This window comes from Prionailurus viverrinus, chromosome B4, assembly GCF_022837055.1.
Source record: "Prionailurus viverrinus isolate Anna chromosome B4, UM_Priviv_1.0, whole genome shotgun sequence".
NCBI lineage: Eukaryota > Metazoa > Chordata > Mammalia > Carnivora > Felidae > Prionailurus > Prionailurus viverrinus.
In genome coordinates, this window is record NC_062567.1 from 105,731,178 (window position 1) to 106,307,893 (window position 576,716).

At 34.6% G+C, this 576,716-nt stretch overlaps 1 protein-coding gene and 1 long non-coding RNA gene across 4 annotated transcripts; one reads left to right on the top strand and one right to left on the bottom strand.

Annotated features, from left to right (window-relative positions):
• Positions 1 to 28,209: 28,209 nt before the first annotated feature.
• On the bottom strand, positions 28,210 to 251,543 carry MGAT4C (MGAT4 family member C). 3 transcript variants are annotated; one of them, XM_047867190.1, is made up of 6 exons: positions 251,426 to 251,543; positions 75,256 to 75,305; positions 58,207 to 58,273; positions 38,374 to 38,526; positions 32,774 to 32,921; positions 28,210 to 29,551 (listed from the first exon to the last, which is right to left on the bottom strand). In XM_047867190.1, exons 4-6 carry the CDS (start codon positions 38,518 to 38,520, stop codon positions 28,410 to 28,412), a joined length of 1,437 nt encoding a protein of 478 aa, XP_047723146.1. In that variant the 5' UTR covers positions 38,521 to 38,526; positions 58,207 to 58,273; positions 75,256 to 75,305; positions 251,426 to 251,543; the 3' UTR covers positions 28,210 to 28,409. The 3 variants fall into 3 exon arrangements, with proteins under 3 accessions (XP_047723146.1, XP_047723147.1, XP_047723145.1); XM_047867191.1 differs by having other exon boundaries at positions 38,374 to 38,521; positions 58,207 to 58,292; XM_047867189.1 differs by having other exon boundaries at positions 58,207 to 58,292.
• A 146-nt stretch (positions 251,544 to 251,689) lies between these two features.
• On the top strand, positions 251,690 to 306,116 carry LOC125169609 (uncharacterized). Its single transcript, XR_007153745.1, has 3 exons — positions 251,690 to 251,772; positions 260,154 to 260,312; positions 306,039 to 306,116. It is a non-coding gene; the product is annotated as an uncharacterized LOC125169609 (long non-coding RNA).
• Positions 306,117 to 576,716: the final 270,600 nt, after the last annotated feature.

Sequence of the window (576,716 nt, forward strand, 5' to 3'; positions counted from 1 at the left end):
CTTTCTTCTCACTTGGCTATAGTCTGTCATTGTCCATTCTGAGATCCAAACCCACAATTCTCAGAACAGTTGTGTAATACCAAGTGCCTTTGAAATTAGCAAAGATGAGATTATATTTAGCAGGTTTTAAAGAAAGGATAGTCTCATAGCTTTATAATTATTTTAAAAATAGACTATACATGTTAACTCAATTAAAAAAAAAGCATTTCCTGAGGCACCTGGGTGACTTAGTCAGCTGAGCGTCTGACTCTTGATTTTGGCTCAGGTCCTGATCCCAGGGTTGTGGGATCTAGCCCTACATTGGGCTCCACGCTGAGCGTAGAGCCTATTTGGGATTCTCTGTCCCTCTCTCTTTGCCCCTCCCCCACTTGTTTTTTTTCTCTCTCTCTCTCTCTCTCTCTCTCTCTCAAAATAAATAAATAAGCATTTTAAAAAATGCATTTCCTAATTCTAGAAAATATAATATATACATTTTTTTAGAATTCCAATATGAAAGAATTTCTACTATTATTTGGATTAGAACACTTGACATTAAAATTAAAAATTACGACTAATAGAATCCTTTGCTATCAAGTAGCTAAAAAGTAATTTTTATGTATACATTTTTTTCTATAACCTAATAACATAAAAATCTTTATGGGAGGATAATAAATAGGAAAATGGTGTCCCAGTTATGAGTCAAACACATAGAATTAAAAAAAAATTATTTGCAAGGAAATGAAAGCTAGAGAACACTGCACTAAAAACATAGTCCCTTCACGTTTGCCTGGTTTATAATCTTCATTACATTGTCATCTAGTGGTTAAAATGGGTATTAAAAATGAAAGTATAACACCTTGGTATCAGAGGTATCAAGTATATAATTAAACACATAGGTTTACTAGAAGAGATAGGAATATAATGTGTGATGTTATTGTAAAGATTTTTTTATTTATTTTGAGACAGAGAGAGTGGTGGAAGTGCAGAGAGAGGGAGAGAGAGAATCCTAGGCAGGCTCTGCAGTAACACAGAGCTCTATCTCACAAACCATGAGATCATGACCTGAACCGAAATCGAGTCAGACGCTTAACTGACTGAGCCATCCAGGTGCCCCGTGTGATGTTATTTTAAACCCAGGACCATAAATCATATTTTAAGGTTGGAGGGAGAAAGAAACCCTTGGAGACAAACTCGAGCTATAAGCCAGGACTCCAATCAGCCTATCGAGTGTTTCATAGTTAGTGATTCTTTCTTGGTGCTCAGTGCTTAGTGTCTATTCACAATCTGCCTTCCCTTGTCTGGAAACATAGCTAGCTCCAGGCCAGGCCTACCCAGACTGAATAGAACTTTTAAAGGTGGTGATTCCACCTTAGGGCTTCATAGATTAGCTAACTCCATGAAAGCCTTACTTCCGGCAAAACAAAACACAACTGCTTACATTGGACTTTCCCAAGATACTATGAAGTTGTACAGTACCACAGACCTTGTCAAATATGTCAACAAGAGATATTCTTATTATAGTTAAACTTTGAATGATCTCCTTTCTAGGGAAAATTAGGAGGAAATAAGGAATTTTGGTGATCAAATTTCATTTTATTAGCCTTAAATTCATTTTTAAAGTGAAATCTTGTTTTATTTATTTATTTATTTATTTATTTATTATTTTAATGTTTATTTCTTTGTTTTGAGAGAGAGTTCATGGAGGCAAGAAGGGGAGGGGCAGAGAAAGAGTGAGAGAGAGAATCCCAAGCAGGCTCTGCACTGTTAGCCCAGAGCCCGAGGCAGGGCTTAACCTCACCAACTGTGAGACCATGACCTGAGCCAAAATCAAGAGTCAGATGCTTAATTGTCTGAACCAGCCAGCACCCCAAAGTTAAATCTTCTTTTAAATAATAAAATTTTATATCAAGTATGTGAGAGGTCAAACATTGCTGAGCACAGTAATTTGTCAAATTTTGGTTGGATGTGGACCAACCAAAAAGCATATAATAAAAGTTAAATTCATAAAGAAATTCTTATTAGAAACACACTTGTATTTTCTTTCTGAAATTTGAAGTGAAATATGGCAGCTTAAATATGATTAGTATTTTCTTTCATTACTAATGGAAGTATCACTCTATCACATCTCTTTATTTATGAAATAAATATGAGGACTCAGGGCCAGAGGAAGGAAAGATGATATATATAATAAATTGAGAAATTCAGGACTATTCTGAGAAAACCAGGACGTATGGTAACGCTAAGAAGGGGTCACGCTGACACTTTCCTGAATATCTTTTTGGCCTTATATACAAGTTAGTTTTTTGAGACTGTGTTAACTATTACCAAGTGTTATACTGAACTAAACACTATGGTTTATTGTTTTCTGTACAGTAGTGTAATTTCCCCCTGTGTAAATGTATTTTTGGCTTTGTTGATAAATGGTTCATTTACTGGCTTCAATCATTAGTTAATAATCATTCTCAGCCCTGTAAAATCATTGAGAATAGACCATTTTACTCTGGAATATTAAAGCTGTTTTTTGGTTGTTTGTTTGTTTACCAAGGATCAGCACATTTAGGCCATCAATAATGAGACATGTGTACTTGAATACGGTGAATATTGGATGGTGAATGGTGAATCTTCCACATTTTCATGCTTCGTTGTTGTAATTTACTTCTTTTGCTTTGTTTAAACTTGTGTTGTTAAACCTCCTTGTGGTCTGGAATAGTAAGAAGAAAGCATTAAATCTGAGGATAATTGCAGGGAGATGCCAGGGAATGAGACTTTTAAGAGTGTGTGTGTGTGCACATACACACATTTCCTTTTGTCTTTCTCAGAATCAGGTGGCTTTTATCCCATTTGCTAATTCTACCAAAGCATTTGCAGCCTCTTGGTCACCTCAGAGGTGCAGGGGTCCTAAATTCTTCCCTAATTTCTTTCATTGACCTCATTTGTTGGAGCAGGAAGACTCTAGGCTCTATTTTTTTTTTTTAATGTTTATTTATTTTTGAGAGAGAGAGATGCAGAGACAGAGTGCAAACAGGGGAGGGTAGAGAGAGAGGGAGACACAGAATCTGAAGCAGGCTTCAGGATCTGAGCCATCAGCACAGAGCCCAATGTGGGGCTTGAACTCATGAACCATGAGATCATGGCCTGAGCTGAAGTCAGACGCTTAACGGACTGAGCCACCCACACACCCCTGGGCTCTATTTAATGAGTGGAGCTCTGAGGGCAATATGAGAGGAACAGGAGAAGATAAGTCTAATGTTTAAGTTAGTAGGATCTGAATCATTGGGCCATTTCTTTTCGACACGTGTTAAGAAAGTTTTAAAAAAATTTAGTTATGAAGACAGAATTAAGCTAGTCGTTCTGTTATTCCATGTAAGAATACATAATTGGTGGGGCGCCTGGGTGGCTCAGTCGGTTAAGTATCCGACTTCGGCTCAGGTCACGATCTCTCAGTCCGTGAGTTCGAGCCCCGCGTCGGGCTCTGGGCCTGGAGCCTGCTTCCGATTCTGTGTCTCCCTCTCTCTCTGCCCCTCCCCCGTTCATGCTCTGTCTCTCTCTGTCCCAAAAATAAATAAACGCTGAAAAAAAAATAAAAAAAAGAATACATAATTGGAATTTCTTAATAGAAATCTTAATAGAAAATCCATGTATTTACTTTTTCTTCTGAAATACTAGTGATGCAATTTAACCTTCAATTTAAACTTTAAAATCATGCTAAAAATTCAGATTCAAGTTTGTCTGCCCCCATATCTCCTCAGGTCTGTTTCACTTCCAACAAAAACATCCATAACTTCGCAAATGGTTAGTCCATGACTTGCAAGAAAAGTCACTAGCATTTTATGTAGGATTATTTAATAGTATTCTCTAGACAAAAATGGTTTCGAGCTGGCTTACTCTTCATTAAGCACAATTACCTTTGTGAAGTCAGGTAAATAGTACTATTGATGTCAAACTACATCAGTGTTCTCACAGAAATTCTGAGTGGCGTTGACCAAATGTTGCATGCTTTCACATTTTATTCTTTTATTTTCAAAATTTTAAAGGTTTACTTATTTTTCAGAGGGAGAGTGCAAGCGGGGGGTATGGGTAGAGAGAAGGGTGTACAGAGGATCCAAAACAGGTTCTTTGCTGACAGCAGTGAGCCTGATGGGGAGCTCAAACTCAGGAACCACGGGATCATGACCTGAGCTGAAGTCGGATGCTCAACCACCTGAGCCATCCAGGGACCCACTTTTACATTTTGGTATGCTGTTTTTTTTTTTTTTTCAGGTTTCTGTTCTTTTTCTTTATTAATACTAAAATGGTTAAACTGGGGATGAAACAACTTTGTTTTACGTGATGCAATTGTTAATACTTATGCTTTTACTGTTTTAGGTAAATATGTTGTCACAGGATTAGAAAAGTTTCAGATACTTTTGTAAAAAATTCAGAACATCTGAACTGATAAAGGAAACGTATATTCAAATGAAAATACTGGGAATAGGGGTCTTCAGGTCACTCATACTAAGAGGTGTGAAATTTGACCACTAGATGGGGCACCTATTCCAAATAATCTGTAATTGAACAGTCCTCACGAGAGCTTCCGTATCTTCTGGAAGTTCATTTTATTATTTTGAGTCAACTTTTACTTGTTTATTTCATAAAACATTTAATTAAGCATATTAGCTATTTCTTGTTATATTTTCCATCAATTTTACTCTCATATAGGAATGTTTTGATTTATATGCCGACATGATTTAAAATAAAAGAATAGAAAGAACAGAATATTTTCTTCCCATTTCTGTTCATTACATTCTCTCACTTACCACCTTTAAAGTTATGCTTAAGACAAATGACAGTTTTTCTCTTTCTTTTTTTCTTTTGGGACAAATACAAGATACAGATGGTGAAAACAAATATTTATAAAAAGTATACACAATGCTTTTATGTTTCTTAGTCTTCACAATTTTGAAGGATTCTCAATTTGTTGTTTCAAATAAATGATAAACTGCAAGCACAAGTATAAAAACAGCAAGCAAGTAACAAACTACTTCACCATGTTACAGACTTCAGAAAATACAGGACCAAGATTTACAATAACTGTTTGTGCTATCTAATGAAGAAACATCTAGAGCGTTAGTTTTTATGCATTTTATATATGTACACATTTCAATCAGTAAATGTGGACCACACAATCAGTATAATGACACTCTTTAGGGCACAATTGTTAATATTTTTGATGAAATTAATCCCATGAACACATCTAGTAAAAAGTAGAGTTTTTCATCAAGTGTAACGGGAGTCTGATTTTTAGAAACCAAAGTCATAAAAAGCAAACAAAAAACCAAATCTCTCTTCTGGAGGTCAAACAAGAGATCTAACTGGTAGGTAGTTCCGATGGGTTGTAAGTTTTTAAAACTTGGACATAAGATTTAACTTTGTGTGAACAGTGGGGATTGCAATAATGTTCTCTGAAAATTCTCTTTGGCTATGCAAACAAACAAGCATCAAATTTTCAATCAAACCAACCGGCAGAGAACTGAAAATATAGATTGTTCTCTTATTCGGTTTCATAGAAGAAACTAGATGAGCCATTTACACTAATATGGGAATTCCTTCTCAATAGCTTTAGTATTTTGTGCTGAAGCAATAGAACTAATATATGCATTATTTTTGCATTTTAGATACCTCAAGGTAAACTTTTAAAAAATTACTGAAGCAATTTGATACACTTACAAAATATGATTTCAAGATTTGAGAAAATTCACAGAAAGCTGTTTGGATTATGTTTCGGCTTTTAAAAAGATCTAGTTCAATCAAGTGAAATCCTTGATATAATGCAGAGGAAACAAATGACACAAAAATGTTCATTTTTCAGTTTTTTTGTGTGTATAAGATTTAACCCAAACCACAGGGAGCAAACTACATAAATAGACAATAAATGATGAGGCCCCATTCTCTCCTCAGCTAATGCTAATCATGCAAATATGAAACACAGTTCAAGATTAGGGACACACATCATTTATGACGTAAGATTGTAAAAGATTCTGAATCCACAGAAAATTTTTTTCTTTTACTATTGCCCACATTATATTTGGAATATCCTCGCTTGGAGAGGCTTTGTTGAGATGACACAAAAAAGCACAGAAATAGACCCATACGAAAATACCAAAGTCAATATAAAAATCAGTTACACAAGTGCTCAAGGAGATCTTCCTATTGCAAAATCTGATTTCGTGCTTACAGACCTTTCAAGCAGGCGTGGAATCATTGGTAGGTCAGACAAAATGATGATAGAATATAGGTGAAAGCACTTTGCCAGTGTCAAACCTTAAAAAATAGAAGCTATTATTTTGCTGTCATCTATATTTCCTCATAGCAGTTCTCTTAAAGACCGCTATTCAGCATTCAGTTATTTATCAAAGAAATGATGTTAATTAACATCCTACCTGGCTGGAGGCAGGGAGCTGTGCTATGTTTACACATAATTGTTACTGTTTTTTTGAAATACATTTATGCCTAGTCTTTAATCTTTTTGTTTTCATCCGTGAGTGAAGCATATTATTTGTGAAGGACCAAGGTCAAGGATCTTGCAGTCATTCTATGATGAGGCCATGTCATTTATTCATTGCAAAAACTCAAGAAATTAGTCTATTTCAGTCTATTTGAAGGGCATCTGGCTAAAGGTATATGCATAGAAATTGTTCTTCCAGCCTTCCAGTGGTTCTCTGACCACACGCATGAATTCCAGGAGCAGCCAGAAAGGAATTAACAGTTTTGGAAGTTGAACAACAGCCCTTAAGAGATACTTTTAAGTATCCTGAAAATGTCAGTTTGCTACAAAGGACGAAGAAAATGGACCTTTATCCCAGTATCCTTCTTCTAAATTTAGCTAGAGATAGCTTTGTTGTGTCAAAGAAAACCATGAATTTTCCTTTTATTGCAGAGTTGAACGAGAAAGCAAAAAACCTATCAGTCACAAAAAGAATGAGTCCAGGCAGCTCACATGGTAACGATATAAACTGAAATCCTTCAGCTAAAGATTTCATCTGTTCAGGGGAGTGCAGATGGAACAAGGATTTTCAAGACAGTTTAAGATATTAGAGTGTGATAGGTGCCATCATTGTTTATTGCTTCTGTTGGTTTGTTTCCATGTAAATTTGGAAGTGCTTCATTTGGCTCAAATTATTTCCCTTGGATTATGTTTATCCAGTAAGAGATTCACTAACTACAGCAAAATTCATAATTCACCATTATGCCAAATTTATATAAGACTTAATTAAATTTTCAACTTTTTTGGATGTTTCATATCATATAAGCTTCAGCAGTCAAATATACTCATGTCTCAACTTCATTTAACTTTGTTATGGATCTATCTTCTTTCTTCCAAGATAGAAATTATCATATATCATAATAATTCACATTGAGTACCTACAATTGGCTATATACTGTGAAGAGCTGAAATGTATATAAAAAAAGAGTTCATTGATATTTTAAAACTTACTGGAAAACACCAAGTTATTTGACAGTTAAATAAGCAAAGATAATTCTATTTACTTGTCCAGCGAGTGTTGGCACTTACCAATTCATCTTTGAAAAATTTATCAGAACTAGTGCTTTTAAAGGCATATATGACTAAATTGAAACTTCTTTGAAAACTGATATGTATTCATTAAGGTTAAACACAAGTGGCAGTGGGATGAATATTTAATTTCGCTAAGCTTAATTAACACCCAAACTAATTATTCGATGGTTCAATTGTATATAATCTTTCAAAATCTTTACTTTGGCATACACCTATCCTCACATTTTGAAATAAGAAAAATACAAGTGAATGGGGCAGAGGACAGGGTTCAGTTACATTTGCTATGTCATTAAATCTCTGCTAACTATTGATTACAATATATGTAGACTCCATATCCAAACTGTAGTCTTACTCTTCAAGTTCTACCTATAATATGGTAGAATAAAAACAAACTGCTCTATAATTTTGTTTAATTATAATCACTGATTCATAACCAAGTAATGAGAATTCTTAAGCAACTTGAAGAAACGAAAAGGGTAGAAAAATTTGGAAAATCTAGTGAGGACTAGATGATGCACATTTTTTTAAATTAATGTTCATTTATTTTTGAGACAGAGAGAGAGAGATAGAGAGTTGGGGAGGGGCAGAGAGAGAGGGAGACACAGAATCCGAAGCAGGCTCCAGGCTCTGAGCTGTCAGCACAGAACCCGATGTGGGGCTCAAACCCATGACTATGCGATCATGACCTGAGGGGAAGTCAGACGTTTAACTGACCGAGCCACCCACGCGCCCTGAAAATGTACACTTCTAAACAATTCTTTCAATTTCTTTAGATACACTAATGAAAGAAAGGAAAAAAAAGGAATCAAAAGTTTGGCAAGTTATTAAAATTTTTGCTTTTCAGTCTTCAGGCTAGATTTTTGTTCCCTTCCTTTACTGTCTCTGTTCCTCCTTCTTCTTCCTCTTTATTTTTGACATTTCTTCTCAGGAGATCCTGTAACTTTAAACCTTGGACATTAGATTGAATTTGAGGAGGAAAATCTATATACAACTTTAGTCTCAATTTATTTTACCAGTTTAGACAAATGGAGGAAACTTTATTCAAAAATTGCATTGAAACCATGATTTTAAACCTGACAGTGATCTTTGAATGAATACTTTAAGTTGTACTATAGTTTCCCAGAGCAACTTCAGCTTGTCCCTCAATCCCTTTAAACATTTTGTCTGGTTTACTGCATTTTTCTATTTTTTGCTTTCTGAATTTGAATCAATATTTATTCTCTTTTAGGTTAACTCTCTTTAAAGTTAGCTGAAACAGTTTTGGCTTTGTTATTTTATGAAATTACTTTTATGTAGAATGTTGATGTTGATATATTAATTTTTAAATAAATCTTGTGCTCATTAAAGAATTAAAATTCATGGGGCACCTGGATGGCTCAGTCGGTTGAGTGACCTACTCTTGATGTTGGCTCAAGTCATGATCCCAGGTCGTGGGATAGATTCCCACATTGGGCTCTGTGCTGAGTGTGGAACCTTCTTAAGATTCTCTCTCTCTCTCTCTCTCTCTCTCTCTCTCTCTCTCTTCCCCTCTGCCTCTCTCCTCTGCTCATGCATTCTTTCTCTAAAATAAAAAAAGAACAAAAGAAAGAAAGAAAGAAAGAAAGGTCACTTCTAAACCTCTTGAATTAAGAGCCAATATTTCACTCTTCTGTAAAACTGTAAAAATAGAATATCCTGATCTTATTTTGTAGTTTTATTTTGATGATCAGGGAAAAATTGCTTAAAAACTGCAATTCAATATCAAAGTAGTGTTGCATTCAGTACCTTGATTAGGGTCTTATTTGGCTTGTTGTTTCTGTTATTTTATTTTGCTGACCATGGTGTATCACTTGCTAATCTCAGACTATTAATTCAGAATGAAAGCATAATATAACTGGAAGATATTTTCATCAGACATCTTTGTCCTATCCCCTCCATTTACAGATTAAAGATAGTGAGAACCAAAGAAGAAATGACTTAGAACAAACATCCAGGACATCTCACTTTCGGAGAGAATTTGACAGAGGGAGGGGGGGTAGAATCTTAAGTCTGAATCCAACTTCACTACTAAGTACTGTGTCTTCCCTGGTAGAATAAGGATAACAATACTTCCCACACAAAATTGTGGTTTGAATCGGCTGAGAGAAATAGATGAAAAGTCTAGAAAAAGGCTAGTGTAAGGCAAGCTCTCAGCAAATTAATCCTTCACCCCCCATCTCCCTTCTTCTTTAAACTTCAAGGTAATTAGGATAATGATGATTGCTCTCTGTGCAGCCTACAATCACATGGAGAATGAGGCACATTGTTCTATGTATGGGGAATACTTTGCAAAGTGAGTCACAGAGAAAGTACTTTGAAGCCCATCCTGAATGAACTGGATGGACAACTTTTGACAGTTGGAGCCCTTACAACATGAAGGGGCTTGTACTATAAACTCTTACTAAATTGAATTGCCAAAAAGGAATCATTTGATGTGAAAATAGGATGTTGAAAGAATTCTCTCCTACCACTAGTTTGATCTATACTGAACCTCTAAGTATTTATTTATATAAGATATGACACTTTATTTTATAAAACTACACTTAGCTTAAAAGAAATCATTTTATTCACACACCTTTCCAGGGTGGTATGCATTTTTTAATAAGGCAATACACTTGCCATCTATTTAAAGAACAGGGTCATAGTCACTTCAATGACTTTCTGACTATAAATTAGAAAACAATATTCTTTCTGTAATATATGTGCCACCAGGGCTAGAATTACAAATTGGGAGCAAGTAAGGAAATGGTTGTTGCTTCTCATTAGTATTCTAGTTCGGCTTCAGTCAGATTTACAAAGTGTGACCTATAGCATCTGGGTCCATCATTTCACAATCATTCTTGAGACTGTCAGCTGGATGGGCATTGTTTAGCAGCCTCAAAACACGGAGATCTTTATTGTCCTATTACAGAGAAGAGACAATTAAATGACAAAATAAATTCTTAAGAGCTCAGAAGAAATGTCTAACAGGAACATTAAACATCTTTGTTTTGTTGTTGTTATTCCCAGAGAGTGAGAAAAGTTAAGAAACTTTAACTAGGGAATGACCCTAGTGAACAGTGGGATTATATGATTAAGATTATATTCAGGAGAAATTTATACACATATAGTTTCATTCCTAATTTACAGTCATCATTCACCAAATAATTCCTCCAATATCTTCTTTTCTATGTCTTAATACCTCTGGAATATTTCATGTGCTTGTCTCTATACAAATTTCACTCTAAGAAGATTTCTATGCCAGATATAACAAAAATAGTTAAAGAAAATGGCAAAACACAGTCTCTTACTTCCTTAATTTTTTTGTTAGCCCGACCTTGCTTACATGAACATTCCTACTTCATACTATATATAGACAAATTGATATACACTTTTCACTGACCCTAAAATAATGGATTAACACAGGAGGTTTGGAGTTGGTAGCATTAAATGCAATTTTCAGCCCCAGTAGTCCATTAAAATCCTAACATTATTTTGTGATCATGGAGCTCGTGAAGTAAGAATTGATTACTCATTGTCAGAAATGATTCCCCATCATCCAACAGAGTAGTAAGACTGTGAGTTATGTCCAGTTTTATTCATTCTTTTTGTATACCTGAGACATGTGGAAAACACAGCAGTAGGATATAGTTACAGCATGCCTAGAAACTTTTAAAACTGCAATGTATAAAAACCATCCAAAGACATTAAGAGATTTGTATAGGAAAAGAAGTTCTCGAGTCATTGAGCTTGATAAGCCCCAGATGGTATGTATCGGAAAAAAGGTGGAAGGTTTTCTAGAGTTAGTACAGTCCTGTGTAGCCTGTCACCTCATGATAAGTGTCAAATACTTTCCTTATAGTACTATCATACATTTTCTGTTCTAAATATCCCACCATATCTTTTGTTTCTGATACTTTCAGAATAAACTCAATATCTGAAATCAAATGTGACTGCTTTGACCATTTTAATGCAAATGTGTAATTGCTAAACCAATGGTTTAAATAACAAAAATAATTTACAAGATTGAATAAAGTAAAATTGCATTGGGGCGCCTGGGTGGCTCAGTCAGTTAAGTATCCCACTTCGGCTCAGATTTGTGAGTTTGAGCCCCTGCGTCCAGCTCTGTGCTCTGTGATGACAGCTCAGAGCCTGGAGCCTGCTTCATAACCTGTGTCTCCCTCTCTCTCACTGCCCCTCCCCTGCTCATGCTCTGTCTCTCTCTGTCTCAAAAATAAATAAAACATTAAAAACTTTTTTAAAGTAAAATTGAATTATGTAATTGCTTAGGTAATAAAGTATTAACAATAATTGAATATTGACTGTTTACTTTTTGGTCCTCACAAAAATTCAACACTATATTATTACTATTTTTATATCTATTTTACAAATCATGTTGTTAAATAAGTAATAACTGTATTACAGGACTGAGTGGAGGAAGAAGTGAAAGATGACAGATTGTGTAAATATATTCAATTAGGAATAAACTGCAAATTGCATTCATACATGATTTGTATGTCTTTGTCTTCAACTACATTTTATATAGGATGAAAATAAAGTGTTATTAATTTGATTAATCCCAATATATTTTATTTTTAAGGTAAATGAAATAACTTATCCATTAAAAAAACCTTTATTTTTACTCAATTCACTAAAAACAAGCTATCATGTAATTAACTGAAAAATTGAATCAAAACACTTAGTTGTTTATATTAATATTGTGAGGTATTTACTTCTTAAGCTTTTATTCTTACCTCACAGAAACACTGCACAAAAAACAAATATTTACTAGAGTTAAAACATTGGTCCTTTCCAATAGTAAAGTGTCTTATAAAAATACAATTAATATACAATTAACAAATTCTTTAAAACAGTTGTCCATATGCTAAAGTAATACTGATTTTGTATTGCCATTGGAAAAAAAGTTTTTTTTTTTGTTTCATGGGCTATCAACATCTTTCATTGATATATTTTTGTGTAATTCCAAATGGTTTCTGGAGGTTGTTACAAAATAAAAACCTAAATGTTTAAAGTGGAAGAATTGGATTTTGATATCTTGTGATTATTTGAAAAGCACAGATTGTTCCATGGTTTTTTTTCTTGTGGAATAAATACAACGTTTTTGCATAGAAAAATATTCTTGTAGGATGACTCATGTATACTTAGTGGTTCTTAACCATTTGAGGGTCATGAAACTTGACAATATGATGAAAATAGAGACATTCTGTCCAGAAAACTTGCGTGCACACACACACACACACACACACACTTTATTAGAAATTCTAGAAGTTTAAAGATCCATTAATAACTATACTTGGGTTCACCTTGATTCATAAACACCAAGTCAAAGACCATTGGATTTGATTCTCAACAAACCCTTGTGGTTGACAGACCAAGAGAGTATTGACTATTAGCCCTGATATGCTCCCAGAATGTAACTATCAATGAAACAAATCCATCAAAATGATTTGAATAGGTATTACCAAAGTTCAAAGATTTTTAATGGTATAGATGATGCAGTATAGATCATGATCATTGAAATGGCAGAGAAGATCTTGCTTTACTGTGTAAGTGGGCTCTGGGACAGAAAATATGAAATTAAAATGTATGTTAAATCATATAAGCTGTCAAACCAGCAATAAGTAAAACAAAAGGAAGTGGAATGGTAGGAGGGAATTTGGTTAAAATAAACGATGTATATTAAAAAAAAGTTGAAACTCATTGGATAGCTGCAGTTATGGATGAGAAAAATGGTAGCTTTTCTTTCCCGCACTTGTAAGGAGGTGAATGATTAACGAGGAAATAAGAATGGTTCTGCCTCGGGGCGCCTGGGTGGTGCAGTCAGTTAAGCGACCGACTTCAGCCAGGTCACGATCTCGCGGTCCGTGAGTTCGAGCCCCGCGTCGGGCTCTGGGCTGATGGCTCAGCGCCTGGAGCCTATTTCCGATTCTGTGTCTCCCTCTCTCTGCCCCTCCCCCATTCATGCTCTGTCTCTCTCTGTCTCAAAAATAAATAAAACGTTAAAAAAAAAAAAAAAAGAATGGTTCTGCCTCCAAGCAAACTGAGTGGTTTTATTTACTGAACAGGTATGTGATTGTTCTGTAGTTCCAAATGCTGGTGATTGTGGGGATAGGAACTATTTGGAACATTATCCTTACTTATGAGATGCTTCCTGATTTTTGGATGGCGTATGTACAGGAGTGTTAAAGCAAGTAGATTTTGCCTAGTGTTAAAATGAAGAAATTAGAGTGAACCATGGGAAAACAAAAGAAAGTGCTTGGATATAACAAAGAAAAATTGAAAAAACAGCATACTAGATGCATAATATTCATAATAATTGCCCCAATGTGATACTCCTAAATTGCCAGTGTTTTCTGTAGTTCTCAGGTTATAACTGAGATTATAGTTTAGAAAAACCAAATAATCAGAAAAATAAAATCAGGCGGAGTAACATAAAAGAACGTCTGGTATTAATAATAGAAAAGCAGTATCACTATCATATGATGAAAATTGATGAAAAGATAATAAAACTACAATGATTAGGTTGTATAATTATAAAAATGCCACACAGAGATACAATTTACCCTTCTCTGTTGTACCACTGACAAAATTCCTCATGGAAATTTTCTAATTTAACTCTCAAATATTTTATTTTGTGAAAATGTAAGACATAAGTATAATATATTTTCTGTATGGCTATGTAAAGTTTTAATGGTTACATTGGCCTTAGAATTATAAAATGCTGGTTATGGAGAGAATTTTCAAGATTTTTATACTGGGCATCATTCTATTTCAGGACCTTAGGGAACATCCTTCAAACTAGATTGTTATCTTGAATAAACTATGCTTTAACCATAAGGAAATCCAGGTGAAAGAAATTGACTAGATTAGGGCAAATATATTTACTGATAAAGACATCATTAACCATTTATGGAAGGTGATACACTGTTATCTGATATACAGGCCAAAAATCTGCAGCTCCTAGGAAAACTATAATTATTTTTTCCCAACATTGTAGCTTGATCTTAAACTTTCGCCTATTTGTTTCTTCTGACATTTGTAAGGTAAAGGAGAAACTATTATCGGCACCCGTATATATTTTTTTCCTACAGAGTCATTCATATGGATAAGTAGAATTACTTGCCAGTTAGATAATGCAATTTGTTAAAAAAAACTCCACCCTGAGAAAGGTATCCCATCTGTGGCTTGATGCCTAAAATTCCTATTATTAGGCTCATTTTTCAGGTAAAATAGTAAGACTGCAGGAAGCCCTTGAGAAATGCTAATAAACTATCACTGATCTTCTTCAGATTATTATGTAGAGCTTGGGGCCTTTTATTCTCTGTCAAATATGGAGGTCACAAATTCTTCCTGGTATGTCAGATGAAAGCTCATGAAATGTGCATTAACCTCTGTAGACATATTTTTCACTCAATTAGAAAGAGTTGTTCAATGTTGCAAGAGAATTCTTCATAACACCTATTGCCTTTAACATTTCTTGTTGCTTTGTGCCATTATAAAAATCATAAACTTGGCAAAAAGGTCACTGAACAAGTGAACAGCAACCATTCTAAGATCTAGGGAAGGAGTAATTATGAATAAGTGTGATTTCTTGAAGTGAAAACTTGAATCTGAAACTGAACTTCTCCTATATTCTGAATGATTAGAACCTTCATCTATGTATTAAGTGAAACTCATTTAAAATTGACTAATTTTGTTCAGTTGTTTGAGTCGTGGTTCATACCAAACCCACAGTTCTAAAATTATCAAATTAATCATGTTTTCACTTATGTGAACTGTTTCTGCGTTTAAAAGTAGACTTTCATAGAATATATCTATTTAATAAAGTTGCACAAGACTGTCTTATAAGTCTATGATAGAAAAGGGGGCACACCTAGACCACAGAGGACATTCACTAAATAGCTGATAAATAAATGACATTTAGTTGTGTAGAACAATTGAAAGGGTCAATGTGGTGCCTGGTTTTCCTATTAGTCCCAAATTTTACATTATGGTTATATTATCTGAGATTGCATCCAATAGTTATAAAACATTCACTTTTATATTATCAGAAAACTAAATAACAATAATATTAAGATTAAAAAAGTGATATTCTATCATAGGCCATTCTCTAACTATTCACTCATATTGATTCCTATCTGATTTGACCATCTTCTCTCACTTTCTCTTGTTTTTGCTAGGCTTCTGTATGATGCTGCAGGTTTCTTTTCTTAAAACTGACATAACTTTTTCTATCACCCATCATCCATTGTTTACTGCTATGGAACTTCTGGGTTGCATAAGGCTTCAGGGTATTTAATCAAGGTAGTTTTTTTCTTTGTTTATTAATGAATTTATTTATTAGTCTTGGTAGACAGAGCATTAGATGCTGATGAAATAATTTTTGATTTGTGTTTCTTCTTTTATAATAACTAGGAATAAATCCTCAGACATTTTTGTTAAAACTTCTGGCATTTCAGATTCATAATCTATTAATCGAAGGTATTTAATTATAAATCCTTTGGTTTAAGTGGTGTTTGACAAAAAACAGGTTTTGATTCATCTTAGAGGAAAATGTTTTTTCTCTTAAGTTAATAGGAAGCTTAAAGATTACATTGGCTGTCTTGAGACTATCAAATAACTATACAAAATCTCCACACATTATGTTTTAAGTATATAAAATCCATAAACTTAAGCTTAATAATTGATATTTCTGGTAATACTTGCTAAGAGCAACTCAGTGACACAAATGAATGTTCCTGAAACTAATTTTATGTAGATCAAATCAGAAAATCACGTGAGTCCAACATAAAAAATGAGCTCAGAGTGTTATTTAAGAAGCCTTTCCATTGAGAGAAAAAGCCACTTTTTTTTACCTGGAGATTCTGTTCAGAAAAATTACATTTGAGAATAAGACAAAACATGAAAATGTGGTCTCAAAAACAAATGACTAGATTTATTTTACAAGTAAGTTTACTTAGATAGACATGTTTTCTCTTTAGCCAGACGGTATTGAGAATTTGTAAGCTGAGATTCACATAGGGAATTCCTGGGAACTATGTGTGAATGGACGTGTGAATGGATGTGTGTGCATATAATTTATTTTAGTTATTACTTTTGCTCTTTTTGACTCAGCCACCACAAAGGTATTTCACACTTTACAGGTATTTAAGAAAACACCTTATATCAAGTAACCTCAAGGTCTCTAAATATGTAGGGCAAGCCAGTGTGTTTTCTGTGTGTTGTCTAAAATTTGAAAATTTGACAAATACATTTTTAAGCACCCAGTTGCTGGAAAAAGAAGCACAAATACATTAGAGATTTAGATAGTATGGGCTGTGACTGCATGAGGAAAAAACGTGTTGACATTTAAAAGATTTATGAAAAAATGTCTACCAGAAAAGTTGAAACAAAGCTTAACTAAGTGGTAGTTTTTCTCCCTCTTTGTTAAATAAGTTTACTGAAGAAAGGAAAGTACTTCAGCTTACAAACAGCAGTGAATTGAAAAGCATTGCTATTTATGTTCTTATATTTTAGTAAGTTAAAATGATGGCACCATTAGATTTTATGTATTAGAATTAAGATCCTTACTTTCTAATTTATAAGATATATATGTCCAGACCCATATTTAAAAAAAAAGATTACTAATGCAGTTTTCCAGAATTTTTCTATAAAACTTCTAGTTTTCTGGAATTCTAGTTTCCATAAGGCGTGTATGGTCACTTCTATAAACTTGACAAAGCAATAAGAAGTTGGCTGGAGCTTCTATTTTTTCAATCCAACTATAAGAGTATTGAAATAATCTAAGGGGAGCCTGGGTGACTCAGTTCAGCCTCAGACTCTTGGTTTTGGATTCAAGTCATGATCTTCTGGTTCATGGGATCAAGCCTCACATTGGGCTCCATACTGACACAGCATGGAGCCTGCTTGGGATTCTCTCTCTCTTTGTCTCTCTCTCTCTCTCTCTCTCTCTGCCCCTTCCCAGCTTGCACATGTTCTCTCTCTCTCTGTCTCTATCTCTCTCAAAATAAATAAATAAACTTGAAATAACCTAATAACCTAACAGGACAGGGAGTGACAAAGGAAAATCTACACTATCCACCTTGTCTCCTAATCTATGACCTTTCCAACTTGGGTAAATGATAAACTTTGGAATTTACCATTGTTCATCGATTCTTAATTGTACAGTTTTCCTAATTATGGATTCACATTAGAATCATTTAGGAAGATTTTCCTTTTTAAAATACTGATTCTTAGAAACTCTAGAAAAATTATGATAAACTCTCTGAGAGCAGAGCTCAGGAATGGGTAAAATGTTTCCCTGGTGATGGTAACAAGCAGTCAGACTTAACTTTAGGGGCTCCTGGGTGGCTCAGTTGGTTAAGCGTCCAACTTCAGCTCAGGTCATGATCTCACAGTCCATGAGTTCGAGCCCTGCCTTGGGCTCTGTGCTGATGGTTCGGAGTCTGGAGCCTGCTTCGGATTCTGTGTCTCCCTCTCTCTCTGCCCCTCCCCCTCTCATGCTCTGTCTCTCTGTCTCTCTCAAAAATAAACATTAAATTTTTTTTAAAAAACCTACTTTAGATAAATATGAATAGAGAATAACAGAGTTTAAAGAGTTGGGTTTAGGATTTCACTCACAAGGTCAGAAGTTTGATTCATCTCTACTGTGTGAACTTGAAAAAATTACTTAACTCTAACCCTGAAATATCTCATCTGTGAAGTAAGAATTATAGTTATTTCTACTTGACAGAGTTTTAAGGGTTCAATGCAGTGTTTCTAAAAAAAGTTCAGGCACCACCTGCATGAGTGTTAACTGAAATACATTAAAAATGCCAATTTGTAGACCCATCTCAGGTCTACTGTTAAGAATCTAGTAGCCTGGCATATGCATTTTGAATAAACTATCTAGGTGATTCTTTTACATAATGATTTGCGATAACCATCATTTTAATGTACCCATTAGGAGAATACCCATCACATATTAAGCACTTAATACATGTAAGTGCTAAGCTAATAAATGAAGCTTTAGAGTTTGTCAGTGTCTTATAATCTTTCTAAAATATTAGCTGAGAAGTTAAAAATTCATTTAATCAACCAAAAATGTTATACACATATTGCCAAACCACCAATTTGCAGATTTAAGGTCTGATTTTAGTCTGGTGTTACAAAAGACCATCGTTTAATGCATTCATTCAAATTTACAACTTTTGGAGCCCTTTAATCTATCCGGAATCCATGAGTTTCATTTCTCTCTTAAATAACTAAAATTAGGAAAAAAAAAAAAAGAGTTAGATTTCCAGGCTGTAAATGGTGTTCAGTGAAATACATTATAGAAGCAAGTATCTTAGATACTCAAGTTTTAAAAATTGCGTGCAAATATTTCCCTTGAAAGGCTTATAATTATCTAAATTCATTTTAAAACTTTACATTATTTTTAATATAGTCATGTTTTCTAGATAGTCATTTTATAGCCAGATGCATTGTCAATATACTTTTATCATAACTAGGAGGTATGTAGAAACATAGACTTTTGAATTACACAGACCCAAAATAGGATCCCCGGTCTGCCACTTACTAGTTATATGACTGTGGACAGGTTTGTAAAACACAATTTCCCCATATGTTCTTAGGTTTAATAATAGTTCCTATCTCATATGATTGTGTTACCTATTAAATAAAATAATGAAATGAACATGAAGTCTCACTGTGTCTCATAGTTGTGTAAAACATGTTGCTTACATGTGAGAGTTATTCTGGGTGCTGAACCTACGTTAAATGATCTGTAAATTGGAGAAGATTCATTTTTGTTTCCTCTTCTTATTAGCACAGATGCCTTTTCTTTGGAACTAAAACTAACTAAATAAACTAACTAAATCTCTTAACCTCACTCTGTGGCCTCCTCTTTTACTCTCCACTAAATATGAATTATTAACATCATGATTTCATTACTCAATTTTAAAGAAACATCATTAATTTACTAAAATTAATTAAGAGTTAATAGAGGGAACTGAATGTCTTTCCTAGGTCACTCTTTAATTAAATGGGATAAAATCCAATAATTCTTCTAGTGGTTTAGTTTGCATAATGACCAACATCTGATTTTTTATATTTTTATATCTCTCTAATAGATTAATAGGCAATTTCATTAAGGATGGAAGCAACTGGTGAATTATGAATTATCTGGTAGAAGCGAGTAATATAATAAATTCTATTAAATAATAAACTTGAATGTATTATGAAATTGGCAAAATTTGGTTTTTTTTCTTGTGATCTGGAAATATAACCTAAATTATTGGGTCAAGTCACTGAAAGCCATTGAAGTGATTATGAATTAGACACATTACTTAAAAATCCTCCTACACTACTTTAAAACCTGTGAATGCTTAGTGAGGATAATCTCACTATAACCCTACAATATATTTCTTGTTACTTTTACGTCTACATGGACATAACTGTCTTCATTCATTTCAATAAACTGTGCATTCATTTCAATAAACTATCTGTCCTGAATACACTATGAAAAAAATTAATGATTTAACTACTTGAACTTACCAGATATTAATTTTCTGTGAAATCAAATGGAGGAATTTTAAGAAATTCAAATAAAAATGATCAATGTTTTGCATTATATTCTATGTGGCAAGACCAATAAATTGACTAATTTAGAATGTTGACATGTTACATAAAGTTGATATTTAACTTACTAAAACTGTGTTTTTGAATCTAAACAGTGTCTACCTCTATGACTTCTAAAACCTGTGACTAAAAACGCAAAACCGATTGCATACTTATGAGATTAAAATATAATGAAGCAGTAGCCTGTTGTGTTAAGTAAAATTGTGCTTTCCAAAATCTAATATTGTGAGAGCAATTATAACAGTTATTAAATTTACTAATGAAAATCAGAAAAATGGTGAAAATTTTATATATTTATAATAAATTTAGTTATTCATAATGATAAAATTTACATTGATAGCAATATTTTAAGTATATTCGTAAAAATACAGTAAATATTGTCAAAATAACTCAGCAAATGTTACTTTCTTCTTCTAAAACAAAATATTACATGTTAGGGTCACACCATATGAAGGGTATTTATGATTGCTATTTTCAGTCGTGCATCAGATCATTATTTATTAAGCACCTTTTTACCTGGTGGTATGCTGATTAATAATGTGTAGCTTCAGCTACATTAAATTGGTTTAGTCAACTGAGATATTTACCAGAAAGAAATACTGCAAAATATCTTTTCACTTCTCAAAGATGGTCAGCTCAGGTTGCTTTATCTAGAAGGCACTTACATTTTTTTATCAGTTTTATAAAAAACACATGACTCAAATTCTTCATTACCCAACTTACTTTAGACATCTTGCTGTAACATCCCATGGAAGAGAAGAGTTTATCCATGTAGTAAAGTGGCAAACAAAATAGACCTTCGAGTCTAATCTGGAATTCTGATTTATTTGGTCAAGTAAGAAAAAACACTAAATTTGTACTTAGTCTTTTGACACTCTCATAAATTGCATTTTGATGTGCTTGAGTAAAATCTGAGGGCTAGTACAGACTAAAAAGTTGAGTCATGATCATTTGTATCTCTGAGAGGAAAGGTAAGAATTTCTTAAGGCGAAATCATGAAAAAAAACCTTTCCTTCTGAATCCTTCCAGCTTAGGTATGTAACACCACCTCTGCTGTGATTTTTACCTTCCCAGGGTGCTCAGCAAGTTCTCCTTAGAGAACTTATTTGAAAGGAGTACCTCATCACCAGTTGGAGTTAAATTAGTGAGAGGCTGTTATCGTGGCTCATTTGATTATGATGTGTTAGGATGGAGTATTTTGAGTGGATGTTTCTTGCCTGCTTTGACTGTGTTCAAGACTGGTTACAGTAAGTCAGCAGAAAGAGGGTAGAAATGTACATTTGGGCTTATGGATTTAAGTGACTGTGTCTCCAACCTTTAAATTATAGATATTTCAAATACACACTTAAATCATAGAAAAATTCTTCACTATTACTGACAAATTTCTCAAATGATTTTCCAATATAATTACTTCTCTTAATTGATTTTCAAGGACATTAATGAGGTCATGATTGATTACTAAATTATGGTGGATAAGATTCCATATACAATAAACAAAGTTTTTGTGCCCAATTACATATGACTTAGAGCTTAAGAAATGGTGAACATTTGAGGTGAAAATTGCATTAATGTGACTTTTATATTTTTAATTTGGATATTTACTTCATATGAGAAAATTTCTTTATTGTAATTCTATACAGAGCTAAGGTTATAGATATTTTCATTTAGGGAAAAAAAAACATCATTCTTCCTATTAGCAGAAATCCATTGCCCTTTTGAAAATAACTGTCTTAGGTTGATTTATAAATCAAGGAAATGAGTTTTTGGGGAATCATCCTTCTTATGTTTATTCCTTAATTAAATAAATAGCAAAATTATTTGAATTATAATTCAAAAATATGTCCAATGTGGTATAAAAACATATGAAGGTGTAAACTCCCAATAACTTTTGTAATATTAATTGTGAAAGTGTAAAATGTAGTTTAAGTCCTTGTATTTATTTTGTAATAGGAGGAATAACATTTAAAAAGATAGACAATGGTAAAGGAATCAAGATCACTATTTTAACTTTTTAGAAATGTACTCCACTTATGGATAAAGTAAACAGTGTGAAATAACAATGCTTAAGTGTGGCAGACTATCAGTATGTTTAAAACTAGGAGGGAAAGATAGATTATTTAAAGATAGGAAAATAGGATATGCCAAAGAGTGAAGCCAGTGTGAAGCATTTCATGGGGAAAAGTATGCATTTAATGTTTTAAGAACTGTTTTCAAAAAAGTTGGGGACATATTGCAGAGTAAGTTGAATAAGAAAATTGACTTAGATGAAATTACAATAAAAGCATTTTGTAAATGTTTGCTTTGTAATAGAATTTAAAACCTTGGGTATTGAAAGCGGGATTGCCATATATGTCTGTGCAGTACTTCAGATATTCTATATCCTTGGTAATAGATGGTGAAGTGAGCAAGAAGGGAGAAGAGAAAAGTTCTTTACATTTCTTCCAAATCTTTGAATACACATTAAATTAAATATTTTTTCAATAGTTAGCTTTCAATTATGAGTGCAAATTTTTTTTATGCATTGAGTTTTGATTATTTATGCATTAAAGTTGTATTTATCTGCAGCTAGGCAGAATGATTGTAAGTTACATTGGCTATGGTAGTTAAAGCTGTAATAACACATAGTATGTTGAAAGTATAGGCTAAGGTTTCGAATGCTGTTTATTCGTTGTCATTGTTCACCCTTAAACAATCATTAAATAAAATTATAATTACCTACATATTAAATTTAATGAGTATATACCTTATAAAATTTTCATTTTAAAAGGAAAAAATATTGAGAATCTTATTAATGTATCTTTAATTCAGCTATTTAAAGAGATGGCTATTTAGGGTATTACTTTTCTTCCAAGAAGACATGAAATTTGAACATACTATATTTTTAATATGATTATATTTTTCTATAAGCATAAAAATTTGACTCATTTTATCACTCTTATAATAAAATGAATTTTGGGGAAAATTTTTGAAGAGACTACCTAGGCAGTAAAATGGGAAGCTAGAACAATAGTTCAAATAAGAAACTACTTTGGTCTCAAAAATGTATGTTTTTCAGAGTAGATGTTCATATCCAATTACCTAGAAAATGGCCTCAAATCTACATTTCAATTTCAATGTTCAAAATAGAACATTAATACATCTCAGAAGATTTTGGAATTAATGAAGGGAGTACTACTGTGGATTTAAATCATAGTAACCAGGATGAGTAGATTAATGAGGTGGAAGAGACAAGAATTTGGGGAAAGTATGACCTTGTTTTCATAGTATTTATAGTTTAGAAAGAGAATGCTTTGCAACTTATATTTTAGACTTCAAATGTTAAGAAATTAAAATAAAGTAAATTTAAACTCTAAATTCTAAAAGTGAAATCCTGTTTGGAGAGACATGGGATCCTCTAATAAACAAATAAACTTTTAAGAAATTTAGAGAATCTAAGAGGTTGTAAAAAAATTCATAATGAATTATGATTTTTAAAGAATGTGATGTATAAAATATTAAGGACATGTAACCAAAAGCCTGTTCAGAAGGGGGACAAAACCAGGAAGACAGTGTGTTAGGAAAACTAAAGCCAAGAATAAGCAGAGGTGTGGAAGTCACAAATAATACTAAGGATACACACATCTCTCAATCCTTTTCTCTGTCCTCTTGCTCTCGCAAGCATACAAATGCACTCAAATGGACATATATTCAAATATATACACACACAGTGATATCTACGGGTATACACACATACGTATATGTATACATATAGGTGTACTCACACACACACACAGACACACACACACCGATAGAGATCTATCTAGATGGAGATCCACATACCCATCTATGCAATGATGTGATAATTTTCAAACATTTTTAAAAAAGAGTTAAAAGCAAACAAAAAACAAAGAACAAGAACTAATCAAATTATGTTTTGTTATGACCTTCTTCCTTCTAACAAGAATAATCCTGAAATGAACAGAGAAGAAATTCAAAGCAGTAGAATTCTAAGCAATGTCATGGTAGACAAGGACGTATACTGCCTGTTTTCAAGTTTCAACATCATAGCCCGGATAATTTATAAGCCAGTGCACTTAAAACTTTTACCAGTAATGGAAAAAACACCAAAGAACAGAAACTTGATATTAAAAAAAAAAAAGATTCTAATAACTTCACCTCGAGTAAAATTTTAGAAACTACAAAAAGCCTTTTTTACTTAAATTTTCAAAATAAATGTATAGATTTCTTAAAAATTAATGATCATTAATACAATGAGAATATTAAGAACAAAAGATACAAATTTTGGATGAGGTTTCTAGAGTAATATAATAGAATGACAGGACTATCTTGATTTTAAGAAGGCATTTACATGATTGTATATGACATTTTTGGGACCATATAAATATAAAAAGGTGGTCAGAATCAGATTTCAAGAAGATAATGGAATTTATGATATTGATCAGGACGATGGCCTCTGGTCGTGTTTTGAAGGGCCATATCTTTTCTTACATATATAATATGGCTAAAAACAGAGGAAACATGTTTCTTGATTGATTAGTTTGTTATCTCATTTTCAGTTCTAACAGCCTACAAGGTAGAATTATTTCAATTTTATAGATGTAGGTACTAAGATTCAAAAGGGTTAAATAACTTTCCTCATGTCTGGAGGAAATCAGTAATTGCAAAACTGGATTTCAAACTCAGGTCTATGTGACCCTTCCATTGTATCTCCTGAGAGGAAAAAAAGGCACATACATCAAATTTGCGGTAACATAAAGCTGGGGAGCTATGTTAAAACCCCGAATGATGGAGTCAAGAGCAGGAAAGTATGGGACCATGGATCAGAAGAAACACTGAAATTTTCTTGAAATTAACATTAAAATTTAAAAGAAAAATTCACAGAATTGATTGAACATATACAAAATGGCAAATCATATTTTTTCAGTAATAAATGTCATGAAGTGTGAAGGTGAGCTCTGTTAGTCAATAGTATGGTGATAAAAATGAATGTAATCTTAAACTCTATTATGGAAATACTGAAAAGGTGAAGGAAGAGAATCATGCTCTTATCTTCATATGTTAGAGGACACTGAGAGTAGTGTTTTCCATATTAATCCAGGGCACCACATTCTAAAGAACATGTTGACAAACTGGCAAATATTGTGCCATATGGACATTTAGAAGACCAAGTGCTTTCCCTTTCTTATAATTTGTAAATATTTGTTTTGTTTGTATGCCATTATTGTACATTATAGTCTTTCTATGATAGCTTTATAAAAAGTCCCAGAAACAATAGTTCAGTAAGAAATGGAATGTTCTAGTCTAATAAGTGTAGCTATATGAGAAAAGTAGTTTTAAATGACACTTGGTTTCTAAATTATATTTTTATATCTGGAAAATATCTATGTTATAAAAGCTGATAGGTTTTTAGTGATACTTCAAAAGTGCTTCTATTAACACTTTCTATGTATTTTTATACCTAGACATGTTATTGCTGCTATAATGTGTGTTTTCCAAAAATGTGTAATTTCCATATTTTTATTGTGCTTTTACAAATGCTTTTCTTTGATGTTCATAAATGCTGAAAAGGCTCCCTTAAGGAGAAGAATCTTAAATGTAAATAAACTTTTTAGTCAGTTCACAATAAACAAACTGAGACATTATTTAAGGTACATATTTTGTGCTTGAACCTTGTCAGCATCTTATTTACATAGCAAATAAATACCTCAACTGTCATGGTACATTCCAGTGTTTTTTCAATAGATATTTGTAACAAAGAAAATTTTTTATATATATATGTGTATATATATATATATGTATGTGTGTATATATATGTATATGTTCATATATATACATATTTAAAAAAACTGCCAAGAGAGACATTGATGGAACATTATGCTTAATAACAGATTGAATATGATTAAACCTAATAAGTGTCTTTTTGCTCTATGTCTCCAAGACAAGATTATAGGAGCCTTATTCAGAACTTTTAAATATAGGAAATGCAACATTGAATCAAGTGAAGAATGCTTGGTCAGATTATCTTTTTGAAAAAGAAAGGTTATTTGTCCCAGTGTCCCTAATAGAGAATCTATTAAGTGGAGGTTGACCTCCACTTAATCTATAAAAAAACATAGACACATCCTTAGGTGATTGACCAGCTTATTAAAACCTGGGTTCTATAATGAAAAGATCAGGCTTAAGATAAAATGTAACCACTTTAAATCACATTTACATTTATAATTTTCTAGCAAATGTTCAATTTCGCCCTCAGCAATATTTCTTGAAGCATTTTCCAGAAGTTGATATCAATGGCTGGTCTTTGGAAACACTCTCAGAACCTAGGCAGACTCCATGAAGTTTACAATCACTTCAAGGAGTCTGCCTAAGCTTTGATATTACATGTCTTTGTTGTGTACCTTTTATCATTAAAAGTGGAGAAAGTGATTATCTGTAATTTCTGAGATATATGTAGAATATTATACAACTAGCCAGTTAATGAACGAGGATGATAAAAGCCAATAAAACAGAATATCTTTAAGTGTCTGGCAAATATCCTCCAAATCAAGGCAAAGATTATAGTTTAGTGGCAGTGTTCATTTTTTCGTACGACTTTAAGACTCAGTTGTGCAAGGAAATATTAATATTTATAGATTCACATTTTCTCTTTATTATACTATAGCAACTGGATGCAAAAAATACACAGTAGCTATTGTATCAATAAAAGAAAAAAATTCCCAATTTTTTATGAGTTTCTAATTTAATCAATTTGGATAGATTGAATAAAATGCTTTCTAATCTATAAAAACATATATATTTGAGTCTCTCCATAAATTTACCTGAAGTACTTTTCATATATTCACAGTAAGCACCTTCATCTTTGCTGTTTGTCAAAAAATAGAGAGGATCCGACAAGCTCAGGGTATTCTGAACAACCAATGTCTTTACGATGCACTAAGGTGTCCTGAAATGCTTTGATAGGACACATGGTTTTAGCACAACTGTCCAGTCCCTTATAGTAATAGTTAGCAAAGTTTGTTCTCCATTTGGGTGCATATACAAGAGCATCCTTTCGGGCACTTTTAGGTTTATTCCACAGAATGAAAATGAGACTTATGAAAGAATTATACTAGCTGTTTCAAGATAGCATGACTTACTATCTCAGACTCATGTAGAGGCGAACAGAAAGCATAATTTATGTGAGGAGCAATCTCCACATAAGGGAAAGAGCACTGTGGATATCAGAACATCCGATCTCTCGCTTTGGCTTTACTATGAACTAGCTGTGAATACAGAAAAGTTAACTGATTTCTTGGTTTCCTACTTTTCTCTTTTATAAGATGCCCATTTAAACTCTAAAAAAAGTATATGATAGATTACAACGATTTCAATTGTATGAATTTTAATACAAAACATATAAAATCAATTTCAAAAATTTTCTGCATACACTGAAAATGTAAGAATGAACTAACTACAGGCCTTCTCTAATTTCTTCTATTAAATGTAGGTACCCAATATAACTTGAAAATATCGAGCATAACTACTCTTTTTTGCAAAAGGGAAACTAGAAAAGACTGCTTCCCACAGAAAATTTATTAACAATAGGTGCTCAATTGTTTTTATACAATGAACAATGCCCCTTTTTATATAAATAATCATGGCAGAAATATTTTTAAGCCATTTTTTTTTCTTTCCATAACCTCACCTACACATAAAATTTTGCTGTAAAGACATCACTTCTATGAGGAGGTATTCATTGTAGATGCCTGGAAGTCTATGAAAATCTATGTTTACAAGAAAAAAAAATTATCATTCTAACCAACTGCATATTCACACAGATGCTTAATAAGAGCTATCTGATGACATAATGAGTTATCAATTCTTGAGGAAGTGCATACAGTTGGCCACTATTTTTTAAGACTCACCATCCAGCAAACTAAATTTTCTCATTTTGAATCCTTCATGTCACATTTTGACATTTAGTTGAAATTTTGGAACAAACACGATAACATTAAAAATATAAATGAAATTCACAACGGACTGATACTCAACTTCAGAAGTTAAAATAAACTCAAGTGTGTATTAGAGTAAAATTATGTTGACAATATGCAAATCAAAACTGCAAAAATGCTTAGGCTTTTCTTTTAAAATGTCTCATCCATTGCCTTCCCTCCAAAGGACAAAAGTAGCAAAAGAGGAAGGTAGCAAAAAAGGAAACAGGAAAGCCTGTTTTAGGAACTGGACATCTCCGTTTAATTGGCTAAAAAGTCCAAATGCTAATACTCCTAATAATCAGCCATTCCTTTTGTGTCTTGGTAACATATATCCTTATACAATGTATATCAAATGGAATTTTTTGATTCACCTCTGACATTTCAAAGTTTCCATTTTTGAATTCCCCTAGTCTTAAGTAAGTAACACATTGTCTACTTTGTTTGAAATCTATAACATTTTCCCCAACATCTAGGGCTCCATGATGCAAAATGTCATTTTGCCGATCTTCTGTTCCAGTACTCACTTTAATTTTTTTAATTAAAATTGGATTTTCAAATATAATCACAAAGACATCTCCTGCTGAAGGTGGTTTTCCCCAAAAGTACTCATCGACACTACTATAAGCCTTGCTTGCTTCATAATTTTCAAAAACATTCATGTTGGTATACAGATTTGCAGGAGGGTTATCGGGGATGTCAAATGACTCTTCTTCAAAATCATCATCCTTCAGCTTATTCTCAGTCCCTTTATATGATGAATAATAACCCATGTGCTGAAAGAGAGATGGTTTAAAACGGATCACATTTTTCTGAGCTAAAAGACCCCGAAAATGAGTCAGTAGCCAATCACAAGGCATTTCTTGATAAAACATTAATAAAAAGTGTGCCAAACGTGGGAGATCATGAGAATGATAAAGTTTCCCAATGTAGCCAAGCTTAGAGAACTCAAGAGTTACCCAGTAGGTTCCTTCAAGGGATGTAATGACTTTCTTGATGGCAGTTAAGAAATTTTTTGAACATCGAACATCATCTTCAAGCATTACATAATAGTCTGAAGTATTGGCACAAAAATTAAGCAGAAAAGCATAATCTACATTTTGCTTAGAACGAAATCTGACTCTGTCTTCTGGATCATTGTAATTTCTTTTAAGGCCATCCAGGATTGGGTAATATTCCTCTGGAGCATGTATAACTACTAATCTTCCTGCAATAATATGGTGGGCAAATTTCTGTGTAATATCCTGGACTATGACCTCACGCCAGGATGAATTAAAGTCTGCTAGATGAACCACCACTGAAATTTCCTTCAGCTCTTCATAGCTGGACTGCTCAAAAATTGACTTGATTGTCTCAAGTAAATAGTTTCCTTTTTTTCGTTTCACTGACGACAGTCCAATGGTAAGAAACCCTGAACAAAAGAATTCAGAAGGAAGACAAATTAAATGTGAAATAGGCTTTGAATAACAGAGACAAAACTCTTTTCCCCTTAGGCCTGCTACTGTATTAGGTAAATCTAGTAAATGATATGTATAGCATATTTTGTGATTAAAGTATTATGCTAAACATATAAAGCCTATAGTACTTAATACATAATTGATTTTTCTATGAAAAAAAATGTCTCTTAAGCACAATGACATATGAGCATTATTGCTGTAAACATTTGTTTATGAAATAAAAATATGATTTAAGGTGTTTTACAGCTTAATGCTCTCATATATGCCCACTAAAGAAGATAGATGTTTGGATAATATCCACACTATTAAAAAATGCAAAAGGAGAAGAGAATTCACACTTAAGGATGACAAACTGGTCTCAAATGATAAAAAGAAAATTAAGCCTAACTTATTCTTTTACACATCTTTACATTTTTCATAGAAAACATGGAATATTTTCATTTGTCTTTGATCACTGTCAGTATTTTGCACCAGAAAAATTAATAATTGGACTTCACAAGTTTATTTTGAAATTTACCTAGTATTTTAATTAGAATGCCAACAAAATTATAACTACTTTTTAAAAACTGAATTATTACTCAAATGTGTTGTACATTGTTCCAACACATGAATATCCCCATTTTTCCTTATTTTGAAACACAGTTTTACAGCAATTTGTCTGGGGAAATTTTTATTCAGACACCTAAAATCTAAAATTAGAAACTGGATATTTGTAGAAAATAAAGTAAAAGCTTGTGAAATGGCAGTTTAGTTCTAATAAGTATGGATGTCTTTTTATTGAAATATTTTCACTTTTTAAACCTCTGATTCTCACCATGATTCAGAACTGAATAAAATTTCATAACCACTCTTTGGAAAATAGTAAAATGTTTATATTCACCAAAATCACTGTTTTTTTTAAGTTTATTTATTTTTGAGAGAGAGAGAGAGAGAGAGAGAGAGAGAGAGAGAATGAGTGGGGGAGGGGCACAGAGAGAGGAGAGAACAAATCCCAAGCAGTCTCCTAGCTCTGTGCCAAGCCTGATGTGGGACTCAATCTACTAACCTGAGCTAAAATCAGGAGTCCAACGCTTAAGTGACAAGCCACGCAGGTGCCCTGAGGTCACTGTTTTAATACAGACACCTGCTTCTTGTGACTTATACAATACTGAAAGAACCCTGTCCAAGAAAAATCTTTCTCACTAGTCTGTCAGAGAGGTAGACAAGGACACATTTTGTTTAAATACCTGGATTTACCACACTAACTTCTTTTGAAAAATGAGTATGTTCTCTGGTACCATTAAACTCTAGATACCAGCCTTTACTAATAGCTTTTACAATAGTCAATGGTATCAGGTTACTTTCCACATAAAAGGTAGGAGTCTATGAACTGTACCCTTGAAATTATCTTGAAAATTTACCCTATGCAATTATCTTGAAAATTCCTAATAGTCTTTTGGGATAGCTTTGCACCTATCATCATTCCTACTTTATAGATGAGGAAACTAAATCACAGGGAGATGTGTTAACTGTGCAAAGTGTTAACACTTCGTGAGACGTAGGGTGCCAAGATCCCAAATGTGCTGCTTGTACCCTCTGTTTGTATCGCCTCTTTGTATAAAACAGCAGCATATGTGCCAACACACATTAGTAAACTGAGGATGGAGAGGGAGAATTAGTAATGTTTGCACAAAGGTAGTGTAACAGATGGAGATAAAAATAAACAGTGGCAAACTTATGCAATTAGAAGAAAGCTTAAGAGCAATCAACATTTGGAATGAAGGAATGAACGGAAGATCGACCTAAAGAAACCTGCATTAAGTTACAAATTTTCTCAACCTGGTGATCACAGACTCACGTGTACAAACATTTCTTAATGGGGAACTCGATTTCTATGGTCTCCACAAGATCTGTTAAGACATTCATGATATCACTTGTTTACTTGATTCCACGAGTCATGTTTTTCAGAGACATTTTTAAAGCAGTTTGAATCCTACAATTGATGGCATCTTACAATTAAAATGATAATGTGTATTTTCTTGGTGGCACATTAATTAGATCATTATACTCTGTAGAGTCTATAGCATCTTGAAATCCATGAAGTGTGTGTAGTATGTTACTTCTCAGATCCAAACTGCCTGTAGTGAGTTGAATAGTTTTTCTATTCAACCTCAGAATGTGACCTTACTTAAAAATTGAGTTTTTGCCGATGTAATTAGTGAAAGATCTTAAGATAAATCATATTAGATTGAGAGTGGATTCTAAATTCAATGACAGGTGTCCTTGAAGAAGAGAGGACACAGAGAGACACAGAGCAAGAGAAGTTCATGTGGAGATGGGGGCTGGGATTACAGTTATGTCCCTACAAGCCAAAGAACACCAAGAGTGACCAGAAGCTGAAAGAGGCAAGACAAGATTCTCCCCTTAACTTACAGAGGGAGAGTGACTCTGCCAGCACCTTGATTTTGAACATTTGGTCTCTGGAAACACAAGAGAATAAATTTTTGTCATTTTACACTACCTCGCTTGTGGTAATTTGGTATAGCACCTTGGGAAACTAAAACAATGACTTTCACTTTTTCAAAAGTGGTGGCAAGTCATAAAAACCAAAGCATTAGAGTTGCAAAATATATCAATATTGGGAATAGTTGTTTTTAAAATATACCTTTACAATTTTAAATAAAATTATCTTTCTCAGTCTTTCTACATGGTTCTAAAATAAATTGTTTGAAAGTTTATATTACAATTAGGCATGTTAAAAAGTTTCTTTTTTTATTATTATTCATGGATGGGATCAGTGAGTAACTGCAATTTGTGAAGAAACATTGAAATGTTTCCCAAAGAATATATTATATTAGTAAATAAAGCCCATAAAATTTTATTGCTCTACACATGAAGCCGGTTGTCATTATTTTAAAACAAAAATATTTTATGTTCTTTATTCTTGATTTAAAAGTGTAGGGATCATGGGCACCTACGTGGCTCAGTCGGTTAAGCCTCCGATTTCAGCTCAGGTCATGATCTCCTGGTTGGGTTCAAGCCCCGCTTTGGGCTCTGCGCTAACAACTCAGAGCCTGGAGCCTGCTTCGGATTTTGTATCTCCCTCTCTCTCTGCTCCTCCCCCGCGCACTCTCTGTCTCTTTTTCCTTCAAAAATAGATAAACATTAAAAAAAATTAAAAGTGTAGGGATACTTACGCTTTCTTTGTAAAGGTGTGGCAGCTAAGTAGCGATATGTGACATTGATGGCTCCTGAGAAATTCGATAAATCTTTGAAAGTATGCACATAGCGTTCTGAATTCAGCTGATGTGTGGATGTTTCCCTTATAAGCTGTTTGTCTCCTTCCTGAATGCCAAGGAGGAAGAGAAAATAAATATAATAGATGGTCATGGATTGAAGTTTCTCCTTAGGCAATGAATATATGGGGCTGATATATAACATGGTTATTATATAAATCTCAACTACTGGTACCACAAGCTGTAGATCATTATCTCTTACCTGAATTCTTACCTAAAGTCTCTGTTCCAGGCTCTCCTACTCTATTGCACTCTTTATATTCCTCTTCCATTTGCTTTTCTACAGCATACATTAATAATGGCATTTACTGGGGCGCCTGGGTGGCGCAGTCGGTTAAGCGTCGGACTTCAGCCAGGTCACGATCTCGCGGCCCGTGAGTTCGAGCCCCGCGTCAGGCTCTGGGCTGATGGCTCAGAGCCTGGAGCCTGTTTCCGATTCTGTGTCTCCCTCTCTCTCTGCCCCTCCCCCGTTCATGCTCTGTCTCTCTCTGTCCCAAAAATAAATAAATGTTAAAAAAAAAATAATGGCATTTACTTGGCCAAAAAAAAATCTCCACATGAAAATTACAACTGCCTTTATGTTAAAATTCAAATTCATCACAATAATTCAATGGTCTTAAAAACTCATAATCATCTACTTTATAGTTTCATGTAAAACTAATTCTTACTAACCTTCCCATATTTGAGTCATATTAAGCTGTTTCTTCTTCTTCAAGCATTGTTAAATAATATTACACAATATTTCTGTGTAATTCTTTCTGGATAATTTATTAATCAAGAAGTTTTAGTCAGTTACTTATATGGCCACTATAATCAAAGACTGTTAAGAATAGATAGCCATGGTCCTTGTGACATTGTGGTGTTTTTTTCAAATATCTTCAAGGTATTTTAATTAAGGTAACTTTGTACCAAGTCAAGGAAATCTCTTCAGACCTTGCATTAGTTTTTCTCACGATACATTTGCTCATTGTGTGTGTGTGTGTGTGTGTGCGTGTGCGTGTGTGTGCGTGATATTCTGTTGCAGGTGAAGTCTAATCCTTTTATATTTAAGGTGCCGATTATGTAATTGGTAATGGACTTACGTCATTCAATCTCTGGGCAAGTTTATTTAAAAAATACATATTCATATTTAGTTTAAAATATACCCCATTAACCATTACTTGGTCCTCTTTTCTCCCTTCTTCAGTATAAGTTCAATAGTAGATTTTGATTAGCTAGTCACCATTTGATCAAGTCTTTACTGATTATACATTATTAGCAAAATATCGACTTTTTTGACCTTTGTACATGGCTTACTACCATGGGTAGAATATATTTAAAGATAACCGATTTAGAAAGAATTTTGTTGTTTCTGGCAAGTTCCTACTGTACTGTGTGGTGTTATATAGATCTATTTCTACTATTCCATATAGAATGGCAAGTCAAGCCTGAGAAAGCCATTAAGAAAACAGAGAAAGTGAATGCATTAAAAACAAATTTGGTGCTCATATTATCTGCCTGTGCTCAATAAAACTTTAATTAAACCCTTGCTCTAAAAAATTAGAAAGGATTCTAATATAGTTTTTACCTCATTTGGAACATTCACCAGTTTACATCAAGTCAAATGTGAATGGAGAAAGTGACTGACTCAAAATTTAAAATCAATGGCCGGACTGGAATTGTCTTAGAATAAACATTGAGAATAGCAGGCCATGACTGGGAAGAGCTTTCAATCTGATTGTTGCCAATTCAAGATCTATTCTAAATATCGTTTCTGTATGTTCAATTATGTTTATAAACCTATACTTGGTCTTTAATACTGTATTTTTATATTTTATATTGCCTTGATAATTGCAAAAAAAAAGTTAGTCCTTTAAAATATTTATAATATATTTGCCATCTATAAGTTACAGGCTTTCAAAATATATGAAGTTATACCTTGAATTCTATATTGCTTATAAATATACTAATTGAATATCTACTTAACCCTGATTATTTCAATTTCATTATGAATAAATATGTTTATGTTTTTCTTTCTGATAACCTATATAACATTATTAAAGTTTTAAAATCCACAAATTTAGGATTGCCAAAATGTAACTAAGGACTCAGTTCAGCATCAGCCACATTAATAGTAATGAAATAGTGCCCATTATCAATAGAGTCTAGAAGAAATGTCTATAAAAATCACAGCTATCACAACACTGAATTCATTTTACCATTCTGTTCTTATGTGATGTTACATTCTAAAGGCAGTGCAGGATATTGAATATTTCTTTAAGAATTCTATCTTGAATGTGTAAAAATCCAGACCTTTTCTGTGTTAAGATAGAGTACATTCATCCTGATTGAAGGACATAACAGAATATAAAATGAAATGGAACTTATATGAAAGCACTTTATTAAATTCTCAAGAACAAGCTTCTTTACACTTTTCAGCATAAATAAATAATGCAACTTTCACCTGAGTCAGCCTTGTTGGCTGCTTTCCAGAGGCATCTACCTGAACAGCTAGGCTCTCCCTGGATACCTTCTTTCTGTAGCTACTATACTGTGGTGTATTTCTCAGTAATAAGACAAAGCTTTATGACAATCATTTTCTGGATAGGAATGCAATTCAATGGACTAGCTACAGACTAAGTATATACCCTAGTGGCTACTTTGAAGATGCTCACAGCCCAGAGGCTAAGTTGATTGGGCATGCAGCGTCTCTTCTACTTAGTTTGCCTTGGAATAGCATTTGTCTCTTACACTGAGCTTGGCTTCCTTTCCCAATGAAAGGCACATATATGCCGAATATATAAGCAATACATTAAACTATTATATGCCCAGTATTTCAGGATACAAATGGATTTTCTAGCAAAAACACAGCAGAATACAATGTACTAAGTAACTCCAGAGATCTTTTACTTGCAATTGTTTATCTGTTTTCTCTGAATTGTGACTATTATGTCCCCTGAAATAAGGGAGGCAGGAAAAAAAGATCTACTACTGTCTATGTTTAGAAAATTGTACACATTGTGGCATTCTAAAATAAAAAAAATAAATCAGATGATTTTATGAAAACTGAAATAAACACAGATAAAAGGGTCAAAGGGAGAAGTGTTAAGAAGAAACTACGTGTATACTAGTAGGTGGCTGGCTTTCCATGGATATTAAACACTTTTAGAAAAACAATATTAATGTAATTTTATATTAATTATTTAAAGAATGTTTAAATCTTTATGCATATTAGCTTTGGAATAAAAATTAGCTCCAAATGCAATTTAGGTAAAAAATCATCTAGTAAATAGTGAGAAATTAAACTAATAAAAATACTGTCATTAAATTTTCAGTAAGGTTATGCTTATATTTAACAATCATTTTAATTCACTCTTTCCACTTTAATATAAGTATTTAAAAACAATATTTTTTTAATTTGAGAGAGAGAGAGAGAGGGAGAGCATGAGCAGGGGAGAGGGGCAGAGGGAGAGAGAATCTTAAACAAGCTGCACGCTTAGCATGAAGCCGGACTCAGGGCTGTATCCCTTGACCCTGGGATCGTGACCTGAGCTAAAGAAAAGAGTTGGATGCTCAACTGACTGAGCTACCCAGACACCTTCAAATAATTTCAATTTTAAAACTAAGGAGCAATCCCTTCTCTATACTTGGGCTGATTTGTGAATTTGACTAGATATATGCCTAATATAGCCAGAGAAAATTTCATCAAGAAAGTACTCTTTAGTAAGAGCTGCTTCATTAAATCATACCTTTTTACATTAGATGGCTGGGACTGAAGTGTAGATAGAAATGTGTAAAAGAGCATTAGTATTTGATCTTCTTATAGATATATACTCTACTAGTTCTTACACATTTTATAATGAATTTGAAGAGCTTTTAAATCAACAAGATAGAAGGATGCTTGCTGCATACAATGGTCTTTTGTCTGTTTAAAATGAGACACTGCAATTGAGTTGAAAGTGTCTCATAAATGCAGCAAATCATTAAATGCAATAGGTATCCTGTTAATACCATGTGTTTCATTTACAAGATGTGATTTACTGCTACCAGTAGACACAGATGTAAGAAATAATTTTTTATTACAAAATTAAATCACTTATCAAAAGCTCTTCTAGTTAATTTATGATCTTTAATTTTATCCAGAAAAAAAAATAGCTGGGTCACATGGGTTTTTCTATATTGTCTTTAAGTCTTAAAAACCCAATAATCAGGTTTAAAGAGAAATCAAAATGCATATCATTAGTAAGTTTCTCCAATTTGCTGTGTTTACCTAAATCATCCCTAGTCAAGTTCTGTGAATCTGTGGTGATTTCAGCTATTGTGAATTGTCTGTAGATAATAGAATGAGGGGTCCACAAGATCAAGACTTATACATGAATGTAAAAGGCATAGGCAGAACCAAAATCTAGGAATCCAGCAGAATTTCATCATCAAACAATGCTAAAGGAAGTAAAATGCTTTACACAAAACTTCCAAAGAATATCTGTACCAACTAAGATCAAATGGTTAGGTTATAGGACATAGAATAGTATATGGCAAATCATGGGTAGTTAAAAAATCATGTTCAATTAAAACATTTTACTGGGAAATGCTTTTTGTGGTTATTGTCAGATTTTCTCTTGATAAGATATTAACTGAAACTTTCAGCATGCTTGCATAATGGAAAGTACTTTTTAGTCCTCTGTATGTCCAAAGATTTTAATTTTCTGAAATATGTGAACACGAATAATGGTGTAAAGATTAGGACTTTTCCAGATAACTTAAGCTCAATTCAGAATGAAAGTGAATAAGCAATAATTACCGTGTTATTCTCATCAGACATGAAATGATGTGATACTTATAACAATAACAAGTAATAGAACAAATTGAGTTCTCAGAATTAACCAGAGTAAGTCCTTTGTCCATTTCTAGAATTTAATTAAAAGTTAATTTATATGCTATATTCTAATTTATCTTTTTTTAAACTACTGAATACTTTTCACATCATTGTTTCTAGTTCTTAAAGTTCTATGTTATTTTTCAGTGAATTTAAATATACAACATGGTGGCCATTTATGCCTATTCAAAATCAAATGAAGTGTCATATATGATAACAAAATAGCATAATTAGTATCACTAGTTAAAATGTAGAATTTTGAAAATTTTGATAAGAAAATTGATAAAGGACTCATATCTTTAAGCAATTTTTAAAAATCTATATTTTTAAACTAAATCTCAAAATGGTTATATATACTATTAATTCAGCATGGTTATGATAGCTAATTTATTTATACAATATACATATTTGAACTACTATATACAGAATTAAAGAAAACATTGTGACATAAATCAAAATAATTATAATGCTGGTAATATATAATTAGTACAAAAAGTAGCTTGATAGAAAACATAAATGTCATAGTTTTGCTCAAACTAAGGTTATGCCAGCAGCCTAGGATTGAAGTTATGTTACAATTGGACTAAATCTAGTTTGACTTCAGCTTTATGTGTAACAACAAAAATAAAAAACCTCCAAAACTTACCAGAACATAGCTGTCTTCAATGTACAAGTTCATAAAGAGAAGGAAAATGACAAGAACTCCCAAAAATGACACTGTGGAACGTTTTCGCAGGCATCTCATTTTATCCAGTATTTCAAAAATATGCTTCATTTGATAAAATTTAAGCATTCTATACTGTGGAAAAGAGGCACAGAATTATTGACAATGAAATTTGGATGTAAATATTTCTTCATCATAGATATCAAAAACCAGGCCTTAATAAAATGGCACCCTTCAAATGTTTGCACTGAAATTTTCCCATTTTCACACATACAACTTTCACAGATTGTTAATATCTTAGCATAAGGTCAACGCACCAGCTTATATTGTGGAGTGGTTTGCTTGTTTGTTTTTCATGGATAGATTTTTAATATACCTAGAATTTATCTTTGTGTCTTTTATCATGTAATATGATAATTTCATTTCTTTATTTTTCCTATGGAGAGCCAATGGTCTTCCACTTTCTGTGCACTGGTTGTAACTACTAGTTACATTACCAATCCTGACTTCAAGGGTGTGGGGACGTGTAATCCTCCATGCACTGCGAAGTAAAGAAGAACGTTACTATTGTGTACCATATTTATATCGAACCATCCATTCTTTTGATTTGTGATGCCACTTCTAGAATAAGGTCACTTTCTAATTTGCATTTCTAATTTGCATAGGTTGAAAATGTATTTACAGATCCATCATTTATAATTTTTTTCCAATAAGGAAATACATAGCAATTTTGACCGAAACCTTCTAAGTGAAATTCTGTTATTCTGTAGATAAAACAGCATTATGTTTGTAAAAGATTTTTTAAACTGTTTTTTGATGTTTTTTTAAATTATTATTATTTTTGAGAGAGAGAAAGAGAGAGAGGATGAGAGAGGGAGGGAGGGGCAGAGAGTGAGCTAGACACAGAATCTGAAGCAGGCTCCAGGCTCTGAGCTGTCAGCACAGAGCCCGGCAAGGGGCTCAAACCCACAAACTGTGAGATCATGACCTGAGTCAAAGTCAGACTCCCAATTGACTGGGCCACCCAGATGCTCCTGTAAAAGATTTTTATCTGGATTTTGAAAATCGGCGAAAATACAAGGGATTGCAATCTAATCATACACCAAGAGACAAAATATTTTTATTTTTAAATTTTTTTTTCAACGTTTATTTATTTTTGGGACAGAGAGAGACAGAGCATGAACGGGGGAGGGGCAGAGAGAGAGGGAGACACAGAATCGGAAATAGGCTCCAGGCTCTGAGCCATCAGCCCAGAGCCTGCCCGGGGCTCGAACTCACGGACTGCGAGATCGTGACCTGGCTGAAGTCGGACGCTTAACCGACTGCGCCACCCAGGCGCCCCTAGACAAAATATTTTTAAATGTCAGACAAAATATTTTTAAATATGAAGACTTATCTATAGCATGAAATGCATGTATTCCCTCTAACTTAGCAGTTATACCTCTAAAAATCTTTTCAAAGACAATTGTATTTGTGAGGAAACGTTTAGCTGGTATTACAATGGTATTACAAATGGTATTACAAGACAGTGATGTTTATAAAATGAGTTGGAAATGATCTGTAAGATGTTAACAACTGTTACCTTGGTATAGAAGAATTATCAAAAATTTTCAATCTTGTTTTTACTTTTTTCAATTTCTATACTTTCAAAGGTACATATATTCAGTAATATTCAAAAACTTACTTTTAATTTTCAAAATTCTCTATTGTCCAAAGGAAAAAAAAAACCTGCATTTTATTTTGGAGGCACAGCATAAACACACCAATTTTTTTTCAAGAAAAAAATTTAAAAATGTTACACTTTATGGTGTGTTTTGGATGTTCTGAATTTGAAGGTTATAACTTATGTAAATGCTAAGTCAAGAGGAAGTATATTCTAATTCTATTCCTTTGAGACAAAGGCTAAATGTAAACAATGTGACCACAAAATGAATCTGTAAAGTTCAAATGTAAACAATTATATAGAAAAATAAGAATATTTATTAAAATTTATTAAATACTAAATGCTGGACAATACAGTTTGCATGGGTAACTCACTGATCTTTCATAACAATGATAAGATTTTAATATTGCCATTAGTTTACAAATAAAAAAAAAAAGAAGAAAAACCCGGAGTTTTCTTGAGGTGTCTCCATAAGGGATGAATCCATTTTTTAAAACTTAAAATTGACCAGAGTCTGCTCTATGAACCACTAATGGTGTATCATTTAGTAATTAGGTTTCATATGATATATATTTTTTTATTTTTTTAATTAATTGATTAATTTAGTTAGAGTACATACATGAGCAGGAAAGGGGCAGAGAGAAAGGGAGAGAGAGAAAACCCAAGCACTCTCCATGCTGTCATACAAATGGCCAAATAGTACAGGAAAAGACACTCAACATTACTTAGTGTAATGGAAATGTAAATAACAATCACAATGAGATATCACATCACATCTCTTTAAATGGTTATTATCAAAAGGCTAGATATAAGTACTGGTGAGGCTGTGGAGGAAAGAATCTTGTGCACTGTTGGTTGGATGTAAATTGTTGCTGCCACGATAGAAAAGAATGACATTTCCTCAAAAAGTTTAAAATAAAACTACCATATGATCCAGCAATTCCACTTCTGTGTATATATATCAAGGAAAGAAAATTACTATCTCGAAGAGATATCTGCACCTCCATGTGGACTGCAATATTATTCACAATAGCCAAGATATGAAAAAAAAAAACCTAAATGTCTGTCAACAGATCAGTGAATAAAGGGAATGTGACATATACATACAGGTATGTGCATACATATACACATATACATATACATACATATATACTACATATATATGTATATATACATACATATATATGTATGTATACATTCATATATATGTATGTGTGTGTGTGTATATATATATATATATATACATATATATATATGTTGGTATATTATTCAGCCATAAAAAAGAAAGAAATCTTGCCATTTGTTACAACATGATTAGACCTTGAGGACATTATGCTAGGTGAAATGAGTCAGAGAAACAAAAATACTGTGTGATTTCACACACAGAATGTGAAAAGGCAAATACACAGAAACAGGGGTTTAGAATAGTGGTTGCCAGGGGCCAGGTGGGTGGGAGAAACAGGGAGATGTCAGTTGAAGGGTACAGACTCCAGTTATGAGTAAGTTCTGAGTATCTAATGTATTACATAGTGCCTGATAGTTAACAGTATGGTATGATATGTTTGAAAATTGCTAAGAAAGTAGGTCTTAAATATTCTCACCACAGAAAACAAAAAGGTAATTATGTGAGGTGATGGAGGTGTTAACCTTATTATGGTAATCATTTTGTGATATATACATGTATCAAATCATCACATTGTATATTTTATACTTACAAATTGTCTTATGTCAATTATATTTTAATAAACCCAGGAGAAAATATAGAAAAGAAACCTCATGTTCATATGGCTTACTGGTGAATTTTACCAAATATTTTTCAGGAAAAAATAATAACTGACTCTACACAAGCTCTTTCAGACAATAGATTTAAGAAAAATTGTTAGTGAAGGGGTGCCTAGGTGGCTCTGTTGGTTAAGCGACCAACTTTGCCTCAGGTCATGATCTCGCAGTTTGTGGGTTCAAGCCCCGCATCAGGCTCTCTGCTGACAGATCAGAGCCTGGAGCCTACTTCAGATTCTATGTCTCCCCCTCTCTCTACCCCTCCCCTGCTCACACTCTGTGTCTCTCTGTCTCTCAATAATAAATAAACGTTAAAATATTTAAAAAAAATTAGTGAAGTATTCTTGACGCACAATACTACATTAGTTTCAAGTGTCTCTCTGTCTCTCAATAATAAATAAACGTTAAAATATTTTAAAAAAATTGTTAGTGAAGTATTCTTGACGCACAATACTACATTAGTTTCAAGTGTACATTGATTTGAAAATTCTATACATAACTCAGTCCTCCCTATGGTCAATGTAGTTGCCATCTGTTATTATAGTATTACTGACTATATTCCACATGCTGTACTTTCATATTTGTGACTTATTTATTACATGAATGGAAGTTTGTACATCTTAACCCCCTTCATTTGTTATGCTCATCCCTTCACCTACCTTCCGTTTGGCAACAACCATCTTGTTCTCCGTTTTTAAGAATTTGTTTTATTTTTTAGGTTCCACATAGAAGGAAATCATATGGTATCCTTCTTTCTCTGACTTATTTTACATAGCATAACTCTTAATCCATCCATGTTGCTGCAAATGGCAAGATCTCCTTTTTTTAAGCACAAGTAGTATTTCATTTCATGTGTGCATGTGTGTGTGCATGCATGTGTGTGTGTATAAATATATGCATATAGATAGATGATACAGATACAGATACAGATGATATAGATATAGATGATGATATATAGATATAGATATAGATGATATGGATATATATGTAGATATAGATATAGATGTAGATATAGATATACCTTCTTTATTCATTCATCTATTGTGGGACACTTGTGTTGCTTCCATATCTTGGCTATTGTAGCTAATGCTGCCACAAACATGGGGAAGCATCTGTCTTTTCAAATTATTGTTTTATTTTATTTGAGTAAATAGCCAGTAGTGAAATTACTAGATCAAATGGTATTTCTATATTTAATTTTTTGAGAGAACTCCACACTGTTTTCCACAGCGGTCGCACCAATTTACCTTCCCACCAGTGGTGCATGAGGGTTCTCTCTTCTCCACATCCTCACTAACACTTACTATTTGTTGTTTATGTTATGTTATGTTATTGTATTTATTTTAGTTTTTTTTTTATTATTTTGAGAGAGACAGACAGCATGAGCAGTGTAGAGGCAGAGAGAGAGGGAGAGAGAGGATCTCAAGCAGTACAGAGCCTGACATGGGGCTCGAACTCATGAAACTATGAGATCATGACCTGAGCCAAAATCAAGAGTCAGACAATCAACCAACTGAGCCACCAAGTTGCCCCATCTACTTCTTGCCTTTTTTGATAGTAGCCATTTTGATTGGTGTGAAGTGATATCTCAGTGTGGTTTTGATTTGCATTTCCTTGATGATTAGTGATGTTGAGTATCTTTTCCAATTTAGACAATAGATTTTATCTGTTATTATTTTAACTCATTTTACAAATAATTTTATAAGAGTAAAAAATGATTATGAAAACAACTTCATTATAAATATAAGAATTTAAACATAGGTAACTCAAATGTTATTCTTAATTTTTTACAATTTGAAAGTATATGTCCCCCAAGTATATGATGCTTCAAAAACTGCTCAGCCATCATTCCTGAAGGAACAACATATCCATCTTGTAAGTTCTGATTCCAAATTTCTAGTACATCTCAGATAGGTATTGTTACTTCAGGTACCTTGAACTTGCAACATCAATACTCAAGACTCTTGGACAATTTGATGGTTCATAAGTTTGTTAAAGCAAGAACAACCTTCTTATTTGATTCATAACTGTAGAAACACTAATCTCATGTGTCTACATCATCTATATCTTTCCAATTATTTTTGTTTACACACCTGCATTTGTGTGATGATAATCTTATCAAGTAAATTTTGTTGCAAACATCATAAGAAATGAATGAATACTGTTCCATACCTGTTTAGCAAAATAGAATTGTTAGGCTTTTGTTGATCATGTTGTGAGATGAAATCCTCTCTGTCTGAGGATGTTCTCAATGAAAATACCACATTTTCTTTATTCTTTAGACATCTATCCTTTACTCAGCAATTCATATGAGTTTTTATACTATCAATTTTACCATTATCGTGTTGTCAAGAGTACCACTCTTTTTGCATTCATCATCTGATTCATCTAATAATTATGAAACAAATCTTTCTGTTTACATTTTTCTCCTTGTCATTATCAGAAAATGAAATGAAAATGAAAAACTCTGAATATTCAGCTGTGTTCAATGAAAGGTTAAATCCCCTGCAAAGATAGTGTCTTTAGATTTCATTTTTACCTACTTGAAAGATCATGCAACACTGCACAGCACAATAACAAGAGATTTAATGCACAGTATAGTGACTAGAGACACAGTATGGTATTAAAATCATCAAACATGTTAAGAAACCAGGTTTTAATTATTCCCATCAGAACAAAAAAATGATCATTACATGATATGATGGAGGTGCTATTACTATAATGACAATTATGTTACAATATATAAAGCTAGCAAATATACATGCTTATAGTTACACAGTATTATACATCAAATATATTTCAATAAAAATAAAGGTATACCAGAAAAAAAAAGGTTAACAATGCCTTTTGATGAGGAATAGTTTTTTTAATGTTGGTGAAGTTGAATTTATCATTTTTTTATTGTAGTGCTTTTTTGTGTTCTAACAAACTATCACCTAATTCACATCATACACATATTTTCCTGTTTTCTTGTAGGAGCTTTATAATTTTTGCTTTTAGGTTTAAGTCTACAAATGATCTCAAATGAATTTTGGCTTATGGTGTGGGGAAGAGGATGAGGTTCCTTTTTTATCCTATAGACTTCATTAGTTGCTCAAGTACCACTTGTAGAAAGACTATATTTGGTGCCTTTGCTGAAAATCAATTTGATATATGTGTGGTTATATATATTTGGTGTGTGTATATATATGTATATATATATATATATATATAAATCTATCTTTGGTATATTAATCTATTTGTCTATCTTTTTAAAAATTTTTTATGTTTATTTATTCATTTTGCGATAGACTGAGGGAGCAAGGTAGGGGGGCAGAGAGAGAGGGAGAAGGAGAATCCCAGGCAGGCTCTGCACTGTTAGTATGGAGCCCAAAGTGGGACTCAGAGTCATTAAACGTGAGATCATGACCTGAGCTGAAACCAAGAGTCAGATACTTAACCTGCTGAGCCACCCAGGTGCCCATCTATTTTTCTATCTTAATGACAATACTACATTATCCTAATTGGAACCTCATTATTATGTCTTGAAATAACATAAGGTGAGTCCTTTATGTCACTCTTCTTTTCCAAGATGTTTCTGGCTATTTCAGGTCCCTTGTATTTCTATGAAAATTTTATCATAATTGTCTATTTTGACAGAAAAAAAAACTAGTTAGAGTTTATTAGGACCTAATGGGTCTGCAAATAAATAATCTTATAATGAATACAAACTTCTACAAAAAGAAAGATGCATAGGATTTAACAATTTGTTGAATGTACAGCTAACTTATTGGGATCTAGAAATATACAACTGATATTTTAATATTGACACCTTGAGTCATGTGACCTTCTTAAAGTCATTGCATCTGTAAGCAAAGGCAGTTTTAATGCTTATTTTTGAATCTATAAGCTATTACAATTTGTTGTTGCTGCTGCTGCCTTATTTATTTGCTGGCAACAGCCTCCAGTATATTAAATAGAAGCAATGAAGTAGTGACAGTAAATTTGTTCTGATATTATAGGGATGCATGTTATCTCACTGAGGATGTTTCCCTCTATCCCTAAATTGTTGATATTTTTTACCATGAATAAATATTGGATTTTGCCAAATACTGCTCATCTGTTAAGTTGATCATATGGAAGTTTTTGTCTCCATTATTCTTTCAATATGATGGATTATACTGATTGATTAGAATTTAAACCAAATATATCCAAATATTAAGTAATCATATATATATATATATATGTGTGTGTGTGTGTGTATATGTATATATGTATATATATATGTATATATACACACACACACACACATATGTGTGTGTGTGTGTGTGTGTGTGTGTAATTCCCTTTCTAATCATTATCTTCTTTGTTGACTTGTGCTATCAGAGTGCTTGTTTCAGAGAAGTCTCCAGTCTATGGCTAATTTTACCCCACTGCTAAGGCAATACTCTTCTGAGTACTCTATCTGACGCTCAATGTATTAATTTTTTTTCTATTCTAGATGAAGAAAACATGATTATTTCTGCCTTTGCAATCCAGAAACCATTCCAATTGTTTTTTTTTTTTTCAATGATTCCTTCCTTACCAGTGTTGGATAGTGTTCTCACACACATGCAGTAGGTGCTCAGCTACAGACATAAGGAAAACCCTTTGTAGATTTCTCAATCTCTCTCTCTCTCTCTCTCTCTCTCTCTCTCTCTTCACAATTGTAGTCTCCATGCAGCTTTCTCCTCTCTGGTACTATGCCTAGAAATCGTAGCCATTTCAGAATCTCAAAATTCTCAACTACATCTCGTCACCTCAGGGAGACTACCTGTCTCATTGGGTTCTCTCCCCTGGTACTATAGCCTAGAAACTCTGAACAGTAAGCTGTGGCGATCATCTCAATTGTTTCCTTTGTATCATGAATCATACCTTTTTCTGCTTATTGTTCATGTGTATAAATTTGTTTCACACATTTAGTCTGGTTTTTCAGTTGTTTAAGGAGAGAAGGTAAATCTGCTGCCTATTTCTGCATCGTGGTCAGAAACATCTTGCTGGTTATACAATTCCTTGCCTGTGCTTTCTTCCCTTTTTCTTGAGAAATATTATTACATTATTGTCTTGCTTTTAATGTTACTTGGGACATCTAACGCCACCTGTTTTTCTTTCCATTATAAATGATTTGGCAAATGTAAAATGAGTTGGTTGTGTTGCCTACCATTGTTAAATATTCTTTTTTATATTTAAGATGGAATCAGGTATGTCTTGAAGTTAACCATTCTTGAATAGCTTGAGGAAACTTTGACAAAAGGCAACACTGCACAGAACGATATCAGTATATCAATATATCTAATTTATTTAATACATTTAATTGTACATCTATTTTTTAAACACATGGAGAGAACATGGTGGGGGAATAGTGTGTAAATGCTATATATTCTGACAGTACAAAAAATTAACCAACTAAAAACGTGGGGTAAAGAGAGGAAGGGCAAGTAGAATAAGCTCATCGATATCTACACTGTGTAGATAACAGGTGTGAGTCAAAGACTATGATTTAAAACAGACAAAACAAGTATCAGAAGCTAAACTAAGGAAATGGGACTAACAGCATAATTAAAGGTATTAATAAAAGATAACCACAACAGAAAAATTTAAAAACTCCAAATAGCAAGTACCAAAAGAAATTAAAGAAAAATATATAAAAAATCTACCACATGGAGAAATATACTAAATATTCCATCAAACAGAGAGGAAGTATACCATAAGACAACAGAGTTGAGACCAAACACATTAGTAGTATCAATAAATGCAAATGGGCTTAGCTCATTATTTATTTATTTATTTATTTATTTATTATTTTTTTAAAGTTTATTTGAGAAAGAGAGAGAGAGAGAGAGACCACGAGCAGGGGAGGGGCAGAGACAGAGGGAGAGAGAGAAAATCCCAAGCAGGCTCTGCACTGTCAGTGTGGAGCCCAAAGTGGGGCTTGAACCCACAAACCATGAGAACATGACCTGAGCTGAAACCAAGAGTAGGATGCTTAACTAACTGAGCCACCCTGGGGCCCTAATTCATTTCTTAAAAGAAAAAGATTTTCAAACTGTTTTGCATGTGTGGATGCACACACATGTACAAATACACACAAACCTGAACTTTAAATTGTATAAAAGAAACATATTTAAAACAGTTATTCAAGAAGGCTAATGATCAAGGGATGAGCAAAGTATTTTAAGCAAGTTTAAATAATGAGAGCACAGTTTGACACCCTGTTATACAATGTGAGTGAATATAGGCCATAAAAGCATAAAACTACTATATTTGAGCCACGTTGTGATGCTAGATGACACAATTCTCTACAAAACATGAATACAACGAGCTACTTCGTAAATCTGAAACAAGAGAAGTTTCTTAAGTCAAAACGTCTAATGTGAGGAGCCCATAAACACTCACAGAACAAGACAGGTCAAGAGGCCAAAAACTGTCAAGCATGAGAGCAGACGTTTGTATAAATCAAGAACTCTCAGAAACATAAGCATATGTATATAGATCCACAAACACAGTGAGAGATAGCAATATTCTTCTCTCAGAATCTGACAGTTTAAATAGTCAAAAAAATAGCAAAGACAAACTCTAAATAATCCAACGTTATCTCTTAATATTTAAATTTTGTGTGCGTGTTTTGGCCAACAAAGTATATATGGTATGTAGGGATTTTAAAGAATGTTTCCTGTCTGACCATAAATCAATGTAATACCAAATAATCCAACAAAGGAGGAGAAAGCGTCTATGAAAGAGATGCTGCTGATGGCTTGGGTGGAAATGTGATGGTGGGAAGTAGAGAGATTTAAAAGCAAGGTAGCTCCCAGATATCATAATAGCATTACTGGGTAGCCATTTTTAAGCCACAGATGCTCAACAACAGCATTAGTCTCTCAGGGTCCCAGTGTGAAAAAAAAGGATGTTGGTACAAGTAACTAATAAAACTGAGTATTGAAAATCACTAAATTGAACATGGCAAACCCAAGTTCACCATTGTTTACAAACTGAAAGTATTAAAAGAAAGTAAAGGGGCACCAGGGTGGCTCAGTCGGTTAAGTGTCCAACTTTGGCTCAGGTCCTGATATTCTGGTTCATAGGTTTGAGCCCCATATTGGGCTCTGTGCTGACAGCTGAGTCTGGAACCTGCTTCGGATTCTGTGTGTGTGTGTGTGTGTGTGTGTGTGTGTGTGTGTGTCTGCCCTTCCTCTGCTCCTGCTCTGCCTCTCTCTCTCTCTCAAACAAACAAAAAACAAAACAAAACAAAACAAAAACAACAAAAAACAACAAAAAAACAAAACACCATTAAGAAAATAAAAACTTGGTTTTCAAATTATTACACAGGTGAGCACATCCTGATAACATAGATTACACTAGCATGCTCCTGCTTAAAAACATCAGTCACACAAATGAAGACAGGTTATTTGAGCCGTATTTTGGTTCCATGTTCAAACAATGTTTTATTTGTGAGAAATTTTCCACATAGTCTTGGAATAATTTTAGAGAGGTAGAAAGTGTTTTTCAGAGGTCATGGTTGATTATTACAGATTAGGTTCATTTAGAAAAATGATAACTCCTATTATCATGGTTTGAGTGAATTATTTTTTCAGGATGATGTATCATCATCTTTATATACCCTAAATGTCACAAGAGATTTATTTGCCGACAACATATGTTACAATATACTTTCTCTCTTGCATGTGTAATGGGACATGTTTAGTAGTTTGACTGCAAATGTTTCAAAACCAGCTTCTTTGTCAGAAATCTATAATACAACACTGTTAATTGTGAATATAGTTATGGAAATAGGGATATATAAAATCCCTCCTCCCCTTCTCCAAATGCAAGCAAAGTTGGCACATCTGGTTCAATAAGATTTCCTTTTTTTTTATTTAAGGCAGAATCACAGGCTCTTTGGAAGACCCAGTGCTGAATGTTCACATATATGAAACTACTTCAAAGACTTAACTATTTAAGAATCATTTTGATGTGACACTATACCAAATAATTCATTTTTTAATTGAAATAAATTATTTTCATTCTTTCCTTTCATAAAGATTTTTATACATGAATATGTGGATAAATATATCACATATAAATTGTATATTATATATTCATGTGTTATATATAATTTTGAAATTATATAGTGTAGCATATATTCATATACACTGATATACACATAATTATACATAAATAGAGCAATATTCACCAGCAATGTAACTAATAAATCAGTGAGAAGGTACTATTTTTTTCACTATTTAATACTAATCCTATCTGAATTCTTAACTTTACAAACCATTCCCAAAGAGGATATAAGACATTATTAGTAATCTTTCCCTCCTATAATATTGTTCTTTCCCACCGTTCTGTCCAATCTTCTTTTCTTTACAACCTTTGGCATTATGTAACCTCTCTTACAACCACTTTTGGAGCAAAATTCAAACTTTAGATCATCAGCTAGGATTTCTACCTGAGTCTATTTCCAATTTTTGAATAACGATTTCCTGCTGATCACACAAACACAATGAATCTAAAACTACAGGATGATTTTCCATTCCAGCTTGCTCATCCCTGTAGTCTCATTTTTCATAGGGCTAGATTTCTAATCACCTACTCAAATCACCTCAAAAGTTTTTTGCCTCCGCTCTCCCAAACTCAGAAATATTCCAAGTTCAGTCTTGAGCCTTCAATCTCTCACCTGCCACAATTTGTCCCTGCCATTCTCACAGCCATTATCAAAGTTCAGGTTAATACTTCCTTTAACTTTGGCAACAGAAATTGCTTATGCTAATGGTCTTTCCTACTGGCATGCCATTCATCATTTGTTTATTAATTATCAGCCACTAAACAGGAAGCAGGCCCTAGTTTTGGAAGTTTGGCTCCTCAGCTCCAAGTGAGAAGACCTAAGGTAGATGTCAGGATGCGTTTCCAGGTTGGGGGGCTTTCAAAAGATGACTGATGGGTGAGGTTAGGAGGAAAAACTAACAACAGGGCTCGGGTGTGCCGCAGGGCAGAAATCAAGAAAGCGGCCTGCAAATGATCTCAGTCATCTTAATGATAAAACAATGCGCTGAGGTAAACTGTGTGTGTAAGTAAAAGGACTGTGCTGCCCTCCCACTCTGCCCCCACCTCCCCTCCGTCTCCCCTCCCATACCCCGCCCCTCCGCCCTGCACAGATCTCAAAGAGTAGGTCCATTCGGATCCCAACATTCCCTGCCATCCTGGACCCCAAGTTTTATGTAGTGAAAAGTGTTTAGATGCCAATTTAGCCAGTCTGTTTCAGTTCTACTCTTTGCAAAAATGGGGGAAGGGGAAACTAATGGCTCTTAAAAAGTATTTTGTTTGATTTTCAAGTTCTGGAATTAGCTGCACTTTTATTTGTATTTTCATTTCCCGAGAAAGGATACTTGGAAGACAGCCAAGGAACCCTGGGCAGGTAGAGGAGACAGAGAATCTGAACAATTCTTTTGGATCAAAACTACAATCTCTTCATCCTGTGTCCTATTTCCCCTCCCTACTCCTGAGGTAAAATAACCAAAGCTTGTTGTGTTTTGGAATAATGAAAGTAGTTTTATATTAAACGGAAACTACTTTTCCTACAGGAAATAAAAAAAATAGCTTGCATCTACTATGGTGGGAGTCCCATTGCTTTGGGTACTCTCTCCCGTTTCTGCCTCCCTACAAGCTGTGTGTTCTGCAGTCAGCAGAGAATCCATTGCAGGCCAACACCACCTTTCTTGACTATATGAAAGATATCTCCTCTTTGAGGACACTGAAGTTTATACAGGTTGTGACTTTGTCCCAAATCACCTAACTGGAAGAAACACATTGCAAAGTTGCCACCACAGTGAAACTTAGATTGCTTGAGACAGGAGCCTTAGCAATTGCTGCAGTAACTGGAGGAAGAAATATAAAACTTAAGCAGCTTCATGCAGATCATTTCAAGATGTCACCTCAGTGATCTGAGCTGCCAACTCCTGATGGCCTCCCTCTGACCTTTAGTGCAGTTAAAGTACTTTCTCAATGTTTTGCTTGTATACAGTTAAAATGCAAAGAAAGTAATCATAATTAAACACTACTGTTCCACTAGCTTTGAAGTTCTACAAGACTGAGCTTCTCTGGATTTTGTGTACATCACAGTGTGTGTGGTTGTAGGGAGACAACTCCACAGAAATGGCCTACATCCTTTCTCAGAGATGCAGCCCTGAAACGACTGTAACTACATTGAGTGCAAGTGGAAGGATTGACAATCTTCCAGACAGTCCAGAAAAAAATGGCTAAAAAAACTGGATTTTCTTACAAGTTAGGCAGACGAAAAACAAAAACACAACAAAACAAGGATCAAGCAAAATTGAATAATAACCCCTTCTTGAATGGGGTCCAGAATCTTTGATGAGCTGCAATCTGTGAATCAACTCAAATAGGACAATACCTTTTTAGACACAAATGTTCATGCAGTGTATTGGAACTCTCCATTCTACCAATCTGGTGCTAACAAAGTTTTGTCACAGGGTTGAAGTCTCGTATCACCCAGCAATTTTAAAACTAGGATGATTGTTTTAATATCCTGGTTGAAACACAGGAAGATGGCTTGGTATTGCCAAGACTTCAACTTGCTTTGACCTCAGGTTGTGGCTAGACCCCAAGCTATGGAAACTAAAATTGTGTGCAAATGGGATAGTTCCAGCAGTAATATGAAATTTCCCGATACCAACATCAGCATCCCCGTGCCTAATGATAGCTCCTAGGGAAATGCAACAGATCTTCAAGAAAGCTTTGTTGGACCCTCCTTTAGAATCCAACGTTGAGCAGAATCAGGCTTGTATTAGAGGTAAGGTTAAATGACATAGAAGTGAAAAGCAATCTGCATGTTAGTTTTTTTTGTTTTTTTTTTTTAATTTTTTTTTTCAACGTTTATTTATTTTTGGGACAGAGAGAGACAGAGCATGAACGGGGGAGGGGCAGAGACGGAGACACAGAATCAGAAACAGGCTCCAGGCTCTGAGCCATCAGCCCAGAGCCCGACGCGGGGCTCGAACTCCCGGACCGCGAGATCGTGACCTGGCTGAAGTCGGACGCTTAACCGACTGCGCCACCCAGGCGCCCCTGCATGTTAGTTTTGAAATCCCTACCATGGTGAGAGAAATTTCAGGATTGAACTGTTTACAAGCACAAAATGCCAAGAGGTGTGCCAAACTACTTTTTATTTCTCAAAGGCTTAACAATAAGTTGTTTTATCTGTGGGCATGATTTCCTACATAATTCCTTTCCTCCTTAAGCTTGGTATTTTCTGTGTATCAGTTTAAGAAAAGTAGTGTTGTCCACATTTTACTCTTCATGGATTTGCTCTCTTTTGTTACAAATTCCCACTTGGAATTTAATTTTAGGTCACCAAAAAGTTCCCTTCTGGCTGCAGATTTCCCTGAACCCCATTTTCAGTCAAAAATTGTTTTTCACTTTTTTGAACTCTTACCATTCTATCTATACATCTCTTAATTTACTTAAAACTTTCTGCTTCTTGATACTGTTTTTAGATGTCTTATTTCCCTTTGGATTCTGAGATTTTTATGTATAGATTTTTTTGTAAAAGCTTCTTATCATATCATGTTAGTACTTACAGAAGTGTTTTTTGTTGTTGTTGTTATTGCTGTTTTGTTTTAAGAGAGCAAACAACTGCTATTGTGTGTGTGTGTGTGTGTGTGCGTGCGCGCGCGAGTGCGCATGGGAGTCGTGTTGTAGAAATCTTAAACTTGGAGCTATGGGAAAGCTACTGGCCCGTGAATATTTGTATTTCTTTCCCACACCACTCTTAAACCTTGTCTAAGATCTCCCCTGCAATGACCCAGGCCTATAATGTAGATTGTAGGGTTTTTGTTTGCAAAAAATGCAAAACTTAACTTTATCCATTATCAAAGTACCGTAGACTCTTTTTTGTTTGTTTTATAATTTAAGGGAAAAGTGAGGATAATGCCAGTTGTTTGTGTTAGCATTTAGTGGGTTGAAATATTTTATAACTGAGATAAGTCAAAATCTATTACAATATTTAAGAAATGCAGCAGAAAAAGAATTAATGTTGACACTGTGAACATTTAGAAGACCACTAGAAAAACAGAGTAATTAGCTTGTGCCTGGAGAGCCTGAGACAGATGTAATCTGATCTAATATCAGAATTCAGATATGGTGCACAGTTTTAACGGCCATATAATTTTGGGACTGATATTATTTGGATCTGTGGGCCATCTGCTTATCTTTACTACATCATACATATGCATATATAGAGAGATAAAGATTATGCCATTATAACAAAATAAATATTATTTATTTCAAATCATTGCTCATGGACACAGATAAAGTATTAGGTGCAGAAACACTTCATTAGTTTTCTTCTTGGGAAGACACTGTGGAAATTTGTGTGCTAGTTTTCATCAACTCAGGAAAAATTGTCATTTATTAAAGAATTGATGCTGATGTGAAGTGACAAGTGAATTATTACACCACAGAGCTGTTTGCTTCAAGTGCATATGCTTGTGCATGTTATCACGAATTCTTCATGTTTCTAGAATGTTACTTGGACTATATACAACAAGCCACAAAATGTTAATGAGTGCGGTTCTCTCTACAGCTCTTTAGGGTAAAACCACACTTCCCCAGTGCAAATTATTCCATGACTGTAGAAGAGACTGAAAAAGAAAAAAAAAAAAAAAAAAAAAAAAAAGGAAGCCAAGGGGCACCTGAGTGGCTCAGTCAGTTAAGCATCTGAGTTTTGGTTTCAGCTCAGGTCATGTTCTCACAGTTTGTGAGTTCAGGCACTGCATGGGGCTCTGTGCTATGTGGAGCCTGCTTGGGATTCTCTGTCTCCCTGTCTCTACCCCTCCCCCACTTGCACTTGCTCTCTCTCTCTCTCTCTCTCTCAAAATAAACATTGTTAAAAGAAAACAAAACAAAACAAACAAACAAGGGAACTCATATCCCTACCCATCTAAATGAATGTGGCTACATTAATCTACTCCAAAGAACTAAGCTTTAATTTAAATTTTATTTGATAGTCTATTTTTAAATCAACAAAATGAAAAAGTAAAATTATATTCTCCAAATCATATGGGCTTGTATCCAGCACTTAACCCCACATCAGGGAAAATCACAAAGTGAGTCTTGCCATCAACTGTTCATCTGTCTGACATGTGGCACTATATGTATCTGACTTGCTTGGCTTGCCTTTTTTAATGCTTGCCCAATTTGCTTTTCTACTTTGTGGAAGGCAGCACACACCCTCAGGGCAGTATTCGATACTTTCTGATGAAAAAAAAGAATGTTGCTGACATAGCAAAAGCTTCAGGAAGTCACAAAAACGGGAAAGGTTTTATAAAACATGATTACCATTCCATTTTTTACAAAATGTTCAGATATTGATGGAACAAAGGTAATTGTATTTTAATTCAAGGTTGTTTTTTTTTTTTTACAGTCCCAAGTTGTGTGGTTCACTTGTAACCGTAGGTGGTAGCAAAGTGGAAAATTATGAGGCTAGATTATTCCTTAGGGTTCACAGTGATAACCAGAAAGATTATTTTCTGGTTTACTTGAAGCAGATAGAAACACAGATATAAAATGTATGGCATTGACAAGCAGGTTTCCTGTCATGGACTATTAAAATGGTAAAACTTGAGATGAGGATTAGGAAGAAAGCATAGTCAGTTTTTTCAACACGGAAGCTAAGACAAGAAATGTTCTTTATTTACCTACTTCTCTTTTAGAATATCATTCTCTTACAGATCTCGAGTTTCCTTCCATTGAGCTAAAAAGGGCTAGCTGGTGTGGAATCAATAATAGCCAACATTGAGTACTTTAAAGTATTTGCGGGGTGCCTGGGTGGCTCAGTCGGTTAGGTGTCTGACTTTGTCTCAGGTCATGTTCTCAGGGTTTGTGGTTCGAGCCCCGTGTCAGGCTCCATGCTGACAGCTCAGAGCCTGGAGCCTGCTTCAGATTCTGTGTCTCCCTCTCTCTGGCCCTCACCTGCTCACGCTCTGTCTCACTCTCTCTCTTAAAAATAAACATTAGTATGTGTGCTGCTGAAACGAGCACAAAAATAAATAACCATTAAAAAAAATTAAAGTACTTGCTAAGTACTTTAGCAAGAATATAGGAGTTAGTGCTTAGGCAGATCATGATTATGAAAGCTGTTTTGAGTTGTGGTAGGGAAGAAAAGATGATGATGATGATGATGATAACCGACTCAGAGGGCTGTAAAATTTTGTTAAGTCTTCCACAAAACTCATGGGGTAGATAAGAACATATTTCGTGATTATTCTCACATTACAAATAAAAAACCTAAAAATCGGATAGATTAAGTGATGTGGCCAGGGACCATATATAGCAAGGTGTGATACATAGGTGTGATAAAGGACGGGTCTTTGTGATTCTCTGACTTTTTATGCATTCCAGTCTACTCAGTTTATCAGAAAGCTCTACAAATGAGGTGCTTCTTGGGGAGCCTGACTGGCTCAGTTGGTAGAACATGTGATTCTTGATCTCGGGTTTGCAAATTGGAGCCCCATGTTGCACGTAGAGATTACTTAAACATAAAATCTTAAAAAAAAAATCTTAACCTTTTGATCATGACCTGAGCCAAAGTCAGATGCTTAACTGACTGAGCCACCCAGGTGCCCCAGGACTATAGCTTTTCCTTAGTTCTGATTCTGAATTTAAGAAACCAATAGGACTTAGGTATCCTCGTGTTGATTTTGAATCTGAGCGGTGAAACAGGACTTTGTATTAAATACTACAAAGCTTTTGCTATTTCATACCTTTGAATTTTCTGGAATCAAGAAATATGTTAATAAAACTACACCCAATGCTCAAGTAGAATATATGATTCATTGTAGCCACTTAAAGCTGTAACTGAATTTTTCCATTCACAAACTGTGTATGCTTACGGATGGCCATAACATTTACATTGTTTGGTGTTTACAAGCATATTTGCCAGCAAATTTTGGCTTTTGGAGAGGTAGAGTTGAGTTGGGTAACTTACAGATTACTTCTGTGTCAACAATCTTGAAAAATGAAATTTTTTCTCTATCTTTAAAACTCTTCCTGAATGAAAATGTCTATTATAATTTGTCAATAAATCACCTCCACATATTCCATTTTATCTAAGACCTATAAATGTTCTTGTATGTTTACTATTGTAAAATACATCTAAAATTTTCACTTTGTAAAAATGCATATAGAAAAAAGATTAAAGAGCTACAATGACATATTAATATTGGTTGTAGGTGTTTCATACAAGTATGAGTGGTTGTTACTTCTTTATATTCCTCTGTATTTCCTAGTTTTCTGTAATAAACATAGAGCACATTTAAAACAACATATTTGTTTTAAAAAGCACCTCAAATTTGACATATAAAATTTTTAAAAATTTTTTAAAGTTTATTCACACTTGAGAGACAAGAGACAGAGCATGAGAGGGGGAGGGGCAGAGAGAGAGGGAGACACAAAATTCAAAGCACATTCCAGGCCTCAGCTGTCAGCACAGAGCCCCAGAAGGGGCTCAAACTCACACACCATGAGATCATGACCTGAGCCAAAGTTGGATAATTAACTGACTGAGCCACCCAAGTGCTGCTATGTATAATATATATTTAAAGTTATGCAAAAAAAAGTGAAGCAAAAATATGAGAAGGTATTATTTAGTTCTAAAGGTAAAAAATGTTTTCTGAGCTGAAGAATATTTAAATTCTTCTTTCTCTTTTTATGTTTTGTACAATAAGTGCTCATATATTAATTTTATGGAAGATAGTTTTCTTTTCTATAAACACTCTTCTAACTGTACTTCAATATCTAAATGGACAACTTAGGCCAAAAAATTCTAATTCATAGAGCTAGATTAATACAAAATTTCAAGTTGACTAGTGGTGCTAATTCAGATACAGGAAAACAAATATCATCAACTATCCTACAGCCTGCTCTTGGTGAAATTGAAGCAGTCATTTCTGTAGTTAAATGTTCAAATGGAAAGCTGCAATGTCTGTGGCCTAGGGATACTGACAGCAATGGTATAATTGACATTTTTTTAATGGATTTTAAAGTCTCAATTCTGTTCCTTCACTTTGTTATCAGAAATCTTAAAAAATTCTAATATATCAGTTTAATTTTTTTCAATTCCTAGACTCACAAGGTTATAATTAAATCTAGTAATATTAACAGTTGTATAACAATATTAGTTCATTTGGGTTACCCTCAAATGGAAACAGAATCAAAACTTTGCCTTTTCCCTATGGTTACTGATTTCTTAAAACAGTCAAGTGGTTTTTAAAAAGAAATAAGTAAATTCAAATCTAGATTCATTACCAGTTCCTTAAATATAATTTTATACCAACCTTTCAGTCTCTCCTCCTTTTCATTCTCCCATGGTAGGAATTACTTTATTGATTAGGAAGCTATGGCCTGAGTGCATAATGAAAATCTGTAATGAAAAACTCATTTGAGAAAGAAATTAATAATTTCAACAGTGAAATCCAATTTTCCTATGTTCATTCTTGTAATCTATTTTGCATTATTTCCCACATGTACTCCAAACATCACTGACTCATGGCATTGTGCAGATAATCGATTAAAATGAAAGAATTACATAAAATATGTTTCTTCAAGGCTAACCTCTGGCTCTTTTATATTAAAATAGTTATATTTCTATATTCAATAGCTAAAAATGTTTTTAGAGAATTAAATACTTTTGCAAATACATTTATTGAATAATATTTATATATGTTGTTTTAGGATTCTATAATTTATTGAGGAAAATAGACTATCAACTATGAGCAAACACTAAAAAATCTACATTTTAGGGAAATGTATTATATGATAGGCACCGTGCTATAGGACTTTCTACATTCACTGTCTATTTTCTTCCTGCAAGAACTTCAATAGGCAGAGACTATGATATCCATTTTTTAATCAAGAAAAAAGAGGCTTTAGGGAATGTTTAGCAAACTTGTCCAGGGTTGCATACTGGTTGAGATCCAAACCAAATGGCCATACTGACCCATAGTAGTGAAAGTATAATGATAAATTAGGAGAAATACTGCTTATAGTATCATAGATATGTCTGTAGTTGTGATAGCATGTATATGTCCTTAACTCTCATAGTTTTGCTAATATAAAATAAAAACTAATGCTACAATAAACAAAGTGTCTAAGTCCTGTTCATAATGAGTGAGAAAGAGAAACTATATTGCATTCATTTTCTTTAAATACACAATAATGAAAGAATGTATAAAAAATAGAAGCAGTAAACCACCATACCCCAAAGTTCCTACTAGAAATAACCAGTTCTTTCCATAACTTAATTTCCCAGGGCCTTTTCTACACATACACAGACATAGCACACACAGCTCTACTTAAAATAGCACAAATACACTGAACCATATTATGTGTACTGCTTTGTGTCTTTTTGTTTCTTAACATACGTTAGAAATCTTTTCTCATCAGTACAAATAGGGTTCTTTATTTTTTAAAATTATTGAACTGTAGGTCTAGTTGAAACACTTACTAATTGGGCCCTCTCCAAATAAATATATCTGTAAGTCATTTCCAAATATTCCTTATTACAAAAGATTCAACAGCGATATAACAAAATTCTTGTAACATACCATTGTGCATAATTTTTTATATAATCCTATAAGTGAAATTGCTGGGTCAAAGGGTAGCTACATTTATGATACATACTGCCAACTCTCTTTAACCTTGTAATATATCCCTGTGTATTAAATGTAACACTGTTAGAACTGGTTCTGTGTTTCTTGTCGGCATTTCAAATAGATCTTCCCGCCTCCCAATAAATTTAAGCAGATTTGAGAGATTGCTGTTGACAGCTTAGTTAAATAAGCTTTCTTAGCTCTTCCAATTTGTGTGTTTATAATTCTTCCAGAGCCAGAGACATTACTAAAAGGGGTCCTTTCCAATTAAAGTAACAACAATGCATTTATGTATGGTGCCATTTACTGAATAGGAGGTGATCTCCATAGAAAATACTCATGTTTCAATCTGCATTGAATTTGGTTTCTTAAAATCATTATTAACCAGTTCTAAGTATATTACAAATAAATATGTCCATCTTCTTAAAAATAGTAATAAAACAGAGCTATAATAAACCATTATTAGGAAACCCTCAGGAAATGAAGAATTTTTAACTTTGAAACTACCACACCTTGTAAGCAAACTGAACAGCAACATAACAGACAGTGAAAGAGGCTGCAAAAGGCATTTCCATAGATATTTTTCTGACTATTGGCTCTTCCAATAACCAAGCATTAAAAGACTTTTCCTGTCTTCCATGTATCCTCAAATACAATGGCTAGTGACTAACTTAAAATATCCTGGCAAGAAGCATTATTTAAAGATAATTAGACATTTGTGTATTTTTTAATAATTTTATTATGAAAATTATACTTTAAAAATCACTAGTTTCTCATTTGTACTCCATTGGCTACTCTAATATTTAATTAATTACTTATATCACATCATATAGTATAATATACTCTATTTCTTGTCAAGAATTTTTGGATGTTTTTATATGAACTTCATATAATGAAAAACATTAATTGAGAACACAGGTTGTTACAGACTGCACATTTTAACTGCTTTCTATCGGTTAAGAATGCTAGCCTAGTAATAAAATATTCTAGTCAATGGGAAATTATCCATTTCAGTGATTAGACAAAAACTTGAAATTTATGTGAATACATGTAACACTGAAACTATGTTAAACATAACAATATTTTATAATTCATAAAACAGTTTAGAATCTTTCAGATGCTCCAAAGCCATCAGTATAGCTCTTACTATAATTTTCCAGAGAATCTACCAATGATAAAATTTACTTCACTTTGCTAAGCTCATCTCTGAAATAACAATTTTAGACTTTAATGTGCATATTCATCTTTTCCTAGAAAAATATTATATATGTGCAGTAATATTTCATCAACATAAAATATATATAGTTAGTAACGGTCGGTAATCAGTACAACTTTTGATTTTACATATTCTCCATTGACCTGAGATATTTAGGTTTTCCAGTCTTTAAAAGCAAGGGTATCTAGTTCAGAAAATATCAAACACATGCCGTTAAAAATGCTCCATCAACTGTTGTCTCTAAAGAATATCTTACATTCTTCAGATCCCTCTGTCACACTCCTCTGCAGTATTTTCTTAAAACAAATAACCATGTCATTCTCAAGCATGAGACATTTCATAATTCCATTTGCTGGTGGTACAAAGTTCAAATTCTTTTGCATGTCATTAAAAACTCCTGTCACCTTCTTTTGCCTTAGTAGTTGACAGTATTCCGCCTCTAACATCATGTTTTTTTTTTTAAGTTTATTTTATTTTGAGAAAGAGAGAGAGAGAGACTCCTAAGCAGGCTTTGTGCTATCAGCACGGAGCCTGATGTAGAGGCTGGATCTCACCACTGTGAGATCATGACCTGAACTGAAATCAAGAGTTGGACGCTCAACCCACTGAGCCACCCAGGCACCCTCTTAACACTGTGTTCTATGTCTGCTCAAATGGTCCATGCTTCACACCCAGTAGCTCAAATTATGCTCCTTCTTTTAATTTTTTTTAATATTTATTTTTGAGAGAGAGACAGAGACAGAGTGTGTGGGGGAGATGGGGAGAGATAGAGGGAGACACAGAATCTGAAGCAGACTCCAGGCTGTGAGCTGTCAGTACTGAGCCCGACATGGGGCTTGAACTCACAAACCATGAGATCATGATCTGAGCTGAAGTAGGACACTTAACCAACTGAGATACCCAGGCACCCCTATGCTTCTTTTTGAAGCATTGCCTAATTTCCCCCTAAGAAACTATGGCTCATTGGAGGCAAAGTATTTACTTAGGAAAATATATACCTCAGAGATGTTCCCCAACATTTTTGAGTGGATTTTTAATTGATGAATTTATCATTCAAGAACACAGATAAAAGCATCTCTTCAATTAAAATCTAAGAAACCTTTAGTGGAACTTCAAAGAAAGTGTTTCTAATTATAACACAGTATTTTACTAATTTGATTGCTATGTTGTATGCAAAAGTGTGGGTAGGAGTTTGATCCTGAGGGGAGATTCTAGGGATTGGGAGGAGGATTATTACATTAAAACAAAAAGCTTTAGTGAAGGAAATAAGAGGGAAAAAATGTCATATTATAGCTAAGATATGACCCAAGATCTCTCATTACACACCCTAATTTATCTATATATTAACTCTACATGTAATTATTGCAAACTTTTACCAGTGTAATTTTGATCATTCACACTGGAATACCAAGCACTGTGTTTTCAATTTTCTAATTATTGTCTGCAGCATTAAACATGGTAATAGTCATCTGATTGGCACTTTAAAAGACTGAACTAATTAAAGACAAGAAGTAGTAAAATACCTGATGTTTTTTAAAGGACAATGGTACAAACATAAAAAGCAGACAATCTCCAAATTTACATATAACCAGCATATCGAGCTTTTAGTAGTGCTGGCTCTGTGTTAAGAATTTTATGTGCTATAATTCATCTAATTGTCACAGAAAACTTGTGAGATAGGCACCATTAATATCTTTGTCATTTTATACACGTGGAAACAAGTTTATTGAGGTTAAATAACCGTCTTAAAGATATACAACCTGGAAGTGATGCAGATAGGGAACTCAAAGGCAGCTGATTTCGGAACCCAGGGTCTTTTTTTTTTTAAATGTTTAGTTATTTGTTTTTGAGAGACACACAGAGAGAAACAATAGGGGAAGGGGAGAGAGAGAAGGAGAGAGAGAATCCCAAGCAGGCTCCATGTTGTCAGCGCAGAGCCTGACACAGGGCTCAACCTCAGGACAGGAAGAGATCCTGACCTGAGGCAAAATCAAGAGTCAGACACTTGGCTGACTGAGCCACCCAGGGTGCCCCTGAGAACCCAGGATCTTAATCACAATATATTCCTCCTTCTTTTAATTTAGGATGAATGGAGTTTCCTGGTTATTTCAACATAGAATGGCATATCACAAAAATTTTATCTTGTACATTTTTGAGATTGGAGATTAATTTGGAAAAGGAAAAATGACTTAAAATGAGAAAATAGCTTAATAAATTAGTCTCTAAATCCAGAGACATGGGGAAATTACTCTAAGTGGAATATTGACAATGGGTTGGTAATGGAGCAACCATTTTACTTGAGGGTATGCCTTTTGAAACCAAAGGAGCAAGAATGGGAAAATAAAGGAAATAATGTCTATTAGTTATTGGAGATCATCTCTATTTTTATTGGAATAAGTAGATGTTTGAATATGAAGTTTGTAAATACACAGGGAGATGGATCAATTGGATAAAAATCAAAGTTCCAGTGCAAATTGGATATTTTTCATTTTCTGAGAACTTTAAAAACATTGTAAAACCAGTCTGAGTAATCCAAAGCTTTTGTTCTGCATTCATAGGTCTTTCTTTCTTTTTTTTTTTTTTTTTTAATTTTTTTTTTAATGTTTATTTATTTTTGAGACAGAGAGAGACAGAGCATGAACGGGGGAGGGGCAGAGAGAGAGGGAGACACAGAATCGGAAACAGGCTCCAGGCTCTGAGCCGTCAGCCCAGAGCCCGACATGGGGCTCGAACTCACGAACTGTGAGATCGTGACCTGAGCCGAAGTCGGCCGCTTAACCGACTGAGCCACCCAGGCGCCCCCATAGGTCTTTCTATGAAGTAGTCTCTATTGTATGGTATAATTACTTTAAAATCATTGGGTTTTTTTGGTGATTTAATTTGAAGATGTTCATTGTTGGGGGCACCTGGGTGGCTCAGTCAGTTAAATGTCTGACTTCGGCTCAGGTCGTGATCTCACAGTTCGTGAGTTTAAGCCCCACATCGGACTCTGTGCTGACAGCTCAGAGCCTGGAGCCTGCTTTGGATTCTCTGACACCTCCCCGCTTGCACTCTGTCTCTTCTCAAAAATAAACATTAAAATATTAAAAAAAAAAAAAAGAAAATGTTCATTGTTATATCCAAAAAGTAATCTCTTCATATGATATACTTACTTATTTTCAGTACAGTCAAATTTTAGTAGCAGAATTACATTTTTAGAAGAAATCTTCAAAATCAGTTGAGTATTTTTATTCAGATAGTGTTATGTGAAGAATTACAACAATTTGGTTTTGGGGTATCCATTTCCTTGTGTTATATAACATTTGTTTGTTTTTTTTTAATTCTTCATTTATTAATTTGCCACATTTTTTGTGCCTACTATGTATCTGGATAAAGCATGAGGATGCAAATATGAATATAATATTTCCCACCAAGAAGCTTAGAGCCTCTTAATGGAGAATCTTAAATTCTGATTAAATATGAACTTACACTCTGCTTAATAGTATTTCTGCTTAGCAAAGCTATGGTTAGAAAAGAAGAACAATACTGCTCTTACCCAAGGGAAACTGTAACCTCAACAAGTTAGACAACCAGTCAAGGTTTGCCTCTTGCATCTCTCTGAGAGGTGATGTAGTCAAATATCAGCAAACATGGAAAGCAGAAGGGAACTTCTTATCACAATCTTCACTGCAGTTAGTCATGGAGTTAGAGAGAGTCTTTTCTTCAAAATGTACATTTATTATTTTCCACAGCAAAATTGTTTTTTTTTAATTTTTTTGTTTATTTCTGAGACAGAGAGAGACAGAGCACAAGTGGGGGAGGGGCAGAGAGAGAGGGAGATACAGAATCAGAAGCAGGCTCCGGGCTCTGAGCTGTCAGCACAGAGACCGACGCAGGGCTCGAACTCACAAACCAGGAGATCATGACCTGAGCCAAAGTCAGTTGCTCAACTGACTGAGCCACCCAGGCGCCCCTCCACAGCAAAATTGTTAAGCCCATGTTCAGTATACACCAGCGTTCTGCTGGGGGATAGAGAGACAGATGTAACACCAAGACAAAATTGTTTCTGCTCCACTACAGTATAGCATCTACAGAAACCAATTTCCAGAGCCCATCATCTCTTCCTGGTTGTACAGACATCTGTAATTTGGCATGTTCTAAATCAAATTCATTTCCGGTTCCTCTCCTCAACTCTGCCCACATGTGTTCTTGGATCTATTTTCTTATTTTGTCTAATGACAAGACAATGCCTCTGCACTGTTGCCTGAAGTAAAAATCTCAGCATCTTTCCTGACTCTTCCTCTGTTGTCCTCACTGATGACGCACACCATCCCACATGCAGTATGTAATCAAGTTCAGTCAATTCCATCTCAGAAATGTCTCTGACATTTTCCTGTTTTTTCTTTTTTCTTTTTTTTTTTTCTGACTCACTTCCTCCCTCTAGAGAAGATAAGCCCTGCACAGTAAGAACTTGATCTGTTTTGTTCACTGCAGTGTCCCTTGCTCCTAGAAGAGTTCCTGGCACATAGTAAGACTTCAACAAATGTTTGTTAAATGAATATCTATTTCCAAAATAACATAACAACAATTAATATTTTTGGAGGATCATTATTCGCCAGGCACAGAGATATGTCCTTTGTAAATTTATGTATTTAATTTTTAAACTTACTCTAGAATAGATTGGCACAAAGAATTGATCGGCCTTAGGAGCCCTTGTTTGTAGCTACAGGGTTTTACTTAATTGCCCTGCCACAACCACTCATTCCTATAGTTCATCTTCCATACTGTTATTAGCATTATTTTTCTAAAGATTTATTACAATTCTATTTACCCACTTGAAACCTTTCAATGACTTATAACTTCTTGTCATTCCATGTTGGGTGTATTACAACTTGGCTACAGCCTACATTTCCACTCTATTTTTCAGGGTTCCGTTCCAAGAACCAATATCATAGCTGAAGAGCATACTTGCTTCCCAAATTATGCCACTCACTTTATCACATGTGCCTTTGTTACTATTGTGGACTGTGCCCACAATTACTTTTCCCTGCCTGCTTAATTAACTTCTATTCATCTTTCAAACTCAATTCCAAATCTCCTCCTGCATCTAGTTGAAAGAGAGAATTTGGAAGCCAGATACATCTGAATTTTCATTCTGGACTGTCTACTTATGACTGTAATTTCAGGCAAGGTCTTAATCCTCAAGGTCTTTGCTGTAAAGTTAGCACATTAACACTTGATTTCAAGGGTTATTTCTTTGATTAAATGAGATAACAAAGCAATTAGAACTTGGTACACACTCAGAAAAAGTATATCAGATCAATGCCTTCTCCTGACATCATCAGTTGAATAGACTGCTCACATTAATTCCCATATCATTTCAAAACTTACAGAAATTGTGTATTTTTAAATGTACAAATCTAACTGTGTGCCAGGTACCAAGTGCCAGGGACCAAGTAGACTCTAAATAAGTAAATGCCGAATTTATTGATGATTCTAAGATAGAATCATATGTAATAAAAGTACTCTATACTTTCTTTAGCCAAATGTAATTTTTATGGATTATTTTTATTATTCTTCACTGCTAGTAACAAAGAGTTGATTCTGTGCTTACATAAGCTCTGTACGCCTTTTACATCAATAACACCACATATTTTTATTTGTCCAGCCTTAGAGTCAAACATTGAATTAAATAGAATGACTCAATAGATTAGAAAAGGTCTCCAGCTCTATCAAGACTTGTCATAGTTTAAGGCAAATGTAAATGTCAATGTCAGGTCAAAAAAGACAGAATCAAAAAGTAGTGTGAGTCTTGGGAAAGAAAAGAGTACTACAAACGGGGCATAGCCAATTCAAAGTGTGGGGCTGACTCTGCCATCACAAATGAGAATTAGATGGAAATGTTGCTGCTACAATATGATTTTGGTTTGCTTTGTAAATAGTCTATTTAGGAACATACAAACTGCTATTCAACTACTTGGGGAGAGATCTGGACTGGTAAAACCATCAATCTTGTACTGTGTGAGCACACAATTTCTTTTCTGCGACTTGTGGCAATCACAATTTCCTGCTTTACAAAATGTCAGGAGGCTGGGTCCCAGGAAAAAAGAGGAAGTCAGAACTTGCTGCATATTTCTTGAAGATTATTAATTAATTTATTGTTTCTTTGGAATCATTTTCTTCAAGGAGGAAGGAACCACTTATCTAATTTAAAACTATTGTTCATGATATTAGTGATAACACTTTATTTACAGGTAATATGGAACCTTAAAAAAACAGCTGTATTGAAATTCAATCCTGGCTTAGAGTTTTCCTTTTATTCATTGCTGAATGAGTGTCTCATTAACATTAAAAAGAACTGTGAATGCCTGATGATTAAGACATAGAACGTGTCTAGGGGTTAATTTTAATTGCGTATAATTGTATTTGGATGAACAGTTTAGAAACAATCATTCAACAATAGTAACCACATTTCTTAATTACAAGTAGCAATTGACTTGGACATACATTTGTTGTGCCTCTGACCCTATAAAAAGAGCACTCTGGAAATCTGAGTTTATGTCTTCCTATGTTGGAAATATCATCTTTCATGACCACAACTTGCAAAGAGAAAAAAGAAAGAGATGACAATAGCTTTAAGTCATGTGCTACTTTACAGAAAAGACAAAGGAGGCTCAGATAATTAAACAATTTGTCCACATTCACTCAACTATTAAGTTATAGAATAAAAATTGATATTTACGTTTCTACATTTTGAAATCCAGTGCTAAGTAATGAAAAGAAAAAAATTTGTGTGAACCATTTGTATCATATTTGTGTGTTGTGGTCTGAATGATGTGTCTACTCCAGATTCATATATTGAAAATCTAATGCCCAAAATGATGGTATTAAGAGGTAGGGCTTTTGGAAGGTGAATAAGTAAGAAAAGTGGAGCTCTCATGAATGGGATTAAGAGCCCTTATAAAAGAGGCCCCAGAGAGCTAACTTGTTCCTTCCACCATGTAAGGATATGACTTGAAGTTTGCAACCCTGAAAAGGATCCTCACTTGCCCATGCTGGCAGTGTGATCGTGGACTTCTAGCCTCCAGAACTGCAAGAAATAAATGTCTGTTATTTATCAACTTTCCCATCTGTGGTATTTTGTTATAGCAGCCAGAATGGTCTAAGACATTGTGTCTGTAGATAGATACTGAAGTTGAAATCTGTTTGATTGTGGAATAAAAAGGATGTCAGTCTATGGCACAGATCTTCATTGGCTATGTATTTATGACTGAGGTTTATAACATGTCTTAATACTTGTAATATTACTATCTGTACAGGTGGTCCTACACAGATAAAGCTCATTAAATGGAAAAGTTTTCTGGTATCGATGACCAAAAAACACTTGCTGAGAAATCTACAATGAACAAAGTTTTGGGTTGCTTATTTTCAAAATAAGGTTGAAGAGGTAAAACCAAAAATTGATTAGGTATAATACATATTTATGCATTGTTTTCTAATAGAATACTAATTACATTATAATCTGGAAAAAAAAACATTTGTCATTTACTAGGGTTCAAAGCATACTTTATTGAATGAGAATATTCAAGCTATGAAGAAGTGTGAAGATTATTAGCCCAACCTTAACTTTATGCAGAAGAAAAAAAAATCAATACTAGAGAGTCCAAGTGACTGATTTATTTTTTTAAGTTTATTTATTTTGAGAGAGACAGAGACAGCATGAATCCGGTATGGGAAGAGAGAGAGGTAGACAGAGAATCCCAAGCAGGCTTGACCCTATCAGCATGAGCCCCATGCGGGGCTCAAACTCGTGAAATCCTGAGATTACCACCTGGAGCAGAAACCAAGAGTTGAAACCAAGAGCAGAAACCAAGAGCTTAACTGAGCTACCCAGGCGTCCCCAAGTGATTGATTTAACTTGTTACTGATAGGACCGAGACTAGACTGAGGTTTCCTGATTGTCAATGTTATACAATTTGAAAGGGTTCAAATGACCTTAGAGTCTAAAATCGTGGTGTTTCATGTTAGCCATTAAATTCAAAGTTACCAACTAAGGCATAAAACATGGATAATCAAATATGGGAGAAGTAGGACTTTCATGATACACTTAAGATTGATACCCTGTCTAAAATAGGTTTCACCGTAATCAGTGGTTTTCCCCATGTTATAAACAATTGTGCTTTTTCTATTGAGTACCAAAAGTAATCCTTTGGGGTTTAGGCCTCAGTCATGAAATAACATACATTTTATACTCTAGAATCACACTCCCTTTGGTGAGTAAGATGTTCATATGCAGGAGCTAAAAATAACTGAGGGAATAGTGACTTAAATCTCCCATTTCATTTTCAGGGTCACAGTGGGGTAGACCAAATGAAATGGTGAGCAAAACTGCTAGCATGCAAATGTATGTTAAAAGTTATTTCTGTTTCTCTCCTATTTCTCTCTCTCTCTCTGTTTTTTGCTGACTTTTTACAGTTTTATTTATTTTGAGTTAAATCTGCTTAAGATGTTCCTACACTTTAATGCATGAGAGCAAAATACTGCATAAATTTTTAAAGAGAGAGCAAGACTAGATTATAAATATGTATGAATATCAATATTCATACATTAATATCAATATGTATGAACATCAATAACAAAGCAACTTATCAATAGAAACAAGCCCACAACCCAGGAACTTCATGGCGACATCTGCAATAGTCAGTTAATGTAGGTTTCACAACAATAGCCATTGAAGGAAGAATCTAGGTTCTAACAGGATTGGCTTGGTCCATGCAATAAGTAAAAAAATATATACATATATATAGAGAGAGATAAATATCTAGATTTATTTTTAAATTAGAGTAGTAATAATGGGCTTTCATTATCACATGGCAACAATCCACTAGACCTGAATAATTGCTAATTCCATTTAGACAGGAAAGGTTCTCTCCAGTTTCCTGCAATCTCCTGTATCCCTGATTTCTTAATATTTCATTTTATTTATTTTATTTTTCCAACTTCTTAATATTTTAATATTGAACTGCATCACTCATTTATATTACCTATATGATTCTAGATATATGAGTATCAACAGCTGATTCAGAAAGGGAGCTCAAGCTGAAAAAAATTTTTGGTATTTTTATCCTTAATAGTATGGTTATTTCTGAGATAGAGAGAGATGCAGTATACACACTTTAGCATTTTCCATCCTGTTAGAAAAGAGAAATAAAAATATCAGATGTGCCTTTCCTGGTTTAGTGTCATTAGATCTTTACTCAGCCAATCTTCTATTGAGTATTTTGATAATCAGAGAAAAGCATTCAGATTTCTTTTTTTTAAATTAATTTTTACAGTTTATTTTTGAGAGTGCTCAGGGGAAGGGGGTGGGCAGACAGAGAGGGAACCAGAGAATCCAAAGGAGGCTCTATGCTGTCAGTACAAAACCTGATGTGGGGATTGAACCCATGAACTGGTGAGATCATGACTTGAGCTGAAGTTGGATGCTCAGCGGACTGAGTCACCCAGGCACCTCTACCATTCTGATTTCTATATTTGTCTGCCTATAAGGAAGAAATGTGCTCAAGTGATGCATTTTGGCTATTTCTGGTCTCTGTGAAAGTGAATTTTGATGGCATATCTGTGGTATGCTTAGTATTACTTGGCTATAGTGAGAGATTTTTCTGATTATGCATATGTGTGTGTGTGTGTGTGTGTGTGTGTATCTTGAATAATACTTATACTTCTTATTATAAATTAATAAATGAGAAAAATTGCCCTTAATTTCAATGTCTTAGGTATTTTATTTAGTATGAACCTATCTCTTAGGTCTGTTATATCTAAGACACTGGTTACACCTAAGCATTTACAGGGTAAAGCCAATGTTACTAATGAATTTTAGAGGGCAGCGCTATTATTTCTAAATATGTCCTTCCAGATTTCTGGAGTATGTAGAACAAAGTTAAATTAATTGAAAGTGAGGCAATGAATTACTTTTACCTTATGTTTTTTGTGAATCTAGGTTGATTGGCTGACAAAATGTCACAAATTCTTTACCCTTCCTTGTACGTATTCCCTCTTCAGCATGACTTTGCGACGTCTCCCATCAAGAGGTGTAGTCTCTTTCCCACACATGAATGCCAGCTGAATTTTTAATATATTTTGGCTAAAAGAATGCTCTAGAATTAATAGTGTGCAATTTTAAGCTTAGAACTCAGTAGGCCCTTCATGCTCCAACTCTCCCTCCTAGAACTCTTATTACCACAGAACAGGCCTGCCCTAGTTTTGCTTGAGGTGCAGAGTCCACTCAGAAAGGTTATTTTTGTTTGTTTATTTCTGTGGCAGTTCTCCATTATGAGAATAGAAGTTGTTCTTCAAGTAAGTCACTGTTCTTTGTCCCTCATGACATAATTCCTCTAGTATATTGCGTATTTATAAAGCCTTGAAATCCATAGACCATGGACATGCTTTCATTATTGTCAGTAACAGAGTCATTCTCAGCCTGATTATTTTATACTTACAAAATGGGCTTCCTCCTTTTCCAATACACATGCAAAAATATTGATCAATATTGAGGTATTTAATCTGTAAGGAAATATTTACTTCCTGATTTTACACAAAGCAGTAATTTCTATGGAATGTGGAAACATAGAAGCTGAGAATTTTAACTAAGAGACTGTTCATAAAGGCTTTCTCATTTTGGTTTGAGGTTGAAGGTTGAAGACTCTCGATGGTGTTGTGATAATGCTGCCCTTGGAAAGGGGAGGTTGCTCATAAATTTTATCATATTAAGATCAAAATTAAGACATTTTTGAACTGAGAATGTTTCACTACTCTAACATTACATGAAGAAATAAAATCAAAAGTAACAAGATGACTGACCAGTTCCTGAGGAGTCCATATTTATTGGAAAGAACAGACAGTAATGTGGGATCACATATCTACTATGATGAAAGAATTATGAAGGGCTAACTTTTTCTGTAGGCTGATAGTTCATACTGCAACGCATGACCGTGCACTAAAATATCTCACTGGAGACTGGCTAATCCCACTGTATTTGAATAGCATACCTTCTCCTGCTTCATACGTTGTTATTAACTCTTTGGCTGAGCCATAGGAAGTGGAGCAGTGGCAATAAACAGAAAGTGTTCTGAGAGGGCTCTACCTCTCGATTTAATTAAAAGGAAAAATGGGAACACTTGGATGGCTCAGCCGGTTAAGCATCACACTCTTGATTTCGCTTCAGGTCATGATCTCACTGTTCGTGAGATGGAGCCCTGTGTCAGCTCTGCACGGACAGCCCAGATCTTCTTGGGTTTCTCTCTCTCTCTCTCTCTCTCTCTCTTTCACTCTCACTCTCACTCTTGCTCTCTGCCCTTACCCTTCTCTCTCAAATAAACACTTTAAAAAAGGAAAAAGGAACCATATGCACTACAAATTTGGGGAAGACACAAATTACTGCTGATTCTAATTGTTCCTACATACTGTTGTAAAAATAAAAATTGAGAAAATAAATTAGCTTATGAAAATGAACTCAGTACTGATGGATTGAAATTTAGTTTGAAAATCTCATCCTTCTTCCCTCAAAGGACAGCCTGTTATAAATAGAATTTTTTTGCAGTGACATTTTCACATCTTTTTTGAAAATACAGACAAGAAAATAACATGCGGTACAGTTTAAGGTAGAATAAAAAGGAATATATTGAAAAAAACACATAACACATAAACATAATGCTATTTTCTACAAGTAAATCTGGCTGATTTAAACCAGTGTGAAAGTGCCAGCCTCCAAAGGTAGTAAACAGAAATTTTTGAAATGTTTACACCAGAAAGTGCCACCAACAGTGACTTTATATATACATCTTTCACATGAATAAAGAAAAGAAAACACTTGTGTATGTGCATTGCCATTTTTAGCTCCCTTTTCCAGCTACCATATGGGTAACTTCATTAGAGAGCCTGAATGTGTATTTTATGAATTGCCCACTTGGTTAAACAGTAAGCATTAATGATAATTACAAGAATCTCAAAGGCTATAAAATTAATATCGTGCATTTGAAGAGTCTAAGAGATTAGAAGAGGAACACAAATTATGCTTCTTTTATTTTCTTCAAAGGCAGATTCAAACAAAAACTGTACTCTCTTTCTCTTGACAGGGCTTAATAATTTAGTAAGATTAATGTGATAAAGTCCTTGCTTCAGGAAAGAGAAAGAAGTAACAGAAGCATATCAGAATGATGGAAGGGAAAGGTCAAAGACTAGGAAGTAAATTAGTTTGAATTAAAGTTTTAACAGATTTTTCTGCTAAATATTACCATTTACATTCTACCAAGTGTAAAGAATTAAGTATTAGCATCTTTATAGACCCACAACACTTGATTTTCTGCTTCAAGCCAGTATATTGAATCTTACAGCCAGAGTAAGCTTGTGATGAAAAGATAAATACAATTAAAATAAAATTATGTACAAACACATATGTATATATATTTTTAAGAATCCTTGATCTGATATGAATAAAAAGGAAATCTGTAGAGACTAATATAAAAGTAAAAGCAGAAACCCTGAGAGGTAAGTAATCTCCAAAGCCAGCTTTCTAGGTGAGAACTTCTAGCAATTCTTAGAAAGCTTGAGCTACTCTTTTGACTGTTTCATGAGGAACAGAGTGAAAAGCATAATAGAAGTCCCTTCTCCAGATAAAATGAGAAATAAACCTCATGGGGAAAATAATTCTGAAATGAAATCTTGTCCTAAGTGCTGGCTGGAGAGAAAAAACAAAGAATTAACAAGTTAGTCCTCATCACAGATCTGAAGTATGAACCCATGCTGTTTGTTGGGTTAAAAACTTAAAACAGAGCATTTAGCTGCCTCCTTGCCCCTGTCGGGGACTGGTAAAAGCAAGTACTGTACTTTAAGAATAGAACTCCAAACCTAGCCTTAAAGAATTCCCATCAATAATATTCCGCATATCTGAGATTGTATTCAAAAACAAAAACACACAAACAAAATAGGATTTTATAAGTGAAAACAACCAGGAACAACAGAGAGTACAATCAAAACCACAGATTAGAGGTTTGGCTTGAACATAAGAAAAAGAAAGAAGAGACTATTAAATCTGTAAAACCCTCTAATGGAATTTGTTAACACAAGGGTATAAAAAAAGAATAAAATGAGATTAATTACAAGTCACAAATGTAGATTAACACAGTGAATTGGTTATAGATTCAAAGAACGTGGCATTAAGAAATTTATGTGATGGGGGCACCTTGGTGGCTAGTCGGTCAAGCATCCAGCTCCAGATTTCAGGTCAGGTCATGATCTCATCGTTTAAGTTTGAGCCCCATCCCATGTCTGGCTTTGCACTTAGAGCACGAAACCTGCTTGGGATTCTCTCTCTCTCCTTGTCTTTATGCCCTTCCCTGCCCTATCTTTCTTTTTCTTTCTTTCTTTCTTTCTTTCTTTCTTTCTTTCTTTCTTCTTTCTTTCTTTCTTTCTAAATAAACTTAAAAATAAAAAAAAAACTATGAAATGATTTGGAAAAAAATTAAGAGACATAAAGAATAGAGAAAAATGGAAGCGGCCACATTAAAAGAGATAATGACTGAGTAATTCCAGAATTGCTGAAAAAACATCTCTGCTCGGATACTGTAGGGCTAATAAATCTGAAGTGTGATATATAAAAACTGTACCTAGATTCATCATAACTAGCTTCAGAACACCAAAGATCAAGAGATTTTAAAAGCAGCCAGAGAAAAATAGCAAATTACAGACACAGGTATAGCAATTAGGCAGAGAGTTGACTTTCCAATAATAAATAGACTCCAGAAAACAGTGGAATAAAACCTTAAATGGTGTCAGAAAAATTATTGACAATCTAGACTCACATTCCAGGGATATTAATTTACTATAATGAGAGCAAAATACAGGTACTTTCAGACAAAATAAAAAAAAAAAACCTGAATAATGTTCACTAAGAGAAAATTGAAAGAACATATTTCACAAAGGGAGATAAAGTGGAAGTTCTGATAAGAAGGAATGGAGCAAAAAGAAAGTGAGAAATATGTGAGTAAATCCTCCATAATATTAATTTACAAAAGTATAATAATAGTTTCAACTTTTGGAATAATAGAGCAAAAATACATATAACATTAACACAAAAATCTGGATGGCTCATGAGAATTAAGATATTCTAAGATACTTGTATTTTAGGAAGGATTTAAAGATATTAATTAATACACTCTGGAAGATACCTTAATTGTGTTAGTTGTATACTGTAATTTTGTTCTATGACCTGTTTTTTCTTCTAGTGTCAATATGTTTCCAAGTTTAATTCAAAATATCAAAATACATGCTTTGGTAAACTCGTAAATTTCCAATAAACATCCTCTAGAGTTTTTACTGTGAAAGTAGTAGTATTGAAAGAATAAAATCTGCTTACATAAAATTAATGAGCAAATAGCTCCAATTTAGGCATGAGTTTGACTTTATGAAGTAGCTTTGATAATATACAAAAAAAATTGTAGCTCCTCAGAATTTTACTGTGAGTGACAGTTAACCAATCTCACCTTAAGAAAGAAGCTGTCATAATCTGTTCTGTACAGAAAATGTTGATACACTAGAAAAAAGAAAGTCCAGTATTACTAATATATTCCTCTGGTTTATTATTAATAAAAGTAAAGTAAAAATATTCTAGATAATTTGTTATTTCCCATGCAGTTGCATTATGTTCATATTTATTAATATTTTCTAAATTGACAGAATATATACATATTTTAACTTTTTTGTATATAATAGCATATCCCTTTACATTAAGTAAAATTATTTAAAAGTAGTTAAATGCTTGAAATATATATTATACAATATAAAGATATATATATATATCTTTTAACATTATAATTGCTTTTTTCAGGGTAGTAAATAAATTAGATATATTTTATAATATTTCATTTAAGCACAGGATTATTTGCCTTTTGAAAATAACTTCAGTCCATATTACCTAGCTTCACTTCACCTAAAAAGTGCACAGGGTACTTTGTTACGAATGTCTACATTACTGATTTTTCCATCATGTATAAAGGCTTACAATATTCAAGAGAATGTTTTTGCTATAACATTAGAAATTCATTGCCTGGAACACAGTTTGCTACTGCAGTTCGCCATACCATGTAACAAGGTTATTCAGAAGAAAACTGTGCAGCTATAAGAAAATGAGAACATGAAGAGAAGTCTCTAAAGATAATGTCTTTAAAAGTCATGTGGGCATTCTTTGAGCAAAGATATTTTGAGTAACAAATATGTTGTTATTTTGCATTACTTTTCTTGACTACACTTAAAAGTACTATTTATATATATTTTTTAAAAATTCAGTGCTTCTCTGGGCTATGTAGTTACTTCCAAGGAGACAATAATGTTATTTTCTGGAGTTTGAAAATTCATATGCTCTTAAAGCACAAATTCCTCTGTCTTGCCTGGTATCTCCATTAGTTTTTTGGGTTTTTCTTTTTTCATCTCTGTTTAGATGTTCTGTGGTCAATTACATACTCACCTTCACTGGGATATCTGTAGTTTTCCTCCATTTTTAATACTGTAGCTCTCACATATGGCAAGAATAGTTGCAATTCTAGATTGATCTTTTAAAGTTTATTTATCCATTTTGTGAGAGAGAGAGTATGTGCACCTGCCCGAGCGAGGGAGGGGCACAGAGAGAGGGAGATCTTATAGTCATGAGAACATGACCTGAGCCAAAATCAAGAGTTGGTCACTCTATGGACTGTGACATTCAGGTGTCCCACAGGTTGATCTTTAAAATGGTAGTAGTCATTCTGATAATCTTATTTCAAATAAACTTATTTGTCAATATGGAGGTATTACCACTCAATCATTAGGGTCAGGCAGAAAGGAGGTGGCATTTAAAGAGGTCTCACTGTAGGGGAGCCTGTGTGGTTTAGTTGGTTAAGCGTCTGACTTCTGCTCAGGTCATGATCTCACAGTTAGTTCCAGCCCTAAATGGGGGCTCTGTGCCGACAGCTCAGAGCCTGGAGCCTGTTTTGGATTCTGTGTCTCCCTCTGTCCCTCCTCTGCTCTTGCTTTCTCTCTTTCTCAAAAATAAAAACACATTAACAAAAATTAAAAAAAAAAGAGGCCTCACTATAGATTCCAAGAAATTTGGTCTGCAGAACACTGTAACAGTAAGTCAAGTTTTAACAAGCTTTTGGTATTTGGCCACAGCAAGGCATTTGGACTAAGGGCTTTATGTTTTTAAATTTATGGATGGAACCCATTGATGATAGGAGTCCAGACACTAGAAGTGGTAATCAGATGATCAGGCAATCATGAAAGAACTGTATGTGTTTTGAAAATTGTATAACATCCTTCAAGACCTGGATGTCTTCTAATGTCTTGTAATGATCTATGCCTTCTGACTGTTTCCACTTACTAGTGATCTGACCTTATATTTCAAGATAGATTTTAACAGATCTGATTTTTTTTACAGTAAGAACTGATGAATTTTCTGAAAGGCTGATTAACAAATGGAATCTGATGATTTAACCTTGTATGCAGATCACCAAATGGAAACTGAAATATACACTGAAAACACAAGACCTGGGCTTATTAGTGGTTTATAAGGATTATATTTGGCTAATAATTGCTCATATATTCTAAGGAAAAATATCACAGAGGTGTACCTGAGAAGAGATATACATGAAACAAAATATTCATTTAAGTAAAGGGTAATTAAGTAAAGATAATTTCTCTGAGTGTATTAAGTCATATGTTTTCTTTTTATAAATATTATTTTGATATAAAAATAATGTTATTACTATGAGAGTTTATCCTATTTGATATTTAACATACTAGATGGCATTATTGATGTAGCTTAAATTATAATATATATGAGTGATTTTTCTTCTTTCTGAGGCATTATTATGAACAATAGTTAATTTTATATACTTCTGTTCTTTATTGTGATTAAATATTTTGACTCATGTTACAAATAATTTTGTTAGCACAGAAATTTCAAAGAATTAAAAAAATTAGTTGATGGAATTATTTTATTATTTTTGACCATTTCCAATATTCAAGCTTCAAATATTTAATATAGATATTTAAATATATAACATATAAATATACATTTTTAAATATATAATGTAATTATTCAGCCTGTCATAATAGCAAACTTCATTTCTGTGTAAAGTGAAAGCATATATTGGAAAAAATCTCAAGGTAAGGCTAATCAACTAAGCATTCTACAGGGAGATAGTAACCCTACAAACAACTATAAACTTGTAATGGTTATGGAAGGATTTTCAAGACAACAAGATGTCATCAGATTAAAAATATCTGTATGTTGATTTTCTGAAAAAATTCAGAGTTCCTTGTTACTGATAAATATTTGAATACATACTCAACACATCCTAAATTTTTGGATACATAAATTGCTTCAGTTACACAAATGTCAGCTATTACTATACTGCATGTTAAATAATAATAAATGTGTACTTTCTGTACTATTCCCAAGCAGTTTTCTTCATGGGCACAGGAGCAGCTCCAAGAGTCAAATCAACCACACATCACTCAGTGAAATTTACGGCAGATAAGGAACACAAAACATGAGGGAAAATGAAAGGCGGAAAAATTACCTTTCTCAAAAAAAAATCTATGCTCATCTGAATCTTAAATCATATATTCTTTTCCCTTCATACCATTCTTGATAGGAATCTTACAGAAAAAAAAAATTCGTTAAAAGTGACTGTGCTTCACTGTCAAGAAAAACCTATGGTCAGGGATATACTGAATTCCCAAAGCTTTCATCATTAATATTTTATGAGTCTCACTGATCTGTCCTATATAGAAGAAACATTTATCTTTCATTTGTGCAAGCACTGCCTGCTGAGGAATAGATTTCATCTGTAAGCTGGGTGGTGAAATGAAAACGGCAGCAAAAGTAAGAGGAAGCAAAGTGTTCACTTGATTTCTTTTACTAGAGTCTGGCTGCACATTACTGAAGTTGCAGAGTCAGCCAAGCAAAGTGAAAGATCTTTGGGGAACTATGAAGAGTGTCAGTTCTGGGCCAATATACTTTGTTCTGCCCATGTGAATGCCCATGTGTTAGTTGACTTCTAAAGGAAATGATTAGCCACGGTGACTTTTGTTGTTGTTGTTATTGTAACTTAAACCTTTACAACAAAGTCTGGTGCCTACAGCATTTTGGGAAATCATTTGCTCAGTCTTGAAAATTGTGTTCCTTATAGATGAGATGACTAAAAGGCAAATTGGTGATCTTCCAACACTTCAAAGTGAAAAAGCTAGATGTTTTCCCTCTCAGTAGTGTGTGGCTTGCCATGTAGGCTCACCTAGGACACTGGAGCTGAGAATTCCCTGTGGACATCCATAGAAAACATCGACAGAAAAGTCAAACAGAGAAGAGGGCCCAGAACACTCTGTCACAGTCAAAAAGCACATTGGACGTCGTCTATTAGGTTCACTTAGAGCACAGGTCCATCTAGAGTTACAGGAAGTGGAGTATGGTTCCCTCATGTGATTGAAAAGATAATCTCTGGAGAAATGTATGTATTGTAAAATGTATGTAGGAAAAATAAGCAAACAAAAAAACCTCCTGGTTTTGAATGAAACCAGGTTTCTCTGGTAGAAAATACACAACTCAAAGCTATATGAAACAACTGTGCTTCTTTTCTTCAGAGTTCTTACCTCAATTTTTAACTACATATTACCTAGTATGATTATTTAACGTCTTTCTGATCTCTTAGAATAAAAATTAGACCCTGTTTATTTTGGTTCACAATTGTATCCCCAGAGTCTTATACACTGTTGGCAGGTAATAGGTGTTCAGTAAGTTTTTGTTAAGATATTTGCATATTTTTCATTTTCATCAGTGCCTGCTAGCATGTTTTACATCATAATCCTTAATAATGTTTTTGGTGAGAGTAATGATTTATTCAAACTGCAGCTACAAATTATAAATCTACATAAAGAACTATGTTAGAAATAAGTTGATAGTAATTAGTCTAAGATTAGTTTCTGGGGCACAAAGAGTTAACCATTTATTTGAGGAATAAAGTATATGTGAACAATTATACATAATTTGAATTATTAGTGACAAGATATTAGCTCTAATTGTAAATAGGTACCAGACACACAGAAATGAAAATACATTCCTGATAAAGAGAACTCTATGAGTAAATACATTGGAGTGAAAAGGATATAAACCACAAATTACAAAAGGTGTTGATAAGAATGAGAGTTTAGAATGTCCAAGAGAACACCACCTTATCTATAAGTGCCATCTAAACCTATTTCTCCCGTTGGTTCGTCTGTTTAGATTCTGTAGCAGGAACACACGCGATTCCCATGACCTGAAAGGATCAATGTTCAGCAGTCGTGATGATGTAATATTGCCAGAACTGTAGGCAAGAGTTTCTTTTCTCAAACTCCAGCTAGTATATTGTTTTCATTCAAGCTTTCCCTGTGACTTAAGCATCTTTCTTTTTTTTTATTCTCTTTTCTCTAAACTTCAGTTCTCCTCTCATTGCCCCTTTCCCCAGTCTGTTTGCCAAACTCCTTGGCATACTCATTCAGACTCTACAAATGGGAATGAAATAGTCATTTGTAGAGAAAAGTAGCCATTTGTAGATACTCTCGAGTTGAGTGAAATTGTTGCTTAATAGCTATCCATCAATGGATTTGCTATCCCAATGGTTTCAACAAATACTTTTTTTTTCCATTAAAATTAATTCAAGCATTCTTCTGAATAATTTAAACTAATTCAGTACTCACTTAAGCCTTTGTTTGGCCAATAACTCACTAACTCTATTAAGCTACATCCATTTTAGTTAAATTTTGTGTTAATTTATAAAAACAATATTATTCTAACCAAAAACATGCTGTATGTGAAATGGATAATCTATTTAAAGCAGTAATATAACAACTAAAAGTTAAGAAAGCAAATACAACATGACGATTGGGAAAATTTTCTGGATTTTCTGGATTTTAAAATCAAAGTAGCTTTCTTTAAAAGTAATATCAAATTAATTAAATTTATATAATTATATAAAATATAAGTAATTATGTAATTATAATTATTCAACTCTAACAAAACATGTCTGAGTATCAAACTTAATATTTTTCTTATCTTTTAGATGTAAAAAATCATATTCTGTTTTCATTTTCCCTCAAATTCTTTCTAATTTCAATTTTATGAATGAACAGTGTTAAGTTTATACAAAGCATTTTCAAATGTATCCACATTTCCTAGGAATACTACTTGATTTAGAAAAATATAACACTGTACACAAACATTTTATTCATAACATATGCTGTTGCATTCCGTTTTCCTCAAAGATTGAGCATCCCCTATGTTCACACCATTCCTTTCTTTGTGGTCTATTCATCTCTCTGTTCACATGTTTGTTCATCCTTTTGTTGATTTCTCCTCCCTTCAGAAGGAACCATAATTTTCTTGAGGTGCTGGGTTGAGACAGTGTTTCCAATTTCCATTCTGCTGGTTGGAAACACATGTCTCCTATGTTCTCTTGTGAGAGATAGATACTCCATGCCATCTCATCCCTCCCTCCTAAAAGATACATGCATGCTTTAAGGAGTAGACATAGGAAATTTAACCTCAGTCTGATGTGGTCTGTATAGTTGACAAAGGATACTCTACCTAGTCTGTGGTAGCCATAAACATTTACTTTCTTTTTTTTTTTTTTTTTTTGGACACAAAACCACAGTATGAAACTTCAATTTGAGCTACTTATAATGAACTAAAATGAGAAGGGTCTTTCTTCTGGCTCTTCCCTCTCTCATTTGTCCATCTCTGTGTGTTAAGAGCACTATCCTAGCAGCCCCTGACAGGACTATAACACTTGTAAAGTTATTACCTCACACTGTTTACCTTAAAATTCAAATCAACACACTGAAATTGCCCAAAGAAGTGGGAGCCAGAAGTCTTACACAGAATGAAAACAGAAATAAAAGTGAAAAACAAGAGAATGGATACATGTCCTCTTTGTTCTCAAAGAAGGTGGAGAGGGAAGCGTGCAAATAGGTTGCCCACTGTAATCATTTAATTAAGTATAAAATGAAATGAGGCCTACAGTTTCAGTTTTTATAAAGGAAGTAGAAACTTCTGGATGTGACAGACCTATTTGTGGCACAAGGCCTCTCCATCAGGTTTTTGATACACAGAGGGAAACCTCTAGACAGATTGACCTCTTTTAAGTCATTTCACTAATAAAGAATTGCTTTTCCCCTATAGCATTTTTCAAGAGACTCCATGTCTTTTCATTTATTTCATTAAACAAATAAAAAAAACTACTTAGGTAAAGTTCAAGCAACTTTCACAATTATAAATTATAAAGAAGCAGAAATGGTCTGTAAAGTCTAAAATCCATTGTGTTGCTCAACTACTCATGCAAAATGCCCATTATAACTTGTGGCATTGTTGGAAATTTAATAACATCCTAATACCATACTTATACAACCTCAAGAGTCCAATAAAGTGGAAATAGTTCACTCATATAATTGTAACAAATCACGTAATGATAAAGTTCTATCCTAAAATTTAATTCTATCAAGCCTTGAATTGGGAAAATGTATAATCACCTAATTCATAGCTGTTAAGGTGAAAGAAAGATAATGCAAAATGATTTAAGAAAAGAGATGTGACAGGCCTACTTATTCCTGGAGGCTTCTCCATCAGATTTTTTGATACATAGAGGGAAGCCTTTAGGCAGATTGACCTTTTACAAGTTAAGACAGAAACATCTCTTGCTCAGATTCTGGATCTTCAGAATACTTATCTGAAGATTTCAGCCCAACAGAGGATTCATTTCTTGTTCCAGAAAGTGGTTTTGGGAGTGAAATCCTGGGTTTTGAAGGATGACAAGAAAATCCTTTGGTGGGTAGACATTTCTCAATGCTACTGGAGACTGAGGCTGGCCAAGAAAATCCCTGTGTAGAAAGTCATGACACAGGGAGAAAAGTACTTCATAAGCTTCCTGGAAGAAGGTTGGGGTAGGAAGGATGTTCTCCAGCCATTAATTCTCCCCACCGTACCATCTCTATATGGGCCTCCAGCTTGGTAATGGGGGACAGGTAGAAAGCTTGGGTCCACTGTTTTAATTTCAAGTAAAGAGACGCATAGTGAAAATACAAATTTCCAAAAGCATCTTATTAAGTGTTTAGCTAAGCCATTCCATAATATTGTTGTCTGCACCTTAATTTTGTGTGACAAACAGCCTTCAGATACCTTGATCTGACACTAGCCCCTCCAGTAAGTGCATGCCCTAGATGACAGCTCGCAGAGCCACAGCAAATGTAAGTTCTTAATGTGATACCCCAATGGTCCTGCACTTTCCAAGGCCTTCCCCATGTGCCTTCCTTTGATAACCCCCCGCAAAACTTACCAAAACTCCAGTATTTTTTGCTTGAATTGACAAATCGAGCCTTAGCCTGGGAACCCCAAAGTACTCTACCCACAAATCCTACCAAAGGCATATTCTCCCAATCCTGATGCACCCTCTGCCTGTACCCTTTCTTAACCTCCCTGGTAGCCCTTAGAAGTGTACCATGTATCTTCTCTAGGACCTCTGAGTAATAAACTTCTTTACTTCAATTCCCTTTTGTTTGTTTTGTTGTTGTTGTTGTTGAGCCCTAGTTTACCATTTGATACCCCAGAGATCTACCTAACACATGAAAATTGAAAAAGGGCACAACACATCTTTGGTATTCTTTCTGCTAGATTCCATTTTTCTAATGCTTTTATTTATTTTTGAAAGAGAGAGTGGAAGTAGGGGAGGGTCAGAGAGAAAGGGTGACAGAGGATCTGAAGCAGTCTCTGTGCTAACAGCTTCGGAGATGACAGCAGCTAGCCAGATGCAGAGCTCGAACTCACAAACTATGAGATCATGACCAAAGCTGAAATCAAGAGCAGGACGCTCAACTGACTGAGCCACTCAGGTGCCCTGACTAGATTTCATTTTAAAGGATACTGGGCCATCTGTTCTATTGACTGAAGGCATGCAATATTATGAATCCTGCTGGTCCAGGTTCATGATAAAAAAAAAAGGAGTGAACTTTCTTGCCATGCAGAGCAAGAGCAGGAGCAGAAGTAGAAAGGCTAACTGGTCAACATAGATCCTGGATCTACGAGTCCTCTCAGCTGGACGTGTTATTACTAATAACCCAGAGGACTCCCTGCCTTTTGCCAATGCCAAAATTGCATTACCTCTCTAAAATTTCAAATTTCACATCCACTTCAGTTAATTTCGGTCTGCTGTGTGTGATCATTTCTCTTAAGTCATTGAAATTTCTCAGACCAACCTGTGCTGAGGCCACTAATGGCCAACTCATTATTTCTTTGTTGGCCAATTTTTTTAAATTATTAATTGACTTTATTATTAGAACTCTGCACAGAAATATACTCATGAATCAGATTGTTTATGGACCTTGTAGGAGATGACCCTCTGAGTGTGTTCTGACATGTATACCTTTGTGTGTTCTAATCATATTTTATTATTTTTCTAAAAACATCTTATGGAGAGAGATACACTTGGAAATCCCAGCTTATGTAAAAAGATACAGAGAGAGAGTAACTCTTACCAACAATTTCCATCTATACAAATAAATATTATTAAGGGAAATTTCACCACAGACCATCAACTTGTACTAAAGTTGAAATTTAGGGAAAAAATATCCATTGGCAAATATCTTGATGTTTTCAAAAGAAAAGTTTGGTTGACTAGCTTTTTCCTCATGTTGATTCATTCTTTCAAACAAATATTTACTATGTTTATTATTTACCAGGTACTTGCAAGGCATCAGAGAGAGAGAAAAAAATCCTATTCTTATAAAATTTACAATCTAGTCTAAGAAGACAAATAAAAATAGTCTCTCTGCCCCTCCCACACTTGTGCTCCCTCTCTCTCTCTCTCAAAATAAACTTTAAAAAAGAAAAAAGAAATTATGACTTATTTCAAAACTGCAAAATAAGAACAAATCTTTGAAGTCAGAAAATGCAGAGATTAAAATTGAGGAAGCTTCCTCAAAATCTTAATGACTGAACTGTATTAAGAAATGAAAAAGCGGGGCGCCTGGGTGGCGCAGTCGGTTAAGCGTCCGACTTCAGCCAGGTCACGATCTCGCGGTCCGTGAGTTCGAGCCCCGCGTCGGGCTCTGGGCTGATGGCTCAGAGCCTGGAGCCTGTTTCCGATTCTGTGACTCCCTCTCTCTCTGCCCCTCCCCCGTTCATGCTCTCATGCTCTGTCTCTCTCTGTCCCAAAAATAAATAAACGTTGAAAAAAAAAAAAAAAAGAAATGAAAAAGCAAACTAATTAACAACAACAACAACTCCTCTCCTAGGAAACTAATTGTAGAAGAAAAAAATAGTTTTGAGAGAGGAATAATAATGTTGCAAAACAGAAACAAGAACCATAACTCTGAAGAGTAGAATACCTACAAAAAAAAAATCAAACCAAACCTAAAAAAAAAAAAAAAAAGAATAATTTGGTCCTTAAAAATCTGCATCATTGTCCCTGATAAGAAAATATATAATATTTGGTCGATAGTACAGGTTGGTCTGAGAAATTTCAATGATTTAAGAGAAATGATCACACACAGCAGACCAAAATCAACTGAAGTGGATGTGAAATTTGAAATTTTAGAGAGGTAATGCAATTTTGGCTTTTGGCAAAAGGCAGGGAATCCTCTGGGTTATTAGTAATAACATGTCCAGCTGGGCCATTAATGGCCATTATTTTGCCAAAACTCATAAGAAAACATGTACCTAATTTGCTAATTCAAGAGAATGCTGGTGTTTCTAGACAAGGATGAAATCTAGACTGCCATGTATAATTTTACCATTTACTCTAAATTGTGCCTAAAGAGAAAGTTTACACCTTGTGTAATAATACAGACAGGCCCAAGGTAAAATTATAACATATTACTTTGTATACAGCGGTAGGCAATGAAGGGTATGGCATGACAAGGCACTGTGAAAATATCACACAAGAAGCTTTTCAACTTTTGTAGGTTTGGAAAGTATCAAGGCATCATGGGAATATGTAGACATGGAAAAAATATAGCTCCAAAGGAAAATCAAAGCTAAAAAAAGGCAATCTCTTTTAGGGGGAAAAATCAATAGTCACTATAAAGCAAAATCCAAAGGATCAAACAAGGCAGGAAAAATTAATAGAGATAGCCCCAACTGTGTTTTAAAGAATAATACAGCTATGTAAGCAGTTTATAAGACATGCTTTACAATTGGCTTATAACAGTATCATTTAGGCCATAAAATATTCGCTAACTTTACTTCTGGTTACCAACAGTAGTATTGGTAATACTTAACAATTATATAGCTCTTGTGAGGGCTGCTGGGTTGTGCGACTCCAGGGAGCACATACTATTTACATGTGAATGATTTTTCTTAGCATCAGGTGAGGTATTAGTTTTACTCTGAGCCCAAAGGCCCAAGAACCAGGAGAGCCAATAGTGTAAATCCTGGTCTGAGTACAAGAGAAGACCAATGTTCCAGCTCAAACCATCAGGCACAACAAATTCTCCCTTCCTCTGATTTTGTTTTATCCAGGCCATCAGCTGATTGGATGAGGCCCGCTGCATTGGAAAGAGCAATCTGCTTTACTCACTCTACCTATTCAAATGTTAATCTCATCTGGAAACATTCTCAAAGACACATCTAAAAATAATGTTTAGCCAAACATTTGGGCAACCTGTGATTCTATCAAGCTGACACACAAAGTTAGCAATTACATCTTCATGTTACAGATCTAGTGACTAAAGAACAGAGTTAGCTACATTGCATAAGTGAAACAGCTAATAATTGTTGTAGCCTGGATTTTAAAGCAGGGAGTCTGTCTTCATGATCATTACTTTTAACTAGGACACTATACTGTGTCTTCAAAATAAGCCTTGTTGAATACCTTCAGTGTTTGGGGTACTATTCTTGGTTCTTGGAAATAGCAATTAACATAAAAACAAATCTCTTTTCTCATGTGCTTTCATTCCTATAAGAGTATTTAGACAATAAGTAACAGCTAATGCATAGGGTGTCTATTCCGTGCCAACTGCTGTTCAAAACCCTTTATAAATATTAGTGCATTCAGTCCTCACAACAGCCCTGTAAAAGATTTGCCATTATTATCCCTCATTTTTAGACAATAGAACTGAGGACAAAAGAATTAAGTGACTTGCCCAAGGTACAGAGCTAGTAAATGGTGTTTCCCCTACGCTTAAATACTTTGTTACGCTCTCTTATTTCTACTGCAACAGCACAAGCACTCATGTTACTAAACCAATTTTTATTTGTTAATTTTTAAAATAATTTTGTTAAGTTTATTTTGAGAGAGACAGAGCATGAGCTGGGGAGGGTCAGAGAGAAAGAGAGAGAGAGAATCCCAAGCTGGCTCTGCAGAGTCAGCACAGAGCCCGATGTGGGGCTTGAAATCACAAAACCATGAGATTTTGACCTAAGCAGATATCAAGGGTCAGGTGCTTAACTGACTGAGCCACTCAGGTGCCCCACTGAGGCAATTTTTAAGAAAAGACTTTATGAAGCAAAGACATTCAGAACTTTTCTAGAAAATCCAATACTTCTCTTATTATGTTTTTTCTCCCTCCCCTACTTTTAAATGTACTAGGTCAAAGCAACACGTTTGTTCTTGTGGCTGTCCACAGAAAAGAGGAAGAGAAAATGATATAAATAATAAAAATTAAAATAGTCAAATATGTTTGTGAGTGTACATAATGTGTCTCTACATATATTTATTTCTATGGGTCTTATGACTGATGGATAGACAGATACACACAGACTGCTACACATATGTATACACATGCATGCTGTCTTCTTACCTCATGTATTTTGAGCAACAAAGCAAAGGGTGGATGTTTGGATAGGTCAACAATTAGATGGGTTGATCAGATGGATTCATAGGTAGGAGGTAGGTAGATAAGTAGTGAGACTGAGAGAGGGAGAGAATTGCATACATTAATTACTTGAATAAAGGAAATATACAACCAAGAGGACTGAAATTGAATTAGAAAAGAGAATATGGTGCCAGTATATTATTTACTCTCTTGTTTTCTCATGGTAATGGATGCAGGAGAATTATCTACTTTCTTAGGTACTTACCCAGGTAGTTTTATTCTTTGGAGAAGGAAAATATCTGAGACTCCTTAACTTTGAGCTAAAGTTTCACATCATTAATAATATCGCATTGAAACATCTGAGAAGAGTAGGAGTTATATTTCCATTCCTTTGTGCCATGTACACTTCAAAACAAGTGCATATGAAAGGATAAAAAAAATCAGTCAATTATTCAGTTTTTGAGGGCTCTGAAGGATCTTAAGAGATCCACATAGAGTACTCATCTTCTCAAACTACAACGCTGACTTATTTAAAAGAATATGGATTATTCCACAAAGGACAGACTCCGAGTGCTTGTTGATTATTACATACCATTCAGTAACGGACATGGATAAACAAGTATTTTCAATAGGTACTTCTGCTAATGAAGTTCTTATGATTTATGTAAGTCTAGTTGATTAGAAAATATTATTTTCAGAAGCAAGTTTTTAGTGCATTGAGATGTGTGCATTCAATCATCTGAATAAAACATTTACTTAAAAATTTAACAGGGGCGCCTGGGTGGTGCAGTCGGTTAAGCGTCCGACTTCAGCCAGGTCACGATCTCGCGGTCCGTGAGTTCGAGCCCCGCGTCAGGCTCTGGGCTGATGGCTCAGAGCCTGGAGCCTGTTTCCGATTCTGTGTCTCCCTCTCTCTCTGCCCCTCCCCCGTTCATGCTCTGTCTCTCTCTGTCCCAAAAATAAATAAACGTTGAAAAAAAAATTAAAAAAAAAATTTAACAGATACTCCAGAGCTCCTATTCCTGTTACTGCTTCAATCTAAAACCATGAAGGTGAGAGATACCTTCGTGGTTTTTGCAGTTTCTGAAAATAAGAATGTATATGTCTATTCAATTCAAACTTCCAAATCATATTCCATAGTGGAGGTCAGTGTAAATCTATATCTTCTTTCTGGAAACTATTATATGACTCAGTAGAAGACAACAGGTGATATTCTTGGTAATGAACATTAGTTCTTTAATTTTAAGGCTTAATTTAACATTTTTTTAAAAATATAAATCCTCTTACCTGTTAATTTAATGACAAAGCACTTTAGATGAAATATCAGTGCTATTTATTGATTTATTTATTTGCAGACTGAAGAGTACCCAAAGGAAGTTGGGTGCGGTCTTATCAATTTGCCTGGTCTTAACCTGATTGTCTTACTGTCCTTAGTTTTTTACCCCGATTCTACCAATCTTTCTTCTGGCAAAATAGAAAGTCATGATTTTTAACATTTCTCCCAAAGGTTGCCTGCCTGAAAATGAGTTCAACTGACATGGAGATTTCACACTTAACTACTTAGGGGACTAGTTCTCAAACTTTTTTCTACCTCAACATATCTGAAAGATAGTACATAATTCTCTCAGTAATAGTGGCAAAGCAAGAGTTTCTTAAAAGGGTAAGCAGCACATCCCTGCAGGATGAGGCTAGTAAAACCCTGAGAAAAATAGAAACTATACGTTGTCTTTATTCCCAATTTTTCAGTATAGAAGCTGTTTTTGAAATTTAAGCAAACACTTTAACTCATTAATATTTTAATAAATTACTCCTTTTCTGTTTTGATTTTTTTTTTTAATTTTCCCAACAGGGCTCAAACTGACTACCTGAGATCAAGACCTGAGGTGATATCAAGAGATGGATGCCTAACCACCTGGGCTACCCAGGTGTCCCAAATCATTCATTTTCTTAGTCTGCTGGAAGCCAGAACTCAGAAGGTAAACCCCATTAAATAGAAGGGGTTTAATAAGGAAAATAAGAGGGGAAAAGCACTGATTTGTGCTAAGAAGGGGAGATTCATGTCAATACAGTGTATGAACAGGTAGAAAACCCTGGTAGACAGGAGTGGCTGTATATTAGGGATCTAGTCAAATCATGGCATAGAGATGGCACAAATATATATAGATATATTTTACAATAAATAGGATTAGAATGAATTTACTCAAAGGAATAAAAGGACACAAAAAATAACCTTAGTATCTCTTATAAATGTAAAGGACTTGAGAGACTATCTCTCCTACTGTTCCATTTAAGAATTTTCCCTAATTATCACCACTAACAAGGCAAAGGTGAGGAAATCATAGTGGACTTGCTGAGAGTTCAGGTAGCAGTTTGAAATGATGAAGTATGAAAGTCAAAGGCAAAGGTCAAACTGTGACTAAAGAAAGGCACATTCAGCAGTCTCTTTAAACTCTCCAAGAATATCCAATGGTCATTAAATATTACTCTGTAGTTTTGTCTTGTCTGATGGGAAGCTGCAGATTAGAATGAAGGTTAGAATAAAAAGGCAGCAAGAAAAATGGTTCTTTTCTTGGAAATTTACCTGAAAACTATAGTATGAGTGAGATAGATGCTACATAGATGGATAGATAGATAGATACACATACTTATATACACACACACATTACCCATCTCCCATACATGTTACCCATCTCCCATACATGTAATCAGCTTGCCTTCTCTCTCTCTCTCTCTCTCTCTCTCTCTCTCCACCACTTTTCTTGCTCTTCATTTTACTTTTTAGTTTTCTAGTTGATTTCCTACCTTATTCCCATCTAGCAGGCTCTGAAGCTCTTCCTGCTCTGTTCTGTGACACTGGGTGGACACAGTTAAGACTTCACATGCTAGAGTCCTGGATTAGACTATTCCTCCAACCTTCCAGATGCTTCTTTACCAGGAGTGACTCACAGTGCCTGTGCCATATTGCCATGCCACGGTTTGAGCCCTGTTTTGGCAGGTGCTGTGCTGACTAGGCATCTCTTCCTTACCTTAATGTGGGTTACAGCTTTTCACCTTCCTTTCTCTAATCCTCCAGTCTGCATGTTTTTTTTATTTTATTTTATTTTTTTATCTTTTTGCCACCTGCTGTATCTAAATATTCTGTAGCTAAAACTAAAGTTACTACTTTGCCTTGCCCAACCCAACTCCTTTCCTTTCACTCGAGAGCAGTTATACTCGCCGGTACGGGTGAGTTATTTGGGTTAGTTTACCCCCCAGCAAATGACTCAGGCTTTTATCACACACTTATGTTTTCGTTTTTGTTTTTTATTTCCCTTTATGTTTTTGACTTCTCTATTTTATTTCGATTACCATGAAAAAGAAGCAACATATTTTCATGTTGTAAATGATCGAAAACAACATTTAAATGTTTGGAAATACATGAAGTGCTATTAAAACAGCAGCAGAAAAAGCTTGAAGGATTATCCCAATGTCTATGCCTCAGTCTGGTTGTAAAATCTTGTCAGGGAACACACACACACACACACACACACACACACACACACACTTCAAATGTACTGTGAATTCAAATGGAGTCAAGATATTGTAACCAGAGTTTCATATCTATTTCTGTAATAGTGGTAGGGGGTTGGAGCTACATTTTTACTCAAAATTAGTAAGTATGAAGAAAAAGAAAGAGGTTTATTAACTAGAAGGAGAACATATTCAAATAAATATGTTGCCCCATAAAGCTAGTTTCCCAGTGTGAGTGTGATTAAAAACACAATTATGGTTTTCCATTACTGTAAAGATGTTTGGGTAACAAAATTAAAGTCTTTAATTTTTAAAATAGGCCTATATTCTCAACATGGAGATATCTGGGTTTTCTTGAAAAAAATATATATATACATAATCAAGGATATAGTGTAGATATTTTCTAGGCATTCAACTTGAGATAAAGAAAAAATTAAAGGTGAATGATATTTAGTTGATGCAAATGGAAATCACCATTTTTTCTCTGCTATTCAAGGAAATATGGACAGAGGGAGTGTGTGCTATAATATAGCATAATTTCAGTACTCCATGTTGGAGAAAATATGTGTAGTTATTGTGGGTAAGAAAGCAGGGACAATGAAATATAAATAAAAAAAACATTTGAAATGTTTCTAGATGATGGATTATGTTCTACAACCACATTCTAGTAACCTATAGACATTAAAGAACAACAATGAATCGGTTTTCATTGTTATTGATTTGTTGCCATGGTGACTTTTTTGATGATAGGAAAGCAGTAGAGTTAACATGATTTAAATTTTAGAGTCTGTGATCCAAACCAGGGATGAATTTTTATAGCACAGAAATTACAGACCTGATTTTAATCTCCTATACATACTATTTATTAAATTTTTACATTTATTTTGATAGTTGGTTTTGTTCCCACAAAGTTACAAATTCACCGTAAATCCAGCTATCTGCAATATTCAGAAGATAGTGTTAATCTAGCACAACTGACAGCACAGGCGAATGATGACTAATACAGCCCCTGGAACCCAGTATGGAGAATATTTGTTATAGGAATTGAATAAAGTCTTGGGGTGACATCTCAGTGACACTGTGCACTATTGCCATGGATGTAACTTTTCAGCATTGAGACCTTGCTCAGTCGCTCAGTTACTGACAGGGCCAGAAAGACCATGCTGGTTTATAAAAGGAAGGATTTAAAAATATGGGGTTGGGACAAGCAAGGCCAACTATGCTGAAATATCCCTGTGTTGTTCTAAAACATAACACACTGAGTGTGACTGGCTCTAGGCTCTGTCTCTTGGGACATGTGATACAGAGAGTTAGACAATTGAGATGCTTGCTTAAAATCTTTATTTAAAAAAAAAAGTCTACTTTGTGAAGCCTCCGTGTCACTGGAGAATAGAGACATTATGTAGCTCATTACAGTTTGCAGAGTCTGTCTAGGGACCCCTTGCCTAGTGGGAGCCCTTAGTAGCAGAATCCTTGGCAGGCATTTTTCAGCAGGGAAAGGATTTCCGTTAGAACCACTGTGAGTCATGCGTAGAAGCTTTATGAGAACCTTTTTTAGAGGTGTCACGGAGAGGACCACAGCACAGTATAATAAAAAAAGCACTGGACTGAGAACCAAATGGTTCTGCTTAATTCTAGCCAGGCCATTAAACTGTCCGCGTAACTGCAGGTTGACCTCAATTTCCTCATTTGCAGAATGAGGACTTTGGACTAAACCATTTCTAAGATCTTTTCCGAGACCCTCCAATTCTTTTCAGCATTACTTTACGTCTTTATTTTTCATGAGGGATGATTCCTGTGACTAACTGGAAGGAAAGTAAAAGTTCTTACGAAAAAAAGAACTGGTAGGCAACAATTCACTTATCTTAAGATATTTCTTCAGAGACACTCTGGAGCATATCTTTTTGTCAAATATGAGATTTTCTTAAAAGAGATTTAGTAATAACACATATCAACCATAGTTTAGGAACCTTCCAAGAAAAGAAAAAAAAAGCAGCACAGGCATAAATGGTAAGTGGTAAATTGTAAGTTTCAGTACAAAATTACCAAAAGAAAAGTTTATTATAAGTACTATACTATTACACATGTTATAAAATATATATAAAACTTCTCCCTTCATAAGATACTTTTTTTTGGGGGGGGGGCTTTGTTCATCACGAAAAACTAATGGTGTGGGAAAAATGAGGGCATTTACAAACCCAAAATGAATTTGAATCTTTCAATGGCAAAATAATTTTAACATATTTTATTGATTTTACTCTCCAGGTTTTTACATTGTAGAGTGCCATAGATTAAATGTTTGTGTCCCCTTAAAATTTTTGTCTTGAAACTTATCCCCTAATGTGATGATATTTGGAGGTGCGGGCTTTGGGAGATGATTGCACGATCAGAATCGAGCCATCGTGGATGGGATTAGTGCCCCTAAACAAGACACCCCTAGAGAGCTTCTTTGCCCTTTCTACCACATGAGAACAATAAGATGGCCTTCTATCAACCAGGAAGTAGCTTCATGAAGGTCAACGAATCTGTTGGCAACTTGATCTTGGATCCCCAACCTCCAGAGAAATAAATGTTTGTTGCTTAAACCACTTAGTCTATATTTTGTTATGGCAGCCTGAGCTGACTGAGACAAAATTGGTACCAAGAAGTCGAGTAACAAATGCCTACAAGTGTGAGGGGTGCCTGGGTGGCTCAGTCAGTTGAGCGACTGGTGGTTTGGGCTCAGGTCATGGTTTTAGCTCAGGATATGATCTCAAGATTTGGTGGGTTCAAGTCCTGTGTCCGGCTCTGCATGGACAGTGTGGAGACTGCTTGGGTTTCTCTCTCTCTCTCTCTCTCTCTCTCTCTGCTCCTCCTGTACCCACACTGTCCTTGTCTCTCTCAAAAAATAAATATATTTTAACAACCAAAAAAAATTACCAATACCTAAAAGTGTGGAAGGGGCTTTGGAACTGTATAATAAGTAGAGTCAGAAAGAGTTCGAGGTGCCTGTTAGAAAAAAACACTGTTGTAATGGTCATTTAAAGGTGATGTTGGTGAGAGCTCAGGAAGAGAAGGGGAGAGCAGAAGAGAAACCCTTCATCTTCTTAGACTAAGAACAGTGAAATAGTTGTGAACAGAACTTTGAAGTCTCAGATGGAAATGAGGAACACGTTATTGGTACATGCGCGGTGGCAGGGGCATGCATGGTGGTATGTGCTGGGGCCAAATGTGAGTGCATGAACAGTTGCAGGTGCCTGGGCTGTCTGCCAGGTGTGCACCTGTGTGGCTGCAGGGGCTGCAGGCTCAAGCACAGTAGTGCAAGCCAGTGACAGGAGTCACATATGCTTATTTTCCATACGCATAACATGCAGACACAGCGGTAGGTTTAAACTGTGTGTGGGAATCACATGATATGCACACGTGTCTGTGTTACACTAGGCTTCTTGGATTTTTTTTTTTAATTAAAATTTTTGTTGTTCTTCCTCTCCCCGACCTGCCATTGGATTGTTCATTCTCAGGAAAATGTTTTTAAAACCCCATTTCTATGCGGCCCCTGGGTGGCTCAGTGGGTTTAACCACTGACTTCCACTCAGGTCATGATTTGGGGTTTGTGGGTTCAAACCTCCCATCAGGCTTGCTGCTGTCTATCGAGAGCCTGCTTTGGATCCTCTGTCTCTCCCTCTGTCTGCCCCTCCCCTGCTTGAGCTTTCTCTCTCAAAAATAAATAAAGTTTTTTTGTTCTTTTTGGTTTATTTATTTTGAGAGAGAGAGAGAGAGAGAGAGAGAGAGAGACAGAGCATGCGAGCCAGGGATGGGCAGAGAGAGAGCCAGAGACACACACACACACAGAGAGAGAGAGAGAGAGAGAGAGAGAGAGAGAGAATCCCAAGCAGGCTCCACACCATCAGCACAGAGCCTGTCAGGGGGCTCAAACCCATGAACCATGGGATCATGACCTGAGCTGAAGTCAGAGTTGGACACTTAACTAACTGAACCACCCAGAATAAATAAACCTTTAAAAAAAAAAGAAAAAGAAAATATTCTTATTGACCAAGTTTTCTAAAGTTTTCTTTATTTTTACAAATATTTCTGCTCACAATCACAATATTATCATCTATTTAGGGTTAACCAAAATTTTGAATATATTCACTGACCATTACCATTTCTCATACACACCATCTTCTGTCATAGGTGAAATTCTCTTATTTAATTTTCATCTGACTGGAGCAGATATTCATGTAATTACCACATGGGAAACTTGTGAGTGATGTGCTTTCTAAATTCTTGAATATCATATTGTACTTACTTGTAGCCCAAAATATAAATGATGTATTGGCTGTGAGTAGATTCTAGTTTTGTAGTACTTTCTTCTCAATTGTCTGTATTCTTCACTCTTCTCTAGATTCCAATATCCTGATAATTCTATCACCAGTCCATTTTTTTTTCTCCAGAGGAAAGGTTTATTTTATAGTTAAGTCCTTGGTGAACTCCTTGACCTTTAAACAATGATAATTTACTGTATTCCTTAAAAACTCAAAGCCACAAATGTTTTCGGACTCTTCTTCCAGATCCATTAGTTAAATCACACTTTACTTTTTAAGAAAGTGGGCAGGAGAAGGCATAATTGGCATAGATTCCTGCTGCCTGTCTAGAGTATTCCTAACATATATTTTTCTAATCTTAGTAGCCACAAGTGATTGTTTCATTTACCTTTGGAGAACAAAGATTCAGAGGAAAGCACAATTCAATGTGTTTACTTGTTGCAATAATTTATATAAGAAGTTAAACATATACATCCCTTTCTCTTTCCTGTAAAGTGTCACATAAAGCGCCAAGCCAGACAAGCAAACAATAAAAATATCAAATACAAAAAGGAAAGAACTTAAAATAAGCTCAAGTGCCCATATCAGGGACCATTCTAATTCTCAGTGCTTAAATTGGAATATTTTATAAGAAAAAAAATGTTGCCACAGATGTTTTTTAAAAAAGAGATTTAGTAGGAAGAAAAGAACAAAAGCAGTAGCCTTGAATAACAGCTACTTCCTAAGAATTGAGTAAATGAGGCAGAAACATAAAAACCATGTGTAATTGTAGAAATTTCTTAACATGAATATAGTGATGGGCTGTTAACCATTTTCCCCCCACTGGCTCCAGATATTAACATTGCTATGAGAATCCTCAGAATATTTTGTTTTATATGAAGCATTAATGCATTTCGATATCGCTAATCAAATGCAAAAGAAAGCAGAGCATAAAATGGCTAATCAGGCAGGAGGAACTTAAATATAAATGCCAGTATCTAGAGACTAGCAGACCTTGTCCAGAAATGGCTGAAAGTCTTAGGCAAAAAATAAACAGCAAACTCAAAGAAATAATGAGAGCTCGAAACTCATAGCTTTACAATTGCTCTTTTTATGTGATTCCACTGCAAAGTGATTTAAATATAGAATTCGGGGAAAAAATAAAGTAATATTCCTTGACACAAAGGTATATTTCTGTGTATCTCTTAACTGGTTGGAGAGCCCTTGAAGCGTATCATGATATTTCTAAGCTACCAAAGAAATCTCACACAACCTGCAAAGTACCTGCCTCTGGCATTCACCAGACACACAAAGGCATTATGAGAGGGAAGCTAGACTTCCCTTTATCTAATAACAGCTCCCCAGAGAGGATCCCAAAGGCATGAAGGCAAACTCACTAGTATCACAGGAACAAGTAGAAATTGTCTTTCCTTTTCTCTTTTAACTCCATCCTCTATAGCAAGAAGTAAGTACAGTTGTCTTTGGCTCCACAAAAAACCCTTGGCCCTCTAATTGCCTCTGATATATGACCAGATGAAAATGCCTACACAATGAAAAGGGACCTTTGGTAGTTTCACTGCAGACTGTAATTCTCTCAAATAACTACACAACCACCTCACTCTCTTATATGTGTATATATATATATGTATATATATATATATATATACATATATATATATATATATACATATATATATATATATATATATATGTCGTGATTGTAGGCTACAAAAAAGAATTTAAAAAATGCTTTTTGTTTAAACTGCCTTTTGATGTGCAAGAGCAAACATCACAGTATTGTATACTCCAGTATCAGCAAGTTTGAATAGGTAACAAAACACAGACAGCTTGGAAGTGGCTGGAGGAAGGATGGAAGTAAGTTATCATTATGCTATTCTTTTATTTACAGTAAAACCGAGGCCAAGAAAAGACGTGATTTAATTTCCCAAGAACATTATAATTGGTGGTCAAAAATACTATAAAGGATGTGAAAATATGTTGTTAACACTGAGGATTTGTATAACATGTATGCCCTTGAGAAATTTTTAGCACTAATTCATATAGATCCATTTCAACTAAGGTGTTGGTTAATTTTGCTTTTCATTTCATTTCATTTCCAAGTACACTCTCCATCTTAACCATTCTTCTCAAGGATCTGGCTGCATCTTCTTTGTACTACTTCTTCTTTGTATTTATCTTAACTGAATCTTTAATCCAAAGAATGATGGTAAGAACACATTTCCCAAGAGATATATGGTTGCTCCTTTAGCTCAACACATGAAGCTATGCTTCCTATCCTGTCTAAACCTCACGGAACCTTTGTACTAATGCTCTCGTCTACCATATAATGTCAGAAGAAAATGTAGATGTCCTTCTTACAAAGCTAACCCTAAGCTCTTTTGTACTTTTTCAAAACCTCACTTTTCCTATTGTTAAATCTCTTCTGTTAAGTCTTATCAGTATGCCCCTTTCTACTGACTCTTTAGCACAACTAAAGTTCTTATACTTTTCAAATCTTCCTTTGGCTTTCTTGATTCTGCACAGGCAACATTCTCTTTCATTCAGCCTTCTATTTAACCCTTTCACAGTGTTTCCACGATCTCTTTTTCCTCTGTGACCGATTCCTGCAGTTTCTAATAAACATACTTTCTCAATGCCGATTCTTCTGTATTTCTCGAATTCATTTGATAGAATTGGCTGTATGGAAAACACAGAGATCTATTTAAAATTTTCTTTGCTTCTCAGAATTATTTACTTGGAGTTTACTACATGAAATCACATTGCTATGTCCTATAGATTATGCACAGCCTTTAACTGCAAGAAAACTGCAGTGTGTGGGTAATACACGATAAAGGGCATTTCATGTAGTACAGTGTAAGTAATTCTTGATTTATTAACAGTCTGGATTCAGCATCTCTCGTAGCAATGGATGCTGTTGAATACCTTCTGCTTCTTAAGTTTACTCTTCTCACAATTTCCAGAGTACTACTCTCTTAATACTCCTAATATGTTATTAATCCCCTCCCCTTTTAAGTTTATTTATTTTGAGAGAGAGAGAGAGAGAGAGAGAAGCAGGGAGGGGCAGAGAGAGAGGGAGAGAGAGAATCCCAAGCAGCTTTCATGCTTTGAGCATGCAGCCCTTTACTCAAACTGTGAATCATGACCTGTGACACTGAGTTGGGCACTTAACCTGCTGAACCACCCAGGGACCCCTTATCATCGCTTTTTAATCAATTTCACTAGTTTCTCTCCATCTTCTGCCACTTCATTTTGGCTGGTTAATGGTTCTAGATGTTTTCCTTTCCCGGCTCTCCTTAAGCAGGCTAGGTCACTATGATTACTTCAACTAGCATCTCGATCTTGATGACTTCTGTATCTCTCTCTATCTCTCTCATCATCTCATACACAGAGTTTTTCTACTCTATTAAGGTATCCTAGAATATATCCCAAACTGGACTTGTTCCTATCTGAAAATCAAAAAGGAGACCTATTTTTTTCCAAGTTCATTACTACTAACTTCATAAGGCTCCTATAATTCATTATCTGAAATAATATGATATTTATTTTTAAGTTTAACTTTAAATATTTTGATAGGTAGTACATTCATATGATTCAAATTAAAAAAAGCACAAAATGGTATACCAGGAAAATTCCCCTTCATTATTTGTCTCCTAGCTACCCAATTTCTCTCCAAGGCAATAGCGCTGTTGTTACTAAAATTGTTACATGCTTATAGCAGCAAATAAGTATATACTCATGATTTTTTCTTTGCTTTTATTTTAACAAAATAGGAGCATGCTATACACATTTTTGTGCCATTTTTCTTTCACTCAGTGCACCCTGGAGATTGTTTTATATCACTCCATAAAGGGGTTTGTTTGTATTTTTTAAATGCATATAATTCTTTTATATAAATGTACCATATTTTATTTAACCAGTAACCCACTGAAAGACACTTAAGTGAGATAAAATCTTTTATCATGTTGTGACAAATAATATTTCATATATGATTTCTGTAAATACATTTAATAGGTAAATTTTTAGGGTTATAAGATGCTAACTTGTCCTCCTAGAGAATCTTCCAATCTAAAATCACATCAGCGATGATTGAGAATACGTTTCCCCAGCAGCCTAACTGATAGAGCAAGAGAGCAAGTTTTTCAACCTCTGACAGTGTGTTTTGCAGAGTGCTTTTTTTTATATAGTTTATTGATTTTGAAAGAGAGAAAGCACAAGTGGAGAAGGGGCAGAGAAAGAGAGACAGAGAGAGATAGAGTGAAAGAATCCCAAGCAGGGCCCACACCACCAGTGCAGAGCCCAATGCAGGGCTCGAACTCAGGAATCCCCAGATCATGACCCAAGCCGAAGTTGGATGCTTAATGACTGAGTCATCCAGGCGCCTCCCCTTTTGTAATGTTTATTTATTTATTTTGAGACAGAGACAGAGAGAGAGCACAAGTGGGGAAGGGGCAGAGAGAGGGAAAGAGTGGTTTTTAATTTCATTTTTAGTTCCTTTCTAATTGATTTCTTATCACTTTCTCTTGTAATTCTTAAACAGATCTGATTCTACTCTATTGCATACAAATTTATGAACGTCCAAACTGGCATATGGCCTCATATTTATTCCTTTCTAGTATCATCACCTGTGATTACCCTCCATAGGCCCTCCAGCCCTAGGCTTCTCCAAGGTATCACATCTTGTCATGAAATTCTCTATTTTCATGAAATTCCCTATTTGTGTTTTTGTTTCTCTCTCTATGAAATGACCTTATTAATTCCTCTTATTTACCTGGGAAGTATTTACTTATGCTGTCTGAATCTACTACATAACCTCCTTAAATAAAGTCTTCTTGAATTCCTTTGACAAACTTAGTCACTGGTATTTCCTTACTTCCTTAATATACTGTGAATTTTATATTTCTTGCATACTCTTGAAATTATCAGTTAATCTGACACCTCACTCTTAAACCTTGATGTTTCATATGATTTCAACATACTTATTAATTTCAAATTGTAGGGTACATAGGGTAGTTTCTACTTAAAGGTAGTATAAAAAATGTTCAGTGAGGGGAATGAGGAAGAATAAAACAGGTAATTCATTGGTGCAGATTTGAGTTCAGTTAAATGCATGAATGGTGGAGGAACAAATGAATTGTGCAGTGTGATATGAACACAATCAAGAGAGAAGAAACGAAGTTGTAAAAATATACTAAGATAAACCTGAATACCAGCAAGCAAAAAGAATGGTAACATCAGCAAGACATGCTTTTCGTTTCAAGCAGTTGATGAGAAGATCAGTACATAAATTATTTTTAAATGCTTTCAAATAGGTGGGAAGGAAGGTTTTATGCAGAACAACTTTCCTCAGTTGAAAGTAAATAAGCTTGACAATGACTGTGTTTATCACAGCAAATACCAAATATGTGTTATATTAATATTGGTCGATGTGAATGTGTGCACAAACACATACATACAGGTATGGCTGTGTTATACACTGCCAAATAGTTTAAATACCAATGTAAAATACATAATGTTTTTGAAACTATTCACTCTGTGCATTGGCAGTTATTCCAATCCTTTTCATTCATTTTACTGTAAAAATAGGACTGTTACAAAGCTGCCTGTTCTACTGGATTTTTTTAAAGAGAACATTTTCTTGAATATGATTTCTATAATTATCCTTCTTCCACCTTTCTTTTCTCCCCTTTGAGTAGGAAACCCTTGAAATTTGTTGTTGTTCAGTAAAATACACTATGCATTTTGTCCCTACGGAAAACAGGGATTTGTTCATCTTATCAAGGCTCAATTCCTTCAGGTCTCTGAATCCCTTTATGTTTCCTTGTAAATTAAGCTGTAGATAAAGGATTAGAGAACCAAGCATTTCCCTAGACAGAAGAGGAGAAGCCCAAGTCACCTGTTCACTGCCACAGCACTTACTCAGCAAAAACTGTGATGGAAGAAAATGTTAGCTACATCCCCGGTATCATTTCGCCCCTTCATCCTTCGTTTCAGAATTTCAAATTTGGTGGAGGCAGGGAGGTATAGTAGAAGTATGTCTATATTTAAGCACAATGTGTTTCCTAGATTTGTATACGGATAGAAATAACACATTTTGAAGTTCTGACCAATGAAGTATAAGTGGAAGTTGCTGGGTGCAACTTTGGGGAAAGTTCGTTGAAGAGACTTAACAGCTAGCACATACTTTTTAAATAATGGAATAATGCCTGGAGTTCCAAGAGAAAACTTGAGACCATGAGGACAAATGTTCTCCTTCAAACAGGTTGGAGGGACATGCCATCCCTCTGTGTATATGCTCCCAGGGATGTTTAAAATCATTTGAAATTGTTTCCTGTGGTGTGGTTCTGAATATATATTTAATTTTTTTGGTCTTACTTTTGATTTTGAAAGAGTGATTTCTCTTTTTTAAGGTTCCTTATTGAAGCATATTTGACATACAATGTTACATTCATTTCAGGTGTACAACGTAGTGATTCAACAATTCTATATATTATGCAATCCTCACCACAACAAATGTAGTCACCATACACTGTTATTATGATATTATTGACTATATTTCTACATTGTACTTTTCATCTCTCTGACTTATTTATTTTATGACTGGAAGTCTGTACCTGTTAATCACCTTCGCCTATTTTGCCCATCCCTCCACATACCTCCCTCTGGCAACCACGTTTCCTCTCTGTTTTTATGGGTTTGTTTTCATTTCTGTTGTTTGTTTTGTTTTGTTTTTTTAGAGTCCACATACACGTGAAATCATATGGTATTTTTCTTTCTCTGATTGACTTATTTCACTTAGCACAGTAGCTTCCAGGTTCATCTATGTTGTCACAAATGGCAAGATATCATTCCTTTTTTTATGGGTGAATGACATTCCATTGTATATACCACATCTTCTTTACCTATACATCTATCAAGGACACTTGTGTTGCTTCCATATCTTGGCTACTGTAAATAATATTCAAGAAATATAGAATCCTATATATCTTTTCTAATTAGTGTTTTTGTTATCTTTGGATGAATACCCAACAATGGAATTACTGGATCATAGGGTGTATCTATTTTTAATTTTTTGAAGAACCTCTGTACTGTTTTCCATAGTGATTGATGCTTCATTCTACATTCTCACCAACACTTGTTATTTTTTGTCTTTTTGATACTAAGCATTGTGACTGGTGTGAGATGATATCTTATTGTGTTCAGATTTGCATTTTCCTGATGATGAATGATGTTGTGAATCTTTCAATGTGTCTGTTGGCCATCTGTACGTCTTTGGAAAAATGTATACTCAGGTCCTCTGTCCCTTTTTTAATTGGATTGTTTGGTTTTTGGTGTTGAATTGTGTTAAGTTCTGTATATATATTTGGATATAACCCTGTATCAGATATATATTTGCAAAATATCTTCTCCCATTCAGTAGGTTGCCTTTTTGTTTTGATGTTGATTTCCTTTGCTGTGCAAAAGATTTTTAATTTGGTATAGTCCCAATAGTTTATCTTTGCTTTTGTTTCCCTTGCCAGAGGAGACATGTCTAGAAAAATGTTATTGAAGCAGATGTCAAAGACATTACTGCCTGTGTTTTATTTTAGGAATTTTATGGTTTCAGGCCTTATATTTGAGTCTTTAATCCATTTTGGGTTTATTGTTACGTATGGTATAAGAAAATGATTCAGCTTCATTCTTTTGCATGTAGCTGTCTAGTTTTCCCAACACCATTAATTGAAAAGAATACTTTTTAAGTGCTTTTTGTAAAAATTTCCTTGGTCTCAAAGTCTTACCTGCAATTCTAATCCTTTAAACCGATTTTCTCTTATTGGCATCAATTTTTAGCGTTGTACATATAAGCACATGCATTATTTAGTAATGGTTCTAGATATGACCTATATAGCAATGTTTTATAAATATTTTCAGTTTCTTCTTTTTTTTTTTAGGAGGGAGAGGATAGGAAAGACCCTTTTCTATTTTTTCCAACCTATGCACAATATTGAAATTAGCTAGTAATTTGATTTTTCCTCTTCTCTCCCTCTCTATGCCATCTAATCTGAAGTGATATCTTACTCCTTGTTAATTCCTGTAAGTCAATCATTAAGCTTATTCTACTTTTCTTACATTATCTCCTTTGATTTTTGATAGTTGAATAAATATCTAGTTGAATAAATACTTCAATATATAAATATTGATAGTTGATAGTTGTATAAATACTTAAATATATGATTCCATTGTCTCTGGCCAAAAAAAAAAAAGTTGCTGTCAAATAGCTAATCACAAACTGTTTCCCTGATAATTAACATGATTATTTTGCCTGGATACCTTTAAAAAAATTTTTTTTTCTTTAAAGCTCAGCAGTTTCACTAGAACAAATCTCATTTGCAGCCATAATGGGTTGATTCTTCCAAGTACATGGCATGACCTGTCAATATATAGTTTTTTTATATAAAACATTTTAAAAGTTGTATCTTTTGTATTTGTTCTACTCCATTACTTCCCACCACTCTGGATCTTTTATTCTTTGCTTATCTTTTATATATGTTCCTTCCTTCCTTCTTTCCCTTAGTTAACACAAAATAATCACCTTCCATTCTCTACCTCAATTGTTTACTGTTTGAATTCACTCTTGTGTTTCATCCAGTTTTATCTTCATTTGTGGCACTTTTTCTTCTATGGATAACTTTTTCCTTCCCAAATCTACTTTTTCTCCAATCAATTTGTCAGTTTTTGTAATTCTGATTTATGTTCTTCCTTTATATCCTATGTAATTTTCTTTAATATTGAGCCATTTGAAAAATATGATTTTCTCTGCTCTGGAGTGATATTTTATTCTTTATTCCATTTTCATAAAACATCATAAAAATTTGACTAAGAATTCAGCACACTAGTTACTCTACAGTGTAGATTCTTCTCCTTAAAGTCCAAATAATAGCTTTATGGTTCGTTCTCAGTGCCCACAAACAGCTTTCTGGAATATTAGTTTCTCTGTCTTCCTAGGTTCTTTGCCTTTGTAGTATCTTGGGCTTGTCTTAGTTCATCTTTTTCTATTCTTCCCATTTTATGCTCATCTTCAGGATTAGTATATATATATTAGTGTGTGTATATATATATATGCACAAATATATATATATATGTATATATATGTACATATATATGTATGTACATATATATGTGTATATATATACATATATATATATACACTACACCAGCTCTTATAAAACCAAACCTTGGGCTTTCTTCCAAGTTCGAGTGTATTACATTAACTGCAGTTGATATCTTGTGCTTAGAATTTCATACTGTTGCAGCTTATTATGTGGATATTTAATTTAAAGGTTGTATTAAAGTAGCCATAGATAGGAGGAAATTGTAAGAAAAAGTAGAATATATGTAAATATATTATAGAAAATAATTTGATTTGAATAAGTCATTTGTCGGAAAATCTTCATACTGACTTTAGAATAACAATGAAATTGTCATCATTATTGCAATACTGAATACTATTATAATATATGCATTATTTAATGTTTTCCACATACCTTCTAGATCTTACTCTTTTTAATACCACAGTGCACAAAATTTTATTATATTTTTAGTTTGTTTGATAGAAATTGTGTGCCATGAAGATAGTGCATTTTGGGAAGATGTCCCTAAAAATGCATACTGAAAATCACAATAGGAATAAAGAGCATATGCCCTTGACACTTTAATTGCAATGGATCTAGACATTTCATTACATTTCTGTATTCAATTTATCAGAGACATGTAGTATTTAATAAGGAAAGAAACTGGATAGGTGTATTGAAGTACCTTTAATTCATTTAAAATTAGCTATTATTTTCGTTATTAAGAATAATTCATGTGAAGTAATTCAAACTATTTTCTACAACAATGGAAAACTCCAGGTACCTATTAAGTGAGAAATATTCTCTATTTTGAGCTGCGTGTACTATGTGCCATTACCACATCTAGCTTGAAAAGACCTTTCGCTTTTCAACCAGCTAATGTTTCATTTCCAAGCTAATTCCAATTCGAATTTTAGTAAAATAGAGGGCAGCAATCTGTCATTTGACACCTATATCTGAATGGAAGAAACACCTGCCTGAGTTACATTTAGTATCAGTTAATAGACTCTTTTTCTACACTTCTCAAATGACTCTGTGTTCAGAAAACCATTTCTTAGGAGAAGCAGTTCCTGATTTAAGTCGTATTGTATGTAATATGTAAACTGTAATTTACAATGTCTACTAAGAGATGAAAACATTCTCATGAAAAAGTTAAAAGGATTTCACTGTTTTGCTCTCCATTCTCCTTTTACATGGGCTTCATCGTCTTTTTCTTTTCTAAATTTTAATACGAGGACATGAATATCATGGTTCTGTAGTTTCAAAGTAATTTGTTATTTTGTTCCTTCCTTGCTATCAGTTATGAATCTGTCCAAAATGATTTGACCACATGCTATGAGAAAAGTTTTGATGCAACTACCTGGAAGTTTACATTAAGTTGGAATCATTGAAGCGTGTTTGATTGAGTGTCAGTGGGACAAGTTCTGGCACAGTCCTATATTGTCTCCATTTTGCACATTGTTTCATTTAGGTCTGCCTTGCCCTCACAGTCTGTGAATGGCCAGAAGGCAGAGACTATATATTAGATGCTTTTTGTGATTTCACTGTTTCTACTATGGTTTAAGGTGACAAATAAAGTGTTCAATCCTTCTTCACTTTCTCTCCTCTATAACTAATACCTCCACAGCTAATCCTTCTGATACTTTTCTTATACATGTGCAAACATATGCAAACAAATATCTTATAAAACAAAAAATGGGATATATATATATTTTTATATATGTCCGTTTGCAGATTTCTATCATTTTTTGCTTTTTTTAACCTTATGTATCTTATTTATTCTTTTGAACAGCTGCAAATTATTTCACATTTGCATGTATTCCATAGATATATATTTATCATAAATACATATATGCACTAACTTTGTTTTTCCATATAAATAGCAATTTTCTATAAATTACCTATACTTTTATTAACCAAAATAATGCATACCTATGCTATGAAAAGTCAAATACTAAAATTTTGTATTCAGTAGCAGAAAACTTTCTCATTTAAAATGATTTATAGAATAGGGGTGCCTGGGTGGCTCAGTCGGTTAAGCATCCGACTTTGGCTTAGGTCATGAACTCAGTGTTCATGAGTTCGAGCCCCGCGTCTGGCTCTGTGCTGACAGCTCAGAGCCTGGAGCCTGTTTAGGATTCTGTATCTCCCTCTGTCTCCCTGCCCCTCCCCTGCTTGCACTCTGTCTCTGCCTCTCTCAAAAATAAACATTAAAAAATAATAAAATAAAATGATTTATAGAATAATCCAGCACTTATTGAAATTTTATCCCTTATAATAAATTATATTGTAGTTCATATGAGGGTTTATGTCTGAATTATTTAATCACTTAAAAATGCTTCTAGGGGCGCCTGGGTGGCTCAGTCGGTTAAGCGGCCGACTTCGGCTCAAGTCATGATCTCGCGGTCCGTGAGTTCGAGCCCCGCGTCGGGCTCTGTGCTGACAGCTCAGAACCTGGATTCTGTGTCTTCCTCTCTCTGACCCTCCCCCGTTCATGCTTTGTCTCTCTCTGTCTCAAAAATAAAGAAAACGTTAAAAAATTAAAAAAAAATGTTTCTATACTTGTGTCAATAATGAATTATTATATGGTATAAAAATATTTTTATGTTCTATACTTAGAAAAAATGTATAGAACTTTCCAACTTCCACAAGAAAGTGATGCCTCATCATTTTAAGACCTTTTTGTACCTGTCAGTAAAGATTGACATTTAAATTTTTATTTTATTTTTTCATACAGGACTTGCATCTTTCTTTTGGGGCTTATTCTTAATGATCATGGTTTGGCTGAATCCCATAGGACTTTTTATTTGAAGGTTTTGTCATTCATTTCTAAAGACTTTGCTATTTTGACTTTTCCATTCTCCTATTCAAACTAAGATTTTATTTAGAAGAGAATTTACCTTTGATTTTTTTTTACTCTATAGATATTTTTTTCAATGCCATCAAGTTCTAATTTTTGTAACTGGGTGTTTTTTCCAGAAAGTTTGAAGGTATGGTTTCTGCATTTCAAGATGAGTTGTGGCTTTATACATGGTTAATTTTCACTCATATTCCATGATATATTTTTTAATGTTCATTTTTTTTTGTTAAAGTTTTCTCTTTTTTGCCTTTTTGTTCTGCTGATTTATGAGAAGTCTGTTAAGTTTTTCTTCTAAACATGCTTTATCATTTACCAATTTCCCCTATCATTTCTATTAGTGCTTTCTCTCTACATTTTGAAGCTACATTTTTAAACACATAAAGCTGTTTATAACTGTAGCTTCTTGTACCTTTTATTCTATCAGATTTTATTGTTATGTCTTTTCTTTTCCAGTAATTTTCAATCTTTGGGTCATTTTATTTTATTAATTTCTCCAGAAAAATAGTGTAAGCCAGAACTTTTTTTTTCTTCTTAGTTTATTTATTTATTTTGAAAGAGAGAGAGAGAGAGAGAGAGAGAGAGAGAGAGCACATGGGAGAGCCAAGAGACAGGGAGACCCAAGCAAACTCTGCACCATCAGCACACAGCCTGACTTGGTACTAGAACTCACAAATCTTTGATAACATGAGCTGAACCTAAATCAAGAGCAAGACGCTCAACTTTAAACTTTAACTTTCAAATAGATCTTTTATGAACATTCAAGGTTAATCAGTATCTATAGACCATTTCCCCCCCAAAAATAAGAACTTACCCTGTTTCCTGCTCTCTACTGCTTACCACTCATTCCATGTTAAGATCATCTGTAACTTTTGTAATTTAAAAAATATAATGTCACAAAAATTACTTTGACATATACTGATCATTTTCTACTTTTGTTGCACCCCACTATTCCTTATGTGGAGTGTATATATATATTTTTAATAACTGGTAAACTCAAATGTGCATACATTTAAAGTTTTCTTATCACTAGGCTTATTTTTTATCCCAAGGCACCAGTTTAAGTAAGGCAAGAAACAATCGAGTTGCTTCCAGGAATACTTGGCCAAATAAAACTTTGCAGTTATTTCCACTTCTTTCTTTCCTGAGTTAAATATTAATAGGTGGGCGAGCAGAATAGTTGAATGTGAGTGGAGAATAGGTGGTGGGGAAGATAGACTATATACTTTTAAATATTTTTGACATACAGAAATCTAAGGTCATCCCCAAGATTTCTGCATCAAACTGTAAACTACTCAAGAAAAAAGAAGTTATGATTGTTGCTAATATAATGATAACTCTAACCTGGAAATACATTACTATTATTGTTAATTTTGTTCCATTCACTTGTCAACTGTGAAACAAGAATATTTTATATTCATTTTTATTTTTTATCAAGACACCTATTTCTGGGGCGCCTGGGTGGCTCAGTCGGCTGAGCGTCCAACTTCAGCTCAGGTCACGATCTCACGGTCCATGAGTTCGAGCCCCGCGTCAGGCTCTGGGCTGATGGCTCAGAGCCTGGAGCCTGCTTCCGATTCTGTGTCTCCCTCTCTCTCTGCCCCTCCCCCATTCATGCTCTGTCTCTCTCTGTCTCAAAAATAAACAAACATACAAAAAAAAAAAAGACACCTATTTCTTTTTTTCCTGTACCAGTTCATTAAAAATAATATTAACTGGGTATCTGCGGTAAATATTAACAATAATTGCATTCATTATAAATAATAAATATATAAATAAAATATATAATAAAATAATCGATACATAAATAAAACGTTCGCTACTACTCTGTCAGGCATGGTTGCTACCGAGTGAGGTAAGTGATGAGACTTTAAAAAGTTAATAAAGCCAGGCTTGAGTCATAGTTGAGAACATCACTGAAAAAAGCCCCATGAACATAGATCACTTACTATCACACTATTGGTTACACAGATGATGAATATTAATGGAGTTCAAAAGAGGGCAAGACCCTTTCCTTCCAGAGGGAAATCTAAACGGTACCTTAAAATACAACAATGAAGAGCGGGACATCTTTCTATGTGGATGAACTGACATAGCAAAAGTAAAGAGATAGAAAATAGTTCAGAGATAGAAGGCAAATCTCAATAATTCTGGTATAAAATTTATGTTTTAAAGTGATACCTTTCTAAATTTAGAGACAGCTAATTATGCATAGCTCTCCTTTGAGACACATAGTGTCACCTTGACTGCTCCAGTCAGGCTAAATCACAGTGGGTACTTCAAAACCATCTATTTAGGTAGTGAAAATTGCAGCACAGAAAAAGCTGCAGTTAGTTTATGGTGGTGCTGGTGTGAGAGAGGTGTAAGAGAAATGTGATTTAGTCTAAATCCTAGGAAAATAAATGGACCCCTGCTACTCTACCAACTGACTATGAATTTAATGAGGACGTGTATGCACACAGCTTCAAAGACTGCATGCACATTATGAGTTTTAATCTCTTTGCACTGAAATTAATGAAATCACTGCCTTAAATCCCCAAGTTGAAGACTTCCTACTGAATTTCATATATCAAACAATGCTTTTCCAAAAACCTTTTCCTGATGAACACTTATCTTTCGAAAGAATAATGCTTCTTACTCAAAATATGTGTTGTCAGGCAGCCTAATTAATCATAAAATAACAGAGAAAAGAAACACAGGAATTAAAAATATTTAATGCCTTTTATTTCTCATTAAAATATTTAACCGTCACACTTCACTGGTGTAAAAACAATCAGTGGGAAAGGAGACAAATACTGATGCAAACTTGAATACTACAGTACAGAAAATAAAAGGCCATGCTTTTTGATGAGGAAATGGAATGGAGTATATATTTTTACTGTAACAACAAATTAAAACTTCCTTAAAGTTTAAGGGAGATGAAAAAGCCAAAGTTATGCAGCGAAGGTAGCATTAACTATTTTCCTAGTTGTCCCAAGTACTTGTGTTTACCTTAAAAACATTACATTAACTTATTTAATACATGTTATTAAAGCCAAATTATTGATATGGTTAAAAAAACAGAAAATAGATTTACTTTTGTGAATTATTTTAAAAGCAATTTAAAAGTAACCATATTAAATTAAAAATTAATCTATGAAAATTTGCAACAGGCTAATGAGTTCATATTAGGCCATCAAAGTGGTTTGGAAATGTATCTTCATTTCTCTGAATCCATTTATTTGACAAATAATAGGTGAAAATAGAACTCTCTAAGACAATATCATCTAACATAAAAAAACAAAAAAACAAAAAAACAAATGTAAGGTCTCCACAATGGAAAACAAAGTGAGAGATATCCAGATCCTTAACTATAGAGGACAAATTGATGGGTACCAGTGGAGGGGTGGCAGGGGAGGTGGGTTAAATAGGTAATGGGGATTAAGGAGGGCATGTGTGATGAGCATTCATTGTTGTATGGAAGTGTTGTACACCTGAAACTAATATTACACTATATGTTAGCTAACTGGAATTTAAATAAAAACTTTTAAAAAGTGAGAGATATCATCTTAATATAGTTATTCTTAATTGTCTTACCCAACACTAATCTATTTTAAAGCAAAATGGCATTTTTTTTTTCAATTTGAGGACTGCATTGTATTTCTTATGGATTTATTTTTTACCACTTTTTCCCTTAAATTAGCTCTTTAAATTTAGTAATAGTATTTTTTTCATAATATGCAAGAGTAAATAAGAAAGTTAGTACAAATGTGTGAGATTTTTGCATTTGCTTATCCTGGCTAAGAAGGGTAAATCTCTAAGTTGGAACTGATATAATGTTGTTTAATTTTTTTTAATGTTTATTTATTTTTGAGAGACACAGAGAGACAGAGCATGAGTGAGGGAGGGGCAGAGAAAGAGAGGGAGACACAGAATCTGAAGCAAGCTCCAGGCTCTGAGCTGTCAGCATGGAGCCTGATGTGGGGCTCGAACCCACAGACTGTGAGATCATGACCTGAGCTGAAGTCAGACACCCAACTGACCGAGCCACCGGGGCACGCCTAAAATGTGTTCTTTGAACTGAAAATATTCTGGCCATTAATGCAGATTTTTGTTTTATAAATATGGACATTGGATACCAAAGCACTCAGATAATGTGTTAGGTTCAAAATTACATGGACAACCTGATATTTTTAAAGATCTTAAATGTTTCTGGACTGATTCAGACTTAATAAATGTTAGTTCTAACAGGACTCAAAGTTAGTGATATATCCTATCATCTCATCCAATTTTGCTACTAATATACCATGGAGAGAAGTAAACAATACAAATAGAATTAATTACCAAGGTCTTGATATGCTATTTTAATTTATATTCCCTTCTCATGAAAAAAAATTCTGTGTGAATGTAGATGAAATGTGCTGTACTAAATAAATCACATTAAGGCAAATGATTCAGTCACATCAGTGTTGAAGGATGATGGATTTACACCAACTTGATATTTTATTTCTAATATCTGTGTTTTTCCCAAGTAGTCTCTCTTTGACCTAGAGAGATTGTTTTATATATTTGATTAATAATTTTGGATTTAAGGAATATTTTTTCCCTCCTTCAATAATATTTAAATTTATAAACTCTGGCAGGATCTTACTGAATTGCAAAGAATGTCTTAAAAAAAAGTAATCTCAACACCAAAACCAAAACCAATAACAAAAAGCTTCCAAAATCACATTTGGCATATTATGGTATAGGAAAGGCATTATACATATGATTTCTCAACTTCTTAATAGACCTAATTAGCATGGATATTATTGGAAACAATAAACCTGGGTTCCTGGGTGGCTCAGTCGGTTAAGGGTCAACTCTTGATGCTCAGGTTATGATCTCACAGTTCATGGGATTGAGCCCTGCATTGGGCTTTGTGCTGTGTGGAGCCTGCTTGAGATTCTTTCTCTTCCTCTCTCTCTGCTCCTCCCCTGCTCTCTCTCTCTCTCAAAATAAATAAATAAACTTGAAATATTAAGAAGAGTAACGTTCTGTCTTTCAAATAGCATATAATGATTAGGTAATATATTATGAAGCATTTACCTTGCATTTGCTAAAGAAGAGGAGAATCATGGGAAAAAGTAGCAAGAAATAAATTTTAAAAAATTCCTCATTGCATTTTCTATATGCAAATAAAAAGGGAGGAATGACTGTTGGCCACTTACAACTCATGTCTTTACTTATTAATTATTATTTAATTATTTAATTCAATATTAAATTTATTTATCATTTAATTCAATGAGCTAAACTGAATATTTACTCTATATAGTAATATACTACTTCTGTGCCGAGGGAATGGTTGGCAGATAAAATTAAAATGGTAGAATATTCTTTCAAAATAAGTATCCTGTCCCAAACAGGTCATTGAAATATTTAATTTGTAAAAATACACACACAAATAATAATTTATGCATTTAGTTTACAAATATATTTTGCCACTATTTTTGCAAATATTTATTGTTTATATTGTAGTAGGTTTGGGGACTGATAGGCAAACAAACAAAATACAAAAGACCAAATAAACAAAACTCTAATATTGAATCTAAGTGGGAAATGATAGCTGTAGTCTCTAGCATCATCTTCAGAAAAGATTTTTAGCATTACATTCTTTCTGGTTTTATTTTTATTGTTTATTTCTTTTTATTTTTTAAAAGTATATTTGTTTTTTTGAGACAGAGAGAGCAAAGGCACCCAAGTAGGCAGAGCAGAGAGAGAGAGAATCTCAGGCAGGATACTCTCTATCAGTGCAGAGCCAAATGCTGAGCTCCAACTCACAAACCAACACCATGCACTTATCATGTATATCATACCTTCGAAATAGTTTTAAATTTCATGGATATTTATTTTTCTCAGTTTTGCAAAGTCTGTGTTGTGCTAGTTGTAGGTTTAGGCTTCACTGTTTTGTTTTGGTTTTTTTGACTGATTAGTCCTCTAATCTGTATCTGATATCAATTCATTTCTCTTTGCTTTTTTTTTTTTTTTAAGGAGCATTTTATCTCTTATGTTAAACTAGCATGCATTTGCTTTGAATGTGTTAATGGTAACCTTTTTTTTCCCCTCTGAGTGACTTAAATGCTTGTGTAATTATTTCTACAGTGTGTTTAGCTATGTATTTCTTTCAATGTTTGAAGAGGGTATCTCAGGAAAATTTGGTGTCATTTCAATATCTATTGTTGAGTTCAATTTCTTCCATTGCTCATGAAAAATAAATCTTTTCCTAAGTAAGATCATGCCCGATTTTGCACTGGAAGAAAATGTAGCGTTTACCATAGTGAAAATGCAGTGAAAATCAATACTCTTCAGAGATTATGGAAGTAGAGGCAGCCCTTGACTTCTCCAGACGGCGGGCTGAGTCGTCATGAAAAATGAACGCTCTTCCTGTCACGTGTAAGGCCTCCAGATTTGCTTGTGAGAAGGTTTAACCAGAAACTTGAGCATTTTGCTTTGGTAACCAAAAAACGTTTTAAAAATGCTCATATCCTTAAAGATTTCACTTAAGAAATAAGTGTGTCGTGGAATTGAGGAATTTACAGGACTTGATAATCTAGCCCACATATTCCCATTAATTGAAAATCTAAAGTTCTAGTTACATGACCCTTGTATTTCGAATATTCTAGTTGCAAGTATATTTGCAAATCATATATGCGGATGAATGCGGGAAATATTGAATAATTGGAGTTTAAGAATTCAATCCAGGATTTTTTTCTGAAGTAGACTCTTTGGACATCATTCCATGAAATTTTTATTTCTTTTTCTTATGTTTAAGGAAAAATAATTCAGATGATAATACAGATGTGATGATGGCATACAATTAGCACTATAGAAGAGTATAAATCTATGTTATTCTAAGTCAAATATGATGGAACAAAATGTAAAATTTATATTCTTAGTTTTTCGGTATGTAGATTTTTAGCATAGATGATACAAAAGATGTAAATTTAAAAAAATTCATTTTTAGGGGCCTGGATGGCTCAGTCAGTTAAATGTCTGACTTCAGCTCAGGTCGTGATTTCACAGTTTGTGGGTTCAAACCTTGCGCTGGGCTCTGTGCTGACAGCTCAGAGCCTGGAGCCTGCTTTAGATTCTGTGTCTCCCTCTCTCTGTCCCTCCCCTGCTCATGCTGTTTCTCTCTCTCTTTTTCTCAAAAATAAATAAGCATTAAAAAAACCATTTTTTTTCTTTTTTAGATTTTGTAATCTGTCTCTCCTCTTCTTAGATAACAAATATTGAGTCACATTGCATTTATTTCTAGTTTGGTATTTATTATTGTTACTGATATTGCTAAATTACCTAAATTTTACCAAAAATTGCTGTTTAGTGACTCTATCACTATTTGTTATTCCTGGCAAAACCAACTGAAGTTGACAGATTTTTTTAATGAACTCATTAATGCAAATTGCATACTAGGGGATTTCCAATAAATTTATTAATAGAGAAACTACTTATTTTAAGTGACTAAAAATATTACACATCATTAAAATTACCTTATGTACCTTTGGATTTGGGAATTATCTCAGATGTAATTGAGGAAGTGCTGTTATGATCGGCTTATATTCGATAAATCTATTCTACGCCAACCGAAATATAAAACGGTAAAAGTGGGAAGGAAATTAGCTGCTGATAGTTTATCTCTGTGTGCAAACTTTAAAATGTTTAACCTTCTGCAGTCGCTTGGACATCTCAGGTGGATAGTCTGCAACCACACAGATGACTGCACAGTGTTGTCTGACTCCTAAAGGAGGAGCTGAGAGCCGGTAGGGCCGCAAATCCACAGCAAGGGGCTTGGAGCAAAGTGTTGATTAATTTTACATCATCCAGAGCTTAAACTAGTCAAATACTCTTCCTATCTAATATCCTTCAAAAACACTCGTCAGTAGACACTAGCACCTAATTTTTCTTATATGTATCTTCTTTTATTTTGTCTTGCAAGATAATTTTTAACAGAAAAATTTAACTCCTTTGTGGTATTTAGAGAGGTAGTGGTAAATGATATTGTAAATTAATGTAACCTTTTCACAAAGAAATTTGTGGCAATATAAAAATAATCATACTCTTATACTAGCTCTTATTTCTGAGAAATTTTCTTTAAAAGTCAAATGGAACAAAACAGCAATATACATGAAGATATTTATATCAATGTTATCTATAAGTTTAAAAATTTAATTAACCTGAATTGTCTATTTTAAAACAGATGGACTTTGTAAATAATGACACATCAGTATCATCATCATCATCATCATCATTACCCTTATCGTTTTCCATCTATTTTAAAGTGATGATAAAAACTATTTAGAAATAATGAAAAGTGCTTTTGGTATAATTTTAATTAGAACAAAGCATACTGCAAATGATATTCATTTATTTTTTTATTTCCACAAGTATTTATTACGTGGGATAAATACTGAGCTGAGCTGTGTGCTGTGAGCTGTGTGCTGAGCTGTCAGCACAGAGCCTGATGAGGGGCTCGAACTCAGGGACCGTGAGACCATTACCTGAGCCAAAGTCGGTCGCTCAACCGACTGAGCCACCCAGGCACCCCAACTTTATGGAGCTTTTAGATTTCATACTTTAATAGAATGCATATGAGAAACAAGTGGTCACTCTATGACTTAATTACAACAGTACTGAGCAGTACTGGGCACAGTGACAAGGTGATCTGAGCAATGTTGCAGGAGGTTCTTACTGGACCTAGGAATAAACAGAGAGTTTGTACGATAAGCGTTAAACTGGAGAATGAATAGGAGGTAGCCAGATGAAGGAGTATGGAGAGACTGTTCCAGACAGAAGAAGAGTCATGGACAAAAGCCCAGTAACAGCAATAATTACAAGAATTCGGAGAGCAGGAAGAAGTTTAGAGTAATTGCATGATAGAGAGCAAGGCAAGAGTGTGCTGCCTGACCCTGGAGTTAGATCAAGAAAGGTCTTTTAGACAAAGTGTAAGGAGTTTCAGATATAACTAATAGGGAACAAAGTATCCTAAGTAACTATGTGCATTATGATTGCACTAATATAAAACTAAATGCAACATGTTTATAGTCAAGAAATATAGGGGCACCTGGGTGGCGCAGTCGGTTAAGCGTCCGACTTCAGCCAGGTCACGATCTCGCGGTCCGGGAGTTCGAGCCCCGCGTTGGGCTCTGGGCTGATGGCTCAGAGCCTGGAGCCTGTTTCCTATTCTGTGTCTCCCTCTCTCTCTGCCCCTCCCCCGTTCATGCTCTGTCTCTCTCTGTCCCAAAAATAAATAAACGTTGAAAAAAAAAAAAAAGAAATATAAAATGAAATTAGCAATGGGATTTGGGGAAATCTCTTTTTAAATTTTTTTTAATGTTTATTTATTTTTGACAGAGACAGAGAGACAGAGCACAGGTCAGGGAGGGGCAGAGAGAGAGGGAGGAAGGGGCAGAGAGAGAGAAAGAGGAAGGGGCAGAGAGAGAGGGAGACACAGAATCTGAAACGAGCTCCAGGCTCTGAGCTGTCAGCACAGAGTCTGACACGGGGCTTGAAGTCATGGACCGCGAGATCATGACCTGAGCCGAAGTCGGATGCTCAAAGGACTGAGCCACCCACGCACTCCTTAGGGAAATCTCTTTTTAAGAGAAAACTAAAGCATAATATATGATGCCAACTTAACTCTTATACCTACATTTGCATGAGAAAACCCAGTCTTTCCAACACATATTAAGTAATTTTTTAAAGTTTGTTCACTCCATGGTTTTAGGACATTAAACATTGAAAGAAATTCCAACAAATACCATTTTTTTACAATGCAATCCCTAAACCTTATAGTCTATTTCCTCAGTTTTAATGAAACTTTTATCTAAAAATAATATATTTTATTACTATGTTATATTTATAAGAAAAGGTATGCTCATGGAAAATTTGAGAACTCTCAAGAAACCTTCAAAGCAAACCTTTGTTTATAGAATTTACAGGACTCATTCTAGGAGGATAAGAGTCATTGGTACACTGGTCTACTAAGAAATTGAGATATGTAGCCTTTCTGCATTGAGACTATTGTTCTTTTTCTAAGTCTACATCCTCTTTAAAATTTGAAGATGTTAGGGCACCTGGGTGGCTCAGTCATCTGAGCATGTGACTCTTGATTTTGGCTCAAGTCATGATCTCAGGTTCGTGAGTTTGAGTCTGTCTTCAGGCTCTCTGCTGTCAGCACTGAGCCTGCTTTGGATCCTCTGTTCCCCTCTCTGTGTGACCCTCCCTCATTCACACTCTCTCTCTCTCTCTCTCTCAAAAATAAATAAACATTATAAAAATTTGATGATGTTAAAGATACTTACCATTGAGGGATTTCAAATGAATTTTTTTAATTTATCGAGAATGTGCATACATATGCGTGCATGCATGTGGGTGCAATGGGGGATCAGAAGGAGGAGAGAGAATTCCAAGCAGGCTCGACACTCAGCACAGAGCCTGATGTGGGGCTCGATCTCATAACTGTAAGATCATGACCTGAGCCGAAATCAGGAATCATATGCTCAACTGACTGAGTCACTCAAGAGTCCCTAAATGTATTTTTTACTTGATTTAAAAATATAAGCAATACAACACTTTGCTTTAAGAAATACCAACTTTCTCTATAAATTTGATACAATGTCAAAGTAACTGTTATACTTTTTAAACCATAAAAAGTTTCTGATATTTATGGAGACTAATTTTATCTATTTTTATTTGAAAAGCAGTAATGTTGCCAAATTGCATAAGAAACTTTATTACACAGGTATAAAAATATAAATGTATCAGTAAACTAATCAGAAATTACTGGCATTAGGACTGAAGAAAATGAAACAGAAATTTTTATAGTGTATCAAACATTTGTCTGGATTCTGTAATCGTATAAAAGAAAGGTTGCTATTTGTGGCTCTGTAAGTAAAATCAAATCTCATTCTCCTCATGTATTTGCAAAATGATTAACTGTTAATTTATATAGGCAACACAAGACCATATAACAAGAATTTGGCTCTTTACATTTAAGGTTGATAAAGTCATATTTAAGTACTAGATTTTCACAAAGATGACAAAGACTTCTAACAGTCTCCTATATACTTATTTTCAAAAAAGAGATTTTAGAAATTCTTTAAAACAAAAGAACTAGAGATTAGTCTTCTTTAAATGTATGTGTTTCATTCCCTTTAAGATTAGTGGGAGTTATATGTGCACATTAAGGAAAGACTATAACCTAAGCCTCAATTTCAAACATTTTCTAAAAGGACATTTTGAAAGCTTAACTAGAGTGGCTACATGTTTTTCACCCACGCTTATGCGCAAACACTTCCAAGGGGACTGCACTTACGTTAAAAACCTAAAATCACAGAAGCATGTTATGTTAACCAAGTTCAATAAAAGACAACCACAAATGGAATGCAAAATATCTTTTCAATCTTTCTGTAATCACTTCTGAATGGGAAAGAGAGCCACCCGGGGCTGAAAGTATATTACCAGTCATTTCAGTAATGCAATTATTTCAAAAATATAACTACTGGAAAATGCCACTGACACAAAATATAAAATATATATGCACATACTGTACACACAGTATATACATACTGTGAATTTTATACTATAGAATTCACACTTTCAAGCATGTGCATGGGTAAATATTGTTAAATATGATGGAAGAGTTAAGGTCTGCTGTGCATAACATCTACAGATTATTTACGCATGGAAAATCTCATGATCAAGGGTAATAGTGAAGTGAGCTTCAGGATTATGGCAACATTCAGTTCTCTAGCTAAAATCTCTATCACCTTGAAAATATAAAAGACATTTTAAGATTCCCTAAGCAGTGCTATGCAATCTTTTCTCTTTCCTCTTTCTTTGTAACTTCCAGCATTTGTTGTTATTGTTACATTTAATGCTACAGATGTACTGAATGTCCTTGCAGAGGCCATCTTTCTAAAGAAAGAGTTGAAAATACCATGGACATCTTGGGAATGATCAGCGGTGACAGCACTATCCCTTTCCTTATATACATTTGCAGGGAAGACTGTAATTGATTAGTTAGCCAACGTTATTTGTCTAACATCTATTAATTAAACTCTTACTATTAAATGCCTATTAATTAAATTCCTACTGTGCTAACCACTGAAGGCAATACAAAAAATTAGCTTTCATTACATGGTTTCTGCAGTATACTATTTATTTGTAGCAAATAATATACATGAAACAAATACCAATTAGGGGTAAAGCTAGATCTTAAAGATGGTAAAGGCAACAAAAATTCGAGAACTAGGAAAATGATTGTGTCCTGTAAATAGCCATAAAAGAATTCATGTACTTGATGGGTGTCCCCAAATAGGAGGAAACAAAATGAGCAATGATCTGAGAAAGGAATGAACATAGGATTTTGAGTGACAATTGATCTGAGAAGGGAATGAACACAGGATTTTTGATTGACAATTGATCTGAGAAAGGAATGAACATAGGATTTGTGAGTGACAAAGAGACATCAGCCTTTTTAAAACAAAGCATATGTTGGGGAGATTCCCATGGTGGGATGTAAGGAAAAGGGAAAGAATAAAAATGATTATGAAGGGACTTAAAATGTAGAGGTATCTGAGAGGAAGTAGGCAGCCATTGCATTGTGTGTTATAATCATCTAGAAATATAATAATAAATATAATTGAGTAGGGTGAGGTTACTCAAGAAAATCAAGAAGAAATAAAATCAAGACCATGCATGATACTGTAAGATCCTGACCCTGGTGGAATTAATGATAATTTCCAAAGTATGGAAAATTTACACCCTTGATTGGCTGCTAACCAAATGATCTATCCATTTAGGTATCATTGAGCAAAATAAACTACTTTTTAAATTTTAATTTAGATCCACAAACATGATGAAATAAATCTATAAGAGTTTTCAGAAGAAATTTCAGGAAAGAACTTTTAAGGATTATCAATTATTCTAGAGTGACTTAAGCAATATTGGTGTAGAAGTAATGTTGCCACAAACACTGACAATAGTGTGATACTTGTTTTGCTACCTGAGTGGATTATTACTCACAGGTACTCAAAAGAAAGTTGTTCTTTAGGCTAGGGGAGATTTGTAAAAAAAAAAAAAATTCTATGCTAAAATTTACACTTGAAGTTGAGAACTCTTTAGATAACATGGAAGAAATATTGCAGAATAAAAACACAAAAGTGGAGAAAGGAAATCAAGAATAAAACAAGGAGCAGAGCATGAAAGCCAAGAAAGCAATGAGGATTTTACTTAAGTTTGGAGACTCTGGGTATTGTGAAGATGTAAAGGAAGCAATAGAAAAGAGCTGCAAAGTATTGAACTAGAAGGGAAACCAGATTTAACCTGGTGTGTACCCAACTAATTGGGTGAGAGGGATAAAAGCAACTGCTCACCAGTAAACTTAGAAACCTCAACTACTTGTTTTCTAATTGCCCTATTTTCATTAAGATCTATCTACCACGCCACAAGATACAGAAATGCATCTATGTTAGTTCAGAAAATATATTAAACAAACAAACAGGGAAGTAGGAGAGACATGCGAACTCATCACTGAATCTCATGGAAAATGACATATCACTCCCTCACCATTCAAAACACAACAGGAACTTCAGTAGTTCAAGCACACGGTTGACTTTCAAACATGCTAGTTGGTTGGGAAGCATATGAGTTAGATTCTCACTATCTGCTTTGTGCCTGCCTGTTTTTCCTTTGAAGCCAATTAACAGCAAAATTCTCCAAGTTTTCTTTTTCTTTATACTTGACAAATTCTTCTAATTATGTCTTCTACTCTTTTTATGTTTCAGTCTCCTCATTTTTTACTTATTCTATCTTTTAGTAATATTTCCTACTGTACCTCTCCCTTTTCTAGCCTCTCATATAGCCTCCGTTTCTTTTGATCTTCCTTGTTTTCAAAATCCAAAGAAGAGCTGACTGGTTGGGTCCGACACGGTGGCTCACTATAAAGTATGCCTGTTGGATTCTGATATCCCTCACAGATCAGTTAGTCATCTTATTGGTGTCAATTCTTCTTACTGTGGCCAGGGTGGAGAGGCCATATGCTATAGAACATGTCAAAAAAAATGTGTAAACTCTTCAACAGAGATCTTTGATCATGCCATGCAATGTGAGATTTATAAGAAAAATGCAGTTATAACAAGAACATTATATGACCCATCCAATACAGGCCCCTTTGATTTTATTCGAAATGAAACTACCATGTATTAGGCATTAATTATTTTTTTAGACAATGTTTCCTTTTAATTTATTTATTTTGAAAGAGTGCAAATGGGGCAGGGGCAGAGAGAGAGGGGAGAGAGAGAATCCCAAGCAGACTCTGTGCCATTAACACAGACCTTGATGCAGGGCTCAACTCATGAACCATGAGATCATGATCTGAGCCAAAATCAAGATTTGGAGGCTTAACTGACTGAGCCACCCAGAGCCCCCTAGACATTATGTTAAATGTTCAAATACATTATCTGTAATTTTCATGGTAATTCCTATGTCAGTTTATTTTATTTATCCCATATTAGAAATACAGAGATAGTTTTAGGATGGTTCCCTTATGTCCCCAAGGCAAAAGGGCTGTTATTAGACAAAGCTAAGATTAGAAACCCCTATCTCTCTGACCCGAGAGGCCTACTTGTCCACTTTTCTCTCATTCCCCCCAGCGTCCACCTTCCCCTTCCTTTATCATGGTTTTAAAGACACTAGTAGAAGTTATGAAGCCTACTATCTACCCTAAGGAAATACTGTGATATTTGATGACAAGAAAGCTACTGAGATTGATGAAGGTAGTTGGGAATAAGCAGACTTTATAAATCATCTTTGAGCCCACTCCAGAAGATCGCAGATAACGTCCCAGAATTCATCCATTTTACTGTTTGCTAACATTCTTGTTTAATGGAGAAAATGATACAACCAGAAAAAATCAGAAATGCCCACGGTAGCAATCTTAAAGATTTGGGGAATAGGTGACATTTCAGTAACATTTTGTAGATACCATTAGACAATGGGAGGGTGAGATATAAGTTTAGCATGTGTATGCCAAATTTCGAAGACAGTTGAAGACAAGCAAGTTAATAAATTAACCCAAAAAATATAAATAAAGGAGAGAAGGCTGAGTATGGCAACCAGGAGATAACTGTATTCAATGGATAAGAAAGAGGTGCCATAGATTAAGAATAAGGTGATTCAGGAGTGGGAAAAATGAGAATAGAAAATTTTAGGAACAACTGTAAATCATTTAGGTCAATACTTCAAATCTGGGGTAAAGCTAAGTTTGGTGTAATGATACAAATGTCTTGCATTTAAATATTTAAAAAAAACACAATAGTTACATAGCCTAGAAGAATGTTTATTTTTCAGTTTGTGTGAAAATAAAATGCTAGAATTTCAACTGATCAGAAAAAGCATTAATAGTTGTTTTAAAAAAGGTGAATACAACTTTAAGTAGTGTTTTTAATAGAGGTCACTATAATTATAGTCCTGATATTCTCAGTCATGATCACAGTCAATTTAGAATAATTAATGTGAGGTCCATTATTTCAAGAGGGGATGTAAATGAGATGTCATAATTTTTGGAAAGAGTAATGTTAGAAAGAGAATTAAAGAAATTGAAGATGTTTACTGGGTGAAAGAAGGCATAACAAGTGATATGATGACAGAATGGAGCAATGGTTTTCTAACATGGCATTTATTCAGTGCTTATTTACTGAGTACCTACCGTGTGAATAAGACAGCCAAAGCTTGACCCTCAAGGATTCTAGAGTGATTCATAAAATAAACATATTAACAACAGCACACACACAAAAGTAATATATTAATACGTTGTCAAAGACAACAAGATAATGAGAAAATGAGTGACTAGAGCATAAGCCTACATTGACTATTGCGCTTAAAGCAAATGTTTCTGAGTAGGTGACATTTTGGATGACACTAAAACAATGAGAAGATACTGTTTTACTTTTCTAGGGATGCCATAACAAAATACCTAAGACTGGGTGGCTTAAAAAACATAATTCTGTTTCTTCACAGTTCTGGATGCTAGAAGTCCAAGATTAAGGTGTGGGCAATGTTGGTTTCCTCTGAGGCCTCTCTATTTGTCTTGTAGATGGCCATCTTCTCCAAATATCCCCACATGGTCTTCCCTCCATGTGTGTTTGTGTCAAATTTTCTCTTCTTACAAGGACACCAGTTATATTGGATAGAAGCTACCCTATTGGTTTCATGTAACCTTAATTACCCCTTTAAAGGCTTTATCTCCCAATACAGTTACCTTCTCTGGTACTGGGATTAAAACCTCAACATAGGAATTTTAGAGGGATACACTTCAACCCATAACAAGAGACATATGAACAATTGGGAAATAATATTCCAAGAAGTAAGAACATCTCTGAGAAAAGAATACGTTTACCACATCAAAAGAATAGAAGAATGTTCTTGTGACCAAAGCATAGCAGGAAGAATGGCAGATAATGAGATTGAATTGGTAGCCAGTGATCAAATCACATAGGTCTTGAGAGGGCAGAGTAAGGAGCTCACATTTCACTTTATTTATAGTGAAAAGCAAGTGTAGGGGTTAGAAGCCAAACATAATTTGAATTATGCATTAATGGTCCCTTCGGCTTCTCTGTTGACAGTAGAGTGTGGGGCAACAAAAAGAGCAAGGAGATTGTTGAGAAGCTGCTACCCTAAATAGCCCAGATAAAAGAAGATGCTGTCATAGACCAAGAAGATGTAAACTTCCTGGGAACTGGCCATATTATGATTTTTTTTTTTTTTGGAAGTGTGGCCAGTGAGGCAGAAGATAGATTAGATGTTGGATAGGAAGGAAGTGGAGGAATTAAAAGTTATCATTCAGTTTTGCCTCAGCTTTTAAATTGGAAACAGAAGAGGCATCCTGGATCACTGTAGAAAACATAATAAGGACTAATGTGTAGACTGTATAGAAATTGACTTAATAAGAGTTTAAGAAAAATTTTCAGCTAGAATTGTGTAACACTACAGTGGGGTGTCTTATGAAAAAAAAAGTATCTGTCACTTGAATTGAATAAATTAGCAAGGTGGGAAATTAGAAGAAAGCTAATCCTTTCTGATTTTAAGACTTTATGAGTGAAAGAAATCTTTCTAGGAATAATATTAGCAATGACCTACAGACTTATGGATATAAACATTTGTTGTGATTTAACCATCATAAGCTATTGATACCAATGCTTTGGGGAACATCTCCAATGGATAAATATCATCAATGCAATTTACTTTAAGAAGCTAGAAAATTTAATATCTAAAATATATCATAGAAATAGTTTCAATTAAATCATTATAAAATCAATTTGTATTTTCTATTAGTGTAAGAAAAGTAAGCTTATTTATCCAAGTAATATTAATGGTATATTATTGAGAACTCAGAGACTCTATATATCATAATCTTATTTTAATCACTATTAAGAACTTGCACTATGTTGTGCCTCTGGCACCTTTAATTAATGAAGTTGGCTGAGAGAATCAAGCTTCATTGTGGCCCCAGAATGGAATGTTAGAGTTCCAACAGTACTTGAAGCTCAAGACTGCTTAGTGCAACTGTCATAAAATCTTGTATTATGACCACAGAGGAGTCTCTTTATCAAGCAGAATAGAAATACAGGATGTACTATAAACAACATCAGGGAATAAACAGTTTATTTTTATCTGGGGCATAAAAACAGAAACCAAAAATGCAATTTTTGACTGTCTTTTCAACTTGCACTCTATCTGGCTCATCAGAAGGTCCCTGTAGAACCAAACCCTAGTTACCTAGTGTGTCAAAAAATATAATAATGCGCATTTGTATTGGGGTTTTATCCTCTGTTTTGTTCTTTCTAGTTTTTCTCTCATGTTCTTTTGGATCGATTTTTTTAAATGTTTATTTATTTTTGAGAGAGAGAGACAGCATGAGGGGGAAAGGGGCAGAGAGAGAGAGGAAAACACAAATCTGAAGCAGGCTCCAGACTCTGAACTGTTCAGCACAGAGCCCAACACAGGTATCAAACCCATGAACCATAAGATCATGACCTGAGCCAACGTGGGATGCTTAACTGACTGAGCCACACAGTGCCTCTGGATCAATTCTTAACTTAATGGCTGACAAACACTTGCTTTTCAATAGTGGTGGGTGGAGAGATGAGAAATTCAAGATAAAAGATATTGTACTGGAAGTGACCATAGAAAACAAACCTTCAGAATGGGATTCTAGAAATGAACTATGCACCAGCCAGGCAGCAATGTGGATCCCATTGGTCATGGTAGGTGAGCTGGAATTAACTCCTTCAGCAATAGCATTGCATTTACTAAAATAACCTGAAGGTTAGATAGAGGTACAGTATGGGTACATCATGACACACAGATGTAGACAAGTTAGGTTGGATTTATTATATGAAATTGGAGAACTACACTTGACTGTGTTCCCCAAGGGATCTATAAAAAACTCCTTTCAGCATAATAAGGAAATTATAGGCGATGTGAATCAGTATTGTTGAGAAGCTCAGGATATCCGATTTCTAAAAAAACCAGGGCTAAGAGTATATTTCCCTAGTATCAATGGGATTGATAGGATACCAGAATGGAAATGATCATATGGTGCTACTTATCCTTCAAAGATAGGGTGGACTTAACCACCATAATGGGTATCATGGTCAGAATGGCAATCAAAGTAGCTTGAACTACAGGAATCTGTGGTGATGTTTAATCAGCCATAATGACCATAGTAGTGAGAGGGTTGAACAGATGTCTAGAGTAATTTTGAATGATATAATTAGTAAAAATCACAAACTGACAAGTAGAGGGGAAACTTCAGCCACCAAAATGGAAAATTTGTAATTCTTTACCAATTTCTAGATCTAACAAGTTTAGGTAATCAGGACCTATTGATTAAAGGAAAGGCTGCAAAGTTATCAGCAGTATACATGATCAATATTTTCACAATCACTTCCCAATGATTTCTAAATGTAGCTGTGCCAAGGAAAATACATAGATCTTTAAGGGATTTAAAAGTCATGTTTGTGTATACATGATTTCTGAGAAGTGGTCAATGGCCTGTCTTATTGTTCAAGATCCAGTAAGGAAGGAGACTAGACTATAATAGGTGAAAAGGCCTGGGAAAGTGACACGGGAGTGGGCACAGAGACTATGGATCTTCATGTGTGTCTTATGTTAGTGCCCATCAGGGAGAATCTACCTCAGAGGAGTTGCTTAGGAGGTATATGGACAAGGTAAACACATCTTGTGACTATCAGCCAACATTTTCCTTGACTACACAATGCTTTTACAATAGGACCATGAAAAGATTAGCCATAGAAACAGGGATGTGTGTGAGAGAGAAATACCAATATCATAGGCTGTTCAACAAGATGTGCCTTGTCACCAAGACGCCGTTCATGTTGAATGCCAACACTGAGCTTCTTTTTAATCGTGGTTAAAAAAATGACATTTATAGACCAGGAGATCATGACATTAAAGTTAGATATAATTCTATAACAGATTGTTTAAAAGATGGTTAGTATAGACTTTGAAAAGAAGTACGGATCACTATAAACCTTCTTGGGCCATAAAAATGAAATCATACCAAATAAAACAGAGTCCCTTTATTTTGGTAAAATTATTAAAACAATATGTGACTGGAAGGCAATATAATTGTGTTACATGCCTCTGGGAGGAATATTTCTACCTGTTTTCCCCTATACCTTATGTAGATCCTAAATGACAATTGAGGAGTCAAAAAAGGGTGTATGATTTCAATAGATGAGTCATTTTTAGTAACAAAACTGGACTCATAATATCCTGAGAAATGTCTCTGAAAAATGTGGTGATTATGAAATAAGAAGTTCACACTAATCATAGGACCCAAAAAAGTCCAATTTACATGATGAAAAAGGAGTTGTATATTTTTGCTTTCTTCGAGTGATATAGACAAAACTAGAAATGAAATTTAATAGAGTAAATAAAAATGAACTTTAAAATTATAATTTTTCTTAAGAAAATAAAGAAACTTACTAAAATAAAAAATCTTCATTTTATTTTGCCCTTATGTTAGTGATGCTTAATAGGAATGGGAGATAGGGTCTAGGCACCCAGAGGAAAAGATCCACTTTCCAGAACAAAACTATCAAAGGATATTTTAGCCATACTGTATTTATTAACATATATTACTAAAATGTATTGAACAGGATTTACTCTACATCACCTTCCAAGAACATTAACAAACTGATTTTTATGAAGCATTCCTATAATAATGCGCTAGGATGGGCAAAATTATGTCCTAGGGAAATGTCAAAAAGCAATGTCATTTGAATAATACCACTAGTAGTAGTATTATTTCTATTTGTATCTAATGATTCTGAGTGCTCACATTTTTTCAAATGCACGAGGATTTTGAGTGTGTTTGTTTGTATTTTATTTTATCAACAAAGAATCAATAAACGCTAATCCATGAACTCAGACTTACAACTAACTATATGTTATCTTTATAGAAAAAAAAGCAGATAAGAGACAATTGACTACATATTTATAAAAAAGTGAAATTATTTGTTAAAAGTAGGTCACATTTTAACCTATGTATACATAAACAATTGATCCTACTTAATTAATGGAGCCATCTACAACTTTGGGACAGAATTTCCCTCAAGGGTTATACAAATAATTAATTTTCACAATATTTTACAATTGTGATTGTAAACACCATGTTCAGAAATAAATGAATAATGCATTGGAGCATGCAAGACATTAATATATTTATGTTCTTTTTAAATTCTTTGTTGGCTAATTTTATTGAAGCTGCTCTGAAGTAATTTAAAAACAGGCAAAATAGCTACAATTTTAAAACTATGGTTGCTATTATAATTATGAAATGTTGAGATACCATGTCATTATTCATAGCTATTAGCAAATCAATACACGTTTCCCCAAAGACAATATAATTGTAATAATTTGAAAACTGAAGTTTGTAAGTTATAAATTATGAAGACTTAATTAAATGCATTTATCTTTTTAAATGAATGCTTTTTATTAGCAAAAATACACATTTTACTTTTTTTTTTCATGAAAAAAATAATGAAAAATTCAGGGATTTAATCAGGGTCCTTTATAGGAACATGATCACTGTTTTTTTCATTTTTGCCATTTTTTCTTTCAATATCCTAAGATGTAAAGTTTAATAAATTTTGTCATTGTTATTATCTTCATTTTTTATATTTTTATGGGACATCTTTATATTTTCTTTATGCTTTTTTTTATACTATTACAACTGTGCAAGAAGTTATACTTGAAGGGTTTAAAATATATATGGCACTTTTTGTCTCATTTGAGTTATAACTAAATAAGTAATTAATCCATAACATCTCTAAAGTAATGTGCAAGCATTTCATCTGAGTTAATTACATAAATTAAGAAAGTAAACATTATACTACAGAAATATAAACAGTGCAAGATGATCTAGTCAGATGGAAGTGGTTCCATTAACCTTGCAATTAATTTACTAGTAAATGCTATAAATAAAGTGTGTAAAAGATAAACAAAACAATAAACAGGAAAAATCAAATAGTTGAAAGATCTTTTGTGTGTGTGTGTCTGTGTGTGTGTGCGTATAAATTTGCACGAAATGATAACACTGTTATTTAGAAATAGTTTCTTCAACATAGCTGTAACCTTAGAAAAGTTAGTATGTGTCTGATTATTTAAAAAGTAATTGGCCAACCAGTATGTCAGTCTCCAGCCCCTTCAGGGACATAAGGAATTCTACTCTGAAAAGAAAGTCAATCTTTAACTTACCTCTCTCATACAGTAATATACACCTAAAGGTATCCATCGTCCTTAGCATTCTCTTAACATTGCTCTATGTAAATGAATTTTGGTAATATTCTATAATGAGAAATCCCTGATTTTCCAGCACTGCTGAAGTAACTGAAGCAGTGGAAAATACCCTGACATGATTTTAAAATATTCAAAAAGAAATGAAAAAATGATTTCAACTAGACTATATTTTATGTTATCACTTTGTCGAGCGGGAACATGATGACTAGCTGTGAAAGTTTCAGATAAAACCAGCATAAGGTGGTATTCAGAGATGATACAGCATCAAAAGTTGTATAACTTGTGTCAACACAAACACATTTTAATTTTTTACATATTTCAAGTTAATTGCACAAAGAAAGTGAGATTCATAATGACTTGAAAGCTTAATGAAAATATATTTGGGGGAAAGATACCCCAGGAAGATTTCACTGTTGTTGGTTCTATCTAGGTAAGTCAGTGTTGTAGAATTATTAGGTCATTCATTCTACAAATATTATATTTTAATGTTTTTATTTATTTGTTCAGGAGAGAGAAACAGAGTATGAGGGCGGGAGGAGCAGAGAGAGAGACAGAATCTGAAATGGTCTCCAGGCTCTGACCTGTCAGCACAGAACTGGATGTGGGGCTCCAACTCAAGAACTGTGAGATTGTGACCTGAGCCAAAGTCGGATGTAAAACCGACTGAGCCACCCACACACCCCTCATCCTACAAATATTTAATGACAACATCTCTCTATGTTAGGTTTATTATACATGCTGAATAAAAGCAAAGAATTTTCCCTCATAGTAATTCCTTATTAAATTAGTATATTGTGTTTATTATCTTATTGAATGTTTGAAGCATAAGATTTTATGAAATTTCTTGGTTAGTTTATTTAAAAACTGCAGAGGAAAGATAGTTGAACTACTTAATACAAAATTACTAGAAAGTCCCTTCATAGGTGCATTTTACATTTTTTTTAATATCATAATGAACAGAATGGAGTGAAAGAAGAGTTCCATTAATTATCCTTAAATTCCACTTTGAGTCCCTCCCAAACTTATTTTCTATAACCCCACAGATAGAATGGCCAGAGCCACAGTAAAAATGAATCAAAAGGAACTGACTAGAAATCTTTTTCCAGGTCTCAGATCTGAAAGTGATTAAAGAATTAATCAAGAATCACTTTGACTATACATTCAATCACGAAATGTAAAAATATCAATAGAATATACTAGCATTTTCACCGATAAAATTCCAAATGCTGTGCTAGGGGCAGCAAAGATCAAGAAAATACAGAATGGGGGGGCACCTGGGTGGGTCAGTTGGTTAAGTGTCCAACTTTGGCTCAGGTCATGATCTCACAGTTCATGGGTTCGAGCCCCACACTGGGGTCTGTGCTGACAGCTCAGACCCCGGAGCCTGCTTTAGATTCCATGTTTCCCTCTCTCTGCCCCTCCCCCACTCATGCTCTGTCTCTGTTTCTCTCAAAAATAAATAAGCATTAATTTTTTTTTAAATAAGAAAATACAGAATGAAAAAGCCATAGGAACATTGTAATTTAATGAATGGTGTAGTTCACATCCTAGAAGTTTTGGTAGAAGTAGAAATAATAAAATAAGTTTGGAGTATAATGAGTTTTTAAAATAATTTCCTATCTCAGGAAGCAACAGTATCAGTAAGAAATAGGTCTTAATCTGTCAAAGCACACAAAACAGTCCTAATTTGTAGAGGAAGTGGTAATGACCAGTGGAACAGATGTGGCTCATAAAATTTGGGCTGCATAACACTTTGTTCATTAGTTTTTGGGAAGAGTAGCCTCTGTGGTCTTATAACAGATACACTATTCAAAAAGCTGAAAGATGTTGCTTTAGGCATTAGAATAGAATTTTGGAAGACTTACAGTTTCTACCTGGCATAGAGACAGGGTCATAAAAAATGTGGTATATTCCCCTTAGTGCAAAGTCTTTACCAGACATGAAGAAGACATAATACCAAGAGAAAATTACCTTTAAAAATGAAAGCATGTCTCTGGGGCCATTCCTATTCTCCTTTAGGTTTTGAGGAAAAAATACGTATTCATTCTAAAAACTGGGAAAAGATGATATCTATAAATTCTACAAAAGAGAATGCAGATGTGACCAGAATGACAAATGGACTTAGCACAACCCACAATTCTCTGTTTGTATATGACAATTGTTCTTACTGGGAATATGGGCTGATTTCCAACTAAAACTCATGAACTACCTTACTTGGAATATTGAAGCCTGAGTATGTGTCTATGAAAGGGGTTGTGAGAACAAGATATCTGATGCAAATCTCACCAGAATCTCTGGAACACACATCAGATGTTAGAAATCATACCACGCAGGATGACTCCTATATACACTAGAGGTAGACAACAACACCTACCAAGGATAAGTAGCATTTTGTTTGTGGCAGTTCTGGCTGCCAGAGAAGATGTCATAGCAAAAAATAAAACCTTCCTGTTTGAAGTGCTTTTGGTTCTTACCCATTCTTGCTGCATCTATGAATTGATGAGTTTCAACCAATAATGTAACGATTCTCACTTTTCTTTTCTTAACCCATACAATGTGTTATAGAACAGCTCAATACATTAGATTACTTAGTAAGCAAAGATAAAGATAAATGACAGAAAAGAATAAGCAAACACGGTAAATTTACTAGATATATAACAATAAACGGACTACCCTGTTGGAAAACAGATTCTTTCCCATGGAATAGAATTATTTCAGGGAAGAAATAGTCATTTTACAAAACAACTAATTGTTTTCAAAAATATGATTAGAGGAGTGTTGGGAAAGATGGTGGTGTAGGAGGACGCTGGGCTCACCGCATCCTGCTGATCACTTAGATTGCAACCACACCTGCCTAAATAACCCAGAAAACCACCAGAAGACTAGCAGAACGGAGTCTCCGGAGCCAAGCATAGACAAGAGGCCCACGGAAGAGGGTAGGAAGGGAGGAGAGGCAGCTACACGCACTGGCGGGAGGGAGCCGGGGTGGAGGGGCAGCCCGCCGGAAAAGAGGAGTCCCCGAGTCTGGCTTGCAAAAGCTGAGGGGATAGACGGATTGTGTTTGGACAGCAAACAGGACTTAACATCTGGAAGGTTATAAGTTAACAGCTTTGCTCAGAAAGCAGGAGGGCTGGAGGACAATGGGAGGGAGAGTTGTTGAGCCCTAGACAACAAGCGCAGCTTGGTGGGGAACAAAGGCGCTCGCCAGCGCCATCTCCCTCACCTATCCCCCAGCCAAAATCCCAAAGGGAACCAGTTCCCATCAGGGAACTTGCTTGCACCACCCAAACACCCAACGCTGTGCTTCTGTGGATCCATCCCTTCGGCGGGTCTGACTCCCTCCTGGTGCCGTAGGGCCCCCCTGAAGCAGATCTCTGAAGGAAAAGTGAGCTGAGCCTGCCCCTCCCGCCCCTGTGCACCTTGCCTATCCACCCCAGCTAATATGCCAGATCCCCAGCACCACAAGCCTGGCAGTGTGCAAATAGCCCAGATGGGCCACACCACCCCACAGTGAATTCTGCCCCAGGAGAGGGGAAGAGAAGGTACACACCAGTCTGACTGTGGCCCCAGTGGTGGGCTGGGGGCAGACATCAGGTCTGACTTCGGCCCCGCCCACCAATGCAAGTTATTCAAGACAGCACATGGGAAGTGCCCCGCAGTTCCACACCACTCCAGGGACTATCCAAAATGATGAAACAGAAGAATTCACCTCAAAAAAAGTCCAGGAAATAACGACAGATAACGAATTGATCAAAAAGGATTTAAACAATATAACAGAAAGTGAATTTATAATAATAGTCATAAAATTAATCGCTGGGCTTGAAAAGAGTATAAAGGACAGCAGAGAATCTATTGCGACAGAAATCAAGGGACTAAGGAACAGTCAGGAGGAGCTAAAAAATGCTATTAATGAGCTGAAAAATAAAATGGAGATGACCACAGCTCAGATTGAAGAGGCAGAGGAGAGAATAGGTGAACTAGAAGATAAAATTATGGAAAAAGAAGAAGCTGAGAAAAAGAGAGATAAAAAAATACCCAGGGGTAAGAGGGGAAAATTAGAGAACTAAGTGATGCACTGAAGAGAAATAATCTGCACATTCTTGGTATTCCAGAGGAGGAAGAGAGAGGGAAAGGTGCTGAAGGTGTACTTGAAGAAATAATAGCTGAGAACTTCCCTGATCTGGGGAAGGAAACAGGCATTGAAATCCAAGAGGCACGGGGCGCCTGGGTGACGCAGTCGGTTAAGCGACCGACTTCAGTCAGGTCACTATCTCACGGTCCGTGAGTTCGAGCCACGCATCAGGCTCTGGGCTGATGGCTCAGGGCCTGGAGCCTGTTTCCGATTCTGTGTCTCCCTCTCTCTCTGCCCCTCCCCCGTTCATGCTCTGTCTCTCTCTGTCCCAAAAATAAATAAAAAACGTTGAAAAAAAATTAAAAAAAAAAAAGAAAAAAAAAAAAGAAATCCAAGAGGCACAGAGAACTCCCTTCAGATGTAACTTGAATCAATCTTGTGTACGACATATCATAGTGAAACCGGCAAAATACAAGGATAAAGGGAAATTTCTGAAAGCAGCTAGGGATAAACATGCTCTAACATATAAAGGGAGACCAATAAGACTAGTGACGGATCTCTCTACTGAAACTTGGCAGGCCAGAAAGGAATGGCAGGAAATCTTCAATGTGATGAAAAGAAAAAACATGCAGCCAAGAATCCTCTTTCCAGCAAATCTGTCATTTAGAATAGACGGAGACATAAAGGTCTTCCCAAACAAACAAAAACTGAAGGAATTCATCACCACTAAACCAGCCCTACAAGAGATCCTCAGGGGGATCCTGTGAGATAAAGTAGCAGAGACATCGCTACAAGCATGAAACCTACGGACATCACAATGACTCTAAACCCATATCTTTCTATAATAACACTGAATGTAAATGGACTAAATGCACCAACCAAAAGACATAGGGTATCAGAATGGATAAAAAAAAAAACAAGACCCATCTATTTGCTGTGTACAAGAGACTCATTTTAGACCTGAGGACACTTTCAAATTGAAAGTGAGGGGATCGAGAACTATTTACCATGCTACTGGAAGTCAAAAGAAAGCTGGAGTAGCCGTACTTATATCAGACAAACTAGACTTTAAATTAAAGGCTGCAACAAGAGATGAAGAGGACATTATATAATAATCACAGGCTCTATCCATCAGGAAGAGCTAACAATTATAAATGTCTATGTGCCGAATATAGGAACCCCCAAATATATAAAACGTTTATTCACAAACATAAGCATAAGCAAATGATAAGAATGTAATTGCAGGGGACTTTAACACTCCACTTACAGAAATGGATACATCATCTAGACACACGGTCAATAAAGAAACAAGGGCTCTGAATGATACATTGGATCAGATGGACTTGACAGATATATTTAGAACTCTGCATCCCAAAGCAACAGAATATACTTTCTTCTCGAGTGCACATGGAACATTCTCCAAGATAGATCACATAGTGGGTCACAAAACAGCCCTTCCTAAGTATACAAGAATTGAAATCATACCATGCATACTTTCAGACCACAACGCTATGAAGCTTGAAATCAACCACAGGAAAAATCTGGGAAACCTCCAAAAGCATGGAGGTTAAAGAACACCCTACTAAAGAATGAGTGGGTCAACCAGGCAATTAGAGAAGAAATTTAAAAATATATGGAAACAAATGAAAATGAAAATACAACAACCCAAATCCTTTGGGGTGCAGCAAAGGCAGTCCTGAGAGGAAAATACATTGCAATCCAGGCCTATCTCAAGAAACAAGAAAAATCCCAAATACAATCTAACAGCATACCTAAAGGAAATAGAAGCAGAACAGCAAAGACAGCCTAAACCCAGAAAAAGAAGAGGAATAATAAATATCAGAGCAGAAATAAACTATATAGAATCTAAAAAAACTGTACAGCAGATCAATGAAACCAAGAGTTGTTTTTTTGAAAAAATAAACAAAATTGATAAACCTCTAGCCAGGTTTCTCAAAAAGAAAAGGGAGATGACCCAAACAGATAAAATCATGAATGAAAATGGAATTATTACAACCAATCCCTCAGAGTTACAAGCAATTATCAGGGAATACTATGAAAAATTATATGCCAACAAACTGGACAACCTGGAAGAAATGGACAAATTCCTAAACACCCAGACACTTCCAAAACTCAACCAGGAGGAAATAGAAAGCTTGAACAGACCCATAACCAGTGAAGAAATTGAATCAGTCATCAAAAATCTCCCAACAAATAAGAGTCCAGGACCAGATGGCTTCCCAGGGGAGTTCTACCAGACATTCAAAGCAGAGATAATACCTATCCTTCTCAAGCTATTCCAAGAAATAGAAAGGGAAGGAAAACTTCCAGACTCATTCTATGAAGCCAGTATTACTTTGATTCCTAAACCAGACAGAGACCGAGGAAAAAAAGAGAACTATAGGCCAATATCCCTGATGAATATGGATGCAAAAATTCTCAATAAGATACTAGCAAATCGAATTCAACAGCATATAAAAAGAATTTTTCACCATGATCAAGTGGGATTCATTCCTGGGATGCAGGGCTGGTTCAACATTCGCAAATCAATCAACGTGATACATCGCATTAATAAAAGAAAAGATAAGAACCATATGATCCTGTAAATTGATGCACAAAAGGCATTTGACAAAATTCAGCATGCATTCTTAATAAAAACCCTCGAGAAAGTCGGGATAAAAAGAACATACTTAAACATCATAAAAACCATTTATGAAAAGCCCATAGCTAACATCATCCTCAATGGGGAAAAACTGAGAGCTTTCCCCCTGAGATCAGGAACACTACAGGGATGTCCACTCTCACCGCTGTTGTTTAACATAGTGTTGGAAGTTCTAGCATCAGCAATCAGACAACAAAAGGAAATCAAAGGCATCCAAATTGGCAAAGATGAAGTTAAGCTTTCACTTTTTGCAGATGGCATGATATTATACATGGAAAATCCAATAGACTCCACCAAAAGTCTGCTAGAACTGACACATGAATTCAGCAAAGTTGCAGGATACAAAATCAATGTACAGAAATCAGTTGCATTCTTATACACTAACAATGAAGCAACAGAAAGACAAATAAAGAAACTGTTCCCATTCACAATTGCACCAAGAAGCATAAAATACCTAGGAATAAATCTAACCAAAGATGTAAAAGATCTGTATGCTGAAAACTATAGAAAGCTTATGAAGGAAATTGAAGAAGATATAAAGAAATGGAAAAAAGCATTCCATACTCATGGGTTGGAAGAATAAATATTGTTAAATGTCAATACTACCCAAAGTTATCTACACATTCAATGCAATCCCAATCAAAATTGCACCAACATTCTTCTCGAAGCTAGAACAAGCAATCCTAAAATTCATATGGAACCACAAAAGGCCCCAAATAGCCAAAGTAATTTTGAAGAGAAGACCAAAGCTGGAGGCATCACAATCCCAGACTTTAGCCTCTACTACAAAGCTGTAATCATCAAGACAGCATGGTATTGGCACAAAAACAGACACATAGACCAATGGAATAGAATAGAAACCCCAGAACTGGACCCACAAATGTATGGCCAACTAATCTTTGACAAAGCAGGAAAGAACATCCAATGGAAAAAAGACAGTCTCTTTAACAAATTGTGCTGGGAGAACTGGACAGCAACATGCAGAAGATTGAAACTAGACCACTTTCTCACACCATTCACAAAAATAAACTCAAAATGGATAAAGGACCTGAGTGTGAGACAGGAAACCATCAAAACCCTAGAGGAGAAAGCAGGAAAAGACCTCTCTGACCTCAGCCGTAGCAATTTCTTACTTGACACATCCCCAAAGGCAAGGGAATTAAAAGCAAAAATGAACTACTGGGACCTTATGAAGATAAAAAGCTTCTGCACAGCAAAGGAAACAACCAACAAAACTAAAAGACAACCAACGGAATGGGAAAAGATATTCGCAAATGACATATAGGACAAAGGGCTAGTATCCAAAATCTATAAAGAGCTCACCAAACTCCACACCCAAAAAAATATAATAATAATCCAGTGAAGAAATGGGCGGAAAACATGAATAGACACTTTTCTAAAGAAGACACCTGGATGGCCAACAGGCACATGAAAAGATGCTCAATGTCGCTCCTCATCAGGGAAATACAAATCAAAACCACACTCAGCTATCACCTCACGTCAGTCAGCGTGGCCAAAATGAACAAATCAGGAGACGATAGATGCTGGAGAGGATGTGGAGAAACGGGAACCCTCTTGCACTATTGGTGGGATTGCAAATTGGTGCAGCCACTCTGGAAAACAGTGTGGAGGTTCCTCAAAAAATTAAAAATAGACCTATCCTATGACCCAGCCATAGCACTGCTAGGAATTTACCCAAGGGATACAGGAGTACTGATGCATAGGGGCACTTGTACCCCAATGTTTATAGCAGCACTCTCAACAATAGCCAAATTATGGAAAGAGCCTAAATGTCCATCAACTGATGAATGGATAAAGAAATTGTGGTTTATATACACAATGGAGTACTACGTGGCAATGAGAAAGAATGAAATCTGGCCCTTTGTAGCAACGTGGATGGAACTGGAGAGTGTGATGCTAAGTGAAATAAGCCATACAGAGAAAGTCAGATACCATATGTTTTCATTCTTATGTGGATCCTGAGAAACTTAAGAGAAACCCATGGGGGGTAGGAAGGAAAAAAAAAAAAAGAGGTTAGAGTGGGAGAGAGCCAAAGCATAAGAGACTCTTAAAAACTGAGAACAAACTGAGGGTTGACGGGGGATGGGAGGGAGAGGAGGGTAGGTGATGGGTATTGAAGAGAGCATCTTTTGGGATGAGCACTGGGTGTTGTATGGAAACCAATTTGACAATAAATTCCATATATTAAAAAAAAATATATATGATTAGAGAGTACAATTACACTAAGAAACTTAAAGCTCATTTCACGTTACAAACTAGAATCTTGAGATAGGAAGGAGTTTATACAGACAGAAAAAATAATGCCAAATTACAATAATAATAATTCAAAATAAAGACAATGAATGACAGTTGCATAAATTAAAAAAGAAGTTGAATATGTGTCTCACAATTTCTATTGGAATTCAGAGAAAAGGTATTTAGTTATTCATTCAAAGAGAATAAATTCTATATAACAATAATTGGAAAAAAGAGAATGAGAAAATAAACCTAAAAAATAGAAAGTTTTAGAAGACAGAAGATTAGAATGCAGAAGATTAAATCTATTAGTTATGACTGAACGGGAATCAGGTAAAATTATATATGAAAAGACAAAGATTTCCAGATTGGATTACAAAGTAAAATTTAACTATTAGATTTATTAGACACAAAATGGAATGATCAGTTTAAAAATTAAACAAATATCTCTAAAAAATCCCCTTTGTAACTCAATATTAATATGTAATATTGAATAAAGAATAATTTAGGAAAGAGTAAATAAAATGAGGTGTCTTACAATTTTAATAAAGAAAAAATGCATGAGAGCTATAACAAATTATAAAGCAGTAAGGTGAAATAGATAATAGAAGTAGAAAAAAATAGCAAAAGCAAGTATAATGGAGAACTCTAGTTTGCAATTTATCAATCCTTGACAGATTAAAAAGAAAGTAGAGAATTTGAATTATATAATTACTAAAGGCCATTTAATATATGTACTAAATTTGCTGTGCTGCACCCATAAAAGAAACATTTTCTTTTCAGAAGCCACAAAACATCTTCAAAAATTGATCATACCAATTCAAATGTAGAAATAATATATCACAGTTTATGACATTGTGATAAAACTGGATAATAACACAGTTTTAAACAAAACAGCAAATGCAAATACTGGTAAAATACTGTGTATATGTATAAATATATATCAGTTCATATATATTTATATATAAAATCACTATCTGAAATAACTCAGGTCAAAGTGAATCTTCAAGCTACAACTACAGATTACAGATGGTCCCCAATTTACAATGGTTCACCTTACAATTTTCAATTTTTTGATGGTGCATAAGCAATTTGCATTGTATAGAAACTGTACTGTGAATTTGGAATTTTGGTCTTTTCCCAGGGTAGCGATATGTGGTATGATACTCTCTTATGATGCTGGACAGTGGCACGAGCCACAGCTTCCAGTCAGCTACGGTGTCGTGAGGGTCAACAACCTATGCACTTATACCCACTCTGTACCCATAAACCCATTCTGTTTTTCACTTTCAATATGGTATTCAATAAATTACATGAGATAGTCAACACTTTATTATGAAACAGACTTTGTGTTAGGTGATTTTGTCCAGCTTAGGCTAAGGCAAATGTACCGAACATGTTTAAGGAAGGCTAAGCCAAGCTGTGATATTTGGTAGGTTAGGTGTCTTAAATGCATTTTTGGCTTAAGATGTTTTCAATTTTTGATGACTCTATTGGGCCTCAACCACATTGTAAGTTGAGGAAGATCTTTACCTAGAAATAATAGCAAAGACAAACATATCAAAACCTATAGAGCTATATTGAAAGAATAAGAATGAAAGTCCAACTTAGTAAGCTTCCAAAGTCCAAACCAGCATAACATTTTATTTAAAATATGAACCAGAATTTATTTAATGCCACTGCTGCATTTTACAAAGGAGCGTAAGAAAGGAATGCAAAGAACTTTGAATGTGGTGGATTACATATTAAACCAATCAAAATCAAGTGGGTCACAAGTCTACTCATTTTTTTAAATGTTTCACTCGGGGCACGTGGGTGGCTAGTCAGTTAAGCATCCGACTCTTGATTTGAGCTCAGGTCATGATCTCATGGGTTGTGAGATGGAGCCTGGTGTCAGCACAGAGCCTGCCTTGGATTCTCTCTCTCTTGCCCTCTCTCTCCACCCCTTTCCCACTTTCTGTCTTTCTCTCAAAATAAATAAACATTAAAAAAATAAAAAATAAAATGTTTTAATTACTAAGATAACCAGGAGAATAACCTAAAAAATCTTTTACTTCTGAACATTAAAATGATACACTATTTTTCTCATACCATCTTGCTATTAGGTACGGCCATTTGAGTTCTACCTATTGCAATGGGAGCAGAAGTGATAGGTGTTAATTCTAGTCTTGGCCCAAAGAACTGTCTATGGGCTTCCCCAATTTGCTTTTTCCTCTCCTCATCTGGATGTGAAATTTGATAAGGACTGGAATAAGGACTTGTGTAGCCACACAATAGAAGGAACTTGGGACCCTGCATAAACTCGTAAGTCTGCCACTCCGCAGACTTCAATACTCAGTTAGACTCCAAAAACTTTCCGTAATGTTGGGCTAGTACATACTTAGAAGTATATTTGTCACAGGTCCTTGGTATACCCTAAATAATGAACAAGAGACAAAATACTATATTAACCAATAAAATACAGGTAAAATAATTTCTGTGTTTAGGAATACAAAATTCAATATTCTAGAGGTAGTTTTCCAATATAAATGTAAATGTTTAATTGACAGCTTCTTTTATATTTGTGACAGGAGTCTTAATTTAATCATGTCCATAACTAAACTTTTTTTTCTCTCAATATCTGCTCCTCCTTCAAGTTTCCTCTTCTCTGTAGGTTTACTTACATTCTATCAATTACTCAAGGAAAAATGTTTTCATCCTTGCCTCCTATAGTTCTCTCACATCTTACATCTGTCAATAGGTAATGTCTGTTCTACTTGCAAAACGCATCTGGATTCTGACATTTCTTATAACTCCTCAATCACCATTCTATTCCAAGATACTCCCATATCTCATCTGTATTACTTTGTGTTAACCAGCCCTCATGTTTCATTTCTTGCCTCCTAGAGCATGTACAGTAGTCAGAAGAATCTTCTACATACAGGTTAGACTGTCATTCATCAGGTCAATGGTTGCTCATCTTATACAGAATAAAAGTAAAAATCCTCCAGTGCTTGCATGGACATATAGGATCTGGACGACTCTTCCATTCTGTCTCTCAGACCTGATCTTCTGCTTCTCTCCCTTGGCAAGTAGGCTACAGTAACTCTGCTCTCACTGCTGTTTCACTAATAAGCCAATGATGCTCCTTGTTTAGGACATTTGAATTTGCTTCCCTATTTTGAATGTTCTTGCACCGTATAGCCACATTTTCTTACTCCTTCCCTTTATTCATATTTCCAGTCACCCCAAATAAAATAGCTACTTTTTTCTTTATATTCCTCCCTTTATACCTTGTTTATCTCTGTAGGAATTACCAGTATCTGACATACTTCCTACTTAGATAGCTTCTATATCATAAGTCCCAGGAGGCAAAGGACGTTAGTTTCTTTACTTGAGTACATGAATGAGGAGAAAGATAGTTTAACATTAGATATTTATTAAAATAACGTGCAACAACAATAGGTAAAAGATCAAGGTATAAAAACCTTATGGGAAGTTAGAAAGCTGAAAAGATATTAGAATTCATTTCAATATTAACAACAAAGACTCTATAAGACATCAGAATTATTCTTTAATATGATAAAGAACATCAATCTTAAAATAAAAACTAATAAACCAAGAAATACTGAAACAGAAGAGGAGACCACTTTGAGTTTAGGAACTAGCTAAAAATGTCCCATTTTACACTAAGTTTAACATTTGTTGGAAAGTTATAACCAATGTAATATGGATCAAGAAACAAATAAGAGAAGACACGGCTCACTATTTTTCCATGGTATGCTAATCTAGAAAATCCAAAAGTATTAACTGAAAATATATTAGATATTTGGGGAAGACGATTGGAAAGATCTTTACTTTCTTCCTTCTTTCCATTGACCAGGATTTTGTCACCATAACTCTGTTTAAACTGCTATCAGAGTCATCAATAGCATCCATGATTCCAGTTAAATGGCTATGACAATTTCAGACTTCACAACTACATTTCATACCATGTAAAGTCAGAAAGTGTCTATCCAGGTAGATTCCAGAAGTATCATATTGTTTCATCAGCAATTAGTAGGTCAGGAGAGGGTTTCTGGACAAATCCTGATATCATAGTGAATGGGATGTGCTCATTGATTTAAAGTTGGATTCCACTAATTGTGAAATCACATTTGTTGTGATTTGGGCACTCCAAAATCAAAGTAATTTTTTTTTTACAAAAAGGGGATATTCATCTATGGGTTATGAAAATTGGTGATGTGTGCTATATATTTAATAATTGCCTTTAAGGATAACATTATAGTCCCCCCACCCCTCTACATACACACACAAACCTGAGCAGAGAGATCATTCAATTTTATTCCTACAGTCCAGGGGATAGCAGGTTTCTGTGCTTGTCTGTTTCCTTAGTGAATATGAATAGTTTTCATCAAAAATGTCAAACACTTAAAATTAATCTTCAATAAGATAATTAGCTTGATAATGATAGTTCTGGTGAATAAATATTAGAGATCATTATAACAAAAATAGAGAAAAAGCCTTACATAAACCCATATTAATATGAAGTATAAGAAATATGAGAATGATAAATTTCCAGGCCAAATATGATAAAATGGTTTACAATCAAATTTTATAAGAACAAAACAATATTCTATATCCAAAGATCTGTTTTCGAAATTTGCATTTCTGGGGTGTCTGTGTGACTCAATCGGTTGAGCGTCTGACTCTTGATTTCAGCTCAGGCCATGATCCCAGGGTTGTGGGATCCACAATCACAACAGACTCAGTGCTGGACATGGAACCTGTTTGAGAGTCTCTCCTCCCTCTCTGTGTGTCTCTCTCTGCCTCTCACCCCTGTTCATGCTTTCTCTAAACTTTCACAAAAAAAAAAAACCCACAAAAGAACTCTGTATTTCTTCGGTTAATATCAAAGAAAAATAATATCCTTATAGTATACAAATGGGAAACGCAAGGCAACGCATTCCGCATTCCTCATTCAATACCAGTGGCTTACTCGCACATGGTATCCGGATAAGGAAATTCTCCAGGGGGTTGCCCTCTTTATTAAGAAAGCTAATAGAAATTCATATATGAAAAAAGTAAATACAAAGCTATCGTATTAATTTAGACTCTACCAGAAATAATGTTCTTAATTATTTTTTCTTTGAATTAGATATTGAGTCCATAATAATATATTCATTATTTAATATTAAAATTTGTATGAATATTTGGATATAGTGTTCATTTTAAATTTATAAAACTACAGTAAACTGGTCAAACTATCCCCCATCTGAATTAAACTTCCTACTGAACTAAAACTGTATTTTGTTTTATTTTTAATTTTTGTTAACTTTTATTCATTTTTGAGAGAGAGACAGAGTGTGAGCGGGAAAAGGGCAGAGAAAGACGGAGACACAGGATCCGAAGCAGGCTCCAGGCTCTGAGCTGTCAGCACAGAGCCCAAGGCAGCGCTTGGACGCGCCCACTGTGAGATCATGACCTGAGCCAAGTCGGATGCTTAACTCACTGAGCCACCGGGGCGCCTCAGAACTAAAACTGTATTTTAATTTGAATATATGTTGATTCACTCAGTACTGCCTAACTATTACGATTACTTTTACTACCACCAGCACAAACATCACATCTTTGCTATTATTACTATTACCAGTACTACTATTACTATAGTATTTGCTGCCTTTTTTTGAACTTTTTTAAATGTTTATTTATTTTTGAGAGAGAGACAGAGTGCAGGGTGGGGGGAGGGGGGGCTGGCAGAGAGAGAGAGGGAGATACAGACTCCGAAGCAGGCTCCAAGCTCTGAGCTGTCAGCACAGAGCCGGACGTGGGGCACAAACTCGAGCTGTGAGATCAAAACAGGCGCTTAACCAACTGAGCCACTCAGACGCCCCAGTATTTGCTGCTTTTGATGCAACTATAAAACTGTGGTTGTTCAGTAAACAATTCAGACTTTTTCTTAGTTCTGTATTGATTTCTCTCAAGCTTCTTACATTCTATCATTCATCCTTTTATGTGGTAGAGGGTGCAGAGGAAAAAGCAGTGTTAGGAACACACAGATCTTGGCCAGTTACTAGCTAGATAGAATTGTTTTAGTAATAAATTCTCTCTAAGCATCAGTTTATTCTCTGATAAAATGCGATAACTATGCATCTTTTAACTTGGTGAAAGAATAGTAGGATTACATACATGGAATATCTATATCTAAGAAATAGTAATGTATATATTATGCTTGAGGGTAAGTAAATACTAACTCATTTTTTTTTCTTACTCAAGCAGTGACCCTTATCTTAATGTGCCTTTCTAAAGATATTCTTGATATGGTGAGTTTTCCAATTATTTCAAAATTTTCTATACCCCCATTTGGGCATTTCTATATCCCATTTGGGTCCATTATATTTTTCTTGAAGCAAATAACCTGAATAATAGCTGATGTAATATATATTCTTTAATAGCAGGACATTTTGCAACAACTTGAAGTTATGATGAATTTAGCAATTGTTCTCTTGTTAGATAGAAAATCTTTCTTTCAATAGAAATCAATTTTTTTATTCTCCAGAAATATATGCTGAAATATTTTAGTGAATTATCATTGGCTTCAAGACACTAGCCAGCTTTTGAAGTTTATCTTCCCAGGTTCCTAATTCTTTACTGATAATTTATTAAGCAAGGTAGTAGTACCAAAATAAAGAGGTGATATATATAACAATTTTCTTTTTTCGTCTTCATACCACAACCATTAAGAAAATGATTTAATTTGAAAAAATAAGCAACATGGGCTGTATATTACACATAGCTGAAGTTTTGGATACATTAATATCATAGCTATATTTGTAGTATTCTTCAAATAAAAATTATCATGTTGCCTATTTAATTCAATTATAAGACTCAAGCCATCTAGTACAATTTCAAGTCAGGACAATACTAAAAAGGCAATAAAATTATATGTGGTACAAATGCTTAAAATGAATCATTCCATTATTTCCTTTTGGTTATAATAAGTTGATCTCTCTCTGGACAGCTTTTCACACCAGGTTATTTCAAGAACTGCTAGCCTGTGTAGGTTCATAAATTTTTATTGTAATGCTTAATTTTTTTTTTTAAATCTCAGTATCCTGAAACTAGTGTCAATGTATTAAATGAATACTCCACAAATACTTTCTGATTGACCTGCTGGAACATCTGAAATAGTTGCTTTACTTGTAGGCAAATATAATAAGTAACTTTCAATGGAAAGGAATAAGTAGCTTCATGCTAAGTAGAACTTTCTTTTTGTCAATATAAATTGATTCTGAAATTCAATAATATTTAGATTTTTTTTTGCCTGAAGTTTGTTAGTGAACTTTTGTTCTAGAATAACTCTCTTTCTTACCAGTTTTTCCACAATGTAATGAAATATAGAAAACAATTTTAGTATTTGTAGAAACTTTCTTGTAAGTAAAACACAAATGAAAAATACACTGTGTTAAATGCTATTATTTCCCCTCTCAAAAGGATTCCAAATCAATATGTCAGATTAAGTCAAATTTCACATTTACCTGTAAGTATGGCACTGTCCACTTTTTTATTGTTTTGATATTAATATTAACATCAATGTTAACAATATTAATAGTGATAAATTGGGAGAAGCTATTTGACACAACATGGATTAACACTAGAATATATATTAGGTACTCTAGAAAAATATCAGATATGCAATAACATTTAGGAATAGGAAATGCAACAGCAAAATAGGGGAGTATTAATATGAAAATCAACTGAAGGATAAGCCTGAATGGCTAACATGTGTATAAAGGGATATTCCATTTACTATTAATGAAACAATTAAAAATTAAAACAATAATAACATTATACTGATAAAATCACAATTTTTAAAAAAATGTTTACTTATTTATTTTGAGAAGGAGAGGGAGTAGGGCAAGGCAGAGAGAGAGAAGGAGAAGGAGAATCTCAGGTAGGCTCCATACTCAGCATGGAGCCCAGTGTAGGGCTTGATCTCACAACTGTGAGCTCGTGACCTGAGCCGAAATCAAGAGTCAATGGTCAACTGACTGAGCCACCCAGATGCCCCCATATCACCAATTTTTTTTAATTAATACTACCAAAGTTTGGGGATATTTAGAATCAATTAGCCTCATAAACTGCTAGCAGATATGTATACTGATGTAGTTTTCCGTTTTGCCTTTTTAAAGAACATTTGGCGATCTTTATTTAAAAAATATGTATGTACAATGACAAGATACTTTCTGTGTGTTCTTCAGAAATGCTCGAGCTCAGGTCCTTGAAAAAGTGTTTATGCAGCATACTTTTGGTAGGAAGGCACTAGATTAGATGTGGTGTAGGTGTCCATATGTGAGAGAATTGATAAATGTTGCAAATTTAGGCTTTCTATTTAGCAAAATTGTTCCTTAAAATCATATTATAGAATTTATTTATATAAAATTCCCCCAAAATGCAAATTTATAGAAACAGAAATTAGATTAGCAGTTGCTTCGGTCTGGGAAGAGAATAGTTAGTGACTGTAAATGGCCACAAATTTCTTTTAGGGTTGATAGAAATGTTCTAAAATTAAATTGTAATGATCATTGCACAACTGTATAAATATACTAAATTTCATTAAACTGCACAGTGAACATAGATAAATTTTACTGCATATAAATTATACCCCAATACTACTGGTAAAATGTGAAATAAAAAAGACAATGAAATTATAACACAATATTATTTATCTCTGCAAATATATACAAGAGCCAAACAAACCAACAACTCTTAAGTGGATTTTAATAAAGAGAATGAAAATAGAGAATTGGGATATGACCCCATAGAACAGTACATGTATGACAGTAAGGAAACCTTGTATGCACAAATGAGTGCCTTAACTTGACAATGATTAAGTCAAATATTATCTCTGGGGAAAGAAATAAAATAGATAAACCAACTATCAACAACAGTATTTAATGAAGACCCAGGAGAGGGTAACATATTATTAAAATAAGGTTTTGAGAATTCAAAGTGCTGTACTGTTGTACAATTCCCAGGAAGATTTGGAAGTATTCACTGTAGATCAGCACAAGGAACAAGACAACTAAGTCAGGGGAGGAGTGGGAGACAAATCATTCTGTATGAAAACTATACATTCTTTATTGCTTTCATCATAGTTATGTTCCCTTTTATAGTTATGAAAAAGCCAGAAAGATACAGAAGTATTCATCTATTTAAATGACATGTCTTTCTTTTTTTTCAATATCTCAGAACATAGTCTTTAACATTGAAGCTTATAGAGATCACTGCTTTTTAAAAATACATTATGATAGGAAATTGATTTTATTGATTTTATTTTTTTAATGTTTATTTATTTGTTTTGAGAGAGAAAAAGCAAGCAGAGGAGGGGCAGAAAGAGAGAGAATTCCAAGCAGGTTCTGTGCTGTCAGCACAGAGTCCCATGTGGGGCGTGATCTCACAAACCTTGAGATCATGACCTGAACCAAAATCAAGAGTCAGATGCTTAACTGACTGAGCCATCCAGGCACTTCAGGACATTGATTTTCAAACTTACTCTATATGCTTGGCACAAAAAATTAATTTTTTTCACATTATCTATAAATAAACTCATAGGTTCATAGGTGTTATGATAATTATTCTACATTCTATAAAGAAAATCCACAGTTCAATTGTTAGCTACTACTCTATACTGTATATATTCTCTTCCTTTTTTCTTTCTTCCTTCTTTTTTTCTTCACATATAAAGCACCTGAATCTTTGGCTTAGCATCTCTGTGTAATTCTGCTAGTGATAAAATAAATACACTTCCAACAGATTCTCATCAAACATATAAAAGTCTCTTTCTTCTATACTTACCATCTATTAGAGAAAAAAAAATTGGCAGTCAATATATACTTATGAAGTGCAGATTAATTGATGTGCTTATTTTTATTAGATTAGCTTACCTTCTAATTGTATCTGAAAGAATTTCCAGCAGAGAAATTGGGAATAAATACTTAAACATTGCAGTAGTCTGGCACTCATCCTTACTTGTAAATGAGGACATTACTACCTGTGCTGCCTTCTAAACCTTTGGAAGAATTTAGAAACAAATGAGTTTATGTGAAAGAGCATTTGAAGATCTTCCCCTAAATGAAAAAGTGCAATAGTCTAGATGGACAAATCGTTTTCCTTATATGCTCTTGCACAATCTGTAAGCATAACCAGGGTTACTCTAATAGAGTCATAAATAGAATAAATCCGTGCTTATTACACTGAATTGTTATGCATATTATAATGCAGGTTATTCTGTAACTATTTATGTTGCCTTCTCCCTTTATACATGGATTCAAAAACTTTTAATGTGAAGATCCAAAAGAAGTTGGAATTCACAAAAATAAAGTTTGGGTCTTAACAAATCTTCATTAATAAACATTCAGATAAGTAAGAAAGATGAAGTCTACTTAAGTAGAAATAATATGAAAGCAGTTTATTAATGATATTGCCCTGGCTCTTTTGGAAGGTACATACTCAATTAGGAAAAAGACAAAACAAAGTAAAACTTTTCAGAGAACTTAATGATATGCAATTTAGCTCCCAAGTCTAGATTTTATTCCAGGCCAAAAATATTTTGTTCCCAATTTTATTTTGCTATATAATATTTATGAGTAACTCAAAAAGTTTAAGTGCTGTGTTTGAATTTTCCATTTTTCTTGAATTCAAGAAGAGTAAGTAATATGTAATAGACAAAATAATCCTTGATTATGTTATATATAACTATGTAACTAAAATGATTGTGACAATTACTGTTTTCAATTATGATAGCCTCTGCTTAGAGTCAACAGTATTTTACTTCTTAACATTCTTCCTGAAATGATTCATAAATATAGTTCCAAAAAGTAATATTTCGTTTGGCTAACCAATAGTTTTTATTCTATATTTTTGTTTGGATAGAGCTTTTTCAAAAACATTATGGAAGTATATAATTTTGTTAAAACCTACATTAACTTCAAAATTTTAGCTAACATAAATTTAAAGTTTTTAATTTTTTGCAATACCCAAAATATTTATATAGAAAAATAAATTCTTTAGGGGCGCCTGGGTGGCTCAGTTGGTTACGTGTCCAACTCTTGACTTCGGCTCACATTTTGTGAGATCAAACCCTGTGTCAAGCTCCACGCTGACAGCATGGAGCATTCTTGGGATTAATTCTCTCCTCTCTCTGCCCCTCCCCTGCTTGTGCTCTCTCTCAAAATAACTAAATAAACATTTTTAAAAAGGAGAGAAAAGAAAAATATTTTGATATGGTCTGTTTTTTTTGTAATTAATGTTTATAAATTCATTGGCCCTCACCCCCCAAAAGTTGTCATATATATATATATATATATATATATATATATGTGTGTGTTTGTGTGTACGTATATATATGTGTGTACATATATATATATGTATACATATATATGTATATATATGTTTTTTAATCAAAGGGTTTTTTGTGTCTGATGGTAGTATAGTTCATTTTTCTATTTCTTTTCCGTTTTTATCCTTATTAATGAAACTGGTAATAGTTTTGGACCCCATGCTATTTTTTCATGTAATTACAGCATGTCCTTTTATAAAAGAAAATTAAAACTGCTGAGTGTTATAGATATTAATGGTACAATGAAAGGCTCTCTTTCTAGAGCATTGGTAAGCTTTTATGTCATTATTCATGAATGACTAATGCATTCAAAGGAGAAGAGTGCTGATCTCCAAGGCTAGGATGATGGAGAGTGGAGAAGGAAAGAATGGCTGACAGAAAACCATTTGTCATATGTAAAGGTCTAATAACAGGCTTGTCTACATTGAGATGTTTCAGCTGAACTTAGAAAAAGAAACTTTTATTACATGTGAGGTTATCATTCATGGCATCATCATGGTTATCATTCATGGCATCTCAAATCACCAAGGACAAATCTACTGGACACCTTTGGATAACTGAGTATTTTTTTAAGTGCATTAACAATCTGAAACTTCAAAAAGTAATAAATAGTGATACTTTGAAACTACTTTTTGTTTTGCTTTGTTGGGCAAACAATTCTGTTTCTTGGGCTAAAAACATGCATCCTTCCCCACATTGGGCCAGTGTCCCTTCCCAGACCTACAGCACTGAACTTGGAAGTCCCAGGACCTCCATCCCTGAGTTGTATATGTGTATGTGTATGGAGGGACACCTAGGTAATTTCTGGAGGCAGCCCAGGGGTGTATGTGTGAGCTTCTCACAAGTGCTCTGCCACAACCTCCAGAGATGGGCAGTCTCAGGCAGCCTGGTAGCATGGTCAGAGTTTGGTAATCAAAATGGGGCTGACAAGGTGCACTGTGGGTGTTGGAGGGCAAAGAGGAGAGACTCATGAACAAAGGCAGAGATGCTGCTTACTGATGGATACATTGAACCAGTGCCCAGCCTCAAGCTGGGCGACCACAGGGGTGTGGCAAGTGGCCATGTCCACCTCCACCTCGATCTCCCAGAAGTCACAGAAAACATATTCAGGCCCTTAAAGCACACAGTGTCCATGAAGGAGGGTACCCAGGTGCAGGACAAGGCTATGGAAGTCCAGCCATGGTTGGCCCAGGGCCATCAGTGTGGACTGAATTAAGTAATGCCATGAAACTACTTATTATTTCCTTTCTCCTACCAGCTTACATATATATTACTCAAGTTGTGGGCAGTAAAAACATCATAAATAAGGCCTCTGCATGTGTTATCCTTTGATTATAAGCAATGAAAACAGTTCTAGGTTAATAAAACATAACATGAGCTTATTAGAAGGATATGGAGAAGCTTTCAGAATCCTAGAAAAGACTAGAGATCAAAGACAGGACCCAAAGAAGTTTCTGGGATCATGGTAAGAGGAACTAGGGGGCAGGCTTATTAGAATAACAGCATTAGTAAAAATCAGCTTCCAATATTTTTTTGTTTTAAATGTTTTTCAGTTTAAAATTCAAGTCGGGAGAGAGACGGCCATGTGACCCTCAGAAGAGAGAATATACATAACCTTATTTGTAAGGTTTCATGCAAAGGCTAACATGTAATTTATCAAGGAAATGTTGAAATAGTATTATAAAAGGGAGAGGGAGATGAATGGTGGAAAGATAAAAAGAAAGTTATGAACTATGCTTGGACTCTGAAGATCCTTCAGATTTATTTGTGTGCAATAGTTATGAAAGTATACTATTTATATTGTGCCCTCAGCTTTGTGCCTCATGGTGAGACTGATTAGAATCTTGCCCTCATAGAAGGTCTATCCTGTCTTTAGCCTAGCAGCACCTTAATATCATATGGAAATATACTAATTTGCTAGGAGACAGTGTGTACTTTTCAGATTCAGGTGATCTATCAATACACTATGCCCAGATACATCATTGCTAAACTAAGATGAGTGGAGAATCTGGACATAAGTTACTTACCAAGTAAATGCTTGATTAATTTTTGCTGTGACTAGCTTGGCTTAGGGATACAGTTTAAGTATAGAAAAATTATAAAAGAAAGCAATTTTGTTCATTGGGACTAAAATCGTAGTTCTGTATTTTTTAAAATAAATTAAGAATTTGTTTCATAATTGGAGAATCAACTTTGGCTTAATTTTTTAATAGATTTGTAACATACATATGGAATTTGATTCTGCAAGTAGTATTGTTTCAAATGCCAATAAACAGAGTCCATAAAATAGCCACTCTGTAAGGCTGTTGCATGTGTCAGTCATTCATCCATTTATTTACAAATTAGTGATTTGAGAAGCCAAGAATAGAGAATATTTGTAAGCAGAGTGTAAACTGAGGAGGCACAGAAGCTCCTGACAGCCTGGTGGCACAGCCATCATAAAGAAGAAGGGGCAGAGGGGCAAGTGTATGTACTAAAGGAGCCCAGTTGGACCCCTGCATCTTCATGGTTCCTAGACTGTCAGGCAAGAGCATCCAAAAGCCCCCCAGTGCCCACATGGTGCTCAGAAATAAGCTGAGAGAAGATAATCCTTCATGGCAGACAAGAATTCTCTACAAAGGAAGGATGTGGCATGGACTTGCTGAACTGGGCAAGTGTTGAGAATGAGTTACCATCCCCTGAAAATTCCAGCATCAGGAAACCAGGCAGAGCCAAGTCAGGGCATTTCGACCACCAAGTGGGCAGACACACATCTGGTGCAGGATGTGGTGAGCAAAATGAAAAAAATCTGCACCCTTTTCCCACTGCTGCCCAAATGGCATTTACATAAGCTCCTGTTAAATTAACTTAACCAGAAGGCCCTGAGATTGACATAGCTCTAATGCCCTGTCAGCGTCCATGAGCAAACCCAAATCTAAGGTTACACAATCAAAATGCTAAAGACAACCAATCACAAATAATCGTCTAGGCTTTAAGCTGTAGCAAATATGCTATGTATCTATCTATCTATCTATCTACTACCTATCTATCTATCTATCTTCATCTATCTATCTATCTATCTATCTATCTATCTATCTATCTATCATCTAATAATCTATCATTTATTATTAATGCCTTTATTTGCTTCTCTCTCTAAATCTTTTAACTCATGTTCCCACAGTACTTCTAACCACTTTTGGTTTGGTTCTGCACCATTCCAGTCAACTTTTGGTCAAATAAACCCTTAAAATGTTAAAAAGGTATATTGAGTCAGTATCATGTTCCAAGAAGCATTCTGAAAACGGGGAACATATTTGGTGGTGTATGTGTGAGGGGAGAGATTCTATCTTCATGGAGAAAACACAAAGTAAATGTACCCATCAGTACATGGTGTAATGCCAGCTAGTTGTATGTACTATAAGGAAAAAAGAAAAGTAAGGAGATAGAGAAAAATGGGATTGGAGGTGGGACAGATATTTTGAATGAAGTGATTAGGAAGAATATCAGTAACTGTCATCTGAATATAGGTTACAATAAAGAGACCAGAAAAGCAATAAAATTACAAAGATATTATCTAACCTGAAAAAGTTGATCAATTAATATCTGATATGTTTTTTTTTTAATTTTTTAAACCTTCTATAACCGAGGATTTCTTTGGTTTATTTATTTTCTTACCCTGGGGTTTCTTATCTGCTCATATATTTAACTCTGAAAAGTATGATCAGATAATGATGAGCAATTTTCTGTCTGGTATCCTGATCACCCTTCCATACTTTAGACTATTATGTTCAACTGCCTGATAGCTAGCTTAACAGGAATGTTTCAGATACACCCATTACACATCCTGTTGAAGTTGAAATAGATTATTGCCAGGATCCTTCTCATATTCCTCTATTAACTAAGTAGCCAAATATAGAAATCTGGAGCCATCCGTGACTACTTTTTTTTTTCATGGAGTCATAATATTTATTTTGTCTCAATATAAAAGGCAACCTCTAACCATTCTTACTACTCTAAAACTTAAAATCTCCTGCTTGAACTTTTGTAACAGTTTCTGGAATGTTTTCCTGGGCTTCCATCAAACATCCTCAAGTACTTCCCTCACTGAAGATAATTATTGATATGATTTTGTTTTGTTCTCTCTTAAAGCCATATAATGGCTTATTGCCTAAAGAATAAAGTGAAAGCTCCTTATATGACAATACTTATCATGTAATCAAGCCTAAGTTTAAGCTTGCTCTTGCAACTAAGTCTAATAGATACTTAGTTTTTCAGAGTTCACCTTAATTTCTCAAGAAGAGCTTTTAATGAAAGCTACCATGCCTTGAAATTTTCTCTTTGGATTCTGTGATGCCATATTTAGCATAAACTTATAAGCACTATAACCAGATTCCCTCTGATGGCTTTAATGATTTCTGTGCACCATTCCTTCCGTCCTGTTATCCTTGCTTCTTACTTCCTGCATCTTAATTGTATGTTAAGGCCTGTCCACATGCAACTGCAGCCCATCTGTAGAAAAGAGGATTATATGGGCGTCAATAACTTCATGGAGCAGACTTTGGCAAATACCCTATGGGACTATAAAAGTCCAGCTCATTTGCACTGAGTAGGAAAGAATTCTGAGTAGAAATTCATCCTTCAGCTCTTTCCTAAGGAATCAGGATACAGTTGAGACTTGGCTTGAAATCATACACATACTTGGTTTCTTTCCTACTCCCTCACAAGTGTCTTCGGGATCACTTTTCCAATAAATCACTAGAATGTGAATCACCTTATCAAGGTCTGCTTCCGAAGATGTGACATGAGATACCCCGTCCTATTTTCCCCCACACCTTCTGGTTCCTCTTCATCACTCTTTACTGCTAGCTTTCCCTTCTCCATCCAACGTATAAATGCTTGAGTTCCTCAGCACTCAATCTCAGATGCTTTTCTCATTGCACCCTATACCTCATCTCAAAGCAATTTCATCTATCTCTATGGCTAATGTTACAATCAATTTTTTCTCCACTCACCTAGACTTTCCTCTGAGTTTTAGGCAATATATTTACCACTCTCCTCAACATTCCCACTTGGATGTCTCACAAGTAACTCAAACTCAATATATCTCAGAATGAAATCATAATCTATCTCAACTCCTATTCTTTATATAAGGTGATTGATTACATTGTTGAAGAAAATCTACCAGATCATTGTTAGCATAAGAATCTATTAAAAAGTCATAGGTATGAGAAGGCTCCAAAGGAATATTCACACTTGAGGGAGTAGGGTAGACAGTTTTATTGGACTACTTTCAATAAACTTGTCATGTGTCTTAGGAGCCATTGGACAATCTGATTTGTATCAATAGGAATAGAGAGGATCAGAGAAGATAATGTTACATCTAAGAAGACATGGGGAGGAGTAACTGATCAGGAATATACAAAGGCCACATGGAAAGTTCTCAGTTCTTCAGAGTCTTTCCCATAATCCTCCTAGGTCCACATGGCTTACCTCCATCTCATTTGCCTCACCTGAGAAATATTTACTATATTTCTCCTGGATTATTCTAACAATCTTAAAAATGCTTTCTCTACACTGACTTTTCTACCATTTAGAATGATTTATCTATAATGGTAAATATTTAGCAATTATATTCAGCCCTTGAAAAGAATGACATTTTATCTATATGATTTATCTGTAATTGTTAAATATTTAGCAATTATATTCAGCCCCTGAAAAGAATGAAATCTTCACATTTGCAATAGCATGGGTGGAGCTAGAGTGTATTATGCTAAGTGAAATAAGTCAGTCAGAGAAAGACAAATACCGTATGATTTCACTCATATGTGGAATAAGAAACAAAACAGATGAACATAAGGGATGCAAAGAAAATAAAGAGGGAGGTAAACTATAAGAGACACTTAAGTATAGACAACAAACAGAGCTGATAGAGGGGAGGCGGGAGGTGGGTAGGGGATGGGTTAAATGGGTGATGAGTATTAAGGAGGGCACTTGTGATGAGCACTGGGTGTGGTATGTAAGTGATGAATCACTAAAGTCTACTCCTGAATTAATGCTACACTATATATGTTAGCTAACTAGAATGTAAATAAAAATTGATACAATAATTAAATAAATATTTGACATTATGAAATATTTAGTAATTATAAGAGATTATAAATGGCTATACAATTTATAAAGCTAAAATATTAAAATACTCATCAGTCAGTTTGCAAAGACCCTTATGTACCTTTACTTTACCCTATTCAATTTTGTCTTCACTTAGTACCAGTATCATGATATCATGACTTTAAGTTGCATTACTGTCCTTAAAACTTCATTATTTATGCATTTCTAAAAAAATATTGATTTTTCCTGTGCTTCAAGTGTTTAATTATAAGATAATACTGTAAGCATCCTTCTGTGAATTGCTTTTTTCACTCAAAATTATATTCCTGATTATGCATATCATGTAAACCTGTTGTTTTTAAAATTTTCACTGTTGTGTAATATTCCATTGTATATGAATATAATACAACTTATTTATCCAGTCTAATGTTGGCAGATTGGAGAGTGTTACTGCTTTATAAAAATCAATCAGTTACAACTATAAAGGTCATTTTATGAAACATTTCTATGTATGTCTTTTGATGTATATATGCAAGGGTTTCTTCAAAAACTTGAGTAGAAATATGAGATCTTTGGGGATGTAAATCTTCTGCTTTACTAGAGAATGTCAAATAATTTTACAAAACATTTGTACCAATTTCATATTCATAATCTCACCACTAGTATATGAGAAGTCCAGCTGCTCTATATTTTCTTCAAGACTTGATAGTGTGGTCTAATCCATTCCTCATCCAGCAGCTACTGTGACCTTTTACAAATGTAAATCTGATTAAGTCACTCAAACCTTGCCTAAAATCCTTTAATGGTTTCTCATTGATCCCAGAATAAATTCCAAAGGTTTACCATTGTCAAAGGATTCTTTTTGCTCTGACCTCTCCATCATTTATATTTTATAACACTCCTTACCTCTATCTCCATACTGACATTCAGTTTCTCTTTTCTGCCTGAAGGCCTTTATGCGTGATAAACTTTTCCCTGGAACTCTTTTTTCTCTTCCTATTCATTGATTAACTTTGCTTCTGTAGTCTCATGTTAAATGTCATTGCCTCAGGAAGCTTTTCCTGACTTCTTAGATTTATAAGGCACCCTTCTCATTGACTGCCAGAATTGTACATTGTGTTTTCTAAATATATTATATATCACAGAAATAATTAAGAAATGAATAGTGTATTTTTTAATATGTCTACTTATAACCTTTAAGTTTAAATCCAGTCAATCTTTGGTTCTGTGCTGTTCACAAATTTATTTTGAGCAATTAGCAAGTACTTGACTAATAGCTATTGTTCACTATATGTGTGTTGAATGGGAATGACTAATCTCTACACACACACACACACACACACACACACACAAACCTTATATTTGTTTTTATTCAAGAAGTAGTAGACTATTATTCAGCAAATATTCATGTCTTCCCTACACTCTTAATTCCCCCAACTTCTAGTGAGGGGTATATTTTTCTGTGCCATTGATATTGATGTTCTCCATGACCTGCTTTGATGACTGGGAGTTATGAGGAAAGCATAACTTTGGAATGTGCTTGTCTTTTTAGGCATGGTGTCTTGCCTTCCACCATCACGATGAGAAGGATATGCTCTAGTTAACTTGCTGTTCCCTTAAGAATAAGGGAGTCACGGGGCGCCTGGGTGGTGTAGTCGGTTAAGCATCCGACTTCAGCCAGGTCACGATCTCGCGGTCCGTGAGTTCGAGCCCCGCGTCGGGCTCTGGGCTGATGGCTCAGAGCCTGGAGCCTGTTTCCGATTCTGTGTCTCCCTCTCTCTCTGCCCCTCCCCCGTTCATGCTCTGTCTCTCTCTGCCCCAAAAATAAATAAACGTTGGAAAAAAAAATTAAAAAAAAAAAAGAATAAGGGAGTCACATGAGATTGAACTGGGGACGCTATGGATCAAATACGATCTAATCCACAGATTAAGATAGAAATGATTCTTTTTGTAAGCCACTTAGATTTGTTGGCTAATTATAGACAGCAAAAGGTAACAGACACACTAGATAAATTTTAAAAAGAGATGAAATTCTTGAAAGACACAACCTTGACAGATTTAAGTTTTCTCAAGTAATTAGCAATAAAATAAAAGGAATCTAATTTAAGTCGAAATATAAATAGCTGCTCAAATCCATTTTTTTTCTTCAAAGTAACTTGGATGAGAATAAAATATAAATTGAAATATTGGAAAATTTGAGTGGAAGACTTCTTTATTTTAAACTCTGATTATGAGCCTTTTGCCACATAAATCCTTTCATGTGTCTGGGCATGAAACAATAAGGACCATAGCAATTATGAGCTATAACTGACAATTTCTCTGAACATTTTAAGGGCTAGCTTTAAACTGAACATTTTCCATTAGCTGTACAGAAAGGGTTTTATAATCCTTTTCTGCGATGACCCCTACTTTTCAAAGCTGAAATATAAAGTACTCTTAACCAATTATCAGCTATACCTAATGTTCAAGTTTAGCTTTTTAGTCATAAAGAAAAAGAGCCATTTAAGTTCCAGAGGTAGTGAGTATATCATAACTAAGAGCATATAATTTAAGTCATGCAGATACTACAATTTAAATGCAAAGTATACCTGTTAAGACTATTCCTGGTTAAATTAGCTTCTACAATATGGAAGTTTCTCTAAATTCCTAGGCTTAAGAGAGTGAGACTAGAAAAATCTACTTTACCACAATATAAGCTTGATGCTACCACAGTATAAGCTTGATGACAGAATTTGCCTCCTTTATTATGAGAGTCAGCATCCCCTTCTTACTGGGTGGTGGTCCTATGTTAGGTTCCAAACAGTACTCACACAGAAAGAGGGATTCTATGGAAGCCTCATAAATATTATGGCCTGTTGTAGCTATAGTCCATCCTACTAGGAACAAGCTTCTCACCCAAGCCAGGCTGGTTCTCACTATGAAAAATGTGAATTGAAATTCAGGGTTAGATAATTAGATCTACTGTGATACACCTGGAAGTAGAGTGATATAGATATGAGCATCTTTAATGGTTCTGTGAATGCTAAAGTCGGAAAGTGAGACAATGCACAGAAAAGCATATCAAGCCAACATAGCAGACATACACAGATTGAAGATGGAGTTTCCTGTCTGGTTTCCACTTGTTTTTACTCCTTTGACAAGAGGCCTATGTACACATATATCTTTTCATGAAATGGAGGAAAGACTCAGATACTAGGTTGCCTCTTCGCCTATCAGACTCACCTGTGACCAAATGAGATATTTCTCATCAAACCTGACATTGGAAATGTCAACAGCAGGCTGCTAGGACACGTCTCTGTATATTCCAATTCTTATTTCTCTTTTTTCCTTTTAGCTGAACTTCTCTGTACAAAATCCAAACTTTCTCAGCTAAATGCACAGAGGAGATTGTATATATATTGATGGTTATAACTGTGTTGGTAGAGATGTTAAACTCCTAACACCCAATGGGACAGTCTCTGGAGATAGGGCTTATCAGAAAGTAATTAAGGAGATAGGGCCTACAAGAAGGTCAAGGGCAGGGCACCGATCCCACAGGATTAGTGTCCTTATAAAAAAATACCAGAGAGCTCTCTGTCTCTCTCTCTCTACATGCACAGACAGAAGAAAAGTCATGTGATGACACAAGCAAGAAGCCAACCCTCTATGAGTTGGGAAGAGAGCTCTCTCACCAGAAACCAAATTTGCCATCACCTTGATCATGGACTTTCTAACCTTCTGGATTGTGCAAAAATAAATTTCTGTTATTTAAGCCATCCACCCTATGGTAGTTTGCTATGGAAACTCAATCTAATACAAATATTTAATAAAAATCCATGCTTGAAGGGGACCTATTTCTACCTGAGAGTCCCCAAATTTATAGTGATGCTAATAACAGAGCAACATGTAAGCTGCCATAGCTTATGAAACATTTCCGCTAGTATATATATCTTTCATTAAAAAAAAAGGAAAACACACACACACACACACACACACACACACACACACTACTTCCATGGCATGCTTAAAGGATGACATTTTTCTTGAACAACATCAATTTAAATTTAACATATTACTACCAGAATTATGTATGCCTTTCTGACCTGGGAGATATTGCCATGCAGGAAGAGAAGGAAACTTGTAAACAACAGCTAATAAAAAAAAATGAGTACTCTACTAGAGGTATGTATAACTTCTATGGGAGAACAGAAGAACAATTAATCAGAAGTAAAGGAAAATGTATATTTAGAAGTTTTTTTTCAAGTCTATTTATTCTGAGAGAGAGAGAGACAGAGAGCAAGAGCACAGGGCAGGGGTAGAGACAGGGGGAGAGAATCCTAAGCAGGTTCTACACTGACACCACAGAGCCTGTTGCAGGGCTCCACAGGGAGCTCAACCTCACAAATTGTAAGATCATGACTTGAGCCGAAATCAAATGTCCAACATTTAACCAACTGAGCTACCCAGGTGCCCCTAGAGGGTTTTTTTTTTAGCTTAACTTCTCTCTCCTGAAAAATAGGACTTGATGGCATTTAAAGTCCTTTGCTGTTATGAGATTTAAAAATATATACATTGTATCAGTATTAATTTGTTAGAGGGACGAGCCAAAGACAAATCTAGATAATCCAATAAAAAACAGACGTTTGAAAATCTGGGTAGAAGCAAATAGAAGCAAGAAGCAAAAGAAGAAGTAGCAAGTGTCATTATCAGAAAATTTAATTACTAATCATACTAATCATACATAATTATAGCAGATTATATGTATTGCTAAGCCCAGACCATGAAGGCAGCAGGAACTAGTGTGAAGAGGGTGAAGAAATCAAAAAGATCATAGACTAGGGATATCATCGTGATAGCAAATAATTTATGTAGCTTGCTCCCATGGTGGCCTATTCCAAGATGTGAGCCATGTTGACTTCTCTTCTGTGACCTCTAACCCTGATGATAGTAACTGACCCATTAATACATATTCAGTAAATTCCAGTGACAAGACTGATGAGGATAATAAAGTTCAATTATGAGGTTTGTTGAAGAGGGAGCCACTAAGATACACTGAGTATCCAGGTAAGACCATGAGGGAAAAATGTAAATAAAAAGATCCTGCATGTACTTAACACTTTTTACATAATGTTTAGAGTAGATGCAGGTCTTGCTCCATATGATGCCCTAGAAATCATAGTTTCATTTCATCTTTCATATATAGTCACTGTAGGTCATATGAGTGAAGGTTCTTCAACTTCAGCAAGTGAAATATTTCATTTACCAAAAAGCTATATGCAGTGAAAATTCTGATAGCTTTCTCTAATTGAAACTACATTGCTGGTTATACCCTCAAGTACAGGTCTTATATCTACTCATTCTATGATTCTAAGAATCATGACACTATTATTAAAATAGAGACAAAATATTCTTCAGGTCAGGAAAAAATTGGTGTCTGTGACCAAGGGGATTATGTATTACATTTCATAACAGAGTTGTCACTCTTGTGATATACTGTACAGCACTAAAAGCTATTGTTCCCATGAATTACAAGCCCAAATACCTTCACTCTGAGGATTCATTTTATCAGGGATCTCAGTATATTATACATTACCACTATAATGTGTAACATATTTTCAGTGACATATCTTTATGGAATGCTATAGGCGAAAGTAGAGTAATTATCATTATAGGAAAGTTTTACCAGAGATTTTATGCTTTAATTCCTACGTTTAAAGTTATTTAAGTTGTCTCTGTAACAAGAATGTTAAAAATATTCATAGGTTGTATTGTAAAATCAGTCCTTAGGGATTTTAAGTTATTATCAATTTTAAGAGGTCTTTTATGAGAGAAAAAATTCATTGATAAGACAGTAAAAATTTTCAATGTGTGATCTTCATTTTACATTGCTTCATCTTTTGCCAAGTGGCTGTTTTGCAGGAAAGCAAAATGAAGAAAGAAAAATATTAAAGACTCAATTTTGCTACACTAAAGTAAAACATAAGTAATTATAGAAACAGAAATTTGTTTAAGTGCAAAAATTTTGCTAAATTATCTGTCAGGCCATAAAACATGTAAATGGGGTATACATATTTTAAACATAAGAAATAGATCTCTATAACTTACATGGCCATCTACCTCTAGTTCCTGAGTTAAATTCTGGCCTGGTTAGCCATTAGTAGATAATTTGAAGTGACCCGAGAGATAGTACATTCAACACAGACTTGTTTTTTCAGGCTTAAGAACCTAGTTACTTTATGCAAATTGGTAGGAGACCATTATCATGCAGCCCTGGTAATCAGTGTTTAAATTGTTGATAGCCTTGACAGTTGTGGCCAGAGTATAATTGACATGGGCCCTGGGGCAAAAAAATAAATAAATAAAATAAATTGGGTTGTGCCCCAAACTAAACAACATAATTACCAACAATTAGACATTAATTACAAGATAGCAGATTCTCAAACCCTTCTGAATTTGGCCAAAGTTAGACCTAATTACATTTTAATGTTGTGAAAACATCTATGTTCGTGAAATAATCAGGTATTCAGAGGGCTCTTCTTGTAGATTTTGTGTTTTGTAAGGAATTATCATTTCAGGAAATTAAATGTGTTTATATTTGCGGATGATCTAATCACAGAAAAATTAGTGAGGTGGGATTTGTGCTGATCTGGTTGTAATTTATCTACTTTACCTATTTTATTTGATCACTTACTAAAATACTGATAAACAAAGATATGAAAATTTTAGAAGTATATAAAACAAAGTATTTTGACAATTATGGTAAGAAGGAGGACCAGGAAGAGATTCTCAAGGCAAAAACATAGCTTCACTAATTACTTTCCACCAAAATGAAGAAACCCTGTCCAATATTAGAACCCATAGGAGCATAGCCATAACACATTCCCAGCCACAGCCTTGATAATAAGTTTGTACTATCAGGTGGGACATGAAAAAAATATTTATATGAAAAATATTTTAGCACATTAAACATTTCATTAAAATTATTAATGAAAAAAATCCACAGCATCCTTTTGGGACAAGAGACCTCATTTCTGATCAGAATGTAAATAAAGAATATTATCAAATTTTAACAGCTTAGCAATATGTGAATAAACATTTCTTTATTCTATTTCTTGTGATCTGAAAACTTGAGGCTGTGATCTACAAGTTTTCCTACCAGTCAGTCAAGGAACAATCTACCTAGTCTATTAGGTGTATATTCTAACTACTTGTGACTGACAGGTTATTCTGTGCAGAAAAATACAGGTAAAATGAACATCCATACTTGCTTGAAGAAACCCACTTGTTCTGTCTTATTTTTCACTTCAGTGCATATTAATTTGTACAACTGGCTAGGGGTTGTATATTTTATTCTCCGAGTGCAATGATACATATATATTTTTTATATTAGTTTTCTTGATTTCTACATCTCACATTCAGTCTTCTGGATTGATAACTAGAAGTTTGTCTATGTATGTATCTATCTATTTATCTATCTATCTACCTACTTTGAAGCTATTTTTAAAGTATTTTAGGTAGAATGTTATTTTCTTTTTTTTTAAGTTTACTTATTTTGAGAGACAGAGAAAGGAGAGAGAGAGAGAGAGAGACAGAGAGAGAGACAATGAGTGAGGGAGGGACAGAGACATAGTGGACAGAGGATCCAAAGGGGGCTCTGTGCTGACAGCAGAGAGCCCGATGTGGGGCTTGAACTCACAAACTGTGAGATCATGACCTGAGCTGAAATCGCACGCTTAACCAACTGAACCACGCAGGTGCCCCAGTAGAATGTTATTTTCTGACCTCTGCTTATGTTCTCTTGTGCCATTTAAATCTCTCATAGAATCTGCAAGTTATCCAACCCTATGTCCTTTCTAAGTCCTCATTCAAGACAATGTAGCACTGGGTATTTCTGAGCATTTCCTATTTCCTAAAAGCTTCCCTTTTCATAAATTCTATGATGTTATTATATTAAATGGTTAAAAATTTGGTGGCTTCTCAGTAGTTTTCAGAATAGTTTAAAAGACATTATCATTGGGGCACCTGGGTGGCGCAGTCGGTTAAGCGTCCGACTTCAGCCAGGTCACGATCTCGTGGTCCATGAGTTCGAGCCCCGCGTCGGGCTCTGGGCTGATGGCTCAGAGCCTGGAGCCTGTTTCCGATTCTGTGTCTCCCTCTCTCTCTGCCCCTCGCCCGTTCATGCTCTGTCTCTCTCTGTCCCCCCCCCCCAAAAAAAAGAAAAAAATAAAAGACATTATCATTGAGATTCAAGGTTTTTAAATTTGACAGCAATCCACCTCTCACTGGACACTTTCTTTGTAGATTCTAAACTTTATTCAAGATTATAATAAGCACTTTTATATCCATTTGCCTTTAATCTTTTTGTTTCCACATCTTGAAATATCTTAGTTATCTTAAACTTGACCTACTCTGTAATATAAACTCTTGCCTACTACACACAACAGAAAGACTAAACCATTGACCCATCTAAACAATAGTAGATGGATTTTTTTCTTATCTGTATAATGCCTAGCAAAAAAGGCTTAGCATATTGGAAATTATGAAATGTCTTTGCATGATTTTTATTTATTTTTGTTCATCTTGAAGTTCACATGTGTCTTGGACCTAGAAAAAGGTTGGTCTAAATGAAGTGTCTGAGATTGGGTGAGGTGAGGGTAGAAAAGAAGCCGGAGAGCAGAAATATATAAATGGCAAAAATTTTATACTACAACTTTTCCTTTTACTTAGGATAGTTCCCCCCCTCCCCCCCGCTCCTAACCAGCATATTCCTGGACCAAGTATAAGCCTGGAAGGGACACCAGAAATATTTATAGAAGAAAACTCGGCTTTCCTCCTTCCAAGTTGGAGAAATTGCTAAAGCATGGTGAATTACTAGAGAATGGGAAATATGAAGATCATATTGAAAAGTTTTCATATTTAAGCTCTTAAACCACCAGTATAATTACTTATGATTACACCAAAATTAGTGATTTAGGGAGATTGTAATATATAGGATTATCGTATATAGGTAGGGTACCTGTTATTTGGACAGTGTAGAAGCACTTACAGAAAAATAAAACGCTTTCCTTAATACAACATTGGAGAGACAAAATTAAAGCTCAATCTCAAGTCTCTGGATTTCAGAGCTTTGTTTCAAAGATAACATTTACTGGGTTCCAGTGAGAGCAAACAAAGGAGAGAGAGATATTTGAAGGCCCAAAACAAAAGAATATAAACAATGACAACAAAATCCATTTTGAACCATTTCACATGGAACTACCAATTTTGAAGAGTATAATAAAGTGAATGACTAATGAATGTGTCCAATTTTAAAGGACTTCTGGCAAACACTCCATTTTTTGATAATTAAAAATTATATTCTTACCATAATTGCTTGAAACAAATTGTATATGCAAATCAGCGTCTCTATAACCGGTTAAAATCAGCAGACTGACCACTTGCATTCCCAGAGAGAAGGGCATGGAGCTAATTGACCCTGCCAGAGATTAAGTTTACCTACTGTGTTTCAATTTGGAGGGCAATTATATGTCTATGTAAGTTTTCACATGCCAATTATTGCATTTCAAAAAATCTGCATGGTACTAATATCTCTGCAACTGAAGAGGAAGAAGAGAGAGTGTTCTCCAAACAATGCAATTAGAACAGTATAGGCAATTAACTTTGCTATTTAGTATAAAGTTGAGAGCACTAAAGACTGAAGTAATAAATATTCACAAACACTTCATCATTATACAGAATCGCAGAACAGCCACACATTTTTAATACACAATGCAGGCAGTCATATTATTAAACTTAATGGCATCTGAGAAATGATGAAATGCTCACAGCCTTAAGCTTGTAATGAGATAAGCTTGTAGCCTGATCAGCTTGCATACAAATCATCTCATCTGAATAAAATTAATGTTTGATTTTTATATCTCTCCTCAAGCACTGCTGAGCCCCCCTTTTTGTTTTGTGAACAATTATAGAAAGGAAAATAAAAGTTTTTCCATGATATGATAGTATCAGTGGGAGGGTCTACAACACAAGACATTTTAGCTTCTCATTTCTAGTGCTGAATGTAATATTTCTTATATATTTTAAAAATAAAGAATGGGTGCTGGATGCTAAATACAATGTGAGAAATCTTTTAAAGATTTTACGTTAACATAAAAATGTTTATATTTTAAGTGCATTTTCACATTCAAAATAATAGCATGCTAGCATTTAATGTTGAAAGGATTGACTTTCACAGCTTTAATTGAATTTTGTTCTGAAAATTTGATCCCTCCTCAAATTCTTATTGTAACATTATAATACTAAAGGAGATAAATGTATCTTAGATATGTCTTTTTTAACATCAGTAAGACTAGGAAAATTATACGTGACTAAAGTATGCATTCAATATTTTGAGCTCCAATGTAAATCATTTCCTTAAACGCTTTTTGAAGTGAATTAATTGTTACAGATTTTACTTAAAACGGATTTCAAGTATCTCACATAGGTCATCGCCCTCTTCCCTGAACATCTTATTTGATGTCTAGTAACATTTAGCAGAGACATAGCTGTGAAAGAGTAAAAAGCACACAATCTTGATTTCCATTTCCAACCTGTATTGGGAAAGAAAACTACAAAGAAACTATCTCAAGGAGAAACTCTTTGTAGGGTGATATCTTAGACTATAATTCTTGAACAGAGCTCTCATTATATTGCGTTCCCTCAACGTGTGATTCGCAATTTAGAACACCAGTATCAAATTTTATCTCCAAAAATAAAATTATGAAGGACAACCATGGTTCTCATTAAACTAGCTATTAAGCCACCCGTAAAATAAAGAGAGTAATTAGGAAAATATTTCATAAATAAGCTAAGTTAAAGACTCACACTCTCTTTCTTGAATCACCCTAACTTACTAATAGCTATTCATCCTTATGTATCCACGTCAATAGCTCCTAAGTGACATCACTGAGGATTGTGTTTGAACCTAAACTACATACAATAAAAACTTGCAATAATACATGCTCAATAATTGCTCATTATTATTCAAGGAGAAGTATCCCTGCAATTTAACTTCCTCTTGTTCTTCCGTATGCCCATCAAGAGTCAATTCTGTTACTTCTCACACATGTTTTTGCAAGTTGAACTTTTCCTTTAACTCAAAAATCATAAAGTGTGGGAAGAATCTGCACTCAGATTCCAAGTGCTATTACGTTTTCCTTCTTCCAAGAAACAAACCCCAGAAATCATAGATAATGCATTAGAGGTATAGCTTATATGGGAAATTGTGTCAGAGGTTCCCAAGACAACCCTCAGGTTCAATAATTCTCTAGAAGAACTCACAGGACTCTTAAAACTATTATACTCATAGTTATGGTTTATTACAGAGAAAGGATGCATTTTAAAATCAACACAGCAGAGAAAGGTGAATGTGGTGAAGTCCAGGAGAAACTAGACAGAAACTTCAGGTGTCCCCTCCCAGTGAAGTCACATGGGGACACACTTAATTCTGCTACAATGATATTTAACAACCCATGCAAAATGCTTCGAATCAAGGAAGTTCACTTTAGTGTTGGTATCCCAAAATTTTATTGGATGTCAGTAAAACAATCATATAGTGCCAACAAGAATAACTACTACAACTGAGATTCCAGCCTTCCTTAGAGCAAAAATAGTCACTCACCATACATAACATTATTAGCTTAAACTTCTGTGGTAGAACTGATACAGCATGGCCCAAGACTTCAGGCATAAAAAAACCCAAACAGGTGTTTACCTTAAGTACAGAGTGACTGAAAGCCTCAGGCATATAAAAATATTCTTACCACGTACCGTATTCCAAGGGTTCAGAGTTATCTAACAAAAAGTCAATCAAAGACTGGTACTGAAGATAAAATTTTCTTTGAAATGTACAGAGTTTGAACAACACAAGTCTGTTGAGTTAACCCTTTCCTGCCCTTCCATATAAAGTGGAATATAAATCAATGGACCAAAACACACAGAAAAAATATTGGCACTAGATGAATACACTGGTGAATGTACACATCCACATATTTTATTAAAATAAAATCTAAAGTTACAGGATTATAACTTTTTAATAATAACCTGTTTTAAATTACTTTTCTGATTAACTGACCAATTTCTATAATTTGAGTGCCTCATTCAATACCAGGCATAACTGATAGTTGTAGTTTATATTCTGGTTAATGTTTTTATGCCCTAGTTCCTTAAATAAGGCCTCGCCTTGTTCTTGCCACTAAGGCTATTCTATAACCTTGTTTTCCTGCGTAGAAATTCTGGGCTCAGAATTTCCCAGCTCTGTCCCGTGTCTAGCCTTATCCAAACTGCTTTCCTAAGCTCACACTTATCACTGGGTTCACAATCAAGTGCTGCAATCCTGCTAACACACTGATGCCCTGCTTGAATTTTCAGAGACCCAGTGGGCCTGACCCACAACTCTCACTTCAGCTTCTGGATCTCCTGCTGTGTCAGATGGGGCTTTCTTTCAATTTCCTGTAGTTTTCTCTGGAGCATTTGCCCTACAATGGTGAGTAAGCTTATTCTGTTTCTGGGTCTTTACATGGATTCTTCTGTGGCATGGAGATCTCACAGAGCTACTCTACTTAGAAAGAAATACATCTCTTATTCACACAACATGCACTTAGCAAGTATTTAGGGCTTTAGTTAGCGGCCATTAAATACCAGGCACTGTGGGCACCTGGGTGGCTCAGTCGTTTAAGCGCCCAACTTTGGCTCAGGTCATGATTCCCAGTTCATGGGTTTAAGCCCTGCATAGAGCTCTGCTGACAGCTCGGAACCTAGAGCTTGCTTTGGATTCTGTGTCTCCCTCTCTCTCTGCCCCTCCACCACTCACACTCTCTCTCTCTTAAAAATAAATAAACATTAAAAAATTAAATACCAGGCACCATTCTAGTAACTAAAATATGTAGTCAAATGATTGAATGTCTATGTTGACATATGCATTTGCATTAACACACACACACACACACACACACACACACACACACACACACTGATCCCGGTCTTTTCCTTAATAAACAAAAAAGATCAGTAGGTAGAACTGACTTTTAAATTAGCCACTCGTTATCATTCTTCTTTCCTTTCATAGTCTCCCATGGATCTTTCAGTGATTTGTTAATGCATCTAATCTAGGTCAGCTCACTTTTCAATCCTGCTGAAGATAATGTATCCTGAGCCTCATAGTGCATACTGTTACATTTGCCACTCCACAGATTCTAATCTGTACTACTAATTGTAAAACTAATATTCTTTTCCCCCTGCATGCCCTAAAGGTGGTGAAGAATGCCATAGGGTCATAGGTGCTCTGACATTAAAAACAAAGAATAAAAAAAACATATTTGCCTCTCTCAGTACAAACAGCTGTAAATCCAACAAGTACGTGACCTTTAGTTTCCTTCCTTCTGGAGGGAATGTGTTGAATTCACTGATGTTCAGACAACTGGGAAAAAAAGTCTATCATCAAATTAGTATATCATTACACGGTGGACAAATATAACAAAATAAAGTATCGAATGCAGTGTCTATGAGATAAATCATGGAAATATAACCCTAAAAAGCAGAAAGCATACATACTATTGAATTCTCTAAGGCAGCCTCAGTTTAGATTCCATTTCACATGCTCAGTGTCAAGTCATAAGAGTAGGTATCTATAAAATTGTTGCTAAAGACTCAAAACACTGTACGTGCTCTGTTCTCATTGTGAGCGTTCTCCTTTTTTCTGAGCATAGACTTGGTAGTAAAGAAGAGATTCTGATGTTGGAAACAACATCATCTTAGTGATGTGAAGACATTTAGTGATGTAAAAACATTTTATTGATGTGAAAAATATTATCAAAGCATGTTGAAAAGAAAAGGTAAGTTATTGGAATCATATTTATACAAAATATGTTACATTTACCACCAGAAAGCAGTACCTATTTGATATAGACTATTTCTTGAGTAAATTCCAAACTCCATCATCGCAAATAGTAACTGACAAAATAATCTATTTGTTCTGACAATATATTTGAATTTAATTACAATTTTAACCATAGCTAGAACTAGGAAAAAATAAATAAGTGAATTTAGACAACCATTTTCTGTAAGAAACTAACTTCTGTGGTGAGCTTAGCTTATCTAGCACTTCATCTGTGTCACTTGTTCATTTTTTTTTTTTTCACAATACTGTGTTGAGTGCTTATCCTGTGTCTGGGCCTTTTGTGGATGCTAAAGACACTACGCTAAATCAGATGGATAAAACAACCATCTCATGGAGCTGATCTTCCAGTGGAAAAAGAATCAACTAGTAAAAATTCGTGTTGTGTTATGTTCTGAAGGAAATACATTGGGATGACATGACAAAGAGTAATGTGGAAGTACTCATATAAATTTAGAAGTCAAAGAAGTCTCTAGTAAGGGGTGATATTTAAGCAAAGATCCAAATAAAAGAAGATAATCCTAGGATGAGCATTATGGGAAGATGGATAAACTGTTGCCAAAGGGGACAAGAGCTTAGAGAATTTGGGGGACAAGAAGTGCAATGTGACGGCAGGGCACTGAGTATGTAGCAGAGAAGTACAGAAGGTGAAACTGGCAAGTTAGTTCAGAGCCAGATCACAGAAACTTGGAGACAGAAGTAATAATTTTGTATCTAAGTGTAATGGGTAGCCACTGGATGGTTTAGTGGCATGTGTGTGGAAAATGGATGGTAAGGGGTTACATTGACCTGTTACGCAGCCACAGCAGGGATATAGGTGGGAGATGATGGTATCATGCAACAGAAGATGTAGTCATGGAAATTAGTACAACATGGATACATTTATAATACAGTTTAAGTACTGAAAGCAAGACATGACGGTGGCAGTATATGCATACAAAGGAAAAGGAATAATCGAAGTATTGACAATGCTTAGAGTTGAGGCTTTAATATATGGAGAGATGATAGCATGATTTCCCGATATAAAAAAACAGAAAGGAACTGGTTGAATGTATGTGTGTGTTTTTCAGATAGATTCACGATGATAATATTAGTAGACAGCCAACTGGAAATGTCAACTTGCTAAAAAAAAAGTGTTTACACATATATTATTGTTATATAATACAAAATTATATTATATATAATAGTTATATATAACAATATATATATCTGTGAATTATCCCAAACTTGGAAACAGACAAAAGAGATGACTTTGCGCTCCTTTACAAGACTTTCTATTAACTAGGCCACTTCTCATCTCTACTATAGGGGTAGAGGCTATATTATAGATGTGTTACTGTTGAGTATATATAATTTCTGTCTGGTGGAATAGAAAAAAAGGTTATAATTTCCTGCCCTATGAGACATTAACCACTTTTGGTTCTAACTCAGAAATCTTATCCTAACATTCTTTTATTAATATATATATATATATATACACACACACACACACACACACACACACACATATATATATACATTTGCATTTATATATGTATATATATACATTTGTATTTATTAATTGCATTTGTTAATTGTGTATATATATACACAATTTAATAAAGGAATATATATATATGCATGTACATGTATTTAAACACATTTCTAGAGCTATTTTTGCACATGCTCTTGGACCAATTTTAACATCCTGTCATTAATTAGTGAGTTAAATAGAATCTTTGGTATGTGTTTATTTTATATTTATATGAAGTTATTGAATTTATCTTTCAGAAAATTATAATGTAATAAATGCAACAGTTAAAGCCATATATATCTGGGAGTCACTGGCGTGTAGATGATAGCTATGAAATGGGTGAGACTATTTAAAGAGATAATGCAGAAAAATATGTGTGAATGGCTCTGACTCCAGAGTGCAGAGGAAATATGTATCAATTTCATTACATGCTCAGGAAATCTCTCTAAGGTTTTGATATCTTCATTTTTATATTAAGTAAATTATGGTTCAGAAAGCTTGAGTAGCTCTCCCAGAGTTTCACAACTAAAAAATGTTAGAAAGAAAATGTGGCCCTGGTCAGTCTGACCCAAAATTGTGTGTATGTGTATTTTTTTTTTCCACAAGAGCAAGATAATTCTCCAGATGAAAATAGCTTAATTTTTTTTATAGAGTTAATGGGCAATTTAGGCAATCTTCCTTCTCTTTATTCCCATCCCCCTCCTGATGTGTGTGATTGCTGTAATTTAGGCCCTGCATACTGCAAAACTACCTCTTAACCTATACTATCTTACCCAAAGGAGTTACTTCAAAATTGGTAAGTAGTTGGAGTTTGGCTGCTTTAAACTATGAATAAAATATTGAAATGCAATTGTTAACAGTTTTCAAAAGTAAACGTTCATAATGATAAATAAGTAAAATAGAAAAAAATATATGTATAACTTTATCTCTTAGTACAAATATTTTATTTTAAAAGAATCAACAGCATAGAACCAGATGCCGAAGGTCTGCATACTTCATGCCCGTTTAAGAGAACTATAAACAATTACATAAAATACGAAAAATAAAAATTAGAAAATTTGATGAAAATAATGAATGCAGTAGGTAAACTGTCATTAAAGAATATTAAATATTGAAAATTTGTTACAATCATTCACAAAAATATAATTGAGGCTTATGAGACCTTTAACGTAAGATGCTAGGTCAATAAACATTCACAGACAGCCAATCATGTATGAGATAAATATTAGGAACTGGAAAAGTAATTATTGTAAAATATTAATTCAACTTGCATAGAGGCTAAATTATTTGTTTAAATGGTTTTCTCACTTTCCTCAAAATTGTCTGTCTTACATCTCTAATTATTTATGGGATATTCTAGATTTCCCACAAATGTGGAAATCAAACTTCTTATCTTGTCTTTAAGTACTAGGTTTTCAATCCCCAGGTTAAATATTTTATAGCTACCTTAAATGGCTTGATGTCTGCCATCCACCCACAGAGATTTTGATTCAGTAAGGCTGAGATAGACCCTAGAAATCTGCATTTCAATAAGTATCTCCAGCAAATTTGATTCAGATACTGTATAGAGCCCTCTGTTAATAAAATCTCTACAATCAGTGTCTGATTCTTGCCAATCTCCATTTGCAATACTCTTTCATCTCTAGCCCACAGTCAACATATTCACAGTATAACAGTATAATTCCATCTCAGTGCGATAATTACCGACTCTTATCAGAATTTCTTCAGCCTTTCCCCATGGCATTTTAGACTTAAAATTAATATGAATCATGTTTAATTCTGAAAATTCTTAGATTCCCAGACTCTGTCCATCTCACAAACTTTCACATCCTCATCACTGATCCTTTGCATGGCACATAACAGATTTATTTGTTGAATTACTGAATAAATCCATGTTGTTGCTAGATCAATCCTGGAAAAATCACGGTTTTAATCAGATCACTCCCTGTATAAGAATGTTTCATAGTTGTCAATCAGAAAACTTCCTGGTCATCACATGAAATCATTGAACTTACATTCGTACCAAGGCTGTTTTCATAATTTCTTAATCCCATTCTTAATTTCAAAAGCTTAATCCATCCATCAATCTTTATTAACAATATGATTTCATGTAAAATACAACTCTTGTTCATATACGTGATAATTTAAAATCTAATTGCAAATGACATTCATACATGAAGATAGGAAAGTATGCATGATGGTAAACAGCAAATTCTCAATTATATATATATATATACATATATATATATAACTATATATAATTACACAGTTACATATTTTATATGTACACACACACAGTAAAAGGCCATTAACATTCCCTTAGGTAAGGCTTTGCAGAGCTGAAGGGATCTGATGCATAGACATGCTGAAATAGAATATGGGACACTTTGGGAGATAAAGAATAAATCAAGTTGGCAAAAAAAGAGGGTTATGCAGAGTTAAAGTATGAAATAAGTTTTAAAAGGTAGCTGTGTTTTAGGAGACTTTTGTTGCAAGATCAAAGGATTTGTAAGTTTATCCTCTGTGTTAACTTGATGATTCTGGTGAAGGTATGTGGCCAGCAGAGTGCTATAAATTAGATAATATTCAGCATCTTTAAAATTGAAAACAAAATATTTTGAAAAACCAAAATGTCTCTTTCTTCCTATTTAATCATATATTCAATTAGTGAGCACTTACTCTATTCCAGGCACTCTGTTAGATGATGAGAACAAAATGTTCAGCAAAAACACACATATAAAGTGGTTTAAATTTCAATGGAGGAGATAGACACTAACTGAATTATCACACAACAAATTTATAACCCAACACTGACCATTTCAATAGGAAAGTGCATGATGTTGTATGAGTATCTATAAGATTACAGGATGATTTTGCCGAATAAGTGACTTTGAGCTGACTTCTAGGAGGTAATTCGTGGGAAGGGGGAGTGTAAGACAGGGGAGAAAGCATTATAGGCAAAAGAAATAACATGTGCAGGGGTTCTGATGTGGCAAGGAGCAGGGTACATGTGGGAATTTGAAAGAATGCTAGTGTAGCAAAGATGGAGGAAGTAATACAAGTAAGCCATGTAGCTGCATAAGGAGATGAAAGCTGGATTACGCGGGGCTGTTCAGAATGTTTTAGTGGCATTGCATTGTCTACAAAAGAGCAACGGTGGTGAGTCATTAAAGAATGTTAGAAGACTGAAGATGAACTTAAAACAATTCACTGAGGCTAGTATATGGGAAGGGCATATTGGATGTCTGGAACTTGTGACCTCTGAGATGAGTAATTCATCCAAGTAAGAAATGATATTGAATTTGGAATTATCATAATTTGGGGGATAAGAGTAAAAAGGCAGATATAAAGGATATTTATTTAGACTAAAACTTAGCCAGACTGGCTACTGGAAGTAAGAGAAAAGGAGATTTTAGTTATGACAACTAAGTTTTTAGAGTAAGGATCTGGATGACGGGCTCATGTGGCTATACATATGTATAAAAACATATATTTTTCAATGTACATAAGTTCACAAAATAAATTGTTTAATTAAAGCCTCACACTGTTTTTAAGTATGTGGTAGAGAAATTCTTTCTTCTTTTTCCTCCTTTTTAAAATATTTTGTTTTCTTAACCTGGTCCATTATTTGAATCACTGTTAGCATTTCAGAATTATGTCGTTAGTACTATGAAATTCTCTATGGGATTTTGATTAAAATTAAATTAAAACTATGATACAAATCAGAGTAAGTTAATATCTTTTTAAAGATAATCCATTTTCTAAACTCATTTTGATACAATACTATAATTACCAAATGTAACGATAAACAAATTATATCCACTACTTAACCGATACAAGAGATAGCTTTTTCATCTATTTTTCAAAGTTTCTGAATGGGCCATAGTAGTTGATTCTGACCTCATCAATATCAGGGTTTATAAAATTTAAGCTAAGTGCTTATAGATCATTATATGTCTCAAAAATTAGTAAGCTTAAAAATTCAATAGTATCTAAATTATACACTTAAATTTAAAGGTGCACTATGCATGCTGGGAAAAATAGTATGCTTAAAGAACCTGTATGCTGCTTTGCTGTTTGCAATTTCCTTATTTTTATTACCTTTGTACCTCAGCCAAAATTATCTAAATGTATTGGAAGTTGAGAAGGAAGGGCACATAGACATAGAATTACAGTCAACTATAATGGATTAGGTGCTCAGCTGAGGATAAGTATGTCTTTCGACAGGCTGCAAACCATTTACAAAATTATTAAAGTAATAAAATGCAACTTAAATCCCGAACTGTTACTGATTCCAAACATGATATGGTAGTTTCAAGGATGAATTTTACTTTTGAAGGAAAAAAACAACAACTCTGTACTTGGAACAAAATTAGACTATTAGATAGCCTTAAACTACCAGTGGGGCCTTAATAAACATGATATACCAATATTAGGAAATCTAAGTAACCCTTACCTTCCCCCCATTCTTCCAGAGTATAAAAGTGATATTATTTATATTATTCAAGAAGAATTATTTAAAATAATAAATAAATCAAAATGACTCAACCATTTAAAAGAATGATTGCAGAATTCTCATATTAATTCAGAATATAAAATAAAAACCAGGTATCTTGAAATATTAAGCTCATCTTTGGCAAATGCATATAACTATTAAATAATTGATTTAATTTCATTTGCCTAGTTTGAATTAAAATTATACACCTCACAGTTTGATACATTCTCTCATTTATGTTAGTTGTCACAACAATCCTGCTTATGAGAAAACAAAAGCTTACTGAGTTTATGTGAAGTACTCAATGTGACATTTCTAGAAAGGCATAATTCTATAAACTGAAACTAGATGTTTTACTCTAACACCAAAGCCCATAGTCTTCATAATTATTCTATGATTCTAAAAGAATGAAATCTCGCCATTTGCAATGACATGGATGGAGCTAGAGGGTATTGTGCTAAATGAAATAAGTCAGTCAGTGAAAGACAAATACCATATGATTTCACTCATATGTAGAATTTAAGAAACAAAACAGAAAAAAGAGAGGGGGAAACAAATCATAAGAAACTCTTCATGATAGAGAACAAACTGAGCGCTGTTGTAGGGAAATGCATGGAGGGCTGGGCTAAATGGGTGATGGGTTTTAGGAGGGCACTTGTGATGAGCACTGGGTGTTGTATGTAAATGATGAATCACTGAATTCTACTCCTGAAACCAATGTTGCACTGTATGTTAACTAGCAAGAATTTAAATAAAAATTTGAAAAGAAAAATAATTAATCTATGGTAACTTTGGTATTGAAAATGCATTTCCACTAGGTATATTCAAACTGGAATTCTAAAATATGACAATCAGTACATTAATACAATAATCATGATGGTTGCCATATAAAATTGTACATTTTTAAGGTATGGGATCCTGTGGTATTTTTCAATTCACGGTGTTCATCAGGAGGATTTTGAGAGCAGTTAATAATTATATACTGAATTAGTCAACACAATAAAAACTCATTACTCTAACTGGAAAAAGCTTAATGTGAATTAGTGAACATTTAGAATTCAAGGATATCTTTTTAAAGTATAACTAAATTCTAGTAACATTTATTTAGAAATATATATAAACTAGCCCTTGAGCCCACTGAATAAATTATGTTGTCTGCCCTCAATGGACTATGATAAGTGAAAATGACATATCTAATAAAAGGTTAGTATCCAAAATATATAAACAACTTATAAAACTCAACATCCAAAAAATGAATAATCTAATTCAAAAGTGGGCAGAAGACATGAATAGACATTTTTCCAAAGGAGACATACAGATAACCAACGGACCTATGAAAAGATGCTCAACATCCCTCATCATCAGGAAATACAAATGAAAACTACAATGAGATGTCACCTTACACCTGTCAGAATGGCTAGTATCAAAAGACAAGAAATAACAAGTATTAGCGTGTTAGCAAGCAGGCAGAGAAGGGGGAACCCTCTTGCACTCTTGGTGGGAATGCAATCTGGTACTGCCACTCTGAAAAGCAGTATGGAGGTTTCTCCAAAAGTTAAAAATAGAACTACCCTACAATGTAGCAATTGCACTGGTAAGAATTTACCCAAAGGATACAAAAACACTAATTTTAAGGGATACATGTACCCCAATGTTTATAGCAGCATTATCTACAATAGCCAAATTATGGAAACAGCCCAAGTGTCTATCAACTGATGAATATTTAGAGGTGGCATATATACACAATGGAATATTACTCAGCCCAAAATAATAATAATAATGAAGTCTTGCCCTGTGCAATGACATGGGTGTAACTAGAGAGTATTATGCCAAGCGAAATGTCAGACAGAGAAAGATAAATAAGACGATTTGCCTCATATGTGGAATTTAAGAAACCAAACAAAGGGGAAAAAAAGAGAGAGTGAGGCATACCAAAAAACAGATTCAACCATAGAGAACAAACTGATGGTTACCAAAGGAGAGGGAAGGGTGGAGGAATGGGTTAAATAGGTGATGGGGATTAAGGAGACTACTTGTGCTGTATACAAGTGTTGAGTCACTATATTATACACCTGAAACTAACATTACACTCACTATATGTTAACTAACTGCAACTTAAATAAAAACTTAAAAAAAAATGCACAAGCAGCTGTCAGAACTAGAATGGCTTCTCATGATAAAATTGTAATTGGATTTAAATATTCAAAAGCCAAAAAAAACAAACAAACAAAATATTCAAAATCAGGAGCGCCTGGGTGGCTCAGCCCACTAGGCTTCTGACTTCAGCTCAGGTCATGATCTCACAGTTTGTGAGCTTGAGTGTGGCGTTGGGCTCTGTGCTGACAGCTCAGAACCTGCAGCCTCCTTCAGATTCTGTGACTCCCTCTCTCTTTGCCCCTCCCCCATTTGCACTCTGTCTCTCTTTGTCTCTCAAAAATGAATAAATGTTAAAAAAAATTGAAAAAATATTCAAAACTCATTGGTTATTTTATCAAATATCATTTGTGGTAATAAATTTGGAAGTTATTCAAGAAATATTCAATATTATTCTAGTGCTTACTCACGGTTCTAAACATATTTTGTTTAAGTACAAATCCCTATAAGTACTCTCATTTTTAACATGTGTACACAGGATGGCACAAATTAGTCCAAGTTTAGTCTGATTAACTGGAAGCTTAAACTTTCAGTCACAGCCTTATCATGTTATTTTGGTGATTTATTAAATTCTTTTTTGAACATTATCATCAGTAATTAAAACAATCATAGGATGTGCCTTCCTATATTATGTAAAACATCGTTATAAAGTATTTCTGCCAAAAGGCTATTAAACTAAAACTCATGTGGTAACATCGTACCCTCCCCCGAAATTGATTCATATTTAACAAAATAACTAAAAACTTCAAAAATCTCAGCACCAAGATAAACCAAGATGAAGGAAAATGAGAGGAAAGAAAAAAAAGACAGGCTTAGGAAGGATACCAGACCGAAGGATCAAAAACTATGACAACTGAAAGCAATTCATGATTCTGGATTTTCGTTTGTAACAAGGAACATTATTGAGACAATTGAAGACATTAACAAAACCTGTAGATTAGATAACAGTATTGTAATAGTGTTAATTTCCTGAATTTTGTAGCTGTTCTGTAATTATGTGCTTTCCATTGTTTCTGCTACTTGGATCTAGGGAAGGAAGTCATGTGTGTTGGTGGTAAGGAAAGACAACCTGAAATGCAAAGTCTGGTGTCATGTCTTCTTCATGTAAGCCTTTTCTTTTTGCTACTGCCGGGGCCCTATGTCACTATGGTTTCATTCTCTATGCTGTCATTCTTTGCTGAGTGCAATCGTATATAATCTAAGCAACATCAAGGCTCTTTGGCGGCACTTTTAATTTGTTTTCCTTTGTTTTTAAATGAATTTTATGATGGAGATAAGATTATGAAAATATTAAGAAATGCGTTAGTCAAAAGATAAATAGAGCTGTCAGCAGTTTTTACTACTTTTTACTGAGTGTCATACTCTCTGATTTTTAGTAATGATAGAAAAGGGAATGCATCATTTTTCTTGTTATTTCCACTCAATTTGTTAAACTGAATACCATAAATGGATAAGCAGATTGATATGCACAGTAAAGCTAAAGACAAAGAAAAAAGTAATATTCACCATGTCTTGGGTTTTGATAGTCTTGCCCTAATTTCTAGCCTCATTTCTGGTAAATGCTTACCTTTCCCTTTAGGATTCCTATTCTCTATTGCTTCTGAATCACTTAGACTTATCGGAATATACCAAAATGTTTTATAACCTCCATATGGTTCTCTCTGACTAGGGATGATAATTTCTACTCCCCAAGCCTCTCCTAATTGAATAAAAGTTATTCATGTTTCAACTCAAGCTCAAGCTTTGCTCCATGTGAAACTTTTTTTATTCTTTTCCTTGAAAGCCAGACTCAACCCTAACAATGTATTCTACTTTTTTTGTTGTTTATTTACCTATTGTTATCCTCATTGGTAAGTTAATTCATCTCTATACCTGTGCTAATAAAAAGCCAAGCACATATCAGATGTTCAATGAATAGTTAAACAAATGAGGCTGAGAGGCATGGATCATATAGAGAAGTTGAGATAAAATACACATAAGCAATACAGATCCATCTTTTCCGATCTACTCTTACTTTTGAGTGGAGAGAGATTAGAGTGGATTTCATACTCAAAAAACACCAAAGCTAAGAAACCAAAAAGATTCAGAGTAAGAAACATGGAAAAATTCACAGAGTGAAAATATATTAAAAAGAGAAATGAGTCATCTATCTAATGTTCTCCCCATTTTGCAAGATTTTCTCATATTAGAAGTAGCACGGAAGACAGAGACAGCAAAAACATGTGCAATTGTTTACCAGGCCAGAAGTGTTCCATGAGAATTAAGTTGTTCCAACAACCAACATGTGGTTTAGAAGTGAATAAGAAATGTGGGATTCTATCCTATCTGGAGATAGGATCAATTACTTGGCCAGCAGATTCCTGTGCGACTAGAGTTTTTTGAACATTGGGGTTGACTGTCTTATTTTGCCTAGGTTTTAGGGGTTCCCTCAAATGAGGACTTTCAATTCTTGAAACTGAAACAGTCCTGAGAAAACCAGATGTCTGGGCATACAACAAGAATCCTCGTGACAGAAGCTAGACTACAAACTCAGTGTTTTATAGGGGTCATTAAAAATGGTCTTTTAACCCCCAAGTTATGCCATTTAAACCTAGACCATTATATGGGGCGCCTGGTGGCTCAGTCGGTTGGGCGTCGACTTCAGCTCAGGTCATGATCTCGCGGTCTGTGAGTTCGAGCCCCGGGTCAGGCTCTGTGCTGACAGCTCAGAGCCTGGAGCCTGTTTCAGATTCTGTGTCTCCCTCTCTCTCTGACCTTCCCCCATTCATGCTCTGTCTCTCTCTGTCTCAAAAATGAATAAATGTTAAAAAAATTTTTTAAACCTAGACCATTATAGAAAATTTTCAGTTTGAGTTCTGCCCTAGGTTAAAGCGCAGATTTCCTTGGAAAGCTGTTGTTTAATGCCATTAATATTGTTAACTTTTAATGAATATGTACTTCACTATCTGTAACATTTATTATGCATTCACTATGTGTCACTGGCTTGCAAACATTGTTTCAATGTATAATTTTTTAAAATTATGTTTATTTATTTTGAGAGAGAGAGAGACAGAGAACTAGTGGGGGAGGGGCAAAGAGAGAGGGAGACACAGAATCCAAAGCAGGCTCCAGGCTTTTAACTATCAGGACAGAACCTGATTCAGGGCTCTAAAATCACAAGTGTGAGAGAGAGCCGAAGTCGGATACTCAACCGACTGAGCCACCCAGGTGCCCCTCAATGTCTGATTTAAAAACCTGGTGAAGTAGTCACCGATCTTACTACATATATTCTTAGATGAGAAGTGGTAAGTCAAAGAAATATAAATCATTTTCTCAAGCTGGCAAAGCTAATGAATAAATTATTTCAGTGGGATGTTTACCTCTATCAGAGCTTGAACACTTGGTCATTCTGTTCTTTGGAGGAAAATCTAAGTATGAGATATTTTGCCAGATATTCTGAGACTTTCCAAGATGTGTGATGTACTGTTCTTAAGAAGTTTACTATCTTACATGGAAATTAAATGTAAACAGATCATTAGGATATTACTGAAAATTTGCATAGCACTTCCTGTACACAGACTTTTCACATAAACATTAAGTCAACAATTATTCTAATAGCTCATTAAAGCAATCATGTCAGGAGTTGATAATCCCCATTTAGCAGATCAAGAATCTGGGAGTCAGAAAAACTAAATGACTGTTCAATGGCTATTGATTTTGTAGCTGGTGATTAGAATACAAGATTTTTCTTTCTTTTTTTTTTCTGATAGGTTGGATCTTATTTTACTTAATTATGCTGCTTGAGATGCACATTACCAAGTAAAAATTACATCATAGAAATTTTTCTTAAGATTATGAATTTCAGTAATCTTAATGATTTGTATACCTCAGTCTTCTCATGTTGTTGGAATTTCACAATGTTTGCTGAATGAGTGAATCTGCATCTTTTTTTTAAATAAATGTTTTTATTCTTTCTTTCTTTCCTTTTATTTGAGAGAGATCTCGAGAGAGAGTGAGTGGGGGAGAGGGGCAAAGGGGGGAGAGAGAGTGTCTTAAGCAGGTTCCAAGCTCACTGCAAAGCCTGAGGTGAGGCTGGATCTCATGACCTTGGGATCATGACCTGAGCCGAAATCAAGAGTGAGATGCTCAACCAACTGAACCATTCCGGTGCCCTGTGAATCTTCATCTCTAGAGTTTTTGTCACCCCTAGAATGTATTTATGTACTCCACCTCCAGTAATTATTTAGAGTCGATTCTAAAGCAGTTTAGGGACCAAACTGCTTCATAAACAGAAATGGCCATTCTGAAAAGCGATAATGCTTAGTGTCCAAAAGAAAACTCTTGAACCAGACCATTTTTATAAACCCAGCTCTTCAACTATCTACCTGTGTAACTATATAGAGGTTATTTATCATAGTCTCTCTGTGCCACATTTTCCCCTTTGGTAAAATAAGGTAATATCTTACCTATTTCAGAGGTGGTTATACACATTAAATGAGTTGATGTAAGAACTTAGAAAATGCCTTAGTTAGGATTATTATCATGGTGTTAATTATTATTATTGTACTCAGAAATCTTTAACTGAATATAGGATCAGCCACTTGTTTGATCTTGGAAACATTATTTTATATCATTCAGCTCAATTTCTTCACATGTAATATTTGACAATATTTTCAAATTAACATACTGAAAATACTTAGTGTTTGATGTAACATTTTGCCCAATAAAGTTTGTATGTTTTTCATTTTACTTAATAAACATCAAATAACTACAGAGTATCAGGCCCTTTATTAGTCTCTGAGGATGAAAGTGTTTTTAAAACAGCTAAGAGTCTTGTCTTCTGATGTTTTGATGTGGGATATAAATGTAATAAATTATTTTCATAAATATGTAATTACATGAAAAGAATCCATGCTCAGCCAGAACACTCAGTTAGAGTTAACATATGCAACATATAATTTATCACTTACTTGGCTTTTGATTTATGCAATTTATTTAGTTGTCTGTACATTCCTTACAATTGCTAAGGGCACACTTTAGATTTTCAACTCAGAGCAAAATGGCCATCCCCATGTATACCATAGATCGTGTATATATTTTTAATGATTAGAATTTAAATGATTTTTTTCTTAGATTCGTGGTGAGAAAGCAAATGAAAGATCACATCTAATGAGGCTGACGAAGTCCCAAACCCAGGTGTTCTGACTCAATGTATTCTACATGTCTTTAAAATAATTAATATGAATGATCCAATTTGTTAAAGTTATTACAACCATTGATGACTTTTCCAGGTATAAAATTATGGAGTCATTACATTTTAAAATATAATCATAAAATTATATGCATACAGGGCCATGCATATATAATTTTGAACATGAAACTGTCACAGAGAAAAATGTTAGCTAGCAAAATCGACATTAATGCAAGCATTAATGTTCTGTGGGAGATTTCTAGTTTAGGCTGGGATAAATTGTGATCATGGGGTAAATTGCTTAGTATAAGAGAGAGAATAACCTAAACATGAATTCATATATTTCTTAGAAGAGCTCCCTGTTTCCCCTCAACTAATAGTGATTTTTATTACTATGAACACTCAGTTAAACTCTGTATCAGCAATTTTCATATTGGGCAACTAAATTTATTATATATGAACATTTATATATTCTGAAGATTGCTAAAACAATATGAATCACTCATCAATTTACTACACTCGGAGGATATATTTTTAGAAATGCTGATGTTAGTTTTGTAATTATTATCATACCTCAAGCAGTATTACCCACAATAGAGCAATTATTTAAGGCTATTCCAATTAGCTACTTTATTTTTATTCAAAATGTTATTGTTTCTTCTTTAAAAGAATATGCAACAGATCAGCAGAAATTGGTCACAATGAGCTATAATATTTTATATAATTATGAATATATCACATGTATTTGCATCTCCAAAAATACATTTTTGCTCACAGTAGCAATCCAGTATTTTGTTTCATCTTCCATGGAGTTATTGCTAAACAGCAGAATATCTTGCTAGTCATTTGATAGGGAAATGTTAAAATATAACTTAGTAATATTTTATACAAATGTGGGGGATATGGATACTGGGATAAAATTTAGTCATCTTGAGGAAAAGCAAAAATAGGAAAAAAAATAATTTCATTGACATTTCTATCATTGTGACTTTTTCCTATTTATGACTTTTCTACATTTGAGTTTTGAAGGCTAGGCTATGTTTTATGATCTACCATACTGCATTGATCTTTCTCCTTCTTCCTCCCTTCTTTGTGTTTATGCTTGCTTGTACTGTGATATCATTTACTTATCTCCAATAAACAATGTCTTCATTGTATAGCTAGAACAATGTTGTCATATTCATATACAGAAAGGAAAATACCAGTATTACAGTATTTAATAGATACCCCAAATATCATGATCTATGTTTTTTAAATAAAATTCAAAGGTGGTTATTCTCACCAAACAACAGACACACACACACACACGCGCACACACACACACACACACACTCACAAGCAACTAATGATAAGTTCATCTTCATTTTGGATATTTTTATTTTCTTTGCTTTATTACACTAGAATTACCATCACGTCTATGTACTTCCTTAGCCACTTCTTTGCCACTTATTTTCTACAAGATTGTAAACAACATTTAAGAACCCAGAAGCAGACATGTCTGGATATAAATTCTCTTGTTTTTATCTTGCTAGTTTTGTAAATTGAGTAAGTTACTTAAGTCTTAATTTTGTTATTTGAGAAAATGTAGATAATAAATATGGTCTCCTATAGTTCAATAGGAGGTTAAATGAGATAATGCATATGACACTCTTATAGTACGTAATGACAAGATGTCACTGGATATATGTATTATCACTGACTTATGTTCCTCTTTCCATTGTTAAAAAATAAATTTTTCTAAAGATTCTGCCCCTCATTACACTCTTCAATTTCCATGGATCAAGTTTGTTGGCTCTACTTTATAGTGAATGTGTTAGTAATTCCTACAACCTAAACATTCTTTTTTAAAATTTATTTATTTAAGTGATCTCTACACCCAACATGGGGCTCAAAATCATGACACTGAGATCAAGAGTCACACACCCTTCTGACTGAGCAAGTCAGGTACATCTAGCATAAATGTTCTTGGTGAAGTGATATTAAAATAATATTTATAAAGCTCAACCTTAGGATAAAAATGTTATCAATCTTAAAAGGTTGAGAAGTGAGAATAAATTTGTTATTTTGGAAATAAAAAAAAAGAAGAAGAAATGTATTGTCTGGTTCTCACTCTTATTTACATTTTTTGTAATAAGCTTAGAAGTCATAACACACTTAATTTACTTTTTAAAAATTTTTTTTTGATGTTTATTCATTTTGAGAGAGAGAGCACAAGTGGGGGAGGGGCACAGAGAGGGAGAGGGACAGAGGGAGACACAGAATCCAAAGCAGGCTTCAGGCTCTGAGCTGTCAGCACAGAGCCTGATGCGAGGCTTGAACTTGCAAACAGTGAGATCATGACCTGAGCCAAAGTTGGACATTTAACGTGCTGAGTCACCCAGGCGCCCCTCAATACACTTACTTAAAATTTTTTTTTTCAACGTTTATTTATTTTTGGGACAGAGAGAGACAGAGCATGAACGGGGGAGGGGCAGAGAGAGAGGGAGACACAGAATCGGAAACAGGCTCCAGGCTCTGAGCCATCAGCCCAGAGCCTGACGCGGGGCTCGAACTCACGGGCTGCGAGATCGTGACCTGGCTGAAGTCGGACGCTTAACCGACTGCGCCACCCAGGCGCCCCTCAATACACTTACTTTAAAAGGATATTAACATTTAGCTATTTGGTAATTGGAAATAGTAGTATATTAATTATCACTTTAATATTTCTACAAAACTTATTCCAAGGTGTTTAGAGGTAATAAGTATAATTTACCATATATAAGTTCCTATAAATAAGAAACTCAGTTGTCATTTTAATTATCTTAGATACTTACATTATTGTAGATATTTGGCTTAAACTATATAAAGGATGTACACAAATTTAGATAGAGTATAATCAAGTTTTTAAATAAAGATTTCCCAAAAAGAAAAATGTAAGTTAATAATATATGCTAACAGCAACTGCATGCATAATATAATTGTTTTACACAGTTCACAAAAACAGAAAACTCAAACTTAATAAAAACTCATCCCTTTCTTTTGTTTCTATATCCTTTTGTCCATATTTCAATTTAACACCCCACATTTCTCCTATATCGGCTCCATCCTCTTGGTCACCACACTTACTATGATATTTCAGAACATTGTCTATTCTCCCCTGAACTGTCAAAATGTTATTGAACCCATCTGCTTGCTTTCATTCTTATCTCCTCCAATGGATCAGCCAGGGGATTATTCCCAAATACTTACCTACACTTATCTCTCAGCTATGTAAGTTCATGGCTTGGTAGTACCAGACAAATACCAATATTTTAGTGCAGTGGTTCTTAAACTAAATATACATCAAGACCATCTGAAAGTCTTGTTAAAAAAAAAAAAAGTTTCCCAGGACCCTCTCTCACAGTTTCTGATTCAGTAGTTTTGAGGATGCCTTGACAGTTGGAATTTTTCCATGTGATGGTGGTCTCAGGATCATATTTTGAGACTACTGCTTTAATGTGACCTAAAATGCTGTGACCTCATGTGCTTCATTCTCAAACTTAATCTCTCACCATATTCTCAAATGTATTCATATTCCATATAGGCTTAAGTACTATGAGCTGTTTCTATATGGGATATGTCCATTCTTTCTGAAACATCCTTTATTTCACTACTCCATTGTTCTGTAACCTGTATATTTGGTTTGTTGGTGATCACATTCAAAATCCAGCTCAAACACAGTTTTGGCTTGGAAACATTCCCAGATTCTCTTCTTGTATAATCTTCTTGTAGCTCAGACATTACCTATGCACGATACTTACCAAAATGTAATTAGCAATTATTTTTTTTCATTTTGTGTAACTCATTCTTATGAGTTCCTCACCTTATTTTTCTATATATTCTCTGAATATTCAAAATGTGTCTGGCATTTCAGTTCTATTAATATTTACCATAAAGTGAAAAATTCACATGCCATTCATTGAAAAAGAACATCAAACATTAAAAAAAATCTATTAGATTAATAATATTCTTGGTGTTTTCTCTTTTAAGCTCTGTTAAGGCTATTCTAAAAATCTATTAGATTTATAGATTATAAAATCTATAGAATCTATAAAATCTATTAGATTAATAATATTCTTGGTGTTTTCTCTTTTAAGCTCTGTTAAGGCTATTCTTTTTAAAAATGTTTTTATGTTTATTATTTATTATTGAGAGAGACAGAGTGCAAGCAGGGGACAGTTAGAGAGAGAGGGAGACACAGAATCCGAAGCAGGCTCCAGGCTCTGAGCTGTCAGCCCAGAGCCCGACACGGGGCTCAAACTCACAAACTGTGAGATCCTGACCTGAGCTGAAGTTGGACGCTCAACTGACTGAGCCACCCAGGAGCCCCTTTAAGGCTATTCTTCTTATTATTTTTTTTTTATTTTATAAATAAGGATAGTTTCTTGTGTGTTGTAACTTTTAACTATTTCATAAAATATTGGTAAAATTGTATATTATATCCTATGTAATTATTTTTAGGATGAAACAATACATTTTTTTCTGTTTTCATTTTTCTTAACTAATATGCACTAAAGCGTGAAGAGAGATAATGTCTGTAATGTATTAAGTGACTGTTCATTATTACATTATGTCAAAAAATATATAATGTCAGATTACTATGTGGCAGGTACTATTCTATGTAATTTCCTAGAACTCAGAGATAACAGTAAACAGCGAAGCAGTAGAGAGCATATCTGACCCTTTACTATTTCATCATATTATCTTCATCCTGTATAGTGTGGTTTGTTAAATTTGTGTCAGAATGCCAGCTATCTACGCAATCGAAGTGACCTATAGTTCTCCCAAGATGTATTTGCATCAAGTGTAGGCACTAGCAAGGGGACGGAGCTACTGAGGAATTCTCATCAACACAGAAGTTGGAGGCAGGACAGAAGACATAATTGAACAGCATAATTAGCAAAAGCAACCATGATACACAGTGTGATGATAGACCTGGTGGGATTACCTTTCCCAGGATATTTTCTGGAACTAACTCACAATAATTCTCCCCCCTCCCCATTTTATTGAGGTATAATTGTCAAGTAAAAAAATTGTGCATATTGTACATGTGCACAATATGACGATTTGATTTATGTATAAATTGTGAAATGATTGCCAACAAGTAGGCTAATTAACACATCCATCACTTCCACGGTTACCTTGTTGTGTGTGCGTGGTGGCAACACTAAGATCTACTCTGTTAGCAAATTTCAAGTATAAAATGCAATATTGTTAACTATAGTCACTATGGTGTATGTTAGATCCCCAGAACCTATCATCTTATAATTGAAAGTTTGTACCCTTTGACGTTTCTCCATTTCCTCCACTCAGTAGCCTCTGACAGCCACCATTCTGCTCTCAACTTCTGCGTTCAATTTTTTAAAACTCGACATATAAGTGAGATCAGACAGTATATTTGTCTAGTTTCACTTAGCATAATGCCCTCCAGGTTCATCCATGTTTTCGTAAATGGCAGGGTTTCCTTCTTTTTATCTTTGCAAAATATTCCATTGCATATATCTAGTATACCTTATCATTCATCCATTTATGGGCACTTAGGTTGTTTCCATATTGTGCCTATAACGAATAATTCTGTCAATGAATCAGATTGCATATCCTTTAGATATATACCTAGAAGTTGGGACTGCTGGATCATATGGTAGTTATATTGTTAATTTTTTGAAGAAATTCTATACTGTTTTCCATAATGGCTGTACCAATACAGACTCCCCAAAACAGTGTACAAGTAATTCAGCTATTTCTAAAGATGACTAGGTTTTTCTTTTAACTTTCTTTAACCTGAATTAATGCACAAAATCTTTTACAAAATAACAAGATGGCAATTTTTGATATGTATGTACATTAAAAAACATGTTGAGAAAGGCACTATCTTAAATATGCAGAAAAATTCTTTCAAGTATACTGGAAACTAGAACAGAATTCTCTTAATGAATATTAGATTTCCCCCAATATCTTAAAATAAATGTGGTGGGGTACAAACTCCTCATGCATTTAGATTCACAAAAATAAAAGATATCTGCACCAAATCATGAACACCTTAATATTTAATATAACATATATGGAAAAGATTTCTTTGAGAAAAAAAAGGGTACTATTCATGAAATAATTAAAACACTGTAAAGGGATTTGCAAAAACATATTCTGTGATTACATTGGATATAATACATTTTGGTGTATGTCTCTTTCTACTGAGAATTTACATCTAAATCTTAGCTTTCTCTTTTCACATTCATATAGACAGCTGGTTATTATATTGTGATTTCCCTGGATTGATATTTATAATTTAATATTAAATAAGAATTCTAGCCGAATAGGAACAGTCATTTAAAATATATATTTAGCTGCTATTAATAATATAGAAGGCAGTTGCTTATATTTATTTTTTTTAATTTTTTTTTTAACATTTATTTTTGAGAAACAGAGAGAGACAGAGCAGGAGCGGGGCGGGGGGGGGTGCAGAAAGAGGGAGAGGCAGAATCCAAAATAGGCTCCAGGCTCTGAGCCGTCAGCACAGAGCCCGATGTGGGGCTGGAACTCACAAACCATAAGATCATGACCTGAGCCAAAGTCCTACGCTCAACTGACTGAGCCACCCAGGCGCCCCTGTTTGCTTATATTTAAATCATTGAAGGGGCGCCTGGGTGGCTCAGTCGGTTGAGCTTCCGACTTTGACTCAGGTCATGATCTCACAGTAGGTGAGTTTGAGCCTCTGTGCTGACCGCTTCGAGCCTAGAGCCTGCTTCAGATTGTCTCCCTCTCTCTCTGCCCCTCCCCCGCTCATGCTCTCTCTCTCTCTCTCTCTCTTTCTCTCTCTTTCTCTCTCTGTCAAAAATAAATATACAACAACAAAAAATTTAAATCACTGAATAAATCTTGTCATTGAATAAGAATTTCATATTTAAGATGAGTAGAAATTATGAAGATAAAATGTAAGTACATTGAATATACTAATGGAAAGAAAATTAACTTGACAATTTTCACAGATCATATTGGTTGAGGGGAGTGTTTGTAATCTCTGTACTCCTTAGTTGAGGAAATGGATGTTCACAGTTATGCTGAGAATTTAATTAAGAGCAGAAAGTTGACTTTTTCTCCTTGCTTTTACTATTCTCAGAAGATTAAATTGACATTTCTTGCCCTACCACAATTTGTTTATTCATCACATTTTTTATCGTTACTGTTTTTGTTTTATAGTTAAGCAGCTTTAGCAGAAATTTCTCTCCAACACTGTTCCCCCTTAAACAGAAATGCCTGCTCACTCCCATTGATTAGTTAAGCCATGGCTGCCTGTTACTAGATTTGGGCCCAGAGAGAAACATATTTAAGACTCTTGTTTTAAACACAGTATATCAGGGGTGCCCAATTGGCTCAGTCAGTGGAACATTCAACTCCTGATCTTGCAGTTGTGGGTTCCAGCCACATGCTGGGTGTAGAGATTACTTAAGAATAAAGTCTTGGGGCACCTTGGTTGCTCAGTCAGTTGAGAGTCCAACTCTTGATCTTGGCTCAAGTCATGATCTCCCAGTTCCTGGGATCAAGCCCCAAGTCAGGCTCTGTACTGAGGGCATGGAGCCTGATTGGGATTCTCTCTCTCCCTCCTTGTCTGCCCCTCCCCTGCTCTCGTGGTATCTCTCTCTAAAAAAACAAAAACAAAAACAAAAAAAACCAAAAAAACCCCAAAACTTTAAAAAATAAATAAAATCTTTAAAAAATAAATAAACCTAGTATTAATATCAGGATACTTACATTAATATTAAGACTACTTTGTTGGGGTGCCTTTGTGGCTCAGTCAGTTAAGCATCCATCTTTGGCTCAAGTCATGATCTCATGGTCCATGAGTTCGAGGTCCTTGAGTTTGAGCCCCACATCGGGCTCTGTGCTGACAGCTCAGAGCCTGGAGTTGCTTCAGATTCAGTGTCTCCCTCTCTCTCTGCCCCTCCCCAACCCCTCTCTCTCTCAAAAATAAATAAACGTTAAAAAAATTTTTAAGACTAATTTGTCATTTCATTGTTAGTCTTGTTTTTTTTGTTTTTGTTTTTTGTTTGTTTGTTTGTTTGTTTGTTTTGGCTGGGGTGTCCCATGTCCCTCAAGAATGCCTCGCTTATCTGACTCAGCTCTATTCCTACCTTCTTGACCAACATCCCTGAGTTCTGTCTGGCCTTAATATCCTGCCTCTGTTATGAATGTGCTCTCTGATTTTATTCCCGATCTTTAGATTCAACCTATTTCTCTGCTACTTATTTTTTCCAAGTCTATAGTCTTCACAACCTAAGGGTTATATTTATTTCCAGATTGAAGTCTATTTTGACAGTAATTTAAAACTTATACTGCCTCATCAGAAGTAGCAACCTGATCCTGGTATTCATAGTGATATCAATATAAGGTTTGGAGGAAACAAAGTTACAGTAATATGTAGAGACGAAAAATGGCAACACTTGCACAAAACTCAACCAATTAGCACAAACTCTATATAGGTACAATTATTAGTGACATTAATATATATTATAAACAATATTTCAATTAGCACGGTATAACAATATTAGCACAATATAACAATACAGAATTAGCACAAACTCTATATAGGTACAATTATTAGTGATATTAACATTATTATAAGCAATATTTCCATAGAATCTTTCAGATAATGAATGTTCATGAATTATAAATATATTAATTAATGTAATATAAATTTTAACAACTGACCTGACCAATTCTACCCCTACCATCAAGAACTTCTATCATGACAAATATTACTTCTATTTGAACAATTAGCGTTAGTTAAATTATGACTAAGTGAAGAATAGATTATGGAAGAAATCTTCATAACAAAAGCAGATTTTTAGAATTTTGCTCTTACTGTGTTCTTTGTAGCAAATACGAGCAAAGTGACTTCTTTTTAATTTTCAGTGTTCAATATTTTTAATTGACTTTGAATTATTTTTCGAATAAAAGTACCTTTTTTAAACCATTGTCAACATTACAAGTATACTTCTAAATCTTTTCTATCAATTATATTATTCATTAGTTTAGATCACCACTTCTAAAATTTAACTAACCACTGTTTGAACATCTTTAAAAATGAGAATGACATTCTTCCGACTTCATTGTACAGCAGACTTTCCTGTCAAACATTTTTGATCCATAGGCCAATCTAATTTATGCACTTGAATTCTAAAGATTCTCTCTGATATGGCTGCAGTTTAATTCCATACAGCTAGAGCCCTCCATTGATAGTTTGTAAATCTTGTATTTTTTGCTTATTAAAATAAATATCCTTTGGGTGTACTTAGTGCATTTCTACACACCTCTTCAGTGGTATAACCATCAATACAATCAAAATAAAGCATATTTCCATTGTCCAAAAAGATGTTTTCATTACCCTTTACAGTCTTTCTCCCTTTCTTTCTTTCTTTCTTTCTTTCTTTCTTTCTTTCTATAGAGTATGAGAGAGAATGAGCAAGTGAGAAAGGGAGGGGCAGAAAAAGAATTTTAAGCAGGCTCCATGCCCAGGAGCCTGACAGGGGGCTCAACATGGGGCCTGATGAAAGGCTCCATGTCACAACCGTGAGATCATGACTTGAGCTGAAATAGATGCTTAACTCACTGAGCCACCCAGGTGCCTCTGTAGTATTTCTTTTGCTCTACCCCCAAGTCCTGGCAACCACTGATATGAATATGATTCTTATAGATTTGCCTTTCTTAGAATGTCATAAAATGTTTCCTTTTTTACATGATCTACTTCCTTGTTATTTCAAGAGAACCTATAATGGTCAAAAAACAAAAACAAAACCAAAACCAAACAAACAAAAAAACCTCACAAAAAACTTGTTGTAACGAAACAGTATTATTGGTTTGACCTTAGACATTGTGTCCTCCTGTCTTCCAACTGCAAAGAAAATGGTATTTTTCAGGGCTCAAGGCTTGAAAATATTAAAAGAGAGCTATTTATCTAAGTTGCACCTCATTAAGAATATTTGAGTTTGGGGGATCTCCAGAAATCTAAAGGTATTCTTGAATTAGGAGAAAGTTGTGTTGACAAGTAAAATGATAATTTTACTGATGGTTTCCAAATGAGACAACCAAGCATTGACATGCAAAGTGTAACGTGATGGAAGATGAGGAATTGTGTCCTGCTGTGAGAAGAATGTGTCTTAAAGTACATTCTTTGGGATAACAGCGATTGGATTTCTCTTGTCGGTGCAACTTTTTTCTCAAGTTATGCTGGAATATTTTTGAAAGAGGATCATAAAACAACTAAATGGAAGACAATGAGAAATGATTGAACATTCCAGTGATTTTAGGGGAATGTTACCCATTCAAGTATAGTGATGATTTTCTAGTGGGAAAAAATGGAACTGAAAATTGCATACTTTGTGATAGTTTAGTGGCAGAATGCAAAAGAAATTCTTTGAAACAGCATTTAAAATTTCCTCAGGAGTATAAACATTTTATCTTCATTGCCTATGGGTAGCAGGGTGTAGCATATGGAGCATACACACACTATGAGGGAAAACTGTCAAACAGGCAGGACACAATCATTCCTCCTCTGTGATCCCAATTTGGTCTACAGATTCTTAGGCACTATCTACTCTAGACATGCTGGAGATAGACTGAGGATGCATAAACACATGCATTAGAGAAATACCCCCAGAGAATCCGAAAATTCAAAAGAAATAAGAAATTATATAACCTCTAATTCTACTGAGAAGGAATACTTCGCTCTCAATTTGTTGTAGGTATGACATTTGGGAAGTTTGAAACAATTGGTTTGTGCATTGTAGTTTATAATTATGCCCCATGGGGAATTAATTGATGCAATTTTAAAATCCCACAGGCAGTGTAAAAGAAAAAGGGACACTGGACTTTCTCTTCACTTCAATTTACTGGCAGGACAAAAAAAGGCACTAAAACTTTATGATAGTGAAATTTTTTATTGAGTATTGAATATCATAATAATAAATTATATTTTTAAGTGTTATATTAAAATGTAAGTAAATTTATAAATAAATTTAAATAAATTTTATTATTTTTTAATGTTTATTTTGAGAGAGAGAGAGAAAGGGAGGGACAGAGAGAGAGGGAGAGAGAGAGAATCAAAAGCAGGCTCTGCACTTTCAGTACAGAGCACAGCATGGGGCTTGGTCCCATGAACCTTGAGATCATGACCTGAGCAAACTGACAGCTGGATGCTCAAAAAACTGAGCCATCTCAGTGTCCCTTAGTAGATTTTAAAGAATATCACAGAAAGGAAGTCAGTTTATGGTGACTGGACAGAAATTGATGGGTTTTATATGGAGATAGAGGAACATATTTTAGAAACCAATGACTTATTCCTTAAACTTGAATCCAGTAATGATTTTTATTTTTTCCCTTTTTTTTAAGACTCATAGTCTTCTATTGTTCGATTAGGGGTGGTTTTAACTTGTTTTTCATTTGAAACATAACACTCCAAAGAAAATACTGTACTTCTCATATCATTATTCAACATCCCAACCCATTTCAGAGAAAATTGGTATGGTAAAATTATTTTAGTTTCTCATTAAATTATTTTTTACATTTTGTTACAGTTGGAATCTCATCAAAAATATTTTTAATATAAATAATTCATTAAGGTAACTGAAATTTTCAAGAGTGTAATATATTCATTTCCAATCTGCAGCCCTTTGTATGCAGTAGCAACATAGTACAGTAGCTGCACCTGAAAAAAAAATAACACAATAAACTGTGTTCACAAAATGAACATTTTGTTCACAAAATGAACAAAAATAAGGTAGTATTTTGAAAGTGGTAATAGACTATAGTTGGCAAAACAAGAAACCAAACAATACTGAAAAATATTGCATTAGAAGATTTTCCTCTTCAACCCTTCTTAACATATCTAGAAATTAAAGTCACTGGATTCTTATTAAAATGGAAAATGATGCTTTCTAAGAACTCCTGCCAACTAAAAAATCTTTTATTTCTTGAAAACTCCTCACTCTTGGAAAAAACTTTCATATGCAAATGTATAAATCCCACATTTCAAATCATAAATCCAGTTTCTTCCAAAGGAAAAATAAATAAATAAAAAGAGCAAAACAGAGTAGTCAGGTTGTGGAAAACCCTTGTAGTTCATCTTCTAAGCTCTTTTGAAATCTCTCCAAAATCATTCTTTGTGTTCATGGAATCTGTGCTTCTTCTGATGGCACAAAGTAGTGATCCTCAAAAACAAAAACAAAAATAAAAACAAAACAAAAAAACCCCTTCAGCTCCCCCTTACTCATACTTGGCATTTATGCATTTACCTAGTACTTTGAATGTTTACCACAATTCAAAAGAAAGTCTAAATATTTAATTTCATAGGATTTCATTTGACTGTAATTCTGATTTAGAAGGACATTTGATGACATCTTTTCTTTCCAAGTCCAAATTGTACCATTATCAATTGGTGAATTCTATTTAACTCTCATTGTATTTGGGGGGAAATGTAGAAATGGTAACAAAATTAAAGGAAATCAAAAATTCTAAAATATTAAAAGATTGATATTCCCTTGATTGTTACCCCAGGGATTATTGAAAGGCAAGGCACTTTTTTTCTCTATTTTTTAAGTCTTTAATTTGCTGCTGTTCACTCTTAAAAGAGTGAAGTTTAAGACAGGTCACTCTTAGCCTTAAAAATATGACATACTTCCTAGACTTAATATATTTGGTATAAATCAATTCTTCTTTCATCTGAAACAACATAAGGATCTTAGAACCCCTATCTCTACCTACTCCTTACCCTTCCATTTCCTCCTACCTTTCAAGTGGCAGTAATACAATATCATACATTTTCATTCTTTATGTATTTATTTACTCTTTTCATTGATATTTGTTCCTCCCTGTATTTCTGTGCTTCTGTTTTATTTGCCTTGGTTTGAGAAACTCCTTTTAGTTGGACCAGCTGATAATAAATACTTTTTTTTTTATAAAAATCCTTTATTATACCTTTGTTTTTGAAGATATTTCCACTGGCTATAGAATTCTAGGTTGGCAGCCATTTTTCCCAGGCTTTGAATAACACACTCTTATCTTTTCTAATTTCAATGTTTATTATAAAGCCTACTGTAAGTGATATTGATGGTCCTTTGAAAGAAAGCATCTTTTGAAATTTGAGATAAGCTTTCAGTTTTTGCCTTTTTTTTTTTAGCTATTTGAGGCTTTATTTTTATATATTATAAAGTACATAGCTTTCATTAACTGTGGAGATTCTTGTCTTTTCATTCATTTGCGGATATTCTTGGACACTATTTAACTGTTTAATTGCTTTTCTTCTGTCTTCTCTTCTCTTCTCTTCTCTTCTCTTCACTTCACTTCTCTTCACTTCTCTTCCCTTCTGCTCTCTTCCCTTCCCATCTGCTCCCTTCCCTTCCTTTCTCTTTTATTCCTTCATATTGCCTCTCTCATCCCATTTCACTTCACCCTTTCTTACCTCCTCTCTCTCTCTCTCTCTCTCTCTCTCTCTCCTTTCACTCAGGGGATCTAGAAGATATGCTAGGACTCTTCATCATGGATGCATCTTATATCTTACTGCTCCTTACTGCATTTTCAATACACCTTTCTCTCTGTGGTTTAGGCTACTTCCTAATGGACTGCTCCCTTTTCGCTAACCCTTACTCTAGCTATATCTTAAACTATGTTCTTAATGCTAATTCTAGAATTGTTACATGATTTATTTTATAGCTTCTGATTTTTTGCTGACATTATCTATCTTAATATATATTCTTGTACATATTTATTATTTTGTTTAAATATCTATATCTGCATCTGATAATTCCAATAAGAATTGTCTTTTAATCCTTTGGTTTTCAAGGATTTAGTCCTACTTCTTATAAATCTGCTTATTTTTGATTGGAAGTTGAACACTCTGTGTGCAAAATTATAAAGATAATTTGTGGTTTTGAATGTGATTACTTTCAGCCAGAGAGGTTTTTTTTTTCTTAAATTTCTGGCAGACAGTAGAGTAGGGGCAGATCAATTTAATCAGTCTAGGATAGAACTGATTCAAAGCTGTTTTTCAGCCTTTATGAGAGGATTTATTTGGGTTTGCTCTCATCCCAGTTGAAGCCTGAAGTATTTACCAGAGCCTAACTTCTTTGGCAGGACCTGAACTAAGTGTTTGTCTCCCCTACCCATAAAATTGGCAAAAACTCCCTTCAGCTTCCTAGCATTTTGGCTAAAGTTTAAAAATCAGCAAATGTTTACAAAGGTGCCAAGTATTAGTCTCCCCTCTCTGCATTCCTCTTTTCTTCTGTGATCCTGGCATCTCTAGTTCTGGCTCCCCTAGTTGACATCAATCCTGATTTTCACTTTTCTAGTACCAAAATACTACTCAAACCTCTGATCAATTTCTCAGCACCTAAATCCTGTGCAGAAATCAGTAAGGAAAAAGTGGCACAGAAATTTGCTTTCTGCTCAGAATAGTTCCCTTCTCTGGAGGATCTTGGTTCAAGTGCTGGCTACTGAAGTAGTTTTCTTCAACATTTTAAAATAGATTTAAGCTTTTTTAAAAAATTAGCTTTCACAATTGTTTTCATGATGTTTCCTACCCTACAATTTTTCCTTATTAGATTTATGATGAGTGTATTAGGATATGAATAAAACAAAGTATTTTATGAAGGGGATAGTGGGTACTTTATGAAATATTAAAGAAACTGTTTTTGATTAACTTCTTAAGAGTTTGTATCTTTCAGTTCTTAGCACAATAATCAACTTTGAATTAATAGGTATTTGAAAAAATAAACAGACTAAAATATTAAAGAATTCATTGGTTCTATCTTCTGAGAGAACATCATTATATCATACATAGATATAAGTATCTACCCTCATCATTATATAAGAAAGTTGAGGGCATCTGGGTGACTCAGTCGATTAAGCGTCTGACTTCAACTCAGGTCATGATCTCACCAATGGTGAGTTCGAGCCTCCCGTCCAGCTCCATGCTGACAGCTGAGAGCCCGGAGCCTGCTTCAGAGTCTGTGTTTCCCTCTTTCTCTGCCCCTTCCCCACTTGCACTCAGTGTGTCTCTCTCTCAAAAATTAATAAACATTAAAAAATTAAGAAATAACAAATTGTTGATAATTATGACAAAAAAAACTAATGTCTGAAACTGCTCTCACTTTTGAACCATGCATTTACTACAGCCAGATGAAAATTTTTTTCATTTTGTCTCCCACCTTGCGCTCTCTCTCTCTCTGTCTATATATGTATACATGTATATATATAAATATATATATACACACACACACATATACAAACACATATACAAACATCCATATATAACAAGAATTATAAGTGTTTATATACCAACTATACACACACACACAAATACACATACATACACACACACCAACAAGAAGCATATAAAGGATAAAAAGGCAGTTGCTTACAACATGATTTTTCATCTGAGTAAAAAACATTTTTGTAATGGCTCCTAAAACTAATACTACCTGCTCTTTTTTAGTCTCTTCACTGTAGACTACTGCTTGATTTGAGGAATTTTTCTTTCAGTGTCTGATGTCAAGTTCCTATATTTTGTGTACTACTATTGTATATTGTTTTATATCATCAAGCACTCTAAATTCATGTGGCTTAAATATCTCCATTGTTAACTCTATTTCTATGCGCTAAAACATTCCATTAAGCTTGGGGAAGCCAAAAGATAAAAACAGAATTCTGAGAAAAAAAATTGGAAATAAATAACATTTTAAAATATTCAAGCTTTAGGAAAGAAAGATATCATAATAGTGTTAGAAGTTTAAATAAATAATTTTTGGCATGCAAATCTGATTGTATATCTTAATTAACCATAATGTGAATAATGCTTATAGGAATTGGAAGAAATCCGAAGATAACGTATTGACTAAGTTATATAATTCAGTGAAAACTGCAGTGACAATGTCTACTAATTATTTTATTAGGTAAGCTGTCTGACAGATTGTGGACAGTTTCTGATAAGTTAATAGTTCTATCCATGTAATTGCTTCTAATTATTTCAATTATTGAGTATTTTGTTTCATCTTTCAACAAAATGATTCAAGATGTGCAAACTTCAGCATTTTGTGCACATCTATGTTTAGTAAAAAGCAAAATAATAAAATAATGACTTGATTAAACTATCCAAATAAAACATTCAATAGAGTAGCTTTAATAAATTTTGTTAAATATAAAACTATTATTTGCATTAAGAAAGTTGTTAATTATGCAGGCTGTCATCATTCAAGCAGTTCTGAACTGATATATGGTAGATTGAAAAAAATCTATTATGTAAATTTTTGAAATCAATGTGTTTAATCCAGTTATTAATATGATCCAGGACCAAAGAGTGTGAGACTTATGTTTTGTGGGATTTTTCTCTAAATTTTAAATCTGTGATTAATACCTTTCACTAATATTGACAATAATCTTTTATTTTTAACTGGAAGTTTTTAAATTTTTTTAATGTTTATTTATTTTTGAGAGAGACAGAGACAGAATGTGAGTGGGTTAAGGGCAGAGAGAGAGGGAGAGACAGAATCAGAAGCAGGCTCTAGGCTCTGAGCTATCCCCACAGATCCTGATGTGGGGCTTGAGCTCACAAGCTGTGAGATCATGACCTGAGCTGAAGTCGGATACTCAACCGACTGAGCCACTAAGGTGCCCCAGACTTTTAACTGGAAGTTTTATATGCAACCAGCCTAATTATTCTAAATAAAGCTTTCCACATATCACACACAAATACACACACACTCATTAAAAAACCCATATTTGTAATAGATTGTACAAATATCTGTATACTACATAGGGGAGGTTATAACCTATATCTATCTGTATCTATATCTATATCTATATCCTCTATAGTATATGTGTTATCCATTTACAACTCTTAACTTTGCAAAGGACAAAGTGGTTTGCTTTGCAAATTTTATATATTCACATTACCTATCTAAATAGGAAATATAATTTGGATAACAGTTTTGGTTCTTATCTTCTTTTAAAGCAGAGATGATGGATGGATGATAGAGGATAGATAGATGATAGATAGATAGATAGATAGATAGAAAATAGACAAATAGAAGATACTGATGTAACAGATGGTAATCTGTTTTGACTGAAAAAAAATAGATGAATTTTTTTTTTATCTTTCTTTTTTTTTAATTTTTTTTTAAGTTTATTTATTTTTGAGACAGATACAGAGCATAAATGGGGGAAGGTCAGAGAGAGAGGGAGACACAGAATCTGAAACAGGCTCCAGGCTCTGGCTGTCAGCCCAGAGCCCAACGCGGGGCTCGAACTCACGGACCGTGAGATCATGACCTGGGCCGAAGTCAGACGTTTAACCAACTGAGCCCCCCAGGCGCCCCGATGAATTCTTAATTGAATTACTGTGAAGCACAGACAGGACACATTGGTGTATCAACTGAAATGTGAAATGTGTAACTTTAAGAGTAAAACCTGGTAAACATTAAAAATAATTTATTGTTTGAAAAATATATCTCTCTTATTGATTGAAAATTGGATGTGGGCAGGTGTGTGGCTCAGTTGGTTAAGCGTCTGACTCTTGATTTTGGCTCAGGTCATAGTCTCAGAGTCATGGGACTGAGCCCCACAGTGGGCTCAACAATGAGCCTGGATCTTGCTTGAGATTCTCTCTCCCTCTCTCTCTACCCCTTAACCAAACTCACTCTCTCTCTTTCTTTCAAAATAAATAAATATTAAAAAGAAAATTGGATGGAACAAAACCTTAAAATAGATAAACTAATATATTGTTAGAATAAATAGCTCAGTAGGGACACCCAGGTGGCTCAGTCTGTTGAGTGTCTGACTCTTGATTTCTCAGGTCACGATCTCAGGGTCATGGCATCAAGCCCCACATTGGTGTCTGTGCTGACAGTGCTTGGGATTCTGTGTCTTCCTCTCTCTCTGCCATTCCCCCAGTTGCACTGTCTCTCTCTCTTTCAAAATAAATAAATAAACTTAAAAAAAGAAGAAATATCTCAGTAAATGGGAATTGTACAGCTCGGAGCATGGTTACATACATTTAATTTAAATAGAATCTAAATTTTATGGGAAATTTTAAGTGATGAATATTCAAAACATTAATGCAATTAGGTTTGGTAAAGTATTTTTAATTTTTTTTTACATTTATTTATTTTGAAAGAGACAAAGAGTGAGCAGGGGAGGGGCAGAGAGAGAGGGAGTCACAGAATCCGAAGCAGACTCCAGGCTCTGAGCTGTCAGCAGAGAGCCCGATGCTGGGCTTGAACTTAAGAACCACGAGATCATGATCTGAGCCGAAGTCAGATGCTGAACTGACTGAGCCACCCGTTCACTCTGGTAAAGTATTTTTAAACATGAAGTCCCCAATATGTTTTCACTGTGATACATTCAAAACCAAACAAGCCTTTAACTGAATTATATATTCTAATTGGATATATAATAAATACACAAGCAATCATAAAATCCTGCAACCAAAATGGCTTTCTTTTGTCAGAAGAGTCCAAAGACCATTGAGACACTTTTTGTTTTTTCTTTTTATTTCTTTCTTTTCCCCCCTTTTTGGCAATATCACCTCTATTACAAAATCCAAAATACATATTTTCCATCATGTAATTTTCCGTTTGAATGGTGTTTGAATTTCTGATTTATCTTTTCCTTATTTTCTTTGTTTGGTTATAAGCTTCTCCACCACTATAGAGCATCATGTCTTTTTAAAAATGTTTTACTATTATTTATTTTTTGAGAGAGAGAGAAATCATGCATGTAAGCAGGGGAGGGGCAGAGAGAGAGGAAGACAGAGAATCCAAAGCAGGCTCTGTAATGATAGCAGAGAGCCTGATTCCAGGCTCCAACTCAGGAACAATGAGATCATGACCTGAGCCAAAGGTGGATATGTAACTGATTGAGCCACCCAGATGTCCTGAAGTGCATTATGTCTTTTCAGATGGATTATAAAAAATTTAATGAATATGTGTGATGCTTCTTTCTCACCTTTTCATTGTTCATGTACACAAAAATTTCTTCCTATCTCATCAATTCTTCGTACTGTACCAGGTATTTTCAAGTCAGTTTGAGTGGAAGTTTATAAACTTTTCTCTTTATCAATTACTGCACTCTTATGGGTAGAATTTACACTTTGATTAGGAATGGAAGTTCACAATGGAACTGATGCTTTTATAACACAGTTATTTTTTGAGAGCATTTCCCTGTGTATTAGCTTTAACTGCACCCAATCTGTCCCCTTTTTATGCCAATGCAGCAGCTCCCCTTCATTCTTAGGCTGAAATTTTGTGTTTCCAAGGCACCATGGGTGTACTACAGAGTACAACACAAAGAAATTGGACTTCTGTAAGTGTGAACATCACGTATGGCTCAAAACTAGACAAAGACGGTTATACAAAGCAAATGCTCAATTCTCTGCCAGAATCTTTTCATTTTACTTGGCTGGGACTTTCAAAGAACAAATGCCATCTCTGTGAAATAAAATGCTGTTGAAAGATTTAAAAGCATTACTCATCATTGTTATATCTTAATGGTCATGCCAAACCGATCTGTTCCAAAACTTATTCAGGATTAAAACATCCTGATAGACTGAGTCTGCTGCTGTGTCTCTGGAGTTTTCCTCAGGTAGATAGTACTTTTGATATGCCAATAGGAACATGTCATTACCAGAAGAGCGAGAATATTTGTGAGAACCTCAGGGATAAAGGAGCAGTGAGTAGCAGTTGGAGTATCAAGACTAATGACAGAGGCAGCAGGGAGTGGAAGTGAAGAGAAAAAGGAAGCAGCCAGGAGAATGACAGATCAGTGGTAGAGAAGATAATGTTAAGGAACAGTTTAGGAGAGGAAGGTGGAATTTTGTTCTGAATAAGCTACATGTTCTGAGTTCAGTCCCGAGGCCACCATAATTTTGTAAAAAGGTTATTTTTTTAAATTTTTCAAGTCATATTCCTTTTTTTTAATGTTTATTTAGAAAACAAGAGAAAGAGAGAGACAGAGACTGAATAAGTGGGGGAGGGAGAGAGAGAGAGAGAGTAGAGAGAGAATCCCAAGCAGGCTCCTTGCTCTCAGTGCAGAGCCTGATGTAGGGCTCAATCCCAGCAACGATGAGATCATGACCTGAACTGAAATCAAGAGTCTGATGCTTAATCGGCTGAGCCAACCAGGCACCCCTCAAGTCATATTTCATTTCATCATTCATTCTGTCATTCATTCAGCATATATTTAATATGTTTTTATTACATCATCTGGGTATGTTGCAGACATTAAAGATACATTGGTAAAAGCAAAAAGTTTTTAAAAATATCTTCCTTCATGAAGTTTACATTCGGTGAAATTGGTATGTGATAGAAAAGGTATTATATTTGTCATAATCACTATGATCCAGAAAAAATACTTACTAAAGTGCAAAACATGTCAATAGTAATTTCTGAATAAATGGAACTTGTTCTTTTTGGAGAATGTATGCTGTTAGTGCTCTGTGATGAAGCTACAAATTCAAACACAAAACGACCTGCTAGAAGTTACCAATTAATAATTAAAAAAAATGTTTTTAAATTGAAGTTAAATTTTATATACAGTAAAATGCATAACTTATGAATTTTTGTTAAGATGACTATTGGTACATGTAAACACCATACAACTAATCACCAAACCAGGATATAGAAATTTTCCATCACCAAAGAGTTTTGTTATGACCTCTCCCTATCAAATTCTTCTCTGTATAGGTGATATGTTTTTATTGCTATCCTCTGTATTAATCTGGCCTGTGTTTTATGTACTTTTATTAAAAATTTTTAAATGTTTATTCAGTTTTGAGTGGGAGAGAGAGAGAGAGAGAGAGAGAGAGAGAGAGAGAAGCTGAAGCAGCCTCAAAGCTCTGAGCTGTCAGCACAGAGCCCGACACAGGGCTCGAACCCACAAACTATGAGATCGTGACCTGAGACGAAGTCAGATGCTTAACCAACTGAGCCACCCAGGGGCTCCTGGCCTGTGTTTTAACCTCATAAAAATGGTATCATATAATATGTACTCTTTTGTGTCTGGCTTCCTGTGTTCACTATATTATTAAGATCCACCCATGCTGTTAATGTATCCATAGTTCATTGATGTATGTACTATTATAATTTATCCATTTATCCTGTCATTAACAGTATGTTTGGTTATTAATGATAAAGTTCTCTACACACCCTTCTATTTTATGGACTTTTTTCATTTCTCTTTGGTAAATAGCTACATCATTACATCATTGTGTAGGTGTATGGTTTATTTTATTAAAAAATTACTTTTCCAAAATGGTTGAGAATTTTATACACCACCAGTATATTATGAGAGTTTATGCCTATAATTTTGTCTGTTATCACTCATTTTAATTTAAGACATTCTGGTAGACCTACACTCATATCTCATTTTAGTTTCAATTTGTATTTCCTTAGTGAATGATAAAGTTGAGCACATTTTCATGTTTATTGGACAAGTGTGCAGATTTTGCCATTTTCACCATGTTTGACATTTCTTTAAGCATTTTAAATATAATTCTTTTGTTAGAGAAATGCATATCAAATGTTTTCTCCCAGGATATGGCTTGTTTTAAGTAGGAGGTAAAGTTATTTTTTCCTGTTTTCTTCTCAAACTTTATAATTTTAGAAGCTCTCCATTTACATAAAATTCAACTCAGAATAATTTTTATATATGATGTAAGATTTTTATATTTCCTATTGAAATGTCTTGGCACCTTCATTGAAAACCATTTGGTTATATATGTGTGTATCTCTCATATTCAACTATGTGTAGATTCTCCTCTGTTCCATTGTTCTATTTGTCCATAACACACTGTCTTAATGAAGCTATATAATAGGTATTGAAATCGGGTAGTGTATGTCATCCAAATTTATGTTTGCTTTTAGTGTTGTTCTGACAGTTCTAGGTCTTTTCTATTCTAGAGTAATGTGACAATAGGTTAGTTAATTAGTAACAACTGGCTGTTGGGATTTTTATAGGGGTTCTTTGTGTAGAATACCTTGAGGAAAACAAACATTTTAACAATATTGAAACTTTCAAACCGTGAACATGATTTATCTTGGCATAGATTTTCTTTCTCTCAGAAAAGTTTTAGTTTTAAGTGCAAAATATTGCACATTTTCCACTAAAGTTACTAAGATTTATGATTTTAATGCTATTGAAAATGGTATTGTTTTAAGTTTCCAATTGCTTGTTTCTATTACATATAACTGCTTTTTAAATATACTGACCATGTATCCTATTAATTTTTAAAACTTAGTATTTATCATATTTTTTGTATATTTCAGGATTTTTCAAATACTCAGTCATGGAACATGTGAATAAAAAATATCTTACACCTTCCTTTTCAGTCATTTTTTCCCTCATTTTCTTGCCTGATGGTGCTAGCAAAACATCCAGTACGATGTTCAAGAAAGTAATCAGAGGTCACATCCATGTCTTCTTCCAAATCTTAGGGGGTTAATATTTTGTCACTAAGGATGATGTTACCTATAAGTTTTTAAAAAATATGCTTCGTCAAACTGAGGAATTTTTCATCCATTCTCATTTCATTGTGAGTTATTAACATGACTGGGTGTTACAGATTGTTGAATGATGTACTCATATGGTATTTCTCTTTTATTAATGTTGTTATTTAGATTAGTTGCTCTTTAAATGTTAAACCAACCCTACATTCCATGATAAGATCCAATTGGTCATGGTGAATGACACTTTTATTTATTACTAGATTCCATTTGCTAACATTTTCTTTAGGATTTTTTCATCTTTTCTTTTGCTTCACTGAATTTCTAGATATATAGGTTGATATATTTCTCAAAAGTCAACATATTTTAAGCCATTATTTCTTTGAAAATGTTCTGCCCTATTTTTCTTCTTCTCTCCTGGTACAACCACACTTAGTTTTGTTACTTGATATTTTCCCAAATGTCACTGAATCTCCATTTAACATATATATATATATATATATGTGTGTGTGTGTGTGTGTGTGTGTGTGTGTGTATATATATATTCTGAATCTTCGATTTAGAAAATTTCTATTAAGAGCTCTGGTCTCTCTTCCTTTTACTGTAAGGGCACTAATCCTCTCATCTATATTTATTACTTCCCAGAGGCTCTACCCTCAAATACGGTCACACAGGTGTTGGGACTTCAGAATATAAATTGGAGTATTGGGGAAGACACAGAAAAATTCAGCACATAAAAGTCCTTATGTGTAAATATTCAGGTTTTAAATTATCTACCAAATAGTCTTATTTGAATAATATAGACACAAACTTTGATTTCTCTCAGTCAGGAAGATTATTAACTACTATTCTCACAATGGTCATTGTGTAATAGTTTTTAATTCAAGCTATATGAGTGACAATATTGAAACAAAGGTTTAGCAGATTTAGAAATATTCTAAATGAATTTTAATATTGGAAGCAGAATTTTTCAGTGAGAAGTTCTTCGGTTTGTATGTACCTGTGTCTCGTTCTTGTATATAAAATACACAGTGCATATAAAAAATATACATGCCAAATCATGATTGTTTGCATGTAATATTGTGTATTAATTAATTAATTAAAATTCTAGGATGTGGCCATACATACTGGGATCAATATTATGACTATTTAGCTATTTGTATCTTCAATTTATATTTTCAGTATTTGTTACAAATTTTTGAAATAATGACAGGGTAGGAGATAGACAGTGAAAAGGCACAATGTGTTTAAGAGATTCATAAAACTCTATTTGTATTAAAAAAAAGGCTTTACAATATACTGAGACATTATTGAACAAATATTGGACCGAAAGAATGGATTAATAAATAAACACAAAATTGGAAAACTCAAAGAAGAGAAAACTAAATTAGACAAGTAAGGAAAATAATAACTACCAAATGGGTGCCCTATCTTGATGTGTAATGCTACACTGGACCACAGTCATAAGCAAGCTGAAATATGATTCATCTAAGAAGGTGATAGAGGGCATCAGGCTTTGAGGTCAGAAATGTTGGCAAGATGCACTGAGTTTTTATCATAGGGGAAGGTGAGATTCAAGTCCAAACCTCTTGATGTTTCCTTCCTCCCTTTATTCCTTCCTTCCTTCTTTCCTTCCTTCCTTCCTTCCTTCCTTCCTTCCTTCCTTCTTGCCTTCCTGCCCTACTTCCTCCCTCTCTCTTTTCCTCTCCTCTCCTCTCCTGTCCTCTCCTCTCCTCTCCTGCCATCTCCTCTCCTCTTCTCTCCTTCTCTCCTTGTCCCCTTCCGTCCCCTCCGTTCTTCTTCCCCTTCCCCTTCCTTCACACCCTTCATCTCCTCTTCAGACATTTTTTGTTACTTTTATTCCTTGGTCTCTCTTTTCCCTCTCCCCTCTCTCCTTTCTCTACCTCAACCCACTCTCTTCTCCACCTCTCCCCTCTTCCTCTCTCCATTCTACACTCCCTCCTTCCTTCTCTCTCTCTTACTCCACCTCCTTCAGAAATCTTTACTAACCATATATTATATGAAAGACATAAAAAGTTTACAGACAAATATTATATCTAAAGTTTTATATTGGCATTGCCAATATTCATATAAAAATCTGGCAAAATGCTCCAAAAAATATATGGTCAAAGAATAAACTAAAAAATAAATGTTCCCTTCATCTCCCTTCCTCCCTCCTTCCCTTCCTTCCTTCCTTCCTTTGATCCTTGTTCTCTTCTCTTCTTTTTGTTCTTAATTTTTTTTTTTTACATTTATTTATTTTTGAGAGACAGAGCACAAGTGGGGGAGGGGCAGAGAGAGAAGGAGACACAGAATCTGAAGCAGGCTCCAGGCTCTGAGCTGTCAGCACAGACCCCAGTGTGGGGCTCAAACTTGAACTTCGAGATCATGACTTGAGCCGAAATCGGATGCTCAGCTGACTGAGCCACCCAGGTGCCCCGTCTTCTTCTTCTTCTTTTTTTTTTTTCAACATTTACCAAATGCCTTTCCTGTGTCAGAGACTTTTCTGTGGCACTGATATCCTAATCAAAGGGAAAAGGCAAGGGTAGTCTATGGCCATACCACCCTGAATGTGCCTGATCTCTTCTGAAAAGGCAAGGGTATAAAGATAATTAAAAATTAAATTGTGATTATTTACTAAGAGAATTAAATTGCAATGTATAATCTAGACAAGTACGGAAAAAAAGAGGGAAGGAGGGAACCAAGATTCATATAGAAACTCTGTATAAATTATTTTAATTATGAGCACTATTTGAAAGATTTCTTTTCTTTAGTTCATTTAATCCTCACCAGTCCATGAAATAATACTATTACAAGTATTACTATTACCCTTAATTTATTTTTTAATCTATTTTAATTAATTTATTTTTTTAAGTAAGCTCCAGGCCCAACATGGGGCTTGAACTCACTACCCAAGATCAAGAGTTGCACACTCCACCAACTGAGCCAGCCAGATGCTTGGTACCCTCCCTTTAGATACGGTAAGTGAAGAGATTCAGAGATTAAATTACCCTTTTCAATGATAACTCAAATTCATTGAATGCCAAAAGCTATTTCCTTATACTACTTTGTGTTTAGAAGTTTCAGTACAGATTTCAGAAGATAATTATAATGTTATCTACAGCAATTATAATAATAGGAATAATGAGGAAGGAGGAGGAGAATCAGAATTACACGTACAGGAAGAACAAGAAGATTTGCTAACACTTATTATAGCATATGCCAGATGCCAGTTCTAAGTAATCTAAATACAGTAAATCATTTATCAGAATCCTACAGTAATCTCATGTAGCATGTCAGATAAAAGGTGATAACATTAGTATATGTCTAGCTTAAAAAAAAAAAAAGGTAATGATAAAAACTTCACTTTTCATTCTTCCCCAGGAATGAAAAATCAAAAACATTTACAAGTCATCAAACTCACCAGCAGATGTTTAAAAATAACATGTATACAAAATACAAGAAAGCATATAAGGTTTGGACTTAACATTTTTCAGGTTAATAAATTATATTCTCAATATAGTTTAAAAAAATGAACTACCTAAAATAAAATCAAGTCCAATGGACTTCAAATCCATTCTGGGTTTTTCCTACAAATCTTATAATTGACCTAGATGACATGTTTCCCTCAGCTTGACTAAACTTTTAGAAAGACTTCTTTCTGCCTCTAGGCCCCTGACCTCCCTCTCAATCCCACCCTTAGAGAAACCAGATGGCCTAATTCCAGATATATAATTCTTAGAGAATTTACATCAGAAAAATTGTAATTGTGAATCCTTTCTCTGTCCCTTTGAGGTGTAAATTTTTTAAAAGAGATTCTTGCGAAGTTTACACCCCAGGATTGTCTTGCTCAGAGACTGGGAAGCATCCCTTTGAAATGGAAACATCAAGGAGACAGTCTTGCATCTCCCAGTCTCCAGGAAGGTAATTGCCTAATGAACTTCATTGGGCCAGTGTCTGACTTCTATGTAAAATTAACTTCAGTAATGAAGATATGAGGACGTTTACCTTTTTTCTTGGATAGGGCCAATTAACAGACACAGATGGTCTTTACCCCCTGCACCACAGCTCTTAAAAAGCTCTCTGGACTTTGTTTCAGCAAAGTTGAGTTCAGACTGGGTTCTGAACTCTATCCTCCATTGTAACAGCCTAGAATACAATCTTTCTTATCTATTTAACTTTGCCCTGTGTAATTTTTGCTTTAACATAGTTATAACCCCTCAAACTCTAAGATAGTAACAGTTTAGAGATGAAACTTCTGGATTCAATTTAACTCCCAAATTCCAAATTCAACTATGTATTTCATGCTCTTGAAAGAGGACTTCGGCTGCCTCCATTTTGACTTCAAATTTTCTAGTTGGGTTTCTCTTGCCAGCTTGTCTCTTGGCTCAAATGGAAAACCCAGAGAGCAAAGCACTGCATAATGGAAAAAGAAACTATTCTTTCAGGCAATAAGGGCTTTCCTGAGCCTGCAAGATCTATCCCACCATCACTTCAAGACAATGATCAATTTAACCTTCACTACCTACCTGCACATTCCCACCCACCTTTGTCCCACATTTTTCTTTAATAAACTTGGGAGTTTTTTCCCAGCATTTTGGAGACAGGCTTTGAAATGTTAACCATTGTTTTCCAGGTGTTGGCCTCACTGAAATAAATTCCTTTCTTGTTCCACCACCACTTGTCACTCTGCATTTGGATTTTGTTAAGTGGCAAGTGGCTGAACCTAGTTTGTTTGGGACCCCAAATCCAGGTGCTCTGGAACCTCTGCACCCTAGCTACACTCTTAAGTAGTAGATTTATTATCTGAAAACTAGATCTATTCACAGAGCTAATAAGAGACTATGTAAGTACAAAATAAACTTGATAAGGACCTATGAATTCACTATTTGCTCCTTTAACAAATTTATGTATTACTTTCAAGAATGACTTTCAGGGGCACCTGGGTGACTCAGTCGGTTGAGCGTCTGACTTCGGCTCAGGTCGTGATCTCGCGGTCTGTGAGTTTGAGCGCCGCGACGGGCTCTGTGCTGACAGGGCAGAGCCTGGAGCCTGTTTCAGATTCTGTGTCTCCCTCTCTCTCTGACCCTCTCCCATTCATGCTCTGTCTCTGTCTCAAAAATAAATAAACGTTAAAAAAAATTAAAAAAAAGAATGACTTTCAATTTTTCATTGGCATAGACCTTTTTTATTATCTGAATCTTGCATTAGAATATGACATTGCATTTCTCCAAATGGTATCATTACTATTAGTATGCAAATTTCATAAGAACGCTGCATTAATAGATTTTTATTAGATTCTACTTATAATTGAAGAAAATGTAGCTAATGAAAGCCAATGACATTCAGTGCATGTAATTCTTAGATGAACTCATATTACATATTCACCAATAATGTACAATATTAATAGCATATACATTATTTTTCCATGAATGTAGATAATATTTAATGAACGTTGCAAGAAGAATATAGTTAAAATTACATTGTGTTCAAGTCAGATACATTTCAAAAAAAATTGTAAAAAGTATAATATTGTTCTACACTATGATTTATCATTAGTAATAACTTGAAAGCCATTATCTTATCAGTATTCTTTAGACTTTGGAATTATTCTCTTCTAAGAAAACTATGAGTAGAAGGATATCACAAATTTTGACACAGTTACTTTCATATGATTCTTAAATTTAGTTTCAAATTGCAACAATAGAAACTTTCAACATTTATAATACCCTTAGCATCAGCATCAGGCTTTAGGACACATGAAATTCTTCCCAACCTTATGTTTAATTAATTTAACCACTTTTAAGCAAATCAACCTTTATTTTTCATCTTGATTTTTTAAATGTTTTTAATGTTTATTTATTTTTGAGAAAGAGGGAGAGACAGAGCATGAACAGGGGAGGAGCAGAAAGAGAGGGAGACATAGGATATAAAGCAGGCTCCAGGCTCTGAGCTGTCAGCACAGAGCCCAATGTGGGGCTTGAACCCACAAACTGTGAGATCATGACCTGAGCCAAAGTCAGACGCTTAACTAACTAGCCACCCAGGTGCCTCTGGAATATTATTTCTGTACTTAAGATAGAAATGCTAATAGTCTCACTCAGCTGCCTTCTATCTTGCCTTTTAATAAGTATACAGGTTATGACTCTGTTATTCTCTCAAAGATGAAGCCTGAAAGCTTAGGCTCACTTTCTCACTCTCCTTTATTTTAATACCCATTTTGCTCCCCACTTTATCTACCTAGCCCATTCATTACCATATCCTATCAATTTCAGAATATTTTATTTAAGTCAAGGATTTATATACAGGTAAATCCACAGAAAGCAAGCATAGCAGGCAATTCATTTAACAAGGTGTCTACTTTTCTTCAGTGGTATTTTCTGGTCAAGTTGTGGTGTTATTCTTCACTTTCAACATATTTTTTTTTTAAATGTCTGGATCCACCTTGGAGCAAACACTGCTTGGAGATACAATGTTCATCAACTCTCCTTAGCACTTTCTCTGACAACAATGTGCAGAACTGCAAAAACAGAACTATGAGTAACAAACCACTTAACTAGAAAGAACTGTGTTTTGTGATGTCAGCCTGTCTTCGTTCCCAATGTTGGCAGGTTTCTAATCCTGAGACTGGTGTCATCTAATGTTCACCCATAAGCTCAACTTTAGTCCAAGTTTGAGAATACTCTAGACCTTGGTTTTCATGGATTTCTTAAGGTCTAGCCTACCAGTTAAGAATCACTAAGATTATCTAGAAACATTAATGAACTATTTTCAATATTTCAAAATACCTAATGCACAATTATAATTTATCTATAAACCAATATTTACCTATAGGCTAAATAATCTCAAATGCCTTTGTATTTAATTGCAATTATATCAGTTGTTTGTACTTCCATATTGCCTCAGTTTTTACTCTAGAGTAATATTTATTTTGGTTTTGATGTTTACTTGATTACTTGGTTTACTTGAGTAACAATTTTAAACCTGGCTCATTGATTTGACAGTTTTCCATATTTTGTGCTAGGCACTAGGGATAAAGAAATAACAGACTTCATGTTGCTTTCAGTCTTCTCCTCGTCTGATTGGAGAGGGAGGTAAGCCAGCAATATATGCATGTGCTAAGTGTAACAACACAGTTCTCTGTGAACATAGAGAATGGAGACCTAACTCAGAATGATCAGAGAGACTGGCAGTAACATGGCAATATGCCTCTTTGCTTCCATTTGTCTTTGAAAGAAAATGTCTTATAGCTATTTCTGATCTCAACGAGGTCTTATTACCTTTAATTGTTTGTGTCTTTAATGCCTTTCCAACTCCTTATACTACTTTTTCTTTTCTTTTTTTTTTTTTAACTATTATGTCCTTCCTCCACAGGAGTTGGCTCAGAAAAGGGTTTCCTTTCTCCATACATGACTTTATCCTATTTTGGCATCTGTGGAAAAATATGTTCTGTTGATGCGACCTCAGCCATTTTCTTTGTCTACCACAGTAGAATCCTTTCAAAGACTATTCCCAGATCCATGTTTAGTCTCTGAGCTTTTGAGCTGCTGTGTGCCTTAGTAGTTAATAGTCCAGGTGTCTTTTTAGAGTTTTGATCTTCTCAGAAAAGGAAAAAAAAAATTGCAAGCTACCTCCTAACATTTTCATCAAAGAAAGACACTTACTACCTTTCTAAATTTAAAAATTGTAACCCTAGAATTCTCATTTCTCTATGGCTAGTATGGATGTGAGAAAAATAAATGGAAGAACAGCTATTCATTTGCATATTCGCTAAACCATCCTTTTCAAGTAAGTATAAGTTTTCCTCAAACTCAGTGATGTTTCATCAAACTGCCAATGAAACAACCTTATGAGCATTCTTTTTTTTTTTTTTTACATTTTACTTATTTTTGAGAGAGAGAGAGAAGAGTGACAGAGCACAAGCGGGGGAGGGGCAGAGAGAGGAGGAGACACAGAATCTGAAGTAGGCTCCAGGCTCTAGCCTGGCAGCACAGAGCCTGACGTGGGGCTTGAACTCACAAACTGGGAGATGATGACCTGAGCCAAAGTCAGACGCTTAACCTACTGAGCCACCCAGGTGCCCCTAACCTTATGAACATTCCAATGTACTCCACCCAAGGGTAGTGGTCATTATATTAAATTTCTTATAAAATATTTCTGTTATCACAGTTTTTAGATACAGAGGATATGTATCTTGGAACAAAGAATCATTGAAAAGCAAGAATATTCATTCTCCCACAGAAGAAAATAAAATCATTATGACCTTATTATGCAAGAACTGACATTAAAAAAAAAAGAAAGATACGATGGGTACAGCAGAAATTTTAATTTGCATTTGTTTATTGTATTTTACTTTCACCACCTAGCTGATATTTCAATATCAATTTATATTGAAGTTAGCTATATGAAAGATTTAAATAGCAACACAAAAAGAATGGTAAAGAAAGGGACTCACCACTTAGTAGAGTGAGTCCTTACTTAGTCCTTACTTAGTGAGATTATTGTTTTTCTAAGTTGCAGCAAAAGTTCCTTTCATGGACTGTGTTTTTAAAAGTAAGCATTAAAGAGTGTGTTCTGTGGATTCAGCCTGACATGGTCCCCATGGACTTCAGGGTGTGACATTGCCTTTACCAGCTCAATAGCTAACCTCCTGGAACATTAGCTTTGTCTGCTGAAGGATAAGAGAATTTGTGGCTGGAGGACATCTTTCTAATTTACTCGAGATTTCCTGATAACTTTGCCTTTCTGGTTTTGGCATCAGTGATCTAAACTGACAGATCAATTGGGGACAGAAACATGCACTTGTCAAGTTCTTTCCAAAAGTGAGTCTGAGACCTGACGCTGCTTCCCAAGAACTGCTGCTGCTCATCCTACTCAAGGCTGCTCCTACTGGGAATCACTGCAATAGATTGATTGATTCACAGATATGGGGCAAAATGACTGCACAGTGGCAAAGTCATGGTGGTACCATATGGTAAGTCAAGGAAATAAATAGCTCTTCTTGCATTTAATATAATAGTTTGAAACTTCATAGTGAATAAAATTGCGGATAATACCACACTGTGTTCTTCCATTGCTATATGTAACAGTTACATAATTAATCTCCAAACTTAAAAAACAGCAACCGTTAAAAGAGTTTATATTTAATAATTCTCTAGCACAGATTAATTGAAAGAAACTAAGAAATCAATCTGAGAGTGAACGGAGACGCTAGCCATTTTTGTTGAATATGTACCAATATTCACACTTTCCATACCATGTTGGATTGTATGGTATGTGCTTAACAGGGTTTTGTCCATCCAACCTGAAGTCCAAAGTGAAGGCAATAGCTCCATCAGAGAAATTTGCGAATGACAACAATAAGATTATATGGAGATATAGAAAGAAAACTTTTAAGGCAGATTGCAATTTTCTCCATTTCCATGTGACCGTCCAAGGTCAAATCCCCATCACCCCTTTACTAGATTACTGTAAGTATTCTTTCCACTTCCATTAGGTGCTTATGTAATCTATTCCCCAGCTGGGGGTCAAAGTGATCTTGGTAAAACCGGATCAGGTTATGTTGCATCTTAAGTTGCCATGGCATTCCATAGAGTATACCATTCTTTCGTGGGCTCCCAGTCTCTACAGCCACTTTTCTCGGTCCCACCTCTGTGATTTTTGTCTCTGACTACTTTTCCAGTTACTTACTATCATCCAGATATCCCGACTTTTTTGTTTGCTGTCACTCCCCAAGCTTGCTCTTCATTTCTGCGCCTTTACATCTCTTGTATGTTCTGCAGAGACTCTGTTTCTTCTGGATCATGTTTATCATTCTCTGTTCAACCCTCACTTAGGTCACCTATGCTATTCAGTTTCTAACACATTATCCTGTTGTATTTTCTTCAGCATGTATGTCATCATCTGATTTTTATTTATAGTCCATCTCCACCTGCCTTTTGAGTGTTGTGAAAAGAGGGGTCTTATCTGTTTCGCCCATTGCTTTATTCCTTATGTCTAGAAAAATACTTGTAACAGAGTATATGCACACTGAATATTTGCTGAATTATAAATTTGACCCCAGTGGTCTGCTTCTAAAGTTAGGTCAAACTACATCATATCAGTTTCTTATAGATTCTAGTCTCAGATTCTATGACATAGAAGTATCTTCATGACTTACCTCTATTTCTGAATCCTGGAAGAACTCTACACTAGATTTTGAGTTATGGGGTAGGGATTGTTTTCATTAAAAATGCTACAATTTATAAGGTTCCCCACAATGCATATATATTTTATATATTTCAAATTAAAAACAATCCATAGATAAATGGATATCATCCCTGTAATTCCTTTTCCCACATGCTGTGCATTTTGTATGTGTTTATATGACTTAATTTTTAGGTTCTGTTTTAAATCAGTTTCTGGAACTTACTCTGATTGTATTATAATGAAAAAAACACCAGATTCTGTTATTACAAATGGGGTATCTTTGCCTCCTCCATCTTGTCAACAGTATATATAAACACACACATACACACCTGAGAGCAGTATTTGCAGTAAACTCGTTTCATTAGAAATTGTTATATGTAGCTTTGTGATAAACAATGCATAAATCAGAAATAGGAATTCTCAAAGAAGCTCTATTCCAGTACACATCATACAGGCATAATCCTCAGTATAAAACCCAGAAATATAAGCTCTCTGAGAAAGGAAAATAAGAAATCAGAAATACATTTCTCCTTTTTAAAACAGAATCAGCTCTAATTTAAGGAGAACTATAATGCAGATCATATAAAACTGAAAGTATATTTTAAAAATCAGGTGTGGTACTTTAAAAGTATCCCTTTGTGAAGAGAAGAAAACAAAATTTACAAGCTTTTAAACTAAACAGTGGTCTTTGGTTAAATGAAAATCAAATGGAAACAAAGGTCTCAAGTAAGATTAAATTTAATTACACTCTGTTCTCCATCAAAAGTGACAGATTTTTCTATTAAATATTCCTGACATTGAATGAAATAAAAAAAGTCTTTTATTGTCACATTGTTTTATTGCAAACCTGTTTCTATTCATCTAAATTATACCTTTATATTTGTATGAAAGTCAAGGTCTGAATAGCATGTTTGAGTTAATTATGGAGCACTATAAAAAAAATCTCTGCTAACTAGGAGATGAATTATACTTAATTTTAATCTCTTCAGAAATAATTGAACTCACAATGAACTTTGAAGATTTTGAAATTTTGTTATCATTATTATTCCTTTCTTACCTCTCAGTTGTTTTGGTTTATTTGTTTGTTTTTGTTTCTGTCATATTTTTTTAAATCTATATGTAATTCAGTGGAGATTTGCATTTTGAATTGGTACTCCTCTTTGTGCAGATATTAACATGAAGCTTAAATAAAATGAAAGTGCTTAATAATTTCTGATTCTAAATAAAACATAAAATTCTAAATATACATTTATTATGCAAATTTGTACATACTTATTGAATTAAATTTTTGTGGGAGGGAGAAAACAAAACAAAATCACCTGTGTGTAATAATGAATTTATGATATTTTACAATATGCAATATTTTCCCCATAGATGCTGGAGATATGAAGCCATCATGTGAGGAATACAGACTGATGACAGAAAGGAAAACAGTAGATACAGTATAATATCATAAATGCTATGATAGGAGCATAAATGCTATGATTTGTACAAGAAAGACGTTCTGGAATTTAAATTGAGGTTTAAAGATTAAAAATTACATAATTCTTATACCAGAACAACAGAATTTTCAAAGACTTTGGGCATGAGACATATTTGAATAATAAGAAAAAATTCTGTATGATCGGAATAAAGTATATGAAGAGGGTTCCTGGGAATCTATATTTACTGGTGAGGAACCCTGTGTCAACTCCTTGGTTCATTTCCCTTCCTTCCTAACATCTGTAAATAATTCAGTTCTGGTAAAAGTTATATCTATATCTCCTTAAGCCTCCAACATTTCCTTTCTCTTATCAATTTCATGTGATATTCTTTTTCTTTATTTCAGTAAAAAAACCTGAGAAATCAGATGAAAATTTTTACATTCCTGCCATTCATCTCAACCCAAATCACCAAATCTACAATCTACCTACATACTCAACCATGTATCTGTCTTTCCTCCTATCAAAGTGTAGGGATCATGTGTCTCAGACCAACTCCTTTATGTAATGATCTGGGTTTCATCCCCTTACACATATTCCCGGGCATCTATTTTACAATTGGCTTCACCCCTTTTCTCAAGTGTTATTGGTGATTGTTTTCCCTTCTACTGTAACGTTCACTCAATATATATATTAGGTAATGTCTCCTACCTCTAAATGAACCTCTTCCCACTCCACAGTCCACTCCTCACTCACACACACACACACACACACACACACACTCTCTCTCTCTCTCTCTCTCTCTCTCGCTCTCTCTTTCTCTCTCTCTCTCTCAAGACTGGTCTATATTCATTATTTCACTTTGTCTTTTCCCACTCTTTAAACTCCCTCCAAATAAGCTTTGTCCCCATTTATCCAGTGAAAATTCTCTTGTCCACGCCATTAATTGCCTCCAGGTTGCCAAGTCCAATAACCCTTTTTTTTTCTCCCCGTCCTTGATAAACTCCTCAACTTTTGATACATTTGATCACTACCACCTTATTGTTTTCTTTTTTTCCTTCTTCTTTCTCTTCCTCTCTCAATGAATTCTCCTTTTTAGTCTCCTTTTATGGCTCTTCCTCATTTTACAACCTGCAAATAATGGAGTAGCCCAGTACTGAGTCTTTAACTAGAACTTGTATCTACATATTACATCTCAGATTCGAATAGTTCAAGTCACCCACGTTTCTACAATAGCCCTCATGTCTACCACCTCTTAACTGATTTACTGACTTTGCCCTTGCTCTTTTCACTACATTCCTAATGGCCTTCTTATATTTCAGCATGTGCCTACTTCTAGGCTTTTGCTATTTGTGTCTGGAATACTATTATCTAAATATTTGGATCACTTCTTTCACATCTCTGATCAAAAGTCATCAAATCAGAGAGATCTTGACTTAACATACTATCTAAAATAGCCATTCTCTCCCCTAATCCTGCTTTATTTTCTTTCTAGTACTTGTCATGTGATGTTTGTTTGATGTCATGTGTGATTCATTTGTTATTTTCCACCTATAGTCTCTAGAATGCAAAATACCAGAAGAGCAGTTTTTGTTTTGTCACTGCTGGAGTCCCAGAGCTTACAACTCTGCCTATAGCAAAGTTGGCACTGAAAAATTCTTATTAAATTACCATTTAATTGGATCAGAAGCAGGGAAGATGATTGGTTCTCCAAAAGAGGTGGGGGGTGGGGATAAAACTAAGAATAAAACAACCTTTTGCATATAGTTCAGTGTGTCAGGATTCTAATGAAGTATTCAAAAATTCATAGTCCTTTCATAGGAACTGTGTTGGATTTACCTTTTTTTTTCTTTTGCTAAACTGAGTTTGCCTTCAACTGTGGCAAGGATGGCAAGGAACGTTCTGTTTCTGAAAGTAAACACAACCCTGATAGGACAGTGTTTTAGGCACAAAATGTAACCACTTTAATACCCATTTCCCTAAATCCCCATCCCCCCCTCCTCCCTACACACTTAATCCAAACCCTCTGATATGCATACAACATAAATGTCTGAAAATGTTCTGAATCACTTGAGGACAAGGTTCGAGCTCTCATACCAAGCCTCCTGCAACATTACCTCTCCCAGATAGACATTGCTGAGCAATGTCAGTTGCTTAACTTCATGGATTTTAGAGCAAGTCAAATTATTTCCGAACTTACATTTAAAAATTAAAATAGGAGTGGGGGTGCCTGGGTGGCTCAGTCGGTTAAGCATCTGACTTCAGCTCAGGTCATGATCTCTCGGATGGTGGGTTTGAGCCTTGCATCAGGCTCTGTGCTGACAGCGTAGAGCCTGAAGTCTGCTTGGGAGTCTGTGTCCCCTGTCTCTCTGCCCTTACCCCACTCATGGTCTGTCTGTCTGTCTGTCTCTCTCTCTCAAAAATAAACATTAAAAATTGTTTTTAATTAAAAAAATTTTTTTGCAATGTTTATTCATTTTTGAGAGAGAGAAAGAGAGAGAGAGAGAGAGCATGAGCACGGGAGGGGCAGAGAGAGAGGGAGACAAAGAATCTGAAGCAGGCTCCAGGCCCTGAGCTGTCTGCACAGAGCCCGAAGCGGGCCGAACCCACGAGTCGCAAGAACATGAGCTGAACCGAAGTCCGATGCCCAACTGTCTGAGCCACCCAGGCGCCCCCCTCCCCCCATTTTTTTAAATTAAAATAAGAGTGATCAAATTCAGTAAAAATATTTAAAGCAAAATCCATATTTTAGGACCAAATAGAGTTGTCAATAATATGGAAATGTGGTAACGAGTTCAAAGAAGGGATCTAAGAGACAATCTATGTTTTTACTGGAGTCCATGGCATATTTAGTTTATGGATAGAAATTTGGTTGCCTGAGAGTAGTCATTTCCCTACCATCAGTCAAAAAATGAATTTGTACTATGAGTCTTGGATCTGCTCCAAACGTTCACACTTAAACTTTCAAAGTCATCCTGTACTCAAAATTCATTCTTTAAGACTGGGGATAATGGGATAGAGAGACAGTAGAAATGAGGTGCAGATGTGGTCAGAGCATATATTATCAAGACCAGGGTAGTTTTGAGTACCTTCACGGTTTCTTTGAAAAATGTAATAAAAGCAGATGCATGCACCTTCTTTTTAAATGAGAAAACCAATTTAACCACAGAACAAAAACTTCACAGAATAGAAAAAAAAATGTAAATTAGGCTCTACAATATAAACATTGTTATTGTTTTGAGGTTATTAACTCAAATTTCCTTGTTTTCTCATGCATTTAAATATATATATTTAAATATAAATATAATTCATGTTTCTTCTTATGTGCTAGTGTCAATAATATATCAAAATGCCTTTCTCTGGATCACCCTCTACTCACTTTAGGATGTCTAGTCTCCTCAAATTCCTTCCCATCTTGTTTTGTTTTCCCCAGAAGATATCTCAAGTATATTTATAAAATAGTCTTCTTGCTCCAGTTGGCTTCTACCATTTTCTTCCTGACCAGTATTGGCTTATAATTGTGATACCTTCTGAGACTGCCTATGCCACTGTTCTTTCCGTTCTCACAGCTTCTGAAGCCTGCCTCAGGCATTAATAAAGCTGAGATGCTGCTGTGATGTCCTTTAAATACACCTCTCCTAGGAATAATTCCCTCTAACAGCTCAGAGAGTGTCTATTTCATATTCCAATGAGCACCAATAGTAACTGTAGGTAGAGATGTAATGTCCTGGTCACCACAACGGTGCTACACTTTTGTAAATGTCAGCGTGTCCTGCCAATGCGTCAGTAGAGGATTTCATAAATACTCCTGCTTTATAATAGCATCTTTCCATTTGGACTCAGGCACAAGTTTCTTCAGGATAAGGTAGTTGATATTTCAACTTAGCCCATCATGCATAGGAATTCTTGGTAGGTTAAGTAGGCAGTTCTATTATCATGTACCAGATTTCAGTATTTTAACATGTATAGAATAAATTTTCAAATTTAGGCCCTTGTTAAATATAGCTATACTCAGTATATAGACGTGAGAGGATTCAATGCAAAGATAGGGGTTCCTGATCCAAAGAACTCTCTGTCCTTATGTAGAGACATTGTTTTGTGTGTAAGGTGGGGAAAGGGGTAATATAATAAATATTTAAGTTACTATTCCACAAGTGAATGAAATGTAGTAATATAGGTAGAAACATGTGCCCGAATCTTTCCCCATTTTAATAGTAGACTAAAACTTTATGTTCCAAATTTTTGACTCATGACTCTAACATTCCCCATGTGCCTCTCTCTTTAAGTACAAAAACATATTTTAGTAGATCTTGCCCAAAACCTCTCTTGCCCACTTCAACAAATATTCTTTGAACTACACTATGCATCAAGCACTGTGTTGGATGTTAGGGGTGTAAAGGCTGAATAAGACATGGTATTTGATCTTAGCCACATGGCTTTAGTTTTTTTGTTTTTTTGTTTTTTTGGTTTTTTTTTGGAAACTGCACATCCACTTCTGTTTACTGACTTTCTTACAGACAAGGAAAAAGAATCTAATAGAAAAGGAGGATACAACCAAAGGGAATCAATTAAATTATTCCTAAGGGAAGCTCATGTGAATAGAAACAACAGGAAGGTTAAAAAAAAATCAGTAGACCAAAATTTTATCTGAGTGCACTGCCATTCTATGTATAGATGATTTTAAGATGCCTTTTTTATATTTATTTTATACCAAATTTAAAATGCATACAATAAATGCTTTTTGTAAAAATATTCCTTTAAAGCAGTGGAATAAAAATCTTTGGCTTGAACTAAGAAGAGCTTTTTGAATGCTCAAAGGGAGTTTCTAGAGCTTTCAATTAATCAGAGGAAACATTTAAAGTCAATTGTGGTGAAAGGGTTTGAAATAAGAGTAATCTCACATTCACAGGATTTTTCTGCAGTAATAGAGTGAATGCTGTGTTATTCCTCAGATTTTCCCTATGAAACAGAAGGAATAAGGATTTGTATTTTTAAACAGATTTCTTATATCAGTAAATCATACACATACACACATATGTATTTTTAGTTTATGTATGTAAGACAAACAAAACAAATTAGCAAGGAATAGTTAGGTGTATGCCATTACAACACTTATATATTCACCACAGCAAACAATTCTTGTTAAGATCAGCAAAGTCAAACTAAGCAAACAGAGCCTGTCAACTAACTAAATCCTCAGGGAACCAATCTCCACCAGCTAGTGAATGTTATCAGGGATTATCAAAGCCATTGTTGAGAAAGTGTGAACTCTGGCTTCTTATGTCTAGAGGGATCATGAAATATACGCAGATTGGAAAGAGAAAATAATTAGCTTGATGCTTTTCCTAATTTTGCTTCATATAAAATAAATGGTATTATCTATAAATTAGTGAGCAACCTGAGCATTTATCACCCTAGGAAATCAAACATATTGGATAGCAAATGGATAATAAAATTATAAATAATAATAATTAATTATAGTTGTACCCTCTTATATAATAATAGGTACATGTCTTCAGAAAATATAATATAGATGACTTCAGAAATATATATTTCTTAAAAGATGAATTGCCATAATGTTTTAAAACATTATGGCAATTCAATAAATAACATTTTAATCTATTTTTTCTCTTTTCTCTTGTGGAAAATCGTTCAGTTATAGAAATTAGAAACTACAGCTTTGTATCTAATATATTGGGAGAATATGTGGGTTATTAAGATTTTTATGTGGACACAAACACATGTGACTCAAAATAACACTGAAAAGGGGTGACTGGGTGGCTCAGAAGGTTAAGATCTGACTTCTGTTCAGGTCGCGATCTCACAGTTCGTGAGTTTGAGCCCTATATTGTCAGCTGTGCTGACAGCTTAGAGCCCGGAGCCTGTTCAAATTCTGTGTCTCCGTCTCTCTTTCTGTCCCTCCCCCACTCACACTTTGTCTCTCTCTGTCTCTCTATCTCTCTGTCTCTCTGTCTCAAAAATAAATAAACATTAAAAAATATTTCAGAATGACACTGAAATTCAAATTGGGAATTAGAGACAAACAATGGAGAATATTGTGTGTGAATTGTCTGTGTTTTTTTGCTCCAGTGCTTACTTTAGATAGGTTGTATCTCAACTTGATACAACAAATATTTATTCAGTATGAGCCATGACCTGTGTTGGGCTCCAGAGATAATGAAATGATGACTACTGGTCATCATAGTCATAGTTTTTCCCTGCAGGTAGCTTGAAATTTAACAATGGTATAATGAAGTACATGATGAAACACAAAATGGGCATCGTAAAAAAAGCTTTTCAAAGGATTAAATGTTCAAGAATGAACAGACTTCTATCAGAAACAGTCAGGAGAAGTTTCATAGTAGAAGTGATGAAGGAGAATTCGGTTTATACAATAGAAAACAGTATTATACTTTACTTGTGTAAGCACAATATATAATTTGTGTATATTGTATCAATATATAGTATGTATGTATATATAATTTGTAGCCAAGCACAGTATTAAAAAAAAGCATAGTATGATTGTATAGAAGTCTTCAATGTAAGCAACACAAAATGTTGTCCTTATGCAGAGAGGGGAGAATATTTCTGTTCTACCTCCATTGCTGCCCACACATACCCTGGCAAATTCCCATGGGTATTTTATTGATCAGAATCTAAAACAGTGTAATTGCTCTGCCTTAGGATGAAATCCACCCAGGAGGGGAAGGATTTTTGTATGTTTTATTTATTGATGTGTGTCCAGATCCTGGAACAGTACTTAATATTTAATATGTCCCTTATAAATGTGTGGTGATTTACTTAAGGCACTAAAAATGGTGGCTGATCCATGTTTTTATATGATTATTCCCACCCACCAGACTATGTGCTATTTGAAGGTAGGAACTACCTCTTGAATTTTATGTACACATATACATACTGGGTACTGCTTAATGTGTGAGAATAAATAATGTCAGAAAAAAATATTAATGAAGAGCCCTACAATCTACATGAAAAGGGCAAATGGCTTGGCATTTCAAGTAGAATAAATGTAAGTAAACAAGCTATCAAACACTTAAAGGAAGTCAAATAGGTCTTGACCTTTTCAATTTCATTCATCCTTCACCTCAAAGGTATTATTAGCACTTACATTACAATGCATGTGTACACGAATTTCAGTTCAACTAGTTATCTATGGAAAAAACACAATGCATTCAATGTAGTTATCCAATTGTATAGTAGAAAATCAGAATTTGTCACAAAGAAGAAGCTGGTAACTCCAGCATATTGTTATTCTAATCAGGAAAAGGAATTGAAAACACAACAATAAATTGCACTTTCATGTGTTTATGTAGGAACACTCCAAAAGAAAAAAAAAAAAGGAATTTTACCTCTGCCATCTGCAGGACAAAGAAAAGGATTTTGAATATCTTTCCCCAGAGTTGTACCAAAGATGTGTCTGGAAATCATGACCTTTAACAGATGACTATCTACTTCAAACACTTCCTGTTTTTTTACTTTCTTCCTAATTTATGTGCCAAGCGGGAAAAGTAATTTCCATTACATTATGAACAGGCTATCCCCTCCCTTACTGCGTTTTCTCAGGGTCAACACAATCATGAACACTAATGGATGTCTACTGCACTTGAGTGGTAGAAAAGCCTGCTCAAATTAAAATAAAATCCTGTCCAAAAATGTATGCCTGAAGTTTTAATATCATCGATAGTTCTGGTCATCAGATATAATGTGTTAGAAATCTATAAAGATTATAAATCAGATTTTTCCCACTGATAGAAACTCTCTAAAAATCCCCTTTAGCAAATTATTTGCTTAAGAAGTCGCCAAAATGATATTTTCCACATATTTTAAAAGAGAAGGTTTCAGGCACCAAGCTTTTTTTAAGCTAAAAGATAACTTATCCTTAGGCAAGACCCATTAAAAATATTTTGATGTGTGTGTGTGTGTGTGTGTGTGTGTGTGTGTGTGTTTTGTATTCTCACATACTTGGAGATATATGTGAAAGTCTTGCTTCATTATATATGAGTACATAACTGCTGGGTTATTTCCTGCCTTTCTAATCTTCTGCCTATCTAATTACCTATGTAACATTTAGAAGGGAACTGGGTCATTGTGAAGCAGAATGTTTAATTAACAACAAAAAAATCTAGTTCTGAAATCAAATATGTATAAGAATCATAATAATTTTATGCTAATTAATAAATAACACCTTTATGTTACTAAGTAGAACTGAAAAAACCTCAGAACCTATGTATTTGACTTCTGAACATGTGGGAAGTGATTTTTAAAGGATATTTATATATATCTTATTTGAAATTCTATTAGGTTTGCCTAACTCATATAGACTGTAGAATTCTCATTTGTATTTTGGTAACATTATAATAGTGTTATTTTGCATTCGCATTTTGCATTTATTAGGAATATAGTTGACAATGAATGTGCATATCAACTGCATTATTTAATCCCAAACAACAACCTTTTAACAAAGCCAAATATTAGAAGTTAGGAAACTGAAGTTTAAAGAGTTAAAGTGAATTGCTGAAGTTTGCCAAGTTTAGCAAGAAGGCCCCACTTCTCTATTTCTCTTTGGAGAATTTTTTTAAAGTTTATTTATTTTGAGAGACACAAAGAGAGGTGGGGGGAGAGTTAGAAAGAGAGGGAGAGAATCCCAAGCAGGTTCCACACTGGCAACACAAAGCCCGACTTGGGGCTTGAACTCAAGAACTGTGAGATCATGACCTAAGTCGAGATCAAGCGCAAGATGTGTAACTGACTGACCCAGGTGCCTGTCTATGTGGAAAAATTTTAAAGTCAAAATTCTACATGTTTATTTAGTAAGTCAGTATTAGCTCAATATCCTTTGTGTGTGTGTGCTTGACTAAGACAAAATTCACAAAGGGTTCAAGAAATTTCTTCTTAAATAAATTAACCTAAGATGTATCACCAAGTACTTCAATTGGGCTGAGATTTGGAAAGAAGAACAGTAATACAGAGCATTTAGCACACAGTTCTGACTCCAGTGTGTCTTAGTTTGAACTCTGATGAGGCTACCAAACTTGGACTATTTATTTACCTCTCTATTTTTCAGTAGTTTTATATGAACGTTGTGGAAATTACACCAACCTCAGAAGACTGTGGTATGGATGAATGAAGTGAAATATGTACAAAGTTTAGAAAAGTGCCTACCTATTTGCTATTTTAATGTAGTGAAAAGAAACACCAAGTAAGCAAAGGTCCCCTGCCCATCTAATACTAAGTTGGTGAATATGTAGGTACATATTTATGTGTATCAAGGAGGAAAGCAAAATAAATCATTGACAACTGGATAAGACAAGACAACGAATTCTAAGGAGACATGAGAATTTTGAAGAGGGATGTCACCATTCACTAGCATAGAACATCTATGACTGGCCCCTAAGGGATGTGATTTAATGTTATGTAGAGAAATCCACCCTAATCCCATACAGCAATCAATATGTGGTCTACCTGTAATATTAAATGATGAATATGGCTCTAATATACTATAGAAAAGACAATTGTAATGTGTTAGCTGTGGGGAAGGGACTCAATAATAAAGGCAGTAACTAAGAAATGTAGGTTTTTCTGTTACAGGTTTTTAGATCTAGATTCACTCTGTTGTAACATACATGGTGTAATCTTGGGATTCTTACATGACTAATGCTCTTGCTGCTCAATGTGAACTAAACATATTTTAGAAAAGAAAGTAATATTTTGTAGGGAACAATTTCCTCTATAAGTCACTTATATGCAAGTCTATTTTCAAAAAGCTAAGTTTCTATGATAAAATTTCAGTGCTCTGTCATAAGCAACTAAGAATCTGGAAGCAAACCAGGTGCTTAGTCCTCAACACATTTAAAGCAAAACCAATATCGTGGGCTGGCAGACACTTGGATGTGAATGGCCCATTAGATTCCTCCTCAGACCTTTATTACAAGGACTCCAAGAGTGCAGCCTTTGATAGGTGACAGTCTTGCTGTATTTCAAAAAGCGGAACTTTTAATCTCCTTTTGACTTGGTAGGTTTCACCATTATATCAGCAAGGCCTGGGTGGTTTGCTGATAAAGTCCAGGACAATTTCTTTCTGCTAGGACTAGCAAGAAAGGTGAATTAAGTGTTCTTTATAGTAGCAAAGCAGAAGAATACAATTTCATTTATTTTATAGTTTGCTCTCTTTATTATCATTGGGAATGACCTTTCTAAATACATATGGTATGAATGTCTAACGATATTCATAAATTTTGTTTAAATCACTCATGAAAAGTACTGTTTTTCTTACTTTTATGTTATGTAATCGTTCATAAGCTTTCTTTATGAAACAAAGTTCTGGTAAGTATATGTGTAACTTACAATTGTAGCATTTCTACTTTCAAAGTCAGTTAAACACAGCACAGCTATGTTCCATATGTATTTTTAATTGATTAATTAAGTGCTCTTATCTGAAGCTGGACATACTACTTTCATTTGATATGTGATAATGATTTTTTTCAGTATTCAAAATAATTTATGTTATTATCATAGCAGTAGTAATAACAATAAAAAGGCATAAGGTGGGCTAAGATAAAAGTTTCTTATTTAATATGTACCATTCACTTTGGAAACCCATCTGGTTTAGTTTTTTCATTAAAAATACATATATGCGTTTCTTGAAAGATGTATTCTAAAGAACATCTGAAAATAATATATTCAAATTGAATTATTTCAAGTAGAAATTGATACAACCTCATCTTACATTCATATAGGACCAGTATTTGGTAACAAAACTATAAGCAAAGAAAACAAAGGATTTGAATTGATTTTCACAAAGTGATAGGCAACCAAAGATTGATACAACCAGTCCTTTAACCACATCAGTGGATGTTTATTGAAGAATGATTATATACCTAGCACTGTATTTTGCATGCACACTTGAGAGAGACTCTCCATCAAGTATGAATCACTCTGCTGAGTCAGCATGCTGTTGTGGTTTAAGTATCATTCTAAATGCAAAATAGGTACCAATCTGTTTCTGGTAAACAGTATATGCAAGCATAAGTCCCAGTTTGCACTGACAGTTCTTGGGTACACAGTCAGAGTTCTTGACAACTCATACATCAGCACAGAGTTCTTGGCCGACACTGGTTGTCTTCTTTACTTAATGCCCTCCCTTTCTCCCTTCACATTAGTTGCTTCAGTTTTGTCTCCCCTAATTTACCTCTAATTCACTCCTAAACCCATGCTAATTTGTATTCTTCCCACACTGCTCCACTGCAACTGCTATTCTCAAGGTCACCAATGACCTCATTTTTGCTCGAACCAATGGACACTTTCCACTGTGATGCTATTGCTTCCTTCCACTTCCATGATTTCTTTTCCTCTCAGCTCCAATTATATTACTTTTCTCTTATTCTTTTTCTTATTTGGGTGATTTTTTGTTTCCTTCTGCCCTTCCTAAAGGTTGACATTTGTCAAAGATCTGCCCTTAGTTATTTTCTACTTTGAAAACAAAATTTCTCCTCTTACATTGCTGAGATATTTTATGTATTTCCATTTGTTTATTCATATCTTTAGGATTCCAAGGGCGGCTCTTTCAGATGAACTCAGGCCCATATATGCAGGTGAATAATACATATTTGTTTCCCTCTGCTTGCTCAAATCCATCTACTTCTCTTCTTTCCCCTGACACCATCTCTGTTCAGGACACATCATCTCTTTCCTCAAATAGCTCAACATACACCTGACTGACACCTCTGTCGAAAGGTGTCTACTTCCATTCCATCAGCAGAAAGTCAAAAGACAATTTTTCCCCTAAATTATAAATATATTCATGTCACTCTTTTAGTGAAATTAAAACTCTACAGTGGCTTCCTCGCTCTACTGGTGACAACACAAACTTCATACTAAGGCTTTACAATGCCCATTTTGTGATAGTTCTTCTCCTTCCTGCCAACTTCTCCAGCTTCATCCTTCCCCCATCCCCTTACTCCCAGCCTCTGTCACCTAACTATGCTTTTGTCATAGTGACATTTCTACAGATTGATCATCATGAATTGTTCCCTCTTATTTCTGAGTGTTTCCATATACTATATGAAATGACACATATTTTTACTTGGCTATTTTTTTTAATCTAAGCCTAAGAAAACACTTCTTTAGGAAACCTTCCCTTAATGCTATAGACTAGGTTAAGCACTCTTACTATGAATTTCACAGCACCTTACACCTACTCCTAAGTAAGTATTTGCCTCTTTCGCTGAAGAGTGAAGGCTGCTGCTGGGTCTTACTAATTATTATTTTCTTACACTTTAGCATTGTGCCTGGAGTAAAGTTGCCGTTCAATAAATGCTTGTGACGTGAATTAAAGACGAGCAACCACTACAAAAACTTGAGTCAAGACTATGTAAAAGAAAGCCAGCGTATATTAAGATGCACTCCTGGATTTACATAACACTACGTCAAGTTCTAGATAAAAATTTAACCTGTCTTTGCAGCAGACTGAAAGATCTAATTTATGGTCACTCAAAATGGGAACGTAAGATGTGGTACTGATATCACAGAAACATATGCATCCTAGTCACTCAAAGTAAATAAGCTTCTGATGCATATACAAGAAAATAATGAAAGGTGAATTCTCACCTAACAGTCTGGATGGAGGGAGTTTTCAGGGCTGGTTGAAAGACCTGGATTTAGAGCTTTGAATTCTTTCCAGCATTCAGCCCTCCCATGCTAACTGGCTTGGCTCTCTGACTATTTAAAGTTGGCAAGACACTGGTAGATTTCCACAAAAGGGATTTCATCATCTCTGTGTCTCTATTTTCGGAAAAAGAAATCTCAACCACTCTGCTCTCATCCCAGCAGGTTTCCACTCATACTTTATAGGGCCGGGTTTCATTTGTAAATCTTTGGCAAGGGAGATGTGATTACAAAGACAGCGGAAATTAATCATGAGGAAAGTGGGAATGCATATCAAAGAGTCAACTGCCATGACCAATACAAAACCAAGATCAAGAAATTTATCACTGTTCAGGTTCTGAAATCAATGGCACATATAAGATGCCTCTTTACTGCATGAATGTATGAGTATTGTGGATAGGAACAGGGGGCTAAGAGCTCTTATATGGTCACTTAAAATGGTGTGGTTGCAAGTAGGTTTACTGACTAAATGATTCAAGGACCATCTCAAGTTCAACTTGAAAGAACATAAAAGTTGGTGGCTGGAGGCAGTAGAAGTGGACAGTTTAATATAAACAAAAATATTCTGCAGCCATGAGTCTAAGAAGCAGAGTTATTCACTGTGATTATCTTAGTAAATAATTGCTAGAGACATTTTCAAAAAAATCTCAGCTAAATTTATCTACCTAGAAAAGGCCATTATCTTGAACAAGTTAAGTAAGTATATTACACATCCCAATAGCTTAGTCTTTTGAAAAATGATAAAACATTTTATATATATATATATATATGTGTGTGTGTGTGTGTGTGTGTGTGTGTGTATTCAGAGAGAAAGTGGAGTATGGGTATGTAGTTTAATGTAAACATGATAGGAATGTAGAAAACACCATACATATACATAAACACATACAAATGAACAAAATGGCAATTTAATAAACAGTGTGGATACAAGTTCTGGAGATATGTAAACAACTTTTAGTTTGCTTTCTATTTCTGACAGTCTCTAGCAATGTTACCCTCCTAACTAATCCTAGGTTTGCTTATCAATAAAATTGTGATAATAAATCATTTTCAACACTAAGGATTGTTGAGCAGTTAAGGAAAAAGTACCTGTGAAGTGCTTAACACAGTGCCTGGCACAGTGTAAACATTATATAAATCTTAGTTATAATCTTAACATTAAAATAATTATTTACAATATTTTAACCTAGTAAGATAAGCAAAATCATTTATGTGTACAACTTGAAAAATATCAAAATCTTTTCTTTTAGGGACACCTGGGAGGCTCAGTCAGTTAAGTAGCCGACTCTTGATTTCAGCTCAGGTCAGGATCTCACTCAAGGCAGTGGGATCAAGGCCTGCATCATGTTAGGCTCCGTGCTGGTTGTGAAGTCTGCTTAAAATTCTCTCTCTCTCTCTCTCGCTTTCTCTCTCTCTCTCTCTCTCATTCTCTCTGTCCCTTTGCCCCTCCCCTAAACCTTTTCTTTTAATTAGACATTACAGGCAGATGAAAACCACTGCTACAGTAGGTTTAACTTTTCTTTATTCATGTCTCTGTGAAAATGAAGTAGGAGAGATAACATTGTACAGAGGTTATATATTAGGAGAAAAAGCCAATTTTCTTTAAGTGTTTTTGAGGCTCAAAGTTCCTTGATAATAAGTTTTCATGAAGACATGAATCAGGATATACGACATTAAGGAAGATAGAAAACAAGACATCTATCTTTTGAAAAGGAGGTTGTCAAATGAACTATAACAATTATTCACAAATAATTTTATGCTGCAGTCCTGAAGGACAAGGAATTTGTTTCTTCCATATTTTATAAGGCCCGCCTAATTTACAATATCACATGATTATAATACATAAGCGGTTCTTAGCAATGTTTTATCTGATGACCATGTGTAATACTTTTATAATTTTCATTTCTTGTGAATCAAAGTGTGTTTCATAGCTTACTGTTCTCTTCCTCTGTACCCCATCGGCTTGGCATTTTGTGTAAGTGAGCTTAAAATAGGGATGCTTTGTTGCAGCGCCATTTGAATATATAGAATTATTTTGCAAAATTTTTGGTCACTCTTAGTTATCATTTCTAATAAAATCAATACTTAGGCAATAATAATATGACTGAGTTGCAGTTTAGTTATTTCCCTCTACTTTTTAAAAGCCACGTTAATTCATTATAAAATTAGAAGCTCATTATCAAAATGTATTAATGATTTTTCTTCTCCAGTAGAGAGTTCCCATTCATAGGTTTGCAAGTCCTAAATATTAGAGTTGGCAAAGCTCATCACGTGCTAGTGCACTGGAAAGTCAAGTAATACAAAAGTCTGAACACACAGAGGATGCTGTGAGCTATTTGTAAAGAATCCATGATTGAAAGAATTCAACTGAGGTGCACCTGTGTGGCTCAGTCAGTTAAGCATTCGACTTCGGCTCAGGTCATGATCTCACCAATTGTGAGTTCCAGCCCTGCATTGGGCTCTGTGTTGACAGCTTGGAGCCTGCTTCAGATTCTATGTCTCATTCTCTCTCTGCCCCATTTCCCCCTGCCTCTCAAAAATAACTAAATATTAAAAAATTAAAAAAAAAAGAAAGAACTCAATGGAATTGAGTTTTACCTTGTTCTGTTTTATACATTTGCATAGTTGTCTTGTTAATTTTACTACAACATTTACTACAGCATTATAATCTTCAAGTTTACCAAAATATGCAAAATAGGTATCAGCATGCAAATATGGGCCATGTGCACTCTACACCATTAAGAAGTTTATTTGAATTGAGCTTATATGGTCTCAGGGGCAGCAGTGACAAGGCTCTTGCAGAAGAGACACAGCTGCAATGTGGTAGAAAACCTGGGCAGCACAGACAGAGCTTTGTAGCAGGTCTAAATTTGTATTGTATACCATCTTCAAAATGTTAAGCCTTTATACTCAATAATCAATATTCCATCCAGCACAATAATAAAACAGAGAATTATTTATGGTTACAATTACGGTGTACTTCTCAGTCACAGGATGAATGAAAGAGTTACTGGAGAGATGAAGTGATTTAAGGGAAAGGCCATTGAACCAGCAGCAAAGGCTTTCAAATGAGATAATAAACGTGAAAACCTTCAGGAAAAAGAAAAAGAGATAAAGTGTTATGCAAACATAGTGTTAATTTTAAAAATCTAAAATGTTCATTTCTGGCAGACCTGGTATTCTGAGATTCTGAGGCTATAGAATAGCATTTAAAAATTGTTCAGTACAAACAGTAATATACGATGCCATGGGAAACTCTAAGACTCATGTTTCAACTTCAAACCTAAAATTTATTGCTTTTGAAATCTTATAGTTTGACCCTGAACTTCCTTTCTGCACACAATCTTTTAACTTTGTTTTTATATAGTCTGCTGATGTTCTTGTCTTTTTCCTTTAGGAAATGTTCCACAGCAATTGCATTATTAAAACTGGACATGTTCCAAAAGAGTTGTCAGAGACCATAGAAAACTTTGATTCGATCTCAGTGGAATAACTGCAAGGTAATTGTCCCAAAGTTATCCCCTTCTGGATGTCTCAATAAATCTGGCTTTGATAACATGAAAATTTGCCTTAATGGAAGCCTGTGGAGGAGAGAACATGACTACATTTGCTGTAAAAGGCCAAATTACACAGAAATTTCAGAGGGCTGGTAAAAATCTTAAGAATGTAAGAAAGCTTACCCCTTTTTCCTTTCTATTTCTTCCTCCCTCCCTCTCTCCCTCCCTCCTTCCTTCCCTCCCTCCCTACTTCCTTTCCTTCTTTCCTGGTCCTACAGCACTTGACCATGTTTCAAAGAAACATGTTTTACAAAGGACAATTAGTATTATATGTTTGTACTAATTTTCTATTCTCTCCAAATGAAGTTCAGGAATCTCCATAAAAATGATCTCAATCCTTGGGGCGCCTGGGTGGCTCAGCTGGTTCAGCATCCATCTCCTGGTTTCAGCTCAGATCATGATCTCATGGCTCGTGGGTTCAAGCCCCATGTTCCAGCACTGTCAGTGAGGAGGCTCCTTGGGATTCTCTCTCTCCCTGTCTCTCTGCCCCTCCCCTACTCAAGCGCTCATGTGCTCTCTCTCTCTCTCTCTCTCTCTCTCTCTCAAGAATAAATAAGAATAAATTAATTAGTTTTAAAACATTTTTAAATGATCTCGTTAATTCTTAGAATGTCCTTATGTTGGAAAGTAGTGGGAAAATGTTACTCAACCTCTTAAATAGTGAGAAAAATAAGGTAGAAAGGCTTCAGTTGAGGTGCAGTTACATCTGTGGGAGATTCAGATGTACTACCAAAGTTTCACATTTTCCCCCTTTTATCATTTTAATAATAACATCTTAGTTCTCTTACCTTTCTTCATTGATCAAAAGATCTTATCCCTCTCTCTCCAAGTAGAACATTAGCTATTCTAAGGCATGTGATTCAAAATACAACTTTTCATTATATTTCTAGGACCTAGACCATTCTACAGAAACCAATCATGTTATTAGGGCTGAATTAAATCAAACAATCTTTTTTTTTTTTCCATTTTAAAAGTGCATGTGAGGGTTTTTTGTTTTTGTTTTTTTCTAATTTTTTTTTTCAATGTTTATTTATTTTTGGGACAGAGAGAGACAGAGCATGAACGGGCGAGGGGCAGAGAGAGAGGGAGACGCAGAATCGAAACAGGCTCCAGGCTCTGAGCCATCAGCCCAGAGCCTGACGCGGGGCTCGAACTCACGGACCGCGAGATCGTGACCTGGCTGAAGTCGGACGCTTAACCGACTGCGCCACCCAGTCGCCCCTTCTTTTTTTTTTTTTAAAGTAGGCTCCATACTCAACATGGGACTTAAACTCATGACCCTGAGATCAGGAGTCATATGCTCTACCGGTTAAGCCAGTCAGGCACCCCACTTTTTTTTTTAATTCAAACACTGCAAAAGGATTATATGTTGAAAAGTAGGTCTCTCTCCCATCCAGATATATAGTTGCTGACCCAGAGGCAAATGCCAATAACATTTTCTTGTTACATGTAACTTTCCAGTCACTTTCATGCATATTAATGAGTGTGTGTCTTAGTGTTTGTATTCTTTTTTGAACAAGTGGGAGAGCAAAATAAATATACTGTACTACATTTTTTAAAACTTAACAATATATACTTGATAATTTTTTCTGTAAACTTTTCATTTGAAAGTAACTTCAAATTTACACAAAAGTAGCAAGAATAAAAATAGTATAAAGAACAGTCATACATTCTTAACCTATATTTAGCTATTACTAACACTTTGCCCTATTTATCATCTGTTTAATTTCTCTCCCTTTCTCTTTCTGTCTCTCCCTCCTTTTCCCTCTCTCTATCATTATTTGAAGGAAGATGCACACATCATGACTTTTTACTCCTAAATATTTTTATTTTTCATTTCTAAGAATGATATTCTCTTCTATAGCCACGGTAACATTCTCAACTTCAGTAAATTTAATATTGGCATAATACTTCAAAATAACACATGTCCATATTCCAACTTCGTCTACTGACCAAAAATATTCTTCAGAGCATTTTTATCTCTCCCAATATCAGACCATATCAGAGCCTTTCTTTGTTTTTCCATGCCACTGATAATTTTTGAAGAACACAATTTTCCTTGCCCTCTTTTTAATAGAATATTCCTCGTTTTAGAATTGTCTAATATTTTCTGATTAATTTTAGATTATGCATTCCTGCAGAAATAATACATAAGAGAGTCTGTTCTCCGTGAATCAAATCTGAGGGCACATCATACCCATCTGTCTCTCATTGGTATTGTTGATTTTAAAAATTAAAATAACAGTCAAGGTGTTGCCGATTTCCTACTGTTATAATTATTTGTGTTCTCCCCTGCAACTAAGAGGCAGTCTCTCAGGGAGTCACATTACAACCATGCAAATATCTGGCTCCACATTTAAAATCTCCCCCTCCGATTAGCATCTATGAGTGATTCTTGTTTGATCTGATCTTTACTATTATGCAAACAAAGTGACTATTTGCCAACTCCCAGTCTGTCTCTCTATCTCCTAGTTGGTTCTCTACACTCTCATGCAAACAGGGACCATAACTTCTCCCCCATTTATTTCTCTACGTATTACTGACACGACTTGTGAATGGTTATTTTGTTCAGTGGCTTATAATTCATTACTGTGATTATTATTTTGGTCCTCACATTTTCCCCAGAGTGGGTCACAAGGAAAAGGCGGTTGGAATCAGTGTGAGTGTTTCAGCGGCAGTTGATCCAGGCTGTCCCCAGAACCTATATGTGCTTGGCTACTAGATGTGGGAAAGCACTGTACAAACAGTCACCCAAATGCCACCAAGTAAGGCTCCCTCAGCTGTAACTGCACGTGGTTAACCGCATGTCAGCGTCACCGGACGGTGCTGACAAGCCCTTTGCTTCGGTCTGAGCAGTTATTTGGTTTGGTCGCACCAAAACCCATCTTCCTGAGCCTCACCTGAATCTGCTTGGCCAGCCCTGTCCTCACATCATCCCTCACAGACTGAGGGAGGGGAGGAAATGGAGAAGCCATCCATGTGACCGACTGCAGCATCACAGTCATGTGTCTCAGAGGTTATCCCTGCTCCACTGCCTACCTCATTCTTTTTACTCTCCCATCAAATTGCCCTAGTGTCTCCCTTTAGCTGGGCCTCATACACAGTTTCCTAAGACCTCAGGAAGAACATTTAAGGGCCACTGAGTGAAATTTGAGTTTTCTCCAGGGTCTCAGTCTTACGTAGGGCAACTTTCCCTTTCAGAAGCGATCAGGGCATGGTGGTCGTAACTGCACCCATCCAGTCCAGCTCCAGAGAGCATGCGATAAAAACTTTCCAGTTGTAGGAACCTTCAGGAGAAATGCAAAGAAACACAGCACTGCCTTTCAGCTCACAGCCAGAAAGTTGTTTTTTGCCACCTGCTGATGCTGTTTCAGGTTCTGTTTCTTTTCTGTGTGAAACAGCCTCATGTCTCTTGTTTAAAAGACTCAGTGAAGCCTCAATAGTCCTCTCAGAGTGCCCAGTTTTGATACTTTGTTCCCACATGGATAGGCATGGAACCTTGCAATAGTATTTTTTTCACTATTTCTCCTAATGCACATTCCACATGTACAGACTTCTTTTTTTAATCCTACAGTTTCTGGATATCAGGTTATGTGATACAGGGCTAGGAGTTTCCAGAACCTTTACTGATTTGGTTTGTCTGGGAAAGTACTTTAGAATAAATATTGGAGTCTTTTGAGGTTATTGAAAGGCTAAAAGAAGAGGAAAAGTGGGGACATGGGGACTCCTGAAAGATTAGCTATGCTTCCAACCCCATCTGTACAAAGCCCCCCAGCAACAGCTTCTGAAAGACAGTAATCACACCCCCCCGCCCCCCGCCGAGTCACCACCTCCACACATGCACACACCTTCCAGCTCCTTATGGGTTCTGCTGGTGCCTCAGAGCTGTCAGAAATGCAGAGGGAGGGGTACTCATTCCAGCTGCTAAAGGAATTCAGATGTGCAACCTATGGTACACACAACTTAAGGTAGTCCCTAATGAGTCATGTCCTTGCATAATTCCTTCCCCTTGAGTATGGGTAGAACCTGTGACTTATGTGTAGCCAGTAGAATATAGCAAAAGTGATGGGATGTTACTCCCGTGGTTATACTGTTATATAAGACTCCACCTTAGCACACTCAAGAGACTCTTCTGGTTTTGAAGGAGTAAGCTGCTCTGTGGGGAGAGCCTCCCGGCAAGGAACTGAGACAACCTGTAGGGACTTAGAGGAGCCTCCAGCTGATGGCCAGGAAGAAAATAGGGACCTCAGTTTCACAGTCACAAGGAACAGAATTCTGCCCACCATCACTCGGGCCTGAAAGAGAACTCCAGAAAGAGACACAGTTTGATAAACACCTTTATTGCAACCTCTTGAAACTCTGCGAAGATCTATCTAAGCTGTGTCTGTATCACTGACCTATTGGAGACTGTGAGATAATGTCTATTGTTTTAGGCATTTACATTTGTGGTAATTCACACAGCAACAGAAGACTACTACATGCCCCATGCAGTGAGAATTTCCCAGGAGAAGAAAAGAGGCACCATAGTCTAGCATAGCCCCTCTGACTTCTAAGTCTCGATTTCAGGCTCTAGCAGTCTTTAAGCTCCCAACCTGGTTTCAACAGGTAGCACCACTGGTGGAGTTTGTTCATCATTTTTATTCCAAAGAAAACTTAATTAATTATTATTTTTTTATTTATATCCAAGTTAGCACATGGTGCACCAATGATTTCAGGAGTAGATTCCTTAGTGCCCCTTACCCATTTAGCCCATCGCCCCTCCCACAACCCCTCCAGTAACTGTCTGTTTGTTCTCCACATTTAAGAGTCTCTTACATTTTGTCCCCCTTCTTGTTTTAATATTATTTTTGCTTCCCTTCCCTGTGTTCATCTGTTCTGTGTCTTAAAGTCTTCATGTGAATGAAGTCATGTGATATTTGTCTTTCTCTGACTAATTTTGCTTAGCATAATACCCTCTAGTTCCATCCATGTAGTTGCAAATAGCAAGATTTCATTCTTTTTGATTGCCGAGTAATACTCCATTGTGTGTGTGTGTGTGTGTGTGTGTGTGTGTGTGTGTGTGTGTGTATATATACCACATCTTTATCCATTCATCCATCGATGGACATTTGGGCTCTTTCCATCCTTTGGCTATTGTTGATAATGCTGCTATAAACATTGGGGTGCATGTGCCCCTTCAAAACAGCACACCCATATCCCTTGGATAAATATCTAGTAGTGCAATTGCTGGGAAGAATTTCTGAATACTCAGAAGAGCAATGTCTTGCCTAAGGCATGCCTATTTGAGCACAGGCAGAAGCACATGTACTATACTTCCAGTTTGATGGTGCTGGGATGTTGTTCAGTGGTCTAGACTCCAGGCTAGCTTACATCAACTAGGTTGGGAATGATGGTGACTGCCACAGCAGCTCGGGATCTACATGAGATACCCCCAATGACACTAACACCATTGTGGCAGGAGGCAGACAGGGATTAACAGAAGAGTGACTTTCACTCTCACTTTTTTTTTAAGGTTTATTTATTTACTTATTTATTTAGGGGAGAGAAAGAGCACATGTGCAGGAGGTAGGGAGGGGCAGAGAGAGAATCCCAAGCTGGCTCTGCACTGTCAGCAAGGAGTCTGACATAGGGCTCAAGCCCATGAATTGTGAGATCATGACCTGAACATAAATCCATGACCTGAGCCTAAATAAAGAGTCAGGTGCTTAGCTGACTGAGCCACCTGGGTGCCTCTCACTGCCACTTCCTGAAAGGGACCTCAGAGCCTCTAATTCTGGCTCTCCAATTACCAGTTCTCAAATTAAGCTGTAACAGAGAAATCCTTTCAGATTATGGCTCTCCAAAGGGATCTAAGTCTGGGGCCTCTCACCATATATTCATTTAATCAATATTTAATGAGTTTCTATTTTATGCCAGCACTGCTGATATAGCAGTAGGTAAAATGCATGAAATCCCCAAACATATGGAGCTGAGGGTCTAATGGGAGATACAAAGAAATGGCAATTAAAACGAGGAAAATAAGGAATGTGCAGGAGCCATTTGAGCACAAAAGAGGGACACCTCACCCATGCCATGATGTTCTAGGAAGGAGCCCCCATACCCCACCAGTGATGATATCTGCACTGAGACATACAGAATGAAAAGGTTGGACACTGCAGATGCTCCAGGCAAAGGGAACATGTATCTGCTCTCAGAGATGAGTTTGAGGAGCAGTGGTACTGAAGCATGGTGTTTCCCTGTTAGTCATGGTACTAAGGTACAGCAGTTATCCAGCATGTACTGGGAGCCAGTGTCGTGTCAAATGGATGCCATAAATCGACTTGTTTGATCCTCACAGCATCCCTCAGGTGAGGCAACTGAGACGTGGACAGGTGAAGTGCTTTGCCCATGCCCATACCACTGGTAAGTGAGGAAGCCAGAAATTCATATGCAGCTAACTGGCTTCAGAGCCCACTCTCCTAGCCCCTCCTCTCATACCCTCGCCTACAATCAGATGACTAAACCAAATAGTGAGCTTCAGGTCAGGCCTCGATTCTTTATCAATAGAGCTATGAACCCAACCTATAGGTCCAAATCCACCCCAGATTCTGGTACTTCTCTGACCTCGAATCTCTATTGCTTGAGGTCTTGCTGATAAGGGGAGCCCAGTTTGCCAGGTCCCCTGTTAGCAAGGCAGATTTCCCCACCGAAGCTCTGCCTCCTTGGACTTTTTGAAAACTAGAATCTTGTCTCTGAATCCAGTCTGCTTGCCTAGATCCGTCTTCTCAGACCTCAGATATGCTTTGCCATCTTTTTTGGGCCTCCTCATATTTTGGTTTCACGAGCGTCTTTGGATTGCTTTTGGGTCCCTGTGCCTGTGCTTGTTTCGCAGGTCCAGCCATCTTCAGTAGAGCCTCAGTATAAAATCTTGCTAACTGAGCATCTCTATCACATGGAGGCAGCCATGGTATTCCCTAGGCATAGTGCAGTGGCCAGCTTTTCTGATTTCCAATCCCCTTTGACCTCACTTTTCTCTGAATCCATGGTACATCACACTCCTTCTGTGTTAGCTGCTAGACTTAGCAGGCAAAGTCTGTTGCTTTTTTTTTCTCATACTATTTTGGAAACAGGAATATCATTTCTCTCCTGACGAGAATATTTAAAGATGTCTTGCCCTTCCTAACAACAAGAACAAATAAATTAATCAAAGTGTTCTTTTTTTCCTATGTGGATCAGAAATGTCTTAAGAAGAATTCTATAATCATTGCAGAATCATGGTAGCTCTGGTAAGCTACCAGAATATGTAGTTCAATGTATAACCAACTTTCAAAACAGATGTTTCCTCTATATTTATATAGGTAATGATATGTAATGTATATACACATATTTTGTATTCATATTTGTATATTTTAGGATAGTATTCTCTTGAATCATACAGATGTTTAATCCACATCCACTGGATATCTTTCTCTTTTGGGGTTTCAGTTAATTTTTCCAATGTCTTCAGGTAAGAGAGCTTTTCTATTTAGCAGGCCATGAATATTTCCTGGCACAACACTGCTTCTTTAGATTGTTTTGTGGCTTTCTGGAGGGCCCAAGTCTTAATGTTGGAAGGTTTATTTGTTTATTTGCTTGCAAAGCAAGAGCTGCTTATTGTCTATAAAGATGCTTATAAATGGCTTCCATTGAAACAGAATCATTTTTATGAGAATAAATTAACTCCTGAGTAAATAACACCACAATTTTCTACATTTTTGGCTATCTCGCTTTTTTAAAAAAAACAAAAAACAAAAAACAAGACAAAACAAAAAAAAACATGATGTCTTAAACATAATAACTAGATATTTAGTATCCAGCTATTTATTATAAATGTGTTTGCTACAAGTTATGAAAACCAATTTAAAAGGGTAAATGTTACCTAATATTTCATCCATCCATCCATCAAGAAAAGTTTTTCCAGTTATGAAGGAGTTATTGCTTGACAGTTACATCCAGAAGGTCTTTATTCCTTTTCAGTTCTAAATTGCTTGAACATGGTTTCAATTCCTAAAAATCAATTTCCTGCTGGACTCCTCGCTGTCTAGCATCTCAAACTACTTTCTTTAAGGCCACCAGTGACCTTCCCTTCAATTTAAAGTTCAGTTTTCTTTGTTCCTATATTTTGAGCCTTTCTGCTGCCTTTCATATGGTTGACCACCACATTCTCAATTACATTCTTTCCAGTTTCAGTAACATCAGTTATACCTGGTACAAGTTTTACATATGGTCACTCGGTTTATATATACCTTTTACAAAGTCTACACCTCTTTGTATCCTTCAATACTCCGTATGTTCCAACTATCTGTATGCTATATTTATACCAAAATTTACAAGTAAGTATTGATAGTATTTTTGTAGTTTGGCACATATCTCAAAAGTGCACAATCTATAATTTTGTTATCTACTTAACATATTATAATTAGCTATGGAGTCACCCACATATTAGTAACAAGGAGGCTGTAGAAACAGACAAGTATTTTAATACTCTCAGAAAGCCCATTCAGTTTTTCATTCTATAACAGTCACTAGCATGAAGACACCTGGGTGGCTCAGTTGGTGAAGCATCTGACTCTTTAATTTTTTTTTTTAACGTTTATTTATTTTTGAGACAGAGAGAGACAGAGCATGAACGGGGGAGGGGCAGAGAGAGAGAGGGAGACACAGAACCGGAAGCAGGCTCCAGGCTCTGAGCCATCATTCCAGAGCCCGACACGGGGGCTCGAACCCACAGACCGCGAGATCATGACCTGAGCTGAAGTCGGCACTTAACGGACTGAGCCACCCAGGTGCCCCGACATCTGACTCTTTATTTCAGCTCAGGTCATGATCTCATGGTTTGTGAGCTGATGCCCTGCATGGAGCTCTGTGCTGGCAGTGTGGAGCCTGCTTGGGATTCTCCCTCTCTGCTCTTCCCCACTCATGCTCTTTCTCTCTCTCAAAATAAATAGAATAAACTTCAAAAAAAAAGATTCACTAGCAATCATGTGCTTTTGATTTGCCCTGATGCTAATACATTTTTTTCTTCCAGCTTCTGTTTGCCTACACCATTTATTGAGCTGCTATCCTTACTCTAGACATTATTCTTGATGCTGGAGATTCACTGGTGATTCAAAACAGACTCTGTAACTACTTTCGTGAAGATTAAGGTCTAGTGAGGAGGAATGGAACTAATCATTTAATCAACCAAGAAATCCTCCAACTGTAACTCTTACAAGTGTTAAATATTGTTTTAAGAGCCTGTAATAGGAAGATTTGACCTGGTCAACGGGTGAAGGAGAACCTCTGCAAGGATACACTTCTTTAACTGAGATTTGAATGATGATGAGTAGGAGGTAAGTGTGTGAAGGAGGTTCAGAGGAACCCACTAACCAGAAGGAATGGCATGAGTAAGTCTTAAGAATGGGACAGAGAAGATTGTAAGAGAGATGAAAATAAGTCATATAATGCTGAAATATACAGACCAAACATGTTGGCCTTTATAAACTGTATTAATATTGTCATCACCCTACACGTAATAGAAAGATATTGAAGAGTTTTAGGTGAAAAGAGAAAGAAAAAAGGCTATGGGGAAAGTAGAAAAAGGAATGTATTCTTCCCACATACAGATTTATATGGATTTCCCACCCTTAGGACCATCTTTTGCCTTCCTGCTCTGAAGTCAGGAGGCAGGTCTAATAGTATAGATTTAATTTTCTGAATCAAAGGCATCTCATTCTGAATGTCCTTTGTTTAGTTCAGCTTTCTCTTCACAAGCTCTAAATAGAATTTCCTAAAGCTCCTTCTTCAGTCGATGTCCTTTAGTCATATTGCTTTTGAATGGCAACAATTTGAAGATGGGTACTAAATATCTCAACTCCAGTCTTATATATCTAATAACTACCAAGTATATCTTCTTTGTTTCTTAACGGGCATCTCAAACATAGCATATCCAAAGTATAGAAGGAGGAAGAAAAGCAGCTTCTATGATTCCTTCTTTCCCTCGGGCATTCATTTAACAAACATCTGCTGAATGCTTTTCTTTGAATGGGTATTCAAAGAATTAGGCAGAATCCTTGACTTCAAGGGAATACAATATTCCCTATAGTTATTTTTCGTACTCTATCATTAACTATAACAATCTTGTATGCTAATGGATTTTTATTATACTTTTTTTCTCCCTACTCTCTCTAAAATGTTTACTTTCTTGGATCTTCACCTCTTTAATGCCTCATAGTTCCTGTCTATTTTTTTTATCTTCAACACCATTCCTCCTTGTTAATCTAAAGTTATAACTTGCATTTCATTACGAGCTATTGCTCTGAGAGTTAACATTGAAGATCCAAGCAAGCTGGAAGGAGTTCTCCCAGAAGCAGGCAGACACCTGTCTTACCTTTCCTGGGGTGACTTACAGTATTGTGTCGTGTGTCTCACCATGGCACCTGTATTCCAGATTGAACATCAACACCACATTTACCTCTGTATCTCCACCACCTACCAGAGTTCCTATAGTATTGTAGATGTGGGAGGCTGTAGATAAAGCCTAACTGATTATGCTTCCCTTGGATGCCATTTCTTTCTCCATATTGGAGACTCACCATTATTGTATACATGAATAAACTTAGATTAACCGTTTTTGGGACGGTGTTATGGGGCAACTGTGAAACTACTGTATGCTCTTTTCTAATGTTCAATACTTCTTTCTTTCACTCTTCTCCCCATAACTATTTTGTGTTTTTCATAAATCATATGCCACCTAAATCAGAGCAAGAAGGGAATGGAATGATGCTTTGTTTTTCTTTTAAAATAATTTTTAAATAGCTTCCATGTAATGTGGTTCAAACAATTAACGAAAATGACCATAATGAATTGAGTCATCTTATAAAGAAGGAGTTCAATCTTCTAGATCTTCCTGCTGACCCTAGCCCAACACTGAAACATTGGGTCACTCGGGAATATATAGTTCCTATTCCTTAGATGAAGTCTGGTCAGGATCATCAAAAGTGAATGATTACTGACTCAAGGACTCTTTCCCAAACCCTGATATTCTGTTCAATTCTGCCATGTGTGACCCTCCTCTGTATTCCTGAGTAATTAGTCACCCCATTGGATATTACCCATCACTTAAAATAAATGAATAGAATGGGAAATTTAACAACGCTATTTGAAATTTAATGAAGTGAATTTTCCTGGCCTTCTTCCTCCTTTGATGGGTCAAACTGCCTTAAATAGTCTTTGGTAATCTTGTTTACTTTTTCTTTCAAAAAGCATTTCACATTTACTCAAAATCACAATGATGTATCTTATCACACATCTTCCACAGCATTTAAATTTAGAAAACACTCAATTTAACCAGCCAAGGCTTACAGTTATGCAGTTATGACCAGGTTGTCCCTACAGGTTATTTTTACAGCATCTGTACTGATACTTTGGTGCTCATTTTTAGTTCCCCTTCATCCCTGCCTCCAGTCATACTAAACATTGGTCCTTACATAAACACACTATGCTTTATCCTCCCATTTTGGCTTTATATTTCCTGGAGGCACCTCTGCCTAAAATATCCTCTACTATTCTAGACCTGGGAAATTCCCTACTCATTTTTAAAAACTCAGACAAATGACAGCTTCTTTTGGATAACTTTTCTGATTTTTACAGGTAAAATAAGTCATTCCTTGTCCGTGTTAACCTCAGGACTCTGTGCTACTGCTAATATAAAACTTATCACAATGTGTTCTAATTATTTATGTTCAAGTTTGTGTTGGCCTCTAGACCATGAGCCCTTTAAGACCAGCATTGGTGCTCGTGTCCATTGTTGGCATGTCTTAATGCTTAATAACTATGTGCCCATGCTTTAAGTAATTTGTGGAATGAGGCAGTCCATTTAGAAGTAAAAAAAAACAGTAAAATGATTGTTCTTTTAGGTTTTTCACATACATTAGCACCTTGATTCTACAAGATTATAAACTGTGGAGAAGAGAATAATTTATCCTTTATTCTTGGATCTCTCTTGGGCATTTGGTAGATGCTCCATCAAAACAAAACAAAACAAACCACACAGACACACACATACAGATTTTAAAATCAAAACACTCTTAATTTGCCTTTCAGAGGATGTTAGGGCCAGAGAACAGCATGAGCTAGAGAAGGACTTTAGCCTAATTATATCACCACATCATCATCCATGTGAGACAATGAACTACTGGAAAGCATGAGAGTGCTGATCTCTACATACATGAGAACAAATAAAACCTTTTATAACTACAAGTTTCAAACTCCCATCAACTCATGAAAACTAATGGAATAAAAGGTGATGACAGAGTAAACTAGGATAAAATGCAAAAGTAAAGTTATTGAACTTTTCATTTGAATTATACACATATTTGTGTATATATGTATTATAAATATACATGTATATTTATATATATGATATCCCATATCATATAATTTTAAAGCTGGAAAAAGCTCTTAAAAGTGGTTTAATCCATTTTAAATTTAATTCATTTTTTATGTTAAAACTGTGATTTCCATGACATATCAGACATCTTACATGCTTTAAGTGATAAGGCTATATCTAGTACTAAAATCTCCTGAAGTCAGTGTCAAGTTTTAAAGAGTAATTAATATGATTATGTCCCAAAGGTTTTGTGTTTGTAAATGTTGGATTCAATGAAACTCCCGAGTCAATTAAAACACACACATGCATAAAATACTAAGCAAGTGTCAATGAGAGTACTAAAAGAAGACAACAGTGATTGAGCACAAACCCTATGACAGACACTGACCTCATTACTTAAAAGATTAGCTCATGAAATTCTCACAAAAATCTTATGAGGTGGCTGCTTTTCTTTCTCTCAGTTTTTAAATGAAGAAATTAAGGCCTGAAAAGGATGGGGCAAGAAATTGTACTCGGGTAGTCTGGTCCCGGAAACCATAATCATACCATAGTGCAGGTAAATACAGAATCTAACAAAAGAGTGTCTTTGAAGGCTTATGATATTTATTGATCTACTGAGTAGAAGTGTTTGTTCATCTGATCATTGTCTTACACATTTATAATTTTTTTAACGTTTATTTATTTTTGAGACAGAGAGAGAGAGAGAGAGCATGAACGGGGGAGAGTCAGAGAGAGGGAGACACAGAATCCTAAACAGGCTCCAGGCTCTGAGCTGTCAGCACAGAGCCCGACGCGGGGCTCAAACTCACAGACCGTGAGATCATGACCTGAGCCGAAGTCGGCCGCTTAACTGACTGAGCCACCCAGGCGCCCCAAATCATTGTCTGACACATTTAAATTGAGAAAAGTTGTTGGAATTCACCAGCCTACCAATGACAGCAGATTGTATCATGCTTCACCCCACATTATAAATTTCACCCAGCTCAGTATTTCATCTGAGTTCGCGGTACCAATATGAATTCTCTGTTTTAGCAAAACTATATTTTTCACATTGATTCAAATGCTATGGTACACCTCTGAGAGTTTTACAGCAGGTCATGGCATATTGGTAGAGAGTCACTTCTGAACGGAGACTTTGACCAAGCTATCTTTATACCATGCTCTGTTCCTCACCGTGAAATCAGTATCACAGAACAAACAACCAATCTTCTGCTTTTGGTAGAATTTTGTATTTAAAAAATGCAGTCTTATGTCAATTCATAATTTATCATAAACATTATCAAAATTAATTCTGGAATATTGTTAGGTAGAATTAGTTAAATTCAAGACCTGGTACCTTGTAACACTTGTTGGTAAAACATTCACAGTTTAATATCCCTTGACATATTGCTAATTCATACTCTTAATTATTGCATTCTAATTTTGCACTTTCATTTTGCACATTTCAATGTGCACATTGCACATTGCACATTAGTAAAGGGACTAAGTCCAGGGATATAACTTTATTATTATGCAATATTACAAAAGTAAAATATTTTGTGGTAAATCAGGTATGTGCAGGCAATTTTGAATTGTTTCACGATTTATATGTATGTCACTAGATAAGACTCCTCAGTGGCTAATTAAATGATACCATCTGAAAATGGTTTATCTTCAACGGATAGGTTCTATGTACAGATTGATTTTCTCTGAGGAGGTTCGATTTCAGGCCTTTTTTTTTTTTTTCTTTAAATCACTGGGCATCTGCAAATAAATTCAATGGGTAGTAAATATCACTCTTAGTTCAACTATCCTGGGAACCACTATTAATGTATTCCAAACTACTAAAAAAAATGATGTTAAACTTCAGGTTATCTTGTTTGCTTTATTCAAACACAAACTGCTGTCATTTGGAAAATACTGTTATTTTTTAATTAAAAGAAAATAAAATTCATCCATTTCTCACTCTCCTACTTATACTCTTATCTAAACCCTATCTAAAACCAAAGAACTGTATACTCAATGTATTATGATAATCAAGGACTTTATTATAAAATAGAGGATAAATATAAAGCTATATTGCCTGAATGTAAACTACAGATACAAGGTAACTTTGTCCCAAATGATTTTTGTAATCCATTGCAAGGTAGTCATTTTATTTTTGTAAAGTTGCAGAGATCACATTCAAAGTCAAGTATGAGTTATAAAATAATTGATAGAAATTTCTGTAATGCCCAAGTGTGAAGTATTTACGAGTTCATTTTATGTTAGAATATACCTGAGAACTTAAAGATACATGGAAACACAAGAAATGCAAATAAATCCATCATTTACAACTCATGTTTCTTATTTACTAGTAAGTTGTTATATCTGCCATACCTTGAAATACATTAAATATTTTTAGTAAACTTAAAGATGAGAGTCTGACAGATGTAAAAAATAATATAACATGAAAAAAAACAAGGACTTTTATATAGCTCAGTTATAAATAAATTCCAAGCACCTAGATGACTACTTGGCACAGAGTAGCCAAAAACAACAACAACAATAACAACAACTACAGCAACACACAAGCCACATAATTAGTCAGATATTTGGAAGGCTGGAGGGAGGAAGGGAGGAAGATTGATTGATTGATTGACTGGGGACATTTAAATTTGAAAATTCTTTTCTGAGTCCTGATTTTCCCATTTACTGATTTACTGGCTAAGTAATCTTTGGCAACAAGTTAAAAACTATTAGTCTCTAGGCACCTGGGTGGCTCAGTTGGTTAAGCTTCCGACGTAGGCTCAGGTCATAATCTCACTGTTTATGAGTTTGAGTCCCACATCGGGCTCTGTGCTGATAGCTCACAGCCTAGAGCCTGCTTCAGATTCTGTGTCTCCCTCTCTCTCTGCCCCCTCCCCTACTTATGCTCTGTGTCTCTGTCTCTCAAAAATGAAGAAATATTAAAAAAAAACTATTAGTCTCTATTTCTTTGAAGCATAATATAAATTACTTTATCACAGAACAATTTTTGAAAATGAATATTATGTCCATGAAAACACTTTAAACATTTTAAAGTGTATATAAACCTGTTCATGTACATAAAATCTACATGTAAATATCCATGCATTTGCATACTAATACAAATTCAAGTTAAGATGACATCATGGTTACTATATTTTTTGTAGTAACTAAAAAGTTGGCCATGGAGGTCCAGAGCTTCTAAGACAAGCAAAGAATTCATGATATATCCAAGTACTTGAATTAAGAAAGCAGAAAACTAAATGGTATCCATGTATTCAATAATTAAAAGAGCTAATGAAGGTGCTTAAATAAACTAATTTCCAGGAGAGGATTAAGGCATATAAGAGGAAAAAAGAATATTACTTTGGAATAGGTAATAATATAATTTGAAGAACCACTTTCAAAAGAAAACAATACATATAACACCTTCAGCCTCTGGGAAATGCAGAGAACTTCAGAAAAGGTAATAGAAACCTTTTATCCCTGTGCACTGTTTCCAACTCTTAAGACCTGCAAAACCTGTCACTTAATTAACATGTAACTTGGTACACCACAAAGAACTGGATAAGATAATATAGAGAAGAAAAATGCAAAAGAAGAAGAAAAGAAAAAGATGATTACTTAACTTGGACAAAGGACATATATGTTAAAAAGGAGACAAGGAACACAGCAATATGTGCACCATCATACGTTTTCCACCCGTGGCTTCCTATACTAAGAGTTTTTCCCAGGGAGTTTGTGGCATGGGAAATGGCTATGATCCCATTGATGCCCTCTCTTTAAAAAAATAAAATAAAATAAAATAAAAAACGAAACCTTTCTGTCAAAAAGTTAACCAACCAGGTAGATCATATCATGCACATCCATGTTGTACAAAGTCATTCAGAGGAAAACAAGTAAATGAGTGATTCTAAATACCAAAGCAGTGTATTTGTCATTACAGACAGTAATACCAAGAGAAGCATTCAGCAGGAAGTACAATTCTAAATGTCTAGACTGTTCATTGGCTGAGTAAGATTTTTCTTCATTGCTGACAGAATGATATAAATAGATTTTTAGAGAATTAATTATTAGGAAACAAATGTTTTCCTCTAGTCAAGATTGATAACCTGTGAAAATGACAATCAAGACCTTTGGGTTATTCAACTCTACTTTAAAGTACTTAAGGGAAAAAATTCATTTCAAAGTGGTGAATCGTTATGCTTTCACATTCACATTATCAAAACTTTTGGATTCCCATTTTTAGATTTTGAAATTCACAGAATACGCAAACTAAGCCTCCCTGTGAAAAATTTAAGCTTGTGAGATTTGGTGGATAATACGCTGTTTTGCATGAGACAATAGGCTCAGTGCTTTTGATTCCATTAATACACATCTGACATTTTCTATAAAGTCAGTTTTGTTCAGACCTGATTGACTGAAAGAGACAATTCGAGCAACAGTAATGCCAAGCACTGCCAAACAGGACCGGGCTAGTAGGAGAGACAGAAGTGTGACACAGCTGAGAAATCCCTGCTGTCTTGAAGTACAACTTGAGCACCTCCAAATCCTGATTCCGAGTTATCCAAATTACTGGCTTCCACAGGCAGACATATTCTATGGCAAAGTAGAGTAAAAATAAATCTGCAAAGCACGAGTATACTGGAGCCTGATGGATAAGTCATTAGTCAAAAGTTTTATTACCTTAGAAGAGATGGTGATAGTATTAAAATAAAAGAATGTGTTAAATTAAGTGCCAGCTATTTACACGTGTCTGTGTCTTTGATAAATAACTTCATTCCACTCTAAAATGACAAAGGTCTGCTACTTTACACTGTGATCACAGACAATATTTGAGGAGTTAAAAGTGTTTTTGAATTCTTCATTTCGTAGCATATGCACATTTCCAGTCAATTAAAAGCTTTTATTGTATCTAATATTTCAGGATCTCTGTCAGATTCAGTGTCCTAGATCTACAGCAAGTCAACAGCTCTACATAAATTTGTTTTGTTATAATAGTGTAAGGATCCTCAGGTGTAAATATCACTACTAATAGATTATTGAATAATTTAAAGCTTTATTGTCAGAGTTTAAATGTTCCACAAATCCATAAAACAGTATTTTGCTATTACATTCAAAAGTACTTAATGCAATCAATGATTTTAACATCTCTTAATTCCAGAAAAATAATTCCCACACTGTTCCTTAAAAGTATTTGCTATCATCATTTTCTTAGATGAAAAATGGCAAATGTAAATACAAAGTAGTACAACTTCATTCCAGAAGCTAAAGACTTGGCTCACTTGGTAAATTTTGTTTTTCTGGATAGATACAACTTGGAAAACTGTCCCAAAGAACTATCATTTAACAATTAGAAACTTTGACTCATTTTAAATTGATAGCAATACTACTTGGGGTTGACCACTTCTACTCTTTGCTACTAATAGCAAAGTATAAAGAAATGGAGCAGAGTGGTTTACATATCCACATGTCTCTTCTAAAAAACATATTCAAAATAATGATCCTATAGTAGCAGTTCTTTTCCTTTTCTAAAGAAAAGCTGAATTTACCTGCCATTCATTTTCTACTGCAAATTAGTTTGCCAGGTAAACGTTAGCATGCTCTTTTTCAATTCATTTTGCTAAATCCACCTTTCCTTTTAATAATGCTAAATGCTGTTCTGATTAAAAGCTTACCGGATAGTAATCCTGTTCGACCCTGACACCAGTTTCTTACACTGTTTCCTCTGTTAGACACATCTACCTTTATTTTGAAAGAGAAGGTAAAACAGAAGAGGCTCTTACCAGAGACAGGGAAAACAATTCGTTCAGCTAGATCCAACAGTGCTCTGTGCAGCCTGGCAGCATGAGTGATCCTTGGGCCTCACACAAAAGCGAGATAATTGGCTCTCAATGAAGAGATGTAAACATCCATCATAATGGCACTGGGGCTGAAACTGAACGCTACCTCAGCTGTTCTATGTACTCCGACTGGAAGATGATGTCACAAACATCAACTGGGTGTACTCTCATTGGCTTCTGTTACCTGGAATCATATCTTAACCCTAAACTGTCAGCTGCAAATTGAAATGCTCATCTCTGGCTATAATTTTGGCTGAAAAGGGAATGAAAGTGATGTTGAGCTCCTGGAGGTGAGCAAACTGAAAATACTGCCCCTCAAATATGCTAGGACCGTTTTACATAATTAATTAATTGGTATCTGTGAAGATTTTATTTTTTTAAATATTTATGAAGTGGCAATATTTATGAAAGGTATTTCCCAGAATGGATATTAAAGGGAAATGTTAATGCAATAATAACATCTGGAATTGTAAATTTTGTAATTGCTTTACATTGATTTTACAGAACTACCCTGTGAGATTAAGAAAGTCAAGGTGAGAAAAATTACAGTGTAGACAACTATACAGTGGAGCTTTCAATCAATTTGCTCACAGTAGCCATCTATACTTTTAAATCTTCTAATAAAAAAAATAGAGGTGCATTTTACTCCCTGAATGTTAAACAGTATCTCCAAAGTTTTGTATAATGAAGCTTAAAATGTGAGACATTAAAAGTGTAACATCACCAAAATAGTAATGTTAAATATTGGTTTTTACAAAGGGTAATTTATAAGTCACTAGAACCATAGACAAGCCCATTTCAGTAATTGAAGGCTACTTTAGAATATAGTGCTGTTCTCTCTGAGCACGAACAGGGAATAATTACCCATCCCTTACTCTCTATCCTGACAAAAGCCCCGGACTTCTCCCCAGGCTTAAATCCAGTGGGAGAAGGGGATAATGGGCTAAGCCGGTCGCAGCAGCTTGCTGCCAGAGGGACAAAACTACCATCACCTTGAAATATATCTATGCTTTCTCCACCAAAGGAGCTGTCAGCCGCATAACTGTGAGATGCAAGAATTACCAGAGCTATTCAATGACCGGCTCCTTCTAAATCCAGCCCAGTCATATCCCAGGGCAAGCCCTTTAAAAGCTGTGCAGCTCAGCATGCAAACAGTACAGCCACCTGGAGGGACAGTGAGAGAAATTCTTTTCATCCATCCTCACCTTTAGGGAAAGGAAGGTCACCCACTGTGCCCTGATATGCCTTTATGTTGATACGTGTCTTTGTGAATAACGGATTCAGGGCGCATAGTTGTTAAGACTATTTCACATTTTCAATGACAGACAATTATTTTTATTGTATGGTTCAATCAGAGTTCTAAAAGTTGAAAATCTATGAAATATGCTTTCATCAACCATACATTCAAGATTTCCTCTCAAGTTCTGACTCTCATGACCATTGTTTTAACCGTTTGAATAATCTTAGTAGCAGGTTTGTATGTGAGATACAGGGGCAAGAATTCTAGATTTGGGCTGCAAAGATCCAGCCTCCAACTCTTGCTTCATCACCTACTATTTGTGAGAACTTTGGAAAATTAATAACTTTCATGTATAGAATAAGAATGATAATGCTACATACAGCAAAAAAGAAAAAAAAAGTTGTAGGGATTAAGTGAGGCAATGTATGAAACACTACGTAAATTCAAAAGTCTTACATAAATAGAAGAGGAAATTAATGTTATTGTTATGTAAAATATATTCATTTTAAAGGCATTTGTGTATTTTTTTTTTTCAAAGTTTATTTATTTTTGGGACAGAGAGAGACAGAGCATGAACGGGGGAGGGGCAGAGAGAGAGGGAGACTCAGAATAGGAAACAGGCTCCAGGCTCTGAGCCATCAGCCCAGAGCCTGACGCGGGGCTCGAACTCACAGACCGCGAGATCGTGACCTGGCTGAAGTCGGACGCTTAACCGACTGCGCCACCCACGCGCCCCAAGGCATTTGTGTATTTAAAGTGAGGAGTCAATTTAGTGTCTTCAAAATAATGAAGTTAGAAATATTACCCAGGGGCGCCTGGGTGGCTCAGTCGGTTCATCCTCTGACTTCAGCTTAGGTCATGATCTTGCTGTTTATGGGTTGGAGCCCTCATTGGGCTCTGTGATGACAGCTCAGAGCCTGGAGCCTGCTTTGGATTCAGTGCCTCCCTCTTTGCTCCTCCCCCACTTGTTCTCTCTCTCAAAAATAAGTTTTAAAAAATTTAAAAAATACTAAAAAATAAGAAATATTATTACCCAAAACTCTTAAAATTTAGAGTAGAAAATAATGTTGTAAATTAACTTGGTTTATAATAGTGTCTCACTCAGTGGTCCTTCTTCTCCTTCCTCTTGTTTTATGTTTGTAGATTATTTATTTATTTTTATTATTAAAAAAAATTAAATGTTTATTTATTTATTTTTGAGAGACAGACAGAGCACAAGCAGGGGAGGGGCAGAGAGAGAGGGAGACAGAATCTGAAGCAGGGATCCAGGCTCTGAGCTGTCAGCACAGAGTTCATTACAGGGTTCGAACCCACGAACCCTGACCTGAGCTGAAGTTGGATGCTTAACCAACTGAGCCACCCAGGCACCTCTTATTAATTTATTTTTATGTAAGATCTACACCTAACATGGGGCCTGAGCTCATGACCCCAAAATCAAGAATTGTATGTCCTACCTACTGAGCCAGCCAGGTGCCACTCAGTGGTCTTTTCTTACAGTTATTGCCCCTCCCAGTATTATTTGGGATTTAATCATCTTAGTCAAGTGCAAGAATCTAGATTCAAGAAGTCTATTTGTCAGGATGTACTTTGGGCCAACATGAAAGATGCTGTTCATTTATTTCTGCCTAACAACATAGGAGTTTAGACGGAAATGTGTGTAGAAAAAGATTCATTGCCATCAAAGTGACATAAAATTGAATGATAGATCAGAAAGATGAATTTGGACAATGGGAATGTCAACTGTATGTCTGGTAGACAAATGATAAAGCTAAGTCATTGTAATTGCTAAGGAGACATTTCATGGAGAAAATAATTATTTATAAAATAAAGTATGCTCCTCCATTTCATACATCACATAAAATTTTAATAATATAAACATTTAATAGCAGGGATAGATAAATAGCCAATTTAGATTATATCCTCTTGCACATAGAAAGCATACAGATAGATATTACCATTTTAAGATAAATGTATATTCTGGTTCTTTTAATAAACACAGATTGTAACTTCTTATTTTGTTTTGGATTTGTTTGTGTGCTGCTATTCCACATAGATATAGGACACCATGAAGATTGGGAAATAAAAATACTCCTGGTATTGTGCAGGGCCCTTGTGTCAAATACCCACATCCTTCATGATTCATTAATAACTGAATACATTTGTAAAGGGACCTAATTTTGTAGTATTAAAATAAGCAAATAAGATTTTTTAAGAATACAGAATTCTCTGCTTAAATATTACACATGATCAAGAGTATTCATTGCATCAGTAAAATTTTTAGGGAGTTTACTTATAAAATATGAAAGAATAAATGTTTGAATTGTGTACAATATAGGAACATTTATGGAATATAATATAATTCTTAGGAGAATGAATAGCAGAGATGGAAAATCTAGTAGAAATATTTTCAATTAATGCTGATTTATAATAATAATCTTTACTCTATGCGTTAATTTAATTTCAAATTCATTGTAATTAATTAAGACAGAATTTATATTTTGGTTTCAAACAATTACATCTATTCACTCAAGAAAGTTCCAGATAAATATAGCATATATCACATCTGGAAATCAGTGTGTTCACTCCAGTGTAGTTGATTATACATAAGAACAGAAAAATTGTATTTCTTGATGATGGATGGTAATCATCTGAAATTAATGATGAGTGGAAGTTATGAAGTTTTAGTAATAGTTTGGTAGCGTTTCTTTAGGATGAGTGGAGATATTAATGGTCAAGGCCTTTCATTGATTTACTTGCAGTATGCCCTCTTGTAAAGTCTTGATACTTAAACATTGGTTTACATATGCATATGATTTAAAGCCAAAAATAAGACGGCAACTATCTAGTATGAACATTGATAATAAGACATAAAATCCTTATTACTATCATAAATAGTATTAGTAAGAAATCTAACATATAATGTAAAAAAATAAACATTCTAAGTATAAAAATGTTGAAACATAAAGCTACAGAAAGAAAAATGAAAAGATGGTATCACTTTTTTGAGTATACTATTTATTATACACATGTGGAAAAGTAAAATACATTTTTTTCAGGATTAAAAAAAAATCAACTTCATAGAAAGGGAAAATAACAAAAACAACATTTTATCATGAATTCATCTACATCTCTCATTATTTTACTACATTCTTCCAACTACCATGGCCAGCTAACACTTATGGGTTTCAGAGAACAGAAAAATATTTTAACTTTAAAGCCATGTAAAAGCTTAATATAAGGGAAAGATAACTACAGGAATTAATTTAGGCTTTATTCTGAGTACACGTTTATTAATGTATGTTTTCCGATATGAAGAAAATGGAATCCATAAAAATATTTTTGACAAATCACGTAGAAGATGTTTTGTAGCTCAAGCCAAGTACATCTCAGTTTTATTACTCTACTTACATACTATATATTTCCCAGGAGCTGAAATCATTGCAGTATTTAATTGCCTGACAATTTTTTCTGTTACATCAATTTTGTGGTTAAACTAATTATTTATATTATCAAAACAAATCAGCACTAGAGGCTAATTAAACTGGAGAGACCATCCTCCAATGTTCCCCAACCTACATATTAATAAGGTTTAGGTTAATACTAACTTCAGAAGAAATGAATATGTCCTTCAGGTGATAATTTCATAGGCAGGGCTTAGGCATTTAAACGGGTTTTAAACTCTTGTGAACATTATTACTTTCTCTGAGCAGTTAGGAATATTAGAATATAGAATTTTATAAGTCTTATAGCATCAATAACTGGCCGATGGTTGCGTTATCCACAAGATGGCACCTCTGTGTATTCCACAAACACTCTTAATACACTAGTTTATCCTTATTATGATTATTATTTAAAGAAATAGAATATGTAAAGTATATCAGGAACTTACATGTGTGAATGCTTTTATTAGGTAACTTTTCAGTTTAAGAAGAACAAGTGATTAAGTTAAATTATTAAAACCTACTGAAAAATAGGAATTATTTAAATTATCTTAAAATGTGTGGCTTTAAAACATTACTTTTTGCTAACACACTACCAAATGTTTCATTGTAAACTTATTTCAGAGGTTATTCTATTTAGAAGAAATGTTTTTCTTTCTGTTTCATGAAGACTTTTATATTGCTTTTGAAAAAGTGCAAACTGTTCAAAATAACTGAGATGATAAATCAATGACAACTTCCTGGTATAGTAAGGGATACCTAAAAATTATATTTTCAATCTACTAAATTCTAGGCATAACCAAATCTGATAAGAATGTTTATTTGTTGATCTTGCTTGTATTCTTTTATTTTTATGCTTCGTGTTCTCCACTGTCACCTTTTTTTTTTCTTTACGCTTACCTTAAATCTATTGTGTGGCAGCTTCAGTGTATTATCTTTATTTCTGTTTCCTGTGCAGATAAAATTTTGAAAATGCTTAGAATTATTAGGCCATGTCACCTTTATTTTCTGAGAATAAATATCTTCAAGATGTTTAACTATGTTTATGTGTCAGTAAATTTTACCCTGGAGAAGAGGAAAATGACTAAGGGTAGAGAAAGTTCTCCCATCTTATATGTTAAAGAAATAAGAATTCTCAGACTGAAGGTAAGAAACTCATGCTGTTTTAGTGATTCAGCACACTGTTTTTAGACACAAACTGCAAACATTAACTTATCATGGAAGATATCTCAATTTAATATATACTCTAATTTATTTTACTAGATTTATTTTACTAGATTCCCTTGGAATATCATCACTAATGTCTGAAAGAGACATAAAGATCAGTGGGAAAAAGGATTTGTTTCTCACCATGCTCTCTGAACAACTGTATTTTCTGTGGTTTCACATTACTCCTTAATTAAGGATACCTCACTTGATTTCTTATATATTTTGTTTTGTCCCTGATGTAAATTTCACAACTTCAACTCATGAGTTTTTTTTCTTTCACTTCAGTTTTTTTGTCTTTTTTCTCATGTTGCCCAAATTATATCAAATCAAGGCTACTACCTCCTTCTTGACAAATAATGGACAACAGTAATCTCATAGAAACTGAAAATTAAATTTAGATTTTGATGAGGAGCAATTTAACACAACTATCTTGTATTTGACAAGAGAAAGGGTTTATTCATGTAAAACTCACCTGCTCCAAACATATGGATGTTCACACACAAAGATAGTGAAAGACAGATTACTAATCATTTTACAGTGTTTTGCCATGTTACAAATTTGTAGTTGAAGACTTCAAATCAAACAGAAAAATCCACATTACCACAAGGAGAATTAGGATTATTATATCAGTAAAAGAAAGAAAAATATCACCACCATCATCATCACTAACTGGAGCATTTACTTCGCTCTAAGCACTATGCTAATCTAATTTACATTACCTAATTTGGGGTGGGGTTGTTTTTGCTTTTTTGCAACAGGTCTACAAGACAGGTCAATGCTAAGACTTTCTAAAGGATTCCTAGGTTTGCACTATAAGCCAGTATTTCTCAATCATAGCAGCTATTTAAATCTCAACTGAGAAATGCCATAATATAGGACCCTCCTATGGATCGAATATCTGTGCTTCCCCCACACTCCAAACCCCAGACACCAATTTATGTGTTGCAACTTCGTGACCAATATGATGGTTTTAGAAGGTAAAGCCTTTGGGTGGGGGTTAGATCATAAAGGTGGGGCCCTTATGATTGGGAGTTGTGCCCTTCCAATAAGAGAGACCCCAGAGAGGTACCTAAGTCCTTCTGCATGTAGGGTTAGAGTAAAAAAAACGGCCATCTATGAACCAAGAAGTTTGCTCTCAACAGGAAGTTTGATCTTGGGCTTCCTGGCCCCCAGAACTGTGGGAAATTGATTTCTATTGTTCATAAACTGCCTACTTTGTGGTATTACTGTTACAGAAGCCCAAACAGGTTAAGATAAGCCTCAATCCAACTACTTGTGTGAGAACCTCTGAGTATAGGGAGGGGGACAGGTGGTTGGCCCTGGTGTATGTTCCTTCTTTAAATGATGGTCTCTGTAACCAGGCTTAAAAATCATTGCCAAAATGATTTTTCCAAAAATCATTGCCAAAATGAATATGCAAGCCAAAGGTTTCAGGGTACAACCTCAGATTTCATTGAAATAAGTAGAAAGTGTCCTAAAAATCTGAGGTTAAGTCTGTGAAGAAAGTAGGGCACAGTTCATATGTCAAACAACACTTCTGAGAGTGAAGAAAGGAAAATCCATATTGCTCTGCATCCCCAAGGTAAAGAGACTTCCTGCCTGGGAAGTCTGAGGAGAAAAGTGTGATGGAGCATGATGAGTAGAGGCTGGGGAAGACAGAAGAACAACAAGTAGGGGAATGAGGTGAAAAGCAGCCAGTCCAGCATGCAGAGACTTCCCAGCAGCACTGAACGCTAGTGCTGGAGGACTCTGGTCTGCCCAGACAACATTTCCAGATCACTCCACTTGTGGGACAAGATTTCTCCTGCACAAAGGATGCCCTCTCTTGACACATGACAACACTGAGCCTCACTCTATGTGTGCTATACTGATGCTATCCTTTTCAAAGATCCAGGACGTGCACAAATCCACTGACACAGAGGATGGTATCTAAATGAACAGTGGTTGTTTGGAATGGACTAGAACCTGTAAAAACCAACCTTATGACAGAAATAGTCAACTAATTTTTCTATAGTCTTCTATGATTCCATAGAATTATATTCATACACCAAGACTTGTGCCTGAGATATGCATTATTTTAATTTTACTTGTCCAAATGTGTAGCAGAACTCGTATCTTTAGAATTAATCGTTAAGAATTATCTGTAATAAAGCTGGATTGTAATGCATTCCTGAGGGTTACAGGTGAGAATACGGCCATCTTTTGTTATTGTCTCTATAATGAAGTACATATATTTAGCTCTCTGTGTATGTAATTAAATAAATGTAATAACAAGTTTTAAATAATTGACAAGAAATGAGAAGCTATTTACAGACTTTTTAAAGAATTCGAAGAATTGTTTTAAATGTCTAATTTAGTGCTATGTCCATAACATTTGTAATCTCTTTCTTTCTCTGTGCATTTGAAGTTATTACAATGTGTATACTTTGAAACCAATTGTCTTATCTTTGTCTCATGATGATCTGTCAGCAGCAGTTGTTATTTGCCTATTCATTAAGATCTGACATTATTTCAGCATTATTTTCAGGGCTTTCTTGTCTTTGGCAGTATAGAACTAGAATAACCTTCCTTAAATTTGTTATTTTGCCAAGCTTTGTTAAATAACCTCCTTTGTATTCATGTACTTTTTTACTCTTTTGCTATTAGCTGATATTAGTAAATGTACTTTACCAGAATTGATTGAGTAGCAGTGCATTCCTCCATTACAGTCATGTAAGAAAATGCCCAGGTGTCCTTCTGACCATTTTTTTTTTAAATGGTCAAATCACAACCATTGTTTCAGGACACTGTGGACACATAATGTGGATTAATGACCTTCGACTGGATCTCAGTAGATCATTGTGCAGAAGCTCATCACTCAACTTAATCCACGAACTCGCCAAAGGTCAATGGTGACTACAAAGTCTATAGGAACCTTCTGCTTTGTCATGATGAGTGACAGGTGGGTGTGGCTTAAAGTTCTGAGTTATAAGTGACATCTTTATCTATCATCTCTGTCAGTACATCTTCAAAATTGTAGACGTGGAAAATATACTAGCTCTTTCCAGGGTAAATCGGAAAAGAATCACTAAGTGAACAGTGTGAAAATGTAGGAGATAACAAGAAATTGTTTTGTTTGTTTTGTTTTGTTTCCTGCCGGAAGCTATCTGCTCCTGGCATGTGTTTTTTTGTCTGTGACTAATAGAGGATCAAAACAGCCTGTAGGTTAGATGGGAGATATTCCTACCCCTCTACCATCCTGAATTCAGAATCAAAAGGAAGAATCTGGAAATAGACAGGGGACTATAAGTATGTTGCACTGTTTTTTATTGCATGCCTCATGAGAGCATATATTATGAAGTGGCCAGGCTCCTAAGCGTTCCCCAAATTTTTTATCTTAGAATGAGCCAACCAATGGCTACTCCTGTGGATCACCATCATGGCCCATAGTTATGCCCTTTTACAGAGGGAAGAAATTGGCTTAAAGTCATTCTTTCCATCGCCTAATAAGGTTATTTCATGCTCAAATAACTCACTACCCTCCAGCCCTGCTGCCATTGTTGTCTCTGATACAGAGTTAGTCTTTCATTGATTGCTAAATTACTCTAATTAAAACCTTATCTCATTCTCTGTATAGTCTTACTCATAATGTTTATTAAAAAAATGTGCCTTGGGCACCTGGGTGGCCCAGACAGTTAAGCATCCTACTCTTGATTTCTGCTCAGGTCATGATGTCACATTTGTGAGATTGAGCCCCTTGTGCTGACAGCATGGAGCCTGCTTGGGATTCTCTGTCTCCCTCTCTATCTGCCCCCTCTCCCACTCACATGTGCTGGTGTGTGTACTCTATATACATACATAAATAAATAAACTTAAAAAAATATGCCTCATATTTCACGTAGGAGAAGTTATGCCTAAGGACCTTAAAAGTAAAATCATGGTATTGGCAATAAGTCTTTTGCGACCCCAGGCCTCTCAACATTGATTTTTCCCAAAATAGGGACAGAGTCATTCCTCTGCCTTATGCAATTTATAGGGTGAAAGTCCTGGAAAGACACATATATTTCTATGTTGAAGGGATCTAGGAAAGCCCCAACAAAATTAATGGAAGAAACTTACATAAAGCATATTGTCATGAAATGTAAAATCACCAGGGATAAAGGTCCTGCAAGTCTGAAGAGAGAAAAAAAATAGAATAAAAAAAAATCAGGAATCACAGTAGCATCAGACTTTTTAATAGCAAAACTGAGAAAGGAAACAATGGAACAGTGATACTTACAAAGTTAGTTTCAAAACAGAAATTTATACCCATTGACATTGCTAATTAAGTTTGAAGCAGTAAGTCATGGCATCTTCAGATAAGCAAACTCATGAAAATGCTACCTTCCACACCCTCTTTTGGAAGCTGCTGCAGGATGTACCCCATCGGAGCAATGGGCAAAGCAAGAAAAAAAAATGTGAGTTTGGAAAATAGGCAATCTAACACTTGGGAGAGGCCATGGGAATTTTCTGGAGGATGATGATGATGAAAGGGAATCTTGGGATGATGGCGAGGTAGCAGGCCTATCATGTTAGAACAGAAGACAGCATTCTCCAGTAAGGATAACTGAATAACCAGTAACTACAAAGATGTGAAACTAAAAGATTATTTGATGTGTTTGAATGTATTGAAGAAAGATATATTTTTTTTGGAGAGAATTTAAGTCCAAATTAGAGAAAAGTAGCAGAAACTGAGGAAATCAATAAAAACCAATAAAAATGCTTATGAAAGCAAGGGAAACTAAAAACTACTTAAAGGAAGATAATTTACTGTTATTACTACACTACTACCCCGACACTAATAAAGACTTATGTAAGTTTTATTTTTTTAATTTTTTAAGTTTATTTATTTTTTGACAAAGAGAGAGAGAAGGGGAGGGACAGAGACAGAGGGAGAGAGAGAATCCCAAGCATACTGTCGGCTCAAAGTCCGATGTGGGGGTCAATATCACAACCCATGAGATCAGGACTGGAGCCGAAATCAAGAGTCAGAGGCTTTACCAACTGAGCCACCCAAGTGCCCCACTTATTTAAGCTTTAAAATATGATATTACTATATTGTAATGGTAGGAGACACTAAAGCAAAAATACAACATGGAAGTTTTCTTTTTTTTAATAATTAATCAGACTTCTAGATCCCAGTCCAGCCAGTCAGAGCCTAGAAGTCCCCCCTCTATCCTAACAAGTGAAAAGCCGAACAAACGGAAAAATCAGCAACTCTTCTTACATCCATTAGGGAAGTAAGATCTAAGGGAAAACTGTTGCCTCCAAAACTGGAGTGGCCAACATTCAGATACAATGAATTGCACCTTCCAGAGCAGAAATCCACAAACTGAAACATCCACAGGAGCCTTTCAGGGTAGTAAAACCCGAACTTTAGTTGAGGAATTGATAGAGGTCCCACATGGACAAGTTTGAGTGACAAATACTAGATAGTAGAACCCAGCCACTAGGGGAGGTGGGAGAGGGCACATTTTGTGCATTTTACCTCCCAGAATTCTATCAGGTTCTCACAGTGAATTATCAGGGAAAAAAAATGTGCTTCTGACAGAAGGAAGGAAAAGAAACCATTTAGAAACACATCAGACCATTCTGTTCTTCTAAACAAGGTATACTGTCTGGAGAAAATAGTTAACCAGAACCTAACCTGTGACAATTTTATCACAGTCTAATGATCTGGGGAAAGGCAACCAACTCCAAACCTGAGAAGCACCTGTGAAGTTGATAGTCAAGAGGCACAGGTGCACTAAAATTCTGAGCCCTAATCCATTATTAGACAATAGAATGGTCCCCTTGCCCCCACATCACACCTTACAGCCGCATTACTAAAAGATTACTTATAGCAGTTTCTTTTACTCAGTATACCAAGTCTGGTTATCAAGAAAAATTACAAGGCATAAAAAAGGGAAACAAAACCCCAAAACAACACAGATTGAAGAGATGTAGCAAGCATAAAAATCGACTCAGATACAGCAGGGATGTTGGAATTATCAGCCCTGGAATTTAAAACAACTGTGGGTAATACATGAAGAATTCTACTGGATAAGTAAACAGCATGCAAGAATAGTTGACAATGTAAGCAGAGAGTTGGAAAGTCTAAGAAAGAATGAAAAATAAATTAAAAAAAAAACTATAACAGAAACGGAGAATGTCTTTGCCAGGCTTATAAGGAGGCTGGGTGTGACTAAGAAAAGAATCTCTGAACTTGAGGCTATCTCAATAGAAATCTCCTAAGCCAAAAAGTAAACACAAAAATAACAAAAAAGAAAAAAATAGACAACAATATTTATCTAAGAGCTGTAGGACAACTACATAAGCCTCTGCATAATGTAATATATGATAAATAGGAACATCAGAAGGAGAGAAAGAGAAGAAATGTTTCAAACAATAATAACTGAGAATTTCCCCCAATACATGTTACATATCACACCACAGAGGCAGGAAACTCAGAGAATACCAAGCAAGATAAATATAAAACAAAACAAAACTACACATAGGCATCATTTTAAACTACAGAAAATCAAAGGTAAGAAAAATTCCTATAAAAGGGTGGGGGTGGGGCATCCTACCTACGTAGGCATAAAGATAAGAATTATGTCCAATTTATCCTCAGAAACCATGCAAGCAAGAGCAGAGTGAAATATTTAAAATGCGTAGAGAAAAATAAAACAAAACAAACAAATAAAACACCAACCTAGAATTCTGTTCCTTCAAAAAGATATACACAAACAGAAATTGAGGAAATCTGTTACTAATAGATTTGCTTTTCAAGAAGTGTTAAAATCAATACTTTAGAAGAAGCAAAATGATATAGAGTTCATAAACACAGATGCACATAAATAAGGGAAAGCATCAGAGAGGAAATAAGTGAAGGTCAAATACAAATTTGTCTTATTTTTAATTGATCTAAGAGATAAAGTTTGTTCAAAATACTAAAAGCAATAACGCATCTGTTATGTATGTATGTACATATGTATATGAATATATACACACAGAAGAGATGGATACATAGTTGAATCTGTACACTTATATGTAAGTTAAATAAATGATTGCAAGGACACAGGAAATAGGAGGGAGGTTTTAGGGTCATTTTGTGATAGAGCACTTACACAATCTATGAAGTGATATAATGTTATTTGAAAGTGAACTTGAATTAATTGTAAATGTATATTGTAAACTCAAGGACAGTGGCTAAAAAGAGTTTGGAAAAAATATAACATGCTAAGAGAGAAAAGTGAATAAAAAATGCTTAATGAACCACAATAGGCAGAAAAAGAGTAAAAGACAAAAGTAGGAACAAAGAACAAAAGCAACACATGTAAATGAACAACAGATATGGTGGATATTAAGCAAATTATATCAATAATTACTTTGAATGTCAATGGCTGCAATGCACCAATTAAAAGACAGAGGTTGTCAGAGCGGATTGAAAACCATCCACCAACTATATGTTGCCTACAGGAAACGCACTTTAAAAATAAAGACACATCCAGATTAAAAGTGAAGAGATAAAGACATAACATGCTAATGCGGACCAAAAGAAAGCAGACGTAGCTATACTAGTTTTGGCCAGAGTAGACCTCAGAGCAAGACAAGTTATCAGGAATGAAAGAGGATGTTACAGAATGATAGAAGGGACAATTCTCCAAGAAGATGTAACAGTCCTTAGTGGCATGTGCCTAACATCAGAGCATAAAAATGCATGAGGCAAAAACTGAAAGAAATACAAGAAGATATAGATGAGTCCACTATTACAGTTGGAGACATCGACACCCCTCTCTCATAAATGGGTCCAAAGTGCAGAAACGCAGAAAGACAGAGGTGAACTTAAACGTTATTAATCAACTGGATATAAGTGGTATGTGCAAACTACTGCTTCCAAGAACAGCAGAATACACATTCTACTCATGCTTACATGAAAAAGTCACAAAGATAGACCACTTCTGGGTCCATAAAACACACCTTAACAAATTTAAAATAATAGAAATCATACAATGTCTGCTCTTGGGCCACAGTGGTGTAATTAAGTTAGAAACCAATAGCAGAAAGATAGTTGTAAAATCCTCAAATACGTGGAGATTAAAAAACACACTGCTAAATAACACATGGGTCAGAGAAGAAATCTCAAGAAAAGTAAAATAACATTTTGAACCAAATCAAAATGAGAACACAATTTATCAAAAATTTTGGGATGCAATTGAAGCAGTACTTAGAGGAAAAGGTATAGTCTTTTTTGGGTTTTGATATTTGGTATTGGGTCAGGGGAGGGAGAGATGAATAGAGCACAGAGGGTTTGGGGGACAGTGGAAATACTCTGTTACTATAATGATGGATACATGCCATTATGTATTTGTCCAAACCCGTAGAATGTGTAACACCAAGAGTGAACTTTAAGGTAAGCTGTGGACTTTGGGTAATCATGTGGGCCAATGTAGGTTAATTATTGCCAAAAAAAAAAAGGTACCATTTTAGTGAATAATGTCAGTGTGATAATGGGGAAGGAAGGCTATGTATGTGTAGGGCAGGGGCCTATGGATAATCTGCACTTGATCTTAGCCAAAAGGCCGAGAAGCGATGGGCCTATGGATAATCTGTATCTTCTTAATTTTGTTGTTAACCTAAAACTTGTTCTAAAAAAAGAACTTCATTAAGATAACTTAAATATAAAATTGAAATTTATATGTAAAATCTCATAAATTTGTGTTGGGAGGGTGGTAAGACAATTAAAAGGGCACAGAAAAAAACAGAAACAATTTGTGAGAAGATATGCCCATTCTCCACAGCTGGCTCCCATCTCATCTTTTATTGGTTCAAGCTCTTGGTCCCATTGTCCCAGGTGCAAAACCGTCCACTGAAATTAGACTATCCTGATGTCTTACAATACTGTTTTATTTCTAGCTAGCTTCTCAGCTTATCCCTCCATAATCACCATGTGGTTAATTAGGGCCTTCACTACTTGGATAATTTAAAACAGGCATGGACATACTCTGACAGCAGGGCACCTACCACCCTTTAAAAAAAAAAAAACTGTATCAAAGTTAACATGAAATAACCCACTAAATGACAATTTCCTGATAGAAATGTCTGACTCACAAATAATTTTTATAGCCAAGTGTTTCTATAGGAAATGATAGAGTAGACTTATATAGAATCTACACTCACTTTCCTTGGTTCCCATCCAACAATAGAATCAAATTAGGACACCGAATGTAAATCAGAGACTCCTGGGTTCAATTACTGATTTTATACTTATACTGATTTTATACTTAACTATTATGTCATCTTGGAGAGCAGTACATTATTTGCCTAGTTTGAACAGTATTTCTAACTTACTCTAAGAGAAAGTCATAATTGTAATTTATCTCAAAAGGTTCTTAAACTTACTAAAAGGAGAAATATAGTATATAAATTATTTAGATTGTTATTTAGCACTTGCTAATTGCTCATAAAAGGGATGGGTTTTTACTCTGAATCACATTATATTTTTATGTAATAATCTTTGAAATAAAAATAGTATAGACTGTGTGTGTGTGTGTGTGTGTGTGTATGTGTGGTTTGTTTTAGTTAAAGAGGACAGCTGTTCATCAAATAGCATTTATAACTAATCTAAGTATTCAACAAAACTTTGAAGGGTCAGTGTGGCATGTGGTAAAACAAAAGTTCTCAACAAAAGTCTATCTTTAGAAGTAAGTTCTGAAAACAGTTATGAGGCACTTTTAAATACTTGTCTAGCACCTTCTTGTGCAGAGTACACACTCATTAAATATTTATTGAATTGACTTGACATTTTAAGAATTAGTGGCATGTTATAGCAGAACATAGGTGAAACGCATTGTGTCCATTCATTCAATCAACAACTTTTTATGGCCTGACATTGTATTAATTGCTATGATACAAACATGAAGTGCCTTTTACTTTGGTTTCAAGGAACTCTCAGTCAAGAGAGAACTGGAAACATTAAATGAAATATTGCAGAGCAATTTTTATTCGTCAGTTAAGGTAAACATAAGTTTACCTAGAAGGCTGAAACATCGAATGCTTGTTTCATGCTTATGTTAATAGGAAAAAAGACCCCACAAATCAGCAAGCTATTAGAAGCAATTTCCTGAGAAAAGCAACTTTTAAGATTTATAATAATGTTGTGACTGATTCAGACCAATATTTTGTAACCTGTGTATCTATAATACTGTATCGATTTTCAATACATACAACGAAGACCAAGAAGCATATCAAGACACTCAGGTACCTTCTGAATCATCTTGGATTGATTACATGTAATAGAGTTCATGATTAATTGAGAGAAACACCAGAAGCTGTTGTACTTTAGCATCGGATCTGCACTGGAGAGGAGTTAAGAATTATAGTGAATGGGGCACCTGGGTAGCTCAGTTAGTTAGGTGTCCGACTTTGGCTCAGGGCATGATCTCAGTGCGTGAGCTGGAGCCTCACACCTGGCTCTGTGCTGTCACTCAGAGCCTGGAACCTGCTTCAAATTCTGTCTCCCTCTCTCTCTGCCCCTCCTCCACTTGTCTCTCTGTGTCTTAAATATAAACATTAAAAAAAAAAAAGAATCACAGTGAATGGACCTATAATGTAAATGTTTCAAACCCTTAACATCTCACCCCACCACCTCCATGTCTTGCTTAAAATCCTTCAGGGATTCTTGTTCTTAAAATAAAGGAGGATTCTTCTTTGTGTGATTTACAATATTCTGTCTGATCTGGCCCCAATTACTCTAGGCTCACCTTCCACCACCGTTCTTAACCTCACTCTTGCTCTTTCTCTTCTCTTCTCAAATGACAGATTGTAGTCCCGTTTCTTGCCATAATACTTTTTGCTACAGGGACTATGTGTATACCAAGACTGTTTTGTTTTTTTTTTTTCTGACTGGAATGACCTTTACTCATTCTTTGCTTCATTATTATTCCTTTTTATCACACCTAAAGCCACTGAGCCCTCTGTTATTCACTTATAATCATTCTGCATCTTTGGCCACGAGACTTTTGCACATGCTTTCTATTCTGTCTAATATTTTTCTACCCATTCCATCTCCCTCTTCATCTAGGTATGTCTGCTCCTCCCACATCAGCCAAGAGAAATTCACCCCTGACCTCCCTAATTAAGTAAAATCTTTATTATATTCTTTCATAGTCCAAGTGCCTTTCTTTTGTTGTGTTTATCATTATAATAGATTTATTTATTACGTTTAAAATGTTTGTATCTTCCTCTAGAATATAATGTCTTTGAAAGCAGACCTTCTGTCTGTTTTTGTTTATTAGGTTAGGCGTTTGATATGTTTTGTAGACTAAATGAATGTCTAGATACTTTAGTACACTATACCAAACATGCACATAAGTTAAAGTTTTTGGCATGATATGGCTATTTATTTTTAATTTTTAAATTTTTCAAATTTTTGTAGTTTCAACCCTTTTGGAAATCAATTTTTACCCAATATAAGAATTATAGGAAAAATATTTTTTAATATATTTGTAACATTTTCTAAAATGTTTTACTTATTAAATTTTGAAATTTCACCCATTATATCTCTATATGGGATAATTCTCACATTTATTCCCAAATGGCTACGTTGCTTGTAAAATGGCTTAGAAAAAATTTTTACACAATATTTTAAAATAATTAATACAAATTAAAATATTAGATTTTACCTTACAGAACAGGTGAATTTTATTTTTCCATAAGTGGCTTGAGGTTGTGAAGTAACCCATGAATTGGCAAGTAAAACCAAAAATCAGAAATGTTAGAATGGATATATATTTTGAGGAAGCTGAATAAATGTTATTCTGCATTTTAAATAAAATTTTATATTTATTATTTTTTTAATTTTTGAGCTGTCTTCTCAAAATTTTATGTATGCATTAGGGTATAATAATTAAATGAAAGGGGAGTAAATACATTATAAAGTTGGATCAAAAGATATAAAGATATCCAGAGACATCACAGACCATTATTAGGCTTTGGATGGGGAAAAAAAAAAAAAGAACTTTTCTTTATCTTGGAAGAGAAATTGGTCAGATCTTAGAACGGGGTTTTTATACAAATATATCTTCTGAAAATAGGCAATGAAATTCTGAATATCTCTGGAGTAATTATTCTCACCAAAATATGAGTCAGACAGATACAATTTTTGGTGGGATTAGACTATGTTGAAACTCAGTGACATTCCCAGATTATTCTGGAGAAGTTGGTTCTGAAATATCAAGAGGTCCTTAAAGAAAATGCTTAGAAATTTGACTACATATGTCACGCTTGAATTACAAGTACTTTTCATCATAGGTAGAATGTTGATGCTAGTCATGTAGACATAGGACTGGTAGAGGTTCAGTGGCCTTAGCAATGATTACTTTCACCACTTCATTCAGACTATATATATTACATATGTGAAAAATAGATCTTATTCAAACTACATATATGACATATGTGAAAAATGAAGTACAAGACCTCTAATCAACAAACTCAAGATCTCATAGCTAAAGACATCCTTGTTACAAAGTTGTGCTTCTTGATTGGTTCTCCAATCCTTATTTCGTTTTTTACTTTTCATAACCTTTGTTTCTTTACAGCACAAGTTTTCTTACCTTAGATTCAATGGGCCCATCACCAAAGAACTGTATACTGTGTCAAAACTTGGTCCGTGTAGACAGGCAAATTGTATATGGAAAGTGCTTGATATATACAAAGCATGAGGAGGGTGAGGGGAAGAGAGACTTTTTTTCCCTTTTTAAACCTGGTATCCACCATATATTTTAGTTAAGAACATAAATGTTTTTGAGGTGTCTATTAAAAACATTAGTAAAAAACAAAGTATAATCTTACTAAAATATTTTGTTCTACTTATTGAATTGGTATTGTTAAAACAAATAAAGGGATTTTAACTATACACATGTGTCCTTGTGGTCTGCCATCAATAAATTTATTTTTAATGTTTAGTTCAGTCCCTATTTATATGTGTGACATTTCTGAAAAAAAAATTTGAAGAAAAAGTGACAAACTTTCTTCTTAAAAGCATATACATATATACTTAAAACAAAAAGCAAGTTCTGTGTGTGTTTGTTATGCCTATAAGTGGAGAAAACATCATAGTTCACCCAACCATTCCTCCCGTCCACATACAAATCACACACACTTGCCTTTTATATAAATCTGTCATATATATGTTAATTCATATTAACATATGATATCAGTATATATTTTTTTTTATTCTCACATTGCATTTTTACACTCTCCATGCCATTTTATATAATTGTTGTGAGCCTTTAGCAGATAATCACGAGCTCTTCAAAAGAAGAGTAAAAATAGAGCACAAAGTCCTTATATTGTATCTGTTTGTAAAGGACATGCTTAAAATTTTTATATCATTAAATTACTTAAAATATCTTCTAACAGCTCTTATCTGATCTGTATATTTGTCTTTAATTTTGAGATATAAAGTTTATTTCTATTCATTTCTAAGAAATATTTAAATAAAATGTTTCTTAATTGTTTTTTCCTGATGGCGACTTAGCTAAAGATAGCTCTCTTCCCTAAAATCTACTGACATTTCTTGACAGCAATCAAAAAAAAAAAAATCCTGGTTAACTACTACCATAAAATGTAATTGTTAGTACATTCTAGTCAGGGTCACTTAGGACAAAGGCAGTTTCTAAGTGTTAACTCAATTACAAATTTACAGTTCAGTTTTTATCCTGGTGGCCAATTATATTAGAGATCTCTATTATTATTACTTTTTTTTGCTTATCCCCTAATTTATTTCTTAGAGGTACTATCTTGCAAAGGGCTCTACCTCTTTCATGATAAATGACTCCACCATCTTGAAGATGCATAGTCCCCAAGGTGGATATTTGAATATTTGAACTAAGAGATGGTAGGATCTGGGCTATTGTAGTTAGTGAAGGAATGCATGGAAGATTAATAATGTTTGGTTATTTACATTTTGGGGGCTGCTCTAGGTTCTAACCTTTATGAAAGCACTATGTAATGATACTTATATTTCCATAGATTTGTATTTTTTTAAATTGTCATACACATGCCATACAATTTACTATTTTAATCATTTTTAGTTTTATGGTTCAGTGGCATTACTTGTTGTAAAATCATCACCACCATCCCTATTCAGAATTCATCTTCCCAAACTAAAACCCTGTACCCACTTAAGAATAACTCTACACACCCTTCTCCCCACAGTCCCTGATAACCACCATTCTATTCTCTGTCTCTATGAACTTGACTACTCCATGTACTTCGTGTAAGTGGAAAGATACAGTATTTTTTCTTTTTGTGTCTGGCTTATTTCATCTTCAACTTTTTTTCATGTTGTAACATGTATCAGAATTTCCTTCATTTTTAAGGTTGAATATCCTATTGTATGTAGAGATCAGATTTTGTTTATCCATTTGTCCTTCAATGGACATTTGGGTTGTTTCCATCTTTGGTGTATTGTGGTTAATGCTGTTATCAACATTGGTGTACAGATTTCTGTATTGGTTCCTGTTTTTAATCCTTTTAAAAGTGAAATTGTTACATCAAATGGTAATTATATGTTTAATATTTCTGAGGAACCACCATATTGTTAAGACATATTATTTTTTTGAAAGTGTTCCTTTGTCCATGATTATTTAAGAGTTTATTTACCTCTCTGAAACTAAACAATCCCCAAGTAAGAAATTAATGCAATGATGATACCAGAAATAAACCCATACATTCACTGCATGGAATGGAAGTCAGAATCTGACTTCACATTAGCCTGATAATGACTCTCTCCTGCATATACAATAGCAAAGCTCTTCTTAAATACATATTGTCAATTAATCACTATTTCTCTACAAAAGGAAGGATGAGTTAGGAGATTTTTTGTAGTTGTTCAAACTGTTATAGATATTAGTGGAATAGATAGCATGCTGGCAGTTAAGATGGAGAAATATTTGAAAAATAGACTTGGCAAGATTCGTTTTCTGGATATAGCATACAATGCTGGTTGAAGGCTCAGATTCTTGAACTAGACTGTCTGAGTTCAAATTCTGATTTCAAATTGTGACCTTGGGCAAATTACTTAAATTATATATATATATATATATATATATATATATATATATATATATATATATATATATAAGCATGTTGAATTTAGGTGAAGATGTGAGATAAATAGTTACAAATTTTGAGGGACACCTGCATGGCTCAGTTGGTTAAGCGTCCAACTTCGGCACAGGTCATGATCTTGCAGTTTGTGAGTTCAAGCCCTGCATTGGGCTCTGTGCTGACAGCTTAGAGCCTGGAGCCTGCTTCAGATTCTGTGTCTCCCTCTGTCTCTGCCCTACCCTGCTTTCACTCTATCTCTCTCAAAAATAAATAAACATTAAAAAAATAGAAATTTTGAGTACAAAATGGAATGTACAAATATGAAGCTCTGAGAAAAGAGATTAGAGTTGAAGTCCAAATTTGGAGAATCATCAGCATATAAATCGCATATTATGATCTAAAGCAAATACACAATGAGAAAAGGGCCTAGTAGTGAATTCTGAGTAATTCCAAAATATGGTAACCACCAATAGTTTTAATTTAACAAAAAGTTCACGTACCTCCAAAGCTCAAAGGCATCAATGGTTTTGGCAACAAAGGTACCCTAATCTTAAAAGTGGTTTTCATCAAAATGACTATATATATATACATATATATATATGTATATATATGTATATATGTATATATGTATATATATGTATATATATGTACATATATATGTGTATATATATGTATATATGTATATATATGTACATATATATGTACATATATATGTATATATGTATATATATGTATATATATATATATGGTTCCATTAATAAAACTGGCATTATACTAAAAGTTAACAGTAAATATGAATATGAGTCAACATAATGTAGAGCAATGTGGGCAGTTCCCAAACCACATTGATGTCATAGTACAAATCCTTGAAAGTGATGTGGCAACTGAGGTTTTGCACAAAATAATGATGTAAAACATCTAGCTAGCCATAAGGAGGAATTCCTTAGTAGATTTACAAATTGAATATTCCAAACATGAGTTTTCGGGGACTGAACAAGAAGTAAAACCTGCATTTGCTTCTGGCAAATTGTCAACTACCATCCAGTGTCCGTATTATATACTCAGACTTGCTAGAATCATCCTATTACATTAAGGTGAAAAATAACTTTGGGGTCAGTTGTCTGCCTCCAAACTTGCCAGGGCAGAATATATGAGTGGGCTTGAAAATTAATTTCTGCCTAAGAGTTAACACCATTCTGTGAAATAAAGAAAGTGAGAAAAGTGAACATTTACAGAATTACAAAACCTCCTCTTTGCAGAAAAGCCTTGGATCATTAGATAGCAAAGATTGGCTGAAGCATATAGACTAATGTGGTAAGGGGGTTCACAGATATTTTTATATGGCCCCTTGGATCTTGGGAAACCGAAGTTATTTCAAGGAGTTGATAAGGTTGGTCAAGAAAAACAGAGCTAACCTACAGTCAATAGTTTATCCATCTTGATTTAACTTAATATGATGCCATGTGTCTTATTTAAAATACGTAATATGTCACTTGCAAATTACAATAAAAAGTAATATGTAACATCACAAACTACCTATGCTGAAAAGCAATATGATAATGAAGGTATATAGTATAATGGTTAGGGGGAAAGGTTCTGGAGTCACTTGGATGAAGTTCCCATTTCCCAGTTTCTTAACTCCATCTGTGACTCCATGAAAGCTCTTCAACCTGTTTCCTCTGTAGAACAGAGCTCATAAAGATTTTATGAGAATTAAGTTAAATAAATGAATGAAAAGCAATAAGCACAATGCCTACCAGTGGATATCAGAAAATGCCCCCCAAAGATATCCTTGTCTTAATCTCTGGAATGCATGGATGTTACCTTACTTGGGTAGAGGAACTTGCAAATGTGATTAAGTCAAGGTTTTTGAATGGACAGGTCATTCCAGAATTATCTGGATTATTTTGTAAAATAATTATATTATCTTGGTGGGTGCAACGTAATAACAAAGGTGCTGAGAAGAGGGATGCAGAAGAGTTAAGGTCAGGGAAAGAAGAATCAGAATGGAAGCAGAGTTTGGAATAATGCAGGGTGACGAGTGATGCAGACAATCTCTAGAAGCTGGGAGAAGCAAAGATTCTAGAATTTTTGGAACGGACAAAGTTGTGCTGATGCATTTTCCGCTTCTGACATCCAGAACTATAAAATAAGAAATCTGTGTTGTTTTAAGCCACCAAGTTTGTGGTAATTTGTTACAATGGCAATAGGAAACTAATACAGTAACACAAAATAAGTCCATAATAAATGTTAGCTGATATTATTGAAAAATGAAAAAAAAAACATGGTGGGGATAAAAAAATGAGGAATATATTCTTTTTAGGGGAAGGAAATGTTATTATTTTTACTTACATGTATATAATGAAATGAGACCTATACATTGTAAAATATTTAAAAATATAAACCAAGGAAAATATATACAAGAAAAATTACAACTATCTTTCCATTCAGGATCCATAACCTGCCATTTCAGAAATAAAGGTTTGTTAACAGATTCTCGTGTATCCCTTCAAAAATGTTCCTTTATAAAAGATATTTATAACTATATTTTTCCTGATTTATGGCTTTTAGATGTTGTATAGATTTTCCTACTTATCTCTTGTTATTTTGCCCATAAGTGCTAAATTGACCTTTTATCATTGTGAAAGGACATTTAAAAATCTTTGTTAATATTCTCGGGTTCTTGGGTAGCTCAGTCTGTTCATGATCTCATGGTTCGTGGGTTTGAGCCCTGCGTCTGGCTCCACGCTGACAGTGCAGAGCCTGCTTGGGATTCTCTCTCTCTCTTTCTCTCTCCCTCTCTCTCTCTGACCCTGACCCACTCACACATGTGCTTCACTTTTTCTCTCTGTTTCTCGAAATAAATAAATAAACTTAAAAAAAAAATCTTTGTTAATATTCTTTATGCTGGAGTTAATCTTATCTGACATTATTAAGCCACTGACTTCATTATGATTTGTGTTTAAAAAACATATCTTTTTGCATATTGCTTTTAAATTTTTTTTTAGTTTTTATTTATTTTTGAGAAAGAGAGAGACAGAGACAGAGACAGAGACAGAGACAGAGACAGAGTGCGAGCAGGGGAGAGGCAGAGAGAGAGGAGACACAGAATCCGAAGCAGGCTCCAGGCTCTGAGCTGTCAGCACAGAGCCTGACATGGGGCTTGAACTCATAGACCAAGAGATCATGACCTGAGTAGAAGTCGGATGCTTAATTGACTGAGTCACCCAGGCACCCCTGCATATTACTTTTAAATTTTCTATGCCTTTATACTTAGTGTGTACAGCATATGGCTTGGTCATTCTTCGTGTAACCATTATGGCAGTCTTTGTTTTTAATTAGAATTATTTGGTCCATTTAAATTTAACATAATTATGGACATGGTTTTATAGCCACTGTCTTACTATTTATTTTTGTTTGTCAACCATTTCTTTTTTTCCCTTCCTTTCTTGCTTCTTTTGAGCTGAGTACATTTTATTATTCCATTTTATCTCATCTATTGCTTTTTTCACTCTGCTTCTCCCTGCTTTTCATGGTTTCTATGTGAATTACAGTATGTGTCAGAGTAGTCTATTTTGCAGGTGATTTTATGCATGATTTAAGGAACTTACATTGGTTTACTTTCATTTCCTTCTAGTCCTTTATACAGTTGTTATACATTTCATTTCCCCTCCCTCCCTCTCTTTGAGAATATATTATTTTGTATAATCAATTATCTTTTGAAGAAATTCAAAAATTGATTTTTGAAAAAGACTTCTGTACGTGGCACATATTTACCATACTCAGCCCTCTTTATTTGTTGGTATGGATGCTAGTTTCCACCTAGTATCAATATCATCTAGCCTAACTAACCTGCTTCGACATTCATAAAGCGCAGAACTGCTTGTGGTAGATTCTCCGAGTTTTTGTTCATGAAAAAATATCTCTATGTTGTCTCTGTTTTTGAATGGCATTTGGAGAACACTTATTTCTGGGCTTTAAATTCCATTTCAACATTTCAATTTTTTTCTTTTGTCTTTAATGATTTATTTCATTTTTTTAATGAAAAGTATGAGGCCATAGTTATCATAGTCACTCATGTAAGTAGTATGGTATCCCCTTCTGTCTGCTTTTAAAATGTTCTTTATGTTTTGCTTTCAGTAGATTGACTATGTTGTGTTTATGTGTGGCTTTTTTTTTTTTTTCATCTGGCTTGGGGTTTGTTTTGGTTCTTTAATCTGTAGGTTATTTTTTTTTTTCAAATTAAAAAGTGCTAAGCCACTATTTATTTATTTATCCCATACACTTTCTTTTCCCTTCTGGAATTCTAATCATATATATATATATATATATATATATATATATATATATATATAACTGATATTGTCCCACATGTTTCTGAGTCTTTTATTTTTTTCTTTAATTTGTTGTCCATACTCCTCAGTTTCAATGATTTCTATTTTCCTATTTTCAGATGATTGATAATCTTTATTACAATGGCCTATGTTCTATTAAACCAATCCAGTATCTTTTTCTTATTTTTTTTTTTTTACATTTTGGATATATTGTAATTTTAAATGCTAGAATTTTCATTTAGTTCGTTTTTATAGTCACTATTTCTCTATTGAGATTTCCCTTCTACTCATTCATTACGTTTAGATTTCTCTTTATACTTTCATTTATTATAGCAAAATGAACTATTGAGGCAGTTAATTCTCACATGTTATATCTGTGTTTGTTTCTAACGGTTGTTTCTTTTGTTTGGTTTTAAATCACTTTTTCCTATTTCTTCAGATATGTAGTAAATATTTATTGTATATTCTGTATAGTCAATATTGGTGACGATCTGATTTTTGTGTTTCCTTAAAGTATTGAGTTTTTTTGTTTTTTTGTTTTTTTTTTCTTTCTGGCAAGCCATTAATCTACGGATGCATCACCTTGATTATCTTCAGTCTTGTTTTCAGTTTGTTTTTTATTGTAGCTCTAGAGTAACCTTAATTCAAGGACTATAGACACCTTCCTGCAAAGATTTTTCTGGATTGTGTTTTTTTCTGATATCACAGTGAAATGACTAGGGTGTTCAGATGAAATTTGGCTTATTATACCTGGTGTGTTCTCTAGCTGTTCACTATTTTTTCTAAGCAAAACATTGCAGAATATTACCTATGACATATGCAGCTCAGTCTTCAGCAGAAGACATGAAAGCACCCTTGTGCAAAGCCCTGGAGCTTTTTTCTTTATTTACTCTGCAGGACCACTCCCAACCACCTTAATTGTCAAACTCATCTCTGATTCTTCAGCATCGTGAGGCCACCACGCTTTATTTGGAATCTACCTTTCTGTCCCATAATCAAGAAAGTTTCTCCAGGAAGAAAACAGACACAATTGTGAGGTTCATCTCTTTTGTTTCTTGAAGTCCTGTGTTCTCTCTTTTTCAAATTCCAAACACTGTTGCTTCACCGTTTTGCCTGATCTCATAGTGGTTGACAGTGGGAGAGCTATCCCGTAAGTTGTCTGTCATGGACAGAAGTGGAAATTACATGTATAATCAATTTCCATTATCCTCTTTAGAAATTATTTTTCCTTTTTTGAAATGCTATATGAATCTGGGTTTTAAAATCATTATATTTTCTATAAGAGTGAGATGGAAAATAGGAAAATGAAAATATGGTCTAAGTGCCCTTCACAATGGAACAAACTTAGATTCTTCTTAATGGCTCTAGCTTTTATTAATGATGATTAAATGTGAAATCAAAGAATAATAAGAAGTATCAGTATTTCACATGCTTATGCTAATCCCGATACACTGACCATTGACAAAGCACTGTTTGTTGGTTGTTTTTACATTTTTGAAACTCTGAGCTACAAATGTATTCTGTTTTCAGCTATCTGCCAAGAGCATAAATAGTTGAGCTTTAAAATGACACCCAGCTACATCTCTATTTGTCTGAATAAATGTCTGTATGTGATATGTTTATAACTGTTGCAACACTTCTTTTCTTCACCCTGACAGTTCTGTAAAGATACAGTATATCACTATATGGAATTCAAAGCATGTTCAACACTTTGTGCTAAGGCATTGCTGCTTCAAAATGTTTACAATTTGATCCTGTCTGAACCCATTGAATCTACTGCAACCAAAACTACATTTGCACTAAACTCTATGGCTGAATCAAAGGTAAACACAAAGTTTTCAAAACACTTCAAAGGGCTCAAACATAAATGTATTTGTATCATCTAAGCAAAGTGCAATGACTAAAAGTTCTCTCAATTGTTTACGTGAAAAAAAGTAAAGTAAAACGCAACATAGATATACATACAAATATATTATCCAGGGCTGGAAAGCATAACCTTATAATTTTACAGTAGATTTTTCTTTCTAAAAACAATTTTTAAATTATATAGAGACACATATAACACTATTTAAAAATTAAAATGTCCATTAGTGTCCTTTGCTTAAGAAGACAAAAAACAATTAATGTTGTCTTACCAAAACTTCCCTAGAAGCACTTGTTTCAGTAGTGGTGATTTCACTTGTTTCTAAGATCTAGCCCAAGATCTTCCAAATTATGAGAGACTGAAATCTAAGTTAGTCTCAGGAAATCTATCAAAAATTGTACCAAAAAACAAGTCATATTTTGGAGAGCCATTATTTCTTAAGTCTTTCTTTTTTTCTCATGCTTATCATCATTTAATTACAATAAAAACCCTCTCATTATCTCTTTGGTTAATTGAAACTAAACAGTGGAATAAAACAGAAAGCCGTGAACAACCATATAATAAAACAGAAAGCCATTAACTACCATATATATATATATATATATATAAAATACATATATAATACACATATATATTATACATATATATGTATATTTATATATATACATATATATAATATATACATTAGGCATTTGTTTTGACATGAACCATATAAGTGCATATGTATTTTTTGTTTTAATTTTTTTAATCTTTATTTTAGAGAGAGAGACAGAGTGTGAGCAGGGGAGGAACAGAGAGAGAGGGAGACACAGAATCCAAAGCAACTCCAGTCTCCAGGCTGTCAGCACAGAGCCCAACGCAGGGCTGGAGCTCACAAACGGCAAGGTCATGACCTGAGTCAAAGTCTGATGCTCAACTGACTGAGCCACCCAGGCGTCCCTTCTTCTAATTTTGGCTAAGTTGTTTTGTTTTTTTGTTTGTTTGTTTGTTTTTTGGCAACCATCTGCTGATCAGAGTTCCATGCAGTCTTTAAAGCTAAAAACATCCATTGTGAATGTACTCTATTCCAGGATTTTTTTTTATTCTTTGGTGGAAGAAAAATTTAAATCCTAAAATCTTGGATGCATATACTTTCCAAACATTCACTATTTTTCAATCACTTTTACGTAATGTAATAGTAATACATTTAGCAACTAAATTTTAAATCTTTCTCAATATTAAATTAAAATTTCATAGAAACAAAGCCATATTTTTTGTGCATACATATTTACTTAGTCTATATGATATTCAGGAAAATATAGAATTATAATAAGAAGAACATCTTGAACAAACAAATTTGTGATCACACTCATCTGAGCCTTGGTAGGCATATAACCCAAGTAAAGGAGCAGTTACTAACCTCCTAACCACAAGTGTTAAGATGCCTACAGATAAAAGTTGCTGTTTTGTTGTGGGAATGGGGGGTGTTGAAACTGAAGAGGCACTTATGTAGAGGTCATGAAAGAGAGTTTCTATCATGCATATTTAATGTCATTTATTCTGTGAATTCTAAGCTTTTTCCTGCCTGTCTTGTTCACCACTATTATCTTCAGTGTATAGCATTGTGCCTTGTAACTAGTAAAGAATCGATATTTAGTGAAGAAAAACCGTGATCGAGCTATTTATACAGCACACATACATATACCAGAATGCAGATAGCATACAAAAATATTCAACCTCACAGGAAATCAAATGAGCACCTTAAGAACTGTCCAACTATTAAACTGACAAAGTTTAGGTAACAATAATTATTGAAATGGGAATGATGGAATAGTCCCCCCTGTACATTGTTAGAAGAAATATAAATCCATACATTTTTCAGAAGGACACAATTTTATAATATTTGTTCAAAAATGTCAACAACATTAATATATCCTAAATTCTTCAGAGATGTATATAGAGATCTGTGCATAAGATAATTTTACAGATAATTCATGTCAGTGAAAAATGCAAATTGCCTAAGTATTTAATAGAAGGCTGATTAAATAAATAATGTGACATCTATATGTTGGAATGTTATGCAGGCATTTAAATAATGTATTCATACACTATTTAATGATTTAGAAATACTTAATGGAAATTAAAAACTAAACTGTATATTTAGAAAATCACATTTTTATAAAACATGCACACACAAAAGGAAGACAATAAAATAGAATGTATTTGGGGGGTGTTAATGTCTTTGAAGATTTTATTTCTTCTTTATTCTTCCTTTTGTTTCTTATTTTTTTCTATTGTGAGCATACTCTTTACAAATCAGAGCAAAAATTTTCTTAAAAGCCTTTTCATTTGAATTTCTCTATCAGTTTTTTGTTCTTTCAAAATATCATCAGAAACTAATTTTGATTGTTATGTTGAGTGAATGAAGACAGGGTCTGAAATTTTGTGCACATTAAAATACTATCCTAACATGACTTGCCTAAATTTAAGGGTGTCACATTTGATAAAACGTTAGCCGTAAAAAGAACATTAGAGATGCCCTAATTAAACCTCCATCTTCAGCAGTAAGTGGCCATGCACTATTTCCACATTAAGCTTTCCATGAAAATGAGTTTCAAAATTGGCACATACTTGAACTTGTTTGGGAAACAAGAACTGGGGTGTAGAAAATAATACAATTAATGGGCCAATATACTCTAATAAGCATTTACATTTTAAAATGTGTCAGTAAACTGAATATTTATTAGACATGAAAACCTTACAAATTGACTATTCATGACAGTTTGACAATAGTTTCCATGAGGAAAGTGAATTTTTTACAAGAAAGTTAAATTACAGAAAGATAAAATAAATATCATTTTTCCACTGGGTTTTTAAAGTTTAATTTTGCATTATTATGCTTTCCTTTTTCAGTTATTTACTGTTAAGACACTCTTTTTCCTAGGTTCATAGCTAACCCATATTTCATAGCCTCTGAATTTCCATTGGAAACATATGACTGAAAAATGAAATGTAGGCTTCCAGGCCCACCTATAAACACACTAGAGCAATTCTTTTATTCTTTTTCCTCCTTGAAAAGAGTCATTGTAGATCATATTTAAAGATGATGAGGTTACTAAGTACAAGGATGCTGAATCCCTAAATCACTCTTTGTATGAGAACTTCTCAGGAAAGCTATGCAATTATGAACATCCACACTGACTTCGTATGAGTGAGTATGGCACAGAACTTTTCCAGATTACTTATTGTAGCAGTTAGCATTAACTACACTGACTAATAAAAATCCCAGCACCTCAAAGTTTGATGCTGACATAACAAAAACTAAAATATGGCACATTAGCTTAGTTATTGGTCAGCAGATGTTAACAATATGGATAAATCAGTTTTGTCACTTGGTGATTGCAATGAAACGACATTTAAAAACTGTCACCTGTGGTAGCTTGGAAAACACTCCAATGGTTACCTAACCATTCAGTTACAGAGATGTTTGGAAAATACATGTTAGCAGAGTATGTTATTGCTATTGATGGTTTCAGTAAAGTAGTACAAGAGATGAGCTCAGAAAATACTTGGTGGGTTTAAAGTATACATGAAAAAGAATAGAGAAGTTCAGAAAAAAGAGGTAAGAAATAATATTTGAAAGACTGAACAACCAAGACCCAGTGAGGTTTCTCAGGTGTGCAGAGTGACTCATATTTGTGCCAAAGATCCAATAAAAGGAATGCTCTATCCACTCAAGCTTGACAGCCTCAAGATGATCTGAGTCAAAGCTGAATAGGGAGATATGGCAGCAAGGTAGCAAGGAAATGAAACATATCTGAGCACAAAGTCTGATAGTTTTAGCTCCTTGTATCTGAAATTGAGTAGTAGCAAATAGTTTGCCAAGTTTTTTTTTAAATATTTTTTTCAACATTTATTTATTTTTGGGACAGAGAGAGACAGAGCATGAACGGGGGAGGGGCAGAGAGAGAGGGAGACACAGAATGGGAAACAGGCTCCAGGCTCTGAGCCATCAGCCCAGAGCCTGACGCGGGGCTCGAACTCCCGGACCGCGAGATCGTGACCTGGCTGAAGTCGGACGCTTTACCGACTGCGCCACCCAGGCGCCCCAGGTTTGCCAAGTTTTTAATATAATTGTATTGCCAAATAGCCACAGGTCTTGGCTCTGTAATTCTTAAATCTTTGTGTTTTTTTTTTTTTTTTTAATCTTGGAGAGAGAGAGAGAGAATGAGAGAGAGAGAGATAACACGAGTGGGGGAGAGGGGCAGAGGGAAAGAGAATCTTAGGCAGGCTCCACGCTCCGCATGGAACCCAATGCAAGGCTCTATCCCACGACCCTAGGATCTTGACCTGAACCAAAAGTAAGAGTCAAACATTTAACTGACTGAGCCACCCAGGCACTCCCGTAGTCTGTAATTTTTAAAGCAATTTTTGGACACCATATTTCCATGAGCATGAAATGGGTTCTATAAGTTGAATAGCCAAAAAAGACATATTCTTCAATACCCACTTTACATATGGTCATGGGGAATAAGAAGTAACAACCTTCACTGAATTTGATTTTCTTAACAGCAGAGCTCTACCCAGTAAAGATAATCAAACCTAACTGAAGATCTTTCTCTTTTCTCCAGTAATTAGGACTTTACAATATCTGCATAGCTGGATTCCATAAATGCCATGAGTCAAAGATTTCTATATGCCTTTTTTTCTCCCATTTTCCAAACAGGAGTTATTAACATTACTTTGTCTCTGTCTGTAAGTTTGTATACTGGGAGGATCAGGTGACAGAAAGACATGATTTTTTTTTTGTTTTTTAATTTTCAGATTTCAGAACCATGGATATGGTTGTATACATGGATCTGATAAAGAAAACTGTCACCACCAAAGGTCCCAGAACATAAACCAGATGCTGTGACCAGTCGAGACTGGGGGTTGTTCATTTGGGAAGTTGAGAATATAGGAGATAATGTGAAAGGAGTATTTAGTGACCAGAAGAGTAGTCTGTAAAGAAGATACTGATATATTCTTATTAAACCATTTCCATTTCCTCCTGGATGCATAGCTACAGTTACATTTTTTAGTCCCCATTTTAATAGCTTGAGGTGATTAATTTTTTTGTCTATAAAATTTTTGTCTATAAAACCTCCTGCCTGATCCTTCACCCTTACTCACTTCTTTAAGGTTAAGATGGAAGCATTAGAGGATGGTAGGAGCTTGGTGAACAGCAGATCAACTTTACTTGTATTCAGTCACTGAAACTTCTGGATTTCTGGTGGTATTGTTGATACAGGAGTTAGCACGAACGACCCTGACTATAGAGTCACTAACTCTTTAGCAAAAATAATTCCATTTTATAACCCAAAATTAAAATATCATTTAAAAATTCATGTTATATTTTAGATATACAATTATAATGGTTATTTCAACTTATTATAAAGAGGTTGAAATTAGTACTTTTTTTTCAAAAACCTAGCATTCATAATTTTTCAGTCTGTTATTTATAAATAAAGAAAACAACTCCTACTACTCATTTTTCAGCAAGGATGTCAGGAGAGCTATTCCATTTGACAAACACTGATTTTCACTGGGGCCTATTTTCCCCCACGAGTCAAAGAACACAAAATAACATGTGGATTTTGGAGATGTTATTATAGGTGACTATCTAGAAATAATGATAGCATATGATGAAGCTGTCATAGGGGTATATGATGTCTTTAAATTAATAACAGCTTATATTGCCTGTATTGTTTTCCACAAAGATGGCTCTTCTATTCTTTTTGAACTTAATTGGGATAATAGATAACAGTTAGAGCTTGGCATGCCATTTTAATCATGTAGGAACAGATTTCCTGACAGAAGACAACACAATAGTTGCTGTATGTTATCTAGTGTTAGAGTGGTGAAAGAAAGGTAGAAGAAATAAATGTTTGTTATTTAACCTGAGACTTGGGGACTTGTAGATCATCACAAGCAATATACTAATAGTTTCAAAGAGTTTATGCTAATCTCTAAACAATTAATGAAAGCTACCTGGTGTGTAATTTAACATAAAGGAAAAGGGAGAAAATTATTGTGATATGTTAGGAATATACACAAGTGATCCAAAAAGAACAGCATATTTGAAAATGTTCTAAAAACAGTACAACCCATGGTAAATAAGATTTTTATGACAGATAAGCTACTGAGCTCTTATTGTTTGAACACTTGATTTTTAGTTTGAAGTAAAGACTGAAAATGATCTTAGTTATAAATGTGATTACAGATCTTCCTTGATTTACAATGGGGTTACATACTGATAAACCCATTATAATGTAGAGTATAAATTGAAAATGCTTTTACTACACAGGGCCTACTGAACATTATAGCTCAGCCTAGCCTACTTAAACATGCTCAGAACTCTTACATAAGACTCCAGTTGGGGAAAGCCATCTAACACAAAGCCAATTTTAGAATAAAGTGTTGAATATCTCATGCAATTTATTAAATACTGTACTGAAAGTGAAAAATAGAATGTGTGTGGATACACAATGATTGTAAATGTTTTCGTTGTTTACCCTTGAATTGTCATCATGGCTGACCCAGAGCTGTGGCTCACTGTCACTGCCCAGTGTCATCAGAGAGTGTCAGACTGCATATTGCTTTCTAGGAAAAGATCAAAACTCAAAATTCAAAGGACAGTTTCTACTGAATGTGTATCAATTCCACAACATTGTAAGGCAAATAATTGTTAAGTTGAACTATTGAAAGTCAGGAAACATCTGTACTTCAATTCTCACTAATAAGAATGAGTTGTTTAGTGTGTGTACATGGGGGGAGGGATTGCATGCTGAAAACAAAACAGATATATCTAATTTAATATTTAGTATGTAATTATTTTGAGATAATGAGCTGGTTATACCAAAAAAGAAAAAAAAAAGTATTGTGACTTTCACTTTTATTGTTGAGTATGTTCCTTTTTCCTCTTTTCTTAAATAATAGGAAGGCAGGGGCGCCTGGGTGGCACAGTTGGTTAAGTGTCCGACTTCAGCCAGGTCACGATCTCGTGGTCCGTGAGTTCGAGCCCCGCGTCGGGCTCTGGGCTGATGGCTCAGAGCCTGGAGCCTGTTTCTGATTCTGTGTCTCCCTCTCTCTCTGCCCCTCCCCCGTTCATGCTCTGTCTCTCTCTGTCCCAAAAATAAATAAACGTTGAAAAAAAATTAAATAATAGGAAGGCAAAATTCATTTCAAGAATAAATATTCTAGGAACTCAAGGTTGTTACTTTCTTAGGTGATTGAATAATGTTTATTGTATCTTCCCATTAAAGAACTGGATCCTGCAGCATTTCCTATTCATTATTTTTGTTTTGTTTTGTTTTGTTTTGTTTTGTTTTGTTTTAATTTGGGGAACAGTTTTACTGTCTAAACCTAGTTTTTAACAACTGGACCAGTTTCCATTAAGATATATTTGCAGTTCAGTGTATGAAACGGTCAGCAATCCATGCTGCAATAGTGTCTAATGCTTCTTCTTTAATTCGTCTACTGTAACCCCTGGTAATGACATCTCCCACCATGTAGTGCTAACTCAGCCAGGGTAGACGGAGACCATGACAAATGTTGTGGGACCCTAGGAGTATGCCTGCCATGCAGCAATTCAGGAATTAAAAAAAAAATGTTATGCTGCCCAACTATATCTAAGACTTCCCTGGAAGCTCTTTCACTTAATCATTATTAACTTGTCATATCATTACAAGAGTTTATATTTGCCTTCAGTCTCCTGTCCTACCCCTCCCCTAGCTTATGTCTAATTCAAATCTCATGTAGCTTTATCTGTTCTTTCCTACATTTTCCTCTTTTATCTTTAAAACAAAAAATATTCACCCTCATTAAACCTACTTTTTCTACCTAAATCCTACTTTTTATCACTTTTTCCTTCTAGAACTTTGTTTCCAAATTTATCCTCTTTCTGTCTAACATAATGTGCCTCCTCAACTGCACTCATTCTCCTCTGCCTGCAAATACACCCAGGGCTTGGCTATTCTGGAAAAACAAAAGAGGTAAAAAGTTCTTCATACATCCTCCCAGACAATCTGTTTTTCTGCTTTCTGCAATGTTACAAAATGTTTACAATGGATTAGCAACCATGGCCACCACATTATTTCTACCCCCTTCTTATTTAACCATATATAGACTTTTAAGCCAATCAGTGTAATGAAATTGGCTGCTCAAAGTTTCTGGTGATTTCCTAATTATAAAATCTCATAGTTATTTCTGTATTCTCATTTTTTAAGGCCTACTACTACATTATATATATATAATATATATAAATATATATTAAATATATACATATATAAATATACATTAAATGTATACATATATATGTATATATGTATATATATACATATATAAATGTATATATGTATATATAAATATACATTAAATATATACATATATAAATATATATGTATATAAATATATACATATATATAAAATATATATATGAAGATTAAATATATAATTTATCTTCACCTACTTATTGAAATCTACTCTTTCAGCCCATACTTCTGCCTTATCTTTTTCATTACTGCTCTCTTAATCCCCCCCCCCCCCACATTGTCCTCTTTGCTAGCTGGCTCCTCTTTCCTCCTTTTCACTTTGATCTCAGAAAACACCGTGTTTTGGTCTTTTGCTGTTACTCTTGTCATTTTACATTCTTGCTCCCAAAAGCTCATGGATTATTTTGGTTTTAAGTAAATATATTACAAAACACATATCATTCTTCCCGTGAACTCTACAGACATGTTCCTAATTTCTTTTTTTAAAATATTTTAATGTTTATTTATTCTTGACAGAGAGACAGAGAGACAGAATGTGAGTAGGGGAGGGGCAGAGCGAGAGGGAGACACAGAATCCGAAGCAGGCTCCAGGCTCTGAGCTGTCAGCACAGAGCCTGTTGTGGGGCTTGAACTCACCAACCGTGAGATCATGACCTTAAACCGCAGTCAGATGCTTAACCGACTGAGCCACCCAGGTGCCCCCCTAATTTCTAATTGAACTGTCCTTTCCATAGATGACATAACTTTCCCTGCATACCATCATGCTAATCATTACCTAGTCTCAAAAGTGTCTTAACTCATCCCTACCTTTACCATATTGGGCAAGATGGCAAATTCTCAAATGTTTACTTAAAATATTTCTATTGGTTAGGGATAGGTGATGAATAGTCTTGGTATGGGGCTGAATGGAAAACCTGAAAATTTTCTCCACCCCTAAAAAATTGATAGAAATATCTTTGTGTGCCATAATGGCTCCAGAAGAACTATTGTGATGATCTGAATGCACTGCTCTTTGTAAAGCAATGGGAAGTATTTCAGTTTCATTGTGGCTGAGACATTGTTATTCATGGTTCTCCCACAGGCCCTCTTCTTTCCTCTCTCAACACTTCTTGGATAATTTTGTCCATTCCTACATCCAAATGTAGATTCTGTCATTCAACAAATGTTTATTGAGTCCAGGGACTACTGTAATCACTAGTGATAGAAGATAAACAGACTATAGGAAATATAGGTGGTGAAATGCATAAGATGGGAGGCAAAAAATATTTTCTATAAGGAATAACTATGTTTTAGGGGCAGCTAAGGCAAAACCCCTAAAACAGATAAACTTTGGTATATTCTAAGTATAAAATCTAGAGTAGTTGGGCCCTAATGACAGAAATTAATAACATGTGAGATGACACTGGAGATCTACACTGCTGTCAGATCATGGAGTTTTACACATAATTCTATGTAAGAAACAATGGTGATTTCATTTCCAAATATATCTAGTTTTATGTCAGAATTACTGTCTGGCTTATGTTTCTAACTGCTTAGTGGCTATCTCCTTTGGTTAGGATTTAGATAAACTCAAACTATTGGAGACTGAACACATCATCTTAACCCCTAAACATGCTGCTTTCCCTCATTCCTTCCTTAGAACATGAAACCCTGAAACACTTTGCTGCCTCAGCCACACACCTATGAGTCTTCCATCATTTACTCTTGTTTCTTTCCCACCCATCCTTCCCAACACTAATCAGCCAATAGTGCTATTAATGATACTTCCTAGATATCTTTGTCCAGGTCTCCCTTTCATTTTTTCTGCAACACCTGTCACAAAATCTCTTTCTTCAATCATTTCAAAATTTCTCAATTCGCCTATCTCACTTTCCAGCCCAGTTACCACACTGCTAGGAGTATGATCCTTTTATTTATAAGTTTTATTTATTTATTTATTTATTTATTTATTTGAGAGAGAGAGAGTGAAAGAACACACATGCGTGCAAATGAAGGAGGGACAGAGAGACAGGGAGAGAGAATCCCACACTGTCAGTGCAGAGCCCAACATGGGGCTCGAACCCACGAATGGAACTGTGAGATCATGACCTGAGCCAAAATCAAGAGACAGCGCTTAGCCAACTGAGCCACCCAGGTGCCCTGAAAATGATCCTTTTAAAACACAATATGATCCTATAATAACAACCTTGTTTAAAATCTGTTAGCTACTCACTACCCACCCATGCTTTTATGCTGCTTATCCCTCTATTCCTTGATTTCAAGTATCTAGCCATCCTCAACATATTACAGTTTCCTGAAAAATAATTGTCAGTAATTTATTTACATGAAATAATTTACATAAATTTCATTAATGTATATGGATCTTTTCTAACTCAGTATTCTCTTAAAACTCTATTTCTAAAATTATAAAGACATTTTTGATAACTTTTATTTTGTGGCATCTTATAAATGTAACAGTTGAGGATTAAAATACTTTTTGGTACAAAGTGAAATGAAGACAAATTGAAATCGTTGATTTCCATTTTCTCAGGAAAAGAAAATATTTCCCAAGTGAAGAAAAGAAAGGTTAAATCTGCAGTGAAAAACTTGACAGAAGATATAACCCCAATAAAATTAATAGAAAAGATATCCACAGGGAGGCAAAGTAATACTCTATTTTCACCATTGACAAGGTGACCTGGGCTTTTAAATACCTTGCAAAAACTTTGCATTAACAGCATGTAAGAATGAAGATATTAGCTTGTGAGCATTTAACAATTGTGATGATTATGTCCTGGAGAGTTTATTCTTGTAAAAAATGGGAGGCAGGCATATATGGTACCTCAATCTCTGAAGCACAGTAATATTAGAATTTTCCATTTGATGTAAAATATATGTATATATGTGTGTATACATATATATATCAACTTTTTATTGAAAATAACTTTTTTTTTTTTTTTTTTTTTTTTTTTTTTAAATTTTTTTTTTTCAACGTTTATTTATTTTTGGGACAGAGAGAGACAGAGCATGAACGGGGGAGGGGCAGAGAGAGAGGGAGACACAGAATCGGAAACAGGCTCCAGGCTCCGAGCCATCAGCCCAGAGCCTGACGCGGGGCTCGAACTCACAGACCGCGAGATCGTGACCTGGCCGAAGTCGGACGCTTAACCGACTGCGCCACCCAGGCGCCCCTGAAAATAACTTTTAAAAATACATTTTTATGTAGAATTTTATCCCATTTACATGCTGACATTTTATTTAACCTATATTTGAGCCTATACCTATTAGTTAATGGGACAATTATGGGGTCAAGTTAATTGCAAAAGGATTAAGAACCATAATGAGTGTAGATTCTTCCTCAATCCCAGCTGACTAATAATGCTACATACATGTGAAAGACTAAAGATATCTCCATAGAAAATTACTCAGAGGGGCGCCTGGGTGGCGCAGTCGGTTAAGCGTCCGACTTCAGCCAGGTCACGATCTCGCGGTCTGGGAGTTCGAGCCCCGCGTCGGCTCTGGGCTGATGGCTCAGAACCTGGAGTCTGTTTCCGATTCTGTGTCTCCCTCTCTCTCTGCCCCTCCCCCGTTCATGATCTGTCTCTCTCTGTCCCAAAAATAAATAAACATTGAAAAAAATTTTTGAAAATTACTCAGAAACCAGAAGGGTCTATTTGTGAAAGACAGAATTGATCCTTTGATCAATTGAGAGTTGTTTGTTGCACATTTGACTATATCCTACAACTCAAGAGATTTATGAAAATTGCATTCAACTTTGAGAAAAGAAGAATAAAGAGATTGGATCACTCATCCTATGTATTTAGATGTACTATAGTGTCATATTGACACTAGCAGAATAGAGAAGGAGGATATGTAAATATAAGAACTTGATATATGATAAATGTACCAAAATTCAATGGAAAATAATAATACAATTTAAAGCAAATTATGTTGGAAAACAATAGTTTACTACATGGAGAAAAAGTATAAATGTAAAGATAGATAAATGATGCAAGTAAAAGAGAGATAGATATATACATGCATAAATATATATTCATATAGCTAATAGAAGAGAATGTAGAGCAGTATATTTATGGTCATGATTGGGAGCAAAAAATGATTCATAAAGTCCAAATGAGGAAAAAAAAACATTAAAGAGAAAACCAGACAGGCCTCACTACATAAAAACAATGATTTTTATTCACTGAGAGACAAAATTATGTGAAGACTTATTTGCAAACCAAAAATTGGCAAGAGCTTAATATTTCGAACCTTAGAGTATCTCCAGCAAATGAAAGAGAAAAAAAGAAAGAAATTAATAAACAGGGACAAAGTCTGAAAAAAAGAAATTCACGGAAGTGTCTTAGAAGGCAAAATCAGTGGTAATTAGAAAAATTAGAAAGTTCAATAAAATCGAATATCGTGAGGATATGAAGAAATGGGAATTTTCATGTATTGTTAGTAGGCGTGTAGCTGGTGTGAGCTGGTTTGAAAGTGCAAAGTTTAAAGTCACTGTGTTGTAGCTGACTTTCAGTGAGAGGTTACTCATAAAAGTGGAAATCCAAATGCTTAATAACCATAAAATATTTCACTTAATTAGTCATAATAAACAAAAGTATAACAAAGAGATATGTTGGACACATCAAATCATTAAATATCGTAAAGCAGAATAATACTGATCATCTGTAAATATTTGATGAGATGCAAACTTGTATGTGGCATTAGAAGTCATATAATTTTGTTGAAATCTTTCTGAAAGTCAATTTGACATTGCAGATCAGGAGCTTTAAAATGTTTATAAGTATAGTGGTTTAATTTTATGTGTCAATTTTACTGGCCAGAGGTTACCCAGATTAAAGATTATTTCTGGGCATGCCTGCTAGGGTGTTTACAGATGAGATTAATATTTGAATTAATGAATTCTGTAAAGTAGATTGCTCTCCCCCCATTGTCCATTGAGGGCCTGAATAAAACAAAAGGCTGAGAAAGAGGGAATTTGCCCCATTTTCTCTGCCTCATGAGTGAGCTAATAAGACATCTCATCTCTCCTGCTCTCGGAATAGGAGTTAAATCCTTGATTTTCATCCTTTGGATTTGGACTGAATTACACTAATTCTTTCCTAGTCTCCAGCTTGTAGATTGCAGACTGTGGGACTTCTCAACCTCCCTAATTATGTGAGACAATTTCCCATTGTCTCAAACATATATAAATATCTAAAACATATATATTTTCTGGTTCTTCAGAGGAACAGAAATAGATATCTTACTATTCTGCTTGCTGGAGAATTCTGACTGATACAATAACTTATGCCTCCGGAATTCTACTTCTAGAATTTTATGATAAAGGGACAATCAAAACATGTTATCAATATATAAATATATTTGTCACCGTATTATTTGTTATAGTGAAACTGGGACAAATCTGAAACATCAACTTCATGGCAAAGGTTTTGGAAAGCATAATTTATGATGCAGCCATGAAAAATTATGTTTGGAGAAAATTTTAATGAATTAATGAAAATTAAGTGGGGAAAAACACAATGAGAAATTCTATTGTATTGAAATAAGATAAAATATTAAAAAGAGCTATCCATATGCTCTGGTAATTAACCATTAGACCACAAGCAAGAACCAAGGGTATTGTACTTTACTTACATCTAGATGCTCAACACTTACTTCAGTACTTGGTATATATCAGCTATCCAAAAATCAGTTGTTAAGAGAATAAACTTGAATTTTAATTTATTGCTTTGTTTTTCTTACACTCTTATGCAATTTAGAAATTCTCACCGATGAGTGTATATTATTTTTATAATCATGTGTAAATATTATTTAAAAACATCTATCATAACCTTCTGTAAGGTTTAGAAATAAATGTACTTTTCTTTCCTCTGCTGGGGTGTGGGTGAAGAATCAGAAAATTTATGGAGTACGCTGAGCTTTGCCAATAAAAGTCCACCTAAAAAAGTCTCTTGAATGTTGGTAAATAATACTGTAGATCAAAATTTGGAAATGGAAAGAACTCTATTTGCGCTTCAATTAGATCACAAGGGACAAATAATTTTTATATGTTATTAATTCCACTTTTTCTTTTGGTTTTGTCAATAAATTTTATCTCACCTCCTATATAAAATCTAATTTTTGGATTATAAAATACTTTCACATTCATGAGCTTGATACTCAAATCTCAAATAATGAAATCACAGAGTACTTACAATAAACATTTTCCAATTTATACCTAAGCTGTTTTTCATCAAACATATTATGCAATGATTTAAAAGGTATTTGCTTTGAGCCAATAACACCAAATTCTATTTTCCATATTGAACTATAATTACACAGAAGAGTATATTTTACTTCTTCCTTGTGAAAGCTCAGATGAAATTGTTCAAATATTTAGCATTATGCTTTTATTACCATTTACCTGAGTGATAATTACTATGTCAGAAGCTTAAGTGGAAGGAGATTGGAAATATGCGAAGAATCTGTAGCAAAATTCAATATTTAATAAACTTTGTATTTTAGGGAAAAATGAGCAAAGGATGAAATATGCCCTTTGCAGTAGATTTAACTCAAACTTTTCAATTTCAGGCTTGAATTTCAATTTGCAGAGCAAACTTTCTCTATTTGGACATGTTTTCTTCACTTCTGGCTCAGCTCCATGTCTACTGATGCCCTAAAGGATTTGTGTGAGTTGGCTCACATTTACAAAGCACCCAGTGTGAAATGGCATTTTACTCCCCGTGCATTCATTTTTTTTCTATTCTTTTCCTTTGTTGTTAGTTAGGAATTGACAGGGGCTTCACACTGAGATACAAGTCATCGAGAACAACTATCATGGAAGAAAAACAGACTTTATTCTATTAAAAAGTAAATTACAGCAGAAACTAGTTGTCTGCTCCTGACCATGAAGACGTGGTCCTGAAATTTTAAAAACATATATATTACAGAAACCGCATCATCTCTTAAATTAGAACAGTGGAACTAAACATGGTTTTTCAAACCAGTTAACCAAAAATTGATCAAAACGCTTCTACGTATATAGAGTGAGTATTTAGAAATGGCTGGGGAAGACACAGAAGAGTGGTTCTTCTATGTCAAAGATAGATATGAGGTGATTGTTTTATCCAAGATATAATAGCACTACTGAGCAACTTCAAATTCCATATACACTCAGCTTGTCAACCTTCTGTCACTGGAAAGCATTAGCTTGCATGTTACAATTTTATTTAGTAAAACCTGCCATGTAACAACAGCCCTATATTTTCTTCTCTCTCTGTTTGTCTCTCTCTCTCTTTCTTTCTCTCTCTCTCTCCGAATTTCTGTGAAAACTCAGCTTCACTTGCATTTTATGGACTGAGTCTAAAATAAAGTTGCATTGCATAACACTGTCAAATCTAGCGGGAGATTCTACATCCCCATCCATAACATTGATATCTCGGTAAAACTCTGAAACAAATAATGTCTGAGGTCCCTCTAGGCAAAAGTTCGCAATCTCAGCCAGAGGAATATATATGCAAGATGCAGAAGAACTTCTCTTCCATGTTCAGGATGGAACAGAACGGTTATCTGCTTCCATGTGAGAAAGACACTATGTTACTAGATAAATCTTTGGAATCACATACGTATATGCTTCTAATGGCATAAAATTGAATATATTCTTTTTTTTAATATTTAACGTTTATTTATTATTGATGGACAGAGAGACACAGAGCATGAGCAGGGGAGGGGTAGAGAGTGGGGGAGATACAGAATCTGAAGCAGGCTCCAGGCTCTGAGCTGTCAGCACAGAGCTCAACGCGGGGCTTGGACTCACAAACTGCGAGATCATGACCTGAGCCGAATTTGGTCGCCTAACCAACTGAGCTACCCAGGAGCCCCTAAATGGATTCTTCCTAATCGAGAAAAAAAAAAAAAACAAATCTTAACATTTAACAATAATACCATTTTTGTAAATTGTATTTCATAATTTCAATTTATTTTAATACCAAGATTTACTAGCATGATCACTAACTACAGGTGAAAGTTACTCTTTTTTTCTTGCCACAATCCACCCAAAACGTACCTCAAGCACTCATCCTTAATAAGTAACTCAAAATAACACCTACTGAAGTTATTTCAACACTTTTTAAGCACCTGTAATATTCTAGGCAGTCTCTAGCCCCAGATATATAAAAGTTATGCTAGGTATAATCCTAAAATAGAGATGTTTACTGTCTAAGGAGGACAATCTAAGAACAATCAAATCAATTCAAAAAAAATGGGCCAATTGCTCTAAATGAAATATTTGCTGTGTACTATCAGGACTCAGAGGAGAGATACCAAATCTAATCTGGGGAGGACAAGAGGGAACATTCAGAGACATTAACTCTTCAATTTTACTGCTCAGCCGTTTACATTTTATGAAGTGGGAGGGCAATGCTAGGTCCTCATTAACTCATCCATACTCAGGGGCTCACCAACAGTAGTAAGTCTGACACACAGACCATCTCAAAGCATTACTGAAGGAAATGGATAATGTTAAGCTGGCCTTTGTAGCTCAGGGACTCCTGTTAGTAGTTTTAAAGATAAGGATCATTTATCATGAGCTCATTTATTTTTTAACAGTACTGTTTCCCAGCCTTGGCAAGTTTGCTGACCTCACTCTTAAGTAGGATAAATGATTTCCTTGTTTACGTTATCAGCTTGCTTGAAAACCATTTTTTATTTTGTAGAATGCAGAAAGTAAATTCCAGTCCAGCATACTGTGATTATTATGAATCACAAATTAGTACCATTTTGGAATACCATTATTATGAATCACAAATTAGTACAATTTTGTACTTAGTGAGTGGTATGGTTCTAGCTACAGACATTTTTCTGTTTTTGCATCTTTGGGCACTCTCACCAAATGCATGTCACAGCTTTTTCCTTCCTTCCTTCCTTCTTTCTTTCTTTCTTTCTTTCTTTCTTTCTTTGTCTTTCTTTCTTTTTGAAAGACATATTATCTTCTAATTTCATCTACTGTGACTATGCTAATGGATAGTGTGCTATACCTCAAGAGGTCTGTATCATCTTGTTGTAAAGTATTTTCACTTTAATGAATAAAAAGAAACATACTCTTAAAGTAACACATCTTTTCTCCTCAAAATAATTTCTCTCGTTTTAATATATCTCAACTCAATATTCATTCTTAATTCATATGTGTGTTGATGTAATTTTCCACCAGAAAGGTATAATCAAGGTTTACGGTAAACCTTATTATTGATGGAATAATAGACTTGACAAAATAAAGTATTCATAAGAATGTTTACCTATTTACAAATAGGTCAAAAGTCATCGTATCTCCTGTCACCTCCTAAAGAAAAAATGATTTATACTGTATTACTATAGTATTTCATTAATCTATTTTATTCAGTTATGAAACTTCAGAATAAATCCATATCTAAATAAAATATATTTTGTGTCTCAATCCCAGTACACTATTAATATTCAGTCATTGAAATTATTCTTTCCTGAATCAATGTTTTGTTCCAAAGTGTAAACACACAGGGATTCAAATGGACTTTCTGGTATGTAAATAAGTTTGTATATGCAGATTTTCTAAAATGTTTCAAAGAAATATAAACTTCGATACATCTGATTTAATATACAGTGCAACATGAAAAAAAGTCAAGTTATAAATAAACCTTAGGAGAATTTGATTGCCTTTGCTGTACAAAGATCGATATTTTGCATGAAATTGCCCATAACACAGAGGCAATAGCTGTAATCTCTTTTGTTCATTTATTTATTTCACCATTTATTTATTTTTCTAACCTGATCCATTTTCTGCCTCCAAGATGAGGGAATCTGAGACTCTAAGCCACCCAGTGACTTCAAAAGTGGGCAGACTTTTACTGCCTCTGTTTGAACGGAGAGATGGTTGGTATGGAGGATGATGCTAAAGGACCAAGATTCCAAGAAACGATGACAAGTTTTATCCTGAGGAAAGGAAGTAACTCTTCCCTCACTCTGTGAAGATACAGGCTTTTGTCACCTCACAAAGCAGAGCCTCAAACATTTTTCCCCTTAGTTTTCAGATATTAATTTTACTTCTACTTTTTCCTCACATCTTCTTCCAGAACTCTCATTGTAACTCCTAACATTTTAATTCCCTATTTTGTGGAACAAATTTCAGTTATATTGCTCTAATAAAAAAATAAATAAAAGCAGGAGAACTTACAATTTGATTTAGACCTACATATCTATTCGTTTAAGGCTAATGTTCCAAGTTGTTATTATTTATTGATTGTGTTCATATTCCTCCCTTTCAGGCTGCAAGCCATGCTGGCTTCTCTAAATTTCTAATTGAAATACAAGACTTAGAATCCAATAGAATTACTCACACACACTTATAAACCTTTAAATCTTTAAAAGAGACCATTAGCTGCATTGTGCCCATAGGAATAGATGAAATCAGAATCTTATGATAGAATAGCATTTAAGATAGTATTAATATCTCTCTCTACATGACTCAGTCCTTTATACAGCTGGGATTTAAAGCAAGCTTTTGTAGATAAACCTTGGTGCATGGTTAAAGTAAGATCATTTTAAAAGACAAGTAAAATGATTAAACTCCAGGGTTTTAAATAAATGAATCAAATTCTAGTCTCTGACTTCATCTAGCTGTGTAACCTTAGATAACTCTGACCCTTAGTTTCCACATATTGTGAGGGAGGGTATTACATGTTTACTTCTCTATATGGAACATTTTTTTTAAAGAATACTGTCTTGAATTTGTAATTTCCCTCAAGATTTGTAGCTAACAGATACCTTTTCTTTTACTTTGGCTAGAATATGTTTGTTTTCAAGGGATTAAAAAAACCTAAGAATTTTGTAGTTTTCATGCTATTATATTGCTTGAACTCAATCCCTTTATCTCTCTTTTGATTTCTGTATCTCTCATGCTCTCTACTAGAATAGATGTTGGGCACTGCAAATAAAACTTGAATTGATAATAGGTAACTGTTTCAAAATAACACAAAGTGTGGAAGTTCTACTTTCCTATGGAATTTAAACACTCCTGACAGCTTTTAGACTTTCTTTTTTTAAATTTTTTAAATGTTTATTTATTTTTAAAAGAGCGAGTGGGGGACGGGAAGGGCAGAGAGAGAGGGAGACACAGAATCCAAAACAGGCTGCAGGCTCTGAGCTGTCAGCACAGAGCCCAATGTGGGGCTTGAACTCACTAGCCATGAGATCATGATCTGAGCCAAAGCTGGATGCTTAACCAACTGAGCCACCCAGGCACCCCATTTTTAGGCTTTCTTGATGTAAAGGTTGTTAGTCTGAAGCAAGAGAAAAAGTGAGTGGTTTTACTAGAACTAACATTAATAAACACAATCTTTGAGTGTATTAAATATAAATATAAATATAAATATAAATATACACATTTTTTTAACAGAAGTTGTTTTCAGCTATCCCAAAGGACTTTTGGTGGTGGATAGGCTTTCATGAGGCAGAATTGTACAAGCTCCCTGATTATTTTCAGTCAGGATTGGTTTGCTGATTTTGTGAAACAAGTTATTGGTTTTGTGTTTTCATGCAAGAGTTTGAAGGAAATGGTCGGTTATTTACATACTCTACTTTCTATATAATTGTTTCTAAAGCTATTAAACTGATGAGGTGAAAGATTTCTAGCAAAACTAAAAAAAAAACACTTATGTCAACAGTCAAATCATTTTGACCTCATCTAACATCCCAATATATTTAAGGAAGAAATGACTAAAATTTTAATCTTGTCGCCATCTCACACCTACTTACTCATAATGGGAAGTAAACCGAATATCATATAGATTGAATTGTGACCCCCTGGATAAATATGTTGAAGTCCTAACCATTAATACCTGTGACAGGGACCTTGTTTGGAAATAGGGTCTTCGCAGATGTAATTAAGATAGGTCGTTAAAGTAAGCTGTAACGCCATATGACTGGTGTCCTTGTGAGAAAAGATAGATACACCAGAGGAAAATAGTCTGTGACACTGGAGGCAGAGACAGAAGTACTAAAGCTGCAAGCCAAGGGATGCTGAGGATTGCCAGCAAACCACTAGAGAGTAGGGGAGAGGCTAAAAGGAATTTCATCCTGTGTTTCAGAAGGAGCATCAAACTGTCGTACATGATTTCAGATTTCTAGCCTTCAGAAGTGTGAGACAATAAATTTCTGCTGTTTTACGTTGCCTAGTTCCTAGTGGTTTGGTGGGGCAGCCAAACTGACGTATTCTGTCAGGTCTACATTAAAAATACATGTGTTTGGGGCACCTAGGTGGCTCAGTTGGCTACGTGTCTGGCTTTGGTTCAGGTCATAATGTCACGGTTAGTGAGTTCAAGTCCTGCACTGGCTTCTTTGGTGTCAGCACAGAGCCTGCTTTGGATCCTTTGTCCCCATCTGACTCTGTCCCTTTCTGCTCACACACTCTCTCTCTTACCTCTCTATATATATCAAAATAGGTAAATATTTAAAAAAAAACTTTAAAAATATATTTGTTTTAATTATGGTTTAAATTAGGTTTGGTTCAAAGTAGTATATAGTGATCTTCAACACTTAAATTAACGTTAGCTGAAAAAATACTATTATGTTTTGATTACTTATATTTATAGGAATAAAGACTGTTTTAATGAAATTCTTCAATTTCCTATAGACTGATTTTAAAGTAAATAACTCTTAAAAATAATATCTACTTACTCTCTATAAAGTTGTTCACTTTCAGCCATTTAAAGTACCTTTAAAAGTACTTGCTTTACTTCTGGACACAACCAGCCATGTAATCCATTACACTTTTAATATGAATGTCTCCCTTACTAGGGAATGAAGTACGAAAGTCTGATTTCTAAATTAGAACTTAACAAGAGAATAAAACTAGGGGTTACAATCATTTTGGGAAAAAGATCTGACAGTATCTTACAAACCTAAATATCCCCTGTCATATGACCTCACAATTGCACTCCTAGGAATTTCTCTAAGAGAAATAAATATATGTCTACGGGGGCACCTGGGTGGTGGGTGGCTCAGTCAGTTAAGTGTCTGACTCTTGATTTTGGCTCAGGTCATGATCTCACAGTTCCTGGGATCGAGCCCCACATCAAGCTCTGTGCTGACAGCATGGAGCCTGCTTTGGATTCTCTCTCTTCCTTTTTCTCTGCCCTCCACTCCATGCACACATGCTCTCTCTGTCTCTCTCAAAAATAAACATTTAAACAATAATAAAAATATGTCTACGGAGACTTGTCAAGAAAGCACATAGCGAATTTAAGCAAAATAAATAAAAACTGAAAACTGCTCAAGTTACCATCAACATAAAGGATAAAAAAGAGAGGTATATTTATATATGAAAGACTGTTCAGCATTAGCAATGAAATATCAGCTAAACACAATAACATGTATAAATCTAAAAAAAATGCTAAGAGGGACAACTACACAACAGAATACATGCAGTATGTCGTCATTTATATGGGTTTCTACAAGAGGTGAAATTACTCAGGATGGTGATTGCCTCTGGGATTGGGTGGGGAAGAGATTGACTATCAAAAAACCTGGCTGGGGCGTCTGGATGGCTCAGTCTGTGAAGCATCCGACTTCAGCTCAGGTCATGATCTTTCAGTTCCAGAGTTTGAGCCGTGTGTCGTGCTTTCTGCTGTCAGGGCAGAGCCTGCTTCAGATCCTCTGTCCCTTCTATCTCTGCCCCACCCCTGCTTGTTCTCCCTCTCTCAAAAATAAGTAAACATTAAAAAAATTTTTTAAAGTGTGCTTTTTTTATGTGAGGTTAATGTTAAAGTGATTGAATTGCTCAGCTTTATATATAGAATTCATGAAGTGATATACTTAAGACATGGGCATTTTATTATATGGATATTTTATTTTAAGATAAATTATAAACTAATATATGCACCCCTATGTTTACAACAGCATTATTTACACTAGCCAAGATATTGAAGCAGCCCAAGTGCATTGATATAGATGAACAGAGAAGAGGTGGAATATTATTCAGCCATAAAAAGGAATGAAGTCTTGCCATTTGCAATGACATGGATGGAGCTAGAGTATAATGCTAAGTGGAATAAGTCAGCCAGACAAAGATAGATACCATGTGATTTCATTCATGTGTGGAATTTAAGAAACAATACAAATGAGCAAAGGGGGGAAGGAAGAGGGATGAGAGAGAGAGAAACCAAGAAATAAACTCTTAACTATAAAGAACAAATTAATGGTTACCAGAGGGGAGTTGGGTGCAAGGACGGGTAAAATAGGAGATGGGGATTAAGGAGTTCACTTGTTGTGATGAGCACTAGGTGATGTATGGAAGTGTTGAATCACTATATTGTACACCTAAAACTAATATAACATTGTATGTTAACTATAAGGGAATTAATATTAAAACTTAATAAAAAATTTGAAACAATAAATTATAAATTAATATTGACCTTTAGATGATTACATATATGTGAGGATATTTAGGGAAGGTGTACTGAGCCTACAAATATTTTTTAAATATATAAAATAATGATTGAATTATAGATGAAAAGATAAATAAGAAAGCAGATGTATTAAAATGTTAAGAGTGGAATATGTTAATGTAGTTGGAGGGGTACTATAAAATTCTTCCCATTTTCACCATGTTTGAAAATTCTCATAATAAAATTATGTATGTGAGGAAAAAACTCATATACATAAATGCATAGTTTCTAGAGAATGTTTTTGTAATCGAATAAAAAATGTTACTTCTATATGTGGCATTTTTCAATCATACCGCTTCCTGAGCCACTCATCATAATTGGTTAACATATAAAATATGCACTGAAGTCAAAACAGAAGACTATCACTTAAGATAAAATATTGTCCTTAATAGATTCTACTAGAATGTATGGATTTATCATAAGTACTGTATATCACATACTAATGATTACAATGGTTTATGTTTACAGTTGTCTCATACTGATCATAAGAATTTAATACTATGTTGTAGTAAATTTATAGTTATTATCTAGAGGCTTTGGGCGTATTGCATAAGATATATTGCATATTTCTACATTGCTACATTGCTTATAATTTTACTGTAATCTTATTGAACATACTAGTTACTGCACAGTGGATTTTAAATAAATATTTGTGGAAGGATAGGATGGATAAATGAATTCCATTCTAAATGATAATAAGAATTATTGCCATCTAGCCATCAGCTAGAAATAGTGAAAAAGTTCCACCCATATGCAAACAGGGCGGGGGAGGAAAGTCTATGGCTGGGGAGCTACCCTATACAACAGTTTTACGTTAAATAAAGGGAGAACACAGTTTTCTTTTTTTCTGCAGGAAAATTTTGCCTACACTTATTTTGTTATGGGATATTTTGAAGGCAATATTTTCAGCTATTTGTTTGTGTATTATTTATTTTTTTAATGTGACAAACCTTAAAAACAGTATTTAAAAAATAAATTATCTGTATGTACACATACAAATTCACACACACACACACATACACATTGATAATGCATATACAGAACCTTTGAACACTTTTTCTACCTGGATAATATCTTATTTTTTAAAAAGTGTGCTCCTTTTATTAATTGTTTATTTTATTCATTTAAAAAATTCTAAATGCCTATTTTGTGCCAGACATATATTAGAGAGAAAAATACAAATAAAATACTAACCCTACCCTTAGTGTGGGTTACATATCTAATTTCTCTCCAGGTATAGTTGCTGAAAACTTTGAATTTATATAAATCTCTAGAAGCTTATGAGACTAACGGCAATCTCACTTTCAGTTAAAAGACACTGGGATAGAGGGACAATTTTTGGCCAAACCGAACACACACAGACACACACACACGCACACACACACACACACACACACAGGGACAAAAGGATTTAGGTAAGTATTTATTTATTATTTCAAGAAAAGCTTGATTGCCTGCTTGGTCATGTAACAGCCTAACATTGATGGTAATGATTTCAGTAAATAGCCCATTAAAAAGAAGGAAGGAGGATAGAGGAGGAGGAGGAGTTGGAGGAGGAAAAAGAGAGGCGGAAGATGAGAATGGAAAAAAAAATACAAAAACTCTGAGAAGTAAACCAGAGAAAAGGATTTTTTTTTCTCTGCTTCCATCAAAAACAGAAGTCCTCAATGGATAATGATATATATATTTTTTTGTACCAGTGTCTAGTATGAACTTAACAACCTTTCTACTTAATAACTCTGGTAATTATTTTTCTAGTCACTACCTTATCTTATGTTTAAAAGAAAACCACAGGCTCAAGATGGTGGCACATAAGCCAGGTTACCAAATTTGTACTTAATACCTAAACTACTTGGCAGTTTCAAGTCCCTCAGAAATGTAGTCTTAAGAAGTCAGTCAGAAATTTTCTCATCAGCATCACATGGGCCTTCTCCAGCCCCCAGAGGAAGAGAAGACCTGTATAACAAGACCTCCTGCCTTCACCCCATAAGGGAAGGTGATCTTGACTGAAACAACTCTTTCCTTTCTTTCACTAATAACTTTCCTACACCACCCTCCTTCCTATATAAATCTTCCATTTTGTACAACTCCTGAGAACTATAGTCTACTTGTTAGATGGGAGGTTGCACAATCCATGAATAGGTTGGTAAAGCTAATTAGATCTTCATTTACTTGACTGATTCTTTTTCTTTTTTAGCATTTACCGATGTTTATAACTTTGTGGTGTTAGATTGTTATCTTTATTTTATACTATTTTTAAAGAGACCTTGGAGGAGAAAAGGCTTATCTAAAGTCATAAGTGGATTTCTGAACATGCAACTAGAATACTATATCCTTTTGAAGAAACTGTTTTAGTGTTAGTATTTGATTTAATAATAAAAACGTGGAATCTATTCTTTATTGATATCCATTGTGTTTCCACAATACTGTTTGATCCAGTCCTATTAAAGAGTTCTCATTTAGTCAGGTGCTAGCATAGTATTCAGACAACTACCACATTACCCCAATTCTCTAATCTTTAAATTGCCTGCTTATTCAAAATCAAATCAAATAAGTATTGTGACCTTCATTTATAAAGCCCTAATGGTGTGGATCTGCTAATGTGTGCAGAATTGAACAACAACCTGAATCCAATCAAGTGTACTCAGCCAGCTCACTGACAATCAGTAACTCAATCTCTAGATAGAAGTTAGCTAAAGAAATGAGATTGTTTTCTAAATCAGTAGCTATAAGTATTTGAAATTTCCTCTGAAACAATAAAACCTAGAGACACGATCTCGCGGTCCGTGAGTTCGAGCCCCGCGTCGGGCTCTGGGCTGATGGCTCGCAGCCTGGAGCCTGTTTCCGATTCTGTGTCTCCCTCTCTCTCTGCCCCTCCCCTGTTCATGCTTTGTCTCCTTCTGTCCCAAAAATAAATAAACGTTGAAAAAAAAAAAAAAAACCTAGAGACAAATAAATTAAGAAATGGCTGTGCTGCTTATCTTTTTCTTGATGATTTTATTGCTCTTCAGTAAACTTCCCAGATTCCAGTAAGTTCCAAAAAAAGAGTCCAAAATTTTAAGAACAATTTTGTCTTCCTTATGCTTTCTTTTACACAGCTTGCATTAAAAAAAAAAAAAGTAGTATAAAAATGAGGAAGTAGGAGATCCTCAATGAAAAGGAACAGGTGGGAAAATGGGGAGAAGGAGAAAAGGGATGTAGGATAAAGTAACAGGAAGACGAAGGTAAAGGCTCAATCAGAAAAATAACTACAATAAAAAAGGAGCAGAAAAAAGCAAGAGGACCATATGAAGCAGAATCATGTATGAGCTAAAGGTAAAAGTCAAGTGCAAAGGCAGGGTCTCAAACTCACTTTTCTGTTTGAAGTAATGCAAATGAGTACATTGGGGTGGATGTACTTTTTGCGGCTTTCCTCACCCCACAACTGAGAAGTAAACACAAATAAATCTTTGTCCTAAAAAAAGGTGAAAGTTGATTTAAGAGTGTCATCTTCAGGGGCGCCTGGGTGGCTCAGTAGGTTAAGCGTCCCACTTCGGCTCAGGTCATGATCTCGCGGTCTGTGAGTTCGAGCCCTGCATCAGGCTCTGTGCTGACAGCTCAGAGCCTGGAGCCTGCTTCGATTCTTTGTCTCCCCCTCTCTCTCTCTCTGCCCCTCCCCCACTCATGCTCTGTCTCTCTCTCTCTCTCTTTCTCTCTCTCTGTCAAAAATAAATAAATATAAAAAAAATTAAAAAATAAAAGAGTGCCATCTTCCCTCTGGAGACAAAGAGAATGGTGTGGCAAACCAGCATTCCTGTTGGCACCAGCAGAAAACAAGAAATAGGCACCCTTCAGCTCTGGCCAATATTAACAAAACTTCTGATTTTATGGAGAAACTGAAGCACAAATTTTATGACAAATCTGATATTGACAAGTCATTCAATGAATATTTAAATCTATGTGAATACTCTCATCACCCTGTACTGACTTCCCTGCTACAGGTTGGGGGATTTGGTCCAGGGGACTACCTGACTGCAGGCTTACTATTGAAAAGGTAAGAGACAGGGTAGAAACTAGTGTTCCTAACTTTACCTCTATCTATCTACGAGGCCTGACTGATACTGCTGTTTACTGTGTTCTTGTCTGGATCCCCTTCCTTTCTATGAGATTAGGGCATAATTAATTCTCTATAAATGGTCTCTGAAGGGTAGCTCTATGGTGTCATCTATTCTCTGTTTCCGTCAATGGTTTGGTTTATAAAGAGGATTAGCATTTTGCTTTGGTCTAAATTCATTTTTAATGGGAGCCTCACAGGGTCCAATTCTGGCTTCTTTGTTGTCACCTGTTATCTAGGACCCCTAGTAAATTGAAGGAACCAACGCAACTGTAGCCTGTTTCTAAGAACATGTCCTATAAGCAGGGCTAGCTTTACCACTCTGAGATCATCAGAGTTGCAAAGGGTTCCCACTCTCAGGAGGGGTCTTGATGCTTAAAACATACTCTATGGCTGCTGTCTTGAATTTATTAACAACTTTATGTTTTGTAAGTGAAGTTTAATTGGACAGTGAATCCTGAGTCGGGGCTTCCAGCCCCTGCTCACACATCATCCCGTCTTCTTCTGTCTCCTTCTAGCTCCTCATCTCCCAGAACGAGTTCGTGGCCAGAAGCCCCCCTGCTCCAGTGCAGGTACCTCACATCTCTCCACCCCAGCAGGGGCCTGGGCACAGGCAAGGTGAGAATTAAAGTTAGGCGCATGAACCCTGGGAACCGAGTTAGGGAGCTGGCCTCAGGGAACTAACTCTGAGGCACTATACTCACCCTCAGAGTATCCTAAAGCTTGAATGGTAGGACGTTAATAGAAAAGAAAAAATGACAATTCAAGAAGGATCACAGAAGAAGACAAGACTTTATTCTGCCTTTTGAATGTGTCCCATATTTTCATTTATACTGGGCCCTGAAAATGACTTAGCCCAACCTGCTTACCAGGGTACTTTATTACCACTAGCGTACTCTTTCTCTGGTACCCACAAGTTTCTCCTTTTCTGCCTAAAACATGGAATATCAAGCTAAAAAGTAAAATAAAACATAAGAGTTTTAAAAAGTTTTGTTAAAAGAAATGGGAGATGGGACACCCGGGTGGCTCAGTTGGTTAAGTGTCTGACTCTTGATTTTGAGTCATGTTGTGATCCGAGGGTCATGAGATCAAGCTCTACATAGGGCTCTATGCGGGGCACAGAGCCTGCTTAAGATTCTCTCTCTCCTTCTCCCTCTTCTCCTCCCCTGGTTTTGCTCTCTTGTGCATGGGCACTCTCTCTTCTCAAAAAATATAAATAAACAAACAAACAAATGAATAAATAAGTAAATGGAGGTGATTCTTTTTAGGAGCAGGCATTACTCTTTACCCCAAATCTGGACAGTGTGAAAAGCAAGTGCCATGTAATAAGCATCACATTTTCTTTTTCTTTTTCTTTTTCTTTTTTTTTAAATACAACACACTTTTATTATCTTACAGTTTCTATGGGCCAGGATCTAGGTATAGCTTAGTTGGTTCTCTACTGTCAAATCTCCCAGGCTGTAATCACGGTGTCAGCTGAGATCTCATCTGAGCCTCAACTGAGCAGACTTTTATCCCCTGTGGCTCTAAGACTGAAATCCTCAATTCTGGACTGGTGTTTCTTCCACTTCAACGTGTCTGCTAGCTTTCTCAGAGCCAGCGAGGGTGAGGGTCTCCAGTAAGGTGAATGTTGTGATCTTCATGTAACATAATAATCTTTGTCATATTTTATTTATTTATTTTATTTTTTACTTTTTTAATGTTTATTTTATTTTTTAATATAATTTACTGTCAAATTGGCTAACATACAGTGTGTAAAGTGTGCTCTTGGTTTTTGGGATAGATTCCTGTGGTTCATCGCTTACATACAACACCCAGTGCTCATCCCAACAAGTGCCCCCCTCAATACCATCACCCATTTTCCCTTCTCCCCCAACCCCATCAACCCTCAGTTTGTTCTCTGTATTTATGAGTCTCTTATGGTTTGCCTCCCTCCTTCTCTGTAACTATTTTTTCCCCTTACCTTCCCCCATGGTCTTCTGTTAAGTTTCAAGATCCACATATGAGTGAAAACATATATCTGTCCTTTCCTGACTGACTTAATTCACTCAGCATAATACCTTCCAGTTCCATCCACATTGCTGCAAATGGCATGATTTCATTCTTTCTCATTGCCAAGTAGTATTCCATTGTATATGTAAACCACATCTTCTTTATCCATTCATCAGTTGATGAACGTTTAGGCTCTTTCCATAATTTGGCTATTGTTGAAAGTGCTGCTATAAACATTGGGTACATGTGCTCCTATGCATCAGCACTCCTGTATCCCTTGGATAAATTCCTAGCAGTGATATTGCTGGGTCATAGGGTAGATCTATGTAGGGTAGTTTTAATTTTTTGAGGAGCCACCACACTGTTTTCCAGAGCGGTTGCACCAGTTTGCATTCCTGCCAACAGTGCAAGACAGCAGCACTTTTTTGTTAACCCACCTGGTTGCTCACTTTTGTTTCTTCACGCAGATAGTATGTATAAGTCAGGGCTTTTTGAATTCAGACAAACCTCAGTCAAATTCCAATTCTGCTACTTGCTAAGTATAAGTTTTATATTTTTAATATATCAATGTAGGGTACTTATTTTGTGTCAAATACAAAGAACCTATAATTTTAGTTGACATGATCAGAAGTCATTGTATAGTGTTTCTATGGTGTGTCCACTGACTCTGGGTAGGCCCATCAACTGTCATTGTGTGGAAGAGTTGAGATGGCAGGAGTGTCTCTCAATGGCAAGCTTGAAGTGAATTTAAAGGCTTTGGACCTCCTGAACAGTGTTTAAAATCTTCCATGTGCCATTTTTTTTTTTTCTAGACTTAGAGAATTTCCTTGATTATTTTTCTATGTAAGAGGGTGGGTCTACATTAACCCATTCTATATGCTTTAATAGGATTAGAGCAGTGGATAATGTCTGTGATAATCCACAATTACCAAAAGCATCAATCTGGATGTCTTTTTCACTTCCATTATGCAGTAAGCAACATTTGTGGCATTACAACAGTTACAAGTAAATTCCAGATAAGTCACAGTTTCTTATTGGGGTTACTTTAAATAGTCTCTGAGAAATCATGGAAAGTATTCACAGATGCAGTACCTAATTCGTTCGCGGTCTTATAACAGAAACTCACGACACAGGTCAGAGCTGTGGAAAAACAATTTGTTCAGGAATAAATACTATTTGTATTAAAATTTCATGATCCTCCCTCAAAGATCATGAAATCAGTGTCCTTAGCCTTAACTAGCATGTATCCTGCTTCCTAAAAGACACCGTGTAAGTCAGTTGATAGTAAGTGTAGTACATACACCTACTAAAAGTATAGGCAAGTAACACCTAATAGAAGCAGCAAAAGTCCTCTAATGCAGTAAGCTAAAAGTAGAACAAATCCCATTCTTACAAACACGAAAAGCCAAGTGGAAAATTTTAAATATTCTTTCATGGACTTGCGAAAAACTACATAATCAACAGAAAACAGTTTATTTGTAAAGATGGGTAAAATGGTTTCATCAATATTTATTCAAGATTTGCATGTGACTTGGTTAACTAAATTGCATGTCAGCAAAGAAACAAATATGATAAAGATAGCTAAGTTCTAATTGCCAAGATTATCAGAAATAATCATTTGGTTGTTTATAAATAGTAAAAATACGTGTTGAAAGTTTATGAATTTCTAAAAACAATTTCCAAATGATCTACCTTGTATATGGAGGGAGAACTAGTACCATGAAATGGAATGCACAAACGTGAAACAAGCTTAAGTCTTTATTGAAATTATAGGGACCACAGTGGGAATTAATTTCCATTGAAGTTACAGAACAAATTGCTTCTGCTTCAATGAATTAAACTAAACCATATTTGCTCTAATTTGGGTCTATGATCTTTTATTCTCTATCCAATAGAAATGGATAAATGTTCCCTTTATTTATTATTTCAAGAGAGTAATAACCGCCACCTTCCCACCCCCTACTTTTTCACATATCTTTTTTTTATATTTTTTGGCCCCATTCACTTTCCACTTTCTTGTAGAGGTCATTAAAAGCTTAGCACAATAGAATAAAGTTTGTAGGATGTTTTAACAGCATGGAATGCAGTAGATAAAAATAGGAAGATAGAGAAAGAGATAAGAAACAGAGTAAGAAGTGCTATTGAAAATTGCAAGTAGAATCAATGAAAAATATTGAATCCAAATCCATTTGATCTCTACTATGTGACAACCATTGTGTTTGAATTCACAAAATCTTCTAAAACCTGCTTGATTCAAAAAATAAGGAAAAAATATAGGTATTTTACTTCCTTTTCAGGGCTTTGGTTTATAAAGAATATTAATGAATACCTTCATAAAAAGTTTTTCTCTTCACTCCCTCCTCCTCCATTACCAACATAGGCTATTCAATTTAGCAATTAGAGAGCAACCATTTTATAGAGATATGGTGAGATTTAATACTCTGGAAAAGTTTGGGAAAGATACTTTTTTTTTTCTGGAATCTGTTATAGTCAAGAAGAGGCAGCTTAAATTACATCAAACTTCTGTTTTTATGAAGGCAATTTTTAAATGTCTCAATAGAAATATAAGCATGATATCATTGAGTAAAAATTTTAAAAAATGATAAACAAAAATGATTGGAAAACTCTCAAGAAAAAATTTTCAGTTGACATCAAAAAATAAATTTAAAAAATTATGACACAATTTAGCAGACTATATTTACAATAACAGCAAAAAAACTATAATCCATGAATTAATTAACAAAAAACTGTAACACTTGTGTGCAGACAGTTATAAAATATGGCAGAAAAAATTATGGAAGATCTAAATACAATTTTTAAAAATCCCACTTTCATGGGATTGGAATGACAATATAAAGATGTCTATCCACCTAAGTTTGATCTACAGACTCCATTGAGTCAAATTCCAATAAGTACAAACATACTTTCATAAACATGAAAATCTGATTTAAAAAAATTTAAAAAATGCAAATTGAAACCAAAAACGTATCATTACTATGTTAGTCTGCTCAGGCTTCCAAAACTAGATGTCATAGACTAAGTGGCTTAACCAGCAGAAATTTATTTTCTCACATTTTTGGAGGCTAGAAGTTCAAGATCAAGGTGCTGGCCTGGTTAGCTTCTGATGAGAACTCTTTCTAGCTTGTAGATGGCTGCCTTTTCTTTGTGTCCTCACACAGCAAAGAGAGAGAGAAAAAACTCTTTAATGTCTATTCTATAAAGATACTAATGCCATTATGAAGGTCTCATGGCCCTTCATGGCCTCACCTAAACCTAATTATCTCCCCAAAATCCCATTTCCAAATGTCATCATATTGGGGGGTAGGTCTTCAACACATGAATTTTGAGGAGACACAATTTGACCTAGAGCAATTGCACAGCTATTTTTTAATTAAAAAAAAAAGACCATCTTGCAGGATTGAAATTTTATGCCCATTGTTTCAGTCATGCAAGAAGAGAAAGTGCTATACAGCACACTTCATACAGTTAACAATACCATACTGTGTAGTTCCTACAAAAGACACAAGAAAGAAAGGAATGAAAGAAAAGAAATGAAAGAACATACCACAATTCTTGTGAAGATGTGGAGAAACTGGAACACTTATAGTTTGTACAACTACCTTGGAAGACATATTCTTGTCTTCTAAGAATTTTTTTTTAAAGTTTATTTGTTTATTTTTGAGAGAGAGAGAGGGCGAGAGAGAGAATCTCAAGCAGGCTCTGAGCCGTCAGCAAAGAGCCTAATTTGGGGCTCGAACCCACAAACCACGAGATCATGACCTGAGCTGAAATCAACAGATGCTTAACCAACTGAGCCACCCAGGCACCCCAATGTTTTCCTGTCTTTTAATCAGGCCATTCTATTCCTAGGTATTTACCTGAAGAGAAATGAAAGTATATGTCCATACAAAGACTTGTACGTGAATGTTCATTAATATTTATTTGAAATAGTAACTAGAAGTAACCCAAATGTCTACCACAGGTGAATAAACAAATTGCATTACATCAATGCAATTAAATACTATTCATCAATTAAAAGACTTATTGATACATAGAACAAGGATGAATATCATAATTATGCTGTGTGAAAGAAGTCAGACAAAAAAGAGTTCACACTGTGTGAGTCAATTTATTTAAAATCACAGAACATGCAAATTAATCTATAGAAACAGACAGTAGGCCAGTCATTGCCTGTTGATAAGAGGAGGGTGTGGAGAGGGACAAGAGGGGGAAAGGAACATGGGGTAATGGATACATTCATTATCTTGACGGTGGTGATGATTTCATAAGTGTGTACACATATCAATAATTATCAAATTGTACAAATCAAATATATGTAGTTTATTATAAGTCCATCTTCCTTCAATAAAGCTCTTTTCTTTATTTTTCTTAAGTTTGTTTTTAATGTTTATTGATTTTTGAGAGAGCGAGAAAGAGAAAGAGAGAGCGAGCACGAGAAAAGGAGAGTCAGGGAGACAGGGAGACACAATCCGAAGCAGGCTCCAGGCTCCCAGCCATCAGCACAGAGCCCGACATGGGGATTGAACTCATGAACTGTAAGATACGACCTGAGCCAAAGTCGGATGCTTAACTGACTGAGCTAGCCAGGCACCTCAATAAAGCTCTTTTTTTAAAAATGCATAAATATTCTCATTTCCAGGCCAGATTCCAGCTACTGAACTAGCCCTTCTCTGTAAAAAGCTATAAAACAGCACATACTATTTAGTAACAAAGGGAGCTGGGGACTATGATACCTGTGGAATGAGAAAGAAATGAGCTGACCCCTATGTCTGTTGAAGTTTTCCGTCTGGAAATCCAACCAAAGATTGTAGCACAAAGGGGGTCAAAGCAGAGGACAGCAGCTTTGCTAAGCCAAGAAAACTGAAATCAAAATTCAGGAAGGCTAAAGATAGATTATCATATAAAAAAGATTTACACAGTCAAGGATATCTAAGAAATCTGCACTTGAGTGTGGTTAAATACTGATTAGCAGATACTCAGGGTGAGACTCCACAAGGAGAGGCAAAGAAGAACTATTGTAGAAAAAAACAATGGGGATCAATAAACTGAACAACTCTCTTTGGTGACACAAGACTGGGAGATGTCTAGGATCCAATCAAGCATGGTAGAAAGATTTCTCATGAGAGCACTCAATGAAAGTACCAGACAGACTAAATTTTAAGAAAAGAGTTATGCCAGCCTCAAAATAAAGGATGCCATATAATCACACTAGCAAACTAGTAAATTGTAAAAAGAAGCCTTGAATCAAGTGATTACAAAATAAATTAACTGCCTGCTAGAACAAAATTCAACAACCTTTAAAAAGGACGAGAGAAAAATGCAGATATTCACAATGTATGTCATGCAGGCATGAAATTACTAGAAGAATCAGGAATATGACTCGTAACAGAAAAAAAAATCAGCTACTACAAACAATCTTCAAAATGATAGGAATAATATATTTAACATTCTTTTATACATATACTGGATAAATTTAACAATAGATTAGACTCTATATAGGAGAAAAATCATTGCACACAAATACCTAGAAATGGAATCTATCCCGACGTAAACCAGTCCTAAAATAAACCAGTATGCATTGATTTATGAGATAATATTCAGCCATCTAACATCAATATAATTGGAGTCTTAGAAGGGGAGGGAGGAATGGAAGAAATAATGCTTTCCCAGATATTAATAAAAAATAAATCCACAGATTGAAAAGCTTGGAGCACTCTCACATAATACACAAAGGACATACTTAAATTAAAAAAAAAACGTACTTAGATGGATATTTAGAATAAACACAACATACTTAGACAAAGCACAATAATTAGTATGCTAAAGGTTCTAGTGGCAAAAGAGAACAATGTGGACAAATAGATGAAGAAACCCATCAGAGACATGAAGAAAACAGGAAAGGCCCCAAAGGAAGTAGAGTGTGGAGGTATAAAATCTGAAGGAGACATGTTTCTGCCAGGAGACCCAGTCACAATCTCATTACAGTATAAGCTACAGCTGCTGTCTGGGCCTATCTTGGCGGGATAATTGACCTGATCTTCCCAAAGCAGGGATGCTCTCACACAGTACCGGTGAGGAAGAACATATTTGGGTGGTGGGCACTACTTACTAGTCCTTTGCTTCAAATTGACAATGAACAGACAAGTACAGCAATTATAGATGAGAAAAGTATGATGTCTGATGACTCAGACCTTAAGGATAAGGGTCTGGGTCAAGTGACTAAGCTCAGTGAGGCCAGGAGAGGTGCCAGCTGATAAGGAGGGAATTGAGAATGGATAGGTGTTATTGGAAGATTAAAATAAATAACAGTTGCAACCTGAGACCAGCCTCAGTGGTGAGGGCTTCTCTCCCAATTTCCCCTCAGGAAAAAAGGGCATTCAAAATTCTAGAGGATCCTAGCTGGCATGGTAGGGGTTATACTGGATACTATATCATGCTGCCCAGGACCCTCTTGGGAACAAAGGATTTAGATTCTTCAGCTGTTGGTAGAAAGTCCTTGTACTTCAGGCATAGAAACAATGCATTCTGGATTGCAGCAAGAAGATGAGAAGCCCTAAAGAAAAGAAGATTCAATTAAATGCAAAAAAAAAAAAAAAAGAAGTTTGAACTAAAAGTCTGAACAAATTAAGAGAAAACACAAAAAGCAAAACACACACAAAAAAACAAAAACCATAGCTGCGCAAGATGAAAACTGAAATGATTACTGAATACAGTGAATAAATTTACATAAAGTTAATTTGTATATTTATTTTCAAGTGTTCTAAACCATCTATTTGCAGAGGATAGAAGACAGAGATGGTTTCAGAACAGTATTTAGATGGTACTAACTTAATAAAGCAAAACTGCAACTATACATGGCAGACATTGTAAGTCAGAGAGGTGATGGAAGATAGAGGATATCATTTTAAAGAGAAAGATAAAAAAATCACTAATTGAAGAAGCAAGAAATGCAAGTTTGGGGCTAAAAATAGGGATATTCGTTTCTGGGATGGATATAAATTCATGGTAGAGGAAAGGCAGGTGTCTTCTACAAAATCATAGATAAAGACACAATAGAAGTATTTTATTAAGGGATTTGAACATGTCAGAAAACACACACACACACACAAATGTAGTACAGAGTGTTTTTTTCAGGTGAAAGGGGTTGAGAGTGGGAAGAAAGGGTGTCTGGGATGTTAGTTATGATGTTGGACATAGAGTAAGTAGACAGCAATACAACTTTTTTTTTTCTTTTTTTGATAATTAGGATACTTAATTATCCTTGGAGTGTGGGATGTGAGACAATTTTAGCTGAAAATACAGAAATGTTTTCTAGGAAACAACATTAGAATAAACCACCTTGGGGCACCTGTGTGGCTCAGTCAGTTAAGCACAGGACTCTTGATTTCAGTTCAGGTCATGATCTCATGGTTTGTGAGATCTCCCTGTTGGGTTCTGCACTGACAGCATGGAGCCTGCTTGGGATTTTCTCTCTCCCTCTCTCTATGCCCCTCCCCTGCTCACGTGTGCTCTCTCTGTCTCTCTCTCTCTGTCTCTCTCTCTCAAAATAAATAAACGTTTAAAAAAAGAGGATAAACTACCTGTGGAGAAATGAATTTTGAAGAAGATAATTGAGGGATGTTTCACACATATAAGAGATATTCCAATCTCACATTCTATGGTTTGATGTGTTTTTAGCAGAAAGATTTTCAAAGAACTGCTACTAGATACCAAAATCAATATTTTTAATACAATATTTAATTGCATTTTTGTAATAAGAAATCCTACAATTGTACTTTTGCTTCTCCCTATATATCTTGTGCTGAAATGACTTCAACTTTTAGAAATAAAACAACAAATTTAACTGAACTCAAGGCAAAATCAAGCCTAATATTAAATTTCCACAGAAGGTAATTTTACAGAAAACCTTCTAGAGAAATCAGAGGAAAAAAGAAGCTATAAGTACATAAACAAGTTATGTAGGAGAAATTGGTTCTATGAGGATAGATTTATTTGGTTTAGTTTTCTCTGGGTAATATAAAATAGATCATGTATTTTATGAAGATTTTCTTATTGTCCATATTCAGTTTGAATTCACACCACAGAGAAAAAGATAATGCTGATTCTCCCATTAGCCTAAACTTTCTTAATCACCACTTTTTATAAAATTGAAACATTAGTGCTAAACAACCCAATCTATGCTTGAAGGAGTAACTATAACACAGCTGAGTGATCCATCACTGCCCCTGACTTTTGACAACATCTAGGATGCAAGCTGGCTCTCTAGGAGGGATGGTGCTGGCACCAGCCAAACCACTTCCTTCTTGGACCACTGTAATTGTTGAAACATCCTTCCTCATATTAAGGCTAATTTCTAGACCATATAAATCAAGAATACGACTTTTCTTTTAAATACTGTGGTATTCTATGTACTATGAACTTATTATATAGATGAGTGAGAACTTATATTATTATATATATATTATATATATATAATATATATATTATATATTATTATATAAAATATATTATATATTAAGTGAGAACTTCCAGACCTAAGACCCCAACAATTGACTGTATTACATTGTATTATAGTGTAGTAGAGTATAATATATTAGATTATTTTATATGAATATGTAAATATATAGAGACGTTATCTTACACAAATGTAAAATGGAATACATTCCCCTTCCAGCAGCCACCCACAGCATTATAATAGCACATCTTCCTTATAAGTGGCTGAAACTTCCACTGGTACATTCATTATTCAGAATTATTCTGGATTCCTTTGTTATTGATTTTTAGGCTTCTGTTCATTATCACTCTCAAGAGATGAGACTGCTAGTTTCATCTCTGATCCTTATGGTCTTACACATTAGTCAGAGTGTTACATAGTGATCAAGACGTTTTCCATGTCTCTGCTTTTTCCTACTCTTCCCCTGTTGCCTGTGATTTCAATTCCTATCACGCGACTCCTATTTTCCAAGATGCCACAAACAGCCACTCCTCTTACAAAACTAAAGTTAAATGTTGCCTGCAAGGAAGCACTTTTTGATCCACCACAGATATGATTCATAACTCCTTTGTGTTCTCACTGAAGCCCGTACATATTTCTAACAAGGAAGAACTTAGTATTCCAGATGCCGATCTGATCTTCTGTCTCCTCCACACACCAAATCATTCTCCACAATGCCAGACCTATCTTGCCACAATGCAATTCTGGTTGTATAATTTCCCTTCATAATTCCTTTTAGGATAAAATCAAAGGGTTTAGCATGTTTACCAGGGAATATAAGGCTGTTCATGATCTGATCCCAGAATGTTTCTTTTGCTTTGTTTCCTGCCGTCACTTTCCCACTAGCTCTATATTTAACTGTTTGTAAACTTGTTGCTATCACACATATAACCTACACACTCTCTCCCACTGTCCCAACAAGCCAACAAAATTTTCCACTTAGTCTCTCAAAGAGGCAGTCGATGATTCTTTCATATCATTCAGATCTAACCTCAAATATCCTTTCTTCAAAGAGATGTTTATCGACTTCTATATAAAATGCTTTCCCCATCACTCAATTCCCGGCTCTGTATTCACATAGCATTTATTGCTGTAAAGAATGGTAAAGTTTTTTTTTTTTTTTCTGGCTTCTTCTCTTATAAAGTAAGTTATAATGATAGTAGGGATTTTTTCTTGTTGTCTGCTCTATTCCTAAAACAATGTCTGTTTTTTAAATGAGTAAATAAATGAATGTTTATTTAGAGTGAATGAATGTTTCTGTTTGTTACCAAGGAAACTCGTTACTGTATCAGCATCTTGCATTCCCCTTCTTTCCATCAAGCATTTGAAAACTGTAAAGAACTCAATGATTATCTCTCTCAAAATGCTGAATATCTTAAGAATCAATCAGTAATACATTTTAAAACAAAACTACCCACCCTAATTTCAAGAAGAAATAAAATACCAATTCCCATAAAGTAGTAATGACATAACTTCAGAATATATTGAGTGAATTCAGCTTTGTGGAAAGCCTGATGCATCATTCTTATTGTTTCTCTTTTGGCCATGAAGCTCCATCTTGGGAAACTCTGGACCAGCCCATCTTCCTGTCATTAAAGGCCTCCTTTAGGGTGCCTGGGTGGTTCAGTTGGTTGAGTTGGCTCAGTTGGTTGAGTGTCTGACTCCAGATTTCAGTTCAGGTCCTGATCTCACAGTTTGTGAGCTCGAGCCCCATGCCGGGCTTGCTGCTGTCAGACTGTCAGCACAAAGCTAGCTTCAAGCTTCACATCCTCTCCTCCCAACTCATGCTCTCTCTCAAAAAAACAAATGAAACATTAAAAAAAAGAAAGAAAGTAGGACCTCCTTCATCACACTTTCCATGAAATCCACTTATGCTTCCCTTTCCCTCATTCCCTACTTGGTGAAAGAAACTAGTGTTATAATCTTACTTGAGCAAAAATGCTGATGTCTGACAATGGCTTGATTCACCTTTTTTCAGAGGTTTGTATTTGTTTTAAACAATAAGCATTAACGCAAATAAATGAATAAATAACACTCAGGATTTGGTTTGGAATTCTTAGTAAGGAGAGGTTATTTTTCTTTCTGCTTCTCAAATTATGCCACATAAAAAGGTTCTTTGCATAAAGATGACGGAGATTGACAAATCTGAGGAAAAAAAAATTACTAAAACACATTTCCTTTTAGTGCTATTTATTAATAGTACTAAGTTTCAGGTAACAAAAATAACTGAAATTTATTGAGAACTTAATATGTACCAAACACTGTGCTTTTCAAACATTTCATTCTGCCTTCATAGCGGTACTACAAAACATCACTTTTATCCCAAATGTGGAGGTAGAAAAATGTTTAAAAAGAGTTTAGTTACCATGCTTAATGTCTCACTGCTGTTGGTGATGGTGCTGGGACTAACATTTTGATCGTTATGATTCCAAAACCTTTAATGCGTCTCACAAAAATAGAAAGTGTTAGAATAGGATTTAATCTTTTCCATTAAAGCTGATGTATAAATTCCCTACTAACAGTCCTCAAAGGTGATAAAGTTCCTTCTTTGTGGAAAATGGAAAGCTCATGACATCATAAAGTACAACTTATATTTTTATTTAGCTCTAGTATCACATCATTTTCCTCACTGGATCAAAATCTACCACTATGTATAATAGGTGCCATTTAATCTCATTCTTATTTGTTAACAAATAAGATTAGTAAAATCAAGTAGAGGAATCTCAAGGACCATTTAAAAATCTTTAATTTGATTCTAGAGGTTGGTTTAAATCTTTGAATTAATATTTTAAAAATCTAGATAAATTTAAAGATTAACTCCATGTATTTTTAAACCCACCAAAATGTATCATTATTAACCTTTTTGAGTTTATCCTCTTTATTTTGAAAGAGAGTGAGAGGGAGCTAGTGAGAGAGGGCAGAGAGAGAGAGAGAGAGAGAGAGAGAGAGGGAGAGAGAGAATCCCAACCAGGGTCTGTGAAGTCAGTGCACAGCCCAACGCAGGGCTCGAGCTCACAAACCTCTGAGTCGAAACCAAGAGTCAGATGCTTACCCGACTGAGCCCCATGTATTTCTCTATTCTAAACCACTGCTGTAGACATTGAACTAATATTGGTTACTATTCCTTTTTTAGAGCCATTATCATACCAACAGCTATTTTCTTTTTCTTATTTTTTTAAGAGATGGAAGCTATATCCATATTATATTGAATTTGAAGCTACATCAGTATTATATTGAATTTGTTTAGAAAAAAGAAATTTAGTGATTCCTTTAATATTTGTTTTAAATTTTATTATTACTTTAATTTTTAAGAGAGAGAGAGACAGAGACAGAGTATGAGTAAGGGAGGGACAAAGAGAGAGGGATACACAGAATACAAAGCAGGCTCCAGGCTCTGAGCTGTCAGCACAGAGCCCCATGCAGGGCTTGAACTCATGAACTATGGATGAGATCATGACCTGAGCCCAAGTCGGATGCTCAACCGACTGAGCCACCCAGGTGTCCCTCCTTTTAATATTTTTTTAAAGCTCCTGCTGGTAGAACTGCCTCCACTACTTTTTTTGAAATTCAGTGTAAGAGATCAATGAGAAGGTCAATTCAGTTGCTTTGACTGAAAACACAAACATGTTCCCCAGACACTACCTCCCATCATTTTTGGTAGCTCAGGAATATGTTCACATAAGAGATTTTAAGACACCACATAAGACTGTTAAGATTGCAAAATTGTAGTAGTATGAGATAAGGTACTTTAGATTTAGATTGAAAACATATAAGTTTCAGATTTATAATAATGTCTGCTTCAGTTTCTGTGTACAGAGTCAAGTTAACTTCTAGGAAAGGGGGGAGAGGCATTAACTCCAGATTTGATTCATTATTCAAGCAATCGTTAGAAAAGATTATAAACTCATCAAAAACATTCCTCACTTTATTGGCTTTGCATCAGAGCTTAAAATGCTATTGTAAAATTTAGCAATAAGTGAGGTTATTGAGCAGTATAATTTTAGAGGGATCCAAAAAACATTAATAAATGTAGAAATATTCACATGGAAGTTGTCTTTTGTGTTAACTATTCATACAATACTATTTAGTCATATAAATGTGCTAGTAAGAAAATTAAACTAATAAAATGTAGAATTTTTACATGTCTTAATGGAATCCTAAATAAAATGTATGTGATCCTGAAGTTCTTTATAAAAAAATTAAGGTGCATAGAAAAATAATTAAACTAATGGGAACTACACTCTTTTCACTACCTAACAAATGTGCAAAATATTCATGTGTTCTTTTCAGAAAACTCAATGGTAGGTAGATAGATGATAGATAGATAATAGATATAGAGAGGAAGATTGTAGTTTACAGAATGTATTCATTAAATACAATTATTTCAGAAAAAGTGTCTGAAAAAAGTTTTTACTGAATACCCCTTCCTCATATCTATCCCCTTCATTCCTTCTATCCTCAGTGTCTCCATCCCATTTTTCCCCACATGGTTAGAGAGAAAAAAACACATTTAAAAAAATACATGGTATTCAGTCCTTTTCACACCCATACTCATTATTCATTTAAATCCCTAGTACGTTTATTTAATCCCTATTAATCTGTTTTTTTAATGTTTATTCATTTATTTTGAGAGAGAGAGAGAGAGAGAGAGAGAGAGAGAGAGAGATGGGGCGGCGGGGGGGGGGGGGGGGGGGAGAAAAGGAAAGATAGAATCCCAAGCAGATTCTGTGCTGTCAGTGCAGAGCCCAAAGTGAGGTAGATCCCATGACCATGAGTTCATGACCTGAGCCAAGATCAGGAGTTGGATGCTTAAGCAACTGAGCTATTCAGGTGTCCCTCTAGTAAACTGTTTGTAACCTCAGATTATTGATTAATTATTCCATACAGCTAAAATGTGGTTTTCTTTTTTTTTCCAGATACAACTCTAAGAGCTTGTAATATCTGTCAAAAAATCAAATCAAATAAAAATTCCAGCTATTAGGGATTTATATTCTAACAAAGGAAACAAATAAAAAAACAAATATAAGTAAATAAATCATGTAATAAAATAATAGAAAATGTTATATATATGAAAATTGAAAAATTAAGAGGATTAAAACTGAAAAAACATAAAATGTTTATTTTACTATATTTTTAATGTTTAAGATGGAAATGAGAAATGAATAATTAGAAATGTGTTCAATTGCAAGCATAGACAATTTCATTATAGTGTCTAGAAAAAAAAATAACTTTAATCTTCTCCTCTAACAATAATCTGAAGGTGAGTGGCTGTTAGCATTTGTAAATAATCCCACTGGGAACATATCCAAACCTGTCTAATTTTAGTGAGCTTTTTTTTTTTAAGTTTTTATTTAATTCCAGTATATTAACATTCAACATTATATTAGTTTCAGGTGTACAATATAGTGATTCAACAATTCTATAAATTCCTCAGTGTTCATCATGATAAGTGTACTCTTTAATCCCCACACCTATTTCACCCATCCCCCTACTCACCTTCCCTCTGATAACCATCAGTTTCTTGGTTTCTCTCTCTCTCTCTCTCTCTCTAACTTTGCTTGTTTGTTTTGTTTCTTAAATTCCACATATGAGTGAAATCATATGGTATTTGTCTTTCTCTGTCTTATATCACTTTAGCATTATACTCTCTAGCTCCTTCCATGTCGTTGCAAATAACAAGACTTTACCTTTTTGGTTTTTTTTTATGTTCCTCTGTATATATATACCACTTATGTATCCATTCATCATTTGATGGACCCTTGGGCTGCTTCCATAATTTGGTTATTGTAAATAGTGTGTAATAAATATAGGCATACACGTATCCCTTTGAATTAGTATTTTTGTATTTTGGAGGTAAATACCCAATAGCGACTACTGGATTACACAGTAGTTCTATCTTTAACTTTTTGAGGAACCTCAATACTGTTCTCCACAGAGGCTGCAACACTTTGCATTCCCACCAACAGTGCACAAAGGTTCCTTTTTCTCCACATCTTCACCAACACTTGTTTCATGTGTTTTTGACTTCAGCAATTCTGACAGGTGTGAGGTGATATCTCATTATAGTTTTGATTCACATTTCCCTGATGATGAGTGATGATGAGCATCTTTTCATGTGTCAAATGGCCATCTGTCTTCTTTGGAAAATTTTCTATTCATGTCTTCAGCCACTTTTTAAATTGGATTATTCATTTTTTGGGGGAAATGAGTTTGATAAGTTCTTTACATATTTTGGATAGTAACCATTTATTGGATATGTCATTTGTTTTTTTTTTTGTTTTTTTTTTTTTTTTTCAACGTTTATTTACTTTTGGGACAGAGAGAGACAGAGCATGAACGGGCGAGGGGCAGAGAGAGAGGGAGACACAGAATCGGAAACAGGCTCCAGGCTCTGAGCCATCAGCCCAGAGCCCGACGCAGGGCTCGAACTCAGGGACGGCGAGATCGTGACCTGGCTGAAGTCGGACGCTTAACCGACTGCGCCACCCAGGCGCCCCATGGATATGTCATTTGTAAACATCTTCTCCCATTCAGTAGGTTGTCTTTTAGTTTTGTCATTTCCTTTATTGTGCAGAAGCTTTTGGTTTTGATGTAGTCCCAATAGTTTAAACAGATTTTTGTACATTGATTTTGAATGATGCAACTTTACTGAATTAATTTATCAGTTCTAATAGTTCTTTGGTGGTGTTTAGGCTTTTCTATATATAGTATCATGTCATCTGCAAATAGCAGGAGCTTTATTTCTTCCTTACCATTTGGATGCCTTTTATTTCTTTTTGTTGTCTGATTGTTGTGGCTATGACTTCCAGTACTATGTTGAATAAAAGTGGTGAGAGTGGACATGAGTGTGTTGTTACTAACTTTAGGAAAAAAGCTCTCAGTTTGTCTCCATTGAGTATGACATTTGCTGTGGGTTTTTTTTATATACGGCCTTTATTATGTTGAGGTATGTTCCTCTAAATCTACTTTGTTGAGGGTTTTTATCATGAATGGGTGTTGTACTTTGTCTAATGCTTTCTCGGAATCTCTTAAAATGTTATATAGTTTTTATCCTTTCTCTTATTGATGTGATGTATCATGTTGATTGATTTGTATTGAACCAGCCTTGCAGCCTGTCAACAAATCCCACTTGATCACGGTTAAATTTTTTTTTTTTTTTAATTTTTTTTTTTTCAACATTTATTTATTTCTGGGACAGAGAGAGACAGAGCATGAACGGGGGAGGGGCAGAGAGACAGGGAGACACAGAATCGGAAACAGGCTCCAGGCTCTGAGCCATCAGCCCAGAGCCCGACGCGGGGCTCGAACTCACGGACCGCGAGATCGTGACCTGGCTGAAGTCGGACGCTTAACCGACTGCGCCACCCAGGCGCCCCTAAATTTTTTTAATGTATTGTTGGATTTGGTTTACTGGTATTTTACTGAGGATTTCTGCATCTATATTTTATCAGAGATATTGGCCTGTTCTCCTTTTTTGCTGTGTCTTTATCTGGTTTTAGTATCAGGGTAATGCTGGCCTCATAGACTGAATCTGAAAGTTTTCATTCTTCTAATTTTTTGGAATAGTTTGAGAAGAATAGGTATTAACTCGTCTTTAAATAACTGGGAAATTTATCTGTGAAGCCATGTGGTCCTGGACCTTGATTGCTGGGAGTTCTTTTTGTTGTTGTTGTTGTTGTTGTTGTTTGTTTGTTTTTGTTTTTATTTATTTATTTATTTATTTATTTATTTCAATATATGAAATTTATTGTCAAATTGGTTTCCATACAACACCCAGTGCTCATCCCAAAAGGTGCCCTCCTCAGTACCCATCACCCACCCTCCCCTCCCTCCCACCCCCCCATCAACCCTCAGTTTGTTCTCAGTTTTTAACAGTCTCCTATGCTTTGGCTCTCTCCCACTCTAACCTCTTTTTTTTTTCCTTCCCCTGCCCCATGGGTTTCTGTTAAGTTTCTCAGGATCCACATAAGAGTGAAACCATATGGTATCTGTCTTTCTCTGTATGGCTTATTTCACTTTGCTGGGAGTTCTTTGATTACTGATTCAGTTTTCTTGCTGATAATCGGTCTGTTCAAATTTTCCTATTACTTCTTGCTTCCGTTTTGGTAGTTTATATGTTTCTAGAAATTTAGCTGTTTTTGTCTAGGTTGTCCAATTTATTGGCATATAATTTTTCATAATATTTTCTTATAATTACTTGTATTGCTGTCATGCTGGTTATTCCTCCTCTTTCATTAGTGGTTTTGTTCATTTGAGTTCTCTCCTTCCTCCCTTTTTTAAATGATTCTTGGTGGAGATTTATTAATATTGTTAATCTTTTCGAAGAACCAACTCCTGGATTCACTGATCTGTTATATCGTGTTTTAGTTTCCATATAATTTATCTCTGCCGTAATCTTTATTATTTCCTCCTTTCTGCTGTTTTGGGGTTTTGATAGTTCTTACGCTAGCTCCTTGAGGTGTAAGATTAGGTTGTTTATTTGAGACTTTTCTCGTTCTTGACATAGGCTTATATTGGTGTATACTTCCCTCTTAGAACCACTTTTGTGGCTCCACAAAGATTTTGGAAACTTATATTTTCATTTTTGTTTTCATTATCATTTATTTCCATGTATTTTTAAAATTTTTCTTTGATTTCTTGGTTGACCTATTCATTGTTTAGTAGCAAGTTATTTATCCTCCATTCGTTTGTGTTCTTTCCAGGTTTTTTCTTGTGATCGATTTCTAGTTTCATAGTGTTGTAGGTAGAAAAGATGCATGCTATGACTACAACCTTTTTGAATTCACTGAGGCTTTTTATGCAGCCTAATATGTGACCTATTCTGGAGAATGTTCCATGTGCACTTGAAAAGAATGGGTATACTGATGTTTTAGAAAGGAATGTTCTGAATACATCTGTTAAATCCATCTAGTCCAGTGTGTCATTCAAAGTCACAGTTGTTGATTTTCTGTTTGGATGACCTATCCATTGATGTAAGTGGAGTGTTAAAGTCCCCTACAATTATTGTATTATTATCAATTAGTTCCTTTATGTTTGTTGTTAACTGCTTTGTGTATTTCAGCGCTGCCATGCATGCCATAAATATTTACAATTTTATGTCTTCTTCTTGGATTTTCTTCTTTATTATTACATAGTGCCCTTCTTTGTCTTTTCTTATAGTCTTTGCTATAAAGTATATTTTGTCTTGATATACATATTGCAACCTCAGCCGAAATTTTTAATAAGATGATTAGAATAGTCTCATTGTCATTTAAGCAAACATTTTAAATCTGTAAGGAAATTTGCTATGCAGACATCTAAGTAATCTGCATCTGGACCTGTATACAGTATGTCTATTTGTTTCCCATGGCTGCTTTAACAAATTACTACAGATTTCATCTATTACAACACATATATATTATCTGACACTTTTGGAGGCCAAAAGTACAAATAAGTTTCACTAGGTTGAAATCATTGTGTCAGCAGGGCTGTGTTCCCACTGATGGTTCTAGGGGAAACATTGTTTTCATGGTTTTTCCAGCTTTTAGAGTTGCATTTCTCATATTCCTGGGCTTATGGCCTCTTCCAAGTCAACAGGCTAGCATGTCACTCCAGGCTTCACATCATCTTATTCTCCTGTACAAACTCCTTCATATAAGAACATTTGTGATTACATTTGGGGCTCACTCATATAGTTCAGGATAACCTTCCATCTCAAGATGCTTAGCTGAATCTCATCTACATAATTCATTTTGTCATGTATAGTAACACAGCTTCCAGAAATAAGACCTGGATGAGGTCATTATTCAAACTACCATAGCTGTCATGAGGCTCTGGAATGCTAATGAACAATGATAATCAAAATCAACCAAAGGTGAGCATGGAAAAAAAGTAGTCTATGATCCTAAGTAATAGACCTGACATCATTTTTATGCCAAAGTTCCTAGGCAATAAAATTTTAGATCTATTTCTGAAAGATTCTCTCTCTCTCTCTCTCTATATATATATGTATACATGTATGTACATATGTATTTATATAATTTATGTAAAGTCATATAAAAATATATACATTACTATAATAAATTTTAATTATATGCATATATTATAAAAACAATAAATCTACTACCATGTATTAAAAATCTATATCTATGTGTATATATATATATATGTATATATATATGTATATATGTGTATATATATATATATATATATATATATATATATATATATAAAACCTTGAGTACCTATAATGTGTTTTCTTTAAACATGTCCTATAAGGGAAAACAAAGAGAAAAGAAATAACAAGACCTATTAACAAAGGCTTTCTTGGTCTCTCCTTTTACATTATCTAGCTGTGATTTTCCTACTTTGTAGTAAATGATGTAGGTACTAATAAAATTTTCTTAACTTATGTCAAGAATTGTTAGAAGCTAAAGATACAGCATTTCAAAAGGACTTTACACATTTTTACATGCTTAATAGAAATATGGATATCAATTTAACTTGCTAAAGTTCAGCAAAATTTATAGAATTGCATGTTATCGGTATTTCTCTTTTGATGCACAGATATCTTAGACATTCATGTCCATACACTCGGAGATGATGTATACAAATACAGATTTTCCTAGTACTTTCGGGGAACAAATGCCTTACGTTAAAATGATCATATTGAATTGGCTATTGTTATGGCCTTTGAGTCATTCTCACACATGAGTATTGTCTCTTGTTTCTGAGTTGCCCTGGTGCAAGATTTTCTATACAGAGAGGAAAAGCCTGTGGGGCCTGGGTGGTTTGGTCGGTTAATCATCCCACTCTTGATTTTGGCTCAGGTCATGACCTCACGGTTCATGGGATTGAGCCCTGTGTCAGGATCTGCACTGTCAGCTATGGGATTTTTCTCTCTCCCTCTCTCCACCTCTCCCCTGCTCATGCTCTCCCTCTCTCAAAATAAATAAACATCTAACAAAAGAGACAGAGAGAGGACAAGCCCTTTAGATCACTGCCATCTTTCTTACTATTCCATATTGCCTTTAGATTCAGAGGAGTCTTTTCCTAAGCCATGTAATCATCTTGTTTCTGGTTATAAAAAATCCTGAGGTCAGAAGTTTCATATCTCTTATAATATGATTATGTTTTCATTATTTATTGTATATGATATTTCCAACTTTTAGAAAGCTGCACCTGACATGTGAAAATAGAACTGTAGATGAACATATAATCTTATCTAAAAGACAATTTTAAGTATTTCTTTTTCTAGTTAGTATTTATTGAGGGAAAATAAAAGAGGAGAAAATAATGGTAAACGAGAAAGTATAGAAGTTGAACAGTTGAACAAAATATTAGTATTGCCTATCAATTTTTGCATGATGAATTGAGAAACAGTATGGATGGTCATGATAAAAGATTAATAGAAAGAAGTACATGGCCCAATATCAATATTATTAGGGACATTAAAGTCCTGAATTAACAGAGGTGGAACTTATTACTCTCCGTCTTTATGTTTCTATGGAAGTTTTCAGCTACAAAAGCTTTTATGCAGAGAGAATAGTGTTGTTATTGGACCACAATTTCAGTTTGCTTCAATAATGTGAAGCAGGATCCAACCTGATGTAAGTCCAGATTAATGCAGATTCTTTTCTCTATAAATCCTTCACTTCCTTCTTTCTTCATGGGATGGGTTTATCCTTACACTGGCCTTCTTGAGTAGCAAACCACTGCAGGGGTCTACATGTTTTATTATCACTATCAAGTGAGGGCAAGAGTGTATATGTTCCTCCAACCATAAAAATAAGGGCAGGTACTCACTTTTATTAAAAATCCCTGAAAAAAAATTATACATTTGTTTAAACCACTGGTTTTAAAGCCTTCAGGCAAGATTATTGATTCAGATGGCAGACGCACATTATCTATCAGTACAAAGAAGTGAATAAGAATTCAGATTTTAGAGCCAGACCATTCCAGACCAAATTATGACTCTGTCTCTTAGTAGCTCTGTGACCGTGTGCAAGATACTTTACATCATATTTCAATGCCCTCATCTGTATAAGGATAGTAGTAATTACCCCAAAGATTGTATTATGCAAACTTTATGTCCCTAATATAAAATATATAAAATTCCTAATAGCGTATCTAGCCATCGAATCTTGATTTGTTATGTTTATTCATGTTAATTTGCATACATGAAGAGATAAATACCAATTATGCTAATACATCTATAGGTATGTGTGTGTATATATATATATATATATATATATAGTCATGTATGTGTATATAGTGTACACAAATATATGACATATCTATATGTGCATATAGTCATGATTTTCTATATTGTAGATGATTTGACTTTTTATTGGTTAAATAAATGCTCTTTTTTATAAAACATATTTTGTTTTAGTTAGTTTCTTCTTTTCAAATAAAAGGAATTGATTCTAAGATAATCATAATTAAAGGATATGGAAGATTTAAAAAGTAAATAGTTATAGATACTATTTATGAATATCAGAGTTGTGCATATATTTGAAAAAATATACTTTTATTTCAAGTTTTCTGATACCTATTTTAAAATTCCAATTGTATATTTAATTTTAACAATGTTATTTCTAGCTATGGTGGCTGAAGAATTATGTAAAATAACTGTAAAGAAATATATCTTACTGTCATATTGCTTTTTTCTTTTGCATCAGGGAATGGTAAAGCACATGACTGATAAGATAATATAACTTGCCTTTTTCTCTAAAGTTTCTTGAATTCAGGGAAAATTATCATATTCTTCTGTATTTTAATACGCTACTTGATTTTTCTTATTTCTTGTTAATACAATTTTGTTTACTGGTTACTATGGTGGTTGATATGGCATAAGTTTAGTATATTCCATCTTTATTTTCTAAAATAGATTAAAGAAATGGTAAAATGAAAAGAACCAATAACTTTTTAGGACTATAAAATTATTAGGATAATTTTCAATAGGCAAAAAACAAAGAAAAAGAAGTATGTGAAACAATAATATACTTAATATAGTTTAAGAAACTCATAATATTGTTCTTATACATGATATGTTTTAAGTAATTACTCAAAGGAATTTCACAGTGATGAAAAAAATAACTATGATAGTTTTAAAAAACACAGTTGAATTTACAATATATTTTCTTTTCCTATGTTTACTTATTAAAATTATTCAAAAATAAATTTTTAGCTTCATGCTTTATGTTTTCTGACTAAAACATGTCCTAATAAACTTGTTAATACTTCCCACAATCCCTTTCATACCAATCTGATATATGAAATCAAAGACTACTGACAGTGCTCAATCTTACTTATTAGCCTAAATGAGTCAACAGTTCTATGCCCAGTGTATATATTTCTATATGTAAAATAGAGAAATCAGTAGAAGACAAAATACCATATTTGAATGCAGACAATGTTAACTTTCTTGTAAAAACTTACTAATCAAGAAAAAACTGGTGAAAAGTATTGACTTCAATTGGTTTAATTCTTTAGTTGATTTATCACTGGAAACAATTTATTTCCTTTTAATTGAATACAGTAATTTAAATCAAGTATACTGTCACAAACTCATTGATCTCTTAACTAGCAAGATAAATTTCTATAGTTAAAAACAAAATACAGTTTTTTTCTTGTAAGGTTGGTTACGTACTACTCCTTGATTTCAGCTATCCATCTCACAAATTTCTGCAGGTTCTCATGGGTGCTAAAAGAATGGTTGATGCCTCTGTGTGATCCATCTGCATAGAAAGTAAATACTTCTTACGTTGTATTAGGAGCCACAAGCATATTTGATTTCATCATGATATGGTTTCTGAAATGTATTTTCATACTCTTAACATTCCCCCACTCTTTTTGTGCGTCTTAGTTACTAATTATAATGTATTTTGCATTCATTTTATCTTATTATGTTTGATCTTGATATATTTCTTTATTTCCCTTTTCCTTTTAATCACTTTTAGCTGTACTTTTTATTGCTAAACATGAAATTTAAACCCAGAAGTAATTAGATCATATTTCAAATATGCCACTTTATTAAGTGTGAATTCTAAAGGGAGGATTATATGAGCAACATAGTAATTGTACCATTTAGAATATTCTAATTTTATATTAGAAGGTAAAATGGCAAGAGTATAAATACCTTGGTAACTAATCCATAAGGAAACAAAGGGCTTTTTTTTCTGCCCTGTACAAAGCAAAATAGGAAAATAGTCAATAATTCTTTTCCAGAAACATTTGCTCTCTGCACCAGATTTATGTCTGGATGTTTACTCGCTTTGTATTATTCTCAAGAGATATGGCTTATTAGAGCCACTCAATGGAAGTCTTACAAATCTAATGACAATTGTTTGTTTCTCCCAAAGAACTACTTCCTGATGATTATTATTCAGCCCTGCAGTATTAAAATGATATCTTCAGTTCTAGATGAGAGTTTTTAAAAAATTATTCCAGCTATGTTGATACCTGTTATAGAATAAATGTCAAATTTTCTGACCTATAGTAGATGTTTGGATGCAGATCAATTGTTTTAATATAAATGTTGCCTACTTTACTGATGCTTCACACAAGAATGAATAACAATTTGAGCTACCAGATCAATACCATGCATGTTTATTTGTTGTAGGCAGACATTTAAACACAGACATTTATTTTGTTGATACTTTAAATTCGATTATCTCTAATATAATTTAGTTCATAGTAGCTGCTAATACTGGGGATTAAAAAAGGTTGTTTTCCCTCCCTGTAGCCATGTTTTGGATCCCTTCCTTGCCTTTCCATGTGAAGTTCTCATTAATCATGACATTCTTCAGTGACACATAAAACAAGTATTTATTTAGAAATTAATATAGCTTTGTGAAGAAATCCTTAACCAAATTCACAAATAAACCTATAGTGGAATACTGGCAAAAGTGTCCAGTTCTAACCGTGCAATTAAAGAGGTCTGTAATTCAGCAGCACCTGGGTGGCTCAATCGAATGAGCATCTGATTTCAGCTTAGGTCATGAACCCCAGGTTGTGGGTTCGAGCCCTGTGTTGGGCTCTGTGCTGAACACTTGCTCAGAGCCTGGAGGCTGCTTTGGAGTCTGTGTCTCCTTCTCTCTCTGCCCCTCCTCTGCTCTCACTCTGTCTCACTCTGTCTCTCAAAAATAAAAAAAACAATGTAAAAAAAATTTTTTTAAGATAAAAAGGCTTGTAATTTCACCTGACTTTTACTTCTTTGTCTCTATGCATGGGCAAATCCAAGCCTCTTGAGTGCTCAGTTTATTTATCTGCAAAGTGGGCAAAGTGAAAGGACCTAAAGGAGGTACTGTATTCAAAGCAATAAAATTCATGCCCAACACAGGACTTCTATGTAGTTCTTTAATTCTATTATCACCAAGGGGATTACATTCTTAATGTCAGTGGTGTGGTAAGCATCACATAGGCTCTGGCATTAGTAAGACCATCTTGACTCTGCTAAATTGGTTATGTGACTTTGAGCAAATTAGATTTCTAACATGAATCTCCTTGTTATTTATAAAGATGAGGACTATATTTTCGTTTATAGAATATTGTTGGAGGGTTAAATTAGATAAGCCATCTCTTTTCATAGTAACTAGCCAATAAGTTTTATTTCCTACCCAGCCACTTAGCTGAAGAAAAGAATCATAAAGATTTAAATCCATCAGACTTTGTAATAAAATAGTAAACTTTGTATTACAGAAATTGCAGATGAAATTACTTATAAATTACTTATTTATAAATAAACATAGGTCATATTTTATGTCACAGAAGAAAATTGTTTTTGTAGAACAATTTATCAAATCATTTATTTAAAAAATCATGAAAACCATTTGAACTTTTATGTCTCTGGAAGTGGGCAAATATTGTACCCGTTTTGATTCTGCAAACAACAACAAAATTCAACAGAATATGAAAATTGTGAAAGTTAACAATTAAAGTCAAAATATTTTAACTCCAAAATATTTTAACTTACTCCCCCTTAAGCAACAATAATAAAAATTAGGTAATAAGGTAGTTAAGGAGAATTATTTAGACAAGTTATACTTTAATGTCAGGAAGCCTTGTTATATGATTTCCTCAAATATCAGAATACTTTTTAGTCAGCTCAGTCTCCCTTTCTTATTTTTTTTTCTTAAAATAACTAGAACCATATCATTAAACTGATTATAATCAGTTATGTAAGTACAGAAGGATACAAACCTATAAGTACTAATGCAAAGAGACTGCAAAAATTTATTTCACCATGGCTTTCCTGCAATAAAGCATAATATTTCACTATCACTAGGATATATATTTCACTAGGATGCCCCATACTGTAGACTGTCCACAAAATGTTATCTCTACAGATGTGCAAGGATTGGAAGAAGTGTATCAGGTGAAGGAAAGGTTCTTTTTCAGCAAGTTCTCCATTTGTTACCTGCTTCAACTAGCTTGTTAAAATTAAAGATACTTTTGATTTTGTCATCTCTTAATTTAGGGCTCAGTGTTATGGTAGGGAGAAGTATGAAGGACTAAGGAAAATTACCACAAGACAATAATGTCTTTGGAAAGGTCCTGCAGGTGGGAATTGTGGCTAATGTTTGAAACTTTTCCTTAATTTCTATTACTTCCTACATCACTATCCATTTAATAGGGGCTGCCCGAAATAGGAAGGCCTTTCTGGAAGGCTGTTTATATTTGTGCTACAGACTATTCTAGTAGGTTCCTCAACTTTCTTTTGAATTCTTGATCATCTTGGTAACTCATGTAGCTCTTTTGAAATTTAAAGACCAACAACATCTGCTGAAATTCCATAAGACACTCATGTTCATCACTTCAAGTAATGAATTTGGCATGAACAGTAAATGCCAAGATTCAGAAAAGTGACGTTGAATTTGGAGCCTTCATCATCAGAGAAGTCATGAAAGGTCTTGGCTTTCTCTGGAGATATTTTTGGAAATTTTTACTGAGAAAATTCTAGGTACAATTTAATGGTATAACAGTTTTGCTGTTATTTCTGTAGAACTTAGTAGAAAATGTATATATGAGTTTGTTGCACATTTACTATTTTATTTTATTTTTTATTTTGTTTCATTCGTTTTGAGAGAGAGTGAGAGAAAGCATGAGCAGGGGAGTGGCAGAGAGAGAGGGAGACAGAGAAACTTAAGCAGGCTCTATGCTCGGTGTGGAGACTGACATAGGGGCTCAATCTTACATTGGTGAGATCATGACCTGAGCCAAAATCAAGAGTTGGACACTTAACAGACTGAGCCAACAGGCACCGCAATTTACATTTATTTTAAATGAACAGTCACACCTGAATATTATAATACTCTAAATGATGCACCTTTAAATACATCACCAGATAAAAAAAAAAAAAGCTACACAAGCCGTAAGAAAGCCTAAAAACAGTTATGTAATAACCTATTGCACACAGTGAATTATACATTTAGAAATATCTATTTATTTGAAAGCCTTTTAAGTCAGTTTCTATTTAACCACACTGTGAAATATGGTCATGTAAGCCATTTGCTTAGCTGTTGTATTTTTTCTAAGACAGATTTCACATCTTCCATGCTGTTATTAGAAACTGTGTAGGATGAAATAGGAAATAAACAGATAGTATTTATAAAAAATGCTTACATTTGTGCAGACAGAATACCACATATGAACGTATTTAAGTTTACCTTCAAATAAGGAAAAATAATCATCCATACTCAGAATTACTTTGAGGATTAAATGAGGTATTGTACATAGGAAGAATAACTGGCATATGAAAATGCTCAATAAAAACTAGCCTGATTTATCATTATTAATTTCATCCAATGGTACCTAAAACATGCTGATATTTAAAAATAAAATGTTTTAGGGGCTCCTGGGTGGCTCAGTTGGTTGAGTATCGAACTTCGGCTCAGGTCATGGTCTCATGGTTTGTGGGTTCAAGCCCTGAGTCGGGCTCTGTGCCAAAAGCTCTGAGCCTGGAACCTGCTTCAGATTCTGTGTCTCCCTCTCTCTCTGCCCTCCCCCACTCCTCTCTCTCTCTCTCTCTCTCTCTCTCTCTCTCTTTCTCTCAAAAATAAAAACATTAAAAATTTTTTAAAATAATAAAATGTTAAATGTTTTGTTGCTTTTAATACTGGCCATATTGTATTTATCTGTATGGCATTCTCCATGTTTATCACTATGACTACACATATGTGTGTATGTCTGTATATATATACATTATTCTTGGTATGTTCCCTTGTTTTTGTGGAGGACAGCCTTTAGTAGACTCCTGAGAAATCACGCGTGAAAACTAATGCTTTGACACTTTGAATGACTAATGAGGTATTTAATCTATCTCCACATTTCATAGATACTTTGGACACAGAATTCTGGGCTGGAACTTATTTCTTTCCAGAGAATTTTCACCAATCACATTTAGTTACATTTAAATGTTTTTTTTTCTTTATTTATTCTTGAGAGAGAGAGAGGGTGTAAGCAGGGGAGGATCATAGAGAGAGGGAGACACAGAATCTGAAACAGGTTCCAGGCTCTGAGCTGTCAGCACAGAGCCTGATGTGGGGCTCGAACTCACAAACCATGAGATCATGACCTGAGCCGAAGTCAGACATTCAACCGACTGAGCCACCCAGGTGCCCCTAGTTAAAATTTTTAACACAGAACAAATTAATCTTTGGTGTCATGCAGGATCTTCATATTTGTACATCTGAGTCTCCTTGATCTTATTCATCAACTTGTTCTATTCTTTCCTTCAAGAAACATTTACCAACTAAACTTCTATAGATATCTTTTCCTTTAAAGACTGTAGTTCATGAAAGCATCTGAATTTGGGAGAAAACAAGTGCCACTCAAAAATCTGAATCCAGTCTGATTTTCTGGTGTTTTGCATCTAATCTGTTTATTGTCCTGACCCAGCTCTGAAAGTCTGAAGAAACTTCCATATTCCTGAAATTTTAATACAACAAGAGTCCCTTACTCTTATTTTCATCCACTGTGTGAGGTACTTAGTGGCACTTGCAATCTGGAAAGTTTTTCAGTTTTTGAAATTTGTATTAAATTATTTTATTGATGATTTCCCATCTATTTTATTTCTCTCTCTATCTCTGTCTCTCTCTCTCTCTGTGTCTCTCTTTTGAAATTCTATACTTCAGATGTTGGGACCCCTAGATGAATACACTGATTTGCTTATTTTTCTTTCCTATTTTTCATCTCTTTGTCTTTTTGTTTACTTCCCAGGAATTCTTCTTGTTTACGTTACAACCTAGGTTGCAATCCCCCATGCCAAGCAATATCAGCGTGAGGCAAAGGGAAAAATCAGTAATATTGGTCTTGTCTTTATTTTAAAAAAAGATTATTTTGCTCATTTTAGGATTATGCATTAATTTTTATTTTTAAAAATATTTTATTAAAATAATTTTGGAATTACTGAGGTTATTGGTGTACCCTTAAATTTTGTACTCGAAGAGAGTGCCTCATCTGATTTGTCTTTGTCTCAGCCTTGGTTTATGTGCCCTGATGTGTAGCCTTTCTCAAAGCTAAATTAACCTGGTGCTGGTTGAATCTTTGTGTGTTTCAGATGTTTGGTTTTTAATCGAAGCCAAGAACACTATGACTAGTACAGTAGAATTGGAATTACAGAAATCAAACTTTTGAAAACATGGAAACAAAAATTGGAGGAAATGAAGATAATAAACAAAATAAAATATCAAAATAAATGAACAAAACTTCTGATTTAACATGCTTAGAGATATATGAAGATATTGATTGCCACCAAGACTTGGATGCTATTTTTAAAACATGAAATAATCCAGAGAACTAACAGTTCTTTGTTTTCAACCAATCTCTATTTTTTTTTTTGCCTCCACCTAACCCCATCATTTATCCTCCAAGCCAGAGGTATCTTGTACTGCAAATAACTAAGACTTTGGGGGATTGTGCAGTGCGATGTCAATTATATCATTTCTTGTCTTTTCCCACTGACAACTTAGGTTTATTTTTCTCATGTGTTTGTTGTTTACTGCTAGTCCAGAGACTTAGCTTGCAAAATGTTGTCGCATTGTTCTCAACCCCCAATCTCCCCTAACTTGAAAGTTTGTGTCATGAAAGGAAAACAAAATAGACTTTAGTGTCATTTTAGTAGAGTTCAAGCATGGAGAGAAAACAGAAAGGTGGTCAGTCTCCCACCTTTGTCTGAAATTTGATTTCTTAAATGGTCATTGTGTTTATTTATACTATAACTTTTATTAACACAAAAATAGAATGAGTCCAAATTTCTGCAATAAGATTAAAAATGTGCAAAATATGTTAATTTTTTTAGCAGAGGGCTTTAAGTATCTTTTATATACCAGGTGCTATATGCTTTATTGAGCATACAATCTTTCAGGGAAAATAACATAACAATGGGAACTGTCTATAATCTAAAATGTGTTATATTAGAAAAAATCGCAAGTATATTTAGGTACAAACAGGAGGAAGTTTGTTCAGGGAAGTCTACCAGAAAAGATAACTTCTAAGCTCAGTCATTAAGACTAATTAGTAAAGAATGACAGAAAATAGAGAGGAACTAGCTAAATGTAACAGTAATGCATGTAAAATTCTAGGGTAAGAGAACACAGCCACGGGGAAGCCTCAAACAATTCATTCAGCACATTTACAGAATACATGAAGACAAGAAGGAAAGAGAATTGTCAAGATACTTCCTCAAAACGTTAAGCCACCTATGCTTAACATTATTGAGTTAGCAGTGTATTTATGGAATTAGAACACTGACATACTGATATACAGAAGTATAAACAAAATTTAAGTGGATAAATTTACTACTTGACCTGCTAAGCCCTGTTTGATTTTCAGTTTTATTTGGGAGAGAACAATATTTATAATATATACACTGTAAATGAAAGAAGTTCATGAATACAACTCATGAAGCAAACGTGACAAATGACAAAGGAAATTCTATTTTACTTTCTGTGGAAGTGATCCTAAGATACATTATAAAGTTAGAAAAAAAAAACCCTGAGAGCATGGGTTGATTCTTGACATTCCATTAAGGTACTAAGGATAGAGTCTTGGCAAAGTTTCTTTAACAGATTGATTATGACCTTTATTCCAGTGAGCATCTCACATCATCATGAAAAATACAGTCAACAGAAGAAATTAGCAGCAAATAGAATTTTTAAAAATGTCTTGGTGTTCGTGAAGTTGAAAATCATATTCACACTCAGGTACTAAGTATTTTATGTCTGCTACTTATTGTTAGAGAAAAAAATGACTAAAAGCACATGTTTCTAAAGAGCTTAACTATACCTTAATTGCCACATTCCTAATACACTGCTAAAAAGAGCATTTCAACCTAATTATTTTCTGCCAAGAAACTGTCCATGGCATGTCTTTGCCTCTGCATTCATGATTGATTAACCCTTCACTGGATCATTAAAACAAGTAATATAGTAATATAATAGACATTTAAAAATATTTACTTTAAAAATAATTAAAGGGCATCGGAGTCATACTTTAAGGTCCTCAAGATAAGTATAATCCCATTGGGAGTACATATGCAAGAAGAGAAACGTGGACTAAACAGTTATTTTTCTTTCCATGTATATAATGATAGAAATAAGATTATTCTCTCCAAAGAATATTTTGGCATTTATTTTAGCATGGATGGTATTTACTCAGATAATTCTCTTCTCACCTTTCCATTATACAGGTAAACACACTCATTTACTCTTGAGAATATTTTATTCATAGGGCATTGACACTCAAATTGAAACCACAGTCTTTTTTCCCCAAGCTATCAGGAAACACAAAGATATATTTTTACCATTGTAAATGATAATCATTTTTATAGCTGAGAAAAATGATGGATAAAGATTGATGATGGATAAAGGAACTTGGTTAAGAATATTATGACATTGATTTTTTCATGTTCCTATCATCATTAAATTTTTGATGACTTTTTAAAAATTTTTTTAATGTTTATTTATTTTTAAGAAAGAGAGAGAGAGAGCGAAAGTGGGGCAGGGACAGAGAAAAAGGGGGACAGAAGTTCCAAAGCAGGCTCCACATGCTGACAGCAGAAAGCCAGATGCAGGGCTCAAACTCAGTAACTGTGGGATCATGACCTGAGATGAAGTCAGATGTTTAACTGACTGAGCCACCCAGGTGCCCCTTGATAACTTTATTTCTTGCTTAAAGTTTTGGATATCTCCATAAGGACCTTATTCCAGAGTATCAGTAATTTGTAGAACAAAGAACATGGATATACTAGACCTTAGCAGTCTAGAATGTTTGATTTTTTTAGTGCTTTTTTTAAATGTTTATTTATTTTGAGGGGGGAGAACAAGGGGGGAATGGGCATAGAGAGAGAGGGAGACACAATCTGAAGCAGGCTCCAGGCTCAGAGCTGTAGCACAGAGCCTCACGTGGGACTTGAACTCACCAGCCGTGAGACGTGACTTGAGCCAAAGTTGGACCTCAATCTACTGAGCCATCCAGGTGCCCTATAGGCCACAAATCACAGATCACAAATATTTGTGACTTGGAACCAGTTTTTAGCTTCTCACAGTATCAATCCCTCCATGTGTAAAGTGGAACATAGACCACTAACGTCTTTATTAACTTCAAATTACTATACTGAGGTTTTAATTATTTACCCAGATCTTAAAGTCTCTCATTTAAAAATATGTGTGTATAATGATTTAATTTTCATCTTGTAAATTTTCAAATGCCTTTTCACATAAAATAAATGTGTGAACAGTATTCTATATTCAATTAGTATGGGTGAATATTAAAAATTATAGATAGGGGCGCCTGGGTGGCTCAGTCGGTTAAGCGTCCGACTTCGGCTCAGGTCATGATCTCACAGTTCGTGAGTTCGAGCCCCGCATCGGGCTCTGCGCTGACAGCTCAGAGCCTGGAGCCTGCTTCAGATTCTGTGTCTCCCTCTCTCTCTGCCCCTCCCCTGCTCATGCTCTGTCTCTCTCTGTCTCAAAAATAAATAAACATTAAAAAGAAATTATCAAAAAAAAATATTGATTTGCACATTGGGGAACATTTTAATAAAGATATTAATTTACTTTTAATATTTATTATAATAATAATTTGTCAGTTAATGCCATGATATGTAATATTTACTATTTTAATAGGTTAAAAAATTATAGGCAAAGTATATATTAAGACCAAGAGTATTACCAAACATCAAGAATATTATTTCACAATAATTAAAGGGGTCAATCCATCAAGAAGACATAACAAACCTAATTATATATGCACTTAGGAGAAAAATTTAGAAGTACATGAGACAAAAATTGACAGACTTGAAGAAATAATTCTCAAATCCACACTTTGTATGGGGATTTTAGTACTGCTGTAGTAATTGAGAGCAAAAAACAAAAAAAATCAATGAACAAAATTATCAAACTATCTGAAATCTATAAAGCACTACTCTCCAAGTTTTAAGATATATTCCTTTTAGATGTACATAGAGCATTCATTATATCGTAGGCTACAGGATAACTCTCAGGAAATCTCAAACAATGAAATAATGTACAGTATAGCATTTTGCCTCAAGGCTATTTATTAAAAACTGATTTTTAAAAGATAGAAAATATCCAAATATTGAGAAATTACACATTACATTTGTAAATAATCCATGTTTCAAAGAAGAAACCACAAAATAATTTAGATACCATTTCAGAATGTATGGTAATGTGAATGCCAAAACCTAAGAAACACAGTTTGAATGGTGCAAAGAGGAAAGCTGGTAATTTAAAATTACTCTATTAGTAAAGAAGCGAAGTATAAAAATAATGACCTAATTTTCTATGGTAGAAGTTGGAAAACAAAAATCAATTTAAAATTCAAAAAGAGTAGAAGAAAGGAAAATTATTACTGGGAACAGCTATCAATAAATTTGAAAATGAAGAAAAATATTTTGTAGATCAACAAAATCAAAACTGTTTTCTTTGACAAGATTAATAAAACTGATATACATAGCCAACTTTAGGTCAAAGAAGACAAATTCAAAATACCATTACTAGAAATGAACTATAATACTACAGATCCATCCCTCAGCAAAATTTCATGATAGTACTTTATGAATAGTTTTATGTAAATAGATACAGTAATTTAGAAACAGTAGACTAATTTTCTTTTCTTTTCTTTTTTAATGTTTTATTTATTTTTGAGACAGAGAGAGACAGTGCATGAGTGGGGTTGGGGCAGAGAGAGAGGGAGACACAGAATCTGAAGCAGGCTCCAGGCTCTGAGCTGTCAGCACAGAGCCTGACACGGGGCTCGAACTCACAAACCGTGAGATCATGACCTGAGCCGAAGTCAGTCACTCAACCGACTGAGCCACCCAGGCGCCCCTAGACTAATTTTCTAAAAGACAGAAATGGCCATAACTGAAATAGGGCAATAAAGAAAATCTGAACGGGATGCCTGGGTGGGTCAGTAGGTTGAGCATCTGACTTAGCCTCAGGTCATGATCTCACAGTTCCTGAGTTCAAGCCCCGCATCAGGCTCTGTGCTGACAGCTCAGAGCCTGAAGCCTGATTTGGATTCTGTGTCTCCCTCTCTCTCTGTCCCTTACCTGCTCTCTCTCTCTCTCTCTCTCAAAAATAAATAAATGTTAAAAACATTTACAAAAAAAAGGAAATCTGAACATCCCTTTATCCATTTAGAAAATTATTATATTTCTAGTTCAAAACTTTCCCACAAAGAAAATTCCAGGCTATATAAAGAGCTAATAAAACAGCTCTTTAAGTAGCTATTCCAGTGAATCCTATCAATTATTTGAAGAAGAAATAATATATGAACTTAGAAAATAGAGGAAAGAGCACTTCCAAACTCATTTTATGTCTTTATTACAAAATAATATAAAGACCTAAATGGAAAGAAAAATACAGCATAATATTTCTCATAAACATAAACACAAAAATCTTTAACATAATATTAGCAAAGCAAGTCATGTATATGAAAGATGCTGCATGATGACCAATTAGAATATACTCCAGCAATGCAAGTTTACTTTGGAATTCAGAAATTAACCAATGCAATTTGACATATATAAAGTGTAGAGAAGAGAAATAATAAGGTCATCTCAAAAGATGCAGAAAAATATTTGAAATCTAGCACTCATTTATGATAAAAACTCTTAAAAGCCTAGGAATAGAGTAGAACTTGCTTAATCCCATTAAGAGAATACATGAAAACTAAAATACTTAGGAGAGAAACACTGAATGTGTATCTCCTAACATTGACAATGGCAGAATCAGTTCTTACCTTCTCTATTCAACATTGCAATGGAAGTTCCAGCTAATGAAATTGGACAAGAGGAATGAAAATGTAAACGTTGGCATGAAAATTTTAATGTCGGACAATATGTATACACACACACGTATATATGTATATATATCAGGCCATAAGTATATCAGACAATATGAAAGCCTATGGAATAAATACAAAAATACATGGAGTAAAAAGTGCACTTAGCAAGCCCACCGGATAAAAGGTTGCTATAAAAATTGATTGTATTTCTATACACTAAAATGGAAAATGAAAAATTTTAAATGTTAACATTAATAGTAGCATCGATAAATATTTAATAGGAATAAATCCAACAAAATATGTGTGGGATCTCTATTATGAAAACTACAAATTGCCTCAGAGAGAAGTCCTAAATAAAAAGAGCTATGCTATCTTCATGCATGAGAAGACTCAATATTTTTAGGATGTTAATTCTTCCTGATTGGTTAGCTTTAATACAAATTCAATCAAAATATCATAAGAATATTAGCTGATTCTAAGATGAAATGGAAAAGGACCTAGAATAGTCAAAATCATCTTGAATACATTTGGTAGAGTTAGACTAACGAATTTAAAAACTTGCTCTTAATCTTCAATAATAATAGACAAATATATCAATAGCATACTTCAAGAATTTAATAATACACAAATAGATGAATAGAAGGGTAAAAATCTCACACAAACACTTTCAACTAATTTTGAGCAAGGTCTGAGCTAAAAATGATTCTTGACCCCTGATTTCTTCAATCACAAAAATTAATTTAGCTGGCTCATAGAATTAAATGTAAGGCTAGAAGCAAAAAGATTCTAGATGTAAATATAGGAAAATGACTTTGAAATCTTGTAATATGCCAAGATTCTTAAACAGTACATAAAATACAAAACAACAACAGTGTGCATTTACTTTTCCAGTAAAGGCTTTCAGACAATGATAGTCGATATGTAGATGTAGGCAATGTGGAGTCACAGAAAGAGCATGACTGTAGAAATAGGGGTAACCTGGTTAAATTAGTTTGGTAAATACTACGTTAAACAACAACTGAACGGTTGGTGTAAGAATTCTTTGTACTTTTAATACACTAATGTGCTTTTCCATTCTCTAAAAAAAGGCATTTGGTATAATTTTGGTATAATATTGGCATTTGGTATAATTTCAAAGAAATTATTACCTGTTGTCCAAAAGAAAATGATCACAAAATTTCTGTTCACATGCTTCATTGTCTATAGTATCAAGAATTTGTTTCAGGAAGTTAATAGTTACAAGTATCTTGGATTTTTTGTTCATCAAAGTCTAATTAAATATGCGACCTCTACTTTTTTGCATTTTACAAGTCATTATCCTTATGAGTTTTTCCTTAAGTGTCTCTCAGAGATAAGCCCTCTGTTACTGATATTTTATTTCAGGCTTCCTGCTTTATTAGTTTATTGAGCATTTGTCAAAGTCATTGGCAGTTTCTATATATTTTGATAATGATTCCTCCTCTAATTTATTTATGTATTTATTCATTTATTTGTTTTTAATTTTTTTTAATGTTTATTCATTTTTTGAAAGAGGGAGACAGAGCGTGAGTGGGGGAGGGGCAGAGATAGAGGGAAACCCAGAATCTAAAGCAGGCTCCAGGCTCTGAGCTGTCAGTACAAAGCCTGACATGGGGCTTGAACTCATGAACCATGAGATCATGACCTGACCCGAAGTCAGACACCTAACCAACTGAGCTACCCAGGCACCCCATCCTCTAATTTATTTTGTAAAGTGAAGCCATATTAAGTGGAGTACATACACCTACATATATGCATACCATACACACGTATGTGGAGGTGCATGTGTATGTATGTGTATAGCACATTCAAAAGGGAAATTCTGTAGTACCTAGTACCAGATTTTTCGGTATGGACTGTCTTTCAAAATAACCACATTCTTATTTTCTATGCTTCTAAAAGAAGAAGAGGTTGGACATACTCAGAGGCCATAGCTACATGTCAACAGATCCTAAATTCTTTAAATTAGTGCCAAATCTTCCATAATCTTGTTCTAATCTACTTTCAAATAGAACTTCTGTTCATAGGAGCTGCCAAACATAACCCATCCACCTGTATTTAGGATGATAAGCGATAAGCAAGTAATTCTTACTAATGTCTTCTTCATACTTTTCCTTATGCCATTCCCTGTGCAAAGAATTCCTCAGCTTTCTTTACAGCTTGTGTCAGCTCAGCAATGTGCTGTTGCTTTGTCTCAGCTGAAAACAAACTCTAGTTCTGCTAGATACTATTAACATTTCGACTTCTGCTTTATAGTTAAAGCTCTATTATATTTTTAAAAGTATATATTGAATTTTCTTACTATCTATTGAATTCATAAATGAGAATTAACAGTTTATAGTAGTAAATTTCCTATAGTCTTTTCACAGTTTCATACATACACACACACACACACACACATACATACTCTCATCTCTCAATAAATGCTTGTAAAATAAACTGATGTTTTTTTTTTATTTATTTTAAATGTTTATTCATTTTAAGAGAGAGAGAGAAAGCATGCGTGAGCAGGGGAGTGGCAGAGAGAGAGGGACAGAGAGAATCCCAAGCAGGCTCCCTGCTGTCAGTGCAGAACCTCACGCAGGGGAGCCCACAAACTGAGAAATCAGGGCCTGAACTGAAATCAAGAGTCTGACGCTTAACCGACTGAGCCACCCAGGTGCCCCAAATAGATGTTTTTTAATAATCATAGAATTTTTTTTGTTTTTCTTTAAACTATTTAAAGAGACATCCACAGAATATTTCATATCTTGTCTTAGACAAGACTAGTTACATATGCCGTGGGGGTTAGGACTTAATAAAATTTGGTAGGCTTTATTTGCATAGCAAAACTACTGAAGCGTGAAGCTTGTGGACTTCTCTATTTGTGTACAATGTGTATTTGTAATTATTTTGTTAAATAAACTGGTGAGTATATGATGGCTGGTACTATGTATTTAATATATACATTACGTTTCTTATATTCCTATTTATGGAATTATTTGGTTTTCATTATCTACTGTCACTCACTCACAAATTTTACAGACTATTATATTCCAGGCACTATGCTGGGCACTAAATATTGTGCTTAAGTTTGTAAGCGGCACAAGTAAATAATTCTTTCTCCTCACTCTATATTCATTTTTATTTTTTTATAAAATATAAATAAAATGCTTAAAATTATGGTAAATGCTATGAAGTCAAAACAGTCCGTAAGAAGCTAGATTGGATACTTAAAAAAGAACTTGTCAAAAAATGACACTTAAGCTAGTTAAGCAGAGTCTGAAAGGTGGGGAGGTATTCATGGAAAGAACAGAGGAAACTGTGATACAGAGAACTATTTAAAAATACCATTATAATCTGAGTAACAAAATACTTGTTAAATCCAATGAATGCCTCTAACAAAACAGTTCTTTCTTTGAATTACTCTAAAAATAATATGAATTTAGACTGTGTTTTTAAATAGTTTTCCTTAAAAAAGAAAGAAAATACCTCCTAGTAAGATGTAAAGATATTGAAAATTCAAAATTTAGACATTTTTTTCATTCTCAATACAAAAAAAATTTAATAGAAAGAAGAGAGCAGAAATATGCTTAATTATATGTACTTTGCATACAGTATACTGGTATTTTTTTCTAGTTTTGTGAACTGTTTTTCTTTCTTCTTCCCCTCCCCCCCCGCAGAGTTAACAGAACATGTCAAAATCCTAAAATAATGTTATTAAATATATTTATTTCATACTCCTATTTATTAGGAGGCCTTATAAGGGTTTAAGGTCACTGTAATTTAGACTGGGAAATGTGATGAATATCTTATTAAATACTGTAAATTATGCATAAATGATCAAATAGGTTCCCACAGTAATGGCCTACTTATGCTTTAATTCATTAATAAGAAAATTCTGGTTTATGTTAAATGTTCCACATTTTTATAACTAGGACAAATATCAAAAGACTTATACCATATAAATGCAGTATAAAGTCACCATTTTTATCCAGTTGAAAGAGTTTTCTTTTTGCTACTTCTTGAAATGATCATCCATTTTGGATTGCAATAGAGAGTTTAAGAAACAATGTTAAATTTAAAAAAATAGAGAAAACACATCAGTTTATATAGTTAATTTACCCACTGTTAAGACTGCTGTCACGCATGCTAAAAACACTTTAAGAAGATTTCAGTGATTGCTTTCATTTAACTACCTCTTTGCCATTTATCGGCTTAGTTTTACACAAAATGGAGCACTCTTAAAACCCAAGGGAAAATACTAGGCTTTAGTTTTACATACCACATAATGGAAATAACAAATGAAAAAAAAAAGTTTTTTTTCATCTGCTAAATATCCCACATCTAAAAAGATAGATCAGTACTAAAGTCTCTCACACAATTTTAATGCATAAAAATAAGCATCTTCTTCCATGTCCTTTTCAGATTTGAACTAGTATCTGCCTCATTTTCCAAGGTATGCCATTTTCTCTCAAAATATATAGGATAATAAAGTGGAATTTTCACAGCCGAACTATATCGTAAATGAGAAAAATCTTTATTTTCCAAAGCTTTGTCTTTGGTGAGACCAGTTTCGAATCACCTCTACTTTTTTTTCCAGTAAAATTAATGCAGTTAAGTATATATCCCTTTGTTTAAATAAATAAAGAAGCCATGGAAATGTATTCATCAAGAGCTAGGCCATTATCGGGAAACATATTTGAACTACTTAATCATCAGAATAAATGACTATGCTAACAGCAGAAGGGTTGATTAATTTTTTGTTACAAACACTTGCATATTAATAGATAGTTAAATTTTTGTCAGTCCCTTTGCTGTTGAAACGTTCCAAGAGATCATCTAACATATGTTCAAATTACCAGCTTTCTAATAGATAAAAATTCAGTAGCAAGAAGCTATATGAATCAAGAATGCACCATCCCACAGCATAGGTCTGATGACCCCTGAATGTGACCTGCTCCCAGAGGAAAGCAATTTAATGCTCCATTGCACACCGAACAGTATGTATGAATCACAAAACCTCCAGATAAATTAGTGACAGCTACATCTGAATAGGATTCCCTCTAAGTCGCTTATCTGCAGCCAGGCAAGCTTGTTTCACCCTCACTTTCAAAGATAAAAGCCTCATGGCATGTGGCCTTGGCAGATTCTCACAAAGCAAACAGCCCCCATCGTCCATTATTGGGGGAAAAAATGTCCTTATTATTTCAGGTACTGTGTACTATGACAGCAAATGGGATAAAGTGAAAACTATCTGCAGTGAGAAATTCATCAATCAATACCGGGCCTTATGTCTTCTCTAACTTTCATAAGCTCAGTGCCTCTTGCTCTTTCACTTTTATTTTTGACAGTTCTGATACCCCAGAGTTGCAACCATGGCAAAGTTCAAGAATGGAACAACAGGTTATTAAAGACAACTTATCAGAGGCCAAACAGGGAGAAGAGATGCCAACAATTAGCAAGCAGCTGAAAGACAGATCCATGACAGAACAAGAAGAAAGGCACAACAAAGCCTTTACCTTTAGCTAACTATGGATTCCATTGAAAAAAAAAAAAGAAAAACAGAAAAACTGAGATGCTAAATATATGTTGTAATTACTTAGGGATATTGATCTTAGAAAAGATAAAAAATAATTATGCTCAAAATAACATGAAAATATGTATTTGTAAGAGATCATATTTACATTTCTTATCAACCAGAGATAAATTGGGATATCAAAACTATACAAAAGTATATGCTTTAAACTGAACATGAATGAATAGCACAAATGTAGTTTCTTCTTCAAAGTAAAGTATTTACTACTAAAATTCCTTTAAACCGAATAATAAAACAGACATATCAGTTTCCACTTTCTGCACTTCTTATAGCCTACAATTACACTTAATCGTCTTCCATTGCATATCTTAATGAAAGCCATGCCATATCATGGGATCAGTTATACAGCATAGAATTCAATAGCACAAATAAACAGTACTCACGTTTCAGGTTCTGTTGGTAGTCTTTCTCAGGCAAAATCAGGGTTGTGTTTTCTGGATGAGTCTGTGTTAAACTAAAATGACAAAAAAAATCTCAGTTTCCCATGGCACTGCCACTTAGAATGCATACAAATAACCCCCCAGTTAGTCAAGGAGAAAAAAATTGCATTAGAGAGTACTGATTTGTAAATTTGGTCTTTTCAAATGTAGATAACATTTACCCCTCCACCTCCCCCCATATCTTTGCAAAATTTCTGCCCAATGAACTCATTAGTGTAGAAACTCAACTATGGCCATGGTCAGTGAATGAATTTCAGGCCTAGGATTAACCTCCAATAAGCATGCACAATAGTTGGAAATCTGAATTTGAGAGACATAAGAACGATGCTGAAAAGGAAAAATAAAAGCAACAACAACAACAACAACAAAAAAACATAGTTTAGAGAATGAACAGTATGATAGATCTAGCTAAATCAGTGGCTGTTCTATGTATAAGGTGATTAATAGGATCCCAAATGTATAAAAATGAAAGCAAACATACCTTGAAAATATTATCAATACCATATCCAATGATACTTTGGAGAATATAAATATAGCTACTAAATTTACCTTCTTTGAAATTACACAGGTTTAATTAAATTGGATATATGGCCTTTGCAGCAATAACAATTTAAGCAACATTAAACATCATTTAAAATATGCAAGAACTTCAGTTAGGCAATAAAATTATTATTTCTGTTCTGTCTAGCTACTGTGTTTATATTGAGCTATTTATTTACAATGTACTTTAATGTTATCAGTAATTTCTTAGAAGCTTCAGTAAATGGAGAACTAAGATGTTCAATTAAAACATTAAACTTAACTTGTGAAGCACCACATTATAATAATGTTTGTTTCTTTGTGAATTAGAAAAAAAAAAGTATGGAAAAGTAATTAGAACAATTAGTTTAAATATTTAAAAATCCCAATGTCATGTGTGCATTTTTCGACACTTTATTTAAATAATATAAACACAAAGTCACGTAATAGTCCTTAATCACTACATGTCAAGAGTGTTTTACTGTCTCTTGGAGTGTTCCATTTTCTGGTTCAACAAATAGATCTTGACTAAGATGGCCTTCTCATTCCTCTCAGCTTGACTAAATTTTAGAAAGGTTTCTTTCCCTCACTCTAGGCCCTTGACTTCTCTTTTCTTAGACCACTTTAAACTTGTAATTGTAAATTATTTTTTCTGTCCCTTTGAGGTACAAATCTTCTCCCAAACTCTTGTCAGTTTCTGATCCAGATTTTTTTCTCTAGGACTTTGGGAGCTATCCCTTTGGGATGTAAACATTAAGAAATACAGTGCCTCTATCTCAAAGTCTCTATTTGAGGGTAGGAGTTTTACCTCAGTAAGCACTATTAACAAACAGATAGCCTAATCACATCAATCAACTTCCCCCATAACATCTTCTAGTATTTTTTTCCTCTAGCTCATCTCAGCTCTTAAAAATCTCCCATCTTGTATTTTAATACAAGTAAGTTCAAACCCCCCCCCCTTCACCTTTGCACTAGTCTTGAATGAAGTATCCCTTGACATCGTCTGGTACAAATTTTCTTTCACAATCTCAAGTGGCTTTATGTGCTGAGACACTAAGTAATTCAGCTGTGGAGAAGATAGACCTTGTACTTGCCTTCATAGCACCTACAATCTAGTGCGAGACTGAGACATGCAAACTGACACGTAAAATAGGATGTGATCAATACCATGACTGCAAGAAGTGGATGGGGCACCTAACAAAAGTGGAGCAAATGATGAAAAGAACTCTTTGAATCTATCACTTCACAGGTGATGAGGTATCCAGGCAAATTTGAACAGGAACAATGCTCCAGGAAAAGGGCCCGGCATGTCTGAAAGCCCAGAGTCAAAATAGGCAGTCCATTCAAAGAAAAGAAAGAACTGGGGTGCCTGGGTGACTCAGTTGGTTAAGAGTCTGACTTTCATTCAGGTCATGATCTCATGGTTCGTGGGTTCGAGCCCCATGTTGTGTTTTGCGCTGACAGTGTAGAGCCTGTTTGGGATTCTGTATCTCCTCTTCTCTCTGCCCCTTCCCCACTTGTGCTCTCTCTCAGAGTGAAAAAATAAACTTTAAAAAATTTAAAAAAATAAAAAGAAAAGGAAAGTAAGAACAGAATGGCTAGATTGTTTACTGTGATGTAGGGGAGTAGCAGGAAATGAGTTTGAGATGTAACAAGAAGAAGACAGAAAAAGACACGGAGTCATACAATTGCTTTTCTTTTAATCAACACATTAAGGGAGGCAATATAATTTAAGGTTTAATGTCAAGGCCTCTAGTATCAGAACCAGGCTTTGAAATCTAACTATCTCTCACAAGTTGTATATTAGGCAAATAGTCTAACCTCTTTTAATCTCAGTGTCTCCATTTCATAAAGGGGAGAATAAAAATACCTCATGAGATTTTGTCAGGATTAAAAGGGAAATCCCACGTAAAACAGTCAGTACAAGTCTTGGAACATAGAAAATGATCAATGATGATGACAACAATGATAGAAAGCAATCTATGATGATATTGATCATGAACCATGCACTGGATACCAGGCCATAAGGGTCATAGTCAAGAGTTTGAATAAAAGAGAAAGTACTGAAGCATTTCAAACTGGGAGAAATATTATCAAGTTTACATTTTTGAAACAGCATTCTGATTACAATTAAAAGAATGTTTTGAAAGTTATGAAGTGAATGTTATAATCCAAGCCTGTAGAATGGATAGTAGTAGCTAAAACTGTGAGTAAATATTTGAAGGTATATTAATTAAATGTTAATGTGTGCAGTGATAGGTTTTTAATAGAATGTCTTAATAATAAGGAAATATACATGTGTTTATTAACTGTTGTCTGGTTATAATTATCAAGAGCACAGCCTTTCACTCATGGAAGTATCCTGTGTTGGGTGATAAACTACATAGTGAATGTCTTTGTGAGCATTAATTAGTATATTCTGTAAGGGGATCTTAATTTAATCAAGCAAATCAATTGAATGGATGCCATCTTCAATGTATAATACATCAGTAATCATAAGATAAACAACTATTCTTTATTTTTGTCATATTTATTTGTCAGACAGTGCTTTATGCTATTACATATATTACCTCATTTAGTCCTAACAATCCTATGGTTGATATTGTTGTTCCCACATGAGAAAATTAGAGCATGTAGAAGTAATTCACTCAATTTGCATAGCATATGGAAGAGCATAGGTTCAAACCAGACAGTCTGGATCCAGAGTCTGTGCTCTGAAGCCCTATGTGAAAAGTGGTATTATAGAGTAGTTTTTAGAGTATCTGAAGCTCAGAGAGGGTACTATAAGCTAAGAGGATACTAAAGAATCAAAGAACGCTGGGGCATTGGGAGAAGAAACTATTTCACCAAGGTAGAAAACACAAAAAGGATAAAATAAAAGCAGTTTTAAAAAAGAAAAGATATTTCAGGTAGATTTTAAAGAATGAATAGGACATCTGTCTCCTTGAAAACCAAACATAATCTACTTTAAATAATTTATAATGGCAATATGTTTTCCCTTCCCAAATAGATCTGATCATTCCATCTTTTAAATGTCCTTGCATTTACCAAACATATATAAAAATGTTTATCATCCAGGGGCGCCTGGGTGGTGCAGTCGGTTAAGCGTCCGACTTCAGCCAGGTCACCATCTCGCGGTCCGTGAGTTCGAGCCCTGCGTCGGGCTCTGGGCTGATGGCTCAGAGCCTGGAGCCTGTTTCCGATTCTGTGTCTCCCTGTCTCTCTGCCCCTCCCCCGTTCATGCTCTGTCTCTCTCTGTCCCAAAAATAAATAAACGTTGAAAAAAAATGTTTATCATCCAAATTAAATCTGTAATCAACAACATTCTAACAGATTTTTATTATACTTAAATGAAAATCTAAAATTCAAACTCCTTGACATTGCCTCTCTGATTATATTATTTCCTATGGTGTGTGTGCACACACACACACACACACACAAACACACTCACATATATAACACATACCAACATCCAAGATAGTCTTGCCACAATAATTTTCTCTTTCTCAAAAACACCAGGCATCTGCTATTTTGCTAGTATAATCTTCAACCAAATCTTACATTACCAGATCTATCTCATATATTTCTTTTTCTACTTCCTACCCTATTTTATATCATCTTTTTTTAAGACATACATGGCATCATTTTTATGAAAAATGTTTATTCTTTGCTAAGATACTTCTCTTTGTGTTGATAGAACTCTACCTGCTGTGCAACTCCTGGCTTATTCCAAAGTATTCTCCACCTCCTTTAATAATTTCATGTAGTAAAGAGTCTCTCTCCTGTCTAGCAAGTGTCACAGTTACCATTTTTCATGTATTTCTGTGGTTATTGACAAAATTATTACTAGCTTTAAGTCCCACAAGGACAGAGGCTGTGTTAGTTTTTAAACTGTAATATATCCTGAAGGAGATCAGAATACACCCCTCCAACACAGGCCACTTTTCAGGATGGGTTAGTTGAGCTGAAGGTAATCGAGAATCAACAGCTACAGCAAGAAGGCTTCTCAGAGTTCCCCTTACATGATTAAAAGCAGAAACTTCAGAGAAATGAAGACTGCCAAAAATCCCTTTTCTGATAAGTATTATGGCCATGAAGAAGATAGAGAGTCAGCACCAAGATGAGTCTTCACACACACAAAACAATGATAACAACAAAACTCTTACTAAAATCGCTAGTTTCATTAGTTTCCCCACATTTTTGACATTCCCACAATGTATCCCTCCTAGAAGCCCAAATTCCCCTTTCCTCATCTAGCCCATGATTTGTTGCCCTTTGTCATTAATATTATGTAAGCTTCCAAGTCTAACCACTTCTTGGAGGGTTCACTTCTTTTCTGTGGAGACTCCATGAATGTAAAATTAAAATAAAGAAACATATGCCTTTTTTTTCTGTCAATCTGTCTTTTGTCAGTTTGATTCATGAAGATAAGGGAAAAGGTTTTTTCTTCTGCTATTCTCCCCAGCACCTAAACCAATGCCAGGCTCAATAAATATTTGATGAATACATGATGTGTGACTTGGCAGGAAACATGCACTTGGAGTGACTGATTTATAAGAGAATATGAAAACTATCGGTTGAAATTACCAAAGAAAGGGTTTTACAGAGTGCACTATGTTGTATGTTGTCCTCCTCACAATTATTTCTAGAAGTTAGATAAGGTCTAAATGTAAACAACACAAAATAATGCCAATAACAGATAAAAGTAAACAAACAAATAATTAATTAATAAATACATTGTTCAAATGAGATTGAGATAGGAAGTCCAGGGCCATTTTGACATTTTGGGGGTCATCAAAGACCCAGCTTTCCTGATTTTCTCCCCTTAGCCAGTGGCTCCTATCTTCAAGGTATTTGAAGTATTTCTACTTCAGTTCCAGTCTTTATGATTTCAGGAAGTAAGAAATAGGAAGGGAAGAGGGCAAAAACAAAAACAAAAATGAAACTTGTGGGCCCCCTAAAAAGAGAGTATTCTACGCACTAACCTATAGCTTCAGTTTATGCCTTATTGAAAACCTCTTCAGAACTGAAGTTGAAACATAGATATTTAGATATTCTATCATCATATTACCCAATATAGTGATCTATTAGCAAGGTAAATGAGAAAAATAAAAACTGGTTTTCTTTTCTCTTGTGAAAAGTATCCATTTTTAATTTTTGAGCATTTTACCTCATAAAACTGTGTTTTCTTTTTTACTAAACCTTTAGGAAATAAATCTTGGCAAACTTTTACTACATGTTTTCCTTTACATTTACATCCCCAATAGGCTAGACAAAGGAAGCCTAGGATTAAAACAGGATTCATAGTCTGAAATATCAACAACTGTGAAATACATTATGGGAAGTACAGAGACAAATCTCAAGTGCATCCCAGATATACACGTGAAGATGTGAGGCCACCTCGTATACTCTGTCCACATTCAATTATACCCCTGTCACCAACCTGATGAGATTTCAACATCTTACCTACCCTACCCCCAGTCCCTGACACCTTTCTTCTCAGCTCTTAAGAAGTTTCATTAAGTCAATCCTTGATGTTAAAAACTACAGAAATTAAGCCACAGCAACTGGAAGGCATTCTTCTTTGGCTTTTTAATGTGTGTTTTTATGTGACTGAGTGCTTAGGTAGGAGTGAATGCTTGCCATTTTGGCTATTATTTTCACACCAGACAATAGACCCATATAGTGATGGCATGAATTGGGAGCAAGTTTGGCAGCTCTACCGTTTCTTCATTCTGCCTCTTTGCTAAATTGTCCTGTTACTTGCTCTAAGCTGAAATCCGAATTATCTACCAGAATGAAATGAGAATAGCAGATTTTCAAACTTATCCCCCTTTTCCCTCTCAAATATAGCCTGATATTTGAATTTCAAAGACATGCTCCTTGTGTAAATAAATGGAATAGAAAAGTTGAGGAAAAAACCACTTAAGAAAAATATTGGTGCTCTTAATAAGCTCGAGAGGGAAATGTCTATCCAAAGAACCAGGAGTGAATATAATTCAAAATGAAAGTATATTTGTGTTAATATTTTTAAACTAATTTTAGGGATTCTTCTGTCAAAAGAGAGTTTTCTGATTGGTTAGGTAAGCCTTTGAAGAACTAAATAGACTACTTTTTTATTTCATGACAAGTTTGCTATTCTAAATTTTTTTTTTCTTTTTTTCAACATTTTATTTATTTTTGGGACAGAGAGAGACAGAGCATGAACGGGGGATGGGCAGAGAGAGAGGGAAACACAGAATCGGAAACAGGCTCCAGGCTCTGAGCCATCAGCCCAGAGCCCGACGCGGGGCTCGAACTCACAGACCGCAAGATTGTGACCTGGCTGAAGTCGGACGCTTAACCGACTGCGCCACCCAGACGCCCCGACAAGTTTGCTATTCTAAAGAAAAAAAGCTTACCCATGCAAAAAAAAATAAAATAAAACAAAACAAAAAACAAACAAAAAAAAAACCCTGACTTCTGACAAATAGCACTTGAAAAAATTTTGCCAAACATTGTTAGGCAATACAGTTAAACAACATTATATTCTCTTTCCCTACTATTTCTTTTAGGTACTTTAGAATTATCAGTCAGATTCCAATTGATTGTACCTAACACAAATCCAATGGAGATCTAAAGATGTGTTTAAAACTCCCTAAAAAACAAAGACAAAGTTGAGAAAAAAATTCTTTCTTTTAAGCATTAAATAGCCAGCAATACAGTTCTCTTTCTGCTCAGTGTGCGTGTCTATGTATGAATGATGGTGGGATGACACCTAAAGGACCAAACGTAAGATTTCCCAAGAGAAGGCTGATGCCCACTTAATTAATTATGTGACATCTTTAGCCGGCAAATAACAGCTTACTTCTACCTAGTTTGTGACTCCTGGGACAATTATTTATAGGTGCATACATTTCTTAAAGCTCATGTATGTCCTATAAAAATTCCTAAGGAGAATGCTAATAAAATCATTAAAGAAATATTCCATTTGTATACATTCAGTCTCAGGTATTCATTTTTTCATTTGAAAATTTTAACACAAAATATTTCAGACCTGTAATGTAATGTAATATCTACCTAATACATTCAAGACAATGCAATATACTCATTTTTTTAAATAAAAACATCCTACAAAAAATTTCTTTTTTCCTCCAGTATTGAGGTATAATTGACAAATGAAACTAACATATATTTAAGATCCACAATGTGACGTTTTGTTATATGAATGCATTGTGAAATGATTGCCACAATAAAGCTAATTAACAGATCCACAACTCACATACTTTTTTTTCTGCGATAAGAACATTTAAGATCTACTCTCTTCATGGGGCACCTGGGTGGCTCAGTCAGTTGAGCTTCTGACTTCAGCTCAGGTCACGATCTCATGTTTGGTGGGTTCAAGCCCCATGTTGGGCTCTGTGCTGACAGCTCAGGGCCTGGAGTCTGCTTCTAATTCTGTGTCTCCCTCCCTCGCTCTCTACCCCTCTCCCAGTCATGTTCTGTCTCTCACTCTCTCTCTCAAAATAAACATAAAAAAAAAAAGATCTACTCTTTTTGTGAATTTTAGCTATACAATAGAGTATTATTATTATTTTATTTTTATATTTTAAGCACCAAATATTTTTTAATGTTTATTTTTTTAAATTTTATTTGTTTTTTGACAGAGAGAGAGCAACAGAGCAGGAGAGGGGCACAGAAAGAGGCATAGAGAGAATCCCAAGCAGGCTCTGTGCTATCAGCACAGAACCCAACAAGGGGCTTGAACTTGTGAATCATGAGATCATGACCTGAGCCAAAATCAAGAGTCAGACACTAACCAACTAAGCCTACAATAGAGTATTATTAACTATGGTCACCATGAAATACATTACACCTCCAGAACATATTCATGCTGCATAACAAAAAATTTGTACCACTTGATTAATATAGCCCTATTTCCCCACCCTCTAGTAACCCTCAGTCTACTTTGTACTTCTCTGAGGTTGACTATTTTAGATTCTGCATGTAAGTGGGATCATGCAGTATTTGTCTTTCTTTGCCTAGCCTATTTCACTTAGTAAAATATCCTCGAGGTTCATCTGTTGTCAAAAGTAACAGAATATCCTTCTTTTTACATGTTGAACAATATTCCATTGTAAATAATGTTCCATTCTATTGTATGTGTGCATTTGTGCACACATTACATTTTGTTTATCCGCTCATTTGTCAATAAACACTTAGGTTGTTTCCATTTATTAACTATTGTGAGTAATGCTGAAAAATGTGGAAGTGCAGATATCTTTCTGAGATAATGGTTTTGTATTTTTTGAATATATACTCAAAAGCAGTATTTTTTGGACCATATGGTAGCTCTATTTTTAATTTCTTAAGGAAACTCCATACTGTTTTCAATAATGGCTGTACCAATTTACATGCCCACCAACAGTGCACAAAGTTTGTTTTTTTTTTCCTCCTCATCTTGCCAACACTTGTTACATTTTAACTTTTTTAAGCAAAATTCAAGTATAATCAAATAAATTTATATCAGTTTTGCATAAATATAATGATTAGAAATTCTATAAATTACTCAGTGCTCATCATGATAAGTATATTCTTAATCCTCTTTAACTATTTCACCCATTCATCCCCACCCACTTCCCCTCTGGCAACCATCAGTTTGATTTCTATATTTAAGAGCCCATTTTGGGGCACCTGGGTGACTCAGTTGGTTGAGCATCCGACTTCAGGTCAAAATCTCACAGTCTGTGAGTTCGAGCCCCACATCAGGCTCTGTGCTGACAGCTCAGAGCCTGGAGCCTGCTTTGGATTCTGTGTTTCCCTCTCTCTCTGCCCCTCCCCTGCTCATGCTTTGTCTCTCTCTCTCTCTCTCTGTCAAAAATAAATAAAACATTAAAAAATTGTTTAAGAGTCTGTTTTCTGTTTGTTTGTATGTTTGTCTCTTTTTCTTTGTTTGTTTGTTTCCTATATCTCACTTATGAATGAAATGATACGGTATTTGTCATTCTCTGACTTATTTCACTTAGCATAATACCCTCTGGATCCATCCATGTTGTTGAAAATGGCAAGATTTCATTTTTTATGGCTAAATAATGTTCCACTATAGATAGATACACCCCCGCCAACATCTTCTTTATTCATCTATAGATAGACACTTGGGTTGCTTCCATATCTTGGCTATGGTAAATAATGCTTAAATAAACATAGGGGTGCAGATATCTTTTCAAATTAGTGTTCTTGTTTTCTTGTGGAATTACTGAATTGTATGGTAATTATATTTTTAAGTTTGGGGGGGAACCTCCATCAAATGGGAGAAGATATTTGCAAATGATGTATCCAATAAGAGGTTAATATCCAAATATATAAAGAACTTGTATAACTCAATACCAAAAAAAATGCATTCAATCAAAAAATGCACAGAGGACATGAATAGATATTTTCCCAAAAAAGACATACAGGTGGCCAAACACATGAAAAGATGCTAATCACTAGTCATTAGGAAAATGCAAATCAAAATAACAATAAGATGTCATTTCACACCTTTCAGAATGATTAAAATAAAAAAACACAAGAAATAACAAGTGATGTTGAGGATGTGGAGAAAAAGGAACCCACATGCACTGTTAGTGGGAATGCAAGCTAGTCATTTAATGTTTTGAAAGTAGTCATCTTAACAGGCTTGGCATGGTATTTCATTGTGGTTTTGGTTTACATTTCCCTAATGATTAGCAGTATTGAGGATCTTTTCATATACCTGTCAGACATTTGTATATTTTCTTTGAAAAAAAAATTGAAAATTTTATTTTTTTCTTAATGAAGTCATCTATCACTATAAACTTTCCTCTCAGAATTGATGTTACTGCATCTATAAATTTTGGTAACTTGCATTTGCATTCTTAAGATATATATTTTTATTTTATTTTCGATTTTTTCTTTGACTCATTGGTTTTTCAGGAGTCTTTTGTTTAATTCTACATATTTGTGAATTTTCCAGTTATCTGTTACTAATTTCTAGTTTCATACTGCTGTGATCAGAAAAGATACTTGGTATGTATTCAGTCTTTTAAAATTTGTTAATGTCTGTTTTGTGGCCTAGCATATGCTCTATCCTGGAAAACGCTCCATGTGCTTGAGAAGATTGTCTATTCTGCTGCTATTGAATAACATGTTCTGTATATATCTCTTAGGTCCATTTAGTATAGAATTTTGTTCAAGTCCTCTGCTTCCATATTGATGTTCTGTGTGGATGATCCTTCCTTTGTTAAAGTGAAATATTGAATATTGAGATTCCTACTACTGTTGTACTGCTTCTGTTTCTGTCTTCTGTTAATACTTGCTTTACATATTTAGGTGTCGTAATGTTGTGTGCAAGTATGTTTACAACCATTATATTCACTTGATGAATTGATGTGTTTATCATTATATAATTATCTGCTTTGTCTTTGGTGACAATTTTGATGTAAAGTTTATTTTGTCAGATATGGGTATAATCACCCCTGCTCTTTACTGGTTACCCTTTTTTGGAATATCTTTTTCCATTCCTTCACTTGCTCCCTATATGTGTTCTTAATTCTAAAGTGAGTCTCTTGTGGGGCAACCACTGTGGAAAACAGTTTACAGGTTCCTCAAAAACTTAAAAATAGAAATACCATATGATCCAGCAATTCCACTACTGGATAGTTACACATAAAAAAATTCAAAAAGAAATATGAAGCCCAATATTTATAGCAACATTATCTACAATAGTCTAATTTTAGAAACAGCCCAAATGTCCATCTACTCATGAATAGATAAAGAACATGTGGTATATATATACAATGGAATACTACTCAGTCACAAAAAGGAGTGAAATCTTGTCCTTTGCAATGACATGGAAAAAGCTAGAGAATTATGCAAAGTAAAATAAGTCAGTCAGAGAAAGATTTAATATGATACCATATGATTTCACTCATATATAGAATTTAAGATATAAAACAAATGAGCGAAGGGAAAAAAAAGAGAGAGAGAGGCAACAAGAAACAGACACTTAAGTAAAAAAAAAAACCTGATGGTTACCAGAGAGGAGGTGGGTAGGGGGATGGGTTAAATAGGTGATGGGAGGGGCGCCTGGGTGGTTCAGTCAGTTGAGCATCCAGCTTAGATTCAGGTGGTGATCTCGCGGCTCGTGAGTTTGAGCCCTGCGTCGGGCTCTGTGCTGACAACTCAGAGCCTGGAGCCTGCTTCTGCTTCTGTGTCTCCCTCTCTCTCTGCCCCTAACCCACTCGCATTCTGTCTCTGTCTCTCTCAAAAGCAAATAAGCATTAAAAGGGTGGGGGGGGGGGCGCCTGGGTGGCTCAGTCGGTTAAGCTCAGGTCATGATCTCAGGTTCCAGCCCAGCGTCAGGCTCTGTGCTGACAGCTCAGAGCCTGGAGCCTACTTCAGATTCTGTGTATCCCCCTCTGTCTGCCCCTCCCCTGCTTATGCTCTGTCTCTCTCTGTCTCAAAAGTAATAAAAACATTAAAAAACATTAAAAAATAGGTGATGGGAATTAAGGAGTGCATGTTGGGATGAACACTGGGTGTAGTATGGAAGCCTTTAATCACTATTTGTACCCCTGAAACTAGTATGACACCATATATTAACTAACTGGAATTTAAATAAAAACCTAAAAAAATAAAATAAAAAGACATATGCACTCCTATGTTTATTGAAGTATTATTTACAATAACCAAGACTGAATCAACCTCAGTGTCCATCAACAGATAAATAAATAAAGAAGAAGTGGTGAATATATATACCATGGAATGTTATTCAGCCATAGAAAAGAATGTGATCTTGCCATGTGGCAACCTGGATAGATCTAAAGGGTATTATGCTAAGTGAAATAAATCTAAAAGAAAAAGACAAATACCATATGATTTCACTTATATGTGAAATCTAAAAACAAAACAATAACAACAAAAAAGAAGCAGATGCATAAAAAGAGGGAATGAACTAATGGTTGTCAGAGGAGAGAGTGGGTGCTGGGCAAAATGGGTGAAAGGTAGAGGAAGGAACAGGCTTCTAGTTATGGAATGAGTAAGTTATGGGGATGAAAGGTACAGCATAAGGAATATAGTTAATGGGATTATAATAGCATCATATGGTGACAGATAGTCGTTACACTTGTGACTATTGCATAAGGTATAGCGTTGTCAAATAACTATGCTGTAGACCTGAAACTAATGTAATAGTGTGTAAATACACTTCTATTTTTAAAAAGTAAAAAATAAAGTGAGTTACTTGTAGCATATACTTGAATTTTGTTTTCTATTCATTAAGCCAGTTTGTGTCTTTTGTTTAAAGAATTTAATGTATTTACATTTAATTATTGATAAGGGTTTACTATTGTCATTTGCTAGTTGCTTTATGGCTATTTTGTAGTTACTTTGTTCTTTTCATTCTCTCTCTCTTCCTTTGTGGTATAAATTTTTTTAGAGGTAAGCTTTGATTTCTCCATTTTTTATTTACCAGAGATTTTTTTCTCTGTGGTTACCATGAAGTATACTTAAAACATCTTAGTTTATATTAAGCTGATAATAACTTAACTTGGCATGTAAGTATTTTACACTTTAAGTTCTCCCACATATTATGTCATTGATGATAAAATCACATCTTTTATATAATGTACATTCAATAATAAATTATAGCTATAATTATTTTTAACACTTTTGTCTTTTAATTTTCATACTTGAGTTGAAAGTGGATTACATATTACTATTATATTATAGTCTTCTGAATTTTACTATATTCTTTATCTTTATGAAATTTATATTTGCATTTATTTATTTATTTATTTATTTATTTTAATGTTTATTTATTTTTGAGAGAGAGACAGAGCGTGATCAGGGGAGGGGCAGAGAGAGAGGGAGACACAGAATCCAAAGCAGGTTCCAGGCTCCAAGCTGTCAGCACAGAGCACTATGTGGGGCTTGAACTCATGAGCAGTGAGATAATGACCTGAGCCAAAATTGGATGCTCAACTCACTGAGTCACCCAGGAGCCCAATACTTTCATATATTTAAAGTTTATGCTATATCATCCTTTCATTTCAACTTGAACAACTCCTTTCAGGATTTCTTGTGATGTAGGTCTAGTGGTGATACATTTCCTAAGCTTTTGTTTTTCTGGGAAAGTCTTGATCTCTCCTTCATTTCTAAAGGGCAGCTTTGCTGGATATGGTATTCTTTTTGACAGTTTGGGATTTGAACTTGATTCCTTGGGGTCCAGCGTGGCACTGAGGCAGGCTTTATGCCTTAGCCCATTGTCCACTCAGCCTGGTTCTGAGTTTTTGGGGGCCAGACTGGCAATAGGGTCCTGTGGGTTGGACCTGGATCATGGGTCCAGTAGAACCTGATTTAATTTAAACTACTTATTTTCTAAGTCTGCTACATAGCTTGGATATTTTCACTTAAATCTTTAGAAAGTTTCATTATTTTTTGTAGTTCTGTATTTTTCTTCCTTGGATCTTACACTAATTTTGTTAGATTATATATTTAAGTAATTTCGTCAGAAAAGGTTTTTTTGACAAGTAAATTTTTGCATTTTTATTACCTAAAGCTATATTCATTTGGCCCTGGTGCTTGAATAGCTTGTCTGTTAATCGAATTTCAGAGTTTTGAAAGCCTTGCATTACAGTCTGTACCTGGGTTGCAGTTGTTTGTGTGATTCTAATTCTTTAGCAGATAGCATTTTTTTTTGTTTTTTTCTCCTTGTAAACTTCTAGATTTTCTATTTATTAGGATTCAGAGACATCACAATTATGTCTATTTATATACGTCTTTTATCTTTTTTTTTCTTTTTACTATTTGGCAACTTTTAAAAATCTTGGCACAACTGTCTCTATTCAACTCAGGGAAATTAAAATTGATCTCCATTAATAAATTTTCTTTTAAATAGTGAAGATCAACTCCTTGGATTTTTATACTGTATAATTTTTTATTATCAAATTGCTCATTTAAATAAGATGAACTAAATGTACTAAGATGAGGTATTTGTTGAAATTATTTGGTTAGAAACCAATAGCAATTCCTTCAAACTAACTATTATCACTTGCATTTATTTCCATTATATATTATAGATATGTGGTCAACATGCCCTCAGAATCTTATGGTGAATTAACACACAAGATCTGGGATATATTTTCACACATAATTGTCAGATATTGTGTTGGGAAAATTAAAAAGACTACATGATTTTATCTTCCTAAAGAAATTCATCTTACACTTTGGTGGGACTTTAAAGTAGGGAAGATCATCTTAATTCATTAAGGGGCTCAGGTAATTTGATGCAGGGTTTCAGTCTTTGCAAGTCTCACTGTATCTCATTTCTACTCAACTATCACTTTTTAATACATTTTATAATGGAGTGAAATATTTGATATTTAATATTCATAAGGTTATGGTGGAATTTGCATAATCATATGTTTCTGGTGTTAATATAAATTGACATAATCTCTTTTTAGGGAGTTATTATTTTATTTACTTTGTTTATGTCCATGTTTCTTTGTTTTTATTTCTATTGGAGGCCATCTGGGTTTGTTTTTAGAAGGTCTTTTTTGATAATTTTGTTTTGTTGAATATTCATGCATATCAAGAAGAATTTGGGGGCAAGGAGTTCTCTTCCCAAATCCACAAATCCTCTGATTTTATGACTGTACATTTTGGACTTGTTTTTCTAAGCTCTTACTCTAATTTCACAAAAAGTAAAAGCTTGGATGCTTCTGGTGGAAAACGTTTGGTTGTTTTGGGTAACCAACTTAATTTATATGGTTAAGTGAAATATTCACATTCTATCAAGGTGATTTCTAAAACCCTTCTCTAAGATACAGCAGTAAATGGCATTTATTTCAAGTACAATACATTCAAGCATAAGCAGATCTGCCTGGAATTGTTGAAGGAGGAAGAGGGTGGGAAGGAAGGGCTCTTCTAGATACTGCAAGTTGTTTAGTTGCAAACCTAAGCCGAATTTGCCTCATATTCTTCTCTTTCTCTTGTACATGTAATATAAGATATTTTATTTAACCATGATATTTAATAATGTCCATATTCTTCTCATTTGTCAGTTTCTAACTTATCTAAATAACCCTATGGGATGACTATGATATGTATGTATGCAATAAAAAAACTTCTGTGATGCAGAAATTATGTACAGAATCATCAAGAACAATACAATCTTGCCTAAAGTCGAATCAAAGTAGAGGAGAGATTATTGAATACATCTGAATCATAACAAAATAAATGAAAATTTAAAATGAAAATGAAATGACACATAATCCTATCATCCTAATATAATTATTGCCAGTAAGATAATTTAGAAAAGCAGTTTATGAAAAATTATCAGGAACTATAAATATGCATATATTTGTACTCAATAATTTCATTTCTTGTAATCAGTTCTGAAGATATAAATCAAAGAAAATGCAGCTTTGTATACTGAAATGCTCATTTTAACATTAATTTTTGTTTTTTAAAAACACATTTTTCTAATTTTTTTTTTTTTGAGAGAGAGAGAGGGAGAGAGAGAGAGAAAAAAAAATGGGCAAGAGCAGAGGGACACACAGATTTTCAAGTAGGTTCCATGCTCAGCACAGAGTCTGACATGGATTCAACCCCATGACCCTGGGATCTTGACCTGAGCTGAAATTAAAAGTCAGAAGCTCAACCAACTGAGCCACCCAGGCACCCCAATAACTAATGTTTTAAACAACCTAAATAACTGACTATTGTAAAATTACTGCACACCAACTTAATCAGTCCTTAAGATTAAAGTTGTGATGACATTAGATGTCCATTTAATTTAACATACAAAAATTATATCAAGACCATTATAGTGAAAAATGAAATTCTTTTTCATTTATATGGTCAAATAATAAAAGGGACCTAACACAATATATATTGGGATAACTAGATTGCTGTAAGTTGCCTGTTATTTTTCATTAATATTTTTATCACTAATATGTAAAAATCACGAGAAAAATAAAAACGTAAAAAATTGGAAATAAATAGCAAGTGAGGTTAATTATATAATACTTATGGAATAAATAGCTATGAGCACTTATTAATTGCTACTGATTTGAAATCATGCTTAGTCTGACAATTACTTTTTTTTTTTTTACATTTATTTATTTTTGAGAGACAGACAGCATGAACAGGGGAGGGGCAGAGAGAGGGAGACACAGAATCAGAGGCAGGCTTCAGGCTCCTACCTGTCAGCACAGAGCCCAATGTGGGGCTGGAACCCATGAACCTTGAGATCATGACCTGAGCCGAAGTCGGACGCCCAACCGACTGAGCCACACAGGCGCCCCAATTAATTACTTTTATTAAGCCTTGTTATATGCAGTTTTATTTTAGTATGCTTTTATAAAGTGATACAGTTTTTTTCAAATATTCCACAACTTAATTTTTAAAGGTTAGTTCTATGTCTTACTCAAATTTGTATGCACTAATGTCTAAAACAGTAGCTTAAACATGGTGTGTTCTTGAGGAATATCTGTTGACTAAACTTGATATTTGAAAACTTTGACATCTTTTACAAGTTAAGTTAATTTTCAGTAAATAATAAACCACATGGATCAAACAATGGCAAAAGAATACACGGTAAAAAAAATTCTCCCTTCCATCATCATCTGCCAGCCACTCTTCCCACGTATACAAAAACCTATGTGTGACAGTTCCCTCTTTTTAACACGATGATAGTGTACTATACATAATTTACTGCAGATTTATTTTTCTCCAGTTAACAATATATCTTGGAAATCTTTCCATATCAGTACACACTTGACCTTCTTCATTCCGTTTTATGATTATATAACATTCCATTACATGGATACATCATACCTTGCCCTCATTCATAAACATCTTTCTTTCTGTTTTTATTTTACCCAGCATTTCCCAAGGTTTTTTAGTTGTATTTGTTAGTCTGCTACAAGGCACAAAAGACAAAGGTGAACTTCCTCATATGTATTTTTTAAAGCTTACTCTCACACAGTATACCCATTTGTTAGGAAAATCTGCTGGTTTTACCTTAGAAGTATATGCAGAATTGAACTGCTTTCCACTATTTCCACTGAGCTATCCTCTCTCACCTGGATTAATACAATTTCCTCTTAAATGGTCTTCTACTTTCAATGTTCATCTCCTTTGCAATCTACTCTCCAAACAATAGATAGTAGGAATTATCTTTATAAAATACAAGGTGGAACTTCTAGAATTGACTAAGAGTAAATACATACCACTCTATCCCTCCCATTGAATAAAATTAAAGCCCTGGGCAGAATACATAAACAAATATCTTCATCATCTGAAAAATAAATAATAAGAATAGAATAAGAATAGTCCCAGTCATGAAGCTACATTCCTATGGAGGTAACAGTAGACAGGGGCAGCAGTGCTGGGGGCATCAGTGGACTTGCAGGCACCTAAAACTCTCAGGAAAAAAATCCTCTTTTAACAGAGATAGAGGAAAGAGGCCCTTGTCATATGAAAGGTATGTGAGGAAGCCCCTTTTTTTTTCTCTTTTTTCCTCTTTTGCCCCAAGTTGGTTCCAATTACATAAGTTATGGAATTAGTGACACTAACACCTTGACATAATAATCAGAATGTCAAAACTGAGGTACTCAATATGGGGTCATCACGAAGAGAATGAAGCTGTAGAAAGCAATTTTTAAATTTATACATGAACTCTATGGCTCCTTCCACATTGTACGTATATGACACTGGCCTGAGTCAACACACTAAAAACTTTGAGGACTTGTCACATAAAGCCAATAGCTTTCCAGGTGACAAATTAGCACCTGATTAGTTGATATATTGGGTGAACCAGAATATGATTGCTAAGGCTTTGTCAACTGTAATGATATTGGAAGTATAGTGAAATAAAAGTTGGGTCATAGCATTCAGGCTGAATTTAACCAAGCTAATTGCAAGCTAAAACAGACGAAACAAAACAAAACAAAATTTTCCAGAGGATTTTAATATGATCCAGAGTTTCATACATAATATTTAAAATATCCAGAATATAAGCATTGATTTATCAACATACTAAAGAACCAGGTATACCTCAAAAAGTCAAAAAGAAAAAATCCATTTAAAGCCAAAGACATCAGAGACAAGATAACCTATTTGGGGAATGTGAATACAGATTTTAAAGAAATTTTTATAACTTTGTTTCCATGAAAGGAAGAAAAAAAAAAAAACCCTCTTGAAATGAATGGAAAAGTACAAGTCATCAAGTAAGAAATTGAAGTTATAGAAAGGGCACCATTGAAAGTTTTGTATCTAAAAATTATAATATCATTAAAAATTCACTGGAAATGAAACTACTTAACAGAAGATCAGAGAATTTGAAGGTAGACTAATAGAAAAAATTAGATAATAATGTTTGAATATGTACAAATATCCAATAGACCTGTGACACAATATCATAAGGTTTCAATGGAGTTCCAGAAAGTGAGGAAATGATTAATGAATAAAAGAAGAAATAGAGGCTGAATACTTTCCAGATTGGGTAAAGAACATTCATTTACAGATTAAGGAATTCAGAAAATCTCAAGCAGGATACAAAGAAAACCACATACAGACCTACCTTAAACAAACTGCTGAAAACCAAAGATGAAAATAAAAACATGTAGGCAGATGGAGAAAAGTTACATATTACACAAGATGAGAAAAGAGATTAACATCTTTTAAAGTGCCAAAAGAAAATAATTGATAACGCATGTTTCTATATATAGTAAAAATATTCTTTAAGAATGAAGGCATAATAAAGACATTCTCAGGTTAGAGAAAAACAGCAGAATATTTTGCTATTAGATTTGATCTCAAAAAAATGGTAAAGAAATTCCTTAAGCAGGGGAAAATGGTAGCAAAAAATCTAGAAACCTGAGGATGATAAAAGAGCAATAAAAATGGTAAATAAGTAGAAAATGAAATAACATATTTTGCCACTAAGTTCTTTAAAATGTATATATGCTGGGGCGCCTGGGTGGTGTGTCGGCTAAGCGTCCGACTTCAGCCAGGTCACGATCTGGCAGTCCATTAGTTCGAGCCCCGCGTCAGGCTCTGGGCTGATGGCTCAGAGCCTGGAGCCTGTTTCCGATTCTGTGTCTCCCTCTCTCTCTGCCCCTCCCCCGTTCATGCTCTGTCTCTCTCTGTCCCAAAAATAAATAAACTTTGAAAAAAAAATTAAAAAAAGAAATAAATAAATAAAATGTATATATATTGAAAGCAAAAAAAAAAAAAGCAAAAAAGAAAAGAAAAGAAAAAGTCTGAGGGTAATTTTAAAGTAAGTAAATATAATACATATTACATATTACATAAAAGGATCTATCTGGTGTTAAGGTACATACTTTGCATTTGAATTAATTAGATATTAATTATATGTAGACTGTGAAAAGCTATGTTTATATATTGTAATTCCTAGAGCAACCTCACTCAAACATACCAAGATATGTAGTTGAAAACAGAAAAATAAAGTGTATTACTACAAGTATTCATATAATCCAGAAAAGGGGGATGAAATTGATAATAGGACAAAACCAAAGAAAGAAAGAAAGAAAAACAAAAAAAGGAGATGATAAGCAGAAATCTAATAAGATATACCTAAATCCCACCATATCAATAATTACATTAAATGTAAATGGCTTAACCCCCCTGCCCCCCCAATTAAGAAAGACTTAATTCTTTGTCAGATTGGATTAAAACAAGAACAACAAAACAAGACCCTGCAAAGTACTTTTCAGGAAACACACTTTAAATATAATTATATAAACAAGTTTTCAAGACGTGATAAAAGTGATCAAAAGAAAGCTGCAGTAATCAAAAGAAAACTAATGTCAGACTAAGTAGATTTCAGAGTTTACTGATGACAAAAACCAATTACATAAAAATCAAAATGTGATTCTTCAAGAAGGTATAGCAATACTAAAGTAAATAAATCTAAAATAGATTGCTCTGCATTCATGAGGAGGAAAAAAAACTGATAGAACTGAAAGAAAAATAGAAAAGTTCATAATTTATAAGTTAATAAATTAATAAAGTAATAAACATTACAAACAATAATAAATGTAGAAGAATTAAAATTGCACAAATTATGTTCTCATCTCATAGAGGTAATCTTGAGAATGAATAACAGAAATGTGTCTGTAAAAATTGTATAATATTTAGAAATTAAACAACATACTTGGAAATAATCTGTAGGTCAAGAAGATGTCTCAAGATAAATTGATAAGTATTTTAAATGACATTAAAAGGAAAATACAACATATCAAAATTTGTAAGATACAGTAAAGAAGAATTTAGAGGGATATTTATAGCACTTAATGCTTATATTAGAAAAGAAGATACAACAAATCAATAATCTAAGCTTCCACATTAAGAAACTAGAAAACAAAGAGAAAAATGAAACTCAATGCAAACAGAAGATAAAATAATAAAGATAATTTTCAAGTTTCAATAAAGATAAATTTTAATCAACTGATAATAAATGAAATTCAACAATGATAAGTGGTTTCAAAATCACTAAAATTAAGAACAGATAAACAATATACACAGTCAATGGAACCACACATTGGTTCTTTGAAAGTTTGATATTTTGATAATATTGATTAACCTTTTCTTGATCACTCAAAAGAGAGGGAGAAACAAAGAGCAAAAATTAGCAATATCAGTTAAAAACAGAGATATCCCTATAGAACTCATGGCCATTAAATATGTAATAAAAAGATAAAAAAGAAACAATATTAACAAATTTATGCCTATAAACTTAACAATTCAGATAGATGGACAAATTCCTTGAAAAAAAAAAAACTACCAAATTTAACACAAAAAGAAATAGATACCCTCAGTAGTCATCTGTCTATAAAATCAACTGAATTTGTAGTTAAACATCTTTGAAGAAAATTACAGGGCCAGATCATTTTGTTAGCCTATTTTAACAAATATTTAAGGAAGTAATTATTCTAACCCTACCAAATCCCTCCCAGAATATTAAATAAGGGGGAATACTTCTCAGTGTGTTCTTTAAGGCCAGCATTCCTTGTATAGTAAAACCAAAAAGACATTAGCACAAATGAAAACAACATACCTCATCAATATAGATACAGAATTTAGCACATTAGATCCAGGGATAATCTAGGAAAGCAAAAATGATTCAACAATTGAAAAGCAATTCATTAAGCCTTCCTAAAGGCTAAAGAAGGAAACTAAAGGAGGAAAATCACACATGATCCTTTTAATAGATACAGAAAAGTATTTCAGACAACTTATTCATGAAAAAAATAACCTCTTAGAAACTTAGAAACAGAAGTGAACTTCAATTATTTTTTAACTTTTTAAGAATTTATTTCTGAGACAGAGACAGAGAGTGAGCAGGGGCGGGGCAGAGAGAGAGGAGACACAGAACTCAAAGCAGGCTCCAGGCTCTGAGCTGTCAGCACAGAGCCCAACGCAGGGCTGGAACTGACGCCATGAGATCACGACCTGAGCTGAAGTCAAAGGCATAACTGACTGAGCCACCCAGGTGCCCTGAAACAGAAGTGAACTTTAAAATGATAAAGAGCAAGTATGAAAATCCTACAGCTAACATCATATTTAAAGGTGTTTTCAGGTTTTTCACAGCAGATTTGTTTTTCCTCTAAAGAGTCCCGGGAAGAGTTAAACTTTCTTGATTATTTCCTGTAGTATATTTTCAAGGTCCTCTCCATCATAAGCCTATTTCTCCATTCTCTTGTGGACTTTAAAAGCCCATCTAATTCTGGTATCAAATCTGGCTATCCGCTGCAACTATGACAGCTCAAATGGTTACTGCTTTAGCCCCGAGTTCCTTCTCTGTGCCTCCTGAGGATTTCCTTTGCATTACTTTTTTGCACTTGATTATGTATTTATTATTTAGTTTATGATAGCTTATCCAATATTTTCAAGTGTTTGTGGCAGCACTGGAAAGTCCACATGGAATCAGAGCATCATATTGGTAGGACCAGAATCACATAGTTTCTAAGACCAAACCATTCCTCTCCCTTCTCTACTACAATTATAAACTGATTATTTCTATGTTTCTTTGCAATTCACCTTACATAAGAAAAGTTACATTTTACCCTTTTCCAGCAATGTTGCAAAATATAAAATAGATCATTTTATGCATTTCTGTAGTCCTACCTTCCATAATGTATTGTTTTTGCTTTGCTGGTTTCAAGTATAAATACAAAGCATCTGCTGTTAAATTTAATGAACTACTTCTTCTTTATCTTCAATAGACTTTTTGTTAGACATTTTTATGGTGTTTAATTAACTTTGCAAACACAGATTTAGTACTATTTGATCTCAGCTGAACTAGATTGCTAATAAGTATCATTTAGGACCCTACTTTATAACTTTTTCTTCTTTTTCTATTTTTTTAATCCTAACTCAATTTTTTTTTTCTGTACTATTCTTTTGTATTTCCTAATTCTGTTTCAGAAAACAGGATTGGTGTGCATAATGCACAAATGACTGCTTTATTAGAAAGCAGAATTGGGGCATCGACAAAAAACTTAATTTCCTGTTCATTCAAAAATGATTATTGAGTACCAACTTGTAACATTTACTGAGCTAGGAATTAGGAACACTTCACAGTCAAAAGTGAGGAGGTAATGACACAGTGTACTAGATGGTAGAATAAAGATACGTTATGGGAAGGAAAGGTAGAATGTCTTATTTACACAGAGAGTGACAGGGAAGTCTTCCACTAGGGGATGATACTTGCACTGAATCTTGACAGATAAATAGAAATTTTCAGCTCGAGGAAGCAACATGTATAAAATATCAAGGAGTGAGTAAACATGATGTGTAAGAAAAATTCAAGCATTTTGGTATAATTGAACCATATGCTGTATGTGAAAACTTGGCTGGTGATGAGTGTCAATGAGCTTCCAGACGTAAGCAGTTACCAGATCTTGAATGACTTTGTTTCTTTACTAAGGGAGTTGAACCTCCTTTGGAAAGTAATGGAGGGGTATAAATGGGTACTAATAAAAGAAATAACCTAACTAGATTCACAGAGTTGAAAGACAACTGTGGGAGCAGCATAGAGTACTAAGGGAAAAATGTGTGTGAACGACTCTCATCACTCAATAAAGTAGCTTTACCATTCCTTGGTATTTGTTTTTGTTTGGTTTTGTTTTTATTTTGTGTGTGTGTGTGTGTGTGTGTGTGTGTTTGCCTATTTTATCTCTCAAAGTTCTCTGAGTTAATATGCATGCCTAATTCTCCAGGTATATTTATTTCAATAACATTGACAATGCCCTATGATATGCATTATGCTAAGTCCTAAGGGATGCCAACCCTCACTCAGTTTAAAATCTGTGTATAACTTTTGACTCCCCAAACACTTAACTACCGATAGCCTACTGTTGACCAGAAGTCTTACCAACTGCAAAGAGCTAGTTAACATATATTTTGTATATGTATTATATATTGTATTCCTACAATAAAGTAAGCTAGAGAAAATAAAATGTTATTGAGAAAATCATAAGGAAGAGAAAATACATTTACAGTACTGCACTGCATTTGTCGATAGCATAAATATACATTTTCAAAAGATAAATTATCTGTTAGTACCTACACCAATATTGTCTTCTGTGATATAAAACCCTATGGATTTTATATGTATTATGAACACTACACATCAAAGTGAAAAGAAAACATGGAAAAGAAATTCACATTTATTCACAAAATAAGTAAAATTTTTCCAATATATTTATTGAAGAAGATATGCATATAAGAGGACCTGTGCAGTTCAAACCCATGTTGTTCAACAGTCAGCTGTATATATATCTAAAGAGAGAGACAGAGAGACTGAGGTTGGGATCTTAGACCAGCTGACTTGGGACATATTTCCTGCAGGGAATAAAATTTACACTGAGACTTGTAAGATTAATAAAATTGCAAAAGATGCTTACTCCCCTTGAGCTAGTATTAGTTATTGCTCCAGGTATAGAAGACTACATATTCCAAAAGCCTTCTTTCTTTTCTTCATGCCCTTCACTCCCAATATTCCTAGATCTTATTAGTCACTTAGGATGTGCTGTCTGTAGCTGTGCATTGAGAGGGGAAAAGCTTTAACTCAGACATTTCCCTTAAATCCTGCTCTTCATTTCCATCCCCTTCTTTCTAGTCTCTCACCATCTCTCACTTAAACTTTGGTAATTACCTCACTCCAGGACAATCAATCTTCCATACTGCTGCTAGAGGGATCTTTCCAAAAGATAAATTTGCTTTTAGGATTCCCTTGAAAAAAAAATAAAATAAAACAAATAAATAAAACAACAAAAGCATTTGATGGTCTTCTACTGCCTTCAGGGAGAAGTCTGAAACCGTGCAGCGTCACAGAGCACCCCTCACTATGTGACGGTGATTCACCTCATTGGCTCTCCCACTGCCTCTCACCTTACTCTCAAATACTTTATTTATTTATCTTTTTAATGTGTCTTTGTTTGTAAAGCTTCCCTCTGTATCCCAAAGGCAGAAGTAGACAGAACTCTGAGTTACAGCACGTTTCTTTTTGTATGAAATTATTTGTATGCTGTTTTCACTTCTAGACTGAATATTTAAAGGTGGGGAATGCACTTTATTTATCTTTGAATCCTCAATACTTGGCACAGTTCCTGGCCCCGTTCTTGTCATGTTGGAAGTACACAATACATTTGAAAGTGAATTAAATAAAAATAAATTAACCCTGAGTTGAGAACAAGACCTAGAAGTTAAATAATATAATAAATCATGAAAGAAATGTTATTTTTTGAAAGCAGAAATATTAAGAATGTTCCTGTAGAATACCTCTGCACTTAAATATTTATAATTTGCCTTTAGGTCCTTCAAAGTTAATCAAGACATTTTAAAAGTCCATTAAATAATTTTTAGAAAACAAATTTAACAATATATACTGAGTAGAATAAAATTTTGTGTATAGTAACATTATTATTAGGCTTTTACAAAGTATCAATTTAATTCAATTCAGAGTACTGAATGTTTGCATAGCTAACCTTTTCTTTATTTGAATTCAGAATATATCAGTTCATGTGTTTTATTATTTTTAATATGACATCAAGACACTCCAGGGTACATTTTATTATTCCATTTATTCATGCCTAGGGTATATTATGAGCTACAAACCTAAAGGCTAAGTGCTTTAACCACCCAAATCATGTATTAGTGGATCAATAAAACATACCCTGGAGTTTCCTAATCCTATAATGTGTCTCCTACTTCTTATTAAAGGGACAAAAAGCAATTAATCTTGAACAAAACTAATACTTTAAAATCATATCATTCCACTGTTACATATTTCATACAGGATACAGATGAAAAACAATGGCACTTTCTTGTTAGAACATTACTAGAGAAATGATAAATTATGCAGTTCATCTAGTGAAAGAATAAGAAGTATTTCTGTTCTAAAAGCTTCTATGGATTGAAAACCCAAGTTCATGAGAAGTATTATATATTTAGGTTAGGCAATTCCTTATATAGTGTCAATCCAAGACAAAGGATTTAGACAATGGAGTGCTTCATTTAATGAAATATACCTGATAAACTGTGACTTGTATCATCCGCAATTTCTTATGACTGCTTTTCTCTCTGCCCTGTGTTTAGTAGAGTTTCTTTTGTCACTAGATTTATCACAACCAACGTACCAATTTGCACATTGTGGATTCTCAACAAATAGGCTGTTTAAGTGATGGAATAGTTATATTACTAAACAACCTCAAATTCCATTTTATGAGTTATTGAATTACAAATAAAATCAAATATACTCATATACACATACATATATAATATGGACAGCTAATTACCATAATAAAACTATCATAAAAGGCAAGGTAAGGCAATTACAATACTTGTGTGTGGGTGTGTCTAGACACACACATAAAGAGAGGTAGATAGACAGAGTCAGAAAAATTGGAGGGAGGAATATAACCCTAAGGTGTTGACACTGATAGAATTTATTTATTTTATCTGTTCTTTGACCTGCATTTTCAGATTTTTCTATAATGAATGTATAATTCCTTTTGTTAAAAGAAACAATAAAAACAATGCTCTGTTTTGAGATATGTACATTCTTTTTCTAATTTATTTTTTAAAGTTTATTTATTTATTTTGAGAGAGAGATTGAGGGAGGGTCCAAGAGAGAAAATCTTAAGCAGTCTTGGTGTTGTCAGCTCAGAGCCTGATGTGGGCTCGAACCAACAAACTGGGAGGTCATGACCTGAGCCAAAATCAAGAATTGGGTGCTTAACCAACTGAGCACCCAGGTGCCCCTAGATATGTACATTCCTACCCCAAGAAATTTACTGCACTCCCAACATTCTAAGTTGAAATGACAATAAATGCTAGCAGTTATTCTGTGACTCAAATATATGATTACTTAGAATGATACGTGGTACCTACTAACATTTGATAAATATTTGCTGAATAAATGAGGAAATTAAAAAAAACTGCTTTATTTAAGCATTCTAGAGATTCTCTATATAAGACAATGGAATTCATTTGGCTTAAAACAGGTGAAAAATAATTAAAAATGTACTTTCAATGATCATGATTTAAAGCTTGCTCAATCCTGCTTCAATTTTCAAGAATCTAATCTCTGATACTGTATCTTTTCCTATTCTGCCATTCTCCAATCCATAACTCAATTTTGTCCTGACTTACATACGGGGTTCTTGTTAAATATACCCATTTAACATCCTGAGGTAAATTTATAAGCAATTGAGTGAGTCATTGCATGGAAAAATTTGTGGGGATTTGTAGTAAGCATTGTATAAGAGAAAAATTTGTGGGGATTCATAAGGGCATTGTAAATTTACAGGGGGTAGTACAGTCAAATATTATTCTAAGCTTTTACTCAATGACTTCTAAATTTGCTGGTGTCCTAGATATTATTGAATGGGACAAAGACTAGAAATGGGTAGACCTAATACAATTATTTCTTACATGATTCATTTTTCCCCTTTTTTTGTGATAACACTGCCTAATGTGCTGTAACACTGGAATACATTAAGTCAGTTCTGCTTAATAATTCTTGATCTACATCACAATGTACATTCTTCCTGTAAAGTAGAAAACACTAAGAAATAGAGCTTCTATAAAGGTTTCACTGATTGGAAATTACAATTGAAAAGAAATTGAAGAGATTCACTTATTTTCTGGAATGCTTTTAAATCTAGCTTCCCTTTCTCTTAGTTAAAAAGACTTGCCTTCTTAATAATGCTTAACAGAAAGAACAGACCTTTGCTGTTTTGAGGCATTACTACCTAAGCAATCATTTTATATACATCGGAATACTGCTAACATGTCAGAGATTATATCTATATCAATATTGATATTGATATTGATATGTATGCTAAAATCAGGTAACGGCTTTGATGGTTTCATTGAAAGAAGGTAAGTTCCCTCAGAGCATGGATTTTGTGTTTTAATCTGGGCTGTCTCTTCAGTACCTGAAATGGTAAATGGATAAAAAATCATGATGAGGCTAAACCTAAACATGATACTGGATACTGTGCTAAGCCAATTATATGCATTATTTTATTTAATCTTCATAGGAACAAAATGAGGTAGACCTTATTATTATTATTTTATGAAGAAGCTTAAAGGAGATCAAATATCTTGCCCAAATTTACAAACATGTATGTGACAGAGCAAGAAGTTAAATATAAATCGTGAAAATATTTTGCCTTTGAAAGAATAAGAATTACTTGTTCTCCTTTATATGATTTATATTGAAGTATAACCTAATATCCACATATTCTCATTTCCTTTCTGTATCAGCAAAACCAAGCTGTGAGCCACATTAACCAGATTAGCATAGAACTAGGCTTCCTGTTTAATGTCCTGTGCTCTGGGTGGGAAAGAACCTTAACCGTTCTGTAAATTTACAGCTGCTATTTCCTTTTCATATGGCCTATTCCTTGAAGTTTCTCATAACCTGCTCCACTGCTTCTGTGTCCAGATATACACCTGTCAATGGCGCCACTCAGGAACCTTCCTGTCTTTTAAATGGTTAATTTAAAGAGTCAATTCTACCAATTTCTGATCCACTTAATTTCTCCTAAGCCTGTGTCTGTTGCTTAACTATTCCCACACTAGTCATTTCCCATGCCTGGTAAGAAAAAATATTTTGAAAACTTTACTTTACTATTTAAAATACAAAGTCAGTGCTCAATAAACACTTGCAGCAGTTATGGATCTGGCAGAGAGTTGCATAATTTTTAATTGGTTACTGGCGTGATGACATAAAACAATTAAAACAAGAATGAGATGTAATAATAATAAACAAAATAATGTATGTATATCAGTTCGTTTTAGGCTTCTTTCATGCTAAAGTGCTTTCTTGAGAGTAGATTCTATTCCTTCCACCTCTTAAATTACACCTTTCAAATCTATCTGCATACTCTTATCTCTTATTGCAAGCCCTGTTCCTGTCACACCACAATTAATGCAATAGACTTCTAATTAGTTGCCTGTCTCAACCTCTCCTCTCCAATATGATAGCAGATTGATTTTATAAAAAGAGAATATTAGCCCGAAACTCTCTTTCTTAAAGTCTTTGAATGACTTCTCATTGTATGATAAAATGCAATGGCTCACGCCTAGCATGTGTGGCCTTTCATGGCTGGAGCTCTCACATCTCACCAGTCTCATCTCACTACTCACTGCTAGGCTAGTCCACTCAAGTCACATGACATTACTGCAAATGCACCATGAACTTTATGGGATTGGACTTGCTCACCTACACGTTCCTCTTCCTGCCTGTGCATCATGTCCTCCTTACTGACACAGGTCCCACTCAGGTCCTTTCATTCATTTGGCTAATTCTTTGCATTATTGCAAATTAAATCCACATGGGACCTCTTCACACTATCTTTTTCTGTCTTCCAGTTGTGGCCTGGATGTGCACCTGTGTTCCCTCTCAATCTTGCACTGATGACAACATCACTTTCATCCATCAATATTATATTGAAGAATCAACTATGCACAGGTGCTGTGCCAGTTCTAGAGCGTGCAGGGGATGCACTGGAAAACACACCAGAGTCTAGCTAGAAGGAGTCCTGCATTTGCCTACACTTTCCACTATGCAGGAAACTCCCGAAGAAATGGGGTCTGCCTTTCATCCCCATGTTCCTAGTCTTGGCACCTAATTGCTAGCACTCACTGATGAATGAGCTTCCCTGACCCTGTGTGGTTAAGTCTTTTTCATTCTCAGGACTTCACCATCAGTTGAACATATTTGATTTTGAAAGATTACCTCAGGTACACATTGCAAAACAGAATTATATGCATAGATTCTTGTCTCCTTTGCAATTGCATTGTTTTTGCTTATTTCTAAGTTTGTTTCATGTGGTGAACAGAGGCAAAAAATGATAAGAAATTGCTTAAACTCAAATTATTTAATATTTTGGACTATTATTCTCCATGGAAAAAGGATCACTAGAGGATAAAGCTGATAACGATTAAAAGATTTCGTGAACCTCAATGAAATCTACTAAAAATTCAATGACATTGTATGTCCAATGATAGAAATCGTTTCTTTTTCTATTTGGCCTGTTAACTACATAGCACAAATGTATTCATACAACGTACAATTTACCTAATGTGCTTGCACAGCTGACTAACAAAACAAACCACTTTAAATAACTTTCCTTTGAGAAGTCGAAGCTACCAAACGAGTAAAATGTTAAGCAAGTTGCCTGGGTATATTTTGTCATTTTTATTCCTCATTTTATATAAATTGACTTAAATATTGACATAATTTTATGAATATTATATATCTAAGGTCAATATTTCAGGCACTGTAATGAGTTTCTCTTCTAACAGACTGCAAATACAAAATGTAAATAGTTGTCTGAAATAATCCTTTTAACTCTTGGTGAATTTCCAAATGATCTTGTGCCTATAGCAATAAAAATTTTACTGCCTACTTACTGACTAGTCCTAATCACCCCAGAGATAATGATTATGTGCCTTCTGACTTCAAGATTCACATAAGTTAATATTCAGGGCCCATTCCTTTTTCTTACCATTATTGCAATCCAAATGTGTATCCACATGGATACACACACACACACACTCACATATGTGTAATATCTACACATTATTATCCATTTAGAATTAAATATATAATTTTTATAAACATGTTCACTTTTTTAGTGCAAGAAATTGGGGAAATATCTATGTTTAGATTATTTATTTATTTATATATCTATAGTATGCATTTACAATTACTCATGTTCATAAATAAATCCATGAGCCACACATAAAGAACTACTGAGGGAGGAAGCATAGTAAAAATCTATTTAACGAATATTCAATGACATTATTTATAAATGTTGTCAATTGGTTATTTTATCTAGAATGTGCAATAAAATGGGAAAATATTAAGTTAATGGATTCAATAACAAGCGCATTATTACTGGAGCTGTAGCATGACTTCTGCAGCCCTAAAGATTATAGCCGAGCAACAGAAGGGGAAAAAAAGGAGATCATCCATTACATTGAGCAGTTAATGATATTTTATTGCATTATTTATCAAATACTGTGGATGTTATTTGTAGCTGCAAGTTTGACCTTAGCTAATCATAATTTGATGAATGTGTATATCGTAAAGGCACTATGACAAAATGCCCTATTGTTTTATGAAGCAGGAACATGAACTAGTATTATGAAATTCAGTAAGAGTGTAGTTTCAAGATATTAATGTTCAGACACTTATGTGCAAGACAGAATAGATGCTTATAATTCAGACACGGCTGCTGAAATTTCTTTCTCCTTCAGTAATATAAATATTCAAGTCATCTATCTTGAATGATTCCTGCAAAGCATTTTTATAAATGCACAAGGAAAATGGTAATGATAATATATTATTAAAATACCAGAGTTCTCATTCAATCAGGAAGAAAAAAATCAGAAGCTTTCACAAAGTTTTATGAGTTTGTATTTAATTAGATTTGAATATATATTTTCGAGAGAAAATAGAAATGTGACAAAAAACCAATACCTGCTGTATAATTTTTAATTTTATCATCCTCCTAGGAAACGAAATGCACTATGATTTCTAAGATGAGAGCAATTACTTCATTTTGTATATATTTTTGTAAAGATTTGGAATGAGAAGTTAGCTCATTAGGACTCTTTCATTTCATATGAATAGTAATATAGGTGGCAATAAAACAATATTTTAAGGCAAGAATATAATTTTTAAAGCAGTTCTTAGATATCAAATCATGAAAGTTACTTTACAACGGACCACCTAGAAAGGGGTGATAGAAATTAAATAAGAAGTGCCTCCCAATTAAGAGATCTTTCCATTAAACCACACTGCCTATCAGTGCAACTTGATGATTAATAAACTCCTTGGCTTAATTCCTAAATACAGATTTATCTTTTCCCTGCAGTATATAGAAAGAAGTTATAATTTATAAGGTCAACCTCTGTGGAGCTACTGAGTCTAAGTATCAAATTATGTTTCAAAACTTGTTATGTCTAGTGCTGAGGGGTTATTTTCTCATAAAATACAGCTGTCAAAACTTTATATAGTTTCCAAATGAATGTTTTGTGTGATACATTGAATTATCGCTTAACAAATGTTTACTTTTTCTCTTCTGTCTCAGTGTATTTCCCCCATAAAGGTGACTTTGGGTATGGTCACGAGACTTGCCTTAGCCATAAGAAAAAACTTGAAAGTATAGAAGCCTTGAATGTGCTTGTGTGGTTTGATTTGGTTTATGTCTTCCTATGATCTTCTGTGAAAGCATTCTGTCCAGGAAGAGCTTTATTCAGCCTGGCTCAGATTGAGACTCCTGAAGCCGACTTGGACACAATTGAGATTTCAAAACCATGCTCAACTGAACTACAGCCAAAAATGGACTCACTAAACTGATTCCAGCAGAATCCAGCAGAACCACTCATAGATTTGTGAGTTTTATAATCGGCCAGAATTTGCAAGTTATTTTCTTTAATGCAGCATTACTCTATAGCTCACAAATACACATATGGCTTTATGGAATATTATCATTAACAAACTATTATGTTTTTGAAGTAGTATAGTTAAGAAAAAATATTTTTAAGTTAGATTAAATTCATATGTCTAGGTCTGCTATTTTATATTTTATCATTGGGTAGTGAGTTAGCAATTGTAGTCTAATCTGGGCAAATATTTATAGGAAATAAAAACAATAGCAGAAATACTTCATATTATGATGTATTATGATATATTCATTTAACATTTATAAATAAAATAAGAATTTATGCTTACTTTATCAATTAGGTCTGCAAAGGGTAATGCATTTTAGGGCATGCTTAGAATTACATGTATACAGAAACAGCAGACATTTTTGGAATGTCAGTTTCTAACCCAAAATTTGAATCATAGTCTAAAAACATGTCTAAAATGAATTTGGGACCAATATTAACAACCTTTTTTAATATGTGTTTTTTTTAATTGATAAACAGGTATATGAACCAGTTCTGCACCTTTAAAATCTTAGTTATAAGTAACAAAAACTGGTCCTAGAACAAAGGATTAGAGCTTCATATGAGAAACTGAGACACAGGAAGACTAACATCAGACCCAGAACACAGAACTTTCATTAGTTAGAACTAAGACTTGATCCCAATTCTTCAGGTTTTGTGACCCCCCCCCATACTCTCCATGTATTAACAACATGGAACTACTTTTTCTTTTTTTTTTTAAGTAAACATCCTATTTTCCAGAGAGGATCTAAAAAGCTACAGAATATGGTGTTAGTGAATCACTTACTTTTTTCTTCTTTCTCATTTTATAGGAGAGGATATTCAAAATTTGATTTTTGCTACAAAATCTTTTTCCATTGGGTGACAGCAAAGGTAGTCCTTCCTTAGTTTTTAGCAGGTTTATTTAAGAGCCTTTGCCTTTTTGGATACTATGAAAGACAGTTGAAGAGAGTGAAATATCTACAGTCTGAAAATGCCTCAATCTGGAGAAAGAAATTCAAATATATGAGAAACCACAAGTAAACTTCGCTTTTTAGACGAAAACATTGTTACTTATCATATTAGTACTGAGCATGGAACTCAGGACAACAATTGTATGAAGGGTTTCTTGTTGCCATAATAGTAAGAGGATAATCAGATGTGAAAAAATAGTGAATGCACAGAGCAATAATGGGAAAATACATATATAAATATGCTAGTCTTTTTCTTTTCTCTTTTTTTTTTTTTTTTTTGAGAGAGAGAGAGGGCACAAGTGATTGAGGGTCAGAGAGAGACAGAGAAACCCAGGAAGGGCAGGGGAAGGAGAAAGAGAAAGAGAGAGAGAGAGAGAGAGAGAGAGAGAGAGAGAGAGATGTGGGGTTCACCCAAAGCAGGGCTCATGGTCACCGGACAAGGGGCTTGAACTCACTTGAAGCAGAGCTCAAGCTCACCAGATGTGGGATTAAAACTCACCAACCATGAAATCATGACCTGAACCAAAGTCAGATGTTTAGTGACTCAGCCACCCAGGAACCTGCTAGTCATTTTTAAGAGGAGAAAATATCCTTGGTTTCTCAATGAGGGGAAGTTGTGTGTGTGGCTGATAAGGTCCAGTGGTAATATTTATTGAGCAAGTTCATAGCTTATTTTATTCAATCAAAAAGTTGGTATCTATCCAAGGAGATGAAAGACCTATACTGTGCAAACTATAAAACACTGATGACAGAAATTGAAGACGATGCAAACAAATAAAAAGATATTCCATGTTCATGGATTGGAAGAACAAATATTGCTAAAATGTCAATACTACTGAAAGCAATCTGCAGATTTAATGTAACTCCTACAAAAATAGCAACACAATTTTTCACAGAACTAGAACAAATAATCCTAAAATTTATATAGAATCACAAAAGATCCCAGGGGCACCTAGGTGGCTCAGTGAGTTATGCATCCGAATCTTGATTTTGGCTCAGGTGATGATCATAGGTTTGTGGGATGTCCTGCGCCAGGCTCTGCACTGAGCATATAGCCTGCTTAAGATATTCTCTCCCTCTCTCTCTCTCTCTCTCTTCCCTTCTCCCCTGCTAACACACACTCTCTCTCTCTTTCTCTCTAAATTTATAAAAAAAATCACAAAATACCCCAAATAGCCAAAGCAATCTTGAAAACAAAACAAAACAAAACAAAACAAAAATAAAAACCTGGAGATATCACAATCACAGATTTCAAGATATACTACATAGCTATAGTTACCAAAACAGTAAGGTACTGGCACAAAAATAGACATAGATAAATAGAACAGAATAGAGAGCTCAGAAGCTCTCGATTATATGGTTAATTAATCTTCAACAAAGGAGGCAAGAATATGCAATGGGAAAAGACTGTCTTTAACAAATGCTGTTGGGAAAACTGGACAGTTCCATGCAAAAGAATGAAATGGAACCACTTTCTTATATTGTACACAAAAACAAACTTAAAATGGATTACGGGCATAAATGTGAGACTTGAAACCATAAAAATTCTAGAAGAGAGGACAGGCGGTAATTTCTCTCACAATGGCTGTGGCAACATTTTTCTTGATATGTCTCTGAGGCAAGAAAAACAAAGGCAAAAATAAGCTTTTGGGACTACATCAAAAGAAAAATTTCTGCACAGCAAAGGAAATAATCAATAAAACTAAAAGACAACCTACTGAATGGAAGAAAGTATGTGCAAATGACTTATCCAATAAAGGTTTAGTATCCAAAATATATAAAGAACTTATACAACTCATCACCAAAAAGACCCCACAAATAATACAACAAAAAGTGTGCAGAATTAAGGAACAGACATTTCTCCAAAGACATACAGATGGGCAACAAATACATTAAAAGATGCTCAACATCACTTATCATCAGAAAAATGCAAATCAAAACCACAATGAGATATCACCTCATACCTGTCAAAATGGCTAAAATAAAAAACACAAGAAACAATAAGTGTTGGTGAGGATGCAAAGATAAAAGAACCTTCACCAATTGTTGGTGGGAATACAAACTGATGCAGTCACTGTAGAAGACAGTAGGGAAGTTCCTCAAAAAATTAAAAAAATAGAATTTCCATATAATTCAGTAAAACCACTACTGGGTATTTACCCATAAAATACAAAAACACTAATTCCAAAAGACATATGTACTCCTGTGTTTATTTACAATAGCCATAATTTGGCTAATATATATATATATATATATATATATATATATATATCCTGTAATGCAGGAATGCAGGGTATTTTATTTATATATATATAAATATAAATATATATATATATAAATATATATATCGCGGAGTACTACCCAGCATAAAAAAGACATGGATGAACCTAGAGAGTATAATGCCAAGGGAAATAAGTCAGTCAGAGAAAGACAAAAACATATGATTTCACTTATATGTGGAATTTAAGAGACAAAAAAAAAGGGAACAAAAAAATAGACAAATAAAAAAAAAAGACTCTTAATAATTGAAAACCAACAGATGTTTACCAAAGGGCTAGCCAAGGGGGGTGTAATAGGTGAGGGGGGTTAAAAGTACACTTTTCATGATGAGTACTGAGTAATATATAGAATTGTTGAATCACTATATTGAACACCTGAGACTGATATAATACTGTATGTTAAAAGTTAAAATTAAAATAAAAGTTAGCGTGTATAAATATCTGTGGATCAAAATTGATTTGGACTCTAATTTCTGATACATAATGGCCATATGTAATGAGTACATTGTTTGTTCTTTTTATATCCAGATTTTCTTCCAATAAAATTCAGATAATATTACCCTGCCTTATGGGATTGTGGTAACAATGAAATAATATCTACATAAATGATAAGCTTATTTTTACGACTACTGAGAAACTTTTACGATGTAACAGGCATAGTGCTGGTGCTGGCAATACCAAAAACAAAAGTTATGGTCTTGTGGATGAAGGCCAAATAATTAGCAGTAAGTGGTAAGTACCCTAAAAGTCTGAGAAGGACAGAGTGAAATTGAAATCACAAAGAAAAATATTTGATCAATACAAAGTAGTGAGAAAAGGCTTTTAAAGCAAGTGATACTTCACCTGAGTTTTGAAGGATGTATAGGAGTTAGACATGCAAAACACTGGATGTTGGGAAATCAAATTGTTCACAGTCTTTGACATCAGCATTAAGTAAATGTTTGTCTCAAAAATAAACATTAAAAAATTTTTAAAAAACCTCTTACTTAACTTTGTTTTTCTTACAATTACAATTATGTAGTAGGTGTTTTCTAAATTAGTTTGGTACAAATAGATAAATAAATGTTTACTCTTTAGATTGCATTACCAAGTGTCCTTTTGTGGAAAAGTACAGAATCTCATAGGAAAACTGTAAAGTAATATATGCATCATCTCTCATTTATCTCATATATCCAATCTGCAATGCCTACAGTTAAACAAAAAAAATAAAACAAGAGAAACCTTATACACCTTTGTTTTTTTTAGGATAGAAAGCAATGCAAGAGACCATGTAGTCCAAAATGATCATTTCAGAGATGAGAAAATTTAAGTTTGGAGAGATGAAACAATTTTTCCAATAAAACACAATTAACAAACAGAAGTTAGGTTTATAGCACTTCTCCTATATTATCTGTAAAAGTGGGAATATATGAGTAAACACGATATAATCAAATCATTATCTTTTCCTTCCAGTAGTGGGGGCAGACACTGTTGGTCATCTACCCACGACCAATCGTCCCTTTTCCTATGCTAAACAAAAACCTGAATTTATTCTCTTGGCAACAGACGCAGCCTGTGAGGATGAATTGTAGATGTTCTAATTACTGGTTCTCAACAGATGGCAGTGCTATTCCTCCAGGAAATATGAAGAGTGATGTTGTCTGTCATGATGATTAGCCACAGGCATTTAGTGCTTAGGGATCATGGGACAGTCCTACACTATAAAGGTCTGCCTCATCCAAACCACCAATGTTGCCAACTGGAAACACTGGTTTAACTAATCATGGTGATCTTGTCTCACTCTGCCAGGAATGAGTGTAAGGATGGGCATGTTACCCAGTTCAGGCCAAATAACACATAAAATGAAGTCTGTTGTAGTGATTTTCCTCTCTAAAATAAAGAGGTATTCCTGTGAAGAGAGTTCATCTTTCCTCCAGTACTCCTCCTCATCGTTTTAAACACTCTCCTTATAGAATATGGTAGTTAGAGCTGAGCAACCACCATGTGATGATCAGGTCACCAACAGGATGAAGAAAGCAACAAGATGGCAGAGAAGAAGGGGAAGTCACTGAATAACTCTGGGAATGCATACCATTATATTTCTCAATTAACAAACAATACAGAGCTACAAAGGTTAAATACAACCTACCAGGATCTCTGTCATTTGTTCTTCAAGGCATGCTGATACAATATCTTGGGTAAATTTGGTGGTTGGAAATAAGATATGTGATTGTTGTTTAGCTATTGTTGAGCCATTCTAAAGTTAATGCTGATTTCAAAGAAGGTACATGCACTATTGGTATTAGGCCACTGAATATTTTCATTGACCTTGAATATTAGTGGGAATCTGATTATAGAATTTGTGTTTTGAGGAATACTGTATGTGAAGACAAAAATTACCATGTCACTAATTAAAGTATATTGTGGGAGTAAATACATGAGTCCTTTCGTCCTCACTTTTTTTTAAGTTTATTTCTTTTGACAGAGAGCATGAGAGAGAGAGAGAGAGAGAGAGAGAGAGCACGCTTGAGCAAGGGAGAGGCAAAGAGGAGGGAGAGGGATAGAGAATCTAAAGCAGGCTTCACACTGTCAGCACAGAGCCCAACGTGGAGCTCGAGCTCACAAACCCAGGAGATCATGACTTGAGCCAAAACCAAGAGTCTGACACTTTACTAACTGAGCCACTCATATGCCCTTCCTCCTCACTTTTGTTAAAGTTCTGTTTCCAGGAAAAAAAAAAAAAAAAAAAAAAAAAAAAAAAATATATATATATATATATATATATAACAGGTTTTAAAAAAACAAAAAGGAAAAATATATTCTTTGAATGATAAATAGGTAAATAGGACATTAAATAATTTGGTAAAAGAATGTAAGATTTAAAAAAATGTAACATAATAAATGGCTTCCAGAAAACAAATAACCCAATTAAGTGAGATAACAAAGATTTGCAGGTTGAGTTCCAACCAGTTTCTTTTCCATATATTGAAAAAATTTGCTAAATTTTAGACCTAGGAAAAAGGAGATCTTCCTTTGTATTATACAGAAGTTTTGACTTATCTTTAACAATTTTTTATTACTATAATACTGTCTGTGGTTTATTTATCTTTCCAATTTATGTAAGTGTTCATAAATGTTGGGGGATGTCATTGAGAGTATGTGACACCCCTCAACACCTGACCTATGAGCTGTACCCCAGGCAATCAGAGGCTCCTTACTCTCTCCCTGTCCTTAGACTGTATACTCGCCTTGTCTTACCCACTTCCAGAAGCTGCCCCCAAAGAGTTAGTCTGAAGATAATGATGTGGTGTTGAGAATATCTGGAGGTTACACATGACTGAACCCAGTTAAAATCTCTAAATAAACTCCTAAAATTTGGCAGGTGGACACAGAGATATACTCACCTTGCAGCCACCAAATAAGCCTTATATATAAGTTCCCTTGCTCGTTAAATTTGCCATTTACTAACCTGGAGTAGTTGTCTCTTTTTTCAGTCTCTCCCTGTTCTGTGTGCACAGGCCAACCAACAATTGGCTAGCCAGCCAGGAGACCAAAGAAATGGGCTTTGGAAAAGGGACATCCTTTTTTTTTTTTTTTTTTTTTTTTTATTTTATTTTTTTTAATTTTTTTTTTCAACGTTTATTTATTTTTGGGACAGAGAGAGACAGAGCATGAACGGGGGAGGGGCAGAGAGAGAGGGAGACACAGAATCGGAAACAGGCTCCAGGCTCTGAGCCATCAGCCCAGAGCCTGACGCGGGGCTCGAACTCGCCGACCACGAGATCATGACCTGGCTGAAGTCGGACACTTAACTGACTGCGCCACCCAGGCGCCCCGGAAAAGGGACATCCTTGAAAGAAATCTCAAGTTGTCCATCTACTTCTGTCTAAGGAGGGATTGCCACTATAAGCCTTGGAAGTTCTCTAGCCTTGGGAAAGAGGCACACTCAGAGGAAATCTCAAGTTTCCATCAATCTCTGTGTGGAGAGGGGTGGCTTATAAGTCTGATTCTTGTGGACCATCATGTGAGTTTTGGGGATGCCTTGAAAACACTGGCTGCTTTAATATGCTTGTTTGAGGAACTGAGCATAACACGCTGCAACAGAGAAGGAAAACAAGTAGTTCATGTCGTGGGCTGGTGTCTACTGTGGACAGTTCAACTGGTCATTGATGCCCAACTAGAGGCTGGAGCTCAAGTGAAAAAGTTGGAAAAAGAGCCGAAGTTAGCAAAGGGCATGCATTTGTCCACTCTTTTGCTAGATTCAGGGCTAGCAGACAAGGTGGGAGAGTTACAAAATAAATTGGAGACTCAGTGTGCCATTTTGCGAAGCTAGGAGAACACAGCCACCCTCCTCAGATTAAGATCTGAGCAGTTATGACAGAGCTTAATTAGGATGCTAGGAGATAAAATCCCTGAAAAAGTGAGGAGAATGAAGGGCGATGTTATGATCTATAATGAAATGGATGAAATGCCCCATGCTGTCTAACCCCCAGTACTAAAGAAAATTAAAAAAAAAAAAAAAGTTAAAGTTCATTTATTTTGAAAGAGATAGAGACAGAGCAGGTAGGGGAGGGTCAGAGAGAGGAGACAGAGAATTCCAAGCAGAGCTAGCAGCACAGAGCGCAACATGGAACTTGAACTCAGGCAACCATGAGGTCATTACCTGAGCTGAAACCAAGAGTCAGATCCTTAACCAACTGAGCCACCCAAACACCCTGGAAAATTTTAAAAAGCAATTATCTTAGATTTCTGATAATAGAGAAATACACCCCAAAACTTCTAGGAGAAGACTTGCATTGTTTCCCTTGAAGTTGCAAATCTTATCATGTCTTTGAAATGTAAATCCCCCAGGAGATAATAAAGCACTGTCCACAGAGACTAGAAGCACAGAGGGAAAGGCAGGCTTTTCAAAATATAGATTGCTATGGAAGCTCCCTTGCACTAGAAAACTCCAGTCTTGTGAGTGGTATCTAATTCACGGCTAAAGTTTTGGAATATAAACTATGAGGTCTCTGTTTATGTCTGTCTGTTTCTGTACGTTTATGGATGCATAAACATATATGGGAAGTATTGCCAAAATTATTTTGTAAACAGCTCTATTTAACTGGCCTAAACAAATAAGTGTTAATATCAAAATGTGCTTACATAAAATTGAAACATTTTTCTTTCATCTGCTAAAAGGGCAAAATTTTCCTCACTGTTGGTCTGTTCCTGATGGGGTTATGAAAGAAATGTCTTTATCTTTTATGTAATCTGCCTAGGAAACAAAGATTTTGTGTTTTATCAAAACAATTTCCTGTTCTTCATGTTGTCTTTAGCAGGACTTTTGTTGCATATGGAAACTTAGGCTTCTCTATTAACAGAGCTAAGTTTTTTACAACTATGTAACTTTCTTCATTTGCCTTTGAAGTCTTTAATTGTCACTTTGGTTGATTGGATAACTAAATATTGTCTCATAGTGACCTATGACCCTACTTAATCAAGTGTTTTAAACTTTTTAATATGTTTGACAAACTTCCCAAATATCAAATTCTAATGAAGTCTTGTTGATTTTGAACTAACTTTAAGATTTTCCAGAGGGGTCCTGGAACACTGTAAAACATGTATTCTCTGTCCTTGTGAAAAAAATATGTTGAACTAATCAGGCTTGTTTGGAATGGGAAGCATACAATGCTAAATGCTAAATTTTCTGTAGGGTATGCTTGTATGAAATTCCAAAAAATCTAATAAGCCCTTGTATAGTATTATCTGTCATAGTTTTAAAATGTATGCCATGGAAATAACCAAGTTTCCTTGTCAGTTATGTTATAATGAGCTCTCCTCAACTTTTTAACCATGGTCATTTTAAAATCTTTTGTCATTTATAGATAATCATTCTTTTACTCTGATACTTTTTCAAAAAGTTTTCTTGTGAAAGTCTGTACTCTTTGTGGAGATTCATGTGAGAGACTCTGGCAAGCATAGTTTCTGATAACTAAGATCAATTTGCCCCTACGTGGGAGGCACAAAATGTCCTTAAATGGACCCCCAAGGTTACCTGCAAAGTCCCAACATATGTCATGGGATGGTAATCCAAGACTGTCCCTGTCCTTCCTTACATCTGTAAAATGGGCCCATAAACATTGATGATAATAATGGTAACAAGTAAAGGCTTGCCTCTGATGCTGAACACTGCAGGCTTTGCAGGAACATTTGCAAGGGAGGGGAGAGAACTACGCCCACAGAAAATTCAAGGGTCATACACTACTGCAGAGTTTTGGGGAATCATTTGATGAGGTAAGACACACTTTGTCCCAGAAGTTATGATTATTAAGATATAAGCTTTATCAATCCCTAAAAGCATGAAAGACATCCAAGTCTTTGTAGAGATTTGGGGGTTTTCCCATCGAGCACAGGGTATTCGTCCTTCATACCGTCTGGTAAAGAGAAGGTACTATGAAACTGAGGATCAAAACAGCGAGCTATCTTTGGGAAAACAAAAATACTGTTGAAGCAAATTAAAGCTCTGAGCATCTTCCAAACATCCGAGTTATATTTATCTGGAAGATAAGGGCCAGGCATTGTGGCAGAGACAAAAAAAAGAGAAAGTACCCCTAATATGGTCCCAGCTGAAGAAGGGGACAGAGACCTGATATATCCCTTAGAGTAACAGCTGCTAGTAGTGTATGCAGCTCTTCTCCAGGGAGAGCTTCTCACACAGCAGCCAGTGCAGCAGCCAGTGGGTTAAACTCAGAACAGTTTGGCTGATGATCACTCATGAGCCCTGGCCATTAACCCTTCTCACTGACTGTTGGGTTGTGTTACAGGGATTAACTTATGGCTTGGATGATGGGAAGCCAAAGGGTGGAGGATTATGAATGGACCCTTGCGGGGTCAGGATATGTTGGGGGTGACATTTGGGTTCACCTACAAGAAGTCAAGGCTGTTCTCACTGTCTTCCATGTCCAGCTCATAGACACTGACAATCCCTGGCAATCACAAAGCTGATGTCCTAACTCAATACAAGCCCTAGAAACTGATCTTTCAGTAGATATAGCACACTGGGTACAGAGTGGCCTCCACTGTGCCCAGGGAGGATGGCATGTTGCCAAAGTTGCCAGATTACCCTTAAACTATAGTGACTTGGTTAATGCAGTAGTAGTGAATACTGTGTGTTCTAAACAATGCCCAATGCAACTGCCAAAGAAGTCTGGGGTCATCCACCAGAATTCCAAACTGGTGAGGGATTGGCAAACATTAGCCTTCTACCTCTGAGTGAAGATTCTAAATTATCCTGGTTTGTGTGGACATTGTAGCTGGCCTAAATGCAGATTTTCCCTGTCACCATGCAAAGCAGGCTACTACCATTAGGAGATTAGAGAAGCTGAATACCATATATAGATAGCCTTATTGACCAGATAGTAATCAGAAGTCACATTCCAAAGGTCACAATATTCAAGACTGGGGAAAAGGACATGACATTGAGTAAAGGTTCCATCTTTCCTATAACCTGCTAACAGCTGGGTTAACAGAAAGGAAAAAAAAAATATTAAAGCAGCAGATATTACTAACAGCTAAAACTACCCTGTCCATGTGAGCTAAAGTACTGATCCAGGCTTTACTACATCTGAGTGATCAACCAGTAGGGCCTACTGCCCCATGAGTCAGACTGTAGACTCTTGTCAATGCACCCAGTACTGCAAAGATAAAGAAATCATAGAAAACAGCCATTGCCCTGACTCTCACCATAGATCAATGTGCTATGCAGCTGAGAATACCAAGTCCCATCTGCACCTGGGAAAGAAATTATATACCAAAATTTTCAATGGAATGTCCTGCCAGGACAGATGAGTTACTTTGCACCTCAATCCTCCCTGGGATCCCATTATCCTGCTGCAAGCTGGACTTGTTCAATGCACTATACCTGGGTTTGAACACACACCATTGAAAGAGGGGGAAAGGTGGAGTCCTGGTCTAGTGTATCCTGCCCCCAGTCCATCTCACACTTGACAGTGCAGCCTTCCCTAGCCAACATGTATGCTTTGTACAAACAGGTCAAGTTCCTAAAGCTGCCAACCTCCTTCTCCTCAAGCCTAGGTGAGAATGCTCTGTTTCTCATGGTCTGATCATTTGGCCACCATATTTGTTCTTTCCATTGGTCTAGAGGACAATAGCACACATAGAAGCCCTTATTAAATTCACCCAGCAAGGCTTAAACAAAACCTGTCCCTTACTGAACACTGAAATATCTCTAATGAGAAAAACTATCCTCCAAAGTAGGATGGCCTAGGATATTATTACTGTTTTACAAGGAAGCATGTATGCCATCATCTAAACAGAACATTGTGAGTTTATACCTAATGAGTCTATTAATGTGTCATTTTCATTAAATCACATAAAGATACAAATGGGTGCCCTAAATGATCTGGCACTCAGCCTAGGGGATTTAACCAATCAATTATAAGGATCATGATAGTCTTGCTGGAAAAATTTGTAGCCAATTTTGAATATCATTGTCTTATCTGTGTTTTCTCTTCTACTTACCTATATTGTTGCTGGCATCTGCCTCCAATGGAGCCAGATAGCCACCAAAGGAGTCACATCCATGCTAGCGAAACCCTTTACTGCCACTCAGGGCACATTGTGGAAGAGCAGGTGCAGCATGTGAGATTGTAAGAGCCAGTCACAAGGGGTGAGATGTTGGGGGAAGTTACTGAGAGCTATGAGCTGGACCCAGGCAACCAGAGGCCTTTCACCCCCTCCCCTTTCTAGGTTGTGTGTTCTGCTTGTCTCCCTTACTCTGAGAAGCTTTCTCAAGGACATAGTCTTGAAATAATGATGTGATGTTCAGAATGTCTGGACTGTACTCATAAGTGAACCACGTTAAGATCTTGATATACATTTTTAAGATCTGGCAGGTCAATACAGACATCCACTCATCTTTTGGCCACCCAAGATGAGCCTCATATATAAGTTACCTTAGTTATTAAAACTTCAATGCACCAATCTGAAGTGGCCTGTCTCTTCAGTCTCTCTCTGCCCTACATATACAGAGGCCAGTTTATAAACCAACAGTGAGGAAACTGTTTTAATACATAAACCAGTGCACATTCAGCACATTTTAAAATCATGCTTTTAAATAAGCACAGCAAAATGGAAACTACTCTATGCACCTATGAATTGTATACTGTCCAATAAGTAAAAGAAAATTGAGCTGAATTATTAAGCTTAGGTTACATTTCCAAAACTACATTTAAGGGAAACTCCTCCAGTAAAATTTGTGCTTTGTTATGCATAGTCAACTAAAGTGGATTTTTGATGTGTAGCACTGAGCTCTTATATTTTAAAAGTGCAGTGGGCTTTCACATTTGCAATTCAGTGCACAGTAACTATAATACCACAATAAGTCCTTGATTTTCTTTCCCTTGAAATGCACAGCATAGTTTAAAATGAGTGCCTTCACAACACAGACCCATCTGTTTTGTGTGTGTGTGCTTGGTGGTAGCGATCTGTATTACATGCTTGTGGATATGTTAATATGTCTCAGAGTCACATCAAAATAATTAAATTAGTGTTATGAGTATATAGATAAAAATGCTATAGAAAAATATTATGTTGAAATATGGTCTAATCATAATTTTACATTTTCTAGGCTGGAAATTTTTTTTTTACTTAGTATAATCTCTTCTCTACCAATTTTCTTAGCCCACATTTAAATATAAAGTGAATATTATTGGGTTGTGTGTATTTGTTTTGTTTGCTATTTTTTTTCCTATAGAACATTTCCTCCAGATGATAACTAGTATTAAACACTAATACTGTGGATTCTATGAACATCTTATAAAGTACAATGGAGAGTAAAATGTAAAATGAATTCAAAAGTAATACTGAAATTTAAACTTTTATATTCAGCTCATGGACCTAAAATGTGGATACATGTTACAATCATTTCAGACATAAGTTAATATTCTGATTCCTAGGTCACATTTTAAATATTTAACTTATTGTTCTGGAGAGAAGTATGTCTATCATTACTTTTTAGAAGCATTACAGAAGATTCTTATGCATTGGCAAACTGAGGAACTTGACATAAGAGACTCAAAGATGATCAAGTTCCACACATTCTTTTTTTGATGTTTATTTACTTTTGAGAGATGAGAGAGAGAGAGAGAGAGAGAGAGAGAGAGAGAGAGAGAGGAGGGGCAGAGAGAAAGAGGGAGACACAGAATATGAAGCAGGCTCCAGGCTCTGCACTGTTAGCACAGAGTCCTGATTCAGGGCTCGAGCTCATGAACGGTGAGTCAGACGCTCAACTGACTGAGCCACCCAGGTGCTCCAAGTTCCACACATTCTTAAAAGACTTTTGTTCCCATCACATCATTAGGTTAAAGGGAAATATTGCATTTGACCACCAGCAGGAAATTAACTCTATTGGCAATTATCTGGATGCCCACTGATCATTTGGCTACTCATATTTCCACTGGAATAATTTAAGTACTGTATATGTTTTATCTGCACCTTGTCTTTAGCAATAATAACAAAAAAGAAAAAAAAAACAACAACAACAAAGGTGTGTGTTTCAGAGCAGTGAGGTAGAATGTAGAAAAGCAGGAGGTGACAGATGGGGCAGAGAGACCAAGTTTACTGTCTACAATGTAGTGCTACCTATTTTATATAATTCATTATCCTTTTAGAGTAAATGAAACTAGAATTAATTGGCTCCATTCATGAAAAAGATTAAAATACATCTGTAGTGATTTCTACCAGCCTAAACTGTTAAAATAAAAATAGCTCTGTGACACTTCATTCTGTACATTTCCAGCAATATCTTTGTCTACTAATTTGGTGTTGTTTCTGGCTAGTTTTCCTTTTCCTCCTTTTTTTCTTTAATGATGATGTTCCTTAGCATATACTCATCAACCTGTTCTACAGAAGCATTTTTCAAAGTGCCATTTGAAAACTACTGGTATTAAAACCACCAAAATCTATGCATTTCAGAGCCTCATTCAAAAATAGTGAATGATCCTCAAGAATTGATAGCTATACTTTTATTATTACATTTATTATTGTATGCATTAATCTTTTAACACACTATTTGCCTCAGTAGCATCAAAACTTCCTCTCCTTTTGTTTTACTCCTTACAGCATATGCCATATTCTATTGAAATATTTAAAAATACAGAGGAATTTCATGAAGAGCAAGGAATGAGTCCTTCTGTCTACAACCCCAGCTACTGGCACAGTACTTAACACATTTCATATATTGATATCTATGTGTGGAATAAAGAAATGGCTCAATAAAATTAAAAGATAACTCAATGACTTTACCCCCAAAGTTCTGTTTTAAACCATCTTGATCTTCACTGCTTTCTCCAGTTGTTGTTGCCTCATAACCACATCCCACTAGGGTTTTTTTTCCCCTTAATGATGAGTCACTGATTAAAAGCTCATAAAACAGCACATGGACCAAGTTCAACCCATCCCTATATCTGATTTCTACCTTATTTTTATTAGCAAGAAAATAAAAGATGACATAAATCTATCTTTATTTGCAGGTGATGTTATTATCTATATAGAAAATCCTAAGAATATATAAAATCTTAGAACTAAAGGTAAGTTCAAAATAGTCACATGGTACATAATAAGCACACAGAAATCACTTGTATTTTTATGTACTAGCAATTAACATACAGAAACTAAAATTAAAGATATAATGCTATTGATCACAGAGGAGGCTATGCATGTGTGAAGGCAGTACATTTATAGAAAGTCTTCGTACCTGACACCTAATTCTGTTGTGAACTTTAAACTTCTCTAAAACAACAGCAAAATAAGTCTTTAGTAAAAAGAGTAATATCCCTTATAATTGTTCAAAAAAGGGAAATATTTAGGCATAAATGTAGAAGAGTATGCACAGAACTTATACAATGAAAAATACACAACACTATTTAAATAAATAAAAGCATATGTAAAAAATGGAGAGACCTATGGTTTCATTGGCTCAAAATAGTAAAGATGTTGCTTCTCCCACATAGATGAACAGATTTAACTGAATTTTTATCGAGATCTCAGAAATATTTACATATATATGTTGACAACATTATTCTAAAATTTATATGGAAAAGCAAGAGCGAGAATGCCTAAAACAGTTTTGAAAAAGAAAAATTAGGTGGGCAAAATCAGTTCACTGATTTCAAGATTTAACACATAGCTACAGTAATCAAAGCTGTGGTATTGGCAGAGGGATAGATACATAAATTGATGGAACAGAACACAGAGCCCAGAAATAATCCATATAAATGTATCCAACAGGGTTTTGACAAGGTTGCATAAACAATTCAATGGAGGAATAGTTTGTTTTCAACAAATGGTGCTGGAACAATTGTACATATGTGGGCCGAGAGAGAGAGAGAGAGAGAGAGAGAGAGAGACAGACAGACAGACAGAGAGAGACAGAGAGAGAGAGAGAGAGAGAGAGAGAGAGAGAGAGAGAGATTATGGACTTAAATATGAAATAGAAAACTAAAACCTTTGTTTTATTATTTTAATTTTTTAATGTTTTTATTTTTTATCTTTGAGAGAGAGACAGAGCATCAGAAGGAGAGGGCAGAGAGAGGAAGACACAGAATCTGAAGCTGGCTCCAGGCTCTGAGCTGTCAGCATAGAGCCCGACACCAGGCTCGAACCCACAAACCATGAGATCATGACCTGAGCTAAAGTGAGACACTCAAATGACTGACCCACCCAGGTGCCCCTGAAACTAAAACTTTTAGAAAAATAAAATATAGGTGACAATATTTGGGATCTAGGGCCAGGTAGAAAGTTTTGATATCAAAAGGATAATCCATAAAATAAATTATTGATAAATTGGACTTCACTCAAATTAAAATTTTTTCTCTATGATATTACCTATTAAGAGGAGAAGGCAAATCTGAAAGTGAGAGAAAACACTTGTAAACCACATATCTGTCATAGAGATTGTATCTAAAATATATAAAGAACTTTGAAAACTCAGTAAAACAAACAAAACAATCACATTAGAACGTGAGTCAAAGACAGGAAGAGACATTTTACTGAGGATAATATACATACAAATGGTAAATAAACACATGAAAAGATGTTCAACATCATCAGTAATTAGAGAAATGCAAATTAAATTACTACACACCTATCCAAATGGCTAAAATAAAAATTAGTGACAGAATCAAGTTAGTGAGAATACCAAAAAACTGGTCATTCATATGTTATTGGTGGGAATATAAAAAGATACAGTTACTCTAGACATCAGTTGGGCAATTTCTTTAGAAACTAGAGATGCAACTACTATACAACAACCCAGCAAGAAAATTCTTAGACTCAGGGAAACACAGTTCTAGGTTTACCAAAAAAAAAAGAAAAAAAAAAGAAAGAAAGAAAGAAAGAAAGAAAGAACAACAACAAAAAACTGTACATGAATGTTTATATCAACTTTATTCATAACATTTTAACCAGATATCTATAAATGAGCAAATAAACTATGGAATATTACTCAGCAGTTAAAAGGAATGAATACTGACACATGAATAACCTTGCTGAATCTTGAGGGAGTTAAATACTAAGTGAAAAAAAAAATCCAAAGGCAAATGGATACATTCTGTATTATTCAATTTATATAACATTCTTGAGATGACAAAATTATAGGAAAGAGATGAATGGCGGTCAGACATTAAAGGGAGAGTAAGGCTAGGAAGGATGTGGATTTGGCTCTAAGGGGCAACATGAAGGACTCTCAAGGTGATGGACATGGTCAGTATCTTCACTCTATCAATGTCAATGTTCTGGTTGTGATATTGTACCATTATTTCACTAGATATTACCATTTGGTAAATAGTACATAGTATCTCAATTACTGTGTAACTCCATGTGAATCTACAATTTTCTCAAAATAAAATGTTTAATGTTAAAAAAGGTGCATCAGAGTCTTAGAAAATAGAACTTTAGAGTCTTTGAAAAAGTAGTTCACAATAAAGGCTGACACAGTTGAAGGGACCCCAGCTGAACTTAGACTTTGACAAAACTTTCAGCAGAGACTGGTCAGAATTTCTTAATATGAGGTAACTTTTAGAAAGAACAACCAACATCCTATCCAGAAGAGTAGAAACTGAAAAATAAAATGAGAGAGCTTTTAGCACAAGTTTGTTTTTTGGTTTTTGGGTTTTTGTGTGTGTGTTTTGTTTTGTTTTGCTTTGTTCTCCACAAAAAGAGCAGTGTAGCCCAGGCCAATTTCACAGGCTTTTAAAAACCCACCATGCTGTGTTTACATATCTCTGTGATTCATTAATCAAATACTATTCCTCTATCTCTAAGATGAGTTAATGTTGTCAGCTACTTAGCATCAGCAAAATATTAAATGCTTCGGTGCATTTTAAGGGCCCACTATGGCATCATATTCACAATAGTCATTTAATAAATGCTGGTTCTCAATCATCTCCACTTTGCCAAACTCCAAACAGTAATATCAAGAATGTCACAGAACGAACCAAAGTAGTGAAACATTTCTTGCACTTATAGTTTAGGTGAATAGAATTAAGGATTATGTCAGTTAAACCATTAACAAGACTCTACCTACTCTAATATCTCAGGAATTCATACACTCCCATGCAACTGAATGAAATCTCAAGGTTTCCTAGGCTTCACAAATTATCTCACTTTAATTATAATACAAAAGAAATACCTTTTCCACACATAAATGTCTAACTTTAGGCTGCATGTTTAAATCACAGTGGAAAATGACTAAAAACTTTACTACTATATTTCTTGGTAAAAATATTGCCTTCCCTTATATAACAAAACATGTTCCTTATGAAAAAGCAGTAACTGATATTTAATGGACAGCAAAATAAATATCTTATTTACTGTTATTATCTGAGAAGAGGCAAGAAAATGTATATGTCAGCATGTGCTCTTATTTCTCCTTCTTAATTAAAAACTCAGACAAAAAATAATCTACATCATATTTTTTGTGAGAAAAATATTCCTGGAAGCATTTTTGTAAAATTTAATGGGGCTTATTCCAAAGCAAAATATGTTTCCCAATTTATTATCATTATTGTGTAAAAGTCACTTACCATAACATACTTTTGACATTTTATAATTCAGTGTTGACCAGTGACATCAGTGTTTAAATCTCCAGATAAATGGTATTTATTTTCATTGAGTGTAAAACAAAAATTATATCCATTATTATGCAAAATTAGGAAGGCGTTTAAGTAAAAATAATTGCCTTTGTCTTTGTTTGATATATTCAACTTACAAACATTGTTAAAAATAAGATTTGCATGGGGGTTCCTGGGTGGCTCAGTCGTTTGAGTGTCCGACTTCAGCTCAGGTCATGATCTCCCAGTTGGTGAGTTCAAAGCCCGCATGGGGCTCTGCGCTGACAGCTCAGAGCCTGGAGCCTGCTTCAGATTCTGTGTGTCCCTCTCTCTGCCCCATCTCCACTCATGCTCTGTCTCTCTCTCTCTGTCTCTCAAAAATGAATAAATATTTAAAAAAATAAGATTTGCATTTTATTTGCCATTTTATTCATATATTTCATAATTATTATATTGTCTTTAAGAACATGTGATATATAAAAAACAAATTTAGTTCTCACTCAATATTCTTTTTAAAACTACATGGCAAAAGTTGATATCTTCATTGAAAATATTCTCATAGGGTATATAATAAAATAGTTTTCTTCAGTATTATAACATTTGATATTGTATATCAAATTATAATGGAAGAGGCTATTTAATATTCTACATGCTCTCAGGATGTAACCATAGGGTACAAAGAGGAAATAATTATAGCAGATTTGACCATTCTCATCTATTCTGAAACCACTTTTATGAGAATATTGGACATGGAGAGTTCAGTATTTATGAGAAAGAAAAGAAAGTTTAGGTGAAGTTTGTATTTGCTTAAAAATGTATACTTCACTGTGGTTCAGTAGGATTAATGCCATTTTAAAGTGGAGGTTACTAGAGTTGGATATTGCTTTTTTTTTTTAAGTTTAATCAGTTTGCTGTTTGGTTCAACAATCCCCTTAGGTGCAATTTGATTCAGTGTCATAAAACTGTTTATCCCGTATGAATCCGTGAATAAATCATATCCCTCACTACTCTGTAAGGTCCATTTAGTACACACTTGGTAGAAAGACAATGTTTTTCCAAGAAGATGAAGACATATTGTAGCCTTATGTCTGCCATAAGGTTTAAACCCATCACAGAAATTTATAGCTGCTTTTTTTCTTTTTGGAAGCTCAGTCTAGTCAAGCATTAAATGTATAGTTAACAGATATCCAATAGTCACAAGAGAGTTGACAACTTAAATTACTTAGTTATAATGAAGATAAATAGCAATCTAAACATGGGCATATATTGCACCCTGAAATACAATTGACTCTAATGCTGTTGCCAGGCAACTTCCCAGGACAGATTAAAAATATTTCTGGTTATTTGATGGCATCAGAACACACACACACACACACACACACACACACACTCTTACTTGCAGGAATGACCAAAGCTCTTGCAGTTTAGAAAATAGTGTGACCATAAAATGTATTTGAATGCACACGTGGGAGATATCAAAATGAAATTTTGTTTTATAAAATGTATGCCTCCTGGTGTGAGCCTTTAATAACAATATGACCTATCATACACTTTCCATCACTCACAATATATTTAAGGAGTGGAGCCATTTATTTTCTGAGATAAATTGAGGGTTCCCAGGGTATTTTTACTACTGTTTGAGGAGATTTTTGTGAAACAAAATTAACTGGAACAGAATAAAACAACTTCTTTTTCCTTGTCATTCATATAACTGGGAGAAAGATGGCATTACTCGGCAAATGGTGTACACGTGTCTTCTTGGATATGGAAGATTTTTAACTTTTTCTTGTTTTATTTTATATATTTTTATTTATTGTTTGCTTTCCTAATTGGTCTATCACAGCTAGATTCTCTCTCTGAAATTCACATACATAGTCTATTATCAAAGGAAGAATTATAGCAGTGTTTGTTAGTCAGGAATGTATTAAAAATAAATTCTGTAATATTGTCACTCAGCTAATCAAGCATGCTAACTAAACTTTTTTTTTCTTCCGTCCTCTTTGAAGAAGCAACTGGGTTGAACTCACTACTCAATTTCATATTCAAATTGAAAGAACTCCAGTTCCCATCTTTCCAGAACAAAATATCCATGTATTTCCTTGGTCCTGTTTACTGTCCTCTAAATAGTATCTAGCTAATTTTTTCCCCCAAAGTTTCAGAAATTTCTTCCAGAATGGTTTGTGGCTCTCTAGTTTCAGTCAATGATTTTTGGTTAAAATAAAGAAAAAAAAGATTTCAGACATTTCCATTCTGACTTATTTCCTGTGATGCCCACAGGTTATATGCTGGTTGGGTTATAGCAGCTCAGCAGGGAAAGAACTAAGCCTATGAATAGATACACTAAACATCTAAGAAAGCAAGTGATTTTAGGGAGAGCAAAGGGTTCCACTTCATTACACTGCTCTGCAATAAACTCTAAATTCTGCAGTAGTCATTGCATTAAGTGACTCTATTTCTAGAAATCGGTGAATGGAAATATTAATAAAAGGTAAGTACAAGTTTATCCATTGGGCCAACTGAGTTTTATCCAAGAAACAGGATGTTCTCAGCATTGTGCTAACGATACAACAATAACAACAATAACAATAACAACAATAAGAAGAATATGCCATGACTGAAGTGCCTAAAGAATTACAAGTAAATAGAGTAATAATGATAATGCAAATTGGAATTTATAAAATAGTGATGTGTTCTGAGCACTTAAGATCTTTATATGCATATCATTTTATCACTAAAATAAACCTTTAAAGGTTACCATTGTCATTCCTAATTTACAGACAAGGGAACTAGGGCATAAAAACTTACAGAATTAAGCAAAACCCCAGAATGGCAGAGCTGTCACTTAAATGCAAGTTATTTTACTTCAGAGTATTTCCTGTTAACCAATAAATTATTACAATGCACTGGTATAATGCATTTTAGCCATGAAATGTGCATATTTACATTTGTATTTAGGTTGATAACTGTTTGTAATAATGTGCAAGATATATCGAAGATTTAGATTCGAGGCAAAGAGATAAGCTATAAAGGAATTCTAATAGCCCAGATACAAGTTTGAGAATATACACATACAAAATACTTGAACCGAGAATGGAGGGATTGTGGACCAGCTATACACATAAAACTGAAATTCATGTGGGTGGTGCTGTTGAGGAAGAGGAAAGAATGAAAGATCACTTTACTAGGCTAGGTTTTGGCTAAAACACCAAATGAGAAAGCACTAAGACGCAAAGAAAATTTTTCAGAAGAAAATTAATGAAATGAAATGTTGAGCCTGAAGGTAAGATGACGAATAAACTAAACACAGGACTTTGGAACTCCAGAGAGTATACATAGCCAAAACATGTTTGCATGTGACCTATTAATGGGATTATGATCTGAATTAGGTGGTAAGGTATAAGACCGATCTATTGACCTGGAGGTGTGGATGGTAAATCGCAAGGGTGTGAAAATTCTCTTCTGAGAGCTTTTGTCAGTAAAATTGAGAAGAGGCAGCTGAAAGGAGACAGAGGAGTGTAAGACAGTTGAGCAGAGCAGAGATGTTATAAAATAGGATTCATGACAGTAATATTTCAAAGCAAATGCAGTAGGGCTGTGATGTCACCACAAGGGGTTCACCTAAATTAGTATTTATGACTTTCTATGAAACTGTTCAGCAAAGGTATATTGTCTTCATCCAACATCTTCAGCTTCCTAGGAACAGACAGGAGGGTTGGATCTAATCTGCTTGTAGTTTGGCCAAGTTAATATAATGGAAGGGATTGGGAGAGGAAGGGAAAAATGGAAGAGGAAGAGCAGGAGGAAAAGAGGGAGGGAAAGTAGGATAAAGAGAGAATGAGAGGCATGAGAGGCATGAAGGGAGGGAGGGAAAGAGGTAGGTAGAGAAACAAACTGCTTTGTTTAGTAGCTATTTTGCTACTAACCACAACTGTCTGTGCACAATATATAATTAATAGCAAGCTTTGAATGTCTAGAACAAGGAAACATTTCAAAAAAGAAAATGATCAAGTAAACTCACAGAAGTTTTTCATTTGTTAATTTGTTTAATTTCCCTTACAAGTATTTAAGTAATGATGTGAATAAACTGTTGAGAGGAGAGATAGAAAAAGATAAAATGAATAATTTGATAGTTTCTATGCATCTAAATTAATTAAGAATCAAGACCTTGTACTAAATTGACTATTGTAAAAAAAACTAACATGAAGATTCTAAGAATGGATTTTAATTAGTGTTGAACAAATTCTCAGACCAGGAAATCATATGCATTAATCGATATACTGTACAGAAAAATAGATTCTTGCTTTTTTATTATTCCCCTCACGAATATAGTGTTTACAATATCATACTTGTTCAGCAAAATGTAGCAAGTTAATCCTATTCTCATAAGAATAATTTCAAACCCAAGAGCCTCTTTTATAAAACGCTGAGCACATATTAGCTACTTTTATTGATTCAGACAATATAGGAGTTGTCAGAAAGTCCCCAATTTTTTAGAGCTATAACAAGATTTTCTTGACTACAGATACTTTAGAACAATCATTAGTTACTCCCCGCCCCCCCCCCCCGCAATGAAAATACATTTAGTTCATGTTGAAGATCTATAATACTAATCATTGTGTCTTTTCTGTTTGTGGGTTTTTTTTTTTTATTTCTTGGGTTTTGTTTTTAACTATGTAACTTAATGGCTGACTGCTCAATAGGAGATTGGATGTTCTGTTACAAGTGTAGTTGTTACAGGGCTCTTTCACTTTGAACCAGATGGAGAGAACTACTTAACTAATTCAAGCCACTTTTCCCAAACTGACATTTCCCTAATTTCATCAGAAGTAGTAGCTATTTGAAGCTGCTGGATCCATTTTTTAAATGATTGTTCATTTTATAGGCCAAATGCCCCTTCTCCCAAAAAGCAAATTTAACCCATAATGAGACTGATCCCTATTTGGACTGCAACACATAAGAATTTATAACAATGATCAGTGCAAGGTGCACCCTGAGTTTCAGTTGGTGATGCTCGACAAAGCTCTCCTTTCTTTACTTTCCACCCGTGTCCTAGCAGCACTAATGGACTGGTAATCTTTGGGAAAACTGTGGGGAGAGAAAGGAATGGATGAGAGGTAAGAAGACACTGGGGCCCCAATGACTTATTCTTTATAACTAGCAAAATAGAATTATAGCACTACATCAGCAACCTGAAATACAGAAGAGAGTTTAGTTACTGTTAGGTTGTCTAATTGGGGCATCATTGGAATAGCTTCTTGAATGACATGGATATCAGACTCCCTTTCCTCACTATCATTCATTCCACATTCATCAACACCCATGGTATACTAGACATTATGCTAACAATTACACATACAAAGGTGACCACAGCACTGTGCCCTGTGAATGGAAGAGGTAAGAATGGAGAGAGGAGATGACTGGGTAGAGGGCATGCGAACACATAGGAATGTAGTGTTATTTCTCAAGAAGTAATGAAACATGAGTTGGGAGGCATAGACTACGCCCATAATATGAAGGACCTTGTGGCAATCTAAGTTTGGATTTTTTCCCCCAATAGACTATGGAGACCATGAATGAATGAAGATTCTTAAGGTCAGGGAATAATACCCTAACATTTGAGTGTTATAAATATCATTCTGGCAAGGCTGTGGATAGGATTTAGTGGTATATATATATATATATATATATATATACACATATATATATATACATATATATATATATACATATATATATGTATATATATATATATATTTGAGTCAGGGGACCTTTTATAATAGTTAATGAAAAATTAAAGGAAAGAAGAGAGGGAGGGATGAAGATTGGATCTAATTTTGAGGATAGAGAAAAGTGTATGAATTTAAGAGAGTTGGAAGAATAAAAATGTGTAAGAGGGACTGAAACAAAGAATATGATGTTAGGAGGACGTTTGGGGCTGGAGAAGACTCTTGAGATTGGATATGATTATTTAAGCAAACTATATAGAACAATGTAGAAGAAGAATAATGATTATAACTTCAATGTACCCTAACATTTAAACAGAATTCAGAGGTATTTCATAGGATTCTTGGAAAGAAAAACAAAAGGGAATCAAAGAGTGGAGGTGTCAGCATGATGAATGACCAAAATCCTATTCAAATGTGTCTTGAAATGTAGCAAATAATAATCATTAGTGTTCTTTGTCATACTAATTTCAGTGAGGTACTGGAGATGAAACCACAATTGCACAAATAGAATTTGAGGAAATACAGTCAGGCGAGGATCCTCCTTAAAAAAATAAAATAATATTAATACAAGGCCTAGGAAGAGAATGAGATGGAACTCCATTTATAGGGTGAAAAATAGGCTCATGATTTTTACTTTTTCACTGGTTTTGTTGTTTGATTTATATTTATATTGAGGTATGCTAAGTGCAAAGACTCCAATGGAACAGATATTGAAAAAGAACTAAAAGGGGAAATATTAACCAAATCAAGATTTGTAGTCAAGTATAGACAGGATGTAACACCAGCTGTAAGTATATCTTATTCAGGAGAAGGAAACTGAGGTGGAAAGGGAGGTGGTATAATTTTCAAGATAAATTACTTATGAGTTGGAAAATTTTTCTTCTACGAGTCAAAAATTTTCCCCTTGTGAATCTGAAATTAATTTAATTATGCAATTAATTTAGTTAATTTAAATCTGCAATTTATGTTGAGGCGGTAGAGAACTTAGAAGGCTGAAGGTTTTTAAATAACTGGCATAGAGAGCAGAAGACGGGCTAGCTAAGATATCCAGTGGCACTGATTTCCCAGTGTATTTAGCAGCACTCTTATCAGTTTCAAAATTGCTTCAGAACTATACGGTCACCTTTTGTGCAGATGAAGAGAAAGTATTTTTCCCAGGTCTGGGGGTAGGAAGGTTTTCAGGCTGGACCTTGTAGAATAGCAAGAACAAAGTATATGGGTGTTATAAATATGGTGCTTGATGAATAGACAAAAAAGTGCAGACAGGAGGAGGCTATGAATGACTGGGAAAAGAAGAGAATAAAAGACATGTTAAATGTTATGGGGTGAATTGTGCCATCCAGAAATACGCATTGAAAGCCCAACCTCTAGTATGTATGAATGTGACCTTAGTTGGAATTAGGGTTTTGTAGATGGAATCACATTAAGATAAAGAATGCTAGGGTGGGCTCTAATTCAAGATGACCAGTGTCATTACAGGAAGGGGAAATTTGGCCACAGACACAAACATTTACACTGGGAAGACCATGTGTAGGTGGAGACACATGTGGAAAAGATGGCTATGTGACAAGGGAGGCAGAAATTGGACCAATATATCTACAAGCCAAGGACTGCCAAGAATGGCTGGCAAACATCAGAAACCAGAAGAGGCAAGGAAGGATTCTCCTGTATAGGTTTCAGAGAAGGTGTGGCCTTAGCCAACATCTTGATTTCAGACTTTCTAGCCCTCAGAACTGTGAGACAATAATTTCTCATTATTTTGAGCTACCTGATTTGTGGTATTTTGTTATGGCAGCCTTATGAAACAAATACACCAAATAAGAGTTATCATCAATGATCTGCACAGATTAATCAGTTTTTAGAATGTGGAGAAAACTGGGGCACCTGGATGGTTCAGTTGGTTAAGCATCTAACTCTTGATTTGGGCTCAGGTAATGATCTCACAGTCCTGGGCTCAAGCCCCACATAAGCTCTGTGCTACAGCATAGAGCCTGCTTGGGACTCTCTCTCTTTCTCTCTCTACCTGTCCCCTTCTCATGTGTGCTTGCTCTCTTTCTCTCTCTCAAAATAAATAAATACACTTAAGAGCTTTTAAAAAATAAGACTTTGGAGAAGACTAATTAGTTATATATCCATAAAATGCATTTCATTTTGTTTTTCAAAAGTGATTAGTGTATGAAATATATGTCAAAAATATGCATAAGTAAATTGGAAAACCATTTAAACAGCTCAATCTTGAAAAAAAACACAAATCTTGGGGTGCCTGGGTGGCTCAACTGGTTAAGCACCCGACTCTTGATTTCAGCTCAGGTCCTGATCTCATGGTTTGTGAGATGGATCCCTGTGTCAGGCTCTGTGCTGATAGCATGGAGGCTGCTTGAGATTCTCTCTCTTCCTCTCTCTCTCTGCAACCCCCACTCTCTCTTTCTCAAAATAAACTTTAAAAAACAAATACCCACAAATCTTTTAACACGTTTTATTATTCAATCTTTGTTAAATAAGATATAGGAGTGCTGGGTGCCTTAGTTGGTTAAACATTCAACTCGTGGTTTTGGCTCAGGTCATGATATCATAGTTCATTAGATCGAGCCCCATGTCAGGCTCTGTGCTGACACTGTGGAGCCTGCTTGGGATTCTCTCTCTCCGTCTCTTTCTGCCCCTCCCCTGATTATACACCTACCCTCTCTCAAAGTAAATAGAATAAACTTAAAAAAATAAAGTAAAACATTAATGTAAACATGTTATATATTTAAATGTTGTAAAATCTATTGATGGAACTCCCTTACTTGCATTTTCTATCCCACACAAAGTACATATAAATAGTGATTCTGTTTACCTGCTTGTATATAACACTTATTTAGTTTAATTAAGTTGTAATTTTATATAAATTAAACAAAAAAATTCATTGTAATTAAACATTGGCCCTAACTGTAAATGTGGGTGCCTGTATATATTTTTTAACTAATAAATGTTTGTGAAAAATATTTATTTGTACATATAAATTATTTGAATGGGTAAGTATAGGCAGTATTTACAATTGAGAATTCCATTGTCACTTTAGATATGTATAATGCAGGGAAGAACAAAGATTTTTTTTTCTGTAACACTAACAATGGTGATGATGATGATAATAATGATAGTTAGGCTTTAAGGAATGCTTACTGTATCACAGACTTTACAGAGGCTATCCCATTTGTTTCTCAAGAACAAAACCAAACAAAGCAATGAAGTAGCTACAATTATGCCGAGAAAACTGATGCTTAATGAGCGTGAGTATCGTGTCCAAGATCACACAACTAAGAAATAGTTGGGGACAGGGCTGGAGCCCAGTCACATCCCAGAATCTTTATGGGTAATCGCTATCATTCTTGAGTACATTTCATAACTATGTATTTAAGGAACATCCAATCATTTCATTTTCTTTTCTTATTTTTTAACAGTACAAACAATATCAAAATACTACTGATAAAATATTCTGATACTAATATGCTCATTTCAACCCTACTTATGAAATAATTGGAGATACAGTGAATCTCCATTATAGAGCATATAATTTGTAAATAACACATATTTAAATATAAGTCTAGGTTATGCCAGAGTGGTTGATGGATTACTGAGTATTTCTCATAAAACAGGCAATGAATAATTACTCTTGTACAAAAAAATTCAGAGTTAATTATGAATTAGTGTTAGAGAATACTGAATAAAACTGAGCTCATCAGCAATAGATTATAGAAAGAAGAGCTAGTAAGACGAAACAAAGTTTAAAAAAAACAGTAAAGTTTCAGGTAATATAAAGTAGAAAACAATATTAGAAACATTGTAAATACAACTGGGAAAAGGAAGAAAATTGAAGAAGTTGATTGGATTTTGCCAAGAAACCATTTATGACTCTGTAAAATAACGCTGGTAGAAGGTTGCGGTCAAATATTCTGCTGAAATAACTTCCTAGAAAATTCCTGTTCTTGTTTTTTTTCACCCAGAACAATTTTAAGAACTTTCTCTAGTTTGGGGAGTTATTATGGTTATTGAAAAAATGGTTTATATTAGAGAACTGTAAAACAAAGCATTTTCAAAATATTTCACCTACTATAGTATGTTTCAATCAAATAGATTCATAGGAATTACTAGGAAAGCAAAATAACATTATTTTTCTCTCCATACCTCATGACTTCATGATTAGATAATTATTTTCTAAATATGGAGGAATAAATGTAAGATTTATTGTACCTAAATTAAGAGGATTTCTTAAACTTCACAGGTCTATTAAAAAATTCCTGCTGAAAGTCCTACCTTTCAAATCTTAAACTCCAAGATCTTGAACCCAGTAATATTAAAAAGAAACAAAAGAAATCTGATTTTCTTCCAGCTTCTGCATAATATAGAGAGAGATGCAAAATATATAAATATATTATATAAATATGTAACTGTAAAATTATAAATATAAATTCATATCAATACTTTCTCAGCTTAGCCAGTTTTCCTCAAGCCATCAGCACGGTTGGGATAGTGTGAGGGGTGTTTGTGGTGGTATTGGGAGAAGGAGGGTGAATTTTGACTTACTGAGTTCTATGGTAGCACAGAAAAAAATAGAGTGGAGACCATTTTGTGTGTACTTGTTGGGTAGAGAGGCAAATGTGAGGAGAAAAAGGATAGAAAAGAAGTTATCTACACTGAGGATAAATATGACTGTGTTCAATGTTCCCTTTAGTGAAGGACTTGCCAATAAACTTCCCTTCCCCACTTTTTAAAAAGTTAACTATTTTAAGTCTGGTTACAAAACTCTGTATTATTCAAGTAGATTTTGACAAACATATCTTTTACAAGGATTTACTGTTTAGGCTAATTCATAGGTAGCAAGCCTATTCATAAATCCTCTAAATCTGAGCAAAATTTATACCACTACAAAATAGGCTGAGCCACATTTTAGCAGGTTATAATATAAAGTCACTATCTAGGTAAATTCCATACATGACCAGTCTCTATGCTTAGAAATAAATCATGTAAAAATGGGCAATATTCTACAAACCACATTGTGTTTTAGGGTGTATAACAACTTGCATTTTAAATCCCTCTAGTTTAGGAATATGATCTAATCCCATATGGCCTACCACTTGAATAATTTGACTATAAAAATCCCATGTATAGATCTTTACTTGGTAATTTTTTTCTGGTAAAATTGGAATGACAGCCAACTCATATTTAGGTTGAAGCTCTGAATATCCTTTCAAATTGGAACACATTTCAAAAATTTTTTTCACAGTGAGAAAACCAAACAGAATGTAATTTGGGTCAGAACCTAAAGAGCTCTTTTGGATACAACATATCTTAAACTTGGGTCTTCTTTACCCTTCTTTTGAGAGTATCTACATGGTAGAAGTAAAAGAAAGCATATTTATGTGTTAGTATTAATGACCAGATGCTCAATTACATTAAAAAGAAATGAAAACATGTCTATGTTTAACATAATTACTCTAAACATGGCTGGTATAGTGACTTCAACATTTAGATTTCCAGAAATTAGGCCCTCAATACATTTATCATACCTATCATTAATCTTTAAGTACGGACTTCAACTGAGGCTCATTTATTTGGTTCTCAAAATCTATCCACTATAGATAGCAATTTATCCTGAATAACCTTCCAGAAAGATATTATTCCACAAATCCATATTTTACAATTCACCAAGAAAACTTGTATTTTTTCAAATCCTTTAGGATCAAGACCAAATCTAAAATGTAAGGAGAAAAATATAAATCCCATATAACATCTGTAAGTATATCTGGCATAGATTCAAGAAAATATAAAATGTATAAATATGAAACATGAGTAGGAGTCACAAATCTTAATGTGTAAATGATTCATGAGTCACTATTAATAAGCGCAGAAAGAGAAACCAAGTTACTTACTAATGGCTTAGTATAAAATATGATTTTGATTTTTCTTGAATCAAGGCTTAGAATCAGGATTTCTTTCAAAGAGGTAGTATGGTACAAAATGACAGAAAGCCAGGAGTCAAGGACCCACAAACAACACTTGGATAAATGGAGATAGAGTTTATATTAAACACTTTACCACCCAAACACACTTCTACACAAATGTGCATTTCCACCATCTCTATCCCTCTTTTATTCCACTCTCATGCTGGCTTAAACACAGTTAACCGAAGCACAACAATTCTATCAGCAGATATACAGCTAATGTTCAGCCCCTTGGAATTGTAAGGATCCCTAGCTAGCTGCCTTAACCATTAAAAATGGAACTTAAGAGAAACCAATTTCTTTTCAAAACTTACAGCTCAGTTAAAAGAATATCAACACACATTTGGAAAAATATTTTTCAACTCTCGACAATCTTAAAAATTGCTATAGCATATGAAAACACCAACATACCAATAGCTCTGGTCATAAGGCTGCAATGAAGTTTAAATCTCCTGGCCAACAAGCAACTTATGTGTCAAAGAGGTAGTATTTTAAAATCAATATTTATGCCCATAGTAATTCTCAATTGAAATGAAACATAAAATCCGTACTTTCTCTTTATAAAGTGATATGGGTCAATGTTTTGGCTAATGTTACAAAACTAAATGAGGTATTGCAAAATAATTTAAAATTTAGATGGGCAGGCAATTAGGTTCCATTTTAATACACTATTATGAAAAGTGTTTATTTGTTTTTGGAAAAAAAAAATAAACAGCATCTTGGCTATAATGACAAACCAGCTTTTCTGCAGTAGGTCCCTCCAGCAAAGGCTTAATATATCTGATTTGTCAAAGTCAACACTCCTGCTAATCTTTCCCACCAGTGTCAAATGCTGAGAGCTATCACCTATTCATTTTGTTGGGCAGTGTAGGGAGAAAAATGGACAACAGGCAGAAAGTAATCTGCAAAAACATCAAAATAAAGTGGTCTCTTTGCACACAGCTGTAAGAAAGATGCATGAAGAATTAGAAAATCTTTGAGATTTCCTTTGCAATTCTTTGCCTATACAAAGTTTGTTTGAATGTAAATTATTCCTACCTTTACTACATTGGTTAATAAATGTTTTAAGGCCATAAAAATTTTTCTATTAGTGCCAAAATATTATGTTTTACTGCATTGTATAGGCAGGGTGAAGCAAATAAAATAATATTAAATTTGAAATGCTTTAAAAGCTTTAAAGAAATATTATTACTGGAATTTAACCTGAAATAAAAAAAAATATTTAAGTGAGAATTTTAATATTATATCTGCCTGTAAATATTCTGTTTAAATTAAAAAAAAGTCTTTTGGAAGTTTCAGAAAACATATGGCTACCATATTTTTTCTTTCAGTTCTACCGACATGAATGGAATTTTCTGTAATGGAACAACTAAGAATTTGGCTATCAATTATACGATATCTTCTACTACTGAGTACATGTGTGCATATGTGTGTGCATGTATGTATACTTGGATGCATAGATTGGGAATGGCATGCTGTAATTGAATTGCATTATAATAGAAATACAAGTTTAATGAGTCTGAAAATGCCTCAAATTAGAAAGGATTGAGAGTAAAAAGTAGGGAAATGCAAGTCATTATGCATTAAAATATCCATCCCTAAATGTATTGAAACTTATCAGCATGATTCTTCACCTTAGGATTAGCACTCTCTCCCTCCTCAATATTGGGAGAGTCAATATGAGGACCTTCATTGTAAGTATGTGTCCGTGTAGAATCATTCATTAAGCAAGACAGATAGTTGCAAGACAGATACTTACAAAAATGTCAAGGATTTAGAGCAAAAGGAAAATAAGTAGACCTATGCTTTCTGGAAATAAACCTTTTACTTCCACTCAAATTATATCAAAATCAAAATTCAAGGCATCTGGGTGGCTCAGTTGGTGAAGTGTCCAATTTTGGCTCAGGTCATGATCTCATGGTTTGGGAGTTTGAGCCCGGCATTGGGTTCTGTGCTGACAACTCAGAGCCTGGAGCCTGCTTAGGATTCTGTGTCTCCCTCTCTCTCTGCCCCTCCCCCTCTCATGCTCTGTCTTTGTCTCTGTCTCAAAAAATAAACATTAAAAATTAAAAAATAAAATTATTAGTATAGATTAGCAAATTATGAAAAATTGATCTGAATGTTTGTGTTAGCATGTAAGACATTACAAGTAAAGGTTTTCTTATCACAGCTCAGATATTTTGGTTAATTGACATATATAATAAAACACAGAAGTAAATAAGTGTTAGGACACTGGATTTAAGTCAGAAAAACGTGGGTTCCAGACCATCTCTATTACATTGACATCCTTAAAATCTTTATTTTCTCATCTGTAAAAGGGGAATAAAAATAGTGCTTCTTATAGTAACCCTTATCATTAGCTTCTGCCCACATTTTCCCGAGGCAATCACAGGAGGTACACTATTCTTTCTCCGGTTGGTTAGAACTTCTCTTAGGTTGTGCATAGCATTCTGTTTTACTTTGGGGTAAAATTCAGTACATACTTTTCCTTTATATGTAAAGAGAGTTTGGGACTATAGTGTTGTATATAGTGTTGTTGCTGCTGCTCTTGTTGTTATATTAAATGGTTAGTTTTTCAGCATACCTCTTCTCTGATTGATTTACCAAAGTAATTTGACCACACTGAGAAATGGATGAGTGTTCTAGGCAATATCTGCTCAGTCTCTGAAGCCTTGATGAGTGAGGATTGTCTGGGCATGAACATTATCATCATCATCATTAAAAACACCTATAGAGAGCTTAATGTCTTTATGCCAGGCACTAAGAACACGTTTCTTAATCTTTTCATTATTATAACAACTCAGTGAAGTAGGTACTATTATAATATCTTTTTTATAGATGAAAAGTCTGAGGCACAGAGAACTAAAGTAACTTGTTCAAAGATACATAAATCATTAGTGATAGAACCTGAATTTAAGCCAAGGCAGCAAAGTAGTGGCTCCAAATCTTTTGGTGTACACATTATGCATATTTTCATCATAATTTAAGATGAATGAGAAATACATATACTGGCTTGATATTTTCAAATCTAAGATTTACATATTACACTTGCGTTTGACAATGTGCATACTGACAGTGACAAGTGTTAGCACTGGGTCCATTCTCTCACCTTTCTGCTTCAAGGTATAGAGTGTCTTGCATCAACCCACAAACAAATTACATAATGATTCCTTTTCAAATGAAAATATTGAGTATCACATACATATAGTTCCACTAATAATTTTTTTTTTCCAAATGGATCGGTATCAAACTTGCTTTTGTGTAACAAAGCTTCCTTCTGATTATAGGGAGACCTTACAAAATGCCTTTCTGTCTCTGCTTAAAGAGTGTTGATTAGGGGCGACTGGATGGCTCAGTCGGTTAAGCGTCCAACTTTGGCTCAGGTCATGATCTCACGGTTTGTGAGTTCAAGCCCCGCGTTGGGCTCTGTGCTGACAGCTCTGAGCCTGGAGCTTGCACAGATTCTGTGTCTCCCCCTTTCTCTGCCCCAGCCCACTCATGAGTTCTCTCTCTTTCTCAAAAGTAAATAAACATTAAAAATAGTTTTTAAAAGTGTTGATTAAATTAATAATAGCAATAATAATAATCAACACTTATATCAATAACTATATACTTTGTTCCATGGTATACTCAGTACATATTTTATCTTAAAGAAATAAAAATGTAAAATTTTTCCTCTTTCCATAATAGAATCTATGTAAATGCAATATAAATATTTAAATATCTTGAGGACATTTCATTTTAAACCTATTTCATCAGTATTAGAGAGACACCACCATTATTAGATAGTCACCTAGATAAGCAATACCTTATGGCATCTGCCCCTGACAATTCTAAATATGTAGTCCATCACAGTCAATGACTTTCTGGGTATTTTCTATTTCAGCACTGTCCTCAGATCATTAGTGAATGTTTTCATTTAAAAAAAAGGAAAATCTTATGTTGCCATTCCTTCACCCACTGGCTCATAAGCCTGCTGCTTTATTGTTAGATAGAACATTAGGAGAAGAAATACATCATCATAATAGCATTCTAATAATTATCATGTATTGATCATTTGTAAGGTATAAGATACTATACTAAATAAATATGCCATCTCAGTTAAATTTCACATATAAAGTATAAAATCTTATGTAGAATTAATAAGTATTACTGACCTTGTACAGATAAGGAAACAAAGTCCTAGGAATGTTAGGCAACTTTCCAAGGGTTATATGGCTAACCTATGGCAGAAATGGTTCTGGAACCAAGCCCCTGCCCCTAATTAACCCCTGTAGTACTATATGGAGGCATGCCTACTTCTCAAAGCTATAATGAGAAACCACATGTAAGTATGTTTCTCTGACTTTCCTACATTGTACTTCTATTCAAGTGTCCACACTTTATTTTTAAAAATAGCTTTATTGAGGAATAGTTGATATACAAAGAACTGTCCATATGTAATGAGTCTATGCCTTGCTAATTAATGTCAGCTAACAGGTGCAAGAGCACTGAAGAAAGGCATTCACAGGTTTAGGATACTATTCTTATAGCTTTATTCTATAAACTTTTGGAAAAAAGAGGGTTGTATTTTGTAAAGAGAGGCCACCCTCTTCCTTTAGAGTGCAATTCTGATGTTCCCATTCTACATTTCTTTGTGGTAGGATATAGACCATTAATGGATATATTTAACACAGAAAGTCCTGACTTTGACTATCTAGTTACTGGAGAGGTATGGAGTACTCTCTACACTATCTTTATAATGCTACATTAATACAGTTATAAATGTTTTAACATTTTAAAACATATATTGTCTGCTTTTCACTTTCTGTCCCCTCAAAAATAAAGTTTTTAGTGTCACAGAACCTGTATTTGACTGACTCAAGCATTCTTTTCAATTATGGAAATATTTTTGTTATTTTCCTAACCCCTTGCACACACACACATACACGCATGCCCTTGTACATTTTCAGACCCTCCTATACATTCAGGAAGGGAAGTTTTCATATCCTTACTAGTCATATTTGTAGTTGTCCAATAATAGATAATTCTGTTCCATTTATATTAGTGGAAGTAAAATATCTGATCACCATATGTTTTCTGAAATGTCACAAAAGGTGAGCCTTTTCATTCACATAGAATATTTAAAAGCTAATATAGTATAAAATCTCTGTGACAAATTACTTTATATCAGGTTATAGAAATGTGAAATGCATGTATTATATATAATTCAAGACTGAATTATTTATCTAGATTATCTCATTTAATACTATAAAATAGATGTTATTATCTCCATGTTAGAGACAAGGAAATGAAGGTGTATAGAGGTTAGATTAATTGCTCAAGTTTTTACAACTGGTGGGTGATGGAACTTGCTTTTGAACTATGGTTGTCTCATTCTAATGTCCTTGTTCTTAGACATGCATCTGCAGAGAGTAGGCCCAGGGTACATAACAGAAAAGAATCTCTGAAGGTTAGGGCTCACTTTCATTGCTGGGTTATTCACAAAAGTGCTGTGAGGTCCCATTAGCTTGGTGCAGTAAAGAACTAGGCATCAAGATCCTGATACTAAAAAATTCTTAATCTTTTCATTTATCAGCAAATCTAATCTGAGGAACAATAAAGGAGGTGATATTCTTCATATAGTCATTTACTTTTCAGGGTATAAAATCAGTGGCATTTTATCAAAAGTATATCTAATGTAAAATATCTTTATCTATCTATCTATCATTTGTCTATCTAATATATCCATCCATCATCTACCTATTATCTATTTACCTATCAATCTGTTAATTTATTATATATGTATGTGTGTAAGTATTATTTCAAGTTGACAGCAATCTTAAATTCTGCTGTATACTAAGTACATCAAATTATTTATTTTTCTACCAAGTATAACCTGAAAACCACTCATAAATATATGAATTAGAGTTTGAGGTAACCAAGATAAATTGGTCCAAATGCTTTACACTTGAAAGAGATATAAACATAGATCATTGCATTAGATTACCATTAGATTCAACAAAAACCGACCATCAACAAGGCATATCATAGTCAAATTCACAAAATACTCAGGCAAGGAGAGAATCATGAAAACAGGAAGAGAAAAAAAGTCCCTAACCTAAAAGGGAAGACAGATCTGGTTTGCAGCAGACCTATCCACAGAAATTTGGCAGGCCAGAAAGGAGTGGCAGGATATATTCAGTGTTCTGAATCAGAAAAATATGCAGTCAATAATTCTTTATCCAGCAAGGCTGTCATTTAAAATACAAGGAGAAATAAAAAGTTTCCCAGACAAACAAAAATTAAAGGAGTTTGTGACCACTAAACCAGCCCTGTAAGAAATTTTAAGGGGGACTCTCTGAGAGGAGAAAAGATGGGGGAAATATATATCTCTATCTCTATCTCTATCTCTATATCTATATCTATATCTATATCTATGTCTATGTCTATATCTATATCTATATCTATCTATAGATATATCTATATCTATATCTATATCTATATATATCTATAGATCTATCTATCTATCTATATCTATATATAGATATATATATCTATATAAATCTAGCTTGGTCATGAATTGAATTATATATTCCATGAATTGGAGCAAAATACATGTTATGTTATATTTCAGTTTTTTAATTTTATTATTTGCTATTACTTTTTAAAATTTGAAATAAAATGTGCCAGTATTAAAATATATATGCTTAAAAAAACATAAATAAATTAATTACAAATCACAGTAAATATTACCTTGTCAGTAGGAAAAGTCATAGGTTAACTTTGTGATAAAGTTAAAAATTTTGTATACCCAGGTATGCAACTCCCTGCATACACGAATCATCTTACAAATTGTGCTGTGTTTTAATAATATTCTATCTTTTCTAAAGGATTGTTTCTCAATTAATTATATTATGTGCTTAATATCTGGGAAGTGAAATATTCACAGAAGATATATGTTTAAAATATGAGGAAAAATTAAGTCTTTGGAAAATGAATTACTCTTCACTTCAAAAAGTTCAGCAAAATAATTGAAAGTAACTTGAAGTGTTACAGGAAAATCACAAAATGATGCAAACACCCTGAAGGAGTTGACTGGAGTTAAGAAAGTCCTTTTCAATGAGGTCCGGTAGGGGAAAAAAAAAAAGAGGTTAGAGTGGGAGAGAGCCAAAGCATAAGAGACTCTTAAAAACTGAGAATAAACTGAGGGTTGATGGGGGGTGGGAGGGAGGGGAGGGTGGGTGATGGGCATTGAGGAGGGCACCTTTTGGAATGAGCACTGGGTGTTGTATGGAAACCAATTTGTCAATAAATTTCATATACTGAAAAAAATAATAATAATAAAATAAATAAAAACAAAACAAAAAACTCAAAACAAAAAAAATTGATTTTAAGATATAATTATATTACTATAATTGGAGAAAACATTTAATTTTCTATACTTCAAAACGAACTTCATGTGAATTAAAAGTATACTGAAAATATATGTGTAACATTTATTGACAACATATTTTCACTGAATATGTGATTATTACTATAATATATAACTTGAAAATTTCAGTCTAGCTAATATATTAATAGTGGCTCTTTTAATTTTTTCACATAAGATTTTCAGATTGTTATATATTTGCTATAATTGATATGCAATGTCTTTTATAACAATAAAATAATAATAATACAATCTCTGAGCATTTCTTTAGATAGCAGGCATAAATTAGATTATTATTTGAAAACACAGATCTTCTCCTTCTCTCATATCCACAGACGGAAGATACTTTCACTCCTCTTGACTTTAGGCTTAGTCACGTGACTTGCTTTGTCCAATGCAACGCTAGTGGCTATTGTTGCAGCTTGAGAAGGCTAGAGAAGCTCTTGGGCTTACTCACTCACACTTCTACCATAAGAAGAAAAGGGTAGATTCTGGCTAGCTTGCTGGTACTGAAAGTAGGTTGAGCTATGTGGAGCAGAGATGACAAATTCTAACATGACACTGACTGTAGGAATCAATTACAAATAATTTTATAGAAACCAGAGATACTAAAATTAGGATTTTCACCCACCTACTGCATTTAAATTACTGCAAAATGGAGGTTTAGTGAAATTCCTTTGAGGAAGTGCATGTGGTCGGATAATGCTTAAGTTGAATGACTTGATAGGGGTAAACACGTAAAAATAGATCAGTGACTTTTCAACAATTTAGATGAGAGATATTTGCAAAATTACTTATCAGGGTAAATCAATGTACATGGAAAAGATGAATCAGGAGATACTTTGAGAACAAGAAATTCTAGAACTCAGTATTCATTATATAGCATGGTGTCAGTCATATGTGACAGAGAAAAGGAATATATCAATATTTAAGGACAGATTGAAGAGGGAATGATGCCTGTTAAAATCAGAGTGCAAAACTGTTAGTGCAATGGTGACCTAACAGAAGTTCCAGAAGTGGAAGAAAGTGTGGCTGACTTCTGAGCATTTTCACATAAAGATAATTGTCAGGGGATACCTGAAGTCTAAAAATATCTCAAAATAATAATGACATGGGGTGCCTGGGTTGCTCAGTCAGTTAAACATCTGACTCTTAATTTTGGCTCAGGTCATGAGCTCACGGTTTTTGAGATTGAACCCCACATGGGCTCTGCACTGACAGTGCAGATCCTGCTTGGAATTCTCTCTGCCCCTCCCTTGCTTATATGTACATGTGCATGTTCTCTCCCTCTCTCTCTCTCTCTCTCTCTCTCTCTCTCTCTCTCCCTCTCTCTCTGTCAGAATAAATAAATAAACATTAAAAAAAAGTAACAACTAACCTGTTCATAGTAATGTGTGCTAGGCATTCTATAAGTGTTACATATATTTTTTCATATTTAATCTGAATCATTTTATAGTGATAGAAATGTTATTTTTATTATCTTGATGGAAAGCTTATATTTTTTGTCTAAATTCACAAACAATAAGGAGGAGTGGTGGCAGAATTAAAACAACAATTGTCAAACATAAGACCTCATGGCCTTATTCACTAGCTTTGTTTGAGTAATAGAAAGGAAAGAATGAGAACAGATTCCCTAAGGAAATTTCATAGGGATCAAGTTTAATCATTCTTGTCATGTACAGAGTGTTTTCTCACAAAAAGGCATGTGAATTGGTGAAGAAAAAACAAATCTCAATTTTTGTACCTTTATAAGTAAATGTCATATTGTGTGTGTGTGTGTGTGTGTGTGTGTGTGTGTGCGCGCGCGCGCGCGTGTGCTGGCCATACAGTGTTATGGTTAAGTAAGTAATTTTACATGCTCCTCACATTGCAATAATTACATAACAGACAATTCCAAAAATGAATAGCGAGGGTAATCAAGCTAGTATAATCATAATGGTTTTCTTGAAGATACCACGCACTTCCCACACAGTGTTAAACTTAGTCTCTCTTAGTCTAGGAGAGAAAAATAAAGCAAGTAAGTAAATAAAATATCAAGTAGTTGTATACTATAAGAAGGAAAAGGGGAGTCTCAGTATACAGAGTGTCCACAGGAGGGGAAAGATGCACCAGGCTTTCTGAGGAGGTGATATTTGAACTGAATATATACAATGGGAGAGTAATCCATGAGGATATCTGGAGGAATGATGTTCCTGGTAGAGGAAATAGCAAATTAAATATCCTATGGCAAGCTCATTCTTGGTGTACTCTAGGATTAGCAAAGATACCCATGTGGCTGGAGCACAGCAAGCATGAAGAAATGCTGTAGATGGGATGGCAGAGATGACCATAGCAAGATCAAGCAGAATTGAGAATTTATACTAAGAAATTTTGATTTCATTCCAAGAGTGATGAGAAATAATTTGTGCTTTTAAACAAGGAAATGACATGATCAGATATATTAATTATATGTAATCTTACTATCTTTTGAGTTAGGGTAAATATTCACATATGTACATTTTCAGAAGTTAATGCCATTAAATCATAGATTTAAGCCTATTTTCCAAAGTCTAAGTGATTGATACATGCTTATTTCCCAAAGTGTGTTACCTAGAGTACTGTTCTTATGATATACTCTGGAATAAAGCAGGGTGGGGTGAATGGACTAAGTAAGTTTAGAAAGAAATGGTGGGAAGCCAAGATGAGAACTGAAAAGTGTCCAGTGGATTTATTAACAAGAGAGTCAAGGGGATACCTGAGAAAGTTTGGAAGACACATGAAGATGGAGGAACATTGGAAAGAACTGAAGATAAAGTCATGAAAATGGTGCCTGGGGGGAGAAAAGTCTTTGGGCAGAAACAAGGACGACCTCTAGAGGGGAATGTGGTATCTCAGACATAAAGGGTAAATATGTGTAGTGAACACAGAGAATTCCAATGGGACAGGGTTTACAAAGAAAACAGAATGGAAGATCATAAATGAAAATTTTATGGACTGAAGTAGATACCTGAGAAGTCAGAAGTAAAGAAAAGACTGAAGGGGCGCCTGGGTGGCTAGTGGGTTGAGTGTCCAACTTCGGCTCAGGTCATGATCTCAGGGTTCATGTGTTCGAGCCCCGCGTTGGGCTCTGTGCTGACAGCTCAAAGCATGGAGCCTGCTTCAGATTCTGTATCCCCCTCTCTCTCCGCCCCACCCCTGCTTGTGCTCTGTCTCTGTCTTTCAAAAACGAATAAACATTAAAAAAATTTAAAAATTTTAAAAAAATAAAAAAATAAAAGTCTGAACATTGTAAAAGTTCAGGTGCTTCCTCCCACTACCAAAGGTGGAAAGAAGACATAAATGGATACAGATTGAGGTAAGCTTTTTAGATTTAGAAGCAAAAGAATGTGGGAGAACCTGCCAGACGATTCTATTTTCTCAATGAAATGAAGTACAAGATTATCAGCTGTAAAAAAAAAAAAAACAGGAGAGCAAAGAAAGCAAAGAAAATTTTAAAAAGCAATAAAATATAGTCTTCTAAAAATATAACTTTCTAAAAAGCAGACTTCTCAAACAGTGTGGGGAAGGAGAGAATATGTAACAAAGGTGTCTCACAGTCTTTGAGATTATGAAGCACTGAATTTGCATGCTATTCATACACTTCGGTCTTTCCCGCAATGATAAAGATAAGAATGTTCCAGGATGGAATAATTTCACCTGGAGTGTGCATGAGGCTTGTGGGGAAGATATGGTGATGTAAAGTGGCCTTTACTCTGAGCCATGAAGGGCACATGGAACCTACATAGGAGACAATAGAAACAGCGGTGTTCTTGGGCATGAACACTAAAAGGAAAGGCTTCAAAGAAGAAAATTCTAGGAGATCCTACTGTGCCATACTCATCAGAGGGTGGAGGTGCTATCTCTACTTCCCTCTCTTTCCTGTCTTCTGAATAGGGTGTGTGTACGTGTGTGTGTGTGTGTGTGTGTGTAAGTGTGATAACAATTGCAGTGTCTAACAGCAAAGGTAGTAATGAAAATGGTTATATGTGCCATTAAATGTGGTTGTTGTCTTAGAAGGATTTTGTACATCTGCAATTTACTTCAAGATTGGGAAAGATACAAAGTAAGAGAATTGGGGAATTTTGCTGTTTTGCTGGCTGCATGCACCTACAGGCAAAAGACACTCTTTAAGAGGGCAAAAACCATGGAATACTGACTGACCTTTTCTTTTCTTTTTTTTTTTTTTACTCTATGGACTCTTGGTGATATAATTGTTCTTTATTTATTACTATTATTATTTTCTTGCCTCAGTTCCCCTTAAACGAGAATCTCTTTCAGGGGCAGGGCTGTCTATATTGCTTTCAGTATAATGTACATAGCTCAAGTACTTGAAATGAGTTCTATTAAATGCACACATAGTTTAAAAGAAGGGAAAAATGGCATTGCGACAGTTGTTTAGGATCATACATTAAAAGTTGAACTATTTTTAAATCTGAAAAAAACTAATTCTCATCGCATTTATTGTTGTCCCTGGTTGTTCCTGACTATATAAAGTACTCACCTATTTGTCCTTAGCCAAAACTATAATATAGTTATTTTCAAGCACATTTACTGAATCATCATTAAATATTCACAGATATCCTATGTTCCATTTCTTTTATAAATTACAGTTTTCCTCTCACTGAAACATTTAACAAGATAGATTGTCAACAAATACTTATTAAAATGATCAAACGAGAATGAATATTTATTAGTGACCCATTTGACTGACATTGCCAGCTGCTTGCATCTTTGAATCTGGGAATACTACTCTGAGGTAAATCCCTAAAAATGTTTAGATTAAAATCTCATGGTTATATATTAAATTGCAAATGTAATTGAATTACTCAAAAAAAGAAGAAACTACAGACAAGTACACTTAAAAAACAGATTTAGCTTTAAATGTGGCTGATTAGTTGTAGTCCTTTCAATATTTATATCATTGTTTTCTGAACAAATGCTTACCAAGAGGATGAGGAGTTATACAAATGCAACTTCCAGTTAGAAACTGCTATAATGTATAAATCTGCTATTATCTAAAATGAATTGTGTGCATGTGAAATATTTGTGTATAGTTATGTGTGTGTATGTATCTATTAATATATATATATCTACACAACTATTTCTTGCTATTGTAGACAGATACGAATTCAGATGGAGTTTGTAACATGTAGAGATTTTTGTGGAAATATTGAGGCACATTACAGGTCAAAGAAATTTATGTGACAAACAAAATCGTGTATTTTGTATATATGTGTGCAGTTACATTGTTTAGAGCTAAAGTGACAAAAGCAGTGTGCAGACAAACTCACCCAGAATACTATCTCCAGATTTTCCAGTTTTTAAAATGAAAGATTAGGGTGATCAGAAATATCTGCAAGTAAACCCAAAAGCCAGATCTTGTTGGGCTCTTGAAGCTTTATGGTGGTGAGCTGCTGGACACTAACAATATCATTGGTCAGGGGAAACTTAAAAACATGGATTCACTCTCAGCCGTGGTATCAGAAAAATCCTGATACTTTTACCCCTTTGTCCTGACCAGCGGCATAAAACATGAAATAACACCACATTTCACTCAGCAGAAGAATACCTTAAGACTCTTCTACCTCAAATACAAACTTAACATGTACAATATGACTCAGTGTTTGTTTTATTTTGCTATAACCTACAGACAAAAAGCATTCTGAAAAAGTAGTTCAAAAGAAAACATTTTATGACTTGTAACATAGAACAGCGTCTCTTCTCCGTGACCACATTATGATGTAAAAGGATTTCTTATCAAACTTTCACCATAGCAAAGAAAAAGAAAGCTTCTCTTACCAGAGTGGAATAAAGCGTCAACCTTGCTCTAACGTTTTCTGCAGCTCTTGTTTGAAAAGACAGATCCAAAGCGGCTTTGTGCATATAACTGATCTGGCTGATCTCCAGTCTCTGCACAAAAAAAAAAAGCCAAACAGTATAATTGGCTCTCAAAAAAGTGTTGTAAACATTCATCATGATGGCACTTGCATGTTGAATCTAGTCACTGTTACCCTGGTGGACTTTTTCCAAACAGACCAATTATGTTTCTACTTTCAATATTTGCTACTTGGTTTTCTCTATTCAATGCTGAGATTAATATCCTTAAAGAAACTATGAATTTGTGAGTGTCAACTTGATGACTATGTCAAGACCCTTGGGTCTGAAGGTACAGCTCAGACTTAAAAATCTAAATCAATCAAGATGACATTGTCTGATAAATAAATTGACTTGGCATCTGTATGTCTTTATTTCTAAATTTGACAATATTCAGCTCATTATTTACATGTGAATGAGATATCAGTGTTTCTAAGTGTCTTTCACTCACTATTTGATAAAAGTCAAGTGAATATTCCACACCTCTACTTTGCACAAAAGCCACATCAATAATGCCTACAAAATACCCTAGAGTCTGAGACCAACTGTGCTGCATTTCTAAATCATGTTAAATATTCCACTGTTCCTTTGCCCAAACCTTCAAAGGGGTCCAGATTCAGTCACATCCTTTAATTTTTATGGGACCAATGAAGGCGTCACACAACCTGGGTTTTTTTTTCTTATTTTTAATTTTTTTAATGTTTATTTATTTTTTGAGAGAGAGACTGACAGAGTATGAGCAGGGGAGGGACAGAGAGAGAGAGAGAGGAAGACATAGAATCTGAAGCAGGCTCCATCCAGGCTCTGAGCTGTCAGCACATAGCCTGACGCAGGGCTTGAACCCACAAATGGTGAGATCACGACCTGAGCTGAAGACAGGTGCTCAACCGACTGAGCCACCAAGGCACCCCTTTCTTATTTTTAAACATTCAATTTAATGGGAGCATTGAATGATTATAACTATGAGTGGCATATTCCTATTACCAAGAAAAATGTGAACACAAGATCAAAACGATAAGCCTCAATGAAAAATGCAGCCTCAAATTGTACTACTTACAACAATCTCAGCAATATTTTGATCTTACAACTACATGAGAGTGTAATCTTTGTCTTGCTTCCCATGTGCATAAAGCCTGGCTAACAGTTATCGGCAATGCCACCATTTAAAAAAAGATGATATGATTGCATCAGAGGGTTTTCTTTTTTATATTTGATAGTTTATTTTTCATCATACAAATTAAACAACTACCACAAAACAGTTTGTGAATGTAGAAATTATGATTTTATCAATTTCTAAAAGTGACAAATTATGATAATTTATAACTGTTTCCAGAAGCAAGTAAAAATTTAGATACACTACAAGGATAAAATTCTATGTATTCCTGAGTCTTATTAAGTAACATCTTTAAATTAAAAGAACCTAAAAGTTTGGATGCTGAACACTTCTTATTCATATTTGTAAATTTCAGAGCCATTTAAAACTTTTATTATAATTCAGATTACTACAGATATGTGTATATATATACACGTGTATATATATATATGTATATATATATACACGTGTATATATATGTATATATATGTGTATATATATATATATATATATATATATATTATTCTTCTATGAACACAGATGACTAATCTCATCATGCTACTTATAGAGGTAGGGTGTGGAGGAAGAAGCCCCTAAATACTGTTTTATTAAAGGTTTTTATCACTGAACTATTAGCTTGCTTATTATATAACATTTGCTTTCATAAAATTTTCCACTAACATTTCTTTATTCAATTCTTTCATCAGAAAGAATGAAGTGAAGAGGGCATTACTATTCTCCATTTTACGCATGAGAAAAATAAGGTTCAGAAAGGAGTAATTTGAAAATTACAACAGTAAATTCTTAAGGTAGTACCCAGTGATGCTGTTCAACTATGTCCTAAAACCATTGCTTCCAAAACAGTATATCTAAGATTTAAAAAAAAAGAAAAGAAAAGAAAAGAAAAAGAAAAACGTTTGTGTGATTTAGCTTGCTGATTGGAAATTGGAACAAACATTTAGAGAATTATTATCATATATTTGCAGCTGTGATACATTGAGGAACTTAAAATCATTATGGGCATGATGACTTTAGAAATGATTTGCAAATGAACTTCAAAAAGATAATTTTTTATGATTTTCTTTTAAACATTTTTTTGTTAATTTAGGAATTACCTATTAAGTATCTTTAGATGATACACCCTTTGTCAAGGTCTTAGGATACAGTAGTGAACCAGATAAATATCTTCTCTTTCTTCATGTTATATTCAGTCTTCCTAATTACAATAGATAGAATAGCCTTACATTTTCTTCACTGAGAAAATAGTAATTACCATAGGGGTCTCCAACTCACCCAATCTGCCCCAACTATCTACCAAACTCCTTTGAACTTTACCGCTGAACCTTTTCAGATGGTCAAGGAACTTTCTTATGCTGATTCCTCTCATTTACATCAGATGACTCTGCACTGAATCATTCTCAACAGTTTAAAATCCTGCTTTAATATTTCCCTGCATTTAAGACCTTCCCACCACCCCCACTTCTCCCTCTTAGTGCTGTGTTTCTGTATTGAAAACTATTTCAAAAGTTCTACTTTTGAATTCCTTTCCAATTCCTTCCCAACTGAGTCTCACAGAGGGTCCATCACGCCATTAAAATAGATCCCATCTTACCTGATCTCATGTGAACTCATTTAACTAATTCCTTCTTGAAACATTTTCTTCTCTTGGCTCTAGTGATGCCACCTTATGATGTTTCTCCTAACCTGCAGATCTTTCAGTCCCAGGTTCATTTGATAGCTTCTCCTCCTCTGCCCAAATGATGATTGGACAACTCCTTGATTGTTCCCGGACTCCTTTCTATTCTCAAATTCACACTTTCCCCATAGATGTTCTCATTCAGGTCTTTGGCTTTAAATAATATCTATCCTTTTCACTACCAAATATACATCTGCAGCCTGACCTCTCCTCTGTTCTCCAAGTGGGATACTCCATCTGCTTACTGATCTCAATTCTTGGCTCTATAACAGGCATTTTAAAATTCAAACATGACAAAAGCAGAGCAATTGATTCTGCCATGTCTTTGTAAATTTCATCTTTTTTCCATTCTTCCTTATTTTAGTAAAAATTCACCAATCGTTTAAGATAAAAAAAAAGATTTTTTAATGTTTTATTGTGTTAAAAATGTATAACATAAAATTTACCATCTTAACTATTTATAAATGTACAGTTCTGCAGTGTTAAGTTTATTCACACTATTCTATACCCATCTTCAAAACGTTTTCATCTTGCAAACCTTAAACTATATACCCACGAAACAACTCCCCAATACCAATGATCTATTGATACATACAATGATACAGATGAATCTCTAAGAAATTATGCTTAGTGAAAGAAACTAAACAACATGAGTATATACTGTATGACCTCATTCATATCTAAAATTCCAAAAATGCAAACTAATTTATAGTGACAGAAAGCAGATCACTTGTTGCCTGGAGACTAGAAAAGAGGGTGGTGGAACTGGTGTGAGGGACAGCCAAGGATAATGAGGCAACTTTTGTGGGTAACAGATGAATTCATTATCCTGATTGTCTTGATCATTTCATGAATGTATGTATATGTCAAAACTAATCAAACTGCATACTTTAAATATGTACAGTTCAATTCATGTCAATTATCCTGAGATAATAACATTTTTAATAAACATAAATAAAACTCTTTAATAAGCACATGAAAATCTATCTAATATTTAAAGGAAAAATATTTGTAAACACTTCACAAAAGAGGATATCCAAATTGTTAATACCATATGAGAGAGTCCTCAACATTATTTCTTACCAGAGAAATGCATGCTCATCATATAGAGTAGAATATCTAAAATGTTATTTCAATATTTGGGGAGAATGGAAAGCAAGCGGAACTCTTACACACTGCTTAAAGTTTAGCAAATTGGCACCCACCAGCAGTTTGAAAAACTGGTAGTATATACTGAAGCCGAAAATATTCTTACCCTGTGATCCAACAACTACACTTCTGGTGCTAGTTTACTGATTAATTATTATTATTGGAGTAAACTGAGGAGAGTGACTAGGAAGAGGTACAAAATAAAATCCTGAGATTTGGGTAATATTTTACTTCCTGTTAAGATTATACTTACATATGGAGGTATGTTCACTGTGAAAATTCACTAAGTTCTTCACATAAGAACACTTCACATAAGAGTTTGCACTTTTTTGGATATGTTTCAATAGAACTTGTTATGTATATATGTATGTATGTATTTATAGTCATATACATACATATGTACATACATGCCATATATGCATATATATGTATATATATGTATATATATATAAAGACATAATAATTACAGTATATGTTCTAAAGAACAGATTTGAAATGTTTGTGGAAACACATTGCTAGGGCAATATTACATTTTGTCCTGATAATGAAAATAAATCACACAGAAGATAAGGTTAAAATGTTCCAGTAGGAAAATAGCCATTTGTATAATTACTTATCCCAGGAAGGCTGCTTCAGATGACATTGTCAAGAAAAATATTTAGTATTTTATTAGTATACTAAATACTAATAAATAAATACTAAAATACTAGTATTTTAGTATTTATTTCCTAAAAATAATATATCATTATAGTACAGATATTACTCAGTATTTATTCTTCATCTTTTTTTTTAAGTTTATTTATTTTTGAGAGAGACAAGAGAGAGACAGAGAGAGTGAGCAGGGGAGGAGCAGAGAGAGAGGGAGAGAATGTCCGCACTATCCAAATGGAGCCCAAATGGGGCTTGAACTCACAAACTATGAGATCATGACCTGAGCCAAAACCAACAGTTGGTCGCTTAACCTACTGAGCCACCCAGGTGCCCCTTATTTTACATTTTTATTTATGAAATTTCTTGAGGTTCTGATTTAGAAATATAAGCTTGTTTTTTTCTAATAGATTTACAAAATCAGTGTCTTAACAGAGAAAAGGTGAAACAAAAAATAGTATCTTATTTATATTATCTCATTGCTTGGGGCACCTGGGAGTCTGACTTCAGCTCAGGAGTCATGATCTCACAGTTTGTGCGTTCGAGCCCCGCGTTGGACTCTGTGCTACCAGCTCAGAACCCGAAACCTGTTTCAGATTCTGTGTCTCCCTCTCTCTGCCCCTCCCCTCTTCATGCTCTGTCACTCTCTCTCTCAAAAATAAATAATAAACATTAAAAAAGAGTGTATGTCTTCTCATTGTTTTTTTTTTCCTCATACTAATATGAGTCCTATGTATTGCTATATTATCTATAGTTCACATAATAAGATGAAAATTGCAATCAGGGCTTAGAGCTAATCATATAACCCATTCTTCTGATATTTATGGATATGATTAGTCATGGCTGGGTAAAGTGTGGGTATCACAGTGATAGAGAAACAGGCTTCAATATACGTCAATTTTTTCAGGTTGTGTTTTAGTGTCATGCCTCCTTTTCCTCATCTATGAAAGGGGATGGTAATACTCAACTTCCTAACTGTGAGGAGGCAATAAGATACTGAAGGTGAAGTGCCTAGAATGGACCTTTACACATTGTAAATGGAAGCATTATATGTGAACATATAAAATATGGTATAATCTACATACTTATTATCACATGAAGCACTAATAATAACAAGATGACTTCTTTGCCCATACATCACTAGTGTTTTACACAATAGATGGGAACATAATGATATAAAATTAATAACAGGTGAATAATACCAAGGAGAAAAGGTATTGTACAATACTGGTCCTATAGCAAAAACGGTATTCCAAAGGGTGCCCTTTTCCTGAATGAACAGAATTCTGTTTATATAACTGTGATGAACACCTTGGTCTCAGTGAAAAAGAATGATTGGAAACACCTTGGCTAAGTAAAGTAACCAGAAGTATGTCAATAAACTTATAAAAGTTTAAAGATTATTATTTACTACTAAATAAAATTATTACATTGCATAAACACCATTTATATTAAAAAAAAAGAAACAAGTTTAACAGAATTGCTTTCAATAAGAAGCATGTGGATTGACCAGAGTCTGAGCTCATTGTAACTTTTACTGCTTTTAAGTAGACTTTGTTTATAGTCTCCCTCAATGTTTCTTTAGGGAAAAAAAAAAAAGAGAGAGAGAGACCTCTAAATAATCAGGACAGCAAACATAAACCCAAGAGAGGGAGGACATAAGAAAAATAAAAGCAATGAAGAGCAAGTAAGAAAATACAAAAATAAACAAAATCCCATTGAGAGTCCTATCTTTACTCATGTTTTTTGCCATTACAAGCATATGCCATGACATTTTGTCAACTAACCTAGTATTTCAGAGTATGATTCCATGTGTATGATTAATTTTTTTCAAATGTAAGAGCCATTAACATTTTTGCCTCTTCCTAAGAGCAAAATAACTTCTGTGATTTTTCTTTGAGTATTTTTAAATGGTTGGATTCTGTCAGAAAGTAGGTCAATGACTTGCTGGAGGTGGAGGCAGGGAGTGAGTTGAGAGATGCTGAATAAAAAGAACACTGTTTAAGAGGAGGAAACTCTCCCATATGATGATGTGGTAGTACTTACATGGTTGCATACGTTTCTCAAAATGTATGGCATGTATTGAAATATGTTTTTGAAATGGATGTATTTTATTGTTTGTTAAGTATATCTCAATAAAACATATTAATACTAAGAAAAAATGAAAAGGGCCCGTCTCCCCAAACAGTAAGAGAAGTTGAACTTTAGATAGGCTACAGCAGCGCACAACTCCAAGAGATTACTATTCACAAACGTAATGGTTGGGCAGCGGAGAGGGTCTTTCGCGCCACGTCTTAGTCTTCCATATATCATCTAGAGCTTCACCTTCTCTGTGAGATGTTTATCAAATGCACACTCTCTCCTCTTTTTCTCATCTGCACAGATTTTACAACTTAATATAATTAAACATGCACAAAACTGTACTTATATAAAAAGCTTATGATAATGATCTTTTAATAGGGTATAATAAACTTCTCCATAGTAAATAAGCTGGTCTTCATATTCGTTTTTAAACATTTTAAACAAACACATAAAAATAGGATATAACAACATTGACTATCGCTATAAAACATTCAACATAACACATTAAAAAGTGGCATGCAACATAATAAATGATGGTTAGATGAAAATTGAATTTAAATGGCAAGACTCACAGTTAATACAATTTTTTGCTTTTTCTTGTCCTTCTTTATCTTCTTATGTTTTCCCTTCTCAGTCTTGCCCCTCCTCACCTCATTCTCTTCTTTCTTATGTTTAATTTTCTCATTATTACAGCAGCTAGTATTTATTGAATACTTTCTATATGCCAGGTGCTAGTTTGAATGGTTCATATACTGCATAAGTTACTTTCTTTCTTTTATCTGCCACATCTTTCTCTTTATTAGGTCCTTCAGCTTCCACTTTCAAAGTAATTTGTCTCCTTTATTTTTAGTCCCAGCTTGAGGTACCAACAACTATTCACAATATTCACTTTTTCTCATTTACAAATAAACTCTTTAGGATTATCAGGCATTGTTGTTTTCTTCTTTCCTATGAACTAATCGACATATCTTAGCACATGGATTCTGTCCTCAGCATTTCTATTAAAACTTTCTATTTTATATTCTATAAAAATAAATCTCCTGTTTAGGCTGTATTGCAGTATTATTTATTCTCAAACTCTGAGTCATTTGACATTTAAAAAAATAATTTCCATTTAAACTTATGACAGTTCTCCAAATTAAGCACTTATTGAAGTATTTCTTCCTTGTTGAATCCTAGCTTCCTTACTCAAATCTCAAATTGTTGATATAACCACTCTGTGACTCAGACTCTGATTTAGAATCTTCCCTTCCGGTGTTAACAGTTTTCAAATTGATCACCCACCATCTTAAGCCACTCTGTTTAATGCTGTGGTATTCTTAACTAATATTTTGGAGATATTGTGCTATCTGAAGAAAGGTAAACCCAGAAAAGCTAACCCAATATTGAGAAGAACAAAGTCGAAAGGCAGATACTATCTGAAATCAAGACTACTATAAATCTATGGTAATTAAGACAGTGCGGTATTGGTGAAAGAGTAGACAAATAGACCAATGGAACAGAATAGCAATCTCAGAAATAAATTAACTTAATGTAGTCAAGTGATCTTTGATGAACGATAAAAGGCAATCCAATGAATCAAGGATAATCTGTTAAGCAAATGGTCCTAGAACAACTGGACACCCACATTCAAAAAATGAATCTAGATACAGACTTTACACTCTTCTCAAATTTTAACTGAAAATGGATGACAATGTAAAACACAAAATTATAAAAGTCCCAAAAAATAATTTAGGAGAAAACCTGGATGATATTGGGTATAGTGATGACTTTTTATATATGGCACCAAGGTAGGATCCATGAAAGAAATAATTGACAAGATGGATTTCATTAAAGTTAAAATTTCTGCTCTGTAAAAGAAAATGGCAGGACATTGAGAAGACAAGCCACAGATTAAGATTTTTAAATTAAATATTTGCAAAAGACACATCTGATACAGGACCGTTATCCAAAATATGTGTAGAACTCTTACAATGCAACAATAAGAAAGGACCAATCCAACTGAAAAATGGGCTTAATGTTGTTTCTTCTAAGTTTTTATTTAAATTCCAGTTAGTAGAATTTAGTGATTCATCAATTATACACAATACCCCGTGCTCATCACAACATGGGGAAAATGGGCCAAAGACCTTAATAGACACTTCATCAGAGAAGATAGACAGATGGCAAATCAACAAAGGAAAAGATACTCCATATCATATGTCATCAAGAAAATGCCAACTAAAACAATGAGACCCCATACACACTTGTTAGAGGGGCCGAAATCCAGAATACTGACACCACCAAATGCTGGCAAGGATGTGGAGCAACAGGAACTCACACATTGCTGCAGGGAATACAAAATGACACAGCCACTTTGGAAGAAGGTGTTTTGTTTTTTTTTTGTTTTTTTGTTTTTTTGTTTTTTTTTACAAAACTAAATATACACTGACAATATGATCCAGCCATTATGTTTTCTGGTATTTATCTAGAGGAGTTGAAAACTTATGTCCACACAAAAACCTGCACACAAATATTTATATCAGCTTTATTTACAGTGCTAAACCTTAGAAACAAACAAGATATCCTTCAGTAGATAAATGGGAAAATAAAGTGTGGCACATCTAAACAATGGAATAGAATTCAGTTAGGAAGAAATGAACTATCAAGCCATGAAAAGATACAGAGAAACTTTGTATGTTACTAAGTGAAAAAAGTCATTCTGAAAGGACTATATACTGTGGGACTCCAACTATACGACATTCTGGAAAATTCATGGAGATAGCCAACTTACAGATAGTAAAAACAAAGGTGGATGGGGGAAGGGAGGAAGGATGAATAGGCAACACACAGAATTTTTAGGGCAGTGAAAATACTCTGTGCAATACTATAATGATGGCTACATGCCATTATATGTTTGTCCAAACCCATCAAATGAACAACATCAAGAGTGCACCATAATATGAACTATAGACTTTGGGTGATAATATGTCGATGTAGTTTTAGCAATTGTAACAAATGTCTGACTCTCCTGGGGAAGTTGATAATAGAAGAGTCTATGCATGTGTGGGGACACAGAGTATATGGGAAATCTCAGTATCTTCATCCCAATTTTGCTGTGAACATAAAACTTTTGTTAAAAAAAATCTTAATTTATAAACCTAATAAAACAACAGCAGAATATACCCACATAATATAATATGCACAACTCTAAAGAGCTTGATGAATTTTTACCAAGTTAACACATTAATTGAGCCAGTCTTTTAATAAATTGAATTACAGAATATTTCTAGGAGCATGGAAGCCTTCCTAATGGTCCCTACAGGTATCACTCAGCCCCACCATCCTGTAGTAACCACTCTTTTCACTTCTGTCACCATGAGACTAATTTGGGTGGCTATTTAAGTTTTTAATAATGGAACAACACTGCATATTATTTTAGACCTGACCTCTTTTGCAGAACATTTTAAATAGAATATTTAATACTATTGTTCTACACAGCATCTGTAGCAGTGCTTAACCATTCCATTTTTGTATATTATTATACTGAATGATTAAGAAATATCGAATTTATCCATTCCAAATTTGATGGAAATTTGAGACATTTTGGCTATTAATAATTATTTTTCTTTGATTGCTTAAAGGGTATGTGGCTAATGAAAATGATCTGGAGCTATATGAAAATGGTGTTTGTACAACTTTTTGAATGTGCGAAGTGTCACTGAATTGTACATTTTAAAATAGTTAATTGATGTTATGTGAATTTTGCCTCAATAAAAAGCATTGTGCTGCTTTGGCCTTCTATCACATTTTTAACCGACATGTATTATAGGATATTCATATGTTCAGCTTTAATAGACATTGCCAAGTTTTCAAGGTGGCAATGCTAATTTACTACATTCACTGTAAGTGAGTTGCTAGTTCTACATCCTTGCCAACATTGTTTTTTTCTTCCCCCTGAACTTACTGTGGTTTTAATCTACTCTCCTTGAACCTGAATGATGCTGGGCACCTGTACATAAGCAGATAGGCTATTTGGATATTTAAGTGAGGCACCTACTTTTTCATTAGACAGCCTTATTTTATTAAGTTGCCTTTTCTTGCTGATTTGTAGGAATTCCTTATTCATTTTGGACAACAATTCTTCATCATATAAAAATGTTTCTTGCCATTTATTCAAATTTTCAAAATATCCTCTCATTCTATGACTTGATTTGTTTTTTACTCTCCTAATAGTGAACAGTTCTGTTAATGTAGTTTAATTTCTCATTTTTCCCTAACTAGAAGTTAGTGCTTTTGAGTCTTGCTAAAATTTATTTGCCTACCAGGAAGTCATGAATATCTTTTATCTTATCTTCTAGAAGTTTCATTGTATAACCTTTTACATTTGGGTCTAAGATCCCTTTCATTAATTATTCTGCACTATGTGAGGTATTTATCATGCTTGTTTTTCTATCTTTTTCTTTCCAGTTTTGGTGTGTATGCATATACACACATTTACTAATGTATAAATATATATGTATACACATGTATATACATGCATTTATATCCATATTCACACACATACATATATATTGGCAAATATTGAAAATACTGTCCTTTTTTTTACTACACTTAGTGTTATATTTGATATGTATATATAATGTGTACCTGATGATCATCTAATGAAGAAGGGTCATCTATCAGTCTCATTTAGTTCCTTTGAAGGCAGTAAGCCTTTCCGTTGGGCTCCTTTTAAAGATCTTCTCTTATGTTTGGTTTTCAGGAATTTTACTATGAAGTACCCAGATTTTTATTGCATTTGATATTCTTACAGTCTCTTCAAACTTCGCTATCATATCTTTTGTCAGATTAGAAAATTTATTGGTCACTATCTCTTTGGATCTTGCTTCTGCCTCTCCTTTTCTCTTGTTCTAGGGCTTTAATTAAATGTACCTCTCATCTTTTTTTTTTCTGTTCAAGATATTACTTGCTTAATTCAATAGATTTGTTTTAAAAGAAGATTAGACAGTAATCTTCTCTTCTGCAATGTCAATCTTCTTTTATACCTACCTATTGAATTACTTATTCAGTTATCAAAAATTTTCAGCTCTAGGAATTTTTTCACATTGCACACACACACACACACACACACACACACACACACACTTAGCTCCAGTTCTTTGTTGAGTTTCTATATTCTGTTAATTTCTGGATATAGTATATGATCATTTTAAAGTCTGTGTCTGGGGGTACCTGGATGGCTCAGTCAGTTAAGCGTCTGACTCTGGATTTCAGCTCAGGTCATGATCTCACAGTTCATGAGTTTGAGGGCTGAATTGGGCTCCACGCTGATGGTGCAAAGCCTGCTTAGGTTTCTCTCTCTCTCTCTCTCTCTCTCTCTCTCTCTCTCACTCTTTCTCTGCCCTCCCCTTGCAGTCTCTCTCAAAATAAATAAATAAACAAAGATTATAAAGTCTGTGTCTGAAAATTCTAATATCTACATAACATGTGGGTCTAGTCTGCTTAATTTTCTCTTGGCTTTCAATAATTTGGGTCCTATTTTCTAATGGGATCAATTATTTTTCATTGATAGCAGACAGAAATTCATGGGTAAATTCTTTAATTCACTTGAGGCTGATTTATTTCTTGTTTACTTTTATGCTAGGTGGAGCTCTCTCTGTGGGTCTCCACTGAAGGTGTAGGGGCACTAACCAGTCACTCTTCTTACTGGTTCCTGAATGCCAGTTGTTGCTTCCTAATGCTTGTGTCACTGCCAGGTTCTTGGTTTTGTTTGTAAGCCCTGAGCAGCTGTTTTCTACTTGTTTTCTCTTAATTCAGCTCAAGTTCTTATTGTGATTATATGAGAAATTAAGAAGACTGATATCTGTATATTGTTCTGGCCTGAAATGAAAGTTTGGACAAGTTATTTCAACTCTTTAAATGTTGGCTTCCTAGGGTGCCTGGGAGGCTCAGTTGGTTAAGCGTCCAACTCTTGGTTTCAGCTCAGGTCATGACCTCACAGTTTGTGAGTTTGAGTTTGAGCCCTATTGAGCTCTGTGCTGACAGTGCAGAGACTGCTTGAGATTCTCTCTCCCTCTCTCTCTCTGCCCCTCCCTGGCTCACTCTCTCTCTCAAAAATAAATAAATAAACTTAAAAAGTTTTATTTTGTTTTTAATGTTGGCTTCCTATTCTTTACATGGGAATAAAAACAAAAGAGGGTAGTAAATGTGCTTGAATGAAAAGTGATTAATTTCCGCTATACTCCAGTATCAAAGAAACCAGCCATATAAAGAGGACTTCCTTCAAAGTCATGCCCCAACTATTCAACACAATTCCCTGTCTGTCCAAAAGCCCAGTGGTATATATACTAATATAGTAATTGAATCACTCTTTGTGTGAGGAATGTCTATTTGAGGAAAGTTTTTGTTCCTCTGGATTGAGGTTGACCTTCGTTCAATTCCTATTACCAAATATGACTCCTTGTTAAATAACTGAAAGTTTTATTTCTTTCATGTTATTTTACTGGGAAAATGGGATTTTTTAAACCTCTTACTCTTTCTGAAAATACAAAATGAAAAATAATACACAAAAGAAGGATCTTCCTTCATAGGGACAATGAAGTATTTCTAAACATAATTCTCTGAAAATCATATTTTAGGAAAAGAACTTAATGATAAGCATCACACAGAGGTTCTCACTCATACCTCTGAAAGGACTCTGAATGTGCTTCCAAATAAAATTGCAGAAACAATATAATTTTAAAATTGGAAAATATGCAACTAAAGTCACATATCCATGCTTACAGGCAAAAATAGAGGGCAACTTTACAAATTCCAATTAGTTTGTTAGTGGTGTTTTAATTCCTAAAATTAAATATATCTAATTTTCAAATATCCAGGTATGCTTCTCTTCTTATGGGTTAGGTCTGAAATTGTTCATTTATTCAGCATTCTACCAGAAAGGACATTTTTTTTAGACATGAATAAATTATAATAATTTGAGTTCTAGATGTTAGGAAAGGCTTTGATTATTCAATATATCCTGATAAATTAGGAGATTCACAAAACAGGGGTAAAGTGTAATCTGTTGTAAAAATTTCAGGATATGTCCATTTTAGTCAACTTCTCTTCAATCCTTTTAATAAGGAAAGTCTGAGGATGAGGAAAATGTCATATACTGGTATGACACAAGGAAAGTTAGGGGGACCAAGCTAAACATGCACATTTTAAAAAATTCATAATATAAAATCTTATAGGAATTTGTATTGTCTTAGCTCTTCTGTCCATCAGGAACGTCTATTAGAAACGTCACCACCGTCTGGTAGAATAGTGGTTTCTGAATCAGTTATGTATACATTAGATATATATCTAGAATATGTCTGTCTAGTGATATATACTGAACCATCTTCATGGAAACACCTGGGGAGAAGTTTTGAAATCTAGATTCCTGGATACCATTGCAGAGTAATTGAGCTGGACTCTCGGGTAGGCAAAATGTCCAGGAAGTGCCTATTTCAATCAACTGAGGTGATAATGATTCACAACTGAAGTAAGTCAACAATTTTAGACTCTGCTGCTCTGGGATACATATAATGGATAAACTATGACAAGATTATTATTTTAAAAGATATTCAATTCTTTCATTTTTTTCCTTGAATTACTGAGTTTAATACATCATCATTTCATTTGAATAGAATTAAACAATTTCATAACTGGTATGGAGTTATAAGGCAGTGGTACTTTTTGCCCAATTCAGACATGTCAATTTTCATTACTTAACTTTCATCGCTTTCTTTTGCAAAGCACATAACACAGAGAATTAGTGGAAGGCAACATGCAAATTAATACTTAATCCTATCGACCTGTCAGAAAAAAAAATGCATAAAAGCCAGGATTAAAATAATTTAAAATAATAGATTTTTCTCACTGTTTCAATAAGAGTGCTTGATTTTACTTATGAATAGATACATTTCAGCTAAGCCATGCCATAACCTGGTGGAAAAATAATGTTGTTTCTGGTTTATTGCTATTTGCTCTTAGCTCATAATGGAAAGAATATATATGCTGGAGATTTTTGATTTGGGAAATTATATTCAATATAGTTTAGCTGAAATACCATCTTTTTCAAGGAAAAGAAAATAGCATGTTAATTTATTCAGCAAAAGAGACTTCTGGTCACAGATTCTAGACTCTAGAGGCTATGGCTGATGATGAAGCTATCAGCAATTGCTGCTATTTTCATCCACTAAAAGAATAATGGTATCTCTAGGAAAATCAAAATATATTGCTTTGGCAGCACCTTGCTAAAAACCAAAAATGCAATAATAATAAATAAAATCACAGATTTTTCTCTTTCTTCCTCATATCATGTAGGTAGTGTGCAATAACCCATGCAAATATCTATTGTCATAGAATACAAATAATGTTTTAAAGTGAAATATTTTTAAATATCAGTATTTAAAGTCAGAAAATCGTAGACTAGAATTTTAATTGTCAACGTAAAACAAAAAAAAAATTTAAAAGAAAAACCTACTACCAATAGCTAAAAAGAAAGTAACTCATAAATTGAACATTATCTTTAGAGGTGACTAATGTGTGATTAGCTACCTGAAATATTTTAGCAGCCTCCTTAAGTTCATTTTAGAAGAACAGGTATGAATACCTTTACAAATACTTAAAATAATTACAGATTATAAAACTAATATATCCGTAATTGTAAGTGTTTATTTTACTCCATATCCTCTCCAGAGTTTTACAGCCTTCAATAACTCCACTGCCAAGTGGTCCTTGTAATCCTGTCTAGCCCTTCTCTGAAAACTGTCGGAAGTGCAACTGACCATCAGGAATGTCCTTGGTAGTTTCTGACTCCCAGTCCCCCATTTCACAATAAAGTATCATACTGAGACTCTCTTAACCATTCTATGAGGCTGTATTTGTATTTAATGTTTATATACACAGGAACAGTCATAAATCTCCATTTGGAAGTAAGAAACAGGAAGAAAGAGAACAGTTATCCATTGGGTACACAATGTGTGTTCATTACTACATGATATGATGACACACACATTTACTCTACTCCTCACAGTTATAGAAAGCCATACTTAAGAGTGTGGAAAAGCCATAAATAGGCATGATCTACACAAGGAATGAATATCACAAAGTCCTTTCTGATAGGGTAAAACGCAAACAGTGGTAAATTTGTGATAATGTCACAATATTGTTAATTCCAACAGGCAATTTTTTCTTCTCTTTTTTTGTAACAAGTCATTTACAAAAAACATTTAACATAATGTGTAGAATACTTTTGGAATGTATGCACACCAAAGTCAGGCTATTTGACTTTGACTCCAGTTTTAGAGATAGTAATGCAGGGAGTGAGCTAAGTTGTCAGATGTTATTTCCAATGACTTTATTTTTGTTTTTTTTTTAAATAATATTTTCATATGCCACTACAACCACTGCACTACATTCACTTCTTAGAAAAGAGGCCTAATATGAAGACATGTTGAAAACCTATCCCAAAATATTCATATATTTATGAATCATAAAAATATTACTAAATTTTTGTAAGTGCAAGGTGATGGATGTTATTTTGTTATGTTATGTTAAAACTAAATTAGTTATGATGATTAGTATGATGATCATTTTGCAATATATACATATATTAAGTCATTATGTGCACACTTTAAATTAATAACAATGTTATATGTCAATTATATCTCAATTGTACTGGAAAAAATAAAGTAGAATCCAACCCTGATTACCTTAAAAAAAGTGTTACTAAGTTAATAGAATATGTATATTATAATATATACCTAGAATAGAACTTTTCAAAGGAGAGATAAAGATTTAAGAAAAAACATTGAGTGATGTCTTTATCCTATCATTAGTATGATAGGCAAGTTTTTAAAATAGCTCCTAAGACTCCTGTACCTGATGTGACATACTATATAATTGCCTTCCCTTGAGTGTGGGCAGAATCTATGACTATGTTGGGAATATCACTCCTGTTTTAGGTTACAAATCAGTTGATCTTTGAGTCAAAAGGGAGGCTACACTAGGTGAGCCTGGCTCAATCAGATGATCTTTTAAAGAAGTAAAGTGACAGAGAGACTCCCTCTTGGTTTTCTGGAGAAAGCAAATAACCATGTTCTAAACTGCCCTAGAGAGGAACCAAAAGCAACCTCTAGAAGCTGAAAGAATCTCTGGGAAACAGCTGGCAAGAAAATGAGGACCTCACTCACATAGTCACAGAAAATGAAATCTGCCAACAACCAGTTATGTTTAAAGAAAACACCAAGCCTCCACATGAAAATTGTACCTGTACACTTCAATGTCAACCTGAGCAAATGAGCCAGTGTGTGTGTGTGTGTGTGTGTGTGTGTGTGTTTGTGTGTGTTTCCACATGGATCCTGGGTCTGAGTAAATCTAACCAGAGTTAAGAAGTATCCACAAGCTCACCCACAGAAATAAATCTCCTTTCCTTCTCTTCCTTCCTCTACACTCACCCCAGGAAAAAAAGGAAACCGAGACTTAGATTAACAATTTATCTGAATAAAGAATACATTATACCCATTACTGTATTACTTGAAGAACATATTCTTCAGGAGCTTTCTATTTTAAAATGTATATTCCCTGTATTTATTGGTATTCAGACATCTTTCTTTAGTGAGATATTGAGTCTATGCTGCCTAATCCAATATATCATCATTTTTAGGGTCATGATAATGGAACCTGGAAAGAGCAAAAACACACTGACACTGTAGTAGGTAAGGAAATTGTCCTACTTAAAACCTAAATAGAGGATAATACCTTGTGAATACACATTTAGACTTAATATTCTGCAGTTCTTCAGTAGAATCTCTATGGCTTTTTTCTGAACTACTTCTGTGGTCTTATATTTTTATCACATTGCAACATTGTGTGTGTGTGTGTGTGTGTGTGTGTGAACACATGGTTGTATGAACAGGCTTTATTTTTAATAATAGATAAAAGCATGTTAAAGATAGTCTAGAAATCTGACACTAACTCAGGAGTAAGTAAAAATATAGCCTGTAGGTTTTACTTTCCTGAGAAATGTATTTTGTAGAAAGAGAGTTCAAGAGTCACTTGTCTAGGGAGTCGGCGGCAAGATGGCGGCTTAGGAGGACGCTGGGCTCACCGCACGTCCTGCTGATCACTTAGATTCCATCTACATCTGCCTAAATAACCCAGAAAACCGCCAGAGGATTAGCAGAATGGACTCGCCGGAGCCAAACGCAGATGAGAGGCCCACGGAAGAGGGTAGGAAGGGCGGCGAGGCGGTGCGCGCTCCACGGACTGGCGGGAGGGAGCCGGGGCGGAGGGGCGGCTCGCCGGCCAAGCACAGCCACCGAGTCTGGCTTGCAAAAGCGGAGGGGCCTGACGGACTGTGTTCCCACAACAAGCGCGACTTAGCGTCTGGGAGGTCATAAGTTAACAGCTCTGCTCGGAAAGCGGGAAGGCTGGAGGACAAAGGGAGGGAGAGCTGCTGAGCCCCCTGACAACAGAGCTCAGTTTGGTGGGGAACAAAGGCGCTCGCCAGCGCCATCTCCCCCGCCCATCCCCCAGCCGAAATCCCAAAGAGAACCTGTTCCTGCCGGGGAACTTGCTCGCTCCGCGCAAACACCCAACTCTGCGCTTCGGCGGAGCCAAACCTCCGGCAGCGGATCTGACTCCCTCCCGCTGCCACAGGGCCCCTCCTGAAGTGGATCACCTAAGGAGAAGCGATCTAAGCCTGCCCCTCCTGACCCCGTGCACCTTGCCTACCCACCCCAGCTAATACGCCAGATCCCCAGCATCACAAGCCTGGCACGGTGCAAGTAGCCCAGACGAGCCACACCACCCCACAGTGAATCCCGCCCCTAGGAGAGGGGAAGAGAAGGCACACACCAGTCTGACCGTGGCCCCAGCGGTGGGCTGGGGACAGACATCAGGTCTGACTGCGGCCCCGCCCACCAACTCCAGTTATACACCACAGCACAGGGGAAGTGCCCTGCAGGTCCGCACCACTCCAGGGACTATCCAAAATGACCAAGCGGAAGAACTCCCCTCAGAAGAATCTCCAGGAAATAACAACAGCTAATGAGCTGATCAAAAAGGATTTAAATAATATAACAGAAAGTGAATTTAGAATAATAGTCATAAAATTAATCGCTGGGCTTGAAAACAGTATACAGGACAGCAGAGAATCTCTTGCTACAGAGATCAAGGGACTAAGGAACAGTCACGAGGAGCTGAAAAATGCTTTAAACGAAATGCATAACAAAATGGAAACCACCACAGCTCGGCTTGAAGAGGCAGAGGAGAGAATAGGTGAACTAGAAGATAAAGTTATGGAAAAAGAGGAAGCTGAGAAAAAGAGAGATAAAAAAATCCAGGAGTATGAGGGGAAAATTAGAGAATTAAGTGATACACTAAAAAGAAATAATATACGCATAATTGGTATCCCAGAGGAGGAAGAGAGAGGGAAAGGTGCTGAAGGGGTACTTGAAGAAATAATAGCTGAGAACTTCCCTGAACTGGGGAAGGAAAAAGGCATTGAAATCCAAGAGGCACAGAGAACTCCCTTCAGACGTAACTTGAATCGATCTTCTGCACGACATATCATAGTGAAACTGGCAAAATACAAGGATAAAGAGAAAATTCTGAAAGCAGCAAGGGGTAAACGTGCCCTCACATATAAAGGGAGACCTATAAGACTCGTGACTGATCTCTCTTTTGAAACTTGGCAGGCCAGAAAGAATTGGCACGAGATTTTCAGGGTGCTAGACAGAAAAAATATGCAGCCGAGAATCCTTTATCCAGCAAGTCTGTCATTTAGAATAGAAGGAGAGATAAAGGTCTTCCCAAACAAACAAAAACTGAAGGAATTTGTCACCACTAAACCAGCCCTACAAGAGATCCTAAGGGGGACCCTGTGAGACAAAGTCCCAGAGACATCACTACAAGCATAAAACATACAGACATCACAATGACTCTAAACCCGTATCTTTCTATAATAACACTGAATGTAAATGGATTAAATGCGCCAACCAAAAGACATAGGGTATCAGAATGGATAAAAAAACAAGACCCATCTATTTGCTGTCTACAAGAGACTCATTTTAGACCTGAGGACACCTTTAGATTGAGAGTGAGGGGATGGAGAACTATTTATCATGCGACTGGAAGCCAAAAGAAAGCTGGAGTAGCCATACTTATATCAGACAAACTAGACTTTAAATTAAAGGCTGTAACAAGAGATGAAGAAGGACATTATATAATAGTTACAGGGTCTATCCATCAGGAAGAGCTAACAATTATAAATGTCTATGCACCGAATACCGGAGCCCCCAAATATATAAAACAATTACTCATAAACATAAGCAACCTTATTGATAAGAATGTGGTAATTGCAGGGGACTTTAATACACCACTTACAGAAATGGATAGATCATCTAGACACACGGTCAATAAAGAAACAAGGGCCCTGAATGAGACATTGGATCAGATGGACTTGACAGATATATTTAGAACTCTGCATCCCAAAGCAACAGAATATACTTTCTTCTCGAGTGCACATGGAACATTCTCCAAGATAGATCATATACTGGGTCACAAAACAGCCCTTCATAAGTTTACAAGAATTGAAATTATACCATGCTTACTTTCAGACCACAATGCTATGAAGCTTGAAATCAACCACAGAAAAAAGTCTGGAAAACCTCCAAAAGCATGGAGGTTAAAGAACACCCTACTAACGAATGAGTGGGTCAACCAGGCAATTAGAGAAGAAATTAAAAAATATATGGAAACAAATGAAAATGAAAATACAACAATCCAAACGCTTTGGGATGCAGCAAAGGCAGTCCTGAGAGGAAAATACATTGCAATCCAGGCCTATCTCAAAAACAAGAAAAATCCCAAATACAAAATCTAACAGCACACCTAAAGGAACTAGAAGCAGAACAGCAAAGGCAGCCTAAGCCCAGCAGAAGAAGAGAAATAATAAAGATCAGGGCAGAAATAAACAATATAGAAACTAAAAAAACTGTAGAGCAGATCAACGAAACCAAGAGTTGGTTTTTTGAAAAAAATAAACAAAATTGACAAACCTCTAGCCAGGCTTCTCAAAAAGAAAAGGGAGATGACCCAAATAGATAAAATCATGAATGAAAATGGAATTATTACAACCAATCCCTCAGAGATACAAACAATTATCAGGGAATACTATGAAAAATTATATGCCAACAAACTGGACAACCTGGAAGAAATGGACAAATTCCTGAACAACCACACTCTTCCAAAACTCAATCAGGAGGAAATAGAAAGCTTGAACAGACCCATAACCAGCGAAGAAATTGAATCGGTTATCAAAAATCTCCCAACAAATAAGAGTCCAGGACCAGATGGCTTCCCAGGGGAGTTCTACCAGACGTTTAAAGCAGAGATAATACCTATCCTTCTCAAGCTATTCCAAGAAATAGAAAGGGAAGGAAAACTTCCAGACTCATTCTATGAAGCCAGTATTACTTTGATTCCTAAACCAGACAGAGACCCAGTAAAAAAAGAGAACTACAGGCCAATATCCCTGATGAATATGGATGCAAAAATTCTCAATAAGGTACTAGCAAATCGAATTCAACGGCATATAAAAAGAATTATTCACCATGATCAAGTGGGATTCATTCCTGGGATGCAGGGCTGGTTCAACATTCGCAAATCAATCAACGTGATACATCACATTAACAAAAAAAAAGAGAAGAACCATATGATCCTGTCAATCGATGCAGAAAAGGCCTTCGACAAAATCCAGCACCCTTTCTTAATAAAAACCCTTGAGAAAGTCGGGATAGAAGGAACATACTTAAAGATCATAAAAGCCATTTATGAAAAGCCCACAGCTAACATCATCCTCAACGGGGAAAAACTGAGAGCTTTTTCCCTGAGATCAGGAACACGACAAGGATACCCACTCTCACTGCTGCTGTTTAACATAGTGCTGGAAGTTCTAGCATCAGCAATCAGACAACAAAAGGAAATCAAAGGCATCAAAATTGGCAAAGATGAAGTCAAGCTTTCGCTTTTTGCAGATGACATGATATTATACATGGAAAATCCGATAGACTCCACCAAAAGTCTGCTAGAACTGATACAGGAATTCAGCAAAGTTGCAGGATACAAAATCAATGTACAGAAATCAGTTGCATTCTTATACACTAACAATGAAGCAACAGAAAGACAAATAAAGAAACTGATCCCATTCACAATTGCACCAAGAAGCATAAAATACCTAGGAATAAATCTAACCAAAGATGTAAAGGATCTGTATGCTGAAAATTATAGAAAGCTTATGAAGGAAATTGAAGAAGATTTAAAGAAATGGAAAGACATTCCCTGCTCATGGATTGGAAAAATAAATATTGTCAAAATGTCAATACTACCCAAAGCTATCTACACATTCAATGCAATCCCAATCAAAATTGCACCAGCATTCTTCTCGAAACTAGAACAAGCAATCCTAAAATTCATATGGAACCACAAAAGGCCCCGAATAGCCAAAGGAATTTTGAAGAAGAAGACCAAACCAGGAGGCATCACAATCCCAGACTTTAGCCTCTACTACAAAGCTGTCATCATCAAGACAGCATGGTATTGGCACCAAAACAGACACATAGACCAATGGAATAGAATAGAAACCCCAGAACTAGACCCACAAACGTATGGCCAACTCATCTTTGACAAAGCAGGAAAGAACATCCAATGGAAAAAAGACAGCCTCTTTAACAAATGGTGCTGGGAGAACTGGACAGCAACATGCAGAAGGTTGAAACTAGACCACTTTCTCACACCATTCGCAAAAATAAACTCAAAATGGATAAAGGACCTAAATGTGAGACAGGAAACCATCAAAACCTTAGAGGAGAAAGCAGGAAAAGACCTCTCTGACCTCAGCCGTAGCAATCTCTTACTGGACACATCCCCAAAGGCAAGGGAATTAAAAGCAAAAGTGAATTACTGGGACCTTATGAAGATAAAAAGCTTCTGCACAGCCAAGGAAACAACCAACAAAACTAAAAGGCAACCAACGGAATGGGAAAAGATATTCGCAAATGACATATCGGACAAAGGGCTAGTATCCAAAATCTATAAAGAGCTCACCAAACTCCACACCCGAAAAACAAATAACCCAGTGAAGAAATGGGCAGAAAACATGAATAGACACTTCTCTAAAGAAGACATCCGGATGGCCAACAGGCACATGAAAAGATGTTCAGCGTCGCTCCTTATCAGGGAAATACAAATCAAAACCACACTCAGGTATCACCTCACGCCAGTCAGAGTGGCCAAAATGAACAAATCCGGAGACTATAGATGCTGGAGAGGATGTGGAGAAATGGGAACCCTCTTGCACTGTTGGTGGGAATGCAAATTGGTGCAGCCGCTCTGGAAAGCAGTGTGGAGGTTCCTCAGAAAATTAAAAATAGACCTACCCTATGACCCAGCAATAGCACTGCTAGGAATTTATCCAAGGGATACAGGAGCACTGATGCATAGGGCCACGTGTACCCCAATGTTCATAGCAGCACTCTCAACAATAGCCAAATTATGGAAAGAGCCTAAATGTCCATCAACTGATGAATGGATAAAGAAATTGTGGTTTATATACACAATGGAATATTACGTGGCAATGAGAAAAAATGAAATATGGCCTTTCGTAGCAACGTGGATGGAACTGGAGAGTGTGATGCTAAGTGAAATAAGCCATACAGAGAAAGACAGATACCATATGGTTTCACTCTTATGTGGATCCTGAGAAACTTCACAGGAACCCATGGGGGAGGGGAAGGAAAAAAAAAAAAAAAGAGGTTAGAATGGGAGAGAGCCAAAGCATAAGAGACTTAAAAACTGAGAACAAACTGAGGGTTGATGGGGGGTGGGAGGGAGGAGAGGGTGGGTGATGGGTATTGAGGAGGGCACCTTTTGGGATGAGCACTGGGTGTTGTATGGAAACCAATTTGTCAATAAATTTCATAAAAAAAAAAAATAAAAATAAAAAAAAAAAAGAAAAAGGCAAATAGCATTATGAAAAAAAAAAAGTCACTTGTCTAATTCACAGCAGTTAAACTGTTAAAATTTTCGAAAAAATTACTAAATATCAATATGAAACCAGGCCAGGGCAGCAACAACATACGTTCTTAATTACACCCCAATGAAAATTATGTCTTATTGAGTTTTAAAGTCTTGGCACATTTTTCCTGTTACTTCTCACTTTTTACAGACCTTAAAATGTAAAATATAAATATTTATTATGCTTCAAATTCTTTCCAGGAATAAAGCTCTCTGGAAAATAGTAGGTCTGAAAGCCATTCACATGTTTATCTTGATGAATGGATGTAGATATGACAAACAGTACTAAAATACACATTTTATTTTTCTTTTTGATTACTTTTGTAGTAAGTTCCACAATGTAGGTAGGCCAAATTAAGCATGTTTGTTAAATTTTAAAATGTCCTCTTGCCAGTGATTATATGGATGACTATACTTTAATTGGTCTTAGTAAACCATTATTTTGGTGGACCTTTATGTCTCAATGCAAAGAATCCACAGCAAAATCAATAAAGCCTCATGAGGCACACTCAAAATTACAATAGGGACACCCATGTTCATTATTTCAGGACTTCACAGAATTTTGTAAATTTCTTAGAGAAATTAAAATGCACTCATGAGCAGATGGTTTAACAAAATAGGGATGGGAGGAATTATAATTTATAAATGAAATCCATTACTGAGAAAATCAATTTTGTGCTATGGTAAAGACTTGACCTTACAGTGCCATTATAAAAAGTCATACAGCATGAAACTCCATATCAGGGATAAGCAAGCATTCTCCTTTAGTGTTTCTGTTTGTAACATAAGGGAGCCCCATACCAGCTGCATGAAGCATTACTTCATGAGTATATAACTGTATTTAAATCATTTATATATTACATTTTACAAATGTAATAAGGAAATGTGTTCTTTTGCATTCACAGTTAAGAGTTGGAACAGATGGGGAAAGGCTCAGTTTAAACTAATATGGGCATTAAAATAACTGATATTGCAAGCATTCCTTGATATAACAGAAGTTTAGTTCACTATAAAATGGGCTTGTGACTTTCTGGAATATATTAAACATAATGTGTCTTTAGCAATAGTTTTTCTACATGAGGAAATTTGCTGGTAGAATTTACTCATAAGAATTTTTCAAACTTAAAAAAATGAAGTCATGCATTCAACAAATATTTACTGAGCACCTGTTATTTCAGACAATGTGCTTAGTATAGAGTTGCTTATGAAGATGAATGAGACATGGTCCCTGCCTTCAAGATAAGATCATGATTTGGTAGAGAAAATGGAGATGATAGAAAATAGTAACATATGGAACATTTGGAGCACCTCTATTTGCAGTGACTGGGTCTGTGGTATTTTCATACACTCTAGGATCTAAGTCTGCAATGCTGGTATTTGCAAAAAGTTAGCAACAGAGCTCAGGTCTAGAGTCCAGCTGACACACTCTGCCCTTTTTGTAGGCATGAACAACTAAGAAGGAATTAACTTGTTATTCATACATTCACTATATATTTTCCATCAAAATAGGTAAAAAAAAGAAGTCAATTAATTAAAAAATTACAATAGTGAGCGATCATTTGTAAAAATAAGAAGACCTTTTCACATAATGAAATTCTACATCAGTCTTAGTATTTTGCTTGGGATCTTATCTTGTACGTTATCTTGCCAGGTGTTGATAATTTCCACAATATTTTTGAATAATTTTGCATGAAGTCCAAGTTCTATTCAATTTTCTATGGTTCCTGGCATGCATCTGAAATTCCTTTGCCTCAAGGCTTTTATATATATTATTTCTCTTACTATGAACACTCCATCTTTTTTGGCCTTTCTCTTTGCAAGTTCCTGTTCATCCATCAGCACCTGACTTAAAGATCAATTTTTAAGAATATCTTCCCTGAAATATAAATTATGTTGGATTCACCTGAAATATCTTCATTAGAACTTCTAATTTTTTAAGAACATTCATCTTACTTTGTTTTAATTTCTTGCTTAATATTAACCATGTGCTGCAAGAATACAAACAATAATTAGGTGCTTAATGAATATAGTAAAAAGGAAAACTATCCTATACTTTCTCTCTGTGTGAAGTAAAATCCTCTTTAATTGGCTAAATTTTTTCTGTACCAATGCCTACTGGGAATAAGGTCTGTAGACAGGGATAGGTAGAAAAGAATGCGAACTTCAAGTTTTAAAATTCATACTAAAAATGTTTTATTTAAATCAATACATTATAATCTTTCTTGTAATTTACTAGTTATATCCAGTTCTTTATGCTATTTCCGAAATGTTGTTGTTACTTAAGAAAGCAGCACCACAGAGTTAATGAGTTTTTAATTTAGCCAGCCTTCTCTCTGGACACTTTTTAAGTATGTTCATCATCTCATTTCTTCACAGGTGTTGCCATACTGTTAGGCAGCACGACTTGGGAAGTAGCTTTACATATATTTTTCCCTGACACCTCATTGATGATTTCAGGAAAAGTTTACTAGGTGATTTGGAGAATATGGGGCAGTTAAACCACATAGAATATTATATAGGTCTGCCATTCAGTCTTCTGCTAATCTAATGAAACTCTCTAAAGTTACAGGAAAATTGTTTACTTAAAACATTAAAGGATCATTTTGCAGTATTTAAGTGAGAAAGAATAAGCAATGGGAATAGAGAAAACTGCATCTGTACTTCTTAAAATGATTTTATATCAAAATCACTGAATATGGAAGTCATGATCATTCAGACATGTGCACCTGCTTATATTTGATTGTAACATCAGTCTTTCAAGTAACCATCTATACTCTCAATATATACCTAATTCATCTGCACTAAAATTTTACTTTGATGATTGTACATTCAAATTTCTGCAGATGTTCTTGGAGAAAATGTTTATGAAAATAAGCTCCTCAAGATCTGATCTTTCAAAATTTATAAGAGTGAAATAAGCCTATCCATCTAAATATATTCAGCTTTTTTTCCAAGTAAGTACTTACTTGTTTATTCAATTCAATTCTCTACAAAAAAGTGTATCTATAAAAATATTAAAACTAAACTAACATTAGCATAAATATCATTCCTCTGTTATCTAAAGTAAATATTATTAATCAATTATTTATTGAATACTAATATTTCACTTACTTTTCGCAAATTTATGACTGATGTAAGACTCAGCTTACTAGTCAGATATGAATGATACATTTTATTTATTATGATTCATTGCACTATACAGAATGCTTTCATATTCACAATATTTTGTTGGATCACCTAGCAGTTTGTTGAGAGCCTCAGTAGAATTACCATCAACTCTATATGGCAGGTGAGAAATTGGGCTAACAACAGTTAAGTAATCTACCATAAATCAAGTAGATAGTAAATGATGAAGATGAGGACTATTAACTCTGGGTTTTCTGCTCCTTCTACTGAAAAATAATTTTATTTCTGCATGATGCTAAATATTTTGAAACTCACATAAGTTCTGTTTATTTCTATATATTTCCAAGTTGTGCAATTTTCACTAACCTGCAGATATTTATATTAATTTCCTACATGACATATATCAATATATTTAATATATTTTATTTACATTAAAAAATACCCAACAAGGCTTTGCTATGGCTAGTGCTTTTCAAGCTGATATAGAAGCATAGTAATTCTCTCTAAATTTGTTCATGAAATTACAGATGATATTTCCCATCATTCTTTGAAGTCCCATGTGACCTAGCTATGCTAACTTCTATATTCTAGCTATATCAAATGCATATGCACAGTTAAAAATTATTTCCTCAACCTAAAATTCATAGACCCTACTGTCTACCTGGCATTTCCACTATATACGTATAAGAAACTAAATCCTGAATCCCTCCACCCCAAAATAAAACCTACTAGAAATACAACTTTCTTCATGACAACTGATGATTAATTCATCTGGGTAATTTTTCTGTCCAAAAATCTTCCAGGCCAAAAACTTTGAAATCATCTTTGATCCTCTCTTTTCCTCATACTTCACATTTTACCTATCATAAAATTCTCTTGACTACATTTTAAAAGTTTTTCCAGAATACAGCCAGACTTAGCCTTTTCATTGCTATCATTGTGCCCGATAAACAATCATACCTTCCTAGAATTCTACAGACTCTTAATTTATCTCCTTGCTCCAACCATTTCCACCCTAATAATATATATAAATTCAGGTGTCTTAGGGGTCTTTTAAAAATATTAGTTGTGGGGCGCCTGGGTGGCTCAGTCGGTTAAGCGTCCGACTTCAGCTCAGGTCACGATCTCGCGGTCCATGAGTTTGAGCCCCGCGTTGGGCTCTGGGCTGATGGCCCAGAGCCTGGAGCCTGCTTGCGATTCTGTGTCTCCCTCTCTCTCTGCCCCTCCCCCGTTCATGCTCTGTCTCTCTCTGTCTCAAAAATAAATAAAAAAGTTAAAAAAATTAAAAAAATATATTAGTTGTATCATATTAATCCTCTTTTCAAAACCCTATGATTGCTTCCCCTTTCATTTAAAACATAAGTCCAAGTCCTTTGAATTGCCTGCAATGTCTTATACAAACATACCTTTGTTATTTCTCCAATTTCCTCAAACTTTCCCCCTTCAGTTCTGCAACACTGGTTTTCTTGATGTTTCATAGACCAGATACATTCCTATCTTAGTGCCTTTACCCCAGCTTTCTCTCTGTCTGGTGTACTTTCCTCCCAGACATTCATTTTATTAGCTGCTTCCTCTCCCTCAAGTCTTTGCTTGAATCTTACACTCTCAATAAATAACATTTTTAATATCATGACTTATCTCTAGCTCCCCATCTGCCCTTCAGACTCCTCAATCTTCTTTAGTTTCTTCTAGTATTCTTGTTTCCATAACATATACCATCTTCTTATATATTATCTGATTTAATTATTTATTTTGTCATTCATTATCTCTCTCCTTTCTCTTCCTTGTGGGTGGGGAATTTGTTTAGTTTTTTCCCTGATGCATCCCAAGTGCCTAGAACATATGGTATTTGCCAAAAATATACTTACTGAAATACTACATACCTGATGTTTTTCAGTCATAGTACTATACATTTTAAGTATATATAAGTAAGTATATAGTATCAGCTAATCCTGTGGTAAGCACCTTCTGAGATGGGGTCCAATGATACTTGTTTTCTGACATTCAGACACCTGTGTAATCCTTCTTCTTGGGTGTATGCTGGACCTAGAGATTTGTTTCTAATGAATAGAATATAAAGTGATGGGCTGTCACATCTATGATTAAGTTACATAAGATGGTGCCTCATGGTTCTGCAACCATTTTCTACCTTGTTGGCACTCTCTCCTGTTCTCTAGCTTACTTTCTCTGATATATTAAGCTGCCATGTTATGTAATGCTCCATGGAGAGGCACACATGGCAGGCAACTGAAAGGGCCCCCTAGATAACAATCAGCACCTGAAGCCTCAGGACAGCTGGAAAGGAACTGAATCCTGCTAATAGCCATGTGAATGATCTAAGAAGCTAATTTCGCCAGTTGAGACTTGAAATGACTGCAATGTTATGAGAGCTTGAAGACTAGTTAAGAAGCATTGTGACTCACAGAAACTGGAAAATAATAAATGTGACTGTTTTGAATCACTAATCTTTGAAGTTGTTACACAGGAGTAGATTGCTAAAATATATCTCAACATGAAACCATCTGTATACCTGATAACCAAATTCCATAGGAAGGGTGGAACCAAGAATATTTAGTTTTTTCTAGTATAAAGTTTATATTTCATAAAGACATAACTGGGCTTTTATCCCACAAGGTATAATGCCAGCTTACATCCACCATCTTATGTTATAGTTTTTTACTAATCAGTCCTAAGCAGAAATCTTAAGTTAAACATAGGATTTTAGTTTTTAGTGTTCTATTAATTTGTTTATACATGACCACATATATAAAATACAAAAAAAATAAAATATTACTTCAAACATAAGTGCAAAGTTATCTTATTTCCCCCATTTTCATAGCCCTTTAAAAATTCTAATGATGCCTTCCATTAGTGACAAAATATCTAAGATATATAACCATATGATATACAAGCATGCCCCACAGTCCCGCCTTTGAAATTAAATTATCTGTTTATATATGCCATTCAGACCAATTAATCAACTTTTAGTGTTCCTTTATTATATAACAAAAAGAAATAAAGTAAGACTTCAGGAAAAACTGGACAATGTGATAAGAACAACACTATCTAAATTACCCCTTACCTCAAAAAGCATAATTATATTCTAAGACAGGAAAGGCACTGATTGTTCAATTAAAGTATGATCTCGGGAAATACCACTAGACTTGGATAAGGAGATGATATTCTTTTTCCACCTCTGACTCTGAGAGGTTGGCTGATCCAAAGTCTTTATGGGCCTCCATTCCTACATCTAATCAATGAGCATTTGGTTTTCATATCTCTGAAGTCCTTTCCAATACCAGTCCTAGGATTTATGAAAACATGAAACTAGGTTTAGAAGTAACATTTCTACAAGCTGTGAAATTCTGGAGCACGTCGATTATTTCTCAATACTTAACATATCTCAATTATTTTTAAAAAAAGGCTAGTTGAAAATGAATACCAGTTACTTTCCCCATATCCATTTTGCCCTTTCTTACTAACCAAACTTTAATTGTATTTCTCCAAAAATTTTATATTTATGTTTACTTTTAAAATCATAATTGTATTATTCTTAACTTCCCAGGAAAGATAAAATTATTTCATTGACCATAGATTTCTTACCAGACACTAATGACAGTGGGAAGACAATGGAACAGTATCTTTAAAACACTGAAGGCAAATAACCATCAGGCCAGAATTCTATATCCAAAAAAAATTTTTCAGAAACAAAGGAAAAATAAAAACATTGTTAGATGAAGGAAAACCAAACGTATTTATTTTCAGTTGACCTAATTTAGAAAAGACGCCAAGGAAATTTCCCAGGCTAAAGGGAAATAATACCAGAGGGAAATTTTAATATTTAAGGATGAAGGAAGAGCAACAAAAATGATAAATCATCTGGAGAGACATAAAAAATATTTTTCTATTTTTCAGTGCTTTAAAATATGTATAACTGTTGAAAGAAAAAACTCTTATCTGGCATATTCACTGTACATACACAAAATATACATGACTACTATAACAAGGAAGTCAATAAAGGAGGTTAAGTGGCCAATATTTGTGCAGGTCTTCTACGCTTTACTTGAAAGAGTAAATTATTAACTCTAAGTAACCTGTGATAATTTAAGCAAGTGTATTGTAACCCCTAGAGGAAACACTGAAAAAAAACCAAAGATCCACACCTAGAAAGGCAATAAATTAATTAAAATAGTGGAGGGAGGAGTCAAAATGGCAGAAGAGCATGGAAGTTTTTTGTGTGTCTCCCATCCATGAAATAACTGCCAGACCAACACTAAACCATCCTACACACCTAGAAAACTGATTGGAGGATTAACAGAACAATCTGTACAACCTGAATCACAGAATTCAGCAGGTATGTGGCACAGAGAGGTAAATTTGGGGGGCGAGAAAGCCGTGGAGAGTAGGGAACCACTTTTACAGGAGCAGAGAGGAAGGAGATTGTAGAGGGGGGAAGAATACGGGAAGAGCACCCCTCCCCAAAAGCAGCTGGAGAGAAAGTGAAAAATTGGAAACAGCTGCAGGGACTAAACTAAAAAGGGAGAAAGGAGATGGTTTAAATTCCATTAAAACTGTAAACAAGGGGAGCACAAAGGCTGCAACTACAGCTCGATACCTGTCGGTGCTCTGGTGGGAAGGGTGAATCCCCAGGAACAGAGTGGGGTCCGGAACATTCTCAGGCCACATGGAGAAAAGCGGTTTCACTGCTGGAAGGACATTTGATAGACTCTTGAAGCCACCTGGTCCCAGCAGACCCTAGAAAACAGCCACATTCTCTGGTGATGGGCCAAGGTCGTTAAGGATGAAGCCTGGTGCCAGATGTGTGTTATGATTTTCCATAATCCTTGAAATGCTGCTGCTACACTACCTTGCAAATTTTTTCTGGGGTGGGCTGGCTCCTGGCAGCAGTCTCATGGCACCGGCAGCAGCAGGGTACAGCAAGCGTTCCTGGGTGCAGCTGACATTTGGCCATTGCTCATTCAGCCATTGCTTAGTGAGACCCTCCCGCAGAGGGGCGGAATGGGTCAAAGCCGCAGTCCTTCAGAAGTAAGGGGCCGGGGAAAACAGGCGTATCTGAGACAAAATTCAGGACAGAGGTACTTCCTGGGGCCTGGTCACGGAGAGTGAAAAAACGGGGAGTGGACGAGAGCTGAAGACAGAGGACAGGTGCAAGATTGCTGATCCTGGAGAACAGACTGGGTAACTCTGTGACTCCATTTTCACCCCTCCCGCCCATGCGCATACACATCTACCAGTGCCACAACACTCCACCTCAGTAGGCTAGCAGCGTCATCCAGTGGCGAGCGGAGCTGTTACACCGAGCCCTGCCCAACTGGGTCAACTTCACTCTTCAAGAACACAAGTTTCACCGCTGGCTTAGTGTATGGACTATAAAACGCTACATAGACTGACTTCTAGGGGAAAACAAAGTAATTTCAGTCCTACTTCAATCTGTTATCAGGTTCATCTATTTAATTTTCTTTCTTTTTTTTTTCTCTTTCTCTTTTACACTTCTTTTATTTTTCTTGAATACAAAAAAAGAAAATATTTTTATTTTCAATTTTTAATAAAAATATTTTTCTTTAATTTTTATTACTATATTTTTTACTCTTGTGTAAATTTTTTCAAATTCTATTTTACTTCCATCATTTTATTAGTCTACTTCAGTGTATTCACCTTTTCAAATCATTTCCTTTTTTCTCCTTTCTTTTTCTTTTTTTCCCTTTTTCGTTTCTTTTCTTTCTCTTGAATGCAGAAGGAGAAAAATCTCATTTTTACTTTCAATTTCTATTAAAAATATCTTTATTTAAGTTTTTACTATATTTTTTACTTTTATGTAAATTTTTTCAAATTCTAATTTACTTCCATCATTTTATTTTAGTCTACTACAGTGTATTCACTTTTTCAAATTTTCAAACGATTTTTTTCTTAAAAAATTTTTTTCTCTTTTTCGATTCTTTTCTTTTTTCTTGAATACAGAAAAAGAAAAAAATCATATTTATTTTTAATTTTCATTAAAAATGTTTTCCTTTAATGTTTTCACTATATTCTTTACTTTTGTGTATATTTTTTGAATTCTATTTTACCCCCATCATCTCATTTTAGTCTACTTCAGTGTATTCATTTTTTCAAATTCTCAAACGATTTCTTTTTTTTCTCCCCCCCCTACTTATTTTTCTCTAATTTGTCAAACTACTTTCAACACCCAGACCAAAACACACCTAGGATTTAGCATCATCTATTCAATTTTTATATGTGTATGTGTTTTTAATTTTTAATTTTAATTTTTTTAATTTTAGTTTTTTTAATTTCAATTTTTCTACCTCATTAATTCTTTTTCTCCCTTTAAAATGACAAAATGAAGGAATTAACCCCAAAACAAAGAGCATGAAGAAATGACAGCCTGGGATTTAACTGACATAGATACAAGCAAGTTGTTTGAAACAGAATTTAGAATCACAATAATAAGAATATGAGCTGGAGTCAAAAATAGATTTGAATCCCTTTCTGCAGAGATAAAAGAAATAAAAACTAGTCATAATGAAATTAAAAATGGTATAACTGAGTTGCAATCATGGAAGGATGCCACAGTGGCAAGGATGGATGAGGCAGAACAGAGATTTTGTGATATAGAGGACAAACTTATAGAGAATAATGAAGCAGAAAAAATGAGGGAGATTAAGACAAAAGAGTATGATTTAAGAATTAGAGAAATCAGTGACTCATTAAAAAGGAACAACATCAGAATCATAGGGGTCCCAGAAGAGGAAGAGAGAGAAATAGGGGTAGAAGAGGTATGTGAACAAATCATAGCAGAAAACTTTCCTAACTTGGGGAAAGACACAGACATCAAAATCCAGGAAAAACAGAGAACCCCCATTAGATTCAACAAAAACTGACCATCAACAAGGCATATCATAGTCAAATTCACAAAATATGCAGGCAAGGTGAGAACCATGAAAGCAGCAAGGGAAAAAAAAAAGTTCCTAACCCACAAGGGAAGACAGATTAGGCTTGCAGCAGACCTATCCACAGAAACTTGGCAGACCAGAAAGGAGTGGCAGAATATATTTAGTGTGCTGAATCAGAAAAATATACAGCCAAGAATTCTTTATCAAGCATGGCTGTCATTCAAAATAGAAGGAGAGATAAAAAATTTCCCAAACAAAAATTAAAGAAGTTTGTAATCACTAAACCAACCCTGCAAGAAATTTTAAGAGAGACTCTCTGAGGGGAGAAAAGATGAATATATATATATATATATATATATATATATATATATATATATATCTCAAAAACAACAAGGATTAGAAAGGTCCAGAGAACATCACCAGAAACTCCAATTATACAAGCATCATAATGGCAATAAATTCACATCTTTCAGTACTCACTCTAAATGTCAATGGACTCAATGCTCCAATCAAAGGACATAGGGTAACAGAATGGATAAGAAAACAAGATCCATCTTTATAGTGTTTACAAGAGACCCACTTTAGATCTAAAGACACCTTCAGATTGAAAATAGGGGATGGAGAACCATCTATCATGCTAATAGTCAAGAAAAGAAAGCCGGAGTAGCCATACTTATATCAGACAATCTAGACTTTCAAATAAAGACTGTATCAAGCGATGCAGAAGGACATATATCATAATCAAGGGGTCAATCCACCAAGAAGATCTAACAATTGTAACATGTATGCGCCAAATGTGGCAACACTCAAATATATAAATTAATACAAACATAAGGAAACTCATTGATAGTAATACCATAATAGTAGGAGACTTCAACACCCCACTCACAACAATGAACAGATTATCTAATCAAAAAATCAACAAGGAAACAATGGCTTTGAATGGCACACTGGACCAGATGGACTTAACAGATACATTCAGAACATTTCATCCTAAAGCAGCAGAATATATATTCTTCTCCAGTGCACATGGAATGTTCTCCAGAATAGACCATACACTGGGACACAAATCAGCCCTAAGTAAGTATAAAAAGATCGAGATCATACCGTGCATAATTTCAGAACACAATTCTATGAAACTCGAAATCAACGACAAGAAAAAACTTGGAAAGGTAACAAATACTTGGAGACTGAAGAACATCCTACTAAAGAATGAATGGGCTAATCAAGAAGTTAAAGAGGGGGGCGCCTGGGTGGCGCAGTCGGTTAAGCATCCGACTTCAGCCAGGTCACGATCTCGCGGTCCGTGAGTTCGAGCCCCACGTCGGGCTCTGGGCTGATGGCTCAGAGCCTGGAGCCTGTTTCCGGTTCTGTGTCTCCCTCTCTCTCTGCCCCTCCCCCGTTCATGCTCTGTCTCTCTCTGTCTCAAAAATAAATAAAAAACGGTGAAAAAAAAATAAAAACAGATAGGATGCCCAAATGCATAGGCTAAGATAATGTAATTCTCTCATCTTAACCCTCCCCCGTTGGATCCCGGTTGGATTCATGCTTTAAAAAAAAAAAAAAAGAAGAAGAAGTTAAAGAGGAACATAAAAAGTACATGGAAGTCAATGAAAATGATAACACCATAACCCAAAACCTCTGGGATGCAGCAAAGGCAGTCATAAGAGGAAAGTACATAGCAATCCAGGCCTTCCTAAAGAAGGAAGAAAGATTTCAGATACACACCTAATCTTACGCGTTAAGAAGCTGGAAAAAGAATAGCAAATAAAACCCAAAACCAGCAGAAGACAGGAAATAATAAAGATTAGAGCAGAAATTAATGCTATTGAAACCAAAAAAACAGAACAGATCAATGAAATCAGAAGCTGGTTCTTGGAAAGAATTAACAAAAATTTTGATAAACCACTAGCCAGTTTGATCAAAAAGCAAAAGGAAAGGACCCAAATAAATAAAATCAAGAATGAAAGAGGAGAGATCACAACAAACACACCAGAAATAAAAACAATAATAAGAGAATATTATGAGCAATTATATACCAATAAAATGGGTAATCTGGAAGAAATGGACAAATTCCTAAAAACATATACGCTACCAAAACTGAAACAGGAAGAAATAGAAAATTTGAACAGACCCGTAACCAGTAAGGAAATCAAATTAGTAATCAAAAATCTTCCAGAAAACAAAAGTCCAGGGCCAGATGGCATTCCAGGGGGATTCTACCAAACATTTCAGAAAGAGTTAACACCTAGTCTCTTGAAAATATTCCAAAAAACAGAAATGGAAGGAAAACTTCCAAACTCTTTCTATGAAGCCATCATTGCCTTGATTCCAAAACCTGACAGAGACCCCACTAAAAAGGAGAACTACAGACCAATTTCCCTGATGAACATGGATACAAAAATTCTCAACAAGATATTAACCAACCAGATCCAACAATACATTAAAAAAAAGTATCCACCACAACCAAGCGGGATTTATACCCGGGATGCAGGGATGGTTCAATATCCACAAAACAATTAACGTGATAAATCACATCAATAAAAGAAAGGACAAGAACCATATGATCCTCTCAATAGATGCAGACAAAGAATTTGACAAAACACAGCATTCTTTCTTGATAAAAACCCTCAAGAAAGTAGACATAGAAGGAGCATACCTCGAGATCATAAAAAGTCATATATGAATGACCCAACGCTAATATCATCCTCAATGGGGAAAAACTGACAGCTTTCCCCCTAAGGTCAGGAACACAACAAGGATGTCTATTCTCACCACTGTTGTTCAACATAGTACTGGAAGTGCTAGCCTCAACAATCAGAAAACAAAAAGAAATAAAAGGCATCCAAATTGGCAAGGAAGAAATCAAACTTTCACTCTCCACAGATGACATGATACTCTATGTGGAAAACTCAAAATACTCTACCAAAAAACTGCTAAAACTGATACATGATTTCAGAAAAGTTGCAGGATACAAAATCAATGTACAGAAACCAGTTGCATTTCTATACACCAATGATAAAGCAGCAGAAAGGGAAATCAAGAAATAGATCCTATTTACAAATGCACCAAAACCATAAGACCTAGGAAAAAAACCTAACCATAGAGGTAAAAGATCACCCTGAAACTATAGAAAACCTATGAAATAAATTGAAGAAGACACAAAGAAATGAGAAAAACATTCCATGATCATGGATCAGAAGAACAAATATTGTTAAAATGTCTACACTACCCAAAGCAATCTACACATTCAATGAAATCCCTATCCAAATAACATCAGCATTCTTCACAGAGCTAGAACAAACAATTCTAAAATTTGTAGGGAACCAGAAAAGAACCCAATTATACAAAGTAATGTTGAAAAAGAAAACCAAAGCTGGGGGCATCAGAAATCTGGACTTCAAGCTGTATTATGAAGCTGTAATCCTCAACACAGTATGGTACTGGCACAAACAGACATACATCAATAGAACAGAATAGAGAACTCACAAAGGGACCCACAAATGTATGGCCACCTAATCTTAGACATTGGAAGGAATATCTGATGGAAAAGGCACTCTCTTCAGCAAATGGTGCTGGGAAAACTGGACAGTGGCATACAGAAGAATGAACCTGGACCACTTTCATATACCATACACAAAAATAAATTCAAAGTGGATGAAAGATCTAAATTAAGACAGGAAATCATCAGAATCCTAGAGGAGAAAACAGGCAACAGCCTCTTTGACCTCAGCTGCAGCAAGTTCTTACTAGACATAGGAGGACATGGACCTTGAAATAAATAATGTTAGTATAAATATTAAGATTTTTTAAATAATTTTAAGTTCTTTATTAGAAGTAATTTGGAGTACAGCCTTGTAAAATAATTATTGCCCAAAGGACCAATATATCTAAACTTTCAGTCACAAAATACTTTAAGTCCTAATTTAAAAAAAAAAGTGGGGAGAGAAAGAAAGAAACAACTGGAGAGATATTTTTCAAATGAAATAAATCCTATTGTTGGGTATAAATACGTAGATATAACAAGGAGAAAAGGAGAAAGGAGGAAGATAATGATAAAATTTTCATTTAAGTGAGAATGGAAGACATCAAAAAAATCTGATATGACACTTAGGTAAGAGGCAGAGACAAAGTAAGAGTAAACCAATGTTGTGATCTCAATCCTGACTGCTCTTTAACATATTGTCAGGAAAGAGGCAAAGGGTTAGGACTAAAAGAGAGCTGGACCCTTCGTTTGACAACAGTGTCCTAGAAAATGTTTCTTTCCCAGATAGAGCTTAAAAGGCTGCAGCTGTAATGAACTTGGGTCAGAAAATCAAACTCTCTAAGACTTAAAGTTCCACCTGCAAACGATCTTCCCTCAGTAGGGGACTGGTCACATACACTAAGAAATATCCATAAAATAAAATGCTGTCTATTTCTTACAAAAGAAGGATTGCTTCTGATGTATTTTTACAGAAAGATTTCTGGTAGTGTAAAATGACTGATGTAGGTTTCTGAGAAGTGCTTTACTTTATATCCACCTTTAAAAAAAAAAGTATTTGCACACATCTAAAAAAATTCTGGAAAAAGACCAAACAAACAAACAAACAAAAAACCTCTTAAGATTTCATATATAAATCCTTTGCTTCATGAGTGCTGAAAATGATGTAAGCAGTGCCAGGAAGATTAATTAAAATAACACAATAATGCTTAATAATATTATTTTTAAAAGATTATAAATTCTGCTCACTATATCACTTATTTCTAAACTATATTAAAACTTTCTAAATTTGTTTCCCTAAGATAGAGCAATACTCAACCCTTTCTGGTTTAATGGATAAAGTCTACTTTTACAAGTAATTACAAGTGGAAACGAATGCTAGATATTTCAGATGTGACAATAGGCTCTTTCACACCAATATGCTTGAAGTATAATAGTTAACAAAATCTATTTCAGACTATGGAGAATTTGTATAATAGGATCTACCCTGCAACAGAAACCAGAGATTTCTATCAATGGATAAATTGAAAAATAAGACTGTGTCATAGATTTTCCCCCCTTTGCTGCTATGCAATCCCATACTCCCTTCTGATTCTCTCCTCAGGTCTCTCTAGGATAGATTACAATAATGAGATCTCTTTCTTTAGCAAACAAAGTCAGGGACAGAAATGTTTAAGCCTCCCTCTTGCCTAGAAGTAATTAAGTATCCAAATTATAAATACACACTCATGTCTGGGGAGGTTAACTGATTTTATGAACTGCATAAATGACAAAGGCTCACCATTTTACTGAAGACGATTCATACCCTGGCTATTCCTACTTTTTTTTTTTTCCTCATAAGAAAGCCCATTGTTTAAAAGTAATTAGAGCTTTTCCACTGAGGCATATAGGTCACATTAATGTTGAATTCAAAATCACATACATTTTTTTAGTCTGTATCTTTGTACTTTTCTAAGATACAGACAAATTCATAAATATATTTATTCCTATACAACACACAGTAAATAAAAAGTAGATTCTTTTATTTCTAACCAATAATTGAAATATATGCATAAAAATTTCTACACACGTAAACTAACCAATTGTCCTAAAAGAACAAAAATATACATTCCAAATCATAAATTTAGTTTTTATGGCATAAAGGTTACTGTGCATTTTGAAAACAATAAGCCATATGACAGGAACAGTATAACTTGAAAATTAAGGCCTCACTTAAAGTCAGAGTGCTCGTTTTCAACTCCCTAATACTCCTAATTACTTGGTATATAACTTTGATAAACTTCTTGAAATTGTTAAAATTTAGCTTCCTTAACTAAAAAATGAGAATAAAATTTTCACTAACTGAGGAGTGCCTGAGCACTCAGTCAGTTAAGCATCGGACTCTTGATTTGGGCTTAGGCCCTGATCTCATGGTTTTGAGATTGAGCCCCATGTCAGGCTCTGTGCTGGTGTGGAGTCTACTTAAGATTTTCTTTCTTCCACCCCCTCTGCACCTCCCCAAACATCTCTCAGGAAAAAAAAAAATCACTAACTTAAAAGTTTGCTTCAATGATTAAATAGGATAAAAGCTTTAAGAAGAAGTGCTTAGCATAATCCCCAGGACATGGTATGAATTCCATAAATCATTAAGTGGAATTTGGGTATAGGATGATCTATTATACAGCTGTACAGAGTATTAGAAACATTATAATTGCAAGACATCTATTTATTCCTTGAAAGCAGATTCAGGTATAAAAAATACTAAGGATGGTGGCGCCTGGGTAGCTCAGTCGGTTGTGTGTCCGACTTTGGCTCAGGTCATGATCTCGAGGTTTGTGAGTTTGAGCCCCACGTCAGGATCTGTGCTGACAGCTCAGAGCCTGGAGCCTGCTTCGCATTCTGTGTCTCCTCCTCTCTCTGCCCCTTCCATGCTTGTGTTCTGTCTCTGTCTCTCAATAATAAATTAATGTTAAAAAATTTGTTTTAAATACCAAGGATAATTGAACATTATAAAATTGATGTCTAATATCATTACTCCTAGAATATTTGGAATAACTATAATTTCAAATATATAATATGTGTATAATAAAAGTATACAATGTATTTATTAATATATACTATTTCATAATATATGCCATATGATAACATATAGTGTATAATAATAAATTGCTAGTCATTAATTTGAAAAGATTTTAGAGAAAAGGGACAAGATGGTGTGAGACAGAGCCTTTATATTATATATAAAAATATGCATTTACTTCAATTTGTTTCTGGTCACACATCTCCTGAGATACTTATCATTATAAAATATGTTTTCTATGGTATATAACTCAATGAATGACCTAGAAATATTGTATTTCAATAAGAAAGCAGCTAATAAGAAATAGGAAACTGATATTTTGGAAAATAACTATCATGAAATCTCTCTTGAATAGGTATTTTGTAAATATAAATTGGTATAAATAACTATGGTAAAGTGAAGAGGCATGAGTTTTTTTTTTCATTACTGAATCATCATCCTCATTATTATCATCATCCTTCATAATCATTGGAGAGTGACTATGTACCAGACATTTTAAATTATTTTTAATGCATCAACTAATTAAATCCTGACAAAAATATTATGTAATTATTACATTCATTTGCAAGAAATTGAGGGACAGAGATTAAGGTAGCTTCCTAAAGCTATTCAGTTAAAAAAACAGGAAAAAGAATTAAAGGCAGGGGACTTAACTAGTTTAATTAACTTTAATTTTCAAATAAAATGCTGAATTATTGCACAATAAATTATTAATTCATATTGCCCTAAAATTAAAATTGTAAAGGTTTGAAATCTCATATATATGAAGGGCATATTTTTATTATACACAATACCTCCATAGTTACCTAACTTGAAAAGTAGAGTTTTGTCTCAGTAAATGGGCAAAGGTATTACAAACAAATAAATAGTGTAATGAATTATTCAATATTTTTTTATAACTCAAAAAATCTAATTGTGCAAGCCCACTAAACTCTCAAAACTTTAACATTCATCATTCAACAAACTTACTCTGTCACTACCTATTCCAAGCACTTAGATACATCAGTAGATGAAAAAACAAATAAACAAAACCCCGATTTTTAAGAACTTACACAGAGATAGAGAGTCAGCCAACAAAACATAAATATCTGCAAATAAATGAATTTGGTGATATTTCAGAAATGAATAAATGCCATAAAGAAAGCAAGAAAGCATTTTTAATACTACCTAATATTTTTAAGTCTTTTTTATGATTTAAAATACATTAATGATACTCTAATGAAGGAATAGAGTAGGGCTGTTTTATTTATGTGCGTGTACATGTGGAGTTATGTGTTTGTGCATAACTATGCAGTTCTATTTAGAAGAGTTACAGTGGTCAAATTCTAAGCAGATCTACAATGATATGGTTATATCATCATTTATATATAAAAGGTCACAACTAGATTCTCATAAGTATTTTTTTCTATACTTGAAATGCCTCAGCAAGAACAACTTTTCCCAAATCTGATTTTTTTTGAGTTTTTATTTAAGTTCCACTTTTTAAATATGTTATTACATTAGCTTCAGGAATAGAATTTAGTGATTCATCACTTACCTACAACACCCAGTGCTCATCATTACTAGTACCCTCCTTAATACTCATCACACATTTAATCCATCCCCCTGCTCACTTCGATCCAGCAACCCTCAGTTTGTTATCTATAGTTAAAAGTCTGTTTTCTGGTTTTTATCATTCTCTTTTTCCCCCACTATGTTCATCAGTTTAATTTCTTAAATTCCACATATGAGCAAAATTATAGTATTTGTCTTTCTCTGAGTGACTTTTGCTTAGCACAATACACTCTAGCTCCATCCATGTCACTGCAAATGACAAGATTTCATTAATATTCCACTGTGTATATATATATACCACTTCTTTATCCATTCATCAGTAATGGACTCTTTAGTATGTATGCATCAGTAATGCACTCTATCAGTAATGAGTAATTTGGACTCTTTCTATACCTTGGTTCTTGTTGATAATATGCTATAAACATCAGGGTGCATGTCTCTCTTTGAATAAGTATTTTTGTATCTCTTGGGTAAATACCTAGTAGTGCAGATGCTGCATTGTAGGGTAGTTCTTTTTTTTACCTTTTTGACAAAACTCCATACTGTTTTCCAGAGTGGCTTCACGTTTGCATTTCCACCAAAAGGGTAGGAGGATTCCCCTTTCTCTTCATCCTCACCAATACCTGCTGTTTCCTATGTTGTTAATTTTAGACATTCTGACAGGTATAAGGTGGTATCTCATAGTTTTTATTTGTATTTGCCTTATGATGAGTTATGTTGAGCATCTTTTCACGTGTCTGTTAGCCATCTGGATGTCTTTTTTGGAAAAATGTCTATTCATGTGTTTTTCCCATTTCTTACCTGGATTATTTGTGTTTTGGGTGTTGAGTTTGATGTTTTTTATAGATTTTTGATACTAACCTTTTATCAGATATATCATTTGAAAATATCTTCTCCAATTCCAAAGCCTTCCTTTTAGTATTGATGACTGTTTCCTTCACTATGCAGAAGTTCAGTGTCCCAAATGTTCATTTTTGCTTCTGTTTCACATGCCTCTGGAGCCATGTATAATAAAAAGTTGCTAAGACTGATGTCAAAGAGGTTACTGCCTGTATTCTCCTCTAGGATTTTTACTGTTTCATATTTCATATTTATGTCTTTTATCCATTTTGAATTTATTTTTTGTGTATGGTGTAAAAAAGAGGTCCAGTTTCATTCTTCTGCATATTGCTGTCCAGTTTTCCAAACACCATTTGTGGAAGAAACTGTCTCCCCTCCCCCATTGGGTATTCTTTCCTGCTCTGTTAAATCTTAGTTTATTATTTAGTTGTGGGCCCATTTCTGGGATTTCTATTCTGTTCCATTGATCTATGTGTCTGTTTTTGTGCCAGTATCATATCGTGTTGATCACTACAGCTTTGAAATGTAGAGTCCAAAATTGTGATGCCTTCAGTTTTTCTTTTTCAAGATTGCTTTGACTCTTTGGGACATCTTATGGTCCCATACAAATTGTAGCATTGCTTGTTCTAGCCCTGTGAAAATGCTCGTGGTATTTTGGTAGGGATTGCATGAAATGTGTAGTTTACTTTGGGTAGTAGAGTATATTTTACCAATATTTTTTTTCTTCCAGTCCACGAGCATCGATGTTTTTCCATTTCCTTATGTCCTCTTCAATATCTTTCACAAGTATTCTATAGTTTTCAGAGTACATATCTTTTGTCTCTTTGGTTAAATTTATCTTAGGTATTTTATGGATTTTGGTGCATTGTAAACGGGATTGATTACTTGATTTCTATTTGTACTGCTTCAGGATTGGTGTATAGATTTCTGTACATTGATCACGCATCCTTCAAATTTAATGAATTTATATATTAGTTCTATCACTCTTTGTTGGAGTCTTTTGAGTTTTCTACATAGAGTATCATATTTTCTGCAAATAGTGAATTTGATTCTTCCTTGCCAATTTAGAAGCGTTTTATTTCTTTTTGTTATCTGGTTGCTGAGGTTAGGAATTCCAGTACCATGTTGAATAAAAGTAGTGAGACTAGACATCTCTCTCTTGTTCCTAACCTAGAAGAAAAGCTCTTTGTTTTTCCCCATTGAGGATTATATTAGCTGTGTGTCTTTTTTAATATTTTTATTTTATTAATATTTAATATTTTTGAGAGAAAGAGAGAGAGATAGAGCATGAGTGGGGGGAGGGGAATAGAGAGAGGGAGATACAGGATCCAAAGCAGGCTCCAGGCTCTGAGCTGTCAACACAGAGCCCAATGTGGGGCTTGAACTCGGGAACCTCGAGATCATGACCTGAACCAATGTAGGATTCCCAACCAACTAAGCCACCCAGGTGCCCCACGCTGTATGTCTTTTGTAGATAGTCTTTATGATGTTGAGATATGTTCTCTCTATCTCAACTTTGTTGAGGGTTTCTATCAAGAATGGGTGCTGCACTTTGTCAAGTGTTTTTTTCTGCATCTATTGAGTAGATCAAATGGTTCTGTTCTTTTTTTCATTAATGTAGTGTATCACATTGATTTGCAAATATTGAAACACACTTGCATCCCAGGAATAAATCCCACTGGATTGTGGTGAATGATTCTTTTGATGTATTGTTGGATTTGATTTGCTGAGTTTTTTTGTTTTTGTTTTTTTGTGTTTTTGAAAATTTTTGCATCCATATACACCAGGGATTTTGGCCTATAGTTCTCTTTTTTAGTGGAGTCTTTATCAGGTTCTGGAGTCAAGGTAATCCTGGACTCATAGAGTAAGTTTTAAAGTTTTCCTTCCACTTTTTATTTTTTGGAGTGGTTTGAGAAGAATAGGTATTAACTCTTCTTTAAATGTTTGGTAGAATTCCCCTGTGAAGCCACCTGGCCCTGGACTTTTATTTTTTGGGAAACTTTTGATTACTGATTCAATATCTTTTCTGGTTATCAGTCTGTTCAAGTTTTCTATTTCTTCTTATTTCAGTTTTGGTAGATTATATGACCTCAGAGACTCCATAAGCATAATAAGATCTTTCACTTGTCATCCATTTGCTTGGTAAATGTTTCTCACCCCCTCACTTTCAATCTGCAGGTGTCTTTAGGACTAAGATGAGTCTGTTGTAGGCAGCATTTAGATGGGTCTTGTTTTGTTTCTAAGAATTTAACCAGATTGCCCAATTTGTTGGCATCTAATTTTTCATAATATTATCTGATAATGGTTTGTATTTCTGTGGTGTTGATTTTTATTCCTCCTCTGTAATATGTGGTTTTATTTATCTGGATCCTTTCTCTCTTCTTTTTAATGTCTGAGTAGGGGTTTATCAATCTTATTATTTTTTTTTTCAAAGAACCCGCTCCTGATTTCATTGAATTGTTCTAGCTTTTTTTTTTTTTTTTTTTTTTTTTTGGAATCCATTCTAACACTCTATGTCTTTTGATTGGACTATTTAGTCCATTTACATCAGAGTGATTGTTGATAAATATGAATTCAGTGACATTTTATTGCTTATTAAGTCATTAATTTTAGAGATTTTCTCAGTTCCTTTCTAGTCTTTGTTGCTTTTGGGCTTTTTCTCTCACTCAAAGTGTCCCCTTTAATTTTTTCTTGCAAGGCTGGTTTAGTGGTCACAAACTCCCTTAGGTTTTGTTCACTTGGGAAACTCTTTACCCCTCCTATTTTGAATGACAGCCTTACTGGATAGAATATTCTTGGCTGCAGATCTTTCCCATTGAGCACATTCAATATATCATGCCACTCCCTTCTGGCTTGTCAAGTTTCTGTGAAGAGATCTGCTGCTAACCTTATTTGTCTTCCTTTATAAGTTATGGACTTTTTTCATCTTTGTGCTTTTAGGATTTTTCTTCATATTTTTCAGATTTAACTATAATATGTCTTAGTGTTCAGCTTTTTTTGTTGATTTGAAGGGAGTTTTTTTGGGCCTCCTGGATCTGGATGTCTGTTTCCTTCCCCATATTAGGAAAGTTTTCAGCTATAATTTCCTGAAATAAAACTTTTTTCCCCTTTCCCTCTGTTATTCCTCTGGGACTCCTATAGTATGGATCTTATTATGCTTTAGGAGTCTCTGAACTCCCTAAGTCCACATTCATAATCCAATATTTTTCTTTCCCTCTTCTTTTTAGTTTCATTATTTTCCATAATTTTATCTTCTATATCACTTATGCATTTCTCTGTGTCTTTCATGCTTGTGGTCATTACATCTAGTCAGTTTTACATCTCAGTTATAGCATTTTCTATTTTGGCATGACTTATTTTTTGGTCTTTTACCTTTGAGGTTAGAGACCTCTTGATGTTTTCTATGCTTTTCCCAAGCCCAGCTAGCATCCTTATAAATGTTGTTTTAAATTCTGGATCAATCATATCACTTATATCTGTTTCAATTAGATACCTGGCCCTGAACTTTTCTTGTTCTATCTTTTGGGATGAATTTCTCTGTCTTGGCATTTTGTGTAGGTCTCTGTATTCTTCTTTTTGTTAGGATAGACTGTTATGTTTCCTGGTTTTGAGAGCAATGGCTGTATGAAGAGGAATTCATATACCATCCAGGGTTAGGGCTTCAGAGTCTGTATCTGATGTGTGCTATATGCACTCCACTGCCATATTTTGGCGGCTGGTTCCTCAGGGAAGTTCTCTGTGGAGTTTCTCCTTGCCTGCCATGGGAAGTGTTTGGACTTTGGCCAGACCTCAGTTACTTTTTTTTTTAATGTTTATTTATTGTTGAGAAAGAGACAGAACATGAGTGGGGGAGAGGCAGAGAGAGGGAGAGGGAGACACAGAATCTGAAGCAGCCTCCAGGCTCTGAGCTGTCAGCACAAAGCCCAACATAGACCTCAAACCCACAAACTACAAGATCATGACCTGAGCTAAAGTTGGATACTTAGCCAACTGAGCCACCCAGGTGTCCTAAGAGTGTAATGAGTTTTAACTATGTGTGCTCTGATTTGCTTGTTAAAAGACATATGATGCTATTTCCACTGGAGTTGAAGCTTTGCAGAACTGTTTGACCAGCAAATATGATGCTTGCAGGGGGTTTGTGTTGGTCTTCTGGGTGTGGGTCTGGCTGCTCTGGTTCTCAGTCACACTTGCCAGAGAAGAGCAGCACCAGCAGAGTGCAGGGCGGGAGGGCTTGGTGTAAGCAGTTTAGGCCACCACTGTTGGTGTTGCACTGCTTTGGGAAGTTAGTCTATGCTGAAGGATTGAGGGAAAAAAATGGTGCTTCTGGCGATTTTGTCCCTGCAGAGGCAATTATGCCTCTCCCTGATGTGCTCCAAGAAGGGGGAATAGTCCCTGTGAGTGTGTCTCAGGGTGTCCTCAGATCATACCTTCTACCTCCGGGCTATCTTCCCTCCTTTGCTACAGGAGCACTACACTCCACTAGTTATAAAATCTCATCCAAATCAGCCCTTATCATTTTCCCAGTCAGTGGTTTTGGGGAAGAGTTTTCCTTTTGCAATCCCCTGTTTTCTCCTCTCTCTTTCTCCTCTGTCTCTTACCAAACCTCCCTCCCCTTCACAGCACTCATTATCCATCCCCCTCCCCCCAAATCAGGTCTCTGCACCTCCTACATTCCATGATGTGGCCTCTTCTCTCTTCCTATTTGGCAGTTTGTTCTGTTAGTCCTTGGATCAATTTCTTGGGTATTCTGTATGACTTGATATTTATCTAGCTGAGTTCGAGGGGCCAGGTAAGCCTAGGGTTCTCCTACTACCTCCCTGACAATGATTTAAATCGTCAAAGAAAAGATTAGTGAATAAGCACAGTGATACAGACCATCTATAGCACCTGTCATCATTAATCTCTGAGCAATTCATATACCTTAGTAAGTGAGATGACTTTATGATAGAGTAACAGTAGTTTCTTTTTACTTTCAAAGTTATCTGGAAGTGATGTCACCAAGATAATGACATAAATTGTTCTTAACTTCACTCCCCTCACAAGAAGAACAAATACACTACTGAGGGAATCCTAGCACATGGGGATGAGGTTGAAGCACCTTCTGCACCACAGAGAACAAGACAGACAAATTGAAAGGTGAAAGTTATTCATGAACTACATTGCTCTTCTCCCAGGGCAGCCCAGCATGACATGAAGAGGTCTCCCTTGAACCTCCAATTCCTCCAGTGGGAAAAGAAACCAAGGAGGGAAAATGCCCCCCATCATCATCATTACATGTTACTTTGTAGGAGCCCCAACTCTAATTTCACACATTGGGAACTACAGGGTAATCTGCAGGGCCTAACCACTGGACATATTATTGTGATGAAATGGGAGGAGGGGCTTACAACAACCAGCAGAGAAATCTTGGCAGACTGAGTTCATAACTGCAGTGCCCAAGTAGTGATTGCAACCAGTGGCTTTGCTCATCTGCAGAACCAAGTTGGGGATCCACTCTGGCCAGAAAATTTTTTGGGGTACAGATATGCCTGATTCATTTCCTTAAATGAGGAGTTTGTTGCCTCTAGAGCCCAGTTTTCCCACACCCAGGCAAGGAGCTGAATCACATTCCTACCAACTGTGGAGAATGTCATTTAGCCCTATCTGATCAGAAGTGCTGGTATCAACTCTTGGAACTTGTGCAGCCTAGCAACACTTGAGCTGAGAGGTGGAGGGAAGAGTCAATAGTTTGCAGAGCAAAGCCAGTGGACTTGTTCACTCAAGTAACTTGGGGTTTAGGTCAGCTTGAGTAAAGACAACCAAGAGTTTTACAACCTTTAGAGGTACTTCCCCATTGAGCCCAGGAAGGAAATCTAATTCATAACCCCAATCATTGATGAATATGTCCTTTAGCCTGACAAAACAAGGGACTTAACCAGAGCATGTGGGAAGCTGGATCACCCAATTAACAACACTATATACAGTGACAATTGAACACAGTGCACATTCAATGCCTCACCTGACTAGAGAATTCAGTGCACAATCTGGACTCATTCAGATTCCCAAATAATGAGTGGTATAGGCCCTAGGTCTGGCCCTATTGGAAAGTCTAATTCATAGACCCATCTACTACTGAATATAATGACTGTTCCTAACCATCTAGTAAACCTGACTAGAGAATCCAGGCAAATGAACAGCCTACCTTGAATCCTCACTTGGGTAGAAAAACAAGCCAGCAGTTCTCTGACTATTCTCAGTATCCAGTTGTCCTAAGATGGTGGCACCACCCCATCCCCATCCTTAGACCTCAAAGAGTTACCTCACCCCAAAATAGACCATAATAGCAGGCCCTGCTTAGTGATGGGTATTACTAGCAAACATACCCAGAAACCTAAACTGAACTGATTGGTGAAGAATGGTCTGCCAAACAAGCCTGTAAAATATGAAAGAGGAACCCCATTACATAAATGCACACTAATGTTAAGAAATCAAGGATTTCTTGTGGCTCAGTCAGTTAAGCATCTGACTCTTGATTTGGGCTCAGATAAAAAGAGACAAAATCTTTATATTATGATATAGTTGTCAATATATCAAGAAGAAATCAAAACTGTAATTATTTGTGACCAATATTAAAGCACCTAAATATATAAAGCAAAAAACTAACAGAGCTACAAGGAAGAATAAACATTATGACAATAATAGAGACAATAATACCCCACTCTTCACAATGGACAGATCATCCAAACAGAGAATAAGAAAACGGTGGATTTGAACAACACTACAAAACAAATGAAATTAACTGACATATAGAGAACACTGTATCTAACAACAGCAGAATACGCATTCTTCTCAAGTGTATGTGAAACATTTTCTAGGATAGACCACGTGTTAGGGCACAAGGCAAGTTTTAGCAAATTCAGGAAAATTGAAATCATACCAAGTTCTCTGACAACAGTGGCATGAAACAAAAATCAAATAACAAGAGGAAAACTGGAAAATTCACAAACACATGGAAATTAAATAACAGTCTATTGAACAATGGATCATAGAAGGAATTAATGGGGAAATAAAAAACTTTCTTGGAACAAACAAAAATGGAAATACAACATATCAGAACTTGTGAAATGCAGCAAAAGCATGTCTAAGAGGGAAATTAACAATAATAAACATCTACATTAAAAGCAAGAAAGATCTCAAATAAATATCTTAACTTTAAGTCACTAGGAACAGAACAAACTATGCCAATGTTAGCAGAAGAAAGGAAATAACAAAGGTTAGAGCAGAAATCAATGAAATAGAGAACAGAAATCAATAAAAAAGATCAACCAAAGAGTTGGTTTCTTTGAAATCATAAACAAAATTTGGCTATAGTAGACAAAGGAGAAACAAACAAACATATTAATATAATTCATTATGTCCATTCACCTCCATACAACAATAAACACTACAGGTGTTTTTTTGCTGTTTTTGTTGTTAGTTTTGGGTTTTTTTTTTGTTTTTTGTTTTTGTTGTTGTTGTTGCTATTGATGCTCTCTTCTTTGCCATACTAGAAATTAAGAACTGGGTGCCTGGATGGCTGAGTCAGTTGAGTGTCTGACTCTTGATTTTGGCTCAGGTCATGATCTCATCATTCATGAGATCAAGCCCTGTATTGGGCTCTGTGCTGACAGTGAAGAACCTGCTTGGGATTCTCCCTCTCTCTCTCTCTCTCTCTCTGCCCCTCCCCTGCTCACACTCTGTCTCTCTCAGTCTCTCAAAAGTAAATGAAAAAAAATTAATTAAAAAAAAACAAAGTAAAAAATAACTTGTTTTGTTTTGCTTTTTTTTACTCTTTATAAATTGAAAAGATGCTCTTTGTTCTTCCTTAATTCCATTCAGACTCTTTCACACACCCCAACATACCCAGGCACCTGAAGTAAAACCTGCCAAATATTATTATGAGAATGGTAGATTGTGAGAAACAAAATCCCTCATTGGAAAACATTAAAAAATAAAACATAATCACAGATAATATAATAGATCACAAAGAGACCATATATAAGATATCTGGGTCTCAAAATAAATGTCAAACCTAATAATCATCTGTATAAAGCACCTGTATAAAAAAGCATCTGTATAAAAAAAATTATAAATTTAATGTTTTATATGGTAAGTATTTACATTTAGTTTCCTTTTTAAAAATATCTTGGTGAAAAGCTCACAACCTTTTCTTTTTATAGCTTGGATAATCGAGTCATAGGGGAGTCAGGAATAATTGTGTTTTGGACTTATTAATACCCAATACCAACTAAATAGGCAAAGATTGTTTAAAAGCTACAAACTTAGTGGTGATGTGAAGGAAATTAATGCTCTCATCCTCTGTTGGTGAGATTATACACTGGTACAACCTTTCTAGAGTTCAGTTAAACAAAATATATTGATAGAAATATATGTGTGCACATTTGCTTTGAAGAAGTATTTCTATTTCTAGAGTTCATATTAAAAATGCCAAAAAGATGCACAATCTGTAGAGTCAAAATCTGCAAAGCAGTAGCACCTACATAAACATAGATACACACAAAGAATTGGAAGCAACCTACATGTCCAGCAATGGATAATATCAAGTGTGTTATGGTACACATATGGAATAGTAAACTAGTTAGCCATTTCAAATGAATTTGAAGAAGAATATTTAACCATTTTAAAAACATTAGTTTAACTGAAAATGTTTACAACATGTTATGTATATAATTCATTTTTAAAATACATTAAAATATGATATATTAACAGAGCATATATTAAAATATCCTTAACAATGATAGTCTCTAGATTATGGAGAAAATTCCTCCTTTTTATTATTTATATATTTTAACTGTTTTCACTATATGCACACACACAAGCGTGTGTGCATGCTCACACACACACACACACATCTTTCATTTTAGAAAGAAGGATAAATCAATGTAAGTTTACTTTCCCTTTGAAAGTTTTTCTAGAGCATTACCAGATTTAACAAGGATATTTCTACTTTATATAAGCATTAGAGCAACACTATTCTGATTTTATATAAAAATTTAATTGGCTATATGAAAATAACCATCAATAAATATACTTGAGTGATATAATTTATAGATGTAATCACATTCTAGTAAAGTTACCCTTCAAAAGAGAATCCAAATGCTGCTATCATTTTAATCTTAAATTTTCAGCACATAGTCATAGTTACAATGTTTTCTATAATAATCAAGTTGTCAAATTGGATGCATCTTTATTTATTATTTTTATTTATTTTTTTACATTTTATTTAATTTTGAGAGAGAGAGAGACAGAGCACAAGTGAGGGATGAGCAGAGAGAGAGGGAGAAACAGAATCTGAAGCAGGCTCCAGGCTCTGAGCTGTCGGCACAGAGCCCAACATGGGGCTCTCACAAACCATGAGATCATGACCAAAGCCGAAGTCAGATGCTTAACCAACTGAGCCACCCAGTCACCTCTTCTTTTTTTATTTCTTTTTACATTTTATTTACTTCTGAGAGAGAGAGAGAGAGAGAGAGAGAGAGATCCATCTTAATTTTACCACAAATAAATTCTTGAGATAAGCATAAGTTCATAAAAACTGATAAAATAGTCAAAGGATTGGAATTTACATGGCTATGATAGCAATTTCCATTTTCTACTTTCATGATTTTCTTTGTTCAAAAGAATTCCAAACTTATTTATTTTCAAGAAACTATTAAGAAAGAAATACACTATTTGCAACTATAGAATTTTCAGTGTTTTCTTATTTACAAGGGGTCAGATTTTCAGAAGTATTTTTCCCCATTCTTAAAGTCAATTTCTTTATACTGATGAAGTTGCTGAGATGGGAGAGATTCATGAAGACATCTGGTGAAATCATAATCACATATGATAAAATTCATTATTTTGATTATCCCACAAAATTTATAAATTTAGTCTATGTTTATTAAACACAGAATGTACATTTTTGATGGTTCCTTCAATTTTTCAAATTACGCTTGTTTATGAAGAAAAAAACTAGGTCAAATACTAATTTTTCATTTATGCATTTATTCACACATATGGTGATACAGAAGATTTTAGACATTCTGTTTACTATGAGCGAGTAGAAACAAAAATATAGGATTTTATTTCTCCTTAATAGAGGCTATCATTTAATAAAGAAGATTTTATTCAAAAAAGCAATTACTGGTAAAAGTGACATTTGATGGATGCGTGGTGTCCATATTCTAAAGGGAAAAAAATCAAGATTCCTGAGGGAAAACATCAAGCGGTTTTATGGAGTCCAAGTGTCATTAGAAGTATAGTTTAGTTAGAAAGATACATTGAAAGAAAAAAAAATGAAAGATTTTGTGTTTAAAGGTAAGGACAAATATACTTTATTCGTTAGATAACAGGGACTCATTTGCAGTTTCCAGAGTGATTCTATCTGTTAGTTTCTGAATCAATCCACTCCTCCAATTTTAGGGACCTCAATCTTTGGCAGAGACTCTGAGTCTTTTATTTGGTTTCATCCTTGCTCACACATGCCTCTCCAGCCATTCCCCATGGAATCAGAAGAGTGATCTTTATAGGATGTAAATTAAACCAATTTATTTTTCTACTTAAGATTCTGAATAACATTTTCCTGCACACAGAATAAAATTCACTATCTGCATGTGGTCCTGTCTGTTCTCAATTCACTCTCACTGCCATGCACTCTGTGCTTATAAACACACCAACTACCACAGCCTCATAAACACACCACATCAGTATTCGTTAAACAGGCTGTTTACAGCACTTGAAGAGCCTTTTCACTCCACTTCCTCATTTGCCTCTTGTACCCATTCTTCTTTCAAGATTTGGCTAGAAAACTATTACTTCTGAAAAACCCTTCCTAAATTTTCTCCTCATTTAAGAATAGTTAGCAACTCATTTGCACCTATCCCCAAAGCACTTTCTTTTTCTTTTCATTTTTTAAAATTTTTTTCCATGTTTATTTATTTTTGAGAGAGAGAGAGACAGAGAGGGTGCAGGGGAGGAGCAGGGGGGAAGGTGGGAAACACAGAATCTGAGGCTGGCTCCAGGCCCTGAGCTGTCACCACAGAGCCTGACATGGGGGCTTGAACTCACAAACCGTGAGATCATGACCTGAGCCGAAGTCAGGCACTCAACTGATTGAGCCACCCAGGAGTCCTGACACAGCATTTTTTTTTTTATGCATTAAAGGTAATTGCTTTCATTTTAATTGGCTATTTACTTTTGCTTTCCTTGTAAGACTGAGGATTGTTGTCAACTGTCATTGTGCTCCTCAGTAATTTATATAGTGTGTAGATAGAAGATGCTCGCTATATTTTGAATGAATGAATGAACAGATTAATGATGGAATAAAACATAAGTATTAGAAGCTTTTTGTGGTAGCACTTAATATGGAATTGATGTGACAGTGAGATTACTTATGAAATGGTAGCCACAATGACTTAACTTTCAATTTCCTACCTTGATTTTTTTTTTCTAAGGGACCTTTGCTCACACTGCTCTCTTGCTTACAACATTGTCCTCATTTCTCTTGTTCAATTAACTGCAGACATTACTTCTTAAAACCATCCTATCTCATCTTATCTTTTCATTTTGTCCTCCAGCGTTACATTTAAACACATTAAGTGGCATTGCCATTGTTGCCCCACCATAAAGCCCTGCGTTTTTGGGAATTTCATTCTTCCCCAAAGGCTCCTTCCTCTTGTGCTTTGCATCTGAGGAAATTTCTCTTTATCTTTTTTTTTTTTTAGAAAAAGCAAGGATAGGACCAAGATTGAATAAAATTTATTAAAGAACAAATGACATAATTTAATTTTTTTTTCAACGTTTATTTATTTTTGGGACAGAGAGAGACAGAGCATGAAGGGGGGAGGGGCAGAGAGAGAGGGAGACACAGAATCGGAAACAGGCTCCAGGCTCTGAGCCATCAGCCCAGAGCCCGACGCGGGGCTCGAACTCCCGGACCGCGAGATCGTGACCTGGCTGAAGTCGGAAGCTTAACCGACTGCGCCACCCAGGCGCCCCACAAATGACATAATTTAAATCTGTGTCATGGCACTCTGAAATCTATGCATAAGCCATAAGCACAAAATATTCCATCCATTCATTCAGCAAATGCTTACAGTAAGGGTCTTGGATGTGGCAGCCAGTGTGCTATCTCCCAGAAATTTACCATTTAATAAGATACCCTACATGTTTATAAATGTATATGTCAACTAGTTTACAGTACATTTGAAGAAAAAAATGTAAATGATTAACATAATCACTGAAGACCCATTGCTTGGAATTTTCTTCATACATAATACATACATAATTTCTTCAACCATTAAATATAAGGTTAAATATTGAATGCTGCTAAGATAGTATGTGAAACTAAGAAGATTCTTCCTATTCTCATTTGGTAAATAGATTTCTCTTAAATAGCTTCATATGTTAACAATGAAAGCTCTGTTATCACACACTCATACCAGAATTTTGAAAACTTTTTAATAAATTGAAGAAATTGAAATGTTTTCATTTTGAAAAATTAAAAGAAAAATACATAGTCAACTATTGCTTTACATTTTAAATGAAATAATGTTTATGGATTTCAGATACTGCATTTATTTGCTAATGCAGATGATTAGTTCTAATAGTCATCATATTATTTGATCTTGTTTTTTTTCATTTGTCTTTTTAAAGAGGTCAAAATTAAAAGAACATAGATCTAAAGTACTACTAAATGAGGGAGAAGTTAGGATGGCAGAGGAGTAAGAGGATCCTAAGATTGCCTTGTTCCTCAAACGCAGCTAGAGAAACATCAAATCATTCTGAAAAGCCGAGAAATCTGAGGACTGACAGAACAAACTGCACAACTAGACTGAGAGAAGGAGCCAGCCACATCATGGAAGGTAGGAGGTGCAGAGATGTAGTTTGGAGGAGAAATGGATCACAGGTGCTGTGGAGAGGAGGGAGAGAGAGGAGTGCACAGGGAATTGTACAAGGAGGACACTTACCCAATGTCAATGACTGGGAAAATGAGAGGGGCTGATTTTCATGAGTTTTTGCAAGCAGCAGGACTCAAAGATAAGTTTTAGAGGTTCATGTTGTGGCTGGTTTAGAGCCGTGAGGGCTCTGCAGTGCTCCTGTGGACAAGACAGGCAAGTAACCCAGGGGTAAATGGCACTATCTGAGGATCACCTAAGACGCAATGGAAGAGACTGTTTGCCCTTCTTGGAGCACATCTGAGGGAGGTGGTATTGGCTCTCTGGGGACAAAGGAGCTGGGGGGCATGGTTTGCCCCCTCCACATAGGTATAGTGACACCTGCTGAGGGAAGCTAACCCTGACACTGGCTGTTTAATGTGCTTCACTCCAAATTCCACACACCTGTGCTCTGGTGCAACTGCCCTTCTTGGTCAAACCTGCATCAATTCTATTGTGGTGAGAAGACCAGCAAAGGAAGCTGATACAACAGGTCCCTAAAGTTTGTGGTTTTAAAACTCACCAGGGTTGTTTGGGATAGACCCTAAACTACACTGTGCTGCTGCAGGAATGCAAGCAACCTGAACAAAGTGTGAAGTCAGTGATCTAAAAAATGCCTAGGAAACACAAGGGGAGATTATATGCACTTCTGTGAGGACTTCTCTGACAATAGGAAATGTGAGCTCCTTTCTCCACAGACAAAGGAGTTGACTGGTGCCATTTCCTTTGACTGCCCCTCAGCATGAACCCATTTCAGTAAATAGCACAGCATCAACACTGGCTATCTAAGCTGTTTACACTAAATCCCAACCCATACATTCTAATTGTGTTGGTTTCCTCAGGCAAGTGTTCATAAGACCCAGAATAGTAGGCCCCTCCTCCAGAAGATCAGTGCAAATTCCTTCATGTATCACATCTCGACCATAGAGTTCTACAAAGCTCCAATTCAAGTGGATCAGGTCTCTTTTAACAAGCAGAAAGAGCACACCTAATTAAACTCATCACACTATGGCCAAGGTCCAAACACTCCCCTCCCACCCCAACACTGTAGGCAAGGAAAAACTCCACAGAGGATTTCCCTGAGGAAGAGCAGCCAAAACAAGGCATCAGAGTGTGCATAATACACATCAGATACACATCCTGAATCACCAGACCCTGGAGTGACTTCTTCTTCATGAAGCCATTATGACTTTTTCTTCATAAAACCATTACTTTCAGAAACAGGAAACATAACAGGTTATCCTAACATGAAAGAGACAGAGACCTACACAAAATGCCAAGACAGAGGAATTCATCTCAATAGAAAGAACAGGAAAAGATCATGGCCAGGGAACTAACTGAAGCAGATATAAGTAATACGTCTGGCCCAGAATTTAAAGCAACAATGATATGGACACTCATTAGGCTTGAGAAAAGTATAGAAGACATCAGGGATACCTTTACCACAGAGAAAAGAGAGCTTAAAACCAATCAGGCCAAAATTTAAAAAATACAATAAAACTGAGATTCAAAACTGGTTGGTTGTAATGACCACAAGCATGCGAGAAGTGGAGGAAGGAATAAGTGATATAGAAGCTAGAACTATAGAAAATAATGAAGCTGAATGAAAGAAGTAAAGAAAGATATTAGAACATTGCAGTAGATTTAGGACTCAGTGAATCCATAAAACATAATAACATTGGTATCATAAGACTCCCAGAAGAGCAAGAGAGAGAAAAGGGGTCAGACAGGGTGCAGACAGTTTATTTGAGGAAATAATAGCTGGAAACTTCCCTAATCTGGAGAAGGAAACAGATATCCAGATCCAGGAGACACAGAGAACTTGCTTCAAAATTAACAAAAACAGCCCAACACCAAGATGTATTGTAGATAAATTTGCAAAATATAGAGATAAAGAAAAATCTCCTAAAAGCAGCAACACAAAAGAAGTCCTTAACTTACAAGGGAAGATCTGTAAGGCTAGCCTCGGATCTCTCCACAGAAATTTGGCAGGCCAGAAGGGAATGGCATGATGCCTTTAATGTACTGAATGGGAAAAATCTGAAGCCAAAAATACTCTATCCAGGAAGGCTCTAATTTGGAATAGGAGGGATAAAGAGTTTCCCAGGCAAACAGAAACTAAAGGAGTTTGTGACCTCTTAACCAGCCCTGCAAGAAATATTAAAGGAAATTTAAAGAAATATTTAAAGAAATATTAAATAATATTAATATTAATATTAAATATTAAAGTGACAAAGACAAGAACAAAACATAAAATCTCCAGAAGCACCAAATTTACAGGTAACACAATGACACTTAATTTGTATCTATCAATAATCACTCTGAATGTAAGTGGACTAAATGCTCCAATCAAAAGACATAAGGGTCTGAATGGATTTAAAAAAAAAAACACATGACCCATCTGTATGCTGCCTATAAGAGACTCATTTTAGGCCTAAAACCACCTGTAGATTGAAAGTGAGGGGGTGGAGAAACATTTACCAAGCAAATGAATTTCCAATGAAAGCCAGGGGAGCATACACTTATATCAGACAAACTAGGTTTTAAATCAAAGACTAACAAGATGAAGAAGGGCACTATATCATAATAAAGGGGACTATCCAACAAGATGATCTAACAATTGTAAATATTTATGCTCCCAATGTGGAAGAACCCAGATATATAAACCAATTCATAGCAAACATAAAGGAACTCATTGATTATAATACGATCATACTAGGGCACTTTCACACCCCACTTACAACAATGGACAACAGAAAATCAACAAGGAAACAATGATTTTAATGACATACTGGACCAGATGGACTTAACAGATGTGTTCAGAACTTTTCATTCTAAAGCAGCAGAATACACATTCTTTTTGAGTGCACATAAAAGATTCTTTAGAATAGACCACATGCTGGGTCACAAATCAGGACTCAACAAGTAAAAAAAGATTGATTGAGATCATACTGTGCATATTTTCTGACCACAACACTAGTAAGTTTGAAGTCAACCACAAGACAAATTTGGAAAGACCACAAATACATGGAGGTTAAAGAATATCATACTAAAGAATGAATAGATCAACCAGGAAATTAAAGAAGAAATTTAAAAATGCATGAGAACAAATGAACATGATAACATGATATTCCAATACCTTGGGATGCAGCAAATGTGGTCATAATGGGGAAGTATTTAGCAAAACAGGCCTATGTCATGAAGCAAGAATAAACTCATATACACAATTTGACCTTAGACCTAAAGGAGCTAGTGAAAGAACAACAAATGAAACAAAGTCAGCAGAAGAAGGGAAATAATAAAGATTGGAGCAGAAATAAATAATATAGGGAAAAAACCTACAACAGATCAATAAAATTAGTAGCTGGTTATTTGAAAAAATTAATAAAATTGATAAACCATGCTAAGCTCATCAAAAAGAAGAGAAAGGACCCAAATAAATGAAATCACAAATAAGAGAGGAGAAATAACAACAAACATCAGATAAATTAAACATTTATAAGAGAATATTATGAAATATTATATACCAACAAATTGTGCAATCAGAAGAAATTTAAAAATTCCTAAAAACATATAAACAATTAAAACTGAAACAGAAAGAAATAGAAAGCTTAAACAGACATATAACCAGTAATGAGATGGAATTTGAAGAAGAGTTAATACCTATTCTTCTAAGACTAGTCCAGAAAATAGAAATGGAAGGAAAATTTCCAAACTTGTTCTGTGAGGTCAGCATTTCCTGATTCCAAAACCAGACAAAAATTCCACTAGAAAAGAGAACTATAGGCCACTATCCCTTATGAACATGGATGTAAAATTTTCAAATAAATACTAGTACAATGAATCCAACAGTACATTAATAGAATTGTTCGTGAGTAAGTGTGATTTTACTCCTAGGCTGCAAGGTTGTTTCAATATTTGCAAATCAATCAATGTGATACACCACATTAATAAAAGAAAGGATAAGAACCATATGATCCTCTCAACAGATGCAGAAAAAGCATTTGACAAAGTACAGCATCCATTCTCAATAGAAACCCTCAACAAAGTGGGGGTAGAGGGAACATACCTCAACATCATAAAGGCATTTATGAAAGACCCACAACTCAGATCATCTTCAATAGGGAAAAACTGAGACCTTTTCCTCTACAGTCAGGAACAAGACAGGAATGTTCACTCTCACCACTGTTATTTAACATAATACTGGAAGTCTTATGCCTCAGAAATAAGAAGCATCCAAATCAGCAAGGAAGAAGTCAAACTTTCACTATTTACAGTTAACATGATACTCTAAATAAAACAAAAACAAAGGACAATACCAAAAAATTGCTAGAACTGATACATGAATTCAGTAAAGTCACAAGATGGCAACTCAATGTACATAAATCTTTTGGATTTCTCTACAATAATGAAGCAGCAGAAAAAGAAATTAAGGAGTCAATCCCATTTGCAATTGCACCATAAACCATAAGATACCTAAGAATAAACCTAAACCAGAGGTAAAACATCTGTACTCTGAAAACTATAGAACGTTTATGAAAGAAATGGAAAATAACACCAAGAAATGGAAAAACACCCCATGATCATGGATTGGAAGAACAAATATTGTTAAAATGTCTGTGCTACCCAAAGAAATCTACACATTTAATGCAATCTCCACCAAAATACCACCAGCATTTTTTCACAGAGCTGTAACAAACAATCCTAAAATTTGTGTGGAGCCACAAAAGATCCCAAATAGTCAAAGCAATCTTGAAAAGGAAAAGCAACGCTGGAGGCATCACAATCCTGGACTTCAAATTATATTATAAAGCTGTAGTGATCAAGGCAGTATGATACTGGCACAAAAACAAACACGTAGATCAATGGAACAGAATAGAAAGCCCAGATAGGGACCTACAACTAAATGGTCAATTGATTTCAACAAAGCAGGAAAGATTATCCAATGAAAAAAACACATTCTCTTCAATAAATGTCATTAGGAAAACTGCAACATTATTTGCAAAATGCAAATAATGAACCTTATTTCTAACACCATACAAAAATAAATTCTAAATGGATAAAAACTTCATCAAAATCCTAGAGGAGAACATAGGCAGCCACCTCTCTGCACTTGGCTGTAGCAATTTCTTACTAGATATTTCGCCAGAGGCAAGGGAATCAAAACCAAAGATAAACAATTGGGACTTAATCAAGATAAAAAGTTTCTACACAGCTAAGGAAACAATCAACAAAACTAAAGGGCAACCTTCATAATGCAAGAAGATATTTGCAAATGACGTATCTGGTAAAGGATTGCTATCCAAAATTTATAAAGACCTTTCAAACTGAATACCTAAAAAAATAATAATAATTCAGTTAAGAAATGGGCAAAAGATATGAAGAGACATTTTTTTAAAGAAGACATGAAGATGGCTAACAATTACATGTAAAGATGCCCAATATCACTCATCATCAGAGAAATAAAAGCCAAAACTACAATGAGATATCACCTCACACCAGAATGAATAAAATGAATAACACATGAAGCAACAAGTGTTGGCAAGGATGCGGATAAAGGCGAACCCTCTTACACTGTGGGTGGGAATATAAGCTGGTGCAGCCATTCTGGAAAACAGTATGGAGGTTCTTCAAAAACTTAAAAATAGAATGACCCTACTATGCAGCATCTTCACTACTAGGTATTTACCCAAAGGATAAAAAAAGATATTGTTTTGAAGGTATACATGCACTCCTATGTTTATAGCAGCATTGTCAACAAATTATGGAAAGAGTTCAAATGTCCACCAACTAATGAATGGTTAAAGAAGATGTGGTATATATATACAATTGAATATGACTCAGTCATAAAAAGGAATGTAATTTTGCCATGTGCAATGATGTGGATGGAGTTAGAGAGTATTAAGGTAAGCAAAAGAAGTCAGAGAAAGACAAATGCCATATAATTTTATTCATAAGAGGAATTTAAGAAAACAAAATAGATGAACACATGAAAGCAAAAAATAGAGGCAAACCAGGAAGCAGACTTAATTATAGAAAACAAACTGAGGGTTACAGGAGGCAAGGTAGTAGGGGGATGGGTTAAGTGGGTGATGGGGATTAAGAAGGACATTAATAGTGATTAACACTGGATGCTGTATGTAAGTGATGAATTACTAAATGTTATCCAATTCACTGTATGTTAACCGACTAGAATGTAAATAAAAACTAGAACAAATAAATGAATATGAATTTGAATGTATTTACCTAGGATGGCAAAGCTTACTAACTCTTCACCAACATAGATCCCTTCTTTGTTCTAAGCATACAAATAAATAGGCTGTTTCCTAACCTTGCATGCATGTAGATGTGGCTACACAACAGGGTTTTGGAAAATGAGTAAAAATTATGTGAGCCACTTCCAAACTGAGTCTTTGAAAACTTCCTAATTGTTCTCTCCTCTGGCTTGGTGCATCTGATAAAGACATCCTATACAGTGGTGAAAGTAAAAGAGGGTACCTGGATCCTGAATGGCTTTTCTGCTAAGTACCACATGAACAAGAAGAAAATTTTGATTGGCTTGATCCCTCAGATATTCAGGCGCAATTGCTATGCTACTTTTCTTACCTAACGCATAGATCTAGCCTAGTAATTATCTTGTAGAAGCCGTTCAATAAATGATACATACAATAGAAAATTAGACTGATTACTGGTATTATATCTGAAAGAAATACATGAACTCTGGGGAAAATATTGAGATTCATTTTCTCAAGTTTTGTTAGAGAAAGGTACATGATACAGATACATGAGTGTCAATACCTGAAATTATGTGGTAATAAATTTAATAAGATTGTTTTAAGATTTTAAAAATACCTGTGAAAATGTGATCCATTTGTTTTTGTTTTTCAAGTTCTATTTTTAGGTTTGAAAAATTATTAAAACCTGATTGTACAGAAAAACAGACAATAAATATTTGTATATACATGAAATCCTATTTAAAGATAAACATTGATTATGGAAAAACACGTCTTTAGCTAAATGGTTCAGTATAATTGAGGTCACCATTTAGTCATTTAGAAACTTTCATCACTAAATGCTTTTAAATATTTTATGAATCATGTAATTGCTTTGAGTATTTGTGTAAGCACTGTAGTTCATGGAAGAAAATGTACCTGGTACCATATGGGTCTCTTATAAAGTCATATTGATGAAGCTTTTAAAACAACCCTGAAGCTAGATCCAATCTGAGACTAGATGTCAGTAGGTTTGTTCTCAAAAGGAAAAAAAAATAATCAAACTTTATCTCTTCCATTTACAGCCTCAAATCAAAGGTGAAGAGGCATTAACAGTTTAAACACATATTACATAGTTTTTTAAATATCAAGCATACCAAAATTCAAGTATTTCTGATAAATCCAGATGGCTATAATTGCTGAGGATTTAGTTAATTAGAATTATTTTTAATTCAAAATGTGTGCTTCCTTATAATTGATTTTAAATTACCTGATTTATTTCTGCATTATTGATGTCATTAGCAAAACCAAGATGCTACTAAGAAAATAATCTGAAGAATTAAGCATTAATAAATTAGCCTCTTAGGAGTATATACCTATGGACCTTGTCATTTAAAACTTAATGCAGCATTTTTGATGCTTTGACCAGGAGAGGAGAGAACATAAAAATTGTCTGTATCAATGTTTTACACAAAAGTAATTGAATAATCATGTTTAAAAGAAGAAAATGGTTAACTATTTTAATTGATAAATTGATTTACAATATTTAGTGCTGGTGCACAGAAACCTAATCAAATATTTCATATAAGAAATGAGATTGTGATCTCCTACTTTCAACCATATTGAATACTTACATTTCTAAGCAGTAACACTTGAAGTCATGAGACATATCAAAGTTTTAGGATACTCCCAGAGTATGGGGTCTCTCATCATTGCCAGGTTTTTTTTTAAGTTTTCTCATTAAATCCTCTATGATGTAAGATCAAATCTTTTTCTGTTTTTGAATAATCTGTACTCCAGACTCTGCTTATGAACATTTTATTCATGATTACAATAGAATTTCCCTCTGCATTTTATTTGTAAGTATTTGTTCCTTTTCTCAGTACGATACCACCATAACTTTCTTTGGGACTTATCTTTCCATTTGCTCTTATTGTGTGCATACTGGTTGAGACTAAAAACCATCCTGATTATGGTGACTGCCTTGGGATAGGCAGTCAATCTAATTGTGTGTGTATGTGTGTGTGCGTGTGTGTGTGTGTGTGTGTGTGCATGTGTGTATTTCAATATAGGAAATATAGAAATTTAAATTGCAACAGCCATATCACCTCTATGATGGGAGGACCTAACTCAGTTTAAGCCTACATGAGAATGAAATAATTTCTCTTGTTCTTAAGGCAAAAGTACCTGGATCCATCATTCTCAATTCTCTCTACCCTCTCCTCTCCTGTCCCTTCTCTTCTAATACCATGGAAAATACTCTCAGGTTTATTTTAAAAGATACAACAAAACTAACCATTTGTCACCATTCTACCCAAAGGACCTGTGAATGCTACCTTCATGATTTTGTCTAGACTAGTATAACAATCTTCTATTATTTATCATTTTTCTATTCCTAACATTTTCACAAAATATCCAGAAACAGTATTTATGTTTGAACTATAATATAATAGCTTAGATTAAAATAATATTCACCCAGATATTTGCAAATGATATCACCAATAAAGGGTTAATACCCAAAATCTACAAAAATCTTACAAAATTCAACACCTAAGAAACAAACAATCCAAGTAAAAAATGAGCAGAAAATATGAATAGACATTTTTCCAAAGAAGACATACAGATGGCCAATAGATACATGAAAAGGTGCTCAACATCCATTTATCACCAGGAAAATGTAAATCAAAACTATGTTGATTATCACCTCACACATGTCAGAATGGCTAAAATGAACAACATAAGGAACAACAGGTGTTGGTGAGGATGTGGAGAAATGGGAACCTTTGTACTCTTGATGGGAATGCCAACTGGCACAGAAACTCTGAAAAAACAGTATGGAGTTTCCTCAAAAACTTAAATATAGAACTACCCTACAATCCAGCAATTGCACTACTAGATATTTACCCAAATAATATAAAAATACTAATTCAGAGTGATACATGCATCCTGATGTTTATAGCAGCATTATCTGTAGTAGCCAAATTATTGAAACAGCCCAAGTGTCCATCAACTGATAAATGGTTAAAGAAGATGTGGTATACACACACACACACACACACACACACACACGCGCGCGCGCACACACACACACACACACAACGGACTATTACTCAGCTGTAAAAAATAATGAAATTTTGCCAATTGCAACAACATGGATGGAGCTAGAGAGTATTATGCTAAACAAAGTAAGTTAGTCAGAAAAAGACAAATACCATATGTTTACACTCATATGTGGAATTTAAGAAATAAAACAAATGAACACAGAAAAAAGAGAGAATAAGAGAGAGGTAAACCAAGAAACAGACTCTTAAGTATAGAGAGTGAACAAATGGTTACCAGAAGGGAAGTGGTTGCAGTGATTGGGTTAAATACATTTTGGAGATTAAGGAGAGAACTTGTTGTGAAGAGCAGCTGGTATTTTATGAAAGTGTTGAATCACTATATATACACCTGTATTACACTGTAATATGCTGTATGTTAACTAACTGGAATTTAAATAAAAACTTAAACAAAAAAACCACTTTCATGAGCAACTAGAGAAGTGAAATAAAAATACTTTTAATTTGGTTTGAATTCACCAAAGCAAACCTTCAGCCAGGAAAAAAGATCCCAGGATCACAAGGAGAAGAGAAATACACAGAAGTGAATTGACCACTTTCTTTTTCTTTTTCCCTTAAAGACTTGCCAATTTCTATAAGGTGGGACTAGAGATCAAGTAGAAAGCACTATGCTTTTTATCAACGTATCAAAACTTGCAGAGTGTATCTAAAGGCAAATTATGGCCTTAAATGTCTTTGTGAGTGTGTGTGTGTGTGTGTGTGTGCGCGCGCGTGAGTGCATTCTAAGAAGAATAAACAGAGCAAATGAAATTTAAAGAATGTAGAAGCAAGGAACTAATGAAGATCTTATCAAATTTATTTATATAATTAATAAGCTCCTAGCAAGATGGATCAAGGAGAAAAATAAAGAGAGCAGATTGTCAAAACTAGTAATGAAGAGAACACATAAATAACACATAAATTACTAATGAAAAATTAGTAATGAAGAGAACATATAAACAAATATTCCTCACCATGAATGGATAAGAGATTATCCACAAAGTAAACTCCAAATCTAGATTACTTTACAGTTAATCTTCTCAAATATTTGAAGAAGAAATAATCCATGAGTTTCATATAAATACTTCAGTATATGAGGAAGAAATGATGAGCTGTTTATTTTCTTCAATGATGCTAATATAAACTATTTATCAAAATTGGATACAGTCATTACAAAAAATGAAAATATTAGGCTAACATCTCTCATGTATATAAACATAAAAACCTCAAACAAATATTTACAAAGTTCATCAGCAAAATATAAACATAATAATAGGTCACACTCAAATTCAAATTTATTCCTGGAATGCAAATTTAGTTTATCCTTTGAAAAGACAGCCATAGTAATACATCAAATTGAAAGAAAAAAGAGAAACATAATAGAATAATATGATAGATGAAGAAAAGTCTTTTGATAAAGTTCAAATCTCTGTTATGACAAACTACTTAAAAAATGAGATTAGAAACAGAAGGTATTTTCTTAATATGAAAAATCTATTTAGTGGGGCATCTGCATGGTTTAGTCGGTTAAGATCAGACTCTTGTGTTGGCTCAGGTCATGATCTCGTGGTTCGTGGGTTCAAGTCCCATGTCAGGCATAGGACTCTCAGCACAGAGCCTGCCTGAGATTTTGTCTCTCCCTTTCTCTCTTCCCCTCCCTCTGTCTCTCTTTCTCTGTCTCTCTGTCAAAATAAATAAATAAACTTAAAAAAAAAAGAAAAAGTCTATTTAGAAACAAAAAAAAAACCTTTTGGCAAACATCATATTTTATGTGAGCTATTCACTATTTTTCCTATAACATCAGGAATAAGTCAATGGTGTCTAAGTTGAGAGACAATTCTCAATAGAGGTTTTCAGGACTATTTTGTGATGGATATTTGTATTACACACTACCTTGAAAAAGTTCTGAAACAGGCACATACGTTCAGCAGATTTATGAAAAAGCTTCAAAACAGTGGGAAAGTACAGTGGGAAGAGTGGTCTCTTTAATTAATGGAGCTTATTTAACTGTGTATTCACATGGAAAAAATAAATCTTGATTTCTACATCATTCAATATACAAAAAGAAATTTCAGGTATATTATGTATGAAATATTTAAAAAGAGAGAGAAAACTTCTAGAATATAATGCAGGAAAATATCTTCATGACATGGGGATGAGGGGGAAAATCATAATTAGAAATCAAAACATGATAATTATATAGGAAAAGACTGGCAAATTGGAGATCTTTAAAGTTAAGATTGGGGGGATCCTGGGAAGATGGTGGCATAGGAGGATGCTGGGCTCACCACACGTCCTGCTGATCACTTAGATTCCACCTACACCTGCCTAAATAACACAGAAAACCACCAGAAGACTAGCAGAACGGAGTCTCCGGAGCCAAGTGCAGACAAGAGGCCCATGGAAGAGGGTAGGAAGGGCAGAGAGGCGGTGCGAACTCCACGGACTGGCGGGAGGGAGCCAGGGTGGAGGGGCGGCCCACCGGCCAAGCAGAGCCCCGAGTCTGGCTTGCAAAAGCAGAGGGGCGGGATGGAGAGTGTTCCGACAGCAAGCGGGACTTGACATCTGGAGGTTATAAGCTAACAACTCTGCTTGGAGAACGGGAGGACTGGAGAACAACGGGAGGGAGAGTTGTTGAGCTCCCCGGATGACAGAGCTCAGGTTGGCAGGAACAAAGGCGCTCGCCAGCGCCATCTCCCTCGCCCATTCCCCAGCCAAAATCCCAAAGGGAACCAGTTTCTGCCAGGGAACTTGCTTGCACCGAGCAAACACCCAACGGTGTGCTTCTGCGGATGCATCCCTCCGAGGGGTCTGACTCCCTCCCGGTGCCACAGGGCCCCTCCCGAAGCAGATCTCTGAAGGAAAAGCGAGCTGAGCCTGACCCTCCCGCCCCTGTGCACCTTGCTGATCCACCCCAGCTAATACGCCAGATCCCCAGCACCACAAGTCTGGCAGTGTGCAAGTAGCTGAGAAGGGCCACGCCACCCCACAGTGAATCCCGCCCCTAGGAGAGGGGAATAGAAGGCACACACCAGTCTGACTATGGCCCCAGCGGTGGGCTGGGGGCAGACATCAGGTCTGACTGTGGCACCACCCACCAATGCAAGTTATTCAAGACAGCACATGGGAAGTGCCCCACAGTCCCGCACCACTCCAGGGACTATCCAAAATGACGAAACGGAAGAATTCCCTTCAGAAAAACATCTAGGAAATAAAAACAGCTAGCAAACTGATCAAAAAGGATTTAAACAATGTAACAGAAAGTGAATTCAGAATAATAGTTATAAAATTAATCGCTGGGTTTGAAAACAGTATAAAGGACAGCAGAGAATCTATTTCTACAGAGATCAAGGGGCTAAGGAACAGCCAGGAGGAGCTAAAAAATGCTATCAACGAGCTGCAAAATAAAATGGAGACAACTACGGCTTGGATTGAAGAGGCAGAGGAGAGAATAGCTGAACTAGAAGATAAAGTTATGGAAAAAGAAGAAGCTGTGAAAAAGAAAGATAAAAAAATCCAGGAGTATGAGGGGAAAATTAGAGAACTAAGTGATACACTAAAAAGAAATAATATACGCATTATTGGTATTCCAGAGGAGGAAGAGAGAGGGAAAGGTGCTGAAGGTGTACTTGAAGAAATAATAGCTGAGAACTTCCCTGATCTGGGGAAGGGAACAGGCATTGGAATCCAAGAGGCACAGAGAACTCCCTTCAGACGTAACTTGAATCGATCTTCTGCAGGACATATCATAGTGAAACTGGCAAAATACAAGGATAAAGAGAAAATTCTGAAAGCAGCTAGGGATAAACATGCTCTAACATCTAACATCTAAATCATGAATGAAAATGGAATTATTACAACCAATCCCTCAGAGATACAAGCAATTATCAGGGAATACTATGAAAAATTATATGCCAACAAACTGAACAACCTGGAAGAAATGGGCAAATTTCTAAACACCCACACACTTCCAAAACTCAATCAGGAGGAAATAGAAAGCTTGAACAGACCCATAACCAGCAAAGAAATTGAATCAGTCATCAAAAATCTCCCAACAAATAGGAGTCCAGGACCAGATGGCTTCCCAGGGGAGTTCTACCAGACGTTTAAAGCAGAGATAATACCTATCCTTCTCAAGCTATTCCAAAAAATAGAAAGGGAAGGAAAACTTCCAGACTCATTCTATGAAGCCAGTATTACTTTGATTCCTAAACCAGACAGAGACCCAGTAAAAAAAGAGAACTACAGGCCAATATCCCTGATGAATATGGATGCAAAAATTCTCAATAAGATACTAGCAAATCGAATTCAACGGCATATAAAAAGAATTATTCACCATGATCAAGTGGAATTCATTCCTGGGATGCAGGGCTGGTTCAACATTCGCAAATCAATCAATGTGATACATTACATTAATAAAAGAAAAGATAAGAATCATATGATCCTGTCAATCGATGCAGAAAAGGCCATTGACAAAATTCAGCAAACTTTCTTAATAAAAACTCTCGAGAAAGTCGGGATAGAAGAAACATACTTAATCATCATAAAAGCCATTTATGAAAAGCCCACAGCTAACATCATCCTCAATGGGGAAAAACTGAGAGCTTTCCCCCTGAGATCAGGAACACGACAGGGATGCCCACTCTCACCGCTGCTGTTTAACATAGTGTTGGAAGTTCTAGCATCAGCAATCAGACAACAAAAGGAAATCAAAGGCATCCATATTGGCAAAGATGAAGTTAAGCTTTCACTTGTTGCAGATGGCATGATATTATACGTGGAAAATCCGATACACTCCACCAAAAGTCTGCTAGAACTGATACATGAATTTAGCAAAGTTGCAGGATACAAAATCAATGTACAGAAATCAGTTGCATTCTTATACACAAATAATGAAGCAACAGAAAGACAAATAAAGAAACTGATCCCATTCACAATTGCACCAAGAAGCATAAAATACCTAGGAATAAATCTAACCAAAGATGTAAAAGATCTGTATGCTGAAAATCATAGAAAGCTTATGAAGGAAATTGAAGAAGATATAAAGAAATGGAAAAACATTACGTGCTCATGGATTGGAAGAATAAATACTGTCAAAATGTCAATACTACCCAAAGCTATCTACACATTCAATGCAATCCCGATCAAAATTGCACCAGCATTCTTCTCGAAACTAGAACAAGCAATCCTAAAATTCATATGGAACCACAAAAGGCCCCGAATAGCCAAAGTAATTTTGAAGAAGAAGACCAAAGCAGGAGGCATCACAATCCCAGACTTTAGCCTCTACTACAAAGCTGTAATCATCAAGCAGCATGGTATTGGCACAAAAAAAGACACATAGACCAATGGAATAGAATAGAAACCCCAGAACTGGACCCATAAACGTATGGCCAACTCATCTTTGACAAAGCAGGAAAGAATATCCAATGGAAAAAAGTCTCTTTAACAAATGGGGCTGGGAGAACTGGACAGCAACATGCAGAAGATTGAAACTAGAACACTTTCTCACACCATTTACAAAAAAAAAAAAAAAAAAAAAAAAAATCTCAAAATGGATAAAGGACCTAAATGTGAGACAGGAAACCATCAAAACCTTAGAGGAGAAAGCAGGAAAAGACCTCTCTGACCTCAGCCGTAGCAATTTCTTACTTGACATGTCCCTAAAGGCAAGGGAATTAAAAGCAAAAATGAACTACTGGGACCTTATGAAGATAAAAAGCTTCCGCACAGCAAAGGAAACAATCAACAGAACTAAAAGGCAACCAACGGAATGGGAAAAGATATTTGCAAATGACATATCGGACAAAGGGCTAGTATCCAAAATCTATAAAGAGCTCACCAATTGGGGCGCCTGGGTGGCTTGGTCGGTTAAGCGTCCGACTTCGGCTCATGTCATGATCTCACGGTCTGTGGGTTCAAGCCCCGCGTCCGGCTCTGTGCTGACAGCTCAGAGCTTGGAGCCTGTTTCAGATTCTCTGTCTCTCTCTCTGTGACCCTCCCCCATTCATGCTCTGTCTCTCTCTGTCTCAAAAATAAATAAACGTTAAAAAAAATTTAAAGAGCTCACCAAACTCCACACCCGAAAAACAAATAACCTAGTGAAGAAATGGGCAGAAAACATGAATAGACACTTCTCTAAAGAAGACATCTGGAAGGCCAACAGGCACATGAAAAGATGCTCAACGTCGCTCCTCATCAGGGAAATACAAATCAAAACCACACTCAGATATCAACTCACGCCAGTCAGAGTGGCCAAAATGAACAAATCAGGAGACTATAGATGCTGGAGAGGATGTGAGAAATGTGAACCCTCTTGCACTGTCGGTGGGAATGCAAACTGGTGCAGCCACTCTGGAAAACAATGTGGAGGTTCCTCAAAAAATTAAAAATAGACCTACTCTATGACCCAGCAATAGCACTGCTAGGAATTTACCCAAAGGATACAGGAGTACTGATCCATAGGGGCACTTGTACCCTAATGTTTATAGCAGCACTGTCAACAATACCCAAATTATGGAAAGAACTTAAATGTCCATCAACTGATGAATGGATAAAAAAATTGTGGTTTACATACACAATGGAGTACTACGTGGCACTGAGAAAGAATGAAATATGGCCCTTTATAGCAACATGGATATAACTGGAGAGTGTGATGCTAAGTGAAATAAGCCATACAGAGAAAGACAAATACCATATGGTTTCACTCTTCTGTGGATCCTAAGAAACTTCACAGAAACCCATGGGGGAGGGGAATTAAAAAAAAAGAGGTTAGAGTGGAAGAGAGCCAAAGCATAGGAGACTCTTAAAAACTGAGAACAAACTGAGGGTTGATGGGGGGGGAGGGTGGGAGGGAGGAGAGAGTGGGTGATGGGTATTGAGGAGGGCACCTTTGGGATGAGCACTGGGTGTTGTATGGGAACCAATTTGACAATAAACTTCATATATTGAAAAAAAAATAAAGTTAAGATTGATCAAAGACACCATTAAAAGGTTGAAAATAATCCACAGAGGGTATCCTTCTATAAATGAATGGATACACAAACTATTCATCATTTGATGAATACAGAATATGATTGGGATGGAATATTATTCCGCAATAAAAGAAAATGAGCTACTAAGCCACAAACAGATGAAGAGGAATCTTAAGTGCTTATTACTAAGTGAAAAAAGGCAGTATTAAAAGGCTACATACTGTATGTATAATTCCAACTCTATGACCTCCTAGGAAAGACCAAACTGTGGAGACAATAAAATACCAAGGGTTGCCAAGAGCTTGGGAGACAAAAGAAAAGATCAATAGGTGGAACACAGGGGATTTTCGGGGCAGTGAAATTACCGTATGAAATTATAATGATGGAGACATGACATTATGCATTTGGCAAAATCCATAGAATGCACTATATAAAGAGTGAACCCTGATGTAAGCTAGGGACTTTAGTTAATAGTGTATCAATATTAGTTAATCAATTGTGACACATATATAACACAAATACAAGATTAAGCAACAGGGACAAGTTTGTGTTTAGTACAGGGGAAGGTATAATGGGAATTCTACTCAATTTTCCAGTAAACATAAAACTGCTCTAAAAAATGAAATTTATTATTTAAAAAAATCTGTAGAGAAGGAAAAGGTATTTGCAATGTATATATTCAACAAAGAACTCATATCTAAAAAACTCTCAAATATTAAAAAAGCATAAAAATCCAATTCAAAATCGTGAAGAAATGTGAAAAGGTACTTTAAATCTAGACTATCCAAGTGGTCAATAAATATGAAAAAGGTACTCAAATCCATAAGCTATAGGGTCAGTCAAATTTAAGTCACAAAGAAATGCCACTAACATATCTTCAGAGTGGCTAAAATTAAAAATAATACCTAGCGAGGATATAGAATAATTGTCACTCTTAAAAAAGGAGTGGGAATATTCTTTCTACAAATACCTCCATACCTTGTTCTCTTGTTTCTTTCAAATTTCCGCTTCCATATTAGCAACTCATAGTGGACTTTCTTAACCATCCTATTTAAAATAGTCTCCCATTCTCAGGATAGCTGGGTGGCTCAGGTAAGTGACTTCAACCCAGGTCTTGATCTTAGTGTTCATGAGTTCGAGCCCTGCATTGGGCTCTCTCTGTCAGCTAGAGTCAGAAACACTGTCCCCCTCTCTCTCTACCCCTCAACAACTCATACTCACACTCTTTGTCAAAAATAGACATTTACTAAAAAAATAAAATAGTCTTCCATTCTCCATTTATATCTCCATATTTGTTTCATTTTTCATAGTTGTTACTGCTTCTTGTCATATTTTATGATTTTGTTCACTGTTCTACTCCCAGCTTCTGAATAGTACCCAGCATGTGTTTGGCTTTCAATAAATAAAAATTGAATGAATGAATGAATCAATCAATCAATCAATTAATTCATCAATGAAGGCGAATTGAATTTTCTGTCACTTTCAAACTATATGTTGATAAAATGATAATAAAAAATAAAATAATGATGATAATAATTGTGATAATAGCTTATATATTTGTAGTATGTACTGTAACAAATGTATACACAACACTAATTTAATCCTCACAACAATCCTAAGAGGGATACAAATATTTTCTTGTTTTATCAGTAAAAGAAAAACTGAGGACTAAGGAGAGTGGACTCTTTTCACAAGGCTAATTAGTGGGGAAGCCTGTATAAAAATATAATCTAGGGGTGCCTGGATGGCTCTGTCAGTTAATTGTCCAATTCTTGATTTCAGCTCAGATCATGATCCCAGGGTCATGGGACTTAATCCCATATCGGGTTTTGCACTGAATGTGGAACCTACTTAAGATTCTCTCTTTCTCTCTCTCTCTCTTCATCTGCCCCTCCCTTTCTTGTGCTCATGCTCTCTCTCTCTCTCTAAAACAAAAAAGTACAATGTAAGTTCAGAATAAACCTCTTAATTTTTAGGATAGATCAATTTTCCCTTCACTAGGGGTGTTAATTAATAGAAAGACAATGCATACACAGGGGGATAATCTAATTTTATTAATTAAAGAACATCATGTCTCATCTGTATATAGACACACAGAAGAGTAGACAAATCCTTAGAAAAACTAATTCTGAGTCCTTCTCAAAGAATATTGATTGCCCTATAGCTACCCCCAGTTGTTTACAGGAACAAAATTCTGGCTGGATATTTGCCTTATGGCTTGATGCAAGCAAATACAATCATAATAAATTATGTAAAATAATTTGAAGGTATTAGAGCTTTCACATCATTACCTTTGTCAATGTAGAAGATGGTAAATAAAGCCCCAACACATTACCAAGAAAACTCCAGAGACCAGGTTGAACTTAACATCCAATTTCCAAAGGTGATTAGGAAATGGTAAGTTAAGTAAGTTAAGACCTCATTCTACCCGAAATTCTGTTCTTATGTAAACCAGAGCTAACACCAATGCCATCTTTCCAGAGGCACCACTGTTCTTTCCCTGAATAATTCATTTTATTTTATTTCCCATGGAATATCTATAACAGCAATCATAGAGCACAGAATAGAGGATGTTAAATGATTAAACAGACCTCATAAGTTTTGTAGCTATGAAAGTTATTTAGTATATTGAATAATGTTAAAGAAGATCAGTAAAGGTCTTTGCCTTTTAGCATAGCATAGGTTCATTTGAATGTGCTAGAGATAACCTTTGATTCTGCAAGAAAGAAATGTATTTCTCTATCATGTAAATTTCACATATATGTAATTCAGGGCTAGTAAGGCAGCCCGATGTCTTCTCAGACTCAGTCCTCTTCCAGGTTTCTCTTTCATTATCCTTAGGGTGAAAGTCTTATATAAATGATCCAAGGTGGGGCTGTGCTCATAAAAATACGGATTTCAAGCAAAAATAAGAAAGAAAGAAAAATCAAAGTGCCGTATCACTTGTCAATGAAATATCCGGAATGTTTTTTGTTTTGGTGTTTTGTTTTATTTTGTTTTGTTTTGTTTTGTTTTGTTTTACATAGGCTTCACACTCAACGTGGGGCTTGAACTCATAACCCTGACGTCAAGGTCATGTGTTCTACCAACTGAGTCAACCAAGTGCCCTAATATATCCAGGATGTTTGAAATAACACTTGCCCCTAAAAGCTGACCAGAAATAAGTCACATAGTGACATATAATTTCAAGAAAATTTGGTAAATATAATCTTCATTGTGGATGACTATGTAGCTAACAAAGGGCCAGGACTTTTACTATTTTAGAAAGAAATTTCTGTGGGATGACTAGCAGCCTCTATTACAATTGTCATGATGCAAGTCAATGGGAATTCACTTTCAAGTCACACCTCAACAGGAGTCACTTTTCCTGTCAAGAGAAATGTACTATCACATGCTAGAGGAAAATAGAAAGATACTCCTACAGGAAATTATAGGTAAATTGCAGTTTTGCTATGTTTTGTTCTGGTGAGCATACCATAATGTATAAAGAAGTTGAATCACTATGTTGTCCACCTGAAACTAACATAACATCATGTGTCAACTATAGTCAAAGTAGAAAACAATTTTTTTAAAGATTTACTGTAAGCCAGGCACTGCTGAAGAGCCTCTAAAGCTCTTCTTTAAGTTCTATACAATGTCTGTGTTCCATGTACTTCTAGAGAACTCATTAGGATATCATATGTTGATGCCATTTGGAGTTAGGAAAAATGTGTATACAATTATTAGTTTTAAAGACTTGGAAATGAAAAAAAGATAAACAGTTATTGCCAAGGATTGAGAATATCTTAAAGGAGACCTGATTGAAGTACAGAATGTACTGTGACTCTTAGACCAGAATCAGCTGAAACTGAAGAATTCAAATGTTAGAGGATTTTACAACAATCTCTTAGGAAAGAGAAGTAAATATTAGTACGAACACCCTCACAGCAATTATTTATTGAAAATAATTTGACATTTATAATAAAAACACTATTTTACTTGTAGTTTAATACATACAAATAAATATATCAGGCTTCAAGTAATAGAAAGCCCAAATTGCAATAGTTTAACCCACATAGAAATATACATTTCTCATGTAACAGGAAGTCCAGAATTATAGTCCAGTAGCTCCAATACCAATGAGTCATTTTATTTTAGCTCAGTTATCTTTTTAATTCAGTTTTCAACTTGCTGGTTGAAAAATGGTTATTTATTTCTCAAGTATGATATTTGAATTAGATGAGGGGGGATGGAAGAGGTAGCGCTAAGGAAAAAGGGTAAAGCTCTCCTTCTTAAGGGTTTAACAGCTATTATTCCAGAATGGGTCAGTATTGTAATATATTGTATTATTTATTTTGTAATTGTATTATTTGTAAAATGTATTATTTATATTGTAATATAAACATCCTTAACAAAAGGAAGCTTGAGAGATGTGAAATTAGAGGAATACACAGAAAGTGAATCTGTCTTGGTTGTTGGGGTGGCCAATGCACAATGACTGCTATGTTACAAATTCTCTTTTTAAAGTCACTATTATAGCAAACTGCATGTTTACACTTATGTTCAAAAAAAACCTTTTTGGTTTTTATGAAATACCAAGATTAAAGAATGTCTCTGAGATTTGGCAGGAATACTACCTGATCCAGTAAACTTATACAGATACAAATACAGTAAAGATTTTGCTACTGAGATTGGGTGTGGCCTATTATTGTTCATTTAATATCCACTTCTTAGCTCCATGCCACACACACACACACACACACACACACACACACACACATTTCCAGGGCAAGAACATATTTCCAGACCATAAACATTGAGCTGTGTTATGCGACCTCTCTTCGACTTCATATTAGCTAATGTGTATTTTTAAGTGCTTTGATGAGGCTTGGACATTTGACTTGCTTTACCTAATGGGATTTTAGTGGATGAGAGACAACCCAGGGCTTAAGGGAGATGAGTGGTTGTTCTAGTTCTATAGTTTCCTGTAATTTACCATTTGAAGGATATTCTTTGGCTTCTTACTTGTTTAAAGAAGATAAGCGATATAGGAAGCAAACCTGTACCCACTGTTTGGTAACAAGCCCATCTAAACCCTTAGGTGAGCCAGATCCCAGCACACTTACAAATGAGTAAGCAATAAATAAATGTTTATTTTTAAAGTCATAGAAAGTTTTAGGTTGTTTCTTATGCAGCATTATTATGGCAATCGATACTAATTCTTTGGGCAAAACAACTAAAACAATCTTCCTTAAAATTGAGTTAGCTGTTGGGATGTTAACCTTGAGTCATTTGTAATATAATGCTCTTGATGTTAGTTAGTCATGTTTATTCTTATTTCTCTTAACAGAATACCAACTTACATAGGTCAACTAAAGTGATATTATACATATCTGTATCTTCATAGTCCTGAATAACTCATTAAAATTATAATACTTATGAAATAAGATTAATTATAAAAACAAGAAATAAAATAGCAACAATTTTATATAAAAATCATGAGATTTGGAAATATTTGGATTTCAAATATGGCAAGTAGCAAGAAGTACTTACTACTTATTCATACCATATGATTCAAAATCATTTTAAATAGAAGAGTAAAAGTAAATTTTATACAAAGGAGACACCCTGGTGATGTGCTCATAATGACTTGTTTATGCCATGAACTGTAAATGATCTGAAATTTTTCCCTACTTGCAAGTTCATAGTTATGGGAGGCTGGCAGAAAACATGAGACTCCTGGGTCAGTGTGGTATTGGCATTAGGATACAGATTTATGGAACAGAATAGAGAGCCCAGACATAAAATCACACATATATGAACTCAGATTTTAAACCAATGTGCTCGGTAGTGGAAAAAGAATAGCTTTTGAACAAATTATGCCAGAACAACTGAATATCTTTATGGATAAAGAAAAACAATGAACCCAGAGTGGTGTTAGTGACACTGGTAGAGCAAGGAACTCCAAATATTTGCTCCTTTATAGCAGTAATGATAATCCTGGGAAAAATAGGTAAGAATCAACTTTTTCAGAACCCTGAAAATGAATCATATTCTTGGAGTGTTTACTCAAGAAAAATAACAGAATATTGGTAAGACAGGTGAGCTCTAAGGCATTTTAATTTGTCCTATTTCCATTTCCCTCTCTCCAGCTTCATATTTGTTTTGCAAACCAACAGTCTCATAATTAATGGTAGCTGTGAAATGCAACAGCCTAGCAGTCACTGGAGAGAGCATAAAGGGTTTGAAGTCTCCTAAAACCAAATCTCTCAAGAGCTGTTATTACCTGACAACTAGGAAATGCAAGCAAAAGTGAAGACCTAAGCAGAGTAGTCAATTGCCTAAGGAGTGTGTCAACACATAGACACAGAGCACTGTAGTAAAGATTAGGAGAATTGCTAATTCAAGGCATTTAAGGGAATCCTGTCTAATTATTAGCTGGCCACTATGATAACTGAGCAGAGACTACTGTGGGCACATAGGACAAAAGAATACAGACTTAACAAAATTAGTTCAATAGAGTCAGTAAGTAAATAAACAGCAACAACCACCACATAACAACAACAACATCAACAAAAACAAACAATAACAACAATAAAACCTGGGGAGGAGGAAGTCGACTTGAGACTTGCTACATTATATTATTTTAAAATTCCAGCTCTGAGGCACCTGGGTGGCTCAGGCAGTTAAGCATACAACTTTTGATTTTGACTTAAGTCATGATGATCTCACAGTGATGGGATTGAGTCCTGCATTGGGCTCCACACTGGGCGTGGAACCTGCTTAAAGTTCTCTCTCTCCTTCTCCATCTGCTCCTTCCCTGCCACTCTCTCAAAAAATAAAATAAAATAAAATAAAATAAAAGTCCAGCTTTAAATTAAATATATATATATGAAAATATGCACAGAAATAAGACAATATATCACATATACATAAAAAAGCAGTCAATAGAAACTATTCCTGAGAAAACCAGACTTTAGACTTACTAGAAAAGATTTGACATAAGCTATTTAAACTATCTTCAAATAACAAAAGGAAACTAAATTTAACTACTAAAAGAAAATATGATAGTATCTCACTAAATTGAAGAATATCAATGAGATAAAATAATTTTTTATAAATAAAAATTTTCATTTTTCAAATAAAAAAGAACCAAATAGAAGTTATTATATAAAAGGACAATAACAACAGAGATGGGAAAGTAAATCATTCAATGAGCTCAAGATCATATTTGAAGTGGTGTAAAAAAATCCTTGAGATTATCCAACTGAGTAATTGAAAGCTCAAGAAAAAAAAGAATGAAAGAGAAGAAAAAGAAAAAACATGAACAGTCTTGGCAACCTATAGGACACTATCAAATGTAAGATATAGTGGGAGACCCAGAAGAAGACAGAAAGGGGAAGAAATAATAATTGAAGATATAATGGCTGAAATCTTCCCAAATTGTATTTAAGTCATTAATCTACACATTAAAGAAGAAAAGAAGCTCAAAAAACTCTAAGTGAATAAACTCAAAGAAATCCAGAACTAGACTAATTGCATTTAAACTATCTCAAGACAAGGGCATCTGGGTGGCTCAGTAGGTTAAGCATCCAACTTTGGCTCAGGTCATGAGCTCACAGTTTGTTGAGTTCAAGCTCCGAGTCAGGCTCTGTGCTGACAGCTCAGAGTCTGGAGCCTGCTTCAGATTCTGTGCCTCCCTCTCTCTCTGCCCCTGCCCTGCTCATGGTCTCTCTCCTTCAAAAATAAATAAACATTAATTTTTTTTAACTTTCTCAAGAAAAAGACTGAGAGACATGACCCTGCATAAAGGGATCTACACTATATTATTTTCCTATTGTTACTACTAAAAAATGGGCATACACTTAATGGTTTAAAATAACACAAATCTATTATCTTATATTTTTAGAAGTCAGAAATCTTGGATTAATCTCACTTGCTAAAATCAAGGTGTCAACAGGCCTGAATATCTTCTAAGGATTCACTCTAAGGGAGAAGGTGTTTTCTTGCCTTTTTCAATTTTTAAAGGCTACCTGCATTCTTTGGGTCATGGCACCATACCTCCATCTTCAAAGCCAGCAAAGTAACCCGAAACTTTCTCATGTTCTTACATCTCTCTGAATCTCTGTTTTCTGCCTCTCTCTTCTACTTATAAGGACCTTTATGAGCATATTAGGCCCATCCTGATAATTCTGGATAATCTCCCAAACTCAATGTTAGCTGATAAACAATCTTGATTTCATCTGCATTTTTAGTTACCCTTTCCTATAAAATCTAACTTATTCATGAATTCCAGATATTAGGATATGAACATCTTTGGAGGTCTATTATTCTATCTATCCATTTTATAAGATTAAAAGTTGATAGCTCATTATAAGGCATAAGCAGCCAGAAAGCAGTTAGATAATATATTCAGAGCACTGAAAGATTCAGCTATCAAACAAGAATTCCACAAAACTATCTTTGAAACATGACAGAATAATTAAGACAGTCATTGTTATGCAAGAACATAGAATATATTGCCAGCAGACCTGCAATACAAGACATATAAAGGACCTCCTTCTGGCAGATGTGAAAGGAAATAAAGCATATTCACATATTCAAAAATGTGGCCATCTTTGGGCACAATTCCTCTGCCTTCCACAGAAAGAAACTTCTTCAACCTCATGAATGCTGTATACAAAGAACCACAGATAACATCATATTTAATTTTAAAAGACTGAAAGCTTTGCCTCTACTATCAGGGTCAAGACAAGGATATCATCTCTCACCCTATTTATTATACATTGTACTGGAAATTCTAGCTAGGTCCATTAAGCTAAAAAAGTAAATAGAAGACATCAAGAATGAACAAGAAGTTAAACTATCTCTATTTCCAGAAGACATGACCATGTATATATATAAAATTCTATGAAATGCACAAAAACTATAAAAACCCCAAATAAGTTAACAAGACACAAGATCAATTTATAGGAATAAAATATATTTTATATCCTAGCAAAGAAGAATTCAAAAAAATGAAATTAAGAAACAATTCCATCTAAATAGCATCAAAAGTGATAAAACACTTAAAAATAAAATTTGAATTATTGCAAGATTACTACACTAAAAACTACAAGATATCATGGGAGGAAGATAAAGAAGATCCAAGTAGAGTGGAAAGGCATCTCACAATCATGGATCAGAAGACTTAATATTGTGAAGATGGTAATACCCTCCAAATTGATTTGAAGATTTAAAGAAATCCCTGTCTACGGCTATACCACACTGAACATGTCTGATCACGTCTGAAGATTTAAAGAAATTCCTATCAAAATCCTAGCCACCTTATTTTTTTACCCCTGTAAACTGACAAGCAGATCCTAAAATTCACATAGAAATTCAAAAAGGGATTGAAAACAATATTGTAAAAGAACAATGTTGGAAGACTTACACAACATAATTTCAAAACTTACTGGAGAAATACAATAATCAGAATGTTATGATATTTGCATTGAAATAGACATATGGGTCAATGGAATATAATTGAGATTCCAAATATAAACCCTTAAACTTACAATGAATTGACTCTATGATGGTGCCATGATAATTCAATAGGGAAAAGAATAATCTTTTCAACAAATAGCACTGGGACAATTAGATATCCACATGCAGAAAAATATAGCTGGACCTAATGAAGGATTCCAACTTATATCAAATTTTAGAAAGGACAAATCTAATCTAGTATGACAGTAAAGAGATGGTTCCCTGGTCTAAATGTAGAAGAGAAGACAGCGATTGTAAGAGGATACAGGAAACATTTTGGAGAGATGAAAAGTTTTATAACTAGAACATGGTGGTTGCTCCAGTTCATAAGCTGTTTAAACTTCATTAAATGTTTACATAAATGTGTATATTTGATCATATATATATTAGACCTCATTAAAGTTAATAAAGGTAACATGTAGCTGTATAATATAGTTTTGTATTCTACAAAATATTAACTTTATTTATGGAAGAATAATACTATAGAAAAACATTTGAAAATATTTTTAAAATAAAATAGTTTATATGAGGCACCTGGGTGGCTCAGTCAGTTAAGTGTCCGACTTCATCTCAGGTCACGATCTCATGGACTATGAGTTCGAGCCCCGTGTCAGGTTCTGTGCCTACAGCTCAGAGCCTAGAGCCTGCTTCAGATTCTGTGTCTCTCTGTCTCTCCCTGCCCCTCTCCCACTTGCATTCTGTCTCTCTCTCTCAAAAATAAAATAAAAACATTAAAAATTTAAAAAATTAAATAAAAGTTTATATATTTTTATAAGATCAAAAGTAAAGCAAGGTCACTATTGTGAATGAGGCAGAGTGTCAGCCTAAAAAATCCAGGCCAAAAAATGATCATTAATTTAAAATAGAGGTGGCTTCATTGTATTTATAGTTTCATGCAGTTTCTCAAAAATAGGATATTTTATATCTTTAAGTATTTAATAATCCTTTTATATGTAATATTTGCCTTTCTAGAAAATATAAGTGTTCATAGATAGATTTAAACATATCTTCTGTTTCTTTATAGGTATTAATGCCAAATAAGAATATACAATATTAAAATATAATTTCTCAGAGCACCACGTGGCTCAGTCAGTTGAGCATCTGACTCTTGATTTCAGTTCAGTCCATGATCCCAGGGTCATGGGATTGATCCTCACATTCACTGGGCTCTGCACTGAGCATGAAGCCTGCTTAAGATTCTTTCTCTCTCTCTCTCTCTCTCTCTCTCTCTCTCTCTCTCCCTCTGCCTCTTTCCTCCAGTCTCTCTCTAAAATTTAATTTTAAATTAAAAAAAAGTAATCTTGGGGCACCTGGTGGCTCAGTTGGCTAAGTGTTTGGTTTTGGCTCGGGTCATGATTGCATGGCTTGTAAGTTCGAACACAGCTTTGGACTCTGTGCTGACAGCTTATAACCTGTAACCTGTTTCAGATTCTGTTTCCCTCTCTCTCTGCCCCTCCCCCTCTTGCACTCTGTCTCCTTCTCTCAAAAATAAAATAAAATAAATTAATAAAGTAATTTCTTATTAATATAGGATGTTTGCTGGAAATAAAATGATTTTGTAGTGCATTCTGTTCACATTAAATATTTTTTCATTTGCTAATGACTGTTAGATAATTAATTTCACCAACAATTTAGACTTATACAAAGACTAAACAAAACACAAGGATTGTGTAAATTAAAAGTTTGTCATTCTTAGACAAATATAATCATAAATAATTCACCCCTGGACTCTGAAATACTCCCAGTGATTTATTTTTTTTTATTTTTTTGTTTAAAAAAAATTTTTTTTCAACGTTTATTTATTTTTGGGACAGAGAGAGACAGAGCATGGACGGGGGAGGGGCAGAGAGAGAGGGAGACACAGAATCGGAAACAGGCTCCAGGCTCTGAGCCATCAGCCCAGAGCCGGACGCAGGGCTCCAACTCCCGGACCGCGAGATCGTGACCCGGCTGAAGTCAGACGCTTAACCGACTGCACCACCCAGGCGCCCCACTCCCAGTGATTTAAGACCTTGGCACATGCTTCAGTCTTTTGTTTTTGTTTTTTTTTTTTTATGTTTATTTATTTTTGAGAGAGAGAGAGAGAGAGAGAGACAGAGCACGAGCAGGGGAAGCATAGATGGAGAGGGAGACACAGAATCTGAAGCAGGCTCCAAGCTCTGAGCTGTCAGCACAGAGCCCTACTCAGGTCTCAAATTCATGAGCTGTGAGATCACGACCTGAGTCAGAAGCTGACTGAGCCACCCAGGCTCTCCCATGCTTCAGTCTTTTTATCCATATGTTTATTTTCCTTATCACACTCATTTAACTAATTACTGACTTATGACTCTGTTTTTCAGCTTTTGACAGTTGATAACGGAAGCTATCACATCAAAGCAGTGTGAGCAACATTAATTAATACTAAAAGCAAGTTCAAAATAAAAGACATAAAACTCTCTTCCAGGTTGATAGAGACAAAGAGATAGGTGTTAGGGTAGCATACAGATGTTTTCCTTCTTCTTTGGTTATCTAGCCTCAATTGTGATCCAAAAGGACAAGTGTAGTAAACATATCAACTTGCACTTGGCTCCATAGAATACCATTTTCAATTTTAGATTATGTGTTTGGTGAGAAATGTCTCCCCTCGTGAGGTTTCTGTGCAGTTGAAGAAAGTCTACCTTGGGGATAAATGCCATTTTTTATTTTTGGATAGAAAGAAATTTTCTGTATCTGAAGACCATACCAATATTAAAGAATGAGTGAGCACCAGTGTAGACAGTCAACCTTCTCCTTTCCTTCCAGGACGCTGCAGGTAATGTAATACGCCGTTTGGAAACTGGTCTCTTGCCTATTTCATCCATAATTCCATACACTCAGACTTGTTCTAGTATCTAGTAAAAATCATTTTTTCCTTAAGAAAAGACTTTAAGCCCATGATTTACCATATCAGCATCAAGTCAACGGCACTGCCAATTTTCTCTTTCAATGACACCTCAGCCCTAATTCCCATCATTTATTTCACTGTCCACAATCATTCTACCACCTTGCCTCCTAAATCCATTAACTTGGTTCTTTTCGTGTGCTTCTATGGCATATCTTCTAAACTAAAGGTCATATATATTTGTTTTAATCTTTCTTTTTATACACAATGCCTACATTGTTTTTGGAATACATGTTGAGACACAGCTGCTATTGAAATAGTCCTTCCCTTTAGAATTAGTCATTGCTGGAGCACCAGGGTGGTTCAGTTGGTTAAACATCTGACTCTTGATTTCAGCTCAGGTCATGATCTCACGGTTTGTGAGACTGTGCCCCATGTTGCCTCCATGCTGAGCACAGAGCCTGCTTGGGATGCTCTTCCTCTCTCTCTGCCCCTCCCCCACTCACACAGTGTTCTTTCTCTCTAACAAATAAATTAAAAAAAAAAGAATTAGTCATTGTGGTGCTAGATCCATTATTTTTATGACTAAAGACCTTCCCCCAAAACTTAATTCTTTTATTCCCTAGTATTGCTAACCAACACTCACTTCTACTTAATAATTTAGATTTCCCCATATTGTCCTATTTTGATAGCCCCTCACAAACCTCAATATCTACAGTCTCCTGTTTCAAGCCCACCTCTATTCCAGTAAATGTGCATTACCCCAGTTCTTACATCACAATGATGAACTAATATTTTTTTAGTAATAAATATTTATATGCCCTAGGCATAAATAGTATGCTTTTTGAAAGAATATGGACTCAGGAAGCTGAATGAACTAAATGATACCTTATTTGTTGTCCTTTAATTTCCTAAATTCTACTTATCTAGAAGGTTAAATATTTAAATTTATGTGGTAGTCTTCATTCCAAAGTGTTTTGGGGGGCATATATTTGTTCAACAAAGTGCTCATCGTTCCATAGGCAATTTAGTAACCTGAGTAGGTTTACACGACATAAACATTTTGCTTACTTTTCTCCTTTCAAGGTATTCTCTGAAAGAAGAAACATTGCTCTATTAAAGATTTCAACATTGCTTTCTTTCAATCTTTTTGAAGAAGATAATATACACTCTATTAAGGATAAGACCTTAATAGGTCTTTAGGGAAGAGTGGCACCTAATATGTGTTCCTTAAATGTTTCTTACACAAATAGAAACAGCCAACTCCTATACATAATTAATACATGAAAATTTATAAGTTCAGTCTTTTAATTTCTGAAATCAGTTTAATCGTGATTAAGGATAACAATAGCAGCCTCCTCCATTATTTCAAAAGAAAAGATGACCTTTAAAATATTCAGGATAGAAGTAAACTCATCTTCAGGAAAAAGAGCAGAGCATTGAAAATGAATATTGTATTTGTGCTATAACAAATCCTTATTCAACACTGGTTTTATTTTAAAAATGCATTATAAATGCATTTCAGATGTAGGAGTCCTTCTATTGTGACTTAAGGAATGGTGCCAGTTAGTATGTGATCTGTCCATCATTTTCCTCACTTTTAAATCTCCAAATTAGATTATTCAAATGTGTTCTCAAAGAGGTTACCCCTGGAAACCACTCTGAAGCTTCACGGGGTATAGAATAGCCTGGCTGCTGATTGGTTTTAGCTTCAGGGAATATCACACCAAAGCACAGCAGTCTCCAATGACTACCAATTTGCTTCCCAGTGTGATGCTAGGTATTGCCTGTGGTCATTAATGCCATATTTGGTAAAGGGCTTCACTGTTTACTGATTGCCCTTTCCTTCATTCACAGTCAAGTCAATAAAGACAACCAACTGCAGGTTTAAAATTCAACTCTCAAACTTCTCAAGTTCAAGGTTTTGCAGTATAGACTCTTTTGTTTCAGACTTTTTACTCATTTAGTTATGGATTTGTAGAACTTAGAACAGAAGTTTTTTTTGTTTTTTTTTGTTTTTTTTTTTAAGATTTCTCCCTTTAGATAGCACAATAGGGAAAATGCTATTTTATATACATCATTTCATCTGTTTAATTTTAATTATTTCTGAAATTGAATGTTTAAGTTAATATTTTATTATGAGTTTTAGTCTTATGTTTTTTTTTGTCTAGCTCAAACTTTAAAATTAAGAAAAATAACAAATTTTCTGATAAAATCGAAAATTCATTGTACCTGGGCATTCTTGAACATCTGGCTTTACAGATTGATTAATGGATTATCTGCTCCTATGGAATTATCTAATTGGTGAATGGCAAATTCAAATTAATTTTCTTATTACTTGATCATCTATTCAAAAATAATGTCAGTCAATATACCACCATTATTTTTATGGGTTCCTTAACTTAGAAATAAGATCATTTTTAGCCATTAGAATAAGTGATAAATTCCTATATTTTATTTTGTTGTTTATTTTTTATTTTATTTTAGAAAGAGAGAGCACAAGAGGGGGATGGGGCAGAAGGAGAAAGAGAGAGAAAGAATCCCAAGTAGGCTCCAAGTGTGGATCCCGACGTGGGGCTCATTCCCACATCTCTGGGATCACGACCCAAGCCGAAATCAAGATTTGGATGCTCAACTAACCGAGATACCTGGTACCCCACAAATTTCTATATTTTAGATAAGGCTAAGAGAGAAAAGAAGCCACCAAATATGGGAAATTGGAGCTGCAAAAACTAGCATTAACAATTTTAGATTTATTAGACAACCTTAATAAATTATAGATCATCTGTCCACAAAATGCTTAAATATTTGGAATATTTAAGTGTTTGTGAATTCAGGCAATGGTCTGGATTTGGTAACTAAACATTGAACATGTTCCTAATAAGCTTGTATCATAAAGGTTATCTATCTCTGGACAACTATCTGGCATTTAATATGAATGGCATTTTACATATTAAATTTTTATAAACAATTTATTGCTTGATCTTATCTCATTGTTAAATAGTCATATATTTGTATGCATTGCTTTTTCATATTTCCTCACATAGAGATTTAGATAGAATTAGTTTTGGCCTATCAGTTCTTCCAAGTTGATAGATTATTAATGATAAAACACTTATAATTATAGAGATCATTTACTATAGTCTGGGTATTCTGTTAGGCCTTTAATATGGACTATTTCATTTTAGTTTCATATCAACCATTTGAAATAGTAATTATTATCACCATGTATGGAATAAGAAAGAAACACCTTGGCTTGTCATGGAAGTTTCATACAATTGATTACGAATTCATTTATATTCATTACAATAAATATAAATTTATACAATCATGAAGAGACTGTGTCAGAATATGAACACAGTCAGTATGGATTCCAGAGCCTCAAAATTTACACATTGAGCTCCATTGCTCCTTTCTGATAGGGTGAAATGTTTATCTGACTGAAAATTAGAATAACATTTTCATAAACTATTGAATCTCAGGATTGGAGCAGACCTTGATGATTCTCCAGTCTAATGTCTATAAATTCTACAAGGTTGTCACCCAACTCTGCTTCAAATAACTTTCCAGTGATGGCCTCACTAATTCAAAATGTAGCCCATTCTATGAAGGAATAGTCACTTGGACTATTCTGAAGTTATTTCTCGTAATGTATTTTTTTGGCTTACTTGTTCCTCTGTCCGGGGAATTCTAGTTTCCCTCCTTCAACTCTAAAGTTGTTTTTTTTTTTTTAATTCTCAGAGTCTTAATATTCATTGAATATCTATAATAAACTAGATGGATATTTTATTAAGTATATGTTATCTCATTTAACCCTTACCATATTTGCATGAAGTAGATTTTATTATTTCCTTTAAAATGGCTGCAAAGTTGAATGATTTGCCAATGGTTATAGAAAAAATAAATAGCAGAACTCAGAAAGTATCTATGTCTTCTGACGCTAAATCCCTTTTGCCCTAATGAATCCTTCTTTTTTAAATTTTTTTTTAATGTTTATTTATTTCTGAGACAGAGAGAGACAGAGCATGAGTGGGGTAGGGGCAGAGAGAGAGGGGGACACAGAATCTGAAGCAGGCTCCAGGCCCTGAGCTGTCAGCACAGAGCCCGTCATGGGGCTTGAACTCACAGACTGCAAGATCATGACCTGAGCTGAAGCCAGATGCTCGAGCCACCCAGGCGCCCCCTAATGAATCCTTCTTACAAATTTACAGCTCAATGAACTTTTGTTTATAATAGATGTCATTATAATTTCCATTTATTTTCCATTTCTACTTACTCTGCTCATGTTTTACTATTAGTTTTAAAAACTCAAGTATTTTTCTTGTTCTACCCACACGGCTTTCTATTCTGCTTTGTGTTTAGAAATAATGTAAGCTAGGCCTCCCTGACTCCTACCCTGAAATATGACCATTCATAACTTCTCAAGCCCAATTGATTTCCTTCCTTCTTAACTTCAGAAGTAAAAGCTATACTAAGTAAATAACTCAAAAAAAGATTTATGGTAAATATAATATGATATTTTCACAGTGAATTAGAAGGACATTTATGAAGACAAAGCAAACATCCAGTGAGGAAATATTTTGAACACACAATTTAGAGGGAAATACATTCAGTCTAATCATTACATTATAGTAATTATATTGTCTTGGAAACATCTTTAACATGTTTATTTAAACTAATATCACTTGCCAATGACCCATGTATTTTATGCATAAAATGGAATGACCTATTTTAACTCAATAAAAGCAATATGCAACATTATGAAAGTTTAACCAATATTAATTTCTATACAACATAATTATTATTCATAATTCTTAATTATGAATTAATTTAGATAAAGGGACTCTATTTGTTCATAATTCATCAAAATCTTCCTTCAGAAAAGGGTAATACAATTTCATGTTTGATTTTTAGCATAAACATCAACACATTATATGCTGAAATTTTTGAAATCCTTTGTTCACTGTTTGTGGGCATATGTCTCATGCAATAAGATGAAACAGCTGATTCTCTCAGCTTTGCCATCCTCATATCTTGTGACCAACAAATTAGAAATAATTGTTAGATTGAAGACATGTAATTAGACGGCATAACATCTAAGATACTTTTTTGTCAGCTTGCCAAAATGAGAATTTTAGTAAGTGATACATTATATCATAAAAATCATCCTTCAACAGGACTTTTAATGATGACAAATAAAGAACTCGTGCAAACCAAAGCAATTAATCCTTTTGAAGCATTGCTCTAAAATCACTAATAAGGCACCCAGAAATGCAAATATATACATAAATTATTCCTTTGTGAATTCAGGTTTGGAATTATCACATTTTTCTCTCTATGCTTGAGAACAGTTTCATTAGTAATTACATTCCTTTAAACCTTTATTTAAATGAAAGTTTGGATTAAAAAGAAATGTATAAAATATAATCATATTACATATGTTAACAAAATAAAGTTATTTTAAATATTTTTGAGTGGTTATTTTTAGTGTTTCCTTAATCTTCTTCTTGGACTTTTATTTGGTGAAGCACCTATGAAATCATATTTTAATAAGATTATACTTTTTATTTTTATTTTTTTTTTTATTTTTTATTTATTTATTTATTTATTTATTTATTTTTTTTTATGAAATTTATTGACAAATTGGTTTCCATACAACACCCAGTGCTCATCCCAAAAGGTGCCCTCCTCAATACCCATCACCCACCCTCCCCTCCCTCCCACCCTCCATCAACCCTCAGTTCTCGGTTTTTAACAGTCTCTTATGCTTTGGCTGTCTCCCACTCTAACCTCTTTTTTTTTTTTTTTTCCTTCCCCTCCCCCATGGGTTCCTGGTAAGTTTCTCAGGATCCACATAAGAGTGAAACCATATGGTATCTGTCTTTCTCTGTATGGCTTATTTCACTTAGCATCACACTCTCCAGTTCCATCCACGTTGCTACAAAAGGCCATATTTCATTTTTTCTCATTGCCACGTAATATTCCATTGTGTATATAAACCACAATTTCTTTATCCATTCATCAGTTGATGGACATTTAGGCTCTTTCCATAATTTGGCTATTGTTGAGAGTGCTGCTATGAACATTGGGGTACAAGTGGCCCTATGCATCAGTACTCCTGTATCCCTTGGATAAATTCCTAGCAGTGCTATTGCTGGGTCATAGGGTAGGTCTATTTTTAATTTTCTGAGGAACCTCTACACTGCTTTCCAGAGTGGCTGCACCAATTTGCATTCCCACCAACAGTGCAAGAGGGTTCCCGTTTCTCCACATCCTCTCCAGCATCTATAGTCTCCTGATTTGTTCATTTTGGCCACTCTGACTGGCGTGAGGTGATATCTGAGTGTGGTTTTGATTTGTATTTCCCTGATAAGGAGCGACGCTGAACATCTTTTCATGTGCCTGTTGGCCATCCGGATGTCTTCTTTAGAGAAGTGTCTATTCATGTTTTCTGCCCATTTCTTCACTGGGTTATTTGTTTTTCGGGTGTGGAGTTTGGTGAGCTCTTTATAGATTTTGGATACTAGCCCTTTGTCCGATATGTCATTTGCGAATATCTTTTCCCATTCCGTTGGTTGCCTTTTAGTTTTGTTGGTTGTTTCCTTTGCTGTGCAGAAGCTTTTTATCTTCATAAGGTCCCAGTAATTCACTTTTGCCCCCATTTTTAAATATATGACTACAAATAAATATTTGCACCCGAAAAAACAATGATTACAACACACATGAAATGCAAGAGTTCTATCACTACGTTAAAAGGACCGTTCAGTGATGCCTGGGTGGCTCAGTCGGTTAAGCATCCGACTTCTGCTCAGGTCACACAGTTCGTGGGTTTGAATAAAAGCCGGAGCCTGCTTGAGATTCTGTGTCTCCCTCTCTCTCTGCCCCTCCCCAACTTGTATTCTGTCTCTCAAAAATAAATAAACATTAAAAAAAATTAAAAAAAGAATATGTTTATTTTTCCAAGAAATAAGCAATAATCATGCAAACATCTAAATTGAATTTGGAATTTCGACTTTTATTCTGTATTCAGTTGGAAATGTTATATCATCAATATCTAAAACAACAAAAAGAATGGAGAAAGGTACGAAGTACTGCTTTCCTCTTATTATCAAACACATGTAAATAAAAATAGTAATAAACAAGTGGACTAACCTATTTAGCAGCAAATAGCATACAAAATAACAAAAGTAAGGATTAAGACTACAAAGTTATCAGAGAACCAAACTTTTATAACTGATGTATTTACAAAAATCCACATATCACTTGATGGCACCTGTAAATTATGATTAATGTTGTTTTATAGTATACTTACGGTTTCAACTTAATTGTGGATATTATGTTGAAAATATAGACTTGTATTAAATAATATTGATTTTCCAATCCAAAATATTACAGATACTTTTGTTCAATGAACATTTGTTGATTGCCTTCCATGTAGAAGATTCTGTGCTAGATGCTTATGTACATTAAGGTTTCCTAAATTGGGCACTATACATTGGAGCCAGATAATAATTCTTTGTTGTTTCTATTAGTCAGGATTCTCCAGAGAAACAGAACCAAGAGGATTTGTGTATCTATCTATCTATCTATCTATGTGTATATATATATATATATATATATATATATACACACATACATATATATATCATACATATATATCATCATATATATCATACACATATATATATCATCTATACATATACGTATACATATAGACAGAGAGTAAGGGAAATTTATTATAAATAATTGGATCATCAGGGTGCCTGAGTGGCTCAGTTGGTTGAGCATTTGACTGTTGATCTCGGCTCAGGTCCATGATCTCACAGTTCATAAGTTTGAACCCCATATTGGGCTCTGTGATGATGGTGAGGAGCCTGCTTGAGATTCTGTCTCTCCTTCTCTCTGCTCCTCCCCCACTTGTGTTCTCTTTCTCTCTCTCTATCCCTCTAAATAAATAGATAGATAGATAGATAGATAAATGGAACTTTAAAAAAAAAAAAGTATGTGAATATGGAGAATGACTCATCCTCAAATCTGCAGGGTACATCAGCATGCTGGAGATTCTCCAGAGAGCTGATCATGTAGTTTCAGCTCAAAGGTAGACAGGATGAGACCCAGGAAGAGCCAATGTTTTAGCTTGAGTCCAAGGGCAGGGAAAAGCTGGTGTTCTAGTTTGATGGCAGTCCGACAGGCAAAATTCTCTCTTATTCAAGGAGGTCACCCTTTTCGTCCTATTCAAGCCTTCAACTGAATAGAAGTTCACCCACTATAAGAAGGGTGATCTGCTTTACTCAGTTTATCAATTTAAATGTTGATCTCATCCCAAACACAGAAATACCAGAATAAAGTTTTACCAAATATCCAGGCTCCCCATGGCTCAAAGTTGACACATAATATTAGCCATCACACTGTAAAAAGTGATCTTGTGTGTTAGAGGATATTAACAATACCCCTTATCTCCAAACACCAGACACTAATAGTACCCTTCAACTGGAACAACAAAACAATGATAAAAAAAAAAATGTTTCCAGACATTGCAAATGTCCTCTAGGTGAAAATTCATCCCTCTTTGATAACTATTGTCACACATCTTTAATCCTCACAGAAGATTTGTTAGGAGAATAATATTATTATCTTTATACGAATAGGAAAGTGAGGTTCAGAATTATTAGGTAATGTGCCTAATGCCACAAATACTGTTTTGGAGCCAGTATTTAAGTCCATGTCTGTCTGACTCCAAACTGCCTTCTATTTTCAGTACATCATGCTATCCAATTGGCAGGTGAAAATTGGGTTGGAAACTCAAGAGATAGTTATGGCCAAAAATATATAGATTTGAATCAATATAGCATACAGAAGGTAGTTGAATCCAGAATGTGGATAAAATTTACTTAGAAGAAGCAATATAATTATTAGCCTCAGGAGAAAGGGACACTCCCCGATGGGAAATACGGAAACTTGGAGTTCCCCAGGAATTTGATGGCTCATATAAACCCAACCAGTTGAACTGAATCAAACATCATTGTGGTAATATTTATGTGTCATTGAATCTCTAGATCCCCACAAGTCTCCCTTCTCCTTCCTTCATAAATCTGAAAGAGCTATAATAAAATTATTTCCTCCAAATGGCTTGTGTATTTGTGTGCATTAGAATCTACTAACATGTGACCACACTTAATGTATTGGCCTAATAAAATATTGCCTGACCAATGACAAAAAAGCCTGAAGATGAAAAGGATAGGAAATAAGTAAATTTTAGATGTGTATAATAGCCATTAAATAAGTTGTTGTGGTGAAAGAAGGTAAGCATAAAAAAACTTATTCCCATTCTAAACAGAAACAATTAAAATCAACGGGATTATATGATTTTGTAATATCCTAGCCTTTGCCCATAAAATTAAAATAAGTAATAGAATTGTCTAGAGTTTTGCTTTTAATCTATGGTAACTACCTTCCCAAATGGTCTTCTGTTATTTTTTGCCTCCTGCTATTATTTCCTTGTGTAGTCTTCTACACAATATCCATTTTGGATATCCTAGAAATAACAGAATGTGATTCTTTAAAGTAATTGTGTCTTCTTCTGTGGCTTCTGTAGGATGAGTCACTCAGGAAAGCCAGCTGCCCAATGGAAATATCAACTTGGTGAGAAACTGAGGTTTCCCGCCAACCACTAGCACTAACTTGACAGACAAGGAAGTGAACCATGTTGGAAACAGAAACACTAGCCTAAGTTAAGACTTCATATGAATCCGATCACAACCAACATTTTGACTCAACTCTCATGAGAAATACTGGGCTAGAACTACCTAGCTAAACTATGCTTGAATGCATGACCCTGAGAAACTGTGAAATGATAAATGTTTGTTGTTGTTGTTTTTTAACCCATTAAATTTTAAGGTAATTTGTTAGGTAGCAATAGATAAATAATAAAACATCCATTTAGAATTTGACTATGCTAGGGAGAGGCATCTAAAATATGTAAGTAGTCATATTTTTAATTGGTCTATCTTCATCGTAAGTACTCAAGCTAAGATTTCCAGACTGATACACAAAGCCTTCCATGAAGCTGATTTCTAAGGCATTTTTCCTTGAAGTTATCCATGATTCCTCTAAAGGTATGAATTAAAGGAGCCCAAATATAAGAAAAGGTTGATATAAGATTTTTGAAAACAAAACATACCAAACTTTCCCAATCCTTTATGTTGGTCTCATTAGAGACACAAACCAACATAGTATGGGAAAAATATTTCCAAAAAGTCTCTAACTTGAACATTCTAAAATGAATTTTAGCTAGTGTAAATATTCATTGAACATCAGAATTAGTTCATATAAAACTAGACTACATCTTATGAAAGTCAGCCAGAATTTAGAGCATCATATAATTTGTGTACTGCAATCAATTGAAGAAATTGATTACTGGTAAATACTAGACAGTGGATTATGTAAGAGTTCAAAACTGATTAAAAAGTTCAAAACGACACCCCCCCAAAAAAAAAGACATTGATGTATTGCTGTTGATTTAACGTGAAACAGTCCATATGTAAACACTGCTGTATCCGAAATTTATAAAATAAGCAGCTAAAAATGAAAAATTAAAGTTCACTGATTAATTGCTCAAGTCTAAGTTTTACAAACTGGAGAGTTATAATACACCCAGTGAAACATACAGCCAGTGTATAATACACCCAGTGAAACATTACATTTATGTAATCTTAGTAGTTAAATTATATATTTAAGCTCTACGTCACTTTGTAGCTATTATAAGTGATACCAACTTAATGATATCTTTTGAAAGGCACTTATTTGCAATGATTAAAACAATATACGTTTCAACAGTGGATGCCAATGTTAATTCACTCCCCATCCAGATTTTCAATCCCACCTTAAGCTACGTGCCATCGTTAGGTCTATATGGACAAATCAATATGGTCTTTCAGCAAATATTATTTCTATACTCACTTCTAATTTAAGTTTGTGCCAGCTGACATTACCTTGTAGTTCATCCTAATTTTTATTTAAATGTTCCCAATGATGTTACGAGGAAAAACAAAATCAACAGTCTTGAATCAAAGCATGACATTTAAACCTTTGCAAGCATCTGAGAGGAATTTTCACTAACTAGGAGAGTGTTCCCGAACTGTGATCTTTGGCCCAGCATCACCAAGGCACCCGTTATGGACATAAACTGTTGGACCACATCTTAGACACACAAAATCCAAATCTCTGGGTGGGTCTCTGCAATATTTTTTTTTAATAAGCCTTGCGTGTGATTCAAATGCACACTAAAGACTGAGGAGCAATGAGAATGTAGAAGAAACTGGACTGATAAACAATTGGAACTGCATGTTTATTGGCAAAACAACAGGAAGAGGTTTTGGCTCAGCTCCACTAATCACCCCTAATTCAGAAATCCACAATCTACTACCCCAACCAAAATCAAAACAAAAATGAAGAAGGTATCCATTCTTCTATTATGTAGATACTGCCTTCTGAGGCAGCCAAAATGCTGTCCTTATATCTCTCCTAAAATTACCTTTCTTTCTGTAAGCATTGAGAGAATAAATTATCAAGGCACAGCACTGCTGCAATGCTTTATCGGCTGGGAAGTGATGCCAATAACTGTGAGTAATAGATCCTGATGACAGTAGTTTTTGTTTGTGTTGACTTAGGAGCAAGAATAATTACTACTGAATTAATGCTATGACTTTCTCACAGTCCGAGAATATGGTAGTTAAGAGTAGAGGCGGATCTAATTTCCATTCCAGGGATTCACACAAGCTGAAGCAATTTTTCTTAGAATAATGACAAACTCTCTGTGTACAATGAAACAACCTAACAATATTAACCAACTTAGAGTTTTTCAACATTAACTTGAGTTATCCTGTAGGCATTGGTTTTATATACCTGCTAAATTAGTGCATAGTAAATTTTACAATATTTATGTTAATAGTACAATAAATATATAGTTTTAGTTTTATGTTGGTGGGGGGGCACAGGATAAGTTTCACATTTCTGACCTTTTGTAAGTTTTAAGCATCCCTGATTAACTGCCAGAGCAGTCTCTGACTGCATAGATAAAAGTGAAATTACCAAAAAATTTAAAAAGTTTCCTTATTTGTTTCTCTTTCTTATTTTCAAAGACATGTTATTCAATTTATAGGATTTTCAAAATAAAAGTAATGGAATTATATAACGTACATATATTTTCTGGCATAGTACTAAATACTTTATCCACATTATAGAAATTAATTTATATATGAAATTTTAAAGATAATTTTTAGCCTCTTTATTTCATAGATTAGTAAACTACCAGAAAATGTCAGTAATGTGTCTAAGGTGACATTGCCACTATGTATTACATCTAAGAATTATACTATAGATTCCAATAACATATCACTTACCTCTTGTGTATCTCCAAATCTAGTGGCTTAAAACAACAAATCTTCATTATTTTCCACAGTACTATATGTTGCTGATGATTCTTTGGGTCTTATCTGATTTCTATCATTCATGGTGGCTTGACTGAATGTAGGTTGTCTAAGACAGCCTCACTCACTGATCAGCAGTTGGCCAATTCTCACACACAGTGTCTTATTTCCTCTTTACCTGGACTTTTCCATCAGGCTGGCTCAGGTCTGTTCATATGATATCGGAATTCCAAATTCATCAAGAGAGCAAGCCCCATCACATAATCACTTTTTGAACTCTACTGGCATCATTACTTGCTATTATCTCATTGGCCAAACCAATCAAATGGCCAACCCTAGACTCAAAGCAGAAATTTTCTACTATCCAGTTTTGGAACAAGTTCTGAATTGTGTTTTTTATCCAAATAATCTCGATTTCACATACTCTAGATACAATAATATCCCTCGTTGTGTAGTTGACAAGACACCCAATATCCCCACAGCAAGTGACCAAAAGTTTGGTCATTAGTTTGGAGACATATACAATTACTCAAGAATATGTTTAATCTATTTATTTATATGTTAATAAAAATTTATGAAACTTATTTATCTGATATATGTTCTTGGTGGAATTATTTGGACCCTTAATTTACTTTCCTTTAACACTGGGTAGTTTATTTTCATAAAAACTATTTTATGTTTCTGAAAGTTTATTTTAGTTGGATAGTGATTGAGAAGTAGAAACCATTCTATAGCCAAAGGAGTTTGTTAATTACAATATATCCCCTACGCAAACATTTTGGTTTATGGTCAGTTAGTATGTTTGAGCACAGGATATAAGTAAAATCTGCTTTGTCTGTGATGTGCACAATGTGTTTTAGCTACAACTAGGTACAGTATACGTATAGTTAGAACGTTGTCTATTAAATAGAGTATTACTTCGTTAGTCCAATCAATGTACTTTCAACAGGGCACAGCTTGCTTTGAATAAGAAATAAAAGGCATAGCACAGCATCAAAAAGAGACAAAGACAAATGCTTATTTCTGTAAACTTGTAAATGTTTTGCCTTATTAATGAATGATAGCTGTGGTCAGGTAACCAACTATTATATTCACATAGATCTATTATCAGTTTCTGCTTGTATGTTCACCATGCAATCTTTTTTTTTTAATTTCATAGTCGTTGTTTTATAATCGCTGTTAACTTGTTTAATCTCATTTTTGGTCTTTTAATTCTTTCAAGTGAGCTTCCCCCCCCCCCAAAAAAAAATTCTAGATGTAGAGTGTGCTTTCAACTCAGAAACATCAACAAACACTTCTCTATCTGGATCCAAAAGGATAAATTAGGTAATGATCGTTTAATTTACAAATTGATTTGTCACAGTATTCCTTTCAATCGCTACCCTCTGGCATATTAAAATATAAATTGATTTATAAATGATGATTTATACACTTGCCCAGAGAGTGATACAGTTTATTGACATGAATACTGCATTGGGAAACTCATTAAATAGAAATCTATTTTTCTAAAATAGATGCTGTAGCAATAGGATAATACATTATAATTTTTAATGGTTAATAGGAAATGGTAATTTGCATAACCTCAAGTAGAAGCTCTATCACAAAATATTTATTTCCACTAGAAATTACTCTATAGTTCTATGTAGGATTGAGTAATTTTACATAACCACAGGCTGTGTCTCCTCTAAATAAAGCACATATTTGATATTGTATCTTCTTGCCAGATTAGATGACAAGCAATATTCAAATCACAAAATCCTCTTGTATAAACAGGCTGTTACTATAGTGCCAGATTATGACTTTTTCAATTACCATATGTTTCTAAATGTTTATTCAGGATTTTATAAACAGTGTGGCTTTTTTCCTGCAAGCAATCAAATAAAATAAACCTTTATTTTGGTAACATTTGAAAGCATAAAAGCTAGAAAGTAGAATAAAAATGATCTTTAAATCTCAGCTTGATAGAATAGAATTATAGTATTTTGACCTAGAAAAAATGAAATTAACTGAAAACATCACTCAGGCTCACAATTAACACCAAAAAAATAAAGGTAGTAAGGACATTGTCACAGAAGCAAATTTCTGCTTCTTTTATGAAAGTGTCAGTGAATAGCAACAATACTTGAAGCTTTAAACTGCTTTTATAAAAAAGGAATAATTTTTAGAAGGCTCTCTTTTTTTCTCAAAGCATAATATAAAATTGTCAGAAACACCTTTTTTAAGTTACATGCCATGTTATCTACAATGAAATTAAAGAAATAGATCCCAATGCTCATGGCATTGACCTCTTTGAATCAGGGTTATATTCTTATTTTGCTCACATTTGAAGTACACAGTTCTGGAACAGTATAAATCTGTAAAACTGAATTTCAGTTTGGACCTTGTCTATGTACTTTGTTCTCTTCTTTGACACTGCTGTATCTAACATTCAACAAAAAAATTCCATCATTCATTTTAAAGAACTCTATATATTTTCTTCTCTATGTTTGTACAATAGCTTTATCATTGTTTATAAATGCATACCAAAATGGAAAAGAACAAATGGTAAAATATTTTTACATAATTTCATGTACCTAATAGTCACAGGTACAGGATCTGGGGGGCAGGGAAGCTCAGTGTTCTTATTGATTTCTACATGAGCACTTCTGAAACTTGGTGGAGTAATTTTTTAGTGGTTGCTGAAGAAAAGAAATGAGACCACATTTCTCAAAACATTTGTGAATGTACAAAAGGCTTCTTTTATGAAACTAATGCAAAAGTATGTCAACTATACTTCAATAAAGAAAAAAAAAACTAAGAAAAAGGTAATAAGGTATAAGGCTGCTAAAAAATTTAAAGGCTTTTTAAAAATAAGCTTTGAGTTAAACTAGCTTTTGACTTAAAGGCCAGAAAATTAAGCAGAGACAAATTTTAAAAATACCTTTTTAAAAACAATGTATATGATTAGATTCTACATGCTGTGAAAACAATATTTGCCTGAAAACTTCAAAGTTGTTTTTTTCTAAGCTTTAAGTACATGGATACATATACAAGTATGTTTATCTGAAAAAATACACTGGATTTGAAGGTGAAATGTCATGGAAAACTTTCAAAATAATGCATGGAGATAGTCACAAAAATGTATCCCCCAAAGCCAGTATCTAGATGCCGAAGTGATATGGTAAAGGCAGAAATGCTGGGGAAAAGGTATGAGGAAACAGGGTAGATTGAGCCCAGTAGATTGAGCCCGTGACATTATTTCTCCAATTTTAATTTCAAGGACAATGTGAGTATGCTTTAATAAACACAAGGTATTTAGTTACCGTTAAGTCAGAAATTGATTTGTTTTGTGAAAAATTAATTTTCCCAGGGAATAGCAAATAAGAGAATGTAATTTCTTGACTTGTTTTCCATAAACCACAGTTTTCTATTATTTCCCATTTTTAATTTTAGTTTACCATAATTATTTTCATCAGGGTTGACTTTTTTCTCTGGCAATATTAGAATAAAGTTTGACATATCATGTTTTTTTTTTTGCTTATGTCAAATTTTAGTAATTGTAGCCTTTGCCAAAGTGCAGTTGTTTTCTCTTCTACTTTCTCTTCCTCCTCTCCTGATTTTTCTCTCCTCTTGTTCTTTTATTCTCATAAAGTCCAATATGCCTTAGTCATTTCTAAAAACGTAAGTGTCCCAAGAAAGTATAATCTCCACGATGGCAGGGATTTCTTATTATTTAGGTCACTAATATATTGCCCATACTTCTAACAATGTCTGAGTCTTAGAAACCATTAAAAATTATAAGGAAAATATTAGTTAAATGACACATATTGACAATGTGCAGTTAAATTGTTGTCAGTTGCATGCTATTTCTTCACAAATTAAATATTTGATAACTTTTGTTTATTCCTGTATTACAGCAGAGCTAAAGGGTATGAGTATGTGACACAGTCAAAACACCTTAATCAAAGCAGTAGAATCAAATCACTGTGGTCAAAACATCCTGATTTTTGCCAAGTCTTGCCTGGTTAGACCAATCTAACCAGCAAAAAAGATGGCTGCATGATGTTCCTTGTTTGCTAGCGGGGAGCATGTACTTTTCAAATATTTCAGAATACAATAACGTATTTCACAGGCTGAATTCTCTACTGGAAACGGTCTCTATTCAACACTTTGATTAGCTTCTTCTTGCATTTCATCTCAGTTCAAATGTCAGTTTTGAAAGAATGCTATTCCCATTACCTCATCTAAAGAAGTTTCCTCACCTCCCTGTCATCCTCTGTCTCTTAATATCTCATACTGTTATATATACAGGTGGACATACTTATACATGCATGAATATGTATGGTGAGTTCATGGTTGTCTATCTCCTATATTAAGAGTTAAACTTACAGAGGGCTAGGTTACAGGATCATTTTCTATTTCAACTGTATCCTCAGATTCTGAAGCCATATTGAGTTTAATTCAAAGTCTGACCTTCACATCAGTGGGTGTGTGATTTGGAGTAAGTTGACTTAATCACTGGCTTGCAATAGTCTCCTTCTCTGTAAAATATTATAGAAGCTACTCATCCATTTTTTGTGAAGATGGAAAACTCAATACATGTAAAGTATTTATAACTGTGTATAGCATATTATAAACAATATATGTATTATCCAGTATTTTTTAAAATATATACTACAAGAAGTAAATGTCTAGAAAAAAAACTGGGGGAGACTAAATCCAAAGGAGTCTCACCATGTTATAGCATGGCTTTACCATGTGTAATATTTTCATTACTTAACTTCTCTGTGTCTTAATTAGGCCATCTATGAAATTTACATTATAATACTTATAGGAATTTTATGAATTGCAGTATAAAAAGTGCTTACAACAGAGCCTGGTACATAGTAACACTCTTTAAAAAGTGAGCTATTTTGGTAATAGTGATGTTGATGGTGAGGATCCTTTAAAGGTATCCAGGATATATAGCAAAATTTTAAGGGTAATATGGTGAGATTACTAGTGACTTATTTTCTATTTTATATGCACTTAACATGCATTGTTTATAAAACGTTTTCTTGGTAAATAAGGAAATAGTAGTATTTTGGGAACAGCTATTTGTCAATGTTTCATCAGAAAAGATCATACAAAGTTACTCATAAGCTCATGTTATTAGAGTCCTGTTAAATGCATTTAATTGTTAAGTCATCTGACAAGTTTAATTACCAGTTACACCCATTGGCATATGTCTAGAAATATTATGTAATTTTCATTTTAATTCAAAGATGTTAATTTACAGTGCATTAGATACAGTTTTAGATTTAACAATGCTTTATTTTTTTATTAGAAAAACTCATGTGTTTATCACCCCCTCCAAATTTTAGTATTGCTTCCAGTTAGAGCCTGGAATGATGAATGATAATTTCGAGCTAAAATAGAGTAGGTAGAAGAATGAAAAAAAAATAGAGAGGGAGTTACAAAGTCTTTGTAAAATAAGCTATTGATTTCCTAAAGGTTGCTAGATAACTATTGTAAAGTAAATTGCATAAACAATTCTCTTGATTTTAATGAGTTGCATCAAATATATGTACACATATGATGCATATTTTAGTTTGATATTAGCCACAATCTTTGTTTTCTTAGTGGTAAAGAACACTTAAATAATAAACACTTGTTTTTTTAAGACATCAGCATGTTATCTAGGTATTTCTGTAAAGTAATTTAAAAGCTTGTGTACCAGCACATAATTATCAGGAAAATTACTTAAGGTCATTTTTATATCTAATCCATGGCAATAAAGTTGCAGCTCAGTCAGCAAAACCTTGGCATAACCTTTATTTCATTCAGAAAATTCTATTAATTCTAATTGTTGCAGGCTTAATGAAAGTGTGATTCAATATTCTCTAACTGACCTTGGGCCATTTCCTTTAAGGGGTGGCCATGTGACCAATAAAGGTGAATAAGTCATTTTGACTTTATTAAACTCATACATACCCTAAACTCCAAGCAAAAGAAAACGTAAAGCGATCCTGTATGAATAAAGTTTTATGCCAACTTTAACATAGACTTCAAAAGGATAGAACTAAATAACTAAATCTGATCCTGTTAGTAAGTAGTGTGTGCCCACCCTCCTCACTTATTTTGTTTATTTCCACTGAACCACCTTCACACTCCCATAGAAAGTTATTCTTATCCTTATCTATTTTTTAAATGTTTATTTTTGAGAAAGAAAGAGAGCAGGGGAGGGGTAGAGAGAGGAGAAGGCAGAAAATCCAAAGCAGACTCTTTGCTGAAAACACAGAGCCCAATGGGGGATCTAACTCATGAACTGAACCCCAAGATTTTGACCTGGGCCAAAGTTGGATGCTTAACCGAGTGAGTCACCCTGGTGCCCCATTATCCTCTATATTTTTAAAACTGTCTCCTCCAGTTTATTTTACCCAAAAACTTGGTTCTTCCTGATGATACCAGTTTGTCTGTAGCTCGCTTGAACAAATGACCATGTATTTTCACCAAAACGACTTTGAGAGTAGGGTTGTCTAAGGTCATTTTATTAAACTCTCTAAAACTCTGAAATATTACTACTTGACAAGTTCATTTTTAGAAAAGCCAATTTGAAGCTTGTCTTCCAGTGGTGCCACTCTTTATCACTTCACTCATCTTAGCATAACCTTATCTAAGATCACCTGAACCCAATTTTATAAGAAAATGTAGACATCCAGTCAGAAATTTCCAGAATGTCTTGGTCCTTTACCCATTTATAAAACAGTTTCAACTTATACTTTCATCATTTCTTTACAATTCAGCATAGAGCACTCCTTCCACTTAATGTAATTCACATCTGCAGGACTATTTGTTTCTTCCTCTTTTCCATATTTTTTAACTTCTTGCTGTTTACCTTCAACATGTCCAAAGTTTTCTTATCTCAAAAACTCATGGCACTTAAACACACACACACACACACACACACACGCGCGTGCGTGCACAGGCACACACACACATGTTCAGGCAACCTCATGCCCCTCTCTATCAAGTATTTCTGTTCTCATATTTCTTAAAAAGTAAAAGAGTCTTTGCCTCTACTGTTGATCTTTAGTTGATCTATCAGACCACAGTTGCATGTTCTCTCTCCTTGATTTGCCACTGAAATTGCTTTCAACAAGGACACAAGTGAAATTCAACAAGACTTTTTCAATCCTCATTTTTTACTTTTAGGCATAGTTGCCATTATTTGTTACTGCTTCCTATTTGGAATTCTGTCCTCCTTTACTGCCATAATGCCTCTCTCTCTAATCTCTCACCACCATATCTGTCTCTCTGTCCAGACTTTTTCCACAACATCCTCCTCTATTACCAACCATTAATTGTGGAAATTGCCAGGACTTCTACTTTATCCTATTTTCTTTTCAGTTGGCACATTTTTCATGGGGAAGATCTTATGAATCTGTGTACTTTCATTACTATGTATCGGGACTTCCAAATAAAACTGCTAGCCAAGTTCTCCCTTTCTCACCACTAGATATCTCTACTTAGTGTCCAATATAAACTCAACATTTCTATATTAGTATCCTACTGCTGCTGTAACAAGATGTCATAAACTTAGTGCTTAAAACTATATATATATATGTATGTATTTGTGTGTTTGTGCATACACAATTACAATTCTAGAGATAACAGAAGGCTGAAACAGGTCTTATTGAGCACAAAATCAAGGTGCCAGCATGTCTGCTTTGTGGAGGTTCTGGGGAGAAACTATTCTTTTGTGTGTGTGTGTGTGTGTGTGTGTGTGTGTGTGTGTTTTGTTTTGTTCTGTTTTGTTTTTGCTTCTAGAAGCTGACTATGTTTCTTGGCTTATGGCCCCTTCTTTTATTTTCAAAGCCAGTAGTAAAATATCTTTACTTCTCTCTCTCTTTCCCTGATCCCTGCTTCTGTTGTCATATTTTCTTCTTTGAAAAGAAGGGTCTTTGTGAATACATAGGATTCACCTAGGTAATCCTACCTCTATACTCTCTTTCTATTCCTCTTGCCACTGAGATTTATGGCTCTTTTTCTCCTTATCCTGGATTATTTCAGTAGTCTTCTAAGCACTGTTCCTAACTTCACTACACTCTGTTTGATTCCTCTTTTTGAATTGTCCTCAAGGTCTTACTTAGCTGCTGCTTTCCCTAAGCTTTCTTTGGTACCAATTCAAGTCCATTAGGGTTACAAAGCTTTAGAAATTTTGCCATGCACATTTCTCTGCGCACTTAGAAAAAGGAGAGGTTCTGAGACCAAAGAGAAAAAACATTTTACTGTTGATTTTATTTTTGAGAGAGAGAGACAGAGTACAAGCAGGGGAGGGGCAGAGACAGAGAGGGAAACACAGAATCAGAAGCAGGGTCCAGGTTCTGAGTTGTCAGCACAGAGCTGGATGTGGCACGTGAACCCTCAAGCCGTGAGATCATGACCTGAGCCAAAGTCAGATGCTTAACATACTGAGCCACCCAGGCGCCCCCAAAGGGAAAGCTTTAAATCCAACCACACTCCCTGATTTTAGTATCTAATTGGTTCATGCTATCCATGCTGATTGAATTGGATACAGACCTTCTCTTTATTATAAGTTACTGTCAAATGGAAAAAGTTGCCACCATTAACTCTGTTTTTTCAGAAAGACTATTGTTTTTTTCCTCTTGAATATTGGTACTGCTTAAAAAAAATAGTTTCCAACTTATAAATAATATGTTAATTTTAAAGATGAAATACAATTGGGTTAATTTTAGTCCGTATATAATTGCTTTAATTTTAGACATATTCATATGTTAGATCAATACTATTTACTTAATATTTTCCTTTACCTTGAATCACTCTTTCCTCACTTTATTTTAATAATAATATTCATTAATTTATCAGTTTTATATACTAGTTATATTTTTCAATGTGTTTTAAATAAAAACAATTTTTAACCTTAAAATACATTTTATATTTGCAATATTTTCTACAGTGGTATATTTAGGAAACCACTTTTGGTGAAAAACAATTAAATTAGTCTACTAAGTACAGAGCTAAAATCGAAGGTGAATTTGACACACAGTCCTTTTATTACCAGTATACTGTACACAAAAAGAAAGATATGTATACTAAATCATGTAGTAAAGAAAAACGTGAATAGATGCCAAAATTGGAATTAAAAATAATAGAAGCGGCACAGTGGTATAGCTTATATATTTTCTGAAGAAGTCTCTAATAGATTAAGAATGTGAGATAAATTCTTCCTGAATAGAATATGAGTGTATATGTGTGTGTGTGTGTGTGTGTGTGTGTGTATGCACATGCATCATTTATATTATCCTTTGTATTTAACCTTACATTAGCATGGATAGTGGGGAGTTAACCATAAAAGATTTTAAATTTATCTGAATAAAAAAATTCAAAGAAAATCTCCACATTGCTGTTAGAAGGTTAAATGTTCTTCTGTAAATTTAAGGTCAAAGAGATGAAATATAGATTAAGCACTTACATTTCCACCTAGACTTTCAGAAGCCCTTTTAAAAAGACAGTTCACATTAAATGCATGGTTATAAATCCTATTTAAAATAACTCACTTTGAATTTTATTTTATCTGTAGATTTTTTTTCGTTTTTGAAAATAAAACTATGCCCTTTTCAAAAACTTAGTGGTAATTTGTATGTTTTATGATGTCATTTCAACCATATTTCACCTTTTCTTGTTGGAACCTAGATATGCACAAGACAAGAATGTTATTTTTCCAAGTTTCTCATACCAAATTAGTAGAGAGACTTTCCGAACTTGAAGGATATTTTTACTTTAAAGATTACAAATTAAACAAAGTGTGGAACTAAAATAAAGACAGAGAGATTATTTAAAAATAAATTATCTTGGGGCGCCTGGGTGGCGCAGTCGGTTAAGCGTCCGACTTCAGCCAGGTCACGATCTCACGGTCCGTGAGTTCGAGCCCCGCGTCAGGCTCTGGGCTGATGGCTCAGAGCCTGGAGCCTGTTTCCGATTCTGTGTCTCCCTCTCTCTCTGCCCCTCCCCCGTTCATGCTCTGTCTCTCTCTGTCCCAAAAATAAATAAAAACGTTGAAAAAAAATAAAAAAATAAAATAAAATAAAAATAAATTATCTTAGTAAGTCCATGTTTATCCAGAAAATACATTTTAAAATTCTGGGAATAACCTTGATCTCCTTTCTCTTCCTCACTTCCTATCCCTTTTGTATTGAATTGGTCATACAATTCTGTGGTTTTTATAATCAATCTATTCCTGAAATTATTTTTTATTTCCTTATAATATTTCTTATTAATATGTAATCTTGATTATGTCACTCCGTTGCTCAAAATGCCTTTGAATACCATTGAAGGACACACTTTTTACTATCATGTCTGCTGACCTTCATATCCACATCTCCTCCAATTTGCTCATATGAATCCTATGGTTATGCAGACATATTGAACGACTTATCCTTATCCAAATGTGCCCTGCTCACTTATGCAGTCCTTGTCTTTTATAGGCTGTCTTCTTGATTTATATTGTTTTTCCTTAGCTTGTTTTGTTTGCTTTTAAATAAACTTCTAGTTATTGTACAAACAAGCTCAAAATTCAACTCTTCTGGCTCTCCCACACTTAGCTGGTTTTATGTGTTTTTCCTCCTGGAGCTTGAATGAAGACGTATATTAACAAACTATATATCTTATCTCAATTTCTCCCTCCCTCCTTCCTAAGCATAATGGATACCTTGAAGGCAAGCATCTTATGTATTTGCAATGTAACCATCAAAAACATGAGATATATAGATAAATTGATACTTTATGCACTCTCACACATTTAAAATATACTTACTGAACGAATTTGATGCTGACATATAAGTCCACTTTTATTTATTTATTTATTTATTTTAACGTTTACTTATTTTTTTTTTAATTTTTTTCAACGTTTATTTATTTTTGGGACAGAGAGAGACAGAGCATGAACGGGGGAGGGGCAGAGAGAGGGAGACACAGAATCGGAAACAGGCTCCAGGCTCTGAGCTGTCAGCACAGAGCCCGACGCAGGGCTCGAACTCCCGGACCGCGAGATCATGACCTGGGCGAAGTCAGATGCTTAACCGACTGAGCCACCCAGGCGCCCCATAAGCCCACTTTTAATATATACTTGTAGGACTTCCTTACCACCCTAGAATCTGAACTTCATAAGAATAAAAATGATGTGAGCTTCCCAGCCACTCTGTAAAGTGTTCTTTGGCAATTCCTATGTGTCCACTAAATATGTTAGAAGCAATATCTATATTTGTTTTAGTGTTCTGGAAAAGAGTTCCACATATACACATCTGAATCAGCTTCTTAGGATTTATTATTTAATTTTCTAAAAGCTTTACTTTAACATAATTTTTCTCTCAGAATGTTGGCCATCATCTTCAATATCCAGAACTCATGTATTGCATGTTACTGTAAAGTTAAATATATTTCACAAGATACATTTTCCACATACCATTCTTTCTCACATAAGTTCTTCAGAAAGATACCTTAAATTCCTGTAAATGTTACCATATCTGTGAGGAACCAAGAATTTGCTCTTACATGATACTCTTTTAAAAAACAGAGACTAGACCCTATACAGACTGTCACTGGATACCTTGAACTAACTATTCCTAGAGACTCTACAAGTACTTCTTTCTTTTTTCATTTTCTAAAAAAAAATAACAATTATATTGAAATTAGAATATGTCCTTATCCTCTACCCTCAAGTTTTTTTTTCTTTATCTCACTTCCTAGCTATAATTAGGATATGGATATCTATGTATTTGGATGGTGATAGATGGCACATAGATAATAGATAGATAGATGATAGATAGATAGATAGATAGATCAAAGATAGGAAGGAGGGAGGGAGGGAGGGAGGAAAGAAGGAAGGAAGGAAGCTAGGTAGTTAGGTTCCACCTCCTCAGAAAACCTCTATTCATAAGCCTTCAGTCCAGATAAAGCTAGGAAAGATGTTTTCTTCTGTTCTCAAGTACCCAAAGAGAACTTCAAGTTTATCACCTACCATACTAACAAGTTTTTATTGATTAATTATATTTATTTATTAACATATGTGCTCAGTTATTTTTGCTGTGTCAGCACCTGACACGGAGCCTCAGACATCACACATAATCGATAGTTAATGTTTGATTTGAAGTTCAGAATACATTTTCTAACCCCAAATATCAATTTCCTATTTTATTTGCAACTAAATCCTCCTCTCAATCTTATAATATCTTCAGCCATTATATTTGGAACCAAGTGGGTTACTCTATTGTGCATATTAAAATGTTTAAGGCTAGAAATGTACATATATGGATGCATGATTAAATCTTGCATGAGATTTAACAATTCTGTTATTTCGTTCATAAACAGCAAAGTGAATGCAATTAGAAATATATGCTGCTTCTTTGATTAAAATTGCTCCTCATTTAAGCTAATAACAACTGACTTCATTGATTGAACACTTAGCAAGTTATTTATAATTGTATTGAAACTTTGCCACATTTTTATTATTCTATCTTTATTGGTGAGGGTTTGAGGATTAAATAAGATAATATGCATAATAGTGCCCATTTGTTTTCTAAAGCTTATCTTTGAATAATACTCACCTCTTACCAAGGTGATAAATTGGCTATATCTATAGTTGGCTGGAATATACAAGTATATTAAATTGGCAAACTGGCTTCCTATCTCACTTCAAAGCTAAATCCTTAGGTTGTCCAGGCTGTTTCTTCCCCTTGGCAACACACACACACACACATACACACACACACACACACACACACACACACACACAATCTGAGTCTTCATCTCCTACTCATGCCCTCATTCATCAATGGCACCTAAACTGGTCTCTTGTTTTTTCAACTCTCTGAACACACTTTTGCCAGTGGTTTACATTTTCCATTTTTTAGCCTTAGATGTTCTTACATATATATATATCTTCATGATAATTTGACCTATTTTGTGTATCTAATAAAACTGTATTTTATCAGTGACCATCCAAATCTAAATAGCAACCCCACCTCCCACTGGGCTTCCCTATTATGGTTGTCTGATGTATTTTCCTCTATGACACTATTTATCATTTGACACATTTAGTCTCTCTCTCTCTCTCTCTCTCTATATATATATATATATATATATATATCCATCCTCTATTATAAGCTTGACATGGGTAAGGATTTTTATCTGGTCTAATAATTTATTTTAGGGCACAGGTCAATGTTTTTTTCATATGAGTTGCTCAAGTAATACTTGTGGAATGAATTAATAAATGAATAATGTGTGAAAATAAAATGCTTAAAGTCCATAATAACTTTGACAAAAACAACAGAACAGAACCAATTATAGTTAAGAGCTACATGATTAACCAAAAATCACATCCTTGGAAGTCGGACAGGTTTAAATTTAAATTCACCCCTGTTCCCTTAGTTATTGCGTGACCATGGCAGGCTAGTTAGTACATTTTTCAGGCCTTATATCCACTAAGGTAAAATGCTAATAATTCCTCACAGCCTTATTTTGAGTGCTGAATAAGAAGACATGGACCAGTTAGTGGCATTTTTGTCTTTCTTCCTTATACCCTGTAGGGTTTGATACACATACCTAAAGTGAATATGGAATTTATCTTCCAAACCAGAACTCAATATGAATAAAAAGGAGGCACTATTTATAATTAGAGGTGGATAACCGACACCTGTCAGGACTGCCCCAAGCAAACCAGAACATATAATTAGCCTACCTAATACGTACCCATAAATTCAGATATCAAAAGGAATTAAAGGCACACCAAGTGTACTGAGCAGAGCAGAGCAACACTGAGCATCATTTGCATTGTTTCCAGAGTCTGGAAAACTAAAAACATTTCCCAAGATTTTCTTTCATTTAGGGTTTTGAGTATGCATTAAAGTTTGCCAGTTAAACGCACAGTATGAGATCTAGAAGGTAGAATTATAGGAAAGACTGTTCCTCTTGTGTTTGGCATTTGCTGCAGATAAGCACAGTAGTATCGAGATTTTTTGCAGCAGACACCTGTGTCATCTCACAGTGTGCTTTTGAGAGGAAGCTGCTGCATGGGTGGCTTTCTGGTCCCTGGATCTCAGGCACAGTGGTATTTTCTTGAAATCAGACAGATGTAGACGCTCTCTGGCAAACTATTTCTGCATAGAGTGTTTCTGAGTCTTAGGCCTAGGGGTCCTTTAAGTGATGGGTAAGCATCTATGTTTTTATATAAAATCTCTTTCTGTTAGTAATTGCCTAGGCAGTTTTCTGTTTCCTGCAACAAATGAAAGCTAACATACCAAGACATAGCACTGAGCCTCCTGATTCACAGTTCTGCTTCTCCACTTAAGACTAATATAATCTTTTCATAAGTGGTTGTGGCTGATCTGCTTCAATAGTGTGCTAATGAAAGTTGAAATATGTCTTCACTTCAGTCAGGTCTCAAGAAGAATTATCACTCTCTCTAATTGGTTGTTCCTCAGGAGGTTTTACTTCAAATACATATGTTAAAAATAAATATTTCTGGGAAAAAATATATTACCTGTTGATTTACATGAAAAAGCAACACAGGGACATTAACATTCTTATTTAATCTTTAATAGTTTTTCTAATGTTGAAAATACATAACTACAAATGAAGCCAACTTGTTTACAATTAATGTGGATATGCTGTGTAGTCTAGATAAAACTATGCTCACCTTCTACAAGGTCAGTGTTATATGTCCAAATGAACAATCTCTAATTAGTAGTTAACTCAGGCTGATATCTTCTGACCTCCTCTTTCATTAATAGGAAAAGATACGGTCAGTGTCTGAATAGACTTTCTGGGATAGGTCTCTATAAGTAGGAATTTTTGCTTACTTCCCCAAGTTCTTAGATCACCAGAATACATGGAAATTAAGGTACTTTCATAAGCCAGTATATACGTATTAGATTTTGTTTATCTGACAGGTTGTATTACAAGATTAAAATGTACATACAAAGGTCATATACAATATTTTCACATTTTCATGATTGAGAAGTGTTGCATCCGCTGATAGAAACAACAGAGTTTTCATGAAATGGTTTATATTTTTTTATATTTTTCTAACTCTGAATGTGAAATGATAAGCAGTACTTTTTAATAATTCAATATTTCAATAAAATATTTTAGCCTTAGGTGAAGCTGAGTCGATGAGAACCTCCTATGGCCTATATTAAGACCCCAGAGTCAGAAGAACAAAGCTGTTTAGGGCCAATTTGTTTGCTTCAATATTGAATGAAATCCAATTGTGCCTACACTATGATTACAAATATGTAAAATTCATGAATGCAAATGGACAGCAACTGGAAGGAAACAAACAAACATGTCACTGTCGCTGATTTGACAGAATGGTAGGATTTGGAATATTTTGTTTTCAAGTCTGTTATTGGTACAATAAACACTAATAAAATGTATACTGAATTAAACTTTCTAGCATTTCATTCCAGAAGGTGATTGCTGACATTTGAAAATTTACTATGTAGTAGAGCAGCTATCTGAGGTATACAGTCTGGTCAAGTAGCCTTATGATTTCTAAATAGCCGATGCGATTATACTTCACTTATATCCCAAGGACATTGGGGCTTACATAGACCAAACAGCTCCCTGACTGTATCCTGACATGCCAGAATCAGCAAATGTAACCCCAATGGCAGTCAAACTCTTTCAGGTTTACCAAGCAAAACTATTAAAAGAAGGTTTTTCAAGCTTATAACTTTTTTTTTTAATTTTTATAGTTAAAAACTCTCTAAATAATAGTATACTGCTCCTCCTGGCATATAAACAGATAAGAAAATGGCACAAACTGGACAGGAATATAAAAGGGAAAATAAGGACATTAAAATTTCATTATATTGCCTCCGGCTTACACAAACTATTTCAAAGATGCAATGACCTCTTTCGTATAAAATTTTAGAAAATCAAAATCAGAATATTTCCTCTCTAAGAAGTTTCTAGAAAGTTTGTGTTTTAAATAGTATTATGCCTTCAGGACTACATATTTCACATAAAATACTAAGAAACTAGAGAACAAAGTAAAAGACCCCTGGGGACTTCAAATCTCTTAGATTTACTTTAAAATGTGTTTTTGAGGAAATGAGTTTCCCATAAAGGGACACTCTGCTTATCAAAATATCTACTGAAAAGAAAGTGAATGAAATATTCAATGACTTTTCTCTCAATAACAAAAGTAATAAAGAAAACTATTGGCAACAGTAACCTATTTGAGAGGAAAAACTCCTTTCAGGCTGAGCTAGCTCTTTATTTTTCTTCTCGCTTCATTTCAGTGGTGCTATATGCCATTGAATAACTGAGCTCTATTTACCAGGATCAACACATCTGCTAATAAATACCAACATCAGATCTCAAGCTTTACATTTTCAAATTTTATACTGTATTTAAACAGGACTAAAAAGTTTATCTCTTCCTTTATTTCATTCTTAAAGCAACTTTAGCTTACTTAAGCAGCCTCTCTATGAAAATATATTCTGTACACAATATGAGTTCAGTAAACCTTCATGAATAGTTCAAAATCTCAAGAATGAAAATTAAGATAAAATAACTACTGCTGTCTGGTGCGGACAAAACATTTTAAAATATATTATTATATTCCTAGGAAAATTCTCAAAGTTCCTTAATGCTATCCAAACTTCAATGTTCAGAAATCATTAAAAAATTTTTTAGCATATAGGGGCACCTGGGTGGCTCAGGCGGTTAGGCGTCTGACTTCAGCTCAGGTCATGATCTCGTGGTCTGTGAGTTCGAGCCCGGCATCAGGCTCTGTGCTGACAGTTCAGAGCCTGGAGCCTGTTTCCGATTCTGTGTCTCCCTCTCTCTCTGACCCTCCCCCATTCATGCTCTGTCTCTTTCTGTCTCAAAATAAATAAATGTTAAAAAAAATTTAAAAACAATTTTTTTAGCATATAGATTTCAGGCAGTCTCTCCCTTTACCTTATCCTATCATACAAAACAGAAGTATGGTTTTAATGCATGTTCACCTGACATGCCAAAGATAGGCAAACACAAGGAAGAAATATACAACTCAAAATGTTGCAAAATACTTTAATAATTCAGTGTATATTCATGGATTGAGTACTTTGTATATGTCAATCACATGAACACAAAAAAGGCATAGAAGAATAAAGTGTAGCCTATTGGATTGGAAAACATCATTTTTTAAAGAAAACATTGTAATAGTGAGTTTATGAATTTGGAAATCCAAAATAATACCAGTTATACTGTAAAATGGCAAAATATATTTAACATAACCTGGCCATATGATTAAACACGTTGTGTCCTCTTTGACGCAGCTTTCACAATCTTAGGAATTTTTTTATGAAGATAAATTACATAATTTTGTGAGGCCAAGTAAAACAAGGGAGTTCTTTGCAATTCTCCTTTGATGTTATTAAATTGATGTATCTGTGCACTTGTTTTCAGCAATATTTTCATATTTTACTAATGTTAACAATATAGAAGTGTTAAGTATACCACAATTCTCATCTTCTACTGGAATCCCATTTCTTACTATAGGCAGAGTAACAATTTGGAAACTGTTGTTCACAATTTTTAAATAAGCTTATAAATGTTTTTTCAAGAAAACATTATTATAGGAAAATATTCTGTACTTTGATTTTTTCACTTAATAATGCATTTTCCTCAAAATAAATATATAAAAATTGACTCCAAAGATTGATCCACCATAATATATTTAATATCCCACACGTGATAGACATTCAAATCACTTTTGTTTTCGGTTTTTCTATTTTAAGCAGAGTAGAAAAATGAAAGATAATAAAAAATAGAAAGTATCATAAAAATAAGCACATTATTTCTATGTGATGATACTTCAGTTTCTGTTATATCAGGCCCAGATAAGATTACTGGCTCAATGGGCATGTGCACTTTAATGTTTAAAAATGCTGCCAAATTCCACAAACTTCAGAGTGGCCTCCAATTTTATTGGTCAAAGGATATGGTTGTATTACATCCCTGGCAGCAACGAATATGATCAGTCTTTCAGATTTCTGTCAAAAAGATATTGTTTCAATCGTCTTTTCCTTGATAACTAGTGAAGTGGAATCTGTTTTCATTAGGTCATTTGCATTTTCTCTTCTGTGAATTTCATGATTATATTCCTTGCTCATTTTTCTTGAGGCTGTTATTTTCACTTCATTAACATGTAAAATGTTTGGTGTACACTAGAAACATTAATTCCTTAGGTGTTAAATGTCACAAATACTGGTCAAACCATATACATTTGTCAACTTGTGACAATTTTTGATCTACCAATGGATGGCGATTAAGTAAAGCTCACGCAAACATTTTATTTCAGTCTATCATTTATCTTTTGACCTTATAGTTTTTTATCAAATAAAAAATTTAATTTCATGTAACTGTACTATACACATATTTTCTTATGTTTTGTTTTAATATTATATTTTTATTATACGCTTCATACATGATAGTATACTTTTTTCATTCAAAGAGTTGTTTTTACTTCTTCTTAATTAATTCATTTCATTTCATTTATGAAATGAGCTTTCATTTATGTGCAGAACTGGAAAAATGATTCTAAACCAAAATTCTTTAATGATTCTAGAGTGAATTTAACATTTAAAAAATTACTTAAATATGTACATTTCATGAACTAGGTAATCTACTTTTCTTATGATTATGGCTCCCATATAGTGTGAAATGCAAAATGATCACTGGTTAAATTTAAGCTTTACACAATAATATTAACACAAATCACTTTAATTAAATGTGACAAATGATGGTTTAGCCAAAAGCTAAAGTGTCATTTGCAGGGGGACAATGGTACTGATGGCTATGGTTCCTTTTCTTATGGCACTGACCTCTTCATACTTCAGTGGAGCCTATGATGGCTCAATATTCTAAGCCTGTTTGACTTTGAAAACATTTACTCAATCTACAGCATATTGTGATATTACTGCCACTTGTCCCTAAAGCATCATAAAGACCACCTCTGTAACTTTCCAATGAACTTGCAAGTTTAAAATTTAAAATAATAATACTTGGAAGTAATTTGTTTCCAAACACAAACAAAAGTCGAGGCCATAAAATCAGATAGTCATTCAATGACTTGGAATACATTTCTATATTTTATTATTCATATTTAAACAAAAAATACGAAATGCAAAAATTGTGGAGAACTTTTAGAAGATGAGTATAAGCCCAGGATACACTTTCTAGAATATGGGTGTGTAGGGCCCTCTCCTGTTCCCTCTTAACAAACTTCTACAGAACAAATGCGCAGAAAAAAGCCAGAGTAAAACCAGACTGTGTACATTTTACACCAAGAGTATGCAGACACTTCACTAGGTGCTTCACTAGGCCATGATCGTCCCATAAACCCTACAGGTGCACATTCATCATCACCGTTTTCAAAGATAAAACTGAAGCTTAAAGGAATTTTCAGAATTCCCCATAACCACACAATTATTAGTCAGAGGACTTAGGTTTCCTATTGAAGTGTATCTTTTCCAAAACCCCTGTCTGTCTGCTCCCACCCCCGGAGCAATGACTCAGTGGAGTGTTTGCTATTTAACTGGTTCCTGTTCGCCACATATGGCTTTGTTCCACTGTTCGCATATCCGCTGAAAAATGTTAGAAGAGGCAAACACCTTATTGAAGAAATGAGCCTATGGCAGTGAATTTAATTCCAAACCTCTTTCAAAACCCTGCCAATAATTTTAGCTGTTTTTATTTTCTTTTTCCATACGTGCATGGCATCATATTTGTGAAAAATATTAAAAATAAAATACTGTCATAATTAACAGCAATATGATTATGCAGATGCCCTAAACCTACACAGGCACACAACAAAATGACACAAATGCAGAAACAAACAAACAAAAAATTGGGGGAATCAGGTTGGCATGTTTAATTCCCTGAATTTTAACCTAAATTGGATTCAGTGGTACTTTCAGCAAAACTCCCTCCTGCTTTACACCTGAAAGCAGATGGAGGCAGATTGTATCATGACTTCAGTCTTTTCAAATTACAATAGTTTATGATGCTCATCTGCATTTTAATCAGATACAAAGGATTTATTCCTGAAATGTATCAAGAAAGCCTATTTTCAGCACCTGGATGCATCAGAGGGTTTATGGCCAAGCTAGTAAAATATGTTGCACACTTTTACTTCGTGTCTCTTTCTCTTGAGTATATAATATGACATGGATAGAAGTGTCAGCAGTTTTATGAAAAGCTGTCTATAATCCTTTCAAAATAGAGATGGAGAGATGATTTCACACTCCAAAATCATTTTTATTAGGATTTGACTTCTATTTTAAAGGGAGTTCAATTTGTCATCCAATTTAATAAAACAATTTAAAGTATGTTTTGCTTTAATAACAAAGAGCATATTCAGCAATTAGAGCTTACATCTACGACAAACTTCTTTAGATCAAATAGGAATTGGTCAGCATGCATCCAGCCACTGGAAATTAAATTAGGCACCAGAACAGCAGGTTTGTGGTAGTGCCTTTGCGGCATAGCATTTTGTGTCACCCTGTGACAGAAGCTATTCATTTTCAGAGGACACTATCTATTCACTCATAATTTATGGCTATTATTAATAAGATCAAATCATAATCTTCAATATAGTATATCTGCCTTGCTGAATAAAACGTATCTAAGTTTCTCCCCTAGCATTCTATTAAAAGTTACTCCATGCATTGATGTTTTATATCACTAGGTTTTTACATCTAACTAGAAGATAACGGAAAGAAAAGGCATATAAAGGTAATAAAATTACTAAGGTTCCAAAACAAATGTTTAAAAAGGAGAATACTAATGAACTTACTGTATTAGAAAGCATGCTTTTATGAAACTTATATCGTTCAATACAATACACATTAACTTAGATATTTATGGCTTTAGCTTAAATACATTTTAAGAAGGAGATATTCAAATGTTCTAGAATTTAAAGAATCACAGATATACAATAATATATAACCCTTTGACTAATTTGATCATATAAAGAAATTCATTATCAGTATGAATTTCAAACAAACTTCTCAATTTTTTTTTGCAATCCACCTTTTTTACTTATCTACACTTTGTTAAATGAGAAATTACTATATTACCTTTTAACTTTTTTAGATGTTTACCACCTAATTGTTCAAAAAAAAAACAGCAAAGAGAATATTGTCAGCAAGTTAGTAATACCTTATTTCTGGACTAAATCAAATAGCCTTCCAATATAAATATATAAATTTACTTACTTTTTAAAAATAAACTTGTATTTATCTTTTGATAGCAGTATGGTAAACGCATAGTGGCTATATAGAGAGGAAAGCATATGCTAGAGAAAGCAGATTAATGCAAATAGAGCTTTGTAACTATAGGTATAACATTCATTTTACTAGAAGTTGATTGAAGCAAGTCTGAAATCAAATATAGGCACAGTCTTTGTGAAAAAAAGCACATAGGGGCTTTTGTTAGAAGGAGCTGTGAAGGAACGCAATCCAAAGCCTTTCATTAAGAGACTTAAGTTTCCTTTTTTGGCTTAAACATTAATCATTGTGTAATTTTGAACATGTCATTTAGCCCCATTGAGACTCAGTATTCAAGGCTGTAAGATGACTACTATGTTTACATCCCAAAATATTTGTGAAAGTTTTATTGCATATATATGTGTGTATATATATATATGTATATATGTGTGTATATATGTATATATACATTATTATATATTATATTACATGTATATAATTACATGTGTAATTATACACAATATAATTATATATATAATATATTTACATATATAATATATATACAGTATTTATATTTTATATAATTATATATACAGTATTTAAAGTATACTTTTAAAATGTTCATTTGGATAGAAATGTGAAGCATTCCATCATTTTTTCTATTTTGGGGGCAGAGGGGAATTCATGGACACCACAAAGTCTCCTATACATTTCTCAGAATCCATTTCCTATAGGTTTCTAGTCAGATTTGTCAATGACAGATCCATGTCCAAGATTTGGAAGTGGGAGGAACACATGCCATTAAGTCTTTAGCCAGAGACAGCTGTAGTCAGATGTAGAGCAGGGGCGGGATCCACACCACATTCCTGGGAACTACCTGTCTTGTTTCCTCACTGAGATATTTGTTATCGATTCCCCCAAACTTCATTGACTCCTTCACCATTTTTACTCCCCCAGTTCTAAAGATTGAGAATTGTGTTTTATACTCCAATATTAAGTACTCTGCACCTAAAATATATTGAATTATTTCACTTGGTGAAACCATGAATGACATATCAATACTTACTTTTCTATCTGTATCAAATGTTGGTTATTTCACGGAATGTATAAACAGCTATCATGACCACAAATTGATCAGTGATATCAGAACGATGTTATTTATATAACACCATAATTAAGCAAATTTTGGCACTATTTTAAGCTTTTTACTGTGAAGTTAAGTTCCTACTGTCTTCTTTTAATTCCCAACATCTGTGTGTGTGTGTGTGTGTGTGTGTGTGTGTGTGATTCCCTTGATTTTCTAGCACTTTTCCATTCCATCTAAGTTATCCAATTGACAAACAATTATTCATAGTATTTTTTATAACCTCTTTATTTTGGCAAGGTCAGGGTTTTGTTTTCTTTGCCCTTCTGATTCTAGGAATTTTACTTTGTCCCTTTGTTTCTTGGTCAATCTGGCTACAAGTTTGTCAACTTTTTTTTTTAAATCTTTTCAAGGAACCAGCTTTTGGTTTCACTGATTTTTCTCATTTTTCTACTTTGTATTTCATTAAAGTATTTTTTCCTTCTTTCTTCTAGCTTTAGATTGATTTTGATATACTTTTTCTAGAGTCATAGGTTGAAGCTTAGGGTTTTGATCTGATACCTTCCTTCTTTTTCAAGCTAGGCATTTCAGAGCTAAACTTCCCTATAAGCACTGCTTTAGCTGTATCCCATAAATTTTGGATGTACTGTGAATTCATTTTAATCCTCCTCAAAGTATTTTCTATTTGCCCTTGCGATTTTTTTCCTTTCACCTATATGTTATTTGGGAGTATGTTGTTTATTTTTCACCTATTTGTGAGTTTCCCAAATTCTTTCTAATAATCAATTTTTCATTCCATTCCATTGTTGTCAGACAACATACACTTTTATTATTTCTATCTTTTTGAATATATTGAGGTGTATTATTTGGCTTAATGAACGTTCCATGTGCTCTTGACAAGAGAGTACATTTTTCTCTTGGTAGATGGAGTGATTTATACATTTTCATTAGGTCTTATTAACAGGGATTCAGTCCCTCTTCTACATCCTGCTGATCTCCCTGGGACAAAATCTCCAAACCATACCTCTGATGTTGAGGAAGGTGAATGTAAGAACAATTGCCTGCTTCTCTCTGCACAACACTTTTCACTCTTGGTGCGTGGGAAGGTAGCCGCCACAGGTCTCCTTGGTTTGTCTCCTTCAGTATGAAATCTCCACCACAAAATCTGGGCCAGGGTGGTCAGGACCCCACTTTATTTAGCAGTACCATACCAAAGGTACAGCTTCTATCCCATGAGTAAGGATTGGGAAGAAAAATGGAGCTCCTACCTCTTAGCAGTTCTCACCTGGAATTTAGCCTCAGCAATAGGTAGCTAGGGGAGGGATGAGAAATCATGATGTCCTGCCTTCCTGGGAAAATAGCGCTCTGACTGGGAGCTGTGGGGAGAGGGAGATTGTGTTTTTACTGTTTAAATCGGGCATGGAGCTTATATTTCACTAAACAGGGAGAAATAGAAACGACACAAGTCTTGGTTCAAATACCATAGAATCACACATCTTACCACTAATTTAGAGTTCATTAAGTCTTTTCATCAGCTATATGCTTATGGTGCCACTGTCAGAGAAGATAATACATTTTAAAGTTGTATTTTGCACATTCTCATCAGTCCTTTTCCAATAGAGCTTGCACTATTTTTGGAAAAATATTATCTTTTAATTCTATTTTGGATTTTTATATTGTGAGCTGCGATAAAAATTATTATCAATAATAATGACAATATTATTGGGGGATTAAAAATATCTGTTTTTAAACACTTCTCAGATTCAAACAAGCCAATAAAAAAAGTACTTTGGGATGCTATTAACTGTTTCATGGTTCTTCCTACTACCAATTCACAGACTCTATTAGGAAGTCTGTCCCTAGTCAGAACTTCATCTGTGAACTCACAACTGATGGGCATCCCTAACACTCCACATGTCTCACCCTCCTCTCTTCATGGCTGACTCCCAAGACATGCTCCTGTACACAGAGTAAGTCTTTGCAGGTAGCCAGCATGCAAATGCAGAGAGCCAGTCCACTCTGTGGGACTGGGCAAAAACACACAAACAAGCATGAGCATTTCAGGACATTGTGTAGGAGAAATAAACAGAAGACTTACAACACAACAATTGGCCTGGATCTGCAAGATTGAAAGAAGGGACACAATCCTAGGAAATCACCCCCTCCTACACCCTGTTCCACCACCAAGAGAGAACAGGAGTGTGAAGCAGGTATATCTCTTAAAAGGTCTGAGAAAGCCTCAAAATCCCTTCACCTTGGAATAACAGGTGTGGGCAACTCTCTTCTACTCCTAGTCAGTAAAGACCAGAAAAAATAACTGCTTATTCAAATGTGAAAACAGCAATGCAAGACTTTAAGGAACACAAACAATCATGGAAAGATGACACTACCAAAGGACCACAGTAAATTTCCAGTATCTGGGGTGCCTGGACCGCTCAATCAGTTGAGTGTCTGACTCTTGATATTGGCTCAGGTCATGATCTCTTAGTTAATGGGTTCAAGCCCATCGTTGAGCTTTGTGCTGACAATGCAGAGCCTGCTTGGGATTCTGTCTCTCTTCCTCTCTGCCCCTCCCCTACCCATGTGCACCTTCTCTCTCAAAATAAAAAGAAAAAAAAATTTAAAAATTCAGTATCTGACACCAAAGAAATGAAAATTTGTAAATTGTTTGGCAGTGATTAAAATAATTGTTTTAAGGAAATTCAACAAGCTACCATGGAACAAATAGACAACTCAACAAAAACAAGAAAATAATGCCTTAACAATACAAGAGATGCAACAGAGACAGAAATTTTAAAAAATACAAGCAAAATCTGTATCTAAAGAAAATAATTTATGAAATAAAAAATGCAGTAGAAAGCATCAACATCAGACTTGAACAAGCAGTACAGATAGTCTATGAACCTAAAAACTGGACATTTGAAATTATCCATTCAGAGAAGAAAAGAGTAAAAAAGAATGAAAATGATAGAAAAAAAGCTTTGTTGAATTATGAGACAACATCAGAGGAAACAAAATTATCATTTTAGGGTCCCAGAAGGAGAAAACACAGAAAATGACAGAAAACTTATTTAAAAAGAATAATGGCCAAATATTTCCCAAAGTTGGGGAGAGGTACAGACATCCAGGTTCATGAAAGCATAGCACCCCATACGAATTTGACAAAAAAAAATTATTTCCATACAATGCAATCACCATATGGCTATCAGTAGATTTCTCAGGCAAAACTTTGCAAGCTGTAGAGAGTGGCATGATATATTCAAAGTTCTAAAAATAAAAGAAAAAAAACCTGCCAATCAAGAATATCTGTCAAAAGTGCTCTACAAAGTTGAAGGAAAAAGAATTTTCCCAGACAAAGCTGAGAGAGTTTATCTGTCTTACAAGAAATGCTAAATGGAGTTCTTCAAGCTGATATTAAATGATGCCAATTAGTAACATGAAAACATATAAAAGTATAAACACACTGGCAAAGGTATACATATGGTCAAATTCAGAATATTCTAATTTTGTAATTGTATGGTAGTATATAAATCACTTAACTGTAGTATAAATGTTAAAAAACAAAACTATTAAACAATTATAGCTACAAAAATTTGTTAATGAATATACAATGTAAAAATATATAAATTATTACATTAAAACACAAAAACAGAGAAGTAACGGGGAAGAGTTTTTGTAGGTGACTAAAGTTAAATTGCTATCAGTATAAAATAGACTGTTATGAGTATAAAATATTCTGTGCAAGCCTCATGTTAACCACAAGCCAAAAACCTGTATTATACACAAAAGATAAAGAGAAAGGAATGGAAGTATGGAAAATTATCAAATCACAAAGGAAGACAGCAAGAAGAAGGAAGGAATAAAAGAACTAAAATATAGCCAGCAAATAGTAAGATGGCAATAATATATTCTTACTTATCAATAATTATTTTAAATGTAATGTATTAAATTCTCCAATCAAAAGACAGAGTTACAGAATGGATATATAGAAATAGTGACTTAATGGATAAAAATATATGCTGCTTATAAGACACTAATTTCAACTCTAAGGATACATATAGGCTGAAAGTAAAGGGAAGGAAAAAGGTATTTCATACAAATGGAAACTCGAAAGAACAGTAATAGCTATACTCATATCAGACAAAAGAGACCTTAAGTAAAAAACCTAAACGTAAAAAAAGTCATTACATAATGATAAAGGGGTCAATTCATCAGGAGGAAATAACAATTCATAAATATCTATGCACTCAAAACTGGAGCAACTAAATATATTAAACAATATATTAGCAGGTCTGAAGGAAAAATAGACTTTGTTGCAATAATAGTAGTGGACTTCAATACTCACAAAAATGGATAGATCATCCAGACAGAAAATCAATAAGGAAATAACGGACTTGAACTACACTTGAGCTCAAATGAACCTAATAGACATATAGAGAATATTCCATCCCACAAGAACAGAAAATACATTCTTCTTGAGCATAAACATAACATTCTCTAGGATGGATCATATGTTAGGTCACAAAATAAGTCTAACATATTTAAGAAGACTGAAATACACTTGGTAGTATACACTGACTACAATAACATGAAATTAGAAATCCATAATAGGAAAAGAAAATGAGGAAAATTCACAAATACATGGAAATTAAACAACACACTGAAAGCAACCACTGGATCAAAGAAGTAGCAAAAGGGAAATAAATAAATATCTTGATACACATGAAAATGGAAACACAACCTACCAAAATTTATGGAATGTAGTACAAGCAGTTCTAAAAGGGAAGTTTATACTTATAGTACCTACTTAAGAAAAAAGAAATATCTCAAAAACATAACCTAATTTTATACTTCATGGAACAGAGAATAAATTAAGCCCAAATTTAGTGGAAGGAAGGAAATAACAAAGATCAGAGCAGATATACAAAATAAGTCAGTCAGAAAAAGACCAATACCATATGATTTCACTCATCAGTGGAATTTAAGAAACAAATGAGGGGTGCCTGGGTCACTTATTTGGTTAAGTGTCTGACTTTGACTCAGGTCATGATCTCATGGTTCATGGGTTTGAGCCCCACATCCAGCTCTGCCCTGACAGCTCAGAACTTGGAGTCTGCTTCAGATTATGTGTCTCCCTCTCTCTCTGCCCTTACCTCACTTGCACTCTGTCTCAGTCTCTCAAAAATAAATAAACATTAAATGTTTTTTTTAAAGAAACAAATGCCCAAAAGAAAACAGAGAAAGAGAGTGAGCAAGTGAGCAAGAGAGAGAAACAGACTCTTAACTGCAGAGAACAAACTGATGGTTACCAGAAGGGAAGTGGGTGAGGGTGATGGGTGAAATAGCTGATGGGAATTAAGAAGTACCCTTGTCATGATTAGCACTGAGTGATGTATGGAATTGATGAAGCACCATATTGTACATCTGAAACTAATATAACACTGTATGTTAACTATATTAGAGTTAAAATAAAAATGTAATAAATAAAAACAAAACAAAATAATCCTCCTCCAAAAACATCAGAAGAGAAATAAATGAGATAGAAATTAGAATAAATAGAAAAAAAAACAAAAAACTAAGAGATAGTTTTTTGGAAGATAAAATTGACAAACAATTAGCTCAGAGAAAAAAAAATAGAAGATTTAAATCAATAAAATCGCAAATAAAAAGGTCAATGTAACTGATGCACAAAAATTAAAATATTCATAAGACACTACTATGAACACTTGTATGTCAACAAATTGGACATCTTAAAAGAAATGAGTGAGTTTCTAGAAACATACAACTCATCAAAACTGAATCATAAAGACAAAAAATCAAAATAAACCAATAACTGGTAAGGTGATTGAATCAATAACTAAAAATTTCCCTATAGAGAAAAGCCCCAGACCAGATGGCTTCCCTGGTGAATTCTACCAAGCATTTTAAGAAGAGTCAATGCCAGTCTTTCCTAAAGGCTACCAAACAATTGCAAGGAGTGGACACTTCTAGATTATTTTAGGAGATCAGCATTACAAAAATAACAAAATCAGACAAGAAGCTATAAGATATTATAAGAAGCCACAATATACCTATAAGAAAAGAAAGTTACAGGCGCGCCTGGGTGGCTCAGTCAGTTAAGCACCTGACTTTGGCTCAGGTCATGATCTCATGGTCTGTGAGTTCAAGCCCCGCGTCAGGCTCTGTGCTGACAGCTCAGAGCCTGGAGCCTGCTTTGGATTCTGTGTGTCGCTCTGTCTCTGACCCTCCCCCATTCATGCTCTGTCTCTCTCTGTCTCAAAAATAAATAAATGTTAAAAAAAGTTTTTTTAAAGAAAAGGAAGTTACAGGCCAATATCCCTGATGAACAGAGATGTGAAAATCCTCAACAAAATACTTTAAACCAAATTCAACAGTGCATTGAAGACTTATACACCATGATAAAGTGAGATTTACCCACGGGATACAAAAATGGTTCCTCGCATACAAGTCAATTACACATTACCAGAGTGAAGGATAAAAATCATATGGCCATCTCAACAGTTACAGACAAAGCATTTGACAAAATTCAACATCTTTTCATAAAAAAAAAAAACTCTCAACAAATTAGATATAGAAAGAATATGTCTCAACATAATAAATATCATATGGCAAGGCACAGCTAACATCATACTAAATGGTGAAAAGGAAAAAGCTTTTCCTCTAATATCAGGAAGAAAACCAAGATGCACACTCTAGCCACTTCTATTCAACATAGTAACGGAAGTCTTTATCACAACAAGTAGATAAGAAAAAAATAATAATAAAAGGCCTTCAAATTGGAAAATCAGAAGTTACCAAAAAATATTAAAAAAATTAAAAGAAAGGAAAATAAGTTAAATTGTCTCTGTTGACAGATAACTTGATCTTACATATAGAAAACTCTTAAAATTTCACACACTGGTAGAACTAATCAAGCAATTCGGTAAAGGTACAGGATATAGAAGTAACTTACAAAAATCAGTTGCGTTTCTATACACTAACAATGAACTGTCTGAAGGAGAAATTGAGAGAGCAATACTATTTACAATACTATCAAAAAGAATAAAACTCTTTCAGATTCATGGGCTACAAAAGAACTGAGTATTTCTTTTCCTATCTGAACGTTCTGCAGTATGCATTTTAAAGGCATATGCAATCTAAATGGTTATGGACCTCCAAAGGGACTTAATATTTTAAAGGAATTTCTCTCCATAATTATATGATATACAATTCAAATAACTATAATCATTCTGCAGGTCATTATGATAATTATCTATTTGTACATGTTATGGATAATTATTTTTCTTAAAATTATGTACTTATTTCTATGCAAGTTATTTTAAAATTATTCCATATGATCTTTAATAAATTCAAGGTATGTTTATTCATTTAATTGTGAAAAATATTTAATATACTTCATACATATGTATATGTGTAAGTATACATATGTAGATATATATCACATTAAACATATAATTATAGTTCTTCCACAGAAACACAATATAAATACAAGGTATATTTGTTATAAATTTAGCCATGAATTCTGGTTCCATATAAGACCAGAAAGATGTAGCCTTTAAAACTTAAAAAAATGGAAACTTGGGTGGCTCAGTTGGTTAAGCATCCAAGTCTTGATATCTGCTCAGGTCATAAATTCATGGTTGGTGAGATTGAGCCCCGAATCAGACTCTAGGCAGACAGTGCAGAACCTGCTTGGGATTCTCTCTCCTTCTTTCTCTGCCCCTCCCCTGCTCACGCTCACTCTCTCCCTCAAAATAAATAAATAAACAAACATTTTTTTAAAAGCTTAAAAAACAAACAGAAAAAGTTACTCCTGTTTCTAACTGTGCAGGTAAATATTGCCAAAAACATTCCTTTTAATCCCAAAACTGAAATAGAGTGTATTGTAAGTATTTACATATATGTTGCCAGGATTATCTATCATATAGGCTTATCAAGAAAAGTCATTTTCTTTATCTCTTTATGATTTTACTATAGTGATTCTTCCAATATACAAATATAACGTGTTACTTAACAGACTAAAACTCGTGTTTAGTGCTTTGTTTAGTTCAATGCCTCCACAGTGTGTAGTAGATAAAGCTTAAACTCCCTGTAGGCAAAGGTCTCTTGATTACCTCTTTTGTTTTTTGTAGCACTGTTCGTATATATTCATACAATAAATTGAATTCTATGTATTTTATATAAAGCAGTTTTTTAGTCAGGGAATACTTGACACTCTTAAGTAAGTAAATAATACTTGCTGACAGAATGAAAGAATCTATGAATAGAGATAGCTGATATGTGTCCTTTGAGGAATATACAATATATAAAAATAATATAAATATATCTTCCCTTCTTCACTGCTAAAACTATCAAGGGGAGTATGTTATCTCTCAATTTCTGTCCATATACTAAATCCTGATATACAGTTCTTACATTTAGCGACCTTAGAAATTTAGGCAAAATGCATAGATCTTGTAAGCCTACTTCCTTACCATAAAATACAGATAGTAAAAGAGAATATTTCACAGGATGGTTGATTAGAGGAAGTAAGATATGTAAATTTATTCACATAGTGTCCTCCACATTATGTATACTCCAGAATGCCAACTATTATTATGATTTTCATTATGCTATCTGTGAACATTATAATTTAAATTCTAGCTCTTCAAGGGAAATCTAACCCATTTGCAGAAATGAATACCTGTCTACAAATATATGATAAACCAATCTAAATGAGATCAAAGTTTTGAACATTTTAAACCATTAGGAATGTTGTACTTAATTTTATTTAACCTGAAAACAAATTAATAATGCTAAGTGAGAAATAATGGTGATTGCTAATACTGCTTTTTGCCAAACAATGAGATGATGCATCGTTATAGTGCTATAGAGTTTGCCAGTAGTGTCTTATTTCTGAGCTCAAGACAAGGTAGATGGGGTGGATATTTTCTTATTTTTAAACCGAGGAAACTGGGCCATAAAGAAGTTAAATTACTTTCTAAGTTCACAGAGATAAAAAGAGGTTCTTTGCATTTCAGAACATCATTGAACAGTCTTAGAAAAATAGAATTAAAAATATCAGGAGGTAATTATGAGGAGAAATAAAGAAAAATGTATAGTTTTATATAATGTCTACTAAATATATTCATTCATTCAACAATATTTATCAAAGACTAGACACCGTTCTATTGGCTCAGCTCCCTCTGTGAACAACACAGACAGGGGTTCTTCCCTCTCTGAGCTTACGGTAGTACAAGAGATTGAAAATCAAACAAAAAATTAAATTTTTCCTGCATGTGTTTAAGTTCAAAGAAAGCAGCAAACGGGTTGCTAACAGAAAAGAAACACAGTTGGGCTGAGTGGAACTAATACTAGGAAGGATGATCAGGGAATGTTACCTGCTAGAGGTAAAATTTAAGCTAAGATACAAAGGAAGACAAGCAGAGAGAACATATCAAACAAAGAAAGACAGTTATGACAAGTGCTTTGTTGTGGGATATACTGAAAACCTGTTATCGTGACTGAACACAATGAGACAGGAGGGGCCTAGGCTGAGTCTGAGCAAGTAGGTAGGAGGTTTAGCAGCAGATAGATCACAGTAAGAAGTTTAATTTTTTTTCCCATTTGATGAAGGCAGTTAATGGTTTTAAACAGAGCAATGGTATGATCTCCTTTACATTATAAAAGGTCATTTTGAAGAGTCATTTTTGAGGTCATTTTTGAGTCAGGGAAGAATGTTAGGGAAATCAATTAGGAGGCTTTTGTTGTTATTTGTGTGTTAGATTATTTTTTAATTGTGTTTTTAACGTTTTTATTTATTTTGAGAGAGAGAGACAGAGACAGAGCACAAGCAGGGGAGGGCAGAGAGAAGGGAGAGGGAGACACAGAATCCAAAGCAGGCTCTAGGCTCTGAGGTGTCAGCACAGAGCCTGATATGGGGCTTGAATTCACGAATCTCGAGGTCATGACCTGAGCTGAAGTCAAGACACTTAACGGACTGAGCCACCTAGGGACCCTTAGTGTAGGATTATTCTCTGGTCCGGACTAGGATTGGAGGTAGGAGGGGGGAAGATATCAATGGAGAAAAGTAGACACAACAGAGATGTATTTAGGAGTTAAAACTGACAGACTATCTTGATGGATTGGAGGTATGGGATGAAGAAAAGGGGGGAATAAATGATGACTTCCATTTTCTCTTTTTTTTTAATTTGAGGATAATGTCATTTATTGATTAGAGCAGATGGTAAGGAACAAATTCGTGTCATGAAGAGAACTTAAATTGAGACGGCAAAGACAGTATATAATTTATCATCAAACAGGCATACTTTTGAGCCTGATAGAAGAGATTTTCAGTAAGCATTGGAGGACAATTGGCATAAACCAGTATTTTCACCCTAAAGATAAGTAATGTAAATAGGTTAAAAGAAAGAATAATAGCTAATATTTAGGAAGGACTATGTGCCAAACTCATACTTTACTTATTTAAATATTCATTAATATACTTTTCCCCAAACTTCATTGTTACCATAGACATTTTGCAGATGGAAATACTAAGGGAGAAAATGAAGTGATTTGCACAGGTCACTAACCTAAACAGGATGGCCCTGGGATGCCATCTCCAGCAGCCATGATGCTAAAGCCTGTACTCATAAACAGTAAATATTATGACCCTCACAGGAAGCATTTTCATCACAAAGCAGTGTCTTTTGTTCAAGAATGAAAATCGTCTTGGGGTGCCTGGGTGGCTCAGTCTGTTAAGCATCAAGCTCTTGGTTTCGGCTCAGGTCATGATCTCACAGTCTGTGGGTTTGAGAGCCGCATCAGGCTGTGTCCTGACACTACGGAGCCTGCTTGGGATTCTCTGTCTCCCTTTATCTCTGCCCCTCCCCTGTGCCCTCTCTATCTCTCTCTCTCTCTCAAAATAAATAAATAAACATTTACAAAAATGAAAACTGTCTTTCTAAAGTGCTAGAGCACATACACCAAGAATATGATCTGTATATGTTGAAGAAGTGATTCTGAGCACTGTATATTGTATCAAAGAGCACACTGTCATCCTTACAAAATGTCTATGTTTTACATCTTGGCTTAGAAATCTGACTTAGACAAACCAAAAGTCTGACACAAGCAAATCAGTAACAGGTTAGTAAATACTATTATTTTGGGGGAAAAAATAAATCTCAATGGTAACTGCCAGTCCCCAAACTTACTGAAATTCTATTAGAATTCTTACTCCTTTATGTCTTCTGAACTCCTAATCACATCTCCCTTAAAATTCTCCTACTCATTTTTTGTAGGCAGCAAATGAAATTTGCAGTACCCGAAAAAAAAAAAACTCTTTAAATTCTTAATCAAGAGAAATAGTTCCTTGGTATTATTTTACTATTTGCAATGAGTTGATTTAATTAAGATTGCTGTAGTTGTAAACACCAGGAACTGACTCTGTCTAACTTAATGAAAAAGGGGCTTTATTGGACAGATAGCTTGGCTGTTCATGGAATCCCAGGAACAGCTAAGAAAATATGCTCCAGTGAGAAAAGCTAAGATGATAACACCTGAAGGAAATAAGGAAGCTGGGACAAACAGAACTTCTCCCTTCAGTGCTGCATTTACCAAGGCTCACTCTAATGGTTTCCAGTTTCTAGATCTTTCCATTCAAGGTTTAATATTCCCAGAAGAGATGATTGGACAGCTTGGCTTTGATCTACTCCTGGATCAATCAGCTTAGGTCTTTGAACTGAAGTTCTTTTAGGGTAAGGGGAATTCCAGAAGTTCAACCTAATTGGAATCTTCTAGCATTATACTTTATGGATGTTGTTCACACATACACACACGTGCATAGACATAGACACACACACACACACACACACACACACACACACACAGCATGTTATCTCCTTCTATCCAAAAGGTACCTGCTTAACACAATGCAACCCTACTTCTCATGGACTCTTCTTCACCAGAGGAGATAGAGATAACTGGAATTCACATGAAGCTACGGTAGTCAGAGATGATATAATGGATATTATATATATGGATATTATATATGTCAATATTCAAAAACCTTAGGAACAAATGAAAATGTAACATGTTTCCTATATAACATAGTAAAAAAAAGAAGAAATACATGAAAATATACATGAAATATACATGAAAATATATATTTTCTATTCAAAATAGAATGAAATGGAAAAATGATTCCAGTCAGTAAATAAGAAAAAATTCAGTCCTCATATTTGCAAGTGTGACAAAACCCTAGGGAGCATATATCACATTTCTTCTCAGTTTTGCTTTGCCTTCAGCTCTTATTCTAGCTGACTGGGATAGAAGTATTTCTCCTTTGGGAATTTCTTTCTAAGACCACTAGCTAAGTGTGTAGTCATAGTACAGGAAGTTAAAGTTTATGGACTATTAAGTGTGAAGCTAAGAAATGGTACTACATGGATTTTGGTCCATTTATTTTGATTAAGAGACACTGTTTCACAGAATATTCTGAATTCTGACAAACACCTGCCAACCCTCACAAGTTGTGGTCTGCTTATAACTGACTTTATAAATGAATTTTCAATAAGGAATTCAATTGTTACATAAAGTTAGATGTTTCTAGATAAAGAGTGCCTGGTGAGAATGGTGAATACCTTTACAGCTGTCTCCTTAATTTTTGCTAGCTACAGATTTCGGTCAGTTTTATGGAAATCTGCTTCATGCTGTTAAAATTACAAATTCCACCTCTGCATCCATTTAATAAGTACTTATTTTTTTTTGGTGAGTGTACATGATCAGTAGCATTTACTAAATAGGGCATCATGTCTGTAAGATGTGATAGTAATGATAATCTTCTGGTATCAATTAGCAATATTTATAGTCTTTCGGTTTTTCTGAGAAGTCCATTTCCAGAGTGGACTCTCAATTTTTCATTTCAATTATCTCACTACCCAAGTCATTTATATCTAACAATTGTTACCCTCAGCATGACATAGATCTTGCATTAGGGCTATCCATCCAGGAAAACTAGACAATGAAAAGTACATCTGGAAATTCTGACTACTTGGAGAAATCCTTTTTTGAGAGAAATTCCAGAACATTCCATCCCCAGAAAGTGCTGGCATATTTAAGAATCACTGTCAACCTCGATCATGTTATTTTTCCACTTTGATTAGCTAGATGGAATCCCCTGAGATCACAGTTGTGGACTAAGAGAGGGTGCATATTTGGCAAGCATACGCAAGTATATACTAACTATAGACAGTAGTGAAATATGAACTCTGAATATTACTAGACCCCTAATCTCCTACATTTCTGCACCACTGGAAATTGGTGTGATGTGGGCATAGAATGTATTCCCATTTCCTAAACCTTAAGTCATTATTTTTCTTTTATATTATATTAAATTCCATCTGGTATGTAAATATGTAATAAGAAAAATATAGATTCCCATACTTTTCTATAATTTATTTGTAATTAGCTATGAATACACAAGCTAGCTGATATTTGGGACCTCATTTGGCTTGTGGAGCTCCCTTCTTGAGCTCAAGCAAAGCATAAGAAGCTTACCCTGCTGGTTGAGAAATTCATAGCTCCGGTGCCTGTTAACACACTCAGCAAACACAGCTGTGCACACTACCTCTGAATGCCCATCTCCAAAAGATGCATTTTTTAACATCTACTGTTTTCATTGGAATTCAGTGTTACATGTTGAAAGCAAACAACTACCAGGATTACTGGAAAGAAGATCACATTACTTTACATAAAGCAATTCTTTTGACATTGAATCTCTATCTACTTGGAGATCACTCTGACACATGGTTTCCATACAAATTTCTTTTACATAAAACAGCAGGTTATGCACACATAGATTTTGTATATTGGCTAATTTCAAAATGTATGTATTAACATTATAATTCTTAAATCATTCATATCATGTTTCAATTGTAAATACAATGAATTTTTAAAACACCTTTCCTGGGTAATTATGTTGGTCATCTATATTTTGAAAAGCATATGATGCATTACACCTAAAATGATACTGAATATTTTTAAGTGGCTAATTTATAAAGAGGAAGTAATAATTGAGGAAAAGGGAAATTCTTGTGTTTTTTCTCTTTTCATTAGAAATACATACCATCTACCTCTTTTGAAAGGTATCAAGCTCTGAATTTAAAATCTTACCACTCATGATGTACACAGGGTTATGTATGACAACAGTATTTTATACATAAAACATGATGTTTTATTTAATTATTTTAAATAATAAAGGAAATATCTTCAGGGCAAAATTCACTTTGGTAACCCTGTAACAAAAAAAAAAGAAATTCAGGATTATAGCTGTCTTTGTAGTGGAGGAAGGTGGATAGGTTGCAGTGGGATATACAGGAAATTAAAAAATCTTAGGATTGGGGCGCCTGGGTTGCGCAGTCGGTTAAGCGTCCGACTTCAGCCCAGGTCACGATCTCGCGGTCCCGGAGTTCGAGCCCCGTGTCGGGCTCTGGGCTGATGGCTCAGAGCCTGGAGCCTGTTTCCGATTCTGTGTCTCCCTCTCTCTCTGCCCATCCCCCGTTCATGCTCTGTCTCTCTCTGTCCCAAAAATAAATAAAAAACGTTGAAAAAAAAATTTTTTTAAATAAAAAAATAAAAATAAAAATCTTAGGATTTATTCCATAAAGTAAATTGTGGAAACATAGGCATCTATTTTAATTACTATTTGTGATTATTTTTTAGAATGTACTTTAAATTTATGTATACCATTTATATGTGTAATAGTATTTACTTTCTTTCAATTTTATTTTGTCATTATAGATTTTGCATGATAGAAGTTTGTATATTTTATGTAGTCAAATCTATTGGTTTTTCATTTCTGGTTCTCAGTATACTTGGTTAGGATGATCTTCTGCACTACAAGGTTATAAAAATATTCTCCTACATTTTCTTCTACTAGCTATACATTGTTTTATTGTTGTTTTAAATATATTTATTTATTTAATATTCTATTTTATTTTATTATTATTATTTTTTTTTAAATTTTTTTTTTCAACGTTTATTTATTTTTGGGACAGAGAGAGACAGAGCATGAACGGGGGAGGGGCAGAGAGAGAGGGAGACACAGAATCGGAAACAGGCTCCAGGCTCTGAGTCATCAGCCCAGAGCCCGACACGGGGCTCGAACTCACGGACCGCGAGATCGTGACCTGGCTGAAGTCGGACGCTTAACCGACTGCGCCACCCAGGCGCCCCTATTATTATTATTATTATTATTTAATGTTTATTTATTTTTGAAAGAGAGAGAGAGACAGAGTGTGAGCAGGGGAGGGGCAGAGAGGGAGGGAGACACAGAATCCAAATCAGGCTCCAGGCTCTGAGCTGTCAGCTCAGAGGCTGATGTGGGGCTCAAACTCATAACCATGAGATTGTGACCTGAGCTGAAGTCAGACACTTAACTGACTGAGCCACCCAGGTACCCTATATTCTATTTTAAAGTAATCTCTACACCCAACGTGGTGCTCAAACTCACAACCCTGAGGTCGCATGCTCTGCCATCAGAGCCAGGCAGGCGCCCCTTAAAGACTTTTTCTAGAGCAGAAAAAAATTTCTTAGCAAAATTGAGAGAAAGGTACAGAGATTTCTCATATATCACTTTCCCCCCCACATGCATAACCTTTTTCACTTTTTTCTTTTCAAATTTTTTATTAATTTTTTTTTCAACGTTTATTTATTTTTGGGACAGAGAGAGACAGAGCATGAACGGGGGAGGGGCAGAGAGAGAGGGAGACACAGAATCGGAAACAGGCTCCAGGCTCTGAGCCATCAGCCCAGAGCCTGACGCGGGGCTCGAACTCCGGGACCGCGAGATCGTGACCTGGCTGAAGTCGGACGCTTAACCGACTGCGCCACCCAGGCGCCCCTCAAATTTTTATTTAAATTCTAGTGACTTAACATACAATATAATATTGGTTTCAGGAATAGAATTCGGTGATGCATCACTTACACACAACACTCAGTGCTTATCATAATGAGTGTCCTCCTCAATACTCATCACACATCTAGCCCATCCCCACCTCCCTCACTCCAACAACCCTCAGTTTGTTCTCTATGGGTAAGAGTCTTTCATGGTTTGTTTACCCCTCACTCTCTTTTTCTCATCCCATATATTCATCTGTTTTATTTCTTAAATTCCACATATGAGTAAAATCATATGGTATTTGTCTTTCTCTGACTTATTTTGCTTAGCCTAATACACTCTAGCTCTATCACATCATTGCATGTGATATACATACATGCATATATACATACATACACCATGTCTTCTATATCCATTCAGCAATCAATGGATATTTGGGCTCTTTCCATAGTTTGGCCATTGTTGATAATGCTACTATAAACATTAGGGTACGTGTACCCCTTCAAATCAGTATTTTTGTATCCTTTGGGTAAATACCAGTGATGCAATTGCTGGATCATAGGGTAGTTCTATTTCTAACTTTCTGAGGATCCTCTATACTGTTTTCCAGAGTAGCTGACCCAGTTTGCATTCCACCAACTATGCAAAAGGGTTTCCTTTTCTTTGCATCCTCACCAATACCTGTTGTTACTTATGCTGTTAATTTTAGCCGTTCATATCACAGGTGTGAGATGGTATCTCATTGTGGTTTTGATTTGCTTCATTATTAACATCACTTGTCTGAATGGTACATTTTTTATCAATTATTAACCTACATTGACACATCATAATCATCCAAAGTCCATAATTTATATCAGAGTTCACTCTTGGGTTGTATATTTTATGAATTTGGGCAAATGTATAATGACATATGCTTATCATTATAATATCATACAGACTATATTTTCAGTGTTTTGGGCTCTACCTATTCATCCTCTTCTCCACTCTCTTACCTGTATTTTTGAACCACATTTATCATTATTTTTCTGAAATAATCTTTGGCCCAATAGATATTAGGCAATGATTATGAAAATAAGTTTTGAAAATACTGATAAATGTTACAACTTGTAATCTCTCTCCTCACTAAAAGTTTATTGTAAATATATATGACATACTTAATTAAATCCAGCTTTGTAAAAAACAAAATAACTCAAAACTTATAGAAAATATATCTTATGTCTCTTTGATCTCTTTTTGATACCTTACATCTCTTGGCATCTCTGTGTGTCATGTCTGTAACAACATTGACACTAGCATGTGACATTACTCTTGACCACACAGGACTTCTTTCTACAATTTTATTTCATATTCACAGAAAACAATTTGAATGGTGGTGCTTTGAGTTATGCTAAATGAAAGTTACTAACATCTGTATATTCTATTATGAAAACTACCTTAGGTAAACAATAAATATAATGGTGAAACTAGAGGTAGGGATAGCCTTTGAAAATTTATTTAAATATGAGGAGTTTCTTTTGACCCACTATCCATACTTCTCTTTGAATATTCTTTCTCAGGCTTTCAATTCTGTCTGATATCAAAGCTTACTAAAGTAGAATAAGAGTCATAACACCTGCTCCATATCCTTAAACTATCAATATTTTATGATGCATCTTATTTTCAGTTCAAGAAACTTTAAGGTTGTATCTTTCATGATTCATTATATTGCAGGAAAAAATACAATAGTGAATAGGATTTGACTTTATAACACATTAGGAGATACTTGTATTTTACAGATATACATATCTCTCAAAGCTCTTGACCAAACTTTATATAGGAAAATACTATATTTACTTTTCCAATACACATGCATTATTTTAAAATTTTTATATGTTTATTTATTTTTTGAGAGAGAGAGAGAGCAAGAGAGAGCGAGCAGGGTAAGGGCAGAGAGAGGGGGAGACACAGAATCCAAAGCAGGCACCAGGCTCTGAGCTGTTACCACAGAGCCCTATTGGGCTATGGGGCTTGAACTCACACACTGTGAGATCATGGCCTGAGACAAAGTTAGATGCTTAACTGAGTCACCCAGGTACCCCTCAATGCATTATTTTTAATAAATGAAATTGTGGGACAAGAAGACCAACTTGAGCTATATCCCCAAGTACAACTGGAAGAATTTGAGAATTGTATGAAGACTTTTTGAAATGTGCTTTCATTGGTGTGATGGTGATAGGAATAAGAAAGACATCACAATGTCACACTTGGTGTGAAACTTTCTTGGCTTTTTTGTACCTGTCTCAAATGCTTTTCCACAGTATCTGTTATAGTTAGTTTTTGTTTTTGTCTAATGTTCTACTACAATGAATCATAAAATAGTTGAAAATGTTATAAATAAAAATGTGGAAATCAAAGCAAAGCAAGTCAGAAAGTTTTATTTCAATGAAATAAAACTAAAATGTTTTGACAACTCTTTACTACTCTGAGCATGGTAAAGAAATTGAATGAGTGCTGAAGAACAAATTATCAGGGTGTAAACCATAATGATAATAATGAAATAATAGTTAAAAGAGTTGTGAGTTAGCATTCACATGCATGATGTGACAAGAATAACATCCTTTGTTGGAAAAGCAAGCAAAATGATTGGCAAAATGGAGAGACACAGATTACTCAAGGACCCAAAGGTTTTACCATTGTTAATTCAAAAGAAGACAATAATGTCTGAGAAGTTAAAGGAGAAGGCAATGGCAGAGGAAAATTAGTTAGCAAAGGAGTTGTCTTTCTAAATAAGCCTGAGAAGTTCAATAATATCAAGAGTCAAGCTATGCTCATGTTACAAACACACTATCTGCATCCCCTCAAAATTCGTATGTTGAAGTCTTAACCCCTAATGTTACAGTTTGAGGAGGTGGGGCCTTTGGAAGGTAATTAGGTTTAGATGAAAACATGAGGATGGGGACTTCATGCTGGGATTACTGTCCTTATAGAAGAAGATGAAAGACCAGAGCTCTCTCTCCCTCTCCTTGAACACAAAGAAGAGGTAATATGAATACACATCAAGATGTTGGCTGTCTGCAATCCAAGAAGAGGGCCATCATCAAAACACAAATTTGCTGACACCTTGATCTTGGACTTGGACTTCTCAGCCTCCAGAACTGTGAGAAAAAAATGTCTCGTTTAATCCACCCAATCTATGGTATTATGTTATAGCAGCCAAAGCAGACTGACAGCTCGTACCATCAAAATAATAGTGAAAGCTATCTTAACTCTCTATGAAGAAACTGTTATTTTCCTGTACTAACTATATATTAAAAAGGAAGTTATACTGCTAAGCAAATTTTGTTGTAGATGAAATAGGATTGTTTTGAAAGCAATAATGTCCTGTACGTTTATCCTTCAGAAGAAGAAAATTCATGTTTACAAAGGCTTCTAGAGCTGGCTGTATCTATTTATCCAGGCATTTGTGCTAATAATATGTGAAACCCAAACTAGCCTAATATGTTCTGAAAAACACATTTACTCAAAAATATGTCCAAAGGAAAATGCAAGTTGTCTGGAAATCCTCAAAGCCTACTTAACAAAGTAGAATTTTTGAGAATTGCATACAATCTTATCTCTGACCCTTAATAAACAAAAATCTTGCCAAAAAAAGTTCTAAACATTTTTGACCCCTAACATTCAGCCAAGAATCTAGAATATAGTGCTAACATCCAAGTGATTTTCTTCTGTTCAAATATTACACTACACGTGTAACCCATGGAACATGACTTTAGTCCATAACATTGTGGCATTGACCTAGACTCGTTTTCAATTCCTTATGCAAAACCTGGTCCAGGATACAGATGTCAAACAAGAAGATTTACTAAAATATTATTTTGAAATCTTTGACATAAAAAAGGATGGCTTTAGAATTTACCATACAGGCATGGTAAAAGATTTTTATACATCAACACCAAGACATACAAGAAACCAACTTCACAACTGTGGTTTATTTATTTGAAAGGTTTTGTAAGGATGGTTAAAGAAGAATGAAAATTTATGTTCCTTTTTTTCCATTTAACTTTAGTTAATATACAGTGCAATATTGGTTTCAAGAGTAGAATTCAGTGATTCATCACTTACATACAAAACCTGGTGCTCATCACAACAAATGCTCTCCTTAATATCCATCACCCATCTAGCCCATCTCCCACACACCTCCCTCAATCAGCCTTCAGTTTGTTCTCTATTGTTAAGAGTCTCTTGCAGTTTGTTTCCTTCTCTTCTTTCCCCTCCCTTCCCATATGTTCATCTGTTTTGTTTCTTAAATTCCACATGAGTGAAATCATACAGTATTTGTCTTTCTGTGATCAACTTATTTCACTTAGCATGATACATTCTAGCTTCATCCTCATTGTTGCAAATGGCAAGATTTCATTGTTTTGATGGCTGAGTAATATTTCATTGTGTGTTATATATATATATATATATATATATATATATATATACCACATCGTCTTTATCTATTCATTAGTCATTGGATATTTCGGTTCTTTCAATAGTTTGACTAGTGTTGATTGTGATTTTATAAACATTAGGGTGCACATATTCCCTTGAATCTATACTTTTGTAACCTTGGGTGAAAATTGATGTTCCTGAAGAAGGATGTTAATTCTGATGAAGTTGATGAAAAAGATTCTGGAGAGCTCTTAAAATCTCATGCTGAAAAATTAAAAGCCATACTTGTTCAGAAGGATATGTAACTCTGGTTTGAAGAAAATAGGAATGATGACAACTTTAAGAGGCACACCATCAATCCACAGGTGCCATATAGTTTTAAGGAATGTATAGGCCATGCAAATATAATGCTAAACATTATCTTTAAATGTGTCAGCTGAATGAAAATTCCTCTTTTGATTATTGATTAATGTCTCTTACTGTGATAGTTCAGATTCTCCAGAAGCACATACCAAGGCGGAAGTGAAAGGGCAACAGATTTCTTGAGAGAAATACTTAGGAAGATAAAGGAGTGAGGGATCAGAAGTAGGTGGGCATTATCTTTAGCCCACAGTGCAGGTCTGACTTCTTTGATGAAGAAGAGTAAAGGAAGAAATACTGTCTAGAAAGAGCCTCAGACTCTGAGAAAGTCTTGGACAGCTGATGGGGAGACACAGGGCACAGATTTTCCATTGGAAGCATCATACATGGGACAGAAATGGCTAAATCTGGTAAGTACCCTTGCTGTGCTCGCTTATATGTGAAGAGCAGCCTGAAGCTTGCTGTCATGGACTGTCTACAGCAGTAACAAAATGATAGGAAAATTATGTCATTTCTTCTGGATATGACAGTTTGATGGAAGTTTTTTCTTCCTCACCTAACTCCTCTGTATGCCACCCTGAACAATCATTCCATTTGATTGCTTCAAAAATCTTTGCCTCTTCCCAACTCAACTTTCTTCAATATCAATCTCAATGAATAATGACTCAATATAGGAATTTTTTTATTAAAATTTTTTCTATATCCTCTCAAAATAAATTTATTATTATATTTTATTTATGGTTCTTATTTCAAGCGTAGATTTTATCTTATAGCATTGATGTGTAAATTGTACTATTTTGAATGCAATTTTTGTGAACAAGTATATTAATTGTTCAGTCATCAAGAAGCAATGTTTTAAATGCTTTATGCCTTATGATAGTTTGATATATATACAGATATTTTTAATATTTTAATTACATTTAATGTAATTCAAATTAGAAACTAATCTGAAATTTTGGATTTATGTAGGAAGTCAGACAAAACATGGCATTATTTGCTTTAGTGTTTGTCAACTTGGAGGATTTCTAAGTTATAGGGACTTTTAGCCTCAGGGTATATTTCAAACTCGACATCTTATTCTGGGACCTCTATCCAGTTCTCCAACCAACCTCATCTTCACTACTTCACATCACACATTTTATTCTATCATAGTAATGAAGAGTTTGTAGTTACTTGAATGCTTTATTCTACTTCAGATTTGCATTCCCTTAGTTAATCTATTCTCCATGATTAGAATGTTCCCATTTACTTTCATCTTCCACAACCTAGTTAAAAAACACACACCCTTAAATCCTTGGCTTAATTGTCATTTCTCTAGTTGGCTGCACACTCTCTTCTGTTCATGTTCCATAGATGCCTGCTGTGTATTTATCTTCTTATTTTTTGAGGTCAAGAATAAATGCTTATTTTTATGTTCTATTGAAACAAAGAGTAAATCAAACTGGTAGATGTTTCACATCTTTTGCTATTTGTCTGTCTCTATCTCAAGCCTTTTTTCTGCTTAAAAAAAATGAATTCCAGTATACTTAACATACAATATTATATTAGTTTCAGGTGCACAATACAGTGATTCAACACTTCTATACATTACCCAGTGCTTATTGTGACAAGTGTACTCTTAATTCCTTTCACCTATTTCACCCATCCCCTCAGTTGCCTCCCCTCTGGTAATCATCATATCGAGCCATTTTTTATTTTTTTTATTTATTTTTTTTTAATTTTTTTTGTCAACATTTATTTATTTTTGGGACAGAGAGAGACAGAGCATGAACAGGGGAGGGGCAGAGAGAGAGAGAGGAAGACACAGTATCAGAAACAGGCTCCAGGCTCTGAGCCATCAGCCCAGAGCCCGACGCGGGGCTCGAACTCACGGACCGCGAGATCGTGACCTGGCTGAAGTCGGACGCTCAACCGACTGCGCCACCCAGGCGCCCCGAGCCATTTTTTAAAGAAAAAAGCATAATTATAACAAAAATTCCCTTCACAGGGGCTCCTGGGTGGATCTGTTGATTGAGTGTCTGACTTGATTTTGGCTCAAGCCATGATCTCACAATCATGGGATCAAGCCCCATGCTGGGCTATGCACCAGGCATGGAGTCTGCTTGGGATTCTCTTTCTCTCCCTCTTTGACTCTCTCCCACTCATGAGCACTCTCTCTCTCTCTCGCTTGCTCTCTCTCTCAAAATAAATAAATAGGCATTTAAAAATTCTGATCACAGGGGCGCCTGGGTTGCGCAGTCGGTTAAGCATCCGACTTCAGCCAGGTCACGATCTCGCGGTCCGTGAGTTCGAGCCCCGCGTCAGGCTCTGGGCTGATGGCTCAGAGCCTGGAGCCTGTTTCCGATTCTGTGTCTCCCTCTCTCTCTGCCCCTCCCCCGTTCATGCTCTGTCTCTCTCTGTCCCAAAAATAAATAAACGTTGAAAAAAAAATTTAAAAAAAAATTCTGATCACAAAAATCACTATCTCTTATTGTGCTTGTTATAATTCTGAAAATCTCTTATGTAACTACAAAACTTTCTGCAGCTAGTGTTTTTTTCTTTCCAACCTAATGTGCTTATCATAAGAATTAGAAAAATATGAATCAATGCATTTTCATGTCTTTCATGATAACATGAGCAGACATTACTTTATGATTTGTATCTAAAGTTAATTTTTCTCATGGGGTGCCTGAGTGGCTCAGTTGGTTAAGCGTCCAATTCTTGGTTTCAGGTCAGGTCGTGATCTCATGGTTTGTGGGTTTGAGACTCACATTGGACTCTGTGCTGACAGTGCAGAGCTTGGTTAGGTTTCTCTCTCTCTCCTGCTCTCTTGGCCTCTCCCCTCACTCTCTCTCTCTCTCTCTCAAAATAAATAGACAAAAAGATATAATCCTTTCTCTTAAAGGATTAATTGCATAATCTTTTCCCCTATAAATGATAAATAAGTTAATAATTTCAACTTCCACAGTAATACATCTAAATTAAAAGTTACTTGGGGATAACTGAAAACTTTTTCATTAATATTTGAGGATCATCATACCAAGTCATATGAAATCTCTACTGTCTATGAAAACTGTTGACAAAAAAAGAAAAAAAATTAGTTTCCAAAATGGCTTATTTTAAAATTACTTATAAATTTTTCTACATATAGTGTACTTTTACATACAATTACAAAAGAAAGTACTCTTTTATTTTTTCAAACTACCTCCTGTTATTTTATATGTTTAATCTGCTTATCTCAACTTTTGAATAACGTGGCAATGAATCTGACAAGGTGGATAGCAGGCTTAATTAATCAGGAAATATGGATGCCCTGAAACTGTTGTATACATGTCATGATTGGCAAAATATCCACTTTCTACAAGCAAGAAAAAGTCATATTTCACAGTTATGATGCAATTACATTGTTATTTCACAGCTGTCAAAAAGCATAGTCTTGAAATATGACTTTTTAAAGTATGTACTTAAAAACTTTTCAATGTTTTAACTAATAATATTTTAGAGACCCTATGAATATTGTAACTAGAAGCACCTTAAAGAAAGGATATTAGCCAATAAAATATTTTATGTAATTTTCAATAGAAAAAAAAACCCTCTATATTATAGATTCAGTGGGTATCATGTAGCCTTAAGCATATATATATATATATATATATATCAAACAGAACGGGTAAAGTGAGCTTACAAAATTACAGATACTTAGTCTAACAAAGACAAACTTAAGTCACTCAAAACAGGAAAAATATTTGAAACATAGTAAGGAATGTTTATTTTTTTTAACTTTCTTTTATAACTCTTACCCATAGTTTAGACATAAAGTGAAAGGCATATAGAAATACAACATAAAAAAGATACTTAAGGAGACTGGAATAAATGGATGTGAGTACAGTAATAAATAGATATCAAGCTGGTTTTAGCACACAAAATGTATACCATATCATTCCCTACAATTGCTATAAGTCAACTAAAATTAAGCTTTGAACTTCCTAATAGAAAACAGACAGAAGCATAATTAGATAAAATGTTTACAGTGCTCTTGGTGTAAAATATAGACCAGATTGTTAGAAGCCAGACGATATTTCCTGGTTCTGCAATCTGACAGAAATAATTCCAGTGGGTTATTTGACAGGCCACTCTGTAATATCACATCTTCCATGGCACACCTAAAATAATGCCATTGTAGTAAGCAGCCTCTAAAATGGAATTAAAGTAAAAAGGGAGTAATAAATTTAAAAAAAAAATGGAGTCTAAAATTATTACTGATTTACCACCTTAAAATTAATCAATTTGTATCCACAGACATAGCATTTATAAAAAGCTGAAGCAGTGTACCTCACAACTAATTCCTTTTTGCTAAGTCTAACACTCAACAAACATCATTGAAAACTGTGGTCTCACTTGCAATATTTCCTTGAAATGATAAAAAGAACTAATAGTACCAAAGCTCAATTATTTGTCTTCTGACATGTTTTACCATGAAGCCAAACTTTGCATTTTATTAAGAGGAAATTAGTGAAAATTTTGAGTGTTAGAACAGGATTCCATAAACTAACACTATGACTTAGAAGAAATAAAGTTGACTGTATTTTAAACAGAGATGGAGCATCATGCATCAAAACATGTTTCAAACAACATTAATCCTGTGAGATAGTATGCAATTTCGAGAAACGAAAAACTAAAGAATCACAAGTCACATTACCAAATCCACGGCTCAGTGAAATACCGGAAGAATTAGTTTAGCATTTTCGACTTTATATAATCTTCTCATTTCTTTTTTTAATTTATGCAAAACACTGTAATCAAAAGTGGAACAGATCAGGCTTAGCCTGGGTAGACAGAAACACAGCTAGAAAATTAATAAACATAAAAAAAATCAGTGAATTCTGAAATCCACAACTGAGACAGATTCTTGAACAATTCAAGAAATATAAAATACCTCTGAAATGCTTACTGGACTCTTTAAGCCAGTGTCTACTAAGAAAGTTATTAAATGTATACAGAACTCTGGTTAGTTGTGTTAAGTTCACAGTTCTTATTTACTTCACGAATAAAGATATGTACAGAATACCTTAAATGGTAATAATTTAGATCTGAAACTGCTTTCACAGAGAATTAGAGTAATGATTTGAATCAATTAGGATACAGTGTTAGTGTTTGTTACTGCCAGTTTGGGAAACTTCAGTGCCTGATTTATCATTTTTAAGTCTAGTCTTAAGCACCTCTACTGCACTTGAAACAGATTGCTTCCTTTCCCTTATACTTGGAATTGTTGAATTCTACCCTGCCCAAAATGAATGATTCTGAATTAGGAAAACTTATAATTTATTAAAACATTTCTTCTAATGAAACTTTTGTTAAAAGACAAACAACATATGGGGCGCCGGGGTGGCTAAGTCGGTTAAGCATCCAATGTTAAGTGCCTGATTTTGGTTCAAATCATGATCTCATGGTTTTGTGAGTGTGAGCCTCACATCCAGCTCTGCTCACTGAGCACTGACCCTACTTGTGTTCTGTCTGTCTCTCTCAAAATAAATAAATTTAAAAAAGTAAAAGCAACGTAAATATAATTAAGCTTTAACAAACACAAGTAGTCATTGAATTAAAAAACTTGTAGCAATGAGAACAAGAACGGGGAAGAGTGAATTTTGACATTTGTGTGGACATTTCAAAAAATTTAGTTCATGAGTTATAGTTTGATGACCAGAAAATTTATCATTTCAGTTTTTATTTTATTAGAATACTAAAAACAATAAAAACTTCTTTTAAAGAAGATTGCACGCACAGAACATGCAACTCATTTATTTCTGTTTGCTGCTCGTGTGAACTGACTTTTATTAGAGTTGACAGGACTTCCTTTGTCTCCTTTAAGTTCAACGAAAACATCTTTCTCTAAAAATGTTTGTCACAACCTTTGGACATACAAAATCCCAGGGAGAGAAAAGTAAACATAGGTATACACACATCTATCAATATTTTGATATAACAAACCATTCAGGCAGGGGAATAAACATTTAGAAGACTAGCAGAGGGACATCAGTCTTTCACTCCTATGTCACCTGCATAAAACCTAATTCTCCACAAATATAACTTGTGCTCAACTATCAGTGACATATTACCTGAAAAATCCAGCAAGAAGTAATAATTTTAGCAATTAACAAAATAAAATTCATTAACTAAACAACTATACTAATAGACCAAATTTTAAAATATTTAATAATCTCTCCATTTAGAGCACCTGCTTCCCCTTGTGGAATGAAACAGTTTGGTTTATTTGGTTAGCATCTGGTAATAAATTTGAGGTCCAAGAAAACTCTGAAAATGAGTTAGTATTAGCTTAGTATTAGTATTTTTTAATAATTGTCTGGACATGTTTAGCACTCACACAATTATTTTATCCACCTAACATAATCTTCTGAATAGTTGCATATTATCCCTATCTATATATGTATTGTTTTCATTGTAATTGAATGCTTGATTTTTCCCTTTTAAACTTTCCTCATGTCCTGATTCCTTTATTTATTAATAATGCCATTGCTACTACAGTAACTCCACAGTGATATCCTTAAGAAACCCTAATTTCATTGTTTCTCAGTTGTTCTTTCTATCATGGGAATACCCCATATTACACAAGTAAGACAAAGTATTTGCAACTAACTTTAATTCTGATGATCTCCCAATCTCCATGATCCTCACTGTTGACAAATGCAGTCTCAACACTCAAGTGATATTCATATCTTCCCATATTATTTTACTCCTTTATAAAGACTTGTCTTTTTATATTTTCCTTTATGTGTTCTTTACAACCATGACAACAGGTTATTTTTCATACTGCCCCTCTCTACTTCCCATTCAAGTTCACAATCTTTCCCATCTTAACTTTTTTTGAACAACTTGTTTTTTTTCTGTCAAAACTCTTCATATTTTTCATCTTTAAAAATCCGACCAGTCAGGGGAAGGGAAAATAAAATAGCATCTTTATAACATAGACCTACTCTGTCTCTGCTGGCAGAAGCAACCTAAAGACATGTGCTTGGATCCTTGTCTGATTTTGACCACTAGTCTGCAAACTAAATAAGGGCGAAAAAAACCAAACTTCTAAGAATCTTTTGGTAGATATTTAAGAATAAGCTTAAATTTGGAAAAATTATATATATTTATGAATTGATAAGTTAATTAAATACATAATTTTCTATAGTACCCAGTAATTTTCTATATGAAATAAACTATTAGATACATAGTAGATATTCAAAAATAGTTTTAAAGGAAAAGAAATTAGGTAAATATGTAACTGTAAGAAAGACATGTTTGTTTCTGGTCAAACTGATATAACATAAACTAGATTTATCCTTCTACTTGAATAAATAATAATCTGGATAAATATTTGAAACAATGATTATCAGATATGGGGACAGTATGCTGCACAGGAAACTGATCTCTAAATAAGGAGAAATAAAAGAGGTAAACCCTGTGAATGCCCATAGCTTACTACACTGAGAGTGTACCTACACCCTACTGCAGAGAAAAGGAAATGAGGCCAATCTGGGGACTGTCCTTAAGATGAGGATATCAAGGTAGGAATCCAGAAAGTGAAAGTAGCAAGGGTTTTCTAGGAAGAGTAATGGAGGTAAGAAGTCTATACAGCCAGTGCTCTGGAGTTCTGCAGAGGGTTCCCTTGAGCCTCTCCTAATTTGTAATCAATGCATCCATTTAAAAAACAGACAAACAAACAAACAACAACAACAACAACAATAAAACTACATTAGGTCGTGAAAAGAACCAACTTAAAGAATTAGAACAAAACTCAGAGCTCACACAAGGATGGAAATAATTCCTATCCTCCATAAAAACAATGAAAACATTGGTAAAAATGATGAAAACCAGGTTTTACAGAAATCTGAAAATTAACATCAGACTTGCTACAATCTAAGATCACTTGTTCCAACAGTATTAGATTAATCTTGGTAGGGAAAGGGCATTTGGTGTTTTAATTTAGCCTACCCTCAACCATCTCTCTTCAGTTCTATGAAACCTTGTAAACCAGCAGCCTTGCAATAATGGTAACTGAATGCAAGCAACCTAGCAGCTAATGGAGGCAACAAAATGGATTTAGATCTCTCCCCCATATAGTACCACCGAAGAATTTTAACTGACATTTTACTTCAGCAAAAGTATGCAAATATGGAAGTTGGAAGGCTGGAAGGGAGGTTGGAAGATGGTGGTAGAGTAGGTGGACCCTAGTCTTCCCACGTTCCACAAATACAACTAGATAATTATCAAATAATTGCAATATCTTACAAATTGACCTAAAGACTGGCAGAACAAACTCCACAACTAAAGGTAGAGAATAGGCCACATCAAAGAAGGTAGGAAGTGCTGAGACATGGCTTATGAGAGAAAAAGATCATGGCCACTGTGGTGGGGAGAGAGTTACAGTCTCAGAGACAAATTAGTACACAGGGGAGCACAACAGGAAAACGGATTCTCTTGGCTAGCAGTTGGCTTGTAAAATGAGAGGGGCCAAATTTTGTGAATTCCTACAAGTGTGGCTTAAAGCTTGGTGTTTAAAAGTCTGTGGGCTTGACTGGGGTACAGTCTGGAAGGCACTGCACTGCTCCAGAAGAGAAGGCAGGCAAACAACCCAGGGGCAGACAGGGTAGAAACAGTGATCTGAAGAATTCCTGGGGCACACAGTGGGGATATTATTTGCCCTTCTCAGAACTTCTCCCTGAAAGGCAGTAATCAGAGCAACACCTCATCAGAAACAAAGGAGTTGACCAGCACCTTCTATATCCTCCACCCCTCAGCATAAACACAAACCCACCTGCAGGAACCATCCCAGTGCTCACACCCAGTACCTAACTTGCTTACACCAACCCCTGCCGCCCTGCAGTCTGGCAGAAATTCCCCTCCAAGTCATGTTTGCCTTAGTCCCAGCACAGCAGGCTCCCTTGCACAGAAGGTTGCTCTAAAACCTGCTAACACCCTATGTCCTAACTTGATAGTTTTGTGAGGCTTTGGTTCCAGTAGTAGTGACAAGTCTCATTTCACAGACCAGAGCACACCTAGTTAAAACATGCCACATTCAGGCCTGGGACCAAACACTGCCTGCAACAGGCAAAGAGAGCCTCTGCCAATGACTGGCCTGTAGGCTAAAGTGGCCAGGACAAAACAGCAGAGAACACACAACACACATTGGAGCCACTCCCAGAAGAGCCATCCCTCAGGAACAGAGGACACCACATGGCAGAACACTACAGGATCTCTTCTTCATAAGGCGATTAACCTCAAGAATAGGAGACATAGTTGAATTTCCCAACATAGAGAATAGGCACAGAGACTTAGACAAAATGAAAAGACAGAGAAATGTATCCCAAATGAAAGAACAGGATAAGGCCACAGCCAGAGATCTAAGTGAAATGGATATAAGTAACATGTCTGATAGGAAATTTAAAATAATGATCATGAGGATACTCACTGAACTTAAGAGTGGAAGACAAGAATGAGACCCTAAGCACAGAGATAAGGAATAACAGGAGAGATAAAGGCTCAATAAATGAAATGAGAAACATACTTGATGGGATGAACAACAAGGTGGAAGAAGCAGAGGCATGAATTTGTGACCTAGAAGACAGAGTAATAGAAAGTAATCAAGCTGAACAAAAGAGAAAAAATAATTATGTAAAATAAGAATATTTTTAGGGAACTCAGCGACTCCATCAAACATAATAACATTTGTATTATAGGAGTACCAGAAGAAGAAGATAAACAAGGGGGCAGAAAACCTATTTGAAGAAATAATAGCTGAAAACTATCTTAGTCTGGGGAAGGAACAGATACCCAGATCCAGGAGGCACAGAGAGCCCCCATCAAAATCAACAAAAGCACATCCACACCTAGACAGATTGTGTTTAAATTGGTAAAATATAGTGATAAAAAATTTTATAAGCAGCAAGACAAAAGAAGACAGTAACTTCCAAGGGAAAACCCATAAGACTAGCAGGAAATTTCTCAAGAAACTTGGCAAGCAAGAAGGGAGTGGCATGATATATTCAGTGCTGAATGGGAAAAATCTGCAGCCAAGAATTCATTAAGGCTTTCATCCAGAATAGAAGGAGAGATAGTTTTTGACAAAAAAAAAAAAAAAAAAAAAAAAAAAAAAAAAAAAAAAAAAACCTAAAAGAATTCATAACTACTAAACCAGCTCTACCATAAATGTTAAGGGGAATCTTTGGGTGAAAAGGAGAGACCAAAAGTGATAGTATAAATTAAATCGTATTGCGTTATTTAGCTGCAATACTAGGTGTATATCTTAGAAGCTCTGGGATGAAAGGAAATTCTTAGATCATGAAGAGGCCCCTTCTAAATTCCATATATAATATGTGAATGATTTCATTTTGTTCAAGGTGCTTCTTATGGTACTAATGGGCAATAGGTACACACACATTTACTTTCCCATAGATGTCCCTAACTCACTAAGGTGTTTTAAGAACAGAGGAAGAAACATATTTTGTGGGTGACCTAATTAAAAGGAACTTATTGTAAATATGTACAGGGATATAAAAATAAGGAAATAGGCATGTTGAGAATTAGAAAATAATTCATAGTCCTTTTAGAGGATATAACAGATTTGTAGTCTGCCAGAAGTTTTGGGTATTTAACAGTGAATTATCTTGTTTTTCAAACACAAAGTTAAGATTATAGACATCCATTCTCCTCTTTGTACTACCTGTTTTCAAGATTCTAGTTCTTCCATTTACTAGCTGTGTAAACTGGAAGTTTTTTAATCAATCCATACTTTAATTATCATTTTAGAAATAATAAACAGGGGGCGCCTGGGTGGCGCAGTCGGTTAAGCATCCGACTTCAGCCAGGTCACGATCTCGCGGTCCGTGAGTTCGAGCCCCGCGTCGGGCTCTGGGCTGATGGCTCGGAGCCTGGAGCCTGTTTCCGATTCTGTGTCTCCCTCTCTCTCTGCCCCTCCCCCGTTCATGTTCTGTCTCTCTCTGTCCCAAAAATAAATAAACGTTGAAAAAAAAAAATGAAAAAAAAAATGAAAAAAAAAAGAAATAATAAACAAATAGTACTGAATTCATGGATTTTTATGTAATGTTGACATACATTACATTAGTGTCAGGTGTACAACATAGTGATTTGACAAATTTATACTTTATGTTATGTTCACCACAAGTCTAGTCTCCATCTGTCCTGATATATCACTATTTCAGTATCATTGAATATTCCTTATGCTGGGCCTTTTATTCCTATGACCTACTTATTCCATAACTGGAAGCCTGTATTTCCCACTTCCTTTTACCTATCCTCCCCTCTGGCAACCATCAGTGGGGTTGTTTTAAAAATGTATTAATTATCTGTTTTTTGTAACAAATTATCACAGATTTAGCAGATGCAAACAACATACATTTAATGCCTTTAGCTTTCTGTGAGTTGAAAGTCTGGACATAGGCCCTCGGTTTAGGTTCCCATAAGGCTGCAATCAAGAATTTGGCCAGGCTGCATTCCTTTTAGAAATTTGACCTCCTCTTCAAAGTTACATTAGGCAAATTCAGTGCCTTGTGTTTATGAGACTAAAATTCTTGTTTTCCTGCTGGTTGTCATCCTGGAATGGCTCTCAGCTATAGGAGGCCTCCTGCAATCCATGCCAGGGAGAACTCTCCCAGGTTCTCTGATAATATTACAACTTACTTCTTAAAGGTAAGCTGGAGAAGCTCTTATTCCTGTCTGCTGAGATGGGATCTTATTTAAGCTAAAGTAATTACAGGAGTAATGATCTCATCACCTTTGCCATATTCTATTGGTTAGCAACAAGGCACTGATTCTGCTCACCATAAAGGAAATAAGATTATATAAGCATGTGACTTACTGAGACGTCACCTTTGTGTGTCTGACACATGAGGATTAAATGAACCAATATAGGCAAAAGATTTATATTCTTGTTTGGCAATAACACATTATCAATAATTTAGGCTCTTAGCTGCTAATGTTACCTAGTAAAAATTTCTACTTTCTATCATATGCTTCTGATTGCTTTATGAATTCAGTTGCTTCAACTGACAAGCTTAGCATGCCTGACAAGCTTCCTGAAGGTCTTCTCCCTAAGTGACTCTCTTTCTGGGCCACGAATCACTTGTTCTCTATGCATCTAAACTGTTAGCACAAAGATGATGAGGACCGATGAAAGACACCAACTGAGAAATAAATTAAACAAGTGTCTTTCATAAGAGTAAAAGGTAAACCAATTTGTTCTTATTTATCATCATGAATAGGAGACTGTAAAGCACAATGGACACAATAGCATGCTACCAGGTAGTGATATCATTCTCTGGTTTTCGCATCTCCTGAAAGTCAAAAGCAGAGTTTACAAGTCCATGAAGGTGAAGGCCCAGTCAGTTCCTCTGACTAGTAGAATGGAAAGAGAGAGTTAAACGGTTGTGGCCACTCCCAAATAACTGAGAGCATAAGCAGTTCCAGCCAATGTCAGCCTGATCCAGTTAGTGCGGCCATGTGTCAATTATAATAGTATATCTTTCTCTAGGAATATTCACATCCCTCCTCCTCATAAGCAAAGCAATTTGTCTGTATGAATACTACCACCATTCACAGCAGGTATTTTAGACTAGATTAGATTGTAGGTGGGTGCCTTGTAGGTTTTCCCTGAGGTTCCTTTATAAGTAGGTAAGATGTCTCTTGGTCTGTAACTTCTTATAGTCATCTTATTAACTCATCATGTTTCCTCTATAAACCTTCTACAATCATAAGATCCTTGATAGCATCTCAAATGTTTTTCTTATTACTATGTCAATATCTACATGAAATATCCAAAGAGACAATTAGATGAAGAAAAACAGGTTTAGATAAATAAACTCTAGTTTTCCATTTTCTTTGAGGGAGAGTTTCATATTATTTAATCAACAGACAAACTTATACTTCACCTTTTTGTATGAACATATCTGCTCTTAACAGGTAGATTGAGTTGCTGATTTGTGACTCTATCTTCAATCATATATAACTTGGACAATTGTTTTCCATATTTTGGAGAGTTTGATAACTTTTTCAAGTTATCTATGTAAATCAGTTACACAATGTTATCAAAATATTTATTCCCCATACATTCATTATGTCCCATAATATATTCATAATTATACCCTTATAAGTATAATTTAATATATAAATACTTTGTTCATACCAAGTGTTGGTATTATTAAAGGTATTCCTTTTATAGAAGTATCCTCTTTTTTGACACCTTACCAGATAGCGGATTATACAAGTTTCAGTAATTACATTCCAAAATATTTCTGGGGTCATGACCACTGACTGGTTTATAAAAGGACAGTTCTGTAAAGAAATGAGTTGCAAAGTAGCATTCACTAATTACAGACCATTGATTGCCCCTGGGCATTAGCCTCTGATCTGGATCATCCCTGCTAATTGTATATTGAACATAAATATTTATTCAGGTTACTTAAACTGCTAGGAAACTGAACTGTAGGCTATACTTTCATTTTATATTTTCAAGTACTCTGAGTTCTATATACCCTTTTCATAATTTTTTTTCTTTTAGTTTGGTATTCTAGGATTTCAGACTATACAAGTCTGATTCCATTTCTGCTAACATACTAAAAATTTAGTCTACAGTGAACAACCAGAATTATTTTAATATTTGAGTTCTAGCTAAGTAGTCCTGAGTTTTGAGGTTACAAAAGGCCAGATTTATAAATCTTCCTCTCCTCATTGTGGAA

Excerpts from the sequence above, each read along its gene's own strand:
- MGAT4C (XM_047867190.1), bottom strand. The coding sequence starts at position 38,520 with ATGCTTAAATTTTATCAAATGAAGCATATTTTTGAAATACTGGATAAA. Across the intron at positions 32,922-38,373 it reads TTGAAGACAGCTATGTTCTG|GAAGGAGACAAACAGCTTAT; the intron begins GTAAGTTTTGGA and ends CTTGGCATTCAG. Across the intron at positions 29,552-32,773 it reads CACACCTTTACAAAGAAAGC|GGTTTCTTACCATTGGACTG; the intron begins GTAAGTATCCCT and ends TCTTTTGTTCAG.